Raw genomic sequence first — 549999 nt, 5'->3', positions numbered from 1 at the left:
GGTGATGGAACGGCTGTTATACAGAGCTGCGCGGGAGGTCAATTCGTCCGGACCTGTCAGCACACTGCTTTGCCTAAGTGCCGCTTCGGCCCGGTTTTCACGCGTAGACGCTACATATGTACTTTTACGTCTCTGGGATGCGCAAATTTTGCACGATCTTTAAAGAAGTGTAGGAACATGTCTTGGAAGCCAGACTTCTGTCTTCAGTCGTTCTGAGTCCAGCAGCCCAAGATGAACGTAACCTTCGTCCAGTGTCGCATTCATAGACGGACGCTCTCAGTATAGTATACAATTGCTGCCATAGCCTAGCTGAAATGAAGAAAGTAGAAATAAAAGTAAAGCAACAATCATACGCTCTCATCCTTGTGCTGTGATGTAGTAGAGTGCGTGCAGTATACCGTATTTTCACGCGTATTAGCCGCGGCTTATGCGCGATTTTTTTTTCTCACGGGCGCCCTGCGGCTTATCCACCGGTGCGGCTTATCTGATGACAATTTTTTCCTGGTATTTTCCCCATACGCCGATTTTAACGAAAGGGCCGACAGTGTCTCTGGAACAGCACTGCCCTGCCGATGCACGAACAGTGCGTAACAGGGACGGGTCCACATTCGAGTAGATTGATCTTCCTGGTGCATTCCCCCAAGCAGCTTTAAGGAAAGTGGTGACAGTGATTCACGTCTTCTGGAAGATCACTGACCCATCAGTCCACGAAAAACACCCGACAAGGGCACAATCCAATCTTGGTAGAACTCCAGAACTGACCTCCTCTGTTGTACACTGTGCCGATCCCGGCGGAGTATGGACCACAGGGTTTATGGCCTTCTCTATGGTCTCCTTTGTCGCACAAATCAGTCGTCTCGTATTGCCCGCGGCTTATCTGCGGGTGCGGCTTATCTGCCAGAAAATTTTCAAAACGTCCGAAAAAACGCGTCCTGCGGCTTATCTGCGGTGCGGCTTATACGCACGAAATTACGGTATATGTTATATAAGTCTCATGTCTTGATGTCATGTAGCTAGGTAATGTCGCGAGTAGGTAAATGCGTGATGCACCGTCGATATCCAATGTTGCGGTTTGTTCCCATACTGTCGTGTAGTTACTTGGAGCATTACAGGGAATTGAATCATCAAAATACAAGGATAAAATGAAAAGTCACTCAAATGTCATCGCACAACACAAATAGCCCGATAGCCGAATTCAATACAGGACGGTAATTTTTGTTTCCGTATCTCTTTCCGGCAATGGAGGAGAGTGGTATGCGTTTCCTTTTTCCGTTATAGGTACCATTTCCAATTTTTGGTAGCATACCGTTTCTGTTTTCGTTACCATTAGCGTTACCCTCCCCCTCTCAAAACTCTACATCGTTGTTTCCCAGTACGACTGAAATTGACGATTATTGTAGAACCCTGCATAGGCAACTGTGTATTTCCTTTGGGGATGGACGTTGGACATTACTACACAGTAGAAAGTAATAACAACGACAAATAAGTAACGATGATGTAGTGGGATGTTTCGCTGCTCAGACAGCACCTTATCCCTTTGCTTGAAGGGGAGAAGAGGTGAAGTGATTATGATGAATGTAGAAAGTAGTAGAAGTACTAGTAGTGTGTAGCAGAAAGTGAACATATGGTAGAACGCACGAGAAACACAGGGAATACACACCGATAGCGTTCGACTAGCTATTGTTGATATGAAATGCACGCAGAAATTTCATATAATTCCTCCTCATTAGTTTGAACTCGTAAGAACAATTAAAGGCCCTTCCCGTAAATTGAAGGCGTTCTCACGATGCCTGCGCTCCAGGTGGGGGTTTGACGTTACAGAAGAACAGGTGTACCCGCTCGAGAATGGAGGCAAGGTTCACTCCTACACTGATATTGTTCTGCACAGCGGCCTTTTATGCCCAGTACACGGCCGTACTGAACGAGCCGTAAACGTAAACAGTGCTCCTGATTGCCTGGAAAGACGAGCACAATAGCTGCTGAGCCACAGGGGCGGAGTCCAATGAAAGCGTGCTGGGCGATCACACTGCCCCTGGTCGCACGCCACAGCGAATGTCAACGCACACGTGACTTTAAAGATGGCTGCGCCCTTGATTGGCGGCCATACCTTTTGTAAATAACGTGTTTGTTGCTTCTGTGCGACGTTCCCGATGTCTATATCGACCACGGTAATTATTTTAATTCGATAATTTCGCAGTAAAACGCGCACTTTGTACAAGGCCACGTATTGATGACGATTTTCAACCAGTGGCTTCCCCAGCACCCCCTCCACCAAAGTTCTCGACCCCCCCCTCCCCCCTCGGGGGAGTGTCATCTTGCCCTGTCGAGTACACAAACCTAACTTTGATATTTACCATGCCTACTGTTTTTTGCACGCCTTGGGTAAAGCATGAAAACAAGTAACAGCGGTTTAACGCGCTTAGAGCGGATCATCGTGCGAGAGCACGGTACCCTCGCTGGATCGCCTTGGTGTGGTAACTGGGCTTGTGAACGAGGCATACAGGAACAAGACCGAGCATTGTGCACTAAAATATTGGCTTCATCGCTTCGGCTACCAGCAGAACCAGCCTTTGAGCAAGCTCTCGCGCGGGATGCGTGCCTCTCATCGTTCCTCGCTCGCTGTTAGCCGGTTGCGTTGCATGGTCGGTGTATAGTTTGCTGCTATGAAACGTTCACGCGGAGTACCTTCATGATCACTGGACATCTGGCCTCGCAAAACCGAGAAAGTAGAAGATTGTCAAGGAACCTTTTCAGCGTTCCTCCAACGTTCCTGCTACAAGTCTTTCCCCCGATTTTTTTTTTCAGCTAATTACTACTACTACTACTTTTCAGCGCTGCCGCTCGGGGGAGGGGGGGGTATGTTTAATGATAACAAAGAAAACGAAAGGAACGAGGGAAAGGTCAGCCAGACAGGGTGTCGGCTTGCTATTCCCAAGAATAAATAAATAAATAAATAAAAAAACTCAGAGAGAGAGAGAGAGTACCCAGGCGGGCACAATCCGGTTCACAGGGCGACCAGTAGGTCGGTTGCAGCGAGGTAGCGGAGGAGCAGTCTGGTGACTACGCACTGTCGGGCGCGCTGCACGGGGCCGAGTAAGGTCCGCAGCGTGAGGTGCAGGCCAAGGTGTGTGAGCTGTTGCTCAAGTGCGGCTCTGGCTGAGGAGTAAAGGCGGCAGTGCAGGAGGAGGTGGGTAGTGTCCGCCACCACACCACATTTCGTGCATAGTGGGGAACCTATGTTGCCCATGAGGAACTGGCGCGATGGGGTCTTAGCGACATTGAGTTGTAGGCGGTGAAGGAGTGAGCTCTCCCTTCGAGAGAGGCTCAGTGGGATGGTGAGCTCCATCTTGGGATCGATGGAATGAAGGAAAGTGCGGGCTCGGACGGCACTCTCAGTGAAGAGGCGAGTGTGCTGGGCGCACATGCGGCGTATGTGGAGTCGGCATGACGAGGGTGATAGCGGGACCGATAACAATGGTGCAGAGGTGTGGGCCTGCTTCGCAGCGGCGTCGGCGGATGTGTTGCCGGGGAGGCCTGTGTGACCGGGGACCCACTGAAGCCAGACGCTGTGGCCCGCGCGGGCGAGACGGCTGAGGCACTGAACGATGAGCGCGCCAATGTCCTGAACAAGGGGGATCGAGAATGATGACAGCACTTCTAGCGCCGCCATGCTGCCTGTAAAGATGGTCCATGGTGCGGGAACGGATGCCGAGATGAACTTCAGGGCTTCATGAATGGCGATCATTTCGGTTTCGGTGGATGAAGTCTCGTACGGGAGTTTGAACCCACGGCTGCAGTGGGAGTGAGGCACGTAGAAGGCTGCTGCCGACCCGCCTGGTATCACCGAGCCATCGGTGTATATGGGTACTCGCTGGTCATGAAGCGAGTAAATGTGCTCCAACGCGAGCTGCCGCGACCACCGTGGGTGTGTCATGCTTGCGAGGGAGGCCGGGTATGCGTGTTATCGTTGTGGGTCGGTCGAAGGTCCACATAGGGGGTGCGAATGACCCCGCCAGTGCAGGCGGAAGGCGCCCGCTGAGTCTGCGAATGGCGTCGCCGAAGGCAGAGTCCGGGTACTTCTGCAGTATCGTTCGCAGATAATGCAGGGGGTGCCGTGTGATGAAGCGCGCGTAGGTTCGGAGGGCCTCCTTGTCGCGGAGGATGGGGGCCGGGGGTTCTCCCGCCTCTGCAAGGACCGAGAGGGTTTCAGACGTCCTTGGGACGCCGAGACAGATACGGAGGCTACGTGCCCAGTTCATCAGGCAGCCACTGTTGTGCGAAATACCGCATACACGCGTGTTTTGTCCGCACGTACAAAATAAAAGAACCACCTATAATCGTTACAAAGTTTCCGGCATGAAAGGGGGGGGGGGCTTTGACCATCTTCTGTTAAATCGCGCCTTAGACTTTTGTTGATAAGCGATGATACGTTTCCTCAAGTTGGCCGTCTCCTGTACGACGTCGCCATCCAATGTGGGGAATCCAACGTCCAGACGTGTCCTCATACGTCTGTCGTGTAGCAGTTCGGCAGGAGAAAGCTGAGTGGCTTCATGAGGCGTGCTACTGTACACACAGAGAAACTGTTCGAGGTCTCGATGAACGTTGCCATGCCAAACGATAATGGCTTGAATGTAATCCTTTAGAACGCGGTCGAGCCGCTCAACCTGTCCGTTAGCCAGGGATGGTAGATAGACGAACGGCAATGCTCAATACCCCTCGACTGCAAAAACATTTTGAAAGCGCGGGCCTCAAATTGTGGCCCATGGTCAGAAATGACAACCTCAGGGTATCCTTCTCTAGCGAATAGGCCCGTAAGGAAGTCAATGATGGAGTCCCATGTAACTGTCGACGTGAGGAGGGCTTCTGGCCATTTACTGTAGTAGTCCACCACAGAAATGATGAAACGATATTGAGCAGGAAGCTTGTTGAAAGGGCCAGTGATGTCGATGCCGATCTGCCTCCATGGTCCGTCGGGAAACTTAACGGACTGAAGAGGAGCAGCATGCGTGATTACTGTCTTGTCAGTGCTCTCGCAGACCATACATGACGTTCTACGTCCTTGTCCAACTTCGGCCACCAATGCCTAAACCGAATCCGTTGCTTGATACGGACCATGCGGGGGGGAGACTCGTGACTCAGTTCTGTTACGTGCTTCCGTAAGGATGTTGGCGGTTCAATCTTGTTTCTTCCTGCAAATTGGTTGGCCAAGACGTGTCGACATACCTGAGGACCCTCGTCAGAGTGGGGTGTTTTCGAATTCTAGCTTGCAGTTGAGGAATATTTTAGGGGTCCAGCTGTTGCTGTATGACGCATACCAGTTCGCCTTCATCTTCTTCAGACGAACTGCTCTCCTCTGACCTCGCTAGAGGTAGCCACGAAAGGACGTTGGCGACAACGTTGCGCTCTCATTTTTTGTACTGCATCTCAAAGTTGTGGAGAAGTTGACGTGCGGCCCATCGCGCGATTCTCATGGGCTGACGACCCTGACCCTGTGTTGAGGGAAGGGTGACCAAGGCTAGATGATAAGTGCGCAGGGCGAACCGTCTTCCAAACAGGAACGTGTGCAAATTCTCACAGGCCTAAAGACAAGCTAAAGCCCCCTTATCTCTCCTGAAGAGCACCTCTTCTCGGTGGCGGAGGGTGCACGTGAGGCGAAGCAGACCGTTTCTTAGCGCTTCGGGGTGTTTTTGTTGCATTACAGCTCCCAGCCCACAGTTCGAGGCATCAACCGTTACGAGGGTAGGAAGCGAAGAGTCAAATGGCGTGAGGGCGACACAGTCACGAATCAAGAGTTTGATTCGCGAAAAAGCGTCATGTTTTTCTGGGCCCCAAACGAAAGGAATATTTTTGCGCAGCAGTTGACGAAGGGGTTCCATGACTGTAGCAAAATGCGGGACAGACTTTAGGTAAAACGCAGCCAAGCCCGGGAAAGAACGTAGTGCGCTCACTGATTGCGGTGCTGGACAGTGGCTTCAGTCACGTCTTGGCTGGGCCTTATCTTGCCTTCAAAAAGGACGCGTCCTAGAAATTGTACTTCGGTAGAAGCTAAGACGCATTTCTTCTTATTTAAGCCTAAACCAGTCTCTGCAAGCTTTCGAAGTACTTGAAACAGGTAGTGGTCGTGCTCCCTCTTACTGCGTCCGAAAACGAGGATATCGTCAAGGTAATGGAGCACGCCTTTGCAGGGCTTGAGTGCAACCGAAAGCATCTTCTGGAAAGCAGCTGCTGCTGACGCCAATCCGAAGCAGACTCTCTTATAACGAAAGCGACCCTCGTGCGTGACGAACGCGGTTATATTCCCGCTTTCCTCTGCCAGCTCCAACTGGTGGTACGCTGAAGAAATATACAATTTTGAGAAGTGCCGGGCACCAGCAAGACTGTGGAAGAGGTCATCCCGGTGAGGTATTGGGTGGCTGTCCATTAAAATGGCTTCGTTCGGCTTCCGGAGGTCGACACAAAGACGAAGTTCCTCGGATTTCTTCCAGACAACTATTATTGGGGAAACCCACCCAGAAGCATCAATCCTTTCCTTTCGATGACGTCCCCTTGCTCGAGTTTGTGGAGCTAAGCTGAGGATTTTTCTCGAACCTCCAGTGGAAGTCGTCGTAACTTCTGCTGAACGGGCTGAACGGACTGCATGACTGTGACTTTATGTGAGAATGCTGTAGCAAAGCCAAGACCGTTGGGTGGGGGTGGGGGGTAATATGTTTATTAAAGATAGAGAGCGGGGGAAAGGTCAGACAGACCGTTGGCAAACAGTAATGGGAACTGATGAGCAAAGTTGGCTGCCTTGCTCGGCGTTAGCAACCTCGTAGCAGCGGACTCTCGCTGAATGTAGGGCAGTATTCAAAGCCTGTAAGACGTCCATGCCGATGATGGCCGTACCAGCCTTTGTTACGTAGAAGGAGCACAGAGCAAAACGACTGCCGAACGTAACGGGGGCGTCGAACACGCCCTTAATCGGAATGGAAGTCCGGGTGTAACTGAACAGAGTGGTGTCCGCGGGTCGCAGTGGGTACTCCAAAAATGCTGCTTGTAGAGCTGAGACGGTAAAATGGTAAAAACCTCTTCGAGGAGTCGCAGAGGTATACCATGCACTGTGATTTCGCAGAACACGGATTTCCCCGTATGAGAGACCATCACGACTGAACTGTCCACACAATGGACACGCTTGGTATCCGTGGGGGATCCTTGGCACATCGGTGTCCTTTCTTGCTACATTTCCTACACACGTTGTTCCGAGCCGGACAAGAAGGACTATTTGCCAAGTGCCTTGACGAACCACGGCGGAAGCACTTGCTTCCAACGCCTGAATTTGCTCTCTTCTGTTGCGGCGACTTCGCCGGAATCAGATGCGCCACTGTTCAACATAGCAGACTCTCGTAGCGCCTGCTTCACTTGCTTGACGATAAGCAATGCAGAATTTAACGTAAGCTCCGGTTCCAGTAGAAGGCGGTCTCGAACTTCCATTCTTGACGCTTTCTCGACGGGTTGATCACATATGAGTTCGTCGATCAAGCTGCCAAAGTTGCAAGAAGCTGCGGGTATTCTCAGCACTGCGACGTAATCTTCAATTCTTTCATCCGGAAACTGTGCACGGGACCTGAAATTGAACCTTCCCACAGTCCCATTGACGGCTGCGATGAACCTCTTCCGTAGCTTAGTAACAGCAGCAACGTAGGGGTCATCTATACGTCGTGAATCTGGGACTGACGAACTTTCCTTGTCCGTGAGGGTAGGAGAAGAACAGGTAGCTGGAACAGTAGCCGTTTGCTGGACGTCTGGCAAAAGGCGGAATTGCTTCTGGCCTTCCGCTCCTAAGCAATTCAGAAGGATGGAAACCTTGCGTGCGCTGTCGAATGCACTTCCAACGCATGGCATGCAGATACGTAAATCATAAACAATTCCTCCCATGGCAGAGACGGCTCGCCTGGCAGCGGAAGGAATGGTGGTGGGGGATGCAAGTTCATTTTCAATGTCGACTGCGCCAAGTATGTTGCATCGCAAGTGACCCGTCTCCTGATCCAGTCAGAACGCAACTTCTTCTTCTTCTTATTCTTCGTCCAAGGAGCTGAACGCAACTTTATTTACGCTCAATCAAAAAAAAAGAAAGAAAGTGCTTCGTTGCTTTCACCACTCGGAAACGGGCTGCTTCGGACGTTTCTAGTGTCTCCTTGCTCCTGCAAAGCAGTCATTCGTAGAGCTTTTAGCTCTGCTCTGCTTCGGCGATCTCGGACAGATCCCTTTTACCCTGCTCTGCGGCTTGATTGTTTGTGCTTGAGGAGAGGGAGATTGGTCAGTTCACAGCAAGGAGGAGCCATGGCTCCTCCCATAGGCGCCCTGATTGCTACTGGTCGGCCTCTGTTGATATTCTTGCATTTCCACTAGACCATTTTTTTTTGCGAACGGGTTAGCTAGCACTCCCGTGATCCTGAGGCCAACAAACGGTTCATGAATTAGCTCCAAGAACCATAAGGCGTTAATTAGCAACCTTGAATTAGTCACCCCTGACTTCCGGGACATCACAGAGGCCCTGCAATACAAGAAGGACGGTATCGTGTGTAGGTTCCGGAACCTGGAAGTTGTCCAGGCTTTTCTGTCGACGCTCTGTTTTGGTGGCATCCCCGTGCAACCCTTCGTTCCACACCATCTCGCCTGCACGAAGGCCGTCGTGAGAGGCGTCGATGTTTCCCTTCACGCGTGCGAGCTCCTTGATCTCTTCGACTCCATCGAGGTACTTGAAGCGTTTCGCTGCAGTCGCATGCAAAACGGGAGACGGATCCCCACTGAAACGGTCATTGTGACGTTTGCCGGTCATTGCTGCCCCTCTGAGATGAAATCCTCGCCACTCATCTTTCGTATGGACCCCTTCACCCGCAGGCCTCTTCAATGCAAACGCTGCTTTCGCTTCGGTCACACTACCAAGAGCTGCAAGTCCGATGTACGCTGCCGACGCTGTGGTGACCAACATGACGAATCCTCCTGCCCTGATGGGTCACCGCTAAAATGCTGCCTGTGCGGTGAAGCTCACCTTGCTGACTGTGAGACTTGCAGTAGCCGAGACCAAGAGACTTTGAAACAATGGCTAGGAAGCAAGCGAGCTGGTGAAGATGATGCATATATATGAAGATGATCCATGTAAAAACCCCGAGACTAGGGAACACGAAGGGACAAACACAACACGAAGTCTCAAACACAGTTGAAAATTTTACTTCACAAACAAGAAATATATACAAACAGAAGGAAAGGAAACACCAGTTCGGGGGAACGAGCAGTCTGTTCAAGGCCGGACCGAGGATTACGGAAGGTTTGCTGACACAGTTCCCACAAGAAGTTATGAAAAGGGTCTCTCTCAAAAGTCTTCTGTGAGGGTCCACTTCGGATGCCTTTACAATTGTTTCATCACATAGAGGGAAGCAATCTGAGCATTCTTCCAAATGTTTAGCAACTTCAGAGTTTGAAGCTTTATTTTTTACTTTTAATGAATGCTCTCTCAAACGATCATTTAAGCAACGTTTTGTCTGGCCAATATAACAGAAAATGCAAGCTAAGGGGATCTGGTAAACAACGTTTGAAGAACAGTGGACAAATTTATTCCGGTGATTCTTGCAAAAAAACTTCAGGTTTGGCGAAAGGTGAGGCGGTCAAGACGGAAGTTGTTCTTGAAAACGATATGGATTTGAAACTTCTTCGCAACTGCTAACAAGTTGTGAGACACTTTGTGAAATAAAGGTAAAACTACCCGTTTGGGGACAGAGGGCTTTGTTTCAGGTGAACCAGGAAGCAAGTTGTTTAACAAAACATTTAAAGCACCAAGTAACATGTGATGGGGGTAACCAGCATCATTCAAACGGAGAAGCTGACTTTCCACAGAAGGAGTGATATGATGACAACAAGATTTTTTTACGGCATTTGATAGGATACCTGCACACTAAATTTCAAAACACCCTTTTTGGTGTAATTCGGCGGTATCATAACTGACTCCCTTTTTGGTGTATATCAACACCCTTTAGAAAAGTTACACCCCTCAGAAAAGGTGTATTCCTTACACCCAAATTGGTGTATTTCAACGGTATCATAACTGACTCCCTTTTTGGTGTAATCCTACACCCAGTGGAATCTGTACACCCTTCTGGAAAGGGTGTAAATGGAGTGCAGCATGTGTCGTATATGAGACACGGCGAAATGAAGTCCGCGAACGCGTCTGAGGAATGTCTGAAGGTGCCATGGCTGGGCTTTGGAATCCCAGCAATCTAATTCCAGCAACCACTGTAAGCCAAACTACATACAGGTACATAAATGATACGGATGATACAGATGGATACATATAAATAAATAAAGTAAAATATCGTAAAATATAATAAAAATAAAATAAATAAATACAGATATTAGTACAAATTTTGTTCACTTGAACATACAGTTCTTCATGGTTTCCTGTTTGTTAGTGCAGTATGTACCCTTGTATTCGTTATGCAGATGCTCTCTTCCTCTGTTCTGTGAATACACAACTTTTTGCTCTGCCAATCCTTTATCGTAATTCTTTTTTGCTGAATATGGACTTGCTTACCACACTGTATTGGACTGACGTCTGACATAATGTCCACAAAAACATTGGGCAGGACAAGTATTTTTTTTACTTTATGGTATTAGTTAATGATGAAGTCATGTCGTAAATATTAGGTACTGACAGCACAAGAAGGTAATTCGTTATTCGCCACATATCCATTCATTGCTTTTTCTTAAGAAAATGTCAAACTGGAACACATGTTTCACCCACTGTGGATGTCCCCCAAACAAAAGTCTCATTAGTATATATGTTGTTCATTTACACCATATTTACACCAAAATGTGATAACACGTTGGAAAGAGGGTGTTTCGAAACACTAACACCCCATTAACACCTCTTCTGGTGACTGTTTTTTCCATAGAAGGTGTAGTAGGGGAGTATATGCAATGTTACACCCTAATTACACCTCAAACACACCAAAAAAGGTGTTCTGAAATTTACAGTGTGTGATCAAACCCCGTTTTACAGTTTTAGAATGACAACTTGAAGCGGGCAAAATGGGTTTAGCTTGAGATTTGCCGTAAGACCAACAAAGAGCGGGTTGTAACAAGAGCCTGATATCAAGAAACTGAAGCACGCCAACAGTGGGGAACTCACTGGTAAATACAAGCTCTGGGGTCGCGGACACAACTACATTTTTACACCGATCAATAACACTCTCATTGGTGGAAATGAAAACCAGATCATCTACAAACCTTCTTACAATGACATCATTTGAAGACAGAGAGGATATAAAGGATAATACAGCGTTGTCAATTACACTCAGGTAAATCCCGGAAAGAACAGGCGCGATGCTCGAGCTAATACAGATACCAGTTTTTTGGATGTACAGATGCCCGTCAATACATATGGCAGTTGATCTCAGATAAAGTTCTAGTAAGCGCAAAAATTCAGTCACAGATATAACAACTTTCGATTGAAAGCGCACCAAGTTATCTTCAAGAAATCTGCATGCTCTAATCAACAACACATTCTCTTGCAGTGAATAGTATAGATCCTTGATGTCTAAGGAAAAAGCATAGCATTTCTTTCCATGAAACAACTGTAAATCCGAAATAAGTTGTTCAGAATTTTTTAAAGTTAAACCGCTAGGGACACAAATAGAGGAAAATCCATTTTGCAAACAAATCGAAAAAATTTTTTTGCCAGGTTTGATTCTCATTGATTACGACTCTAACCGGCATCTCCACCTTGTGATCTTTGAGCAAGAACTTTACAGCGAAAGTTCCCCGAGAAGCAGAGCGTATATAGTTACATAGGGCAGTCAGATCATTGTCAAGACGAATAGAACAAATCGACTTCTTGATCTTGTCCAAAGCATGGTTATACGGTTTCAAAATGTTTCCAACAGCTGCCGACCTCTTAGATGCAACAACACTTTCAGGTAGAACAGCGAATTTTGCAGACTTATCAGTTTGCAACAGACATAAGTTCTTCTCGGACAATTCATTACGAACTAACTTAACAGGAGAGGGATTACGGTTTACGGGACGGTTGTTCGAACCCAGAGTGTGCGAAAGGTGGTGTACTGCGTGAGAAATGAAAGACGAGGATAAGGAGGGATCAGTTATGATAGACGAAACCTTATAAATGCAAGCAGCTACATCTAAACGGGAGGGAGTCAAGTTTAAACAAAACTTAGGGCCCTTTGATAAAATCGCAGTTGTGGGGGCAGACACGGGAGCACAAGTAGGGTTTACAAGGCACGAAGGCGGCGAAGGTTTGAGACTTCGTATTGTGTCTGTCCCTTCGTGTTCCCTAGTCTTAGGGTTTTTACATTATGCGCCAAGAGACTTCCCTGCTGGATATCATGGACACGCGTCACTGCTCGCCGGTATGATGCTGCCGCTGTCATGAAAGGCCGTGGGTACAGCTTTGAACGAAAAGCTGAGACACCTGTTGATGGCAACCTCGAGAAGCTGTTCACTAGCGCCGTCGAGGCAGCTGTGTCCAAATTGAGGGATGAGATCAGCCCATTGATTGCTCTGGTCACGTCTCTGTTCCCTACTCTGTCAGAGGCTGCGATGTCTGATGCTCCCAAGGGTCCTTCCTCTCCCACTGCGGACACCGGGGTTCATCCGTCGCCACCTGCGCCCGTTACCTCTCACCCCGTCGCTATTCCTCCTCCGCTCTCTCTGCCTGATTGTGCTGTCGTAGATTCCATGATGAATGATGATGATGTTCCCTCTACCTCAAAGCGCGGTGCCTCTCCTTCACCACCTCCGTGCTTTGCCTCCGTTGGCAAGCGCAACAGGAACAACATTAAGAACTGCAGCAAGAACGGTGACAATCACGATCATAAGAATGGTAGTCAAAACGACAGCAAGACCAGCGGCAAGACAGGCGGCTGCGATGTCCTTGCGGCTGCGGTTGCTCAGTCTATCCTCGGGAATGAGTAACGTCCGCGTGCTTCAGTGGAACTGCTACTCTGTTTTTTCCGCTTTACCTGACTTACATTCCTTAGTCTCCTCTGTTTCCCCCGATGTGATACTGTTACAAGAAACATGGCTTGCTCTTTATCGTTCCTTTTCTCTCCCTGGCTTTCACTCCTGTCGGTTGGACAGGCGTGTCTGTAGAGGTGGCGGCCTGCTAACCCTCATTTCCTCTAGGCTTGTTCACTCTTCGCGTATCATTGTGCAGGTGATGTCTGTAGAATGCGAGGTACTAGCGGTGCAGCTTCGCATGCCGGGCAATCGCCCCTTGTGTTTTATCACGTTTACTGTCCGGCAGGATTTCTGTCCTCCTCTACCTTTGATTATGTGGTTTCCAAGACGGCCGGCGACTATATTGTGGCGGGAGATTTCAACTCGCATCATGTCATGTGGGATAACAGGACTGATGCTCGTGGCAGTGAACTGTGGGACTGAATCTGTCACCATAACCTTTCTCTTGCAAATGATGGGTCAATGACTTTTGCACGTGGCTCTTCGCGCTCCGCTCTCGACCTCACGCTGTACAGCTCACGCGTTCCAGTTCTGTCATGGAAAGTTGTCTCCTGTGGAACATCTAGTGATCACCTTCCTGTTTTCTTCGAGGTGCCTTCGGCAGCCCAACGTCTCTCCCTCGTCATCCGCCACAATCGCTCACTCCAGGAAAATAGAATTACTGCGCTGTTGCAGACCTGCAACAACATGCCAATGGGTGATCGTGCTGCTGCTGCTGTATCTATTATATCCCAGGCCATTGGGTCATCTTCTTTCCAAGTGCGCAAACGCTCACCTTCGAACTGTGCTCCCTGGTGGAATGAGGCCTGTACAAGGGATTATAGGCGACGGAAAGCTGCATGGAAGCAACTGCTGCCGAACTCGTGCTATGCCAACTGGACACGCTACCAGATCTTAAAGGCCACTTTCAAGAGGCCTATCTCTCCTTCCAAGAGTGCATTTCACAACGAGCACAATTCTTTCCTACCTCTCCCGAAACAACGGAGGGCTCTTCACCGGCATATCTCGTTTATCCTGGGCCAGACTTCATGTTCACCTGGCAAGCTCCACGTTTTATCCGATGCAGATGCAATGTCTCGTCTTGAAGATGTTGCCAAGGGCCTCGCCGCGCGCTTCCATAACACTGTTCCCCTACCTCCTCCTCCTTCGTTCTCCGTGTCGCCACATCCTGGATTCGTAGCAGTCGAATGGGACGAATTGGACTGCATTATCCGTGCGCTCCCTTCATCTGCTCCCGGTCCGGATGGCGTATCTGCTCGAATGATGAAATTTCTGTGGTCTGCTCACCCCAACGTCTTGGTTGAAACTGTCAACACCTCTCTGAGCTGGTCCTGGATCCCCCCTGACTGGAAAGTAGCAAGGGTTATCCTGTTGAAGAAGGTTGCGTCCAAGGGCCTTGCCATTTACAATATTCGGCCGATCGCGCTAACGTCTGTCCTGTGCAAGACCGTGGAGCGAGTGATTCACCGCCGGTTGTCTGATTTTGTTGAGTCCAATAATATCTACAACTGTAGCCAGATCGACTTCCGTCAGCGCTGTTCCGTCTGGATGGGTCACGTCAACCTCGAGAGCAAATACGCCGCGCACAGGAGGATGGGGGCCTCTCAGCTCTGGTGACGTTAGACATTGCACAGGCATATGACAGCATTGAGCACCGCGTCATGCTGCCCAGACTGTCTGCTGTTCGTATCCCTCCCTATATTCTCTCCTGGGCCAGGAATTTTCTGTCTGGAAGATCTTTCCAATGCTGGGACCGCCACCTCGTCTCTTCCCCTCATCAGCTGTTTAGAGGGGTGCCTCAAGGTTCTGTCCTTTCCCCTCTGCTCTTTAACATACTCATGAGCTGCCTTTCCTTGGACGCGAGTATTCTGACCATCACTTACGCAGATGACATCGCCTTTTTTCGCCTCGGCCTCATCGCTGCACTTGTTGTACAAGCTGACCCAGCAGTACATCGACACTCTTGTGGCTTGGACCACATCCGCTCATCTGATTCTAAAGGTCGAGAAATGTGCGGTGCTCCTATTTCCTCCTGTGGGCTTCTGTGGTGTTGTGCCCAGCTTCAATCTTTTGATAGGCAAGGATCGCATCAACCAAGCTGAGTCTCTGATGTATCTGGGTATGTGGTATGATCACAGGATGGATTGGGGCCGCCAAATTGACCACATCAGCCGAAGAGCCGCCGCTGCACTGGGTTGCATCCAGCGTTGCTCCAGCGTTGCTCCAGCGTTCGTGTTGGTATGCGCAGGGATGCCCTCCTTTATGTCTATCGTTGCTATGTCCGTCCCATCCTCGAATATGGCTGTGTCCTTTTCTCTCATCTCCCAGACTACCGGATAAGCAAGCTGCGCTTCTTAGTAAGGAAAGCGCTCCCCGTGTGTCACGGCCTCCCCAACTATACTACAAACGACGCCCTGTATCTTGAGGCGGGTGTGCTGGATGAAAGCCCGCTTTCATCTTTTAACAGTGAGCACTTTCCTGTCTCTGGCGCAGAGCCCTCTTGCTTCTCACCACATTGAATCGGTCAAAGATTTGGGTTCCTGGACAAGCAGGCGGTGGCGCAGATCCGATATTCCCCAGTTGCTATTTGCCCAATCTTTCCTGCCGCCCCTGAACGTTTCGCTTGCCCATGTCCCCGAGCCGGTTGTACCTCTCGCACCAGCCTCTGTCCGGGTTCTCAGCATCTTTCATTCGGATGTCAAACATGCCCCTCTCACTTATTTGAAAGCATTTGAAAGCAGAGCTTGACACTCATATGTCTCGGTTTCCCAATCACCTGGTCATCGCCACGGACGCATCTGTCTCTGAGGAACGGGCGGGAATTGGCATTGTCATTCCGCAGCTCGACTTGCACAGTTCCGTCCGCCTCCCTGACTACACACCGGTCTTTCACAGTGAGTTTCTAGCCATGCTCCTAGCGCTGGTGAGGGTTCCCATCGCTTTCAAAATGATGCTCCTTCTCTCCGACTCTCTTTCTGTGATTTCCTCCGTTGAGAGCCCTACAAGCCCCTTGCTCGCCACCTTAGTTGCTTTTGCACCTAGCCACATCTCCCATCTCCTTGTCACGTGGATTCCTGGTCACCGCGGTCTCCCGCTCAACGAAGCCGCTGACACCCTGGCTAATATGGCACTCTCTGGGCCAATCCTGGATGTCCTTCCTCCAATAGCTGACATCGTCCGGGCGCGCTACAGACGCTTCCTTTCACTCGCGCGGCGTCGCCCTCCACGTCCTGGCTATGAACACCTCTTATTCGGTTGGAATCTTGAGCATTGTGGCTGCCGTGAGTCCGAAACTTCTGTAACGCGCGCTCGGTGCCTCTCCCTCCCATTAAACCCATGCACTTCCAAGTTACTTCGGACACAGCACTACACAGGTGCAGCGCGCGTGGGCAGTGGAGTTAGACCTTGAGTTGCCTGCGGAGGAGTGCAACACGCTTAGATCGTCTTCGTTTATGTCCAACAATTGGAACACTTTGCATCGTACTCCCTGTGGGCGCACAGTAGTTCAGCTTCATTTCAATGGCAGCAGTTCTTACATCCTGAATAGAATACTGTCATTGATCGGATATCACGTTCTCTGGCATAAAATACCATGAAAGTACTGGAGAGAAAGGAAGAAAATAAGTGGATGTGAGTGAAAATCGAATTAAGAGTAACTTGTAACTGAGTTTAAGTTGCTTTTGCAAAGTTATCTGAAAAGGAAACCATACCGACTTAAGATACAAGTTCCCAAAAAAAAGGAGCATGGTTACAGTAACGAATTACTTGTAACGAATCACATCTAACCCTGCATTTTTCACATTGTAACTTAACTCGTAACGAGTTCCTTTTGACAGGTAACTCCTCAACCTATGGTTTCATATTTCCTGGACACCGTGTGAAAGGAACGTGGATGTATTTGTGGGATAACATAGAAGACAAGAATGCAATTCGTTCCGAATAGCCTAACCTAAGGGACATACTCTATGAATCTTTACTTTTTATAATCAAAATGGTTTACACAAGACAACCAAGAAGTGCAGCTCCTGTGCCATCTGGAAAGTCGACCATGAAGGCACCTCTCATTCCTCTTTCTCTCGAAATGACGAACGGTGGAAGGAAGCAAGCACCTGGCATTAGTCTTTGTGTTTAACATGCGAAAATGCATTTGTTCTGCCACAACAGCATGGTGTAAGATGTAAGATGTGGGGAGTAAGGTATTACTTTCGAGCAATAAGTAATGGCAATGAGTTTTGCCAGCGAGTAATGAGTAATGGCATATATAGTGCATTACGTTTCAACTGAGTAAACTGAGGTGGCATTACTCATTGCCAGACTTGTGCCCGTTACCAAAAAATAGGAACTAAATACCGTTACCCGTTACTTCAGAAAAAAGTAACTAAATACGTTACTCGTTACCAACATACAAAAGTAACGAGTTCTCGTTACTCACAGGTAACGAGTTACTTTTTCGTTACCGCCGCATAGTTAAAGGAGACAACAAACATTCCGCCACTTGCCTTCAACTCATTATTAATGAAAAATTGCACTTCACAAGAAGCTGATACTCGAAATTTACATCAGTGATCTTCGTTCTCTTTCGTGTGATGACATCTCCTGCCGAAGTGGGTGTGATCGGAGGTTATGAAAACACAAGAAAAGACACCGGTTTTCGTGCCACCGATCACCAACGGTTCCCCAAAACAGACGAGGGGCTGCGTCATAATTTAGGGCTCTCTGAAGCTTAGCAAAGACAAGGAAAGGCTAGAAGTCGAAACGCGTTTTTTGTAGCCATAGCACAATTGGTACCCATCCTTGGGAAAGAGTGATGGTTGGAGATTACGGAAACAAGAGAAAATACAAAGGCCTTCGTTTAAGACGATTCAGCACGTCAACAACACATCCAACGAGGGACTGCAATAATACTTTGAGTCACACGTGGTCGTGGGTCACGCAGGCCCACGCATTGCGCCACACGGAGTGCCGAAATGTGCTCCCCCGCGCTTAAGAAAAGGAACGAGTAACTTCAGTAACGAGTTACCAATTTTTGTAACTGATTCCGTTACTATTACCATTTCTTAAAAAGTAACTGAATCGTTACTTCGTTACCAAAAAAACGTAACCGTTACCAAGTAACGAGTTACTTGTAACGAGTTAGGCACAACTTTGCTCATTGCTTTCGTCGAATGTTCATTGCGCCACATGAACGTTGGGAACATCCAAACGGAGAAGGGCCAAAGGGGGCCTGGAGTATTCCGCAAGAGGTCAACATTCGGCGGTGTGTGCCATCGGTGTCCACATGGCGATATCATCCTCTGGCGGATGTGTGTCATCGGTGTCCACATGGTGATATCATCCTCTTTCTCCTATACGCGTTTGGGCTGAAGGAGAATCAACGAAACAGAAACATAACATCTCTGAGGGTAACAAGTGACAATTCCACCAGTGATTTCCTGTTTTGATGTGGTACCCCAAGCAGCACAATGTACTGAAAGTCAAGTGCAATAGGGGTGGACGGGTAGGTGGAAGGCCTTGAACAGACTCGTGAAACAACAAACGTTGATAAGACACATACCGTCCACCCCTGTTGCACTCGACTTTCAGCACATTGTGCTGCTTGGGACTGTATTAGTTTGTCTTGTGCTACGGCGGTGAATGACCCGCCACATCATCCCATGTATGTCTGTGTGTCTGTATTGTGCTGTCCATTGAGTATGGCAAAAGATGTCCTGTCGCTGAAGTGCGCAAGGCAACGATGACGACTACATCGTCGTCACGACTACGACTTCAGCTCCTACTGATCTCATCTATAGTTTTCGCCTATCAGTATCGTTTCTGCAGGGTCTTTTCGGCACCTACTTGGAGGATATACGGATGGCTATAGCTTATAAAAAAAGAAAAAAAAAAGGAAAGCACGAAGAAAACTCATGCGTGGCACGTTTTATGCTTCTGTACTAAGGAAGTAATTGTAATGCCAGAGTAATGCCATTATTTGATAAAGCAATGACGTTACTATAGCATTACTAACGTCGAAAAAGGAATCAATCATGCAGTGGAATAGCCCATATAAAATTAATGAGTAATGGTAACGCATTATAAAATAAGAGTAATTTCTCCCCCTCTGCCCCCACTTGCGGGAAGGGTGGAGCTGCATGGTGTCCTCCTCCGGCCTCACCGCCGAGGGACCCTGGAACCAGTCTGATCGCGGTGGTGGTGGTGGTGGTGGGTGGTGAAAGGGCTTGCCGTTGTCGGCCTCACGTAGGTGGGCAACGTCACGACTGACGCCCTGGGGGAATGTGCGTCCTTAGTTCCCTTAGTTCCCTTAGTTAGTTCCCTTAGTTAGAAGTTCCCTTAGAAGTCGGCCCAGTCTGATCGCGGGCGCCTAACGGTGGGTATAGCTGGTATAGCCAATGAAGATGCGGCAAGCACGCGTCGTGGTGACGGTCAACCCGACATGACGGTGTGCGTAGACAACACAGAAATATTTATTGAACAAGAGAATATTCCTTTCCTTATGACAGGACGGAATTAAAGAACACGGCTTTGAAAGAAAATAGGTGGCACAAAAATTTGCAAGCAGTTCCAATAAATGACGTTCTATGACGACGATGCCGCTGTTTTACTCGAGGGACTGTTCGACTAACTGGTCGCGCCACTGTGCGGCCTCCGGAGGCAATCAACTAGTGCACTGGTCCCGCTTTATGTCCTGTACTTCTTTCTTTTTTTGTTTATTGGTTCCAGAGGCTACGTGACTCTTGCCTGAGGAGCCAAGCAAGTAGTATGACTAGTTGTCGAGGGAAACCGCTAACCAGTACGTTCCATGCCAGTACCACGCCTCGGCCGACTTCTTTCGCGATTGTCTTCTGTTCGCGATGTTCTGCGCGCGGTCGGTGGCGCGTGGGCGGAGGGCTTCCCGTGCGCTTAACGTCACACACTTTTCCGCCTGTGCGACTTCTTTCGCGATTTTTTTTTCCATGTGTGGTGGGTGGCTGCCCATGTGCTTACAACATGCAAGAATAGACATGCAAAGAAGAGCCATACACAAAAAGCACGAGTGGGAAGATATGTGTTAAAGCCAATTATATTCCAATAGTTTCCTTTTATATAAATGACACGAAACCACATGCAGTCTTGATGACTTTTGTTTCCCAATATAACTTGATTAACTTCCGCAATAAAACCTCGCTGTTCATTTCTAGTACAATCCATAATGGACAACGAGGGCAGCGGTTTAAAAAGAATGCAGAGAAATATGAAAGACACTCAGAAAGAAATCTTGTCACTGGTACTAGGTCAGAAAAACCCATTCCGAAAGAGGTCTAAGAAAATGTATTGACATAAGCACAATGGGAGCACAATTGAATGTACAATGCAAACAAGCTAACAGTGAATACAACAATCAATGAAGCTTAGAGTGGACAGTTAGTTATTTATGTCCTTAAAAATTTACATATTAATAAAAAGCACATCCTAAAACCGTGTATCTACAATGTGTGGAAACGTTCCTAGATTTACAGACACATGTTAGCACGTGTACCAGGCAGTAGTGTTAGATCTAAGAAAATTTATTTCGTGATATCGATGTTATTTACAATGAAGCCACAACAGATACTATTTATATTACAACGCGGCCCTCCGTATATTCGAGAGTCTTGCTCGCCTGCGATAGAAACCCTAGGGTGAGCTGTCCATATTTCTTTCGATTACACATAGAAAAATACTCAAAGTGAGGAATTGGTTAAGTATTACGTCTGCATCAATGCAAAGTCTATGTTTATTGCTCCTTTTGGTTTGAGACATTCAGGTAGCACCTTAGAAAGTCAAAAGCAGAGCGACAGAACCGCGCGTTTCTGTCCTTTCCACGAGAAATGCTCCAGGTATCATAGACAGTCATCCTTTTTGGAGGCAGATAATTTTTCTGTGGACCACATTTTATTTCAGAGCAAAAGTCAATCAGGTCCCAGGATCGGTCCAACAGCAAAACGAAGGTGTTTAGAGAGTCTCAGCAGCTAAACTAAACAAAGTAATATTTCTCGTTCCACAGGCTAACCACAGGCGCGGGCACACGACGTACCTGAATGACTCTTCATGGGCATTTCTAGAGGGTTATCCTCAGGACGTTCTAAGGATAACCTCAAAGGATGAGGACACAATAACACTGTGGGGACGTCCTGATGGCAGCATGTGTTCTTAGGGATGTTGGTCCTTCTTGACTCGGTGTCACACCAAGCAGTCAAAGCAGACCTGGCTACCACTTATCACTGAACTGGCATGCATTAGTATCTATGAGGTTCAAAGTTTTTCAGAGTCGGTATTGACAGCTTGTTAGGGGAAGGACGCTAAAAACCATTCAAAGCGTTACCGGCAAAGATTCTTCGCGAACATCCACCATATTTTGAATGAGCTGCTCCAACACTGCCGACACGGCGTCGCCACCCACTTTCCACGCACGCTACGCAAAGGTTCAAACCGACCAATGCCCACAAGACGCGGGAGTGGCCACAGGAGCCAATGGGCTGGCGACGGCTGAGAACTCGAGCTTCAATGTTAAAATTTGATGTTTCATGACGTTTGATGACACAAAAAAGCTCCCATAGCCTCACTCTCGTCTGCAAAGGAACTCGCGACTCGCGAGTTTCATCTCCTTGTTAGAGCAGTGCCTGCGTCAGTCTAGCCTTGGATCTCGTGGAGTTAGTTCGTGCGGTCAACCAGTCCAGGGATTGGGTAAGACAGGGAACTTCTCGAAGCATAGAGGGGTAGGCGATGTCATGGAAGGAAGGGTAACAGTAGACGTGACAGGAGGTGGCGTAGCAGGCATCACGTGTACCGAGAGCTTTGTAGGTTGGTCAAGAAGTCATTTATTTCTGACGTCAACAGTGAGACCAAAATGTTGAAGAAAATACGCTCCTAAGATAGCCTGACCGGAACCGGCGACCAGGAACAGCCAGGAAAAGTTTCGTCGGAATGGTCAGCCTAAGGATTCACTAGTGAGACATGTATTGTGGTATTGTTGGCCACTGTAAGGTGGAACAGTGGGAGGCGACGCCGATCAGATGGGTAGCGGGGATGAAGCTGAACTCAGCGCCTGTGTGCTGAAAGCGCACCTTGGTGACACGATCAATGGCATGGCATAGGCAACTGGTGGGGGAAAGGGAGTGCCGCTGGTCGCCGTCCGTGCTCCCCTTGAGGGTTTCCCAACCACCCACAGGGTCGGGTAAAGCGCTCGGCCTTGTCTCTGAACCGACTGTGGTACCAGCACCACAGAACAGACTAGGATTCTCCAGGAAAAGGTGAGCGTAGGCGGGGACAAAGAAATGTGGCTTCCTGAGCAGCGATGATGGGAGGGCTGTCGGCGATGGCAAGAGCAAGAGTTGGATAGGTCGTCAATGCTTGCAAGCAAATGGGAAATGTCTCCAAACAGAGAGTCGAGGCGTGCATATACCTCATCTTGTGGTGCAGAACTAGAGCAGTGTCGCCTTGCGGTGGCGCGATCCTGGGATGGCTCTGCGAGCGTAGCTGCACCAGGGCAGACAACTTCCATAATTTTGTCAGCTTGCGGGGCAAGGTCGTGAAGTGGAAGACATGTCGCCGCGACCCGAATCATTTGAGCTTAGGGTCGATGGCACTGAAGGAAAAGCTCGTGGAGCAGATGTGTGTCAAGGGTAGGAGCTCGATCTCCGAGCAGAGCTTCCATAGAGGCCAAGAGTATGCAGTTGCTCAGTCGCCCTTCGGTGTTCAGTAGCTGCTGTAGCCATTTCCTTTCAGTTAAGCTGATGCAGTCCATAATGGCATACTTTGGGCTGGAATACTGGTGTCGTGTTGGTGGGGTCTGAAGAACGTTCGCAACTTTCATCACGATTTCTGGTGGAAGGGCAGTAACAATGTGACAGAACATTATCAGCTGCTGTGTAATACCAGCATGCTGAAACTGCGTCTCTGCTTTGGATGAACCAAATACTGGGGTTCCTGTGCCAGAATGGAGGAAGGTGAACAGCGACGTAAGTTACTGCTGCAAAAGGCAACAACGGAGAGGGTTGGGCTGGGACTTGGGCTGCATCGGTCCCTTCGTTGGCTGCATGCTGCTTCGTGGTTGCATGCTGGCTGCTGCTCTTTGGGCTTGCTGCATCTCGCTGCAAGATGCATGGCGAATCACTTTTGGGTCAACGGTGCGGGTATGAGGCAAACCAGTCAGGAATTCCCAAAAGGCAGGAACAGGAGGCTGTTTATCGGATCGGCCGTCAGACCTGAAAACTGATAACCGAATGACTGAAGAATCTAGGGCTCGCGCGGTGCGTTGCCGAAGGCGCTACCTCTTCGGCGTTCGCCGAGAGGCGCTACACATCAACAAGCAACATGACGGTCGCTGGTCACTCCGGAGCGATTTCTTCGGTGCGGCGTAGTTGATTTTCGAATAAGCTGTTTCTCTCCACTTTATTTCTATCTATTCTTTATGACCGCTTGTTGCCCACAACATACAGTGTGGTGTGGACACGATCTAGATCTTCCCTAATTATTGAGGATGCTGATTACTGTGGGTGTCCTAATTAGCTCCAATTGCTAATTTACTGGTGTCCAGACCCCTGTGTGTTTTGGGAAGCCAGTTGTCAATCCCTACTACTAATTTAGAAGTCGTTTCCAAGAGTGTGCTCACTTAGCAGCACACTGTATACAGTAAACGACTAATACCCCTAGGATATCTCTGCAAGGTCGTGAACGTCTTGAATAGCTCGACATCCATGTGATATCTGTGGGAGACCTCAGGACAGCAATTGCGTTTCGGTTTTACCTAGTAAAAAACAGATCTCCCAGGTACGTCTGTAGGATATCGTGCTTGGGATGTTTGAATGTAAGCAGCCTACAGATCCCAGGGAATCCGTGCAAGATCCAGTGTATACCAAAGTTTGGGCACTGATTGAACGTCAGTGGGATGTCGCCTGGAGATATATGAGTTAATATGTGATGCTTGACATGTTGTTTCGACGGCAACATTTTTGTGCTCCCCCCAGAGCAAGCAAAAACTTCTGTGAACGTTAACTAGAAATTGGGGTAGGTATATCGTTATATATCTGTCGTTCGCGTTCTACTGGCAATGCAACGTATTTATCTGTGCGTAACACCCGACAAGCACGAGAGGAATTGGATCACTTTTGCACCTCCACTCAGGAGGTAATCACATTATAAACAATAGCCTGAATTGAAAACACACTATTAGATAGGAAGGAATATCAGAAACGTTATTGGTTATGCCTTGAATCTGCAGATATACGAGTTAATTGCAAAGACGCACCCTCTCACTGTTACAAATGAGTTACGCCTCAATGTCTTATAATAAACGTGCACAACATGCATTTTATCTATGCTATGGAACCCCTATTGTGGTGTCTGTTTTTACTTGCATTTGCATTTTTAATTTGAATAAACAAATAATTTGTATTTCAGTATATGCTCCGGCCACTTCGGCAACAGACGCTATTGTGAATGCTCTGGTTTCTATCCAAACCCCCTACGCCGTGGAGGGGCCAAATAGAGATGCTGCTCTTATTTTAGGGTGAGAGCACTTTAAACACCCTTCACATATGTTTGGTTGGTGTATCACCGCGTCATCATCACTTCTGATGTATCAAGCAAAAGTATGGCGTGGAAACCAGAATAAAATTTATTACATTTGAAAAGCAAAATTTCTAAGTAGCATCCCATATTTGTCGCAAAGTCTCATGGCGACATCGTGGGGATGTTCCTGGGATCTACAAAAAGCACCGAAATCCTGGTCTCCTGGATCTCCCTCGGATATCCTGGGGATCTGCAGGGGGCTTCCTGGGATATCCTTATGTCCAAAATGGGATTTGGATTGTTCAAAGGGTACCAACAGCAATTAGCATACCAAATATTCACTGAAAGCTTTCTCTGTTTGGGATATTTTACTTGTTCCATTGGTGTCCACACATGTGCAATTAGTATTTCCACTCTCAGTCACCTGTGCGACTGCAAAAAGTATAATTTCCCAAAGACTCTATATATCCTACCACTGACTTCTGGTATTAAACGGACTACTAGGACATTATTTTCGACAAAAGGGAGACAAGCAAATACATTATACATTTCATATAAAGTACTGTCATATACATATAACATATATCACATATCACATACATATAAAGTTAATGTGACCACTGCCGTTCCCGCGGATTTTGGTCATAAAGCGAATTGTCATATTAACGAGAAACGCACCCTCCGCGGACCGGACACACCGCTACGTACAACAAAAGCCGACGTAATTATGATTTATTTTCTGAAAAACCTGTTGACAATGACTACGTCAATTAATTTTCAGTGATTAATTTTTCTAAATGGACAATAGCACCGTCAATTGCGGACACGTTATCGACGTTTATCTGCTCAAAAAATAACGAGGCAACCTGTGACGCCCTACTTTAACACGTGTCGCCCTCTGAGCGTGGTACGAGATAGCCTCTCCCGGGGCTACTCTGAGGTTCATGTGACGTGGTCATAATAGCGGGAATATAATGCCTGTGTTTGACCCTACTTGTGACAAAAATCTTGGTCATTGTCGGATAAAGGAATTGTCATATTAACGAGGGGGATTTACGTGCCGGCGGGACGGTACCCGAGAAAAACGGTCATACAGCGAGTATGTCAGATTAAAGAGGGTTATATTAACGAGGGTTCACTGTAATTTGTGTATGAGTATGCTCACTTTGTATTTTATAAGGGTGAAGATACTCATTACGGAGAGGTCGTGGAAAGCTTGTAGGATAGAGTTTCTTGGCGGGACTCGGAGTATTAGTCGCAAGGCCCTCTTTTTTATAGTATGGAGTGGTTGTAGGACAGTGTTGTACGTTAGCCCATACACCTCTAAGGCGTATTGGAGGTGGGAATGTATTAATGCGTAGTATATCCTCAAAAGTATATTAGTTGGAAAGTAGGGCTGCATCCTTGATAGAGCATATAAACCTTTGCGAGCCTTACTTCTAATCACGTGGATATGAGGCTGCCAGTTCAGATGCTCCTCGAGTATTACCCCTAGAAATTTGGTTTCTTGTACTCTTGGGAGGGATTGTGACAGAAAATAAAGACAGTTGTCTTTGAGTTCGAGACGAGCCTGGGGCGCGTGAAAGACAATATAGTTTGATTTTGCAAGATTAGGGACAAGTTTATTGAGAGAAAGCCATTCAGTGAGTTCGCAAAGTAGTTTGCTAGCTCGCTGAAATAATATTTAATTATTTTTTTTAATTAATTAATGGCGTTCCGTCACGAATTTTTTGCGGACGATCTATCGAACTGATTTTTGTTCTGAAAACGGCTTTGGTATCTGGTGACCGAAGAGATCAGATGTTCTCATTGGAGCAGCTTCGTAGCTTTTATAATTAAAAAGTTAATTATTGAAAGTTAATTAAGACATTGCCTTAGGAGTCTGTTAATGCCCCCCTAGGGAGTGCCCTTCAGTATATGCTATATTGCAATTGATTTCATCTCGGAAAAAGTGATTGATATATTTTTAAAAACTCTGTTCACACTTAGCGTGGACACCCTGTATAGTGTATAGAAGTATATAGTTGTCCCAGTCGGGTACAGTGAATATCTGTTTGAATAGTTTTGTGTAGGCTGACAGGGATATTTTTTTTGTCGACCAGGATCGATTGTAGAGAGGTAATCTGCCGTCCGTAGAGATGTCTTCTAGAGGTTTCTAGTGAGTTGTTGAATTGTGTTCTTCAGGTCGATTTTGCTGTCGGCCTTTGAGAAGGGTACGGCACTAAGCTTGGTCTTATCAGTGGCCTCATCACTTGGCCTCATCAGCACACTCATCACTGAATGGCTCTCCCCAATTCCCAGACCACTAAGCCCTCGGACTGCCACTGGGTCTGCCACAATGTGTTGTCCCTCGAGCTTCACCGTGTAAAAACGTGCATACCATGCCCTTCAAGAGCCTTTCCTGTCCTGACGATGCATTTACAATGACGATTTTACCTGCAAGTCCAAATGGCAGTTTTACGATAGCATTTTTTAGTTTTTTTTTTTGGTTCACGCTTGCCTCGTTTAGGGGGGTCTGATGAGGAGGGAGCAGAGGGGAGGGGGGGAATATTGCCACAGTTATGACAAAAATCTGAGGAGCTCTTGCGATACTCAAAACGTTCCAGGGATTTGATTCCCCTTGTACTGGAAATCAGGTCTACCACCACACAGTCGACAAGGGAGACCATCAGTCTCGCTGCAGAGGGGCCTGACACAGTGGGTGGTGGCAAAATGTCTCACGTCACCTGTTTAACCACGGCGTCAATAAACAAACGGTTCAAGTTGGTTGGTGAATATGGGCTCAACAGTACAAACGAAATCGCCGGTGTAAAACAATACATTTTAATTGTGCGCTCTGTAAACTTGTCCGTTATCGTAGTACCTAGATTTCTACGAGTCTACAGTTCAGAAAATAATTTACTTCTCTGCATTGGGCTACGGTAACTGAAATACATCGCAATGACTGTACCGAGTCCACTGATTAGACACACCACGGCTATTAAAAATCTTATTTTTGCACATCTGCTATACACACCGACCCAGTGAATCGCCAATACGTGTTAAGAGACGACGTTGTAACAACATGCCGATCAAAACACGACAACATTAGTCACAATTAATGCCTACCAGAAGGGACACTTTTTGGGTGGATTCATGGGCGAGTCCTCCCGGCAAGCGAATGTTTTGCTGAAGTGCTCAGAGTTCATAAGAGGCACGTTGCATCTTTCATCCCAAGGAGGATGTCGTGGGGGTATAATTGTCTCGTCATACTCGCACCAAATCAGACACTTGGCAATATAGAAGAGCTGATCCCTCGTGAAACCTTTCACGTTGCCCAGGTAAACATTAGACCTTTTTGCAGCCTTCTGGTAGGCCTTTAGAATACTGTTCATGCCGAGGGCATCTGCTTGATATTCCAATGGAGTCCTAGAATAATCTCTTGCTTTCGGAGCGTTCTTGATGTGTTTCACGTAACAACGCTCCCACTTCTGGAACGTCTTATTGCTCTTTTTGGTAAACCACGGCGTTTTTGTCCCGTTGAGATCGAACTGACGGCCATATGTGTCGAAGTCGTGCATTATCTCATGCGTCACTGTAGATCCCAGTGCACCATAGTTTATTTCAGGCGGGGCTCCCAAGTTGAAGTTGGGCTTCAGCATCATGGGAACGAGGAATGTAACAAGGTTCCTACCAGGTGTATTGAAGGCATTGTTGATGTATGGATGTGAAATGAGGTGCGTGCCTTCGTAGTACTCTTCAAAGCCATTCCATACATGCTTCCAGAGCTTTTGAGTCCTGAATGCGCTAACGTTTAGGACGTCCCGGAGGTAAGGGCCATTTAAGTCGGGAAGATCTTCGTAGAATTTGTTGAGTTTTTCTGATGTGTTCAGTTTTGGGGCCAATCCCGTTCGAACCTGGAGCATCGACAGCTTCTTCAAGGCCCCAGTGCGTGTTTCTTCGTCCAGCAACAATGTGGTTCTTAATGACTTCTCGACTTCACTGATGATTTCTTGGATCATTTCTGTAATGGCTTTCGTCCTCCTTCTTTCAAGTAAGTGGAAGACCACTGAAGAACCTGCCGCGTTCGGCATGTACTCGAGAATGGTTTTATAGCACGACTTTTCTGAACTCAGTGAAATCTGGTACAAGCACAGCAAAGTGCGCCATGCGCAAAATAACTTCATGTCATCTGCGGTGAAGTTGCTTCGCTCTCCAAAAAAGCTGTGAAAATTCGCAAAGTTCTCTTGTGACATAAGTATTGTCAAATTTTGTAACGCCCTAGACGTCGTGTAGCGCTGGAGAGCTTCAGTCTACACTTTGGAAAGGGCCTCGTCTTCGTTTTCTGAGCCTATTTTCCACAATTCAAACACTAGGTCATCTTTGTGAGCATTTTGCTTCGAATTGAAGTCAGTTACAAGCGATACCCTGTCCTGTAACTCCCTGATGCGTTGCGTGAGTTCAGGCAGGTGTGTGGAATACACAGAAGAAATAATCTCATTGATGCTGCGTTCGGTCAGAGTTAATGATCCTTGCCCCTGCTCCAGCTCGAAAACAGTTCTACCATGCGAAGCAAAATAGTACATTAAAAAAATGGGAGTAATATCGATTTCAAATATGAATTTAACAGTGATGTCTATGGGGTCGAATGAGAGGCTTCCTGTTAGATCCATATGGTGTTCGGCTAAGAAATCTCTGATGACTCTCGCGGATGTTTCCCTGTCATCATCGTTGCAGTGTTGGTACAGCGCTGCAGCTTGCTGAAATGCAGTTTTTCCGTTTCTGGGGATTTCTTCCGTCCGTAGACTTTTCTGTATGGCCATCGTCAGGTTTCGTTCACCCATCAGGTCGTAAGCAGTAGGATCAATGTACATGTGGGTCAGTCGCAGCCGCTCAGTCTTTCCACATACGAACGAGAAGAAGTTGTCACACGGGTCTTTGTCCGTGTCTAGCAGAGCCCCGATGTACTCGCGGATGAACCCACAATCATCGGTGTCGCAGACCTTTCCCGACTCTTGCAGGGGCGTGGTTCCTTCTGCCGGTTCCTGTCGAGTTGTCTCGGCTACGTCATAGTCCGTGTAATCTTCAGTATTGGGTTCAGAAGGCGGCCCCGGAGGGAGTTTAGGAAGCGTGATGGACTTGCGAGTCGGCTCCATCCCAGCGTCCCCGGGCGTCGATTGTTCCGCGTTCCTCGTGAAGACCACGACGAGTGCTGCCAGGGCCAAGGCCAGGACAATGACAACGCTCAATGCCACTACAATGCAGGTTTTGTTGCGGTCGAGATAGGAAGATTCGGTTCGCTCCTGCGATTGAGAAAAGTCACCATTGTGAGGACGGTGCTTATCGATTAACTGCAGGAACGATGAATCGCCTGTATGCCTGCGTTCAAGACCTTCACAGTTTTCGAGGTGCTGTGTGCTTACGATAAAGTTATTTATGAAAGCAAGAAAATAACGGATAGATCGTCGGTGAGGAAACAGATCTGAGCCAATACAGTGTGCAACAGTACAGTGTGTAAATAGGAGAGATGGGACGAATCCGAAATTTTTCGGATCCGAATCCAAGGAAGGTTCTACGAATCCACGAATCGAATCCTTTCTTTAAAAAGGGTTTCAGAAGCCAGAAAAAAAAAAAAAAAGCACATCTAGTGAAAAATGTTTTGAAGCAGAATATGATACCTTTGTTTGATGAAAAACAAATTAAAAAAACGCTTCAGTTTTGAGGAGATAATATACCGATATATAGTCTCGTTAAATGTAATTTATTTAGCACGTTTTTTTTTTCGTTGACTACAAAGAAATACATGAATTCCCGAGTGTGAATTATTTCCATAAAAACTAAGCAACACTCAAAAAGGAAAACCAGGTTACTTTCAAAGTTGTAATGTAACAGTTCTAGCCATTCCTATCATTATTGGGGCGCATTATGACCGTAGTTGTCAATGCGCTAAAAAAAAACAAAAACGAATCATCATCAGCGGCATCATCATCAATTCTTTTAGCCCAAAGCAATGTCAACAAAGAAACAAGAAAACACCTGTCGGCCTAATAAGGCTTTCGACGGACTCCGGAGGCACCAAATTGAAAAGGAATCTAACAAACGTTGTCGGTGGATTCGAAAGATTCGATTCGCCGTTTTATGCACTGGGATTCGGATTGCGCGAATCTCGAATCCCCTGCCTATAGGATTCGAGGATTCGTGAATTCGGGTGGCACATTCCCAGTAAATAGAAAATAGGCGGTTTTAGTATGTCGTACACTCTTAAAGTAGCACAGAAGTCATTTTTAACACCCAGTTTTCTTCTTATAAAACTGTTAAGTTTGCCAGTAAGATGCACCATGCGAAGTAATTTACACCAGAGAGTCATAATTATCGCAGAAATTGAATTTAAAATACGCCGCAAAAAGCGACCGTGCGCAACGGTGGTGAAGAGCAGTACCAGCCTGTGATCTGCTTGGAACCTCGCGCTGACGCTATAAAGAGAACGCTCGCTGATTGGCCTAGAAAAATGTTGTCTGCTACTCGGCTGTCGTCTGCTACTCGGCTGTTCGGGGTTCTGATAAAGCCTTTCTCCTTGCTCGGTAATGCTTCGGGCTCTCCTTGTATCCCCAATTCTCCCTGAAAACTGGCAAAACAGGTTTACGGCGGCAAAGGAACAATGCGCTGACCCCCACTGATCGGCAAACCAGAACGAGTCTCCTTATGCCGTCATCGGTGACGTGCCATCATACCTCCTCATCCTCGTTATAGCTGGAGTGGCGAGTTAAGGGTGAAGGCGCGGAGCTATGTTTATGTGAGTTTTTTTCTGGGAAACAAATTGCACACATCAAAACCTTTCGCGCTATTCGGTATAATGACACACACACTTTCATCAGATGTCTTAATCTGAAATTTGTTTGGATGGCCCTCTGTACTCCTTTAAATTCTCGGGTCGTTGACCCAGCGTCGCGTCGAGTTAAGTCAACCCGAAAGCAGGAGGAAGGCCGACTCACTAGGTGCCTCTGCGACCGCCTCTGGTTGGAGCCAGGTCACGTAAACAGCGTTGGGAAGGGTTCGACTCAGTCAGATATACCCCCGTTACACGGTCAGCCTTCGACGACCGTTAAAATACCGAAAAGTGAAAGATAACCCCCATATTTTTGCCCACTGGCGTGCACACCATCGTTGTTTGATGAGACGCAGAAAGCATTACTTCTCAATTCGGCATATTTTTTTACGTATAAATATTTTGAAGCTTGCCGGAACATGGACGGTGCTGCCAGCGAACGGCGAAAAAGAGCAACTTGGGTTTGGCGTCCAGGGCTCCCAGGGATTGGTCAGTCGTTACCACGTGAGAGTTAATTTCGTAGAGAACAAGGTTGACGCACATTACCTTACAGCTAAACGCCATGTTAAAAATGACGCTCACTTCCATGGCTTTTACGTTAATAAAGCATTCAGCTACTTCGCCGCTACGAGCTACGATCCGCCGCGCCATCTGCAAGGCCGTCTGTGTTATCGCGTTTATTGTTTACGTCGTGGGTGGTCATGTTGGTCGCGCGAAGCAGAAAGTAGAAGTGAATGACATATTCGTGGCTGTTGCTTCAATTATTCGAGAGACCTACATATGTCTGGTGTAGTTTTGGTGTTCGGGGATGTAAAAATCATGTTCGTTCACCATCGGCGGCGGGCGTTTCCTAGCTCAAGATTCTACAGGAGAGTGCGCGAAAACGAATGTGGTTCGAAGCACTCGGCTATCAGATGCAGCAGTCGTGTCGTGTGTGCTGAGCTCATTTTGCTGCCAATGACTACGAAGATGCCGTAGAAGGCGAATTGCGAAGACGTACGAAGCACACTGATGCTCAGTAACCAGTGATTTTGCTTCACCGAGGTGACGAGTTCAACACAACGTCTTAGGTATGTACAGGCGTCACACATAAATTATAATATAGCGATGACGTATTCAGTTTAACTTATGTTATCCTACTTGTCCCGTACTCAACATTGTCAACATCAACAAATTTAATTTTAGGGGCCTTCCAGGTGTTGAAGTGGCGCAAGACTGCTTCGTGTGTGTGTGATCCCAGGCACTCAAGTTGACATGACAGAAATAGCTGAAAGCAGGTACGCAAGTCCACAGATGGAAGCACTAGATTTGTTACGTGTTGCAGACTTTGTGACAATTTTTGGAGTCCTTGCAGCAAGCAAGAAATGAAAATATGCTGACATGAACATTTCAACAAGTCAGCGCACTGATGGGAAAGCATCCCTAATAGCATGCATGACGCAGATCGAGATCCGGTGGACTACTTTCTATTGTATTTTCTCGGAGCACCCCATATCCTTCTTGTGAATGGCCGACAGGTGGTATCGGAATTTCCTGCGGAAATAAGGGTTTTCCGTCCAGTTTGCCGTTCAAGTAGTAGTATTAGGAGGCTATGGTTAGCTTAGCTTGATGGTAGAGCCCTGGACTGGTAATCCAGAAAATGTGGGTTCGAGTCCTATACAGCTGGGTAACATTTTCAGTGACTTTTATCTTTCATCGTTAATTTGTTAGGCAAGTTGAGGCTTTGTATGTATTCGTCCTTCTATGGTTTGTTCCAGCCTCAGTACATCAGTCCTCTCATGTTCAACAGTTGCCGCTTGCGTCGTTCGCGTCGTATGAATGTGTGTATGAGTGAGCAAAAGTTGTAAGAGTGAAAGGAGGATGAGTGACAGACAGTGGCCGGTATGCCCCTTCAGATGACCCACCCTTGGACGTCACCAGCTCCGGTGGCGCAGCGGTAACGCGTGCGCTTGGAGACTGGGAGGTCCGCGGTTCGAATCCGCGGGCCGGCTGTGCCGTCTGGGGTTTTTCCTGGGTTTCCCTCAGATGTGTAATAGGCGTATGCCGGTACAGTTCCCCTGAAGTCGGCCCATGGACGCAGCTATCCTCCCCCCGAGCGGATTCCGCTTGGTCTTCCACTTCACCCTTTCCTCTCCTCCTCTCCACCACCCTTCCCTTCCCGAGAAACATGCCGCCTAATCAGGCAGGCAGACCTCTCGGGTTCCTCCCAACGACACTCCTCCTCCTCCTCCTCCCTTGGACGTCGCTGGGAAGGTGTGTTAGCTTAGCTCGATGTGGCCTCGATTGTCGCTTGCGTCTTCCTGTCGTATCAAAGTGTGTATGAGTGAGCAAAAGTTGTAAGAGTGAAGGGAGGATGAGTGAGAGAGCGTGGCTGGTATGCACAGGAGTGGCATCCAATGTATTGCCCCGTAGGCTAAAGCGTGCTGGGGGAACGCAATGCACCCTGGACAGGTCCTGGTCGTAACGTCACAGCAAATGTCAAGGCACACGTGACCGTAAAGATGGCGGCGCCCTTGATCGGCGGCCAAACCGTTTGTAAACAATGCGGTTGTTTCTGCGCAACGTTTTGGACGCCTTTCGATCACGGTAGTTATTTTGATCCGATAATCTTGCAGTGAAATGCGCAGTTTTCCACATAATGCCTCGCATTGTTCACGACTTCCAAAGATGGTAACTCACGCGCGTTAAGACTGACTGAGCTGATGCGAGGTACTTAAAGTGACAGTCCGGTCGAAAACATAGGTCTGGGAAACACCGCCTTATGATTTCTAATACTCCTCACAACAACTGTGCAAAATATTTCAGAAGAAATCGTATCGCACGATTTATAATCGACTTTTTTCTATGCCGCAGTTGGTCCCGAGTAAAGGCCGCAGCGACCTCTCGCATGACGTGCATAAGAGCAATGCCGCACGTGACTTGCGCATGTCTGCTTGCGCGATAGTTGATTGTTGCGTGCTAGCATTTGTCCATTATGATGTTTTTGAGTAGCAATCACGCGTTATGCAGACTAAAATGCAGAGTAGCGTCAATGTAAACACAGGTATCACGACGTAGCCTTGAGTTCAGTACACTCACAGACAAAAACACCTCTCTGCATTCCCAGCAACGGCGCAGTCCTCCGCTCCACTTTGTCCATTGGGGATGTCATGCTCACGTGACGGCTGACGTATATAGAGGATCCTTGGGGCAAGGAGTATGCGAGGGAGAAAAACGAAACCGGATGTCTTCAGAGGAGTATTTTTTATTCGATATCTCGAAAACCACGCCATTTTGTGAGCTGAAACTTTCCACCCAGCATGTAAGCTTCCATGGCAGTTGGAAAAAATCAACTTCCGGTTTTCCCGGACTGCCCCTTTAAACTAAGGAGAAATGGCCGGGGGGTTACCATGTTGCAGAAGACGTACCACATAGTTTACGCTGGCAACAGACATTCATACCTTGGAGTTATATGGCGTCGGAAATATGTCGTAAGTGGTAAAACTACATGTAACCAAGGTCACATGACCTCAAACTGACGGCTTCTATGACGTGCCACCAGGAGGAGATGCATGGCAGTTTTGCCAAAAGCACACTCTTGAGGGTAGTTACAACAATGGCGGGATTGTGGCACCCCTGTCCTGGTATGCCCCTTCAGATGACGCACCCTTGGAAGTCGCTGGGGAGGTGTGTTAGCTTAGCTCAATGGTAGAGCCCTGGACCGGTAATCCAGATGATATGGGTTTGAGTCCTACAGCTGGCTGGCTTTTCAGTGACTTTCATCTTTCGTCGTTAATTTCTTAGGCAAGTTGAAGCTTTGTATGCATTTGTCCTTCTGTGTTTGTTCCAGCCACAGAACATCAGTTCTCTCATGTTCAACAGTTTCCACTTGCGTCGTTCCCGCCGTATGAATGTGTGTATGAGTGAGCAAAAGATGTAAAAGTGAAAGGAGTGTGAGAGAGTGACTGGTTTGTCCCTTAAGATGACGCACCCTTAGAAGTCGCTGGGGAGGTGTGTTAGCTTAGCTCAATGGTAGAGCCCTGGACCGGTAATCCAGATGATATGGGTTTGAGTCCCACAGCTGGCTGGCTTTTCAGTGACTTTCATCTTTCGTCGTTAATTTCTGAGGCAAGTTGAAGCTTTGTATGCATTTGTCCTTCTATGTTTGTTCCAGCCACAGAACATCAGTTCTCTCATGTTCAACAGTTTCCACTTGCGTCGTTCCCACCGTATGAATGTGTGTATGAGTGAGCAAAAGATGTAAAAGTGAAAGGAGTGTGAGAGAGGGACTCGTTTGTCCCTTAAGATGACGCACCCTTAGAAGTCGCTGGGGAGGTGTGTTAGCTTATCTCAATGGTAGAGTCCTGGACCGGTAATCCAGATGATATGGGTTTGAGTCCTACAGCTGGCTGGCTTTTCAGTGACTTTCATCTTTCGTCGTTAATTTCTGAGGCAAGTTGAAGCTTTGTATGCATTTGTCCTTCTATGTTTGTTCCAGCCACAGAACATCAGTTCTCTCATGTTCAACAGTTTCCACTTGCGTCGTTCCCGCCGTATGAATGTGTGTATGAGTGAGCAAAAGATGTAAAAGTGAAAGGAGTGTGAGAGAGTGACTCGTTTGTCCCTTAAGATGACGCACCCTTAGAAGTCGCTGGGGAGGTGTGTTAGCTTAGCTCAATGGTAGAGCCCTGGACCGGTAATCCAGATGATATGGGTTTGAGTCCTACAGCTGGCTGGCTTTTCAGTGACTTTCATCTTTCGTCGTTAATTTCTGAGGCAAGTTGAAGCTTTGTATGCATTTGTCCTTCTATGTTTGTTCCAGCCACAGAACATCAGTTCTCTCATGTTCAACAGTTTCCACTTGCGTCGTTCCCGCCGTATGAATGTGTGTATGAGTGAGCAAAAGATGTAAAAGTGAAAGGAGTGTGAGAGAGTGACTCGTTTGTCCCTTAAGATGACGCACCCTTAGAAGTCGCTGGGGAGGTGTGTTAGCTTAGCTCAATGGTAGAGCCCTGGACCGGTAATCCAGATGATATGGGTTTGAGTCCTACAGCTGGCTGGCTTTTCAGTGACTTTCATCTTTCGTCGTTAATTTCTGAGGCAAGTTGAAGCTTTGTATGCATTTGTCCTTCTATGTTTGTTCCAGCCACAGAACATCAGTTCTCTCATGTTCAACAGTTTCCACTTGCGTCGTTCCCGCCGTATGAATGTGTGTATGAGTGAGCAAAAGATGTAAAAGTGAAAGGAGTGTGAGAGAGTGACTCGTTTGTCCCTTAAGATGACGCACCCTTAGAAGTCGCTGGGGAGGTGTGTTAGCTTAGCTCAATGGTAGAGCCCAGGACCAGTAATCCAGTTCGTGTATGTTCCAGTAATGTGTGTTCGGGTCCCACAGCTGGCTAACGAATTTTTTGCGGACGATCTATCGAACGGATTTTTGTTCTGAAAACGGATTTGGTATCTGGTGACCGAAGAGATCAGATGTTCTCATTGGAGCAACTTCGTAGCTTTTATAATTAAAAAGTTAATTATTGAAAGTTAATTAAGACATTGCCTTAGGAGTCTGTTAATGCCCCCCTAGGGAGTGCCCTTCAGCATATGCTATATTGCAATTGATTTCATCTCGGAAAAAGTGATTGATATGTTTTTAAAAAACTCTGTTGACACCCTGTATATATATAAAAAAACTTCTAGTCCACAGAATTTTATAATTCTTAACATTTTTAGATTCGATATATGACCTCCTTCCACTTCTATGCAATATTTACCTTTCAAACGCTTTCACAAATTTTTAAAAACGAGTGGCCCCGGCAACAAACTACAACCCTCCGTTACATGGTTTGCGGTAGAACCACAGTGGGATTGGCTTGTTCAGGCGAACATCCACCATCCGGTAACTACCCCATCTGATGCACTTCTAGGGCTCGATAAACACGGGAGTGCTAAGCCTAACGGATTCGAGACTTCTCATCTTGCGAAATGTAGGGGGCTAAATCGCCTCACTTTAGTGAGTTAGGTCAAGTTAGGTTCTACAGATTGGGGGGTCTGCCCCCCCGGAGGCACGCAGTAGGCGGTGCGGGCGTCGAGACTGTGCCTCGGGTTAGGTCAGAAGGTCCTCAGCCAAGAAGGCGGATTGCCTCGAAGAAACGAGCGATAAAATTCAATTTTTGTATGTTTGGTACGCTATACGACGTTGATTTTTGTTTTATTTCATCCGTTGTTTTCTCATCTTTCTAGTAAAATCATCCGTTATTTGATGTCTACTTCCGTTTGTTTAAAAAAGCCATAAGCCCGGCTACGGAACTACATCCCAAATATCTTCAACTTACTTTTGTGGACGGGTCATTGACGGTCACTGTTGGCTCCTGGAAAGCATCAAACGCTCCGGAATCCGCCATTCTTCTTCTTCTTCTTCCACCACTAGGAATAGTGGCCACCAGCCACACAGGGCGTTTCGACCGCCTTCGTCGTCTGCCCCGTGTATATGGCGGGCTAGAATGTCTTCTTCTTCTTCATCCTCGGGGAAATGGCCGTTATCCACTAAGGGCGATTGGCCAGTACCAGATGAGGGTCATAGGGGCATAGAATGTAGTGTAGCCATACCGTGTAGGCACGCTTCTTCTTCTTCTTCTTCGTCCCACGGAGAATGGCCATTAGCCCCGCTTGTTTCTTCTTCTTCTTCTTCGTCCTCGGGGAAATGTCTCGTGGACGCCCATGCACTTGGCCCATGCATTGTGAAGGAAGGAGAAGCGATCTCCCTTGTGGCTATAATGGCCATTCTCCTTGGGACGAAGAAGAAGGAGCGTCCACGAGACAAGCGTGGGACGAAGAAGAAGAAGAAGAAGAAGCGTGCCTACACGGGGCAGACGACGAAGGCGGTCTAAAGGAATGGTGGATTCCGGAGCGTTTGATGTCTTCCAGGAACCAACAGTGACCGCCAGTGACACGTCCACAAAAGTAAGTCGAAGATGTTTGTGACTGGTAAGTTCAATAAGGATACTGCGGCGTAGCTGACGCTTAGAAGCAGTATACGTAGCCTTGCGGTACGAATCTGCCTGTATCAATTGAATGTGGATCAAGCAAACCAACCACAATATTTCATCCAAGTTAGCCATTCTATATTCACATTTGAAAGGCTATCAATTCGAATCTATCGACTGAAGAGCACAATAGGTGAATGTGTAGTTGGGTGGACGAGATAGAGTAAGGTATAGGGCAAGATGAGACAAAAATTTGCAATTGAATATGGAATTTTTATTTTTCGTGTTTTTCGAAAGAACAACCCACATTATCAGAGGTGTAGAGCTTCTGATTTGTAAATCAGAACGGATGTAATCGGTACTAAAATACAGAATAAGAAATTCAGAAATGCAGATTGTCTCAAGACGAGACACGCCGTGGTAGTGAACTACAAATTAGGTTTTGCAATTTGAGCACTTGCACAGCTCTCTTGAGCCCACCCCCTACATGGCGTGCATTAAAACCATGCAGAACCCTATTTTATTTCTCACCACCGTAACTTGCAAACAAGGCACCGCCAGTCGCTCGCTTTTGAGTGCGCTTCTGCTTTGCTGGAAACATCCTAGGACACAAGGAAATTTGCTGAAAAATCCTCAATAATATGCAAAAAAAAATTGAATCTCTAGAAACAAGCATTAGAACACCTAATTGTTGAGTGGTCAGCTTCTAAATTACATTAAGTTGTCGCGTCTTGCCCCGTGGATGCCATCCGATGCATTAATTTTTGAGTGAGACACCGGATAACCAAGACAGCCCATGTTTTGCATATATCTAAGCGAATGAATAAAGAAATAGGATGGGGTTGCACTGATAGAATAAACCTGGGACACGCCGCTGACAAGAAAAAGGATCGCAGAAAGTCGCGCCTTCTTTGCAGGTCCAGGCAGAAGTAACCGATCTATGTCCTTTTCCACACCAAGTTACTTTTAATTATCTTTTCACTCACGTCCACATATTTTCTTGCTTTCTCTCCGGTTCCTTCATGGCATTCTTTGTCATAAAACGTGATATTCAATCAATGACAATATTTTATTCAGGAAGTAAGTACCGCTGCCATTGAAATGATGCTGAACCATAGTGCGCCCACAGGGAATAAGATGCAAAGCGTTAGAATAGACCTCTACCAGAGAAACGTCGTCATGACATTGGTAGACAGACTGAAACGGAAACAGATCGGAAGGAGAGGGCTGGGTTCCACGAACGGGCACTTGTTCGCTGCCTGCCGGGTCATGAAACGGGTCATGAGAAGAAGTGGCAAGGTTGCCATCGTTCATCTCATCTGTCTGCTGAGGAGCTGCCGATACCGAAGTTTCCATGGTGTTATCGGGAACATTCACGGCCTGTGGATTGTCGGGATCACCACAGGAAGGGCTCCCTGTCCGTTGTCGTTTGGCAGGGCTGGCGGGGACCTGTTGACCTGTGGGAAGTGTCATACAGACGTTGGACCTCCCGTCCAGATTACGGCGGCAGGTCCGTGAAACGTTAGATCGCTCCTTTCAAAAGGCTCCGAACCCGTTTCATCCAGAAACGGCTTGAGCTGATCCAGGCGGTAACTCGTAAAGCTCGTGTGCACTTACTATACTTGTTCAGCTCGAACAATGGGGGTTTCGTCGTGGCTGTGTAGACTACTACGACGGCTTTTGCCGCCTTCTCTTCTTCGAGTACTTGTAGGTCCGTTATTACCGTGCGGGTACCCGCTGGCGGCCATAGTGACTGTACCTCAGCTAGCCAGCTTGGTCCCTGGAACCGCAGCCGTGACTCAGCCATGGCAGAAACGGCAAGACCTCTTGTCTAGGCGTCCGCTAGGTTGGATACTCCCGGACAGTGTCGCCAATGTGATGGATCGCTTTTTCCTTGTATTTTCATCACACGGTTCTTGACGAAGGGTTTCCATTTGCTGGCATTTCCCTTTATCCAAGTACAATGCTAGAGTCTGTCCAATATGTGGCCACATCCGTTATCTTTGGTAAGGAGTCGCACACTATAGTTTGGCGACACACACTCGTATCACAGCAACCATCAGCTCCAGCCGTAGGAGCGTAAGTTTCTTGATGGGCGCTACACGACTTTTCGCAAACACTAGCCCCACTTTAACGAAGAAAGCACAGGGTCTATAAGCTTGCGGACTTGCATCGGTGAGAATATGAAGTTCTGTGGAATAGTCGCTTTCTTCACCAGGTAGCAAGCATCGCTCCAGGGAAATACTGTGAAGCTGCAGTAACAGCGATCGTGTGCATACGGAATCGCCGCAAAATCGGAACCAAGTCAGGGTTCAATTTGGGGCCTTTTTTGAAGTGGTCGTTCAAAGACGTAGCACCTGGACCGTGCGAGGGGGCGTCGAAGACTACCCGTACTCTGGTCGAGGTGGTTCCATTGCGGATTACGGCTCGATGAGGCATGTAGTACGAGTATCGAGATTCCGGTGAGTCCACAAACCACTCTCTCTGCGTGGCCGTTCTCTATATAGCTTGGAATGGCCTCGTCGGCAGCCGTCTTACCAGACCTCGCAATAGGGATTTTGCCAACTCTAAGTAGTCTGCCATTTGAATTGTACCAGCCTTCCATGGAAGTGTTACCTCTTATCGGCCATCTTTCATAGTTAGCTGTCGTTGAAAGTCTTCCAGGATCGATGCGTTGTGTACTACGTTTGAAATATCCGTATCTGTTATGCCGATGCTGTCCAATTCCCGGAACCGTTTAAGAACGTCCGGCTCTTGATGTTGAGCTCCTCCAACGCGGAGTACGCACACGGCTGTCGTGGTCTCCTTAGAGAAGCGACGTTCCAGGGTCGTTGTGCCTTGGAAGGTCCATCCAAAGACCGTGGAAATAGCCACCCACTTCTCATTTCGGTCACATCGCTTCAGTTCTCCGGTTAGGAGTTTCCACGTCTGAACGCAGCCAATCAGGAGACTTATCCCGATCTCTGATGGGCTGGCCCCCTCCGTCGATGATGCCTCGAATATAAGCTGTGTTTTCGTCGGAGGTTGCCCAAGCACGGAATGTCTGCAGCAATACGCTGGCGTCGTGTTGAGCCTGCACACTGTGGCTGTGGGTTGCCATCATGTTGGTCGTACCAATCGAACTGGGTTCTGTTGAGGCGCTCTCGGATGACTGCGAAGGGTCGCAAAACGGCGACGCGTGTCGTCTCCCACAGTAGCGGCAACCAGTGATGGGCAGTACTTGAAGTACCAAGTACTCAAGTAGGAAGGGAGTTGCCTCAGGACAGAAGCCGCCGATATTTCGAACAGAGACTGTTCTTCTTCTGGGCACCGTCCTCATCATTGGCATGGTATTTAAAGGGTTAGGTGTGACGTGTTTAAAGGTTCATGCGAATTGTGGGTCAACAGCCCGGAGGGAAGAAAGGTCCGTACGGGTTTTTACGGCGGGAGTGAATGGCTGCTTTGTTAGAGTGTGGAGGGGATTATGTGAACGTAGTGATCTAGGCTACAGACCGGTTGCAGAAAAATGGAAGGTTCACGAACACGTGGACGAAACGGGACAACAGGCAACTAACACGACACACGCAGCAGCCGAACAAATCATTTCCAGCACCACAACCACAACTCTCCGCAACATCGCTGAGCCACCCCGAGAAAACGCTTACGCAAGCACCGTAATAGATATATCACGCTCACTAACCAGCGACGAACTACAAGTCCTCTCTAGGGGGTTAACATTCTGCCCTACACTCAATTCTGTTAACGAATACGAAATCCACAAAGACATATCAGACTTTGCAAGACGGCTACGCCTTAGAGAATTCTTCGCTCATACAACACAAGAAAACAACAACGACCTCCGACTACCATCAACCTGGACACCAAATCACGGCCGAGAACCCGCACTAGACCTGTACATTAAACAAGTAAGTAACGACATCCTTCGCGGTATTTCCCAAAGCTCGCGTGGTCACAACCTCACTAAAACACAACGTGACATCATCAATGCGCTAGCTGACAGAGATGATATCATTATCAAGCCCGCAGATAAGGGTGGGAGTATCGTCATCTGGCCCACAGATAAATATATCTCTGAAGCACATAGGCAACTCAACAGTACGCAACACTACCTCAAACTGGACCATGACCCAACAAAGGAGTACACGGCGCTAATAACCCATACCATACAGGACCTCCACGAACGAAAGCTCATCACACGTGATGACCTCAGATATCTCACCCCATCAAACACAGACGCAGGTCGTTTCTATTTACTGCCCCAAATCCACAAGGTACACGCCAACGAGCTCTATACGGCTGACATCCCCGGCAGGCCAATTGTATCTAATAACAACACACCAACAGAAAGACTCTCGAAATTCCTGGACCACTATTTAAACCATATTCCGACAACACTGCCATCGCATGTACAAGACACACCCCACCTCCTCAGAATAATCAGAGATATAAACAACACTCGTACATTTGGTAGGGACACAATACTAGCCACGCTGGATGTGACATCACTGTATACTAACATCCCACACAACGACGGAATCACAGCCCTCTGCAATACCCTTTCTACTACAAACACCAGAAAAGACACGGAAACCATACTCGCTCTAATGGACTTGGTTCTTAAACTGAACTACTTCGAGTTCAATGGTGAATACTACCTACAAGTACACGGTACAAGTATGGGCACACCAGTTGCACCCACATACGCAAATATCTTCATGGGGTTCCTAGGAAACAAAGTTCTCAGCGCCCTCTCATTAAAACCCACGGTGTACCTTCGATACATCGATGATATACTGATAATATGGGAACACGGGGAACATGAATTTCAAAAGTTCGTAGATCTACTGAACACCGCGCATAGCAACATAAAGTTCACATCACAACAGTCAACTCACTTAATTAACTTCCTCGACACCACGATATCACTAGACAACGGCAACCTCGTCACAACCCTGTACAAAAAGCCAACTGACAAACAACAATACCTTCACTTCAAGAGTCACCACCCGCGTCACTGTAAGGTTGGAATTCCTAATGGGCAGAGTGTAAGACTACGCAGAATTTGTTCAAACGACACAGATTACGCTGAGCAGCTTGACGAACTCTGCAGTACACTTGCCCAAAGGGACTATCCAGACTCCCTCCTAACCGAATTCCGTCGCAAGGCACTCACACTCGATCGAAACGAGGTTCTGGAAAACCGAAAAAATCCCGACGCGTGCCAAATAAGCTTCATCACAAGATATTCCAACGCACTTCCAAACATCAAAGCCATTCTACAGAAGCACGAGCCCCTCCTCCAAAGCAGTGACCGACTTAACAACATATTCACAAATCCCATACAGGTGACATACCGACGCGCAAGAAACCTGGCAGACTCCTTGGTCAATGCCAAAATCAGCAAAACGAGCGCCCCGTACACGGGAACACGACCCTGCAACCTCCCGCGCTGCAAAACATGCAAGCACATTCAACACGCTAACTCCATCAAAAGCACTGCGAGCAATTACACCCACCCCGTTAACCACGCATTCACATGCACAAGCTCCAATGTTATATACTGCATTGAATGCGGCGACTGCTCTATGCAATACATTGGTGAAACCGGCCAACAAATGAACAACCGCCTTACCGGACACAGAACCGACACGTCCAACAAACTCCCCAAAGCAGTCGCCGAATACTTTAACGTTCCTGGTCACAATTTTGACAACATTAAACTATATATTCTAGAAACCGGGCTTAGATCCACACGTGACAGACGTGATAGGGAGTCTTATCTCATATACAAGTTCAACGCTCTTCACCCGTCCGGTATCAACAAATCACAAGGCACCCTAGAAACACTTCACAAATAAAATATGCTTTTCCCATCTACCTCCATTTTCATCTGTTATGTTCTGCATGGCCACTGCTTTCTGCTCTCTTTATTGCATGCCACAACTTTGTATTACAAATATATATTAATAAAAAAATTTAAAAAAAATTAGCTCGTTCTCGAATTTTCCCCACGTAACCACTAACCTCCTTATCTTTCGCTATGCTTGCGAATTCTTGCCTGTTGTCCCGTTTCGTCCACGTGTTCGTGAACCTTCCATTTTTCTGCAACCGGTCTGTAGCCTACACTCTTAAAAATGAACTTCACCACATAGCACGCCCCTAGCCAACCACCATCCCGAGTGACATCGTTCTCTCCCCTGATTTGTTGAAAACGGGAGGCGTACGCCTTTCTGTGACACTTATGCAGAAATGTTAATTGTCACAAAAAGGCGGACGCCTCCCGTTTTCAACAAATCATGTGAGAGAACGATGTCACTCGGGATGATGGTTGGCTAGGAGCGTGCTATGTGGTGAAGTTCATTTTTAAGAGTGTAGATCACTACGTTCACATAATCCCCTCCATACTCTAACAAAGCAGCCATTCACTCCCGCCGTAAAAACCCGTACGGACCTTTCTTCCCTCCGGGCTGTTGACCCACAATTCGCATGGACCTTTAAACACGTCACACCTAACCCTTTAAATACCATGCCAGTGATGAGGACGGTGCCCAGAAGAAGAACAGTCTCTGTTCGAAATATCGGTGGCTTCTGTCCTGAGGCAACTCCCTTCCTACATCTCTACCGGTTCGCTGGATTTCTACCCAACCAAGTACTCAAGTAGTACTTTAAGTATATTTCTCTGTACTTGTACTTTACTTTAAGTACATTTTAAATCGTGTACTGTGTACTGTACTCGAAGTACTTTTTTTCCCGAGTACTTTTCCATCAAGTACACAAGTACCCAAACTTGGGACTCCAGACGAGAAATCACAAAAGAGTACCAAAAATGCACCCCACTAGAAGTGCTAAAATGACAACAAGAAGACGAAAACACACAGATAGGGCTATCTCTGAAGTTTCGTCGTCTTGCTGTCATTTTAGCGCTTCTAGTGGGATGCAGTACCAAGATTCCCAGTGTGACATTTTACCAAAAGGGATTTTTGTGCTTTTAAAGAGCATATTTGCTGAAGCAAATCTATTGTTGAGAGGCTTGAAATGTTGAAAAAGTATCAACGGTTCTATGATTATGTAAAACGAATGGAATGCATAGACACGCACACATTATGACACTGCAACCGGCAGCGCACAATGGTCAACTCAACTGAATGGCAAACTGGACAATTGTCATTTCAGTTTTCCCAATGCAAGGTTCTATGCTTTTTTACATTGTCTCCTTGATCATTGGCAATTAATTTACATCACAATGTGTGATTACATTACACGATGGGCACTCTGAAAGATACATCTACATATAAATATGAAAGTGGTACATCTCTCTGTAGTCGTTTTAACCAGTACTTAGTAGTTGTTGGACTCAGAAATAGGCCGGTATGTAATACCACAGATGCCTGCATGCATATTCATAAAAGAATTACGGACTCAATTTTTCTTTTTCCAACTACTGCAGAAGTCTGTCCGTCCGTCGTTCCTCCAATTAAAAAAACAGTACGGCTCATGACTGTGAGGATTTACAAGTCAAACAAATTAAACTTGTTATTGACTTATTAGCTCCTTTTTTGACACACATTTTCAACTTGTCTTTTACAACCGGGGTTTTTCCTTCTATGATGAAAGTGGCTAAGGTGATACTAGTATTAGGTAAAGGTGGAGATCCCAATGTATTTGGCCTATTACAGGCCAATATCTTTATTGCCAATATTTTCGTAACATGTTTGAACATATTATTCACAAGAGGTTGTCGGCTTTCTTTGAGAAATATGATGTCATTACTGACCGTCAGTTTGCGATTCGTAAGTCGGGGTCAACTGAGACCGCGCTTTTATGTCAAAATGCGTTGTCATTCGCAACATCCAAAATAGGCAATTCACCTTAGCAGTCTACATTGACCTCACAAAGGCATTTGACCTTCTTGACCACTCAGTATTACTAAACAAACTGGAAGAGTACGGAATTCGTCGCAATGCACTTTTGCTTCTTTGTTCGTATTTAACTTCACGTGAGCAATATGTCTCAATAGAGGGATATTGCTCCGATAAACTGAAAATCCTGACCGGTGCTCCGCAGGGCAGCATCCTAGGGCCCTTGTTGTTTAACCTGTACATTAACGCCATTGTTAGCGTGGCATCCGATGCTACGATTTTTATTGATGCACATGATGCTGCCATATTTTTCGCTGGCGCCACAGTTGAGGCAAGAACTCGTATGGCAAACACCGCCCTTCAGGCAATAAGTCAGTGGGCGGAAATTAACCATTTACTTATAAATACTAAAAAAAAAACGAAAGCTGTGCTATAAAAGCCAAAAAAAAACAAAGTAGTAAATAACTTAGTTGATGTGTATATGGGCCATGATCATCTTGAAATGGTCCATTTGCGACAACGCGTATGCGCATGCCCAGCCCTTGAGTCCGACATCTTTGAGTGGAAAACATCGCTGTGGACCGACCTGTGGGAAACTGTCATGTTCATTGTGGGGAGATAATCGGTTTCAAGGTTACGCGGACGTTTGAGGTCTGGTAACGAGTACAATGCGCTTTCACCCTCTTTCCGCATTCTTCTTCCAATCTTCCCTTGCTACTTTCCCACGCAACGTGCCAGTCCGAAAAGCGCGTCCCCATTATTGGGGGGGAAGACACGACGTTCGACATTCCGTCGCCAGGGGCGACGCGAATATGGAAATGGTCCATTGTAAAGGTCGTTAAGACGCTTGGTGCATATTTTTCCGAAGACCTATCCCGGGAGTGCCACATATCCCATGAAAAGGTCAAAATATCAAGGTCGATAGGACTTTTGAACCGTCTGCGTCATGTCTTGCGTTCGAGGGTGAAATTACTTGTATACAGTTCACTAATTTCTTCTGTCTTGCGCCATTGCATTATTGGTCTGGTGCACAGGAACGCTGAGAGACATCTAACTACTTTACTGACCCTACAGAACCTACAGAAACGGGCAGTGCGTATAATAGCCGGTGTACCTTACGATAAACACACACACAGTCTCTGTTTACCACTTTCAAGATAATGTACAACTATCATATGTTCAACTTTTTTCTAGTTGCCACACGACAAAATAATAATCATATGTTATCCTTGTTTGCGCTACGACACTTGCCACACACACCGTACTTGCCACTGTGACAAATGGACAATACCCAGGTTTAGGGCTAACTACGAACATCAGTCCCTGTCTTGTACCCCTCCGTACGGTTTACACAGTTTTCATACCCAGAAGGTCCTTTTCTTCCTTAAGATCGTTGTTTATTAAATTTGATATTTGGGAATAGCAGCTCAATTTCTTGTTATATTATACGCAGTGTGGTATTGTGTATATTGTATTGTGCAGTATTGTACTTGCATTGTAGTGTTTTGCCATCGCACTACATAGATGGTTTTGTTCATTTGCTGCATGCCGGCGCGACGATTATGCTAAAGGGGTAGTGCCCTTGTCAAGCAGCTTCGTGCTGCTTTTTGGCTTCCCCCTGATTGAATTCTTTATGTGGAAGTTGCAATACAGCATCGTTTATCGTTATCGTTATAAAGAACGGCGTACCTGGTTCGTCCCATTAATGACCACTGGCTTAAGATCTCACTGGAACGTACTAGACAGGGTGTCCTAAGGAAAGTGGTAGACCCAATGACTAATCAACGGAAGCCTGAGGCTATACTTGTGGTACTTGAGTCGCATACAGGTGCACATCAAAAGTTTAACTCTGGTACCATAAATATATAGCCTGAGGTTTCTGTGTATCGATCTCTTAGGGTGCTCTGGTCCATTTTTCCTCCGCCACACTCTCTATGGCGTGTCCTTGTCTGTAATTTTAAATCAATGGTTCAACAATTCCTTGCAGGTTGTGGACGAAATATCCAGGGAAAAGTAACAGCCAACAGTTTGCTTGGTTTTTTCCAGCATTTTTTGGAGAAAGCATTACAAATTGTAAAACTATGAATTCGAAATTAGACAGATTATACATGCGTTGATCATGCCATTGTCTGTGAAAATGTTGCAGTGTTGAATTCCGTTACCATTGACGGCAGCCTCCTCGCTTCGGGTCGTGTGCTTGTTCAATGTGTCAGTGATGATGACCATCCTGTGTTTGCACAGCTCTGTGATATTTACGTGGTAGAACCAATTGTTTTTGGCGGTTGCACAGGTCCCTGACACAGCTGAATGTGACAGCCATTTTCACATGTATGTTGTAAACTTCACCTCCCAATAAGTAGTAATAGATAAAAATTCAGGGCTCCCACAATGAGCAGCTCATCGTTGAGAAAATTGGAAACAGACACGTGGTCAGCGCATGGTTTGCACTCTGCTATGTGTACCATTCCCTTGCGAGGTCACTGCATTTTATTTGGCAACGAGGTGACATCGCAAAAGCCCGTTATTCTTTAATCATGTACGCGGGATGTATCTTGTTAGAGTATATTGCGAGTTCTTGCGAGTGCTGTCAAAAGCAGACTTTTTAGCCTTAGAGGGAGAGACCGGACCCCCCCAATTCGAATCTCAACTAACGCTACCATACAATTTCTCAACGCTGCCTTGACCAGAGTGCAAAATGTCACCTCTGTATTTGCTGTTGAAAATTTATTACACCATTTAAAGACTGAGAGCGCGACTTGAATATAGGCCGCACCATACACCGGTAGTGACGTCATTTTTCTGTCATTTCGCTAAATATATTCACCGGAACTTTTTGACCTGCCTTGATGCGTTTCATGCTGCGCATGGGAATGGAACTTCGTCGTTCTTGCGCTCACTGTTCGTGACGTCACGGTGGGCAAGAAACCGAAACCGGATGTGGTACGGGTGTTCGACTTAATTCAATCCCTCGAAAACTATTCCATTTTCAGATGTGTCCTTGCACATAGAGTATGCACGCCGGGAGGAGAACGTTATTCAGGCGTCATCTGAATACCCGCTGGGGTCCCTATGTTGTCCCTTTTTAATCTGCTTTTGCTGTGCCATTCCGATGTCATTCAAAGGCCGCATTGCATCGAAAGAGTTCCATCAATTGTTTCCGGCATGGTTGTGTACACATTAAGGCAGTCCATTACTGCCATGCCGATGTTCACCTCTGAGACCCTAAATGAAATATCTCTATACCGGACTTGGTATAGTTGGCCTGGGTAACAAGTCAGCTGGCATCATGGCTTGCATATCATTTAATTCTGTGCAGTTCTAAGTAACATGCACATAGTTCAGTGCCACACATAAAAACACTGTGGTGTGCATGGGCCATCCTCACGGCACAGAACGAACAGAAGCTAAGGTGCATAAGTCCTATCGCTGCTATCACTCTTAAAAATGAACTTCACCACATAGCACGCTCCTAGCCAACCGTCACCCCGAATGACAACGTTCTCGCCCTAGATTTGTTGAAAACGGGAGGAGGAGCCTATTTTGTGCCGTGCATAATGGCCACAAAATAGGCTCCTCCTCCCGTTTTCAACAAATCAGGGGCGAGAACGTTGTCATTCGGGATGATGGTTGGCTAGGAGCGTGCTATGTGGTGAAGTTCATTTCTACGAGTGTACACTCTTAAAAATGAACTTCACCGCATAGCACGCTCCTAGCCAACCATAATCTCGAATGATATCGTTATCTGCCCTGATTTCTTGAAAACGGGAGGCGTACGCCTTTTTTGTGACAATTATGAACAGCATAAGTGTCACAAAAAAGGCGTACGCCTCCCGTTTTCAACAAATCAGTGCAGATAATGATATCATTCGAGATGATGGTTGGTTAGGAGCGTGCTATGCGGTGAAGTTCATTTTTAAGAGTGTAGAGTCACAAAAATGCCGTGTGTATAGCTCACCCGTCTTTTACACCCCGTGGGCCTGATGACCTTCTCACGGAGGGGTGTAAAAAGCAGGCAGAAGGGCGTAAACAGCAGGATACACTCCCCTTTACACTCAAATGGGGGTTAGACAGTTAAGTGTGTGGGGTGTAAACTGTGCAATGCGCCCCTTTCAACACCTAAAGTGGTGTGAAATTTTCAGTGTGTGGTTGGTGCCAAATCATGCAAACAGCGTTGGGACGGGTTCGACTCTGTCAGATATGTATCCCTGTTACATGGCCAGCCTTCCACAACCGTTAAAATCAAAATCAATTGTGTCGTAAAATAAGGGCAGCGCCAGTAAGCGAGTGCATTTGTCAACTTCTAAAAAGACGTCGACTCCAATGCTTCACGGACAGATTCACATACACTTTCTGGAGTTATACGCGCGTTTTTCAAGGCAGTTCGCTTGGAAGGCCGTCGGAGGCTGATCGTGTAGAACTAGAACGGGTAATAGTCAACTCAGATGGCTCCTGTACTGTTCGTGTAAACGAGGCCATAGTGTGCCGTACGTTTCCTGGGATGTCACAAAATACCCCAATGTTAATATACGTTACGTGTAATATAATGTAATAAATGTAATATACGTGTTAAAATACGACGCAATGTTACTCGTCTTTGTCTATTTCACAAAATTTTTTATCATAACGATATCCTCCGACACTCTTTAATTTCTTGTCCGTCACATATCTCTTCACGGCTGGACAATGCACAGAAGGTTGGCATTCCCTTTTGCACCACTAACGTATACTTTCAGTCATTTCTGCCCAAAACCTCACTCGAGTGGAACAGCCTTCCAGGCTCTATTTCATCCATTACTGCCCCTTCATTATTTAAGAATGCTCTTTGTGATCATCTGAACGCCACATAGTGATTATTTTTTTCCTTTTTTTTTGTCTAATTTTTCATTGTTTTGTGTCTTCTGTATGCATCCTCTTATATTTGAACTTATTGTTACATACGCCCCTCCCCTCTGTAATGCTCAAAGCCCTGAGGGTATCATAAATAAATAAAAATAAAATGTAGAGAAAACGAGAGAGAAAAAAAAGCCCTGTAGTTATTGGGCTCTCTCTGCGTGTACAATTCGTCACCGAAAAACTTCACTTGACACAATAATAAGGAAAAATAAGATGCCTTACCAAGTTGGGTACTGAAAAGGCTTTCCATGTTCTTCGTGCATAGGGCTTCATAACGTTTGGGCAGACTTGTGCGTAACGCGTTACTAGTAATTGCGTTACTTGTAATCAATTACTTTTCTGAGTAATTTTTCGAGTAATCATTTACCTTTCTGAGTAATCGATTACTCAGTAATTGATTACTTTTCCGGCAGATATTAGCTTATCTGCCCCAAGTCAAGCCCCTGGTGCCGTCAGCCTTTGTTGGGCTGTGTTCTACTATAGCAAGCGGAGGTCATTGTAATGACGTTCTGGAATTTCAAGGTCTCTCTCCCTAATCTCTTCTTACACCAGTGTGATGGTACCTGAAGATTTGGAGGTTTATAGAGTCACGGGGAAGTTCCAGGCAATCGGGTCAACGTCTTCCCTTGCGATAAATACAGTAGACGTACAGATCTCCTTACCCTAGGCGTTTTTGTTTTTGTTGTTATCTCAGCTGTTCCGCTGTTGAACCTTTCTCTGTTTGTTATTTTTATTTTTTACTTTTTCTGAGGCACCCAAAGACTGTTATAATTTGCGTGAATGCAGAGTAACGACTGGAGTAACGCGTTACTTTTTTACTCGTTACTCAATTACATTTGGAGTCGAGTAATGGGTAACGGTAATTAATTACTTTTCCCGCAGAAGTAACGGTAACGGTAATCAATTACTTTCTTCGAGTAACGGGCACAAGTCTGCGTTTGGGAGCTTTGAAATTTGAGATTTTTGGTATGTCGTACGCTCTCGCGCTTGCGTGCGTAGGGGACTGCTTTGGTGGATCTGCGCATGCCCATAACAGGAAGACAGATTCGTGCAGTGCGCAGAACCACCAACGCTAACACTTACGCACGCAACGCGATAGCGTACGATATACTAAAACCGTCGATTTTCGAACTCTGTATATTTACTTTACCTCGTGCAAAGCCCGTATCGAACCTGCGGTACGGATACTTGTCTCCACCCGCTCACGTCTGTTTCCTCACCGACGATCTATCCGTTATTTTTTTCCTTTCGTAAATAACTTTATTATGGAAACAGGTTGTTCCCCGCGGGCAGAGCAACTCGAAAACTGTGAAGGTTTTGAACGCAGGCGTACATGCAATTCATTGTTCGTGCAGTTAATCGATAAGCACAGTCCTCACAATGGTGACTTTTCTCAATCGCAGGAGCGAACGGAACCTTCCCACCTTGACTGCAGCAAAACCGGTATTGTAGTGGTATTGTGCATTGTCATTGTTCTGGCCTTGGCCCTGGCAGCACTCATCCTGGTTTTCACGAGAAACGCGGAACAATCGACGCCGGGGGAAGCTGGGATGGAGCCGACTCGCAAGTCCATCACGCTTCCGAAACTCCGTCCGGGGTCTTCTGAATACGTTACTGACGATTACACAGACTACGACGTACCCGAGACGACTCGACAGGAACCGGCAGAAGGAACCACGCCCCTGAAAGAGTCGGGAAAGGTCTGCGACACCGATGATTGTGGGTTCATCCGCGAGTACATCGGGGCTCTGCTAGACACGGACGAAGACCCGTGTGGCAACTTCTTCTCGTTCGTCTGTGGAAAAGCTGACCGGCTGAGAGAGACCGGCATGTACATTGATCCTGCTGCTACCGAAATTATGGGTGAACTAAACCTGACGAGAGCCATACTAAAAAGTCTACGGACGGAAAAAATCCCCAGAAACGGAAAAACTGCATTTCAGCAAGCCGCAGCGCTCTACCAGCACTGCGAGGATGATGACAGCGAAACATCCGCGAGAGTCATCAGAGATTTCTTAGCCGAACACCATATGGATCTAGCAGGAAGCCTGTCATTCGACCCCATAGATATCACGGTCAAATTTATATTTGAGATTGACATTTGTCCTATTTTTTGCATGAACTACTTTGGTTCGCAGGGTAGAAATTATTTCGAGCTGGAGTTCGCAAACGTAGCATTAGTTACAAACGAAGACTACGTCAATGATACTCTTTCTTCTGTGTATTCCGCAAAGCTACCTCCTATCGCGGAAAACATCACGGAGGCAACCCACAATATATTTCTTCTCCCGACGCCATATGATCAGAAAGAGGAGGACCGAGTGTTTGAATTGTGGAGAATAGGATTAGAAAATGAAGACGAGGCCCTTTCCAAAGTGTGGACTGAAGCTCTCCAGCGGTACACGACATCTAGAGCGTTACAAAACTTGACCATACATATGTCACCATATAGCTTTATTTATTTTCACAGCTTTTTTGGTGCGCGAAGGAGCCTTTCCGCAGATGACATCATGTTATTTTACGCCTGGAATACTTTGCTGTTCCTCCACCGAATTTCGGTGGGTCCAGAAAAGGCGTGCGATGAAATCATTGTCCAGTACATGCCGAACGCGGCTGGTTCTGCTGTAGTCTCCCACTTACTTGAAAGGACGAGGATGAAAGGCGTTATAGAAATGATCCAAGAAATCATCAGTGAAGTCGAGAAGTCATTAAGAACCACATTGTTGCTGGACGAAGAAACACGCGCTGGGGCCTTGAAGAAGTTATCGATGCTCGAGATTAGAACGGGATTGGCCCCAAAACTGAATACATCAGAGAAACTCAACAAGTTTTACGAAAATCTTCCAGACTTAAACGGCCCTTACCTCTGGGACGTCCTAAACGTTAGCGCATACAGGAACCAAAAGCGCTGGAAGCATGCATTGAATGGTTTCCATGAGTTCTACGTAGGATGGGAAACCGACACCAGTCGTCCATACACCAGCAATGCGTTCTATAGACCTCTGTTGAACCATGTTACATTCCTTGTTCCCATGATGTTGAAGCCGAACTTCAACTTGGGGGCCCCTCCTGAAATAAACTATGGTGCGCTGGGATCTACAGTGATTCATGAGATAATGCACGGATTCGACACATATGGCCGTCAGTACGATCTCAACGGGACAAAAACACCGTGGTTCACCAAAAAGAGCAATAAGACGTTCCAAAAGTGGGAGCTTTGTTACGTGAAACACATCGAGAACGCTCCGAAAGCAAGAGGTTATTCTAGGACTCCATTGGAATATCAAGCAGATGCCCTCGGCATGAACAGTCTTCTAAAGGCGTACCAGAAGGCCGCAAAGAGGTCCAGTGTTTACCTGGGCAACGTGAAAGGTTTCACGAGGGATCAGCTCTTCTATATTGCCAAGTGTCTGATTTGGTGCGAGTATGACTACACAGTTCTAACCCGGGGACTTCCTTCATGGGATGAAAGATGCAACGTGCCTCTCATGAACTCTGAGCACTTCAGCAAAACATTTGCTTGCCGGGAGGACTCGCCCATGAATCCACCCGAAAAGTGTCCCTTCTGGTAGACATTAATTGCGTAGAGTTAATTCTGGTACACTATTGTGGTGTTTTCATCGGCATGGCGTTACAACGTAGTCTATTAACACGTATTGGCGGTTCACCGGGTCGACATGTACCAGATTTTGATTAAGTGACCAGTGATTAAACATGGGATAACATGACGCATGCTTGTAGTTTCGGATTCGGTTTGCCCACATGCGACCCTCCACGGCAGAACGACGTCGAATCGGTACAGTCATTGGAATTTACTTCAGTTAACTGCAGCCCAAGGCAGAGAAGTAAATATATTTCCTGAATTGTGGGCTCGAGCAGACTACGTACCACACTCTTAGAAATGAACTTCACCACATTTCACGTTCCTAGCCAACCATAATCTCGAATATCGTTACGTGCCCTGATTTGCTGGAGAGCTGGAGGCGTACTCCATTTTTGTGATAATTACGAACTGCATAAGTGTCACAGAAAAGGCGTACGCCAACCATTTCTAGCAAACCGCGGCACATTGCGACATCATTCGAGATAATGGTTGGCTAAAAGCGTGCTATGCGGTGAGGTTCATTTCTAAGTGTGTACGACCGGCGATTTCTTTTTGAGTGGCTTAGTTGGTACTTAGTTGAGGCCCTATTCACCAACCAAGGGTGATATCCTACACTCTTAAAACAAAACAAAACACCACATAGCACGCTGAAGGCCAACCATTGTACAGACTACAGAGTGATAGCTGTACCACTCTCGATTTGTGAAAAGCGGAGGGCGTACGCCTTTTTGTGACAATTAACATTTCTGCATAAGTGTCACAAAAAGGCGTGCACTCTTAAAAATGAACTTCACCGCATAGCACGCTCCTAGCCAACCATTATCTCGAATGATATCGTTATCTGCCCTGATTTGTTGAAAACACGGGACGTACGCCTTTTCTGTGACAATTATGAACAGCATAAGTGTCACAGAAATGGCGTACGCCCCCCGTTTTCAACAAATCAGGGCAGATAACTATATCATTCGAGATAATGGTTGGCTAGGAGAGTGCTGTGAGGTGAAGTTCATTTTTAAGAGTGCACGCTTCCCGTTTTTAATAAATCACGGGAGAGAACGGTGTCATTTGGGTTGATGGTTGGCTACATTGTTAAAACAGAACCTCACCACATAGCACGCTCATAGCCAACCATCATTCGGAATGATATTCTGTGTATTGATTTGTTGAAAATGGGAGGAGGCGCCTATTTGGGACAGATTGTCTTGTCCCCGATAGGCGCCTTCCCCCTGTTTTGAACAAATCAGGACTCAAAATGATATTATTCGGAATGATGGTTGGCTAGGAGCGTGCTATGTGGTGAAGTTCTGTTTTAACAGTGTAGCAGCGTGCTGTGCGGTGAAGTTCATTTTTTAAGAGTGTATCAACTCGGGCAAGGTGGTCCGGACATCATCGGTGATTTTTGATTGGCAAAAATATTTGTAGCCTAACTCACATGAGATGGAACATCATGGAGATCAACATGGATGGAGAATGGATTTCTGTAGCTCCCGAGAGAGAAAAAAAAATCCTTAAGAATATGGCAGGTCCGACGCGCTTTCAGGCATAGTGATTTTGACGTTTAATATTTTTTTAACGAGCGGCTTTGAATTTTTTCCTTGCACTGCCAGCTATGTTACCTAACAGTGCTCTGGTTTAGTTCAGGCGGGGATTTTGTTTTACAGCGAACAATACGCACAGTTGGTGCCGAGGACGAAAATCGCTCATATACACTCTTAGAAATGAACTTCACCGCATAGCACGCTCCTAGCCAACCATCATCTCGAATGATGTCGTTATCTGCCATGATTTGTTGAAAACGGAAGGCGTACACCTTTTTTGTAACAATTATGAACAGCATAAGTGTCACAAAATAGGCGTACGCCTCCCGTTTTCAACAAATCAGGGCAGATAACGATATCATTCGAGATGATGGTTGGCTAGGAGCATGCTATGCGGTGAAGTTCATTTTTAAGAGTGTACTTGTGTACGTGTCCGTGAAACGAGAAAGGTGGAGCTCTATAATCCGATATCAAATTTAGACGTTCAAATTTAGGCCAGGTTGCTGTCACGCATGGAGGCGTCTACATCACGTGGCGTGTGAAAAAATGCCGTTTTTGAGCGCTCATATCTAAAGAACTTAAAATTCTTCAAACTTCGTAAGGACATGTTTTCGTATACGATATTTCAATGCACAGAAAATCGGACTTTGTTTCCTAGCACAATAAAAGTTAGAGCGTGCATCCGACTGTGCTGCGTGTAATTACCGCCTGGAGGCGCTGCAATAAGTTCACTGGTCGATATTCACGTTTCTCGTGACACAGCGGAACGACGTGGTACTTGTTGTCTACTCGAGGAGATGTCTCTCAGTTAGCATTGAAGTATATAGACAACGGTTTCTGTGTCCCTTCGGCGAGTACTTTGCTATGCCATGAGCAGCCGCTGCTGGTAATGAACAGCGAGGAACGCTACCCCCCAGTGGAGCTGTATCGGACTTCAGGTAAAAAAAACAAAAAAAACAAACTAAGGTAGTCATTATGAGAGTGAGTGATTCCTGTACCTGTTGCAGTAGGGATTTCGTGTGTAACAGCTGCGTGTTGACACTGTTTCGACTCGCCGCTGCTTTACAGTCTATATCTTCGCCATGAACATGAAAGTAGGTGAAGACCGTATCCACTGCGCGATATATATGAACAGGCACAGACAGAAGGCACTTGTTATGTGTATGTCTTCGTGGGATGATGCGTTCTGACGCCCAAACAGTATTGTAGCGTGGGCGAGTCCGATTTCCTTTGCCACAACTTCTAATGCAATCAGTCATATGTCAATAAATAGTGTGTGGTGGTGGTAGAAAAGCTCGTCTCGTCTTTACTGGCATGTCCTAGAGAGATTGATGTAAACATCGAATTTTGTGCACGTACACTGTTAAAACTGGTGGTGGTGGTGGTGGTGGTGGTGATAGGGCTTGCCGTTTTCGGCCTCACGTAAAACTGAAGTTCCCACATAGCACGCTCCTAGCCAACCATGATACCGAATGATATCATTCTGTGTCCTGACTTGTTCAAAACAGGGGGGGGGGGAGGCGCCTATCTGGCAGAAGATAATCTGTTTAGATAGGCGCCTCCTATCGGCGCCAAATGGGAGGCGTACGCCTTTTTGTGACACTTATGCGGAAATGTTAATTGTCACAAAAAGACGTACGCCTCCCGTTTTCCACAAATCATGTGAGAGGTCGATGTCACTCGGGACGATGGTTGGCTTGGAGCGTGCTATGTGGCGAAGTTCATTTTTAAGAGTGTAGGAGAGTGCATTGCGGCGAACTTACGACAATAGTATATCCCACTATATGTTATGTTACGCTACCACTGTTTGCCGTCTAGCACCTGTCCTGTCGTCTCCTCCCTCTGTCCCAGTCCCAGTGCTAGTTCGTCATGCAAGATCAACACCAACACGCCCGGTTTTTCACCTTGATGAACATCCACCATCCGGTAACTACCTCAGATTTATTTCAGTGAAGTTCTAGTGCAATGAAAACACAACTGTTATAGTGGTTTTCTTCTCGGGTGCCTCTGTCCTGACGCGCATCATCCGGTGTGATACCACGGATGCAGTTGTCAGTTGTACTAATTTGTTATACTAATTTATGTGCGTCTAGGTTTGATTCGTGCTGTGAAGTCACGTAGTGCTCCTACGCGTCAGCTGTGTCGAGGCATCGTTAATAAACTTATCAGTCAGAAATATCGGGTGTAGTTCCGTGGACGGGCTTATGGCTTTTTCTAAGTAGCCGGAGTGTTCAGAAGCGAAATAATGCACTAAAGTGAGAGAAGACCATATAGCGAATATAAAAAAAAAACAAGAATTACAAGAATGTGTGATATTAATAACGCTTTACTTCTGCTATTGCTTTACCGTATTAACTCGCATTTCCCGGCATCCCGGGTTTTGCGAGGTAGACCAGCTTTTACGATCCGCCCTCCTGGTCTATCCCGGCATGCCGGATTAAGCGAGGTCAACGACAATTCGAGCACCAAACATTTATTACAGGACATAGAATGACCAATATCGACAGCTGCTACACTCATTTAGATCTGGTCGTCACCAGAATCGCAGCTGTCCTCGTCTGTAAGGCCAGCCGGGTCTCCGTCGTCTTCGAGCGCTGCAGAGCTTGATGTCAAAGTGTTGCGCAGACGATGGTGCAGCACGTTGGTTTCCATGCCACCAACAAGTCCGCACTTTACAAAGGACTGTTCAATAACGTCTTCGGAAATGCGGCCCCATGCTTCTTTTACCCAAAGTGCGACAGTAAGGTATGAAGCGGAACGGCCCTTTCCGGCCCTTGTGTATTCAACCTCGCCGTCCCGTAGCCACGCCGTCCAAAGTTCTTTCATTGCTGTCTTGAATATCCTATTCCACACAACATCAGCAGGCTGCAGCAGAGGAGTCATTCCGCCAGGAATAATGGACAAAACTGTATTATAATGTTGCTTGAAGCTTGATTTCGTCACGGTTTTCAGGTGCGACGGCGCACTGTCCATTACAAGCAATGAACGGGGCCTGAAAAAGGCACCTGGTCGGACACCCCACACTTTCTGCTCGTAGCAGTTCATGAGTTCAGCCCTCATACTGCCCTTCATTGCCACAGAAACGACGACATCCTTAGGGAAATCAACTTTTGGCACATTTCTTAGTCCCTTGAATATAATCATCGGTTTCAACTTTGTGCCATCTGCCATGGCAGACAGGACAACGGTGTACCTTAACTTCTCTTTCCCGGTGGTTTTGCATATGACATGCTTGACGCCCTTGAAGTCGTAAGTCTTACTGTGTGGCAAATCAAACCACATCGGCGTTTCGTCCATGTTACCGATATTCCGAAGTTCTATCTCACTGATAGCTGAATTGTGGTAGCTATAAAAGGACTGGCACAGCAAATCAGCATTTCCTGGCACCTTTTGCCCCACACTGGTGACTGTCCTGTTCACTATGCTGTATCTGTGTACAAAACGCCCCAACCACCCGTTGCTGGCCTTGAAATCCGTTCCACTAGAGGTTTCTGTCAAAAGTTGCTCCGCTCGCAACTTGATGCGAGATGCTGACACAGGCATACCCTGTTTGCGCTCCTCTGCTATCCATGCGACAAGTTCTTCCTCCATGGCAGGATACTTCGCACGTTTCTTTGCAGTCTCCTCAGTGGAAGGCACATTTCTTCTCTTTCGGATGGCGACGTCTTTCTCAGCCTTGCACGCGTTGAGCTTCTCTTGCTGCTTCATCCAGTCCTGGACGCACGGGCGAGGAATCGAGAAGAAACGTGCCGTGGCACTGATGTTTCCACGAAGTTCCGAAAGTTTTTCTAGTACTTCCAATTTGAAGGCTAATGTGTAGCTTCGCATGCGCCCGCGACCAGCACTTGTTCCTTCTTCCATGCTGCCAAATTGTGGAATGCCGCAGGGTCCTCAACTACAAAACTCCCAAAACGGGTTACAATACGGGTCAGTTAGAACTTCTTGATGACGTGGCGGGGATAGGGCGTTCTTCCCACTGACCTCCTTGTGGCTGTCATTGAACCATGCATAACCCCCGGAGCCCCAGTCTCCGGGAGCATTGTACTATTGAGTGTGGTATTTCCCGGCATGCCGGAAAATACGGGTTTTCCCGTCATGCTGGTCAACCTCGGTTTATTCCGGCATGCCGGGAAATGCCCGGTAATACGGTACGAATGCCATTAGAAATAATGTATGCCGTAATCACCACTTCGACCTTGTATCGCCAACTGTAGGATGGGACAATCACCACTTTGACCTCGGGAATGCGCTGGAGAAGCATTCCAGAGGTCAAAGTGATGATTACGGTACACATTATTTCTAATGGCATTCGCAAAGCAGTAGCATAGGTAAAGCGTTCATGATATTAATATCACGGTGCCCGATAACAATACGGGTTTTCACTCGAATCTTCGCGGCCCATGCATTGTGAAGAAGGAAGAAGGGATCTATGGCCATTCTTCGTGGGACGAAGAAGAAGAAGAAGCGCCCACGAGACCAGCGTGCCTACACGGGGCAGACGACGAAGACGGTCGAAAGGAATGGCGAACTCCGAAGCGTTTGATGTTTTCCAGGAACCGACACCTACCGTGAATGACCCGTCCACAAAAGTAAGTTGAAGATATTTGTGACTGATAAGTTTAATAACGATACCGCAGCGTAGCTGACGCTTAGAAGCACTACGTAGCCTTGTGGCACGAATGTAACCTACATGCACATCACTTAGTATAACAACTGTAGTACAACTGTACAGGGTGTGTGCAGAAAAACGTGACCCGCATTTAGGCACATGGCTTGTTGCCTATCTAACTAACGAACTTCTGGTGGCGCACGATGGCACATTTATGCGGGCGAAATCTGCAGAAAAATTGTGGAAGCCATACTCAGCTTAAAAATAAACGGAACAACCAGAACGTCGGCTTCCGTGCATCAGAATAGGGCAACATGGTGGACGACAGGGTGTATGTGAAAGGGCAACATGGTGAACGTAGGAGAGTTGTGTTCAAGTCCCGCTAGGGGAGCTATCGGTGCCTAAATCGAAACGATGTCCCACATGGATGCTCATCGGCAGTACCCCTAGCGGTGCCTGCACATAACTCTCGTGAGACCGAAATGCACTACCACGCACTGTCATGACCGCCCTATTCTAATGCATGGAAGCTCATGTTTTCGCGCTCTGTTTATTTTTTTACACTGAATATGGCTTCCAGGGTTTTTTTGTAGCTTTCGCACGCATAAATACGCCGTCGTGCGCCACCGGAAGTTCCTCGGCTAAGTAGACAACGAGTTACATGTAAAAATGCGGGTCATGTTTTTCTGCACACACCCTGTACTTTAAAAGTAGTACAACTGATAACTGCATCCGTAGGATCACAACGGATGATACACGTCAGGCAGGACACAGGCACCCGAGAAGAAAACCACTAACAGTTTTTTTTTTCACTGAACCAGAACCGATCCGAAATAAGTCTGAGGTAGTTACCGATGGCGGGTTGTTGGCCTCAGCAAGCCAATCCCACCGCGGTTCTCCCACGAACGGAGTTTAAAGCAACTGCAAAGTGAATGACAATCATGCAGAAGCTGTATGGCTTTCTGAAAGGTAACTTTGACGCTTCAGATATGTAATAGCCTTGGTGTCTATTGAGTATTTTCTCCACAAAACGCGTTTTAAAGATTGCTGCGCAAAGCAATCTAGCCAACTTCAGAAGCGCCGCAACCATGAGTAAGCCATGAACAGAGTGAGAGTGGCCGTAGGGATGAACGTAACTTTCGCAGCGCGTCAGGCGACGTCACAGCTGAACGAACTCCCTCGCCGTGTTGTATCGTTGCCCCATCGTCAGCCGGCCGCCGACGCCATTTCGATGCGGAGCTTTGTTTGCGCACATCGTAAGGGATAGCGCACTCGCAAGACATGAACAGAGGTCTGACACCAGGCTATCCCTCATGTACGCAAGGATGGCAGTACACGATATATATACTAAACTTCGCTATTCGATAACGAGAGGATAGAGAGGTAGCAAGCGAGCTGGTGGTATAGATCCATAAAACACGAGACTAGGGGACAAAAAAAAAAAAAAAAAGAAAACGGCAAACAGGCAAAGTTTTAAACATATTTGAACATATTTGAAAAAGTTGAAACTTCGTGAAAAACCCACAGAACTGTGTATGTGAACTGTCGTTCTAGTATTGTCTATCAGATACCTCTGGAATGTGGTATTTGTTATATCGGTTCAAGTAAACGTTGCCTAAATGATCGCTTGCGGGAGTATGCCCTCAGAGTAAAAAATAACGATTGTTCTTCTCAATTCGTAAAACACCTACAAGTCTGTAGAGGTTGTGCGCCCAGATGGCATGAAACCTTTGTAGCGTCCAGGAAACGCTGTCCATAATCTCTGCTGGGAACTGTGTCAGCAAGCCTTCCTTGACCTTCCCGTTGGTTTTGGGGATGTTCTTACGTTCTCCTCACCCTTCCTTCTCACCCACTTGAGCTCCTTATCTGTTCGTGCTGTTGAGTAAACTTTCAGCTGTGTTTCAGACTTTGTCTGTGTTGTCGTTTTTTTTTTTTTTTGTCTCCTAGTCTCGGGTTTTTAAGTTATGGTTCACTGTTCGGTTTGGCAACAGAGCCACCCTTATCACAGGCGACTGTGTGTCATTACCCGGTTATCCCTGTAGATTGCATTCAGCACGACTCACGGCCGGCACTCTTAAAAAAAAGGGTGTACTTTAACTCCTTTATTTGCCACATATATAACACCCTTTTGGAGAGTACAATTACGCTCAAAAGGGTGTCTCCTCACTCCCTCAAGGGAGTAGCATAACACCTTTCTCCCTACCGGGGAGTAATATTACTCTCCAGTAGGGAGAAAGGTGTTATGCTACTCCCTTGAGGGAGTGAGGAGACACCCTTTTGAGCGTAATTGTACTCTCCAAAAGGGTGTTATATATGTGGCATAAAAAGGAGTTAAAGTACACCCTTTTTTTAAGAGTGTGGTACTATATAGGCACAAAGCAGCCTGCAGGCGGCGCTGCGGCGCTTTGTGTTTTGCGCCCTCTGCGGGACGTTTCATCGGCGGCTGTAGGAGCCAGGACGGCCAGTGCCTGAGGAGCTAATGGGGGAACAGCTGACGGTTAACAACTGGAAGTCTTGTCTGGGTTTTGACGTTGCATTGCATACATGTTCCTCTTGTAGCGGTGCCACTTGCAAACGGCGTTCGCGCCACTGAGTGGCCTGGAACGCTATTTCAGAGGGGCGAATCTCAAAAAGGGCAAAGCGTTAGTGGGCGCGAGGCATATCCACGGCGTGCGGGAAATACGTGACACGACGGCTACTGTGATTGAAGGCTTTTGCGTGCCACAGACAAAGATAAACAACTGCAGCCATCAAGTGACACTTCACGTAAGTATCGTGACTTTTTACTATCGTAACTCCGCTGGGCTAAACGCGAATAAAAGTAGGAAACCGGCCGGCGTTTTTAGCACAAATATTGCGTGGCTCTGCTCTCATGCCGGCCAGGGCCTTATTACTCGAAAAATATCACTTGGGTGATTGTGGCCCAGTTTCAAATTTGCACGTTGTGAATTTCGATTTCTTCTTCAGTTTGACGCGGATCAGCGAAGCCAAGATATCTGCAGGAAGCGACATGTACCTGCAAGGCAGGGGCTGCTGGCAAGTGCAAGCACGCAGCTGCTGTAGCTCTTTATGTGCAGGCTGAGGAATCTTCATCGAAAACAAGTCGTGCACGGGAGTGGGGCATTCCTTCCCGTACCAAACCACAATGCCCGAAGTTCGTTCGAGCTTCTGCAGATATCAGCACAGGTCAGTAAGTACAAGTTCTGAGAATGTGAAATGATACCGGCGTTTACATGAGAGCTGGTCTTCCTTGCACTCCCAATTAGGACACGTAGCATGTGTTGCACATATGTTCTTGCATGTACAACATTAACATTTTTTAGGCCTTCCTGCTGATGTACAAGAGGTTCATGTGACCCATGTTCTGAAAAGCTTTGGTTACATCGACAGCCCATTAGTAGATATGTTAAAGGCAGTATGTAGTACAGTGACAAACAATTCGGCCGAACCAAGCAATGAAAGCCCCATTAATGAACGAGAACGCATCTCGTTGTATGACTGGGAATTATCCAGGCCCAAGTTTCTGAACTATGCATGCAGCCTGACTGCAAGTGGGATTGTGCTCAAGGAATTGGCCTTCCTCGACAAAATAACGCAAGCAGAAAGGACTTTCTACCATGAGAAGGTATCAGTCAGTCAAGAAGATATTTCAGTGATCTGCGCGGAAACAGGGGTAGACCGGACCTTGTGGTTGAAAGCACGTGAATTTCGAGTAACAGGAACAAAGGTATACATTGATAGCGACATGCGTCTCCCAGTCAGTATCATCCGTTGTTCAGCATTCAGTACATCACTGTAGCAGATTTGGCTTTGAACGAATTTGTTTACACATTGTTGATTTACACGCATGCCACTTGTACTTATGCCTCAGTAACGCACACATTTGGAGAGTCACCAAATACTAAGGTGTCGCTGCTCTCCTTCGGAACTAGCGGTCAATATGGTCAATACCTTGCCTGTGCGAACATCAGCGCCATGGCATATGGTATAGCCATGGAGGCGGTGGCAAGACAGAATTTTGGGGCCGTCGAGGGTGTGGAGATCACACGACTTGGCCTTGCCATAAATCAAGACGACCCCTGGTTGGCTTGCTCTCCAGACGGAATATTCAGGTAGGGTGATCTGGAGTTATGCATGTACACTGAGGCCTAGTTAAACTTACAGCAGCTTGTTTCCTTTTTTTTTTCTTGATAAAAATTATGTGTGGCTGATTTTTTCCCTGGTACCCAAATGTTTTCTCGTCTTTATCTCCTTACTTAATTGGCCTGTTCTCTTCTTCAGGGGTTGAGCTGGCAATGTCTGCCTCCTCGAGATTAAGTTCCCATATAGCAAGAGAAAAGGCAGCATTCTGAATCCCCTACTTCTACGATACCTTGAAAATGGCGCTACCTACACACTGAAGAGGAGTCACCAATATTACACCCAGGTTCAAGTGTCCCTCTACGTTCTTGGGCTGAAAAAGGGGCATACTCCTTGTCTATGCTGAGAAAGATTACCTTATTTTGGCAGTTCCTCGGGACGATTACTTTCTGGAACACTCCATCCCGCGGTTGCGAGAATTTTACTTTTTAAACCTGCTTCCAGCCTTGGTAGCTGCATACAGCCCATAATTTATACCGGTGGACAATGCAACCTGGTTTCAAACAGTCGCTCATGAGTAGCATCCTTAGGAGGTCATGGAGTTGTTCCACCTTGGCAGTTTATGTGATGTAGACTTACTTCCATTTTGCTCTGTGTGTGGTTACTACATTTGCAACGGCAGCAGAGACAATGGCATTTGAGTATAATTTACTCATCATATGCAGTACAATCTGGGTACAGACAACACTGCCTCTGGAAAAGTCGAACACTCATTTTTATGAAAAGTAGCAAGGCACTTTAACGGCAGCTGAAATAGGTGGTCTAGTAAGTTGCACAGAACATAGAGCATAAGCGCATATACTAATGTGCTTCAGATACCAAGATGCGGACAACCTCCCATGGCTGAGAGGGGCAGCGTGCTAACCGACCGTGTGGAGACTGCGAGGTGGCCTCGGTTAGACGTCTGTCGCCTGCTGCGCTGCTTTGCATTTTTCCTGGGTTTCCCCGAGACATTCTTAGACGTTAACATTCACACTAACCCCCTTGTACCGCATTCCTTCCTGCTGTCCATCTGTTTGCCTCTGTACACCTCTCATAACCACAGTTGCATCGTGGTGCTGACACACAGTTAAAAAGCCGAAAGGAAAGCTAATTACAATAACTGCTGTGTACACTTCATGTATGCAGAGCAGCGCTATACGTTCGCAATGACCTCGTTGCTGCACCCATCGGCTCAGTTTGTCATCGGTCTTATGATTACGTCACCTGCAGGATCCGCCTTCGCCCCATGCTGCTAACGGTCGTCAGTATCTATATCCGTCCCGCGGTACAGGTCCCGTGGAGTGACTTCGAACGCTTACTTGGTTCTCTGGAAGCCCCGGCGCTTGTGCTAGGGGACTTCAATGCACATCACTCGGCCTGGGGAAGCCGAAGGACGGACAGTATGGGAAGGAGGTTGTTGGAGGCAATGGAGAATAATAACATGTGCCTGCTGAACAACCGCGAGCCCACTTACATGCGATCCCCAACATCACTTGATGTATTGGACCTCTCGTGGTGCTCAAGCGACATAATTCGCCACTTGTCGTGCGCTACGGACGTCGACACTAGAGGTAGCGATCATTTTCCTCTATATATTTCGCACGACAGACTGGGGCCTCAGAACAACTGTGCACACCGGTATGTCCCCAGAGGTTCTCTCTCAAGCAATTACCCGCGGTATTCAGGACGCGGTGGTCATGTCTAAAAGGGTAACAGGCCATGTCGGCCATTCCCCAGCCATTAATCACCTTAGAGCATTACGTCGCCGAGCAGAAAGAACGGCTCGTCGGACAGGGCAACTTACGGACATCGTGGAATACCGCCGGATGAAAGCTAAAGTAACACGAGACCTTAAAAACGAGGACAGGTAGCGTTGGCGTAAGTTTTGCCACCACCTTTCACCGTTTGATCCGGCCACGAAGATCTGGCGGACAATCCGATCTCTGAAGGAGGCGCCCCCTCAAAAGAATCCTCTCGCGGCCTTGGCTATCGTTCAGCGTGTAGACGAAAACACGCTTGCGACGGACTTCTGTGTGGTACTAACGACTCCGGCGGCTGCATCGACCACGCCCCTACACCGCAGTTTTGTCCACAGTTTGACGGCTGAACTTCACCACGACTGGCCCCGTCCCCCGGAAGTTATGGACCGCGACTTCACACTAATCGAGCTAAAGGCAGCGTTGAAGCTTGTGAACGCCGCCTCGTCCCCTGGGCCCGATAAAATCACCTATGCCGCCCTACGAAACCTTGACGGGCGGTCACTCCAAGCTCTCCTTCATGTCTATAATACGTCTTGGCAACAAGGATCTTTACCACATACATGGAAGGAGGCATTGGTTGTTCCCATCCTGAAACCAGGCAAGCCCCCGAATTCCCTATCCTCCTCTCGCCCGGTGAGCCTGACAAGCTGTATGGGGAAACTGATGGAGAGAATGGTTTTGCATCGCCTCGACTGGTGCCTTGAAAAACAACGTGCGTTCCCTCACGAAATGGCTGGATTTCGTCGCCACCGAAGCTCCATGGATCCAGTTCTCGACCCAGTCTCCACAGTTCAACATGCTCGAACCCATCGACGGATCGTCCGATCGGTCTTCCTCGACATCAAGCGCGCATATGATACCGTCTCGCACATTTGTGTGCTGCATGCCTTGCGCTCGTTTGGAGTATCCGGTCGGCTCTTCATCTGGCTCCAAGAGTTCCTTACGGACCGAATTGTCGCTGTCCGTACGTCCCAAGGCCAAAGCCCTCAGCATCCTGTTCCTCAAGGAGTCCCCCAAGGAAGCATTCTCAGCCCGACACTCTTTAACGTGGTGATGGCCGGCCTACAATCAGTAATTCCTCGCAAAGTGTCGTTCTCCGTCTATGCAGATGACGTCGCCCTTTGGACAGTAGGAAAATCACGCCCGGCTCTCCAGCGCCGCCTGCAGCTCGCTTTAAACAATATCCATACGTACCTCACGCACCTCGGGATGGACCTTTCACCCGAAAAGTGTGTCGAGCTCCCTTTCACGCGTAAAGCTATGGCCAATTTCCCTCTTTGGCTTGGCTTAAAGAAGCTTGACCCGGTACGCTTTCACCGCTTCCTTGGCGTGGTAATCGACTCGGACTTGCGCTGGGCTCGGCACATTAAACATCTTGAAACTAAAGTGCAGCGATGGCTTCCCGCAATTCAACATCTTTCTTGCTCAGGATGGGGCTGTGATCAGCGTTCCCTGCTCGCGGTTCACGCGGCATTGGTGAGGGCAACTGTGCTTTACAGCCTTCCTATTCTGCACAGGATATCAACAACTTCATTAAATACACTTCGGTCCCTGTTTGCTCGAAGCCTTCGTCGATGCCTCGGAGTTCCCAGAATGGCTGAAACACGGCAAGTACTGGCTGAAGCTGGTGAGCTCCCGAATGAAGTTCTCCGTGAACGGGAAACGGCTCGGCACTACCTCCGTTTGCGTGCTCACATTCCCCGCCACCGGCTACTCAGGAAAATTCGATACCGCCCTGAAAGCGACTTCTATCGAGTAGCGAGGAGGACACGCCAGACTCTCACTGGCTTCATAACTAAGGACACTATACCGCCGGAAGCCCCCTGGTCTCTACCGGTACCGCCCACTTTTGTACGCCTCCCAAACCTTCTGGAAAGAAGAGATCAGGACCCCCCTCAAGTCCTCCGAGCCCATTTTCATGCTCTGGTAGACGCGAAGTTTTCTACGTTTACGGCAGCATATACTGATGGCGCATCCCGAAACAACAAGTCCGCCCCAGCCTTCGTCATTCCATCCGAAGGCGTCGTGCACGGAAGATGCCTCTCACATCCAACCTCCTCCACAGCTGCGGAACTCTATGCCATTCGTTTCTTTCTACAACACATCGCTGATTTTCCACCCCGGGAATGGGCAGTCTTTACAGACTCCAAATCTGCCCCTCAAGCAATTGAAAATTCCGGCATACGAGGCCCATCCGCACCCCTAGTCACAGACGTGCTAATGGCTTACCACACTATCTACGCCGCAGGCCACAGGCTAGTTCTCCAGTGGGTTCCAGCCCACTGTGGTGTCGTGGGGAACGAGCAGGCCGACAGCGCCGCAGAAGCAGCACTCTCGTATCGGAAACGGACCCGTATTGTTCTGCTGAGAGGAGACCGCCGTTCCATTCTGCGACGCCTAGTGACACCCCTGGCTTCCCGCCAACGGACAACAGACATTCTTCCCCCCTCTATGTTGAACAGAGTTGATCCCACGCTCGCTTTCCGCATGCCACGAAACACCTCTCGTCAAGATGCTGCATTAATCCACCGAATGCGCCTCGATGTAGCCTTTACAGCTCAGTGGCGTTACCGCTTGAGGCAAGTTGACTCTCCCACCTGCTGCCACTGTGGTGCTCTTGAGGATCTGGAGCACATTCTTCTTCATTGCCCTCACTACGAACCTTCCCGAACCACACTCTTCGAGTCTCTTCGTCAGCTGGACTCTCCCCCTTTCTCCCTATCGAAATTGCTTGGTCCCTGGCCCAATCCAGCCCAGCAACGCTCTGCGCTCAAAGCTCTTCTGACATTTCTGGACACCATCGGACTTCGATCGTTATTGTGAAGGGGCTCGTTATTTTATTCCCCCCATTCCATCCAGCAATGGGGTAGAGTATCGCCTGTGGCGATGAAACTCCCCACTCTCCAAGGTCGAAAATAAAGTTGTTGTTGTTGTTTCATCTATGATTTGTGGCCGCTACATCACTCTGTCATCGACAGTAGTGTACTATGTGCATAATTTTGTCCATGTACAAGGGAAGTTCTTGGAGAATTCTTGTATTTAAAATATCAAATATGCGTAGCCTCTGGATGACTCTTTCCACGTGGATTCGTAGAGATGCAGTATCATAGGTTGCATCTGCTTCTGCCTCAGTGAACTGCGGCCTGGTTGCAAAAGGAGGCATTACTAGTGTGTAGCTCCTTGCTGCCCAACACCCGTTCGGATTCCGGGAAAGCGTTTGTCAGCGAGTACAAGGTCTCCTGGTTCCAACAGGGGCAAAAAGCCAGCCTCACCTGTGACGCTATGGTCATTGGCCCTCCCTCCGAATCCTGGGGAGAGGAAGGTGACCAGGCCATTCGGTGCTATTCCCACCAGGTACTTGACTGTGTATGTCCCTTTGGGAGTACCACATGTTTTGTGCCTCCACACCTGGTGCTGTTTCAGCCTTCAGTTCAGTACAATCAATGATGACCCTGTAGTTTGGGTACAGCAGTGAAATACTAGGCGGCACAGTTGCTCGTATAGCAGCCCTGCTAGGCCAGAACAGCCAGGACCTCGTTGCCGCACACAGCTTCAGAAGGATGGACTTAAATATCTTCGCTGCTGTGGTGCGGTGAATGCCGAAAAGTGACGCCAAACAGGAAAATGGCAGGCCGTGCTTCATCTTCATTAGAAAGAGTTATGAGTTTATCATTGATGTCAAATTCACGAGGGTGACAGATGTCTGGAAGCAGGCTCCGTAGGGATGGCCAGGATCTGAACAGATATAGCACAGGATGTATGATGGAAGTGGACTGATTTGACTTTTTTGTAACACTTGCACACACCACTCACCACGAGCGTCACGCTTGTAAGGTCCAGTAGCCGCTGTTCATAATCTACGATAGACTTGTAGCCACTGAAATACACTTCCTTGTAGATGGTCCCAGTGCCCTTCGTCTCGTACTGCCTGCACACCTGGGTACGCACTCCCCACGTCCACTGTTGGCACGCTCTCAGTCTGAGTGGCAGTACAGTCTCCATCCTTCTCACAGCAGAACAGAAGCTTTGATGTTTCTACTGAATCCTCTGTCATTGTGGAAGCGTGTTGATACATAACACCATATCGGTACCCATTATTGTGCAACAAGGTTAGTGCTGGAGAAATATATTCTTGTACCTCCACAAGAAATGGCCCATTATTTGCCTGGGTGGCTGGGTCACAGTGGTGCACGTCATCCATTGCTGACGACTGTTTGATACAGACAGTTGCTTCATCGACTGCACTCAGCAGCTCATCGAAGGCACTGGCGTCGGTGGTCTCCCTCCGTCGTTTCGATCTGCCCGAGAGGAGGCAAGAAATGAGCCCTGAAAATCAGCATCTTTTCTGCCAGGGCTTAATTCGCCTTCGTAAAAAAAAAAAAAGAAAAAAAAATCTGCAGCGCATAGCACAATTCAGCAAAAATATCGATCATTGTGGTAGCTAAAATTTACTGAAATCTCTATGGACTGAAACGACACCAGAGTATGAACACAACGAACGAAATAGCAGCCGATACCTTTCGTAGCGCGAAGTAGTGAAACTGGGCCTCTTCCGGTACACACTGGGGAAAATCGACGGATTGTGGGCATGACGGCTCTCCTTGTCGGACTTTGTGTTCCCGATGAAATGTTTGCTGCATGTCTTTGTACTCTTGCTTGGCTCCCAGGGCTTACCGGATACGCTACGAGACCCCCAAGCTTGTTAGCTAAGCAGACAAAACGTTAGGAAATAATATACTCACGTTTGCCGGCGAACAAGCTGGATCCTCGCTCTTTTCGTAACTTTTCGCTTACACGCAGTGCACCCGTGCGGTGGCGCTTCGTACAGGTCTCATCGCCTCGGCTCCATCATATACCTGTATGAGGGTTCGTGTCGCTGAGTAGCAGGATTTACTCCATTTTATTGCCATGTTTTGTGATCGACATAACAAGGGTGTAATAGTCAACTCAGATTGCTCCTGTAGTGTTCGTGTAAACGAAGCCATAGTGTGCCGTACGTTCCCTGGGATATCACAAAATACTCCAATGTAGAAAAAACGAGAGGGAAAAAAAAGCCCTGTAGTTATTGGGCACTCTGTGCGTGTACAATTCGTCACCGAAAAACTTCACTTGACACAATAATAAGGAAAAATACTGAAAAGGCTTTCCATGTTCTTCGTGGATAGGGCCTCACAACGTTTGGGAGCTTTGAAATTTGAGATTTTTGGTATGTCGTACGCTATCGCGGTTGCGTACGTAGGGGACTGCTTTGGTGGATCTGCGCATGCCCATAACAGGAAGACAGATTCGTGCAGCGCGCAGAACCACCAACGCTAACACTTACGCATGCAAAGGCGATAGCGTACGATATACTAAAACCGTCGATTTTCTAAGTGTATAGTATTTATTTTACCTCGTGCAAAGCCCGTATCGAACCTGCGGTACGGATATTTGTCTCCACCCGCTCACGTCTGTTTCGTCACCGACGATATATCCGTTATTTTCTTACTTTCGTAAATAAAAAATAACAGGCGGTTAAGAGCATCAACTATTTACTATATGCATTAAAAAAACAACTTTCGTGCTGTAGGCTGCACTTCAGGTTTGAGGACCTGTTACAAGTGTGACAAGTTACAAGCATATATATATATATATAAAAAACAAGTCACATGGTACAAGAGAAAGGTGTAAGGGTGAAGAGAACTACAAACGCAATAGAAATATCAACAAAAATAAACACAAAACGCAATCAATAGGAGGTGGCTGGACAAGGTCAGACAGACATGCAGACGAGTCGGAGTTGTACGTGGAGGAAACCAATGAACATCACATGAATAGGCACAGCAGCCAGTAGGTGCAAAAAGAGCTTCAGAATGCGTACGGGGAATTAGGGCTCAAGGGCGAAGGATTGAGGACACGCGGCACCATTATGGCTAAGAGCTTCCAGACTGTGGAGTTCGTGGCTTGCTGATTGTGTATCATCGTGTATGATGAGAAAAATGTCAGACAAGTGGTGATACAATAAGTAGTCTCATAGTATAAAGCACTGTAACGGGCCGCCGTACACGTTGATGCCGTGCGGCTGTAACGTTGCACATTTTGAAATGAAATAGGATTCTCGATTTTTGCGTTTCATGTTTTTTTTTTTTTCATATATGCTTCACCACTTGTAACCACGACCTACTCTATAAGAGCACGACCATGACACTTGCGCCTGTGTCCAGCGCCGGAGAAAATGTTTCTCTTGGTGGTCGCAGCAACGTCGCGGCGCCACAAGTAACCCCCACACAGAGCCGTTTATAGAGAGAGTTTGGCCATTAGGAGGAGCCTGAGTTAAAGCGCGTCATGCGACGTCACGGCTAAGCCACCTCCCTCGCCGTGCTCTATTGTTGTCCCGTTGCCAGCCGGTCGTTGACGCCATATTGATGCTCATCGTTGTTTACGATGGAAGGCGGAAAGACACGTGCGTACATTGTCCTTCGAAAGCCCTTCGTCCTTGAACTCTTTCAGTTTGGCAACAAAGCCCCCTTTATCACAGGCGGCTGTGGGTCATAAGCCGGTTATTCCTGTAGATTGCATTCATTGCGACAACAAAGCTGACGGACAGCATCAATATGGCGTGCACCAGATGGCTGATAAGCGGATTCTACTTGGATTCATGCTTTTTGGGCGGCGCAACGACGACTCTGACGTCAAAATAGGCTCCACCCACGAGGCGGCAAAAGATCAAAGAATGGCCAAACTCTCCCTATAAATGGCTCTGCCCCCACAGCAGACGCCGCTCCACGTGTTGATACGGTAGTTTTCGTTCCTGACTTGGCTGCCTGTTTCTACCGTGTGAAGTTCTGGTTTGTCGCACGTCGTCCATTCGGTGGTTTGTGATGGGGTACAGCACCGTCCCACTCTGCAAGTCGAAGCGAGGAGTGTCGGACCCGAGTATTTCGTACCGCGAAAGGTCCTGAAGGTGTCGAGTGTATGCGCAACGTGATTGTAATGAAAAAGCAAAGTAGATCTGGTGAGATTTCTGCCAAATAGTCAGCAGACAAAATTAATTGGAATAAAAAGAGGTGTCTGTTCAGTTATGTGTGCTGTGTTCTTTGTAAAACTTTGAATGAACTAGAATGAACTATGAAAGAACTATGAAAGAAAAAATGAACTACAACTGCATGCTGTCCAGTAGTGACCAATGAAATGACGGACAACATACTCATATACGTAAAGTCCAGTAACTACGGGTTCACGCATAAATTTTGGAGCACGATCACGCATGGCAATACAGCCGCGTACATCAATTACTACATCGTTTGTGGCGCTTTATGGCTGTGATGCTTTTGCGCCACAAAACACACAATCACTCATCTCGAGTTCAACTTCGTATTATCGGTTGAAGTACATTAGTACAGTGTGAAGCGATGAATGTTTTACCAAGGATCCAAGGATATTCGTCCAATGGGGGGCCCCCGGGATACCACACATCCTGTACAAGCACTGTCCCAAGCGAGGATGCTCTACACTGTAAACTTTTTCACACCTTTAAAGGCGTGCGCTATGAACATTCAACCTGGTTGCGTAACATTGCATCTACAGGATGATATTTTACAAAATTTGGAAAGCATTGCTAAAGATCAAGTGTCAGTGCAAATCTTGCTTTCATTATGTCTTGGATGTCGTAGGTACGAGCTAAAGCATATATGCATCGCTATCGATAATCGAGCACGCGCAAGTGTCTACCATACTGTTGAACAATGTTGAGATGTTGCAAGACTGAATTTTTGGAGGACAGACAACACTCGAGTAAAGAAAATTTGTGCGAAACCGTGCTCCATCATGATGTTACCAAAATTACACCTAAAAAGGCGTGCGCCATGCACGTTGTTACACCTTTAAAGGTGTGTATACGAAGAGGGGAGTCAAGTCCTGTAGATCACATAAACAAAATACAGAAACCGACACTGAAGATTTTAGTTTAAGTTTAATTTGTACAAGCTTTCGCGTGGAGGTCCACGCTTCCTCAGGTACAAAGTGAAGTGGTGACACACATAAGTATATATAGTATAGCCATATACACGACTAAACATACTGCTGTACAAAGAAAGGGAAGGGGAAGGAGATATGGTGCCACATGTCTGTGTACAATGAATAGATGGGCAGACGGATAAGTGACCTCTAACCGTTTAAGAACAGTAAAAGGTATTATTGTGAACAAAAAGGCTCGCCAACCCAGTTTCGCGGAAGGGGGGGTCAGGAGTATGGGAAACGAGTGGCCCAGAATGGACAAAGGGGAAGGTTACGGATTATCTAACGGAGTGCCAGACGATGACTGAAGCGAAGATTCAAGAATTGTGCACAAATAAATATAGATATATAACTATTAAATTTACAAAAGCGGATATAACGAGCCAGGACTAAGATTCAGACCATTTGGTGTGAGACACTTGAATTGCGAAATTAAGTAGGACTCCCTATTCTTACGTTTGATGTCGGTGCGGAACCCAGATTCTAACAATATAATTTTCAAATCAGTTTCAAAATCGTGATTAGGTTGATTGAAATGAATGGCGACAGGAGTTTGGCGGGCATTTAGGATATCAAATTTGTGGCCGTAAAATCTTTTTCTCATTGTGTTGGAGGTTTCACCGATGTATTGTGAATTGCACTTGCAGCAGAATATCAAGTAACAAATATTGGGTGAATTGCAGTGGAGTGAATGACGAATTTTCAAACAGAAGTCACCCAAAGTACTACGGGCAATGGTGGACGGCGCGATAAATTTACAGGTCTGGCACCGTGCACTACCACAGGAATAACAACCCGGCGAGCGCTTCATGATGCATGATGACGTGAGGATGTCGCGCAAATTTTTGGATCTACGGAATGCTACTAATGGGGGAGTCGGAAAAACTTCCTTCAATTGCTCGTCAGCATGTAATATATTGAGGTGGCGTCTAAGAATGGAATTGGTATTGACAAGTGATTTATGATATGTAGTGGATAAAACTACATTACTTAAGTCTTCTTTGCGTTTCGGGGTGAATAAGGACTCCCTGGATAGGCTAGATGATTTGGCAACAGAGTCATGAATGAGTTCAAGTGGGTAATTTCTTTTTTGGAAATCAGATACCATTTGCTGAGCATGTTTTACAAAATCAGTCTGATCTGAGCAGATTCGTTTCAGGCGCAAGAACTGACCATATGGAATACTCCTTTTCTGGTGATTAGGATGATAGCTTTCATAGTGGAGATATTGGCGCTTGTCCGTTGGTTTCTTGTATAGTTCAGTGGTCAGCCTACCAGATTTACATGACACTGTCACATCAAGGAAGTTGATGGATGACCTTGAATAGTTACAGGTAAATTTAATTTTGCTATGCAGAGAATTGAAGTGATCAAAAAATGACTGCAAAGATGCCTCATCACCAGACCAGAGGACAAAAATGTCGTCGATGAACCTGAGATATATGAGTGGCTTAAGGGGGAAAGAATTAAGGGCTAAGTTTTCAAAACGACCCATGAATAAATTGGCATAATTAGGTGAGACCCGGGAGCCCATGGCAGCGCCATGAATTTGGACGAAGTGTTGATCGTTGAATACGAAGTTATTACAGCCAAGAACTAGTTCTAAAAGGGGGATGATAGCGGGCATGGGAAGAATGGGTCCAGGAAGAAATGTCCCCGGAAAAAATGTCCCCGGAAAAAATGCCCCCGGAAAAATTGTTCCCGGAAAAAATGTTCCCTCGAAGAAATGTCCCCTGAGGAAAATTCACTTTTGGTAGGCGTGGACTGGTTGACTTCGGACGTTGATTTTCTACTAGGACGGTGTGAACGGTTGGATTTTTGAGCACCAAATCAAGTAATCGTATATACTATTCCATTTCCGAATCAAATATGGAATTCAATGTTCGAGTTCCAAGTCGAATTGATGCTTCTACTAAACCGAATATATTTGAATAGTCCCGATTAAGCTGCACATGCAAGGCCGGCATCTCCTTTTTGTGTGAATAAACATATACCCCCCCCCCCCCCCCGGCACATGTAGGGAAAAAAGAGTAAGCGCTATATTTAGGCATACATATACCGTACATGTTTGTATTCCAATATATGTTGTATATGTATCCAATTACGGTTATTAAACGAGGCGCTTAATTTATTCGTATTCAATTCCATTTTAAAATTACTCACACATAGCATTTCTTTGCCTAGGGAGTCGCTGTGGGTCAGTTTTTGTGAATTTACTTCGTTGTGTCTTGCAACAAAGCGGCCTGTACAGTCATGGGGCTCCCGAGATGTGACACCGCTAGACATATTGAAATACATTTTTGCCTCTCAATTTTGTTGCTCCCCCTCACACACACACACATTTTATTTTTATTTTTACACATCACCCTGCACGTCGATCTGCGCACTTCTAAAACAGAACTTGACATGCTCCTGGCCATTCCGAATGACATCTTCTCTCCTGATTTGTTGAAACTGGACGGCGTACTACTTTGTGTGACACTTCACTTTTGTGCTAATTAGCAGAGAAAATGTTTTTCCGTGTTAGCGCCGCGAAGCAACTGTTGCTGCACGCGGTGTACAGGCGTGGACAGAGGACAGCAGGAGGGAGGGTGATAGGGGGTTAGTATGCGTCTTGCGCCGACTTTAGGGATAAGCGTGCCAATATTCGTCAGGAAAGTCCGATGGAAAACCCAGGGAAAACCTCAGAGAGCACACCTGGTGACAGGATTCGAACCCGTGTCACCTCCCAGTCTCGACGTGAAAGGCGATCATCCAAACCGCTACTCCACGCGAGCTGGTACAGATAAAAGTACGTCCCGCTTATATGTTGATGTTGGTGTTGATGAAGAAAAATACTAGGGAGACGTTAATTCCCTCAAACCTGAAAAGATAGCTGTGTCATCAGGCCTAAAATCTAGTCTCAAAATCCCGGCCTTCTGATTGCACCTCAGTCAGTACGACGTCACGCAGGATATACGTCTTAGTATAAGAAAGAAACAAAATAAGAATATCCCAGCGAAGTGTGCACGTTGTATCAACGAACGTGACAATTGATTGTAGTGTATTCGCTACGAGAAATCGTAAGTGAAGGTAGGTCGAGCTTTCCAAGTAAAAACACTTAGTAAGTGGTTAGGAATTTTAGTATTTATTTTTAGCCCGAAGACTTCAAGACCTGCAATATCGCAACCGGGGATTTTGCAAAAATTCCAGGCGTACTAAAAGTGGATGTTTCTCGAGGGGACATTTTTTCCTGGGGACATTTTTTCCAGGGGACATTTCTTCCAGGAACATTTTTTCCGGGGACATTTCTTCCGGGGACATTTTTTCCGGGAACATTTTTTCCGGTTCCCGGGAAGGGTATCGGAAGGGTGAGAATTAAGGAACTGTTCAACAGCAGAGAGACCCTCGTCATTAGGAATATTAGTGTATAGCGAAACGACATCCATTGTTGCCAACAAAATGTCAGCATGGTTACTGAAATGGTCATGGACAGCGTTAATTTTGGAAAGAAAATCGTTTGTGTCTTTGACAAAGGATGGGAGAAGGGGTGGGATGTGTTTGATGCAGTGGTCAGCAACTAAGGATAAATTCTCTGTCGGTGTGTTTATTCCTGAAATAATGGGCCTCCCGGGGTTATTGGGTTTATGAACTTTGATCAAAAGATAAAAATTACCTGGTGTGACGTTCTTAGGACGCAAGAATTTGGAAATGTGGGACGGGATAAGTTTACTAGTGACGAGTTCATCAATTTTCTTATTAATAAGAAGACAAAAGGAAGGGGTTGGATCCTGATCGATAGCTCTGTAGAACGAGCGGTCACTCAACTGCCTGTTCGCTTCTGCGATGTAGTCGGATGTATTGAGAACCACTATACCGCCACCCTTGTCCGCTGGTCTGACGATAATGTCATTACGGGCTTTAAGATTTCGTAGCGCTACTTTCTCACAATTAGACAAGTTATCAGTGTGTACGATAGATTTCGAATAACTAGTCTTGATATCCTTGTGAACGGCCTTGATGTAATTATCAATGAGGGGGCTAGTTCTAGAGGAGTCCGGCGTCCAGCTAGAGGGGTTTCGGAAGGGCGCAGCATCTGAGCTAGGTTTATCGTGAAAGAAGGTTTTCAGGTGCATTCTCCTACCTAAGTTGTGCAGATCATGCAAAATTTCAAATTCATCAATATTACGCTCCGTTGGTACAAAACTGAGACCTTTTGAGAGAACACTAAGTTCAGCCTGGTCGAGGGTCACATCAGAAAGATTGAAGACGGTGTTATGGCCAGCCTCTGTGGAAGATGGTTCAGAATTTATCGCGTCACAAATGCCATGCGCTAAAATGGGAGATAGGATAAGATTATCGCGTTTCGATTTTTTTGTTTTGGTTTCGTGAATTTTCTTCAGCTTATTGGCAGTGAATTCAGAGAGATTAAGGACTTCATGAGGAGAGAGTTTGTTCGCAAGCTGTTTGAGCTGGTTATCAATATCTTTCAAGACGTAAGAACTTTCCTGCCTGAGAATTAAAGGTGTGAAAATATTTAGAGTGTAGGCGCGAAAATTCATGTAACCTGAAGAAGTGCAGTCTCTTGCACGAAAGTTCTTGTTCGAATAAATATTAGTTGCTCCTAACCGTTTTTCATGTTACGTGTGTGATTCCCTCTTCGCGGGCTCCTTGACAGTGTTTAATTTTTCCCCCTTTTCGACGTATTTTGCGTAAAGTAGAACTAACTTGTATTAAGCATGCACATTACATGTCTTTCGCATCAGGATACACGGAAATAACGCGTAGACATTCACACACACAAAAAAAATGATAATAAACATTGCCGATATTACAGCAGCAGTCTCCCGTTCGCTCGTGGGGTGCGCACGCGGCGCCCCTAGCGAGCATGTTGAGCGGGAAACCGGTTTTCCCCGGTTCGGGCCGCGGACAGCGGACCCATAGGGGGATCGGCGAATGTCATGGTCGTGTTTCTATAGAGTAGGTCGCGCTTGTACCAGCTCCGGTGGCGCAGCGGTAACGCGTGCGCTTGGAGACTGGGAGGTCCGCGGTTCGAATCTGGGGTTTTTCCTGGGTTTCCCTCAGATGTGTAATAGGCGTATGCCGGCACAGTTCCCCTGAAGTCGGCCCATGGACGCAGCTGTCCTCCCGCCGAGCGGATTCCGCTCGGTCTTCCACTTCACCCTTTCCTCCTCTCCTCCATCTTTCCCTTCCCGAGAAACATGCCGCCTAATCAGGCAGGCAGACCTCTCGGGTTCCTCCCAACGACACTCCTCCTCCTCCTCCTCGTAACAGGTCCACAAACCTGAAGAAGTGCAGCCTCCTGCACGAAAGTCTTGTTTTTTTTTTGTTTTTTGTTCATGTATATAGTAAATAGTTGATGCTCTTAACCGTCTTTGTTATTTTTGATTCTGCATCGCCAGAAACTTGTACATTGCTGTACTTGTACTTTATTACCGGAACAGGTTGTTCCCCGCGGGCAGAACAACTCGAAAACTGTGAAGGTTTTGAACGCAGGCGTACACGCAATTCATTGTTCGTGCAGTTAATCGATAAGCACCGTCCTCACAATGGTGACTTTTCTCAATCGCAGGAGCGAACGGAATCTTCCCATCTCGACTGCAGCAAAACCTGCATTGTAGTGGCATTGAGCGTTGTCATTGTTCTGGCTTTGGCCCTGGCAGCAGTCATCCTGGTCTTCACGAGGAACTTGGAACAATCGACGCCCGGGCACGCTGGGATGGAGCCGACTCGCAAGTCCATCACGCTTCCGAAACTCCATCCGGGGCCGCCTTCGGAACCCAATACTGAAGATTACACGGACTATGACGTAGCCGAGACAACTCGACAGGAACCGGCAGAAGGAACCACGCCCCTGCAAGAGTCTGGAAAGGTCTGCGACGCCGATGATTGTGGGTTCATCCGCGAGTACATCGGGGCTCTGCTAGACACGGACAAAGACCCGTGTGACAACTTCTTTTCGTTCGTATGTGGAAAGACTGAGCGGCTGAGACTGACCCACATGTACATTGATCCTACTGCTTACGACCTGATGGGTGAACGAAACTTGACGATGGCCATACAGAAAAGTCTACGGACGGAAGAAATCCCCAGAAACGGAAAATCAGCATTTCAGCAAGCTGCAGCGCTCTACCAACACTGCAACGATGATGACAGCGAAACATCGGCGAGATTCATCAGAGATTTCTTAGCCGAGCACCATATGGGTCTAGCAGGAAGCCTGTCATTCGACCCCATAGACATCACGGTTAAATTTATGTTTGAGACCGATATTTCTCCTGTTTTTTGTATGTACAATTTTGCTTCGCATGGTAGAACTCTTTTCACGATGGATTACGTAAAAGCATCGAAAAGAACCGAGAGCGGCATCAATGATATTCTTTCTTCCGTGTATTCCGCAGAGCTACCTGAAGTCGCGGAACGCATCGCGGAGTTACAGGACAGGATATTTGTTGTAACTGACTTTACTTCGAAGCAATATGCTGACAAGGATGACCTAGAGTTGGAATTGGGGAAAATAGGCTTAGAAAATGAAGACGAGGCCCTTTCCAAAGTGTGGACTGAAGCTCTCCAGCGCTACACGACGTCTAGAGCGTTACAAAATTTGACAATACGTATGTCACAAGATGACTTTGCCAATTTTCACAGCTTCTTTGGAGAGCGAGGGAACTTCACCGCAGATGACATGATGTTATTTTGCGCCTGGCGCACTTTGCTGTTCTTCTACCGGATTTCACTGAGTCCTGAAAAGTCGTGCTATGACACCATTCTCGAGTACATGCCGAACGCGGCAGGTTCTTCAGTGGTCCCCCACTTACTTGAAAGGAGGAGGATGGAAGGCATTATAGAAATGATCCAAAAAATCATCAGTGAATTCGAGATGTCATTAAGAGCCACCTTGTTGCTGGACGAAGAAACACGCACTGGGGCCTTGAAGAAGTTATCGATGCTTGAGGTTCGAACGGGATTGGCCCCAAACCTGAACACATCAGAAAAACTCAACAAGTTCTACGAAGATCTTCCCGACTTAAATGGCCCTTACCTCCGGGACGTCCTAAACGTTAGCGCATTCAGGACTCAAAGGCTCTGGAAGCATGTATGGAATGGCTTTGAAGAGTACTACGAAGGCACGCACCTCATTTCACATCCATACGCCAACAATGCCTTCAATACACCTGGTAGGAACCTTGTTACATTCCTCGTTCCCATGATGCTGAAGCCCAACTTCAACTTGGGAGCCCCGCCTGAAATAAACTATGGTACACTGGGATCTACAGTGATTCATGAGATAATGCACGGATTCGACACATACGGCCGTCAGTACGATCTCAACGGGACAAAAACGCCATGGTTTACTAAAAAGAGCAATAAGACGTTCCAAAAGTGGGAGCGTTGTTACGTGAAACACATCAAGAACGCTCCGAAAGCAAGAGATTATTCTAGGACTCCATTGGAATATCAGGCAGATGCCCTCGGCATGAACAGTCTTCTAAAGGCGTACCAGAAGGCCGCAAAAAGGTCCAGTATTTACCTGGGCAACGTGAAAGGTTTCACGAGGGATCAGCTCTTCTATATTGCCAAGTGTCTGATTTGGTGCGAGTATGACTACACACGTATACCCCCGAGACATCCCCCATGGGATGAAAGATGCAACGTGCCTCTTATGAACTCTGAGCACTTCAGCAAAACATTCGCTTGCCGGGAAGACTCGCCCATGAATCCATCCGAAAAGTGTCCCTTCTGGTAGACATTAATTGCGACTAATGTTGTGGTGTCTTGATTGGCATGTGGTTACAACGTCGTCCCTTAACACGTATTTGGCGATTCACTTGGTCGGTGTGTAGCAGATTTGCAAAAATAAACATTTTTAATGGCCGCGATGTCTCTAATCAGTCGACTCGTGGTCGAATCAGTACAGTCATTCGGGTGTGTTTCAGTTGTGGCCCAAGGCAGAGAAGCAATTTTTTTTTTAAATTGTAAACTCGTAGAATACTATAGGTAGTACGATAACGGACAACTTTACAGAGCTCACAATTAAAAGGTATTCGTTTCCACCGGCGATTTCGTTTTTAGCGGCTTACTTGAACTGTTGAGCCCATATTTCCAACGAACCTAAACCATAGGTTTACTGGCGCCGGGGTAAACCGATGACGCGAGACATTTGGTCACCGTCCACAGTGTCAGACCCTTCTGCAGTGAGGCTGATGGTCACCCTTGTCGACTGTAGAGCTTGGTAGACCTAATTTCCAGTACACAGGGAATCAAATCGCTGTGGCCAATATCTTCCCCCTCCCCTGTTCCCTCATCATCAAACCCCTGAACGATGCGAGCGTGAACGAAAAAAAAAAAAAAAAACTGTAAAAAGTGCTATAGTAAAGCTACCGCTTGTAAACAATTAAACTCGCCATTGTAAATGCCTCGACAGGACAGGAAAGGCTCGTGAAGGGCATAATATGCACGTTTTCAGACACTGAAGCTCCCTAACTGCCACGGACCGAACCACGGAAACTGTGCAAACCCCACGAGAAAATGCTACATGGGCGTTGACGGAGGGGGACCAATGTGACGATCGGGAAAGTCCTTGCAGTTCCTGGCGTCTATCAACATTTTAAATTACTTGCGATGCCCAAGTTTTTGTGTTGGCGCCCCCAGTATCAGCGGGGGGTAGGGGGTTCGGAACTGGGGCTGGTATTCGTATCGAGTCGCCCCCTACCTTGGAGATCTGGCTACGCCACTGGGCCGACCACGACAAAATGGAGCAGGCACATGCTACTGAATGTGCCTGCAAGATAGTTTGCGCGAATACAGTGTGAAACAGACTCCTTGCATTTTTCCCATACAAGTCCAATCATACGCTTAGACTGCTGATGTCAGGTTCGTGTTTCGCTTTTGTTCTTCAATTCTTCGCTTGCTCACTTACTGGCAGTTTCGCGACCTATACGGGCTGGAGGCGAGATCGAGAATCGTCCGCACATACGAGCACCGTTCTCTCCGTCTCAATTTGATGATCATCTTTGGCTTTCGGCTGATCAGTGCGCACAACTTTGTGTATAAGGTGTCACTAATTGTGAGAGATTCGATTTGAGAAAACTTAGTGGCCTGGCTCCGCGTACACTGTTAAAACAGAACTTCACCACATAGCACGCTACTAGCCAACCATCATTCCGAATGATATCATTCTGTGCACTGATTTGTTGAAAATGGGAGGATGCGCCTATCTGGGACAGATTATCTTGTCCCAGATAGACGCCTCCCCCCTGTTTTGAACAAATCATGACACGGAATGATATCATTCGGTATGATGGTTGGCTAGGAGCGTGCTATGTGGTGAAGTTCAGGGGTAGTGAGCTACTTCCTTGGAAACTTCGTGATAGGTCAGCAATATCCTCGAATCGCAAGTGAGTGCGCCACATGCGATCTTCTCAGAATTTGTGATGAATTCTGCTCCACGTACCATCAAACGAAGTTATAGCGCGTTTGGATAGAGATTTGGATAGCAAGTTCGGATAGCAATGAAGATATAGGGCATTTGGGGGCTTCCCAAGGTGAGAACCAATGCCTCTCCCAGTGTAGAGAGACATGTAGAGACCCCTCGTACCAAGACACATTATACACTTAAAGGACGACGGAAACGAAAATAGGCTGCAAAGCTATTTGCCTCATATTGCGATGTGTACCAAAACAATCCGGAATTCGACTTAGATTTGCGTATATTAGTTGAAACGCCGCCACAATCGCGATATAAAATTCGGCCGTGGAGCACTCTGAGCCCCTGGTGAGCGTCGCCGCGCCGCCGTAGCAGACCACGGAAGTGACGCACGTTGGCTCTCCTGTTGGAGTTCCAGACTTTCATTTCGCTTCATTTCATTTGGTGTTTCGGCGTACGTCTAATTCCTGCTACGGGGAAAGAACGGAGACGAAGAAGCATGTACGAACCCATCTCTCATAGGATATATTGTCTTCAGACTTCCACGAGATCTCCGAATCAAACATCTTCAGGCGTTATTGAGAATTCGCCGTGTTTGTGCCTGGCAGCCGCACATGGAGCGCGAGAGATATTTGACGTCACGCGCTCCTCAGATTTTCCCGCAATGCTTGGCGCGCTCCATGGGCGATCGTGTCGAGTGGGCGGCCCAGCGCTCTCGTAATCGTCAGAAATATGGCCATCCGCACAGCGTACTTGCAAAATACTAGTGGCACTATAATTTTACATCATATTTACACCTTGTTCGGTCCTCTTTTTGCAATGGACAAATTTCGTTTCCGTTGTCCTTTAAATGAGAGCTAGGAGTGACTGCCTTCAAAGTTTCGCAGTGTGGCATAGGGTCCAGGGGGACGAGCTGGAGCGGGCGTTCACAAGCTTCAACTGTTTTTAGCTTGATTAGCGTGAAGTCGTAGTTCACGACTAATTGTGGACTGGTTTTGGTGAATTTTATGCATTAAACTGGGGACAAAACTGCAGAGTACCGGTGTCGTTAGTACCACACAAGTTCACCGCTAGGGTGTTTTCGTCTACACCCTTAACTATAGACAAGGCCGCGAGAGGATTCTTTTGAGGGCCCCACTTTCAGAGGTCGGATTGTCCGCCATATCTTCGTGGCCAGGTCAAATGAAAAAGGTGGTGAAAGGTGGTGACAAAACTTACCAGCGCTTCCGTTCTTCTTTCTTAAGTTCAAAGTAAAGTAAGTATTTACTTAAAAGCATGAAAAGAAAACGAAAATAATCGGGAATACAAGAAAAAGTAAACGTTACGTTGCGTTAAACGTAACGCTACGTTAAGTTGGCGTGTTACCTTAACTTAAATCTGGCGGGATTCCACGATGTCAGTCAGTTGCCCTGTCCGACGAACCGTTCAGCCTGTTCTGTGACTTATTCCCCTAAAGTGGTTAATTGCTTGAGAATGACCGACATGTCCTGCTACCCTCTTAGACATGACCACCAGGCCCTGAATGCGGCGACTAATTGCTTGCGAGAGAACCTCTGGGAACATACCGGTGTGCACAGATGTTTTGACGCCCTCATAAAAAGTCTCCAGTTCATGAAAGAAATAAGTCCAGTAGCTCCTGGGAGGGGCAGTCGGCCGTGTGAAATATAATTTATAAATGTAAATCAAACATCTATAAACATAACTGAAGCTGACCTACCTCTAGTGTCCACATCTGTAGCGCACGAGAAGTGGCGAAATATGTCGAGTGAGCTACACGAAAGGTTAAATACCGTATTTTCACGCGTATTAGCCGCGGCTTATGTGCGATTTTTTTTTCTCACAGGCGCCCTGCGGCTTATCCACCGGTGCGGCTTATCTGATGACTATTTTTTCCTGGTATTTTCCCCATACGCCGATTTTAACGAATGGACCGACAGTGTCTCTGGAACAGCACTGCCCTGCCGATGCACGAACAGTGCGTAACAGGGACGGGTCCACATTAGAGTAGATTGATCTTCCTGGTGCATTCCCCCAAGCAGCTTTAAGGAAAGTGGTGACAGTGATTCACGTCTTCTGGAAGATCACTGACCCATCAGCCCACGAAAAACTCCCGACAAGGGCACAATCCGATCTTGGTAGAACTCCAGAACTGACCTCCTCTGTTGTATACTGTGCCGATCCCGGAGTATGGACCACATGGTTTATGGCCTTCTCTATGGTCTCCTTCGTCGCACAAATCAGTCGTCTCGTATTGCCCGCGGCTTATCTGCGGGTGCGGCTTATCTGCCGGAAAATTTTCAAAACATCCCAAAAAACGCGTCCTGCGGCTTATCTGCGGTGCGGCTTATACGCGTGAAATTACGGTACATCGTAACATTGGGGATAGCGTGTAAGTTGGCGCTTGAATGTTCAGACATAGCCTCCTATATATGAGGCTATGGTTCAGCAGGCAAATGTTATTCTTCATTGAATCGAACAACCTCCTTTGCCTGCCTTCCGTCCTTCGGCTTCCTGAGGCGTATAATGCAGAGGCATATACATTTTTAATATATACAGGTGGACAGGAAAAGCGTCACCTTACCCTTCAACAGTACCAACTACGAACCACCCGACTTTCCAGCTTACTAACTACACGTCTTGTTCCCGTTAAAAAGAAACTCAAAGCACGCACAAAGCTTAAAGTATGAGACTATATAGACTCGACTTTCTACATATGCGCTTTCTCAAGTCTGAATTCTACATTTTCCATCCCTAGAATCTTCTTCGCTGCATTATGCTGCATTATGCTTCTTTGCTGCATTTGTAGCATTCCTGGTGGTGGTGATAGGGCTTGCCGTTGTCGGCCTCACGTATGTGGGCAACGTCACGACTCACGCCCTGGGGGAATGTGCGTCCTGGGCCGACTTCTAAGGGAACTGTGCCGACATATGTCTGAAAGCGTCTCAGGAAAACCCAGGAAAAACCCCAGACAGCACAGCCGGCACCGGGATTCGAACCCGGGTACCTCCCAGTCTCGACATGACATGGCCAGCACGCTAACTGCACTGCAAACGTGCAATTAAATGTTGCGTTCAGTGTCGGAAGCCATTCATATATTATCTGAGATATCGTAAAAGAAGTGCAGGTGGCTGCTTCGTCCATGATGCAATCTTGCAATGTGGATTGCAATGTGCCGAGCCCGGGCCGACAAACATGTTTCTAAGAGTCGGGATCGGCCAGGCCACGCATATATTTGCGAAGACAAGCAAAGGACAGTGCAGTGTGCGTATGATTCGATCCTGTATAACATTCTCAGAGCCACTTTCCGCGTATTACACAATCATGTTGGCAAATCACGGTGAGAGAGGTAGGGATTGGAAGAAGGAGTTTGTCGACAGCATCCTCTACCTATGCAAAAACTTGGCAGTGTAAATATAATGCACATGGCCGCGTGCCTTGTGGATTTAATCTGGTCTTTTGCTGTTACAGTGCTAAAGTGGCCACTTGTCGGTTTGTGGCCTTGTCTTCTGTTCTTATAAATTTATATATAAATTTGTTTGATAAACCTCAGACACGCGTCCGCCATGGCTGGAAATACGAGGCCGGTACTCGCCGAGTTACCAAGTCAGGCCAGGCACGGCTCCATTCGCTTATAGATGCCGGGGATCTGTTCTCCAACTCTTGGCATCTTACTCCCTCTGGGCGTACAATGGTTTAGCTTCATTTCAATGGCAGCTGTTCTTACTTTCTGAACAGAATGGGACATATAAACGAAAACGATACAAGCGTGTTGCACTCCTCCGGAGACAACTCAACTGCTCGCACGCGCTGCAGCTGCATGTATACTGCTATTTTGTGTCCTATGTAACTTCAATGTAACTCGTTATTTTGTTAAGTATGCCAGTAAGTGGGAGTAACTTTTCAGGTTGAAGACCTTCGTTATTAACTTAGTTACGTTTTTCACATGATAACTAAACTCGAAACGAGTTCTTTTTGACGGGTAACTTCTCAGCCTATGGAAAATGAACTAAGTTAATAACGAAGTTCTTCAGCCTGAAATGTAAATCGAAGTTACAGAGTTACGTAAAAAAAAAAAACAAGTTATTTTCAAGTTACTTCGGACACAAAATAGCACTACCCAGGTGCAGCGCGCACACGCAGTTGAGTTAGACCTTGAGTTGGATGCGGCGGAATGCAACACACTTTGATCGTTTTCGTTTATGTCCAACATTTCGGACGCTTTGCAGGCGCAGAACCTTTAAGCTTCATTTGAATGGCAGCGGTTCTTACTTTCTGAGTAGCATACTGTCATTGATTAAATATCACGTTCTGTTGCATAAAGTGCCATGAAAGAACCGGAAGGAAAAGAAGAAAATAAGTGAAGGTGAGTGAAAACCGAATTAAAAGTAACTTGTAACTAAAGTTACTTTGGCAAAGTTATGTGAAAAAGAAACCAGTTCCTCTGAAAGTGACCACGGCGCAAAAGTACCTATCTAAGATACAAGTGTACCTATCTAAGCACAACCAGTTACCAAAAAAAAAAGGAACTTAGTTACAGTAACGTGTTACTTGTAACCTTGTTCCCTCTAAATCTGTATGAAAGCAACAAGACGTTCGGACCGATTGCCCTGTAAAGCCAGTAGCAGCACAAAAACATATAACGCTAACGAGAGTATCGTAAAAACAGGATTTATTATCGTAAAATTATTGTGCCCTTCGTAAAGAATAAACACAAATCAACACATCTAGTACTCTTAGAAATTGTGCCCCGATCAATTCTCTACTTAAAAGAAATTCGCTGAAGGAATGTGCGATCCAGCACTTCGATTGTGGTGGTGGCGGTCATTCAGTCTGGAAGAATTTTGACTGACACCGAAATTGAATCATCGTACACAAATCCGCCTACTTCAGCGTCTACGAAGCGGATAATTTCTGTATCTCCCCACCTGGGGTTACACTGCCCGTGCGGCTTTTTAGAAGTTTCGAGGCGTGAAACATTGGACGGCGTGATCGTCTTGGAAACATCCTTGTGCTCATCAGACTGGTGATGGACTGTCAAAGTAAAGCGCGACTTGAAAGGCCAGTGAAGATTGTTGTCGTGTTGACCGGGACACAGCTGGATGGACAGTCCTACCCAAAAGTTCTTGACTCCCTTGCAATACACGTCAACAGACATGACCATACGGTAACGATGGATGTCGAACTTCTGACTGCTCATGTGTGCTTCCCCATCGAGATAGGCGGCCACGACCATAGCATGCTTCCAGTTCTGGCCCAGAAAATGAGCACTATCCTTTCCGATGGACGCTGTCTCCAGCTTTGCACCCTCAGCCTTGGATGAGTTCTGAAAAAAAAAAAGAGAATAAACATATACCGGTAGTTGTAGCATGCACTGGTAGATTCCGTGTCGTCTCCTAAGCTACACGAGAGTGAAAGAACACGCTATCGTCGAATTGTTTTTGCATTGCGAGAACACTACCTACTAGATTATAACGACCATGTCACAATCAGAAACCCCTATGAGGATCCCGTCCGCACGATCCGCCAGGGGCGCAACTCATCGGCACGCCACGATTGGACGATGGCAATTTGAATTCTGAACGCGCAGAAGCGCATGCACGACTACCGTAGCAGACGACAGCGATAGCTCCCTATGAAAACGCGTAGAATGATGATGGTAATCAACCTCAGAATGAAACATCTGTGGAACGTCCACCGCTTGTACAGAAATACTAAGGTAAAGGTGAAGTACAAAGTATTGTAGAAGTTGAGGAAGCAATAACTGGGACGATGAGAAGCGCCACCGCTAGCTTCCAAAAATGCGGCGCTGGGAAGGGGTGCCCATGACGTGGTCGTTCTAATCGAGTAGGTCGTGTGCGAGAATCGCGGGACTCCGTCCCTAAAGTAGGCTATACCTGCATATCCCACAAGTGCAATGTACTGCACCTCGTCTTTCTCTCGCGTCTCAATGAACCCAGTGTTGCCAGAAAATGTCCACATCTGGATAAACGAATGAGACCCCCGACATTTTGATACCGAAATTGCGCCTCTAGAACCACAGAATTGGGGGGGCGTTCGCTCCCCCCAACACATCAGTTTATGCCTTAGATCTCCCTCTCTCACCTCTCACCTACGAGCTTCGACAAAGGAACCGCCCTCCCCCCCCCCCCTCCCAAACCGATGGTCTGAGTCCGCCCCTGAACCTGTTCCTCCTTATTGCTTACACGCTATCACGAGAGCAGTTTCGGAAATAGTGATGTCTCCGGCTGTGCTGTCTGGAGTTTTTCCTGGGTTTTCCTCGGACGCTTTCAGACATACAGGGTGTTTCAAAAAACGTGTCATTCGGACTTTATAAAAAAACGGGGCGACGGAAAAATACGGGGTAAAGGGCACTTGTGTGGCAACTGAATTTGCCATCTTGCAAAAATATTTTAATTTGATTTTAATTAACATAAATTGAATTTCTTTAATTGAACTACAAAATTTCCCAACTCAACCTAACGTTTTTTTTTACAGAATTAGAGAGCCTGTAGCGAACTTAGTCAGATCCACCAAGAAATCCGCTCGATATTGCAAAGGGTACTGCCCAAAAAGAGTCCCGAAGTTTAGGCTTCAGAGTTTCGGGTATTCAACAGCGCACCAAATCAGTCGGAAAAATGCGCGGAGGGCAGGACATGCTCCTGCCCCCATGAAGCTAGAACAGTTTATCGCCGGACCGGCGTGCAGCACAAGACGCGCAGATAACAAGGCAGGTGACATTCCACCATACGTTGATAAGCGGCAAACAAAAATGATTCCGCCTCTTTTTTCCCGCCTTGTGTTTTTTCGACCTTCTATCTTTCATGGGGGCAGGAGCAGTCCTGCTCTCCACGAATCTTTGCGTCTGATTTGGTGCGCCGTTGAATACCCGAAACTTGGAATCCTCAATTTCGGGACTTTTTTTGGGCAGTTCCATTTGCAATATCGAGCGGATTTCTTAGTGGATCTGACTAAGTTCGCTACGGGCTCTCTAATTCTGTGAAAAAAAAACGTTAGGTTGACTTGGGAAATTTTGGAGTTCAATTAAAGAAGTTCAATTTATTTTAAATAAAAGCAAATGAAAATATTTTTTCAAGGTGGCAAATCCAGTTGCAACACAAATGCCGTTTACCCCGTATTTTTCCGTCGCCCCGTTTTTTTATAAAGTCCGAATGACACGTTTTTTGAAACACCCAGTATGTCGGCAGAGTTCCCTTAGAAGCCGGCCCAGGACGCACATTCCCCCAGGGCGTCAGTCGTGACGTTGCCCACCCATGTGAGACCGACAACGGCAAGCCCTTTCGCCATCACCATCACCACCAGTGATGTCTCCCGAAATTAAGTCAAAGTAAGTGATTGATACAAGGGAAAGGGTGCAGGCTAGTGGGTATTGATCCACGAAGAAGACCGAGAGACGCGGACACAGAAGACGACACACGTAGGTTCTCAGAGAACCTACGTGTGTAGTCTTCTGTGTCCGCGTCTCTCGGTCTTCTTCATGGATAAGTGGTAGATGAAAGAGGGAATACCTCGTGCCAATTATCACAGTCTATATTCTTAAATGTGAACCTCGTTATATAAGCATTCTTCTAATCACATATGATTGTTCTAGTTGCATTCTTCGGCCCGTTCTTTCAGCCACCACAGGGCTATATCTGTCGTCACCGACCTGTGGATAGCCGCTGGTACATATTAGATGGCAGACGTTGCCTGGATGATTCACACATAGTAATAAGGCAAAAAAAAGAAAGAAAGAAAGGAAGGAAAATGTGCTCGCGGGACGTGGAAGCAAGGGCGAAGTCTTCCTGTTGCAGAGAAGCTACCCCAGAGATGGTCACTTGCATTTTCTTGCTTAGCACATTGTCATTCGTTTCTTTGCTACATCCATCCTACGTGTTTCTGTGCCAGATACGGCGTGTGCAAGTCCAGATCGGATGGCGAAGTAAGCCTAGAAGCCAAACTTACATCACGTCATTTCTGTTCACATGCACACCATGTGTCCCCCGATTTCAACAAAATGACAAGGAAAAGACCGCTGCGATCTAAGACGGGGCTATTCGCGTTTTGTGGGAAGCAAGAACAAGACTTGTCGCTATCATACCTGGCAGCTCTAACAATATCTTTTTTGCCACGAACGGACAGTGCAGGTGATCATTGTTTCTGCCAACTGTGCTTCCAAGTGTAGTCCTTTGCGGTTCAGAAATATCCAATTAACGATATACGATGCGGATACGATACGATAACGATTACGATAACTTAATATGCGATTCGATTAACGTTGTCGAGTAAACTGAGAGTACTCCCTGGTCTACGCCGGATGGTTGATATGTCTGTGTGTGTGGTTTCTTCTAGGACATCAGCGCAGGGGGAAAAGGGGGGCAAATGCGTGTTGGTTTGTGACTTGAGGCATGATGGGATACGAAACGCGACATGGACAACCACAGACACTGTTCCACGGTGTGAACGTTTGTTCCGCCCTTGTTGCCCGACGTTTTGCGTCATATTTCGACCCACTGCAGTACAGACGTGTAAGAAATTGAGCAACTCGGTGTACTTTCTAACAGTGTTTTGGTAAAATGCGTTGACCACACCCGATCAGCTGCCTGCACGACACCGAAAACCTACACCCGCCACCTGCAACAACGTGCGGGTACCCGCGGGTACCGCGGGCCGTGCAGGAGTACCGCGGGCCGTGCAGGACTATACTTCAAAGTCGATTGACCTCAAGTGACCGTATCGGCGCGTTGTGCGCAGTTCATGTGCGCTTCCTTAATTCTACTTTTTCCCTGAAGGAATGCACTCGAAAATTAGCAGTGTATAACCACATTGGTAAAAAAGCAGTGTAAAAAACATTGGTAAAATAGTGACGTCGAAATGGTTACTTTTGTGTGTGTGTTATAATAATACTAATAATAATACTACTACTACTAATAATAATAATTAGGGGGTGTTATAATAGGCGTCCAAACTCGACGGGCCGGGAGATGGCTTTGAGGGACGAAATAGCAATTTCTTCCTGTTTAGAAGACTTCTTACCGTTTTGTTGAGCCAAAGGTGTTTGAGAATGAGTACAGATTGTTATTTGTGGGATATATTTGTCGATGAGCTTGCCACGAGGGGAAATTGTGTAAGTGTGGCGTCGGTTGCTCCCTCGCCTCCAATTCGGAAGTTTGTTAAGTACGTAGGTGATTCTGTCATTAAAGGGTTTGCTGTGTTCGAGAACGTCGTCCCTCCTCTGCCCCTTTCTCGGGTTCCAATTTTTCACCATGTCCCAGCTGTCCTGCACCCTTGCCTTCTTGCCATTACCATATGTTCACTTTCTGCCACACACTACTAGTACTACGCTTTCTACTAAGACTTTCTGCATTCATCATAATCACTTCACCTCTTCCCCCCTTCAAGCAAAGAGATAGGGTGCTGCCTCAGCGGCGAAACATCCCACTACGTCATCGTTACTTATTTGGCGTTGTGATTACTTTCTACTATGTAGTAATGTCCAACCGTCCATCCCCAAATGAAATACACAGTTGCCTATGCAGGGTTCAACAATAATGGTCATTTCAGTCGTACTGGGAAACAACGATGTAGAGTTTTCAGAGGGAAGGGTAACGGTAATGGTAACGAAACCAGAAACGGTATGCTACCGAAATTGGAGATGGTAACTATAACGGAAACGAAAACGTATACCACTGTCCCCCATTACTGGAAACAGAAACGGTAACGGAGATTATCGTCCGGTGTTGTATTCGGGTAATATAGCTGCTATTGATGTGCGATGATATTTCAGTGACTTTTCGCTTTATTGCTGCATTTTGATGACTCGATTCCCCGTAATGTTCTAAATAACTACACGACAATATGGGAACAAACCGCAATATTGGATATCGACGGTGCATCGCGCATTTACTTACCCGTGACGTTACCTAGCTACATGACATCAAGACATGAGACTTATATAACATAGACTCCACGAGCTCTATTACATCACAGCACAAGGATGAGAGCGTATGATTGTTGCTTTGTTTTTATTCCTACTTTCTTCATTTCAGCTATGTTATGGCAGTAATTGTATACTACTGAGAGCCTCCGGCTATGAACGCGACATTGGACGAAGGTTACGCCCATCTTGGGTTGCTAGACTCAGAACGACTGAAGATAGAAAGAAGTCTGGCTCCAAGACATGTTCCAACACTTCTTTAAAGATCGTGCAAAATTTGCGCATCGCAACGACGTAAAAGTACTTCTGTAGCGTCTACGCGAGAAAACCGGGCCGAAGCGGCACTTAGGCAAAACAGTGTGCTGACAGATCCAGACGAACTGTCCTCCCGCAGCTCTGTGACAGCCGTTCCATTACAGCTCTGTGACAGCCGTATCGGAAATAGTAACGGAAACGAAATTAAAAGCTGGTACCAGTGGTATCAGAAAGGTATAACGGAAACGAAAATACAGCAGTAACAAAAATGGAAACTGTAACAATACTGAAGAAAAAAAAAAGAAAAAAATGAAACGAAGTGGAAACTGATGTTGAGAAAATTGTGTTATCTAATACAGCACCGTGAAAGAACAAGACGCTATCTGCTACGACTTACTCTTTTGTAACGCTGCATGGCGGTCAGGTTCCATTCTGGTGCAGAGTGAGACATTACGATCAACGAAATCAAGTGGAGATAAACGATGAGTCCCATTTCTTTCAAAAAGTTTTGGTGCACTCCGCGGTGGCAAAAAGGGCGAAACCCTTCCGGTTTTTATACTTCTTCTCGGGTGGATGACGTCGGGGCTACGAAGTGACGTGGATTTGAATCGAACAAGTGTTTTGACGTCGGGATCAACGTGCATTGCAGAATGTTGAAGCAATGCAGGATACTGACCATATACAGGAGACACACACGTATAAGTGAAGTTCTTTCGTGTATGTTAGCAGTTCTATGTGTACATTAAGTCTGTGCTTATAGTGAACGTGACGTTTTTCTCGCCAGTTAAACAACTCTACAGCAGAACGATACGACATGGCATTGCCGTGGTGAGTCGTACCCGTACAGCTGATACGTCGCAAAACAACTAATTAAACTGGGAAAGTAAAAATTAAGTCGTAAAATTAACATAATTAATGGAAACGTCCACGAGTATATATAAATATACAACTTTTTAAATCGAAGAGCTAATTATTTACGTTAACTAATGTATTAAACTACAAACTATTTTAATTCCTTTCCTATAACTCCCGTCTTCGGCTCACTCATTCGTTATTTTACATTAACTTGCGGCTTTCAGACACTTTATCTTTGTATATATATATATATATATATATATATATATATTTAAGCTACAAAATGGAGGTTCGAATGACCAGGATGTTGTATATAGATAGGGGAGAAAAGACATGTGTCTTTTCTCCCCTATATATATATATATATTTATATATAATACAAAAGTAATATAATAAGACATGGACGACAGGAAACAGCAAAGTTAGAAAAAGCTAATTTGTTTAATTGGTAATTTGACACATAGATTATAAAAGAACTGTCGACGTTTCAATTGTGGCACTGTCATCGTAAGGACAAAAAGTATATAATATATATATATATATATAAAAGTGAAATAATAAGACTTAGACTACAGATTACAGGAACGTTAACAAAAACTAATTTATTTAATCGGCAATTTAACACATAGATCAAAAAAAGAATGGTCGACGTTTCGACAGTGGCACTGTCTTCGTCAGGACAAAAAAGGAACTGACGAAGACAGTGCTACTGTAGAAACGTCGACCATTCTTTTTTTACTCAGATACTCACTCACTGAAAGCCCAGTGCAAAGCCAGTGAAGTATAAAATAAAAAAATAGCCGGAGCTCTTTGGCTGCACGTATAGCATATGTTTGTAACTCAAACGTCGCCATGCCAGTACTGGACAGCTGTTTCGGCCTTGTTGGGCCATCATCAGCAGTACGCAGACAGGCAACGTTTGAGTGGATGGCGTCAGAAGGTCACGTAACACGTGATTCCTCCCGTCAGGGTGAGATAACTCGCTCACTGAAAGCCCAGTGCAAAGCCCCAGTGCAATGCTTGCGAATTCTTGCCTGTTGTCCCGTTTCGTCCACGTGTTCGTGAACCTTCCATTCTTCTGCAACCGGTCTGTAGCCTAGATCACTACGTTCACATAATCCCCTCCACACTCTAACAAAGCAGCCATTCACTCCCGCCGTAAAAACCCGTCGGACCTTTCTTCCCTCCGGGCTGTTGACCCACAATTCGCATGAACCTTTAAACACGTCACACCTAACCCTTTAAATACCATGCCAATGATGAGGACGGTGCCCAGAAGAAGAACAGTCTCTGTTCGAAATATCGGCGGCTTCTGTCCTGAGGCAACTCCCTTCCTACAGTGCAAAGCCAGTAATTCCATCGTTTACGTGGGGAATATATATAATGGGAGTGTATGTTTAGTTCGACAACGTCGAATTCGATGAAGTGTTTATAAGCGCTGTATGAACTTCCTGTAGGGAATATGTTGGGAATTGGCCGCTTATCTCTTATTGAGCCTTTATTGTGGAAGATCTATAACCAAAGGGTCGTAGAAGCTCTAGATATCGCCAGCACAAAGCTTTCGTAAAGTCAACGAGAGGTTTTATAGATCCTGTATGAACTTCTTTTAGAAAGACTTTTGGGAATTGGCCACTGATTTCTTATTGAGTTTTTATTGCGACAGTGTGTATAAATTTTATATTCAGCCCGCAACACGATTATCGTGTCCCCGTTGAACCGGTATGCTATGCAAGTCAACCAGTATGAAGGCGACAGAATAGATATAGAGCTGAAGAAAAGTTTGCGGAAAACTCTCCGGCGCGTTCCTTCCTAAGAGTGAGACGGCTAAAAGCGAATGGTACCTACTGGTACCTACGTGAATAGGTTACCTAGGCACATGTCTATAAGTCCGTACGGTCCCATGCATGTGTGCATGTGTTCCATTCCCAGCATGTCACTCTGAGGATCGAATATGCCGGATCGTGTTCAGTAAACTCTTTTCCAGCACTGTACATAGAAAACACGTAGGATGCTAAAAGAAAACCAACAGTTATTCTTATAAAGGATTGTGGTGCAGAATGTTATACGCGTGCCGTGCAGAAGAAACAGTAATTATTCAGTTTTCCAGCTCACACGATGTCAGCCTTCGAGCTTCGATGACACTAAGCTAAAGAACGAACTTCGAGAGACCAAACAATTCTTATAAGCGAAAGCATTGGGTACTGCACAAAGCTCTAGATAGGTGTTACAAACAGAACCTAACTCGTACATCGAAAGTCGTGTTCGAAAATGAAAACAACTAAAAAATGCAAGGAAACTTTGCAAACGTAATTAATGCCTGCCAAGAAGTGAACAAGAAGGCTACGAACAGTCCTAAGCAGGCTCTTCGAATGACGAGATTAAGCCTAAATCGAACAAGAATAAAAAGGCATACGACCTCATAGATGGAGTATTTGAAAAAAAAAAATACTGTAGTATCACCCAGAAGCAAAAAGCCTGGAGAATCACTTTCTGTCGACTGCGCCATGTGAATCAAGATAGACCGGTTGGAAAGGGTAAAGATGGACACAATCGTCGGTGACGAGGCCTATGCCCTTGCTATTTGTCTAGCTCAGTAGGTTCATGAATAAGAAAGTCGTAAAAACACAGAGACAGTTTACTCGACACTCACGGATGATACATACAATGAATGAATGGTTACCTAACAATTTTGGGTGTTGAAGGACCGAATGAGCTCGCATCGCCAACTGTAGGATGGGACAAACGTAAGCTTGCCCACATCACGCTTCAAAAATAAAGCGCCACCTGTGGCACGCATGGGGTCATGGGGACTTTGATCTAACATCCATATGCGATGACGTTAGTAGATGAAGAACGAACATACGCGCGTGGCGCAAGCTTATACAGCGGCTCAACTCCTTGCTTATGACAATGGCGATGAGGTTGATTAAACAGATTAGCGCTCACGAATTGCACATCGTACACAACCACCTTGCGGTAACAATCCGGTAATGAATGCTTTTGCATCAATGTATTTACCTCTGGGTGTCGAGAAGTACTTGGAGGCGTGTCCTGGCCACTGGAATTTCTACGTCGCTATAAAACTCCTTAATCATAAAATAAAGTCCTTGTTTTTAGCTCGCCAGCTAAAATAAGAATGAAAACAACGAAGAGGAAATCGTGTCACGTTCAGTGCGTCGTCTCTCGTTCGGTGCCCCATGGCTATGTGCCACGTAGTTTACGCCGAGAAGAAGATGAACTAGAAAGGTGAACCATTCGCTGAGCAAAAGCAACACACCGGTGCTTCTGGTACTGCTTCTACAAGCGAGGAAATAAATAGCCTTGGAACCATTCGCTGGCGCCATCAAAAGTTATCTTGCCCAGATGCCCGACAACATTTTCTCCAAACTAGGAGGTAGCCTGCGGATACAGACGTGTGCAGTTCTCGCCTGCATTTGGACGGGGTTCCTGTTGGGTATCATCTGCGCCGTGTTCACCCTAAGGCTCAAGTTACAGACCGAATCATCGCTCAAGGCCCTGGTGCAGCTCTTTCGCCAGCAAAAAGAGCTCGAGGCACAGGTCGCTTCTGGAGACCTGACCGAGTCCCGTGACTCTCACTGTGCGGACGCCCTCTGCAGGTGTGCTTGTCAAAATATTATTCACTTCGCGAGGAAGGGATTGCATCTTTTCGAGAACGAACCTGCAACGCCTTCGAAATGAAGCGCGAGCCGACTGCTAAGCTAGTTCAGGGTATCTTCGGTTTCGCGGAGGACGCAGTATGTATCAGCCTTTTCACAGTCAACGACTGCTGACCGACTGGAGATAAAAGTTAGATTAGAACAGCCTGCACCCTACACTTTTAAAAATGAACTTCACTGCATAGCGCGCTCAGAGCCAACCATTATCTCGAATGGTATAGTTATCTGACCTGATTTGTTGAAAACGGAAAAAACCAGCCACTCTCTCTCACTGAACCTCCTTTCACTCTTACATTTTTGCTCACTCATATACACGCATTCATACGACGGGATCGAAACAGGCGGCAACTGTTGAACATGAAAGGACCGATGTTCTGAGGCTGGAACAACATAGAAGGGACAAATACATACAAAGCCTCAATTTGCCTAAGAAATTAACGATGAAAGGTGGCTGGCGATGGATGGTTTGTCCCTACAGGTGACGCACGCTAGAAGTCTCTGAGAAGGCGTGTTAGCTTAGCTCAATACACCTTTTTACAAAAGCAAGCGCCACCTGTAGCACACAAGGGATCATGGGAACTTGGAGCGCCTTAGAGCATTCGAGACTCCAAGAGGCGGAGGTAGAAGAAGAACAACAACATTCCCGGTGTGCGCAGCAGCAGTGTCAGCCGGGGTAAACCATAACCGAAGCAGACGACGGAGCAGTCTCCCTCAAAGTTCCCATGCTCCTTTGCACCACGCGCTTGGTGGCGCGCGCATCTTTTTAAAATCGTCTATTGGTAGATCCCTGGACCGGCAATCCAGAAGATGTGGGTTCGAGTCCTACAGCTGGGTAACCTTATTTTCAGTGTCTTTTATCGAAAATCTAGATCTGGCTTATGAGACGATTTTTCTGTTTGCAGATACTTTAATAACCGCCCATTCTCACGCAGATGGCACACCGACCACCTTTGGGGACGTCTCAACTTCTCCGTCGACCCCTGCGAGGACTTCTACTCATTCGTCTGCTCCGCCTCGTGGTTTGAGGACTCATCAATTGAAGATCAACCGTTTATGCAATTTTCCTCCGCGCAACTCATGGCGGACGTGGAAGACGCCCTCTCGAGGAACCTGGCGGCGTCGAGCGTTGGGTCGAGCGTATGGAGCTTTATTTACCAGTCTGCTGAACTTCTAAGGATTTGCACAAGTTCTGCGAGGTCGTCTTGGGAGGACGTTAAACCAGTCTTCAGCGACTTCGGCATTGCTGGTATGAAGAAACAGGTGTTTAAGAAAGCTGGTCCGAGTTCATGCAGACGACGTACCCGTGAGCATTGAAAAAAAAATTACAGCCGCACATACTAGCGTGTCTTTTTACACAAACAGATAGCTAAATGAAAAAAAAAATGTCTAGGAAGCAAGCGAGCTGGTGAAGATGTTGCATAATATAAAACCCTGAGACTAGGGAACACGAAAGGACCTAAAGTTACCCATGCTCCAAAAATGTTAGCGCCAGGTCGACAGCCGCCGGTATTTCCAACAGACTCTTCAGACAGACACGTTTTCCTTCTTTCTTAAAAGAAGTAAAGGTGAGGGTATACGTGCCTGATTTCTTTCTTTTTTTAACATCGTGCTGAAATGCGGAACTTTATTGAACTGTGATTATAGATAACTGTTTCCGTTAGATATCGGCTTCCCGGACTCGGATTGCGTCTTCTCTGTGCGGTGACAGTATACGAGTGAAATAATTTCGCTTTAATGGAAATCAAATGGAAATTAAAATCTTTAATGGAACTGTGACACGTCCCCGCATGTCACGCCGGATAGCGACCATGCAGGTTCCCCGCGGTGTCTTTCGCTTCTTCGAGTGTGTCATCACTATCAGTATTGGCGGCGAGACCCTCACTAGGGGCGCCACTGTGCCGCCTCTTGGTGGGGATCCCCGTTTCGGTTTCGTTTCTGTTACTTACAGTAAAAACTCTCATATTGGAACGAAAACGCGACTTACTTGGAACACATATGTCGTTTTCGTCGTGAATCACCAGGAAATATCAACGCTGGACAGCCTCTTACACGTGCAATGCCTTGATACGCAATGCAATATGCGAATACTGCCCGGAGACATCCCCACGACACGGTTCGTTCAGTGAACGCCAGGGTGCGTCACCCAAACTTCTCGGCGCCAACCAGGTTAGGGGCTGGGGCGATGCAGCACTGCTTCGCGTAAACTTTCTTCATGACGCGTATTTCGTGCTTCTGTTGCTGCACATTTCGATGTTTGTGCATAAAATGTAGTGCAAAGGTAAACATTGCCCTTGGCTTCGGAATTGTTTCAGGCTGTATAGCACCAAGGTTGAAAAAAATTGGGATATTTTTAAAAATCCTCTCCAGTGGGGCTTTTTGGATAAAACCCGGATATTTTAGGATTTTGGATATTTTTTGAGGACACATACGAGGCTAGAAATGTGACAGAGTAAAAACAAATGTGCTTTGCTGTTCTTGATTTCGGGTGAGATCTCATAGTTTCTGTTTACGAAACTGCCTGTCCCAGCAAGATTGTATCAGTTTCTATTGTTTTCCGAAAAGTGGAGTTTCATGCACGCGTGGTTGAAGGGTGTGGATCCTACACGCCTGCGGATTAGCTGTCGTGTTTCGGCGCACTTCAGTTCCAGTGCCTCCAGGCAGCGGAAGAAAGTCTCTCCCTGAATGGGCAGATGTAGGAGAAAGCGGGAAAAAGTTAAATCTGAAAGTTATAAGTTAAAAAAGTTAAGTGAAAAAGGTGCAATGTTAAAACAGTTAAAAGCTAATGTTGCGCGTACCTGGACTTTTGCAAACAGCCAACACTGCAAGAAGATAAACCGGGAGTTTTCGGTGTGATATTGAATTGAGTTTGCCTTTCACATCACATCTGGAGAAAATCTCTAAAGAAATCCAGATAAAATTGTGTGGATAAAATATTTAAAAAATCCGCCGGATAAAATTCGCGTGGATTAAATCGAAACAACCCTGCATAGCACCCAGTGTTACGCAACAATCACCTCCGTTGTTTTTTTCCCATTGCAGGGTGGCCTTACGTGAATTCTTCCGAGGAGGTGAACCTCACCGCAGTTGTGGGAAAGATGGAAAGAACTATGGGGTTCAGCCCTCTCGCCGACGTCACCTTGTACAACTACTCCACACTATCCGATTATCAGATCCAAATCGCCCCACCTACAACGCTGCTACGAAGGTTCGTCCTGCACCGGAACTGGACGGGTCTCCCGGTTTCCGTTTACGAAGACGAATTACGTAAGGCATTCGACAAGTTTCTCCCAGATAAAGGCAACAGTGCTCGACTAGTGAGCGACATTGTCGCGTTCGAGAGGCACTTGGAAGCTATAAACACGGTGGAGGTCGTTCCAGTAAACGAGATGTTCATGCATTTACATCAACTAGGGAATGTCTCCAAGTGGAACTGGAAGACATTTCTAGACATCGTGTTCGAAGATATCAGGAGGATATCGTGTTATGCGTCCGATGCTCGTTCTTCAAGAAGCTAACTGTACTCATTGAAGAGACCTCGCCGAGAACGCTGATAAACTACGTCGGTATTCGGATCTTGGTGGTCGTATCACCCTTTTTACCGGAGGAGAACCAGTTTTTGGTGATGCTGAACCAGGAGATACCAGGACTCCGCGGCGTTTCGCAACGCCTTCATTCTTGTATGAACCTTCTAGAAAGGGTTTATCGCTATGGAATGGCGATGATAGCTCGCATATCGCTGTCGAAGAATTTTCCGAGCGTTTACCGAACGCACTACGACAAGGAAGTGGCGCGACTCGTACGTGCGCTAACGCGAGCTGCCACTCGGCGAACGAAAAATGTCTGGTGGATGACCGAAGAGACCGAACGGACAGCGGCTGCCGCCAAGTTTCGAGCGATCGTTCCCGAAGTCTTCGGCACCACACCTAGCACCTACTGGCCGGCTCTGTATTACGGCATCTCGTCGCCACGGATAAACGAAAGCAGCGTCATAAAAAGTTACGTCGAGCTCCTACGGCACACCAGGAGAGTCTACTTGGGTTCCACTTGGCCCAACTTGGACTTTGACGCCAAATACGCCAGCAGCGTGTTCGTACCGAAAGCCCAGTATTTCCATCCTTCGAGCGTCCTGTTCATTCCGCAAGCTGTGGTTGGATTTCTTAACCACGTTTCCAACCAGGTCGACAGCAGTTTTATACCAATAGTGGGAAGACCTATCCTGGAAGGGATGATGTGCATCCTGGACACCGTGGGTTCTCACGTCGACGAGAAACGAGGCCTGAGGTCCTGGTGGTCGCCTAACACTTCCACGAATTTCGCAACCCTTAAGAAATGTCTCATTGATCAGTATGCGGCGATGTATTGGCCTAATGCCGATATGAAACAGTGGGAGCGTTACGTCGACATCGACAGGCTTCTTCGTGAGGTGGCGCTGGTAGGCCCATTGTACGACACTTTTGTGTCGAGCGCGCCGTCCGCAGTAATGGTGACACTAATTGACGGCAGCGTGTTGGATTCGAAGAAGCTTTTTTTCATCAACTACGCGCTGTCGCTATGCGACCATTATGGACGTCGCGACGTGGTTCGTTTGCAAAGAAAGCTTGGGATTGTGCCAGGTACGGTTTTGGTTAACCTGGCCCTGATGAACTCGAAAGAGTTTTCGACTATGTATAAGTGCCATGATGGCGCAGCCATGAACCCAGAAAAGCGGTGCAAGTTTTGGTGAGGCGTCATGTTTATGGTGTGGGTTATATATAAGTTCTGGGCCTCCTGTTCATTAAAGTACCATACGTCGACAGTTCCTTGTTGAGAGAGACACGTGTCCCGTATAGACGACGTGCAGGATGGCCGGCGCGCCGCCAAGCGCCAAACAAGGTCAAACGTATTGGGAGAGTCTCCGTAGTTCACGGCGGTAAATCTGGAATAAGACTGCGTATTTTGCGATCATGCTCGTTGTCGGTTCGTGTAAATAAACGACTTAATTCTTCAGATAGTAACTCTTGCTTTCACAACTGCCGTAACACTTAGAATCAGTGATGGCCAGTAGTTAACTACATGTAGTTTAGCTACCTGATTGTAGTTAAAAAGTAGTTATCAACTACTTGCAGAAATGTAGTGTGCAACTACTAGTTAAACTACTATTTCGAGTAGTTGACTACAGTAGTTAGGTTACTGCAGGCGCCAACTACTTCCGATTTTGCCGCAAGCTTTACGGCACGACTGTGCTTCCGACTTTTACCTTGAGCTACTTGTTTGATGAGAACGGAGGCGCAGAGCAATTGTGTCGTGCATGTGTACTAAATTTTCACTTTTATCACTGCTTGTGATTCATATTCTCAGGGGTCTAAGAACGCTATAGAATGGGATTGGTGTTGATGGACAACGTTAAGTAGTTATAGATGTAGTTAAACTACACTGCAGTAGTTTTAACTACCTCCCCTGAAAACTAGTTGAACTACTAGTTAAACTACTCTATTGCAAAGTAGTTAGTAGTTATAGTTAAACTACTGTAGAAGTAGTTAGTGGCTATCACTGCTTAGAATATCTTGTCAACAACAACGTTTTGTTCGATTCCTGAGAAGGCGCGGGATCAAGAACGGCGGCAGAAATGAATTTCTACCATAAATCGGCAATAGTGAACTGCTAAAGTAGTCATGTCCTGGCCAGTGTATGCACGGTGTTTCACTTGCTGAGAGAGTCTCTGCGTTTTCGCCTCCTCTGAATTCGATTTGTGACTTCAGTACATGGGCTGGCGCAGTTCACTTCCAGCATTACGTTTGGACCTAATATCGATCCGGTTCACCTTTCCTCTTTAGGTGGACGCGCGGATTATTATAAATCCGATCTACGGCTGCTAAGCTCTATCTAGCGAAGAGCACCTTTTGCGAATCACCGGCTATTTCGCTGAGGGCGCTGACAGCTGAGTATCGGACATCATTTCTCTGGACCAATCAGCGAGCGTGGCCCTTGTAACGTCAGCGCGGGCTGTTGCTGCTCTCCACCGACGTTGGGCAAGGTCGCCTTTTGTGGCGTACTTTAAATTCAATTTCTGCGATAATTATGATTCTGTTGTGCGAATTACTTTTCATGGTGCGTCTACCTGCGCTACTTAACAGTTTTATAAGAAGAAAACAGGATGTTAAAATTACTTCTGCGCTACTTTAAGGTGAGCGTCTAAAACGTCGCCCCCATTGGCTTCGTACTGAAAGCAGTAAAACAAAAGAACGAGACATGCACGATGCGGTGCTCCGTGCCTGTCTCGTCCACCTTGGTCATGTCGTTTAGTACGATGCAAGGGGGCTTCTTGATTACCAATATCGGTCATATATGGGCTGCCAATATGGGACCAGGGAAGTGCAACGAGGCTCGATATTGGACCAATATGTAGCCAGTATGGGCTGCCGATATTGGCAAGTACACGTTGCCCATATTGCGCAAATATTTCCCCAACGTTTTCCGCAGTTTCCTCCAGCTATACACAATCCAGTGTTTTGTGTCCGGAACAATTTTGCCGACTTGTAAAGGAACTGTACCGACATATGTCGGAACGCGTCTGAGAAACACCCCAGACAGCACAGCTAGCACCGGGATTCGAACCCGGGTACCTCGCAGGCTCGACGTGGCATGGCCGTAGCACGCTAACCCTGAGGCACGTGAGCTGGCGATATCATCCTAAAGATTCCTATGGCCCGTGAGTACTGGTGGCGCCACGCGTCGAGAGTTGCCGAAAACGTTGACCGGTTAGGCAGGCAGCTCCGGCACAGGTGTTTCCGGGAACCCTCGAAGCGCGTCGCCAAAAGCCCAGGTTTGGGCCCTAATATGTGTCTGTTCGGCGTTCCACCGTATGTACTCGTGAATGAAAACGCCGCGGCAGTGAAACGAAACAATGAAAGCTTTAGATACTGTTAACAACAGAAATGACCACATAACGCGCAGGCAGTCTTCACTCTGAATGATATCATCCTGCCTGCGTGATTTGTTGAAAGCGGTAGGATTTTGGACTCATTATGCATGGTACCTGTTTTCAACAAATCAGGTTAGTTTGGAACGTGTTTAGTAATCATGTTCCATTTTAACAGTGTAGATTTCGCCCTACAAATTAAGTTATGCAAATGCAGCTTAATGGGTGACTTCACTCGGTGTCGCATATATATATATAGGTACTAACAAAATATGAGGCAGACAACGAAGATGTAGAAGGTAGAAAAAGGGGGAGTTATTTATTTACTAGTGGAAAGTTAAGGGGGAAGTCAACGTTGCGGCGGAAGCTCCGCCTTCGTCAGGACTGAAGAATGACAAATGACACTTGGAGTTTTATACAGTGCTACAATGACGTCACAATCGGGGGGCCGTCAGCAGGTGAAGTACAAGGAAGTGGTTGAGTCATGTCCGGTGAAGGTCCATGTCAGGTCCTTCACCGGACATGACTCAACCACTTCCTTGTACTTGACCTTTGACCTTGACCTTGACCTTGTACTTGACCTTTTAAACTCTCCCTCAAGGCTTCTGAATCCCTTCTTTACCTTTTCTGTACTTATATATATATATATATGTACTACAAAATTGAGGTTCGAACGACCAGGACGTTGTATATAGATAGGGGAGAAAAGACACCAGAGACTGAAGTAGGGAGTAGGGGAAAGTTATTTATTAAGCTGGCATTTAAACTAAGGGTCTGGGGAAGTCTACGTTTCGGCGGAAGCTCTGCCTTCTTCGGGACTGAGACGAAAATCTATGTACAAGGTCTTTTAAAAGGTTACAAAAAGTGTCATCACAGCTGGTACAATTCCACTGCGAGGCAGTCGTCAGTGAGTCATGTTCTGGAAGATTCCGGAAGGTTCCGGGTCATCGGCCGGGGAGATTACGTGTCAGAGCCTTGGAGTTCCAGAAAGGTCTGGGGTCGCGCTCGTTGAAAACCTGTTGTCCGGGGTGTTCTTAGCGTCATTGTGTCCAGCTGTAAAGAAAAGAAGAAAAGAGGCAGCGGGCACTCCGAGGACAAACAGAAAAAAAGTTATCCCGATATGCTTCTTACAGTTGATAGCACTCCTTTATCCTCATTTATTTATTATTATCTATTATGATTATTATTATCCTCATATATATATATATATATATATATATATATATATATACGCTACAAAATTTAGGTTCGAACGACCAGGATGTTGAATATAGATAGGGGAGAAAGGACACCAGAGACTGAAGTAGGGAGTAGGGGAAAGTTATTTATTAAGTTGGCATTTAAACTAAGGGTCTGGGGAAGTCTACGTTTCGGCGGATTGGAATTCGTAGATCTACAAATTCCAATCTCTAATAAATGAGGATAAAGGAGTGCTATCAACTGTAAGAAGCATATCCGGATAACTTTTTTTCTGTATGTCCTCGGAGTGCCCGCTGCCTCTTTTCTTCTTTTCTTTACAGTTGGACACAATGACTCTAAGAACACCCCGGACAACAGGTTTTCAACGAGCGCGACCCAAGACTCTGACACGTAATCTCCCCGGCCGATGACCCAGGAACCTTCCGGAATCTTCCAGAACATGACTCACTGACGACTGCCTCGCAGTGGAATTGTACCAACTGTGACGACACTTTTGTAACCTTTTAAAAGACCTTGTACATAGATTTTCGTCTCAGTCCCGAAGAAGGCGGAGCTTCCGCCGAAACGTAGACTTCCCCAGACCCTTAGTTTAAATGCCAACTTAATAAATAACTTTCCCCTACTCCCTACTTCAGTCTCTGGTGTCTTTTCTCCCCTATATATATATATATATATATATATATATTTACAATTTGATCGTGCACTCCCAGCCAAGGACAGCTGTTTCGCTCTACTTGGAGCTCTTCAGCCTGGCGTAGGGAAGTGGCACGATCTTGGGTCGGCACAACAGTGCGTCTCGGCGAGACGTCAATGTTCCACGGTGACGACGCCACCTGTGGAGGCCGCAGTGCAAGCCAGCAAGTACATATAAAAAGTAAAAAAATAGCCGAAGCTCTGTAGCTGCACGTTGAGCATATGTTTACAATTTGATCGTGCACTCCCAGCCAAGGACAGCTGTTTCGCTCTACTTGGAGCTCGTCAGCCTGGCGTAGGGAAGTGGCACGATCTTGGGTCGGCACAACAGTGCGTCTCGGCGAGACGTCAATGTTCCACGGTGACGACGCCACCTGTGGAGGCCGCAGTGCAAGCCAGCAAGTACATATAAAAAGTAAAAAAATAGCCGAAGCTCTGTAGCTGCACGTTGAGCATATGTTTACAATTTGATCGTGCACTCCCAGCCAAGGACAGCTGTTTCGCTCTACTTGGAGCTCGTCAGCCTGCACTGCGGCCTCCACAGGTGGCGTCGTCACCGTGGAACATTGACGTCTCGCCGAGACGCACTGTTGTGCCGACCCAAGATCGTGCCACTTCCCTACGCCAGGCTGACGAGCTCCAAGTAGAGCGAAACAGCTGTCCTTGGCTGGGAGTGCACGATCAAATTGTAAACATATGCTCAACGTGCAGCTACAGAGCTTCGGCTATTTTTTTACTTTTTATATATATATATATATATATATAGGAATAGTTAAGGATATGGTTGTCATGATAGTTACTTCTTACTCTTAGTTGCTTACTGATCGCCTTCATTCATTTTCATGTCATCACCTTGTTCAGTTCACGTGCAGACTTTCTCACTATACTCGTAGAGTTGTAAAGAACAACAAGTCCACAATTGGAAACGTGCGTGAGAAAGTGATAGCACTGTACTTGTGGTAAAGTTACAATTACAAGTTACTTCCCACAAAAGTAATTACGCTACATTTACGAGCTATTTGTAACTCAGTCACTATACCGCAGACTGTTTAGCAGGATCCGCAATTATTATGTTTTCTTCCAGGTCTAAGGGCGTGTACCCAAGATCCCTCAAAGTAATCTAATTGAGCAAAATTATTTAGCATGTCTAAGAAGAACTGGATAGATGCGCCATGCGAACACATCGGAACAATAGGTCCCAGCTCGCAGCACATTCCACGCACTGCAAGTGCGTCATGGATATCCAGACTTTCGGTTTCAGTTTCAGTTTATTTCTCCTTTGCGGATGGAAGTCGGGATAAAAAGCCATTAGGCTTGACAGTGCCCGTGCTTGACTTGTGCCCGTTACTCCAAAAAAGTAATTGATTACCGTTACAAATTACTCGACTCAAATTGTACTTGAGTAACGAGTATAAAAGTAACACGTTACTCGGGCCGTTACTTTCAATTCACGCAAAAATTTCCGCCCCTGTCTGCTTCGAAAAAAAAAAGAAAAAAAAAACCACCTCCCAAATGATTGGGACAGCTGAAATAGCGCGAAAGACTCGCGCGTGAGAAGTAGCAGTAACATTTCCCCCCCCCCCCCGCTTAATACAGTAGAATAGCCCAACAAAGACACAGGAAATTTGTCACACAGCATTGTTATTTTCAGTCCGACTGTACTTCAAAAGTAACTGATTACTCGGTAATTGATTACTCAAAATCGTAATAGAATTCCTTGAAAAATTACTGGTTCAAAAATGTAATTGATTACTCGAACAAGTAACGCAATTACTTGTAACGCGTTACGCACAAGTCTATCAGGATAACCTCTGCTGAACCGGTCCCAACGAAGATCGCACGTGCGAGGGTGCGTTAGGTAATGCGACAACTTAGTGGTGCCACATTTGTGGATTAATTCTACCCATCTGAAAAGTTTCTTTTTTTGTGACACTCCGCACCTTAACCGTCACAGGAACGCGGGACTTTATCAGCAAGTCACCCGCTGAAGCATTCTACGTGTTGAACCAGGGGGACCCCCAGCAGACTCGCTTAAAAAAGCGTGACCAGACGGGAGTGGCCATCCGTTGGTGGTCATGGAAAGTGTTGCCTTCCGTTGGCTGCATCATTCCGCTAAACTTGACGGGCTCGTTTTCCTAAATTCATCATTGGCTATCTAAATTCGGCGTACTATGTGCGTATCTCATATGTATTCGTTAAACAAATAAGCATTGAATATTTTCCCACTACATCACTTGCTTGTGTGCTGCCGTTCGTGCGTCACTTTATTATCACGAAACTTGACATACCAGAGCACGGAATGGCGGGTGGTTTCGTTTTTGCCATTTCCGGTTCCCGTTCGTTCGCAGAGCAGCATGAAAATGGCGGTTTACTGTGTGTATTCATCTTTAGAATACTGCTGCCTTCGGAAATACGTGCCTACATTCGTTACGATGGGTAACGATTTATTGATTTCGCTCGCAAAGCATATAAACGCCACTTCAATACGTCATAGGTGGTACACATCTTCATCCGTGTCGGTGGAAAGCAAACGGTTGGCGGTGTCGCGGGTAATCTCATAGATAAGATATGGTTCACGTTTGATGTGGCAACGTTTACCTCGTGATTCCGATAGCACTACTCAATTCTGCAATGTATCTCGAAGATTCGTGGGTATTCAACGCAATCACACGGCTGGCCTCGCTTCCTACGGTGGACATCGTTGCCTCCATCGGCTCATTCCCCCCTCCCCCGTTTCTCATCCCACGTGACTGCACAGGGTCGTAACAAACGGAGCAGCTCCGCTGTAGTTAGGGGGCTGAAATTCGTCCACTAACACTGTCCATGACCAATAGGATGGCTGCGCCCGGGCGGTCACGCCCGGGGATAGGAGAATCCCATTCACGGTGCGCCAAGTAAGTTCTTCAGAGCCTTCCTGCATTAACTCTATGTCTTGGACGGTCCTGCCTGTCTGGAATCCTTGCGAACTCACGGCGGTCTCTGCAGGCTTCAGAGACAGCATCGAGACAAGAGACAGTTTACAGCTAGCATTACAATATTTAATATTACAAGGAAGAGAGGTATCCATTTCAATCCCATCCAATCCACTTGCCACCGAAAGTGGCGCTGCCCATGTTCGATAGGGGGACAAATAGTGGGTATAGGTTGATTGGTAGCGCCCCATATTTCAGGACTCCATTGGTCAGAAAGCTGAAAAAGTGGGTGGAGCTTCAGGTATAGGCATAACTCATTAATGGCCAGACTCCCTTTCAATATACGGCTCTGATCCCTGTGAACTCATGGCGGTCTCTGCCGGGTTTCAAAGACAACGTTGAGAAAACAGGCGGTTTACAGCTATTATTACAATGTTTAATATTACAAAGAGGTATCCTAGGGCATTGTCCCACTTGCACATTGGCTCAAGTATAAACCACTGCTACCCACCAGCCGTCCTACCGCGTTGGCGCTGACCTGAAGGGACACATTTCGCGTCTCTTGTCACTGCTCTGTGATAGTCGTAGTGATTCTTGGGCGTGACAGGGTGCACGGTCAAGCGAGACTTTATAGAGCATATATCTACGTCCATAGCGCCGCCTGTGCAGGACCCGATCAAGTATGTGTTCACGAGGCTAACATTTGCTTCCTTGGCCAACATTCCCGTGATGTACACGCCTTCCCGAAAGTCCATCGGCACGTCAGCCATCGCTCGACAGAGCGTGGTAATGGTGGAGACACGAAACAGATACGCACAGTCCTGTAGGTGCGCTGTTCCTCCCGTAAAGCTGATCCGGCCGTACAACTGGTCTGGGGGCACAGAAAATCCCTTTGTGATCCGTAGCAATAGTCGTGTGTTCACAAACGTGTTGTCGTAAACCTTAAGTACATTGCTGTCCTTATCGAACAACTTTCGCGCTGTCAGTAGAGCCTGTATTGCGTGCAGTACTCTGTATGCGACCCTTGGATTCACGTTCTCCATAATGATGTCCTCGTGTCTTGAAGACTCAGCCTGCACTTTCTTGAGAATATAAAACTCTTTCGGACGACCCATGAAGAAAAGAACGGCCAGGTTCTGGGTTGCGTTACCCCATGAATGTCTAATTGCCTTCCGAGCTTCAAAATTATTTGGCATAGAGGTCACGCAAACGACGACGTTAGCCTTGCGGTGCCACTTACGCACCTTTGACAGGAGCACGTCTGGGTTGTAGTGCAAAGCTGTGTCGTCCTCATCTACGTCTAGGCCTCGAGACCGGCGGTACACCAACGTCTTAGTAGTAGGTGGTACGCATCGGGCGCACAAGACAATGTTAGGGGGTACAATGGAATGGTTCTCGGCCTCACCATCTGACTTCCCGAGCTGTTCCACGGGCGAAGCTTGGCTTTGGTACGAAGAGAAAGCGGGGGGATGGCGTTCGGTTTGCGAGGGATTCAGGAGCAAGAGCAAAACGTATAGTGAAAGCAGCAATATGCAGACTGCTTGTGCAAATTGATAGCCTCGTAACATACTGCGTTGAATCCAAAGCAGACGCACGCATTACAGGACGAATGTCTTCTTCTTCGTCGTCCCACGGAGAATGGCCATTAGCCACAAGGGAGATCGGCCAGGGCTATGAGGATGTCCAACTGTACTATGACTTGACGGTGGCAATTTGGGTGGAGAATGTGATGGTTGGTGGAGAACGTAATGGTTGAAGTGGTGGAGGTGCTGAAGTTCGTTTGTTTTGGTTCCATGGCACAAGGGCAAGCATCGTGCATGTCGTGGTTATTTGCATAATTCACATGTAGAGTCATTGTAGTATTCATTAGTAGTAGTCATTGTAGTAGAGTCATTGTGTAGTAGTCAGTGTAGATGCGTGGCTGTGTGTTGGACCGTAGCTTTCCATTCCAGGTAAGTAAGAGCCCGCCGAGTTGGATACTCTACACTGAAAGTGTGGCACGAAGTTATACTTGGGGTAAACCAAAGCAAATGCCATTGTAACCTTCGGCCACCCTTTTCAGACTTATGTTGCTTTTGACTCGCCTCGTGCGAGGGAGCCACCGGAATTTCTCAGACCTAATGAGTTACTTCGGCGTGCACGTGGTAACCCTCAATGGGTGATTGTGGATGCAAAGGTGGGCTAGAAGCGGCGCGAGCGAGAAAGGAAATACGCAAGCCCAACCGCTACCGACCTATCCCAGCTGGAAGTGCTGGAGGCTCCAAATGAAAGGAGGGCTGAAAGGGACACGGGAACCCCCAGCAGATGGAGAGGGAGGCTTATATAGGCCTCTTGAAGCCTAGCGTAAAAGCTGCAGAGCATGAGGAAGTGCTCCACCGTCTCGTCCTGGCCACAGTGGGGACACGAGGGTGATGAAGTGCGGCCGGCTCGGTGAAAATAGAAGTTGAGGGGGAGTGCGAGGCAGCGAGCGCGCGTCAGCGAGACCTCTGACTGCCGAGAAAGACAGGAATTCGGCTTCCACGGGTAGCACAGATGGGCGTACGCAGGGCGCAAAATGGGGCCAGAGGATAGCCGTACAAAATGTTTGTATCTGGCGACACACACATGTGCAAGGGGAGGCAGCAGGCCAACAACCGCCCCAGAGAGGGACATTTTTGCGAGGGAGTCAGCGGTCTCGTTTACAGCAAGCCCACGGTGACCAGAAACCCACGTTATGATGATATCGCGTATGTGCGAGGGAACGAGCGTAAGCAGAATGGAGAGCAAGTTCTGGGAAGGGGTCGCCAAAGCGGAAACGACTGAGAGTGAGTCTGAAAGCAAGAGCACCCTTCCCCAGGTTTGCGGGACCCTTTTGAGAGCTAGAATCATGGCGAGGAAGTCGCTATGAAATGGAGGGGTGAAATCTGGGAGCCGCACCGGGAACTGGAAGTCAAGCTGAGGGAAGAAAAGGCCGACCCCAGAGCGCTCCTCTGAGACAGAGGCGTCAGTTGAGACCACAAGATGTAGCGGAAATTGATAAAGATGGTTCGTTAGCACTGTCTGCAGTGTACGCAAAGGAGCATGACGAACACTCGAGGGGAAGATGTCAATGACACTCACAGAAGGAGGGTCCAGCGGGGCCCCAAGTGGGAGGACATCCAAGAGTGAAACCTTTAATGGCAGAAGGAGTTGCTGGGCGAAAACTAATTGCGGAGTATTTCTACGGTGCCACTGCCGAGTTAACCACATCCGAGCATCCATGAGAGCCGCATTATTTAACAGCGCAAGGGGGTTCTGGCGCTGAGACAGGAAGATGCTCACAGTAAGTAGCCGGAACCGAGCCTTGAGAGAAGGCAACCGGTCCTCAAAAAGAAATGCATCATTAGCCGAATACTGGCGAACGCCCAAGCAGACGCGGAGGGCCCGCCGCTCCAAAATGTACAGTTTGGTTAGTCGCCAGTCAGGCAGGGAGGAAAAAAGGACTGCACCAAACTCGAAAATGGGTCGCACGTAAGAACGGTACACGTAGAGCAGGGCATCCCTACGCATGCCCACACGGCGGCTAGAGCACCGGTGGAGGACGCCGATTGCCTTCGTTGCCTTTAGACACAAGTGATCTATGTGATGACGCCAGCTCAGCGAGTCGTCGTACCACATCCCCAAGTACTTGAGCTGCTTAACTTGACGGACCGATTGCAGGCCAACTTGCAAGTCGATGGTGACCGGAGTGTTCAGCGGGAACACGAGCATGGCCGACTTGTCCACATTCAGGGAAAGGTGCATAGAGCTCATCCAGGCTGCCAGGGTGTCCAGGTAGGCTTGAAGCTTAGCGTACAACTCAGACAATGAGGGCGCCGACGCAAAGAAAGCAATGTCGTCCGCGTACGTAAAAGTTGTAATGCTCGGATCACATGGGAGGGAGCTCATCAAAACATTGAATATTATGAGAGAGAGCACCGATCCTTGGGGGACACCCCTACTCTGGGGGTAAGATGAAGAAACTAAGGAACCAGCAGAGCAGAAGAACGAGCGATCACAGAGGAAGGCCATGGCCCAAGCAATCAGGTAAGGGGGAGTGTTAGCGTTCACTAACTCCTGGAGGAGCACCGAATGCTCTACGCTGTCATACGCTTTAGCAACATCTAGAGCCACCAGCCCAGAGAGAAATCCCCTCTCGCGGGCGAGGCGGATCTGGCACTCGAGGCGGGTGTGGGCCAACCAAATAGAGCAATGCTCGCGAAAACCTATTTGTGTTTTGTTGAGAACACCAGATGACTCTACAAACGCCGATAGCCGGCGGTGAATGATACGTTCGACAGTCTTACAAAGGACTGACGATTGGCCTAATATTGTTCGTGAGAGAGGCCCCTGGAGGGCACCTTCTGAACGACGACAATTCGAGACCGCCTCCAGACCTGGGGGATCCATGCGTGCTCCAAGGACGAATTCACAATATTCAGCAATACAGATCGATGGTTCGCCCAAAGGTGCTTAGCCATCGCTGCACTAACCCCGTCAGGACCGGGAGCACTGTTAGGAAGAGCCCCCACAGCACATTCCAGCTCCGCGGGGGAGACAGCATGAAACCCAGAGGATGAAGCTGGAAGGGCAGCTAATACGACGGCTACCGCATTCGAGAACCGCAGAGCAAGCCCCCTCGTGACTCCTTCGAGGCGCGAGCTAGAGTCGGCGTCGGAAAGGACGGTTAGGGCGGGGGGTGCTGTGGAGAAAGATCTGCGGATAAAAGCAATGTGTCTGTGTAGCGCTTTCCTGCAGTTCGGAGCTGAGAGGAATGAGTTGCGACCCGTATAAAAGTCACGCTTGGCGGCTGCAATAGTGCGTTTATAAAGAGCCTTGAGACGCTGGAAATGTGTCCAGTTCGCGTAGCATGTGTTAGCGAGCACTTGTTTCCAGGCTGCCTTGCGGCGTCTGTATAGGCTCTTGTGCAGTCACCGGTCCACCAAGGAGCACAGCTTCAGGAAGAACGTTTCTCCACCCTAAAAGAGGACTGCTGCAGAGATTGAGAGAGAGAGGAAAAAGACGAGATTGCCCTGTCCAGAGGAGGGAGGAGGAGGGAGATCGTCGCTTCCAGCCAACAATGAAGTTTCTTCTCTTGCAGAGAGCGGTTACAATGGGACCACATAGAGACAGTGCGGAGGACAGGAGACAGGAGGTCGAAATAAATGGGTAGGTGATCGCTGTTGGTGGACGAATCGATGGCCCTCCACGAAGACAGCTTGATCGGGGGAGAGCACAAGGTCAGGTCGATCGCAGAGCGCGCAGTCCCTCGGAGAAACGTAGACGATCCATCATTAGCCGCAGAAAGGTTTCGCTGGCAAATCCAAGCCCACAAGTCTCGGCCTCGCGAGTCAGTCTAATGGCCCCACCGGACATGGTGGGAGTTGAAATCCCCGGGTACTAAAACATCACCGGAAGCCTTGGCCACGGCAGCATCCACGGGCCCAGCGGAGAGAAAGACACCAGGACAATAGACGTTGGTGATAGAGATATTCAGGGACGGCGAGGCAAGGCGAACGCCGAGCACTTCGCAGACCAGAGATGATTGCTCATAGAAAACAGAGGAAGAGTGAATGAGGGATATGGAAACAAGTGTCAGCAGGCCACCACCGCAGCCAGCTGGTCGGTCTAAGCGGTACGCATGAAAACCGGGAAGAGAAAAGGACCGAAAAGCAGAAAGCCAAGTCTCCAATCTGGAGAAAAAGAGGAAACTAGTGTGTTAAGGTCTGGAAGGCCGTTGAGTACAGAGTAGCAGTTCCATTGGAGTATGCGAAGGCTATCCATGAGCGAGTATGGATTCAGCAACGGCGGTGGCAAGGACGTCACTACTCACTTGCTGTTTACAACCTTTCTTATTGCGCTTGCCTTGAGGGGAGCCCGATCCTGAAGCAGCAGGGGAGGCCTCGCGCTTGGGCAAGGAACGTACGGAATCTATTTCGTAATCCATTTCGGAATCCTGGCAGTCACCCGGGGGGCGAGCAAGAACGGGCGTACAACCTAGAGGCGGAGTTGCTTCGGCTGACACCGAGCCGCCAGGACCACGAGCCGCAGAAGCAACCCGCGCCACTGAGGACACAGTGTCCTGGAGGGCAGCAGTTAGAGAAGCCAGCAGGGAGTTGAGAGAGCAAATGTCCTCTTTTAGCTTGACGACAGCGGACTCCACAGCATCGCTAATCATTTTCTCGAGTCTCTCCGGGGCAAGCCCGGAAGCCTGAGTCTTAGCGGCAAACGAAGCACCACGACCCTTAAGCAAAGAAGCAGCTTCGACACGAGAGCAGTGACGTGAATCCATAAGATCCAAGAGAGCTATTTCCTGATCGCGACAGGGACAAGCCGGGAAATCAGCATTGTGATCGCCTCCACATGGACAGCACTTCAAAGAGGAATCAGTGGAACAAGCAGATTCGTCATGGGAATCACCGCAGCGCCGGCAGCGCATCTCGGACTTACAGTGCTTAGTGACGTGGCCAAAGCGGTGGCAGCGCTTGCACTGCAGCGGCCTACGTCTGAACAAGTCCACGCGAAATATCAGCGGCCACGACTTTATCTTCGAAGGACAGTTGTGCCCCGCGAAGGTCACTATGACTGACTCTGTAGCTACACGACTGTCGTTACCGGGTGCACTACACCGGTAAGCTTCAAGCACCCCGAGATGGGAGAAAAGGTGAAGGAGCTCATTGGCAGGCAACGAGACATCAACTCCCCTCCGCCACCCCCTTGACACACGCTAAGTGATGGGGAATGTAGGACTTGACAGGAAGGCCTCCGAATGTAGAGGTTTGAAGCAAAGACCGAACCAGGTTCAGGTTAAGAGGACCTACAAACGATGCCGTCTTTTCCGATAAGATTTTCGCAGTGGGAGATTTTAGCAGTACGGGAAATGGGAGCAGGAGAGAAGGGTGCGAAATCTTCGGTATAGCTTGCAGGGTTCGCGGACTTTTCTTAAAAGTCAGACTTTTTCTCATCATATGACGGAATGGCACATAACACATTCGTCTCTCATTTGACCAGTATTGTTCTGCTAAGAGGAGGCCGCCGTTCCATTCTGCGACGCCTCGTGCACCCCTGGCTTCCCGCCAATGGACAACCGACATTCTCACCCCACCAATGCTGGTCAGAGTTGATCCAACGCTCGCTTTGCGCATGCCACGAAATACCTCTCGTCAAGATGCTGCATTAATACACCGAATGCGACTCGATGTGGCCTTTACAGCTCAGACGGACTGTCTTGAGACAAGTTGACTCTCCCACCTGTTGCCACTGTGGTGCTCTAGAGCATCTGGAGTACATTCTTGTTCATTTATTAAAATACGTAGGCCACACCGGCAGCACAACAGGATAAAAACATGACTTAAAATATACAGTAAGTGTTAACGTTTCGTGGCCTATTCAGGCCTCATCTTTTTTTTTTATTCTTGTTCATTGGCCCCACTACCAACCTTCTCGAACCGGACTCTCCCAGTCTCTTTGTCAGCTGGACTGTCGCCCCTTCTCCCTATCGAAATTGCTTGGTCCCTGGCCCAATCCAGCCCAGCAACGATCTGCGCTCAAAGCTCTCTTGACATTTCTGGAAACCATCGGACTTCGATCGTTATTGTGAAGGGGCTCGTTATTTCATTCCCCACATCCCCACCAGCAATGCGTAGAGTATTGCCCCTGGCGATGAACCTCCCCACTCTCCGTCTCAAAATAAAGTAGTAGTTGTTGTTTCATGCTAGATGCATGTTTTTCCTTCTTCGTTCGGGCGGACAAGCAAAGTCGTTTTGTCCACACCCTCTCCCAGCTACCCCAAGCGTCGCGCCAATATTGGCCCAACGTTGGACCCGTGTGGGCTGCTAGAATTACCAATGTTGGTCATATATGGGCTGCCAGTGTGGGACCAGGGAAGTGCGACGAGACTCGATATTGGACCAATATGTAGCCAATATGGGCTGCCGATATTGGCAAGTACATTTTGCCCATATCGCGCCACTATTTTTCCAACGTTTTTCGCCGTTTCCTCCAGTTATACCACAATCCAGTGTTCTATGTACGGAACAATTTTGCCGACTTCTAAAGTAACTGTAGCGACATATGTCTGACAGCGTGTGAGGAAAACCCCAGACAGCACAGCTGACACCGGGATTCGAACTCCCAGTCTCGAAGTGACATGGCCAGCATGCTAACCACTGAGACACGCGAGCTGGCGATATCATCCTAAAGATTTCTATGGCCCGTAAGTACTGGTGGCGCCACGCGTCGAGAGCTGCCGAAAACGGTGACAGGTTAGGCAGTTCTGTGCGGCAGAGGTGGTTCCGGGAACCCTCGAAGCGCGTCGCCAAAAGTCCAGGATTGGGCCTTAATATGGGCCTGCTCGGCGTTCCGCAGTCTGTATCCGTGAATGAAAACGCTGCGGCAATAAAAACGAAGCAATGAGAGCTCTAGACGCTGTTAACAACGGAACTGACTACATAACGCGCAGGCAGTCATCACTCTGAATGATATCATCCTGCCTCGTGATAGTCCGCCTAGTGAACACGACGATCGCAGTGATCACAACGAAATCATAACAAAAAAAGTGTGCTGTACAATCTTATATTTAATTACTGTATTTCATGGTTATAAGCATTCTTGACATTTATATTCCAACGATTCATGTAGATTTGTTTAAAACTCATACCGACAACAGAATGTGACCCAGCAGGTGGTTCTGCAGGGAGCGGCACAACGACGGAAGCAGACGACAGTTCCCATCGTGCACCACGCACCCTAGGGGTCGCTCATCAGATTTGCACAAAAAATCCACTAGTTTTGCCGATTGAGAGAGGTATCCATTTCAATCCCATCCAATCCACTTGCCACCGAAAGTGGCGCTGCCCATGTTGGATAGGGGGACAAATAGTGAGAATAGGTTGATTGGTAGCGCCCCATATTTCAGGACTCCATTGGTCAGAAAGCTGAAAAAGTGGGTGGAGGTTCAGGTAGAGGCATGACTCATTAATGGCCAGACTCCCTTTTAATATACGGCTCTGATCCCTGTGAACTCATGGCGGTCTCCGCCGGGTTTCAAAGACAACGTTGAGAAAACCGGCGGTTTACAGCTATTATTACAATGTTTAATATTACAAAGAGGTATCGTAGGGCACTGTCCCACTTGCATTGGCTCAAGTATAAACCACTGCTACCCACCAGCCGTCCTACCGCGTTGGCGTTGGCCTGAAGGGACACATTTCACGTCTCTTGTAACTGCTCTGTGATAGTCGTAGTGATTCTTGGGCGTGACAGGGTGCACGGTTAAGCGAGACCTGATAGAGCATATATCTACCTCCATAGCGCCGCCTGTGCAGGACCCGATCAAGTGTGTGTTCACGAGGCTAACATTTGCTTCCTTGGCCAACATTCCCGTAATATACACGCCTTCCCGAAAGTCCATCGGCACGTCAGCCATCGCTCGACAGAGCGTGGTAATGGTGGAGGCACGAAACAGATACGCACAGTCCTGTAGGTGCGCTGTTCCTCCCGTAAAGCTGATCCGGCCGTACAACTGGTCTGGGGGCACAGAAAATCCCCTTGTGATCCCTAGCAATAGTCGTGTGTTCACAAACGTGTTGTCGTAAACCTTGAGTACATTACTACGATTATCGAACAACCTTCGCGCTATCAGTAGAGCCTGGATTGCGTGCAATACCCTGTTTCTGGCCCTTGGAGTCAAGTTCTCCATAATGATGTCCTCATGCCTTGAAGACTCATCCTTCACTCTCTTGAGGATATAAAAATCTCTCGGACGACCCATGAAGAAGAGAACGGTCAGGTTCTGGGTTGCGTTGCCCCACGAATGTCTAATTGCCTTCCGAGCTTCAAAATTATTTGGCGAAGAGGTCACGCAAACGACGACGTTATCCTTGGGGTCCCGCTTACGCACCTGTGTCAGGAGCAAGACTGGGTTGTGCCGTAAAGCTGTGTCGTCCTCATCTATGTCGAGGCCCTGAGGTCTTCGGTACACCAACGTCTTAATAGTAGGTGGTACGCATCGGGCGCAGAAGACAATGTTAGGGGGTACAACAGAATGGTTCTCGGTCTCACCATCGGACTTCCCGAGCTGTTGCACGGGCGAAGCTCGGCTTTGGTACGAAGAGAAAGCGGGGGATTGTCGTTCGGTCTCCGAGGGATTCAGGAGCAACAGCAAAACGTACAGTGAAAGCAGCAATATGCAGACTGCTTGTGCAAAGTGATAGCCTCGTAACATGCTGCGTTGAATCCAACGCAGACGCAGCATTGCAGGACCGAATGTCTCGCTATCGTTCTTCTTCTTCTTCCAGTGAAAAGATGGCCGTGAGCCACTAAGGGAGATTGACCAGGACAAAAGGGCTGAAGCTTCTTGTTCTTCTTGCACCACAAAGCACAGTGGGCATAAGCCACACGGGGCGATTGGCCAGGGTTCTTAGCGGGGTAATCGCTGGGGCTCATAAGTAGAGGTGAGTACGGGTAAGCGAACTTGAACCCGCACCCGCGCCTGCTGGAGTCTGGCACATGGATTTAACGGCCAACGACATAGGGCATTGCTGAGCTCGCGTGTGACTAGAGAGGGATCACTTAGTTGGCCATGGGGTGCGGGTAATGCGGGTATACCTGCAATACCCGCGGCCACATTGCCGGGTACACCCGCATTTTACCCGCTACCGGCAGCGATCGCGAATTCCTACCCGCAAAGAATGAATGACCTGCGGTAACTGCGGGTATCCGCGGGTATACCCGCACCCTCGCTCAGCTCTACTCATAAGTCCCACGGCTTCACACGCGGGACAAGGAGGATAGTTTAAAATGTAGGAAGTACAGTAGGTAGAATAATATGATCGCGGCCACTGTAGCAGGAAGGAAGGAGGTGAAAGCTGCGTGGTGATTCAGAAGCGGCCGCAGATGGCAAAAAAAAAAAAAAAGTGGCGGCACTCGGCGCTATTACAAACAGCCATTTCCCAGTGAGCGAGGCTCGAAACGACAGGATGGCGCCCAGGGAAAAGGGAACGCATTGTCTCGCCAGCGGCTGGGCAAGGTAGCTAAGGCGCGAGCGATCGTAGAGGGGGCAGTGCAGGAGAACGTGCTCCACAGTTTCCTCCATGACCGCAGTGGGCGCACACAGGAGAGCGACAGACAGCCGCATGGTGTAAACAAAAGTTCAGGGGAAGGGCAAAGCAGCGCAGTCGAGTCAGCAAAACTTCAACGTGGCGGGAGATGCAGCGGTCAGCCTGCCAACCGTGGGAAAGGTGGGCGTACCGGGCGGGCAGCGAACAGAGAGCAGTCAGCTCCAGGAACCTTCTATACGGTGGCTCGCGTGATAGAGGCCAGGAGCGGAAGAGTGTCAGGCCGTCAGGGTGTCGGCCGGAGAGGGAGATTTTAGCTCAGAGAGAAGGGGGGAGAGAGGCCACAGTGCCACAGGTTAATGCTCAGGGTCCGCAGGATCTGGAGCCACTCGCAGGAGGGGCTTGCTATATAGGGCGGTGATAACCGATAGGGAGTCGGACAATAGCAGGACATTGGAGTATGCACAGGGCACCAGTCTGAGGGCCAGTATCATGGCGAGTAGTTCGACTCTCGTACACTGGAGTGTAGTCCGGGAGGCGGACTGGGACATTGAAATTTCCGGGATACCCCAATATTGCAAATGTCCAGTGCGGAAACAAAAAGAGAAAAAAAAAACGAAATTTTTTCGAGCAAATACCGGGATTGATTTCGGTATATCAGAAACACACTGGATGCCGGGATTTATCGCTGCCGATTTGTGGAAAGCCCCGGGCGTACGCCATTTTGGAACAATTAACGTAAAACCATAAGTGTCCCTATAGGTGGTGGTGGTGATGGTGAAATGGCTCGCCGTTTGTCGACCTCACAGATGTGGGCAACGTCACGACAGACGTCCTGGAGGAATGTGCGTCCTGAGCCGACTTCTAAGGGATCTGTGCCGACGTACGTCTGAAAGCATCTGAGGAAAACCCAGAAAATATAGGGGTACGCCACTCGTTTTCAACCATTCAGGGGCCAAAACGATGTCATTCGGGACGATAGTTGGCTGTTTTTAGAGTGTAGGCGCGTGCTGGCGCCGAGATCGCAGATAATTTGGTTCCCAAGGGACAACGCCTGCTCCTCATTAAACTTCGCCTTGTGGTGTGCGCCACATATGTACCTTGCAAAATTAGAGAGCTTTCTCTCTCGGGACGTTCCGTTAAACGGCGTTTTTGGTACAACGCTACGTATTATTCGAGAGCCGCAATTTACTAAGAAGGAAGTGTATACGCCCACCTCCGGGACGGTATTCATTTAGCACGCAGGGAAGCGACGTCGTCCGCGGGGAAATCTGGTCGCGATCTTTCGTGGGAAGCAAGCTGGAAAGAGTGTTTACTGTACATCTACGCAACTGGAGCTTTGTGTGCGGTCGCGACTATGGCGTACCTTCCCAAGCAGCACATTGTACTGAAAGTCGAGTGCAATAGCGGTGGACGGGTAGGTGGAAAGCCATGAACAGACTGGTGAAACTGAAGAACATTGACAAGAAACATACCGTCCACCCCTATTGCACTCGAGTTTCAGTACATTGTGCTGCTTGGGAATGTACTGAAGCTCGAGTGCAATGAGGGTGAACGGGTAGGTGGAAAGCCTTGAAAAGACCCGTGAAACTAAAGAACATTGATCAGAAACATACCGTCCACCCTTATTGCACTCGACTTTCAGTACACCGTGCTGCTTTGGTTGTGGCCGTAACTTGCACTCGGGTTACACTCGTACACGTCTTCGCTGCTTCCAGTTTGTATTCTCCGGTCACTCGCCCAGATCGATTGGCTTTTAGCGTGTCTCCAACTGATCACGGGGCACTAGGTGTAGGACGCAGCAATTTGGCGGCACGGCAGAATCTGCCACGACATGTTGTCATACGCTAAGACATTGGGATGATGTGAGGTCAGATTTCGGCACCCTCCTCAGGTGCGGATATTGATGCACGTACCGATGTGACGTCGCTCGTGATTGTGGTTTTGTAGTGATTATTGATTTGTCTCGTATCGGTATACGCTTGGCTGCAGTATCACAGGGGCAGCTGTTAACGGGAAGGTTTGCGTGCGGGGAGATGGAATCAAAATGAAGCATACATTAGGGAGTGTTAGCACATCGGAAGCGTCAGGGAACGGTAACAGAAACGGAAACGGGGGTATTATACCGGAAACATAGCAGGTAACGGTAACAGAAACAGTATTATCCCGGAAACATAGCAGGTAGCGGTAACAGAAACATAATATCGCACACACAGAATACCTGAAACAGAAATGGAAACGACAATAATTTACGGTAATAATTCGGGTACGGCAGGAACCGAATATTGCAATTCTTTACCGCATCATGCAGATAAATTTGTGAAATAAACCTGAACGAAGCGCAATAAATTAACTGATGAATTAAAACTAAAATGAACTATCAAACTGGAGCATATCTGTAAGTGGCATACAGTAAATACAGGAAGTATAGTTCTTACACGCATACATTGACTTGTGTGTTGCAAGCGTGGATAACGTTCCTGATGTTCATGATGATAACCATGTTCATGTTAGCTGCTCATGGAAATCACGTATGTATATTTTGAATAAACATTGTCCCTTGTGTGCACGTACTTTAGAACGTAAGGGGATTAACTTTTGTCAAGAACTCAAAGCAGTTTTTTTTAAGAAAAGAAAAAACGAAAACAAAATGCGGGGGGGGGGGGGGGAGCGGTACCGCGAACAGAAGCGGAAAATGTAACGGAAACGCAAGCAACAATAGTTCTAACCGAAAATGAAACATAAACAAATAAGGGCCAGTAACGGAGATGGTAAGGGACACGAAAAAGATTCCTTTCCCCAGGAAGCGCTCCACGGAAAAACAGAAACAGAAAGAAAGCTTTCAAATCCGAAATCAGCATTGTGATGCCTGCCACATCAAAGGAATGAGGTGTTTGGCGTCCCATTTTTGGGGGAACGGTTATCGTAAGTGCCTTCCAGTCTGCTAAATCTTTTATATATCTCTTATATAATCCTTCTAAACCTCCTTACAGAACCAGCGCTGCGTTAAGTAAACGGTGAACAGCGTGACGCCACACCTCACGCACCACACGCCACACCGCATGACCTTCATTCCCTGACGCTTGTACCCTTGGGATAATTTAAAGTTGAATGTGATGAACAGCAGGAGTGTCGAAATGAGGGAAAACCACATGCGGGAGCTACAGTCACTAAATAGGGGTCGTATTCCTTTTCCGCACCGGAGCCGCCCGCGTTCGGTGCACGCGATTGGGCGGATCGTATCACGTGGTTTCTCCTTCCAAAAACTTGCCGTCCATGTTGAGTCACCTCCATCCAAAACCGGTTTGCGGAGTTACGAACTTGCGAGCTGACTAGACTGCCAGGGGCTTAATCGCTTCATCGTCTTTACGGTTGTTACAAGCTAACGAGTCGCAGGAAATTCAAAAAGGCGGGCGGGAAATTTAAAAAGATGGCCACGTGATAAAACACGTGCACGGCGCACTTCGCGCGATACGTGAAGGCCATGGCATACGTCACGCGCAATGTGTCACGTGCCCGCCTTTTTGAATTCCCCGCCACTCGTTAGCTTGTGACGACCGTAACGATGATGAAGCGAAGACCCCTGGCGCGTTGTCCTCTACTGGGAGGTTGGCGTCCCGTTGCTAGGCGACGCAGCCGCGCCTGACTCAAAATGGCGGGCTCGCTCGCCGGCGTGGCTCGGTGTCGCTACTCTGCTTCCCATTTAGTGACTCTAGCGGCATCCACAGGACACACTAAGAGGACAGCGGAGCGAGGAAATATCACGAAGAGTGTCAACGGCGAGACACACGCAGGCTGGTCGTAATGGTCACCAAGTGAACCATTACGAAGTTCCTACCCTGACGCCGACTTGATGCGTTTGCTCGACGTATCTACGATAACTGCCCACCGGCAAGGTTTCGGCACTCACAACGTGCCACGGCTATGTCTATTCGGTAGACATAGCCGTAGACAAAGCCGATAGCCAATAGACTCTATTGTCTATCCGCCCATGCCAACCGAGTGGGCTGAGCTCGACTTGGTGAGTAACGATTAATCTCTTCGCGAATGCCGTTAATGCAGATCCAGAGCCTCGGTCTCATGCATGGTGGACGTTAATAAGCGGCATTAAGCGGTCATCCTACTGTGCAGACTGGCTGATTATATATCAATTCAATTTCAATTTATTTTTCTTTCGGATGGGAGAGAGTAAAAAGTCAGAAGGCTTGACGAAGACTCTGCTCCCAAGACTACATCGTACAGCAGCACTACAGAGAAGTTATACAGAAGAAGCATATGAACAATAGAAATTCACTTAATCCCTGGATATAGAGTTCTTTTTTCCGTTTCGTCTAATAAATATATCCTTCCCCCCGGATCATAAAGAATTATAGGAATACGTTGGAAGAGAACCTCGAGACAAGGAAACGACGTGCGAAAAGACGTTGTTGTCCTGTGTATAAGTCTCCTTCCTTGTCTGGGAGTTCTCTTTCGGCAATTAATAACCTTTCTGTAAACGTACCACAAATATTTTACAAACAAATTTGCAGACCTTCGCAGAAGATGCCGGCGGCATATAGCAGCAATGCAAGACGTTTCTTCAGCGTCAACAACAGCACTGACAGATGCCGCTGAAAATTGCAGAATCTTCCGTGATCGTCTACATTTTTTTTTTCTTGTTGTTGTAGCGCGAGGAATGAAATGCGAGGAAGGAAATATCAGGAATGAGAAAAACAATAGCCGCCGAAACCGAGATAGGGTTGCAATGCCTTTTAGGTGAACACTATTCTTGTAACACGTGATCTTAAGGAATGGAAGATTAATAACAAAAAATAACAAAAAACATCTCTTCATACTTGTGGTTCACACCCATAGCTAACCCACGCGCGAACGTGTTCAACAATTATGTACCCTGATAACGCTACCGGGAGACAAGTCTACGGTAAGCCAACCGTAAACACTCGAGTAACAAGCTCTCTGTATGTTGCGTAAACACTGTGCGCGTGTGTGAGGACCATTGAATTCATTTCACGGGTGTCAGGTTTTGTTTCCGCCCCGCTGAAGCCGATAACGATTTAATCACATTTCATACGCGTATTTCATACCGTATAAGGGTTGCTTGTTTGCGGTTGTTATCTGTGCAATGACCATGAATGATAAGTTAATGATAAACGGGCTGGGCAGGATACATGCGAGTTTGTTTAACGCCTTACAGCTTGAATGGTTCAAGGCGCCCAAGTGCTCCGCACACAAGGAATAATTTAGGGAGCACTATTTCAGAGCATAAAATGGTAAGGTCGGGTGTAACTTCCTCGTGAAACCTAATTTCACCGCGATAGCAATAGGTATGTAATAGATATAACCGAATCAATCCGGGCCGGGTGCTTAATCGCTTCGCACGTTCAACTTAACGGCACGAGACAGCTGAACGAGTCGTTCAGGCTAACGACGCGACAAAACTTTATCGATGCTTTGCTGTGGTCACAATCTGTGCTCCTCGTGAAGCTTCTTCTTTTTGGCTACTGTGCACGTTACGAGCGCTCACGTGTTGTGATGTCACCGCCCTGATGGTGGTGGTGATGGTGAAAGGGCTTGCCATTGTCGGCCTCACGTATATGGGCAACGTCACGACTGACGCCCTGGGGAAATGTGCGTCCTGGGCCGACTTCTAAGGGAACTGTGCCGACATATGTCTGAAAGCGTCTGAGGAAAACCCAGGAAAAACCCCAGACAGCACAGCTGGCACCGGGATTCGAACCCGGGTACCTCCCAGTCTCGACGTGATATGGCCAGCACGCTAACCACTGAGCCACGGGAGCTGGTCACCGCCCTGACGCTGCCAGCGAGGCTACATTTTCTCCGACCAATAGGACTGCTTTATTTGTTCCGATAGCTCTCATTCCCGTGCTCTCATACGTGCTCGTTCCGTTCCAACGTACGTTCCCGGGCTCGTTCATCATCTTCTTTGTCTTCCCGTCTCAATATATCGCTCGCTAGTCGCGTAATTTTTTAAATCGCACGAAATAATCGCTTGACTACATTAATGACTTTGAAGCGTCAAAGGGGCACTTGGTCATTTTTTTTTTCTTGGCGCATACTAATAGCAGGAGCATAACAGGTAACGCACCGGAACATATATCGGAACTGCGACAGATGTGACAAAAGTGAATCCGGCACATATTAGAAAACCCATAACATAAATCATAGTGAAAACGTGGGTTTGGACTAGTAAATAAGAGAGGAGGTTGGTGGGGGAAACCAGATACCTTTAGAGCAAAGCACGAAAATCAATTTTTAGGAAATCCTTACGACTGGGGAAGATGTCAATATGGATGTCGGAAGCAGCAAAAGAGAGCTATAGGCAGTCTGCATACGGAATATAGGGGGAAGTACCCAAACAGCATGTGTGAAAGTCGAGCGCAACATGGGTGGACGGGTAGGTGGAAGGCCTTGAACAGAATCGTGGAACTAAGGAACAATGATAAGACACATACCGTCCACCCCTATTGCCCAAGCAGCACAATGTACTGAAAGTCGAGTGCAATAGGGGTGGACGGTATATGTGTCTTATCAATGTTCTTTAGTTTCACGAGCCCCTTCAAGGTTTTCCACCTACCCGTCCACCCATGTTGCGCTCGACTTTCAGTACATTGTGCTGCTTGGGTGCACTCAAGTTTCAGTACACTGTGCTGCTTGGGTACAAACACAGAGTAGGAATGGGGACAGCGAAAAACAGCACACGCGAGAAAATCCGAACACTTTTTATTTGGTTTAATTTGATTTGATTTGACTTTACTGGTGCAAGGTTCAGAACAACTTGTGACCCCTTTCATCAGTTTATGCAGGAACACTAGGTCGCACATGCTTCTTTGGATTGTAATTTGTCTGGATTCAAGGTAGCCAAGTAAAAGAAAAAAGAAAAAGAAACACACTAAAACGACTTGTAAACACTTTCGACGAGTGTTTCTATTTTTAAAGTAAGTACCTTGCCAGAAAGCCATAACCGAAAGCACACCGGTCGCTACCTTCGCTCAGTCATGCGACACAGGCGAGTTTGATCCACGTTGACGGTGAACAATAATAGGACACACAGCAGACTTGTACGTATTTTGAGTATTCTATTTAAAATACTGTATTTTAAATACAATTAGAGGTATTTTGGTCCTCTACTCAATACTTTTTGCTTTGAGTATTTGTACTCTATTTAAAACACATTTTATGGTATTTTCTACTCAATACTCTAATTACATATTTTGGATCTCGATCCCTCTCAAACTTTCTGTGTCTCGTCTTTCCATTATCTTTCTTGTTCAGTGGAAATTTCCTGAGTCCCTCGGACTTGACCCGGATAGTGACTCTAGAACCGGGCATGGGCCCTTCTTGGAAGTCTCCATGTAGAGATCTTGCCACGTGTGACGTCGGATTGTGACCTCGCCGAGCAGGGACATGCTAGAAGTTTGCTTGCTTCTGGGTCACATATATACTTAGTAGAGTTATGTGGTATCTCTTTGTCATCTTTTTGGGACTGGTGTCTACATGACTCCTATCACACAGTGTCGGCTAGCGCAGTGCGCGGGGTTTAGGTGATTCATGTCACATAGCGGCGACTGGCCGCATTCACCGGCGACCGGTTACTTTTTGTGTTCAAGGATGAATAGTATATTTCAAATACTTTTCGGAGTACTTTGTACTCTATCTTAATTACTTTAATTTTCATGTATTTGTACTCTATCCTAATTACCTTCTAACGTTAGTATTTATTATCTTATCTTAAATACATTTTTAGTATCTTGTACATGTCTGACACACAGTGACCGTCTGGACGGCACCGTAGGTTTTAATGGGTTCCTTTTTGCACCGTTAAAAACGCGGGCGAAAAAAAAAACTGACGTGTGAAAGAGCCCCCTTAGGTAGATCTAGTAAAACAGCTCAAACACACGTGTGCGAAGCTTATAATTACGTAGGACGCACACAACCCAAGGTTACGAAGTAGGAAGTGCCTTAATCGACGAATCTGTCTTAATTTTCTTTATCAGTATACGATATATATTGACAAAAGTAATTCTAAGCTGCCGTGCAGAAGCTCTTAACTGTTACGCGACAGAATTTGCAGACGACATCTTGCAGACGACATGATCGCCTGGAGATGTGAACATCTCGAAATCCGGATATTCCTTTATATTTATTTATTCATTTATTCATTTTACCCCAAGGGCCCTTACGGGCATTACATGGGGGGTGGGAAAAACAGTTAGTTACAGTACACAGACAGCAGGAAAATAATTACAGTATACATACAGTTACAACTGAGAAATCAATACAGTATATAAGATATAAATAAAATGCAGAACATTTACATGATGAAAGTGAAGATAAAAATAGAAAGAGGAAAAAGAGGACATAATACAAAAGAGTTAGTACACCAATAAACAACCCGAACATACTTAATACATAATAAATAATACATAATAAATTTGCAAGTAATCTAACAGAGAAAAAAAAACACAAAAAATCAGTTTAGCGGACGTATAATGTTCAAAAATGACTGGTGGTCGTGAGTGGTGGCTATGTGTGCTGGGAGATCATTCCAAATAACTATGGTGGAGCAAAAGAATGACTTCGAGAATGCGTTTGTATTACAGTGAAGACGTGCGATTTTATTAGTGTGGTCTAGACGGGGGAATATGATACCGGCACGAACGATTGGGGATTCATCTGTGGGTATGGTATGGAAGAATCGATGAAAGAGGGACAACTTTGAAATGGTACGACGATGTGCTAAGGTCGAGAGGTTGAGTTCAGCTTTCAGTGCAGATACTGATGTTGTGGTGCAGTAATTGTTGAATATGAATCGTGTTGCCCGGTTTTGGATGCGTTCAAGATTATCAATGAGGGATGTTTGGGCGGGATCCCATATTGCGGAGGCGTATTCCAGTTTTGGGCGAGTGAGAGTGAGATATGCTAGATGTTTTAAGTGAGGAGGTGCCTGCTTTAATGTTCGACGGATGAAGCCAAGTGAGCGATTAGCGTTCGAGATTATGTAGTCAATGTGTGTATTCCATGACATGTTTGCTGAAAGATGAACGCCAAGATATTTGTAAGAATCTGCTCGTGGCAGAATGAAGTTATCGATTGTGTATGAAAATGGGGGAAGGGTGCAGAGTCGTTGACGTGTGAAGGAGACAATGTTACATTTGTTGATGTTCAAGGGCATTTGCCATACTGCGCACCATTCTTGTATTAGCGTTAAGTCATTTTGTAATGTTGAGTGGTCCAAAGCAGAATCGATTTTACGATAAATGACGCAGTCGTCTGCAAAGAGTCGGACGGTTGATGTTAGACCACTAGGTAAGTCATTGATATAGATGAGGAACAGCAGAGGACCGAGAACAGAGCCCTGCGGTATGCCGGATGTTACTGGGATTTCGGGAGAGTGGAAATTGTTACAGGAAACAAAGAGCGACCGTTTTGTAAGAAATGATTCTATCCACCGGAGGACATCATAATCCAGATTTAGAATGGAGAGCTTATACAGAAGTTTGTTATGAGGGACCATGTCGAGGGACCATGTCGGTTATATAGTCCCAAAGCGGCTTTCGCCCGCGTCCTGTCGTACTGTCTGTTTTGCAACAACTAGCTATTCTTCGAGGGAGACAATCTGCATACCGTCTCTGCTCCCTAATGGACTTTGAAGAGGAAGAGAAACGTGATTTGCGGGAAAAGAGAAAGGAGAAACCAGCACTCTTTAAAAAAAAAAAGAAAGACTTGTTGTAACTCCTTTTTGGGGTGTTTACATTTACTATCAGGTACTTCCCCTTATTGTATCACCCCCTTCGGAGTGGAGACCCCTTAGGGACACTCCAAAGGTAGTGATATATGTTGCAAGGGTGTACTCCCCCCAAAAATGAACTAAAATACAACTTTTTATCTTTTTTTTTCAACATGGTAGGCGCTGAACGTTTTCGAAGTGCGTTGTTGAAATTCCCTGATGTCGAGTTGTAGCTAAATGGGGTAGCTCTTTGAGGCAGCGTTGAGACATTGACTGCAAGGACGATGGAGGTCACCCGCATTACACGGATCTGGATCTCTAAGACCCCACACTTCGACACCTAGGGAAATGAACTGCGTCAACCGATAATGAGGGCATGACTTTTCATGCTCAACTCTCGATTACCGAAACCTTTAACCAAATCCAAATTGCATGAAAATTTTACGGCGGACGTTCTCGGACCATTCGGATAAATTCGAAAAACTCGTAACCCTCCGTATAAGATATGACACGTTTTTCTTCTTCTTCTTTTTTCTTTTTTTTTTCTCAAGCCTGATCACGTGATATTTCGAGAAAGAGCTTGCGCAATATCCAACCAATGATCACACGAGGGAAATAAAGTTATAATGGGTATGGTGGTAGCCCAAAATGCTGACCGCTTCAGAATGAAAAAGTCTTCTTTTTGCGCTACGTCAACATTGCTTCGCTTTTAGCTCGAGCCTCTCAAGATCCGCCCTGAACAAGGACCAACCGTATAAGAAAACAGAAGAAATATAGAGAAGAAGCGGGGGAAAGAAAGTATACGAAACACACAGTTTGCGCTCTCCTTCCCCACAGTCCTCCGTTACTTCATCATGTTATTTAGAAGGAGAAACGTTAGAGCAGCGGCTGTAACATTTCCTGCATTTGTTTTACCTTATGCGAAAAAGTAAAGTTGATGGCTCAACTGGGATGGACATCGTGATATGCCGAATGATGTCTGCGCAATGACACCGATAAGCCAACATTCTAGGGCCATGTAATCACACTTGAAGATCGTTCTTGAGGAACGACGCATAATGGCAAAATGCAAAACATACGGATGCACCAGTGCAATGCACCGATCTCGGTAATAGCCCAAGCAGCAAAATGTACTGAAAGTCGAGTGCAATAGGGGTGGCCGGGTAGGTGGAAGAACTTGAACAGACTCGTGAAACTAAGGAACACTGATGAGACACATACCGTCCACCCCTATTGCACTCGACTTTCAGTACATTGTGCTGCTTGGGTACCGTCCACCCCTATTGCACTCGACTTTCAGTACATTGTGCTGCTTAGGAGAGAGTTTTAGTAGACCGTTGATAAGATGGCTAGCGTCTCACCGTATCAACCGGAACCAATGAGTGGATAAGATTCTGAGTCACGCACGATTGCGATTGGTTCCGATAGGCACGATAACCTTACCCGCGGTATACTAAAACTGACTAATAACTCGTCACTGTAACTGCGATAACGTAACATAAATCAACATTTCATTCGCATTCTTTCGTGCGCATTCTCAACGTGGTGAGCCCAAGCATGCGAGGCTTTGTTATCCAGGTAAATATATGTTTAAAAATTGTATTACAATGTGTCATATATATATATATACGCATATAATCGAGGGATAAGAAATTAATGAAAAGAATGCCGCAAAATAATGTAATTTGACGCAGAAAGTGAATGGAATTTTTTTTTATCATTCCGTGTTTGCAGAGCGAACCAACCTTGGTTATATGAGCAGCGTACACGCGTAGATAGACAGAAAAATGATGATGATAGTGATGAAACGGGGGGGGGGGGGAGGCTGGCTCCACTAAATAAGAAGAAGAAGAAGCTAAGCCAGTGTTAAATGGTCTTCTTGCTTGGTCTGGCGGTACAATACCTCTACCATTGCATTTATCGATGAATTGGCACAGTGGTTCTCAACTTTTGTTGTTCGGAACCCCTGATCATGTAGGATCTGAAAGGAACCCCTGATCATGTCAGCACGACCTCACTCAAGGAGCCTTCTACACTGGGGCAACTGTGTAGATGTCGTGCAAGTAGCGAAATCGTGTTCTGTATATAGCTGATTATCTAGTTGTGTAATCATAATTCACTTAAATGTTATTGTTTCGTCGCAAAATCAAAATGTCACTTCGGGTTTGCCGGATGCGTTAAACTATGAACAAATGAAAAAAAGAAATGGCTAGGGGCTAGGCTAGAGCTGTGTTTGAGACTTCGTGTTTGTGTCTGTCCCTTCGTGTTCCCTAGTCTCGGGGGTTTTTACATTATGCTTCATTAAACTGTTTCACAATACTTCCCCCGGCTATAGCGCATTAGGGGTTGCCACTGATGCTTGTACCGTAATTTCACGCGTATAAGCCGCACCGCAGATAAGCCGCAGGACGCGTTCTTTGGGACGTTTTGAAAATTTTCTGGCAGATAAGCCGCACCCGCAGATAAGCCGCGGGCAATACGAGACGACTGATTTGTGCGACAAAGGAGACCATAGAGGAGGCCATAAACCCTGTAGTCCATACTCCGGGATCGGCACAGTGTACAACAGAGGTGGTGAGTTCTGGGTTTCTACCAAGATCGGATTGTGCCCTTGTCGGTGTTTTTCGTGGACTGATGGGTCAGTGATCTTCCAGAAGACGTGAATCACTGTCACCACTTTCCTTAAAGCTGCTTGGGGGAATGCACCAGGAAGATCAATCTACTCGAATGTGGACCCGTCCCTGTTACGCACTGTTCGTGCATCGGCAGGGCAGTGCTCTTCCAGAGACACTGTCGGCCATTTCGTTAAAATCGGCGTATGGGGAAAATACCAGGAAAAAATAGTCATCAGATAAGCCGCACCGGTGGATAAGCCGCAGGGCGCCCGTGAGAAAAAAAAAATCGCGCATAAGCCGCGGCTAATACGCGTGAAAATACGGTAAATCCCAAGTCAACGTAGGCAGGAGAGTAGCTTTGACTTTTCCAAGCGCTTCGAATGCTTCGACACACGAGAGAAAAGCGTGGTGGACGGAGAAATTGTCGTGTTGACTTGCGTATTGCGCCAACCGATGCAAACCTGATCCCCAGCTCCTGATTTGCAATGTCCGTCAGCCGTGCCAATCTAGTCTTGCGAACTCGATGGCATATAGTCCCAATGCAAACGGTCAAATTTCGAGCAGGGTCCGATAATAAGGCTGTCCAATAAGAGCGAGCCTTGGCAGGAGGTTAGGTTACCTCGCGGGTGTTGAATAGAATCCTGTTCGGAAAACGCTGAGTTAGCATATCTTATAGTTGACTGCGCATTATCACTGTAAGTCTAAAAAAAATGCCCGTTACAAAAAAAAAAAAAGGAACTAAATACCGTTACTCGTTACTTCAGATAAAAGTAACTAAATACGTTACTCGTTACCAACATACAAAAGTAACGAGTTCTCGTTACTCACAGGTAACGAGTTACTTTTACGTTACCGTCGCATATTTAAAGGAGCCAACAAACATGCCGTCACTTGCCTTCCGCTCTTTATTAATGAGGAATTACACTTCAGAAGAACTCGAATTCTCGAATTCGTGTTCCGTGTCTCTCGGCCCGTTACCATGAGTCTATATCAGTTTGCCTGGACCTTTTCCCTTCTTTCCGAAGTGGAGGTGATCGGAGATTATGAACACACAAGAAAAAAACACCGGTTTTCGTGCCACCGATCACCAACGGTTCCCCAAAACAGATGAGGGGCTGCGTCATAATTTAAGGCGCTCAGAAGCTTAGCAAAGACAAGAAAAGGCTAGAAGTCGAAACGCATTTTTTGTAGCCATAGCACAATTAGTGCCCATTCTTGGGAAGGAGTGATGGTCGGAGATTACGGAAACAAGAAAAAAGACAACAACACATCCAGCGAGGGACTGCAAGAATACGTAGTCGTGGGTCACGCAGGTCAAATCTGCACGCATTGCGCCACACGGTGTGCCGAAATGTGCTCCCCCGCGATGAAGAAAAGGAACGAGTAACGTCAGTAACGAGTTACCAATTTTTGTAACTGATTCCGTTACTATTACCATTTTTTAAAAAGTAACTGAATCGTTACTTCGTTACCAAAAAAAGTAACCGTTACCAAGTAACGAGTTGCTTGTAACGAGTTAGGCACAACTCTGCATAGGCTGTTGCTGCGGTCTATGCGATACGCGGGACGCGTAAAATAATTTAGGTCAGTCAAAAATGAATCACTAAAACATTAGCGGGGCAAGGCAGCAATCAACCATACCTCTTCTTAAACTCCGTGTTAGCGCCACGAAACAACTGTGGCCATGAGCAGCGTACAAACGTGGACAGATGGAGAGAGGATTGCAGGAAGGAGTTGGGGACACGAGGGGTTAGTATGTGTCCTAGGCCGACTTCAGGGGGAACTGTGCAAATAGGTTGCAAACGGGATAAAGCAATGTGTGACGTTTGCTTTATTTAGTGGAAGAGGAAACAGGCGTGTCCATACCTTTGCTTCCTCCTCTCTCGATTGTTTCATCTGCAATGTAACAAGAAACCGTCAATGAACCTCGGCTGTTCTGCATGCATGGTTCCTCCTTTCGACGAGAGCAATTGAACTACGTATAGCACCGCGACCTACTAGATTATAACGACCATGTCGTGGCACCCATTCCCAGCGCCGCATTTGGAAGCTAGCGGTGGCGCTACAATACTTTGTACTTCTACAATACTTCTACAATACTTTGTACTGCAACTTACCTTAGTACCTCTGTACAAACGGTGGATAGTCCACGGAAGATATTTCATTCTGTGGTTGATTACCATCATCATTCTAGCGTTTACATAGGAGGTATTGCTGTCGTCTGCTACAGTATAGTCGTACGCTTCTGCGCGTTCAGAATTCAAATTTCCGTCGTCCAATCGTGATGCAGATCTTGCGTGCCGATGAGGAGCGCCCCTAGCGGATTGTGCGGACGGGCTCCTCATAGGGGTTACCGATTATGACATGGTCGTCATAATCTAGTAGGTCGTGCGTATAGAACCAGCTCGCGTGGCATGGGTGTTTAGGATGGTCGTCTTCCACGGCCGAGACCTGGAGGTGACATGGGTTCGAATTCCGGCACCGGCTCTGCTGTCCGAGGTTTTCTCTGGGTTTTCCGGCAGACTTTCCAGACGAATGTCGGCACAGTTCCCCTTGAAGTCGACCCAGGACGCATATACTAATCCACCCCCCTGTCCCCCACTCCTTCCCGTTGCCTTCTCTCCATCGGTTCACGTCTGTACGTCACTCATAGCCACAGTTGCCTCGTGGCGCCATAGCACGGACTAAAAAAAATATCAACTAGAAAGGTACCTGGACGGTGTATACTATTGTAGCCTTGTGTAGCTACATCCTTCCCCTACCCCCTTTTATCCCTCTCCCGAGCCCTCACCATCCCTAGCGTCCCATTCTATCATCCCATCAGCAACATCCCTATAGGCAAGCAGACCGCTCGAACCCCTACGGCCCCCTCCCCCCCCTCTCTGGAACTCCCTGAACTTCCTGTACACCCCTTTATGACACGTCTCTTGTCAAGAGACGTGGTTCTTGCACGATTGCGTGTCAGTATAACGTTCAATTTTCAATATTTGTAACTGCATGACTGATAACCGCTGACCTCAGTGTCTCTAGTTTCAGTTCAGCGTAGTAACCGTAAAAGTAATAATCCGCGGTTTTACATCGCACGAAATGTATGGTTACATCCGACAGCATGGTGGGGCATTCGTTAACTAATATTGCCTCTCATCTGAGGGTTCTTCTATGCTTGCTCTGAAATCTCATCACAAAACATTCCGTCCCCTGGTGAGAATCGGGAACGAATTGGGCTCTGCAACCCAGTTGCTGAGGCACTTCTGTCGGCTTCAGATGCGCATCTCTGGGACAAGTACATTTCCAGTTCTTCCAAGACGAGTGTAGTCTGGCTTGCATTTTCTCTCGTGTGGTGTAAACATATCCTCCTAATCCACCGAGCATGGCAACAACAACAACAACAACTTCATTTGATGATGATGATTAACCTAATGCATCCGATGATTAACTGGTTAATTAGTTTACTAGGACACATCGCTACTGGAGGAGCAGAATGCGCTGCTGCACTCCAAATATAGGCCTCATCCATATGTGTTTAGACAAGCACAAACAAAGTCATACTAATATTCCCCCTCGGGCAACGCGAAAGCAACAACGCTACAGAGGTAATGCGAGATACGTTTATTTGGTTCGGAAAAAGAAATAAAAGAATTAAAAAAACTGATGAGAGAAAAAAAAGAAAAAGAGGAAGATGAAGACAAATTGGGGCCAGCGTGTATCCCCCATTGACAAACGAGGATGACAATAACATGCGAACCCTTGCGATGAACCCTTTGCGTCTCGATTTCAATCTTTTTCGATGGCGTATATCATTATTGAGACGCCAACTTTGTAACGTGCAGTGCTTCGGAGGTGAGGCTTAAGTGTGCCTATACAACTCAAACTGGAGACGACAACAAACGGAAACAGAATCTGGCGTCAAAAAGAATCTGGCATCCCCCGTGTACGTGTCTTGAATCTACGTGTGGATTATGAAGGGCTTTCCTGAACGCTCTGTCGCACTCATCGGGCCAGATTGGCTTCATATTGAACTGGAACTATAACGTTCGGAGGCATCGTGGTGCGAACTCAGCTTTCCCTCCTGAAACGGGCTAAGCTCCGCAATCGAAGATGACAGCGACCGAGCTTTTGTTTCAGCGCGTGGGAAGAGAGAGGCGTTGTGTGTTTGTCTTTTATTCTTTTTCCATTTGGGTTGTCATTCTATATCTCAGCAGGTAGGGCTAGCACAGTGTGGAGCACAAGGCATCTCTACCCTCGTTGTCACAAAGGTGCGTAAAGCATTAATATTTATAATATATCATTTGCTATGTCCGTAGACGTTGTCTGATATTTTGCCTTCCCTCTTATCTTTCCTTTTTTGGTTCGGATTGTTTCGTAACGGTTGACTTTGGGTTGAGCTGTACGATACCACTACAAACAGTCATGGGACGGTTACCGTCTAAAAGTAATAAAAGGGGCACTATGATGCAAAAACAAGTTTACTTCAATATTACGTTACACGCTTTGTTAATTTCGTACTTGGTATCATAATTCACAACTTCGATTCCGTTACGAAGCTGCAACCAAAATTTATACCGAACTATTCCTTGCTTCGGCGCTAAGCAGAGAACGTGGTTTCAGCTCGTGCATCGGTGTTTTTAGTCCATGCTGCGCGTGCCACACCATGGAGCAGTTCCGGTGAAAAACATAGTGCGCGTTGCGAAGCCAATTCACGTTGCCGTTCGAAGGACGTGAAGATAAACGTCGTCAGTGGAACATTCGCGAGAACTGCAGTGGGGTACAATAGACGATTTGAAAAAGATGCTCGCGCCACCAAGCGCGCGGAGCAAAGCAGCATGGGAACTTTGAGGGACACTGCTCTGTCGTCTGCTACGGTTATGGTGTATCTCGGCTGACGCCGCTGCTGTGCACACCGGGAATGTTGTTGTTCTTCTTCTACCTCCGCCTCTGGCCGTCTCAAAATGCTAGTAGGCGCTCTAAGTTCCCATGAGTCCTTGCGTGCCACAGGTGGCGCTTGCTTTTCTGAAAAGGTCTATTCAGTGAATCGGCATCAAAACATTCAGCAGTGCGCATCATGCCGCGCATATACGGAACACTACACTCTTAAGGAAAGGGGTGGAGCAGTTACACGTTTTAGGAGATGATATTTGTCGCATATGTTGTGCCTAAAAGGTGGCAAAGTTATACCTGCTACCTCACCTTCTGCCACGAATGATTGGGTAACCACTTCTGATTCGGTGAGCGAGGAGGGCGTACGCCTTTTTGTATAGCAATTTGGATATATATGCTCATTGTTTTTATCACCCTTTTACTCCCTTTATCAAACGCTATGTTGACCTACGTGATAACGATCGAAATTGGTGGTAACTATGAAGGACATGCGTGCTCGGCATGGTTGCACGAACCCTTCCATTCTTAATGCATTAGTGCACTACACTCTTAAAAATGAACTTCACCACATAGCACGCTCCTAGCCAACCATCATCCCGAATGACAACGTTCTCGCCCCTGATTTGTTGAAAACGGGAGGAGGAGGAGCCTATTTTGTACCATTATGCACGGCACAAAATAGGCTCCTCCTCCCGTTTTCAACAAATCTAGGGCGAGAACGTTATCATTCGGGATGACGGTTGGCTAGGAGCGTGCTATGCGGTGAAGTTCATTTTTAAGAGTGTAGGTTTAGGGTTGCACTTAAACCGACACAAAGTGGCTTGCACGAACACTTCGACGAACGCCCTATAAGTCAAGTGTTCTACAGTGGATCGTGGCTACGAGCAGTAGTAGCTTTCGGACGGCTCTCATTGGTAGAAAGGGAGCTTCCGGAGTTCATCCCAGGAAGTCGTGCGTCACTGCATGTTTGTATTGTGGGAAGTCGTCTGCTTCTGCCGTCGCACGTAAACAGTTTGTAGATCCAAAATAAGGTATTGTAATATCATTGTAGCTGCAAGGACGCATTAGGACACTTGTTGCGTGCTTTCGTGAAATAAAATAAAGCCTGTGACCCAAAGTATGCGTCTCGAATTGCTTGATGATGGAGCGATTAGCTCCGCCGGCAGTGCCGGTGAGAGGCACCTCGCGCGGCGATCATTTTGAGAGATGTTGGTAACGAAAAGCACAAAACGTTCGGAACCCACAGCATAAAAAAAATGAGAGTTGTTGGTATTGCGAGGAAAATGCGTACTGTATTGCGAGATACAGTTGGTGCCGTCGACGAATCCCCAATACACGGTTCGTGGCAGCTAACATGTTAGTCCTAAGCTTTAGTGCGGTATATACAGGGTGTGTGCAGAAAAACGTGACCCGCATTTAGGCACATAGCTTGTTGCCTACCTAACTAACGAACTTCCGGTGGCGTACGATGGCGCATTTATGCGTGCGAAATCTGTAGAAAAATTGTGGAAGCCATACCCGGCTTAAAAAATAAACAGAACAACGAAAACTTCGGCTTCCGTGCATCAGAATAGGGCAACATGGTGGACAACAGGGTGTATGTGAAAGGGCAACACGGTCCACGTAGGAGAGTTGTGTTCAAGTACCGCTAGGGGAGCTATCGGTGCATAAATCGAAACGATGTCCCACATGGATGCTCATCTGCAGTATCCCTAGTGGTGCCTGCACATAACTCTCATGAGACCGAAATGCACTACCATGCACTGTCATGACCGCCCTATTCTAATGCATGGAAGCCCATGTTTTCGCGCTCTGTTTATTTTTTTACACTGAGTATGGCTTCCAGGATTTTTTTGTAGCTTTCGCACGCATAAATACGCCGTCGTGCGCCACCGGAAGTTCCTCGGCTAAGTAGACAACGAGTTACATGTCAAAATGCGGGTCATGTTTTTCTGCACACACCCTGTAGTTTAGGGTGCTTCTAGGACCCTTGGCCGGTGCCTTAGTCTGCGCGGAGCTAGCGCCGCCACTTTAGTGTTGTAAAAGCTTCGTGCAAGCCACTTACAGCTCCGGCACTTCATTAAGTGGGAAACTCGTTAAGTGTTACACTAAATACGTTTCGTGCAAGCGGGCCCTGAAGTAATTTTTAGGTCAATCACTCAATATGGTTTCACACATCGAGCGTCATGGAAGGCTGGTCGAACCAGTGCGACCTACGCTTCCATTTCTTTCTTTCTACTTTTAATTTAATCTAAAAATTTCCGTTCTTGCAAACTTAAAATTTTGCCGGACGCATACGAGAGCTGTACAGAGGTGCCCATTTTTGTAATTTCTATTCAACTTTCGGGATTCTTTTCACGGGCTTTCTGTAGAATACGCTGGACAATTAAGTACACAAGGAGTGGCTTCAGCGGCTTTTTTTTTCTCAGCACTTCTTATATGGATCATGCACTATATTCGTCTGGCTTTTTTACATATACGATGCCAGTGTACGACCGACAACGGCTAGCGCGCAGTGCGCCCATGGAACCGGTACAGCTAGGACAGTCCTCTAGATTGGGCCATCCAAAAAAATTTCAGATTAAGACATCTGATGAAAGTGTGTGTGTCATTATACCGAATAGCGCGGAAGGTTTTGATGTGTGCAATTTGTTTCCCAGAAAAAAACTCACATAAACGTAGCTCCGCGCCTTCACCCTTAACTCGGCACTCCAGCTATAACGAGGATGAGGAGGTATGATGGCACGTCACCGATGACGGCATAAGGAGACGCGTTCTGGTTTGCCGGTCAGTCGGGGTCAGCGCATTGTCCGTTTGCCGCCGTAAACCTGTTTTGCCAGTTCTCCCGGAAAATTGGGGATAGAAGGAGCGGCCGAAGCATTACCGAGCAAGCAGAAAGGCTTTATCAGAACCCCGAACAGCCGAGTAGCAGACGACAGCGGAGTAGCAGACACCATTTCTCTAGGCCAATCAGCGAGCGTTCTCCTTATAGCGTCAGCGCGAGGTTCCAGGCAGATCACAGGCTGGTACTGCTCTTCACCACCGTTGCGCACGGTCGCTTTTTGCGGCGTATTTTAAATTCAATTTCTGCGAAAATTATGACTCTGTGGTGTAAATTACTTCGCATGGTGCATCTTACTGGCAAACTTAACAGTTTTATAGGAAGAAAACTGGGTGTTAAAAATGACTTCTGTGCTACTTTAAGGTAAGAGGACCTTCCGTCTCGTTGAAGTCTTTTTTTCCTTTTTTTCGTATGCATTGCCATTAGGCGCTGTATTCGGTATACCGTATTTCACGCGTATAAGCCGCACCGCAGATAAGCCGCAGGACGCGTTTTTAGGAACGTTTTGAAAATTTTCCGGCAGATAAGCCGGACTCGCAGATAAGCCGCGGGCAATACGAGACGACTCCTATGTGCGACAAAGGAGACCATAGAGTAATGCCATAAACCCTGTGGTCCATACTCCGGCATCGGCATAATGTACAACAAAGGAGGTCAGTTCTAGAGTACTACCAAGATCGGATTGTGCCCTTGTTGGGCGCTTTTCATGTATTGATGGGTCAGTGGTCTTCCAGAAGGCATGAATCACTATCACCACTTTCGTTAAAGCTGCATGCGGGCAACCTACTCGAATGTGGACCCATCCCTGTTAGGCACTGTTCGTGCATCAGCAGGGCAGTGCTATTCCAGAGACACTGTCGACCCTTTCGTTAAAATCAGTGTATGGGGAAAATACCTGAAAAAAAAAAGTCATCACATAAGCCGCGCAGCGCTCATGAGAAAAAAAAATCGCGCATAAGCCGCGGCTAATACGCGTGAAATTACGGTACATGTCTACAGCAAACATTACCACGGAATGCCGATGAGACGGCCTGCCCCAGCCCGTGTGACAAACCGACGGTGATAGTGGTCATACGGTCCTCAGGCGCGCGCGGTTTCGGTTTCGATTCATTTGCATAGCGGTATAGCGCCACCAAGCGCGCGGCGCAAAGCAGCATGGGAACTTTGAGGGACACTGCTCTGTCGTCTGCTTCGGTTACGGTTTACCCTGGCTGACGCTGCTGTTGCGCACACCGGGAATGTTGTTGTTCTTCTTCTACCTCCGCCTCTGGCCGTCTCGTAATGCTGTCAGAAGTTCTTAAGTTCCCGCGAGCCCTTGCGTTTCCGGGAAGATTTTTCCTGAAACATTTTCGATAATAATTTTCGATAATGAGTCACTACACTCAAGAGGATGTACGCCAGGTCGTGTTCTTCAAATGAAAAAAAAACGTCATCTATGCCGCTCTCATAGCCTGATTAGAAGAAAAGATCTGTAAAAAACAAATATTACGCACTATATACCTATTTTTCAAATGTTCGCTTCCTTACCTTCTTTCTTTCTTTTTAACGCCAGTGTCTCAAAATAAACTGTAATAGAAAAAAGATGTAGCAGAAAGTGGATTGGTTGCAACGAAAACGCAATGCGCTCGAAATGGCTGAAGTCGGATTTTCTCACGAAGCCCTTTAACTAAAATAAATGGCTCCATTTTCCTGCAAAATTCGGTTTGCGGCTTTTACGATATGCATAATTCACTGAGATGCCCGAAGTTCCAAGCAGAAATCTCGTGAGAATCTCATACCCGAGTATACATACGCAGAGTATACGGTCAGTTTGAAAACATAAGGATGCGTTTTAATCTGATTGACTGCGACCACATGCACCACGGCGATAAGCGTAGTATTTTCAATTCCATGAAAATTTCCTTGCGGTATAAATAAACAAATAAATAGCGCAGAAACGCACGTACTCGGTCTTTGTGAAGACAAGTCGTCTTGAATCCGTAACATACACGTGAGGCCAAGGCTTCACAGGCGCTAAGTTGGTAATGTACATAAGAACCACTCTTGCATCGCCACATAATAGAAAGATAGTTAAATAGTGCAGAAAGTTGGGCTAGTTGGTGGGATGGCATACTGCAGTATTTGGGGACGCGAAAGGGATAGCATATACTGCAATATTTGGGGACGCGGAAGGGATAGCATATACTGCAGTATTTGGGGACGCGGAAGGGATAGCATATACTGCAGTATTTGGGGACGCGGAAGGGATAGCATATGCTGCAATATTTGGGGACGCGAAAGGGATAGCATACTGCAATATTTGGGGACGCGAATGCGTGTTAGTCAACCATCTGTTGCACTGTCTGATAAAGAGGTTGCCTTCCTAAACAGCTAATTACACACCTGTTATCTACTGGAAGCGACGCGTCGTTCCGCATGTGTGAAATCTTGAATGTCGGCACGTGTCGTCTGTTACCGGTTTGTGTATTTATGCCTCTTTTTTGTTTTCGCAATACATTTCAGCCTGTTGTGTGTATCTTATGTCCTTGTCTTTCGCGTCCCCATTAGCGTTACTCGTATCGTTGTTACGGAAAAAAATGCTTGAGTATTTCTTCGATACTTGTTCGCAAAGGCCCGAGCGCACGAGCGTAAAGTTGGCGTCACAAAAAGATAAAACGAAAACAAAACAAACAAAAAAGACGAAGGAAACCTCTAGCCAATTATTGTTCCGTCTACCATAAGCGTATATTCAGCCTTGAACAATAATTGAGTTACAAGCGTTTGTAACACTACACAAGCATTTGTAACGTACAACTAGTTACACTAACGACATACTTGTCCGCAAAAGTAGTTCGTAATTCTAAATTATAGCTACCATTTTGAGTGATGGTGCCTGTAAAGTCATATTGCAATCGCGTCACTCAGATAGTACGATATTTCCCCACGCGTCAGTTACGCAGCGTTGCTTTGTCTTTCTTTCGGACGACAAGACGTTATAGCGGGAAAGCGCTCCTTTCATCGACCGTTTAGTGTATATCGGGAATGAATGTATTTGAACGGAAGCGACGGTAGCTTACCCTACCGACGATATACTATTCGAGAAACAACTGCAGCTTAAATCAATCATGCACGGGATGTAATTGCTCTCGGACAGTACAACGGACGAAGTGAAGTTCATTGAGATCGAAATATGGCAGTCGTCGAAAACGCCAGACAGCAGCGGGTATTGAAACCGCACTTCTTAATAGTGAGTTTTAGTATAACGTACGCAAAGGCGACGGCGTACGTTATACTAAAACTCACTATTACCGTTCAAGTGCGCTACCGGCTGCGCCATACGGGCACTTTTCTTACGCTCAAAAACTTTTACTGCACAAATCAATTATGAAATTACATGCAGTGCGCGAACAAAAGTACAAAATACGTGCAAGATGAGCCTCCGGGAGGAGGAGGAGGAGGAGTGTCGTTGGGAGGAACCCGAGAGGTCTGCCTGCCTGATTAGGCGGCATGTTTCTCGGGAAGGGAAAGGTGGTGGAGAGGAGGAGAGGAAAGAGTGAAGTGGAAGACCGAGCGGAATCCGCTCGGGGGGAGGATAGCTGCGTCCACGGGCCGACTTCAGGGGAACTGTGCCGGCATACGCCTATTACACATCTGAGGGAAACCCAGGAAAAACCCCAGACGGCACAGCCGGCCCGCGGATTCGAACCGCGGACCTCCCAGTCTCCAAGCTTACCTTACCGTTACCGCACCGGAGCTGGTAGCCTCCGGGTGACTTGCCGAGGGCGTAATTCGAACGGACAGGACACTCTCTCTTAACATCCTCTCCTGCATCTTTTCTCTCTTTCCCTCACACACACGCACACAGGAACAAAACGCACAGCGAAGCCCCACGACAGCGGACGACGCAAGCACCATTCCACTCTCAAGGAAAATAAGAGTACTTTTAGTACTGATTGATTTGTAAAAGAACACGATCTACATTGGGGAAATATGTTTATTACGAAAAAGAAAAAGGGCAGGCAAAAGGAAAAGTCAGCCGTGCAGAAGCTACATTGGCACAACCTTTCGTCCCTTTGAGGACTAAACGAACGAGATTTTGGCAATATTTAGCGACTACTTACAGTGCTAGGGGGCAAATTTTGGAGTCAGGGGAGCAAAATGTGAGTGTAGAGTGTAGAGTGAATGTGGCGTAGGTTGTAGCGACCTTGAGGATTGAGTTGTGTTTGTCATCCCGCGTATTCCAGCCAGGTATGGGTATAGACAAATTTTTTTAGTATTTAAATATAAATACAAAATACTTTGTTGAATACTTTTCAATATGAGTATTTAAATGCAATATATAAGTACAGTATCTAAATACCATAACTGCTACCATAAATACTGTGAGGAAGATGTCATCAGCAATTGCAGAAATAATGATGATCGTAACAACAAATCGGCAAGGAACAATATAGCAGTCATATATGTTAGGTTATCGTGGCGAGGCCTAAGTTTCTCAAAGGCTGCATCTTCTAAATATCTTGTGTTCGAACTTATGGAATCAGATTCGCAAAGGAGAACACCTATCCGTAGGTGCCGACAAAGAAAGGCTCGTATTAAATTTGACGAAGATGCTTCGTACAACAAGGTACGAGTCGGGCAGTCCCGCCCGTTGTCCGCAACAATACAGAGCCGTTTATAGAGAGAGTTTGGCCATTGGGAGGAGCCTAACTTAAAGCGCGTCATGCGACGTCACGGCTGAACGACCTCCCTCGTCGTGCTCTATTGTTACCCAGTCGTCAACCAGTCGCCGACGCCATATTGATGCTGATCGTTGTTCACAACCCGACGAGAGAAGACACGTGCGTACTTCTTGCTTCGAAAGCCCTTCGTCCTTGAACTCTTTCCGTTTGGCAACAAAGCCCCCTTATCACTGGCGCCTGTGGGTCATAAGCCGGTTAATCCTGTAGATTACATTCAGCGCGACCACGGAGCTGTCGACCAGCTGGCGGGCAGCATCAATATGGCGGGAACTAGATGGCTGAAAGCGGATTCCGCTTGGATTCAGGCTTTTTGGGCGGCGCAATGACGACTCTGACGTCAAAATAGGCTCCACCCATGAGGCGGCAAAAGATCAGAGAATGGCCAAACTCTCCCTATAAATGGCTCTGCAACAATAGTGACAAACTCGCCATCTATGGTTTGTCGCATGTACTGCTCGCGACACGGTTGTCTGAAATCTCCAGCCTGTGGCGGAGCGGTCCCCTATCGGCGGTGTCGCGCTCGAAGGAACTGTACCAATACGGACTCGGAGGGGAGGCCGCGCGCAGTCGCCACCTGTCGGGAGAAATAACCCTCGGATACCCGGGTGTCGTCTGATAGCAAGAGAGTGAGAGAGAGGGATAGCGGCCTCCCCTAGGAGGCTGTATTGGTATAGTTCCTTCGTGTGCGACACCGCCGATAGGGCACCGCTCAGCCACATGCTGGAGAGTTCAGACAACGGTGTCGCGAGCAGTACGTGCTTGCGAAAACTCAGCCTAACTGCGGGGCTCTCAAAACTCTGCTTTGCCTTTCTTGCCGAAAGATCAAATGCAGGGTAACTTTAAAATGTGAGTCAGTACCTTGCGTATTTAGGGGTATTTATAAAGTACTTAAAAAAACACCCAAAAATGGCATTTAAATATAATTATAAAGAAATTATTCCAGCCTGTATTTAACTACAAAATATAAATGCGTGTATTTATATTTTAAATGCTATTTTAATTGCAACGTATTTAGATATACTGCCCATCCCTGACTCGAGATTCAGAATGGTAACTGTCCGTCATGTTTCTGAGAGGTGCGTTTGCTCGGTTTTTATTTTATGAATGGCAACTGCAACTTAATTAAGTATCTTGAATTTGCAAACTGTAGCTGTAAGAAACATCTCGAAAGCGAAAAAAAAAAAAAAAAAAAGAGGATCGCCAGGAATCGGAACCATGGGATCGAGCGCGTAAGAATGTACTTGATGGCCTTTCATTTAATCTAGATATTTTATTTTTATTATTATTTAACCGACCTAATGAATAGTTCTTTAAGAATTACAGATGCGTTAGTTACATAAATTTAATTTACCCCTACGCCAAACCATAAGACCAAAATGCTACCTGAAATTTCTTAAGTGTCAGCCACATCGACAGACGATCGTAAAGGTATTATACTTAAAAAGGTTACTGTAGGTCAGTTACTGTTTCCACAAGCTAGTCGAAACAGTAACTTAGTCACTTTTTGGAAGCAACTTACACGCGAGCGCGTAGCTTCGTCTAATCCATACCTGCGCAATTTAGGACCAAACGAAAGTGGCAAAAGACATCGTTTAGGACCTCCGCTTCGTAAATGCCCGGCTGTTACGCTGCGGGGGCGAAAGCTACGGAAGTCTGCGCGCTGCATGGCAGACGCTCGCGCGTGCAATATTAATGTAAAGTGTGGGGCACGGTACGAGGGCGCTGTAGTATGCAGTTGGAGGAGGCTGAGGGCAGCGCTCTGCCGTCGTGTCCGCCAGGATGGCTGTTAGAGTGAAAGCAGCGTCAGGTTAGTGGATTACAACTTGGAATCGCTCGTGTCTAACTCAGAAGTCTATTTGTGCGTCAGAGTGTTACGGCGTCAATAAAACGTTTCGGGGTAAAGCGTTATAGAAAGCTAAAATGTTCATTTTCTTCTTGCACGCGAACAAGCGACGAACTGCCCTCCACACTCTACTTACACTCTGAAAACAGAACTTGATCGCATGACACGTTCGGAATCAACCGCCGTGCAGACTGATATTGTGATTTTTTTTTTCTGACCTGCAACTCAGTTGTTTTTAGGAGCGAAACCATCCAGTGTCAATAGACGATTTTAAAAATATGCGCGCGCCACCAAGCGCGCGGCGCAAAGCAGCATGGGAACTTTGAGGGACATTGCTCTGTCGTCTGCTTCGGTTACCCTGGCTGACGCTGCTGCTGCGCACACCGGGAATGTTGTTCTTCTTCCTCTACCTCCACCTCTGGCCGTCTCATAATGCTTTAAAGCGCTCAAAGTTCCCATGAACCCTTGCGTGCCACAGGTGGCGCTTGCTTTTCTGAAAAAGTCAGCCCTGACTTTGCCATCTCTTTGAAACCTGTCAACAATGGCAACAATGCAGTGCACAAATACGCTATTCAAGTAATTCAGCTGTCTGTGCAGCTCCCTCGTTTTCCTCTCTCCTCTATTGCCTGTGGAGCGACCTCATTGATCCCTCTCCCAAATTAAGGGGTACGATTGCGAGGTGAATCGCACGTGGTTTCTTCTGTTTTTTTTACTTTCGTGTTAGCGCCGCGAAGCAACTATGGCTATGAACGGCGGTTTCTTCTGTGAACCCATGTCAGCCTACGAATACCTCCCCCCCCCCCTTATTGCTGCTTGGTGAGTGGACGAACAATTCGCCACGTGGTTTACACTCTCTCCCAGCGCAGACAAACTGTTGTAGCGTGTAGAAGATAATGTCAGAGTGCTCCTGAACATTGTCATAATCGTTTGTGAAGAACACCGTATAGGTATACATAGAATCGTTTTTCATAATTTCGGCACCACATTTTGGAAACGCAGCTTATTTTTTTTTTATGTCCGTGGCAAATACACTTCTTCGCTAATTAATTGTACAGCTCGAAGCACAGTTAACTTGAACGCACCTCCGACCTGCGGAGTGGGAGGAGAGCCACCCTAGCGGCGCACTTAGGCAAAATGAAGGGAAAGAGCGTTTGGACTGTGCTGCGGGGGTGTCCGCCTTGATATGAGCTGTTGACGGGGCATTGCATTACTATTGCATCCTTGCCATATCGGCCAACATACACCTCTACGTAATCGCCGCAAACCGAAAACAAACGTCGCGATGATAACAACAGCTGACGGTAATGCGATGCCGAGTCAACAGCTCATGGCTAGGCGGATACCCCCGCAGCACAACTGGGGATGTCGAAACACTTGTTTTCCTTTATTTCTCCGAAGCACCGCTAGGGTGGCTCTCCTCCCGCTCCACAGGTCGGTGGCGCGTTCAAGTTAACTCTGCTTCGAGCTGTACGCACTCTGTCCGGTCACACAGTAGCCACACCGCGCTGTTCTTTGAATATATATTTATTCTATTGTATTTCAGGGTATTTTTATGCTAACTACAGTCCTTTCCTTTTCTTTTCTGTGCGGTCTTCCACGGTGTGGCCTAGGGTGAGATTAATTTCTGAGCTACACGTCGCTACATACCTGCTATGACGTCACACGGCTGCGTTTCCGCAAGGTCCCGTAAGAGGCGCGGCCGCTAGTTCTCGTTAGTTTTAATTGGGTTTGAGCATTTTGAATTCGTTTGGGTTTATTGGGTTCGTAGCAGTCATGGGATGGGTTCCAACGCAAGTCGAAGGCGGAGCTCTTGACAGAGTATCTGGTAACGCCATGGCAGGATACCGTTCATAAAAATATGTAAAACTAAAAAATTAAACACGTCCTAGTGCATAATGGTAAACCCCGAGACTAGGGAACATTTTCTTCGCTCTAAGCTTCTTAGCTTCATATAGGAACGCTTATGAGCCATCTTTTCATTGTCACGTCCTACACTCTTAAAAATGAACTTCACCGCATAGCACGCTCCTAGCCAACCATCATCTCGAATGATATCGTTATCTGCCCTGATTTGTTGAAAACGGGAGGCGTACGCCTTTTCTGTGACAATTATGAACAGCATAAGTGTCACAGAAAAGGCGTACGCCTACCGTTTTCAACAAATCACGGCAGATAACGATATCATTCGAGATGATGGTTGGCTAGGAGCGTGCTATGCGGTGAAGTTCATTTTTAAGAGTGTACACTCTTAAGAATGAACTTCACCGCATAGCACGCTCCTAGCCAACCATTATCTCGAATGATATCGTTACCTGCCCTGATTTGTTGAAAATGGGAGGCGTACGCCTTTTCTGTGACAATTATGAACAGCATAAGTGTCACAAAAAAGGCGTACGCCTACCGTTTTCAACAAATCAGGGCAGATAACGATATCATTCGAGATTATGGTTGGCTAGGGGCGTGCTATGCGGTGAAGTTCATTTTTAAGAGTGTAGTGATTTAGCAGAATACGAGGTTCCTCCAGGATTTTGTCAAATTAAATTTTTAAAAAACTAGCATTTTGCAAATCTTGTGATTTGCAGCAGATTTGTTATATTTACTCGCGTGGCCTCGCTCGTATTTACCGACACAGCTTGCCTTGGATGACTGCATGGCCTGAATAAGGCCCAAGTGTCTGAAACCACGCAGCCTTTAGTGTATAGGGTTCCATCATTACGATTCATTCATCCAAATTTGATCATAATATGAGCAGACATTGCAAGAGGCGAAGTTCATTTTTGCACCGACAACATACGATATTCAAAGCGTTGTACCTCTTGCGCGTTTCTCGAGAAGATGTGTCCTGGACCAACCGCTATCCCTGTGCATAGTTCTCTCGTAAGAACACCTGACTCGCAATCAGCTGATCCCAATGTAATTTTAGGCGGCCCTTCAACCGTTTTGGCTGCTCAGCAGATGCATTATCGCGAAAGGGAAAAGCGTACATAAGAGATCTGGGTCAACAGAGAAGCATGTAGTATTAATATTCATAAGAGACTTTTTCTCTTTTGTACGTCGGCCTAGCAGGCCCTGTGTATTCATTCTGAGTCGGGCTATTACCATACGCCATTGATAGCCTAGGCTGTCGCCGTGTGTACACTGGACGCCTCCAGGCTTGTCCGCGCTATGCGGCGAAGAGAACTTCTTCGAAAGAGCATCCTTCAGGCCCTGAAATAAGCGGGCTCTTATACAGCGACGTATCTGAGAATGTCCCGGTTAAACGAACTTAGAACTTCAGCACATAATATCTCTAGTCACACGGCAAACTTAATGTACTAAACGGAATGGCAGTCGCTTCGCCTCCTAACCAATCATCATCTCGAATCGCGTCGTTCTCTCCCCTGATTTGTTGAAAACAGAAGGCGCGCGCGTTTTTTGTACCAATTACACTCTTAAAAATGAACTTCACAGCATAGCACGCAACTAGCCAACCATCACCTCGAGCGATATCGTTATCTGCCCTGATTTGTTGGAAACGGGAGGCGTACGCCTTTTCTGTGACACTTATGCTGTTCATAATTGTCACAGAAAAGGCGTACGCCTCCCGTTTTCAACAAATCAGGGCAGATAACGATATCATTCGAGATGATGGTTGGCTAGGAGCGTGCTATGCGGTGAAGTTCATTTTTAAGAGTGTAGGCTAAGATCGGGGGGAGGGGGGGATATATTGACTGAAAAAGAAAGAGGAGAAGTGAAAATAAAATGGGAAAGGGGGTATGTTGATGAAGAAAGAGTCGATTTACGCAGGTCGGCTTGCTATTCTAAAAAAAATGGGGGAGAGAGGAGAATAGGAAAAGAAAAAGAAGGAACGAAAAGGAAAAGGAAGAACACAAAACTAAAACTGAAAAAAATCATACAGCCATGTCACGCACCGGCTCGCTATTCCATAAACAAAACAAAAAAATAAATGAATAACAATAAATTAAAAAGAAACCCGGCTCACAGGGAGCCTAGGCTGCCCGTATCACAGAGAAGGCGGAGCGGGCGGTCAGGTTCTGCAAGATGAGACGCTGAGGAAGGCGACATATTTTTTTGCTCGACGCCGCATTTCTAAGAGACGCGTTGCTGCATGCGCTTAAAATTTTACTCATAGGTGGCTCTGCATGTCGGATTTATTGCACGTGAGAATTGTCTGTATTGGTGTTTGCGCTGACGAGAAGAAAAAAATAATCGGTTACTTCTGTCCGGAATGTATAGACCCGCAAAAAAAAGGCGCCATTTTCTGTAGTCCTTTTTTCTTGCCATCTGTGCAGCAGCGTGTCTCAGACTTATTCTGTCAATGTAAGTCCATATCGTATTTCTTTATTCATTCATCTTGATATATTCAAAACATGGGCCCTCTTGGTTATCCGGTGTTTAACTGAAAAATTCAGGCATCCGATCATATGCACGGGGCCAAGACGCGACAACTTAATGTAATTTAAATTTAACGCGGTGTAAATTTAATGTAATTTGGAAACTCATAAGTCAACTATTAGGTGGCGTTATGCTTGTTCCTAAGAGATTCCTTTTTTGCACGTTGCCTAGGATTTTCCAGCAGATTTTCCCGTTCCCTAGGACATTTCCAGCAAAGCAGAACCGCACGCGAAAGCGAGCGACCAGAGACACACCAGACTCGCGGTGCCTTGTTTGCGAAGGACGGTGGGGGGAAATAGCACCGTGTTCTGTGTGGTTTTATTGCACATTAATGGGGGTGGTGGACTCGAGGTGGCTGTGTAGGTACTTCGATTGCAAAACCTAATCTGTATAGTTCATTACCGCGGCGTGTCTCATATCGCCCCACAATCTTAAAAATGAACTTCACCACATAGCACGCTCCTAGCCAACCATCATCCCGAATGACAACGTTCTCGCCCCTGATTTGTTGAAAACGGGAGGAGGAGCCTATTTTGCGCTCATTATGCACGGCACAAAATAGGCTCCTCCTCCCGTTTTCAACAAATCTAGGGCGAGAACGTTATCATTCGGGATGATGGTTGGCTAGGAGCGTGCTATGCGGTGAAGTTCATTTTTAAGAGTGCACGTGATGTTTCGTCTTGCCCGTAGGTTGGGGGCAAGATGAGACAATCTGTATTTTTGAGTTTCTTTTGTTCCGTGTTTGTCTTAGAACCGGCTACGTCCGTTCTGATTTACAGATCAGAGGTCCTAGGGGTCTGAGAAGGTGCCTATGGCTGTTTTTTTTTTAACACGAAAAATAAAAATTTCATGTTCAATTGCAAATTACTGTCTCATCTTGCCCCACCTTCCCTTATGTACTGCCTAAGCGATACAAAAACAGGCGTACGCCCCCCGTTTTCAACGAATCAGGGGGGAGACTGATGTCATTCGGTATGATGGTTGGCTACGCTCTTAAAAATGAACTTCACCGCATAGCACGCTTCTAGCCAACCATTATCTCGAATGGTATCGTTATCTGCCCTGATTTGTTGAAAACGGGAGGCGTACGCCTTTTTTGTGACACTTATGCTGTTCATAATTGTCACAGAAAAGGCGTACGCCTACGGTTTTCAACAAATCAGGGCAGGTAACGATATCATTCGAGATCATGGTTGGCTAGGAGCGTGCTATGCGGTGAAGTTCATTTTTAAGAGTGTAGGAGCGTGCTATGTTGTAAAGTTCATTTTGCTCTGCGATTTATCCGCTATCTATGTCATTATGCACTGGTACACATTGTTGTGTTTATTGATTACATTGTTAATGTATTTTTCACTATCTTGTTTATTCATTGTGCCTTCTACTAGCAACCAATCTGGATCCCCAAACTTTCCCTATCTACTGAGCCTGCCAGCTAATACAAACTATAATGAAATAAAATAAAACTGAATTCAATTAAAGTCAGTGTTGTATATAGCGGCGCTACTAGTAGTACTGCACCGCTACAGTATTCGTTACTTTTTTCAGTAGCGGAGTAGCGATCGTACTACATTTTACAGTGGTAACGGAAAAATAATTTCCGCTACAAATATGGATAACTGCGGACTCCCTCTCCGCTACAGCTATACGGCTACTTTTCGTAATATGAACGACGTGGAACACAGGGAGAAAAAAGACGCGATAACGGCCAAGTATAACTTTTTTTTTCTTGTTATTCCTATTAGTTACTTGTTTATCAGGCAGATTGATGCGACGATCTTGCTCAATTTCGCTAACTTTCACATGCTGTGCGCAATCTAACGTTTTTAGCTCACATTTGCGAAGCACTGCATAATATGGGCATATCTCATCGTCATCATTTATTGTTGTTGTTGTTGTTGGGCTATGAAGCTACACTCTTAAAAATGAGCTTCACCGCATAGCACGCTCCTAGCCAACCATAACCTCGAATGATATCGTTATCTGGCGTGATTTGTTGAAAATGGGAGGCGTACGCCTTTTCTGTGACACTTATGCGGTTCATAATTGTCACAAAAAGGCGTACGCCTCCCGTTTTCAACAAATCAGGGCAGATAACGATATCACTCGAGATTATGGTTGGCTAGGAGCGCGCTATGCGGTGAAGTTCATTTTTAAGAGCGCAGTTTCCGTCATACACTCTTAAAAATGAACTTCACCGTATAGCACACTCCTAGCCAACCATCACCTCGAATGATATCGTTATCTGCCCTGATTTGTTGAAAACGGGAGGCGTACGCCTTTTTGTGACAATTATGAACATCATAAGTGTCACAAAAAGGCGTACGCCTCCCATTTTCAACAAATCACGCCAGATAACGATATCATTCGAGGTTATGGTTGGCTAGGAGCGTGCTATGCGGTGAAGCTCATTTTTAAGAGTGTACAATCAGTTGAAAAAGTATAGTGATGGTGATTTTGATGTGGTAAAGAAAAAAATGTGGATGCGAGTCCCCACAAAGTCGAACTGGCTACCCCAGGACCTACACATGGTGAATACCAACAGATGAACGCGTTAAAACGATGGAGTGCAACACGTAGTTTCAACCGAGTGAGTGTAAAATGTCAAACAGGCAGAGGAATCACTGGGGGCACACACAGCACACACTTAGCAAGTCATACAATGTCGTTAAACCCAGTTGTACGGAGAAAATCTTCGTGTGCCGTCAGCGAACTTGTCTAACGACTGATGACCTAACAGTTTCGGGATGTCGAAGGCTCGGATGTGCTCACGAGACAGCCTCGCCTCTAAAACCCTTCGAGTGTGAATGTAATTTCGATAACTGAGAAGGATGTGTTCTGCGTCATATCGTAACTCTCGTTTGTGTTGATAGGACGTGTTTAAAACTGTGTCTTGCAACTTGATTGATGTGAGCAGATAACCAAAGCGTCTTTTGGAACAGGAGAACGAAAATATAATCGGAAGAGCAGCGATCGCTATAGTCATTGCACTCCAAACGTACCGCCGACTTACCGTGTTTGTGCCGCGCAGGTGAAGCACTCATATAATCACCTCAGCTTACACAGGCTGCCGAACGGGATGTACTTTTCACATTAAATAGGTTACACTGTAGGTATATGAGCCACTGTGAGCCGCACAAAATGAAGAAATAATAACATTAGTCGGGAGTCAGTGCATGCCAACATGCTTATTAATGCTCTTTGCACACTTGCTTTAGGGCGGTACACAGAAGATTAACTTTTACTGTAGCTAATTATATCGAAAAGGGGAAAAAATGAAACACTGTCAAGGAGCCCGCGAAGAACATGTAACATGTAACATGAAAAACGGTTAGGAGCAACTAATATTTATTCGAACAAGAACTTTCGTGCAAGAGACTGCACTTCTTCAGGTTACACAACTAAGTGCGACACGAGTATATATACCAAGTGAACAGATATAATAAAACAGGTTTCCAGAACTAAGTAAACACAAAACAACCAGACAGTAATACAATGCATCACGTGAGCAACCGTCACATAAGAAACACACTTCTCTTTCCTGATTCTTATGTGACGGTTGCTCACGTGATGCATTGTATTACTGTCTGGTTGTTTTGTGTTTACTTAGTTCTGGAAACCTGTTTTATTGTATCTGTTCACTTGGTATATATACTCGTGTCGCACTTAGTTGTGTAACCTGAAGACGTGCAGTCTCTTGCACGAAAGTTCTTGTTCGAATAAATATTAGTTGCTCCTAACCGTTTTTCATGTCATGTAGCTAATTATAGTTTAAATTGTTTACAGCGTTTGACATGTTTAGGGAAAAGTTACTTTTCTTTCTCTAAATATTTCATTGCAGAGGTGATCTCACACGTGTAGATTCTTCCTGAGGAGCTCATACGCGCGGAAAAGGCGTATTAAACGCCGTTTTTCGTATAGCCCAACGCTTTGTAAGAGAAGCCGTCATGTGGCAGGAATAATGGAAGCAGAGGGTAGGCAACAACAGTAACTCCTAATTTCGGCGAGACCCAAACTTCGGTGCAGTACACTCCTCTTTCTTTTCTTCTTTTCCTTTTCTTTTCGTCCCCTTTTCTTTCCTTCTTTTCCTTTTCCTTTTTTTTTTGTGTTTGGAATAGCAAGCCGACCTTCGTCTGGCTGACCTTTCCTTTCTTTTTCTTAATAAACATATCCCCCCCCCCCCAGTACACTCGGAAGGCTGTCTATCCTTGACGAGAGCGAACATTATGTTGTTCGTTTGATCTTTTTATCACTTGGTAGTCACTTGTTGACGACTCGATGAGTGGTCGCTTACGACGGCATTTGCGACCACCACAGGGAAAACTGAACAATCAGTCAATAGTAAGGACACGGAAAAGTTTGAGGTTGGGATTCGCGGATATCAGAAACACAGTTTTGTATGCGAAGCATTCTGACAGGAAAATTATTAAATGCAGTTATGCGCTATGTGCATGAAATTATGTCTTAGCGAGCATCATCTCAAGATCAAGATCAATCTGAAACAAGAGATCTTCCCTGTAAGTATAGTGGTATACTTTATGTTGCACGCTGGCTATGTGACGGACCATAAATACTGCACCATCTTTACACACATTGGGCAACGAGACGCCTATGGTACGGTGTTGCGCAAGGAAAGGTCTGGTAGCGCAAACGTAGCGGCATAGTATTTACGTTACTTTTAATTAGTAACGGTAGCGGTATCGCATTACTTTTTCAAATTTGTAGCGACGCTATATAGTATTGCGCTAGTTTTTCGTGGAGTAACGAGTAGCGGTATTTCGTTACTTCATTTTGGTAGCGGGTACAACCCTGATTAAAGTAGAGACGGACCGACTCCTTTTTTGCTGACTCTGTGATAAAGGTCTCTGTTCTTCCAGTACGCCCTTAGTGATCCCATAGATCTGACACGCTAGCGCACACCCTTTACCCCGGTGGTTCTTATGCCGAACGTTCCGCTAAAGCAAGAAGCCTTGTTTTCTTTCTGCAGGAGGCGGATCTTGCTCAACGACTCCTCTACCACTTTGCACTCCCCGACGAACTCACGCATCCTCTACGCATCTCCACCTTTCATCCTCCATCCGTCTCAATCTTTTCCCTTTTTTTTTTTTTGCTATAGTCGTGAGGACGCCCACTCTTCTGTGGCCAACAATGGCGAGTCAACGGACTGTCATCCCTCCCCCCCTCTTATTTAAAAGTGCAACGTTGAGATGAAAGAGAGGGTCTACAGACTTTCCTCTACCTCATTTTTCGAATTCACGATCGTCTTGCGGCGGTTCCAAATTGTCAACTGGTCGAGGACGTCCACAAGTGCAGACGAGAAAACTGCTAGATGTACGGCGCGTAAGTCGCCTTTCCCGTATGACACGGTTGTCATGCAGGCAAAGCACGCTCTACAGTAACCGGACCCCACGCGTGCTGTCAATTACTGTCGAACCATCATCGTGGCCCTTACCCGAGTCGGACGGGTACATTTCAAACGCGCCTTCAAACAGGAAGCGTGTAAACAAAAACAACGTGAAAGGCCAGGCCAGCGGGCAGTAATATAGGCTTTGGGTAAAACCGAAGATACAAAAGGAACGGGGTCCGGAAATTCCGTAACCTCCAAACTGTCTACTCCCGGATACTCTCGACAGCAGAGATAGCAGATCATGCACACTATTCCTGTTTCAGGCTAAACTGAACTTCACTACGCGCTATTGAAAGATAAGCTCCTAGCTTTAACATATCGGAAGGGAAGGATTCGTCGAGAGAAGAGGAGGCTAGAACGTTGGTAAATATGTGAGAATGAAATATCAGGAATCTCAGGTGCCAGAAGCACATTCAATGGTCCTGTTTAACAAAATATTGCTGAACATGGCTCAGAAAATGGAGAAGCAGGTGCAGGGGAAGTTCGAGAACTTCCCCTGTTCCCCACGAGCTCAAGAGAAGTTAGCTTCGCTTCGTTTGTTTGTTTGTAACGAAAAAAAGAGAGGAGAAATTGAACTCGTCTCCCGACTTGTTCTGCTATTCCTAACATAAATTCTCATCCCCCCCGCACTCCCCCAAAATACTTCTCATGTGCTCTGCTCGCAAGTTCGCTATTCACTATGCACATGTTCGCTATTCAGAAGTCCACTATTCACATGTTCACTAGCAGTCCACTATTCACAGTTATCCACTGTTCACATGTTCACTAGAAGTCCACTATTCACAATTATCCACTATTCACATGTTCACTAGAAGTCCACTATTTACAATTATCACAAGATCATGCACAGAGCATCCTAAAAGGTGGTGTCCATCCCACAGCTCTGAACAAATTTCACAAGTGCCGCCAAGTGTTGAAACAATCGTTCTACTAAAAGCTGCAGTTCTAGCCCTCGCCACCCCCATGAAAAAAAAAATGGAAAAAAATGAAAAAAGAGAAAGAAAGAACGAAAGAAAAAGAGGAGAGAAGTACCACTGACAGATGCGGTGGCGAAAACCATCTTTCTAAGTTTACGAAACTTGGACGAAACGCATTGGAGATTGCAACCATACTTACACGGGTGCTATAAGTATAAAAAGAAAAGACGCCAATAATTATGCTACCGAAATGAATGAAGTGGGAGAACCAGAATGACTCCAGAACACAACGTCTCGTTAGTCAGACTTTGTTTTTTTGCGTTCCATTATTTTCTTTGCGTTTACGTTTTATTTTCCCCCAAACTTCTAATTGGCTGCGACAAGAGCGCATTTCTGAGATGATACCAATTTACAAAATGAAGTGTCGCTGCGAAGAAACAATTATTTTGCGGTCGGGTTAATGAAGAGATGTCTCCATACAATTCACGACCAACTTTCGTTTAGCATTTCGTTTCCTCCTCGCACACATCGTCTTTCTTTCGTCTTTCTTCTTCTTCCACGGCTTATTAGACCGACAACCAAAGAGATGACGTTCAAACTTTTCTTCTTTCTTTTTTTTTTCTTTTTTTTTCTACACCAGCAGAACTCCACTCGACCCAGTGGCGCACAAATATCACAGTCAACGTTTTACACCACAACGAACCAACAACCATTCTCATTGAGGTCCCATTACGGATTGGACAGCGTGCGAAGGGCCGGCACCCAATGAGATTCGTCCGTGGAGTGCGCGTCACGCTGTCACGTGACGAGCATCCCACGAGCGGGCTGGTGGGCGGAGACGCTATATAGCGCGTGCACCGATTTGGGACCGTGAGAGACCGAGCAGCAAGAGGAGTACCTGGTTGCATCGCAGTGCGCCGCTTTCAGCACCACACACACATTGATCAGTAAGTGGCCCCCATTTTTCATGCCTGGGACTATAGCCTAATAATGCATGCCCGCAGCTCGCGTAATGGGCCTAGGAACGCCGTCTGCACGCCTAGACCGGGGCGACGATTGCGATGAATGATAGTTTCGTACGAGAGTGGCTACGCTAAAGCTGTTGCGTAAGGCACGGGATAGAGTTTTTACCCGTGCTCGTTTCCACTTGCGAATACGAGGAGGTATAGTGTGTAAAGTCGTGGGCTTTATCGGTATGAGTGCGCGAAGATTGCAGACAGCTCCTGCTTATCGTCAGCACGTTTTGTTACGCTTCCAGATCGAGTTGTGAAGAATCATCTAATCTTTCGCAACGAAGAACGTGTATATATATAAAATAAAGTTAAGGCATCGCGTGTCCGTATGCGTTGTGTATAGTATGAAAGTCATTCGCTCTTCTCGCAAACTTTCCACTTTCAACACCGCTAGACGGTAGACAGTCGAACTTGTCCCTGATGGCCCCTCAATCCAATAATGCGTAATGATATTCTTTCTCTCATCCCCCGTTACAAAAAGAAAAAGAACAACAGAGAGAGGGAGAAAATAACCGAAAGCTCTTTAAGACGAAGTGAACCAGCTACGTACGCACACTTTTCGTTGTACTGCTCTCTTTGTATTATATCCTTCGCGCTAATTGCATGTGTTCCCATTCGATCTAATGGGATCTAATCTAATAATTCGAAAATAAAAGAGAAGTGGACGCAGCGATGCCTGGTGCATTACATCGGTTTGAGGCCTATGCTGGCAGAGGCAGTGTGATCGCTTTTGAAAAGTTTCATGATACCATCGCGGAAATAGTTGCGCCATGAAGTGGACCCTCTCCGTTTTTCCACTCACTTTATCTCTCTCCATCGTATATCGATCTAAGATATTATCGCTTCGCTCGCAAGTAGAAAGATCTTTCACGCGTGCCGGTCAAACAGAAACGGAACGAAAAAGAAAAAAGCATTTTCGTTTACGTCACGTGATCCCATTCCTGTCCGGATGGCGCGCCGTTCTATTTACTTAATTCTGTTTATATACACAAGCGCGTATCATAGACATACGCGTCCCGTCCTTTTGCTGATAAAAGACGACGTGCGGCGCCTTTTCCTTTCTTTTTCTTTTTGTTTTGTGTGTGTGTGTGTATATAACATCGTCCACGTGCATATGAGAGTTTGTAATTTTTCTGCTTTCTGCTTTCAAGAGGGGATATTTGGTTTAGACATTTAGCGTGCTGATAGCGCTCGTAAAAATGATGCTTAGGTGATGCAGTGTGATCCATGACGAAAACCCGAGACTGGGAAAAAGACGAAAAACAGACGACACAACACAAAGTCTCAAACACAGCTAAAGTTTAATGGACAACCGCACACTTTTAACACATCAGGTTGGGGAGGAGGGACGATACAGATAAAAAGGTTAAAAAGCAAGCGAGGTGGTGTGATTTGTGCGTTTACATTGCACTGCGATTCCGCTGAGACTATTTGCCCCGTATCCGATGCGGAGTACGTAACACCGAAAGTTTTGTCGTATTGGTGAACGAATAACGAAACGATAACCAAATATAAAATAAACTGAAACCAAAAATAAACAAAAGATGCACAACCTGCGCTCGTCACACGTGAGTGAAATTTGAGAGCAGGGACCACAAAACAACACGTGTCAGTGTTGTTGGTCGTGACCCTCAGAGGGTTCGTGACACATTCAGTGGTGGGTATAAAAAAAGAACTCAACTCAACTCAGCTGAGCTCAGCTCAGAAACTGTAAAGAAAAAAATGTTCGTAAACTTTGCTCTGCCCACTATTCTGTATCCCAAAACTGCTCGTGGTATAGCGGAAGGTCTACAAAGCGAGCACACTTTAGTGAATACGGACAGTCAGTCCCGCTGCCACGCATCTATTTTTCCGTCCACGATGGTTTCTAGCCCGTCTTACTACCCGCGAGGATCTGTCAAATTAACCGTCAAATGAAATTTCACCTTCGGTTAAGTCGGTGTTGTGTATTATTATATTCATGCGACGCCATATCTTGTAGTTCTCATAGGTCGTAGGGTACCAAAGTTCGCGAACCGCAGCCATATATGTAACAAAAAAGTGAGTATATACATGTATGGACATGTTTAATGTTTATCATCGAAGAAACAAAATCCACTTGTCATATGCTACACGAGCGCGTCAGTGCAGCGTTTCACACTACTCCGATCGGCAACGGTCACAAGAAGAACAGCCAAGTCAGCATCGACGCAGACACGAATAGACGAGTTCAGTTAAATCCCAGTGTTCTTTGCGCACGCGTTGCATCCTGGACGCTTGCTGAGCGGGGGAACGAAGAATAATCCTTCACATTTCGCTTTCGCTGACCTTGACACTTCGTGGACAATGGATCCGGTATGGAAGAAATCCGAACAGTTTGGAGGCCACCCGTTTATTTCGTATTAGTAAACTCCCACAGTTCAACGCGACGCTAAGCACTCTGAGATTTTTCTGAACTCGTCTATTAGAGAACGACGCTATACTTTTTCGCCGGCGTTAAGAAATGTTGCCCTGGACAGTATAGGGCCGTTGCAGCAAATAGGGTGCATCAATACTAGCTCCCTAGCAGCAGAGTTTGCACAGCGCCATTTCGGGCCCAAGCGCCCACCCATAGCCTCCTATATACTGTATATAGGAGTATATAGGAGTATATGTCAGTATATAGGAGGCTATGACCAACCGATCCAGCAGTACGTATAGTTTCATTATCGGGTTTTTTTGCGCAGTGTTTCAAGGAGCACGACGCAGAGGAAAGCAACAAAACCTGTAGCAAACCCACAGAAAAAAAAAACGGTGCATCTTGTTAAATGCGAACAATTCGAGACCATGTATTTGTTGTATGTTACAAGCTAACGTGTGGCGGGAAATTCAAAAAGGTGGGCACGTGACACACTGCTCGTGACTTGTACCACGGCCTTCACGTACCGCGCGGAGAGCGCCGTGCAAGTGTTTTATCACGTGCCCACCTTTTTAAATTTCCCGCCCGCCTTTTTGAATTTCCCGCCACTCGTTAGCTTGTAACGACCGTTAACGACGATGAAGCGACTAAGTCCCCAGGGTTGCGGAGTTGCCACTCCTGGGTTGGAATGATTCCGGAATCATTCCACACTTATCAGAGCCCGTAATGGAATTGCAATGGAATGGCGGAAACTGTCCTAGGAATGGAATAGAATTAGAGATTTTTTTTTTCGCAGGCGGAATGGAATTGGAATGGAATGGTCTGGGTGCCACACGGTCAAGGGCAAAATAACCTTGTCTCTTTGCTTTTTTTCGTGATGGATGGGTAATGTCAATTTCCTCTATAGCACTTCTGGGCTACCCAGCAGGGTTACCGGGCCCTTTTCTTTTATTGATGGAATTAAAGGAATGGAATAGGGTTGCCAAGACATTCCAGGAGTGGGAATTGGCCATACCTTGTCATTCCGAGGAATTGAAGCGTATACGAAGAGGGCAGTCAAGTCCTGTATAGACCACATAAACAAAAATACAGACACCGACACTGAAGATTTTTGTTTAAGTTTAATTTGTACAAGCTCTCGCGTGGAGGTCCACGCTTCCTCAGGTACAAAGTGAAGTGGTGACAGCCATAAGTATATATAGTATAGACATATACACGACTAAACACACGTGTGAGTGTCGGTTTCTGTATTTTATTCCGAGGAATTGAAAAGAATGGAATTATCACAAATCTCCATTCCTCGGAATGGAATTGGAATGGAATGGGTGATCCCATTCCGCAAGGCCTGCCTCTAACTATACCGCGTGTTGCATATTTTGGAACGCTGACGTCGCTGCTCCCTCGCGCCACCTGGCCCGCGGAAAGAGCTCTATTGAGCACTCACTCACTGTTTCATCTTCCTCCGATGTCGTAAGAGTGCTTCCTGTTGATTATGATGATGAGCTATCACCGTTTACGGTGGTGACGCATATCGAAGAACGTACATAATAAATTCGTACCAGCGGCTAAGGCGTCCGCTCGTTGGTGGTAACCAAGGTCGTGCTGTAGACTGGGAGGTGGTGGGTTCGAATCCTGCCACCGGCTGTGCTGTCTGAGGTTTTCCCTGGGTTTTCCCAAGACTTTCCAGACGAATGTCGGCACAGTTCCCCTTGAAGTCGGCCCAGGACGCATACTAATCCCCCCCTGTCCCCCACTCCTTCCTGCTGTCCTCTCTCCGTCTGTCCACGTCTGTACGCCGCTCCTAGCCACAGTTGCTTCGCGGCGCTAACACGCAATCAAAAAATAAATAAATAAATTCGTCGCGTAATAATGCGGTCAAGTAATGCGAGTGGCTGCGCAAATTGGAACCATCAAAGCAGGAAACCTCGCCCATTCGTCGTCACAAGAGGCGGAAGTGGCGGCAGCGATTCTTTAGAATTAGGGTGGAATCCAAAGTTTCTCGCCGGAGCAAGAAAGAGTGCTCCTGGAGTTGATCTGGATCGACCAATGCGACACGCGAATTCGATCTGGATCGACCAGCGAAACACGAGTTTTACGCTACAGAGTAAAAAAAGAAGAAAAAAAAGAGCAGATCCTTTTATCAGCCTTTGCTATAGCCTGAATCGTCACGTATAAACATTTACGTGCAATTAGGGAGATCCCTCGCTGAAATTTTTATCGAAATCGAGTTCATTTACATTATTGTATACGAATACACAGTACTTACAAATTACTAATAATAGATACATATGTCTCACCAAAAAGGTAGCGTAAGAAGATGTCAAGCAAACGAAGTACAGACGAAAAGAAAAAAACATGTTCTTTTCTGTGCCTTGCAATGGAAGAACCATTGATCTTGTACAATCCAATCCATACTCCCAGGAATCGTTTCTGAAACGACGAAAGTGCCACCATGATAGAAGTAATCCACAAAGTGCATTTTCTTCTTGCGATGTGCAGTGACAATTTAATGGAACGTTTACTATTCATTTGAATAAATACATCCTGTGAAATTACGAGACCTTCGAGCAAAGGGAATCGGCGACGAATTTTTTATTGCAGGAGGAAAGAATTGTCCGCTCAAATTCCATCTGGTCTGTCTTCGCAAAATCAAATAGTCGGAAAGTGCTTTTCATTTCTTGTCCTAACTTTCTCTAATATTATCTTTTATCTGCCACTATGCTTCGGCGGATAACTGAAGATATGCGACAGTCGGTTGAAAACCACGACGGCTCGCTTGTGTATACAGGATACATCTCACTATCCCGTATAGAACGAGATTATAGACAACAAGTCGCGTTTTTGCTAGCGTGTCGAGCACGTCGGCGCGGCGAAGGTTTGACGCGCGCGCGCTCAGAATTTCGCCGAAGATCCGGTATCAAGGCTGGCTAGAAAATATCGTACGGCGTCACGACGTCACCGGCTTTCGTCAATGGCAGCTGGCTAAGCCGTCACGTAATTACCGGAGGTGGCCGCTCGATTGATAGTCCGAAAACCTAGCCGAGCGCGTAAAGGACTATCTTGTATGCTCGTGGATTACGCATTTGTTTCTTTTTTCTTTCTTTTTTCACTGGTAGCCGTCCGCAAGAGTGAAAGGTTTGCGTATAATGAGAAACTCATTTCACAAAGTTGAAAAGTGCGGCGTATCGCGGGGCCGCGGGACACCAAACAAAGCACACCCTGATGAGCCTCAGTTGAGTTGAGTAGAGCGTTTCGTGCACGAGTGCGTCAGTGCGGTTTGACGGGGGGGGGGGGGGCGCAGTAGCCAACCAATAAATAACTGGCATGGTGACTATCAACTACTACAAGTTAATTTTAAATTAATGTGTATTTATTACTTTAACGATCATCGTTTTACCGACACAATGACATGGGTGTACGCTGACGTTCCCTGCGTTCAGGCAACACTGGAAACACGTCTACAATAGCGTTTTCTCTGGTTGCGTGCAAAAGCACTTTCGTTGGCGTCGACGGCGGAGTTCGTCGCGTTTTCGGGTGCAAAGATCGCTCCATCCGAGTCAGACTTTACAAAGCTGTCTGCTGGTAACCCTTTAAACTCAGAATAAGAAAAGTTTAAATTGAGAAGGACAAACACAACACAAGCCTCACAAAGCCCAGTTGCATACTTCAGTTGAATGATGGCGGGTGAAGAAAAGGCGCCAGCAGTGGGATTCGAACTCATGCCCTATGATTGCCGATCAGAGATGCTACCTAAAGTATGCAAGAACTATGCAACTGTGCGTTGTGAGGCTTGTGTTTTCTTTGTCCTCCTATGGGTAGTTACCTCATCCACTACGACGTTACGCGAGAAAGATGGCGTCCGCCACGAGTGCGTTCGTCTGCGTGAATGTGGGAACGACTGGCAACAATGTAAGGGAGAATGTGTCGAGGAGAGTGAGCGCGTGTCTCCGTGTTTCCTATCGTGGCTTGGTACGTTGAAGAGAGGGTAGCTAGCATGGGTAGCATCTCTGACCGGAAATCAGAGGGTTGTGGGTTTGAATCCCACCACTGATGTCTTCTCGTCAACTGCCGCCATTCAGTTAGTGATCGTCGTCCCATTCTTCGGCGCTCAAGGACACCATTCGCTTCCCTGCCAGCAGTTTTGACGTTCCTGAGTGATACAGGTGTCTCATGAACTCTTAACAGGTGTCTCATGAACCCTTAACTCAAGTCGTTCCTGAGCGACACAGGTGTCTTATGAACACTTAACAGGTGTCTCATGAACTCTTAACAGGTGTCTCATGAACCCTTAGCTCAAGTCGTTCCTGAGCGACACAGGTGTCTTAAGAACTCTTAACAGGTGTCTCATGAACTCTTAACAGGTGTCTCATGAACCCTTAACTCAAGTCGTTCCTGAGCGACACAGGTGCCTTATGAACACTTAACAGGTGTCTCATGAACTCTTAACTCAAGTCGTGCCATCTCATTCTTCAGTGTCCGGCCCTCACCGTCAACGCATTAATATATTTTTTCTTTATTCACCGTATTTATCGCCGTTTGTTACTTTATCCTTTATTTCCTAATTCTTTCCTTTTCTCGTTATTTATTTTATTCTTCTTTTATTTCTTTTTCTTTGTTCTTTGCGGAATAGCAAAGCCGAAGAGGATAAACGAGGATAAACGATGCTTTATTGCAACTTCCACATAAAGACTCTACTACTACCCTACTACTCTACTCTACTCTACTCTACACATAAAGAATACAATCAGGGGGAAGCCAAAAAGCAGCACGAGGCTGCTTGACAAGGGCATTACTCCTTTGACATAATCGTTTAACATAATAAGCCGACGTCCCATTTCACTGACCCTTCCTCCTTTTTTCTCTTTGTTCTAATAAATATATCCCCCCCCCAACCCCATGCCAGTGGCCCACTGTTATTCCTTCGTCATTTGTTCTGCAAGGGTTGATCCAACGCTCGCATACCGGATACCTCGAGATACCTCCACCAGCTCCGGTGGCGCAGCGGTAACGCGTGCGCTTCGAGACTGGGAGGTCCGCGGTTCGAATCCGCGGGCCGGCTGTGCCGTCTGGGGTTTTTCCTGGGTTTCCCTCAGATGTGTAATAGGCGTATGCCGGCATAGTTCCCCTGAAGTCGGCCCATGGACGCAGCTATCCTCCCCCCGAGCGGATTCCGCTCGGTCTTCCACTTCACCCTTTCCTCCCCTCCTCTCCACCACCTTTCCCTTCCCGAGAAACATGCCGCCTAATCAGGCAGGCAGACCTCTCGGGTTCCTCCCAACGACACTCCTCCTCCTCCTCCTCCCCCCTCGAGATACCTCTGGTCAGGATGCTGCAATAAAGGGCTCGCGACACTTTGATAGATGTGGGTCATTACATCATGCAGACATTGTATCGGAAACTAGAGTGTTGAGAGAAAGGGAATTATTTATTACTATTATCCTTTTTCTTTCCTTATTTTTTTTTACGTGGCGTACTCGGCGAAATATACACCTTTGAACGTGCGTACTCGACGAGCTCTGACATCATAGCTCCGGCCATTCCCATTGGTAGACGTATAAGCCATGTGGCCTCTTTCACGATTCTTCACTGGCTGAGATGCCTGCCGTAACGCCAGAGCAGAGAGAGTTTTTTTTGTATTCGCGGTGCCGGTTCTCTACGCGTCAGTTACTCCAGTTGCTGTAAAATTTGGAACGCGGGTTCACACGGATACAAATAATTGTATTTCACATTTATCCCAAATAACTTGAAACTAGGTGTCGCGCAAAACTCCTTTAATTCGTCGGATGTGACTCAATGTCGCTTTTACCGGCCAATTTCATTACGGCGTGCGACAAGTTGACTCCTCATGATGCCGTCACTACGGTGACCTGGAGAATCGATAGCACATCCTTCTTCATTGCCCGCTCTGGCAACCACCGTTCTTTTCGGAACCACAATTTCAGTGTCGCTACATGAGCTAGATTGTCGACCTCTCACCATGACAAAGTTACTTTGTCCATACTCAAAAGCAGCCTAGCAACGCTCTGCACTCTTAAAACAGACGTTGAGGGGGGGGGGGTGTAATGGCAGAACCGGCTCGCCTTTGATGGCCACACAGACGTGGGCGTCGTCACGGCTATAGCCAAAAAAGAAGGAAAACGAAAGACGGATGGAGGATAGAGGATGAAGGGTGGAAATGCGTAGAGGGTGCATGAGTTCGTCGGGAAGAGCAGAGTGTTAGAGGGGTCGTTGAGCAAGACCCGCCTTCTGCAGAAAGAGAATAAGGTTTCTTGCTTTAGCGGAACGTTCGGCAGAAGAACCACAGGGGTAAAGGATGTCCGCTAGCGTGGTGGTGGTGATGGCGAGGGCTTGCCGTTGTCGGCCTCACCGAGGTGGCCAATGGCACGACTGACGCCCTAGAAAATGTGCGTCCTGGGTCGACTTCTAAGGGAACTGTGCCGACATACGTCTGAAAGCGTCTGAGGAAAACCCATGAAAAACCCGGGTACCTCCCAGTCCGCTAGCGTGCCCGTGCACATAGCACGTTCTAGGCCAACCACCGTCCCGAATGAGATCGCTTTCCTGGCACTTGACGACTCCTTCCCGACGGCTTGCCTGTAGGAGCGTCAATGGAGGGAACATGCATTCACTCTCAAGACACACCGGTCAAGATGCTCCACCGGTAATTGAGGGATGCGTGCTTCAAATCCCGTCGCTGTCTGTGATTTTCAATGACTGCCATATTTCAACTGTTCGTGTTCCCAGGCAACTTGAGGCTTGTGTTGTGTTTGTCTGCCTCCAGCCTCAGAACAATGACTTTCCATCATGTTCACCCGCTGTGTGTGTGTGTGTGTGTGTGTGTGTGTGTGTGTGTGTGTGTGTGTGTGTGTGCGTGTGCTTGTGTGCGTGTGCGTGTGTGTGTGTGAGAGAGAGAGAGAAAAATTGTCGGAAAGGGTGTTGAGAGTTTGGATACAATGAGGCTGAGTACGTTTTCTCTTCCACAATCAAGAGAATAGAGAACCTCCTGGAGGGATATTATGCGTTCCCAGCTTCGCGGCAGGAGTTCGGACCCCCTGGGGAGAAATACAGCTGTCATTCATCAACGGAGTCGATTTTGTGGATCAAGTGTAATTTAATTTAGCGGAAAGCGCATTTGAGCTATCACTGTCAGATCTAAGAAAAGAATATCGATTATATATTCTTCAGCCTTCTAGACACCTTCACTCTAACTGATTAAGCTACTCTCTTTTTTTTTCTTTTTTAATTTGCATCCCTCGTGACAGATGAGGTTCTGCCCCGGCGACTGGCAGGATGGTCTATGCAGGCTCTCCAAACATTGAGCTGTAAGCGCAATGTTTACTTGAGATTTATGATTTCATAGTTCTGGGCCTTACGCCGCGAGACAACTATGACCATGAGAGAACTACGCAATAGTGGGCAATCAGTGGAACAGCTGTACCCACTCTCTTAAAAGATAACTTCACCGCAAGGCACGCTGAAGGTCAGCCATTGCACGTAACGACACACTTATTAAAAAACACAACTTCTTCCACCCATCCATTCCACCATAGCAGTCTCCTAGAAGACCATCACCCCCCCTCCCCAGATAACATGGTTCTCTCCCTTGGTCTGTTGGAAACGAAAGGCATGCGGCTTTTTGGGACACTTACGCAGTTTTGGTCGTTGTCACAGAGAGACGTGCGCTTCCCCTTTTTGTGGCAATTTGGATATACGAAAAGTGCCACAAAAAGGCGTACGCCCCCTCTCTCTTCGAATCAGAAGCGGTAACCCTATCATTCGTGACAATGGTTGGAGCACAGCGTGCTATGGGGTGAAGTTCCGTTTTTAGAGTGTATTAGGAACGATAACGGTATCATTCTGCCGCAACCGTTCCCTTTCACCCTTTCTCATACTTCCGTGTTAGCGCCGCGAAGCAACTTTGGCTATGAGCGGCGTACAGAGGTGGACAGATGGAGAGAGGACAGCAGGAAGGATGGGGGACAGGGGGGTTAGTATGCGTCCTGGGACGACTTCAGGGGGAACTGTGCCCTGAATTCGACTAGAAAGTCTTCGGAAAACCCGGGGAAAAAACCTCAGACAGCACAACTGGTGGTGGGATTCGAACCCACCACCTCCAAGTCTTCAGCACAACCTTGGTTGCCACCAACGAGCAGGAAGCCCTTAACGGGCTCTGCCACGCCGCTGGTACCTTTCACCGTGTTATGCGATGAAGTTGTGTTCCCAGAGGGTACATGTATTATTCCCGAGTTGCAGAACACACACACATATAAATGGAATGATGACGTGGTGGGCCATTCACCGCCGTTATGGCGGTACACTGCCCCATTGCTCTCGTGGAAGGGATGATAAAGGGATGATGACGGAAAAGGGTGCCCTATTAGAGTTCGTCCATTAGTCCAGCGCTGGAAAAGGAACTCAGCAACAACTCGTAGGCCTTGCGTCTCATATGAGGGGTCCGACCATGGCCCGAGAATTTTGGCTAAGTCGAACTGGCGTTGATCGACGCGTTGCAGAGCAGTCTCCATGAGGGCGCGCTCGCGATCGTGTGGTCCGCAGACCAGGAGGATGCGATGGAGGTCACCGCGCACACCACACGTGGAACAGAGGCTGGACGCGCCGATACCGATTAGATGTTTCAAAGCCGGTGTAAAAGCAGCATTAAGTATCATGCGGTGGAGAGTGGTAAAGGAACGTGGCATTTAGCGGGGGAGAGTAAGGGACAATGTGGGGTCAACGGAGTAAAGCAGAGAGTTGGTGGTGATGTCATATTGCCATTGATTGTGCATCTTGGGACCAGTGAGTTGCAGAAAGCGCGGGCTGTTACAACAAGGGGTGAGCCATTTTCTTGGTAACATTGGATAGATTATAGAGGTCTGCCTGCCTAGACTGGCAGCGCGTTGCTCGGGGTGAGGGAAGCGGGAGGGAGGAGGAAGGGAAGAGAAGGTCCATTAGCTGGGTAACCAAAGGGACGACGAACTTGAGAGTACCACTAGTGCCACTGCGCGGCGCTCAGCGTGCGTAACCAACCTGTAAGAGCGGCACTTCCTCTTTCTCTTGACTCCATGTCTGCGGGATGGAGAACATCAACCGAACGTCAGGGTAGACATAGAAGGGAATATGTTGCTGCCTTTTTTGGGCGTACTAATAACTAATGGGATGTCTGCGACGCTGTTCGGCGTATGCATTTCCTCCGAGACCGCGCGAAACGGAAAGAAAGGAAAGCTGGATAGCCGCCGAAATAGAAATAAACACTATACATACCAACGAGCTCAGGTCCGGTGCAGTACGGCGCTCCATGGGTGACGAAGCGGTGGCATGCTGCCCACCTGGGGTTGTGGCCCGTGTGGTCCCCGAACAATAAATAGAAAAATATTCGGCAAGACACGCTTAAAAATGAACTTCACCGCATAGCACGCTCCGAGCCAACCATCATCTCGAATGATATCGTTACCTGTTGAAAACGGGAGGCGAACGCCTTTTTTGTGACACTTATGCTGTTCATAATTGTCGCAAAAAAAAAGCGTACGCCTCACGTTTTTTCAACAAATCAGGGCAGATAACGATATCATAAGAGATGATGGTTGGCTAGGAGCGTGCTATGCGGTGAAGTTCATTTTTAAGAGTGGAGCTTCATGAACTGTCGTGGCGTTATCATTGGGCCTCTGGGCGTGCTATGCGGTGAAGTTATGTTTTTAGAGTGAGGTAACGTTTTTTTTTTTTGCGTTAATTAGAAAGCCTATGGCCACAACACATCATTCCAGACACAAATGCAGGATCTTTCACAATGTTTCCACAAATGTTTTACACTCGAAAACATCTAACAACTGCCAGGAAAACCGTCGCTCGTCAAGGCGCGCGCACACGGCCAAGTTGCCCCGCCTAAAGTTTTGGGAGGCGGAAAGGACAACAAAGAAAAGAGCAAGAGTCAGGTCCATCCCCTTCTTACCGCATCCCTATAGAAGAACATCCCCATGTCGGTGATTATCAGTAACTGATGGTTGCGAACAGATAAGTTTGCAAAGGCAAGACTTGAGATTGCGTCCGGCCCCCGCTCTGCCTTTTTGCTCTGTTTTTCTCAGGCTGTTTCCATGCGCAGCGGGAGTCTCTTCGGGCCGTGACGATATACACTCTTAAAAATGAACTTCACCGTGTAGCACGCTCCTACACTCTTAAAAAAGAACTTCACCGCATAGCACGCTCCTAGCCAACCATTATCTCGAATGATATTGTTATCTGCCCTGATTTGTTGAAAACGGGGGGCGTACGCCATTTCTGTGACACTTATGCTGTTCATAATTGTCACAGAAGAGGCGTACGCCCCCCGTTTTCAACAAATCGGGGCAGATAACGATATTATTCGAGATAATGGTTGGCTAGGAGCGTGCTATGAGGTGAAGTTCATTTTTAAGAGTGGAGCCAGCCATAATCTCGAATGATATCGTTATCTGCCCTGATTTGTTGAAAACGGGGGGCGTACGCCGTTTCTGTGACACTTATGCTGTTCATAATTGTCACAAAAAATGCGTACGCCTACCGTTTTCAACAAATCAGGGCAGATAACGATATCATTCGAGATTATGGCTGGCTATAGGAGCGTGCTATGCGGTGAAGTTCATTTTTAAGAGTGTAGTCCCGGCAGTGCGAAATCCGAAAGCGCGCTTGCAGAGAGTGCAAGTTTTCGGGTGTCAGATAATTGAGGAATAATTGAAGAAACTTTAAATTAACGATTGGGGTACAAAGTTTCTAACTAACGCAAAAAATAAACAATAAACGTTACTTTGCAAAATTTTCAGTTCAGTTAAGATAATTAGCCCAATAAATGAGGTACACTCATGCTCACCGCCTGTTTGGGTGAAAAAAAAAAAAAAAAAAACACCTTCACAATGTCATGCAGAAGGTTTCCCATTTTTACCTCCCGTAGATTTTTTTTTTTTGAATAATTAGGGGTCACTCTCTCGTGCAACACCGTGTATGTTTGACAACCGCTATTCTGATATATCGCAGCGACATTTTTCGTATTACACGTGCGGACTTTGAGTACAGAACGAAGAATTAAACGGAGCAGTTTTTGATGCGGGAGACGGTATAGTGGCCGACATTCCCGGCGTTCGAAGCACAGTGTGAATGAAAGGGCCCAGAAAGGCGTAAGAGCCGTGATTGAATTGCCCGCTTTCGCGACATTCGACGTCGTATAGTGTGAACTTAGCATTATTCGGACGAGCTGCCGACCATGGTGGTCGCCACGAGGATCAAACAGTCTCGTCGGGTTGGTGTTCCGATGTGCCCGTGGGCTACACGCAGCTTCCTGGAGCCGCCTGTGACTTGTGTATGCCAATGTGGCTGTGCAGTTCATTATATCGTGCTTCTCCGTTGCTGCGCCTTGAGCTCCAGGAAACATTCAAAATCATCCGGTAAAAATTTAGCAGCATTTCGAAACGGGTTTCGCAGAAAGATTACCGCGCCCACGACTGCATAACGCTACTGCATTTAAAGCATTTAGCCTAAAAATGTAGGCTTCTTTTTTTCTTTTTTTGCATTTCATTGAGTTTTGCAGGTCCTAGGCGTGCGTCGTGTCCGTAGATGTTTCCCCTCCGTAATTTGTACTTCCGTTGTTGTCTACATGTGCGAATCGGATGCGACGACGCGTTCCGTCTTTCCAACGCTGCAATGTGTATTTCCAGCATCAACGAGTAATTCACGAAAAAGTGAATTACTTAAATTACGTGAACTACTCGCTGACTTTGTCCCTCAGGCTCTTTGGAGGCTCTGTGTGTTGTGTTTGTCCCTACACTCTTAAAAATGAACTTCACCGCATAGCACGCTCCTCGCCAACCATAGTCTCGAATGCTATCGTTATCAACACTGATTTGTTGCAAACGGGAGGCGTACGCCTTTTTTGTGACAATTATGAACAGCATAAGTGTCACAAAAAAGGCGTACGCCTCCCGTTTTCAACAAATCAGGGCAGATAACGATATCATTCGAGATTATGGTTGGCTAGGAGCGTGCTATGCGGTGAAGTTCATTTTTAAGAGTGTAGATGGAGTTCGCGTATAGGCTCGTTTGCCTATAGCTATTTATTTCCAAGACACACCCAGAGGTATTAATCCATCTATATTGTCTCGTCTACCACGAAGACGCGTTCGGCAAAGAGGGGCAATATACCGACGTGGTGTCGTTCGCAAAACTGCCAGCGCAAAGGAAATGGAAGGGCACCCCGCCAGGGCATGCCGGTTCTCCCGTGAAATCGAAAATGATGTAGGAAATGAAGCAGGCTTAAAGGTTCGGCAGACAGGAGTATACAACGTGGAATTCATGGCACATGTTTCTGTAGCTTCTTTAAGCACAAAATACAGAACGCGAGTGAAGCCGCTCGGGCGAATCGCGGACCACTCGTACCCGCATATTTTGAGGTACTCGAGCACACCGCTTATTTAAAAAAAAAAAAAACGAAAAATTGCATAACGTCTTTTTTGGGTTGCAACGTAGTTCTGGGTTGGTTGGTTTGGGCACAACATGTCAAGTTACATTCTTAAAAATGAACTTCACCGCATTGCACGCTCCTATCCAACCATCATCTCGAATGATTACGTTATCTGCCATGATTTGTTGAAAACGGGAGGCGTACGCCTTTTTTGTGACACTTATGCTGTTCATAATTGTCACAAAAATGGCGTACGCCTCCCGTTTTCAACAAATCATGGCAGATAACGTAATAATTCGACATGAGGGTTGGCTAAGAGCGTGCTATGCGGTGAAGTTCAGTTTTAAGAGTGTACACTCTTAAAAATGAACTTCACCACATAGCACGCTCCTAGCCAACCATCATCCCGAATGACAACGTTCTCGCCCCTGATTTGTTGAAAACGGGAGGAGGAGCCTATTTTGTGCCATTATGCACGGCACAAAATAGGCTCCTCCTCCCGTTTTCAACAAATCTAGGGCGAGAACGTTGTCATTCGGGGTGATGGTTGGCTAGGAGCGTGCTATGTGGTGAAGTTCATTTTTAAGAGTGTGGACATGTTGTTATTCTTGCATTGAAACTGCACCTCGAATCCTTTCACTTTTTCTTCGAGTTTTTGGTTTCTGAGATCAACAGATATTGTTGGGCCCAAGTGGAAACTTCAGGCACCTTGCAGGTGAATTCACCGAAAAATTATCTCGATAATCGGGTTAAAAAAATCAGATCAAGAGAGTTTTCAGATCGACGCTGCGCTCCACAACCGTGGCATCCCTCCAGCCTCTCGAAACTTGCAGCGCGTGCGCTTTTCAAGATGTTGCAGTTCATGTCTTACCCATCCTGAAAGTGCAGTTGCGTTACACTCTTAAAAATGAACTTCACCGCATAGCACGCTGCTAGCCAACCATCGTCTCGAATGATATCGTTATCTGCCCCGATTTGTTCAAAATGGGAGGCGTACGCCTTTTCTGTGACACTTATGCTGTTCATAATTGTCACACAAAAGGCGTACGCCCCCCGTTTTCAACAAATCGGGGCAGATAACGATATCATTCGAGATGATGGTTGGCTAGGAGCTTGCTATGCGGTGAAGTTCATTTCTAAGAGTGTACGGTTTACACTGTTAAAACAGAACTTCACCACATAGCACGCTGATTGCCAACCATCATTCCGAATGATATCATTCTGTGTATTGATTTGTTGAAAATGGGAGGAGGCGCCTATCTGGGACAGATTATCTTGTCCCAGATAGGCGCCTCCCCCCTGTTTTGAACAAATCATGACACAGAATGATATCATTCGGAATGATGGTTGGCTATGAGCGTGCTATGTGGTGAAGTTCTGTTTTAACAGTGTAGGGACCAAGTACATAGCAGGAATTAAAGCAGAGAGGAGTGAATGATATAAAAACTATCATCGGTCATTATCTTATCAAAAACCGAACAGCGCTTTTGGAATGCATCCCAAACAAATAGGACATGCCATACAATAGACATGCGACATTCTATAGACGACATGCTACACACAACCCGTGCCTGAGACAGAGCAATAACATAATGAGACAACAAAGGACCTAACTACGTCGCTACACTAACGTACCCTTGCTCTGTGTTGATGTGGTTATGTCCCTTGCGTATTAGCTAGCCCCTTTCGACGCTTTTGGGAGGCGGTATTTCACACTCTGAAAAATGAACTTCACCGCATAGCAAGCTCCTAGTCAACCATCATCTCGAATGATATCGTTATCTGCCCTGATTTGTTGAAAACGGGAGGCGTACGCCTTTTTGTGACACTTATGCTGTTCATAATTGTCACAAAAAAGGCGTACGCCCCCCGTTTTGAACAAATCGGGGCAGATAACGATATCATTGCAAATGATGGTTGGCTAGGAGCGTGCTATGCGGTGAAGTTCATTTTTAAGAATCCACAACAAGCCGAGAGGGATGTTTCAAAAACACCATGTGAGTTAGTCAGCAATTATGCTTACTAGTAGCTGAGGGGTAATCTTTAACGTGCGGTTTCGACACAGTCGGTGACATGTTTGCGTATAGCTTTTTATATTACATTAGAATGTGTTGCTTGGCTACAGCTCGCGCAGCTTCACCAGTAGGTTGCTGGTGTACTTGTGCTGCGTGTGCGATGCGAACGAAAACAAAAAACAAAAAAAAACGTTATGTCCTGTTTTCTATACGTAAAACTTTTTGTTTCCTGTTTATGATGTCAACCTTAATGAAAAGACTCCGCATTCTTAATTAGTTTGCAGTATTACAGTGTGAAGTGACGTTTCATGAAGCGTGGTCTGCCTGTCAAGAAGTGCGGTTCAAAATACAAAAAAAAAAAACAGAAAAGGAAAGAAAACTAAACACGCACCAGGGACCGATCCAGACCCAGTTTTTTTTTTTTTTTTTGTTTTTTTTTTGGGGGGGAGGGGGTCAAGATGTCCTGACTCCCTCCTCGATTTTTGTCTTCACACAGTGTTTAATGGACTTAGATCGTGTGTCTGCCATGCTGGCCAAGGCTGAACCCCCCCCCCCTCTCAGAAAAGTCCTGGATCCACCCCTGTCCCCACTCCTCTCTGTTTTAACAGTGTGCAGCCATCATGGTTCATCTTGGGAGGAGTGTTGGAAAACCACAGAGAGGTACGACGCCTGTCGCGGTCGTCTAGTGCCAATATATTCATGTTAGAAAATCTACTGGGAGCGTATAGTTTATTTAGGGCGTGAGGGTGTTAAAAATATCTCCTTAACAGATCACGGAGGCGTCTGGTGCCCAAAGAAGCGTTTGACATCATTTAATATGAATCGCAGCTACGCGGACCAGGCCTTCTGGAGCTGCAACCGCTAAATGCATCCATCACTGTCATCGACTTCAGATAGGATTATTGCACGTGGGACACATCTTTTTTCCTTTCGCGCAAGACATATTTCGCGATCTATACATCAGCACACAAGAGTCTGCGCCAAGCTCGAAGTTAGTTCAAGTATAGAGCGGTCGTATTATTCGGCGCAATATCAGTCCACCCCGTCGATCTCACTCTAGAACTCTCTGCAATAAATTCGCCTGAGACGTGTGTCGTTTATTTACGATTTTGAAAGGCGTTACAAGGCACAAAGTTACGACATAACGGGCGGACGCAGCGTTTAACTTCAGGTGCATCGCCGATCGTTACAGTCAGTGGAGTGTTTCAGTAATCACGCATTCTGGAGGATTATGGGGGATTACTGTGGACTCGGCCGCATTTGAATTCCTGGTTAGCACCGTGATGCATCAAGGAAAGGGAAGGGTGACATACTCTGCAACATCCCGTGGAACATTTGTTCGAATGGACTACGTAGGACACCCGGGAAGCCCCCTGTCAGCGGGGATTTTTACATCATCTCGGCGAGTTGGGCCTGCTGGCGATTAGATCGCAGGTGATGTCTATGAAGTGTCGTAGAGCGATTATGCATGTAGCCGCCCGTGGATGACGACGATGCGCCGAGGCACAAGTCAATCAGTTCTATCGGCAAAGTCCTGCACTCTTAAAAATGAGTTTCACCACATAGCACGCTCCTAGCCAACCATCACCCCGAATGACAACGTTCTCGCCCGTGATTTGTTGAAAACGGGAGGAGGAGCCTATTTTGTGCCGTGCATAATGGCACAAAATAGGCTCCTCCTCCCGTTTTCAACAAATCTAGGGCGAGAACGTTGTCATTCGGGGTGATGGTTGGCTAGGAGCGTGCTATGTGGTGAAGTTCATTTTTAAGAGTGTGGGCCCCAATCTTGAACCGTGACATAGCAAGAGTTATCGTTATATTTCAAGTTCGCGCGCTCCAGAACCGTTTTAGTAGACATAAGAGCTCGGGGCGAATGACGGGCGAAGCGATGTATTTAACGGGCGTTATGGGGATAACGGCAGGTTGACGACCGGGCTCTTGGAGTGAAGCCACTGGTTGAGAAGCTCCCCAGCACACCCGGCCCTCAGGGACATTCCAACATCATCAATCGAGATTCATGTAGAGGAACAACATCTCCTCTATACATTTGGTGACCCGTACGTCGAAAACCACAGTCCGGTAGACAATTCGGCCCGATAAGATGCCAAATGTTGCAAGTCCACCTTTGAACGACTTCGGAAGTCAACACTAGGTACAGTGCTTGTTTGTCTGAGTGAAGCTATAGGCGGTGACGCTCCACGCTTACTTAAGAGGGCATACCAGCTCTCCGTCCCAATGTATTTCCTATGGAACAGTTCTTATGCTTTTTTTTCGGTAACCACCGCGCAGATTTTGACGCGGGTGGTTTCATCATAAAGAGGAAGACGAGATGAAGAGAATTATGCTAATAGATTTCTCATACATGTCGTATGTATTTTACGGCGACGTGGAAAAAATAATTGTCTATAACAACAAAATAAAAATAACAAAGGCCAAATAACAAAGTACTGATAAAAATAACAAAAAGACGTGAATGTCTCGAGTCAAACTGTGGACCTTTCGTGTCAAAGTCCAACACTTTTCCTCTCGACAAACAGCGCAGAGGGTGCGGGTCGCCTTAAACTCGCGACGTCAACCATGCACAATGGGGATTATTTCGGAGTTGGAGGCGAACGGCGTGATAAGGACGGCGACCGTGGCGCCATCTAGAATCGGGAAAATCGTGAATCGGAGTTGCTCCCCTACTGGTATGGGTAAGGACAAGTTATTTCACGGCGCCGCTCGACTGACCTGTGCTGTTAACTCGTGTGCTTCAAATGCGTGCAGATGTGTACTGTAAGGATGTCCTCTCCGAAGAATGTTCTTTGCAACTTCATCTGAATTCTAAATGCACAAACAACCGTTTGAAGCATGCGGGCATCTGTACTTAACAGACATCCGTAGAAAATGATATAAATTATACAGGGATCTGGCGTGGGTGACTCCTCACGGCTGGAGGTATTTGAGGAGTTGTTCTTGCATACACGGCCACTTAAGACATTATTAATCCGCCCCATCGTTCTAAGATAAGAGGCGCCTTCACTTCGATGCCAGCAAAGACTGTACACGCTCGAAAGGCCGCTGAACCCTCAGCGGATACACTAATCACCATGCACCATCTTTGGTAACGCGGTGGGACAGGAAATTCTCTCGACTTTGTTTCACAATTATCGCTAGCTATTTTGTTTGTGTTTACCTGCCATAACGAGCGAAACAGGGCTGGTAGGCTTGAACATTACCCGTATTCCTGTAGGTCGGTTATTCTTGTGCGTAACTAACTTCGCGGAACTAATGCGCTAATCCGCGCGATCCGCGTCCATTAACTAATGGACGCGGATCGCCGGCTTGGATTACTGCAGTCGTTTCTAAAGTGACAGGCAGGGACAGGATCATGCGATGCTTCATTTTTTACAGGGACGCTTGACCGGTGAATTTCAGCAGTGGGCAGCCTTTAAAACCCCGGCCGTCGTCGGTGTCAGAAGTCGTAGTAGTCGTCGATTCCCGGGGCAAAGGAGCTTCCCAATGTAATGAGCGTTATAACTAGTTCAAGAACAGACGAGCAACATCTAAAATTATGCAGAGCAAAACGAAACCAGACTGATAGAGTAAGGGCGCCTCAATACTAGCTCTCCCTGCTCGCAGCATGATCGCTCCGGCAGAGAAAAGAAACGCTCTGTACTCTAAGAAAAAAGGGTGCGCCAAAGGTGGTAACTTCAATAGTTGCCACCTACACTCTTAAAAATGAACTTCACCACATTGCACGCTCCTAGCCAATCATCATCCCGAATGACAACGTTCTTGCCCCTGATTTGTTGAAAACGGGAGGAGGAGCCTATTTTGTGCCGTGCATAATGGCACAAAATAGGCTCCTCCTCCCGTTTTCAACAAATCAGAGGCGAGAACGTTGTCATTCGGGGTGATGGTTCGCTAAGAGCGTGCTATGTGGTGAAGTTCATATTTAAGAGTGTAGGTCAACATAGCGTCTCATAAAGGGTGTAAAAAGTGCTAAAAGCAATTAACATATATATCCAAATTCCTACAAAAAGGCGTATGCCCCCATCGCTCAACGAATCAGAAGCGGTAACCCTATCATTCGTAGGTACACTCTTAAAAATGAACTTCACCGCATAGCACGCTGCTAGCCAGCCGTCGTCTCGAATGATATCGTTATCTGCCCCGATTTGTTCAAAACGGGAGGCGTACGCCTTTTTGTGACACTTATGCTGTTCATAATTGTCACAAAAAAGGCGTACGGCCCCCGTTTTCCTCAGACGCTTTCAGACATATGTCGGCACAGTTCCCTTAGAAGTCGGCCCAGGACGCACATTCCCCCAGGGCGTCAGTCGTGACGTTGCCCGCATACGTGAGGCCGACAACGGCAAGCCCTACCGCCATCACCACCACCACCACCATCATTTCTAAGAGTGTAGGAGGTAGAACTTTGGAACCTTTTAGGCACAGGATACGCGACAACTATTACCGCCTAAAAGGTGTAACTGCTCCATCCTATATAATAGAGCGGCTTCGTTGCCGTCGTTCCCTCGTTTTAGGGGACATATAGTACGTTATTTGTCTTGGAATGGGTAACATTAGTTGTGACGTTGCTATATCATCACTGTCGGTAGTTAGCGTCAGCAAACTCATCTCCCAAGGCGTAGCCATCAGGACTTCTCTGTCGCCCTTCGAGGCTTTTCTGCTGATGCCACACAACCATATACCTGCGAGCCTAGACTCTATCTACTTAAGGAAAGAACGTCGAAAGAAGAAGCACAGACGACTAAGCAAGAAATGCGTGTCCTTTGCGTACGCAAAAAAAAAAAAGAAAAAAAAGAAGAAGTAGAACCGAAGAAAGCCATGACCCTGCGTTTCATCTAATAAGACCTCATCAACTTGGCATGCGAATACTGAACGGTATAGCACAAGGACAAACTTTACTGGACTATCTGCCACTTAAACTGTTTGAATGCCTGGTCTACAAATTACAGAACGAAAGAACACGATGCTGACTCAGCCAATTGGAACGCGGTTCTCCTAATATATTTTTACAGCGTTCATTGTTATATTGACTTGATTCTTCGAGAAGAATCTCTTCATAGAATACCTTCAGGGCGCTAGTTTGGTTTGATGGAGGAAATAAATAAGATGGGGAGTGGCGCTCATGCATAGGGTCGGCTACTCTTGTTTTCGTAATTGGCGCGGGAAAGCAAAGCACAAAGAACACAACATGCTGTAGACAGGAGGAATTCCAGAAATCAGGTTCACGATCACAATAATGGAACAATCTGTTGTCAGTAAGAAAACATGGTGCAGAAGCAAGGACCGAGCATGGCAGGAGGTGGGTCAGCATACACTTGGTGTCATGCGTAGTGGCTTATACGTATAAGATGTCGAATACACTCTAAACTGATCACTTCACGGCATAGCACGCTGTGCGCTAATCATTGCCACAAATGACATGGCTAGCTGTTCTGATTCGAAGAGAGAGGGGGTCGTACACTCTTAAAAATGAACTTCACCGCATAGCATGCCCCTAGCCAACCATCATCTCAAATGATCTCGTTATCATCCCTGATTTGCTGAAAACAGGGGGCGTACGCCTTTTCTGTGATACTTATGCGGTTCATAATTGTCACAAAAAAGGCGTACGCCTCCCGTTTTCAACAAATTAGGGCAGATAACGATATCAGTCGCTATTGTGGTTGGCTAGGGGCATGCTATGCGGTGAAGTTCATTTTTAAGAGTGTATGGTTATCTCTAATTGGCCTTTTTGGGTGAATATGGATGTACGATAATTGACACAAAAACGGCGTATGCCCCTCTTTACAGCGCGCGCTACGCCTCCCACGCACACACACACCCGATACCCGCAGGTCGTGTCCTATGACTTGCGGTTGTCGGGAGAAAAAGAGGAAGAAACTCTAAGGGAATGACGCTACGGGGTTTCTCAAATGGGCGTCTTTCTGGATATGTTAGGTATTTAAAGATATTGAAACGTTTAAATAATTTATTTTACTAAAGAATAAGCTTTCGGACGGAGTCTGTCTTCTACCAGGTGCGACGCATTGGACACTTGGTAGAGATAAACTCTTAAAAATGAACTTCACCGCATAGCACGCGTTCTTGCCAAGCATCGACTCGAATGATATCGTTATCTGCCCTTATTTGTTGAGAACGGGAGGCGTATGCCTTTTTTTTTTTGTGACACTTATGCTGTTCATAATTGTCACAAAGAAGTCGTACGCCTCCCGTTTTCAACAAATCGGGGCAGATAACGATATCATTGCAAATGATGGTTGGGTAGGAGCGTGCTATGCGGTGAAGTTCAATTTTAAGAGTATAGATTCTTTGCGATTTTTGCCTGATTCTGGATATGTGTAATACATGGTGTGCGCGCTACCCACAGACAGGGGTTTGGGAAAGGGGTAAATTCCTTTGTACAACACTGGGTACCCGTGTAGTGGGACCCCAGAAGCATGTTCTGCGATAAAAGCGGTCCGATTAGCCAAGCGTGCAGCCTGACAGGCAACATCGATGTATCTAGAACTCTGAGGCGTGCAATCAAAATTATCTGCGGCATATACAGGGTGTTTCACGAAAATCCCCCGGCTGAATAATTCGTGAGCAAGTGGCGCTATCGAAGAAATTTCTTTTCGGTAAAGATCCTTGGGACATCGACCATGAACTGAGTTGTGAGCGGCTCATTTGCATACTCTCATTAAATTAGATAAATATCTTAACTTTTAACTGTTACTTCGCACACTTATGGAACCACTGTTTCACTCATCGGGACCTTCAGCGAAAAATATTGCAATAAAAAACACTTAGTGATTTTTTTTTTCAAATAATTAATCGGTTTCGGTTTACATATTTCTTGCGCGGAGCAGCGCATGAATGCGCTCTTTGGATCAGCTACCCGGTTGTCAAATTTCGTGTTTATCCGCCTGCTTGACACACGGGGGTGACGGAAGATAAGGAACAGCCGCAGGACCGCAGGAGACGCTTTGGTGTTCTCGCTCCTTCTCTACACTCTTAAAAATGAACTTCACCGCATAGCACGCTCCTAGCCAACTATAATCTCGAATGATATTGTTATCTCCCTTGATTTGTTGAAAACGGGAGGCGTACGCCTCCCGTTTTCAGCGAATTAGGGCAGATGACGATATCATTCGCAATGATGGTTGGCTATGCGGTGAAGTTCATTTTTAAGAGTGTACAGTCTTAAAATGGGGTTCACCACATATCTTATCTTCACATATCTAATCTTCCGTCAACTCCATGTGTCAACCAGGCTGATGAACACGAAATTGACAGGCGGATAGCTGATGCAAAGAGCGCATTGATGCGCTGCTTCGCGCAAGAAATGTGTAAACCGAAACCGATTAATTACTCGAAAAAATCACTAAGTGTCGATGCTGTTTTTTTTTTTTTTTTTTTTGTCTTGCAATAGTTTTCGCTGAAGGTCCCAATGCGTAAAACGGAGGTTCCATAAGTGTGCGAAGTAAAAGTTAAAAGTTAAGATGCTTATCTAATTAGCGAGCGTATGCAAATCAGCCGCTCACTACTCAGTTCATGGCCGATGTCCCAAGGATCCTTACCAAAAAGAAATTTCTTTGATAGCGCCACCTGTTCACGAATTATTCAGCCGGGGGATTTTCGTGAAACACCCTGTATGTCTCTCCGATTAGGTGTCAATCCCGACTACTAGGTTATACCGGCGAGACGCCCCCCCCCCCCTCCCCCCTCCCCAGACAAGGCAGCATATAAGTTAAGGTAGAGCACCCAAGGTAGAGCACCCCAGACGGAAGAGGAGGAGGAAAAGGGAAGGGTAATCAATCACGTTCCTCGCAATACAAGGCTGAATGCGATTATCTCGCCTCTCTCGTTGGTTCAACCGGCCGCATATGACTTGACAACCAAATTGATTATATTTACCGGTGTGCCGTTACCTATGTATGTAACGGAGCCCAGCGATATTTCGCTTTTCGTTAACGATGAATAAATTGACCGTATCTGGTTACGTTAACGTGGTCCTTTATCTCTATTTAGACCTTATTAGGCTTTCGGTTATAGTATAATCCTCCTTCATGCGTTTACATTGAGGGAGTGGCGCACAGGCGAATCATTAAATGCGAAGTAATCCACGTAAGGGAAAGAAAAAGAGCACAAGTACAGATAATGGGAGTACAACGTTGCCAGACTACCGCGCAACAGATTATGAGTGCTGAGACCGATGTACGTGAAACTACGCTGAGTCTAATTAATAGGATTCCGTTGATTAACTAACACCGCGTGTTAGGCTCTTCGTAACTATTATTCTTGATGCGTTTCGGTTAACGGCAATAGATTTTTGTTGCGACTCCGTTTGATTTGTGCACTATAGTATGAGCCATGGATACGATATAAATGTTACTAAAGATGAGCACGTGACAGTGATGAGTCAGTAGATGAATGTGCAGTTAGAGTAGTTGGTGGTCACAGGTTCACAGCATGGATTACGAAGTGTTGTGTACGGGCGAGTATACTACTGATTTTGTTTGCATTTTAGTCGCTCCTCTTATCTTGCACGAAAGGTTGGAAATTATTGGGAATCATACTGATCGTCACGTCGTCGTTGCTTCGGCGTCAATACGTTTCGAGTTCAGCTAGAAGAAAATTTTGCACTGGGGGGATCTTAAAACAGAGGGGGGGGGGGGTGTCGAGGTAGCTTGCCGTTGTTGGCCGCACTCAAGTGGGCATCGTCACGACTATAGCCAAAAAAAGGAAAAGAAGGTGGGAGAAAGGGGAGTTGAGGACTTCAAAGTGATGTAGAAGCAGGATGACCGGTGCTGATGGGACGGAAGCACACAGTAGGTGAGAGGTGCACTAGAGTGGTCTCTCCGCTAGGCCCGTTGCTTGGAGAAAGCGCACGAGGCCGCGAGTTTTTGAAAGTCGTTCCGCACAAGAACCTTCGGGGAAGAGGACGTCCGTCAGTATACCTGGCCTGGCGTGGGGAAGATGGGTTTCCCGCATGGCATGGTATGCACGGCATTCTGTCAGGATATGCGCAATTGTCTCCGGATGATTACAGTGTCCGCAACTGGAATCCTCCCTGGAGCCGATCTTGCACAGTTGAGAGTTCGTGAACGCAGATCCTGTGCGTAATCGATGGAGCATTGTCTGCATACCACGGGGAAGATCTTTCGTGGGAAGAGAGGGTCGGTGATTCTGCAGGATGTCCTGTATGCCAGGGTGACGCACCTCAACTAGCTGTTTGACGACCAAGAGCCTGTCAGTGTCGGCCGGGACTGCTAAGGATGGGTTGCAGCTGTTGTGTGCTGAGGAAGCTAGCTGGTCCGCTCGTTCGTTGCCTCTGATGCCGACATGAGATGGGATCCATTGGAGCGTAAGCTCACCTCCGGTTAGCCTATGCTGGGCACACGATCTCCTTATACATCGGGCCAGAATGCTACCACACATGGGGTTTATCACGTTGTTGAGGGCACTTTTGGAGTCCGTAAGCAAGACGGCCTTAGGTATTCCGGTGACTTGAACCGCAGCAGCTGCGTGTAGCAAGGCCAGGAGTTCGGCCGTCGTAGATGAGATTGGGTAGCGAACTGATTTCCCTTGCCAGGCCTTGTTTATTGACGGGATGTAGTACGCACTGGTAGCACTTTTGGAACGGTGGTCAATGGAGCCATCTGTGAACACCAGAGTATGTGTGTGATAAACGTCGCTGATCAGGTTCTCAGCCGCCATCCTGGCCACTAGGGGGCTGGACTCGCTCTTCTTCCGTAGACCCGGGATGTGAAGCGTTGTTGCGGGCACGAACTCCCGCCACGGCGGCGTAGGTGGACTAGCTGGGAGCCGAGGAAGAGCGCCCCTGTTGGCTAGAGAGCTGGTGGCACTAGCCAGGCGTCCTAGGGATGTGTGTGTCCTCTGTTCGAGGTCGGTGAAGAGGGAATGCTTGCTAATGGATGTTGATGCATCATCCAGAAACTGGAGGCCTTTGAGCTCAGAGTGGACACTAACAGGCTTTTCCTTAGCTTCCAGGTACGTTTGGGTGACGCTAGAGAACGTTGGGAGACCAAGCGCAGTTCTTATGCCAGCGCGATGAAGGCGCTCAAGGGCCTGCCATTGTGTAGGCGCGAGGTCTACGTATGGCGCCACGTAGAGAATGCGTGACAAGATCAGGGCTTTGTGAAGGGTGAGCAATGACCGCGCATTGCAGCCCCATGACTTACCGCTGATTCTGCGTAGCAAATTGAGCGTTTTCTTCCCCTTGCAAATAGTCTCGTTTACTTGCTTAGACCAGCGTAATGTGCTATCGATGGTGACACCAAGATATTTACATGACGCGCATCTTGGGATGGGAGTGTTGTTAATGCTGAGGCTTGGGAAGTCTTTGCCCACGTACTTTCCACGGGGAATGCAGACCATGCATTTTGACTTCTCTGGTGATGCTTCCAGCCCTCTCGCAAGCAGCGCTGCATTGAGCCCGTTCAAGGCAATATCAGCTGTGTCACGAACTTTCTCCTTGTCCGTTCCCACAATGCGGAGGCAGATGTCGTCCGCGTAGATGGTGAGATGAAGGGCATACGGTGTAGGGCGAATTCCTCGGTGAATCCCTGCCATGATTAGGTTGAATAGTATAGGTGATAGAACACTGCCTTGTGGGACTCCTCGCTCAAACTTCTTCACAGAGCTGATACACCCGCGGACGGAGACGTCAAACGTTCTGTTGGACAGAAAGTCACATAGGTATCCTAGAAGGCGGCCAGTGACTCGAGCTGCTTCGAGCGCAGCGAAACATGCCGAGTGCGTTACCGAGTCGTATGCCTTCTTCACGTCGATGAAGAAAGCGAGAGCAAACTCATTGGACTCTCTCGCTTGCTTCAGGCTAGTAGCCACTTCAGCGATTGCGTCAGACGCGCTCCAGCCCTTCCGGAATGCCGTAATGTGATCTGGGAAGCAACCGCCTCGCTCCAAGACCCAAGCCAGCCTTTTGTGAATTATACGCTCCAATAATTTGCCAACGCACGAGGTTAGGGCAATGGGACGGTAGGAGGACAGTTGGCTCGGTGGCCTCCCCGGCTTTAGGACGGGTATTACTCGAGCATGTTTCCAATCAGATGGGATGCATCCAGAGGTCCAGACGTTGTTGTATAGTTGGAGCAGAGCGTCGAGTTGGTCGTCGCCTAGGTTCTTGAGGGCCTGGTTAGGGATCCCGTCCGGGCCAGCTGCACTGCGCCGCTTTAAGCCTTGGATGGCGTACTTCAGCTCGGACATCATGAGGTCGTCGTCCGCCGGGGAGCCATTTGATCCTGTGTGGCTAGGAAAAAGGCGTTGGGCACTGCAGCTTGCGACGCGAGCTAGCTCGCTGGCATAGTCTTCGGCTATGTTCTTGGGCTCCCTGTTTGAGGCTACCGATAAGGTGACAAGCGGGTCGACAGGCTCGGGAAGGCTTTCGATCGCTCGCAGGGTATGCCAAACCTTCGTTGTTGGAGTGTGGGCATTGAGGGACTCGCTGAACTGTCTCCATTGGGTCCGCCTTAATTTCAAGGTATACCTTCTATGGGCAGCACAGACACGCTTGTAAGCGACCCAATCGCCCTGGAGGCCGGTTCTCAGAGCTCGTCGCTGTGCTCGTCGTCGCGCAGCACGGAGGTTGAGGTATCGGAGGTCAGGGGCAGGCATACTGGCCAGGTAGGATACTGCTTTTGAGCTATTAGCCAATGACGCCTTTACAGAGTCGAGCAAGGTATCTACCGTGGAGCCGACCAGTCCCTCCCTGAACTTCACCCAGTTGGTAATAGTCTTCGTTTTCCTGGGGCCGTTGCTGCGACTCGGAGGCGAAAGCAGGATGGGGAAATGATCTGAACCCCATGTGTCAGGCTCGGCTTCCCACTTTAGGGTGACGTCAGGAGAGACCAGAGTCAAATCGATGGCATTTAGGTAGCGCGGCGAACGCATATATGTAGGAGAGCCGGTGTTGAGCACCACGAGGTCGCTGGAGGAGAGGTAATTGACAATGGAATTACCACGTCTGCAGTTTCGTCGACCACCCCAGAGACTGTGGCTCGCATTGAAATCTCCGCACACAATTAGGGGACCTGGACAAACGAGCCGCAGAGCCTTGAGAGACTCGACGTTGGGCGGAGCATGACCCCACTGGTAGACAGATATGACTGTGACTGACTTGGAGCCGGCCCTCAGTAGACACCCTACATATTCTTCAGTTGAAGAGCAAAGGTGGGATAGGTCAATTTCAGCCTGGGCAATGGACCGTTTGACAAATAGCGATGCCCGCGGGAGACCGTCCGCATGGTGGCCTTTGGCGCTGTAGGAGACAAACGGCGGGATCTTGAATGATGGTTGGGTAAGGCTCTCTTGTATCGCTAACACATCAAAGTCCATCTTCCGTAAAAGGAGTTTGAGGCCAGCCTGTTTAAACAGAACTTCACCATATAGCACGGTGGAGGCCAACCATTGCACATAGTGATACCCTTATCATTTCTGATTCGTGGAAAGTGCCGGGCGTACACATGTAGTTCTATAGTTTTATAGTTGTATAGCTGTATATGTATAGTTGTATAGTATATGTATGGATAGTCTATAGCTGTAGTATTGTTCTACATGGTTCTATAGACTATATTCTATATTCTATAACTAGGTCAGCAGACGTAACATGAAAAACGGTTAGGAGCAACTAATATTTATTCGAACAAGAACTTTCGTGCAAGAGACTGCACTTCTTCAGCAGAGTATAACTCTACAGCGTCTGGAGCAAACCGGTAGACAAGAGGAACTCCAAGAACATCAGACGTTGCTCTGACATGGGCCAAGAATTGCAGCTAGATTGAATGTTTGTCTGCTAGTAGTACTGATGCATTCCTTCTCCCAAATTTACTACACAGAGAGGTCCATAATCTTGATTTTACTCAAAGGCGTAAACTCTGGCAGACATGAAGGGTCCAGAACAGCCAAGGACCATAAGCTAATAATAATAATGGTATACCGTGATGTTGCACGTAAGCTCTCGTGCTCCCCAGTTTTGTTGGCTTCCGTGCACGAGCCCGATGACGTTTGCCCGTGCCCGACGATGACGGTGCTGATTAGCAGTAGTCCGGGGCCGACGGTAGCGACACAGTCGTGACAGTACTCAACTGAGCACAGAGTGGCCGTCTCTTCGTTTCGTAGAGCTCACATTCTGTTAGGACGTGCTCAATATTCGCTACGACGCCGCATTTGGAGCACAGGCTATATGGCACTGTATCAGATCCGGTACTTGACATGGGGGAGTGAAGGCTACATTGAGACGAAGCCTTTGAAGGAGGGACGTAAAATTGCGTGGTAAACGGTCTGGAATTGAGAAAGACAAATTTGGATCCGCCGAATATATGAGAGACCTGTCAGTGATGTCTCGACTCCATTGACGGCGATCTAGTGGCTGGATGAGTCCAGTCAGAAGTGATCTCCTGTCTCCTCTCGAAGACACTATCCGTACAGCCGCCTGAGACTGTTGGACAGCAGTTGCTGCTCTGTCGGCCTCTTCGTTTCTCCTCAAACCACAGTGACCCGGGACCCACTGCAGCGATATATGATGACCGTAATCGCTTAGATGCTGAACTTGATGGAGGATATCAGTGACCACTGGGGCGAGCTATCCACAAATCCCCTTGTTGGCTGTAAATTGAAGAGCAGCATTTGAATCCGAGTAAACGACGCAGGTCCGCGGAGCGTCACACGATGCCTTGTGCAGAAACAATAGGATAGCATATAGCTCAGCCGACGTTGCTGATATGCGGTATGAGAGAGGGTATCCATGCGACACGTCGTCCTTTGGGATAACAAACGCAGACGATGAACATTCGTGGCTGGTGAATCCGTCAGTGACAATTGCAGTGTGGTCAGTATGCCGACTATGCATCATATCCGCTGCTGGCTGTTTGAGAATTGATGTAGGTACTTGGTTTCTTTTGACGTTAAGACCAGGAATTGACAGTGAGATCGATGGTAATGGAAGCGACCACGGAGGCATCGAGGGCACCGCTGATTTTGCAGAAAACGGGGGAACCTTAGGTTTCACTGCCATGAAATATTTGTACGCATTACTTTGCTTCCGGTGACAAACTTTTGCTATTTAGTGGATGGCAGCGGTTGTGAGCTCTGAGGCGCAAGTAGTGGCGAAGGTGGGGGGCTCCTGCTATCACCATCCGAGTTTCCGCAGCTCTCGGGACTGCGAGACATACCCATAAGCTCCGTGCTAGAATACACCGCAGTCGTTGTTCTTGCGTCTGTGAAATTCCGTGCAAGACATGTAGGCTATATAGCAGAGTCCCTCGGACTAGAGCTTTGTTGATGGTCAGAAGGGACTTCTCGTTTATTCCCCGCTTGGGCACAGTAAAGTGACGAATGACAGAAATCCACCGGCGTGCCTTTGTGCCCAGGTGATCGATATGTTTCTTCCAGGACAAGATGGAGTCTAGAATGACACCCAAGAATCTATTATGTGTTACTTGCCTAGGAGACGTATTTCCAAGGAAGAGCTGATACCGATTTATATGCTTCCGAGTAAAAGCCAAGGCTGCTGTTTTCTCAGTTGATATGTCCATGCCTGCCTCTGTCAGGTACCGCAAAATGTTATCCAGCGAATGCTGAAGACAACGCGGGATTCCTGGTCTCGATTTTCCAACAGTCCAAATGCAGACGTCATCGGCATAGATAGATATATTGACTTTAGGTCTGCCATTGCAAGGTTAAAAAGGACAGGACTTAAAACGCTGTCCTGTGGTACGCCATGAATCAAGACAACTTTCGACGTGACGCCTTCTTGCGTGCCTACAGAAAGTGTTGTGTGTCGCAAAAAATCAGTCAGCCACAAGAAAATTCTGCCGGGAACACCTGCTTGCAACAATAGATGCAGAACGGAGCATGAGTGACGGTGTCGTAGGCTCGCTTCACGTTCAGGAATACTGCCATGACTATTTTCTTCTGGGTTTTTGCTTGCTCGACGGTGGTGACGAGACCGAGAACATAATTTATGGAGCTACGATGCCGACGGAAGCCTGCCATCTCTTCGGGGAAGGTACGATCACCGTCAAGTCACCACTCCAGTTTATACAAGGCCATTCGCTCCTAGACTTTACTAAGGCGTCTTGTCATTCTAACTGAACGAAAGGATGAGAAGTCAGATGAATGCTTTCCAGGCTTTAATAATGGGACTACTAAGGCATCTTTCGAACACTGCGGCACTTTGCCGTTTCTCCATGATGTATTGCAGAGGTGGATTAGACAGGAAACACCGTCGTCGCTAAGGTTTCGGATGACTCGATTGGTGATTCCATCTGCACCTGGCGACGATTGGACACGTGACAGGTGCACCGCGGCTGTGAATTCACCCAATGAGAAGCTCATATCCATCTCTCCGTTCACCACCGGGTCTCTTCGTGAGATCGCCTCCTGGATCTCGGAAGTGTATGCGCGGAATACTTCAGTGTTTGCAGCTTGTGAATTTACGAATATAATCTTGCAGAAGTCGCGTGCAACAGAATTCTCGGACCGCATTAGAGACAGCGCTAGCACAGCCCAAAGGATTTTTGGGCGGGAGGGTCTCTCCCAGACTCCAGGCCACGCTCCATACTCTAGCAGCGCGAGTAAAAGGCGATAGCGCTGCGCAGAACTGACGCCAGCGCCCTCTGTCAGCATCCTTTAGTTCTTTCTGTACTATACCCTGGTTGCATGTCGGGCTTATATGATGTTTTGGAACAGCCCTGATCGTCGAGCCTTTCGTTCAGCTCTTCGCCTTTTCGCTCGTACTTGTTCCACACGAGGATTTGTTCCCATATGTCCTGTCGCGACCTTTACGGTTCGTGAACAGCATCGAAGAGAACCAGCCAGAGTTTCCGTTAGCTGCTCTGCTGACATGTTCGGCTGCGCCAATTCTCTACAAGACGTACGAACGTCCTTCCAGTTAACTAGCCTAACAAATTTGGTACTGGGTTGGCCGGTATACCTGTCACATGAAATATAGATGGGCAAATGATCACTTCCTTTCCCATCGACATCAGTCGACCACGAGAGACTCCTGGAAAGATCTTTCGAGCAGATGGACACGTCCAGGACGTCAGTTGAAAAATCTCGACGCAGGAGTGTTGGCAAACCATCATTGAGCAGGCACAGGTCCATTTCGTCGATGACGTCAATGCATCTTATCCCTCCCCCCTGTCTGTGGGCACACTTCCCCACCGTGGATGGTGGGCACTGGTGTCCCCCACTACTAGGAACGGCGATGGTAGGCCAAGAAATATATCCCTTATACTCTGCTGCGACAGGGTAATAGAAGGCTGGAGATACAAACTTAAAACCGTAAGTACAATGTTGCCCAGTCGAGCCATGCATCTCACATGGTCAACGGAAGTATTCTGCGGCCCCTGTAACTGGGCACCGTTAGGTCATTCCGTACACAAAGAACAGACCTTGATACGCCTTGGCATCGAGGTGTAAATATGTTGTACCCGCTCAGCATGAAGTCGTCCTTAATGTACGCTTGGCTTATGGCACGTATGGTTGAGGGTCCGCAGCCTTTAGAAAGTTTACTTCGGTCGAGTTTGCAGTTTAGTGCCCGTTTAAAAATTCATTCCTCGGGTACATTTAACAGTGTTAAAAAGAAAGTCTACAGTGTGCACTCTTAAAAATGAGGGGGGGGGGGTGAGTGTCACCACATAGCACGCTCCTAGCCAACCGTCGTCCCGAATGACAACGTTCTCGCCCCGGATTTGTTGAAAACGGGAGGCGGGGCCTATTTTGTATCATTATGCACGTGCATAATGCAGGGGCGAGGACGTTGTCATTCGGGATGATGGTCGGCTAGGAGCGTGCTATGTGGTGAAACTCATTTTCAAGAGACCCAACGACCCATCTAATACTTTGCTTTACCCGGCGAACTCATGCACCCTCCACGTATCTTCACCCTTCATCCTCTATCCTCCATCCGTCCATCCTTCTTTCTTTCTTTTTTTCTTCTTTTTGCTATAGTCGTGACGATGCCCACTTCTGTGTCGAACAACGGCGAGCCCATCCTGCCATCACCCCCACCCCCACCCTCTTTTTCAAGAGTGTACTATAACTACTTCAGCTCTACTGCTGTAACAGCTACAGTCCTCTACTATACAGCGCAACAACAAGAACACAAAAAAAAACATGCAAAAATCATTATCGGTTGGACATTGTCACCCAGAAAACAACCTTGCTTTGCTGCGGTTCATATCAACGTGGTCTCCGCATTGCACCTGGATCTGGCCCTATATAGTGAAATTTCTCACCCCCCTCTCTCACATACATACGTACATACATACACATTTACTTTCACACTTAAGTGATTTGGTAGCAGTCAACATCTGCATATTCTACTTACGATACCTGACTTTACGTTAGCTCTGTCCGTTGCTAACGCCTGGTACCTCCTTATGCACCTCTTCAAGTGATTCCGCCTCCCATAAACTCGAAGGCACTCTGTATCGAGGTAGCTGCAAGGAGATACCGTAGATACATAACGCTGTTACCCAAGCTGAAGATGTGCGCCATATGCCACCAGCCGTGCGGAACAATTTATGGCTCAAATTTCCGATTGAACGCTGTGCTGGGTTTAGAATCAAGCTTCGTATAGCTGAACGAATTCGATGAATGAATTCGTGCACGGAGACCTAGTTCGTGAAGGGGGCCACGGTTTTTGCTACAGGTCGAGGGCAAAGACCCCAGGAGTGTTGTGCCTAAGACTATGTGACTAACTGTGAGACTATGTGCCAAGACTCCACGACTCTCGCATTCAGTTTGGCAGTGATGATGCCCGTTGTATGACAGATGAGACGTCTGATTAAACAATCGTTAGTTGTTGCGTTAAGTCGGCGCATTTCTTTATTCCGACGTGACTTCTCCCGGCTTTTGGAACATTTTTGCATCTCTCGGTTCGTAACCCGTTCTCGTCTTTTTTTTTTTTCTCCTTTTTTTTTATTCTGCTATGTACTAAGGATTTTAGACTCCGCCATTCACGTGTAATGTCTTTGTTATTACATATTTTGTTCCATTATTATGTGCTTTCATATATCCAAATTGACACAAAGTGGCGTACGCCCCCCTCCCCCTTTTTTTTTTCGAATCAGAAGCGATGACCTTATCATTCGTGGCAATGGTTGGCGCACAGAGTGCTATGTGGTGAAGGTCCCCCTTTCACCACCACCACCACCATCTGTTTGTTGTTGTTGTTGTGGTCATTTTTTTTTTTTTTTTTGCTATAGTCATGACGATGCTTGAGTGCGGCCAGCAACGGCAAGGTACTTCGACACCTCCCCCCCCCCCCCTGCTCCGTTTTTAGAGTGCACCACTCGTAATGTCCTTGGACCCTGTCCTTTGGGAATATATCGAAATAAATAAACTGCCCCTTGGTGGACGCGCAAACACAAAGCGGCTTTGGCATTAACACCACTATCACCCTTTCTGTCAAGAAACCTGAGATCAGTGACCCCAAGCGCTGCTTATAAAGCTGCCAAAATAGACATTTTGCCGCGGAATTGATGGACTTCCCGTTCATGATTACTCCGGGGACTGCCATACGATCGACGACCACCGAAAGAAAGAAAGAAAAAAAAAGTATAACCACACACACATACAAAACAGGAGAAGCTTGTATCCGAGCTCCGATCCTCCTGTGTACTCATCGCCTCTGTTCAAAAGCAGTAAAAATAACCTCAGTTGATTCTCCGTCCTTTCATATAGGTTTCACAAGCTGTACATAACCGCTTCCTGCCTTTCCTGGGGTCGTCCGTATACAGTCACTCGTCGACTAGCGTATCTATTCATAGATACACGCTTAAAAATGATGGTGGTGGTGGTGATAGGGCTTGCCGTTGTCGGCCTCACGTATGTGGGCAACGTCACGACTCACGCCCTGGGGGAATGTGCGTCCTGGGCCGACTTCTAAGGGAACTGTGCCGACATATGTCTGAAAGCGTCTGAGGAAAACCCAGGAAAAACCCCAGACAGCACAGCCGGCACCGGGATTCGAACCCGGGTACCTTCGCTTAAAAATGAACTGCACCACATAGCACGCTCCTAGCCAACCATCACCTCGAATGATATCGTTATCTGCCCCGATTTGTTAAAAACGGCAGGCGTACGCCTTTTTTGTGACACTTATGCGGTTCATAATTGTCACAAAAATGCCGTACGCCTCCCGTTTTCAAGAAATCAGGGCAGATAACGATATCATTCGAGATTATGGTTGGCTTGGAGCGTGCTATGTGGGGAAGTTCATTTTTAAGAGTGTACTATCTAATGAAGTCCCTCATTCAGCGCCTTCAACTGAACGCTATATGAGATGTGATAGCAAAAGAAAGAAATTGGGATTTAAGTCACAACAAAGGAGAAAACCGAGTAGCTGGGGACCGAGTCGGGAGACAAACATCCTGAACTAGTGGGAGCACTTGCCACAAAGAAGGACCGGAAAGTGTCACAAAATGTCAATCAGATGCGTTCCTTCAAGGAAACATATAGGAGAGCTTTCAATGCAGTCGCTTGATGATTTAATGGCTGTGGACCCAGGAGCTTTACAAGGTCAAATAACCGGGCGTCCGTGCGAGCTATAGACTAGCTTCTAGCGACTGTCTGCTTCATGAGATATAGGAAACTATATGTGTTTCTCCTCCACATCAATTGCCATCATATAGGGAACTGTTCGGAGTGTGGCCCGGTCGAGGACACACATACGTGGCTCGTGCGGTACAGCGCTTGGAGTTGCCTCCAGTCCTCGCTCGCGGCACTGGATATAGCCGCCCCCTTTAATATGTTGATGGTTTTGGTCACTTAGATCTCGCACCATAGGCGGCATTTCCTAGAAGCCCCGATATCATTTCGTCAATATATCGAGGCAGATGACGTATTTTCACTCTTTGGGCACTTGTTTTGGAAGTCAGTTTCTCTCAGAGGTGCATACATCCTTCTAGACTTACTCCTTCTTCTTATTCTTTTTATCAAATCTTATCTTATTTCGATAATGTACAGACCGCGGCTGTAAGTGCTACAGAGTAGTCAGCACCTGCACTCTTAAAAACGAACTTCATCACATAGCACGCTACTAGCCAACCATCAACTCGAATGGTATCGTTATCTTCCCTGATTTGTTGAAAACGGGAGGCGTACGCCTTTTTTGTGACACTTATGCTGTTCATAATTGCCACAAAAAAGGCGTACGCCTCCCGTTTTCAATGAATCAGGGCAGATGATATCATTCGAAATTATAGTTGGCTAGGAACGTGCTATGCGGTGAAGTTCATTTCTAAGAGTGTACGTTAATTACTATACAGTGTTTCTTAGTGTAGGCATTCTCCCCATTTCCTTATACAACAGGAGAAAGGTCTTTACTCGAGGACTTGGAGGGATTGCTTCAGCCTTGCACTTGCTGGCTCGTACACTGTTAAAACAGAACTTCACCGCATAGCACGCTCATATCCAATGATCATTCGGGTTGATATCATTCTGTGTAGTGATTTGTTGAAAATGGGAGAAGGCGCCTATCTGGAACAGATTATCTTGTCCCAGATAGGCGCCTCCCCCCGGTTTTGAACAAATCATGACACAGAATGATATCATTCGGTACACTCTTAGAAATGAACTTCACCACATAGCACGCTCTTAGCCAACCATCATCCCGAATGACAACGTTCTCGCCCCTGATTTGTTGAAAACGGGAGGAGGAGCCTATTTTGTGTCCATTATGCACGGCACAAAATAGGCTCCTCCTCCCGTTTTCGACAAATCTAGGGCGAGAACGTTGTCATTCGGGGTGATGGTTGGCTAGGAGCGTGCTATGTGGTGAAGTTCATTTTTAAGAGTGTATGGTGGTTGTTGGCTAGGAGCGCGCTGTGTGGTGAAGTTCTCTTTTAACAGTGTAGTCTGGGCACTGCATTACAACGTGAAGTGAAGCTAAAAGATAGCGGCATATACACTGCCGCTTTTAACACCTTCTTTGCGTTCTCCGAGACAGAACCTACACTATTAAAAATGAACTTCACCGCATAGCACGCTCCTAGCCAACCATTATCTCGAATGATATCGTTACCTGCCCTGATTTGTTGAAAACGGGAGGCGTACGCCCTTTCCGTGACAATTATGAACAGCATAAGTGTCACAAAAAAAGGCGTACGCCTCCCGTTTTCAACAAATCAGGGCAGATAACGATATCATTCGAGATTATGGTTGGCTAGGAGCGTGCTATGCGGTGAAGTTCATTTTTAAGAGTGTAAACCAAATGGCATGGAGCTGCAGGCGCCCCAAGTGGCAGCCACCCTGCTCCAGGACTGTTTTCTTTCCTCCCCTGTTTTATATAATCCTTCCTTCCTTCCTTACTTACTACTATACCGTGTTTATAATGCGGGAGCTTTGGAGGCTTTGGAGGCTATACCTAATGCGTCTTCCGTGTCACGGTGCTTAATTGCATTTACACGCGTAGGCATGTGCACGTACGCTCGCAGGGCAATGTATTTATGGAGGATCAAAAATAACAAAGACGGTTAAGAGCATCAACGTTCTATTTATGGAGGGTCAGGCTGAATCGTCCTTATCGGAGACATGTCCTGGGTACTGTCTAGCTCGCGTACACTAGTTTGATTCGAGACGTCGTGTCCCGTGTTCTTCCTACCTACAATCGCATTGGATCGTTTCTATATATGGTATCGCTGAATCATGCGTTGCGTGCACGACAAGATAGCAAATGGATGTTATGAAAGAGTGTTAGTATGGCTTTCTCGGCTTGCACGGCTTGCACAGGCACGTAGCAGAAACGCAATTACACAAAAGTGAAAGATAATTAATCAAATCAATACAAATAAAAAGATTTTGAAAATATATGAACACGTAACGTAAACGAACAATGATAAAAGTTTGCACCTATGGGCAACTACTAGCACCCCGTACGTTACGCAAAGGATAGTGCTGCAATCTAAATAACAAAGTAACAACCTTACGATGTCCACGTTAAGAAAACCTGAGCTCATTTTTTTCTTTCTTTCAATCATCATCATCATCAAAACCTCAGCTATACGCCTCGAGCTGTCTCGCGTTTCCACGAGAGCTGTATGCGAGCGGCCGGTTTTTAAACACGCAAAATTCAAAGGGAAAAAATATCCCAAATGAAAAAAATTCAGGTTGCGTACGGTGCGTGCGCAGTACAAGCGATGCTACCTTCTTGCGTACGCAACGCTTTTCCGAATATTTGCGTACCCCCTGCGAATTAGTCCCTAATAACCAACCCTTGACTCGCAACATGGTAGCACGATGTCAAGACCCACGGTGGCGCAGTTTAGTACTTGATAGTTTCGTTAGTTTAGATAGTTAGTTTAGTACAGTCAAACTCCTTTACAACGAAACTCAGGGGACAGCAAAAAAAAATTTGCAGTAAAGGTATTTTCGTTAAGAAGGATGTCCGTTATTGGACCTATAGGGCTCCAGCGGGACCGCAAAAAAATTTGCTGTAGTGGTATTTTCGTTAAAAAGGTGTTCGCTATAAAGGAGTTTGACTGTACTTGACAATTTGGCACTTGATACAAGTACGGGTTAGTGTGATGTTATCTCAGGATTGTAGCGTGCAATTGAGTTTTGCGACAGCAATAGTAAAAGTGAAGTAGTCGACAAACGAGTAATTGCGTGAAAGTTGCATGTCACCGGCGACTAGATAGCACTCGCTGGAATTCATATGCGCATTAGATGGTGTATCGAATCACCTAATTTACGTATTGAATTACAGGTAGATGAATTACAGTAAAACCTCCAAAGTCGGACACCTCCCTACCTCGGACAACTCCCCATGTCGGACAAGATTTCGTTGCACGGGCAGGCTCCCATTGAAACTACATGGGGACGAAATTCTCTATATTGGACACTTCCCTATCCCGAAAGTAGGACAGGGTTTTCCCTGCTAAGTCGGTCAAAACCCTGGCCAAATTACCTCAGTCTCGGCCCATCTTTGCACCAAAAAGACCCAAAACGAGCCAGTGGCCTATACTGGTGGCCTTTTCCTCTATACTGGTCTCAGCATTTTGTTGTTTTAGATTTTCGAGTCCAAAGACAAGTGCTGTCAGTTTACATTGTAATTTTTTGTGTGAGCACTTGTCTTCGGTTTGTCTAGAGCCTTTGAACGCGCACTGCACGGCAATGAAAAGCGGGCTGACGCTTCAGAGAAAAGTCCTCGCTGCTCGAAAAGCTCCAGAGTTAATGCCATTGAGTGGAATCTGAACGGAATTGAATCTACCAAAATCCGTAATATCCAGTGAAGAGTGGGTAGAGGTACCACTACCACCAGGTACCACTACCCGGCTCCACCACCAGGCACCACTAAGGACCATAAATTGAAGAAAGGGGGCATTTCTGGCAAAACAGCTTTGATCTTTTCCATTTTTTTGTTTCCCTCATATTCTGTAACTCGGACACCTCTATAAGCAGGACACGCTTCGACTGCACCGCGGGTGTCCAACATAGGAAGGTTTCACTGTATAGTATTTTGTCAGTGGGATGTGAACTAAGCCAGCTGCGCAAACGACGTCCAATGTCCCGTCTTTATTCTTTATTCTACTTAACTGAAATGAAAAGACCACATAATGGTGCGCTATTCTTATACTTTCTTCTTCTCTCTCTCCCTCCCTCTCTCTCTCTCTCTCTCTTTTGTTCTCTTCTGTAGAATGTTTTCAGTGTATTCGCAGCATGCACTCTAAAAACAGAACTTCACCGCATAGCACGCTGTGCGCCAACCATTGCCAAGAATGATAGGCTTATCACTTCTGATTCGAAGAGAGATGGGGGCGTACGCCTTTTTGTGGCAATTTTCATATATCCAAATTGCCACAAAAAGGCGTACACCCACCTCTGTCTTCGAATCGGAAGCGACCGGTGTACGCCTATTTACGGTAATTAGTATGAATCCAAACTGTCACAAAAAGGCGCACAAAAAGGCGTACCAAACTAAGTTCTATACGTCCAAAACCTCGTGGATCTTCCCAACGAAGAAGCCCCCTAATTATTTTAAAGAGGTGTACCTACAGTTTCATCCTATATATTTTAACGGACAAACCGGTTTTGAACCGTTTTATATTTTCCAAACCGGTTTGAACCGATACATACGGGGTGTCCCAGAAAACGTGTCATTGAATTATAATAAAAAAACTACGCCACCTAGAATCATGCGGTCAACGGCATTTGTTCTTATTAGGTTTTTGCCACCATGTAAAGTTAATGTCATGTACCCCAAGTTTAATTATGCAAATATTTGTGAACTGAACTCAGAAATTTGCCAAGGGAAGGTCACTTTTTTGCCCCACCAATATGAAGAGCGTGCCGAATTCACTCAAATTCATGATAATTGACAGTGATATTCACGAGCTATCCCATCGGAAAAAATCGAAACGATGATAAATCAAGCTTTGAAAACTTTGTAGCGCCGGCTAATGCGTTTAGCAGCTCATCAGTATGTGGCAACGGAAAACAGTCCGGCACGACTGCTTTGTTCGGTTCACGAAGATCCACGCATAACCGAATGGAACCATCCTTTTTCTTCGCCACAACTATTGGCGAGACCCATTCCGAGGCTGTCACCCTCTCAATCACATCCTGCTCCTCCAAACGGCGTAATTCCTCGGAAACTTGTTGACGTACAGTGAGAGGTAGTCGGCGTAGCTTCCCAGCAACAGGCTTCACATCAGGGCGGGTCTTCACCTTGTGGATGTAATTCTTGCACAGCCCAAGAGCTCCGTCGAAAAGGTGCCCGAAGTCAACTGAAATACCTGGCGGTACAGAAGGAGCCGACGTCGTAGTACTGAAGCAGGTGTGACTCATGCCGTCGATGCATAGATCCAAAGATGTGACAGCATCCATCCCCAAAAGGGTAGTCCCGTGGGACACTACGTAGAAGGTCAGGTGTGCCGAACGATCGGCGAAGGACACAGTCACCGTGAAGCATCCTTGAACAGGAATGCAGTGCTTGGAGAAGTCATACAGATTTACGGACGGCGGTTTCAAGGGGTGCTTTGCTGAAAAATGCGTCTGGTAGGTGTCAGCGGACATTATCGATACGGATGATCCAGTATCAATGAGGAAACGTATGTCTATATCCGATACTGTCAAGGTGATGAAAATCCCAGGTTTCTTCTTAGTAACGCCACGTTCCAGGTGCAGAACAGTCTGGGCATCAGCACAAGAAGGTGAATCCTGGGCAGGCTCTTCGCTAGTCAGCTCTCGTAGGTGTCCTGCAGAACGGCAAACGGAACGGAAATGCCCCGTTTTATTGCATAAGAAACATCTTTGGTTCCGGGCCTTGCATGCCGAGGAATTTGCTAGGTGATTAGAAGAGCCGCAACGAAAGCATTGAGTTTTGCCTGTCGTGCGTTTGCTGTAGCGTTGAGCCCCTTGAAGTAACTTCCCATGCGCCTGTCTCGTTATTCGTTGAACCTCATCTTGCTGCGTTTCAACTGTAAATTCTCGGGACTCCTTCTGCGCCTGTTGAAATTGCCGAGCCAGTAAGAACAAATACCGTTGACCGCATGACTCTAGGTGGTGTAGTTTTTTAATTATAATTCAATGACACGTTTTCTGGGACACCCTGTATATTGTTGAATCAGAAACGAACGTGGCCCGAACACCATAGGTGATAAATTCGTGACGAATGGCTCGAGGAAGGGAGGTGGGAGTCGCGTGGCTATGCTTTTTGAATGCTTTGTTTCTCGGCAGAGTGTATTGGCATCAAATGGAAGGCCGGCCACAGGGGCAGGCTTCCTGCAGCATCTCGGCATCTTTGTTTCTCGGCAGGTACGCTCCATATATCTAATTGAATTGCGTGCACTTGGATATCGTGAGCTTCGTTCTCTTATTGAGCCGTGCAACTAGAAATTGTATGGTGTGTTGTTCAATTCCCCTCGAATCATCGGTCCGGCCACTGCGGTGTCGCTATAGTCACCAGTGATGGCCAGTAGTTAACTACATGTAGTTAAGCTACCTAACTGTAGTTAAAAAGTAGTTATCAACTGTACTTGCAGAAATGTAGTGTGCAACTGCCAGTTAAACTACTATTTCGAGTAGTTAACTACAGTAGTTAGGTTACTGGAGGCGCCAACTACGTCCGATTTAGCCGCAAGCTTTACGGCACGATTGTGCTTCCGACTTTTACCTTGAGCTAATTTGTTTGATGAGAACGGAGGTGCAGAGCAATTGTGCCGTGCATGTGTACTAGATCTTCACTTTTATCACCCCTTGTGATTCATATTTAGGTGTCCAAGAACACTATAGAATGGGATTGGTGTTGATGGACAACAACAACAACATATATATTCTGATGATGAAGTGGGGAGGTTGATGGACAACGTTAAAGGGACTATGAAACGATTTTTTTCTTCGTTTCGTTCGAAAGGAGACATTTTTCTGAGTCTAGAACCGAAATTTTACTTTCGTCGCGCGAGCGGATTTCTCGGGAGCGAATTTAAACGGAGCGGCGAAGGGAGGACAACTGGCGCCGCGCCGTGACGAGCTGCCGAGCGGAGACACAACGGGTAACTTGACGCGACCACGGCCGGCTCAGCAACACGTCATCGTGACGTGTTGCCGAGCCGAGGAATCCCGCCAGGAGCATGCGCCGTAGGATCCCGCGTATGCGTTCATCGGGAGTGGAAATCTCCATGACAGCAGCTTTCGCGCGATCGGCAGATTTCGGCAGTGGCGGCAGCCACAGCGCGAGCTCGCGGCATTACTTGCCATTGTGCAACACCGGTGACGTAACGGGGAACCGAAGAGCGGTCCGTACAGTTACACCATCGGCAGGGAAATATGCGCGGGAGAGGAGGAACGCGGAAGAGACATTTCCAGCGCGCGCTCCTCGCAGAGTGGAGCGATTTCGTCCGGAAAAATTTGTGGCATATTAGTTTCTCTGCGGGAAGAACAGTTTCCATCGAAAAAAAGTATGGGGGTTCGGGAAATTTCATAGTCCCTTTAAGTAGCTGTAGTTAGAATACATTGCAGTAGTTAAAGAAGTAGTTTTAACTACCTCCCCTGAAAAGTAGTTTAACTACTAGTAAAACTACTCCATCGCGAAGTAGTTGGTAGTTATAGTTAAACTACAGTAGAAGTAGTTAGTGGCCATCACTGCTAGTCACCCTAGCAGGACGCAAAAGCTGCAGCGTTAGAAGCTGAATGAAGCAAACAGCTGACAATAAAGCAAATCCTCATTCCGTTTTGGGCGTTATCATCGTGTATGCTCTAGACACGCTCCAATTTCCTCAAGAACGGAGTGCCTGACAAAACGGCAAACCGATTTGGACAATACCACAACAGTATAATGACACATTCCGCGAGACTTCACTCGAAAGGCGACTGCTTAGCTGAGCAGAAAAGAGCCTCTCTCATACGGAGCGTGTCTTGCTATTGACATGACGCGTCCTCGACTCGATAAGAAACCCGAGCAGCTGCCGTCGGCACCTGCCACGAATATTTGTTGCCGAGACCGTTGTATATGAGTGGGAGACGCGCGGACTGTGACCGTGGTTCGGAGCGTGTTATGAGTGTACGCGTTCATCTTTAATGAGGCCATTATACGGGCCCTCGTTTTAGACACGAATGTGCGACCCATACGTTTCGCGCGTGAGGTTTGTGACTGGGGAGGTTCGTACACCTCGACTGGTCAAAGCTGCGAGGCGGCCGGGTGTAGTGACCCGTAAGGGTACGTTTTTAGGGGATAATGACCCATTCGAAAGGCTCTGCGTGTTATAATTGCTCGCGAAATGAGCTCAACAGTATTAGCTGCACTCAGCAGCATACTGGTCCTAAGACTGCTCGGGTCCTTTACATTACCTAAAACAGGTTAAACTCCTCAGAACTTGAGAACTTCACCACATGGCATGCATGAAGGCGAACCATTGCACAGAATTACACCGTTTCGTGGAAAATGCGGCATGCACGGCTTTTCGTGATAGCGGGTATGAGTCGGGGTATAGTTGGTGACAGTTCATAGTTGCAGCAGCTTCCTTGCAGCACCGCTGTAACAGATATCCTAACTGCATAAGTATCACATAGGTGATCTGTTGTGATTGCTGTGAGGATTTTGATTCAGAGTGTGTAATAGCTATATAGTTTTTTGCAATGGAGCAGGTGGGTTGCTGAAAGCTCCAAGGTTTACTTTATTTTACTAATTTATTAACTAACTAACTAGGCGCATCCCTCCCGCTTTCAGCAAATCAGGGCAGAGAATGATGGCATTGGGGATGATGGTTAGCTAGGAACGTGCTATGCAGTGAAGTTTTATTTTAAGAGTGTAGATTATAATCAGTACAGTTTTCGAGACGACTGATAAATTGCAGCTGGGCTTTTGCGTAGTTAAAAGGGCAGTGACATTTCGCTCCAAGTTATGAAATAGGGTTGCTGGCTATCGGAGTTTGTCGAAAACTGCCGAAAAACATCCCACCAGCTTTGTTTGTTTTTAAATTGGCATATTCCGAAACTATTCGAAAATGACGTTAAGTTGCGGTCTCTACAGGGTAACGAGAGGATAGAGAGGTAGCAAGCGAGCTGGTGGTATAGATCCATAACTTAAACACCCGAGACTAGGGGACAAAAAAAAAAAAAAAAGAACGACAAACACAGACAAGGAGACCTTGTCTGTGTTTGTCGTTTTTTTGTCCCCTAGTCTCGGGTTTTTAAGTTATGGCTCTATAGGGTGTCCATCGGTACTGCTCGAAAGTGGCAGCAATCTTTTTCTCCCCAGGAAAGGGGGGGGGGAGAGAAGGAAAATTCCCATTTCACTCCTTCTTCTAAAAACGTGCCTGGCGCGGTCATCGTTGGGTGAAGAATCTGTTTCATTGTTTGTGTTTTCAGTGCAGGGTGACCTCGCCTCACGCCACTAAGAGCGCTGGCTGGATAGCCGTTTGCAAGGGTTGGACATGGAGCGCGATCAGTTCATTCTAGATGTGTCCTTTTCTTCCACTTAATCCCACTTTGCTTAATCCCGGTGATCTCGCATTCTCAAAACTTCGTGTCGCTAGCAGGAAGAAGCGTGTCGTCATGGCAGACGAAAGCACGACGATGTACATGGGTGTGTATTGCACACCTAGACCCTCCGACCTTATCAACGCCTTGTGATCACGTGACCGTGTATGTGATTTTTCAGTTTCTTCTTCTTCTTTCTTTTCTTGTATTGAATAGCAAGCTGACCTCTGGCTGGCTGACCTTTAGTAAAGCTCATATCTCCTCCTTGAAGTGTCAATAAATATGATACATATATATCTAAAAGCGATAAAACCCCGGTGCAGGGGACACAAAGAGACAACACAGACGAAGCACTGACTGACAAACAACTTTAATGGCAGGGACACATCTTAAAAATACCAACTGCACATTTTTAAGATGTGTCCCTGCCATTAAAGTTGTTTGTCAGTCAGTGCTTCGTCTGTGTTGTCTCTTTGTGTCCCCTGCACCGGGGTTTTATCGCTTTTAGATGTACCACCAAACAGCCCGGTTTTTATCGCTTTTTACATATATATACCGGGTGTTTCAGTTAAATCCCGGGGCTAAATAATTCGTGAACGGGTGCACCAATCGACGAACTTTCCTTTTTACAAGTATCTGTGCGATACTACCTACAAGCTGCGCACCGTGTGAATGAGTGGCAGGCGCTCATTATTTAAATAAAAATTCAAATGAGTTTCGTAAAAAACATAAGTAACTTCTAAAGCAGGGCGCTGTCGACATTAAAATGGGTACTACCCCTTTTTGGACCTTGAGTGGACACCTTTTCGAGAAAAATCTGCCACCGAAGTAGGTCATTTGTTTCTGTAATTAATTAGTTTGGGTTTACATATTTTGTCGGGGCTGGTCGCGGTGAAGCGCAAAAGGACGTAATTCATTGGTGTAATTCATTGGTGTAAGGACATAATTCATTGGTGTAATTCATTGGTGTAGGACATAATTCATTAGTGGATAAGGGAACGGAAGAGCGTCCTTTTGTGCTTCACTGCGACCAGGCGCGACAAAAATATGTAAAGCGAAACCAATTAATTACTGCACCCACCACATAGCACGCTCCTAGCCAACCATTATCTCGAATGATATGGTTATCCGTCCTTTGTTGAAAACGGGGGGCATACGCCTTTTTTGTGACACTTATTTGTCACAGAAAAGGCGTACGCCGCCCCTTTTCAACAAATCAGGACAGATAACGATATCATTAAAGATAATATTTGGCTAGGAGCGTGCTACGCGGTGAAGTTCATTTTTAAGAGTGTAGAAAATTCTTTCTTTCTTTCTTTTTTTTTTTTTTCACAGTACTCTGTGGAGAAAGGGCAGCAGAAAGTGGGAGATCGAGAGCGCTAATACGAATTCTGGGCCGACTTCAAAGTGAACTGTGCCAGCTCCTGTTGTGAAACCTAAAGGAAACGTCAGCCCGTGGTGATTTGGATCCCACCAGAGCTATATACCACCCACAAGCGGACGCTTCACTCAGCCGCTTCAGTTAAACCTTTAAAACCACGAAAAAGCATTCGGTCCATGACATTATATGACTTTTCGACTGAAAAATTTCAGTCGTTGTTAGGTAACGAACTTTAATCCTTATAGTCTATGACGGTGTGTGCAGAACGAAAGGTTTCGGATTTGAAACGCGAATTAACGAAAGGAACCTCACATATTCAAAGATGCGGGACACGAGCTACATTAAACATTCGACGCGTAACCCTCTATGGGGACCCGCCGGAATGAATTAAAAAAAAAAAAAGCTATTCTGTGAATGCAAGACGCGTTGAATCATTCAATATGTGAAACGTCGCACCCAGTGTTCGGGACTCAATTATCAAACTTTTCGTTTTACAATTCCATAAATGTGAGAGACTCGTCCGACGTAGCCGCGCGCCTCCTCCAACGCTTTCTTTATTTACGAGACCTATTTTGCATTCTCCAACTGTAGCGCGAATATCAATTATTCAACCTTTTCTGTCGCGTACATTATTTTCATTGCGCTATTTGCGATGTCGAAAACTTCCAAAACTGTTTTTCCCGCCTAGACGCGAAGGCTAATAGAGAACGCGAAGGACTTTGGAAAGAAGCAAAAAAAAAAGGGGGGGGGGAAGGGGGCTTTGTTTTCAATAGAGAAATTGGAGTGCAGCTGAAGAACATGGCAGCTTTTCCCCGTTTGTTTCTCATACCGCTAATCTTCCTCCACTGAGTACTTCTAGCAGACTCGCTGTGTTGGGTGATAACAAAGGTTTTTATGCCGTGCACTAATTAGGCCTAGAGCAAAACTACGCGGCGTACGAAAGTACAAATTTGACGGGAGAGACTTAACCAGCCGGTAATGACAGTCAAAGCCTCGGATTAGCGTACGATTAGGGAGCTGTCACGTCAGCTAGGACATTCGAGATCAAACAAAGGGGAGTAGACGGCATAACTAGCTAAGTGGTCGTCGTCGTGTATGCGTGATGGAGAAGATGGACAAGCGTCTTGTTTTGGAAGTTTGGGTGAACAGCATACGCGGCGATGTTGTCGTCTGCAACGCTAATTACAGGTGAAATGACGTAAATGAAGTTAACACGCAAAAGGATAGCCAACTTGTAGACACCAATAAAATTTTAACCCACCTTCACCTACATTTTTTTTTTTTTTACTATTACAAAATTCTTATTCTTCAATAACAGTCAATTAAGCGACTAATTACTGGTGCAAAACGGAACACTTGTTATTATTCTCTGGGATTCAACGGACCGTTTAAGTAGGGAACTTTAAGCTGCTCATTGCAGAAGTTGACACTTCCTACTTACAAGTCGTTTCCACGTGTAACGCAGTCACAATAAATAATGTCGCCTATACCAGCAGATATAAGTATATTGTAATGGATTATTATCGATTAGGTTTATTATTACTAGACGCTTTATTTTGAATTTTGTCAGAGTCCTATTTCTCTCTCTTTCCCAGTGATGGTCAGTAGTTAACTACATGTAGTTAAACTACTAGTTAAACTACCTGATGGTAGTTAAAAAGTAGTTATCAACTACTTGCAGAAATGTAGTGGCAACTACTAGTTAAACTACTATTTTAAGTAGTTAGCTACAGTAGTTAGGTTACTGAAAGCGCCAACTACTTCCGCTTTTGCCGGAAGCTTTACGGCACGATTGTGCTTCCGACTTTTACCTCGAGCTACTTGTTTGATGAGAAAGGCGGTGCAGAGCAATTGCGTCGTGCATGTGTACTAAATCTTTACTTTTAATGCTTGTCTAGCGAAGCCTCATTTGCTGCGAAATAATTCTGCAACTTAGTTTATCGCGTAGGCACAGAAAGAATCTCGCCGCAAGCTTTGTATTTGACAATCGTAGCCATGGCTTCAGCCAATATTATTGCTTGTGATTCATACTTAGGTATCTAAGAACTCTACAAGGGATTGGTGTTGATGGACGACGTTAAGTAGTTATAGATGTAGTTACACTACATTGCAGTAGTTAAAGAAGTAGTTTTAACTACTCCCCTGAAAAGTAGTTGAACTACTAGTTAAACTACTCAATCACAAAGTAGTTAGTAGTTATAGTTAAACTACTGTAGAAGTAGTTAGTGGCCATCACTGCTCTTTCCTATCCACTGTTCTCTCCGTTCCTCCATCTGCCCGTGCCTGTACACTGCCAATAACCACTGTTGCTTCGCGGTGATTAAACCTAATTTTAGAAAATCCGGAAAAAAATGCGAGCACGTGCCTGTCCTAAGTCTCGTTGCGCAATGGTACGGCTACCGTCCACGTTACCTGAAGACAGCCGTCCTCATATATCATCGTTACCGAGCCGCCGTATATCAAAACAGCCACCGTAAACCCGCGTGAATGCATTCTTGTGTCAGCCTTTATGTGCTATAGAATCACTCACAAACGCCACGAATATCTACTTACGCATAAAAGCTGACAATATATTCCTACTGCGTGGGTAAGTTTCCCCACGGGTCTAGCGGCGCGCACTAAAAATTACTTTTCATCTTTCTTACGCAGTCCCAGCGCTCGAAGTGATTGGGCTGGACGTTGGGTATAGACAACGGTGAGAATGCTTGCAGGTGTTTATGGGGATAAGCCTTGCTCTTTGGGCTTCAGTGATTCAGGAACAGCCGGTCGAGCGAAGAGATGACACTATCTTGTATTTTGTTGAATACGAACGGTTATGAGAGGTGTCCACGGTGATTGAAAGTACGACAAAACGGAGTGTTTGGTTGCTTGGCTCGCTTAAATAAACCACGCGCTTAGTGTATCGGTCTATGTAATGAAAAAGAAGTCTTCGAAAGCAGGGAAACAAGAAACACTAACGGGTTTTACAGCGGTAGCTGTTAAAGGGAAGGTATTGAGAAACCGCTGCGGTTTTATAACAAGACCCTCCGCATGTCGGCCTATACGCCTTACTAACCTTTTCTCTCTTTCTTTTTTCTTCCCCCCCTTTTTCCCGCTTCTTCTCTCTTCTCTTCTCTGTCTCCTTCTTTCTGTTCGTGTCGGTTTCGGTGATGCAAAACAAGTTAAAATAATTTAAAGCTATTAAAAGCAGTTTTAACATACTCAGAGATGGGCACGATGTCCCGAAAAGTGTCCCAGTTTTTCAGCGTTTCCTGTCCAGCTTTTGTCCCGATTTTAGTAATATATTTGTCCCGCTAATCCTAGCTCACTCCACTCACCACCCACTTCATAGATCGCAAGGCAGTACTCGTCACTCTAAAGTAGTTGTGCCATATATCAGTGTCATATATAAAAGTGTCAACATCCACACACACAACAGCTGCCGCTGAAATTCGCCTTACACAATCGTAACTGTCCTGTAGTTTTTTTTTGTTTTTGTTTTTTGTTTTTGAGGTCTATCAAGGAGTGCGTATCAGCAACATGCCGAAAAGGAACAAGAAACATGCAGACCGTGCTTCAGTTGAAATTTGCACGCTTCAATTACAAGGTATAGAAACGGATCGGTATGAGTCTTTTAAAAATCAATCAATCAATTCACAGCACGATTTGTGCGCAAACGGGCACGCTGTGTACAACACTGAGCGGCCACGTGTTGGGCCGTACACTCTTAAAAATGAACTTCACCGCATAGCACGCTCCTAGCCAACCGTCATCTCCAATGACATCGTTATTTCCCTTGATTTGTTGAAAACGGGAGGCGTACGCCTTTTTTGTGACTCTTATGCAGTTCATAATTGTCACAAAAATGGCGTACGCCTCCCGTTTCCAGCAAATCAGAGGAGAGAACGATGTCATTCGAGATGATGGTTGGCTAGGAGCGTGCTATGCGGTGAAGTTCTGTTTTAAGAGTGTAGCGACAAATTGGAAAACTGTTAGTAATTCAGTTTCGGGAAGTAACTTAGCATAACTGTTTCACAGACATCCATTTTCACGATGACAACCAGTCGCCGACACAGGTACGTAGTGCACGAAGATGCGACAAGTTTCTGAAATTGCGTTTTTTTTTGTTTTTTTTTGTTTTTGTTTTACCATGGTGGATTCCGAACTTGCACGTCTAGAGAGGACACCGCCTTCGTACAAACCCTTTGCTTTCTCCATTTCTCTCTCCCTCCCAACTCTTCCTCCGGCCTCTTTCCTGGACATTTCTGTTCCAGGACTAGAATTGCAGAGAAATAGCACGGACAGCTTACCACGCACGGGTCACGCAGACAGTTGCAATCAGCCGTAACGTTCACCAGAAACTTCATTTTAATTAAACCCTATGGCAGTAATACGCAAAATTAAGAAAAGCCGATTTCATCTCGACGAACGAATGAATTCAAGTGTCGCTTCTTTAATAACCGAAGTTCGCTTATCAACCGTACCCTCGCTCCACTGCCATCTTTGTCTGTCGCGCATTCAGGGCGAAATGGCAAGCATTGCAGCTATATGTGTATCGAAGCTGGGTATACGAGGCATAGAAGCCTCGTAGAAAGTTTGCAAATCCTTTGGCCTCTCATTGCCACGTTTTACTGCGCCATATCTATTCCCTTTATGAAAGTCAATGTATCACACAATGACGTACCCCCACGATCAATTGGTCGAACGTCCTCTCCTCTTCGCCCGTCACTTGAGCGGATCCTCCCGAATGTCATCGCATCATATCACATGAAGCCACGCACTATTATATGGCACTCTTCGCCACGCAATCGACCGTTTTCTTGCTTCCTTTTGCACGTGCGAAGAATGAAAGCAGGCCACCAAGTTCACATGATGGAAATGTTATACGTAGTCTCTTTCTTTGTTGGCTTCTGCGATCGCGCGCAGCTCTCAAAAAATTAAAATAAATAAAAATGTTGTCGTAAAATGTTTTTTTTTAAGGAATAAAGTAAAGGGGTGTCCCTCACTTAAATGAGGGGGGGGGGAAGATATGTTTATTAGACGAAAAGGGAAAAAAAAAACGGGGAAGGGTCAGCCAAACGGGACGTCGGCTTGCTATTCCAGAAATAAGAAATAATAATAAATAAATAAAAAGAAAAGATAAGAATTAAAGAAAGAAAGAAATAGGAAGGAATAAGAAATAAATAAATAAAATTAAGAAATAAGAAATAGGAAGGAATAAGAAATAAATAAAGAAAGAAAATTAAGCAATAAGAAATAACGAAAAAGAAAAAGAAGTAGGGAAAAAACGAAAAACTACCAGATGATGAAAGAAGGATGAGGCTTTTGCAAACATGCTTCCAGGCTTGAAGAGGGCAGATGTGGGCCTCATCTCTCATTTTTCTTGTTTCTTTCTTTCTTTCGAGCTCGTCTTGCGGATATCTAATAACAAGTGCGAAGCTCTACAGTTGACTGCCAGTCATTAACTTCCGCCACGTGTGTTAGTGCTCTTTGCTGATTCTGCACTCCCAAAAGGAAAGATACTTTGGAAACTTTTTAAAAACCACCTTGCAAATCCGTCGGGAGAGTCTCCATCTTGAAGTGCCTAATGACTTTTCAGCTGTACTCATAATTAGTGAGCTGGTGAACGTAATGTCATTCTGTTTATTGTATTACCATTTATTACTGGACAGTTCTAGAACAACAACAGCTACACGTATGACGATGACACGAGGTATTTCACCGAAGGAATTGCGACCCCCTATACCTTACGGCATGTGGGTTAATATATTTATTTATTTATTTATTATTTATTGTGGTGCTCCAAGGGCCTTGCAGCATGGAGAACGCTTATCTGCAATGAAAATGATTACGGAACAGTAACAAAAAAGAAAAAAAAAAGACAGGAAATGGATTAACACGGGATTCAGATGGGGATTGAGATTGGGATGGCGATAAAGGCAGTTCTAAAATGTTGTTGAGAGGTATAGAAACTTGCGGAAGTTACTTCAAGTTTGCGCTGGAATTAATTTAGAGTAGATTTGCACTTATTTACGCAGGAATTGTCAAAACAATTACACATGTCGTTTTGCCACCCCTTGCCCACCCTTCTTTATGGTCTCTTCTTCAGTGCTGTGCCAGAAAACAGAGTGCTATGGTTTCATTTTACTTGGAACTGGAAAATGCAGAGGGTAGCATAACAAAGAGTTAAATTACGAACAGAAATATACAGATCTTTTATTTTCTTTATCACATCACCATCATCATCTATAGATTATTTATGTTGAACATCTTGGCGGACTGATATGTTGCATGAATGACCTTGGCACTCCTTATGGCTAGATTTAGGCACACGCCGAATAAATCTCATACTTAATTATTATAATAATTGGGAGTAGAGAAACCCACACATTGGCAACCTACCGATTACTGTTGCTTCGATCATGATACCACTTGCCTTGCCACAATAAAAAATTCCCGATAATAAAAAAATGAAATGATAGCAACTAGCAAGCACCATGTTTCCCGGTGCATAAATTAAATAGTGGATGAGTAGTTGTAGCAAGGTGACAGATATGGCAAGCACTGGAGCGCGTTGAAAAAGAAAACGAAAGCACGGCACAGATTACTCCGAGAAGCTCTCAACCGCCCCTGTATGACCAAATAGAAGTGTTAAATATATCTGAGGCGTGATTGGAATGTCATGTCGGTAACATCAAAAAACGCTAGCACGCGGTGACGGCAAAATGCTAGCCGAGTTTTGTACGATTGGCCTGCGGCTTGCACAGTGCATGAGTAGCCAGTTCTGACTGAGTCGGGACTAACCTCATATTTTTCTTTCTTTTTCCAATCCAAACCAATCCAATCCACAGTGGGGGTGCACTTAAACATGGAGCTTTCTTCGAAGCCACTTCGAGATCTTCGTTTTGCAGGATTTGATGCTGTCCCACCACAGCCAGTACGTGTTCGCGAGCTGTTGTTGCTCACGATGTCTCGTAGTATATGTATGATATAAAGAGAAGCACAATGACTTAACTTCACAACAGCAATACGTAGCATGCTTTGAGCCTGTTTTTTTTTTTTTGTTGTTGTTACCTACCCAGGTAAAGGTAACGCTTGCGTGGGCAGTTCCATAAGTCCTCGGCTAGACCCAGAAGGAGGAGGTGAATGAAATAATGTTTCTTTTCACCCCAGTGTCCGCCAACATCCGTACAATATGCAAGACAATAAAATGTGAAATTCGTTTCGTCGGACACCGTAGTTAAGGCTTTACGCTCAGATAGGATGTGCTACTGGCGGTATATGTTCCCGCCACACTAATTCCACCTGGGTCTTCTGATCTCCAGTCCGTCTGCTGGCATCAGCAACTCTTCTCCCTGAGTTGTTTGAAGTCGTTAATTTCTGTGCGTTGACATCTGCGACGTCCTTACTTGTGGTCTCCCTCGGCCTATTCTCGTTGTTTACGTCGTTTATACAAATCGTCCTGTCTCGTGTCTGGATGAGAGAGTGAACGAGAAAGATGTAAGAGAGAAAGGGAATAGCGTGGTTTGTTGTCCGTCCCCCCTGTACTTGAGGCAATCTATGGCTTAAAGTAGCCCAGTTGTCATTTTTAACACCCTGTTTTCTTCCTATAAAGCTGTTAAGTAGGCCAGTAAGATGCACCATGCGAAGTAATTCACACCACGGAGTCATAATTATCGCAGAAATTGAATTTAAAGTACGCCGCAAAAAGCGACCGTGCGCAACAGCGGTGGAGAGCAGTACCAGTCTATGATCTGCCTGGAACCTCGCGCTGACGCTACAAAGATCACACATCGCTGATTGGTCCAGAGAAATGTTGTCTGCTACTCCGCTGTCGTCTGCTACTTGGCTGTTTGGGGTTCTGGAAAAGCATTGCTATTGGCTCGATCATGATTCGGGCGCTCCTTCTATCCCCAATTCTCCGGGAGAACTCGCAAAAACTGGTTTACGGCGGCAAAGGGACAAGGCGCTGAGCCCCACTTACCCGCGAACCAGAACGAGTTCTCCCTGTAATGTCATCGGTGACGTGGCATGATACCTTCTCCTCCTCGTTATACCCAGAGTGGCAAGTTAAGGGTGAACGGGCGGAATCATGTTTATGTTAGCTTTTTTCTCGGAAGCAAAATTGCACACGTCAAAACCTTTCGCGCTATTCGGTAAAATGACGCGCACACTTTTCTCTGTACTCCTTTAACGGTAACAGCGTGCTGGTGTGGTGTAGCGGTTAGCATACATGACCGGAGTTCAGCGGAGATTCCTGGCATCAGCACCTCTTTTCCCCGAGCTGTTTGAACTAGCCCGTATCATACGGCCGTTCTTCATCTCGTATATGGTGCATGTACCGAACGCGGAAATTATACACTAGCTTATGGAAATGAACTGCACTCTTTGCAGTGAACTTCACCACATAGCACGCTCCTAGCCAACCATCATCCCGAATGACAAAGTTCTCGCCCCTGATTTGTTGAAAACGGGAGGCGGAGCCTATTCTGTGCCGTGCATAATGACACAAAATAGGCTCCGCCTCCCGTTTTCAACAAATCAGGGGCGAGAACGTTGTCATTCGGAACGAAGGTTGGCTAAGAGCGTGCTATGTGGTGAAGTTCATTTCTAAGAGTGTGGAGACATGAGACACGGACGACGATAGACGTAGACACACGAACACTCCGTCTATGAGTGTCAACAGCTATCTTCGTCCGAGTCCTCATATAGCTCCAATTCATTTTCATATTTCTAGTTTACCAGCAATCCCAATTTTACGCCGTCATCGAATTATATGCTTCACGTTCTGTGCGTAAAACCAGAGCGTCGAACCGAATCGAAACCGAAAACCGGAATTAACCGTAATTTTTAGCTGCAACTGAACCGGAAGTGAACCGCAATTACTAGCGCCATCTTGGAACCGAACCGGAACCCAACCGATATAAAAACTTCGGTTACCGGTTCAGGATACAGGTTCGGTTCGGGTTGGTGTGAGATGAGGGGGGATGTGGAGATTCGAGCAAGTCCGCCTGCCTAGATTGGCGGATCGTTGCTTGGGGAAAGGGTGAAAGGGAGTCCTGTTGGTCGAAAAACAGAAATAAATGCATAAAAAACGTAACTAAGAGATCTTGTATCATTTTTAGTGGCTACCTATAATTTTAGATAGCATATTAGAACCTCGATCCGGTTCCGAACCGGTCTACATCCTCTGAACCGGTTGATCGAACCGATATATGTGAAGGCGTCAGTCCGTCCGTTCCGTCGCCGAGGAGGACACAGCAAGCAAAATGTTCGTGCAACAAAGAAATGTTTATTTCATATACCTTACACAGCACCTGCCGTCTCAACCGTTACAGCAAAAAAAGGCGTGCACCTCATCTGTATATAGGTCTGTTCGATTTGACTTGCACTCGCTGAACCAGTTCCCTGCGGTGCAGGGCCAGTTCTGAACTAGCGCAGCACTAGGCCAGCTCCAGTTCAACGGTGCAACACTAGTGCCGCCGCGAAACTAATATTGAAGTGCAGCGCTAGTGCAGGCCTTCTGGTCTCCGCGAGGCTTAACACCGCTACGGATTGTAAGACGGCGTGTGACATTTCAATCACATGTGCATTGCTGCTCTTTAATTTCGAGCACAATGAACTGTTCAACAATTGTGCAAACAGCCATGGAACTTGTGGATTCTGACAGCGAGGACGAAGAATTCGACGACCTGGTAGCCGTGGTAGCGTTGAATCTTCTGCGAACTGACAGGAACCGTGTACCAATGGGTTGCGTACCGTTGCGTACTTGAACCCCGTCGTCGCTGACAAGTGGCGTAATTGCCGTGTTAACGCCATTTACATTAACTATTATTTGCCTTGTGTGTCGTCTGCTGCCATTGCCGTTACTCTGCACTACCGTTGAACTGACCCCTGCGGGAGTGCAGAGTTTCCTTACACTGGGGCTACACTTGGCGTGCACTGCTTTGAGACGAATGAGACGGTGCAGGGGGCGCTCGGGCTGCACTGGCGAAACGAAATGGAGAGTGCAGCACCACCGGAACTGGTTCAGGCAGTGCAGGCCTAATCGAACGTACCTTGTCTCGATGCCTTTTATAACCAGTTCACGGCATGGACCCCCTCGTGTCAAGCATGCGATCACAACGTAGTGCATGGCTTATCTGAAGCGCACAAGCTTTATGGCCGAACACGAAAGAAACCGAAAAACATTCGACGCTCTGCATAAAACCATTAAATGTCATGGTAGTTCTTTGACAAGCTAAACATCAACTTACTGATTCCAACTTAATAATTACGGAGGAAGCTCAATGAAATGTAATTTAACCATATATGGCTCCTGGCAGGTCCAACGCCGTAATACATTTCTCTGTGCACGATGCGCAGCTATCCCCAATTTAGACGAAACACGCTGGGTCCATCTGTACATCGGGAAACGAAAACAGTGGTTGCTGTCGTCGCAGTGATGGGAAAACTGCTCCTCGGCAAAAGACTGTTCTCGGTCGGTCGAATACAGCTTCATTCAAAGAGATAATATTTTTGGAACTGCGCCTCGGGCAGCGATACATAATAACTGATGTGGAAGTGTCGAACTTCATTCGATAACCACCCGCAGTTCGTGGGTGTGAATGTTGCGAACTTTACGTAAGAGCTCCCGCAATATATACGTACGTTTCGAGAGAACGTGAATGGTTTAAATGCGTGTACATTACGCATTTAATGAGGCGTGACGAGCTAATTTATTTGCATATTCTTATTTACTGACATTCTGGTTGACATTCTTGTGAAACTGCATCTTGAATTTTAGTACGGTTTAAAGAACGCTATACAGCTTTCCACAGGCATGACATTGCAGGACGGAGTACAACCGTTCTACTAGATTCTAACATCTTAGTGTAAACACTGGCAGAAGTAGAAGTTGTAGCAAAGTAATGAAAATCTGAAAGTCAAGACAAAAATAATTGAATTGAATTGAATTGAAATTTATTTTCCATGAACTATTATGTACATGGAAGGCGGCAGGGCAAAAAGTTGCTTAAGCAACTTGGCAAGGCCCCGATGCGATAATGCGATTATATTTAGCCATACAGCTGTACTCGTTTATGATCTTTGTTCAGGCAAGTGATAATGTGCTAAGACGCACCATTCAGATTGGTTTTCGTGTGTTTCTTTTTCTTTTTTTCTTCTTCTTCTTCTTTTCCCCAACACAATACAGTAGAATACCATCTAGATTAAAGAGACAATTTCACCTTTTTCTCTCCGTCATGCGCGGAAGAAAAAAGTGCGATCGCTTCCAATTAGGTACGAGACCGCACTTTATTTGCGTGCAGAATTATAACCTGTGTTACGCAGCTGCACCACGCCCTAGGCGGTCACGAAAAGAAACGTGGTGTTTAATTGGTCGTAATTGTACTAAATCTCGTGTTTCTTTTACCGGCTAGGTTTTCGATGCAATGTCCTTTACACCCGAACCACCTGGGGCTATCTGATGCTATTGACATAACAGAGTTACTACATGGTAACCAGGTGGAGTTAGAAGATACTAATCGAGTTAATCGAGTCACTCGCGTGATAATTGAAGTAGAAACTAGAACAACTCCGAGCCATAATGTTTATGGCCTAAGGCAGTTGCATCATGGCGGATATACTAACTTTCAATTCTCTGATTTTACTTTATTTTAAGCGAAAATGAAGTTAAAACTCGTACCTTAAAATTTCCCCGCTATACAGCCGACTGCATATACGGTGGCCCTTGAGATATGAATAGAATCAAACTGTATTTATTATTTGCTTCTCGTTGATGTCGTTTCCTTTTTGTAAGTGTGTCAAAGTTAACAACTTTATTGTGAGATGATGAATGGAGAGTTTCATCGCCAGGGGGCGATACCTCATTGCTGATGGGGATGTGGGTAATGAAATAATGAACGCCTTCACAATAAGGATCGAAGTCCTATATGGTGCCAAAAAAGATCAAAGGTAACTTGCTTGTTCGGTTACGTAATTGTAAAGAATTACAATTATAATCTTTGAGGCTCACAGAAGTCATTAAAAAGTGTACGTTTGTGGTAACAACAACAACAATAAATGAAGAAGTGATGATGACATAGTGATGATGAAAGTGCAATGACATATATGCACAAAATCGTTGATGAAGTTATGCACGCGCTTTGTCTGCATAGCTCAGTTTGAGTACGGCCATAGTTGGAGAGAAGGCGTTGATGTAACAAATAGGTACCAGACGAGATAGCAAAACTTAAAATTAGATCAAAGATGTCTGATAGCACCGTTCTAAATCCAATGTTAATGCACGGGATCATCTGTTCTCTTCTTGCACGATGTGGGTGCCCGGGTGTTTCAGGACGTAGGGAAAGAGGGTCAATACATCAAGAGCTATTTGCCTGTTGAGGGTTGTTGTCCATTTACCTGTTTCGTTGCTTGGCAACTTTGTACCGTTTGCTCAGCATTCGCTGTGAAAATAATTGCTTTGTAGCCAGCCCCATAGCGTTGGGCTTCCCTCCCTTCTTCATTCTTCTCGTTATTAATTCGTGAACCACCTCTGCCACTCGTATTGATATAAGACTCGCCCACCCACAACCATACAAATGTGACCCTATGCAATCTTGGGAAGTAACTTAGGTACAAGTAATCACAAGAGCGCATTTTAAGACACACACACAATGTGTCAAACTCTTTGTTTTTAGTGCCTTGAGACTTCGCTTTTGGTGACAAGCTCGGTGATGATGTTCTCATTTATTCTTTCAAAGCGTTTCAAAGCGTCGAGGTTAGTGTAGTTTCCCTTTCTTTTATTAATAACGCGTCCTGGAGTAGCCAGTCCCGAGTGGCTCGAGACTACCATCTCCATTTTTTTCTTTTAAAATCAATCAATCAAGACACACACAAAAAAAAAAACGGCGCCCCAGAACATGAAAAAAAAAATCGGCACCTTTTTAGGCGCTGCAAAGCACTAAAAGAGACCCCAAAAAGCAACGAATTTTCTCGGAATAGGCAAGATCAATATTGCATTACCAGCACTACGAGCGATGTCGTCGAGATTGGTGTTGCACTGCAAAGATTCCACATAGCAGGCGAGAGAGAGAGAGAAATAGGAAGAAAAATATTATGAAGATTTTGGCGCCCACAAAACCACTCTGATCGCATGGCAATCGTTATTGCCTTTGCGGTACTATTGCCGCGAAGATTTTTTCAAAAATTTTTATTTTGGAATTCAATCCCAAGCACCGTGCACGCGTCTTCTTATTGAAAGCATGAAGACAGTGGATAACAAGCCTCATTTCAATGAGTTCCGGCGTGAAATTCTGTCGCCTGTCACTACGCCCCCCCTACTATACCCCCCTACACTCTAAGAAAAAAGAGGAGCACTTTTACTCCTTTTGGGGACTAAATGCATTGCCACAAAAAGTAGTCCCTTTCGGGAGTAAATGAATGTTACAGAGTGGAGACTGCATTTCACGCGCTGTTGTAAGAGTCACAAGTACATAATTCGTGTGCATGCATGAAAATACTTTGAAGCAAACCGTCAACCGTGATATATCGAGCGATATAAAATCTTGTGCCATACGTAGTGCACAATTTGCGAAGAAAGATGCGCTGGCTGTTTCTTACTCTGTGTGACTGGAATATTGCTACGTTGGCTGAGTTATACAGCCTTATGCCGTTCAAATTGACCAAGGGCACATATTTACGTAGACTGTTGCATTCAGGAGACCATTCGCGAAGTTCAGTGACAATTTGCAGTCCTGGGGAGTAAATGTCAGGTTAGGGGACTAAAATTGGGAGTAATTGCAGACTAGGGGAGTAGAAGCTGCGATTGCTCCCCGTTTTACTCCTTTTTTTTTTTTCTTAGAGTGTAGACCCCGTAGCTATGGGGTAGCATTGCACTCCTAGAGTGGAAAACCTCCCCACTTCATCGTCAAAATATAACTGTTGTTGTTGTCACTACGAATTGTCCTACATGCCGAGGACGACTTCACGACGTCAACCGATTTGATACAGTGCGTGCCCGTACGAACACGGGTACTCGTGACGTATATCGTCGGCAACAGAAGGAGCGCCACCACCAGAGCCTGTAAGTAACTAATTACAAGTAATCGAGTTACACTAAGTAATTACTTTTTGTGTAACTAATTACTGTAATCAACTAGTTTCCGAAACGCGTATCTGCATTCTGTAACTGTAATTTAATTTTATTTTTCGAGTAACTTGTGAGAAATGTTACTTCTTATCAATCGAATTTCCATGCGAGTGTTAGGTCGTGGGGTGGAACCTTACAGAGTGATCCCAATGAGAACTTAAAAACAACAACGACAACAACTTTATTTTGAGATGATGAATGGGGATTTTCATCGCCAGAACAAATTCAGACCGCTCAGAACAAATTTATCAGGATTATCATCGTGACTATACAAAGCAAGTGAGTATGTGGGTTGTTTCAGAAGTTCGTTTTTTTCAGCAAGTATACTACGTTTGATACACTGTGAGCAGTTGTACTGATGAAAACCAGTCAGCGACATGTAGTGAACAAAGTTTCTAAAATTGGAGAGACAAACACCAAATTCTTCCGCAAGTTGTTGTTGAATATCGCTGTCAATTATCATGAATTTGAGTAATCCGGCACGCTCTCCATGTTTGTGGGGTAAAAGAGTGACCTTTACTTCGCAAATTTCCGAGCTCACTTCGCAAAAAATTGCATAATTAAACTTAGGTTAGGTCGGTAGACATGCATATCAGGAGGTGGCAAAAACCAAATGCCGTTGACCGCATGATTCTAGGTGGCGTAGTTTTTTTTTTTTTTATTAGAATTCGATTACACGTTTTTTGGGACACCCTGAATAGGCCAAACTTTCAGATATGCAACACGAGGTTGAGAGAGCATGGTTCTTCTCAAAATTGTAACGCCCCGTCTGGTCATCTACCAGTTCATTGCAAAAACTGTGAATGTAAACCGACATTTCAAGACACCACACTTGTGGGCACATTTCCAATCCAACTCGATAGAGAAATCCTTATATCATAAGCAAAGGAGGTGCTGAAAGATGTGTAAGCACAACATCTATCGAACTCAAACAAGTGGGGATAATGTTTTTAGATTATGCTAGTGTTCGACACGTGTGGGAAGATATTTATGTCATGGACTTTCGTTATTTTAGTGTTTTCTAGAATAAACTTTCCGATAGTTGTAAGTACGCAGTTCTTCTGTTTGTTCTGTCCGTTCTGTCTGCCCGCTGCGTTAGTTATCACTGCTTACGTGCAACGAGCATGTGATGTAATTGCGATGTCAGTGCCAAAACGAGAAATAAAGTCTTCGAGAGTTGTGTGTGCCCAGATTTCGTTTCCTAAAAGGTAACTGTAAGACAACAAGTTACTTTAACGTGGTTGCTGTAGGTGTAACTAGCTAGATTTAAAAAAAAGGTAACTGAAAACTGTAACGCGGGTACTACGTGTTTTCGCAAGCCAGCTGCAACTGAAACCCAGAAACTTCAAATGGTGATGGACAAATCTCAGGAACACTAATCTCGTTTCTGTACCTGGCTGCTACCGCACGACCGAAGCGTTTAATCGAAACCCACGCGCTCCTCAATGGTAATCTCCACTCTTACGTCCTATATGGACGAAGGATCTCCAGTACTAATATATTTGTATGGATAACGACGGCATGTCTGCCCGAGAGCCGTCGGTAGACCTCTCAAACCACACTATCCGTCGTCGTCTAGTGCTATAGCCCGTTTCGAGTGCTTTCAAGATGGGATTGGTCCATCTATTGTAGCCGGCATGTCTATACGCTGAGCTGCAGCTTATGCCTCCTTGCACTCTTCCATCGTACGTCAACGCTTCACCTTCGGCACGCGTCAATGCTTCGAAAGTTTTTCGTATTTCGAAACAAATTATTTCGACGAGCGAAGGAGTGGAATGACGACACCCATAAGAAGCGAGACGATGGCTTATCGTGGTGATGAAAGAGATGGTAAGGAAAGCGTATACGGCGCGAGCCCATTACACGTTACCTCCGGTGCATCATTCTCCAGACCTTCGGTTGTTCATGGCCACCTAAGCAAAAACAAATGTGTTATTACTACTATTACCATTTACCACCACCGCGTGTAATTCCAGTTACGGAGGTGCTTCGCGGTAATAACACGTAACGAAAACAAGTCTAAGTGAGTAGCGAAACCGCAATCACCAGCTATTCCATCTCTCGCGATTGCGAACATTGTTAGCGTTTATCTCTACAGTGAACCCTCGTTATTATGACAATGGTCGTTCCCGAAAATATTGGTCATAATGCGGAATTGTCATATTAACGGGGGATATTTGCAGAGGTTTCACTGCATTGTTCCCCCGGAGTATGGTCGTAAAGCGCGTATGTCAGATTATCGGGGGTCATATTAACGAGGGCTCACTGTATAGCTCTTTACTGTCACATAATTTCGGGTTTCGCTGACACCTATAAGAGGGTTGCATTTTTTTTACTTTCTTTCTTACTTTGTCAGCACCGCGTTCGTAACATTGCGAGAAATACATAAATATTAAGTTGGTCACGTAATCTTTATCTTTTTTTTTTTTTTTTTGCATTGTTACGCAACGGTGCTACAGAAGAAGAAAAAAACGTGAAAACACTCCAATCACCGCCACAAAAAAAAAAAAAAAAAGTTGCCCCGTTACCCTTCCCATACCCACTACTTGGAGATGCATCCACAAAGAAGGCGGCACCTTAACAAGTACCTTCTTTAAACACCTGCAGCTTTAGCTGAAAGAGAAGAATCTCTCAAATACCTCTCATTCATATATTTTCCTCTTTTTTCCCCTCGATTTATTCTGGTTACATTCTTCGCGCGCTTTCTCCGGATTCCCCTACGTGCTTTCGGGGACTCCCGGAGTCTTATTTTAATTCAACGTTCAAAGGTCTTCCGAATAGAAAGAATGTATATAACGCTATACGAACTCTCCATAGTGCCACGGTCTACGAGAAAGAGAATACGTCGCCAGCGGTGGAGCTTGGGCACGTGGTACGGAAGCGTAATGCGAAACTCAGAAGGAAAACTGCTGTGCGTTGCTGCAATTGGTTTTTGCTTTTCTTTCTCGCGCTGAAAACCAAGTGATTCTTGCCTTTACCTCGTAATTGTAAGGCGACAGCAGAGACCCAAAGCTCCACTGGAAAACAACTGCTGCGTGATTTATTTCCACGCGCGAACAAAAAAAAAATAAAAAAATAAAAAAGGAACGGCGAAAGCCATAAAGTCATGAATTATAATTTTTATAGTGTGTGGCCATGACGTCACTGTCAGCAGCTTCTAATAGGAGTGTAATTCGAATTCCTACCTCCCTTCCATGCTTTGAGTATACAAGTCACCTCTCATGCACGACGACTGTGTACTTCGATCGTCCTCTTTTTTTTTTTTTTTTGTTACAAACAAACAAACAAACTTGATAGAAAACGTCTATGGGAAGACCCCAAACGGAGAAGATAGAAGAGCAACTATGAAAGTCGATCCTAAGCCGTTAAGGTTTGAGATAATAAATGCATATATCGATGTACATACACAGAGGCAGTTTTTTTCTTTTTTTTAATGCGATAGCGTTATTGGGCTACCACCTCGTAAATTCCTGGGATCTGCTCCGAAAACTGAGCTCGGACGATAGATGGCGCCACCGGCACCGTGGGCGAAGAAGCGTTTATGGCAGGATATTCAACGTGACTCCTCCTTTCTCCCGTATACAGCTCTGCGGGCGGAGGGTCGCTTGAGAAGGCATTGGCGGCTGCCTGCCGGCACCCCATATAGTTTCAGGTCATGCAACTGCGCGATTGTGAGACGATGGGAGTGTCTTGCGAAGCACAGCACCGGGCGTGCTTGCTAGGTGAGGTTATCACGAGGCAGCTGCGAGCATTCGAATACTACGTTACATTACATCTTGCAAGCGAGACTGCCAAGGCGGGAGAGCAACCTCTTGCTTCGTCGTGGCATGGGCCTGCCGACATGAACAAACGGTGGTTCTCGGACTTTCCATGTTGGTGGCCGATGTCTACGCGTTGCGTTAAATTCAGTTATGCATGGTATCACCTCCACAGGTTTCATGGGAATGCTTCAGATCGTTAAAATCAATGGCTCTCTCAAAATACACGACAAAAAAGAAAAATGTAATTTATGCATCATTCACTCGAGGGTACACTCTTAGAAATGAACTTCACCACATAGCACGCTCTTAACCAACCATCATCCCGAATGACAACGTTCTCGCCCCTGATTTGCTGAAAACGGAAGGAGGAGCCAATTTTGTTGCCATTATGCACGGCACAAAATAGGCTCCTCCTCCCGTTTTCAACAAATCAGGGGCGAGAACGTTGTCATTCGGGATGGTGGTTGGCTAGGAGCGTGCTATGTGGCGAAGTTCATTTCTAAGAGTGTACCTGCCAGCGGCAACGGCGCGACAATCGACTTTGAGTTTGGTTGCGAATTTGACACGATCAAAAATACCGATTATATCTGCAAGAGGACTGAACATGCTGAAGTGTACGTATTTTAGCACTCGTAAGCCGGCCGTTACTATGCGTATGCTAAACCCGTGTGACACACTGAAGAAGAAACAAACAAGATCGACTTGAATTAAAAAAAAAGTCTATCTATAAAAGCCTATAAAACACCTGTAGTTCGGGTCAGTGGATCTTATTTCTTCACACCAAACCATGCAGCGCGTTATCCTCTCTTGCATTAAATCATAACTAGTTCTGCGCCTACATTTGAGCTATATCTGCAAACCATTACGTGTAATTTACAATTATCCCCGCATTTTTTTTAGCAGTTCAACGATAGCGATCACTTTACTCCATCAGCAGGGAGCCCGCTAATTTTTTAATCATATATAGATATTTTTATAAAAAAAGATACTAAAGCAGCATAGATGCATTTTTTGCAGTTCAATTACACGGCCAGGTGGACATCCTCTCGAAGAGAGTATGCAACAACAAGATCACTAATTTCCTAAAATCCATTAATTAAGTATTTCATTAGAGGATTTCGGGCAAAAGCGAGATAGGAGAATGGGAGACAATCCTCGTTGAAAGGCATTCTGTTTCTTAATATACCCGTGAAACAAGCACGTGCTTTGGTGCCGCTTTGCGGCCTGGATAAGCCTCCGCAGATAAGCAGTTCCATTGCCACTACATGTCCTCCGTTTCATTTCATTTCATCAGCAAGGTACGTAATGAAGATAAAGAAAACTGTCACGTTCTGAGGGGTGGCGGCGGTGGTGGTGCCCGTGGGGCTCGACGTTGTCGGCCTCACAGATATGAACAACGACGGGAGAAAATGGTGGTGGTGGTGGTGGTGAAAGGGCTTGCCGTTGTCGGCCTCACGTATGTGGGCAACGTCACGACTGACGCCCTGGGGAAATGTGCGTCCTGGGCCGACTTCTAGGGGAACTGTGCCGACATATGTCTGAAAGCGACTGAGGAAAACCCAGGAAAAACCCCAGACAGCACAGCCGGCACCGGGATTGGAAACTGTACATTTGCATTGTAACCGGCCAACCAACCAAGTTGCTGCCTGTAAATCGTGCTTTGCCTGCGTAACAACAGAGTGCCGAGGCGAAAGTAACTTTACAAACGCCTGCTGCATGCAATGGGGCGCTGGCGGCTGACGAACTTTAGAGTGCAACTTTTAACCAGCAAGTTTTGTCACGAATCTGTGGCTTGATTGCAGAGTGGAATAGAAATGGAAGGTTACTGACAGTCGCTGGCTATAAACTGCAGTTACGAATACTTGGACGCGAATTTCATGGAAATATTTTGCACGATGGAGTCCCGGCACATTAAGGAAGCTTCTGACAGCGTTCGTTTCTCTCGGCCCAGATCTCCAGCTTCTCGTTATTCCGTAATGCACGTTAAATGCGTTACTCGACCCGTGATTCGCCACGCATCACGTGATTCGCGCGAGGGCCAATCGCAACGTTTATTTCAAAATCGCGGCCTACCAAAACTGTTTTTACGTGCCGCCGCGTGACGTTTTGAGCGCACCAACTTTAAAAAATAACGCTTGCTATGTGAGAGTTCGAGATCTGGGCCGTGGTTTCGAACTGTCGCTTTAAAACTTCGGAACCATGCGTTAGTGTGCAGTGGAGTCATTACGTGCGGGTCATAACTTCATCCACATTTAATTGCTATTTAATGATGCCATAACCACGGAATCTCATAATAGAACAAGTTCATTAATCACCGGCATACGTGTAGTGTACATCTAGCACGATGACAGGAACAACGCGTGATCATTTGTCCCGTCAACATGGCACTGCGAGCATCTCCTCTCCGTCTGAAGGTGACCATTTTTCACACGCGCTCACATTTGGAGCGGTTCATTGGGATGCACTTCATGAAAGCTCCGTTCAGAATTTTGATCAACGTGCTCGCTTTTCACTTTAAAGAATAACAACACGGATCTGCGGACTCCGTAATGCGGAATCCGCGGTGTGGATAAACAAACATTCGATTTTAGAAAGCGGTTTGCTTAAAAGGCTCTCTGCGGATGATATCGAAGGGAGCAAAACGAAGGAAGGAATTTTAAGAGGTGTGCGCGACCTTAAGACATTGTTGCCCGGTTATTTACGGTGTTTATCGGCAATTTTAAACTACACTAGCGAAATATAAGCCTAGTCCATACTTGTGAAACCGGCCCATTTAAATTGCATGCCACCCACGCAGCCATTATCGAGCGCATTATTATTAGAAGTTCAGTTGTATCAGTGTATGTTATCACATATCTGTTATCACAGTGTTGTCTCATACGCAGCGTCTTAAATACAACGTAGCAGGAAATATCTAGTTTTTTGTCATTCTTATTCACGTGTGAATATTCTAAATTTCTTCTTGAAATGAATGTACACTACAGGGCGAGGACATTTCGTCCCATCAGAAAAAAGACAATACGTGTCAAATGCCTTTTGATTGATTATGATTATGTCACAAAAATAGCTTTTCGTAAACCTTAGGCAATACGTGAACGCTCTCTTCTTGTTACGTTAATTTCCACGTATTTCAACCGCACATTCTCCTTTGAGCAGGATGCCCTGCACACATATCTGACGTTAAACAAAAATGTGTACTCCATAATGTTTCGATGAAAGATGAAAGTCACTGAAAAGGTTAGCCAGCTGTAGGGATCGAACCCACATCTTCTGGATCGATCCCTACAGCTGGCTAACCTTTTCAGTGACTTTCATCTTTCATCGTTGATTTCTTAGGCAATTTGAGGCTTTGTGTGTATCTGTCCCCTCTATGTTGTTCCAGCCTCAGAACATCAGTTTATCTCTTGTCCATAACGTTTCGTTGACTTTAATTTAGTCTAAATTCAAGAAGCAGAAAAAGGGGATAGACGCAGAAGCAATCAACAGAGAGCGTTAGTAAACCGTTGATAACGTCACCCTGAAGCTACCGTGCCTATACCAGAACCAATGGCAGCTTGCATGACTCAGAATCTTATCTGTTGCTTGAGTGCGGCAGACACGGTACTTGGCAAGCCACGTTATCAATAGTATACTAACACCCTCTAATGACTGCTTAAGGCAGATCATAATAATATCTGCCTGTGTGGTCCCCAGGAGCGACACTGAGTCAATGGGCCCACACTCTTAAAAATGGTGGTGGTGGTGGTGGTGGTGGTGGTGGTGGTGGTGGTGGTGGTGAAAGGGCTTGCCGTTGTCGGCCTCACGTATGTGGGCAACGTCACGACTGACGCCCTGGGGAAATGTGCGTCCTGGGCCGACTTCTAGGGGAACTGTGCCGACATATGTCTGAAAGCGTCTGAGGAAAACCCAGGAAAAACCCCAGACAGCACAGCCGGCACCGGGATTCGAACCCGGGTACCCCTCTTAAAAATGAACTTCACCACATAGCACGCTCCTAGCCAACCATCACCTCGAATGACAACGTTCTCGCCCTAGATTTGTTGAAAACGGGAGGAGGAGCCTATTTTGTGCCCATTATGCACGGCACAAAATAGGCTCCTCCTCTCGTTTTCAACAAATCAGGGGCGAGAACGTTGTCATTCGGGGTGATGGTTGGCTAGGAGCGTGCTATGTGGTGAAGTTCACTTTTAAGAGTGCAGATCAATCGAAGAAGTTAAATAAGATGTGTAAATAACTAAGCATTATTCTTATAGGGGTTGTGACGATATGGATATGGACACTTTTCGTTACGTTGTACCGCGCGTTAGAGCATTCAGCAAAAAAAATAATAATAATAATAATTATTATTATTATTATTTTTCTATCTGTGGTAGTTAGCGACACATTGACGCTTTAAGAAACTTGTGACGGCGTGCTCTGAAGTAAGCAACCCCTATTGGTTCCTGCAAGCACGTGACATTTACTGCGACCGCCTCACTGGTAGAGACGCTCGCTGTCATACCCTGCTCGATGAGTTTCGGTATGTTTTACGTGTCTTCTACCCCCCTTGGTGGGTCTGAGATATCAAAGTTACTTTCAAGTTACTTAATTAACGCTACAATTAATTACATCTTTTCATTTTTAAAACATTCTCAATACAAAACATCCCCGCATACTGTGCTCAGAACAAACCGGCGTCATTTAGCGTTGTGCTGTCCTCTTTCTTTCCCTGATCCGTTGAAAAGAGGAAGTGTACACTCTTCCGTTAGTAGCTTGGATACATGTTAACTGAATGCTGGCGTATACGCTTCTGATTTTCAACGAATCACGAAAGAGGCCGATATCATTCTAAATAACGGTTGGCTGTGCTTATGTTATGCCAGTCAAGTGCTGGGCTTAGAATGTAACTGTGACCGGGTAATCGTGGAAGCAATTGTCAAAGCGAAATCTGCATGTCCCCCCAACTGCTGCTCTGTGCGCTGAGGATGTGGAGCACGCCATAGTCTTGTGTGTCCTAGAGAGTCGTAGTCCAGTTTAGTCCTAGCCTAGTCCTAGTCCTAGTGCAGTCTGGTCTAGTCCTAGCCTTGTGTCTCCTCGAAAGTCGCGGGACCCACATGACTGATAACGAGTTTTTTATCGTCAGATATTTCTGAGACTATGAAGCGGACAACAAGTTGTTATATTTAGAGACCTCAGTGGAAAAAAAGAAAAAAAGAAAATGTGAATCTCATTCGTCTTCGCACACTCATGCGAGTTCTTAATTTCGCTATTTTTTCCTTCTTTGTTTGCCTCCTTTTTATCTTATTCTCCACTTCACCTACAACGCCAAGCTGTGCGTTGAGCACTCAGCATTAAGTGCCATCCATCCACGATTTTTCACCGCTGTCCTTAGAGCGTTACATAAACACATCCCGTTGAATACCAAGTAGTTGTACCTTTACAATTCGGGTGAGAAATGTCTCAAAGTGTGATAGCTGCAAGCATGTCAGCCTCAGAAACGTACTCTAGACGTGAGAGATAACGTGAAGGAGACTTCATGCCGGAGGCTTTTGTATTGCTTCTCTTAAGCAATACTTGAGAGACGCACAGCGCCGAAAGCATACGTGCGCGAAATGCTTTGCACTCAATGTCAGGACTTACTAGGCCCATCAAAGCTGCGGTGCGAATGGTTTCAAGTTGGCTGTATTTCCCGTTCGCAAGTAGCTGCGAAAGACAACTGCTATAGGCGTGAAACTTGCTTTCGAGTGGTTTGTCTAATACGAGAGCTCTCCGGTTTTCGGTTGCGTTCCCTATACGACTCAAAACTCGGAACCACTTCTATTGTGCGCTGTCATCTAGGATTGAGGGTTTGGAAACAGCGACTGGAAGTAGGATACTGCTTTTAAAGAACTCTGTATTACAGCACGGGCTAAGGTAGAGTTCAATTAGAGAACGTCAAACTTGTTTCAAGCCTTCAATGACGTCACGAGGTGGTGGTTGAAACGGAGTACATGTCAAAACTGCACTCTTAAAAATGAACTTCACCGCATAGCACGCTCCTAGCCAACCATAATCTCGGATGATATCGTTATCTGCCCTGATTTGTTGAAAACGGTAGGCGTACGCCTTTTTTGTGACAATTATGAACAGCATAAGTGTCACAAAAAAGGCGTACGCCTCTCGTTTTCAACAAATCAGGGCAGATAACGATATCATTCGAGATTATGGTTGGCTAGGAGCGTGCTATGCGGTGAAGTTCATTTTTAAGAGTGTGGTACCTCATATGGTGAACTTTTTGGGGTCACTGATTTATTTTCCTTTTTTTAAACTCTCTACCAATATCGTTTCTTTTATTCTGCAACTGACTGATGTTTCGCTGTTCACAAAAATATTTGTAACTTCTTTCTAAGCGAAAAGCCCAGAGAAGAAAAGCGTGTATGAGAATGGGAGGAAACATAGTCGGATGGCTCGCAGCCCTCCGTTTTGAGAACGCCCACTTGAGGCACCGCTGCGACCTTCCTTCATTCTCCTATACTCTTAGAAATGAACTTCACCGCATAGCACGCTCCTAGCCAGCCATCGTCCCGAATGACATCGTTATCTGCCCTGATGTGTTGAAAACGGGAGGCGTACGCCTTTTATTGTGACAATAATGAGCAGTATAGGTGTCACAAAAAAGGCGTTGGCCTCCCGTTTTCAACAAATCGGGGCAGATAACGATATCATTGGAGATGATGGTTAGCTAGGAGCGCGCTATGCGGTAAATTTCATTGCGAGCTGATAATGTCGTTACTGCCCCCCCCCCCCCCGTCATTTTTAAGAGTGTATAGTCCTATAGCTGGTCTGTCCCCCTCTCGAAGATTCTGTCGTGTTCAGACGATGTGCTTAATATCGGTGTGAAAGCGTATTTCTCAGGAAACTAACATTCAAAAATGGGAAAGTCTAGCACTCGCAAGTAAATAATATAAGTATTTACAGAGATTGAAACATCCAAATAATTTATTTTACAAAAAAAAAAAGCTTGTTTCTTTTGTTTCCAAAGCTTGTTTCCAAAACAAATCATTTGGATGTTTCAATCTCTTTAAATACTTATCTTAAATGTATTTGTCGTTCTAATCTATGTGTAATCTTGTTGTGGCATCGTGCAAGACGTGTACCTACTGTGTCGAGAAACGTGGTATAAAGTGAACATCAGACGATACATAGAGAGTTCACTAAGCATGATTGTTTTTTATACATATACATACAGCAGTTTTATATACAGTAATTTATGCTTCGTAAGCTGGATGAGCATGCGCGCTTCGACTAAATGTGTGAGGAAAATCATCGAAAATAGCAGGAACAACACTCAATGTTTCTTGTGGCTACAAGTTGCTGCCCATGCAGCCGAAGCCGACTTGTTTCCTTGACTACGCACGATGCTGATGCGTTGTTTAAAACTAGATGGCGTTGGTTACATTCCTTGTAAAGGCGTGTTGAAAAGACGAGGAAGAGCCTAATTTATTTCTAGGTTAAATTCGGCGAAATAAATCTGCAGACCATGTCAGGATTAACTTGCTCGTTCGACGCCATCGCTGAAGAAATATGAAGACAGGCGGTTAGAAGACCTTGGAAAGTGAAACTAAACGCAGATGACAGAGGACGCCCAAGATGACACATCATCCGATGATCGAGCGCTCCCTTGTGGTTACTGCATAAGATGCGCGCTCTACAAATATTTGCATCTCAATGCAGTGAAGAAGAAGAGGGAGAGAAAAAAAGGGGGGGACAGCATCTACGGCGTCTTCTGCATCTCGTTTTCCAAGGCTGTGCGAGCTTTGTATCATCTGCCATGCGTGGCGCGCTTTGTATCGTCTGCCGTCTGCAAGCGTCGTCTGCTAGCAGGCGTTATAAGTGGTTCATGCTATATGCTAATTACAGCGTATTGTAACATTGAACAGAAAATAATTCATACTTAAGTTACACTGCTTGTACAAGCACGTGTGACCATTGTAGTAGCAACGTGAATAATAATAATAATAATAACAATAACGCTATTTTATTATTACGTGCCCAAGAACAGCTTCGAGGGCCTTGGTGTTAGCGCACGCTCACAAAGTTCTACATAATGCCGAAAACGACAGATACATAGGAAATGGGTAACATACTGCATATACTGCATACATAAATTGCGTGCAGAATTGCATGCGTACAGAAATGCTGTGCGAACTGCAATTTTGAAAGCGAATGCGGAACTAATTAATGCGGAATTAGTGGGGGAATCAACCACACACATAGCGTACGTACGGATACGCAGCATGTATGCATTTTATGTGCATTCATTCATTGATTTCGTTCATTTGAAGGCCCAGGTTTTTTAGCCTTCGAGTGCGGCTTCGGAGCTGTTCCAATATATTCGGTTTGGAAGAAACATCGATTCCATTATAGAATTACATATTCGAATCGGAGTTCCCATCGAATGTGCAATTATTCGCTTTGGTAGTCGAAAAATTCGAATCGCACACACTTAACAGATTCAATAAAAATAATATGAGTTTGTCCTACACTCTTAAAAATGAACTTCACCACATAGCACGCTCCTAGCCAACCATCACCCCGTATGATAACGTTCTCGTCCTAGATTTGTTGAAAACGGGAGGAGGAGCCTATTTTGTGTCCATTATGCACGGCACAAAATAGGCTCCTCCTCCCGTTTTCAACAAATCAGGGGCAAGAACGTTGTCATTCGGGATGATGGTTGGCTAGGAGCGTGCTATGTGGGGAAGTTCATTTCTAAGAGTGTACAAGGAGAAACGCAAGCGCACCCATTCTAGAAGCCAATAATGGCCTGACACACAAGGCACGGCTACACCCTTAAAAATGAGCTTCACCACATAGCACGCTCCTAGCCACCATCATCCCGAATGACAACGTCAGAATGAGAACGAGACAACGAGGACGTTGTCATTCGGTATGATGGTTGACTAGAAGCGGCCTATGTGGTGAAACTCATTTTGAAGAGTGTAGGTACAACATCCAGTTGCAGCAGCTGCAAGATAACACTGAAGAGTGGGAGGAGGTGGGTGACAGAGGACGCTTTTGAAATGTGGTTAAACGTAATCAGCCTGTCTTGTCTCTAATTGGTGCCTTGGTCGCGTTGCAGAAGGAACACCGGAGGTTACTAATGGCGATATCAAGGGAGCCGAAGTACGCGCTAAAAGTTCAATTACGAATAATTGACTGCGAATATAATTGAAATATTTTTGTGGTGACTGCGAGTATAACAAAAAAAAAAAGTGTGACAGCGTTCGTTTAGCTATGGCTTGGGTGCGGAAGGTCGTTTTGAAAAAGAGGAATACTCATCATAACAAGTTACCTCATTTATAAACATAATTAATAGTTACCTTTTACTACAAATATCCCTAATAAAAGGTAGCTACAGCAAGGCTGGTTAAGATACAGCGCACCAGTACAAGGGCATCATCCAAGAGGTTGAGAAGTGCTACAAAAATGCAAACAAACTGCTTTTTTCTTTCTCTTTTTGCTTTTTCACAAACCTGAAATATTCATGAGGGAAACACATGATACGAGTAGACGAGTGCGTAGGCCACCTAACTTCCTTCTTTGTTCTTTTTTGTTCGTGTTGAACGCGTCTTTCATGACGAGCTACACGACAGCGTAATGAATGCCAGTAAGCGACGAATGAAACAAAAGATAAAAAAGACGGCGGTATTAAACCCGTCTCCACCGAAACACGTGTGTGTGATGTGTGGTGTTTGTCGTTAGGCGAAATGCTTTGCATATAGTATCGCCCTACAGATGCACAACGAGAATATGAAAAAAAAAAGGACATGCTTCGAATTTCGCTAAGACGCTGACCATATACAGCTACGTTGTACTCATTAAAAAACAGTTCAACAGAGGAATAGTCAACATCATATGTGCAGGCAATATCACGGAGATAGAAGCATGAACGACAGCTTCAGGAAGACCGGGTGTTTCAGTTAAATCCCCGGGCTAAATAATTTGCGAACCGGTGCACCAATCGAATTTTTTTTTTTTTTTGTACAAGTATCTGTCCAATACCGCCTATAAGATGCGCACCGCGTGAATGAGCGGGAGGCGCTCATTATTTAAATAAAAATTCAAATGAGTTTCGTGAAAAAGGCTAACTTCTAAAGCGGGGCGCCGTCGGCATTAAAATGGGTACTACCCCTTCTGGGACCTTCAGTAGATACCTTTTAGAGAAAAATCTGCAACCGAAGCGGGTCATTTGTTGCAGTAATTAATTGGTTTGGATTTACATATTTTTGTCGCGGCTGGTCACGGCGAAGTGCAAAAGGACGTAATTCATTGGTGTAATTCATTGGTGTAAGGACGTAATTCATTGGTGGACATGGGAGTGGAGGAGCGTCATTTTGCGCTTCACCGCGACAAAAATATGTAAACCGAAACCAATTAATTACTGCAACAAATGACCCGGTTTGGTGGTAGATTTTTCTCTAAAAGGTGTCCACTGAAGGTCCCAAAAGGGGTAGTACCCATTTTGATGCCAACGGGGCCCCGCTATCGAAATTATGTTTTTTCACGAAACTCATTTGAATTTTTATTTAAATAATGAGCGCCTCCCACTCATTCACAGGGTGCGCAGGTTGTAGGCGGTATCGGACAGATACTTGTAAAAAAGAAAGTTCTTCGATTGGTGCACCGGTTCGCGAATTATTTAGCCCGGGGATTTAACTGAGACACCCGGTATACAGCTACGTTGTACTCATAAAAAAAAAAACAGTCCAACAGAGGAATAGTCAACATCATATGTGCAGGCAATATCACGGCGACAGAAGCATGAACGACAGCTTCAGGAAGACCTTATTATGTATAGTTTCCGGGAGGACACAGCACTCGCTCATTGGTCGTAGATTCACGGATATGCTAAGGCACTGGAGGCTGTGAGCACCAAGCTTTACGAACTCCCGTGGTTTAGTGGCTACGATGATGGCATTCGACGCTGGGACTGGGACTGGTGACCAGGGTCCTCAGGTGCCTTAAGACATGCCGACACAGCTCCCTGTGAAGTCGGCCCAGGAAGCACGATCCCCCCCCCCCCAGCAACATGCCGGTATATATCCTGCGATAGTCGTGACGTTGCCAGCACTCTTAGAAATGAACTTCACCGCATGGCGCGCTGTTAGCCAACCATAATCCCGAATGGTCTCGTTATCTACCCTGATTTGTTGAAAACGGGAGGCGTACGCCTTTTTTTTTCATAAGTGTCACAAAAAAGGGCGTACGCCTACCGTTTTGAACAAATCAGGACACATAGAGCTATCATTCGAGATGACGGTTGACTAGGAGAGTAGTATGCGATGAAGTTCTGTGAGGCTGAGCCCTTTCACCATCACCACCACCACCTTCATTTTTAAGAGTGTGATTATCATTGCACGTCACAATCACTGTTTCACGTATAGACTTACCGTTTTAAGCGCGCACCAACGCGCCCATGTCCATCTTCTTCTTGGTTATGTCGTCGTCGGGGCATCGTTAGTATCAACAATGAGTTTATCGTTTGACCGATGTTCTTATTAAATGTCCGGTGATCTTTTAGCCGTTTCCAGAATCTTAAATAAGTTAAGGCCGGTTCACACTATTGCGTTTCAATACGTGCAAATGGGTCCGTCGCCCCGCGTATCATCGGCCGCGCTCCAGGAGGAGGAAGCAGAATGTCATCGCATACGCACGCTGCCGCACGAAAGCATCGGAACGCAATAGTGTGAACAGGCCGGAGATGGGCATCGGACTCGTCGACAGCTCATCAATCGTTGCAGGTCTTCTCACTATTCCAGTGAACGTGATGGCATTTGATGTTCCTCGTCCTACAGCTCCTACACTCTAAAAAATGAACTTCACCGCATAGCACGCAACTAGCCAACCATCATCTCGAATGATATCGTTATCTGCCCTGATTTGCTGAAAACGGAAGGCGTACGCCTTTTCTGTGACAATTATGAACAGCATAAGTGTCACAGAAAAGGCGTACGCCTCCCGTTTCCAACAAATCAGGGCAGATAACGATATCATTCGAGGTGATGGTTGGCTAGTTGCGTGCTATGCGGTGAAGTTCATTTTTAAGAGTGTACCTACCCGTCCTGCCCTGACGTCCTACCCCAAGCAGCACAATGTACTGGAAGTCGAGTGCATTAGGGGTGGACGGTATGTGTCTTATCAATGTTCTCTAGTTTCATGAATCTGTTCAAGGCCTTTCATCTACCCGTCCACCCCTATTGCACTCGACTTTCAGTGCATTTTGCTGCTTGGGACAGCTGTGTAACCTTTTCAGTGTCTTCCTTCTTTCGCTATCCCCTTGTTCGTTTTGCCTTTTTCCCCGGCAAAGCGGCGAACCCTATAAGAACAACTGTGCTCTCCGACGTTGTACCTATAGGTTTGCTAGCAAATTTTCCAGACAGGTGTCTGCACTGTTCCGCACATGTAATGGGACTGAGTAACATTCTTCCGACGTTGAACGAAGTAATGTCAAGATATGAGCCCACTTTACAGGATCTACAGGTAATTTCATTGTACTACGACAAGGTGCTCAACAGCTTTTTGACAGTACGGTTATATTTGACTTGACAGCATGTCTCTTAGCTTGGAAGTCCCTGTAGCATTGTAGGAAGGCACGTGATTAGAAAAATTCCAGTATGCAGATTTGAAAGAGAGAGGGGGTTTTGGCTGACATTCTGCAAAGCGCGTTTCAGGGCGGTGGCTCTATTGAGCTATTTGCCGATCCTGATCTTCGGGAGCCAGCGCTCTTTTCTGCTGGTTGCAACTTCTTCGTCTCTTCCCTTCTCTTCTGTTTTTCTTCGTTTCCTTTCTTCTTCTTCTTCTCTCGCCATAACTGTTATGGACACGACTGTGGGTGTTGGTAGGCCCTTACAATGCTATATCTTTAGATTTGATCGAGTGCTTCTACGTATATTAAAGGAACAAAATACAGAAACCGACACTGAAGAATTTAGTTTAAGTTTAATTTGTACAAGCTTTCGCGTGGAGGTCCACGCTTCCTCAGGTACAAAGTGAAGTGGTGACACACATAAGTATATATAGTATAGCCATATACACGACTAAACATACTGCTGTACAAAGAAAGGGAAGGGGAAGGAGATATGGTGCCACATGTCTGTGTACAATGAATAGCTGGGCAGACGGATAAGTGACCTCTAACCGTTTAAGAACAGTAAAAGGTGTTATTGTGAACAAAAAGGCTCGCCAACCCAGTTTCGCGGAAGGGGGGGTCAGGAGTATGGGAAACGAGTGGCCCAGAATGGACAAGCCTTTTTGTTCACAATAACACCTTTTACTGTTCTTAAACGGTTAGAGGTCACTTATCCGTCTGCCCAGCTATTCATTGTACACAGACATGTGGCACCATATCTCCTTCCCCTTCCCTTTCTTTGTACAGCAGTATGTTTAGTCGTGTATATGGCTATACTATATATACTTATGTGTGTCACCACTTCACTTTGTACCTGAGGAAGCGTGGACCTCCACGCGAAAGCTTGTACAAATTAAACTTAAACTAAAATCTTCAGTGTCGGTTTCTGTATTTTGTTTATGTGATCTACAGGACTTGACTCCCCTCTTCGTATACGCTTCTATATTAAAGGAAGTAAGAACTCCTATCTGCATGTATTTAGTTACGGGTTTAATAGATGTAATATTGTTCTTCTACATTTCGTAATTCTATTTACAATATTTAGTTACGGGTTTAATAGATGTAATATCGTCCTTCTACATTTCGTAATTCTATTTACAATTTATTGTTCAATTCTTCTCCTTCATAACTTGTGCAGCGTTAATACAAAAACGCACTATTTCGTATTCGCGCGAGCAGACGCCACCGCCGTCCAGATACCTCTATCCATCGTTACGTCATCTGAAGAATTGTAGCACCCAATCAGACGCCAACGCGGAGGTACACATAACGTTCTGCTTTTACCCTCTTCAAGATGATGGTGGTGGTGGTGGTGATGATCTTCAAGATGATCTTCACTACATGGCACGCTCCTAGCCAACCATCATCCCGAATGACAACGTTCTCGTCTCTGATTTGTTGAAAACGGGAGGCGTAGTCCATTTTGTAGCCGTGCATAATAGATACATAATAGGCTCCGCCTCTCGTTGTCAACAAATCATGGGCGAGAACGTTATCATTCGGGAAGATGGTTGGCTAAGAGCGTGCTATATGCTGAAGATACGCACCTATCAAATTCACCTATACAAAAGGTGTCACAGACAACACGTTGAAATCGCCGTTTGGAGCCGACACAGTCGGCGGGCTCGAGCTCCTGCAAGGTGCACAAGACGCGTATAGCTCTGCGCCATTTCTTCATTTGCGTTTCTTTTTGTTTTCGCTCTTTTCGCTTTGTTTATTTCGACTTTTGTCGCGTATGTCGTAGTTGTCGTATATCAAGTCTTCCCCCCGTCGTTCATCACGAAGCGCCCAACCGCACGGAACGCGGCCTCCTACATCACAAATTGCCAAAGCGCTCGTAAGAGCTATTAAATGTTAGCAGGCAGAGGAAGGGCTTAGCTCTTTGCAAAATGAAAGCCTTTTGCAGCTTAGGCAAAATTATTGTCGCCAAACCGCTAGACGCCAAGCAACCTCTCCACACGCATATCTGATTGCCGATTGAAAAAGAACGAGCGAGCTCCTAGTCGGTGGGGCGTTTATTGCTGCGTTTCATAAGCCTAACGGGAAGAACGATAATTGCTGGGCGGCCTTTCAGGAATGATGATTGCTAATGGATGGCCCATTCGTCGGGTACTCCTGTGCAGTCTTGCTTATTCGTAGCGATACACTCTAGTCAAACAGAAGAAGGCAAAAGGTAAGGTAATAGGAGTAGATTAGAGGTAGGTAGGTAGAGTAGGTAGGTAAACAGAGTGGTGGTGGTGGTGGTAACCATGTAACATGCTACACTCTTAAAAATGAACTTCACCGCATAGCACGTTCCTAGCCAACCATCGTCTCGAATGATATCGTTATCTGCCCTGATTTGTTGAAAACGGGGTGCGTACGCCTCTTCTGTGACAATTATGAACAGCATAAGTGTCACAAAAAGGCGTACGCCTCTCGTTTTCAACAAATCAGGGCAGATAACGATATCATTCGAGATGGTGGTTGGCGAGGAGCGTGCTATGCGGTGAAGTTCATTTTTAAGAGTGTACTATCCAACCATCATTCCGAATGTCATCGCTCTCTCTCCAGAATACTAAATGCATCGTAATAACTTCACCGCGTAGCGCGCTCCTAGCCAACCATCATCTCGAATGATATCGTTATCTGCCCTGATTTGTTGAAAACGGGAGGCGTACGCCTTTTTTGTGACACTTACGCTGTTCGTACTTAACACAAAAAAGGCGTACGCCTCCCGCTTTTAACAAATCAGCGCACATAACGATATCATTTGAGATGGCGGTTGGCTATAGGAGCATGCTATGCGGTGAAGTTCATAAAAGAGTGTATTCTAACGAACGCCCACACCATTTCTTTTACTTACATTTCTCTCTCGTTTATTTATTTATTTATTTTTTATTGTGGATATGTTCATAAAACAGAATTTTGTCGCACAGCACCGCAAATGGCCTATCTGTCATCATTCAGAGTGACCGCGTTCTGTCTCCTGTCTTGTCGGTTACAGGAGGGGTACAGGAGGAGGTCCTTGTGCTTGAGCAAGGAGGTCCTTGTGCGCGCGCTTACGCATCTGATTTGTTGAAAAAATGGATCCGCCTTTTTGTACAGTTTGCACTTTGCATATGTATCCAAAGGACCTGTTCCTGTACACGTCATGCTTCCGACAAGTCAGGAGTAAGAACGATGTCACTCAGAAGAATGGTGATAGGCTACATGCTGTGCACTCTTAAAAATGAACTTCACCGCATAGCACGCTCCTAGCCAACCATTATCTCGAATGATATCGTTACCTGCCCTGATTTGTTGAAAATGGGAGGCGTACGCCTTTTCTGTGACAATTATGAACAGCATAAGTGTCACAAAAAAGGCGTACGCCTACCGTTTTCAACAAATCAGGGCAGATAACGATATCATTCGAGATTATGGTTGGCTAGGGGCGTGCTATACGGTGAAGTTCATTTTTAAGAGTGTGTTGTGCGACGAAATTCTGTTTTATGAATATCTCTGCAATAAAAGAAACATATTCGAAGAAAAAAAACAGAGATGATTGTAAGTAAAACAACACCAACAACTTTATTTTCGGCCTTGGAGAGTGGGGAGTTTCATCGCAACAGGCGGTAAGTAAAACAAGTAGTTCGGGCGTTCATTAGAATACGATGGGAATTGATGTTCTGAGGCTGGAACACATAGAAGGTCAAATACATACAAAGCCTGGTGTGCCTAAGAAACTAATGATGAAGGAGAAAGTCACTGAAAAGGTTAGCCAGCAGCAGTGATGGCCAGTAGTTAACTACATGTAGTTAAACTACTAGTTAAACTACTTGATTGTAGTTAAAAAGTAGTTATCAACTACAAGCAGAAATGTAGTGGCAACTACTAGTTAAACTACTATTTTAAGTAGTTAACTACAGTAGTTAGGTTAGTGAAGGCGCCAACTACTTCCGATTGTGCCGCAAGCTTTACGGAACGATTGTGCTTCCAAACAACAACTTCATTTTGACTTTGGAGAGTGGGGAGTTTCATCGCCAGAGGCGATACTCTACCCCATTGCTGGTGGGAATGTGGGGAATAAAATAACGCGTCCCTTCACAATAACGATCGAAGTCCGATGGTGTCCAGAAGAGCTTCGAGTGCAGAGCGTTGCTGGGCTGGATCGGGCCAGGGACCAAGCAATTTTGGTAGGGAGAAGGGGCGAGAGTACAGCTGATGAAGAGACTTGGAGAGTGCGGTTCGGGAAGGTTGGTATTGGGGGCAATGAAGAAGAATATGCTCCAGATCCTCAAGAGCACCACAGTGGCAGCAGGTGGGAGAGTCAACTTGTCTCAAGCGGTAACGCCACTGAGCTGTAAAGGCCACATCGAGGCGCATTCGGTGCATTAATGCAGCATCTTGACGAGAGGTGTTTCGTGGCATGCGGAAAGCGAGCGTTGGATCAACTCTGCTCAACATAGAGGGGGGGGGGGGGGGAGAATGTCGGTTGTCCATTGGCGTGGAACCAGGGGTGTCACGAGGCGTCGCATAATGGAACGGCGGTCTCCTCGCAGCATAACAATACTGGTCCATAATGTAAAAACCCCGAGACTAGGGAACACGAAAGGACAGACACAACACGAAGTCGTCTTGTGTCTGTCCCTTCGTGTTCCCTAGTCTCGGGGTTTTTACATTATGCATCATCTTCACCAGCTCGCTTGCTTCCTAGCTATTTTTTCAATATTGGTCCGTTTCCGATACGAGGGTGCTGCCGACTTTTACCTTGAGCTACTTGTTTGATGAGAACGGAGGTGTAGAGCAATTGTGTCGTGCATGTGTACTAAATCTTCACTTTTAATGCTTGTCTAGTGAAGCACCATTTGCTGTGAAATAATTCTGAAACTCAGTTTATCGCGTAGGCACAGAAGGAATCCCGCCGCAAGCTTTGTATTTGACGATCGTAGCAATGGCTTGAGCCAAAGTTTATTATTGCTTCTGATTGATATTTAAAGGGACTATCGCATCCGTCCCAGTCGATTCCGAAACTGCAGTGCTGTTTTACTCCGCGTTCATCACTGATAATAATGCCGAAAACCCGACGCGAATTGGCAGCGTTGTTCCTGTGTAGTGTGATATAAAACTTCGCAAGAGCAGACGACGCACTCCGGGATTCCCTCTCTGGAAACGTCACACGGACGAGGCCAATCACTGCGCGCCCTTTGACATGGGGAATACCAATCACGGAGCGGGCCAGAGGGACCTTGGTAGCCTTGGCAACCGACCGATAGGGGGGCGGGCGAGTGAGGCGGAATGCTAGGGGACGGCGTCTTCTCTGTTACCGGCTCGCGGAATGTTGTTTCTGATTAGTGTCGAACGCTGTGTTTCACGTAACATGGTTACGTCTGCACTCACACTGGTAAGCGAAAATCAGCGTATTTACCGATGACTTTTCACTTAGTATAGTGCGATACGAACGCCAAGCAGACGATCTCGGAGACAATCGCCTGCGCTGCGCTCCCATTCGTGTGCCTGGCTTACGTCATCATCGTGTTGGCTGCAGATGGAATGCGGACATTTAAAACTCGTTTACTTAATATGTAAGCTGTTTTCGGAAGAGAAATTTGGCAAAGTTGACTCTGAAACGGTGACGAACATTATCCTATCGGTATCATACATACGTTCCCGGACGCGATAGTCGCTTTAAGTGTCCAAGAACACTACAAGGAATTGGTGTTGGTGGACAACGTTAAGTAGTTATAGATGTAGTTAAACTACATTGCAGTAGTTAAAAAAGTAGTTTTAACTACTCCCCAGAAAAGTAGTTGAACTACTAGTTAAACTACTCAATCACAAAGTAGTTAGTAGTTATAGTTAAACTACTGTAGAAGTAGTTAGTGGCCATCACTGGCCAGCAGTAGGACTCGAACCTACATCTTCTGGATTACCGGTCCAGGTCTCTTAACAATTGAGCTAAGCTAACACGTCTCTCCAGTGACTTCCGACGGTGAGTCATTCTTTCATCATTAATTTCTTAGGCACCTGAGGCTTTGTACGTATTTGTCCTTCTATGTGTTCCAGCCTCAGAGCATCAATTCCCATCATGTTCCACAGATGCCGCTTGCGTCTCCCCGTCGTGTGAATGTGTGTTCGAGTGAGAAAACATTTAAGAGTGAAAGTGGAGTGAGTGAGTGAGTGTATGTGTTTGTTCCTTCAAGTGACGCACCCTTGGAAGCACGTACTTGCAAGTCATTGGAGAGGCGTGTTAGCCTAACTCAATTAGTATAAGAGCCCTGGGCCGGTAATCCTGAAGATGTGAGTTCGAGTCCTACAGCTGGCTAACCTTTTCAGTGACTTCCTTTCTTTCATCATTAGAATACGATTACGATGCATCTATGATAACCCTCTGCGAGCGTAAATGTGCTCACTGCTCACACTCTTAGCCTACCTCTCGGCCATAAACTTGAAAGGCGCAAGTTCCTTCTTAACTTAGTGGAATGCACAATAATCGCTTATGGCGTTTATAGGTCGCGTACTGAGCCGGAGTGCCTAGGCCTAGTGATACTAAGCCTAAGTGATGTAGCTTTATAATACGTATATCATCTTTTGAGTACGGAGCGGGCCTTTAAAGGGTACGGTCGCAACCGTTGCAGTCGATCTCGAAACTATGGTATCGTTTTATTGCTCGTCGACCTCAGACTACGGTATCGGAAACTCCACGCTAAACATGACAACAGCAGACGCCGGGTGTTGAGAGTATATGCCGAAATTCCCTCTCAGGAAAAAAGGCGAAAACGTTGATGCTGATGTTGATGTTGGCGAAAACTAAAAAATAAAAGGGAGAGATTGAATTCATAACACGGTAAATTCGTGTACTCCCATAAACAGATCCCACCCACCCACCCCCAAAAGGAAAAAATGGCGAAAACGTCATTCCTCACACCACCAATCAGGGCACGGCTTTGAGAAAAGTGATGCCGCGGCGGTGCGTGCGGCGTCTGTCTCCTATGTTCGGACCTCTCACTCCTCCTCTTAGGGAGTGACGTCATGCTGATCTCGTTGTCGTCGGAGTTTCCCAGCTGCGGGAGCAGCGCTAGTCATTAAAATCCGCTTATTTGATATGTAAGTAACTTTCTGACGAAAAATGAGCCAAGTAGGTTGTAGATCGATCGTTATCATCTCTGTTCGTCTCTGGACGTCATCCTTTTGCGTTTTCATCATCTCATCATCGGACTGAACTTTCTGTATTAAGTGTACTGGGGTAGCCAGTTTGACTTCGTCGAAACTCACATCCCCATATTTTTTCTTTATTCACATCACATCACATCGATGGCGAACATAGTGGTGCCTTTTTCATAAACGGGTTTCTGAATACGACCGTCCCTTTAAACTATAATAATACACTAATGACACACTAATAACGCATTCAAAACACACTAACCGCTACACATTGGACATTCTTTCCTTAGCGTTTTATGATTCCGGGTTTTCGAACTAATTCAAATAACTCGAAAAGCCTGTTAATTTTTTTGTTATCCTGCTTCAACCGAAAAAACTCGCGTGGCTGAGGAAAAGTCGCGTTCCGATGACTAGGTGCAAGGATTCGTCAATTCTAGTGTCGGGAAAACCTCACGTCGTGGATGCTAGCCCACGTTGATATAAAGCCACTTCGCAAATTCTGGAGAACACTCAGCGACGTGTATGTACTCTGTGCAAAAGCTTTTCAAAGCTTCGCATCGTGATAATTTAGTGGACCATACACCTTCCCAACAATGCACTGGAAGAACGGCTGAAACTGGGCTCCTTAAAACACGTTCGTGGTGCATTAGTTAGCGCTATTAAAATAATCTCGAGAGCTTCGTCGCTAGTTTGCCCCTTAGCGCAAGACGACGTGTATGAGGCCAGCTGGGACACTGCCGGCAAAGAGTACTCTCCCAACCAGGGTTGCTGCGAGCACTGTTGCTGGTTCGCACGAATACACGACTGCGTTTAAGAGTCAATGATTGTAATACCATGGAAAGAACAGCTTGCGAATTCGAATGTGAAACAACAGCACACGCTCGTTTGATTCTGGGAACCTATCTCCGAAGCTGTTTTCAAAGAACAGAAGGCAAGGAAACAAAATGGAGGGGAGGGGGGGGTCGTCATAGGCATTCGAGCGGTCTGCCTACCTAGATTGGCGGCACGAATTGCTCGGGGGAGGGATAAAAGGGGGCTAGGGTTAGGGGGGTATAGGGGAGGCTCACACACTCTTAAAAATGAACTTCACCACATAGCACGCTCCTAGCCAACCACCATCCCGAATGACAACGTTCTCACCCCTGATTTGTTGAAAACGGGAGGAGGAGCCTATTTTGTGCCATTATGCACGGCACAAAATAGGCTCCTCGCGGCCTCCTGCGTTTTCTTCAAGCAACGGGCCCAGCGGAGAGACCACTCTAGTGCACCTCTCACCTGCAGTTTGCTCCCGCCCCTTCAGTACCGGTCATCCTGCCTCTACATCACTTTGAAGTCCTCAACTCCCCTTTCTCCCACTTTCTTTTCCTTTTTTTTGGCTATAGTCGTGACGATGCCCACTTGAGTGCGGCCAACAACGGCAAGCTACCTCGACCCCCCCCCCCCCCCTCATTTTTAAGAGCGCACGTCTGGTTCTACAGTTTCCTGCCCTAAAGCCGACCGTGATGGTCCACTTGCCTTCAGAAAGTTCATCAGGACTTTCTGTGCGGATTGGCGGCGCTGGTGGTTTGCCCCGCGGATGGACGATCTCCTCAATCTGGAGCTCTGATGTTCCGGGGTGCTGCACTGCTTTCTGGAGTTCCCGTCTGGCGTCGGATGTAGCCGGACAGACCATTTTATAATGTGTTCCTCCGTTTCTGATTCACCGCATTGGCCACAATTTTGTACCAACAAACAATTTTTTTCCAATTCAATTGAACTTTATTGCAATGCGAGTGTAAGACTTACATAGGACGAGGGCGCATCCGCCTGATTCAGTGCAGCAACAGCAAGCAATATATAGTATTTGTGATAATCAATCCTAACCGTGAAGAATACTACAATGAAACAAGGAAACGAGATAAATATATACATCACAGAAAATTAGATATCATCATAGACAACAACAACAACAAAAAAAAGACATCATTAACCACTAAACATAAACATTTCAAGATCAATTCCCTTCTTTAAATAATAATTCAACCGCTTTGCGATGTTATGGGGTATAGCGACTGATCTCCGCATATTGTTCGCGTCCTTGGGACCTTCCAATATAGAGCCTGACCTGTTTTACTAGCTATATGATGTTGTAGATTACATATTGGCAAGATTAACGTATGGTGTAACGTATGGTTAACGTATAAATGGTAGCCGAATTCAGTAGCTTCCGGTATATTATGCGTGACGGCGCGTGGGTGGAACGGCGGAAGACCTCTGACGTCACAACGTCCCAACGGCCAGGAACTTGACTGTCCACTATAGGGCATTATTTACCGAGGAGTAGCAAGCCGTGCTTTCTCGCTGGCTTTTCCTGAAAAATAAAGAGATCCCCCTCCTCCCTTACCCCCGGGGTAGCACTTGACGCATGTGTTGCTGATTCCATGTTATTGCCACGCCAACTCTTTCACTGTGCGCACTTCGGCGTTTCGCTCCCCTGTTTTTACTTCAAACGTGGAATTAGCATTTTCCGTGTTGACGGTTGCCAACAGAAAAGAGCGCTAAAAGCAGCCGGAGGTCGCTATCTTAAAAGGCGCGCCACTGTGTATTACAATTTTACAACAAGCTGAGCAAACTCGAACTGAGAGCGTGTGAAGTTTGGCATTCTTCAGTGTCGTAATGACATGTAAAACAGGGAGCTGTTTGTGCGAAGGAGCTGATCATTCCTTTCATGAGCATATCGTTTCGCAACCGTTTCTTTTACTTCGAGTTTCGGACAACTAGTCAGCTATGAAACTTGACGCCCGAAAGACTCCAAATTCTCAAGAATTCATATAGGCCCAACAACACCCTCCGAATTTAGTAATAAAATAAAATAAAGTAAAATAAGATAAACTCATAAAGCACGGAATCTTACGTATAACTGGCAATATAGATATCTTTGTGTTTCAAATGACCCCCGATCATTTCGGCAAACAACTTATATAATACAATATAAAATATATACATTATAATTATACAATATAAAACATCATAATATATCATATAAAGTCAAATAAAGTTTTCCTTGCGTTCATCAAGAGGACTTAGCCTCTGCAAGGTTTAGGTTGAGCCCTGCAGTGTGTCGAAGGAGTCGATCGCAAAAGAAATAATGTTCCATCTACTCCGACTTTATATCTGATCTTTACTCGATTGCCCATTATAGTTATCCGAATCTTTAGTTAAGTTCCCGCAAAATGGACATCGAACTGCTCTAAGGCGTATGAATACGTTCCTTGTGGGACTCCCTTGACTGCTCCTTGTCTGTTCTGATTAACGGATTAATTGATTAATAACACGTGAAGGCAGGGACAGAGGGACAAATTTACACGCGGCTTTCAGCGAACATCAACGACACGCGTGAGAATACGGATTTGTGGTATGACGCACAAAACCGTGCATGCTGACCTTAGCGATTACTATGATTGTTCCGGTAGACGAGCTGGATTCACTGCAAGTGATTCTGACAGCGCCGACGAATGTGATCCGCTCCAGGATCTCCCTCATTCGTGTATGCGCCGACGATGGTCGAGAAATAATGTGAAGACTACAAATTACCCTGCCGGGTATGGACGCAGTGAGCTTATATATGCACGATGGAGGCCGTAATGCCACGTGGCATATGAGGTGCTACTCAATTCAAATTATAACTCAGTGTGACTCTGGGCATATACAGGCCGGCTCAGTCGGTATAAAGTTACCGAACTGATCTGTGCCTTGTCGTCTGCTTTCCCTTCATCATCGCACATATGCTTCATCTTTGAGTATAGCTTTGACTTTGCCGTATACATTGCGTTCTTGCGGTTATGCGTATTATAACGTCGTCTTCTCTCCCGTAGGACATGCAGCATTCTCGAGTCTGGGGCCTGCTCCTGGTGGCCATGGTGCTACTCAGCTTGACGACGGCCACAGTCAAAGGAACGCCACAGTTCGTACCCAATGGTAGATACGGACGCAGGAGCATCGTGCCCCCTCTTGCAGGTAACGGTGCCATTCGCTGTTGTCTCATCTCTGTGTAGTTTTTAATTAACGTGTGTCTCATAGAATACGGCACACACACACACACACACACACACACACACACACACACAGAGAGACATACGTTGGATGGATGGTGATGAGGTGCACGTTTCACCGCCGCTGTGGCGGTATACACTGCCCTGTATTGCTCATTGGGAACGGATGAGGGGATGATGATGATGATGATGAGAGGAGGACTTTTAGAGATCCGTCGCCAGACCGGTGGAGCGCAAGAACTTCACAAGAACACGAAAGCCTTGCATCTGCACTCTTAAAAATGAACTTCACCGCATAGCACGCTCCTATATAGCCAACCATAATCCCGAGTGACATCGTTCTTTCCCACGGTTTCTCGAAAACGGGGGCGTGCGCCATTTTTTGTGGCATTACGCGGTTCATAATTGCCACAAAAATGGCGTACGCCCCCCTGTTTTCAGCAAATCATGGGAAAGTACGAGGCCGCTCGGGATTATGGTTGGCTATAGGGTTTATTCACTGACGTCACCTCGCCGCCATACTAGGTAACTCGAAGTTGTTATGTTCCCGCCTTTGTTCGCTGCCATATGCTTTTGTTGTATTGCCAACTGTAGGATGGGACAAACGAAAGCTTGCCCACATCATATGCTTGCCATATGCTTTTATATATGTATTGGCATCATCGTGGAAGACCAGCCATATTGGCTGGCTCCCTTTAACGCAACAAACGCACTAGTCTACAACCATCGCAATGCCAACACCCAAAGACAAGCTCACGGCAGGTCTGGGATTGATGTACGTGCTAGATGCCACCTCGCAACAAACCAAAACTCACGGAGAGTTGCTCGTGGGACAGCAGCACGAAGGATATTAGAAGCGGATGACATACCTACCATGGCCATATGCTTTTTGGATGACTATTACCGTCGGAAACATGGAAATTACTTGGATATGCTACCAAATCACACTGCACAATAACTTTGAAACACCAAATATACGGTGAGTGCGATGTGAGTAGCGGCTTGGGTGGGAACTACAATAAGGCGGCCGAATGCAGCACATGTGCGTGCCAGCGACAGTGGCGGTCTCCCGCGGATGACGTCATGTGAATAAACCCTATAGGAGCGTGCTATGCGGTGAAGCTCTGTTTTCAGAGTGTGGTGGGCAGCGTTCGGCCACGATCCAAGAATATTCGCGAGGTTGAACGGCCGTTTGTCAATACGTGTACGAGAATACGAGGGATTATCTCCTCTTACGCTGTTTTTATAGGCATCCTTCATTAAAGGGGTACTAGAATACGAAAACAACTTGCTCTTACATGAAAGTCCTTGTTTCAATTAGTGTAATACAAGCAAAAGTAGTTCACACCGCGCTACCGTTTAGAAGAAAAACGCCATGAAAACAGCGCCGTCTTTTGCGGCATCCAATCAGACAGCAGGTGAAGCGCGCGCACACCAATCGCGCGCGTGTGAATTTGGAACGAGTCTGATCGTAGTGTTCCGTACATGCGAGGCATGATGCACCCTGTTGCATTTTTCAATACCCATTCACTGAATTGTAGCCCGCAACAGTTCTCGCGAATGTTCCGCTGACAACGTTTATCTTCGCGTCCTTCGGACAGCGACGCCAGTCCGCTTTGCAACGCGCACTACGTTCTTAACCGGGACTGCTCCATGGCGTGGCTCGCGCGTGCACGCGCATCTTCGACTAAAAACACCCATGCACGAGCCGAAACGGTCGTTTACTGCTTAGCGCCGAAGCAAGAAAGAGTCCGGTATAATTCTGATTGTAGCTTCGAAACGGAATCAAAGTTTTGAATTATGATACAAAGTACGAAATTAACACAGCGTGTAACGTTATTTGAAGTGAACTTGCTTTTGCATTTTAGTGCCCCTTTAACAGACGAGGACCGCCCTTGTCACAAGGGCTGGTATCCTTTAGTTTCTCCGAAAGTAAGAGTTTCTTCAGCGTTTTTTTTTTTTGTTGTTGTTGTTTCGAAGCATTTTTGGAAAAAAAAAAGCTTCAAGGACCAACAATTGATTGCCGAAATTATTAACATGTTTGGCTTTTCATTGTCCAGCACGTCCTGATGTCAGCTTTATATGTTATTTAAGTGATAGGGTAAAAATGTCGAAGTCGAAGACAGTTCAGCGATCGCCGTAGCAGTATCTAGAGGAATCTTTCGAATTTTACCATACTACTTCAACAGGTTCCCGGACCCCTTGATCATTGACGTAGGTTTCCGACAGGTTCCTGACAACAGGTTCCCGAATCCCTTGACGTAGCACTTAACCTCCCCAGCATGGAGAAGTTGAATGTTCACCTCAAGGCAGAAATATCGACGGTCGTAATCCTGGGATCGAAAATGTGAAAGACCTCTTAGTGAAAGGATTTTATTATGAAAAAGCCGATTATGCAACGTTCCATTTCCTTCTGGCAATGTGTGTGGTGCAAAACGACTGATAAAGCTTTCTGGCGTCATACTAAAGTTCATTCAACTCACACTGAAAACGGACAGTATGTTATACAGTCGTGAGGGGGCGTTATTCTCCCTTCGACACATAAAAGAACGCACAATAATTAAAAAAAACAATATATGTGCAACACAACGTGCGATCGAATCTATAAAAATCATTTTGAAAGCCAACCGTAGCATTGTGAAATTCTAAAGCATGCGACACTCTAAAAAACGTGTAGTAATAGGCGCATACAATGTTGTGGTACGGTCACAGAAGCGGACGAGTGGGAATATCTGCACTGCACTGTGACGATCGTTCACTGCCAATAAAGATACCGCATTACCAGCACGGTATTACGACCCCAGATGTACCCGGGAAACTTTGCGGCATTGACGATGATTATGGCGAGCATACGTCACCGCACCATAACGTCACAACACCGTGTGATACAGTGTATGCCACCAATGACATCGCACCACCCTCAGCACCGCCACTGACCGTGGCACGGTAGTCAATCGCAGCGCTGGGAGAGTGAAATAAACATGTGGCTGTGCGAACGGTGCGATCGTCGCCGTCGTCTACTTATGGCCGAGAACCTCCCAAGCGAGTGTCACAAAGTTTATCCTACAGCCATTTCATGCAGTGTGTCGCGAGAACGTACCCATCGTAATCCCCGGAGACTTTAACGTCGACATCAGTGGCCGAAGGAACGAGTGGTTTCGCAGCTTGCTCGCTTGCCAGCTGGGCCTGTGTGTCTTGTCGGGCTTGAACGTACCCACGGTACACGCGTTGACCTAGACCTTGCCAAGAACATTCCCACGGAGTCGGAGTGCCTCGCCTTGCCGATCATGCTTTACTTGTCATAAATAAATAAAGTAATTGTGTGAAAACATGAATTGCGCCCGATTGCACGATGGTGATCCAACTATCGCGGCCATGTTTTCATGCATTGGGGGCAAAGAGCCGTGTCTTTTTTCTTGCTGATCGTTTAGGATTTGTATCGTTAGAATCGTTATTATAGAATAGTTTAAATTTGCCTATATATACGTTTAAATTTAAATTTGTTTAATTTAAATTTTAAAATTTTAATTTGCCTATATATACGTTTAAATTTAAATTTGTTTAATTTAAATTTTAAAATTTAAATTTGCCTATATAGATTTAAATTTAATTTTAAAATTTTCGTTTAAATTTGCCTATATATACGTACAAGTACAAAATAAATGAGATGCTGAAAATAGAAGTAGGTGTCAAGTGACGTCACAATCACAAGTGAGGTGATCGAAGCTCTGAAATGTTCTTGGGTCACGTCCGGGAGGTGAGGACGCCGTCCTTGGGGTCGGAATAGATGTCTTGTCCAAGTAATTTTAGGGGAGGGGGATATGTTTATTGGGAGGAAAGGTCAAGGGGTGGGGCATTGACAGCGGCCCAGCTACAAAGGAAAAAAAAATAGCTGTGCTGAACTAATTTTTAAAGAAGTTTTTAGCTGTTAATCGTGATTTCGAAAAAAATATATATAAACGAGAAGAAACAGCAGTATCTAAGTGCTCAAATTTCTTATCCTTTGCGGTACACCTGGATCTTCTTTAATGGCCGATTGGAATTTGTAGATTAAATGATTACGTTGCCGTCGACACGAAAAACGGCGATCGAAACCAAAGTTTGATTGCAGAATGAAAGTCGATACGTACTCCGTTTAATGAATGGCTTATGTTTCTTAGTCACGTCGGACCGGTGGTTATCACACCTAACCTTGAACGATGTTTTTTTTTTGTTTTGTTTTTCTGACCCACACGCTGTCCTTGGCAGGCGTTACACAGGATGAGACCCATACCATGGCGCGACTAATTACGTATAGATTTCTCTAATTTTCATCACTTCTTATCAGTCTGAACGAGACAACCTGCGTAACGAGACACGACTATGGGGATGTGTATTACTATTAACTTCTCCGACGTTCTCCCACGAAGCGCGTGCACATAGATACACACAGAACGTTAGAGGGCGCCCAGCAAACAAAACTCGAGCGTACCTTAGTCAACTCCCACGCGGCACTTATTGCAACACCGAGACAGATGAAACCGCATCAGTGTCAATCACCGAAAACAACACAGCCTCGTGCAGGGTACACCAAATAAAAGGCCAGTTCTCGGAGCGCTTACCCGTTTCACGAGCGCTCGGCAGGGTTGCCCGCATAGTTTGTTTCCTCGTCTCTAATTGCTCCCTGCGGGGAAGCAGCCAATAAGGCCTCCCTTTTCTTGCGTTCTTGCCTCGTAAGCAGCCTCGAGGAGCAGGATGTTGACTTGGCTTCAGAAATAAAGAGCTGCTTTTCCGTTAATTTCGTCGGATGAGAAAATAAGCACCCGCGGCACGGCCGAGTGGGGGGGGGGGGATATGTTTATTGAGAAAAAAAAAACAAGGTTAGGTTAGGAAGGGTTAGGAAAGGTTAGTCAGGCAAAGGCCGACTTGCTATTCCTTTCGTAAAGAAGAACGGGAAAGGAAAGGGGACGAAAAGATAGGAAGAAAACGAAAAAAGGAAAGAAGGCGGCAAGAAAGGAAACGAAAAAAAACGAAAGAAAGAAAGAGTGGATATATATAAGTACCCGTTGGTTGATGGTTACGTCAAGGCCGTGCACTCTTGAAAATGAACTTCACCACATAGCACGCTCCTAGCCAACCATCACCCCGAATGACAACGCTCTCGCCCTAGATTTGTTGAAAACGGGAGGAGGAGCCTATTTTGCGCCGTGCATAATGGGCACAAAGTAGGCTCCTCCTCCCGTTTCAAACAAATCAGGGGCGAGAACGTTGTCATTCGTGATGATGGTTGGCTAGGATCGTGCTATGTGGTGAAGTTCATTTCTAAGAGTGTGCTGTAGACTGTAAGGTGGTTGGTTGGAGTCCTACCACCGGCTGGGTCTTGAGTTTTTTCCCTGTGTCTTCCGGGAGACTTTCTAGACGGATGAAAGGCACAGTTCCTCGCGAAGTCGGCCCCGGACACGCACTGTCTTCCCCTTCTTCCTCTTATCCTCTCTCCATCCTGTGTACACCTGTACGCCGCTTAACTCTGTCAATGTAGCACTTTTACCGTTCTTGGAATGAGCTTGGAATGAGCTGCAGCTTTACAAGGTTCTACTGCCTTCAACTGATCAAGATCCGTTTAAGCATCTAATGCATTACTAATATGATAATATATATATTTTACAAAATCAGTGTATATACTCGGACAACGGCGCTGGATACCCAAGCGCCTTGGGGTCCCAAAGGAATAAGATGTCGCCACTGAGCACGCGCAGAAACAGTATTTTGCATCATGTACAGCTTCAAAACTTCATATTTCTTGCGTACTTTGGGGTACCTTTAAACTTAGGTACCTTGGGTTAACTGGGTACCTTGCTCTAAAACCGCCTAATTTATTTTCGCTTTTACTTTCCATAACGGCATACAAGAACAGGGAAGCAGCAGAGTGTTCCCATGAAACTGTCACACACTATAAGTTGGGTATTAGGGGAACGTGAGGCACAGTGAAGCATAGGGCAGAGTGTTATATTGTCGACATCTGCCTCATTCGGGAACCTAAATAGAAAAGCGAAAATAGAAAAGCGCATCTCAATAGCTGTGTAATGGGGCACGGTGTTACGGGAGCACACGGGCCACAGTGAAGCAGTGTACTGCAGGGTGGTGAATAGTACGGCTTCTACATATCTACAAGAAGTCGGGTTCCCGACAGGAGAGAATGCCGTGGGGGAATACGAAGTTAGTTTTCTGAGGCAGAGCAAGAAAAGACCGAATTCGTTTGTCGATCCGGACGTTCCTAATATGGCATTGTTAAATTGGAACGATATTGTTGACGTCTTGCCTACCCCACAGTGCGCTCCCGCCAGCCGACGCCCCGAGCTCTGGTACACGTTCGAAGTTGTCTTTGCGTCAATTAATTGCTTGTATGCTCTTGGTATCATACTCCCCCACTGGTTGTGGACACTCTGCCCGAGCCTGAGGCACACGGTTACAAGAGTTAGCTGACTATATTTTCGCTATTTGTCGGAGTACCTCTCCAAATATCCTCCATGATAGTCAACCCTGAGCGATGGGCCAAGACACAGTTTATACACCACTATGCTATGCATACGCCATTCGGTCTATATGCCCTTAAGATTATAACGTTTATTTTGTATAACCCGTATAAAACAAGATTTGTTCTATAGCCAGTGGAGTTCAAAATGCAAAGCTTGCTTTCCTGTACAAAAATACAAAAATTCGACAAACTCTTTCGTCTCATTGTTCCTCACATTCTCTTACATACTACGACGAGTTGACGAAATTTCGTGCCTAAACGAGCGATTACCGTTTTTCACGAGCTGCGCACATGACACCTCCACGAAAAAAAAAAAAAGAAAAACGATGTGAAATGACGATGTTTTCTTGATCTTTCGCAGGTGTAACCAGCGACATGAACGTCAAATTTTTCGGCGACTCCAGCATCACTTGCAGTTACACCGGCTTCGCGGATATTTACAGGTGTTCCAGGTAAATCATTTACGTTGCTCAGTATATGCATCGAATGAAGATCGCAGATATACATAGAAGCTGTAAGGAGAGATGCTAGGAAAAAACAAACTGGAAGAGAGATAATTAGGGATAGGAAAGAGTTTGTAGTGAAGCCCTCTTCCAGCGTTCGGAACGCAGGAATGCCCTATAGACCCGCCATTTTTTGTAACTATCCTCAGCGGAAAAATCACTATCTTGTCCTGCTCATACGTCGCAGGAGACATTATTTTGAGGTCATGTGACTTTACTTCCGTTTTAGCGCTTGCCGACGTATATCCGTCTGCATAAACCCAAGAGATTGACGTCCTTATTTTGTCGGTATGAACTGTAGGGGGCGCTTCTCACGCGACATGGTAGCTTATTCATCCGAAGCATGAGTGCACCTCGAAGCATGAGTCTTAGCGATAGTGTGCAGCCTTACGAAGCCTCATTTGAAAATCTATGCGTTCTCCTGCAAGGAGGCCAGATTAAACCAGTTAGTCGAGAACGTACTGAATGTCACACAGAAAGAGCAGTCGCGCCGTTTGCAAATGGTTTGGCCGTTGATCATGGGCGCCTTTATTTTGATCGTCACGTGTCCGACTGCAACGACCCAGGATGCAATGCGTTCGCCTGGTACGCTATATCATCTAGGGACCGATATGTGACCACTGTCATCCAAGATGCCATGATATATGTATATGGCCACAGCCGCTGCAAGACTAGGGGCTCAATCTTGATGTGCACATAGCGATCGTTATAGCTATTTTTCAAAATTTGCGCGCTCATTCCGTCACGCGCATTGGCCGTCAACCGGGAAGCACGAGCGTTTAGCAAGCGTTACGGGACAGCGAAAAGTTCAAAATCTAGCCCTAGGTCTCCGCCGCGAAAACTTGGCTAACTTCGGTAGCGCACACACACACGCGCGCACATACAGACACACCCGTACTCCCGCACGCGCACACACACACACATTGAATGATGATTAAGTAGGCGATTCACCGCCGCTGTGACGGTAAAATTACAGCAACGTTTGGCATTTTTGGGTGTCTAATGTACTCCTGTTTTCCTTGCGGACTATGTTTGCGAGCTGAGCTTGTTCGGCGAGTAGTCATCGTGTGCTTGTGTGCTTGTATAACCTGTGTGCTTGTGTGTTTGTATAACCTGTACTTGTGCTTGTGTGTGTGTCGTGCGCTTGTATAACCTGCGTCACTTGAAAGGAGCAGTGAAATTACACTCACAGCCGTATTGTCACTCCGCCCCCAGATATCCCTAGAGCTAAGTGCGCTTCAAGGGTACCTCCCTTATTGTTTCTGTCACTCAACGGTCTCTGCCGTACAATCTCACTGTCTTCTCTAACCCATCGACGTATCATGCACGCAAACGCCAATGTTGCCACAGTCGGCCGCTCTGTTTGAAGCTCACTTTGAACCACGCTACTTCGAACACTCAGTGACTGCTGGAAAGTGATCCAGCGCGCCCTTGAGTGGAGGGAACAGCAAGGAAAGACACTGTGATAAGTGCTCTTCGAGAATCAAAGAGAGGGCCACTCGAAGTTACACTAGTCTCTAGGGATCCCTGGAGACGTCCTTTCTTCTTCTTCTTCTTCTTCTTCTTCTTCTTGATTTTGGTTCCGTGTTAGCCCCGCGAAGCAACTGTGTATATGAGCGGCGTACAGACTTGGACAGATGGAGAGACGACAGCAGGAAGGAGTAGGGGACAGGGGGGGTTAGTATGCGTCCAGGGCCGACTTCAGGGGGAACCGTGCCCACATTCGTCTGGTAAAGTCTACCTTTAAAAACCCAGAAAAAACCTCAGACGCCACAGCCAGGGTTTGAACCCGCGTCACATCCCAGTCTCGGCGTAGCAGTCGATCATCCCATAACCACTACGCCATGGGAGCTGGGGGGGGGGGGGGGCGCTAGCTCTAGGAATCTCTCAGGACGGTTAACATTGCTGGTAACCCTGCTTCATTCATCGAGCAGTCTATCAGAAGCCACCATGCGGCAGTAACGAGAAGCTGCGCTTGACGATAACCATACTACACGAACCCATCGCCTGTACACTCTGCCAATGATAGGGGTCCCATTATGCCGGATGACCCTGAGGTGGAACCACTTCAGCTAAGTTCGACGATCACAGAGATCAAAATGTGCAACATAGCTTGTTGTTGTCCAGGTCCAGGCCAGTCGATTGTGCGCTGTCTCCTTATTTCCTCTTCAAACGTCCGTCGAGAGCTGTGTGTCGCTCTGCGCATTTCATGCCTGGGCACATGTTAAACTCCGTTCTGCGCTCTCCATTAGTTTATACATCGAGGATCAGAAAGAGCTCTTTCATATTTACGACTCTGTGGATGTTTCGTGCCCCATGGTACCCCCTTTGAGAAACAAAAAGCGACTTATGAAGAGAAACGGGTTATGACACCTTGATAAATGTCGTTCATTACGTCGTGCACGAATTCCGCTGCAGGCCAGAGTATTGAGGAAAAATAGTTGGTCTTCCATATACTTGTCGTAGTTGGCGATTCATAAACCCTCAACAAGCTGAGCCATTGAGCTCTGAGATCGGGGAGCGACTGCCTGCGCTACAACTATTGGTTCTCACGAGCACGTGATCCCTCCCGTGACCCCTCACTGGCGGAGGTGCTCGCTATGATGCCACCATTCGACGAGCTTCGGTACTCGCATTCTTGCCAGCTCGCGTGGCTCAGTGGTAGGCGTGCTGGCCATGTCACGTCGAGGCTGGGAGGTACACGGGTTCGAATCCCGGTGCCGCATGTGCTTTCTGAGGTTTTTACTGGGTTTTCTTCAGACACTTTCAGACATTTGTCGGCACAGTTCCCTTAGAAGTCGGCCCAGGACGCACATTCCCCCAGGGCGTTAGTCGTGACGTTGCCCACATCTGTGAGGCCGATAACGGCGAGCCCTTTCACCATCAGCATCACCATCAGCATCACCACTCGCACTCTCCCGTTGGACATTTTTTCACGCTATGCCTATTACTCCCTTTGCTACAACACTTAGAATGTAGGTTCGCGTTCATGCCAATAGTCGTGTTTAATATTTGTCAAGCATAAATTGGGAAAGAGTACCGCCACCCCTTTAAAGCAATACGAAGCTTCTTATTCTTCCACTTTCATTATCTTTAGACGTTCGAATAATACGAGTATTTTTGGAAATACCCTACTCTTTGCCTCGTCGTATACAGGGGCGGGTTTAAGGGTCTGTCATGGGGGGGGGGGGGCGGTCTTAAGGAAATTTCGTGCTTTGCGGCGCAGCATCGTCCAGGAGATAGGGTTTTTACATAGGGAACACGACCGTATGGGGGGCGGTCGCCCCCCCCCCAGCTTAAATCTGCCCCTGGTCGTATATGAGGTCATTAACCTCGAGGACATTGCCGGTTTGGTGGTCTAGGAGTTTGGTCTGGAAAAGCTACAGCAATGAAGTAACTCATATTTTCCGGTTATGTTACTTTACAGGAGATCTTCCGATGACTACAAAGACTCCTCCCTCGAATGAGACGCCACCGTCGGGACTGCCAGCATTCCCACAGCCAAAGTCCGAGCCAAGACGGACCAGAGAAGATGAGACAGCGCAAGATTAGCCTTTCTTTGTAACAACTTTCTCCTCCGGGCATTTTTTTCACGGCGGACTGAAAGAAACATGTCACGAGATCGACGCCCTCCAGGGAGCTCGTGAAGCACCTTGTGTTTTCTTTATTGGTGATTTTTTTTTTCTAATGTCCCGTGAACAACAGTAGTGAGCAAAGCATTGTTTTTTTGGCTGTACGGCGTTTCAATCAACGTCCCACAGGGGAAATAAAAAGTAGTAGCTGTTTCAGATCCGTGTCTCTTGGAGTAGTGCAGCCACGACCTACATTAGATTATATCGACCATGTCATAATCAGCAACCCCTATGAGGAGCCCGTCCGCACGGTCCGCTAGGGGCGCTACTCATCGGCACGCGAGATCTCCATCACGATTGGACGATGGAAATTTGAATTCTGAACGCGCAGAAGCGCATGTACGACTACCGTAGCAGACGACAGCGATAGCTCCCTATGAAAACGCGTAGAATGATGATGATAATCAACCTCAGAATGAAACATCTGTGGAATATCCACCGCTTGTACAGAAATACTAAGGTAAGCTGAAGTACAAAGTATTGTAGAAGCTGAGGAAGCAATAATTGGGACGATGAGTAGCGCCACCGCTACCTTCCAAAAATACGGCGCTGGGAAGGGGCGCCTATGTCATGGTCGTTATAATCTAGTAGGTCGTGTGTGCATCACGGTACAGAGCCTTTGTCATACTTGCCAAAATACGTCGTAGACTAAGACTTTGTGACAATAAATGTCGGTGCCACTGCATGAGGTTTGTTATTTTGTACCGGCACTGTGGACATAAAACGTATATGGCCCCAAACAAACAAAAGACGACGACGCGGTGTAATGCAACTGATGAAAAGTATTTTATTTTCCTGCGCCACGTGCATGAGTCGCATATTCCTCGATGATTTTCGATTGAGACAACACATACATGCCCCATAGCCTCGCTGCACGGAAATGCATCATCGACTCGAAGACAGAACGCGCAGTGTCTCCAGACATACCCGTATTCGCTTCAAGGCAATTGGCGGGAAGTGCAGAAGAAGCAAAATTTAAGAGAAAGTGCTCCTTTTGAAGGCTATTTTAGGAATATCGCTATTTTGGTGCAAATAAAACCTGATGAAAGAAGCACAGTTAAAAGGCAAGCAAGCTGATGTAACGATGTTGATAGCATGATTTCCTTGAGAACGAGGCGGGTGTTCTGTGTTTCTGTCCCTAACACCGCCTCCCAAGCTCAAGGAAATTATATCATCAAAATAAAGCCTGTCATGATGGCCTATCTTGCACCAAGGTTTAAAAAGAACGAAACGCTCTATGCGCATGAAACTGTCAGCGGAATGTTGTTAGTGGTCGTGTGGATAGGATATTTTATTGAGCCTAATTAACTAATTAGATTTATTTTTATTTATTCAATGGCCATGGCAAAAGGCACGTTGCGCCTACAAATAAAAGATAAGACTAATTAGCTAAATATTAAAATATTGATTTCAGGAGCGAGGTTTCAATTCGCCAATTGAGAAAAAGATGACCACGCATGCGCCGAACGGTGGCGGGTCTTAACGGGAATATGCCGAAGCAAATTGGTTAGTACGTGAAGCAGAAGCTATCATTCGAAGTAGAGGCAGGAGCGCGCGTCCTTGTGAGCGCCGCGGCTAGCACCCCACGCACGCGCTGCGGCGTCTGCTCTTCAGAGAGGCGCCGCCACGCGGACGAATGAAACAGGAATGGAGTAGGCCAGTTATGTAACTCTATAGGCCGAATATGCGAATAGGTAAGCACCCAACATTTCCCTTCACATGTGAGCAGTAAAAATTTAACCAGTCAGAAACATGAGAAGTGGAGAAGGAGGCGTACACAGAACGGTGCCTGTTTGATTGGTCGTGGTTTGAAAAGTAAATGTGGTTCTGCTTACTGGTAGTGCAATTGCGTGGTGACACATTGCCTTTGTGTTGTGGATAATCTAGTACACTGGTGTGAGCTCGGACAGAACAAGCCTGGCAGACTTATTTTCGATATGCTTCAGTACGGTTTCAGATCGATTCACGCTGCGAACGCAGTGTGCAGGCAAGTACTGTCGTCTATGTAAAATGCTGTCCATCTTCTTTGGCTGTCTTATTAGGCTACGCTGTGCGTGTGAAAATAAGATATTTTGGGAACAGAAAGTAGCATGACTACATCGCTTCATCAGCGTGGATGCTATTTGTAAGTGTTCATCCATTTCTCCTTTCTCTCGCTAAAGGGAGTACCTGACCACTAAAAATGTCAATGCAGACAACAGCAGTAAGCTATTAGTCACGCATTTCCTGATAAAATCAGTTTTATGGGATATATACGAGGGTCTTCAAGCCAAACCGGGACTTTTCATTTTTCGCAAAAGTATAAAATGAACTTACAGGCGAGAAATTAGTTTTATTTTTCAACGTAATCTCCAGCTGCACTAATGCACTTGTCCCAGCATTTCACGAGGGCTTGGATGCCAGCAGCGTAGAAATCCTTACCGGCGCGTAGCAGCCATGATCGGACCGCATCCTTGACCTCGTTGTCGCAGCTGAAGTGGTGGCCCCCAAGGAACGCCTTCAGTGGCCCGAAGAGATGGAACTCGCTGAGGGCGAGGTCTGGACCGTAAGGCGTGAGACACCGTAGAGGAACAAAAGCCCGAGTCCGGCTGCTCCTATAAGAGGGCTGTTTATTGTACGAGTACCCTTGTCCAAGTACGAGTACCTTGGTACAAGTGCGGACTGCCCTTAAAGAAAGCCAGCCAGGAAAGATAAACAAGGCAGGGAATATGGAAGCAAAAGCATTGAACTCGCCTTGCGAAGAAGTGGTGTCAAGATGTGTCAACCGGCTGGGCTCGAATGCCAGATACCTCACACATGTAGCTGCTCATCACACCAGAAATGCCTCGATAACGCTGCTTTGTGTCGCTTATGCAAAGCGTAAAGTCCTATAAGAGGTCAAATACTGCCAAGGTAAGGCCTTCTGCATGGTCATCTACCGGGTGTCTCAGTTAAATCTCCGGGCTAAATAATTCGCGAACGGGTTACAACAATCGAAGAACTTTCTGTGAATGAGTGGGAGGCGCTCATTATTTAAATAAAAATTCAAATGAGTTTCTTGAAAAACGTAACTGCTAAAGCACGGCGCCGTCGGCGTTAAAATGGGCTCTACCCCGTTTGAGACCTTCAATGGACACCTTTTAGAGGAAAATCTGCCGCCGAAGCGGGTCATTTGTTGCAGTAATTAGTTGGTTTCGGTTTACATATTTTTGTCGCGACCGGTCGCGGTGAAGGGCGAAAGAACGCTGTTCCACTCCCTTATCCACCATTGAATTACGTGTTCTTGAGCTTACTTCGCAACTTCGCAACGGGGAGCGCTGAAGAAAGAGTCACAGCAAAGCCACTGGATCGGGGAAAGTACCGCCATCCTCTGATCTTTGCCGCCGCGACCTTGGACCATTAATGGCGGCCGCAGCATGCCAACCCATGCTGCGGCCGCCATGTTTGTTCCAAGGTCGTGGCGGGAAGGGAAAGGATGGCGTGACTTTCCCCAATCCAGTGACTTTAAGTAACAGCGTCAAACAGGCTACGCCAGTCCCCACCCCGCTTATCTGACTGATATGCGCCCTTTCTCTGTTATGATACCACGGACGAAACACAGTTAATCACATAGTACCTTGATATCACACGCTTTCCATTTTTTACGTACGAGTAACCTCAAGTAATTCATTGGTGGATAACGGAATGGAAGAGCGTCCTTTTGCGCTTCACCGCGACCAGCCGTGACAAAAATTTGTATACCGAAACCAATTAATTACTCCAACAAATGACTCGCTTCGGTGGTAGATTTTTCTTTAAAAGGTGTCCACCGAAGGTCCCAAAAGGGGTAGTACTAATTTTAATAGCGACGGCGCCCTGCATTATAGAACTCATGTTTTTCACGAAGCTCATTTGAATTTTTATTTAAATAATGAGCCCCTCGCACTCGTTCACACGGTGCGCGGCTTGTAGGTGGTATCGGACAGATACTTGTAAAAAAGAAAGTTCTTCGATTTGTGCACCCGTTCGCAAATTATTTAGCCCAGGGATTTTAACTGAGACACCCCGTATAACGATGGAGCAACAGCTTCCCAGGCGCTTTTGTTATGACCTTTGAGTAGTTTTATTTTCATGTTTTAATTTTCATAATTTATTCGTCGTCCAAGGCTCGAGCAATACTTTTGTATCAGTGACATGCCTTCATACAATCCTTTGAACGCTGTTTTACTTTCATTTATTCTATTGTTTGTCTTTGTAGTCTCCTGCTTCGAAAACCATCTCACGTTGCCTTCACTAGCGTCCATCGCGAGCCCTGTTTCGTAGGTACGCTAAAATTTCGCCCCCTAATCTAAAGCATCGTAATGCCACATCGTGATAAAGGTTAACGAAGCATGAATCCATGCGTTCGAAAATAAGGAGTTTTAGCACAAAGGAAGTCGATAACGGTTCCGAACATTATAAACCGATTGCGCAATTTCCTTTGAAGTGGCTGAAATCAGCTTCAACCTTCAGTGCCGATACCTCATTTGATATCTTGCTTTATCGTAGACTGCTTATGTCCGATTGTCAGTCACCTGATGATAATATCGGTTGCACTACAAGATAAACAGGCAGTGCTTGTGCGACGGCACGGGGACCAGACTAGACTTGTAGAATAAATTAAGTAGAGTATTTAAGTTCCGTATGTTAAATACGTGACTTTTGCGAGTAACTTTGTACTCTGCAAATAATTTCAAAGGTCAGTATTTAGTAATCTAACCTAGCTTTGATGCATATGCTTTTAGTGCATACGACGAATCTACTCGTAGTCTCCAGTCCCTGCGGTTGCCCCCAGTTAAATCTAGATGACTGGCACATGCATCTTGAACGAATAGAGCCATTTCCCGAATATCTCCACCAAGGAGTCTTCAACCCAAAAGGCGTTCTCGAGGCCCTTCGTTAAGACTCCATGTTTAAGCAACGGCCTCGTTAATGATTTACACCAAGAAACAAAGCACAGATATTTTTTTTCCATCGAGAAATATTTATTTTCTAACAGTGAAAATCAAGGAAGGAAAAGTACACGAAAGGCTGCAAAGCTTCACGGCTTCAACTTCAAGGACCTGCGTGTCTGCATTCCAGCATCTGCACAAACAAAGCAATTGATTAGACGATACCGCTAGTACAGCACAGAATGAAAGATACTTAGGAGTTGGTCTACGTCATGGCCGGGCGCTGTCCTTGCAACACCAGGTTGGAAGCCTTGGGTACAGCGGGTGGTGGAAGCCCCCTGGAAGGGCAAAGGGGGCAGTCAAAATGTGTACCTGCCTCAACCAGTGAACTAGTGCATGTTTGCGTATCAGGGAATGACGAACGACAAATCCGAAACGAGAAACGAAAGTTTTATTGCAAGGGTGATCAAATACAAGACACCGTACAACAAAATGACAACGCACAAGGACAACGGGAATGACGCAGAGTCCCTGCCTCAACCGGTCAGCTAGTGCATGTTTGCGTGAAAGGGGGCAATCAGAAGAAGGACACAAGATTGAATATTTTATTAACGAAAGTACTGACGTTACAGCAAGCAAATCGGACGAGCGACGAAAAGTTTCCCCGGGCGATCCTAACGGCGCGACCGTAAGCTAGCCCTAACCACAATGGAATTGAAATCGAAGGTGGATACAGAAGTTGTCGCTTACTTTTGTCGTAACACCCATTTGGCTTACGAACTGCAGCGCGAAGTTCCTCTTCATTTGATGCACGAAAAAGCATTCCGTTCGTCAAAGCTCAACTGCGTCAGCAAATGTATGGGAACAATTGTTCTGTGACGAACGGAATGTGGGCTCAGTTAAGCCTAACTTAGAGCTACTGGAAGACAGAGGCGCGTAGCTCCTCTTGAAGCTTGCCATCTTCATCTGTCTAACTTAGCTCCAGCGAAATAACTTTACGCTTAAAGAACGTTTACGTTTCGCCGAGAACCCCTTAACTGAGTCCATGGTTGCAGATCCGAATGGGAAAGCCCAGACGTTCACTGCGAAAGGGAAGTAGACTCACCATTCGAAGGCTTCGTCAACCAGACCGTGAATGTTGAGGAACAAAGATCCGCCTTGTCGTCTTCAGCAGAAACCTTCAATGCGGCCTAAAGACACAGCAAAAGGGGGTACCGTTAAGATAAATGAAACAGATAATGGCGACATACTCACAAAGTGTTACTCACCGGTTATCTGGAAGCACGCGTGCAGCTCACAGCGCCACAACCAAGAAACACTGGTGGCGTCCAGATTGTGCGTGCTGCTTTTAAAGCAGTGGTTGTTTTACTCATGCAATGTAACTTTTTGAGTATCAATGCCGAAGTTTCATTTCAAAGCAATGGAGAATTCAAGAACAATTTTATGATTTGCTCCGGTACATTTGTTGCGGCCGTCATTTGTCTCTTATTTATTGCAACAAAATCAACTACTGCGTTACTGCTTTACTCTGCCAATATGGATGAAAGATCCTAGAGCGAAAATAGTGCAAGGAAGTGCAACCTCCAAAGGTGAGCGACATGGGACATCTCCCAGTGTTGCCAGTGGAACAACACGATTTGCAGCTATAGCTTCAAGTAATAAATGAAATCTCTCGAAAAGAAGTGGCCCGAAGTAAACCAAATGTAACCGTAATGCGCAAGGATGACAATGCAGCAGAACACGTTGTTGCACGCCGAGTGAGAGAGAGACAAAATTTTTTCGATGCTTTAATTTACTCCTTGTGCTTTCAAATCGTATTGCTCCACAGGCAACTCTGGGCAGCGACCTATGTCGTCTCCCCTTCAAGGCCACCCATCCTCACTTTCTTTTGGCTCTGGAATTTTTTATCCATGTTGGCGTACTGAACCAGTTTCGCAGTTACGCATTTGATTAAATGAATAAGCGACAAATGACAGCCGCGATAAATATGCTCGATCATGTCATAAAACAGCTCTCGAATTCTGCTTTGCTTTAAAATGAGACATCACCATTGTTACTCAGAAGTTGCATTGCGTCTTAAATCAAGCACTTCTTTAAAAGCAGCACGCACGGTCCAGACGCCTAAGTCTTTTTTCTTTGGCTGTGTAACACAGGCTTCCGTGGTTCCAGATAAGGGGTGAGTAACACTTTGCAAGGTGTCGGCATTATCTCTTTCATTTATCTTAACGGTACGCCTTTTGCTGTTCTTTAGGCAACATTGAAGATTTTTGCGAACCAAAGACTATAAGGCGGATCTTTGTTCCTCAACATTCACGGTCTGGTTGACGAAGCCTTCGAATGGTGAGTCTGTCTACCGTCTGGGATTTCCCATTCGGATCTGCAACAAGGGGCTCAGTTAAGGGATTCTCGACGAAACGTAAATGTTCTTAAAGCGTAAAGTTATTTCGCTGGAGCTAAGTTAGACAGATGAAGATGGCAAGCTTCAAGAGGAGCTACGCGCCTTTGTCTTCCAGTAGCTCTAAGTTAGGCTTAACTGAGCCCACATACCGTTCGTCACAGTACGATATTGTTCCCGTATAGTTGCTGACGCAGTTGAGCTTTGACGAACGGAATGCTTTTTCTTTTCGCGCATCAAATGAAGAGGAACTTCGCGCTGCAGTTCGTAAGCCAAATGGGTGTTACGACAAAAGTAAGCGATAACTTCTGTATCCACCTTCGATTCCAATTCCATTTGGGGTTAGGGCTAGCTTACGGTCGCGTGGTTAGACTCCTCATTCTCCAGGACCACTTTTGACTGTGCTTGTTGTAACTTCGCTGCTTTCAGTAATAAAAATGTGCACTCTTGTATTCCTTTCTCATTGCCCCTTGACGCAAACATGCACTAGCTTACTGGTTGAGGTAGGGACACTGCGCTATCTCCTTTGCGTTCTTTGTCATCTTGTTGCACGGATGTCTTGTATTTCACTATTGTTTCAATAAAATCTTGTTGTTGTTTTTTCGTTTGCGCTTTGTCTTCAATCATTCCCTGGTACGCAAACACGCACTAGCTTATCGGTTGAGGCAGGTACATTTTAACTGGCCCCTTGCCTTTCAGAAACCTGAATCACCTGCTGTCTCCAACCTCGCAGATGCAAGAACGGCTTCCAAACACCACCTGACTGAGTATAATTTGCCCTTGTCTCTTAAGCAATATTGTCTGATCCTTTGCTTGTTTGTGCAGGTACTGTTCCCTGGAATGAAGACGCGGATGGCGCCTGGTTACAGCTTCGAAGACTTTCTTCATTTCTCTTTTCGTTGTTGTCAAATAAACATTTATCCTCGGAAGGAACTGCCTCTCGTACTTTATATATTGGCATCGCGCCTTAACGCGGCCATTACTTATACATGACGAATGCCCCCCCTGACAGCCAGAATGGCTAACCAGAACTCCTTTGCACGACCTACTCTAGAGACTAGACTAGAGCAATCTCCTATGGGAGAGCCGGGTCATGGGATAGTTACGGTAGTGGCCACTGCAAGCGCCACATAGCATTATTGGGGAGAGGGAATGACACTGTCACCCTTGCCACCGTCTTTCTGTTGCTAAGCACGCGCTATTCTCTTACTGCTTCGTCGTTGTCAACACAGCCCACCATGGATCGCCGCGGTTTCGGCAAGTCATGTTGGTAACGAATAGTGCGAGCTAGCGCCAAATCCCATAGCCAAGCGGCGATTGCCAGAACTACTACCCCGGTGCTGGGAGCTTTGCGGATGTCCAGGTCTCTACTATAGAGTAGGTCGTGCTCCTTTGGGGGGGGGGGGGGGCCTTTACTGCTTTGAAAGGCACCTTCCTCAAAGGTCACTACAGCACCCGTCCCCCTCTCGCTAGATAGCGCCATCTAAAACGTGGCTCCAGAGTACTCTACTCACGTGAGGTTTTAATGAGCAGCCTTTATTAAATTAGCTGGAAAATGACTAACTTTATGCGTTAAATATGCCGTGGTCTAATAATGGTCGGCTGGTTCTGTGTTCGAGGCTACGCCATTTAGGCCGCAAAGGAGATAAGCAATCTCTTCCGCAAAGGCCCGCTTGCGAAGGGGGGGGGGGTATCAAACGGTGGGAAGCAAACGCCGTTCGAAAGTTGTCCTTCTCTGGGTATCAGGGGTACCAAATCCCTTAGGAACTCTTTGGGTTCGGGGGGCACAAGTAATGGCGCTGTCGATTTCACTGGTGACGACAAAGACTGTCACTTTGACGCCAATACGTGAAAGTTGCCAGCTGAGTTCGGCACATGAGGCAGGGGGAAGAATTAACTGTTCGTGATTTGACCTTAATGAAAATGCTAAGAGGAGCAAAGAGGAGGAAAAATGAAAAGAGGAGCTGAACTGAGCTGCTGTAGCTATGGAACAGAGCCAGGAACAGAGGGAGTTTTTCGACGTGTGGCAGGCAAGATAGGCTCATGAATGGCGTGTATTTTGGCAGGCAAGGGTGTTGTGCCACTTGAGCCGATGCGGTGGCCTTGAAAATCTACAGACGACTCTGCGAAGTTGACACATGGCTGCATTAGCCATGGGTCTTCAAGCGGCGGAATACCTCGGCTATAGGTGTGTTTCATGCTCCGCTTCAGAAGAACTATAGCCACCAAGATCTAGCCGTCGAAATAGACGAAGCAAAAGGGGAATCCACGAAGGACATGATCCTTAAAATGCTGGGAAGTTTTGGAGCATTCCGGAGGTCAAAGAGCATACGGATGCATTCTAAGAGGCCGAACTCGTCTAGTAATGACCGTCGTAATGTCGGTATTTAGGAACCATAGTACAGTGGACTAGAAGGACTAGAGGAACCATAGTACAGTGGACTAGAAGAAGTGGAAGAAGAACCTTCTTCTAGTCCACTGTAACCATAGTGAATGTGCGGTGCAGTGATGTTGAGCGCGCGGTAGTCACCACATGAACGCCCATCCCCTGGTGCTTTCTTGGGGAAAATGTGAATTGGCGAAGCCCATTCACCTCATGAGGGTCTACTTATGCCGAGTTCGAGCATGTGCTCAAGTTCCCTCTTCGCGATGGTCAAGCGGTCAGGAGGAAGAGGTCGTGGGCGCACGTGGACAAGAGGACCCGTGATAACAATTTATGGTGCGTAGATGTGTGTCGCACGGCTGCGTCTGGTGGAAGCGCGCGTGTGAGTTCCGGATGCTGATGCAGATGCTGATCAAGATGCTGATGCAAAACGGGAGCGAACGGGTGGCTGGGCGACGCAAAGTCCAATAAAGTGAAAACTTGGACAGCGGGCCGTTGACAGAAGAACGAGCGGTACTGTCAAGTAGGTGTCTTCGTCGGATATCCACAAAATTGGCTCCGTGTAATAGGATGACCGACGCCGGCAATGGTCAAAAGTCAACGGGATTGTCGACGCAGTCCGAGGTTAAGGGTGAGGGAACGTCAACCAAAACAATCAACGGCAGAGGAGTTGACGACTTTGAGGTCGTTGGCTGGGGAAGTCCGTCCATATAGACCTGTTTCTCTGGGCCAGGTGGCGCGCGTGAGCAGCAACGTCAGCGCCCCAAAATATGCAACGCGCGGTAGTTTAACAGACGACGGCGGCATTTCAAATACACGGCCTCGAATTGTTCGCACTTGGCAAGATGTTCCGCTTTTTCTGCCGCTTTCCTACAGGTTCGTCGTTGAAAACACAGCAAAAGAATAGAGGCTCTCACACGACACATCCTCCACCACAGCGGAGCTGCACGGCATACTGAAGGCCCTCTCTTTATTTTATTATTTTTTTTCAGGAGATCCGTACAGAAAAGTTGGCTAATATGCACCGACTCCAAGTCAGACCGACATGCCATCACCAAACAGCGTGATAACGATATTTTAGTTTATAAAATTCTACTTTGTGTAGTGGACACACTACTTGTGTAGTAGTGTGCGCGTACACATACGCAGACATACTCAAACTATTTTTGTTTTGTAATTACATCGTTAGCGTCGTTTCTTTTCTTTTAGTCTTTGGGCCCGGGAAAAAATGGATCCGATGGACATACAAAGCTGCAATCAACGGGTTTCGTGTATAGTTGTATCGCCCGCTACAACTTCATCATTGACATTTTTGCTCTAATCTTTATAACTTACAAACTGAGTAATTAATCTCAACTAATTAATTAATCACAAAAGAAAAAAAATAGCTTGAGTATCCTCAAACCACTGGTTAACACTATGCAGTCCGTGTTTTCGGTGTGCGGCGACCCATTAGCTTATTTTTCGTGAAACACCCTGTACATATATGCAAGTGGACACCACCTTCTACTAAGTCCAATTCTCGTTTATAACATTTCTAAACATTCACCGCTAGAGTCTTGGGAGGTGAAGCGCCTTACGTTGTTACGAAGGGCATTGAAATCATTATCGAGGAAAATTCAACAAATTTGAGCTTCATCATTTTCTCCAGACTGTGTAAATGCAGCTCTAACATATTTTCGACGGCTCTTGATTGCTTAGTCTCAGAGACGCTCGCAGTGGAAGTATTGCGAACTTGAAGGATTTTTCGGTCTTTCGGTTTGAAGGATTTCGGTCGGATTCGGTCATTTGCAATAAATGTAAATAATTGTTTCGAAGCTCACTGTCGACAGATTCTACATGCTTCATACGTTTCGTAGGATAGCAGCCTGAATGAGAAATGTGTTTCCCAGCTTGATCAGTGAAGGAGGAAACCTTTTCATGTTCATGTAATGGGGAAGGCGTCCTATAAATATAGAAGTGGTTACCTCAAAACGAAATGGTATCAACTTTAAAGAAAACTTAGGTCCTTTCGACAACAGCGAGCAAGCGAGATATAAGTCTGGGGTACAGGACTATGTACAGGGAATTCCTTAACACAGCAAGAACAGAACGCAGTGTTCTTCGGAGCAATCCAACGAGCACATTGAGAATTTCGATCGTGGTCAGTAACAACACGCCCAAATGGTTGTGTCTTGAACTTCGACATTTTTTTTTTTCCCTGCAGAGTGTTTGAGGAAAGCCCCTTCGACGTCCGCTGTCAGTTGATCTAGAGTCACTAAATAAGCTACACTTCAGAGTATCGACACTGAGCCGCCATGTTGTTTCGGATGACCTCCAGCGCCATCCATTTAGCGCTCTTCGAAGTGTTGTCTTCTTCCACTGCTGAACTTCACCTTCTTCTATTTCTACTGCCAAAATAGAGGTGGGGCTGGAGGTCATCCGAAACAACATGGCGGCTCAGTGTCGATACTCTGAAGCGTAGCTTATTTAGTGACTCTAAGTTGATCATCAGAGAAAATTGTCGTTCCCGAAGGTAGGTCAAGGTATGTCGAACCCAATCTCTGGAGGCGAGTGCAAAGAGGTCACGCGTAGCCTGTTCGACGAAAGGTAATAGCTGAGCTGTATCGAAGTCTTGAGACACAAAGTTTATTGTTTATTGTTACGCAAAGGACTTGCGGCATTTCATCGTGGAATCGACGAGGAAAAACACAGCGCCAAACACGTAAGAAGTTATTGTTCATGATCAATCAGTATGCTAAGCAGGAAGGAAGAGTGATACGAAATAAACAGCATATAGGTATCGGGCTGGTACTACTGAAAAAGAAAACTAATAGGAAATGACGCAATCTTGTGGAAATGACGTATAACAGCGTTTTTAAACGACGAGGAATCAATAATGGATGTAACTGATGCAGGTAAATGATTTAAGTAACGGAAAAGTTTCGCCACGTTGGTATAACAACAACAACAACATACTACATGAATGACGCTGGGTTGACGTCGGTGTAAATCTTGCATAATGCGAGTGCAAAACAACAGGGACGGACGAAACAGCCAACACGGATGTTTGATGCCTGTCGATTCAACGCGAGTCGATTCAAATCCGAGTTTCTGACAGATGTCGCTTCAACCAGTTCTATCTTTTATCTTATCAGGTGCCGAGTCCAAAAACCATGCATTCTTCCAAGAGGTGTCTGCACTTACAAATGGTTGTTTCACCCGTCCCTGTCGTTTTGCACTCGCATTATGCGAGTTTCCAAGGAGTTTCCACAGCTTGATGGCTCGAAGGAAGAATGAGGAAAGATATGAGTTATTATGACCAGGGAATGGTTCGCATTGCTGGGAATTGTCCAGACGGTGGCTAATGCAATGTTAATGGAGTCTAGTGTAATATATACCGTGCCAGTGAACATCGAAAAGTTTCTGTAACGAATAAAGTGTTTGGGGATTACGGTGGTGTCCTAAGTTTTCTAGGTTGAGAGTGGATTTCAACGTTTCAAGCTTGTGGCGTTCGATCCTTCTAATTCGTGCCGTATAATGTATTCAATTTCTTTGTCCCATTTTGTATGGCATTACCTCTGTACAAGCTGTAAAATAAAACATTTGAACTGAACTGAACTGGACTGAACTAACGCTTGTGAAGGAGGAGGAGTCAGATGTAGTGAACTGATCGAGCAGCACAATTTTGAACGGATTCAAGGGCATTAGAAAGAAAGGATTGATGAGGCATGCCAGATGCTGGTGTCGAATTCCGGCTTCGGACGAATGGAGGTGGAGCATATACCAATCGCTTGACACTATACCGGGTGTTTCAGTTAAATCCCTGAGCTAAATAATTCGCGAACGAGTGCGCCAATCGAAGAACTTTCTTTTTTACAAGTATATCTGTCCGATACCACCTACAAGTTGCGCACCGTGTGAATGAGTGGGAGGCGCTCATTATTTAAATAAAAATTCAAATGAGTTTCGTAAAAAAAGAAACGTAACTTTAATGCAAGGCGCTCTCGGCATTACAATGGGTACTACCCCTTTTGGGACCTTCAGTGGACACCTTCCATAGAAAAATCTGCCACCGAAGCGGATCATTTGTTGCTGTAATTAATTGGTTTCGGTTTACATATTTTGTCACGGTTGGTCGCACTGAAGCGCAAAAGGACGCTCTTCCACTCCCTTATCCACCAATGAATTATGTCCTTACGCCAATGAATTACACCAGTGAATTACGTCCTTTTGCGCTTCACCGCGACCTTTGCGGCATTTGCTAGATCTTTTTTTCCTACAAGACTTCTTTTTAATTGTTATTAGTAGTACTGCAAACCTCTACGGCATCGATTGCGGTAGCAATTTTTCTTCTTTCGACGTCCACGAAAACGCCGGCAAGGATTGGAGAAACAAGGGATGTGCTCGTTTATTGGACTCGTATTGGACTCTCCGAGAGCCGAGAGAGTCGACTCTTGCTGGGCGAAAATGCCCTGGTGCGGCTTTCGTGACGTCACCACCCTGGCAGTGACTCCCGTCCTAAAATTCGAAGAAACAACACTAGAGGTGCTCTAGAGTCGACTCCCAGCGACTCTCCTCTCGATGCGAGTCACTGGAGTCGATGACGTACGATGACACTCACACGTCACGACTCAGACTCGCGGGTCGCACGAATTGAATAAACGAACACTACCAAGGTCATATCCAAGTCATTTGTAGAGAGTGCATCCCGTACAAGCGATCAGGACGTGTGATATATCCGTGCCTGCTTTATTTTGCGGTTGGTCCTTCTATCGGCGAGTCTCTAATTTCCTCTGATACCTTGGGAGGCTCCGTCAAGAGGTCTCGGAAGTTCATAACCAATTTTGAATTCCGAAAATGTTTCGTCCACGCTATCCGTGTATTCACACGAGCGACATTCCCCCAGAAACGGAAGATGCGAAAAACGTCATAGCTTTCTGCTGTCACGTGAACGCGAGCGCTCAACGTCGTGTCTTCACGTACACTACTAACCGTGGGGAGTATCCTGCTACACAGCCACAAGATATTTCGTAGCAGACGACAGGAAAACACGCTGACGGTGTCGTCTGCTAAGCGTCGTCTGCTACAGATGCGCAGTTTGCCACTCCCGAAATTCCGCACCGTGTGAATGCTCAAAGTATAACAAGGGTCGGAACTTCGACTCTGTGAGCAGTGTTTTCGCTTTTCCTTCTACTAGAATATTCCGTGAGGATATCGCTCGTGTGAATACACGGTACTTCTGCTTTCCTAGACCTGTGACACGCGTTTTTCATCCGACGAATATTTTTCTTTTCGGCATACAGAAAGCCTTGCTCATCTTTTCCCAGTACTCTGCATAGTGCCATCACTCCTCTGTACTCGCCCAGCACGAGTCCCGTCCGAGAGACATCGTTTTCAATCTCTGATGCAGTCAAGAAATAACTCCGATGCCTCCTCTTCTGTAACAAGAGTTTCCACAGTAGCTCACCTCACTCTATTTCTATTTCACTCTGTTCTCGCAGTATTTTTATTGTGCTCGTTTTTACTTCTTCCAAATGCGTTCATCCACTCTTGTCTGCGGTTTCATGCGGCACGTGCATCAGACATCCAATAAGGTTGATGTATACTCCTTCTCATCTAACACACTAGTGTTCCTTTTCGCAATTTTGATTTAAAAAATTGATTTAAATCGTTTTTAGCCGTCGCTGTAGTGCCTTGATGAGCTCGCAGCTCCCCCAGACAACAGGCATTATATAGGCCATCAAAAATATAGAGAATATCTGTGCATAACCCTCATAAAGATAAGAAGAACAACAACGACGACTTTATTTTAATGGTGATGATTGGGAAGTTTCATCGCCTGGGGCGATACTCTGTCAAGTGCTGTTGGTAATGTGATGGTGAAATGGTATAATAAGGAGTCACCTCGCCGCAGTGACGGCATCTCGGAGAGTCGTAACTTGTCGCAAGTCGTATCCGATGAATTAAACGTAAGAACGGCATTACAGTACTACCTATACGCTGACACTGCAATAGTACTACATTACACACAAACTACGAATAGTCATTTATATACAGGACCGGCAACATAGTCGTTTAGAGTGACACCACAAAAGGCATCGTACACTTTGTGTGACATAAAATGTTCTGCGTCGAGGTGTATACCGCGGTCTCCGAAAGCCTCAGCCATAAAGCTAAGTATGAGTTGATGGATTGATAGAACATATAGACAAGACACTTGCTAGATATTTTCTATGTGCAGTTTCGTAGAAACAGAGTAGCCTATGTGTTCAGGTTGTATATTTTTATTATGCTTCAGTGATATGACGAAAGACAGCTTAAAATGCTCAGGAATTTATTTTGCAGTACGCATAACTTTTCGAAGTTCTACGCAGCTGTGGTACCCCCCCCCCCCCCCCAGAAAACAGTAATTAAAGTGCGAGTAAATATAAGTGAATAGGAAAGTAACATGACAACATGCCTTGTCATACGTATGTGCAGTATCTATACAAAAATTAAAAGAAATAGCGACGTGCTAGAATGGATATCGTTTACTTGCAGAATCCAAGTAAATGCTGAGGTACAGTTACACCCAAGGTTCGGACATTATCAACCATACTAACAACAAGGTTCTCTCTTCCACAGGTCTGCGTTTTCGTAGCAGTGAATCTGAAGCCGTCGATTTTCATTTCATTTCTTAAGTTAGTCCCTGCCAAAATACTCGCTTTATTTATTTTTTTATTTTTTACCCATTTGCCAACTTGCAAAGCATCTCATTAGCAGTATCGGCAATTACATCAGTATTAAGACCACTAAAAGCTCATCTTCCGTCGCCCCCGCGTGTGAACCAGGCGGATGAACATGTAATTAGCAGGTGATAGCTGAGCGAAAGAGCGCGTTGGTACGCTGTTCCGCGCGAAAAAATGTGTAATTTGAAACCAATTAATTACTCTAAAAACCAAAAAGTGTCGCGACGTGAAATATTTTTCGCTGATGGTCCCGATCGGTAGAACAGAGGTTCCGAAAACGTCCGCAGTAAAATTTACAACTTTGGAACGAGCTACTTTTTGAGTATGTAGTACTTTTCAAGGCTGAGCACTTAGTACTCTACTCATCTGTACTCAGTAACATATCTTACATACTTTTTAAATATCTTGTATACAAGCCTGACTTGTATCCTTCCTGGGTAATTTCTTGTTCTATATTTTCTTCAGAGGCATATGGCTAAGCACCGGTCTTGAAATGAAATCTGCTTGATAGAAGCAGAAAGACGGGAACACTGACCACTGGACGGCATAGGCCCAAAAAAGTCTAATTTGACGGTACGGGAACTAAAATGTGCTAAAGAGAAGCGTATTTGACCAAGCCTGACAGCTGCTAGAATGACTTCCCTCCGTGTGTTCTTGTTCGTGGCTTCTAACCCACGTATCGCGGAAACGCTGTAAAAAATCTCATATCTATTCACAACACAAGCTTCGCGGGCTTGCTCGATGTGAAACGCACGCAAATTGTGGACCTTGAAACAGCAAAGCGCCGTTGCGTCAGAAAATAGGGTCAGATTCCGCAGCAGAAAGCACGCGCGCCTGCAATATTATTCCTAATCATATCCGATGCGATAGTTTTACACGGGATGTGCTATTCCTGTACCACAAAATAATGCAAGCTGACACAAACGCTAAGTCCGCAAAGTACAGTTAAACGAAACAAAGTGTACCGTACCAAGAGCTTCGAAACCGAAACTTTTTACACGGTCCTTCAAACAGGTGCTGCTAACACTGAGCAGTGACGCATCAGTGACGTAGTGCAAGGTTCTATGTAGGGGAAGAAAATGCGCATATCAGCTGCTTGTGTTGATGATGAAAATTATGTAAACATGTCAGAGACACGTATCGAAGTCGACTTTACACCTCAACCGGTGAGATTCCAGCTCTCAGTTCCTCAACAGTCAACTTGGGATGCGGTGAAAGACGCCGTACTGGCAGGCTGCGGAGCGTCCGAAGAATCCGTGAGGCTAACGTATGCTGATGATGAGGAAGAAAGGATTCAACTCTCGTCGGACCTAGAAATGCAGGAAGCGTTTCGTGTGGCTGCAAAGCAAGGAAACGTCCTAAAGATTCAAGTCGTAGAAACTTCCAATGTGGGTGGAGCCGCACCGAAAAAAGTATCCAGGTCGTATCGCGAGAAGGAGTCCGGGGAGTTCGTGTTTGTAAACGGCAGCGACGACGCCACTGTCCAGGCAAGTCAAACCGATAACGACGACACCCCGCCTGCCTGGTTCCGTAAATACGTAACCGCCCTTCGCGATCAACTAAGAGAAGAAGTCACCGAAGAGGTCTGCAGGCGACTAGCGTCCAACAAGGCCGACAAGTCGACGGACGTGCGGCCCACTGACAAGGCGTTGACGTACCGCGAAGGGGCAACATGTGGGAATTGTTTGGACCCTATTCAAGGCGTCTGCTACAAGTGCTGGGAGTGCCCAAACTTTGACCTCTGTGAGGCATGCGAGTCTTTGCCGAGCGTTCACGACGCGTCCCATTCGCTCTTGAAGATGCGCAAACAAATTGCCACGCAAGGGTACCGCCGCAAGCGACACAGCGTGGGCAGCCACAGGCCAATCCGCTCACCGAGCAGGCAGAGTGCCGGCAGGGAAATGAAGCAAGAGAAGAAAATTCAGAAACTAATGAAGAAACTCGAAAAGTACAACCTACGCGACGCGAACGTATACAGACAGGTGGCGCCGGGCACCGAGAAGTGCCTGAACCTCGAACCGTACGGCTGTGAGTTTGTGTGCGACGACACCATTCCAGACTGGACCCACGTCCAGCCTGGGACGCGGTTCACCAAACGCTGGAGGGTGCGCAACTCCGGGTACAAGTCGTGGGACAAGAGCGTCAGCTTCCAGTACCGCTGGGGTACCTTGGGCCTCATGCCCAGCGACACGGCCACGGAAGCCCCACCCGTAGCGTCCAACGAAGAGGGGACGCTCGAAATTCAGTTCACCGCACCGCTGGAACCGGGGCAGTACCAGACCCACTGGCGCATGTGCGGACCGGAAGGCTTCTTTGGTCACCGTCTGTGGTGCAACGTCATTGTTGATCCCGCACTAACTCTCGAGCCCCAGCTAAAGCACATGGCAAGTTTGAAGGTCGTCCAAGGGCCCGACGACGACACTGCACCGGAACAGGCGTCAAAGACGGACGACCTTTTACAGCTGAAGACGAAGATCGTCTCCCAGACCGCGACCCCGTACAACAGTCCCGCGGGCATGACTCCGCTCAAGTCGCCGGAAACCTCCGACGCCGAGGATGAGTCAAGTAAGGTTGGCGGATCTGAAATCTCCATCCTCGACATGCCCCTTCATCACGACACAGAAGAATCGGCCAGCGTTCTCAGCCTCAGCAGCGTGGACACGGAGGCGGACTTTGAAGTAGTGCCTCTGCCTCCGTGCTTCAACCTCAACATCCCCTTCACTGCTTCGGCTGCAGTGAAGCAAGATGCTGAACACGGGTCGGAAGGCGATGCAGCGCGGGTGTACGGCCTCGCACCGTCGTGCGAAGTTCTCTGCGAACCCAGCAAATCCGCCGAGTCTGCGTCGGACGTGCCTCAGGTCCCGCCGCGGAAGAGCACCTTACGTCCGAACATATACGACGATTCCCCGTCGGACAGCGACTCGGGACGTTCCAGCAGCGGAAGCGACAACACCATCCCGGTACGATGCAGCTTCACAGAGTCGGTAGAACAGCGGGCACAAAGTATGGAACTCGCCGAGAAGAAAGAGGAGAACAAAAAGGACGCGGCGGAGGAGGGAGAGGACACCTCCGCAGGAACGTCGCCCGGCAGCACGAAGAAACCCTTCTCCTCTCGAAAGACCTACAAGGTGGAAGGCGTCGGCGAGGCGCTGCCCGAGGCCTGGGTCAACGGAGCGCTCAGCGCGGCCGCTACGGTCTACAACACCGCAAAGACCGTCTTCTCCGGGATCCAGCAGCAGGACGGGCTCAGCTCTCCGCGGTGGATTCCCCCCGCGGGCCACAGGGCCGCAATCAGCCCCATGGAGAGGCTGCTCGAGATGGGGTTCGCGAACCGACAGCGCAACTCCGAGCTGCTGCGGAAGCACGACGGAGACGTCCAGCGCGTGGTCGAGGAGTTGGTCAGCAACGAGGGCAACTGGTTGCCTGCGCATGCGGAGGGACCGCCTTCTCCTCGTCCTTTCATGTGTTCCTTTGACTGAGGGGAAAAAAAAAAGAAAGCTTTCACCAGTGGTGGATGTGTGTACCATTTTTCGCGTTAGTCCACTTAGTTTTAAACTGCTTTAGTGACAGGTGCTATTTGCTGCATGCCCTAAACACGAGCCCTTCCTTACCCTAGAAACAAGCACCCCTTTTTGTTTAGTTTAGTTTAGTTTATCTTGCCCACACTAGGGAGAGGAGGTGTACCAGATCTTTTCTCTTACCTGCGATCTGACTTTTTTTTGTTTTGTTTTTCTCCATGAAGTTAATGGAAATCGTTGTTCGTTACTGAAACAGCACAATCGTAGAGCCTTTCCTGACTAACACCTCCATTTTTGTGGTTTCACTGGTAACGAGGCTAGTGCGGCATTCCAGTTTGTATCTGAGTTGTGAGACAAGCTGTAGAACACCGTTGTTTTATCCCTTTGACTGAGCACTGTATCTTGTAGGGATGGATGTACGGATGATGGGATATCCACGCTTGGTTTGCATTTTATTCTTAGAAATGTTGATGTGTAGGCTGGAGCAGCAATGTAGGTATGCACAATGTAACCTCTGGAAATAAAAACACATTTTAAATGGTCTGTTCTGTTCAGTGATAGACTGTGTTACGCTTGTTGTGAGAGGGGGGCGGCGCTACGTCTTTCGTTTTGTAATTGGTACAGTCCACGTTATCAGATCAGTACTTGTGAAGTAGGAACACACTAAAGATGCAACGGAAGCTCCAGTTTGGCAGCCGCAAATATTTTTAACGTTGCTGTTTACCTGGGAATTTAGGCAGTACGTGATGTAGCTGTTAAATATTTACCGGCATTCCAGTCTGAAGTGCAGTCTGCCATTCAACTGCACAAATGGCAGCCAAACCTCTGGGGGAGGGTGCAATATCTACTATTGCAATATTTTGTGCAAGGGCATACACAGCAGCGGTGACGGGCAAAGCTGACACGATTTGTCTCCAATAGTGAAACGCTTTAGTGACAGGCTTGCTGCATACTGGGGTATTTGTCAGACATATACCTAACGAGGTGTACAGCTCGTGTCGGAGTCAACTTGAACGTCATTGCAGCCTGCAAAGTTAGAAGAGGGCCACCCCGGGTGCGCCAATCAGAAAACGCCTTCATAACAAGGATCTTCCCTCTAACCGTAAACAGACGACCAAAGCGCCTTCGGCCATTTTTTTCTTCGAAGCACCAGCTGGGGCCGCAGGCAAGGAATGGCGTTTGATTTAACTCTGATGCAAGATGTGTTTAGAGCACAAGAACCAGAGGGGGTTCCCAAGAAAGTACTTTGTCTGCTTCATGTTTTGTGCTGCATGTCTTTTGCAGGTTTCGCCCTTTTTGGATGATGATGATGATGATTTTGATTCAAGTTTTTACGGCGTATTGACAACTAAGATCATCGTGCGCTGCAACAGTGATGAGGATGCGACTAGTTAAAAATACACAATGTATTTAGTTAAAACAGGGCGTGAATCATCACTGTAAAACTGCGAGAGGTTAAGAATTCTGATGTCTTTCAGGAAATTAAATACTGCGCTAAAATGAATAATAGCCTCATCACCCAACAAAAGAGGGTGGGTGAAGAGGTACCGAGTATTTGTAAAATTATCTGATATTATGTTTGCGCTGTCTGTTACATGACGGACATGAGATAAGGATATGTAGCACAGACATAGGTTTTTGAAGAAATACAGTGGGCATGGTAGCCAGAAAAATATTCTGGGGGGGTTCTATGGGGATTTTTACATGGGAGAGGAGGTGTTTTCCTCCCCCAAATGCACTATGCCGAAGGTACAATGTATAGCGGGTTGAACCCCCTAAGCCCCCCCCCCGGCTATGCCCATGATTCCTTTGCACAACTACTGCTCAACATAGCTTCTTCATGGTGAAATGACTGTTTTAAAAAAATGTTACAATTATGAGCAAAGATGTTGCCATGATTGGGACATTGCAATTTATTTCCTCGTGTGAAGCAACCCCCCCCCCCCCCCACACACCAAACAGAACCAACAAAAAGACCGTAAAATGGGGAAGTCCGTCGTTTTCTCTTTAATTAATGCAACACAACATTTCCCAAAAATTAAATAAAAACTGTAGAATAATTACAAGCAAGGTAAAGGGGGGGCAGCAAGATCAATGGGACAATGGCAGCAAATACTAGGCCTATGTTACTGTTTGTTGGCTGTCAAGCACGGTAGGCTGTTGTTAATTTCAACGTTCGCAGTGATCTCTGCTTGAATCCAGTTGCACCCACAATCCTGTAGCTAACTGGAAGAACGAAAAACATCGTCTCTGTAACGTGCCGTGTGTGACTGTACAGTAAGTCCCGCAACAATGTGATTTCCGTGGAAATAAAGCAGAAAAATGTATTATCAAGGATGATGTGGAAAGCTTTACAAATGAAACACAAGAGGTGCAAGAGAGTCGTGTCGGACGGGAAGTTCCATTATCCGAGCTCGTATAAAGTTTCACTGCACCAAACACGTCCCACCGAGTGACAAGGTTTCGCCAAATCCGCTTGACAGCGTGTTTGCATAAGAAACGAGCGCGAATATTACCTGACTAGGTACGAAGCACAGATAGCAGGTTCCAAAGCTTGAATAATATTTGGAGAAAATTGTCAAAATTACTTTTAAGTAATGATTAGAAATGTGTAATACAGAAAAAAAAATTGTTGCACGGAATATTTATCTACCAGTACGGTAATTTCTTCCTCAATGCCCAGTATGTCCTGCTACTGTGTGTGCTCTGCTGCTATGGAGAAGTATGCAGGACAAGTTGCAACTACAGGTGATCTTGCCCAGACCACCAAGAGTGAACAGAGTAGCAAGCCGTTTGCTCAGGCAAACCTCTCCAGTAACCCTATAATCAAACAAACCAAGAGGATAGGAAAAGCAATTCTTTCTGTGTTTCGGTAGGTTGCAATCCCAATGTAAATTCTGCATGTAAGGATCCCATTCGACTGCTGTATGGTTAATACTGCTGTAGGAAGGCACAATTTCTGTACAAATCAGTGCATAACTGATGCACATGTCAAATATATGGAGCATCATTGCATAATAGGACCACGACACAATTGGCATTTGCCTCCGCAGATGATGAGATAACTGGTGGCAGTACGCAAACAGCCTTTATCACAGCACAATTGTCCTCTCCAACAGATGCTACACAATCAATGAATGACTGTAGACTTTTGAGCTTCTTTTATGTTACTGAAATAAAAACTTGGTGGGTACTCTTCATTTGTTGACTGTTTCCCCAATTTGGTCTTTAAAAATAAACAATTTTTTGGCCTTTTTTTTAAATTTTATATGTGACACATACACTCACAGGCAACCATGACCAAAATCCCTCCTGGACTTCTCAACTGGAGGCACAACTTACATACACAACGCTCGCACGTTAAGCCTAATCCTTGCCATGCTTTGTAAAACTATAGAACATGTACACTGCCATCAACCACTGAGACATTGTGGCGAACTCAACTCCTTTTCGTGTCCGGTTGCAACACATTGGGGTGTCACACTGTCAACCCACCTATCCTCTCTCTTAATACTAAACCAGAATTCCAGTTTAATGCTCATGTAATGTAATGCTCATGTGTTCCAACGTTTATGAAATGTGCTATGCATCTCCTAGATGCATGAGCAAAGCATGTACTCGAGTTTATTTCCTTCAGCTAACAAACTTGCCCTCGACAAGTTCACCCAAAGTGTTTTCAAAGCCGCTTTTGCACTGTACCCTCAGGGTTATGGGTAAAGCCTATCCAGACAAAAAGCCACTTGCTTTAGTTAACTGCTACAGACAGAGGATGTGAAACCTGGAAAACAGAGTCCACTTGTGGTGAATCACCAGGACCTAGCGTACACACCTCTTTCCGCGAGAGATTTTTCTTTTCCCTAAATGTAGAGAAAAAGACCAGGATGAAGGTTACTACGGCGGATCGTAGAGCTTGTGGTATACAGAGCTCCCATGATGACAAGAATTTGCAGATTAAATACCAAAATTACGGCCAGATTGTGTTACTCTGCCTTCTCTGAGTGAGCTTCAAAAGTGTCGAGCGATTCAAAAGCGATAGAAAGTCAAAAAGGACGTAAGTTGGATGTGTAGTTTGAAAAGCAGACTTTCCTCGATGTCCGCTTTTCTTGCCCCACACCAAACTTCCTTCGAAAGACACGGGCCTACCTACGGGGCATTCGGACGCAGCACGCACCAAATGCCCCGTAACGGACCGCCCGAAACCGCTCTTCACCACGTCCGCCGCGGACGAGTTACGTCAGCTTTAACAAGAGCCCACCGTACTGTCGCCTCAAAAAAAAAAAGAAAAAAAAAGAAAAGCACAACCGGGAAAGCCACACACCCTGTAGCTGCCTCATTCAATTTCCAGAAAAGCCAACTACTACACAGAAAAAAGACACAATCAGTATCAAGAGAACCAACCACTGTATTCTAAACTGTCACTTCGGGCAAGCTGTTTGCACGAATTTCCTTAAAAACAATACATGTGCCGCACATGCAGAGAGAGGGAGAGAGTAGGGGGGCGACGAGATGTCCTCGCGGATACAAAAATTAAAAATGAGCCAAAAGGAGATGACAGCAGCATCGCGCCTTTATCACAGAATGGCACACCCGTCCCGTTTGCATTCATTGCATTTTTTTTCATTTTTTTTTTCAGAGGGGGTGCCAAAAACAATGTTGAAAAAAAAAAAAAAAAAAAAGGGGACGAGAAAGAGGAGGAGGGTACCTAAAAGAGGGCAAAAAAAAAAAAAAAAAGCAAGGGAGCACAGTGGCCTTTGAACCTTTTGTCCCGTCACGGCGGCTAACCACGCGCTTGCGGGTCAAGCCGTACGTGGCTCGAGGTTAGCAGTTCATAATGGCTTTTTTTTTCAACAATTCTCGAAACTGTCCGTCCGTAATTCCACCCTCTCCATCCACACCCAGCACAAGTGAGCGCCACAATTTTTTTTTTTTTTTTTTGCGTGTGGGGCCCGCTTCGGCGGGAAGGAAGCAGCACTTTCGCCGAGACGAACGAACTGCCGCAGGGCCGAGGGGTTCTCTTCGGCGCTGGTGCTCCGCAGGACGTCCGAGCAGGCTTTAGGCAAGGTAGTTGTAAGTGTCCTTCTGTCCTTCGGCTCTTTCCAAATATTCTTTCTCTATTAAGATGTCTATGCATTTCTGCAAGGAGAAAGGGGGTGCCTTAAAAAAAAGAAAAAAAAGAAAAAGAAAGAAAAGCCGCTCGCTGAAACGCACCTTTATTACAGGAACTCTAGGCTTGAACCTCGACGACAGCTGGTTTAGGACTTCGGCGAGCAGCTGCTGGTGCTTGAGGGTCTTGCGCATTTTCATGATCCTTACAATAGCAGCCTGAAAAAAACAACAACGAGGTATCGGAATGACGGAGCGTCGGCAGGCACATTTTATGCCTGCACACCTGCTTTAGAGCAAAAAATAAAATAAAAAATGCTCTGAAGCTGCAAGACAGTCTTTATCTTTGAAGAGTAGGCAACGAAGACGATCGCGTTCCACAATGTGTAACTTTTTAGTGAACGCGAATGATGACAGCCAGAAAGATGTGAGGTGCATATACACATGCGGGTTGCTGCTGCAGCAAATGCTACAACCCAGAAGCTCACTTATAGTTAGAGACTTAAGTTTTAGGGATTTAGGGATAGATTAGGAGATGAAGTTTAGGGAAGATGAGGGATTTTAACCCGATTCTTCCCCGAATTGAAGGTTGCCTCTTTAGGGTGAAACCCGATCTTTACCCCGCCAATTCCCCTCACTGAAACATCTGTAGGAACGAACACCAGTTTGTTTGTCAACAAACACAATTACATCACCGTTTGTACCAAACCAGTACGATAGTGATAGAGCAACAGGGCCCCGATTTCTCCCAAAAGTTTGCATACTGGAAGTTTTTCCCACCCGAATTTGCACGAATTTAGAGCGCACGTTTATCTCCCCAATTTTTACCACCCCGAAGTTGAAAAAAAAAAAAAAAATCCCGAAAACTTCAGGCTCTACTTACAGTAGTTCCTCATTTGACAGCAAATGTGCCCAATTTCCCAGTATGTGTATCTTACATCTTTCGTGGCGTGAAAGGTGAAGTTGGACGTTACAATGAAATTCGGGGTCACACGTATCCGACCCAACTTCGTGCCGACGGTGCAACCCGACGAGACACGAAGCGTTTCCCAACGTGCACACACCTGAATGAGAAGTTTACGGTCTTCCTCAATGTGTTTGTGCGTCGCTTCTTGTTCCACCTTCATCTCAGCCTTCATGGGCACGTTGATGTTCACTCGAAGCTTCTTGTTCTTGTAGCCCTCATAGAGGCTCACTTCAGAATCTGGCCGCAGGTCAGACTCCTCGTCGGGACACGTCAGAAGCTTTGATTTCAGCAAGATCTGCAACACCTGCAGAAGCACATCCTGCAAGAGAAGATGTTTCTACATATTTACATTGACTAAAAAAAAAAAAAAAAAAAGAAAAAGAGAATCTACTTAAATCTCATGATTCTAAACGCAGTAGAGAACGCAGTTATTTTAACTCCGCTTCTTGTAGAAATCCGGTTATTGTAAACACAAACGCCAGTCCAGAATGAATTGTTACATCTTCTGCGGCTTATTGCGCTGCAGATATAGTAAACCACAACACTACAGGATACCGGTTCAGTAAAAATTATTTGGCATGGTCACTGGTGTGAGAGCAGGAGATCCAAAGCAAAACCAAAAAAACTCTGTTTAGTAGTGGTCCACGTGTGCTCCATAGTAGCTACCATTTCAATGCTACTGCCCTCAATTGCTTCAGTGGCGCCTCCGCGCGTTTGTGTTGCTCGTGTCACTTGTGCTGTGTGGTCTGCACATGTTTCACACATGTCTGTTTCATACATGTCTGCAGACATGAAACATGTTTCATGTGTCAAGAATGTAGGAGCAGCGTGTGTATGACAGCATGTCACATCCTTATTGAAAGCGGACTGTTTTAATGCTCGTACAGAAACAAGTTTGCTCAAATTGGCTGACGTAAAAGAAACGGTTGTGCTACGAAGAATTTCTATTATACCACCTTTTTACTCACATATGAGTGATTTTTGCCAGCACTCTGGTTCTTGCTCTGGGCCCAAGAAACCCTCAATTTCCATTTCGCCGCTTTTTTTGTACCCTTTAAGGGGATTTTAAAGGATTTTGCTCCTCGTACTATAAGAAAACTCCTGATATGTAGTAAATCTACGGCTTGGTGCTGAACAGCTTGCTAAGGGCCTTTGGGTGCTACAGCATGCTTCATGTAAATTAACTTCTACTTAATGTAAAAGCTTCCACTTATTCCGGCTATGTTAGCCATACATTGCACCTGTACACAACAGAGCAATTGCGTAGGGCTGCTTGATTCCCTCACAAAGATCTTAGCATATGAAAACGCGGTAAAACATTAAGAGACCATTTACATTCATGCTTCCCATTGCCACAAGCTCGATAAAGTCCGCCCTTTCGCGTTGACCACCAGGGGTGGCGCAACGTCCTGAATTCAGAGGGAGCCCAGGTCCCAACCGACGGCCCCTTCCATCCCTCACTGCCATTCGATGTGAGTTCTACCTCGTCAATCGACAAGGTGTTGACCGTGTTGGCAATGTGATCGATACAGGAAAAGGGCTTGTGGCATTTTATTCCCATGTGGCACATGAGATAACACTCTGGCACCTCACCTCGGTGGGCATTTTGCGCCCCCCATTCACAAATTCAGGGGGTCTACAGTAACCCCCGTTAACCATATACAGTCAACCCTCGATTTATGAACACCCTCGGTTCCCGGAAAAATCGTTCATAAATCGAGGGATTCATAAATCGAAAATTCCGTTAAGTCAGTACTATCGAGCTGACGGAACAGTATTTGCGAGTTGGGATTGTGTTTATAATGCAATATATATTGTAATTTTGCTTTCGACCATGCCTTTTGCTTTACACTTAGTCGTCCTTAATGCGTCCCCGGAAAACCCGTTTGTTGTTCGGATTTCGAGGGGTTAAAAACCGAGGGTGCAATTCCAGGAAAAAAGTTCGTCCGTTCCGGCGTCATTCATAAGAACACGGAATAATTAATTTGAAGATTTTTGTTGACCTCGGAACGATCCGTTCATAAATTGAGGGCAAAAAACGCAGGGCAAGTCCTAGTTGGTTCCCAGAAATTCCATTCATTATTCGAATATCGAGGTTCATAAAACGAGGGAAAAATGCATGTAAAAATTTTGGTTCCTCGTGCTCCTGTTCATAAAACGAGGGAATTCATAAATCGAAGGTTCATAAATCGAGGGTTGACTGTACCCCCTTTAGGTTAAAGGAATACCCATGTCGTATACTATACAGTTAAACTTTGATGTAACAAAGCCAAAACAAAACGCAGCAATACTTATTTACATCAGGCATACTTGGCTCTGCATTGCATAATGCTATTCAGTGTACCTTCATAGCTTCATCAGGGAAACTTTATTACACTGAGTATATTCACAGCGAGGCTTCACTACATTGAGATGAAAGATACACTGATATCACTGCTTCAAAGGTCCAAGGAAACTTTGTTACGCAGGACGTGAGCAACAAAATCGCTATCTTAGACTTAGTTAAAAAAAAAAAATAAAGGATTGATTCAAAGGCGGGAAAATGGCAGGTTTCTTAAGTACATGTTTACCTTATAGTTAGAGCCCGAAGTTTCGGCGTTTAACCCGCTTATTCCTCGAATTTGCACCCCCGAAATGAAGGTGGCCTCTTTAGGGTGAAACACGATTTTTGCCCGGCAAACTGCCCTCACTGAAACGTCTGTAGGAATGCACACCAGCTTGTATGGCAGCAAACGCAATTACCGTATTTACTCGCGTAATTTGCGCACCCCCACTTTTTCACTAAAAAAGTTGTCAAAATAAAAACTCGCATAATTTGCGCACTCCTACTTTCGCGCGCAACAGAGGTCGTTCCCACCGGACGCTCTCGCGTCACGGGGCGCATGCTGCTCCTCCTTTTGAAAAAAAAGAGGGGGATCCTCACCACGAATTCCCTACAACATGTTGCGTAATGCAAGCAATGACTCTCCCTTGGTGGAGGAGATAAGATCAAAGGGATTACCCCGTATGGAATCTTATCTCTGTTTTGACCTTTTATCCCCTCCCTACAACAAACTGCGAAGCTGTGTGACATCGCGCTGGCTTAGGAAAGAACGACCAGAACACGTGGAGGGAACATATCAGGAAAACTTCTGGCGGCAACATACGCGTCAGCATTCCGTAAGCTGGCTTCACCTAACGCATGCGTGCTTTAGGAGAAGCTCGCTTTAGAAAAAGCGTGGAAAGCACGTGCTGGGCCTTTTTGAATCATCTCGCAAATTTTTACAGCATTGGCCAAAAACGAAGTGAGAAAATCCTTACGACAGACTTCTTTCACTGACAGTTATAGAAAATGAACAGTCACTGTCTATTTTCTTGCCTAAATTTTTAGTTTGGTGTCAATTTTTTTATACGAATTTCGGACTATACGAATGTCTTCCGCTACCCCGTGAGATTCCTATCACAGAGATTGTATTGTATTATTCACCTAAAGCAACATCTTTTAACAGATTTTGCACATTTTTCAAATCGGCTTGTTAATGCCTCGCGTAATTTGCGCACCCCCACCAACTTTGGCGTCATTTTTCGGTAAAAAAAAGTGCGTAAACAGAATGCAGAAACCGACACTGAAGATTATTATTCAGTGTCGGTTTCTGCATTTTGTTTATGTGATCTACAGGACTTGACTAACCTCTTCGTATACGCTTCTAAAAAAAGTGCGCAAATTATACGAGTAAATACGGTATATCATCGTTTGTACCAAAACCACGACAGTTCGTTCGAGACCGATTTCTCTCCAAATTTAGCATATCGGAAGTTTTTCCACTCGAATTCGCGTGAATGTATAGCACATGTTGGTTTACCCAATTTTTAACCCCCGAATTGGGGAAAACATATTTCCCGAAGACTGCAGGTTCTACACATGGTGAGCGATCTAGCGCACCACACACAGTTCATGCTACTTTCAAGGGCAAAACGTACAAAAACGAGAAAACCTTACCATTTTGATTGCAGTGCCTTCTTGCAGCTGTTGCACAGTGAACGATAGCTCTATGTTATACTGCAGCAACACAGCCATCTGGAACGTAGATGCCTGCACCGAAAACCGCAGAACCATTCCAGAAACAACCACATAACAACAGAAACAACAAGCATAACAGCAACAGAGCAGTGAAATGGGTGTATCTCGTTTGAAACCATTAAAAGTACAGTAGAACCCCTTTGCAGTAAACTCTCTCTGGGACCATGATGAAATTTTACTAGATCAGGAGTTTTATTATATCAGGTGTGCCATTGAATGTATGGGATTCTATCGGGACCGCAGTTCTCGTTTACTATAAGCAGAGTTTTACTACAAGGGGAGTTACTATAAAGAGGTTCTACTGTAATCTTTCAAAAATCAACGTGCAAGTACTCACTGTTAAAAATATATCTCCCAGAATATACGCTTAAAAATCAACGCATCAAAATAATCGCAGAAATATCCCCATTTAAATAAAAACGCTAAGGAATCCACGGTTAAGAATATATTGTTAAAAATAAATCGTTTCAGAATCCCCCCAAATCCACCCTACAGTTGCTAGAGTCACGTGGTATGGCCCAAATCAAGGTGAACTGCAAGCAAGCGGCTTAAACTAACCTCACAGGACCAAACTAGCCTAAACTATCCCAAACTAACCTAACCCAACTTAACCTAACATAACCTGATCTAACCCGGCGCAAATTGCAATCAGTCTGCCTCCATGCTAGATGGTAGAGGGGATTTTGAAACAGTTTATTTTTAACGGTGGATTATTAAACGGTGATCTCTAAGCGGGGATAGTAATCGGTTTTATTTTAGGAGATATATTTTTAACCATGTATTTCTTAAGCGGAATATTCTTGAATGTTTTATTCTTGAGCGTCTATTCTAAATGGTGGATTTCGGGGACCCCCCCAGCGAAATAATGGCTGACCTGCAGTGTATATCGATTTCTGCTGAAGCAATTCGCAATGAGCTCTCCCTTGGACATATTGTAGAGCCAGTGCAGCTTGCGTCCACTGTGTTGGCTACTGTAGAACACCGTAAACCGCTGTACGCTCCTTTCCAGCTGAAACAAAGCACGAATGTCGCAAACACTGTGCGGGACTACGACATGCAGCACTTGGAAAACGGACTCACGGCTTGCGGCAACGCAAAAGTGAACGACTGCTGGAAAGGCCAGGAACCCGAGCTGAGGACTTGTATGCTGAAGTCCACTGAACGCGGAAGAATTGTAAAGGAAAGCTCATCAGCAAAGATTTAAAGGCAGGTACCATAAGACATAGTTAGGGCCTGACTTTTTAGGGTTAAACCCGTGTCCGCCCAAGTTTGATAACATTGCTAAACATTAGTTCCATGTTAAGACAAATTTTTATTAAACAAAAAAAATTTTTTTTTAAAAATCACCCGAATGCACCCGAATTCCTGACGACAGAATATGCCGTGACGGGATCTAACCCGAATTTTCGAATGAAAAATATCACCCGATATTTACCCCCCGAATATGGCCAAAAATAAAACCCGAAAAAGTCAGGCCCTAAGTATAATGCACCTCTCTTGAGCTTTTGTCCTAACCTAACCTGCTGCGAATATGATGGACTGCAATGATCATAATATTACGGTTACACCTAGGCTGCTGCTGAAGAACAGTAAAGCAGAATTAAACATGCGTCAGTATCTTTCGAATTATCTTTTAAAAGATATTGGTAAGTTCTGTTCTTGTGTGACGTGAAAAACAATGAATGTATCCCAAGACAAGGCTTGAAGCAGCAGCTCTGACCACCAGGAATATGGAAAACATACGCATGTAAATAACAATAATAATATCACTGACCATTATAATATCACAGTAAGAAAAAATCGCAATATAAAAACATATTTCTATCTTGGCAATGCCACTGGTGCTTACAGGGTAGGCAGAAAATGAAAAAAAAAAAAGAAAAAAAAAGAGGGGAGACGACACAGAACGAAATGCAATAAATCCATAAAAAGACAAGACCCAGAGATAAACAATTTTCGCAAACAGCATTAAGCCTCTGTACTGCGGTTACTACAATGACAATAAAACCTGGAACGACATGAACGAAGAAGATACTGCTACATACAGCCAAGCTCCTCTCTCGAGTTTTCCATGTGTTTCCTGAACTGTTCATTCAGGTCCTTGCTAACTCCAATGTCCTGAAACATCCTCTGCAGCTTGGAAGTGTATTCAAAACCACAGGCTTGCTGCATTACAAACAAAGAGGAAATACACGTCAGCTTAGAAAAACTACTTAGAAACAGCCCTAAAATGGACTGAACTCTTTATCGAATGAAGAAAACTAACATTTTTTTCTGAAAGCCTTTGTTTAAAGTAGTTACAGCACTTCAAGAAAGCATGCTACATGCAACATTTGTTTGAGTTTTTTTTTTTCACTCCTTTTTTTTTCCAAACCGCGAAGTTAAAATAGGATTTCATACTAGAGGCAGTAAAACAGGGTAAAATCTGATGAACACTTGGTGGGGACACTAGGTGGTAGCACTCAGTGCAACGTATTTAGAGTTCACCCGTGTTTAGTCGTTTGCACTTTGGAAAGTTTGCTTTTTGGGGATTCCCTGGTTTTATACAAAGTGACATTATTGCACATCATAATAGTAAGAGCAGGTTTTATCATGTTTAACCTCAAAACACAATGCACTGCTCGTAGTTCAGTACACACCAATTTGCTAATATGTTGTCACAATAAGAGACACTGCCGATACAGTTGCTGACTCTGCAGAAGTGGCAAATGTTGACGTTTGTCTTCTCATTGCCCGTGTTCACATCCAAAATAAGTACAGCCTGAAGTTTCAGGGTTTTACCCGACTCTTCCCCGAATTTGCGTCCCGAATTGAAGGTTGCCTCTTTAGGGTATAACCCGATTTTTACCCGACAAATTGCCCTCTCTGGCATATCTGTGGGAATGCACCAACTTACTTGTTTTGCAGAAAAATGCAGTTACATCACCGTTTGTACCAAACCGCCACAGTTAAGCTTTGAATAACTGAGCCCGATTTCTCACCGATTTTAGCGTAATGAAAGTTTTTTTTCACCCGAATTCGCATGAATTTAGTGCACATGTTTATTCACCCCATTTTTACCCCCCCGAATTTAGAAAAAAATATTTCCCGAAAACCTCAGGCTCTAAAAATAACTGCAGTGAGGTCGCCCCCACTTGGTGCCGAGAAGGATGCATGAACTTTTGTTGCCAGTATCCCGTGTGCTCACATTCTGCTTTAGATGTGCACTGCCAGCACACGCGTGTTGATCACACACGCGTGTGAGGTTTGCTTCCCTGCTGCAATCCTTCTGGCAAAGCAGGCCTGCACATTCAGACCTCAATCCCACTACAGTCGCCGACTGATTTTTCGGACCCCGATTTTTCGGACGTGCTCGATTATTCGGACTTGTTCGCGGAACGGCCGCGGGTCCCATAGAGTTGATGTATAAGAACGTCCAAAATTTCGGACGCTGTGCAGCTCAGTCGCTCGATATTTCGGACTCTGTTTGCCCAACCCGCGAATTCCTCTCTTGGGGTGACGGAAAATATTGGTATCATTCGAAATTCGTGTCAAAAGAAATCAACTAACTAAAATATCCAGGCAAAAAAATAGGCAGTGATGATTGTTCATTTTGCATTCCTCTGAGTAGAAGAGGTCTGTCGTAGCCCTTTTGCGTCTTCGTTTTTGGCCAACGGCCCAGCACGTGCTGTCCGCCCGCGAGTCGCGCTACGGCGCTGTAAAGCGAGCTTCACCTAAAACACGCATGCGTTAGGTGAAGGCGACTTGCGGACTTGATGACGGCAGTGCCTCTCACACTGTACGTTGACGAAATGTCGCTTCGGGGACTTTTGCGCGATCCCCGCCGAGTCCGAAAAATCGGACGGCGACTGTATTTGTGACAGCCCTCCACTTATTACGCAACACGCGGTCCAGAGGAAGCCATTGCATCAAGAAATGGTCAAGAATACTGAACATGGCAATGCACTGGTATATTATATAGGGGACTTTGCGGCAATAATGGTGTTGGCCAAAAAATTCGGTTGGCAACTCTGTTACTGAATGAAAAATAACAGACCTTCAGTTTTGATATCATGCTAGCCTCAGCATCATCACTGGCAGACATGTGTTGCACTAGGCGTTTTGCTAGCATCTTGCTGTAAAACTTCTGGAACACATCCTTGTCCTCGATATACTTGAACACTATCATCTAGAATTGAAGAAGAATTGAGTACACTGACAACTGGGTGGGGAATGGTGTGTTTCCAAAGCACTATACATAGGGCCTGACTTTTTAGGGTTAAACCCGTATCCGCCCGATATTTACCCCCCGAACGAAATCTGTAAAATTCGGGTTTAACCCGAACCTACCCGAAAACATCCGGGTCACGTGGCACACTCATAAGTGTGCATTAAGATAAAGTTTGATAACATCGCTAAACATTAGTTCCATGTTAAGACAAATTTTTATTAAACAAAAAAAAAAATCACCCGAATACACCCGAATTCTTGACGACAGGATATGCTGTCACGGGATTTAACTCGAATACACCCAAATTTTCGAATGAAAAATATCACCCGATATTTACCCCCTGAATTTGGCCCAAAATAAAACCCGAAAAAGTCAGGCCCTAATTATACCCTTCTTTCTTTTTCTCGTAACTAGCAGAACATTAGATTATTCTGCAAAATCGTTCCACAAGCCCAACACAAGTGTTAATCACAGGGGTCACACGCGGGTCGGGGAGTAGACTGGGACAGGAGTAGTTCTCTGAAAAAGTGTTAGGCCTTCCTTCCTTCGTGTCAAAAGCGGTTAAATTTGTGACAAAAATGGAGTACAACTTTTCATTCGCGTTTCAATTTAATCTGAACAGTTTATCGTTGTTTGTTTCTGCGAGGAGGAAGAGCAAATGAGTTCCTCCAACACACACACACACGTTCACATGTATTGCCATTTGGTTTCACAGTGTGACATGGAACAAATGTCATTCAGTGAGAATGTCATTCGCTGGGAATGACATTGAATTTGTCGTGCAACAGGAGGTATAAGTCAAGTACCACACAGTGCAAGAAAACCTTAAGTAAAAGACCGTCGTCTTTTACGTGTCCTCAAGCTCAAGGCGCCAGGCATCTGTTCAATGCGCAGTGCTTAGGATTCTTCAGTACCAGTATCGGTGGCTCAATTTGCACTTTGACAAGTTTGCTTTCGCTGTTTACCGTGACTGAGGACGACGCAAATCGCAGGTAAAATCTGGTTCTGCCGGCTTTAACCCCAAAACACATCAAACCCTCAAACATGAATTATGAACCCATTAGACACACTGTATAACGCTTGTGCGCCATGTAGCGAATCAGAAATAAAGATAAAGACAATACTTGCCACTTGATTTAATACATCTTCTAACTCTGACTCCTCAGGATTTTTAGAACTGCAACATAAATTAGAATCTGTCAGCCATTCCATCCGTCACATGGAACCATGGCAGATGTTTGTCTACCTTTTCTTAAGCAGGAGGTCGCAGTGCTTTGCCAAGAGTTCCGGAGACTTGCTTGAGGAGTTTGCCATCTTTGTGATGGCATTGTTATTGATGAACTTGCCGCAGGCCTGCAGGAGATCACACACTGCAGCAGCGGCCACCGATACACAAGAGCTGAATCAGAGGCACAGACCTTGTCTAGGGCTGCCACGAAGCCCACATCATTGGCAAATGCCGTGAGCACGAGTGCATTGTATTTGCGGTGGACGTCCAGCAAGGTAGTGACGTAGAGCTTTGGGTCCGAAGCCACCCCGTCTCCCAGCCTCTCCACCGCACTCAGGCCCTGGGCCCCAATGTGTTCCTCCAATAGCGTCCGCAACTCTCCCAGGCCGTCGGACAGACGGGACACGAGCTGGAACATGCGTCCGAGGTCTGTCCAAGAGGTCAGGATTAAAAAAGGAAGTCCATCTTGCATCACAGTTTTCATAAGTTGAAGCGACAAAAAATATTTTTTGTTTTCCTTCCGAATCGGTTACAAAAGTTGTAGTGTCATCTTCTAAATGCAATGAAAGATGGAAGTCACTGAAAAGGTTAGCCAGATGTAGGACTCGAACCCACATCTTCTGGATTGCCGGTCCAGGGCTCTACCAATTGAGCTAAGCTAACGCGCCTCCTCGGCGACTTCCAGGGTGCGTCGTCTGAAGGGACAAGCCAGCCACTCTCTCTCACTCATCCTCCTTTCACTCCTACATTTTTCCACACTCACACACACATTCATACGACAGGGATCGACGCAAGCGGCAATTGTTGAACAAGAGAAAAAAAGACTTGAGGCCTTGCATGTGATTGTCCCTTCTATGTTGTTCCAGACTCAGAACATCATTTCTCTCTTGTTCTAAATGCAAGCTAGAGAAAACAGTCAAACCTCTATACAGTGTGATCCTGTTAATTCGGGACCGAAGATTCGTTCGAATAAGGTAGACTTTGAACTAAGGGGAGCCACTCCTAATGAGGACTTGATGCGTTGATAATGCATTGACAGCGACGTCAGAGACGCGTTAAGGCTCGCTAGGCCGGGCCGCATCTTCGCGGTTGTGTGATGGTGGAAATATAAGAGGCCGTTTCTTTCCAGAATATTTATTTACAGGCAGGCGGCGAAAAACAGCTCTGGATAGAAAATAATCTTATACACGCGCTTGCGTTTGTGTCGTCACCCGCGACTCTATAAAGGTCATCTGCGACGTTAAGGCCAACCCGATCGCAAACCTTGCGAAAGCGAATGTTGCCAACCCAATTCGAAGAAATATGAAATTGGTGCTTTTTTTTCTCGGCTATGTAGTCGACAGGAAGCCTTGATCCCCGTAAAACCGGAAGGCTTGCTCGCTTTGAGGACGACGCGTAAGCGAAAGTGGTGTCGGCAGTGACAGCCGACGGCATAACAGCGCCCCTGTTTATAGCCTTCAAGAGGAAAACCCTGCCAGAAGGACAATTTTCGTAGAGAATCCACGCGCGGGTATCAGGAAAGGGGATGGATGGCTGTTTAGAACAAGATATGTACAATTTATGGCACAAAGGCCACCTCGTAGCAGCACGAACATAATTAGAGCCTGAAGTTTTAGGGTTTTACCCGATTCTTCCCCGAATTTCCACCCCGAATTGAAGGTTGCCTCTTTAGGGTGAAACCCGATCTTTACCAGGCAAATTGCCCTTACTGGGATGTCTGTAGGAATGCACCAACTTACTTATTTGGCAGAAAAATGCAGTTACATCACAGTTTGTACCAAACCGCTACTGTTAGTTTGAATAACTGAGCCCGATTTTAGCGTAATGGAAGTTTTCTCACCCGAATTCGCATGAATTTAGTGCACATGTTTATCTACCCGATTTTAACCCCCCGAATTTAGAAAAAAAGATTTCCCGAAAACTTCAGGCTCTAAACATAATGCTTGTGGATATGAAGGATACCTAGGGTTCTTTGTTTCCGGGTTAGACCCGCTTTTTCACCATCGTTCCCCCCTCCTCGAACAAATTTTCAAGAATTTGGGTAAATCCCGATATCTACCAAAAATCCTCGCGGCCTTCAACTTGTCGTTCTCGGTAAGCCGTCGGGAAAAGTGAATCATAATATCAGCAAAGTGAGCTATTTTTGACAATCTATTTGTCCTCCATTTACAATCCCCTCGTGCAGGAGTCAAAGACGTGCTTTTGTGGAGCTCGGGCAAGTGCTTGAATACCGCGGCCATTCATCATCCCAGTTCCGAGTGGAAGGAGAAAGATTATAGTTGCTCGTCCCACAGTCACAGCAGTGGCTTGTTTCGTATGCCTTTCGTTTCACCCAAAAATTCCCCGGTGGCACATCAAACAGAGATCACAGCGCCTGATTTCTCCAAGGATTCTCGTGCGTAAATGGCACCCGATTTTTTTCTCCCAAATTTCAAAAACCATAAAATTCGAAAACAAAGAACCGTAAGGATACCCAGCTGTCATCCCAAGGGGCCTAACATAAGTACTTCAACTACTTAATTTGATAATAACTCATTTAACAGGGCATACCAGCTCCCTCTCCCCACAAGCATTCTGTATAGCGCATATTTGAAGCCTTTTCTCCGTAACCAGCGGTCAGATTTTAATGAGAGTGGTCCTATTGGAAAGGGGACGCCAAGATCTGTAACGTGCCGGGCTTGGAATTTTGAAATTGCTCTCAGTTATTTTATAATCGAAGTTTGGAGGGTATCCACAAGAAAGCGCTAGACAAATTCGAAAATTTCGGGCCTTACACGCCCCAGAGCTGAAATCAAGTGGGATAAGTGTGACACATTACCTCAAAGAACACGCTTCATATGGGACAATGATAAACAGCAAGGTGACAACAATATCAATGTTTCTCGCCTTCATCTTTGTCGTCATTGAGGAGGTTCTTGAATTCAGTATAGAAAATTTCCAAGTGCTTCTCAATGAGGACCTTTTCACATGTCCGTGCAAGAACTTCCTGCGTCGTCTCGTGGAGGTACAGCTGAACCCTGTGATGTTCTTCGGCCAAACGTTGCTCCGCCTGAGAGGTGGACAGATGACACCAAAAGGCGTTTAAAACAGAAACAGTAGGAACATGTGGTTCTAGTGCTATGAGAACACACATAAGCCATGCTCTGCAATGACAAAAAAAAAAAAAAAAAAGAGCAAAAAAAAGTCTCGCTGATATCAAATTTATGTGATTATGGCATCATTTCCTTGAGGCCGAGGTAGGGTTGCCGCCAGGCCGGTACTATACCGGCACGGCCGGTTATTTGTTTCCTCTGCCGGTACGAAGATGATACCGGCAGCCTTTTGCCGGTATTTGTGGTTAAGGACCATGGTTAAGGCCCTGCTTTTTCTGCTGCAGCAAATCTCAAATTCTGTGGCAGGGAATTAAATTCTGCGATTTTCTGCAGAAAGTGCTTTTACATCTAGGCCGACAGAGATATACGAGTATAAAATCTTTATCAACTTGCATGACATAGATGTAATGTGTCTACAAATCCAAAATACAGCTGTATCTAAGCACCACATGGTGCACGTAGGGTTGCCACCAAGCCGGTATTGTACCGGCACGGCCGGTTATTTGCTTCCTCTGCCGGTACGAAGATGATACCGGCAGCCTTTTGCCGGTATTTGTGGCTCGAGACCTTTCATAAGGGCTTTTACAGGGTTTTTCCTTCAACATTCCACTACAGCTTGAATAAATGTGGAGCACAGACCAAACTCCGCAGTCACCAGTCGTTTTCTTAGTTTATTCATTATTATTATTATTCACTGTTATTCATTACGTCTTTGTGTTCGTACAAGAGCAGTGGTTGTGCAAAGCTGTTGGTGGTTGTGTCGAGCCAGCTAGAACGTTCCTCACCCACTTTCCCACGAGCCTTTCCTCCTTTCCCTCAATTCCGCCTTTTCTCCCTCAGCCGGTATTTTTTCACTCCGAAAGATGGCAACCCTAGGCCGAGGAAGGACATCCCGTGAAGATGGGTAAACACTACGTCTTCCTCGTGTTCATCAAAGTCGATAATTTATTTTGCCTTCTTCGTATATGCACCAGCTTAGCTTGCCTTATTCTACCTTGTTAAAAATTTTGCTCACGTAAAGTTCATCAATTGTTCCAAGTAAGACTTTTTTTTTTACATTGTACACATAACTCACTAATTGCCTTGCAAGCCATATCAGTCTCAGCAAATACAGCAACAACATTATCTTATTATCTTATGATGATGATTGGGAGAGTTTCATTGGCAAGGGGGGGGGGGGGGGGGGGGGCAAATGTGGCAGACACTGCACTCAACCACCCAGATTTCTTTCAAATAAATTGTGGCTGATTGTTCCCATGTAGCCAATGCTCTGCTGGCCTATTTTTGCAGCACAACCATTTTTTCATGCTACGGCCGCCTCTTGAACATTGCGATTTAACATGTAACCTACCTGACAAAAAAGAAAAATCAAAATAGCTTTTGCACAATTTCCAACCAAATTTCCTCTGAGTGAAGGCAAAGCAAAAAGACTTTTGTGCACACGTTTAAGACATGTTTAAGGTTGGTCGACACTTTTTATCGAGGGTTTATGGCTTAAGAAAACTGTAAAATTTCAGGAACTTATGGAATTTTTTACGGAACTCTGCAATTTTTTTGTAGCTACTTAAAATGTTCAGCACTGTTGTGTAGGAGACATAGAACCTGTTAAAAATGTTTTGAGGCGCACCAACTTGGAACAGTACGCGAAAAAAAAAAAAAAAGTGCATTTCGGAAATATAGCTTTTTACCATATATTCAGCCATCAACTGCACACTGAGGTGGTCCAGATAAGAATATCAGATCAATTGCATTTGATAGTATTCACCTTGAACATTCATTTTACAAACTTTCATCGAAACACTTTTTGTTTTAGCAGCGAAAAAAAAATTTTGAACTTGACCACCCCCGCACTCATCCGGCATTGCCCCGCAAGGCTGCTTCACCTCAGGATGCACTCTCAAGAGTCGCTAAATTTTGCCAATTCATGCCAAATTCATGTCTACTTTGGATTATTTTTAGGGCCTGATTTTTCGGGTTTTATTTTTGGCCAAATTCGGGGGGTAAATATCGGGTGATATTGTTCATTTGAAAATTCGGGTGTATTCGGGTTAAATCCCGTTACGGCATATTCTGTCGTCAGGAATTCGGGTGTATTCGGGTGATTTTTTTTTGTTTAATAAAAATTTGTTTTAACATGGAACTAATGTTTAGCAATGTTATCAAACTGTATTTTAATGCACGCTTATGAGTGTGCCACGCGACCCAGACGTTTTCGGGTCGATTCGGGTTAAACCCGAATTTTACAGATTTTGTTCGGGGGGTAAATATCGGGCGGATACGGGTTTAACCCTAAAAAGTCAGGCCCTAATTATTTTGTGTTATGCCCAAGACCGCCCTTCCCGCATTTAACGGAAGCAGCACAACACATGCTCTGTTTGATCTCGGAGTATTCTTCCCGACATGAAATTTGGAAATGGTTTGCACAGCCCTGGTACATACCTTTTTCATGTATTCCGTAACGGGGTTTTGCCGGAGAAACTCCATGCTCTCTCGGTTGTAGAACCTCTCTGTGTCTTCGAGGAATGTGTCTTCAAATGCCTTCTTGTATATTGACAGGTTCGGGCCCTTTGCCGAAGGGTCATCCTCGTTCAGTCCAAGTTCCACTGCAGGACAGACAAGTCCAGTTCAAACAGTTCAAGGAGTCGTAAGTTTTTTTTGTGATATGTTCTTAACTCCCTTAAAAAAAAAAACAAAAAAAAACTCACCGTAACAGTTCATCACACCACTGACCAGCCTTGTATTGATAGTTTCTCCATTTCTTTCTTTCTCTATCAATTTCAAAACTGCATTTGTGACCTGGAAAACAACAAAGAACTATGTTACAACAGTTAGTGCACGGTGAAAAAGGCTGGCAAGGCTAAAATTAGAGCTTCTAGCTTTCAAATGAATCCGTCATTTTGCATGGAATCCTAGTTTTATTACGGTATCACACAAGGCTTCCAATTGATCTGCCATTAAACTCGATCAGTCACAACTGCTTGGAGCGCATCCACTGCTGATTACACACTCTGACATTATATACATGACGATTATACACTGCGACTGATGCGAAACACTGATGCCAAAAATGCCTCAACAACAACAACAAAAGAAAACTTTACCGGCAGAAATACCTGGAAAGAAATCGTGAGTGTTCATACATATTTTCTTTGCGGGGCGGGAAGTGATATGTTAGGCCATTGTACTAAAACTTCGTTTAACAGCTGCAGTTCCCTGAAAATCGCAGCAGCGAAAATTTTGGAAGCAATATGGTAATGACGTTTGTACTCAAACTTAGGTGACAGCCAAGAATAAGAGTGCCTTTCGTACTTTTTAATCCAACAGCAAAAAAAAAGAAAAAGACAATGACAAAACTGCGTTGCCTAGACCAGGCTGCGCGAATCTGCTCTTGGGCCTTTTTCGCTTTTTTTTTGTTCCGATTTGAAGGGCTACTCTATAGTGAACTAAAGTATGGTTATTTTCAATTTCATTGTATAGATGTCAACTGCATTTCGACGGCCAAGGTGAAAGGATTGATTGATTGATTGATTGATTGATTATGTGTTTAATGGAACAAAGGCAACAAAGGCCATAGAGCGCCAAAACTATGGTGAGTGTGTCGGAGATGATTATGGGAAAGATGATGTGAGAGAGAGTGTGTGGTAGTTAAAACCTATCTACAGGTATGAGCGATGAGCGATGAGATTGACCAGGATAAGAGAGAGAGGAGGATGACGATAGCAAGCGAGCATGGCAGTTAAAAGCTATCTACAAGTGTGACAATGAGATATTTACATGAGGAGTTCGGTGATATTGGATAAAAGCGGAGGAATGCTTATGATCTACATCTGACTAAGAAACCCACACAAAAATTTAATGACGTTATCAAACGGCACAAGAGGGGTGTCACCCAGTAGAAGGAACCAAGGTGAAAGGAACCAAGAATTTGATTGTAATATCAAAGTTATTGTTACAATGAAGATCGTGAGAAGCGGGTACAACTGTTCCACAGTCGGCAGACAGCGTTGAAAAAGCATTCACCGTGATTGCACATTTTTATTCAAATCTGACTTATCCGCGTTTGATTGTATCAGCAACAGAAAAAGACAGCCCCCGTAGTGACTCGGAAGATTCTCACCTGCTTGTGAAGAGGTTTGAATAAGTTGTCCCTCCAAGACACTAGCGCCAGCTGGAAAACACGGGACAGCCACGTTGAGGAAATCGGCATTTTAAAAAAACGTACCAACACCTTATTTGTGTACATAACTGTTTGAAAAGCACTTCTCAGGTACAAGGAGGAGAGCTTAGAAGACGTGGGGCATCGTCTGATTTCGCACCACGTGGACACTAGGAGTCACGAGGTGACATGGCGTAAGACGTTCACTGTTCTCGACGCTTATTTCTAGAGCCTGAAGTTTTAGGGTTTTACCCGGTTCTTCCCCAAATTTGTACCCCGAATTGAAGGTTGCCCCTTTAGGGTGAAACCCAATTTTTACCCCGCAAATTGCCTTCTGTGGGATGTCTGTAGGTATGCACCATCTTACTTGTTTGGCAGAAAAATGTAGTTGCATCACCGTTTGTACCAAACCGCTACAGTGAGTTTGAAAAACTGAGCCCGATTTCTCCCAGATTTCTCCCCGATTTTAGCGTAATGGAAGTTTTTTCACCCGAATTCGTATAAATTTAGTGCACATGTTTATTTACCCGATTTTTACCCCCCGAATTTGGAAAAAAAATATTTCCCCAAAACTTCAGGCTCTACTTGTTTCACATTTCGTCGCTTTCACGACTTATTTTGGGTGACAAAGACTCACTCTCTTGGTACCTACACATCCTACATGTCTTCTGACGATTTTGCTTCTCATAAAACTAAGGTGAATTAAAATAACTGCCGATTGTGCCACAGGGTGAAGGAACAGAACGATGTGGAGAGGGAGAGAGAGAGAGAAAGAGAGAGAGAGATGGTTCCCACCTGATATATTTCATAGATGCCCTTTCGACCCTCATCGCACTCCCGTTTCACCCAGTGACGGTTCAGGTAGGAGCAGATTCCGTTGAGTACTTTGCTGGAGAACCGGTACTCCTCCCACTTCTTCGTGTAGAACCGGAGCACCGCCTCGTCCATGAGGTCGTTTCCGTCCTGCGGCGTTTTCGGGCACGCAAGTACGGTTAGTACTGCGCCGCAGCACACCATCTTGTTGCAACGTTTCCCTCACCTTGAGAAGGTTGACGAGATAACTCCTGAGGAACTCCTTGAGCCGCTTGTAGAGCTCGTAGCCCACAAACTGCGCCCCCCCGACCGGCTGGCCCTTCTTTGTCTTGGCCGCAGAGGCCTGCAGGCCAGGCTGGTGCACGCTCGTGCAGTAGTCGTACACGTGACTGTCGCAAGGGTGGGGAGTCAAGGATGCGTTACCCTCCGCATTTGTTATTTTCTGCAAAATCTGAAGGACGTTTGTCCAATAAAAAAAGAAAGTAATGCAAGTTGTTCCGTAATGTACCGTAACTTCACGCATAAAAGTCGCAACACAGATAAGCCGCGGGTAGTATGACGTTAGTGACTTGTGAGACAAAAGAGATCATACAGAAGGCCTAAAAACCTTGCGGTCCACACCCGGAGGTCGGCATGGTGTACAACAAAGAAGGTCACTTCTAGTGTGCTACCAAGATTGAATTGTGCCCCTGTTACATGTTTCTCAGGGATCTACGGGTCAGTGGCCCTTCAGAAGACACGAATCACTGTCACCACTTTCGTTAAAGCTGCTTGGGGAGGACACCAGGAAGGTCGGTCTAGTCGAATGTGGACGCGCCCCTGTTAGGAATTGTTCGTGCATTGGCAGGGCGGCGGTGCTGTTCCAGAGACACTGTCGGCCCTTTCGTTAAAACTGGCTTATGGGGAAGATACCAGGGAAAATTTTCATTTCATTTTCATTTCATTTCGTCTTAACGTACCAGGGAAAAATAAGCTGCAAAGCGCCCTTGAGAAAAAAAAAAAGAAAGAAAGAAATAAACTGCGCATAAGCCGCGGATAAGACGCGTGAAATTATGGTGCAATAGACAAATTCAGAAAATCTCAGAGTGCTTAGCGCCGCATTGAACTGTGGGAGTTTACTAATACAAAAGAAACAGATGGCCTCCAAACTGTTCCGATTTCTCTCCTACCGGTCCATTGTGCACGACGTACCAAGGTCAGCGAGAGCGAAACATGACGGATTGTTTGTTTGTTCCCCCGCTCAGCAAGTGCCCAGTATGCAATGCGTGCACGAAGGGCACTGGGATTTTCTGAAATAGTCTATTTTACGTACACACACACACACACACAATACCTGCAATCAGGACAAACTACAGTGCTAAAACAGTCAATAAGACATCAGCAGTGATGCACATAGTGACAACACAAGCGAATATTGTTTGCTGTAACTACCGCTAATTCGTAACGATTTCCCCATTAACGGTGTAGTTCAGACAGACATAGCATTGTGCCAACACAGGATGGATATAGATGCTGAGGATAGAAGAAGTCCTATTCCCACCATGACACGGCTTACAGATCATGAAGGAGTCAAGATCACAGCATACCGAAGGCCATTGAAACCCTATGGGCACTGGACATCACCAGTGTGGTGACAAAGATTTAACTTCACCACCACCTAAGAGTAAATAATTATCGGGGCAGCTCACACGAGTTAATACACATCACAACCTGGATTACACCTATCGCTAGCACTGTGCGCGCTAAGACCTTGCCAATGCGGTAGACTTGGCTGCATGCCAAACCTGGATAGGCCATGCCCTGGTTCTCACATACGACTTTTTCCCCCCCTGCACAAATTGCTTTAATTACGTATGGCTATTTCGTTATGAGACGTGAATGCGACAATGTCTGCAGGAGCAGTGGCATATCCAGAGCTACCTGCGCCCATGGCAACATGGTTAACATGATGTCCTTGGGGATGCGTTTTCGTGTGGTCCGCACTAGGTTTCACACTACAACCTCCCTAATGGCGGGTGCTTTAGATCATTTATGAATATGCCAGGTTGAGTGCCCGACCTGGCACATTCACACCCTACCACATAATTGCGCCCCTGTTCACCTGGCGCCCATGGCACCTGTCCACACCTGCCACACCCTAGTTACGCCACTGTGCAGGAGTCACCAGCTTCATCACGTGAACGGCAACACCGCTGCCCTCGGGGGGGGGGGGGGGGGGAGAACACGAACCAAAGGATACGTGTAGAGCCGCATGTAAACGCAGAGCGGCATCCTGGCCATGTTCTGGTCCTGGTAAGCGTACACCTGCTCGATGCCCTCTCGCAGGTCCCCCCATATCTGGTCCAGGTCTATGTGCTTCAAGCCGTGGCTATTTTGTGCCCGAGACCCAGACATCATCTCTGCCTGTGCCACTGCTGCACCTTGCCCTGTAAAGTTGCAATCGATGGTATTGAAACTTTGCCATTTTCTCGTTTTCGTCTGACGGAAGGGATGTTCCTGAACACAGTTCCATGTTCGGCAAGCAGACGGTTATCCCGCGAGAAATTAAATTAATTAAAGGGGCCGTAAACAGGTACAAAAGGTGCACATTTCTTTGTGTTATATTATTGTAAATTATGCAGTGAAAACTCCTTGCAATTACTAACGCTCAAAAACAAAAGGCGCTTGCATACGGATGAAATATCCACTGCACTCTTTCGCATTTTAGCTCTGCCCCGCGCTCTAACTTTACGTCATTTTGACGTAGCGCTTTCCCCACCAATTACGATCGAGTGTTCCACGTATGATTTTATTTCAAATGCGGAATTGGACTAGATGAAAGTGAATCCTCTTCTATTCAAAATCTAAACAGTTACAGCCTCAAACTGAAAAAGAAATGCGTTTATAATTTAGGTATCATACGCGCACTACGTTTTCTGGGCAGTAGCACGCAGCACACCACGAGCGCGAATGAATATCTGGGACTACAGTTCCGGAATCTTAGGTAGGTGCGAGGTGCGCGATGGAACATCTTCGAATGGTTCCGACAACTGGGCTGCCGTACTTTGGTTTGAGCCACGCGGCATCACGTCACCAGCTCGCGTGGTACAGTGGATAGCGTGCTGGCCATGTCACGTCGTGACTGGGAGGAACCCGGGTTCGAATCGCGTCATGTGAAAGCAGCCCAACTGTTGACGTTTGCGCCAGCCGGAGATGTTGAAGATGTCATGACGTTGAATTTCGGAACCACGGAGCGCAAAACGTCGTTTCACACAAGCAAACTGAGCGCTCCGACTCACAGCTGATAACGAAGTATGTTTATTGGCTGGTAATTTGAAACGTCATGTGTGCAGCTCGGCCCGCCGATTGGACGGCAAAACGCTACGTATCCATGTGACGTATGCGTGGTGGAGAGAGGCTCGCTGGTTACTCATCTTTGAAAGCAGTTATATGGGTCAATGAGCTGGCACGAGCCGAACGAAATGTATATTTGGGTATTATGATCTGTGTTCTTTCATGGGGTATCATTATTTCAGAAACGTTTGGTGGCCTGTTTACGGCCCCTTTAAGAGAAATTAAAACGAAAGCACCGAAGCTACTACGGCTCGACGGCTCGTAGCGTTGCGGGAAGGAACTCGACCCCGTCGTCACCGTGCCCGATTGTGTCGCTGCGCACCGAATGGAATGCCAGTGATTGGCAGTCACTCCTTTGTGTCAGTCGTGTGCAAATCCAACATGAGGAGGCACAGGGAACTTGTACGGTAATCACAAAGCGATAGAAAGAATGCCGAAGAGAGGCCCAGAAATAGTTTCAAATGTACGTGGTACAGAGAAAAGAAAAAAAAAAAAGGGGGGAGGGGCTCTTTAATAGGGAAAAGTTGTTGGTGTACAAAATTCTCGACACGAAGGTTTTTTTCAGGAACTGTTTCACGGGGTGTTCTGGAAGCCTCATAGCCCTTTAAAGGGGTTGTGACGCTTTGATGGATGTGGTTCATTACATAATGCACACATTGTACTGCACTCCAGAGTACTGAATTAGTATTAGAATGATTCTTCTATGTGTCCTACTTGGCGAGATACGGGCCCTCGAACACACGTCCGAGTAAGGCGCGGACGTCAGAGGCCTCAGAGCTGCGGTTACTGAAGGATAATTGCGGTACGCCTAAAGGATAATTGCTCTTGGTACTCTTGAATTTCTACTTGGTCTTTGTATTTGGTGTACTCAAAAGGTACACCATAAGATAAAGTCGTCCTATACAGTAGCCAGTAGACAATAGATAGGGCCTGACTTTTTAGGGTTAAGCCCGTATCCACCCGATATTTACCCCCCGAACGAAATCTGTAAAATTTGGGTTTAACCCGAATCTACCCGAAAACATCCGGGTCGCGTGGCACACTCGTAAGCATGCATTAAAATAAAGTTTGATAACATTGCTAAACATTAGTTCCATGTTAAGACAAATTTTTATTAAACAAAAAAAAATCACCCGAATTGCTGACGACAGAATATGCCGTAACGGGATTTAACCCGAATTTTCAAATGAAAAATATCACCCGATATTTACCCCCCGAATTTGGCCAAAAATAAAACCCGAAAAAGTCAGGCCCTAACAATAGACAGTAGACAGTAGCCGAAATTCAGACAACCAAGGCGTCAGGCGAAACAGGAGAAGGACATCTATCGTAAGGGCTCACCTGCAGTTCACTTGCTATCAGTTTTCACGAGATCCCAACACTGGCCGCCACATTGATGTAGTCAGGTTGGTACAGATTGTTCAGAAGAACAGTGTGCCCACCTCGCTACAAGATAAGATACATTCATATTAGTCACGCTCAATAGGCATACACGACGGGCCATGTCCAAAGGAACACTACACGTTTCAATAAACTGACAAATTTTTAATTTCGAACTGATAAAAATATCCCAACTGTGGGGGAAAGAATTTTATGATAATGAGACCAGAGGAGTTGCAGAAACAACCAGTTATTTTGTGCACAATGTGGGGTACCCTATTCGGTGAAAAAAAAACAAGCGCGGGGCCTTCCAAGATTAAAGTACCGCATTTCTTCCACACTCCAAATAATATCAGTTGTACTGCGGACATCAAAGGCGGCACTGGTACTGCACGGTGTGATAAAACATTGTCAAAATATCTTGAGGTTTCATATTTCTGCATAGATAAATAAAACAAATAAAAAATAAAGGCTGTTCTCTCATAGACAGCATCAATGTGCTCTAGACTCACCACAGACTCACAACATAGCCTATATCACGGACCTAAGGCACATAATTCAGCATTCACCAAATTTATGCTTTCCTGTACACTGCTGTTCTTACGTTTTTTGATGTTCTGTTTTGGCATATGCTTATAGGTTTTACTTCCTAGTGGTGCAAGTGTAGCAACCCATACATATCCTTTCCTTTTCTTGTCTGTATTATGTCCGTCCTTATCTCCCCCTCCCCCCATGTAATGCCTCAAAGGGGCCTGTGGGGTACATTGAATAAATAAATTAATATCCAATTTCAATGTAGTTTGTCTTGATGACCCACTCTTGGACTCAGCATTCCAATCAACCACACGCTGTAGAGAGAGAGAGAAAAAAAAATTATAATAATAATAAAAAATAAAAGCGCTGCAAGAGATGATTGATGGATATGTGTAACTGCTAGCTGCGGTAACACGCGTGGCTTGCTTTTGTGGTGCTTCAAGAAGACTGGTGAGGCTAGAACAATGTGGACCCCAAGACAGAGGTGAAAGGTGGTGGTTTTTAGATGGGAAAAATGTACCGTACTGGAAAACAGCTTGGTTGGAAGCTGATCAAGGTGCTCGTACAACTTTCCAATTAACGCTGCGGCCCTTGAACCATTACATCAAATGTTAGCTAATTAATTAGAGACAATGAAGGGAGAATACTGGTAACCAGAACGCACGGCTGCTAGCAACATTTACTTAGTCCTACATGCATATGGCACTCGGTCTTTAACAATCTTCTTGCATGTTAGCTGGTATACCCTGTACATGGAACGCTTTATCTTGGGAATCTCTGTGTAACTGTGAACACACCGGTCATGCATAAAACAAGAAATATGTTACCTCAGTAGGGTAAGCACGTCTGTCATTTATATTTAAATCCTGAAAGGAAGAGGGATGGACCACTGAGCAGGCAGCAAAACTATACTTAGAGAGTGAACATGAGCATGAACATGGACATGCCTTTTTCAGATTCGGGGTTAAAAATCGGGCACTGTTTTTAAATCTGTAATTCGGGGAGAAATCTGGTGATAACTGTGCCTTCGGTTTTTGTTTCTCCTCTTGTCTATTAAGTCCTTTCCTAATCTCTCTCTCTCTTTTTTTTTTTTCGGGATAATGACCTTCCACCGGTAATCCCCGAAGGCATAGACAGTGTTGACACACATGGGTGTACTGCTGGGAACGTAAGTGACCCATTCTTACATGTGTTACACGTGACGACCTTTGTTCGTCTTCAGTGGAAACCTCACTTGAGAATTTCACAGTGACCGGAATTCTGGGAGAAATCGGGTTTAACCCGAATCGGTCGGAGGTCAGTTCGGGTGGGGGGTGGTGGTGGTGGGGGCTTAACCCGAAAAAGTCACTTCCTAACTATACTCCACAGATTGCTTGCACAGCCTACAAGAGATATTTCGTCAACGGGACAAGACGGGATATAGCCACTATTACGGTCTATTATTCGTGGGAAGTTTTCATCATACTGACAGGACAGCCATGGGGTGTTTCCATACGCTTTCTTTGTCCAAACGGGTTGACTGGACTATAACACTTTTGGTCTGTAGCATCAATGTTGCATAACATGAAGAACAATGCATAAAAAATGCTACGTAGAGCATAGTTGAGAGATAAGAAATAACGATATTTGGGGATAGGTCAGAACTGTGAGAGACAAGTGGTTCCTGTGAAGTCTGAACGCTCTGCTGCAGAAACTCACTCTCAGCAAAAGTACGTCTTTCACTACGTTTTCGTCTAACAGGACGTAATCAACAGATAAAAATTTTCTGATTTTTTTAGTGAAAAACGAGGTCATAATAAAACTGTACACAAATAAAACGTGTTCCCTGTTAGGAGTGGATTGCACGTAACAAAAATTATTCAAACTTAATGCAACTGCTTGATTTTTTTTACCCCCTCGGGTAGCTCAAGCTTGAAACACCCTGGCATTTTGTGGCAGCATACAACGCTCGACAAAGGAAAAGAAAATGCAGAATACAAAGCAGGAAGAAGACTCGTATATCTTGTGATGCAATCTTTCGAGCACAAAGCTAGTGTTACAGCTATTGCACTACTCAATTTCATTTCTCTTTTTGATGCGGTAACTTTCACACGCGTACACACAAACACACTTTGCAAACACCACTACGAAAGTATGGTTACTGCACACAGCAAGCTTTACCAGGCTGACAAGGCAAACTGCAGAATCATTCCATACTATTATTGTGAACCACTGTCAAAAGGCACTTTGAATACAAATATGTCCTTTGTGTCATGGGGGACTGCTGATGTCAGTGGTTTATCCAGAATCCCAAGCACGGAGGGGGCGTTTGAAAAAGTCGGGGTGGGGGTCATTATTATAGTTACATCGCTATAACTATATGACTATAACTATCGACATGTGTCTAAAGCTGAAATTGCAAGGGTACCCCATGTAGGAGGTACTTGCTAGGGGTTGCTTAAAAAGTTAGGGGTGTGTCACTGAACATTTGGGGGGGGTGTAGGGGGGGGTCTGGATAAATCACTGGCTGATGTTATCAAGTGTCAGTATTGCTTTTACAAATAAACATAATACTCTGTGCCACGCAGAAAACTTATCCTCAATGCTGCTCGCACATCAAGAGTTATGTAATAAAACTATATTGTAGATCCTCGTAGAACCACTGTATTACGCCCAAAACACGACGTTTTTTTTTTTTTTTTTTTTCTTGCACAACGCGCAGAATTACACGGCGGTAGCACTGCTGATCTGGCTTTCGACTGTCGACAGCGACCTTAGTTCGTTTGTCTTATTGCCCGTTATATCACAATATCTGCGCAATGACACGATGCTTCGCGTGTTCCCCCGGAAATGAAATTCTCAACGTCCTAGCCTACGAATTACTCCGGAAAGTGTGTCAGATTCCCTTGAAAATTTTAAACCATTGTTTCCTCACACAATAGTGGCACAACGTTGTTCAGCACTTTCTCCCGCAGATAAAGATCGGTGGTAACCATTTCGCAATATGAACGGCCGTGATATCAAAGCAAAGCAGATTCGTTGGTTTACGGTTCGAAGTAGGCGGACAATAACAGAAGGTCACTGCACTCACATAAGGCATCTCCAAGCAAGTTAACATGATTCCTGTTAGTTATGCAAACTGTCTGTGCTTCTAACATAAATGGATACAAGATGCCACGAACAAATGTTGTATGACGGAGCAGTACGACAAACCGTTGTCATTTCGTGAAGAAATGACTGGCAGCCTTGACTGGCAGCAGAAACCGATAGCTAGCATGATACCTTGCGTTCGAAACAAAACGGTACACGAGAAAGTGTAGGTCATGTATTGTATGCAAACCTCATCGTACTGCTTTGTTGCTGACGTAACACCATGTAACTGCTTGAAATGTACACAGTTCTAGCTCATTTCGTTCTGACAACAGCACATTACAGCCAGCAAAATGGCGGATCTTGGTGCGAATTAGTGCTGAGCAGCTGTATTTCATATGCTAAAAACGGGTATTCAATGAAGTGGCAGCGTGAAACTGCAACTACAGGAAAAACTGGGTGCATTTACTTACTGGAGGGATGAAAACTCAATTTGGGTAAACAACAAAAGACGGACTTCACAGACGCAGACCAAAATTTTACTTCCTACCACCTTGCAACCCCCTGGCGGCAGCCAGAAGTACCGCCAAATTATCGCAAAATATTTTCGTTGTAAATGTTTTCAAATATTTTTCAGACAGTCATTTGCTGGTTCGCAAAATCTCTTTCTGTGCGAGGTTCACAATTCAGTTCGCTTACCACGTTAGTTTCTGCACTCAGGTTCATCATAGATGCAGGCTGCGAACAGTGCGCTGATGAGTTTCGTTTTCACATGCGTTGGCGTGCCCGACATGAAGAAAGGAGGGGGGGGGGGGGGGGGGGGGAAATCGGGGGCGAATCCAGGCAACATCAGGACTCTCACTTTTTTTTGGTGGGGGGGAGGGGAGGTTGTCGACGCGCGTCGGGGAAGGGGGAAAACCGGACCGGCCGCTGGGGCAAAAGCACACATCCTGTAACTTTACACCTTTAAACCAGGCAAAAGTCAAAACTGCCATCCTGTACACATGAAATTTGGTCTTGCGCTGTGTTTCATAGTGTGTGTCTGTAGTGATTTATCCGGACTCTCCCTGCGAAACCCCCTCCCATTCGTTGTTCTTTCCTGTTCCTGAAGAGGGAGTTCTGGTTCTTTTCAGCTTGCAGCGTTTAACAAAAGGGTTGCCCCACCCCTTACTCATACCTTTTTTTAAAGACCACAGGTGATCAAAAATACAAAACGAAACCAATCGTGCAGAAAGCTTTTTTTCTTCCACTGCAAGTAAAAAAGCATACAGATGCAAGTCCAGTCAAGTTGTGCCACACAACCACCACCATACCCTATTCAGTGTGAACAGGCAACATAAAAATTTGAAATATAATTTAATAAAACACTCCTTTTCAGAAAAGGCAACAGACAAGGTGATAATGGCATGGTTGGGATGGCTGGAAGTACAGTTTTCCAGGTAGCACTAGAAAGAACTACATAAATAAATCACATATAGGACAAACAATGCATCAGTTAAAGGAATACATCTTGGGCCAGCACTTGCAGCTGTGCACAAGAAAGGTACTGATATTTATGTAACTATTCGCATAATTCTTCATATTCCTACCCTACATTAAAGTGACAGTCTCATACAGATTGGACGATTTCAAACCATAACTGAACAACTAAAATGAAGTGAACAACGGTCTACACATAGGACCCTGCGTTTGAGGGTAAAACCCGTTTTTGTGCAACCTCTTGTGCATTACTGCAATCAGTATTTTTTCAGAAAAGTTGAATATATTCATCGGAACTGAAGAGCGCCAATTTTGCAACTCATTCCTCTCCCACACGATCACACTGTGTGTGCCAGCCACATACCTAAATGTACACGTGTAACATAAATACGGTGATGTGAAGGCAACGGGTAAAAAACATGCCGACTAATCCTCTCAGGTGTACCACATAATACATAGAGCCTGAAGTTTTAGGGTTTTACCCGATTCTTCCCCGAATTTGCACCCCGAATTGAAGGTTGCCTCTTTAGGGTGAAACCCGGTTTTTACCCGGCGAATTGCCCTCACTGGGATGTCTGTAGGAATGCACAAACTTACTTGTTTGGCAGAAAAATGCAGTCACATCACCGTTTGTACCAAACTGCTACAGTTAATATGAATAACTGAGCCAGATTTCTGCCCGAATTTAGCGTACTGGAAGTTTTTTTCACCCGAATTTGCATGAATTTAGTGCGCACGTTTATTTACCTGATTTTTACCCCCCGAATGTAGGAAAAAATATTTCCCGAATACTTCAGGCTCTAATAATACACAGGGGAAACAGAAAAAAACCTACCATTCCAAAGGACGATTTTAAATTTCTATCAATCAAACGGTGAGGACCAACATAACTACGGTCCTCTTTATGTCTAATCTGTGGGCCACTGCAAGGAAGAGCCATGCCATTATTCACCCTAATCCGCTTGTTGCACATTCGCTAAGACCCTAGCTCTCCTCCTGAAGCCCTGTCTAGATGCTGTACGAATGATAAACCAGTCCAATGGCACTGATAGCAAAGTACACAGCGCAAAGCCACCACGTCATGAAACCTAGAAGTCCACGAAAGAGCACTGGCGTGAACACAGCACGGAGTCCAGTCAGGGTGAGCGAGAACTGTTCACTGGTCTTCAAAATGGATTCCGCGTCGGCTGACATGTGCGCGGCTGAACTCTGTCGCTGTATGTGCTGATGTAATGAGGGTGTTGTATTGGCGGCTGCGGTTGGCCACAAGTACGATGTCCAACTGTATTCACCTAAGGAAATAACAGACAATATGAGGGGAACATGAACAGACAGAGCCAAATGCAGTCCATTGCAATGATAATACGACTCCAGTGTTTGCTGGTTTTTACCAGATTTAGCACTAAAGCACAGGGACCTAATCGTATTGTGAAACACAGGGTTATGCCTGTAAAGGTTTACGTGGTCCAAGACGTGGGTATGCTTCTTTGTTTCACCTTTGGGCACGTGTTAGGGACAGAGTAACTGCTGTTTTGGGAACTTTTCTTTCATTGTGTCGAGATGTCGACTTAAAACTCTTTCGTTCTAGCGGGAGTTAAAATACGTTGTTCCTTATGGTAGCTTGAAGAGGAACGTCCAATTATTTATTTATTTAAACATACTGCAACCCCTTTAAGGGGTTACTGCAGGAGTGCATCAAAGAAGCATTCACAGGAGAACTGGTGGACAGAACCATCCAGAGTGTTCCAGTCTTCAACGCAACAAGGAAAAAAGCTATACCTAGAAACGTCAACACGGGCACAAATGGGGGCAATATTTAGCTGATGAGAGCTTCTGAGTGAGGATGTTACAGCGTATGATAAATATTTGCTAAAAGGAATTCTTACTTTACCATTAATAATATAATGAAATGCTCTAAGGCGAAGAGCACGCCGTCGAGTGGAGTAATGTCAAGATCATGAAGTGCTGCACTTGGTGAAAACCATGGATCGTTACGTGATAATATAAAACGTACTGCTTTATTTTGGACCGAGTCAAGTTTAGCAATATCAGACTTATTGTATGGGTCCCACACTTCACATGCATATTCCAGGACCGGGCATATTAGCGTTTTGTATGCAAGTAACCTAATTTCAGGTGTAGCAAATTTTAATGTCCTCCTCAAATAGCCAACCTTCTTCAGCGCTTTGGAACGGATCGTTTCTATATGCGGCGACCAGGACAATTTGGGGTTAAGAGGGTTATTATTTTGTGATATCACAAATTTAGTAATATAATTTCGAGATGAGTTTCGTTATATCGTGTTTTGCTGTAACAAGGCTTGATTGCACACATGGTGTCCAGAAACTATGATTTGAACCTGGATATGATTAGATCTGGTGGTGATCGCTGGCAAGACATGGAATGAAAAAGGTCCTGTTAACATATATATGACTGGAAGTGCTGCGTTTCACCAAACTTTCGTTCATCCAATTTCGCCAGATGGAAGAGTTCTGCCGCGGAGCAACATATTGTTTCCGGTGAATGCGCAAGCAGGGGTCATGTGTCTCGCCCGTTCATATGGTTCGTATTACAGTCACTATATAAGCTGTGTTCGCACTCGTTCGTACGTATAAGTGACTGTAGTTCGTATTATCCATGACGACCCCAACCTCAACCGACTCAACACAGTTTCTTTCATTGGAAAGGCGAAAGACTGTTGACTGCGGTGGTCATAACCGACTGGGCTGGCGTACTTTCGTAACGTTGACCGTGCCACATATTGCCGGCAGTGCCCTACTGTTTCTGGCGCAAGCACGGGAGATTCGTCTGACCTGTTCGTATCATCCACCACGGTGCAGACATTGTTCCTTTCATTATTATCGTGTGTCAGAGTCCCAATTGCGGTGCTTGAACCCTCCTGGTTTGGAAAGACGAGGTGTTTCGGCCATCCGTAATTGTAACATCGAGATTCTACTGCGCTTTGCTGTCAAAACTTTGCGTGGTATAGTTTAGAAATCGGACTTAAAATGTCGAGCAATTATCGAGGAAGCAGCGGAAACGTACCTAAAGTCTTCAGAAGACAAGCTGTAAATGCACATGTGAGCAGAGGAGTCATATACTGCAGTGCTACAACACACAAGTAGTAGAACACCCTTGCAACCTGCATTAAAAAAAAAGGAAATGGAATTACAACGGTATAAAAGCCAAAACTTAGCCACACTTACCTTCTTTTGAAGTTCAATATTAGTAATACGCCCCGCCTCCTTGCGGAGCTCAGACAGTTTCTCGGGCGCTAAATTGAGATACGACTGGAGGTAGCGCGGCATCAGTAGTAGTCGCATGAGCACCACTGCTAACACACACACAATGCGCGTTGTCTCGAATGAATCGTCTGTAAGCCTGTCAGGGAAAAGTATATAAAACAAGTATATTACTAAGCATTGTGGTTTATAATGTCTTGTCCAGCAGACAGTTTAGTACATAAAATGCGGCTACTGTTCAGATATGCACCGTAAAAGTTGAAAGTGTTTGCAATTAAAGTCTGCACAGCCAATGCTTCAAAGCTACTGAGATGATACCTTGGGAAGTACGGAAAACTGTGATGTTTATACTCTGGTCAAACGAAAAGTCCTTTCTAAAATCACCCGTTTGTGTTTCACAGTTCTCAGCTTTCTTCTGTAGGGTGTTCTAATGAACGCAAAGAGCGGGTTATTTTTGCGGACCACCAGGTCTGCTCCCGGCAACCCCCTTATGTCAGCAACAAAAACTAAAAACTAAAATTAAAAAGTTATTATCTGCCACAAAAAAGGGGTATAGTTCATGGTGCCCGTGCAAGTTTTCCCATGGGGTCTAGCAATATCGGTAACCCTACCAAGACTATAACCGTGCACCAGTGCGTTACCAATTAGTCTTACCTAATTCACTAATTAGGCACAACGAAAAAAAAAAAAAAAAAAAAAAACACTGGCAACAGTGATACGTGCAATTACTAGAGCCTGAAGTTTTCGGGAAATTTTTTTTCCTAAATTCTGGGGGTAAAAATCAGGTAAATAAACATGTGCACTAAATTCGTGCGAATTCGGGTGAAAAAAAACTTCCAGTACGCTAAATTCGGGGTGAAATCGGGCTCGGTTACTCAACTAACTGTAGTGGTTTGGTACAAATGGTGATGTAACTGAATTTTTCTGCCAAACAAGTAAATTAATGCATTCCTACAGACATCCCAGAGAGGGGCAATTTGCCGGGTAAAAATCGGGTTTCACCCTAAAGAGGCAACCTTCAATTCGGGACGCAAATTCGGGGAAGAATCGGGTAAAGCCCTAAAACTTCAGGCTCTAGCAATTACTAATAACATTGTTTTTGCCTTTCATCTTTTTTTTTCCAACCTTGATGCGCGTTAGTCTCACGACACCATGCACATGAGAGAGAGGGCATCCTTAAAGGACTCACAAGGTGCCCTTCATTCCAGGAAACGTCCTCTGCGTGAAGTAGGCACGTGCTATGGGCTTCACCCAGAGCAAGACTACAAACAGGGGGGCCACAAAGCTCATGTGCAGCGCAACCCTGCGAGGCATTTAATTAACCGTTATTTGACGCGCAATAAAATGCACAGTAAGTAAACTTCACTTTAGGAAAGGCCGTTCCTCGCAGTACTTGAACGCGTCGCTGTGCATCCTGGCAAATCGCAGACCAGGAAACGCGAAGAAAGCTCCGACAAATCCTGCCCACAGTGCCAGGAAGAACTTGAACATCAGATGGGATGCTGGCCCACTGCGAAGAAATGGCAATATTGTAGACATAGGTGTGTATAACACTTTTGAGAGACGAACACTTAAATAACTTATTTTACTAAAGAACTTCCTTAGTAAAATATATTACTTGAATGTGTCAGTCTCTTTAAATACTTATCTTATTCACTTGCAAATGCTAGACTTTTAGATAGTGTGTATAACACCTACGAAACAAGCTTACAAATCTCTGTTCTGGTGATCACGAAGACCGCCAAACGGAAAAAAAGCCCCAAAATATGCCAGTAGAGACAGCATAAAACAAAGTGAGTGCTGCTTAATGCAAAAATTTTGATGTACAAGTCACATACATGTTCTGTATCCACATGTATTCTCTATATGGCTTAGGTTTATTCGTGTAACTATTCACTTTAGTTACACATACAAGTTTTATTCACTTGCGTCTTGAAAATAGTGCTCGTACATCATAAAAAATGAAATAGAAAAGGTTTCTGCAAACCTTGAGTTCAAGCCTTGTGTCTTGAGAAACTGATATGAACTTTCATTGAAACTTTGGTAAGCTGTGAGAAAGAGGTACAAGCAATTAACAATCAGGTTAGATGACCAAGTAATGACTGTAGACAAACTGGGTACCGTATTTACTCACATATTGGGCGCCCTTGGGTATTGAATGCACCCCACCTTGAGCGCCCAAATACTGGTATTCTGGTATACCCCATTAAAAATACCGCAAATTTAGCAGCATGTTATATGCGGGAGTAAATACGGTACTACAAAGCCAACGCACCTTATCGAAGACATTCTGCGCATGTCTCACCTTTAACGAGGCCAAACTCAAGAAATTCTTCGTCAGCAACAAGGACGACCATGGCGAGGACAAAAAAGAAAAAGCCAGACATGAGGCAGAGCGATCGTTCCCCAATGGGCTCTTCTCCGCGAAAATAGAGTGCCGTCAGTGAAAACAAGACTTTTCTGTTGTCAAGATAAGGGTAAATACTGGCTTTTTCTCCATGCATTGGAACAGTGAAAGGAACTACAGTGAACCCTCGTTAATATGACCCCCGATAATCTGACATACGCGCTTTATGACCATACTCTTGCGGAACAATGCAGTGAAACCTCTGCAACTCCCCCCGTTAATATGACAATTCCGCATTATGACCAAAATTTTCGGGAACGACCATGGTCATAATAACAGGGGTTCACTGTATGTAGTTGTAGCTAAGGCAACGTAACATACAGGACGTTTCACCTAAAGCGTTAAAAAAACTTATTTAAAAAATTACTCGCTTGAAAATTATGGGGCCAACACTATTTATCTCTGGGACGATTTTGCGGTGACCTCCGAGCACTTTCATTCATTTTAAGTTGTGAGAAATTGAATTTTTCGAATTTAATTATGGAATTTGACGACCCAACCTCACATTAATTTTTTTTTACAGAAACAGGAAGCGCGTGTCGTATTTACGCCTATTCCACTTCATTTCCTACATTCCCTACTACGATACAGTAACAGCTGGAAGAAAAAAATTGCTAGAACGGTCATTTCGAGGTGCACTCAGTGTTGTCCGCACACTGACCCCACAATTTTCGGACAAGTAAATTTTGCGTACGATTTTTTAAGACACTGGTAAAGCACCACGTAGAATGATGAACACAATGCTCAAGCCTCATAATGCCAGTGGCATAACAGAAATCAGTGACTAATCCCACTGTGAGTGGCTTTTCATCAACTGCCATTCTTTAGTTGACATGAAATGAAAGCTGATTGCTCGGCAGAATTAACAGTTCATGAACCGGATGATGAGCACGAGCTTTCACATCCCGAAAAGTGAGGTTGGTGAAACATGGATTGTTGCTGCAGTACCGGGAAAAAAAGTTTCACGCTACAGCTTCGGATAAATTCTCTGACAGAGGCCTTAAGGGGGAAAGAGAGGACTGCAGAAATAAATTTAGGGAAACCTTTCCCATGTATAGGCAATTCCCTTTTAGGGAATCTCGTATTGCTGAAATTCAGAGCGAGCCTGGAACGAATGTAACAATTTTTATGGAAAAGAACCAACTCAGTAGTCCCCGCGGCGATTTACTACACACAGTTTGGTCTGAGTGAGTGCAAAAAAAAAAGGATACATCGCAAAGCCAAGTACCAGGAGACACCAGATGAGACTGAGGTTGAATTCGTTTCTCCCAGGCAACAGGAAGTAGTAGGCTTCAGTGAGGAGATAGACGACAAAGGCATAACCAGCAAAATCTAACAGCCACTGGTACTCCGTGTAAAAGCGCAGCTGCACGAGCTCTGCCACGTCGACTGCTGCCACGTCCAATTCAACGTGCAAGCTCTTTGGAACTAAAAATTCCTCATGGTCTTTTCCGTCCTTCACGCTTCCATTTCGATATCTGGAAAAAAAACGGAAGGGTTTTTGGTAGATAGGCAACTACAGGTTTTCTCGGCGATTTTAATCCAAGTGCCAGCTAAACTAATCCATGCCCCATAAAGTTTGCGTGGCACATGGATTAATTTCGATGGCGCTTGGATTAAAGTCGGCAGGAAAACCTGTAGTTACACATTAAAGCAGGGCCTATTGCTCTGGCACTTTTACTGTATTGCTTTATTCTTAAGGACTGTACAGTATTACACATCATGCACCTCGGAGAGATGTCCCAAACACAAAATGCTCACCTATCCCTTCCTCTGTCTCTCTTCCCTTTCCCTTTGAAAGGTTTCCCAGAAATCCCTGCTAAAGACTTGAGCTCTTCATCGGATGGATGTAGGTATCGGACAAGCCTTTCGATAGAGGTTAGATACGAGAGTTCAAGAGAGCTAATAGCGTTACAGAGATTTACCTTTTGCAGATGATCCATCTTGAAAGGGAAAATCGAACCGACGTCTTTTGGAGGACGCTTGCCATGACCATTGTTATCACGATTTGCACACCAAATAATGCCTGCAACGGTTATCACACACACACATGTAGCTTAGCGCTGCGTGAAAAACTGCATGTCTGCTGCAGGTACAACACGACCTCTACATTTGCTAAGTAAATCTGCGCGGGAAATTAGGTCCAGAAATATAACTGCTTTGTGTAAACTTGCTGCAATTTGTCCTATGCGCCGAAGCGCACATTACGAGCACATGGACGAGGTCAGATGTATCGCTTACCATTTTGTGTGTGGAGCTGTGTTGCAACGAAACGAAACGCTGGTGAGCAACAAAGTCTCATTCAGACATGTGCATTGCACCCGATACAAGTATAACAAACTGTGCGTGAGATTATGTGCAACACTATTTCGCCGCCAAAACAAAAACCAGAAATATTCACGAAGCAAACCATGCCGAGAGTGTCGCGCTTGTAGCGCGGCAAAAAATTGTACTAATAATGTAGTTCCCGTCGTGTGAAACAATCCGCGCTCGAAGTTAAATCGTAAAACTAGCCCCGCGCGTTCCGCGCAATTTTTCACAAGTATTTATTATGGTTTCACTATTGATTATTTGACTATACTCAAAATTGATAAAGGACTATGTCTTGTGTGCACTAAAAACTAAGAACGTATTGAAGCGCATTTGCCTACGGCCAGTACGGCACTCATTTCTACAGCGCCTGTATGTAATGAATGACAGTGGGACAGAGCGCATGCACACGGCAGCAGAGGGCAGAGGAGCGCAAGCTTTCTCTGCCTTGGGTTCTTGTACCGTTGGTAATACACGGCAAGGCTTGCACCCTTTACATTTGGTGTGATTGCTGAGGTGCGTGAACGCCAAACAGACTGAACAGGAATGGCGATGAGCACAAAGAGAGCAGTGCTAAGCTCCTACAAGGCTCTGCACCGGACTATTTTGTTCGTTTTCGACGGCGATGTGGATACGATTCAGTCTGCCAGAGCAAAAGCGAGAGAAGAATTCAAGAAAAACGCGTGTGTGGAGGACCCGGACAAAATAGAGGAGTTGCTCAAGTTTGCCGGTGATGTTAGAGACGTGTTAAGAAAAGATGTCGTTCATGCCATCATTAACGAAAAGGGACATTATGAACTCCAGCTGAGGCCCGAACATTTGAAAGACAACGCGGCATGTGCAAAAGAAGAGCCTCCTCGAAAGCAATAACATGAGTAAAATAGCTAGTTAGAAAGAATAGCGAAAAGGCAGCGACGTAGTGAAATGAACTTGAATGGGCACCTACCAAGTTTCACGACCATGAACGAATAAATCGCACGGGACTATGAAACGTGGAAATTGCCAGTCTCTGCTTTGCTATAACCGAGGTCTCTCATGTCGTGTCTCCAGAAACAATTCACACACTTACACTGTCGTGGAGTAATCCACAACACGTTTACGCTACGTTACTTCTGACAGATACAGGGTGGCCTTGAAAATAGAAATTCCTGTAATTGTCATCTCAGTATGTAAAGAACATACCACAGGAAGAATATAGCAGTGGATACTGGTACTCTCCTCTTCGGGCCCAGTTACCTTACCAATTACCCTAGCGGACACACTCACGTGCAGTACATTTTAGTGTTTGGTTCCTTTGGTTGCTTCTATCACTTTTAACTTTCCATATCCCCATTCCCCCCCAAAAAACAGAACAGATTGTTATAGATGGCTGTGGCCGTGCTAGTAGGTAGGTGCATCCCTCCACGAAATTCCCACAGTCCTGTCACATTAAAATCCCACATGATTCCCTGATGAGATAGATCAATGCAAAGACCCTAAAGAGAAGAAAAGAATGGTAAAAATCCTTGCAGAGTGTGACTAACGTGTTTACCCTACCTACCTGTCTTCACCATAGACCTTGAGGACAGAGCAGAGACGTTCCAGAGAAGGTCTGCTAACTAGCGGCATATTCCAAGAGGCTGTGACATTTTGCCCCAAGTTGTGCCAGATAAATGTTAGAGACAGTTGTGTGCATCAATTCAAACATGCGTTCCAAGTTTTACAGCAGACTGGGTAAGAGACTGGCACAGAAATAGGCGTTGCATTTGATGTCTCAAATGGTACCAAGAACAAAATATGTGTATGTGTCTATTGGCTTCAGTAAACGATTAGTTGTGTCAATCAGCTGCAAAAACTAACTTGTGTAATCCAGATGAAAAGAATGCACGAGCACTTCACAATACACCGAAAAAATATATATTTAATGCAGAAGTTGCTGTTGGAAGAGAGGCTACACTAGCAGAGTATAAAAATAAATCATTAAAAACACAATTCTCTCCTGCATCAACTTCTGTACAGTGATATAAAACCTGCTAAAATCCTAAGACTTCGTTAAAACTAAAAATTGTACATATTTTATACAACACATTTACATTAAAATATATTCTAGCACCGTCCACATGTTTCCGCATGTGTGCACATATTAGGGTACCGTAACATCAGTCCTTGTGAAACCGCTTCTTCAGAAATTTACTGAGTGAGCTCGGAGTCCCTTTCACTTTCTTGGGTGTTTCCGTGGCAGGGGGCTGAAAAATAAAGGTAGCTACGATGAAGCTATCCCTCATTTTGGTCTATTGAGCACATTCCAATGAAGCTATCCTTCACTTTGGTCTATTGAGCACATTCCGATGAAGCTATCCCTCGTTTTGGTCTATTGAGCACATTCCAATGAAGCTATCCCTCACTTTGGTTTATTGAGCACATTCTGATGAAGCTATCCCTCGTTTTGGTCTATTGAGCACATTCTGATGAAGCTATCCCTTGTTTTGGTCTATTGAGCACATTCCGATGAAGCTATTCCCCGTTTTGGTCCATTGAGCACATTCCGGTGAAGCTATCCCTCGTTTTGGTCTATCGAGCACATTCCGATGAAGCTACCCCTCATTTTGGTCTATTGAGCACATTCCGATGAAGCTATCCCTCGTTTTGTTCTATTGAGCACATTCAGAGCCTCACGTTACAAGGTTATAGAGCTTGTGAAACAATACTCTCTCCCCAATAGTTATCAAACTGTATCTAATATGCAGCAAATTGCTGTTTAACCTTTTTCTTCCATCTATAACAGGAATTCGCAGCACATGGCCATTTGGTGTAACATAGTTTGGAATGTCAGCTCTTTACTAACTACATATTCGAAACTAAATCTGCTTTTTTGTGCATTTGCTTACATTTAGATGTAGGCTGGAACATGAAAGCACAATAAGTATTATTACAAAACATTCTAAATGTTTAGCACGGTGTATCTGGATATGCAACTGGTACTGTTCTATTTTTACTTCTATTCCACAATCCATACAGGCGTACCATTCTTAACAGTACAATATCTCAAGAGGCTAACAGACTTAACTCACACTTCAGTTGACTACACACATGGTGAAAGCACACACAAGTCAGTTCGAGAAACAAGATATTAGTGATAAACTGATGTTCTGAGGCTGGAACAACATGGAAGGGACAGATACAAACAAAGCCTCAAATTACCTAAGAAATCAACGATGAAAGATGAAAGTCACTGAAAAGGTTAGCTAGCTGTAGGGATCAAACCCACATCTTCTGGATTACCGGACCGGTAATCCAGAAGATGTGGGTTCGATCCCTACAGCTAGCTAACCTTTTCAGTGACTTTCATCTTTCATCAAGATATTAGTTGCACAGATGCACAAATCTGCTAAGCATGACATTCATAGCAGCCATTCTGTGCCATATGTAGAACAGTTGCCACTGCATAAAACATTTACTTCTGATCTGGAAGACACTGAATCATTCGTATTCAAGTTAGAACCAGTGCCAACTACGATTTGCTACTTCTGAACACGTTCTCGAAACTGCTCATAAGATGTTGATTCGAGTTGCTGGAAAAAGTTGCCCCCGTGTGAACGCACGCTTACATGTGTTAAGTTATTTTTAAGACTTGATCACCCCCGCACAAAGTACTTGCTTCACCTACGTGAACAAAAAAAAAGAAAGAAAATTCCTCTACTCTCCGCACCAGGCTGATGCTGTCAAACTGGAATGACCTTCCTGCCCACGTAGCATCAGAACAAAATATATAGTCATTTATATCCAAGTGCTACGATCATTTTCACAACGAATGAATTTCTTTGTGTTAAATAAACGAATTTTGTGTATTTTTGTGTACATCGTTTCGGTATTTGTCTTTTTTGGACACAAAACCTTGCCCCTTTGTGTAAATGCCTTCACGAGGGTCTTTAAAGCTAAAGGCTTCACACCCCTTAAAGCAAAACCCACCTTGGTGACCGTGCTGGACCCAGCAGAGTTCCCAGAGCCCGAGGACACTGTGGATCTCTTTCTTTTCGAACCAGGGTCAGTGAAGTCCGAGAAGTTGAAGTTGTTCTCCTTCAGCGGTGTGGCCGGGATGGTGCTGCTCTGGGTCTCTGCTGGGTAATACGACTTCAGATGTGGTGGCACCATCGTGTTTCTTCGGTGTAATTCACTGTAACGGCTGAAGGGATCGGACTCGATGGGCTGCAGGTCCGACAGGGTGGTGTGAGTGAAAACGTCCTGCTCCTCGTCACAGGAAAACCGGCTTTCTGCAAAACGATGATGATGATGATGATGATGATGATCATGGCACAAAAGCAACTAGGGTCCCACTTTCACGATGACAAGCGAAGAATCTGAAGGTTGAACGAGTTAGGATGATTACATTTTCAAGGACATGCCAAGGTGATAAAAAAAATATTGCAGATCCTTCGGATTACAAACGCTCCTAAAAATTACGCGTGCTCGCAAATGGCACGACGGGATAATCGCCCAGCAACCTGGCTGTGGAGATGGCAAACAGTATATATTCGTAGAACTCGTAGAAGAAACGTTGACCATGACGTTGATGTGACATGCGATGAGTAGATGTATTACAAAGAGCTTCCACCACATAGTTAGGGCCTGACTTTTTCGGGTTTTATTTTTGGCCAAATTCGGAGGGTAAATATCGGGTGATATTTTTCATTTGAAAATTAGGGTGTATTCGGGTTAAATCCCGTTACGGCATATTCTGTCGTCTGGAATTCGGGTGTATTTGGGCAATTTTTTTTTAAGATAAAAATTTGTCTTAACATGGAACTAATGTTTAGCAATGTTATCAAACTTTATTTTAATGCACGCTTATGAGTGTGCCACGCGATCCGGATGTTTTCGGGTAGATTCGGGTTAAACCCGAATTTTGTAGATTTCGTTCGGGGGGGTAAATATCGGGCAGATACGGGTTTAACCCTAAAAAGTCCGGCCCTACTTATAGGTTGCTGTGTTATTTTTTTAGCAGATAAGGTCGATAACGTGTCCGCAATCGATGGTGCCTATTGTTCATTTAGAAGAAATTAATGACCGAAAATTGTTCGATGTAGTCATTGTTAACAGATTTTTCAGAAAATAAATTGTAATTACGTCGGCTTTTGTTGTGCATAGTGGTGTGTCCGATCCACAGTTGACCAGGTACAAAGACTAGGTTCTGTGTGCACATTTTCCGGCGTAGTAACATACAACTTAACGTGACGTAATTAAAGCCCTACGTAACTACGCAAAATGCGGCGATACGATGAACTGTACGTTCCACAGCGGAATTTCGACATCTACACGTGCAAACAAACAGCCTGACATGCTTGGCAGCGGCAACGCATGCACGAAAAAGCAACAAGGAAGGGGGATTTCATGCCAGTTGTCAGTGAAGAGGTGCAGGAGAGTTACCTCAGCTAGTTTGTGAAGGCCAAGATACCCCAGAACCAGCACCGCCCAGAATAATCTGGCTATCGTTTTCATGCTATCTGTAGAGGAATGGGCTGCAGGTTAAGTTTGCATGCATTGTGCAATGTGTAAGGAGCTTAGTGGGCTCTGCGGTTAGGGAAACATTTGAGAGAACAGAATGATGTGATCATGAAGACTAATGACAGTGACATAATATATAATAGTTGGGCCTTAACTGCAACAACACCAGTCTAAGCGGTGGCTCTGAAATGGAGATATCTTACTGTCAACTGTAACATTCCACACCACCACTCTAGCATAATTTCTTCGAGACGTACATGAGCTGTTGAGAGTGCTGATAAAAAAAAAGTTTTCGACGTAGCGTATTTGCTTGTGTAACTGACATGCTCCAGTTCATGGCGTAAAGATTGTGATTCAAGAAACAGCGAGAAAAAGCCCGTGGGTCCTAGGCCACCGAGTCATTTAACGGAAATGTTGCATGTACGTTGACCGTTGAGTTACAATGCATTGCAATATGTTTGGTACATATGGTACCCTTATGACGTAGCTAACATGCCCCACCCCACCCCACCCCATGGCATATTGGTGTAAAAGGGTGTCAAAGTACTAGAGTAAATAAGGTAGAGTGCAACCCCATTAACTAGAATCAGGGAAGGGTAACGGTAATGATGACGGAAACAGAAACGGTATACATATTACTGAAACTTGAGATGGTAACGGAAACGGATACCACGGACCTCCATTATCGGAAACAGAAACGGAAACAAATTTATTGTCCGGTATTGAATTCGGGTAATGGCTATTCCTGTTGTGCAATGACATTTGAGTGACTTTTCTTTTTTTTTTTTTCGTTTGATGGCTCCATTCCTTGGAATGGTCTAAATACTACGCGAGAGCACACAATACTGGATCTCGAGGATGCCCCCCCTCCGTTGCTTACCTCGTCCCAACTCGTGGGTACAACTGAGCATTAAAATTTATTATTTAGGGGTGTGCGAATCCGAATATTTTAAGTCGAATCGAATGGGGGGAAAAAATTCCGAATACCGAATCGAATATCGAATATTCGTGCAAAATATACAATATGCGACTTTTGCACTAAAAGTTTCCATTTCGTATCACGTGGCTTTAGTGCAATTTTTCTGGCATTAACTGTCACAAGAGAGACATACAATTCTTCTGTTTAAAGCCCCTACTCTTTAATTTTACATGAGAGTGCTTCCTGCTTTCCAGGTGAGCCTACACTGTCTGGAGTACTGGAGTGGTTACCCTAATTTCAAAATTTTATGTCAGGCAGAAGCATGTTACACGGATGAGGCTGTAATTGCTTCAGACAACCACAGGCCATTTGTGAAACAAACGAATTGACATCCTGCCTCAGCTTTGCCATGAACACCCTTTAGTTTCTTTGCACTCGTCCTAGGAAGTTGCACTACTGAAATTTTAGATGCAAAGGACATGTTTAAGACACCCTTCTTGTTCATGGGCTGTAGTCATTATTCGAGAGTTCTAACTTTTAAAGGCAACCTCACAGACATCAAATCAAAGTCCCTGGTCGGCACCGCTAAACTGCATGTGGGAGGGGCGCCACCCCTTCCACAGACGATGTCTACAAAACTAACTTTGGATAACGTTATCTCAAACAAAACACCGTCCCGCCGGTGCTGCTCCTACAACAAGGGCAATTTCGTGAAGCAGGCTTCACCTCATGCACGGAGGCATGAGGTGAAGCCTACATTCGGGTTGTCTCGTTCATATTCGTGAAATAGTCGAATATTCGAATATTTTGATATTCCATTCACGAATCGAAGAGTTCGAGCGTTTGGTATGCGATCCGAATTCGAGAACTCGAATATTCGCACACCCCTACTATTATTACATATTTCTTTCTTTGGTACCAGTGGTACACACAATGGTATAACACATTTTCAAGTGCGCCTGTGCTCTGTTTTTCAGCACAGTATCTTTGGAGCTAGCGGCCTCAACAAGCTAGCAGCAGAGAGGTCGTCGCGCAACCTGGCGCTTCTGTGCACATACGTAATCCGACGCATCCGGGTGATCTTGTTATAGAGTGTTGCACATGTTCATATGTTCCAGTTACTGGAGGTTTTCCTTTTTTTACTTCTATGGGACCCAGGCACCAGTTCGAATTAACGGGATTGCACTGCATTAATACTGGCACGACGGCGAGAGTTGTGGCTATTAAGAACACCGACACACAAGAGCACTCTTATTCGAAGACTGGCAAAGCCTAAGAAGAGTTGAAGCAAGGGAACAGAAATTGCAAAACGTCACGAGTACCTGGATCAAGCACGTACCTGAGAAAATACTTGAGTTTAGCGCTGCAGCTGTAGTAATGCTTGTATTGTGTGCCCTTTGAGCATCTCTGAGACAGCATGAAGCGTACAAAATCATTGTAGCATGACAAACAATCATGAACCTCTGTCATAGAATGCGATATGTCGCATATTAAAAGAATAGGAGAGGGGACATACCTTTTGGATTCCCTTTGTGCAGCTGGCACTGTGGAACATAGAGTTATGCAAGTTAGAGAGTACAACATAGAGAGTTATACAAGAGTTGAACACACCTCACACTTTACAACACTTTATTTGAACGATGTAGAGAGTGAGGTGCATGACACTAGGTGACATCTTACTCCCTTGTTTGCGGTAAGCCAGGAAAAATATTATCTACGTCACAGTGTGGACTGTAGTCAAACAGTCTGGCAATAAAATCTCGAACACCATTAAGAGACGGTGTTTACAGAAAGACACACGTTCAACAGTATGGTGTCGGTATAAACATACCCACATTCTCAAAGGAGGTACAGGCACGCACGCTTATAGACCTTGTCGCGTTACTCTCCAACCAATTGTCTCCGTGCACTCCTTAGCCTCGTTCCCAGCGACTACAGAGCAGGGGCGAACTGCCAAAATTGCTCTTCCCATTGGGATAAATAACTGTTTGCTGCCACATTTAATGAGTACGCATGACGATAACGTAACATTCCGTTTATAACAAGCCATCCAGTAAACATCTGAGCAACGCATCAACGTTCGAAAGACCGAGGAAAAAGGAGATTGCTTTCTTCCGCGTGCGATATGCGCAGCTGTTCACGTGAGGGGTGCTAGCCGATGCATTATCTGTTCTACTCTGGTTCCCAAGCAGCAGGGATCGGAACCTGAACTGAAAACTGGAAGAAAACGTTATTTTCCGGCGAACCTGAACCGAACCAGAACTGAACCGAAAAAAATTTGTACGGTTACCGGTTCGGGAATCGGTTCAGAGGGGAAATAATTGTACTACTGACCGACCTTTTTTTTTTTACTCACCTGAAACGATTATCTCACACCTTTCTCTTACAACCGTGCACGGTGATCGTAAGCTCGCTTTCACAGCAAAATTAGCAAATTAAATCTTTAGTAAAATTACTGCCCATGAACCGGCTAAACCGGGACCGAAAAAGTAACGGTTCCAATACCTGTAAATGTCCCCACTGTTGACCGTTTTTTTTTGTCTGCGTGTGTGCGGGAGGGTGGTTCTCCCTGAGCCGAACCCGAACTGAACCGATATACCTGAACCCGAACCGGACCAAAAAATACCGGTTCTGATCCCTGCCGAGCAGTAGACAATGAACCGGTACGAAATTAACACGAAGGGACACAGAAATGAACGAAAACTCACGCGGAAAAAATGAAACGATCTCTGCAAACGGCAGTCCACACTAGCACAGTTCCTGTGGCTACAACGAGGTGGCAGCACTGATGGCTGCTCCCATTCCTTGGATCCATTTTTGTGTATAGACTCATAGTCGTAGTGAAGTCATAGCCAGTGATGGCCAGTAGTTAACTACATGTAGTTAAACTACCAGATTGTAGTTAAAAAGTAGTTATCAACTACTTGCAGAAATGTAGTGGCAACTACTAGTTAAACTACAGTAGTTAGGTTACTGAAGGCGCGAACTACTTCCGATTTTGCCACAAGCTTTACGGCACGACTGTGCTTCCGACTGTTACCTTGAGCTACTTGTTTGATGAGAACAGAGGTGCAGAGCAATTGGGCCATGCATGTGTACTAAATCTTCACTTTTAATGCTTGTCCAGTGAAGCCTCATTTGCTGCGAAATAACTGTGCAACTTACTTTATTGCATAGGCACAGAAAGAATCACGCCGCAAGCTTTGTATATGACGATCGTAACAGTGGCTTGAGCCAAAGTTTATCATTGCTTGTGACCATATTTAGGTGGCAAAGAACACTATAAGGGATTGGTGTTGCTGGACAATGTTAAGTAGGTATAGATGTAGTTAAACTACACTGCAGTAGTTAAAGAAGTAGTTTTAACTACTCCCCTGAAAAGTAGTTGAACTACTAGTTAAACTACTCCATCGCAAAGTAGTTAGTAGTTATAGTTAAACTACTGTAGAAGTAGTTAGTGGCCATCACTGGTCATAGCTATACCCGTATGAGTTCACACTGTCAGCACTTACCACGGAACTGTGACACTTCCGAGCAGGATGAACTTGGGGCTTTGGTGCTCTCGTAGAGCGACTCTCGCAGGCGTGCTTTCAACTGGTAGGTCTACGGAATGAACAAGAAGACACGCACTGTAGATACGGCATGGTTGATAGCATTTTAGCTGCACGTACATCACACACGGCCCTGTCCCTTTCTTCTTCAAGTTGGGATATCTTGCTGCACTGGCCCGCGATTTGTTCCTTAAGCCGTTTCACGTCGGCATTTGCTTCTGTGATGCTTTTCTTCATTTCTGTAGTCAGCTTGCTGAACCTTAGGAAATAAATAAAAGTTCAATGGAAAGTAATTGCAAAAAATTGAGATGCTCAATGTTGACCTGGGTGCTGCGAGGTCCTTCCCAAAAGCAACGGTTAGCCGAAGTGCCGCAAGGCTAAGGTACGGTTAGGGAGTGATTTTTTTTCGATTCTGCCCGGCTATTCCCCCCCCCCCGAACTGACCTCCGACCTATTCGGGTTAAACCCGATTTCTCCCCGAATTCCAATATCACTATGGAGCCCTCAAGTGACGCTTGAGGTTGCCATGTGTAACACATGCAAGAATGGGTCACTTACGTTCCGAGCAATACACCCATGTATGTCAGCACTCCCAAGCAGCACAACATCGTGGCCCAATGTTGGACCGATGTTGGTCCAATAACGGGCCAAGACGCTGTCTATGCCTACGGGGGTTAGCACTGGTAGGTCAACCCCCACCACCCCCACTCGCAAAAACACAAAAAAAAGGAAAGAAAAATGAGAAGAGATTAGGAAAGGACTGAATAGACAAGATGAGAAACAAAAACACCCGATAACACCCCAAGGCACATTTATCGCGCGATTTCCCCCCGAATTACAGGTTTAAAAGTAGTGCCCGATTTCTACCCCGCGAATCTGGGAAAGGCATTTAACCAGAGAGAGTCACTCCTAGGTATAGTCAGTCTCAGTTAACACGCACAAAGATTTAAGCAAAGACAGAGCACTATGCAAATCAAATCAACTGAATGTTGGCAGTAGTCATGCACCACAGGCTATTGTGCCTAATCAATTAGATGAGACTAGATAGCTTTCTTTTAAAATACTGCTTTAATGGCCCAGGTGTGAATTGGAGAGAGTAGAAGCCTTGATAAACACCGGACCGTGGTGCTCCTCAATTTTAAAAATCTTGGTGCATGTCAGTTTGTACGCCATATAACACCACAAATAAGACCACAGTAAAACTTACGCTTTCCACCGTGATGCATGGCTGAAAAGTCAGAGATCTTATGAATTCTAGCCTACCTTATGTGTAACTAACTTGGTAAATGCTTCATTCCATTTTGTTTTATTGTTTGTTATGCAAAAGAAAATCTGTTGTCAAGGTGAATAGAAGCAGAGCTGTAAGGGCTGCCAGAATTTTATCACAGAATTTTTTCACACTGTCTTCAGAAGGATTAAAAGTGCTCACGCACTGTTAAAATCTAACCGTGTGTCTAAGCCACATTTCGAACATATAAAAGTCATTCTCTGAGTACGAAAACATGAATGAAATGAAAAAAATTTGTAATATCTCAATTGTTGTGCAGCCCAGAAATACAAGCTTACATGCACACTTCCCATGAGGGCCAAAAAAGAAAAGTCGGATATGCGTAAAGCAGCCCTCCTGTAATTCAGTTTCTGTCTAAGGAACTCACGTACCGAATACACTCACATTTTTGTGTGTGTTTGTTTTACCCAAAAACACAGTGGCTATAGAAGGACAGGACACACATCACTTATGCTAGGAAACAAGAACACTTAGCTAATAATACACGTCATGTGCACCCTGTCTGTCATGTGAAGAGTACACAGTACTATATGTAGAGCTTCAGGTTTTAGGGTTTAACTCTATTATTCTACCCCGAATTTGCGACCCGAATTCAAGGTTGCCTATTTAGAGTGAACTAGGATTTTTTCCCTGCAAATTGCCCTCACTGAGGCATCTGTAGGAATGCACACTAACTTGTTTTGCAGCAAATGGAGTTACATCACCACATGTACCCCACTAGTTCAGTTAGTTTGAGAAACTGAGCCCAATTTCTGTCCAAATTTAGTATGCTCGAAGTTTTTCCACCTGAATTTGCATACATTTAGCGTCCGTGTTCATTTACACGAATTTTTTTTTCTACGAATTTAGAAAAAAAAAGTTTCCTGAAAACTTCAGGCTCTAAATATATGCCTATAAGAGCACATCGTTTGCTGATTTGAAGACACAAACAATTTGTGTACGATGATTAAACCCTAGCAAATGTGCATGCACACACATTGTGCTGCACAAAGCAGTGAAAAGTTAGTTCCAAGGGTGGCACACAAAAAGGAAAGTGAACGTCATGGTGCAAAAGGACCAAAACGGGCATTTTCTTGTCTGCATTGCAATCGCTGAGCCAAGTGAGGGAGAGGACCACACGATGCATCAACCCCTCCTCTGGTCCCATCAGGGTCAAATTGACGGAAGTCTACTGCATTAGGAATAGACCCTTTGTGTTCTGGGGGTTACATCCGTTGAAAATTGAGTGGGGGACACAAATTGGGTTTTATCTCAGCATCTGTAAAAACTGGATAAAACAGGGTGATATCCTGAAGGAAATAAAAGGAGTGCATCTCGTATGTAGGACGTTGGCCATGATTAAAGTGCTTATGTTTAGCATTCCGCGGTGCCAACTTTTAAAGCCCTCGGTTTTCTGCTGCGGCACACCCCAAATTCTGCCACACCGCCTCGCGAATTCCAGAATTTTCTCCGGCGAGCAGTTGATGGCTGCTTGAAGCAGGCAACAATTTATTCTCTTCGATAATGTGGGAACAAAAAAATGTTTTGTAAAGTTACAGATTCAAAGCACTGCTGTTGCTCAGCATTACGTACGTGACATCTCGTGTTCTCCTCTGACGTGGTCTGTCGCGTGCAAATCACTTTATACCTGCTGAAGGACCTTTCAGTATCCAGAGTTTATAGGAAATTCATAGGACGGAGTTTACAACACATGCGCCTGGGGAAAGTTACATTTTTAGCATCCGCTTTTTCCGTTCCTGGGCTATACACATTATTTAAGAGTTTTAACTTTTTGAGGGCAACCTCCCAGATACCAAACTTAAATACCCCACTGCACAAACTGCACACGGGAGGGGCGCCGCCCCTTCCTCAGGCAAAGTATGCACAGTAAACTTGGGCTAACGTTATCTTTAGCAGAACTACAATCTGCCCGTGTTTGTCCTGCAGCACGGACAATTTCGTAAAGGAGGCTTCAATTTTGTAGAGCAGGCTTCAGCTCATGCAGGGAAGCATCAGGTGAAGCCAACTTTCGGGAGGTGTCGTTCGTATTCAGTGAATAGTCGAATATCCGGAAACCCGAATATTGGGTACTCACGAATCGAATACCAAATATCAGATAATCAAATAACTCAATTACAAATAACACATTAACAAACCGAATAACTCAATAACCCTCAAAGGATTTGTTCCGCACTGATACCATACTCGGATTCAAGAACTCTGCGCACACCCCTGAAAATAAGGGATTTTGTGAAACCCTGTGCCAAATGCATGACTCCACGATTATTCTCAGACGTGGAAAACCGAGGGCCTTACTCATATTGGTGGCTGCACTTGCACATTGGCAAGTTCGTGTTCGGGGGGTCTACACCGTAACTAACAGACTCTATCACAGATAACCCTAATCCACAAGGATCTAACCGCGACGTGCCGCGGCCGTTCCGAAGTTACACAACAGAGTGGGAGTCTTACTGTGCCTCTCGCTTCTCCAGGAACGCCTTCACCTGCTCGTACTTGCGCTTCCAGAGATCGCGCTGACCTATCCAGTCCTTTTTCGCATTCTCGTACGTGTCTTGCTTGGCCTCCACTTCGGTTCTGAATTCCAAGAGACTGTTGGTCATCTCCTGATGCAGTTCCTTCTCCCTCTGTAAGAGAAGGCAGCACCCTTAACCGTCGCACCTCTGCAGGAATACACAAGAGGGCACTGCACGGGCCGAATTTTTAGGCTCAGGCATGACCTGAGCCCAGCCTTCCCTTGATTTATAGAGCCTGAAGTGTTCGGGAAATATTTTTTTTCTAAATTCGGGAAAGGGGGGGGGGGTAAAAATCGGGTAAATAGACGTGTGCACTAAATTCATGCGAATTCGGGTGAAGAAACTGCCGGCATGCTAAATTCGGGGAGAAATCGGGTTGAGTTACTCAAGCTAACTGTAGTGGTTTGGTACAAACGGTGATGTAACTGCATTTTTCTGCCAAACAAGTAAGTTGGTGCATCCCTACGGACATCCCAGCGAGGAGAATTTGCCGGGTAAAAAATCGGGTTTCACCCTAAAGGCTGAACCTTCAATTCGGGGGGGCAAATTCGGGGAAAGAATCGGCTAAATCCCTAAAACTTCAGGCTCTATGGATTTTACCAGCCCTGGGCCCAGCCCAGGCCCGAAGGATCCCAAGTTTCTCGGCCCATGAAATTTATGGGATACCCGGCCCAGTGTATCAGGCTGTAAAATTTGTGCGTGGTTATCTAACAGAGGGGTAACACAGACTCAAGACCAAGGCCCAGCAATGTACGGGCCCTGTCTGGGCCGGGCCCATAATGGTCAAATCCGAGCCCCCCCCCCCCCCCAGGTCCGCAAAAAGTCTGTCCCGGGTTTTGGGGCAAGCTCGAGCCCTTGCAAGTGCTCTAAGACAAACACACACATAGAAACAAACTGCAAACACCATTTTCTCACCTTCAACTGCGCTGTCAACTTTTCATTAGCTACTTTCAAGTCTTCGCACTTTGTGATGGCCATTTTGAGCTTCTTCGGGTCAGCTTCATCTTCTTGTTCTCCGTCCTTTGTTACTGACAACAACGTCAATAGATTTGAGAGCTGAGGCCTAAGTTCTTCCATGTGACGCTCCGCTCTCGTTGCCGAAGATAGCCTGTCGCGCGTCGCATGTCGTTCTTCTTCGAGCTCCTTTGTCTTCAGCTCGGACTTCTCAAGTTGAGCGTCCAGCTCTTCGTACTTTGCCGCGAGCTGTTCAAACTGGGCCCTCTGTTCGTCTGCGTCCCTCGTCAGGTCCTCGATTTTCCTGTTCAGTTCTTCCTTCTGCTTCTCTTTCTCCTCCACGCACTTGAAGTATTCCTCTTCCGCGTGGTCGTGCATTTCCTGAGCCTGCTTCAACTTGCGCTCCACGTCGTCAAACTGGTCGCACAATATTTGGTGCTGGCTCTCCAACTTGTCCAGCGACGTCCGAAGGACGTCCTTCTCGGACGTAACTTCCGCCAAATCGGACGAGGCCTTGTCGCGACCGTCTTCAGTTTCGGTCAACTTCCGCTGAAGCTCGCGGAAGCGCGTCCGCAAATTTTCGAGCTCGGCGCGGGTTTCGGACGCGGCTCGCTCGGACGCCTCGGCAGCTGATTTCAGCGAACTGGCCATCTGCTCAACGGTTGAGCCGCTCTCGATAAGCCTCGCGCTCTGTTCTCGAATGGTTTGCGACGACGCTGCCAACTCGGATCCGAGGAGGTTCTTCTGGGCTTCGGCGTCTGCAAGGGCGGCCTGCAGCAGACGCCTTTCGTTTGTGAGCTGGACAATTGTCTGTTGAAGATGGTGTACGTTTTGCTTCAGTTCGTTGTGCTCATTTTCTGCGCCGTTGAGCATCTTCTTTGCTTCTTCGAAACTGTGTTGAGCCACCGCGAGTTCCTGCTTGAGATTGGAAGAGGACTTGGCCAGAAGTTTGTATTTCTCTTCAGCCTGGCAAAGTTGTGCTCGAAGCGTGCTGTTTTTTCCTTCCAATTCCTTTAAGCTTGTCTCATGGACAGCGGCGTCCTCAACCATCTGCTTGGCGCGCTCTTCCGCGCACTCTCTTTCAAGAACGGCTGCCTTGAGCTTCGAAGAAAGCTTGCTGCATTCTTCCTTTGTGGCTTCTAAATGTTGCCCTTGTTCACTCAGCCTTCTAGACAGTTCTTCGAGCTCTTGTCTAGCACCCTGTACGGTTTGTTCTGCAAGCTCCTTGGCACTTCGAAGCGCCGAACATTCTTGTGACAAGTTTTCGAGAGCCATCTTGCTGCACTCCTCTTTTGCTTCTTTCTCATCAATTCTTCTTGTCAACTCATCAACAGCTGCTTCGAGACGCGAAATAGTTTCATCGGAGTTCCTTTTCTCCAACAGATTTTCATCGAGGTTCCTTTGCAGTGAGTCCCTATCAAAAGTCATGCGTTCGAGTGACTCCAGAAGAGACTGCACGTGCTGCATCAGTTCCCGATGCCTGATCAAAATGCTTTCGAGCTGTTTCGTTGTCTCGTCAAAGCTCTGTTGCAGTGCATCATTCTGTACACGAAGATCGGCATTCGATCTCACCACTTCTTCATTTTCCTGCTTCAACGAGCACACGTCATTTCGGATTGAGTTGTACATTGACTTTAACTCTCCGTAAGCAACTGTTTTTTCCTGTATGCTTGCTTCCAAGGAAGACACTGTGCATGATAGCGTTTCCGCTTTCTCCAGGGCTGCTTCCAACTGCTCCTGAAGACTGCGGTTTGCACCGTCAAGTTCCGAGACAGCCTCCCTTAGGCTGCCAATCAGGCAACGACCATCGTTGACCTGCTTCCGCAATTCCTCGTTCTCTTTGGAGAGGGCATTGTTTGCGTCAGTTATCTCAGAAACCTTGTTCTCGAGAAGACTGGCTGCCCTGTGGCCATCCTCTAGCTTTTGTTCCAGCAACAATTTCTCTGCTGCGGCAGTTTCTAGGCCAGCCTTCAAACTGCTGTTCTCTTCCTCTGTTTGTCTGAGGTTTTGTTGTAACGATAGAATGGTGCCATTCAGCTGCTCAATGCTGAACTCCATCTGAGATAACACCTGTGCCTTTCCAGAGATCTGCTGAGCCTGAGCATGCAGCTCGTTATTTAACTTGGCGTTATCGGCTCGTGTACTGTCCAGTGAATCTTTTAAAGACTGCGATGCGTTTTCTAAGCGGGACATCCTCTCACGTAGCTCAGCAATTGTGGCTTCGAGGCGAAGGACGTGTGCCGATTTTTCCTCCAAATCGTCGGCTAGCTGTCTACGCTCTTCCTTGAGTGCACCATTTTCACGGCATAGCAGTTCCATATTGTTGTTCACTTTTACTATGGTTTCAGCTTGCTCTGTTACCACTTTCTCCAGAGTGTCCTTGGAATTGCACACGTCTTGGAGAGAAGACCTCGTATTTAAAATTTCTTTTTCAAGCTCTTGAATCTCGTTAACTTTTGCTTGCAGGGTGAATTCCAAATTTTCTTCGTTTGTCTTCGATGTTGCCAAATCTTGTTTGAGGCTCGTAACGTGCAGTTCAGTTTCCGACAGATCCCGCGCGAGGCTTGCAGCAGTGGACTGTGACTTGGCCAGCTCTTCAGAGAGCTTCGTAGCTTCACTCTGCCATGCGTCTTCTTTTGCCTGCAGTTCTTGGAGTTCTTGCTCAAGTTGAGCGTTGTTGTTCTTAGCGGCTTCGAGTTGTCCCTGAAAGGCATAGATAAGGGATGGATACAGGTTCAGGGTTCACACAGAAAATTTATCCCAAAATTCGAGGATAATTCAGGGATTTCAAGCATACCAAAGTCAAAAATTCAAGCAAGGTTGAAATATCATCTGAACCTCCCTTAGAGTTTTGAATGATGCAATGCCTGACGGTACCACCAGTATCAAATGTCGAGCTCTTTGAAAACCTATTATGAGCATCTGCAAGGTTCAGGCTGCCCTGATCATCTCGTATTGGGTGTTTACATGGGTGTTTTGGGCTATATGAGAGGGATGGCAAAGACTTGCAAGGATAATAAGGGAAGGAGAAGGTGTACAGCCCTGCCTTAACTATACTCTCTCTCCCAGTTTGAAGAAGGTGGGAACTAGGTTTGGTGTTAGAATGGTCTTTCCCACCTCAAACACCCGCTCAGGGTTAGCGATGGCTTTATTCGAGTACAAGACCTTTTTAAGCCCATGAAAGCCCTCCCCACTTTTGATTTTCACAGGCCTAGAATGGTCTTGTACGTGAATAAAAACAATTGCTGCGTCTGAGAACTTATGTGTGTGTGTGTGTGTGTGTACAGCCAGTCTTTTTCCCAGTGTCTCAGGGTCTCCCTCCGCGCTGATAAAAGTACTCTGAAGTCGGGGCAAAATCTCTCCCGAGATAAACAGCGTTGACCCTATAATGTTCAGATAAGCAGCTTTTTTACTACAACTTCGATCACGTTAGGTGAAACACCCTGTATATGTGCAAAATCCATTAAAATTCCATACTTCATACGACACGTTCTACACTCCCTATCCTTAAAAAAAGAAAAGGGAAAAGGAAAGAAAAAAGAAGGAGAAGGAAGGAAAAGAAGGGAAAAGAAGGAAAAAAGGAAGAAAGAAGAAGGAAAAAAGGAAGAAAAGAAGAAAAAAGGAAGTAAAAAGAAGGAACAAGGAAGCAAAAAGGAACCACATGCTCTTGCCTTTGCTTCCTCAAGTTCCACGTAGCAGAGTTCAGTGAAATAGCTGACACCAGCTTTAACCGGGGTCCCCGGGAAGATTGGCGACGGCAGTGAAGTGGGAGAGTTCTTGCTGTTCCAGAACTCCCTGTACGCTTCCACTTCCTTGTTCTTCTCTTCCAGCTTGGCCTCGAGGCTGCTTTGCATCTGGGACAGCTCAGCAATCTGTGCTTCAAGGTTCACCTTCTCAGCACAGACTTCGCTGAGAGATGCCTTCAGCTGTGCGATCTCGTGCCTCAACTGCTCGTGCTCTTCAGCCTGATTGGAGAAAGCCTCTCTCACTTACGATGGCGGAGTGCAGTTAGTCGAGGCTGATTTAGACGCGGGTGCCGGCAGTGGCGTAGCCAGCAAAGTATTTCGGGAGGTGTTCTGCAGGAACTTTAGATGGGGGAGAGGATTTACACCCTTTCCCCTCTCCCAAATGCACTGCCGAAGGTACGATCTCGAGAGGGTTAAGAGGGGCTACGGGGGAGAAAAATATTTAGGGAGACATTTTACGGGAGCTTTGGATGGGGGAAAGGATTTACCCCCTTTTCCCTCTCCCAAATGCACTACTAAAGGTACTATTTTGAGGGGGTTACAGGGGGTTAGGGGGAAGAAAAATATTTCGGGAGGTGTTCTACGGGAACTTTAGATGGGAGAGGGGATTTACCCCCCCTTTTCCCTCTCCCAAGTGCGCTACCAAAGGTACAATTTTGAGGAGGTTAAACCTCCCCCTGGCTATGCCACCGAGTACCAGTCACTGCTGTAGTCACAAATACGTGAAAGGAGTAATGAACTTATATTCAGCATTGCTCAAAACTCTGAATCATTCAGCAGAGTCTACAAGAAGCCACTGCGCAAAATATATATATAGAACAGCGTCTCTTCACTGCACAATTTAATTTACAATTATAATAAAAAGTATTTAAAAAATCTAGCACGTGCTGCACAACTACGTATTGGAGACCTGTTGGCTGCTGTGAGGTGAAGAGGTTACCTTCATGACCTCTTACCTCACAGTGGCATATTCAAAATGTCAACCTCACTCCTTCACTTACAGGCACTTTCTCTCTCTCTCACGCACACTACAAAGCTAACTCAACTATGACCATCGCACTTGCAAAAGACTAGGATATTTATTTGTTTTATTATAATTAATTTAAATTTATGAAAGGAGCTTTTACTGCTTCTTTGAAGACACCGTCTTACCACAGCCTTCAGGGAAATGTTCTCCCGAATCATCGCGTCGTAGTCCTTCTCCATGGCTTGATACCTCAGGATCTCTGTGTTTAGAAAGCTGACACGAGATCGTAGCCTGTATGTAGAGAAGAATAGAAATGTTTAGAAAGAGTCAGACAGAGTGAATACAATAAAAATGAAGAGATGGAAGAATCGAATCACCTCTCAGTTTCATCATCAGATTCATTGCTTACTGATACTGTGCTTCTGAGACGTTGAACTTCAGACTTCAAGGAAGCAATCTCCCTATCTGAAGACATTGTAATTTACATGTATAATCCCTGGTAAAACACAGTGAAGCACTGTAACTCACGTGCTGTAATAAACTTTATTTACAGGGCTTTTTTTTTTAATTTGTAGGATTTCTTATAACAAAGCTGTGAGAGCAACACCGATGCCATTTTGGCAGATGGGTTAATCGGTCAGGCGGACGTCCTGTCAGAAAGTGTTTGTAACTACAAGGTGAGTAATTATTTAAAATTCCATCATTTCACATATTAATTAGACGTAGATGTAGATTAGCAAAATTTGGCAATTTATATCTCAAAGTATGTTCGCTTTTTAGGGTGTTCAACAAGGATGGTGGATTTGAACGGTGACTGGCCCCAATTCTGCTATCTCCCATTCTCCAGAAAACATCTAATTAATGAGTTAATTAATGAATTTTTAATAATTAATCACCTCGTAGTTACAAACGCTTTATGACACCCGGCCGCATAACTAACATGCACAAATGACATCTCTGCTGGTCTCACAGCTTATTATTAAAAAGATCTGGAACAAAAAAAATAAAAATAAATAACTGTATCAGGAACATAGCAGGAGGAAAGGCAAGCAAGCAGGTTTGAAGTTGAAGATGGCAACATATCCTTGAGATAAATGAAAAATGAACGGAGAGACAAAGGCGCACAAAGTGGACAAGACGGATTCGGGACTAAGTCCCTCCTATTCCTCACCCCATTCATCTTTCCTCTGATAAGATAAGATAAGATAAGAACTCAAGGTTATGGTGCTGTGATTAAAGTCATTGTTAAATAAATAACATATGAGCACTGCACGCTTGGTATTAGAGAAACACACGTGCAAGGTAGCTAGGTTGCAGCATGGGGGGACATACCCATAAAACATGACCTGTGTAAAGCAAACAGTATTAAAGTTACGGAAACCGTAAGAGGCACAAAATACACAGAAGTGCAATATGTCGGTCGAGCCAGGATATCACAAAATCAAAATTGCAGCACGTACTTGATTTCCCCGCCGACGCTTTGAGGTCAGTGAGCTCTCTCTCAAGTTCCAGTGTCTTCATCTCTTCTGCAGACAACTGTTGTCTGAGCCTCCTGATCTGGTGCTCCTTGTTCCGCAACAACTTAAAAGGACATCCACATGATGTACATACGAGGAACAAAATTTTAAAAAGACTGTCACTCCGGAAGAATGTGAACGTGTCTTCTAGTAAGTGGTGAATGCTACAAAATGGTCAGTCCTCAATGCACATGTTCCTAAAGAATCTATATACAGGGTGTCCCAGCTAAGTGTGTACAGATTTTTAAAATGTGAGAGGGAGAAAGAGCACACTATCGCCTCTCGCGTCCTGGAAAAAGATTAAAACGAAACAGAACATGCAACTCAAGATAAGGCCAGTTCCGATAGAGTCACCCGATACATTTGTTTTTGTTTTGTTTCCGCAAGTTAAAGCTCATCTTCGACGCATGAGGCGGCACTGTGCTCCTTCCCCTTCTCCCGTTGCGGATGAAGGAAATACGCGTCTTCTAAGAAGCGCAATGAACAAAATAAAGAAAAAAATGGCGTTCCTTCACAAATTTTTTGCAGGCGATCTATCGAACGGATTTTTGTTCTGAAAACGGCTACGATATCTGGTGACCGAAAGGAACAGATGTTCTCATTGGGACAACTTTGTAGCTTTTATAATTCACGAGTTAATTAATGAAAGTTAATTAAGACATTGCCTTTGGACTTTGCCAATGCCCTCCTAGGGAGTGCCCTTCAGCATATGCTATATTGCAATTGATTTTATCTTGGAAAAAGTGTTATATATATTTTTAAAAAATCTGTAAACACTTAGCTGGGACACCCTGTATATATAACAATGAAGAGTTAAGTTGCACAGCGGTCTGTGGAAAAAATTAAATAGGCATACGGTTTGCGGTGGTTGCACGGGTGATGCCATCATCCGCTTGAGGGGTGAGCGAGGCATTGATGGTGAAAACATGAAAGACTGGTCCTTCTTTCGTTTCAGCCTTCTCTTCATCATGACGGGGCTTTCTTCGTCCGATTGTACTGAAATAGAAGCCCGCCGATCATCTTCAAGTAAAAAAAAAAATGCTTCAAGGATCATTACAAAGAAAAACTGTAGCAAAGACCCAAATACGAGCGCAGGATTTCTCAGGATGTCATGATAGTGCTGACATCTTTTGTATGTTCCACGGATTATTTGTTGGTGTCAAGTTTTTCTTGTAGTAAGTACATGCTGTTAGTGTGCTATTCTCTCAGAAATTTATCATCTTCATTATGGATTTGTGCATAGAAACCCAAAACCAGTCTTTTGTTAAGGCCACTGGGATATGTGGTGTTCAGGTGATAGATTAGGCAACACTCTCCCCCATTTCTCAAAATGGGAAATGAGGAAACTGGACTAGAGAATGACAATATGAATATAAAAAAAGAAAACAAAAGAAAAAGGTGACTGCATGCTTATGCACTGCAATAATAGCACACATTGCCAGGTAGTGTTCTTTTGTATTTTAGCTTTTTTTTTCCCAAAGGCTTTCAAACGTACATGAAACGTACCTTGTTTGAGACACCTCAGTTGGGTGTTTCTCAAGGTTATGCCAAGGTGCATTTGCTGCCAAACAAGTTTATGTGAATTCCTACAGACATCTCAGTGTGGGTAATTTGCCTGGTAAAAATCAGGTTCCACCTTAAAGAGGCAACCTTCAATTCGGGGTGCAAATTGAGGGAAGAATCGAGTTCAACCCTAAAACTTCAGGCTCTATTCATGAACAGCTCTAGTTGGGACAGCCCATATATTTGCAGTCAATTACTAACAATCAAATTTTATATATTACGCAGAAGAGTGATTACCTTGCAGGTGGCTCTGCAAATGTTGCAGGACATCATCTTCTGGAGATGTGACGATCTGCAGCAGCTCTTTGATCTCTTCCTGCACCGACTCTTCTAGTGACATCACCGGATCTATACTGTGCTTTGCGCTGGGACTGGCAGCTCGAATAAACAGCGCTGAGAGCACTAGGACAGCAGTAGTGGCAAGGGTCAGCTGATTGCCTTCCTTTTGCATCGCGCGTGAAGGCTCCAGGAAGTGCTGCGGGAGGCATGAGTGGAGTGCTGCAAAGAGAATTATCATGCTGGCAGATGGTGCCATAACAACAGGAAACTGTAACGGCCATGGTAACAGAAACGGAAACGGTAGACCGCCTAAAAAAATAGGGCTCGTAACGGAAAAGCGTACTGTGTCTCTCCACCAGGGGCTCAAACCGAAACAAATGTTTGTTCGGTTACGGTTCGGTGTCGGAACTTGTAAGCGGTTTTCGGTTATGAGATTCGCCGTTTTAATATACTGCGGTTATCGGTAACCAAACAGTTCAACCAGTATTTTTTAGGCTTTCTCTAGGATGTATCTGCAGGCTACGTGGATATCAGAAAATGAGCTACAAAGAGCAAACGGGTAAAAATGAACATGTGCAGGGTTGAAGTAACACTGAACTCTTTCTTCAACGCACTTTTGCCGTTTGCGATGTTCCCCATAAAATAAATTGTTGCAGCCTCTATGATCTCGCACACATTCATTTAGTTCGTGCTGTAACAAGCTACCAGGAAAGAAAAACTGGGCACGTTGAGCAGTTAAGCAAACAGATGTAAAACAAACAACGTGCAACGCTTGGTATCCTAGATTATCACAATAATGCAGTTCATAACTTATGAAGAACGTGTGCAACACATGTCATATGACATGTATTTCGTCTGCACAACTTCTGAATGGAAAGCACACGACGTCTGCTTTAACAGAAGTACATGCTACACCAAAAATCAGAGTTGTAAAGCGATACAAATATCGTATACAAAGTTGTTACGATTACGTTCGCGATTACGTTCCAGTTGTGGTTCCTGAAAAAAATTTGGCTTCCAAGCGGTCTTCAGTTCCGTTCCGGTTGTTAAAGAGATACGAATATCGCATCCAAAGTTGTTCACGTTCACACTTTTTGTCATATCACATATATATTTTTCATTTCGTTAAAGCCCCGCTTTTCTTGCTGCAACAAATCTCCAATTCTGTGGCAGTGAATCAAATTCTGCAATATCCTGCAGAAAGTGCTTGCACAGCTAGGCTGACAGAGATATATGAATATGAAATCTTTATTAACTTGCATGACGTAGACATAACGTGTCTACAAATCCAAAATACAGTTGTATCTAAGTGCCATATGGTACTTGGTGCTGTTTCAACACCAGCATAACATCTCAGCACCGTAACAGCAGAAAAAAAATTGGGCATTCTCAGAGAATTTCTCAGTACCATACTAATCTTTGCAGCCTTGTTTCCCTAAGTGGGAACATTTAGGTATAGCACACCACTAGATGGGATATCACAGATGAAAGATCACTTTCCTCTTGCCCTAGTATAGCATGTTTACACTTGTAAGCCACCTCTGTTTTCTTCTTAGTCTTTGCAAATGCATCACGCCTTTGTGCAGCCATGCTACAGTTAATTAGATGGTACAGTCTGCGGCACATGTGTCTGCAACATAGGACAATGTTTTATAACCATAGACATACCACAGAGGGAGTTCTCGATGACCTGAAGTCTTTCCGAGGGGTCAATGTTCTCAATGTTGATGTTGGGATCACTGGGAAAAAAAGCAGAGAAAGGCCAATATGATTTATCTAATGGCTGTAAATGTTATACGAACATGACATTATACTTCAGATGCTATGTGATTATTGCATGAACGATTTGCATCTCAGATTTACTGTGTATACCTGATGGCAACTGTGAGTCTATATGCAACACAAGTTATTAAAGGAAAACTTGAATCAAAAAGAAATGTAACTCACTCGTAAGATAAGTAAATTACATCATCAGTACCCTCAGCTTATGCAAAAAAAAGACGACATTAAAGAGACAGGGCTCTAGCTATTCTGATATTGGGTGCACCAACACGAACTACTCCCCGTGGAATGTAACATTGTGTTACTGGTTTTCTTGAACGTACTGTGCACTGACTTGCCTCTGCTACTCCTGGTGCAATGGGATTTGGCCCATTTTAACTATTTCCTTATGAAACTTCTAAGAAAGAAAGAAAAAAGAAGAACAGGAAAAAATTCTTGAAAGAGGCTCAAGTCCAGTCAGATATTAGGCATTTGAGTTGTCCCTCAAATGCCCTCAAGGGCTAATGCAGGCGCTCACTTTATACCCCTTACCAAGCAAAAAAAAAAAGAAGAAATCAAGTCAAGCTGTTTTGCTTACACTTTAGACAGCAGTTCAAGGAACAGCATCCCAGACTCGAGTTCCGAGAAGTCGCCGACCTTTGCACCACAGCAGGCCAGCTGAGAAAAGCAAACAGTTGTATAAATACAAGTACAGTGGTCGAGTTCCCCCCCAGTACCAGTACATGGAAGTACTGAGAAGGGGTCAACAGAAAGCCGTGCCCCCTCCCCATGGAGCTTCATGGTCACTTATGAAAACGGTACATTCTTTATTCACAGGTCGTCATAATGCTTCGCAGATGTCATAACAACATGGACCTCTGAAAACCCGCACACTCCGCAACCTCGTTCTCCAGGAAAACAGGTGGGGTATTTTGTGCGTGGCTAACTTGAGGTGAAGAGGTTGCACGCATAATGACATGTCACAATCGCATCACATGAGCATTAGCGCATCGACACTCTATTCTATACATGTCGCCAATTAATAACAGATTTAATAAAAGAATAAGGAAACTTGTGAGGGAAAGCTGAGCTTCGCCTTAGCTGGAAAACGACGAAAGGAATAGAAGATTATTCGTGCTTGCTTTCAACTCGTTAGTTTATTGTCCTTCCATTCAGTTAGCGTCGGTTTAAAGAGCTGTGTCGTGTCCACGTCTAGCTTTATTTCCTATTTTTATTTCGTGGGCCACCCATGGAATGGATTATGCATAAATTACGGGTTAAACAATAACAACAAAAGCAGGTAATACTGGTTGTTGTAAACTAACAGCCATAGAATATGGATAGTCAACGACTGCACCGGTTGCAGCGCCCACCCAAGCATAGAAACAGCCGTTTGAGAAGGACGCGTTTTAAACAAAGATGGACACCTCGCTTACCCATTGCAGAACGACGTCCTTTTTCCGTTTGTCAATCATGACGTGGTCCACCAGAATTTGAAAGGCAACAGCACATCAAAAGAGAAACATTAGAAACGATTTAAGCCTCAGTAATTCAAACGATTCAAACCAACCACCACATATTCAACCAGTTTTGGCTAACATTCGGTGAACAAGCCTGAGCCAAAGCCGTGTAAACGGCTGCCCTGGCGGCAAACGCAGCAAACACTCCGCGAATCAGTGTAAGGGACTACATTGTAGAACTCATGAAATTGTGTGATGCGTCGAAGCAACAAAGCACCTGGGGAGTCTTTTTGCCGGCTATCAGGCAACTCCTCCTCCTCCTCGCGTTTCTCCAGCCTTTCTTTTTTTTTTCTTCACGCGCGCTTTTCAAACGTCAAACGTGTATCTTCTTTGACTTCACTTCGTCAAAGAAGATAGGGGCGGCGCGGCGGCACGATATCTGGGGCGACGACCGGCATTTCTTGCATCGCTCCGTCAAAAAATTGAACTCGACGAACCTATGCGTCCGTCGCTTACGAAGGGGTTTGCGTCAGGTCATAGACGGACGCAACACTGACGGAAACGCAATAGTGCGGACCAAAGGGGCCGTAAACAGGCCACCAAACATTTCTGAAATAATGATACCCCATGAAAGAACGCAGCTCATAATACCCAAATATACATTTCGTTCTGCTCGTGCCAGCTCATTGACCTGGATAACTGCTTTCAAAGATGAGTAACCAGCGAGCCTCTCTCCACAACGCATACGTCACATGGCTACGTAGCGTTTTGCCGTCCAATCGGGCGGCCCAGCTGCGCACATGACGTTTCAAATTACCAGCCAATAAACATACTTCGTTATCAGCTGTGAGTCGGAGGGCTCAGTTTGTTTATGTGAAACGACATTTTACGCTCCGTGGTTTCGCAATTCAACGTCATGACATCTTCAACATCTCCGGCTGGCGCAAACGTCAACAGCTGGGTTGCTATCACATGACGCGATTCGAACCCGGGTTCCTCCCAGTCACGACGTGACATGGCCAGCACGCTATCCACTGTACCACGCGAGCTGTTGACGCGATGCCGCGTGGATCAAACCACAGTCCAGTTGGCGGAACCATTCGAAGATGACGAAGATGTTCCATCGCGCACCTACCTAAGATTCCAGAACTGTAGCCCCGGATATTCATTCGCGCAGGTGGTGTGCTGCGTGCTACTGACCAGAAAACGTAGTGCGCGTATGATACCCAAATTATACGCATTTCTTTCTCAGTTTGAGGCTGTAAATGTTTAGATTTTGAATAGAAGAGGATTCACGTTCATCTAGTCCAATTCCGCATTTGAAATAAAATCATACGTGGAACACTCAATCGTAATTGGTGGGGAAAGCGCTACGTCAAAATGACGTAAAGTTAGAGCGCGGGGCGGAGCGAAAATGCGAAAGAGTGCAGTGAATATTTCATCCGTATGCAAGCGCCTTTTGTTTTTGAGCGTTATTAATTGCAAGGAGTTTTCACTGACTAAATTTCAATAATATAACACAAAGACATGTGCACCTTTTGTACCTGTTTACGGCCCCTTTAACGCCCAGCGGCGTAGCGCGGATTCCCAGCGTCCGGGGCAAAACGAGTATCGTGCCCCCAAACAAGACACATAACAGGAATGCATGTGAGCACCCATCAGTAGGAAGCGCCTCATGGACTGTGCGCTTCGGTTGCTTCAGTTTGAGAATATGCGCTGCTACCTCAACGCACGCAGTCTACTGCAGAAGCACACAGGATGCAATCCACCACTTGCGGAGAAACTGGCGCCAGTTTCTCCGCAAGTGGTGGAATGTCCACCATGCTGATGGGAAAGGCCCGATAAAGAATGTGTAATCTTTCACACGTCGGATCACGCGTTCAACATGCGCTCTTGCACTGGCAGTTTCACTTGTACTTTGAACACTCCTCTTGGATATTTGGGCTTCTCTTCTCACCCTAAATGGTGGATTGTACACTTCAATTCCTTGGCGGAGACACGAAACATTGAAGCTCTTATCTACCAATATGGCATCACCACCCAGACAACCACATACGTCCGAAAGACGTCCCAGTTTGGTCGGAACGTCTTGGTCCTCTGCTGACATCTGCGGGATGTCCAGTGGACGTCGCTCTGGGATATTTTTAATGTCCCAATAATGTCGGAAAAAGGCAGACACTTCTGATGTCCTGAGGATGTCTGTAGGCTTTAAAAACTGACTAAGAGAGCACTGTGAGCTGATCTTCATTCTTCTTGCCCGTGAAGCAGACCTGACCAGAAATTTAGTTCTCCCACCACTTATTATAGATTTATAGAACAGTTGCAAATTTTCTAAAGCTCGTACCCCTTGATCGCTTGTCGGCGATGACAGCACAGTTTCGTTCAAGGTGAAGATTTAGAACGCTGCTCTGTAAGACACATCCACTATCTGACGTGGATCCTGTAAACAGCTCTGACACAAAGTTTACAAGACCATTTGGCGAAACGCAGATGAGCCCTTTGAATGTGTTTGAAGGTTTGTGCGATGAACATGTGCTAGATTGCACGATTACCAAAAAATTATGCGATGAAAAAAGATGAATGAATAAAATAAAGGCAGTTTATCTATATTTTGGTGGAGCACCATGACCTTCCACAGGTAAAATCATAAACGCAGGCTTGCAGGTGGAATAGATCCGTGATACAAAAGCCAGAGCAAAACAAAAGCTGCCGGCCTCTCGCTCCGTATTTTTGTTTGGAATAATATATATGCTGTGTTCTTTAATTTTTGTATAGCCACTTTTACCAGTGTCTGCGATATTTCGATATTTTGTGATTTACAGTCATGTAAGCGAGAGAGAGAGCGCAGTGAAAGCATTTGGTCGCACATCCCAGGCTGTACTGCCTGGCCTTCGCCCAGTATTCTTGTTTGGAATAATATATACGCTGTGTTCTTTACGTGTTACCTATAGTGTGATATTTCTTTACATAGCAGAGCTGTATTTTGGAGAAGTATTGTTATTACACATTACAAGTGTTTGGAATTGTCATTAATGAGAGTTCGTACCTGTTGTTCTAAAGCGTCAGCACAATTGCCGTCCTGAGCTGTACTGGCTGGGCTCTCCCCTGTTCTGTTTGTTTAGAATAATATTAGTGTGTTCTTTGTCCCCGTCACTCGCAGAGTTGAATCTTGAAGTAATGTTGTTCCTTGTCAGTACAAGTGTGTGGGATTTTTATTCATTCATATCTGTGATAGCCTAAATCACAAGTGCAATGGCAGTCTTCCAGCCTGTGGCATGCGAGTGTTATTCTGTATGCTATATAACTCCAATTCATGCACATAATCTCATCTGAAGGTGAATATCATAACATATTAATACCAGAGAAATGACAAAAAATTCATCTCAACAACAACAAAAATTAAGCTAAATAACTAGAAGGAAGACAACGAAAAAAAGAAGAAAAGGCAATTCCAGAGGCTGATGCAACGTGAAGACGCCACGGCGGATACAAATTCAAACTTCAAACGGCGAGAGGAGAGGAGAGAGTGGCAGTTGGGAATTTGGAGTGGACCCGTCGGAGCAGGTTGGTTTTCTCTTCAGTTGCCGTCGCAAGGATGGTGTTCCTGTGCAGTATTTTCGTGTGCTTTAGTGCGCTTTGTAAGACAATGCGATGACAATGGCAGGCGCCCACAGCTCCCCATAGAGCCCATAGTTTGAGATAATTCAGCCAACACTGAACATACGACCAATGAAAATGAGTCGTGATGCCTAGCAGCCAACCAATCAGCAACCTCTCAGTTTGGCTCGGCTTTCGGCCGGCCCTGGCTGCCATTGACTTCTACTGGTTTTCATACCTGGGGCCCGTTATTCCAAAATAACTAAGACATTTTTGCTAGGCGAAATACATATTTATTGATGCAACGTATAAACTCAAATGTTTGACTCATATATTCACCGTGCGTACAGGACGTTTCGTTCCTTGAATAGACAGCAGACAAACCAAGTTCGAACTTGCAAAGCACACATACAGTCTACTTCTGGAGGCGAGCGAAGTCCACGAGTGCGTGCGTTTCACAGATGAGCATCTTCTTCTCATTCTGGCGATGCACAGTAGGTCACACAGTCACGGGAAATACTTTTGTCGTTACGGACACTCTCTTCTTAGTCACTGTATTTGAAAATGCGACAGCGCTCGAAAGTGTTCCTCAGGCGTCAGCTCACCAAGCATTCCAGTTCCGACCCGGCAAGAATGTCCATAGGTCGACAATTTATCGGAGATCAGTACAGAGTCCAAACCCGCGCGTACACTTCCTCTTTGGGCGTTGTGGTCAACCGACATCGGCGAGCCGCGGAGACGCAGCGTCCTTGCTTGGAGCTGCCCGCCTGGCCGACTGCCCAGACCCAGACTGTCCGCGAAAAGTGAGCTGTCAGATATTTCGAAACTTTATCAACCAATCCCGGAGCGCGCATCCTCCTTTGGCCAATGGGCATCCGTCATGATGCCTGACGATGTAATACCACGTGACTGTGACGTGATTTTATTTTTCTACTGCCGCAAATGCGGGGAGCTGTGGAGGCCTGACAATGGTTTCTGTGCAACACATTGTCGATTTCCCGGAAGAGTTTTGACGCCAAGAAGACGTAAACGGTGTAGGGGCAAGAACGCACTGTGAAACGCCAATCGGACGGCACGTTGCGAATGTTTGCAGGTATGAGTGATAACCGTGATATTTTGATTACTATTAATTAGATGTTCCATTTTAGAAACTTAGAAGGAACTTGAAGAGAAACAGGATAAGGAGATTCCGAACGTACGGTGAAGAGGAAGGGGTGTATGTCGCGACCTGCATGAAAAACAAGAGTGTCATGTGTCATCTTCTGGAAGAAAATACAAGATGTGAGCCCGCCAACGAACGAAAGCTCCCTGTGGTCTCTGAGTGCATCCCACACTCAGGCGTATATGCTTTGTCTAGACACAGTGAGTGATCAGACTTGTACTACGTAGTATGAACATGTAGAGACGTATTGATTATTTCTTTCTGCTCAGTGTGTGCTTTTATCAAAATAAACGGTATTTATATGAGCAGTATGTGCATATCTACGCATTATTTTCGGTCATGCATTCAGTGGTCCCAGCTGCTAAGTGGCTGGATCCTGGACAACTTAGCAGAGGGGACCACTGGATCAATTCCATTGGTTCCACTTGAAGTGGGACCATCGTGAAGCTGGTTCCAATTTCAACTGGTCCCAGTCACTAAGCAGTCCCACACCCAAAGTGGGACCTGTCCAATAAACCACTTTGAAGTGGTCCCACTCGATTTTCGCCTGGGATGTCAAACGAGAATAAACAGTGCCAGCTATTTAGGCATATGTCAGTCACTTTGAGAATGGAGGTAACACACCGCACCAGTGGGGGGAAGGGGGGCTACAATATGGTCCGGAAGGGCACATTTAAAAATGTCCCACAAACGTTCGGGGAAAGTCGTTCCCGTCCTGTTTGAGACATCCGCCGACCATCGTAGAGTGTTGCAAATGCAGTCCCGCGGACTGCCAACTGACTGCGTCTTTTGAACATTCGCGGATGTCCATACGACATACGAATATCCGGGTCGTGACATCATATAGACGTCCTCGGGACGCCTCTGTGTTATCTGGGCAGCTTCGAGGCGACCTAACAATCCTCTACTCGGCATTATGTCCACATCAGATATGGACCCACCCCAAAGCCGGGAAACAAAGCTGATGTAACCTTCTGTCACAGTCAACAACTGATTCGTATGTGTTGTAATGTTGATAACGCGAAAAAGTTTGTCTCTGCGCCTCTGGATTCTGACTTCAGTCGCATCGAGTAGTAATCTTGTGTTGGAAGGCTTGCGAAAAGCTTTGGGCAAATTCGTTCGTGTTTCCTTTTTGTTTGTGCAAATGTTTGTGTTTCCTCGACGGCTGGAAATCCTGTCATGTTGCGCAATTCTTCCTGTCTTTTCAGAGCCCGAACCCACGATTCGGGTTTTTGAGGACATAACATATCGCACGGAAACCTAAAAAAACGCAACTTCTTGCCCTGCACATAATAATTCGTACATACAGCAGCGGCGAAATGGCGTTTGTTTTCCAGGCAGTTCGAAACCCGGCGGGAAGCACGCGGGAGAGGGGGATGTGCGCATGCGCCGTGTCTTTTTCGCAAATGGCGGATTTACACCAGCGTGCAACATCCAGGGCCGGTGCTATGGGTGTGCACCCAACGTCGGGAAAATGCCGGGCTGACGTGTGCTTCCGACATAAAGGTCGTTGGCCCGTCCTTGCAGAAAAAGGTTGGGCAAAGCTTGGGGATTGATCTTACTCGGCCCGACTTAATACTGCCAATGTTGGGCCAATTTAGCAGACCCACGACCTACTACTTTACTAGAGACCTGGACATCCGCAATTCTCCCAGCACCGGGGTAGTAGTTCCTGCAATCGCCGCTTGGCTATGAGATTTGGCGCTATAGCTCGCACTATTCGTTACCACGTGACTTGTCGAAACCGCGGCGATGTATGGTGGGCTGTGTTGACAACGACGAAGCAGTATATAAGAGAGAGAATAGCGCGTGCTTAGCCTGTGTAGCAGTAGTAGCAGACTAAAGACGGTGGCAAGGATGATAGAGTGATTCCCTCTCTCCAATAATGCTATGTGGCGCTTGCAGCGGTCACTAGCGTAACTAACCCATGACCCGTCTCTCTCATAGGGGATCGCCAGCTGTCCAGGTCTCTAGTATAGAGTAGGTCGTGAGCAGACCGACCTATAAGACATCGGGCCAACACAGGGCCAGTGTAGAATCAAGTCTGGGCAATAGCCGGCCTTTGTCGAATAGATGGCGGCCCACCGATTAACAGCAACGATGGGCCAACTATGCCCAAGCAACAAAGGTTGGGACAAGGTTGGCAATAGCTAGGCTGGCCTACCCGGTCTTGGTTGGTGTATTATCGGCCAACAAACTTGTTTCTCGATACAGATCTGTACGCTGGCCCAGAGGCGGAGAGTTTTCATTTTCCCGGGGGGGGGGGGGGGCAAGGGCGCACCGCGAAGTAAGTACTCTGGCGGGGGGGGGGGTATATGATTATTAAGAAAAAAAAAAGAAAGGAAAGGTAAGGTAAGCCAGATGGATGTCGGCTTGTTATTCCAAAAAAAAGTGAAAGGGGGAAGACAAAAAAGGCAAAGAAAAGAAGAAAGTAAAAGAAAACAAAAGACAGGAAGGAAAAGGAAAAGAAAAATGAAGAACACAAAACTAAAGCTGAAGAATCACACCCTCTGGCGGGATCCTATGATGTATGCAGAACTGGTATAGAAATAAGAGGAAGGAAGAACAGAAAAAAACAAAACAAAAAAAGAAAAACAGAGAGAACGTAAACAATGAACATGTGCACAACTGAAGGCATTACGCCTTTGGAAACTGAGTGCAAAATGAACAAAATGCATTGAATCCTCGGTGTTTGACCCGAAATGCGTGCAATATAATGAATATGGTCAATGAAATGGAGCAGCAGGAGTTGAACCCGCTCCCAACGGATATGCGTTCCGAAGATCCTACCGTTACACCTCACTGGCAGCTGCTAGTACCTTTTCGACTGCTTCGTTTCATTGATCTGATTGCGTTGGGCAAGATTCAGGCTATGTGTTGTGTCATCCTCTGTGTTTCTTCGCTTCACCTTCTACTGTGATAATGAGTAGGCTGGGCGGATACATATTTTACAAATTGCAAGGTGCATTTTCGGGGTTGGTGCCCCTTCGCTCTTTTGACCCGGGCGCGCCGTGCCCCAAAGGTTGGTGTCAGTCTCTTAGCGGGACTTTCCGGGGGAGGCGGCGCCTCCCCCCCTAGTTCATGACCACTAGAGTGACCACACCGAGACCACTAGAATCAAGCAGCACTTTCTTTCCTGAAGAAGAACAGACACTATACACAGGTTATCTCGCGAGCTTCCACTAATTCGAGAGTCCTGTTCGCGTATGAGTCAAAATGAAGGGTGAGGTGTCCAAGTTTAATTCTACGCCTACACAAACAACACTGAAATGAGGAATTGCTTGTCATATTAGCTCACCATGAAGATAACGTCTCTGTTTCTTACTGCTTTTGGTTTGAGACAATCACTTGGCCAATCGAAAGTCGAACCACAATTCCGCATTTCCCTCTCCCCGAGACAACATATCGAGATTAGACCAAGCTTGGCAAGAGCTTGGCTAGCCAATCTAGCCTTGCTTGGCAAGTGCTTGGCCAACGAGCTCGTTTCTTGGTACAGATCTGCCGCCTGGCCGACGGCTTGCCAAACCTCGCTCTGCCTATCACTATGCGACATTGCGCCAACGTTGCCTGGCCGAAAGAGTCGTTGTCCAACTGTCATCGGACTTTTTTCCAACTGTCCAAGCGTCTTCAGCTGCATTCTTTTCGAGCTTGTTTGCAGTGCAGGCCGACATTGGTCCGTCTTTATTACGTCAATCTCTCAATAGCACGCCCGCAACACGTTGCGCAATGTACCGGCCCAACGTCGTTCGCCAACCACCGCTGTGAGCAACATCGGACCAACGTTGGTCCAAGGTGCACTGGCCGGCTAAGTCGCTTGCCGACCAAAAACCGACTACTGGCCGATGGTTGGTAGTCGGCAATTTCCCCTTGGGCGGGGCTTGAGGCAAAGGCACATCGCGGGGCCCGTTTCATACCAGCGGTAATGAAAAGATAAGAAATGATAAGAATTCGCAGTGGGAGATTTTAGCAGTACGGGAAAATGGCAGCAGGAGAGAAGGGTGCGAAAACGCTGCTTGCAAACGCGATCAACCCGACTCAAAGTTGCCAAGTCGAACAGCGCCGTGTCTGGTGTTCGAACCTCGAGGGACAAATGCGAAATTCGCGTCATCCATGTGTTCATTGTTGTTGTAATATGTGGTTTCTCGGTTGTTGTTGTTGGTGGTGGTGGTGGTGGCGGTGACGAACCGGCTTGCCGTTGTTGGCCTCACGTATGTGGGCTGCGTCACGACTGTAGCCAGGACGTGTGATAACAGAATGATGACGGCCGAAATTTAAGATTTAGGGCTGTCACTGCAGAGTTGTCAAGAAGTCCGAGCAGTACTCATATCCTTTGAGCGAGGCCAGATTCCTGGAGAAAGTAGTCGAGGTTGCGAGTTTTGGAGTGTCTTTCAGTGAAAGAGCCTTTGGGATGTAGGACATCATCCACCGTAACAGTTCCTGCAATGGCCAAGGTATTTCTCCCACACCGATTCTCGATTGCTATAACATCAACCTCCCGTTGCACCAATGACGCTCAACAGAGAATGGAGCTAACAGATCTCGTGGTTCCGGTTTGCGAGCGTTGCGCTCAACACTCACACCGCCCTAAGACTCGGCTCACACCTCCACTCGGCGGAACCCGTCTTGTAGGCAGGCTCACAGGGCGCAGAGCACAGACATCATGTTGTCAGCTGTTTGGTCGGCTGTTTATTGAAATACATCGTGCGGAGCCCACCCCGAATGGTTTATAGTCGTTAGAGAAAGAATGTGGTAGGCAGTTCTTCTGGGGATTTTTCTTAAAAGTGGGACTTTTTCCTCATCACATGACGGAATGGCACATGACACATTCTTCTCTCATTTCTGTTTTAGTCAAAGATCGCGCGTGCGATTAAGTGCATACTTGATACAAAAAAAGGAAAAAAAGAAGGTAATTCATGGTTGAGGGCTTCGTGCGCGGGGCCAATGCAAGCGCGGGGCCTATGGTGGTCGCCTTACAGCCCCCATCCCTATCGCCGGCCCTGGCTATATCGAACTTCGCTTCAATCGCCTCCGTCGCTGAGGCGCCCAGAAGATCGTTCCAAGAGTGCGCAATGTTAAAAAAATGATTTTTTTAAAAGTGATAAACCGCTTCACTGTTTTTATTTCGAACTTTTTCATTCTGTCGATCACCTGCGCCCCCAAAATCTTGCGCCCGGGGCGACCGCCCCTACGGCACCCTTACGCCACGCTGAGAGCGTGCTGCTGCTTTTCTTCCGTTTACCGTAGGTCTTTCGCTTCCTACCCATAGACCTGTTTCTGCCTGCCAGAAGGCGCGAGCGAGCAGCAACGTCAGCGCCTTAAAATATGCAACAAGGTATATCTAAATTAGTAGCGAAAACAAGCGAAAATACCAAATCAGACCCATCGGCAAAGCTACCAACATGAGGCGCAAGCGATCCTGGGTGTTGGTAGTAGAGGTACGATCGTAAACAGAAAAAAAAAAAAACTTTACAACATTGGGCGTGGCTTATTCATAATTTCAATGCAGAAAAAAAAAACTTTCTGTTGCCCCACTCGTGCACACGTACGAAATCAACTATACCACCCGAGTACATTTCCGTGCCCTGCTCCCTTTGAGCGTGTGTCACAGTGGGTGTGTCTCTCCGTGCATCTCTGCATCCGTGTCGTGTGTCCGTGCATTGTATTACGGAGTTTCTACACTTTCTGGGTTAAACAGGAATATAGGTTAAACAGTATAGGTTAAACATATAGGTTAAAAGGAAGGTTAAACAGGAGTATCCCTATCAAGATATATTTTGCAGCTCGGCAGCATGAAAGACACAAAGTAAGGCACGAGCAAAACGATGATATGACGCACACAACAGCATTCATGCTTCCCTGGCACGTAGTCTTTTAAGTAGAGCGCAGCTGAGCGAGCACACAAGTAGCACAGTGTACTCAAAGCGTGGGTGCATGTAGGGGTGGCCAGGTGGTTTTGTTTGTTCTAATGGGCAACTCTATTGAAATCAAGCTCCACACTGATAAAACACCTGCCAACCACCCCTACGTGCTCGAACTTTCTACGCTTGGGAAGCAGCGAAGGCACCGACCTGAAATCATGAGCACGTACTAGGCCGGTAAATCAGGTTGTTGTTCCAACATCTACACCTGAGCGCCACGCGTTGCTCTTACTCAGAAAACAAGTGTACAATCTGTGCAGAACACCCCCCAAAACTGCAACCTACACCATGCAATCCGTGGCTATCCCTTTCGCGCTACTCTTCGCGCTAGTGAGCGCGTCGGGATCGCTGGATCCAGTCAATCCAATCCTCCAGGAGTATCAAGACGTTGGAGAAGTAAGTAGACGCAACAAAATAGCTGTATCTTTGTTCATTGTACCGATCGCCACTATGGACGCGGCAATTCAATGGGGAAGTCATCGTGTGGTCCTCACTGACCGCCTTGTAGCGATCGCAGTCTCTTTCATAGCCTCTACAGACCTATACGACAGCTGGACCAATAAAGCTCTCGCCTTAATAAATATGCACCCTCAATCGGGCATAAAAATAAGACGTATTGTGAAGTAAGGCACTATGATTTGAAGAGGTGCACAAAAAGAAGTTCGGGAAGTTGGTAGGTTGGTGTAAAAAAGAAAAATATGGAGACGTTGGCTCAACTCTTCTGAACGGGACGGCTACTCCATCCGCTCCAGTACGCTCACGGCAGCGAGATCTGGCCACCAAGGAGTCTAAAAGGATGTTTGTTCCACAAAAGTCCTAAGGGATGAGATCACAGAGTGAGAAACGTGTCGATGCGCCGCAGGCCAGTCACTGAGCACAGAGGTCAAGAGAGCCGTTGTTGTGTATGGACAAGACATCCCGGAGAGCTTCGCGACTTGCTGCGAATCGCTCGCAGCTGAGCAGTGTCATTCTAAAGATGTGTATGTTCAATGTCCTCTGGTATTGGATGCAGTCTGGTAAGGGAGCTATCCCGATACGGTGTAGAAACGCGCGGCCGTTCAGCTGGAATCGGTGGAGTAAGGATTCCAATGGTCTGGGCGTCCTCGACGGTATTCGATACGTGAGTGAGGATCAATCCTGTGGAGTTGTGACGCCGGTATACTCTTACGCTCAGGGGATTATCAGCGGATCAGGGAACAACAGTTGACTTCCATGTCGCAGGGATAACCCCGCAGATCCATGACATGTTGGCTAGATCCAAGAGGATAGTTTCTACATCGTGCTGAAGCCTGCTACCAGGACGACCCACTCTTGATTAAACATAACGCAGCCCATCACGTGATTTACAGCGGCTGTCGCTTGCCTGTGTGTAATCCTTGCCTGGAGGTACACAGCAACGACGTTGGGATCTCTGGGAAGGCGTACGGCACAGGACTCACAGTATTCGTGAACGCTGCTGCGAATCTCTCGAGGTGTAATGCTGATACCATCCTTAGCGCAGATGGCAGCTCCGGCCATTCGGTTTCCAGGAAGTTCGGCTCCAATGATGTAGTAGAAGACTTTGATTGGGATGGATCACGACCTCGTGGGATGGATACGTCAGGATCCATCGCAGTCTCTCAGAGTCTAACGTCGCAGCCTAAGTTATACTTATAACTCGCGTATCGTTTCCCGCTGTCTTCGTTGTTTTCGTTCAAGCTGCTCACAGTTGCTTGCAGGTAAACATTGCTTCCAGCACCGTGTGTCGGAGATTTCCGGCGCACGTCAAAAGGACCCCTGGTGGTCCAAATTATCCGCAGTCCTATCCTGCGGCACGTGCAACATGTCGCCACACTGCTCAGACAAACGTTACGTGTAACGTCACGGTACCCTCGCTCACAGTTGGTACTGGTGGCTTTGTCGTCGTCCTTTGCCTTCACGTCTGTCCGCACATCGACACCGCCGCTTTTTCTTTTACATGAGCCTACTAATGCTAACGCATTAAAATATGGAAAGCAGCAACAACTTTATTTCAGGATGACAGGTGGGGAGTACTCTACCCCATTGCTGGAGGTGAAGCGGAGAATGAAGTAATGGGTCCCGTTACAACGAGGATCGAAGTCCTATGAGGTCCAAAAAGGCGAAGAGAGCCTTGGGGGCAGAGCGTTTGTGAGCTGGATGCGGCCAGGGGCCAAGCAATTTTGTGAGGGAGAGGGGGGGGGGCGTGTCTAGCTCGTTGAGGGAGACGGAGAGTACGGAGCGGCAAGGGTCGTAGTGTGGGCAATGGGGAAGAATGTGCTCGAGATCTTCAACCTCAATATCATAGTGCCTTCAAGATAGGGGATGAATGCGAAACGAAAGGCAAATAACATAAATAGCTGAAAACTGCACGCACTTGACGTACCCATGTTGGTATCTTTTGCAGTGCTTCAAGGTTCCGGAAACATATTACATGATATATACCAACACGAAGCACCCGTCCATCCTGCCATGCACTCATAACCGACAACTTTGCGTCGGAAAGAATGGCGAGACACCGTACGAATTACGTTCCCTGAAAGATGGCAAACTGTAAGTACATCCGTCCAGGAACTCTTTCTGTTCATATAATATATATATTGTAATGTTAATACATTATAACACATTATAATGTAATACATTATACAGTGAACCCTCGTTATTATGACCCCCGTTAATATGACATTCACGCTTTATGACCGAATTCGTGGGGAACGGTTTTTTCCCCATGTAAATCCTTCCCGTTAATATGACATTCCGCTTATCGGACTATGACCGAGATTTTTGGGCACAGCTGGGGTCAAAGACACGTATTATCCTCCCGTTATTATGACCGCGTCACGCACCCCTTTGAGTGGCTGCTGAAGTTTCTCAGGAACAAAGTGACACAGTTAAAGTGGGGCGCAAAGGATTAGGGTGACTCGAGGTGTTGTTGTCCTCAATATTACTCATACCTCTTCTCGGATTGCTAAAGGAGTGAAGCACTGAAGGTTGCCTTATTGTTTTTTGAGCAACACAATGACATTAATAATGTTTGCGTGATCAATAATACTCTTGTACAGTTAGAAAAGCTGATCACTGCAAGCTACTCCAAGCAGTCATTGCTGACAGACTTTTTTATTAAATAAATTGTTGTACAGCATCATGCGTACGTTTTGTTCTGCCGTGCATGCCCTCTGGTCCCCACTGGACCGCTTTCTCGTTATTATGACAATTCGCTTTATGACCAAAATCTGCGGGAACGGAGGCGGTCATATTAACGAGGGTTCACTGTAATGTATAATTGTAGCTCGCGAGTGTTGTTGTAGATTGATTTTGTACCACTTACAGAACTTGCAACTTTTTTGTCCACCCCTCATGTAGTGCCCCTGGGCCCGTGAGGTACAAGAATAAATAAACAAATAAATATATATGGTGTGCAACTGGGAACTACACATCTGGCAGTGAAGCCTTGAGCCGCGACGTCAAGCATCGTAACCGAGCGTTCTTGATTTGTCTGGCGTTTCAGAGTACGGAGAGTAGTAACGTTCCGTGCAGAAAAATCACCATGCTACAATGTACCGAACATCCAACGGGCCCCAAAGAATGACGGTAAGTACAGCTTCTCATCGTATGGTTCACCACCCATATCGCAGATTCCGTGGGATCTCCCACTGCTCTTGTAGTAGGTGGGCATGGCTCGGCCACAGTGTATCAAATGTTAGTGGGCCGTGTAGCTGCAACGAAAGCAGAATCAATCAATTCAAAGTCAGCGAAAATGGGTGTCTCGGAGAGCTTGAGAGAGCCCATAACAATGGCGAGGATTCCGAGAGCGCGATTACATTTTACGAAAGATGCAGGGCCTTTTGTAGTCTGAGGATCATCGGCAGAAGTTTTCATACATAAAGAAAATTTATTACATTGACCTGATGGCATGCACAATGAAACCAATGAATACCAGTGGTATATTCAATGAAAAAAAAAGAAAGAAAAACAGTGCTTCCCAGCGAACTACGAATGTCTACTGGACGTACCATACCAGTAATATCGAAATACCTAAGACCGAGACGAACGTCTATAATCGAGACCTACTGTTAGCACGTTGAAATCGGTGGAGGTCTATGGAACGTGCATTGTACCCATATTCTAGACGTCCACTGTACAGCTTGCGCCAAAAGTCCACGGAACACGCAAGCGGAGTTTTTTTCAGCGCCGCGCCACCCTAGCGGCGGTCGTAAGTTGGCGGGAGCGGACAGGTCCATTCATTTTGAGGGGGCGCAGGGGATAACACAGGCAGCGACCCACCATGGCGTTTGCAGCAATTACCCCACAAGGGCATGCCCGTGGAGCGTTTTCCTATGGCAGTACGCATCTGGGAGAAAACAGGAATGACACAGAGCGACAACAGTTGGCTTCTGCAGTTTCTTTTCTCTTTTTCGTTCTGGTCTTCCTTTTATTTTGTCTGGGGATGACAAGCGCTGGCAAAAAAAAAGAAAAAAAAGAAAGAAAGAAATAGCGTACGATATTGACATCGAAAGAAGAGAGGGAAGAAGGAGCCAAATTAATTCATTAATAATTTATTTAGTATCGCGTTCACGGAGATCACAGCGGACATGCGGTCTGGCAGCGATTGACAGAGCCGGCCCACGAGGTGTATTACGCTTCCTTAAGGGACGTCCATTTCATTCCACTCCAATAAGGCGTCCTTGGACCGAACTGGCACCCGCTTTTCGCTCATTCGGAATTTCATCATGCCCCATATATTTTCAATCACGTTCAGATCCGGGCTGCACGCTGGCCACTAAAGTTGCATGATACCAAGATCGTCTAGACTGCGCTGGACAGTGTCCCGGGCAGGACATGTCCTTCTTCACATGTCCTGGGCGACATGCGAATCGGGCTTGTGTCTTACTGCAGAATGAAGCAACCATCAGGGAACGGACCGTCAAGGACGTATGAGAGCAGGTGATCTTCGATTACTCTAACGTATGCTGCTCCGTTGAAGCGGCCGTCTAGGGGGACAAGAGGCCCCGAGCCCTGGTGCGAAAGGGCGCCCCACACGCTCACGGAGTGCCATCCACTGGAGACCACGCTGTGAACGTACAGGGGAAGATATCTGATAGGGGAAAAGAATGAATACGACCGTCTCGAAGCAGGCGCGGACTCTCAAGGTATTACCTGAAGTTAGGAGGACGCCAAACCCGCCTCCTTTGGGACCACTTCGAACTAAATGTTGCCTGAACAGTAAACAGCACGTGGCTCCACTGCGCGGGGTCACATTCCGCGCAGCGTAAGGCAAAGTTCAGTCTTGCGTCTCGGTGTTCCGGCTTCAGAGCGGGCTTCTGAACCGTGACTCCGGAACGGAGACCCCCGAGGCACGCTAATCTTCGTCGTACTCGACGCTAGCAGGCTCAGCTACTTCTTTAGATCGACAGCCGTCAGAAACGGGTCGACCACGTTTGCAGCAATTATTAGTAGAAAATGGGAGGCGTACGCCTTTTTTGTGACAATTATGAACAGCATAACTGTCACAAAAAAGGCGTACGCCTCCCGTTTTCAACAAATCAGGGCAGATAACGATATCATTCGAGACTGTGGTTGGCTAGGAGCGTGCTATGCGGTGAAGTTCGTTTCTAAGAGTGTACCCTCTGTATGTGGTGTGTGGACGACGTAAAGCTACATAAATGCGTCCCATCCCTGTGGCCAGCACAAACATGAAAACAAGGCATGACTCCCTCAATGTTAATAATTACGATTTCCATTCGCTTTTTCGTCTTTCATATTTATAGGTGCCCAGCTACCAGCTTATGACTTCATGATTGCATATGCTGACTGTGGCAACTGCGTCGTCGCGAAGTTACCTACAATTAGCCGTAAGTGATGCTTTTCTCTCTACATCGAAAAGTGGAAAATCCAGCGATCAGGTGAAAATCCATTGAAGCAGAAGCATCGGGTCAGAAGCTGCCGATATTTCGGACAGAGACGGTTGTTCGTCTACCGAGCAAAGTATATGATCTGTCGGGAGATATCAATATTTCGAACAAAAACTCTTTGTTCATTGTCGTCTTTGTTCGAAATATTCGTAGCTCTCGACCATGATGCTTCTTCTTCAACTCCCTCTCCACAACACGGTATCTTTCTGATGCGATTCAGAATACTCTAGGAGCACACTATGTAACTCGCACATGGAGTAGACTTTGTTCCTGAACGCTGCTAGCACTCTCATGGAATGCATGCGAAGCACTACTTTCACAATAGGCTGACAAGAGAAATGATTACGGCTTCACAGTTGCCCATGAAGGGCCAATAAAGCAACCGCTGCTCGTACAACCAAAATACCAGTGTTGGTGGTAGCCAAGGTCCTGCTGAAGACTGGAAGGTGCTGGGTACGAATCCTACCGCCGTCTGGGCTGTCTGAGGTTTTCCCTGCGTATTCCGAAGACTTTCCAGAAGAATGTACGCACAGTTCCCTCTGAAGCCGGCCCAGGACTCATACTAATCCCCCACCACTCCTTTCTGCTGTCCTCTCTCCAGCTGTCCACATCTGTACTCCGTTCACTGCCACAGTGGCTCCGCGGCGCTAACACGTAATAATAAGAATAATAAAAACAATATTTACGGACGCGATAGTTGCGCCGCTGCACAGATACACATGGCCAAAAGACGAGCGATAGGGAAAATTTACTACGCAAGTAAAAGCTTGGATTGTGGTTAGAAAACGAAGGCATGCCACGGTCATTTTGGGCCGTGATAACAACCTTACAACCACATGATACATGATACACGATACACATGATAACAACCTTACGTGTAACCCCCCCCCCCCCATCACGGTACCATTACCATTACTTAACATACTGAGTGTTCTTCTTCAAACACTGAATCTGCTACCTTTACCCAGCTAGGTACTTCACGTTTGTTTAGCGTACGTTTCTTGATGACAGCTTTGCCCGTAGGTGCATTTAGAGATGAGCAAATTGGAATGGTACGATGAATGGTGAATGGTATGTGTCGCTCAAACTCAAGGAAACGCCTCTTTCTGCATTAACAGGCCCGGACAAAAGTTTACGGAACACGACAGCGGGGTACGTCTTCAGCGCGACACCATAGCGGCAGGCGAAAGCATTTGACTGGAGCTCGTTAACTCGCTCAGAGGGGCGGACGAGTGCGCTGGTGTCGACACACCCGCTGCAGTTTCGGTTTCACTTCTATATGCTCGCGAAGAGGTTTCGACTGTTCCCCAACGACACTAAGTGATCGGAAGTTGACCAGCCCACCTAATTAGAGGAGTCCTGTTTAACGCCTCCTCTCCTCCCTTCGCTACGTTGACATATACAGGCAGAAATCGTCTGCTACAGCAATCCGCCATTCTGCCAGTTCGAGAACTCTCAAATGATTGCAGCGGCAGATTTAAAGCTGTAACTTCGCAGATTAGAAACTGTAGACTCAAAGTGCAACGGACTTTCCAGAAAACGAGTCTTGAGAAAAATGTGGAGCCGTTTTGCGCTTTATTTCGTTCCCCTTTAGTATGCGAGGACATTCGTTCCTCGCAGACGACAGTGGCTGACGGTGGCTCGTCTGCATGGCTACGATCGCCGGAAGCACGTTCGCGATTTGCTATCGGCCGTTGAAAACCCTATCCTTATTGGATGATATTTAGTTTTCACGTCACGGCTATTAGTAAGCATGGCTTTCTCTATCTAGGTAGTGTTGGCTTGACACATTGAGCTTCCCGTGATCGTCTCGATAACAAGGATGAGTCAAGGTGGCACCATATTAGCGTATTACAAAGCCGGGACGCCAGACGAGGTCTGATTCGCTCACCCCTCTGGTCATATGAACACGTCATCCACAGAGAGCTTCAGCCCCTCGCCGAGAACACATAGTGAAACGCAAGTAGCCGAAGACTGGACGACAGACAGACGCTCGCGTGTTCTGTGAAGTTTTGTCCAGACCTGTAAATTGTCCGCTTGCAAATTAGACGTGCGGTTACTTCTTCATTGGTTTTTCTTTTCGGCTAAGATGATTCCTTTTTATTATAGCGGACGCCTGTGCAATGTTCGTGACTAACCCGGACGTCCCTCCGAGTCGCTGCTGTCTCTTTACATATGCGATCTTCTGTGGAAGCACCAAGATCCCAAGCTACGAAAAGGACAAGTGCGCCAACCTGTAAACCATTGCAAGTTGTTCAGGCGTGTTTCGCCCGTGTCAATCTCGAAACTACCAATTAAATCTCGTGTCTTCAGAATGCTACCTCAAGCACGTGTAATTTTGAGTATCATGTCACAGTGTGCGCGTTATATTCCACCCGTCTGGCAACATTACTCATCCGAGGTCGATTTTCGCCTCCGATGTGGTCAGGAGAGCGTAACAATTTCCACAGCACTGGCACAGAGCATTTAGATATGCAGGACGTCTTTTTGTCATTTTCAGATTTACAGCAAAGCCTGTGAAGTATATAAGGGGAAAACTTAGCCGAAGCTCTTTGGCTGCACGTATAGCGTATATGTTTGTAAGAGCTCAAACGTCGCCATGAAAGTAGTAGACAGCTGTTTCGGCCGTATTGGGCCATCGTCAGCAGTACGCAGGAAGGCAACGTTTGAGCGGATGGCACCAGTAGGACATGCAGCACATGATTCCTCCAGTCAGGGTGTGCTAACACACCACTGAAATCCCAGTGCAAAGCATGTGAAGCATATAAGGGGAAAATTTAGCCGATGGTCTTTGGCTGCAGGTATAGCATATATGTTTGTAAGAGTTCAAACGTCGCCATGCCAGTAGTAGACAACTGTTTCGGTCTTACCGGGCCGTCGTCAGCAGTACGCAGGCAGTCAACGTTTGAGCGGATGGCATCTGAGGGTCACGCAGCACGTGATTCCTCTAGTCAAGGTGTGCTAACACACCACTGAAAGCCCAGTGTAAAGTCTGTGAAGCATACAAGGCGAAATTTTAGCCGAAGCTCTTTGGCTGTACGTATAGCATATATGTTTGTATGTACTCAAACGTAGCCATGCCAGTAGTAGACAACTGTTTCAGCCTTACTGGGCCGTCGTCAGCAGTACACAGGCAGGCAACGTTTGAGCGGATGGCATCAGAAGGTCACGCAGCACGTGATTCCTCCAGTCAAGGTGTGCTAACACATTACTGAAAATCCAGAGCAAAGCCTGTGAAGCATACAAGGCGAAAATTTATCCGAAGCTCTTTGGCTGCACGTACAGCATATATGTTTGTATGTGCTCAAACGTCGCCACGCCAGTAGTAGACAACTGTTTCAGCCTTACTGGGCCGTCGTCAGCAGTACACAGGCAGGCAACGTTTGAGCGGATGGCATCTGAGGGTCACGCAGCACGTGATTCTTCTACTCAAGGTGTGCTAACACACCACTGAAAGCCCAGTGTAAAGTCTGTGAAGCATACAAGGCGAACATTTAGCCAAAGCTCTTTGGCTGCACGTATAGCATATATGTTTGTATGTACTCAAACGTCGCCGTGCCAGTAGTAGACAACTGTTTCAGCCTTACTGGGCCGTCGTCAGCAGTACTCAGGCAGGCAACGTTTGTGCAGGTGGCATCAGAAGGTCACGCAGCACGTGATTCCTCTAGTCAAGGTGTGCTAACACACCACTGACAATCCAGTGCAAAGCCTGTGAAGCATACAAGGCGAAAATTTATCCGAAGCTCTTTGGCTGCACGTACAGCATATATGTTTGTATGTGCTCAAACATTGCCATGTCAGTAGTAGACAACTGTTTCAGCCTTACTGGGCCGTCGTCAGCAGTACACAGGCATGCAACGTTTGAGCGGATGGCATCTGAGGGTCACGCAGCACGTGATTCTTCTACTCAAGGTGTGCTAACACACCCCTGAAAGTCAAGTGTAAAGCCTGTGAAGCATACAAGGCGAAAATTTAGCCAAAGCTCTTTGGCTGCACGTATAGCATATATGTTTGTATGTACTCAAACGTCGCAATGCCAGTAGTAGGCAACTGTTTCAGCCTTACTGGGCCGTCGTCAGCAGTACACAGGCAGGCAACGTTTGTGCGGGTGGCATCAGAAGGTCATGTAGCACGTGATTCCTCTAGTCAAGGTGTGCTAACACACCACTGACAATCCAGTGCAAAGCCTGTGAAGCATACAAGGCGAAAATTTATCCGAAGCTCTTTGGCTGCACGTACAGCATATATGTTTGTATGTGCTCAAACATTGCCATGTCAGTAGTAGACAACTGTTTCAGCCTTACTGGGCCGTCGTCAGCAGTACACAGGCAGGCAACGTTTGTGCAGGTGGCATCAGAAGGTCACGCAGCAGGTGATTCCTCTAGTCAAGGTGTGCTAACACACCACTGACAATCCAGTGCAAAGCCTGTGAAGCATACAAGGCGAAAATTTATCCGAAGCTCTTTGGCTGCACGTACAGCATATATGTTTGTATGTGCTCAAACGTTGCCATGTCAGTAGTAGACAACTGTTTCAGCCTTACTGGGCCGTCGTCAGCAGTACACAGGCAGGCAACGTTTGAGCGGATGGCATCAGAAGGTCACGCAGCACGTGATTCCTCCAGGCAAGGTGTGCTAACACACAACTGAAAATCCAGTGCAAAGCCTGTGAAGCATACAAGGCGAAAATTTATCCGAAGCTCTTTGGCTGCACGTACAGCATATATGTTTGTATGTGCTCAAACGTTGCCATGTCAGTAGTAGACAACTGTTTCAGCCTTACTGGGCCGTTGTCAGCAGTACACAGGCAGGCAACGTTTGAGCGGATGGCATCAGAAGGTCACGCAGCACGTGATTCCTCCAGTCAAGGTGTGCTAACACACTACTGAAAATCCAGTGCAAAGCCTGTGAAGCATACAAGGCGAAAATTTAGCCGAAGCTGTTTGGCTGCACCTATAGCATATATGTTTATATCTGCTCAAACGTCGCCATGCCAGTAGTAGACAACTGTTTCAGCCTTACTGGGCCGTCGTCAGCAGTAAGCAGGCGGGCAACGTTTGAGTGGATGGCATCTGAGGGTCACGCAGCACGTGATTCTTCTACTCAAGGTGTGCTAACACACCACTGAAAGTCAAGTGTAAAGTCTGTGAAGCATACAAGGCGAAAATTTAGCCGAAGCTCTTTGGCTGCACGTATAGCATATATGTTTGTATGTACTCAAACGTCGCCATGCCAGTAGTAGGCAACTGTTTCAGCCTTACTGGGCCGTCGTCAGCAGTACACAGGCAGGCAACGTTTGTGCGGGTGGCATCAGAAGGTCATGTAGCACGTGATTCCTCTAGTCAAGGTGTGTTAACACACCACTGAGAATCCAGTGCAAAGCCTGTGAAGCATACAAGGCAAAAATTTATCCGAAGCTCTTTGGCTGCACGTACAGCATATATGTTTGTATGTGCTCAAACATTGCCATGTCAGTAGTAGACAACTCTTTCAGCCTTACTGGGCCGTCGTCAGCAGTACACAGGCAGGCAACGTTTGTGTGGGTGGCATCAGAAGGTCACGCAGCACGTGATTCCTCTAGTCAAGGTGTGCTAACACACCACTGACAATCCAGTGCAAAGCCTGTGAAGCATACAAGGCGAAAATTTATCCGAAGCTCTTTGGCTGCACGTACAGCATATATGTTTGTATGTGCTCAAACGTTGTCATGTCAGTAGTAGACAACTGTTTCAGCCTTACTGGGCCGTCGTCAGCAGTACACAGGCAGGCAACGTTTGTGCGGGTGGCATCAGAAGGTCACGCAGCACGTGATTCCTCTTGTCAAGGTGTGCTAACACACCACTGACAATCCAGTGCAAAGCCTGTGAAGCATACAAGGCGAAAATTTATCCGAAGCTCTTTGGCTGCACGTACAGCATATATGTTTGTATGTGCTCAAACGTCGCCACGCCAGTAGTAGACAACTGTTTCAGCCTTAGTGGGCCATCGTCAGCAGTACACAGGCAGGCAACGTTTGAGCGGATGGCATCAGAAGGTAACGCAGCACGTGATTCCTCCAGTCAGGGTGTGTTAACACACTACTGAAACTCCATTGCAAAGCCTGTGAAGCATACAAGGCGAAAATTTATCCGAAGCTCTTTGGCTGCACGTACAGCATATATATTTGTATGTGCTCAAATGTTGCCATGTCAGTAGTAGACAACTGTTTCAGCCTTACTGGGCCGTCGTCAGCAGTACACAGGCAGGCAACGTTTGAGCGGATGGCATCAGAAGGTCACGCAGCACGTGATTCCTCCAGGCAAGGTGTGCTAACACACTACTGAAAATCCAGTGCAAAGCCTGTGAAGCATACAAGGCGAAAATTTATCCGAAGCTCTTTGGCTGCACGTACAGCATATATGTTTGTATGTGCTCAAACGTTGCCATGTCAGTAGTAGACAACTGTTTCAGCCTTACTGGGCCGTTGTCAGCAGTACACAGACAGGCAACGTATGAGCGGATGGCATCAGAAGGTCACGCAGCACGTGATTCCTCCAGTCAAGGTGTGCTAACACACTACTGAAAATCCAGTGCAAAGCCTGTGAAGCATACAAGGCGAAAATTTAGCCGAAGCTGTTTGGCTGCACCTATAGCATATATGTTTATATGTGCTCAAACGTCGCCATGCCAGTAGTAGACAACTGTTTCAGCCTTACTGGGCCGTCGTCAGCAGTAAGCAGGCAGGCAACGTTTGAGCGGATGGCATCTGAGGGTCACGCAGCACGTGATTCTTCTACTCAAGGTGTGCTAACACACCACTGAAAGTCCAGTGTAAAGTCTGTGAAGCATACAAGGCGAAAATTTATCCGAAGCTCTTTGGCTGCACGTACAGCATATATGTTTGTATGTGCTCAAACATTGCCATGTCAGTAGTAGACAACTGTTTCAGCCTTACTGGGCCGTCGTCAGCAGTACACAGGCAGGCAACGTTTGTGCGGGTGGCATCAGAAGGTCACGCAGCACGTGATTCCTCTAGTCAAGGTGTGCTAACACACCACTGACAATCCAGTGCAAAGCCTGTGAAGCATACAAGGCGAAAATTTATCCGAAGCTCTTTGGCTGCACGTACAGCATATATGTTTGTATGTGCTCAAACGTTGCCATGTCAGTAGTAGACAACTGTTTCAGCCTTACTGGGCCGTCGTCAGCAGTACACAGGCAGGCAACGTTTGTGCGGGTGGCATCAGAAGGTCACGCAGCACGTGATTCCTCTAGTCAAGGTGTGCTAACACACCACTGACAATCCAGTGCAAAGCCTGTGAAGCATACAAGGCGAAAATTTATCCGAAGCTCTTTGGCTGCACGTATAGCATATATGTTTGTATGTACTCAAACGTCGCCATGCCAGTAGTAGACAACTGTTTCAGCCTTACTGGGCCGTCGTCAGCAGTAAGCAGGCAGGCAACGTTTGAGCGGATGGCATCTGAGGGTCACGCAGCACGTGATTCTTCTACTCAAGGTGTGCTAACACACCACTGAAAGTCCAGTGTAAAGTCTGTGAAGCATACAAGGCGAAAATTTATCCGAAGCTCTTTGGCTGCACGTACAGCATATATGTTTGTATGTGCTCAAACATTGCCATGTCAGTAGTAGACAACTGTTTCAGCCTTACTGGGCCGTCGTCAGCAGTACACAGGCAGGCAACGTTTGTGCGGGTGGCATCAGAAGGTCACGCAGCACGTGATTCCTCTAGTCAAGGTGTGCTAACACACCACTGACAATCCAGTGCAAAGCCTGTGAAGCATACAAGGCGAAAATTTATCCGAAGCTCTTTGGCTGCACGTACAGCATATATGTTTGTATGTGCTCAAACGTTGCCATGTCAGTAGTAGACAACTGTTTCAGCCTTACTGGGCCGTCGTCAGCAGTACACAGGCAGGCAACGTTTGTGCGGGTGGCATCAGAAGGTCACGCAGCACGTGATTCCTCTAGTCAAGGTGTGCTAACACACCACTGACAATCCAGTGCAAAGCCTGTGAAGCATACAAGGCGAAAATTTATCCGAAGCTCTTTGGCTGCACGTATAGCATATATGTTTGTATGTACTCAAACGTCGCCATGCCAGTAGTAGACAACTGTTTCAGCCTTACTGGGCCGTCGTCAGCAGTACACAGGCAGGCAACGTTTGAGCGGATGGCACAGAAGGTCACGCAGCACGTGATTCCTCCAGGCAAGGTGTGCTAACACACTACTGAAAATCCAGTGCAAAGCCTGTGAAGCATACAAGGCGAAAATTTATCCGAAGCTCTTTGGCTGCACGTACAGCATATATGTTTGTATGTGCTCAAACGTTGCTATGTCAGTAGTAGACAACTGTTTCAGCCTTACTGGGCCGTTGTCAGCAGTACACAGGCAGGCAACGTCTGAGCGGATGGCATCAGAAGGTCACGCAGCACGTGATTCCTCCAGTCAAGGTGTGCTAACACACTACTGAAAATCCAGTGCAAAGCCTGTGAAGCATACAAGGCGAAAATTTAGCCGAAGCTGTTTGGCTGCACCTATAGCATATATGTTTATATGTGCTCGAACGTCGCCATGCCAGTAGTAGACAACTGTTTCAGCCTTACTGGGCCGTCGTCAGCAGTACACAGGCAGGCAACGTTTGAGTGGATGGCATCAGAAGGTCACGCAGCACGTGATTCCTCCAGGCAAGGTGTGCTAACACACTACTGAAAATCCAGTGCAAAGCCTGTGAAGCATACAAGGCGAAAATTTATCCGAAGCTCTTTGGCTGCACGTACAGCATATATGTTTGTATGTGCTCAAACGTTGCCATGTCAGTAGTAGACAACTGTTTCAGCCTTACTGGGCCGTTGTCAGCAGTACACAGGCAGGCAACGTGTGAGCGGATGGCATCAGAAGGTCACGCAGCACGTGATTCCTCCAGTCAAGGTGTGCTAACACACTACTGAAAAATCCAGTGCAAAGCCTGTGAAGCATACAAGGCGAAAATTTAGCCGAAGCTGTTTGGCTGCACCTATAGCATATATGTTTATATGTGCTCAAACGTCGCCATGCCAGTAGTAGACAACTGTTTCAGCCTTACTGGGCCGTCGTCAGCAGTAAGCAGGCAGGCAACGTTTGAGCGGATGGCATCTGAGGGTCACGCAGCACGTGATTCTTCTACTCAAGGTGTGCTAACACACCACTGAAAGTCCAGTGTAAAGTCTGTGAAGCATACAAGGCGAAAATTTAGCCAAAGCTCTTTGGCTGCACGTATAGCATATATGTTTGTATGTACTCAAACGTCGCCATGCCAGTAGTAGACAACTGTTTCAGCCTTACTGGGCCGTCGTCAGCAGTACACAGGCAGGCAACGTTTGTGCGGGTGGCATCAGAAGGTCACGTAGCACGTGATTCCTCTAGTCAAGGTGTGCTAACACACCACTGACAATCCAGTGCAAAGCCTGTGAAGCATACAAGGCGAAAATTTATCCGAAACTCTTTGGCTGCACGTACAGCATATATGTTTGTATGTGCTCAAACGTTGCCATGTCAGTAGTAGACAACTGTTGCAGCCTTACTGGGCCGTCGTCAGCAGTACACAGGCAGGCAACGTTTGAGCGGTTGGCATCAGAAGGTCACGCAGCACGTGATTCCTCCAGTCAGGGTGTGTTAACACACTACTGAAAATCCAGTGCAAAGCCTGTGAAGCATACAAGGCGAAAATTTATCCGAAGCTCTTTGGCTGCACGTACAGCATATATGTTTATATGTGCTCAAACGTTGCCATGTCAGTAGTAGACAACTGTTTCAGCCTAACTGGGCCGTCGTCAGCAGTACACAGGCAGGCAACGTTTGAGCGGATGGCATCAGAAGGTCACGCAGCACGTGATTCCTCCAGTCAAGGTGTGCTAACACACTACTGAAAATCCAGTGCAAAGCCTGTGAAGCATACAAGGCGAAAATTTAGCCGAAGCTCTTTGGCTGTGCGTATAGCATATATGTTTGTATGTACTCAAACGTCGCCATGCCAGTAGTAGGCAACTGTTTCAGCCTTACTGGGTCGTCGTGAGCAGTACACAGGCAGGCAACGTTTGTGCGGGTGGCATCAGAAGGTCACGCAGCACGTGATTCCTCCAGTCAAGGTGTGCTAACACACTACTGAAAATCCAGTGCAAAGCCTGTGAAGCATACAAGGCGAAAATTTAGCCGAAGCTCTTTGGCTGCGCGTATAGCATATATGTTTGTATGTACTCAAACGTCGCCATGCCAGTAGTAGGCAACTGTTTCAGCCTTACTGGGCCGTCGTCAGCAGTACACAGGCAGGCAACGTTTGAGCGGATGGCATCAGAAGGTCACGCAGCACGTGATTCCTCCAGTCAAGGTGTGCTAACACACTACTGAAAATCCAGTGCAAAGCCTGTGAAGCATACAAGGCGAAAATTTAGCCGAAGCTCTTTGGCTGCGCGTATAGCATATATGTTTGTATGTACTCAAACGTCGCCATGCCAGTAGTAGGCAACTGTTTCAGCCTTACTGGGCCGTCGTCAGCAGTACACAGGCAGGCAACGTTTGTGCGGGTGGCATCAGAAGGTCACGCAGCACGTGATTCCTCTAGTCAAGGTGTGCTAACACACCACTGACAATCCAGTGCAAAGCCTGTGAAGCATACAAGGCGAAAATTTATCCGAAGCTCTTTGGCTGCACGTACAGCATATATGTTTGTATGTGCTCAAACGTTGCCATGTCAGTAGTAGACAACTGTTTCAGCCTTACTGGGCCGTTGTCAGCAGTACACAGGCAGGCAACGTTTGAGCGGATGGCATCAGAAGGTTACGCAGCACGTGATTCCTCCAGTCAAGGTGTGCTAACACACTACTGAAAATCCAGTGCAAAGCCTGTGAAGCATACAAGGCGAAAATTTAGCCGAAGCTGTTTGGCTGCACCTATAGCATATATGTTTATATGTGCTCAAACGTCGCCATGCCAGTAGTAGACAACTGTTTCAGCCTTACTGGGCCGTCGTCAGCAGTAAGCAGGCAGGCAACGTTTGAGCGGATGGCATCTGAGGGTCACGCAGCACGTGATTCTTCTACTCAAAGTGTGCTAACACACCACTGAAAGTCCAGTGTAAAGTCTGTGAAGCATACAAGGCGAAAATTTAGCCAAAGCTCTTTGGCTGCACGTATAGCATATATGTTTGTATGTACTCAAACGTCGCCATGCCAGTAGTAGACAACTTTTCAGCCTTACTGGGCCGTCGTCAGCAGTACACAGGCAGGCAACGTTTGTGCGGGTGGCATCAGAAGGTCACGTAGCACGTGATTCCTCTAGTCAAGGTGTGCTAACACACCACTGACAATCCAGTGCAAAGCCTGTGAAGCATACAAGGCGAAAATTTATCCGAAGCTCTTTGGCTGCACGTACAGCATATATGTTTGTATGTGCTCAAACGTTGCCATGTCAGTAGTAGACAACTGTTTCAGCCTTACTGGGCCGTCGTCAGCAGTACACAGGCAGGCAACGTTTGAGCGGTTGGCATCAGAAGGTCACGCAGCACGTGATTCCTCCAGTCAGGGTGTGTTAACACACTACTGAAAATCCAGTGCAAAGCCTGTGAAGCATACAAGGCGAAAATTTATCCGAAGCTCTTTGGCTGCACGTACAGCATATATGTTTATATGTGCTCAAACGTTGCCATGTCAGTAGTAGACAACTGTTTCAGTCTAACTGGGCCGTCGTCAGCAGTACACAGGCAGGCAAGGTTTGAGCCGATGGCATCAGAAGGTCACGCAGCACGTGATTCCTCCAGTCAAGGTGTGCTAACACACTACTGAAAATCCAGTGCAAAGCCTGTGAAGCATACAAGGCGAAAATTTAGCCGAAGCTCTTTGGCTGCGCGTATAGCATATATGTTTGTATGTACTCAAACGTCGCCATGCCAGTAGTAGGCAACTGTTTCAGCCTTACTGGGCCGTCGTCAGCAGTACACAGGCAGGCAACGTTTGTGCGGGTGGCATCAGAAGGTCACGCAGCACGTGATTCCTCCAGTCAAGGTGTGCTAACACACTACTGAAAATCCAGTGCAAAGCCTGTGAAGCATACAAGGCGAAAATTTAGCCGAAGCTCTTTGGCTGCGCGTATAGCATATATGTTTGTATGTACTCAAATGTCGCCATGCCAGTAGTAGGCAACTGTTTCAGCCTTACTGGGCCGTCGTCAGCAGCACACAGGCAGGCAACGTTTGAGCGGATGGCATCAGAAGGTCACGCAGCACGTGATTCCTCCAGTCAAGGTGTGCTAACACACTACTGAAAATCTAGTGCAAAGCCTGTGAAGCATACAAGGCGAAAATTTAGCCGAAGCTCTTTGGCTGCGCGTATAGCATATATGTTTGTATGTACTCAAACGTCGCCATGCCAGTAGTAGGCAACTGTTTCAGCCTTACTGGGCCGTCGTCAGCAGTACACAGGCAGGCAACGTTTGTGCGGGTGGCATCAGAAGGTCACGCAGCACGTGATTCCTCTAGCCAAGGTGTGCTAACACACCATCGAAAATCCAGTGCAAAGCCTGTGAAGCATAGAAGGCAAAAATTTAGCCGAAGCTGTTTGGCTGCATGTATAGCATATATATTTGTATGTGCTCAAACGTCGCCATGCCAGTAGTAGACAGCTATTTCGGCCTTATTGGGCCGTCGTCAGCAGTACACAGACAGGCAACGTTTGAGCGGATGGCATCAGAAGGTCACGCAACACGTGATTTCTCCAGTCAGGGTGTGCTAACACATCACTGAAAGCCCAGTACAAAGCCTGTGAAGCATATAAGGAGAAAATTTACCTGGTGCTCTTTGGCTGCACGTATAGCATATATGTTTGTAAGTGCTCAAATGTTGCCTTGCCAGTAGTAGCCAGTAGTACATTTTGGCCTTATTGGGCCGTGTGGGAAGAACGCGTTTTAAAGAAAGATGGACACCTCGCTTATTCATAGAAGAACGACACCCTTTTCCCATTTGTCAATCATGACGCGGTCCACCAGAATTTGAAAGGCAACAGCACATCAAAAGGGAAACATTAGAAACGATTTAAGCCTGAGTAATTCAAACGATTCAAACACACACACCAGATATTCGACCAGTTTTGGCTAACGTTCGGAGAACAAGTCGTGTAAAGGTGGTGGTGCTGGTGAAAGGACTCGCCGTTATCGGCCTCACAGACGTGGCCAACTTCACGGCTGACGCCCTGGTGGATGTGCGTCCTGGGCTGACTTATATCTAAAAGCGTCTGAGGAAAAACCATGAAAAACAGCACAGCCGGCACCGGGATTGGAACCCGGGTACATCCAGGTCTCGACGTGACATGGCCAGCACGCTAACCACTGAGACACAGGAGCCGGTCAGAGCCATGTAAACGGCTGCTCTGGCGGCAAAGCACAGCAAACACACCGTCAATCAGTGTAAGTGACTACATTGAAGAGCGTATGACCGCGTGTGATGCGTCAAGAGCACCGAAGCACCTGGGAGAGTCTTTTCGTCAACTATTAGCCTACCCCTCCTCCTCGCGTTTCTCCTTCCTCTCTTTCTCCTCTTGGGCGCGCGCTTTTTAAACGTCGCTGAGGAGAGCCGCGTCGCCGGCCACAGCCGCTCACATCGTAGGCTGTGTTACGAAACACGCATAACGAAACTGTGCCGCAGAGGGGTTATTGTTCCAACCTGCAATGTGTCCTTGGTGTCGCAGCACATTGCCACCTTCTAGGTGTGGTAGAACATTTGCAGTTCTGCAACCTTTCACCTCTGCGTGCTTGAGTATAGCTTGGTAAGTATAACGAAACTGTGCCGCAGAGGGGTTATTGTTCCAACCTGCAATGTGTCCTTGGTGTCGCAGCACATTGCCACCTTCTAGGTGTGGTAGAACATTTGCAGTTCTACAACGTTTTACCTCTGCATGCATGAGTATAGCTCGGCAAGCATAACGAAACTGTGCTGCAGAGGAGTTATTGTTCCAACGTGCAATGTATCCTTGGTGTTGCAGCACATTGTCGCCTTCTTGGTGTGATAAAACATTTGTACTTCTACAACCTTTCACCTCTGCGTGCACGAGTTTAGCTCGGGAAGCATAACGAAACTGTGCCGCAGAGGGGTTATTGTGTTGTTCGCTGGCGAATGCAACTGAATAGCAGTTCCATATGGTTCTGGCTGAACCTATACATATGTGTCTAGAGGAGACACATATATTTCAGTTATGCTACTGGATATCTTCAAAGTGTAACGACGACTATTCAAAGGACTCTGTTTTCAAGCTCTCATTTTTGATCAACCTCCTGTACTGTCCCGTGGATGAAACAGCGCCAGTACACAAGACAAGGGAAAGAGAGACACCACAGCCGCTGCGTGGTACATGTCTGTCTCTCGCTTGTCTGGTGTACTGACACTGTTTCATCCACTGGACTTACGCCCTAACTATCCCGATTCTCCGTATTAGTCCTTGCATTGTCTTTGAACTCACTTGCAGATGCCTCTCTGAAACTGCGTCTCTGCAATTTTGAGCAATACTCTTCAGGGAGAACGCCAGACTTAGTACAGAGATACGTCTACCATCTGGAACTGCGAGCTCAGGGCAGCAAGAGGGCGATAAATCTCTCAGAGAAGGCCAGCATCCTCTGTTTCTGAGATTCAAAAGAACCCATACGCAGAGATGCGTTAAAGTTAAATGCCCTCGTGCTGTGGTTGTTCAGCAGAACAAATGCTCTGCAAAAGACACCTGCTTTCGTGTAGCAATTCCACACCTGTCTACATCAGCAATAAAGTCAGCAGTCCCGTTGCAGCCTTGAAACTGTTCAAGTCCCAGTTGTTGAGAAAATTGTAGCGCCTTGCTGACGGAAGCGCTGAACGTTTGTGCAGCTAGTCGCATCTTCATTCCTTGTCGATGATATTCAATGTGTGCCTTCCGGAGTTCGTTAGCAGCACGAAGACCTTCATTGTCCTGGAGCTCGTGGAGCTTCTTAATGAAGTCCCAGTTGATATCCTGCATTGGCATTCGTGAACCAACATTTAGATGGACAAACACCTAAAGATCATGCAGAACTGAACTGCGTAACGTTAGAATGCCCAAATGATTTCTATCCAGCTGTATAACAACATGTTTTGTTTAGTCTGTGAACTCTTCATTTTCCCTTTAGTGGCCTCTTTATACCCTGCTATCATCCTTTAGGTCTGTGCACAGTCAAATCTGTTTAAAAGTGGTACTCAGCATACAAAGTACATTATGTCGTGCACGACGAAGTACTCACTCCGTAGTACTCGCTGTAGAATGGTATTTTGTTCCCCAGAAGGTTTCTTAGCAGTTTAAGCCCATGGGCTGCATCGAAAATGATGAACACTTTCATCGGCATGTGTGGGATGCTGAAAGGACGTTACGAGGTCCTGCATTTTTTTTCATCAACATGACAGCCAAGTAGCTTTGCCATCATCAGGTTGGACGACAAACCATAGCAAACCACAGCAACCACTTTAACACTGCATTCTTCAAGGAGTTATATAGCCTGTGTCACAATGCTCTCCCGAAAGCCCAGATTTCAGGAAATACCAGGCAATTTCCACCTTGCTGCAGTACCCACAGCCATGACAACAAGTGCATCTCCTGCCAAAGGGACATGGTTGGTATCTTGAGGTGTTAAGCTGCTCCCATAGTCCACGATGACTAGTATAAGTGGACTCGGGAATCATCAATGGCATCATTTGCACAGACCAAAGGGCATAGGGTAGAGGGTGATGTAGGGGGAAGGTGCGGTCAGCCTACTCTAAAGAGGCGGCTCGATGCACTCAAGGAAGGGAGAGGGGGGAAGAGTGAGATAGGGAAGGCAGAAATGATGGTGGCACAGGAGAGGGAGGGCGTGCTAATCCTCTTGCTCTGGCATTTGGGTAGTCCAAGTGAGGATTACCCACCACAGAAAACCTGCGAGTATCCCTATCAAGAGTCATTTCGCGGCTGTGCACCATGAAAGACACAAAGTAAGGCACGAGCAAAACGATGATATGACGTACACAACAGCATTCATGTTTCCCTGGCACGTAGTCTTTTAAATAGAGCACAGCTGAGCGAGCACACAAGTAGCACAGTGCACTCAAAGCGTGGGTGCATGTAGGCGTGGCCAGGTGGTTTTGTTTGTTTTCATGGGCAGCTCTACAAAATGAAGCTCCATACTAATAAGACACCTGCCAACTACCCCTACGTACTCGAACTCTGTATGCTTGGGAAGCAGCGAAAGCACCGACCTGAAATCATGAGCACGTGCTAGGCCGGTAAATCAGGTTGTTGTTCCAACATCTACACCTGAGCGCCACGCGTTGCTCTTACTCAGAAAACAAGTGTACAATCTGTGCAGAACACCCCCTATACCTGCAAACTATACCATGCAATCCGTGGCTTACGCTTTCTGGCTACTCTGCGCGCAGCTGAGCGCGTCAGGATCGCTGGATTCAGTCAATCCAATCCTCCAGGAGTATCAAGACATTGGAGAAGTAAGTAGACGCAACAAAATAGCTCTATCTTTGTTCATTTTACCAATCGTCACTATAGACGCGGCAGTTCTACAGGGAAATCATCGCGTGATCCTCACTGACGGACCTACGACAGCTGGACCGATAAAGTTCTCGCTTTAATCAATATGCACTCTCAATCAAGCACAAAAAAATAAGACGTGTTTGGCAGTATAGTAAGGCGCTATGATTTAAAGAGGTGCACAAAATGGAGTTCGGGAAGTTGACCCAACCCTGTAATGGGACAGCTACTCCATCCGCTCCAGTACGCTTATCGTAGCGAGATCTAGCCACCACGGAGCTTAAAAAGGACGTTTGTTCCACAAAAGTCCTAAGGGAGGAGATCACAGAATGTGAAACGTGTCGATGCGCCGCTGGCCAGTCACCGAGTACCGAGGTCAAGGGAGCCGTTGTTGGTGTATGGACAAGACATCCCTGAGAGGATCGCGACTTGCTGCGAATCGCTCGTAGCTGAGCTGTGTGTGTTCAATGTCCTCTGGCACTCCACATTGGATGCAGTCTGGTGAGGGAGCTATACCAATACGGGGAATTTAGATAGTCTTATTCCTTGGAGATGTCCATCCCGCGTTCTGTGACGTATTGTGCTACATTAACTGAAACCTGGTTTGCAGCGCCGGCCATTGTTTACCGGACGTCCTAATCCATATACATAGTTTGCATACATGCTGAGATGCACGCCTCGAGGCAGAACCTTAGAGAGATCTGCGAGCACGAGATTAAATAAAATTGGACTAAGTACTCCTCCTTGCGGAACTCCTGCAACTATGCAGTCTGCTGCAGTCTGTGGGTGTTGCTGCGTGCTCCACTTGTGCGCATAAATACTACTCGGTCTGATAAGTAATCAGCAAGTCACCTCAGCATGTGACCATGGGCTTGTCGTTCCTACAGGGCACCTAGCACGTGCATGTGGCTTACGGTGTCGCATGTTCCTTTTATGTCCAAGAATGCGATGTTCCCACAGGCCTGCTCCTCTTCAATGTGCGCCTTCAGGTGAATGATGCAGTCTATGGTGGTGCGTACCCGCATGAAGCCTGCCATTACATGAGGACGGGGTCTTCTGCTTCCGATGAAACTCTGTAATCGGTTTAGCACCATACCTTGCGCGATCCTGGTCATGCAGCTCGTTATTTATTGATGTCATTAGCTCAAAGGCCCAAGCGGGCATTACATGAGGGTACATTACCTGGCCAAAAAAGAAAAAAAAGCGACAACAGAAGAAACAGGATATACACATGGAACAAACAATGTACAATTTAGACAATTCAGTGGGAGAAGAAAAACATACAAGTTAGCGCGAAAAATGAAGGTATCATGAACGAGAACGAGGGCTCCGGGAAGGCCATTGCAGTCTCTGCCGCTTAGTGGAAAGAATGATTCCGAATACTATGAAGTATACGAGTGGTGAGATGGCTGACTTTCATGGGATGGTCAAGTCGTAGTGAGATATGCGGTGCAGGCAGGGTGTAAATGTAAGGATGTAAAGCTTATAGGAGGGAAGGATTCAATGGCGCTTGTGGATTTTCCAGGCTCGAGGACAGGAACAACAACAGTTGACTTCCATGTTGCAGGGACAACCCCGCCGATCCATGATATGTTGGCTAGACGCAAGAGGATAGCTTCTAGATAGAAGTCTTTCACATCGTGTTGAGGCCTGCTACCACGACGACCCACTCTCAGCCCATCTTGTGGTTTACAGCGGTTCCGCTTCCCTGTGTGTAATCCTTGCCTGGAGGTACACAGCAACGACGTTGAGATCTCTGGGAAGGCGTACGGCACAGAACTCACTGTATTCGTGAACGTTTCTGTGAATCTCTCGAGGTGTAATGCTGACACCATCCTTAGCGTAGATGGCAGCTCCGGCCATTCGATTTCCAGGACATTTGGCTCCATTGATGTAGGATAAGCCCTTGATTGGGATGGATCGATACGTCAGGATCCATCGCAGTCTCTGAGAGTCTGAAGTCGCAGTCGCAGCCTGAGTCGCGTATCGTTTCCCACTGTCTTCTTTGTTTTCGTTCGAGCTGCTCACAGTGGGTAGTGGTGTCTCTTTCGCCGTCTTTTGCCTTCCCGTCTGTCCGCACAACGCCACCGCCGTTTCTCTATTGACATGAGCCTTATAATGGTAACACATTAAAATATGGAAAAATTCCATAGTCCTTTCAAGATGAATGCTATCAGAAAGGCAAAGAAAAGAAATAACGTACGTTATTATGACGTTATTATAACGTACGGTATGACGTACTGAACGCAATCGACGTATTCGCGTCGAATATCTTTTGCAGTGCTTCAGGACTCCAGTAACATATTACATGTTATACGCCAACATGGAACACCCGCTTCTCCTGCCATGCACTCATAACCGACAACTTTGCGCCGGAAACGAAAGCGGGGCGCTGTTCGAATTACGGTTTCTGAAAGATGGCAAACCGTAAGTATATCCGTCCAGGATCATTTTCTGTTGATATGGTGTGCAAGGTCACGTGACATCCGGCAGTGAAGTCTTGTGCCGCAGCGTCAAGCATTGTTGTAAATCAGAAAGAAAGCGTAACCGATCGTTCTTGATTTGTCCGCCATTTCAGAACGTGGAGACGAGCAATACTCCGTCTAGACAAGTCACCATGCTACAATGTATCGAACATTGTGCGGGCCGCACCGGATGTAAGTAAGTACAGCTTGTCATCATATTGTTCACCACCCATATCCCAGATCTCCAATTGCTCTTGTTTTAGGTGGACGTGGTTCGGTTTTAATGTATCAAATGTTAGTGGGCCGTGTAGCTGCAACGAAAGCAGAATCCATTAATTCGAAATCAGCGAAAATGGGCGCCTTGGGGAGCTTGAGAGAGACCATATCAACGGCAAGGATTCCGAGAGAACGATTAGACTTTACGGAAGATGCAGGGCATTTTTTAGTGTGTGCACCATCGGGAGAAGTTTTCACCCATAAATAAATTTTATTACATTGATCTAATGGTATGTACGCGATGACCAGTGAATAATAGTAGTAGGGTAAGGTGGGGCAAGATGAGACACGGGGCAAGATGGGACATCTTTTGCCCGACGCCGCCTGTCTCACAGAGGCGTTGCACTATGAACTTGAAGCTTTACTCACAGATGGCGTTGCATGCTCGCTTTACTGGACATGAGAGCTCGCTTTACTGGACGTCCGGACTGGTGAATGCGTTGAAGAGCAAATATTCGGTTAGCTGTTCCGTAATGTAAAGATCCGCAAAACGGCGCGATTCTCTGTAAACCAGTTTCTTGTCATCTGTGCAGCAGCCTTTCGCTGGCTTATCCTATGAATGTAAGTTCAAATTCTATTTCTTTATTCATCCATGTCGATATACGCAAAATATGAGCATTCTTGGTTACCCGACGTTCAAAAGAAAAAAATAATATATCCGATAATATGCACGGTGCTGAACGTGCGACAATTTAATGTAATTCAAATTTAGTGTAATTTAGGACCTAGTAGGTCAACTGTACGTGTCTCGATGCTCGTTCCTCATAGATTTCTCTTTTGGAGCCTGTGATTTTCAAGCAAGTTTTTCTGTTTCCTAGGATATTCCCAGCAAAGCGGGAGCGCAAGCAAAAGCGAGCGACCAGCAGTAATTGCGTTAGTTGTAATCAATTACTTTTTGAGTAAGTCTTGGAGTAATCAGTTATTTACTCTCAAAGTAATTTTTTGAGTAATCAATTACTTTACTGAGCAATCGATTACTCAGTAATTGATTGCTTTTCTCGCGGAGATTAACTTATCTTTCAGATGTTCCGCATGCCCGAAGTCCAGTCGCTGGTGCCGACAGCTTTTGTTGGACTATAGGGCTGTTGCGCTAAAGTTTGAGGAGAGCGACTGGAGCGCCACTGTGACCCCTACCGCCGGAATGCTACGACACGCGGCCGCTCCCGCCTCGTATGCGTAAATGATAGCAACGGGTAGGACGCGTCAGAGTTCGCCGTTTTTTTCCGAAATCGAACTCTGCTCGAATGGAACCGAACTCTACTAAAAATCGCAAACTAGTGTTGCGTACGCATAGCAGCAAGAAGATGGCTACGGCAATGACTTGCCCGCCCAAGAAAAGCCCCCGGAAAAGGTGTCCCCGAAAGAAATGTCCCCGACTGGCACCGTTATTCCGCCTGCCGACGATACGCAGGCGGCGGTATTTTTGTTGTACACCAGAGCTAGCTAATTCCTAAAATATGAAGCCCTGAAATAATTATTCCTGACTACTGCCGCAGTTTACCGTTTTCAGTCATATACTTGCATTGCGGCTATGTAATATCCGAGTGTAATTATTGCAGTAGGCAAATATCGGCATCCGTTCTAATGAAATAGAACACAAAAACTATGACCAGATGTACTTTTCGTTTTCTTGTATTTGCTTTGCATTTTCCCGCTTTTTATACTAAAAGTCGACTGTGCAGCCGATGCCTCGGATAATTGTCGCTGTGTGACAGTAAGATTTCGGGTCTAGGGACGACGAAAACAGACACACACAGACAGAGTTCGGAGACATCTGTATGTGTCTGTTTTTGTCGTCCCTCGTCGTGGGGTCTTACTGTCATGAATTACACTCACCAGCTCACTTGTTTTTAGCAATTCTTTCACTGGGTCATCGTCACCAGAAACTCCATATATACATATACAATAAAGCCTCGTGCATGTATACGTGCACAACCTTTGGTTCCGTACGTATATTTAACAAAAAAGTTATAGACGTACGTCTGTTTGAACGAGGTGGACATATGATAGCTGATTCCAAATATAAGTAGTCGAGAAGTTCGCTCACGCTGCATGGCTGTTCCCGAAAATGCTTCGAAATAATCGGTACTGCGTTGTCCAATAGCTGTTTATTCTGTGTTCATGGTAGCGCCGTGAACATTCGGCACGCGGGGAACACAACCAAAGGTTCCAGGAAAGAGCAACTATTTGTGAGTTGAACCATAAAACAGTTTGCGTTTCTTTTAAATGTACCGTTATTATTGTTCAACTGTCATCAATTCTAACGACGAACGTTTTGTTAAGTCCTCATTGAATTCGATAAGCACCCTGCGAATTAATCTTTGCCTCGTTCTCGTTAAGCCTGATTTTTCTCAGAATGAAATTTATACTTTGGCACCACCAGTGCACCAGAGAAGCACACTAAACACCCTAACAAACAGCGTCATTCGCGACATACACACGTTCTGCATATGCACATCGTGCCGCCCATCGTACACGTGTTTCAGCAACTTTTTTTGAAAGAATTTGTCGATCTTTTCGACTTTTTTCTATCCCTAAAACAGATGATAAATGATAACGCCACACCAAGTTAGCCAGCGTAGACTGAGTGTCGTCTGCTAGGGAGCGGCCGTGCGTTGAAAAGGTCGTCACTAGCGGATCTGACACACAAGGTTTGCAGCGTCACCTGGCTCAGCGCAACAGGCCTATGGCAAGCGGAGGTCATTGTAATGTAACGTTCTGGAATTTCAGGGTCTCTCTCCCTAATCTCTTCCTACACTAGTGTGGTGGTACGTGAAGCTCTGGAGGTTTAGTGAGTCATGGGGAAGTCCCATGTAATGTTCTTCCACAGTCGGGTCAACGTCTTCCCGGGCGATAAATACACTAGACCGATAAATACCGGCGATGCGTGCCAGTCCTGTGGCCGGCACAACCCCGAAAGCAGGGCGTATCTCTCAGTGTTAACAAGCATCATTTGTATTCGCTGTCTTGTCTTTCTTATTTACAGGTGACATGCCACAGCACTATGACTTCGTGATTGCATATATTGAATGTGGCCAGTGCGCCGTCTCGGTGTTACCTACAATTAGCCGTAAGTGACGCTTTTCTCTTTACATCAAAAATTGGAAAATCCAGCGATCCAGTGAAAATCGATTGAAGCACAGTCTTCGGGTCAGCAGCTGCCAATTTTTCGGACAGAGACGTTTGTTCGTCAATCGGGCAAAGTATAGTCCATCTGGAGATAGCAATGTTTCGAAGGAAACTCTTCTTCGTCCAGTAGGCGAATAACCTTCTTTGCTCGGAATGTTCCTAGTTCTCAAAATGATGCTCCTACTTCAACTCCCTCTCTAGAACACGGTACCTTTCCGATGCGATTCTTGATGCCCTAGGAGAAAACTGTGTAATTCGCACATGGAGCACACTTTGTGCTACTAGCACTCTCATGGAATGCATTCGAAGCATTACTACAGAAGAGGTTGACAAGAGAAACGATACGGCTTCACATTTTCCCATGAAGGGCCAATAGGGGAACCACTGTTCTTACATCCGAAATACCAGCGGCATGTCCGTGCGGCGTCACGCTCGTTGGTGGTATTCAAGGTGGTCCTGAGGACTGGGAGGTGGGGCTCTGTGCTGTCTGAGGTTTTTCTTGGGTTTTCCGAGGACTTCCCAAAAGGATGTCGCACAATTACCTCTGAAGCTGGCCCAGGACGCATTCTAGCCCCCCGCTCCTTCCTGCTGTCCTCTGTCCATATCAGCACGCCGCCTATTGCTGCAGTGGCTTCGTGGCGGTAACACATAATAACAAAAAAAGAAGAAGAAAAAAACACGCATGATATTTAAGGACGCGATGGTTGCCGCTGCACTGGACATACACAAAAGATGAGCGAATGGGGAAATTTACTATGCAAGTAAAAGCTTAGATTCTGGCTCAAAAACGAAGTCATGCCACGGTCACAATCTTACGTGTAACGTCATGGCACCATTATCATTACTCAACAACTGAGCCTTCATCCTCAAACACTGAAAATACATACACTGCCCATAGATACATTTACAGATGAACACATGGGAATGTGACAAGGTAGGTACAATGAATAGTGAATGGTATGTGTTCCTGGAAGTCAAGGAAACGCCTCTTTCTGCATCAACAGGCCTGGGCAAAAGTTTACGGAACACTAACGGCGAGCGTCTTCTACAGCTCGACACCATAGCAGCAGGCGGAAGCGCTTGACTGGAGCTCGTTAACTCGTTCAGAAAGGAGAGCGAGTGCGCTGGTTGCGACACACCACTGTAGTTTTAGCATCACTTCTACACGCTCACGAAGAGGTTTGGACTGTTCCCCAATGACACCACGTGATCGGAAGCTTGACACAGAGCTTCCCAATATCGTTGCAATAACAAGGGTGGGTCAAGGTGTCACCGTATTAGCGTGTGCTGCTCTTATTACAAAGCCGAGACGGCAGACGAGGCCTGATTCACTCACCAGTCTGATCAAGTCAACGGGCCATCCACCGAGCGCTTCTGCCCACCGCCAGGGGTACATAGTGAAGCATAAAGACCGGACAGACGTGCACGTGTTCCGTGAAGTTCTGTCCAAACCTGTACACTGTCCGTTTGTGAATTAGACGCGCGGTTACGTCATTGGTTTGTCTTTTTGGTTAAGATGGTTCCTTTTTGTCTCTTTTTATTATAGCGGACGCCTGTGCAATGTCCGTGAATAACCTGGACGTCCCTCCGAGTCGCTGCTGTCTCTTTACATATGCGCTCTTGTGTGGAAGCACCAAGATCCCAAACTACGAAAAGGACAAGTGTGCCAACGCGTAAACCATTACATTCTATTCAGGTCTGCAAGCAGTTTACGTGCGTTTCGCCCACGTGAAGCATAAAACTTGAAACTACAAAATAAGTCTCCTGCCTTCAGAATGCTGCCTAAGGCATGCCAAATTTTGAGAACCAATATATGTCACAGTGTGCGAGTTGTATGCCACCCCTCCGGCAACGTTGATCCTCCAAAGTCCATTTTTGTCTCCTCACGACAGCTGCTGGTATAGTCTTCCAACATGGTCAGGAGAGCATATAACAATGTCAACAACACTGGCTCAGAGCATTTATGTATACAGAGGGGATACCTAATTTTATTTTTAAATTTTTATTTTTTACAAATTTGTTGATGACAGCAGCAGAGATGTAGTTTTTGCAGTTGAGCTATGTGGCATTGCTGTCGAAGAGGGTATGTAACTACAAGATGACAGATGTAACACATGTAACACATGTAACACAAGGTAACATATGTATTGGCATGTATTAGACAGGTTATGCCTACAATTAATTAACTCTTTCATTTGCAAATTTCATGCTAACAGGAGATAGACTAATGGGAGACAATCCTCGTTGAAAACAACTTTATCATGCCATGAAATAGCTATCCAGCCCACTTGCAAAGAAGCAACAACGATAGTTCTTAGCTGTATTGTGCATTGGCAGTGTCACCACTCTTCCTTCATTGGAGCTATTCAGGCACAATGTGGTCTTAATCTGAAGCACAAAAAAAAAGGTTACCAGATGCCCCAGTGTGTGTCCTACAACCTCCTGAAACCTAAGTATCAATGTGCCTTGACTTCTGGGAAAGAAGGGTATGCCGATGCATGTTCTCTACAAGTCCAATCTTGAGCTATTGAAGAGCACTGCAGGCAGGACGCAGATATTACACCTACAATGTCAACCAGCTCCTCGTGTGCGTTTGCTTCCCCGGAGGCAAATATCGAAAGAGCGGCACGGATATCTCACGTCACCTCTATTTCTACCGCTGATCTTCATTGAGTCCTGTTGGCTCTACTCACTTTATTCTGTTGCCCGCTGGATCATCAATAGTGACTCAAAGTGTGCATTACACACTCCGGCTTCCATGTTCACGATGGGGTCTCTGGCATCAACTGTACAAGATTTCTTGCGCACATACCATACTGCAGCTTTAAAAGGTTACATCATCCAATTGCAGTGGACCCAAAATCACTGTGGTGCTTGAAGCGATATCAGGCTGAGAACCGTGCTGCGAGCGCTTCAACTCAGGCACGTCCAACAGGTGCCCATTTATTTCACCAATGGTGATGCGGGGTGAATGTTGAGCGAACTCGAGCAACAAATGTTCAGCACCTCCTGGCTAATCGGACCCACTCAGGATTCACTTCCTTACAAGGTCGACCCAGAGTTATGCTTTCGAGTACCATCTTACTTCACACGACAAATGACGTCCGTTATTTATGGCTCAATGTATAGCGTGCAGCGCACGTCCTCTCTTCAAACTGGGTGAGCGTGACTCTCTGAACTGCAGTGAGCTTCGTGATGTAGAGGATGCACAACACATCCTTCTCAGGTGTCGGAAATACATTGACACTCGAAGGGTATTAGAGGCGAGCCTGTCTCCGTGTGGACTCCTGAGGGGATACTACTGTACTGTACTGTACTGTAGGGGACAATGTTGCCTAAAATCTCCAAGTGCTGCAAGACTATTTCTTTCGAGTAGTAAACACGTGCTGCATCTCGTCCACCTCCAAATTCAAAGGCACAACACTTTCAAGCACAACCGAGGTAATACAGAACTGCGAAGTAGTGACAGGCGATTTTAGCTAACTGTGTCACGCATAGTACAACCGGCTTATTTAGTTACATTAAAGACACCCATTGGGGTTTTACATAACGAAGGGGCAAAAAACTGAACGTTATGCCATTGCGACAAACCATTACATACCGTAAACAACAGCAATAGTAACAGGTTGAACACAGACATAATAAGAATAGGCTACATTACTCACAAAATATATCAAACGGAAAGAGAAGCAATGATGATGGTGCGTGGCTGGAGTGATAGAAGGAACGAGAGAGAATTGTACTGGCATGGGTGTGACCGCTTGATGCAGAGCGTTATACAATGCGTTATGTTATGTAAAGTTGAGTAATGGCAGCCTCAAAATGAGCAGCATCATGAATATAGACAAGAGATTCACGCCGGGTGGTTCCAGTCGCGAATCGTCTTAAGAAAGAAAGAGAGCATGAAAACATTTTTGGCTACAGTGCAGAATTTTGATCTTGTCGGCATGGTCATGGCGCAAAGAAATGTTCAAACATGGCGACAGTTCTGAGGATGGTCCCGGATCTGAAAAAGCATTGCAGAACCTCCTCGCAAAGCAATGAGCCCTGTTAGTAGTAGGCACTGACCGCTGGCTGCTGCCAACACCCAGGGGATGTGGACTCTATTACATTTGCAGTTAATTAGGAGTTAGGACCCCCACAGTAATTGGGACCATCAGGGGAGTCAGCACACCAATTGGGGAGCATCTAACTCGTGTCCATACCACCCTGTGTGTTGCCGGGAACCAGTCGTGATAAAAAAGAAAAAATAGATAAGAATAGAGTGGAGGGAAACAATTTATTCGAAAATCAACGATGCCGCATCGAAGGAATGTCAATAGAGCAGTGACCTCCATGTTCTTTGTTGACTGTCTGTAGTTACAGAGATCGACGACAGGTGGCTGCCTAGCTGCAAGGCATCACGCCACCGTCATGGCTCTATGCCTGAAAGACAGAGAACAACAAAACACTACTAGCGGATAAAAATTGCAACATCCCTTCACCTTGCATCCCCTCGGCACAGTAGGGATAACATCTGTGGTCTGGGATCCGCGGTGGCGCCACTCACCAAACGCCAGTCGATGCTGGCCCCCTGTGGGGTACTCCCAATGAAAACATGTCATCTGTTGCGAATCACGGCCAACGGCAATGGTCTTGACCAAACTGTTGACCCCATTGATCTTGAGCTCACGAAAGAATATGGTTTAGTATGGATAAAATAATGGCATTACGGGAGAGGTGATTTGCATAAACTTCAATTCACAAAAAGTGTTAATCTTGCTTTCTTGAGGAATATTGTGGTTTCACAGGGGTGTTATGCCTGTAGATGGATGTTCTCTGCTTTGGGGTGTTACGCGATGAATCAGTGTATAATCTCATGCGTCAAGTTGCTATTTTGCATTATGTAAAACTGTAGTAAAACCTGTTTGAATAAACACTTTACTTGGTGTGATTTACACTTTTTCAAAAACCTTCTGGTTTTTGTTATATGCAAGGGGAACGGATGAGTAGTCTGTACACACCAGCAATTCATGTGGGCAGTGTACTGAATACAGGGTGTTCCAGTAACTGTGTGAAAAGAAAAAACATCGACGAACGTATGCTGCGGAGAACCATGCGTTCTTCTGTGCCTTCATGATTAGCGGGTATGTTTCAGAACAGCCAGTATGTTTCAACCAACATGCTGTTTTTGTTTTATCTCTGCTATGCGATCAACAACATTTATTCATAGGGAGCTTCTGCCATAAGTAATTTATGAAATCTTTTTCCTTCCTCCTATCACTGCACCTTTCACACACACTTTTTGCGGTAACCAAGCGATTTCCGGCGATCTCTGCAAGTCAAAAGTACCCCAGGTGTCCAAATTATCCGCATTCCTACACTGCGACATATGCAACATGTTGCCACACTGCGCAGACAAACCTTACGTGTAACATCACGGCAGGGTGTTGAACCGAACCCGAACTGAAAACTGTACCCAAAACATTATTTTTCCTGGAAACGAATCCGAACCAAGATTTTCATGACACTGTTGAACCCGAACAAAAGCAGAACCATAAAAAATAATAGCAGTAACCAGTTCGGGCATAAAAGAAGTCAGCATATAGGTGTCCCTCTCAATCCCCAAATGAAGACACATTGGTATCATCATCACGTGTACCTATCGTGGATTTAAGAAATTTTCACCTAGCAGTCAAATGAGGACGTACAGTAAGTATACCTTCAGCGTCATTTTAACACATTGTAGCGCAGTTGTTCTGGTCAGCGCCGCGGCGAGCGCCCCACGCATGTGCTGTGGCGTCTACTCTTTAGAGACAAGGCACCACACGGGAGAATGAAACAGGAATGAAGCGGCCTAGCTATGTAGCTCTATAGGACGAAGATGTGAATAAGTAGGCGCCCAACATTTTCCTTCACAAGTGAGCCGTAAAAATTGAACCAGTCGGAAACATGAAAAGTGAAGAAGGAGCTGCGCAGAACGGTGCCTCTTTGATTGGTCATGGTTTGAAAAGTAAATGTGGTTCTGCTTATTGGTAGTGCAATTATGTCATGACACATTGCCTTTGTGTTGTGGATTAACTAGTACACTGCTTATCTTTCCAAATGTGCCACGACTCTAATGTTGAATTCCAATGGCAGATTCGGAGCGCCTCCGGAGCAAGTTCTGTTGCTCTGCCGAGAGCAAGTCTGTTCGATTGGCAGATTGGGAACAGTTCTTGAGTCTTCCAATGGGAGCTTTGGAGCGGCATTCGAGTCAAGGTCGCTCCAGGGAGCAACCCAGACTGCTCCGCCAAAATAAGCAGATTCAACCGGAACTCTATGTGACGTGTCACTTGTGCTTCCTATTTCCTGTCTCTCCAACATGCCCGCTTAGCAACGCGTCATCGCTGTGACTAGTATTTCGCGTCGTACGTTGGAGATTTTGTTTCATGAAGGAAACGATAAGCCAGACTTTACCAGGGCAGCGTTAGGAGATTAGAAGGACCTTAATGTTGCGAAACATGGCGTTATAATGGAACATGAGCATCTTCTTCTTCTTCTTCCTCCGTCTCTGGCCGCCATCCACCAAGGGAGATTGGCCAGAACTAAACTCCAAGTTGGGCGCAAGTGCTCCATTCGCAGATTCGGATCACTTGCTCTAGGCCAGACCAAGCCACTCCATTGCAGAGTCTGCCACTTGCTCCGACTCTGCCATTCGAATTCAACATAAGAATTTGCGGGGGCCCCACCTTGGGGGGGGGGGGGGGGCCCTCATATTCTTCGAGTGGCGCTTCACAACTTTAATTGTAGGATAGATTGGACCTCTACTAGAGATGATAACCATAGGCAGATCTGCACTTTCTGGACAGTATAACCACTGATCTCTATGTATAAAGGCTGGACCGCGCATAGGAGAGGGGCGCGTGAGAGAGTGGTGCGGCAGCCGGCGGCCATGTTGGAGGGCCCACTGGCGCCGGCTGCTCCCATAGGAAACAATGGGAGCGATTTGATTTTGAGTATTTATTGCGCTTTAAACGCTCGTCATTTCCGATTCGCAGGCATATTTCTTAGGAATCAGTGTGCTGATGTATTCCAAACCTGCTTCAGCCGTGTTCCTGTAGTTTTTAATGGTGATTGCCTTCTATTTCTTCTCCGCTGCCTGTGTTCCGAATAGGGGGTCGTAACTGTCGTGCACAAGGCGCATACGCATGAAGGTGAATTTGGTGAATGTCAACCTATAAAATTCATTATTGCTCAGAAAGGTTTCACACTGTTTGTTAATGTAAGGTACTTCCGTTTTTATGTGTTTTGTTTGTTTTCGTTTGTTGTTCGGTTTTCGTGTGGTGTTCCGCGGTTCTCGTTCGTTATTATGGTTTGGTATTGTACGGTTCCCGTTCGACTTTTCCCATTATCGTATTATGTTCTACGAGTGTCTCTGTGTGTGTTCTGCGATAAGACCTCGATCCTTATTCTGAAGAGGCTCATTATTTTATTCACCACATCACCACCAGCAATGGGGTGGAGTAGAGACCCTGGCGATGAAACTCCTCATTCCTCATCTTACAATAACGTTATTGTCACGAGTGCTTTGCAGTTGTTCAGTTGTCAGCGTATTTCATTACAGAAATTCGAAGCGCTGTGCACGAAAGAGCATGCACATGCATGACTTATCACACACGCTGTAGGAGCGACTGCACATACGAGGCTAACACAGCAGTTTATTTACTTCCACCGTACCTCACAAATTAAAAGAACAGTGGAACAAATTGGCATATTGGCGCAGGTTCTGCATCCGCTTCTTCTGCACAGCTGAGCGACTGTGAGGGAAACCTGCACGCACAAGCGCATTGTTTATAGAAAATACATGGTCTTGAGATTTGTAGGAGCAGCCACACATACTTTCTCAGTACGTAATGGCACCAGCGAAGTAGGAATGCAAACAAGTCCGAGTTGTCAGATGCATGCGATACGAATAAACAGACTTTTCCTCAAAATAAAGAGCTTACCTGTGAAAAATTACTTTCTCTGTCCGTGTGAAGTGTACTCAAAGCTGCAACAAACTGGCATGACACGCCCTTTAGTTTAAAGTAAATTTTAAAAAATACGGGCAGCCCCGCTTGAACTAAATGCAGACGACAGAATGCGTTGGGCCCACCAATATGGCGGCCGGTGACCACGCTGTGGAGCACCCTATGCGCGATCCAGCCTATACTATAGAGATCAGTGAATATAACACCTTGCGGTAAGCTGGCTGGGAGTGGAGTGGGGGCGAGGGGTCGCTCTTCTTTCGATGGGGTTGTTTCGGAAAGGCGTGCCTTTTCCTTGTCACAGAAAGACGTGCGCCCTGCGTTTTCCCCAAATCAGAAGTAATAAGGGTCTTAGTGTGCAACGGTCCCAAGCAGCACAATGCACTGAATGGTTGAGTGCAATGGGGGTGAACAGTATGTGTCTTAAGAGTGTTCTCTTGTTTCATGGGTCTGTTCAAGACATTCCACCTAAGTGTCCACCCCCATTGCACCCGACTTTCAGTACATTGTGCTGCAAAGGGTTCAACGCATCATGTCGTGAAGCTCTCCACTGTTATCACTCGCCGTGCCCTGTAGCATAATATGTTGCCGGAACGTTGCGGTAATATTTTACTCAAATGCTGCAAACGCGTTGGTAATGTCCTTTTCAAAATCTGTTGCAGCAACAGTGCTGGAAAATATTTCCGCAACATTGTGACAGCACCCGAACCATGTTTCCCAAATACAAATGCAATGTTGAGGCAACATTTCCGTCATGTTTCCACCATATTGTGACACTGTTACAGCGATATTCCTCAACATATACATAATGCTGAGGCAATGCTAGGGACGTTTCCGCTGCATTATGACTAGGGTTTGTGATTTTCGGCAATTTCGTTCTACCTAATTCGGGGGCGTTTATCGGCATTTGTATGGTTCAGTGAAAATCGTATTATTTTTAAAGCTATATTCTGCCCAGAAAATAAATGCTCGAACTCGAGCATCTACTCAATTGTACATGGAGGTCTTGCTGGCTTGACCGTGTTTTAACGGGCCCGAGCAACGGAAACAAGGGTGAGTCTAAGTCGTTACTGGAGCGGTGTAGCCAGAAGACTCCAAAGAGTACAAAGTCGAGCTAGAAGGCTTGGGGGACAGTGATCGGCTATAGGAGTTCTGAACGTTCCCTTCGGATGCTGCATGATGCATCCTTGAAATTAACCCATCTATCTATAAGGACTCAAGTGTACCCTGCAAATTCCTGACATTGTGGGTGAAACGCTGCGTCTGCGTTGCAGGAACGTAAGACATACATTGCCTTGATATTGCATTTGCACTGAGCTAATGTGACTGTAATTTCATCCCAGTGTTGCAGAAATACAACGCAAATACTGCCTCCACGTTACATTTGCGTTGGAGAAATATTTCTGTAACGTTGTCTACGTGGCAGAAACATGGCACCAATGTTGCTTCCATATTTTATTTACTTTGATGGAAATTAGCTGTGATGCTGTCTCAATGTGTTGTAGCAGCATAACACATTGCCTCAATACTGTATTGGTATTGGGAAGGTTTTGCTACAACGTTGCCTCAATGCTGCAGCAGCATAACACAAATGTTGCCTTCATGTTTTGTTTGCTCTTACGGAATATAGCCGTGACGCTGTCTCAATTTTCCAGCAACATAGCGCAGACGTTACCTCCATATATATATATATATATATATATATATTTTTTTTGTATTGAAGGAATTGGGTGCGAAGTTGTCTCAATGTTGTGGAAATGTTCTCCAGCACCTTTGCTGAAAAAAAAAAAATTCACGCTGGCAGTACCCACGTTTGTGGAATGTTTGATGTAATAATTTTTACTACGGTCTTGCAAAATACTGTGGGACTATAGGGTAGTCAGGTGCATAGATGAGTAATATTGCTTGAAGGTGACTGGAGAACGTTCCGACACTGTTCCCTAGCAACACTGGTAAAACACTGCACTGCCACGTTGCAGGAACATCGTAACATAGATATTAATGTGGGCCCACTTTTGAGAATATTAATATTAATGTTAACGAATGTTGCAAAACGTTCCTCCACATTGGACAACATTGGCAATGTTTCTTCAAGGTCGCGACGACAATGCGTGCTACTATAGGGTTGCTGTCTGTGCGTCATGGAAACTCCAATGATCATCACTTTGCTGTAGATGCTGGAAGACGACTGACATCGCGAGTATGCGGAGTATGCGGGAATCATCAATGATATCTGTCTGCGCATTCCAGAGGCGTATGTAGGGCAGAAGCGAAACTACGATATCGCACGCACAACAGCTCGTTGTTTCATGCTTCCCTGGCACGCGGTCTTTTAAATAGAGCGCAGCTGGAACGAGAACCCAAGTAGCGCAGCGTACCAAAAGCGCGGGTGCATAGGGGTGGCCGGGTAGATTAATATTGTTTGTTTTCATGGGCAGCTCTGCGAAATCAAGCACCGCACTGATAGGTTACCTGCCAACCATCCCCTGTGTACTGGAACTTTCTGTGCTTGGGAAGCAGCGACAGCACTGACCTCAAATCACGAGGACGTGCCAGGTCGGCAAAACAGGTTTTTGCTCAGTTATCTACACCTGAGCGGCACGTGTTGCTTCCCCCCTCCCAGAAAACAAATATAAAATCTGTGCTGAACACCCAAAACTGCAACCTATATACCATGCAATCGGTGGCTTACCCTTTCGCGCTACTCTGCGCGCTACTGAGCGCGCCGGGATCGCTGGCTTCAATCAATCCAATCCTCGAGGAGTATCAAGACATTGGAGAAGTAAGTAGATGTAAGAAAATGACTCTATCTTTGTTCATTGCACCAATCGCAACTATAGACGCGGGACACCGTTATCTACGACTATAGGGACGATATTATGCAGCAAAAAGACATGGACACACATAGAGGAAGACGCAACACGGTGACTGAAAACTCACAACGGAAGATTTATTATTTGTCTATTAAGGAGAACAACGTGAAAGGTGAATAAATCTACAGTTGTGAGTTTGCAGTCATCGTGTTGTGTCTGCCTCCATGTCTGCCCCTGTCTTTTTCCTGCATAATATCTACAATGTCACGTTACCAACAACTGGACTATCAACAGTGCTATAGGAACATCGTTATATTTTTGATCTGGAGATCATCGCGTGGTCTTCTAAAGCTATACGGACGGACCTATACGACAGCTGGACCGATAAAGCTCTCGCCTTAATAAATATGTACTCCCGATCAAGCATGAAAAATTAAAGTGTATTCTGTAGCAAGACACTATGGTTTTGAGGAGGACTACAACAACAACAACAACAACAACATAGATGAATGGATAATGATGATGATGTGGGATGTTTCCCTGCGTTGAGTGCAGGACCCTACCCCATTCCAAAAAGGAGGAGGAGGATTTTGAGGAGGAGCATAAAAAAGAAGTTCGGGAATTGTGTGACGTTTATGGGGAGCTCCCGGGAACCGACGCGCTGCATATGGTCGACCGTTCGATCGATCGGTCGGTCGGTTCGTGGTGGAGCGGCAAGGAGTCCGTCGGAGCCAGGCTAGAAAGCGTTTTCGTGAACCGGAGAGCGAAACTGCAACGATACATTTGACGCCATATCCTTCGTCAAAAATAGAAGAGAGAGAAGCAGCATTACGGCGGAAGTTATTGAGAGTTGAAAGACGGGCGTGTTCGTACGGGGAATCTTCCTTGACTTAAAACGGAAACCTGGGGTAGTTGGTACATACATCCAATCAACAACCAGCGCCAAAACACAGTACAAAGAGAAACACGACAACACAACGCTGATGTTTGTGTTGCGTTGTGTTGTCATGTTTCTCTTTGTACTGTGTTTTTGGCGCTGGTTGTAGAATGGATACCCGTCTGGAATGTGTGGGAGTTTCCGGGAACTGGTCCAGGAAGGAGTGGTACAATCGGTTGGGAGAGACCGGCGCTGTGCGCATGCGCAATATCTAGTACTGATTATCCTGCGGGCGCGGGAACCTTCCCGAACGTTTCGGAGCACGTTCTGTTCGCTTCCGATCGTTCGTAAAGGGAAGGAATTGGCAAATCGAGGTTTGACCGTAAATATATTGGCAAGTAGATTAATCGCAAATACAATATCCAGTAAGTCTGTTTCTAGCTATTAATTTTTTTTTTCAGTTGTTACCATTGGTATATGGGGAATGTATTTTCTGATGGAATGGGGTAAGCCAGGTACGCGCTTTCTGTTCCTTAAAAAAAAAAAAAAAAAAAGAGAGAGAGAGAAGGAGAATAGAAACGAAAACGTTCCCTCTGCGGATTTCGGAGTTCAATTCAGAGAGTTCTTGAAAAAAAAAAAGATCAACGTGCTTCTACATCATGGCAAAAGTTAGCGGAAGATAAACACTGTTGACCCCATAATTTTAAGGCAAGTAGATTTTTTACTATTATGAAGATGATGTGTCACCGTCCTCATCGTCATGGGCAAGTTTTTCGAACTGGCTGCGCTGAGTGTTCGTCCTTTGTACCTCTCCGAGAACACGCTCGTCATTACGGCTGGTGGAAGTGCGATCTCTCAGCATCTCTTCCTTTGCATCACGACATCTCGAGTGCATCTCATTGCATCGCGAGTTGCTCGTCAGGAAGAATATAAAAAAGCAAAATTTAGGAACATCCATTGGTGGATCCTTTGGAAATGCGTTAGCATAAACATTTCGTTCGTTTTTGTGCTTCCTTCTCTCTGTTTTGCTTGTTTTCTTTGATTGCTTGTTGTGCTTCCTCCTTTCTCTTTTGCTTCTTTTTCTGGTTCCTTTTTTTCTTTCCTCTTTCTTTTTGGTTCACTCTTTTGCTTCCTCTTTTCTCTTTTGTGCCTTATCTCTGGTTCTTTCTTTTCCTTCCTCGTTTTGCGTTTTAGGGTTCGTGTTATCTTGTGAGACTGGAAGCCTTTCACATCCAAGCGGCAAAATGTACTGAAAGTCGAGTGCAATAGGGGTGGACGGTATGTGTCTTATCAATGTTCTTTAGTTTCACAAGTCTGTTCAAGGCCTTCCACCTGCCCGTCCACCCCTATTGCACTCGACTTTCAGTACACTGTGCTGTTCGGGATATCGCGTTGAAGTCTCCTACCACGACGACCAAATTCCTGAGTAAGCATAATGGAGTCCGTCGTGTGGTTTACAACGGTTGCCGCTTGCCCGTGTGTAATCCCTGGCTGGATGTACACAGTAACGACGTTGAGATCTACGGCACAAGGCTCACCGTATTCGTGAACGTTGCTGCGAATCTCTGTAACGCTGATGCCACCCTTAGCGCAGATGGCAACTCCGGCCTTTCGGTTTCCCGGACGTCTGCCCTCAGTCATGTAGGAGATGCCCTTGATTTGGATGGGCACATCAGGATCCATCGCATTCTCTGAGACTCTAAAGTCGCAGACGCAGCCTGAGTCAAAAAAGATAACACCAATCGCTTGTTGCGAGTGAGTGAATGAGAGCCAAGAGGAAGTGGCCCAAAGGCGATTGACCACGGGTCATTGTGGGACGGATGGAGAACCCTAGGCGACTAGAAGCGATGCAGAGATGAACGAAATCACAGCGTGAAGAGTGGCAGCGGGTGCACTGTTGATGGAACAGCGGCCAAACGAAAGGATGTCAGGAAGGGAGGGAGCGATACAGTAAGCGCGGAAAAGAGCAAAAAAAAAAAAAAGAAATTGCCGGTGAATTAAGGCATAGCGCGGACACGGTAGGAAAAAGTGCTCGGCAATCTCCACACACAAGCCGTTGACGCAGCATGGACTTGGCTCCAGGCGGGCGCGGGTGGAGATACAAGTTAAGCGGGGGAACATCGGAGCGGAGCAGAGTGAGGAGGCACTCGATGTGCCAGAAAGGCGCGAAAAGAAGGGAGTGTCGTTTCCCGCAGTCTTCGTTGTTGTCGTTCAAGCTGCTCAGAGTTGGTAGTGGTGTCTTTGTCGTCGTCTTTTGCCTTCTCGTCTGTCCGCACATCGACACCGCCGTTTTTCCTTTGACACGAGCCTTCTAACGCTGACGCATTAAAATATGGGAATATTTCATATTCTCTTCACGGTAGAGGATGAATGCGAAAGAAAGAAGACAACTAACATAACTAACTGAAAACCACACGCACTCGACGTACTCACGTTGGCTATCTCTTGCAGTGCTTCAAGACTCCGGTAACATATTACCTGTCATACGCCAACATGGAGCACCCGCTCCTCCCGCCATGCACTCATAACCGACAACTCTGCCTCGGAAACAACGGCGAGGCACCGTTCGAAATGCGTTCCCTGAAAGATGGCAAACCGTAAGTACACCCCTCCAGGAACTTTTTCTGTTAATATGGTGTGCAACTGGTAACTTTGCATCAGGCTGTGAAGTTACCAGCAGTTACCAGTCAAGCATCGTTGTAAGTGAGAAAGACAGCGTAACCGAGCGTTCTTGATTTGTCTGGCGTTTCAGAACGCGGAGACTAACAATATTCCGACTAGCCAGGTCACCATGCTACAATGTGTCGAACATTGTGCGCGCCCCACTGGATGACAGTAAGTACAACTTCTCATCGTACACTCTAAGAAAAAAGGAGTAGAACGGGGAGTAATTGCAGCTTCTACTCCCCTAGTCTGCAGTTACTTCCCATTTTAGTCCCTTAACCAGACATTTAGTCTCGACATTTACTCCCCAGGACTGCAAAGTATCACTAGACTTCGCGAATTGTCTCCTGAATGCAACAGTCTACGTAAATATGTGCACTTGGTCAATTTGGACGACATAAGGCTCTATAACTCGTAGCAAGACAACGTAGCAATTTTCCTGCCACTCAAAGTAAGAAACAGTTAGAGCATCTTTCTTCGCAAATTGTGCCCTATGTATGGCGCAAGATTTTATATCACTCGATATATCATGGTTGACGTTCGGTTGATACGGTTCAAGGTATTTTCCTGCAAGCACACGCATTATGTACTTGGGACTCTTACAACAGCGCGTGAAATGCAGAGCACACTCTTTGACATTCATTTGCTCCCGTGCATTTACTCCCGAAAGGGGCTATTTTTTGTGGCAATGCATTTAGTCCCCAAATGGAGTAAAAGTTCTCCTTTTTTTTCTTGGAGTGTATGGTTCACCACGCGTATCTCAGATTCAGTGGGAAGTCCCACTGCTCTTGCTTTAGGTGGGCCATTGTACGACCTCAGTGTATCAAACGTTAGTGAGCCGTGTAGCTGTAACGAAAGCAGAAGCAACACAAAAGCGCTAATTTCCATTGCATGTGATGCGATTTTAACTTTTTAAAATGGTAACGGACTCGATGATACTTTATTCGCGTATTGACACAGTGACACGATTATGATAACCTTGCATGCCTTGCATGAACCTTGCATGAACGTCTTGCAATATCTAAGGTTTCTTCACGTTCGGTGATGGAAATGCTAACGCCAGAGATGAGGAACCGAGCGGAGTGTTGCCATACGGGGATATGGGTCAAGGTGAAACATGGACCCGGGAACGTGAATAAGCAAGCATGGGATGGAGTCCTTATTGTGCTGCCAACAGCGTCTGCAGGAAAGACGAAGAGAACAGTTTTGGGGAAGAGAATGGGGGGAGGGGGGATATGTCTATTACAAAAAAAAAGAGAGGTAGGTAAAAAGGAAAGGTCAGCCAGGCAGAAGCAGACTTGCTATTCCTTGTAAAAAAAAGAAAAAAAAAACAGAACCAGAAAAGGAGAAAGACGCAAGCGGCACATGGGGAGCAGGGAGTATGAGTACACGATCGCTCAGAGGCAGTCCAGGAGTCACCCAGGAAGCATATTAGCGCTCTGGTAATAGCCCATTGCTTCTGCCCTACGGGGCCCAGTAGAGGGTGGCCAGAGAGAGGTCTCTGTGCCCCAGAGCAGATAGGCGGTGCGTGAGTGCGGTCCGAGGAGCGGCATATCTTGGGCAGGTCAAGAGTAAATGGTGGGTGTCGGCGTCGGTGGAGCAGGAGGGGCACGCCGGAGAGGGACGCTGCTTGATCTTGAACAGGAACGATGGAGTACAGTTCATTTCACTCTGCATTTTTACTTGGATTCTTGATCTCAGTTAGAACCGAGAAAAAAAAAAAAAAGAAACGTGCGTGGGTTTCTGCCGAGTGCGCGCAATCGACGAGCGAGCCATGACATGAACGGACGGATGCGAATATTGCTTCCTTTACTCGTTATATGAAAGGTGGCGATTCAAATTCAGCGAAAATGGGCATCTCGGAGAGCTTGAGAGATCCTATAACAATGGCAAGGATTCCGAGAACACGATTACATTTTACGAAAGATGCAGGGTCTTTTGTAGTCTGGGGACCATCGGTAGAAGTTTTCATACATTACGAAAATTTACTACATTGATATGATGGTACGTACAATGAAACGAGTGAATAACAGTGGTTTATACAATGAAACAGTGAAGAACAGTGCCGCATACAATGAACGAGTGAAACTATAAGAAATGTGCAATTAAAAATGAAGAAAACCTGTACAGCACTGAAGTTGGAGACGGACGCTATTAACACACACGGAGGTAGTGATCACGTAATATAAAACTCAGAAGGAAAGCTAAGACCAGCTATCATTTGATGTTTGGACACTATACGGGGATCACTCGCAAGACAATTCAAAGGCACGTGATAAATATCAAATAATCTTTCACGGTGAAAACGTTCGTGGCGAGCCACGCCAATGAGAAGGCAGAGGGGGCCATGTGATGCAACGTGCGGGTCAGGAAGTTTCGCACGATACCGCCAGGTGAGGCGACTGGAAGTTCGGGAAAGTACCTCGAGCACCTCACCACTGGCCTGTTACGAGCCCGCAAAAGAACGTGCAAGCCTAAAAACCTAACCAAAGCGGCAGAGCCGATGCGTCGTCGGTCGCGGGGCGGCATGGAGGGAACCTCACTCTAACGGACACCGATCTGCTAAACGAGGCACCGCACTGCAAGACACGTGACAGCCATCATCATTTCAGTGCATCGTGCTGCTCGGGAAAGTGCAAACAATAAAATGGATAACATAGCGAAAACACGCATTCAGGTCTGCATGCATGCAGTACGGGCTACACGTCATGGCCAGCACCATCTAAATTTTGGTTGTTGGGTTGAGGGTTTGTGTGTTGCCACGACAGGTCATTGCACTATTACACTGTATGTGGTGTGTAGACGATATAAAGTTACATACATGCGTCCCAGTCCTGTGGCCGGCACAACCCCGAAAGCAGGGCATGACTCTCTCAGTGTTAATAATTACGATTTTTATTTGCTTTTTCGTCTTTCATATTTACAGGTGACAATCCAGACTTCTTTGACTTCGTGATTTCATATGTTGAATGTGGCCGGTGCGTCGTCACGATGTTACCTACAATTAGCCGTAAGTGATGCTTTTCCCTCTGCATCGAAAAGTGGAAAATCCAGTGGCGAATCCGGTGACAACCGATTGAAGAGAAAGCCTCGGGTCAGAAGCTGCCGATATTTCGGACATTGACGGTTGTTCGTCTGCCCTGCGAAGTATAGTCTGTCGCGAGATATCAAATTACGAACAAAAACTCTTCTTCGTTCAGTAGACGTCCAGTAGACGAAGAGCCGTCTTGGTTCGAAGTATTGGTAGCTCTCGACATGATGCTTCTACTTCAACTCACTCTCCACAACACGGTACCTTTCTGATGCGACTCAGAATACCATGCCAGCAAACTATGTAACGCGCACATGGAGTACACTTTGTTCCTGAACGCTTCTAGCACTCTCATGGAATGCATGCGTAGCACTACTACACAATGGGTTGACAAGAGAAATGATTACGGCTTCACAGTTTCCCATGAAGGGCCAATAAAGCAACCGCTGTTCGTATAACCAAAATCATAGATTGAGAAGTTACCCGCCAAAAAGAACTCGTTACAAGTTAACTTACCGTGTGAAAAATGTATTTAAGTTAATAACGAAGTTCTTCAGCCTGAAATATAACTCGCAGTTACTGAGTTACTTAAAAAAATAACGAGTTACTTCCAAGTTACTTCGGACACAAAATATCATTACGCAGGTGCAGTGCGCATGAGCAGTTCAGTTAGACCTTTAGTTGTTTGCGGAGGAGTACAACACGATTAGAACGTTTTCGTTTATGTCCAACAATAGACATCTCTGTGTTTGTAAACAAATGGCGTAAATGTAAAATGTTCGACAAAATGTAAAATGTAAATAATGTTCGACAGCGTCACAAATTTGGTAGAATTGAACTACGCTCGAAGCTAAAGGTAAACAAGGCCGCGCCTGAAAGCCACGGTCTTGAAGGGATTACGATATGGTCCCTTAAAGGGACGCGACCCTTGCCGCGTCCCGCAGTATCCTTGGTCCTGCTTCTCTTTCAACGGGAGGCAGAGAACAAGTGCCCGTTCGTGGAACCCAGCCCTCTCCTTCCGATTTGTTTCGGCTTCAGTCTGTCTACCAATGTCATGATGACGTTTCTCTGGTAGAGGTCTACTCGAACGCTTTGCATCTTACTCCCTGTGGGTGCACAATGGTTCAGCTTCATTTAAATGGCAGCGGTTCTTACTTCCTGAACAAAATACTGTCATTGATTGAATATCACGTGTCATGGCAAAAAATGCCATGAAGGGACCGGAGAGAAAGCAAGAAAATATGTGCACCTAAATGAAAAGCGAATTAAAAGTAATTTGGAACTTAACTTACTTGGCAAAGTTACCTGAAAAAGAACGAGTTCCTCTGAAAGTTGCCACGGCGCAAAAGTACCGAGTTAAGTTACAGGTTACAAAAAAAGGAACTTTGTTAAAGTAACGAGTTACCTCGAACTGTGACCAAAATACCAGTGGCATGGCAGGGCGGGGTTAAGGCGTCCCTCTCATTGGTGGTAGCCAAGGACGTGCTGAAGACTGGAAGGTGGTGGGTTCGAATTCTACCACCGTCTGTGCTGTCCCTGGGTTTTCCGATGACTTTCCAGAAGAATGTCCCTCCGAAGTTGGCCCAGGACGCATACTAACCCTCCCCTGTCCACACTCCTTCCTACTGTCCTCTCTCCATCTGTCCATATCTGTACACCGCTCATTGTCACAATGGCTTCGCGGCGCTAACACGTAAGAAAAAGAAAGCCGCCAGGGTTGCCGCTGCACACATAGACATATACCTAAAGGACGAGTGAATGGTGTAATCTACTATGCAAGTAAAGGCTTACATTCTGGTTCGAAAACGAACGCATGCAACGGCCATTTTGGGCCATGACAGATTAGAACAACAACTGAGCCTTCATCTTCAAACACTGAGGTCTGCTGTCTTTAGCCGACTAGGTACTTTTATGTCTACACTTTTGTGTGGCGCACGCTTTTTTGATGACAGGTTTGCCCATAGCTGCATTTACAGATGTGCAAATGAGAATGGTACAATGAATGGTGAATGGTACGTGTTCCTCAGACTCGAGGACATTCCTCTTTCTGCATTTACAAGCATGGACAAAAGAACACGAGGGCGGCGTGCGTATTCTTCAGCGCGACTCCATAGCGGCAGAAGGAAGCGCTTGACTGGAGATCTCGTTCAGAGGGGTGGACGAGTGCTGTGGTTGCGACACACCTGGGTAGTTTCGGCATCACTTCTATATGCTCGCGAAGAGGTTTTGGACTATTCCCCAACGACACCACGTGATAGGAAGATTGACCCAGAGCTTCCAGTTATCGTTGCGATAACAAGGATGAGTCAAGATGGCACCATATTAGCGTGTGCTGCTCTTCTCACAAATCCCAGACGCCAGACAAGATCCGATTCGCTCAACCCTCTGATCAAGTGAACGGGCCATCCACAGAGCGCTTGAGTCCATCGCTAGGGGCACACAGTGAAGCATAAGCATCCAAAGACAGGACGAGGGACAGAGGCTCGCGCGTTCCGTGAAGTTTTGTCCAGACCTGTACGTTGTAGTGCGATAACTTTTTCATTGGTTTCTCTTTTTGGTTAAGATGATTCCTTTTTGTCTCTCTTTATTATAGCGGACACCTGTGCAATGTTCGTGACTAACCCGGACGTCCCTCCGAGTCGCTGCTGTCTCTTTACGTATGCGCTCCTGTGTGGAAGCACCAAGATCCCAAGCTACGAAAAGGACAAATGCGCCAATGTGTAAACCGTTACATTGCGTACATGTCTGCAAGCAGTTCACGTATGTTTGGCCCGCGTGAAGCTTAAAGCTTGCAACCTACCAAATAAATCTCGTGTCTTCAGAACGCTACCTAAAGCATGATTAATTTCGAGATGTATGATGTCACACTGTGCGCGTTATATGCCACCCGTCTGGCAACATTGCTCCTCCAAGTTCTATTTTCGTCCCCTCCCGGGAGCTGCTGGTAGTCTTCCAACGTGGTCAGGAGAGCGTAGCAATTTTAACAGCACTGGCTCAGATATACAGGGCGTCTTTTTATCTTTTACAGGTTTGATATAAAAAAGAAATTAGAGCAGCATGCATGTAGTTTTTGCATTTGGGTTATACAGCCATCCTCTCCAAGAGGGTATGTAACAACAAGATGACTAGTTATACCTAAAATTAATTAATTAACTCTTTAATTCGCAAATTTCATGCAAATGCGAGGTAGCACAATGTTAAACAGTCCTTGTTAAAAGCCATTTTATCGTTCAAAAATCCTGGACAGAGCGTGTGCCGTGAAATATCCATTGCCGAATATCGCTATGCAAATGCCCAGGAACCAAATCTGCACGCATGACGTTCGCTGGCGGAGGCTTATCGGTTAACCTGGCCAGCTGATCAGTACCTACTCCAATCGTCACCGCCGTTCCAAGGCACGTGACCTTCTAACGTGGAATGGGTGTTGTCCTCCTGCGCTCCCCATCGGCACGGTTTCGGCTCATTTGCATATCAAAATTCTCTTCGAGAGGATGTCAGCTTGGTCGTATAACTCAACTGCAATAATGACGTCCATGCTGCTCCCGTACCTCTGCTTTATAAAACGCTGTAAGGCATTATAAAAAAAATTCAGACATTTTCGCAGCCCACGTGCGAAGAAGTAAGAGCGACAGCTGTATCGTGCATTGGCGGTGTTATGACACACACCACTCTTCCTTCATCCGAGCTATCCGGACACGACGGGGTCTTATTCCGAAGGACAAGCCACATGCATTACCGGATGTCCCAACATGGGTCCTACAATCTCCTGACCTAAGTATTAATGTGCCTGGGCTTCCGGGAAAGACGGATATACCAAAGCATGTTCTCTCTCAGTTCAGTCTTAGTTATTAAAGAGCACTGCATACAGGATACAGATGTTCACGGATGCACCTACGACATCATCCAGCTCCTCATGGGTGTTTGGTATCCCGGAGGTGAATTTCCAAAGAGCGGCGCGGGTGTCTGACGTCACCTCTACTTCGGCCGCTGAACTTCATGGGGTCCTCTTGGTTTTATCCACTCCCTTCCCTGAGTTGCCCGCTGGATCACGTATAGTGACTCGGAGCGTGTTACAGACTCTGGCTTCAATGTTCATGACCAGATATCTGGCATCAGCTGCACGGGATGTCTTACAATACCATGCTGCAGTTTTAAAAGGTTATGACATCCAATTGCAGTAGATCCCTAATCACTGTGGTGTTGCAGGCAATGAGGCCGCGGACGCTGCTGCACCCCGGTCTCTTCAATTCAGGCGCATCCAAATGATGCCCGTTTATTTCACCAACGGTGACGCGGGGCGAATGCTGAACGAACTCGAGCAATAAATGTGCAGCATCTCCTGGCTAACCGGATCTGCTCGGGACTTGCTTCTTTACGTGGTTGACCCAGAGTTACGCTTTCGAGTACCACCTTCCTTCACGCGACAAACGATGACTGTCGTTTACGGGTACGGCTCAATGTACCGTACAGCGCACGCCTTCTTTCAAACTGGGCAAACGTGACTCTCATAACTGCAGTGAGTTTGGTGTTGTATAGGACGTACAACACATCCCTGTCAGATGTCAGAAACGCGTCGACACCCCGAAGGGTTTTGGAGGCCAGCCCAGTGGCGTCGGAACTATTTTTCCACTGGGGGAGCGAATAAAATGCTACCATTATCATCATCATCATCTTTTATCTTTCTTGAGGGAATCATGTAGGCGATACAGGGGTGGTACACAATTTGAAAACGTGTTCCAAGCAAATTACGACCTGGGCGTACTTTACAGCAGGCCTAAAGTAACATTGCAGAAGTAATGTGTATGAATATGTCAGTGAGAAGATAATCTTAATATAATTACAAACATAATTTACATATCTTTTATACATACTTTACAAACATGGAAAGATAAACGAGTGCTATCAGCTGCAAGAACGCGTCTTTTTCTTTTTTTTTTGCAGTCAGTGATATTTTTTTAGCATGTTGGCCAGTGCGACAGCTCCAACAATGGAAGACGGAACAGAAGGAACAGGAAATGCATGTCTCCGTGGAAGCCGCGGTACGGAACGGAGGTTTCATTACCAATTGTCTTTAACTCTTCTCTAACTTAACTCGCAAAAAAAAGTGGTTTACACGAAAATTCGCACAAGAACTTGCCCTGTGACTGGGGGAGTCGTGCTACCTCATTTGTAAATGAAGGGGAGCCGTCGCTCCCCTTGCTCCCCCTGTTCCGGCGCCCCTGGGCCAGCCTGTCTAGTGTGGACTCCCGAGCCTTCGACATCGCGAAACTGTTAGGTCCTCGGTCATCCAGCAAGGCGCTGAGGGCATTTGAGGATTTTCTACGTACAACCGGGCATATGGACATTCTATGACTAGCTGAGTGCGCCACCACTGATTCCGAAATTTTACACTCAGTTGGTTGGAACTTTTGAACAACATGTTGAACTCCATCACTTCAACTTGTTCATCTGTTTGTATTTTCTGTGTGTACCGTCCTGGGATAGCGATTGCGACTTCGTCGCTACTCACATCCTTTTTTTTTCTTCTTTATCACATCACCATCACCAGGCTTACCCCCGGAGAAGGACGCGAGCAGGAGACAAATGTGACATGAAGAGGTTGGTCAGTTTTCAGGGATTTAGCTCTGCACTCTCCTATCCCCAGCCTCTCGTCAGCCCCAAGGAACGTCACAAAACGGCACCCGAACCAACCGCCGCTCACGTAATATGCTCCTCCATAGACACTCGGCCGCGCTGGCGGTGCACGGAGGAAAATACTGAACATTCGGAAAATACGTCGATTTGGACTGTGGCAACCCGTGTTTCCACAACCTCGGGGCGTCAGTCCGTCCGCTCCGTATCCGAGGAAGACACAGCAAGCAAAAGGTTCAAGCAACAAACGACAAAGTGTGAGAAGGATTTCAGACCCATCGTTCCCATCCTCATCGTCATCATAATAAAGGCTCATTTTTCGAACCGCAACACAAAGATTTATTTCATACCTCTAACAGGAAACAGCCAGTATCTGCGGATACTCCTTGAGCCACACTTTAGCTTGTCATAGCTAGGACTGATGGTTCGTCAGTCCACCACGAAGCCGAGGAGGCTAAACCTGCGATGCCAGCCGCACCTTGTGGGGGTTGATGGTGCAGAGGAGGTGGTCTCTGTGGTCCCTCTACATGAGCCCTGACCGGCGGTGATGGAATGTCCCAGCGGGCAGATCGTCGCGGCCTCAGGGTAGGACGGTGCCGGTAGAACTGCCTGGCAAGCGCAGTGGCGCACGCCAGCAGAGGCACGTCTAACTGTAGCGCCGTCGTCACCACGATCGTCTTCAACAGGATCATCATCATCATCATCACCTGGCGCGAGCTGCAGAGCCTTCCACCAGATTATATGTCATTAAATCAGTTCTAGTTAGCTCTCGCACCATGAAGGTTGTCTTGTCTCCTTCATATTGGTGTCCCGACCGTGATCTGAACGAGCTGCAACCATGGCTGCTCTGCAGTCCAACCCTGCAGTACTTCTCGGGCAGGAATCCTTCCCACCAGCAACACTACCACCAGGCCTTAACTCAGTCTCCAAGGTTCCCACGTTCTGGTTCGCCGACCCCATTCTTTGGTTCGCAAACATCGAGGCGGCATTCATCCTCGGAGGTGTTACCACCCAGCTAACCAAATTTTATCACGTTGTCTGCGCCCTCGGACCTGATGAAGCAGCAGAGGTGCGTGAGATTATCACCGTGCCCTCTGCAGACCACCCGTATGACGCCCTCAAGACAGCTCTGACCCGGCGCACCACCGTGTCTGAACAGGAGTGCCCACTCCTCACCGCTGTGGTCCTCGGCGACAGAAGGCCATCTCAGCTACTCCGCCGAATGCAACAACTCTTGGGCGACCGCGCTTCCGCACGAGACGATTCCATCTTGCGCGAGCTGTTTTTGCAGCGGCTCCCGAGCACGGTACGCATGATTCTAACGACCTCCACCGCAGTCTCCCTTGAAGTCTTAGCCGAGATGGCTGATAATTTATCTAGGACTGTGCGAATAGTGATTTTTGGGTTCGGATCGAATACGAATCGAATAGTAAAATCTTCGAATAGTAGTGACTCGAATAATGTCGAATACTATATAAAAATGTGGGTTATTACTGAATAGTAAGCAAAAGCTTGCATTGAAACCTGGTGCTCAGTTGTAGTTTGTGAGACTGACTGCGAACTATATACACATATTTCATTAATAAATACGTTTGTGCCAGAATTGTCCTGAAAATTGCAATTCCAGACATAACGTAGCTGGCTGTGTGATTAAATCCCTCTTTCTGTGGCGTCATAGCTGGTCCATCCAAAGCTCAAAATAATTAAATTAACTTAAACATCCCTGCCAACGTTTGCTAAAATATTTCTCAAAAGTGGCAATTTTCAGTGATCCCTCAAATCGCACTTTTAGACCATGCCTGCAACCCCGCGGCACTGGCAGAAGTGTAAACTAGGCTTCGCCTGATGCTCAGAGACATCAGGCCAAGCCAACTTGCAGGATATCGTCACGTCCGCACGCGCAAAACTGTAAGGCCGCGTACCCACATGCGGTAGAGATGTGCGCAACCGCTTGCCGCAAGCGGACGCATATGGATGGCGCCCCAGCTATATTGCCTCCGCCCGCGACTCTCCACAGCGAAAGCTTCTCAAGATGGCGGATGACAGCGAAGTCGATCTACTTACTGCATAGTAAACGTTTCCTTTCTCACATCTGATCTTTTGCGAAATCTACATCGCAGACTCAAGAAACGCAGGCTTTGGGTTCACTCGCTGTTGCGATAGCGCATTCTTTTCTTGTGAACAGCGTTTAGCTTTCAACTTCCTGACACTATGACAGTCAATATCTTACACTTTACTCACCTGCACTCGCAAATTTTATTACAGTGTCCACCCCAAAAAGTCATTTTAACGCAACGCTCTATAATGTAAGCAGGAGTGACATTTCATTTGCGTCGTCATAAATTCGCCGGCTGAAAAACGTGGGCATCACTGTGACATACCTTCCAGTCAACGACGCTGTCAATGCTCTCCGTTCGGGAGGCCGGAAGAAAACAAGGACGCACGCAACTTCCGTTTACTTCCTGATTGACGGAGCATGTGGGGATGCCGCTAAAAATCGTGCACTGCGCGATCGCCAAAAAGCGGAAAACTGACGTGGCTTTTCCCGCACAGCGGCAAGAGTTTACCGCGCCGCGCTCGCGTTTTCGCGCAGATTCTCCGCATGTGGGCACGCGGCCTAAAGTAAGTTTTATCTAACACTCAAAAGCATGTGTGAAGCCACCTTGCAGGATATATTTGAGGCACGGAATTGTAAAGTAGGCTTCGCCAAACGCTCAGAGACATGAGTTGAAGCCAGCTTGCGGAATTTCGAATATATTCGAGTATTCGATTAAATGTTATTCGGTACGAATATCGAATATTTCGAACATTCGCACGCCCCTACTGATTAGATAATGGATATCGCACCGCCAACCATTTCTGCTGTGTCACCGCAACCCCACGCGGTTTCCCCACTTTCGGACACTCCCACGATGTCGGACTTCCAGATCCACCGTTACGAGGTCGCGCGGCTGACCGACATGGTTTCGAGTTTACGTTTCAACCGCCGCTCCAGAACACCCAGGCAACGTAGTCGTCGTCGAAGCAGTCGGCGTCGCAGCCCTTCCAACCGCTCGCCCTCCAACCCAGGAGTGCTGGTACCACCAGACTTTCGGAGCCAATGTACGCAACTGCAGGCCTCCCTGCACCCATCCGGGAAACGGGAAAGTCAGCAAATGACGACGACCAGCTTTGCTGACTGCGCATCCAGTCGTCCACGCCTGTTTTTCATCTCTGACCGCTCTTCCGGCGTGCGGTTCCTCGTGGACACTGGAGCAGAGGTGTTTGTCCTACCTGCTTCCACCATGGACGTGCAACACGTACTGTGCTCCCACCAGCACCTAACTCGCTGTCAACACCGCGCCCATTACCACTTTCGGCGAAAAGCTTGTGACCCTCAATCTAGGTCTTCGCCGCGCTTTTCGCTGGGTTTTCACCATTGCGCAAGTCCCGCACGCCATAATCGGAACGGACTTTTTGGCGCACTTCGGCCTTCTCGTGGACATGAGCCGTCGCAGGTTGATTGATGCTACTACCAATCTTATGGTAGAAGGTGCAATAGTCCCGATACGCCTAATTGGACCAGTCCTCCGCTATAGTCCGAGCCAAGGACAGACTACGAGGCCATTTTGCAGGAATTCCCGGCGCTCACCCAACCGCCAAACTGGAAACTGCCTCGGCTTTGTCATCAGAGGTCTTCCATTTGTCTTCGCCTATTGACGACCTGCTGATCGCAAGTTCCACCCCGCAAGAGCATGCCGTCCATCTTCGCGCTCTCTTTACTCGCCTCAACGACTTTGGTATCGTCGTCAATGCTGCCAAGAGCTAGTTCGGGGTGGAGCAACTGGAGTTCCTCGGCCACCTCATCACCAGCTCCGGCATTGCCCCGCTTTCCGCGAAGGTTCAAGCACTCCAGGACTTCCCACAACCTTCGTCCGCACGCAAGCTCCGAGCTTAACTTTTACAGGCGGTTCGTTCCTTGCTGTGCAACAACTCTCCTCCCTTTGGAATCGCTGCTTGCTACCACCAAAAACGGTACCGCCTTGCTCACCTGGACGCAAGCCGCCCTCGATGCCTTTGAGAAGATTAAGCGTGACATGGCCACCGCTACCCTTCTGGCACACCCTGCCCACGACGCCCCGATCAGCCTGCTGGTAGACTCTTCAGCGTCTGCCGTCGGCGCAGTCCTCCAGCAGCATCCGACCAATGGCAACCACTCGCATTCTTCTTCCGCAAGCAGAAGGACAGCGAAGTGCGTTACAGCACATTTTCCCGAGAACTCCTTGCAGTCTATCTCGCGGTGAAGCATTTTCGACATTTTCTTGAAGGCGGCATGTTCACCATCTCCATGGACCACACGCCGCTCACCTATGTTTCGCATCCTCTGGTAATAACTACGCCCCTCGGGAAGTTCGTCGGCTCTCTTACATCTCCGAGTTTTCGACTGACATCAGGCACCTTAGCGGCAAAGACAACACGGTAGCCGACACCCTCAGCCGTGTCGACACTCTCTCTCAGGTAGTGCACCCGCCGCTCAGTACCAGTCTCACACTGGACGCTTTGGCTGAGCGGCAGCGTACGGACTGGGAATTGGCCAGGCTCCGTGCGATGCGCTGAACTTCGCTTCCAAGGCCTGCTCCTCCCCGGAGCGGCAACGGCCGTAGCGTGCGACATGTCGCTTGGAACACCGCGCCCGTTTGTTCCAGTCAACCTGCACCGGCAAGTTTTTGACATGCTCCACGCATTGGCTCATCCGGGAGTACTGGCCACACAGAAGCTCATCGCAGCCGGCTGCGTGTGGCCAGGCATGCACGCCCACATCAAGCAATGGACACGCTGCTGTCTCCAATGTCAACGAGCAAGAATTCATCTTCACACTTACGGGCCCGTGGCCACTTTGCTTCCGCCTGATTCACTGTTCGACAAAATTCATCCAGACATCGTCGGCCCTTTACCATGTTCTCAAGGCCAACGTTACCTCTTAACAGTCATCGAACGTTTCACCCGGTGGCCGGAATCAACACCCATCCCGGGCATCACCGCAGCCACTGCGGCGGCGGCATTCGTAACCACCTGGATTTCACGTTTCGGCGTACCCTCCACCATAACAACAGACCGCGGAAGGCAATTCGAGTAATCTCTTTTCGCAGCACTCGCTACTCTTCTCTGCGCGCAACGTATCCGCACTACCGCCTACCATCCGTCGTCCAATTGTAGCGGACGCTGGACGACGACAACGACGACAACGATGGTCACGCGCCTGGAGCACCCGCTTCTCAGTTCCACCGGCGCGGCCATGGAGATAGGCCGCCGTCATCACCTCTCCGTGGCATACCATCATCGTGGCATACCGGTCGGGGCTCATGTAGAGGAAGACCATCGTCCTCCACACAATGGCCTCGTGGAGCGATTCCACCGTCACATCAAGGCCGCACTCAAGGCTCACGTCAACCCCACCGCCTGTGCGGAAGCCTTGCCGGTCATACTTCTGGGACTCCGGTCCGTTTTCAAACCCGACTTGGGTTGCACCTCGTCCCAGCTGGTCTATAGCTTGGAATCCAAGCCGACATGGCTTGGAATCCATCGGAACACCACATCGTGTTCCAGCGATACTAGCTCAGAGTGCAGGGCGATAATCGTGGTGTAGGTGTAACTGATGACTGCGCCAGAGTAAGAGGCCAGCACCTCCAGAGCCACTTTACTGTCGGTGAGGATCGTCCATGCCCTGGGCTCACATGAGGAGACATGTCTCGGTCAGTAGTGCGAATGCCACGGCCTTAGCAGATGACATAAGAGGGAGCTGAAGACGTGCTCAACTCCATCATCTGGCATGCAGAAGGCAGCAGACGACCCGTCTAGATAAACTGACGCATCGCTGTATACTTGGGTCCGATGCCGGTGGTGACTGTAGATGTGGTACAAGGTCAGTTGGCAGGCCATAACTGTTGGCACAACCCTCTGTTTCCTAAGGCCCGGAATTGAGGTTTGGACAGTGGGGTAGAGAAGTGTCCACATGGGTGGCGCAAAGGAGGACTAAACAAGCTAAGACAAACTAAAACTAGTGCAATGCCAACTCCTGCTTGTGAAATCACAGCGCAAGAGATCCCTCAGAAGCCTTCATTGGGATCTCAATATTCTATGAACCAAAAATTGCGAACCCGCTCCGAGAGTACAAAGGAGCGAAACACTTTCGCGGCGGTGACGGGCATACGCCAGAGCAATTCGCACTGCTTGCAGCAAATTGAAAGCACTTAACTTTACAGAAATGCCATTCCTGCCTTGACCTGCCGCAATTCCGATATGATTACAGAAACCAGCGACATTTTATCCCGCATGAAACGTCCGATCCGACTGTCGCGCATGCATATTAGTTGTAGGACGCGAGATTTCGCTCAAACGACCCGCTCGCTCTCAGTCGGCTCGACCGATTGGCATTGGCAAGATGGCTGCTCCTTCCAGAACGTGGAAAGTTGAGTTGTCGATTTCTGGTAAATTTTACAATGGTATTGCCACGCGCGTTGACTGTTTCGAACAATGTGTATCACCTGCGGGAAGTTGTTGGATGTACAGACGTACTGAATTTGGCGCCTCACACGCTTCAACGTCCAATCTTGCCTACTGCTTTTGCATTTGTGCAATATGGGTGTGTACTATTTTCTGTATTTTGAGTCAATAGGGGGTATACACGAGCAATCAGGGGCCCTGGATGTTCCCAATATTGGCGAAACTGGCCAGCCAATATGGGCCGAATATTGTGTGCTGCTTGGGAATCGACGACCACCCGATTTAATCTCGAATTCTTTAGATAACGTAAACATATTGTTGTCTCCTTTCCTCTTCCTGAATGCCCATTACAATATGGCGCAAATCGAAACTTCAGCGTCCACCATCTTGAGTGCAGAATGACTCCGACCCTTGGAAAAAGACCTCACCCCGAGAAACGTCATCATGACATTGGTAGACCGGCTGAAAAGGAAGGGGGGGGGGGGGTTCACGAATGGGGTTCACTTGTTCGCTGCCTGCTATTGCAAGAAAACTGGGACCGAAAGTATAGCGTGCCTTTCAGGGACCATCGCTATCCCTTCAAGACCGTGCCTTTCGGGCGCGACCTTGTTCGCCCCCTAGCTTCTAGCGTAGTTCAACTTTACAAACTTGGTGGCGCTCTCGAACACTATGACATCATTTTTTTACAAACAGGGAGAGGTCTACTCCAGGGAAACGTAACGCTTCGTCATACCAACTCTTGTGTCACTCGGGTTGAGGAGGCACCGTGGTTTCGGTTTCGTGTCTTGCGTTCCAGCGTACTGCGTGTGTCCACTTTTTGAGTGTCCATCTTAGGTTTCGAGGCCTGTTTGCACTGCTTCTCTCTGTACGAAGTTTGAGTGTCCGTTTGATGCATGTAACATGACCCTGGAGCCCGCCGTGCCACTCCATGCCATGCCAGAGTTTGAAAGATGATGAGGGAGCAGGTTCTTACCTGGTTGTGTGTAGTGCAGCCATTCTGCATTAAAGCTTTTATTATCGTCCTTGGGTCAATTTCCTACATTTTGGTGTTGAAAGTCCAGGGAGCGTAGCCTTAATCATTGCCGGAAGGATTCCAGTAATGGGAAAATGGTATACCGTAGCTTTAGCGTAGTAATGGTTGCGGCTGTCTTGAGCTAGAACGAGAGCCGCGCATGCACAGTGCATTCTCATGAAAATGGTCCAGAAAATAAAATTTCGGTCCGGAAGTTCGAAGTTGCAGCATGGATAGCGCCACCTATCGACTTGAAAGCCATGCCGATGACGCTCGGTCAAACGAAAGCGTCAGAGCACAAAGTTTCAGTTTGCAGCCCAGACGAAAGCGCCGCAAACTCGCCGATTGCGATAGTCGCAGGAATTATTTGTGTGATATTTATAAAGGAAAATGAACCTTCGCTAGTGACTATACGACTATGACTATAAGCGATTATTATATAAATTACGACTGTGACTTTCAGGGTATTCAGTGGTTTATCCTGATCTGCAGGCACAGAGGATTGAGAAATTGGGGGCGGGGCCATTTTTACGGTTACATTGGTACTTGGGAAAATGACTTGTAACTTGACTGGTTTTGCCAAACATTTGGGGTTTGGCAATAGCGCTTTTCAGCATTCGTTGCACAGAAGTGGCTCACATATAGTCCTCCCGTGGTGCCCATGAGATACGAAGGTGAATAACATCGTGACTATTTGTTTTAACTGTGATCACACCAGAGCAAAGGATGTGCTCCATTTTCGGGTTTCAAAGGACCGGCTCCATATCTTGAGAGAGCACGGCACAGAGTTGACAGGTGAGGGAGATTTATCCCCCTGCAAAGTGATGTGCTTGTGGCGAGATGGAATACAAAATAGTTGCAAAAACAAAAGTTCTTCACTGTACCCACGATTTCTTGGCAGTACAAGCGGAACAAGGTTGCTGTGAATAAACAGTTTTATCAAGTCGTCTTCTTCACTTATTATCCGAGTGTGTTCGGTGGGGGGGGGATGTTTATTGTTTAATTGTTTATTTGCTTAGTGCTACACAAAATCAGGAACACACTTGAGATAAGGGACCGCGAGGGGAAACCCTGTTAAATGGTCCCGCAAGAGAACATATTATTAAAATACATGCTATGAGGGAGAGGCATTGCAAAGGTAGTAGCCCGCACATAATGAGACATGGAAATATACAAGATGACACACGTCAACACATACAATATGCACAAAGGGTGTAGGTTGCTACAATGAAGTAATGGGCATGAAGACATGAAGAAATGGACATGTCATTGAACTATATAAAGCTGTTAATGCCGCTGTTGAAAGTGTAACCTGGAAGAGCGCTTAAAAGCGAGAAAACTAGTTGTTGACCGTAGGTTATGTGAGACTTCATTTCACAACCTAGTTCCAAAAGAAGAAAGGGAGAAAAATGACCGAAATTAGAGGGAAAGGCCGGACATTGATGAGAATGCGAGACGTTCCGTAGGGAATATGGTGGAACGAAATTTTGCAAACTAAGTTGTTGTCTGTCAGAAGACCTGTAGAAAAAGTATTGCATCAGAAAGGCAACTTTGCAATCACGGAGATCGAAAATATTAAGTACAGGCAAAAAAGAAAAAGCGAACAACACCGACTCCAGACGACCGCGCACGCTTCTGGGCAAAAAGCAGTGGGCTCAGATTAGAGTTATACGTGAGGCCGTAAACTTCAAGGCCGTAGTTGATATGGGAATAAATCAGACCGTAGTATATGGTTAAAAGCATGTTAGTTGGAACTAGGTTCCTGAGTTTGCTTAGAGCATAAAATGCACTAGAGATTTTACTCCGCACATGGTTAATATGATGGTGCCAGGATAAGTTTGCCTGCAAAAAGACGCCCAGAAACGGGATTAGAGAAACACGAGAAAGGATGTATTCCCTTCGAAGAAAAGCTGCAAATGAGTGAAACCCAGGCTCTTCTGAGACGGTCGGAAAAATATACGACTTTTTTTTTCTTAAAGTTAGCAACAAGTTTGTTATGTGATAACCACAAGTTAAACTTATCGATAACAGAGCTGGCTTTACAAAATAGTGTTGTGAGTCTTTTAATACGACATAAACAGTCGTGTCGTCTGCGTAAAGGAAACAAGTAGTTGAAAGAAAGTCAGGCAGGTCATTTATGTAGACGAGGAATAAGAAGGGACCTAATATTGTACCCTGGGGGAAACCCATAGAGAGCGTTCCGAGTTAGAAACTGCAGCCACTCTGAATGAAATACTGTTTCCGATGGCTCAAAAAGCTTTCTGTTAATATTAAAGGGGTGCCTCTAATGTCGTATCTATCTAGCTTCTGAAGTAAAATTTTATGGTTAATTAAATCGAAAGCCTTGATTAGATTACGAAAAGCCCAGAGACAATATTTTTTCTTCGATATTCATTCAAATTTTTTCCCTCGCATGAATTTTACGCAAACATGGTTGATTTGTTTTTCCGGAATCCATACTGGGATGAACTTAGCAACTGATTTGAATAAAAAAAGACTTTCCAAGCGTTGCAGAATTATCTTCTCCGGCACCTTACTAACTGTCGGAAGCAAGGAAATAGGACGATAATTGGAAGTGTCACATCGATTCCCTTTTTTATACACACTTTAGTGACACTTTAGTTATCTTCAGTTCTTCGGGAAAAACACCGTGCAGAAAAAAATCGTTAAACAACTCCGCTAGCGGTTGAGAAAGGAAGTTACGAAACCTTTTAAGAAAATGTGGAAGATATGCCATCGTGTCCAGACGATGTTAGTGGCTTTTTAGGTCGTCAATAATAGGCATCACTTCATAATAACTTGAAGGTGCCAAAAAGAAGGATGTGGGGTTACTGATAGGAGGAAGGACGTCTGCAAGTGGATCAGTCTGTGGACTAAGACGACTAGCGACCTTGCAAAAGTAATGATTAAATATGTTTGCAATATCTTTCGGACTGCTAATTTTAACTCCATCCTACGCGAGCATACACTCTAAAAACAGAACTTCACCGCATAGCTGTGCGCCAACCATTCCCGCGAATGATATGGTTATTGCTTCTGATTCGAACGGAGGGGTGGGTGTACGCCTTTTTGTGGCAATTTGGATATATGAAAATTGCCACAAACAGGCGTACGCCCCCTCTCTCGTCGAATCAGAAGTGATAACCATATCATGAAAACAGTGATGAACATGAACACACTGTGTTATTGAACAGGGACCAGTTCGATCAGCTGGTACCAGTTGGCCCAACTGGTTTCTGGCCGGTCCCAGTCTCAACTGGTACCAGTTGGCCCAACTGGTTTCTAACCCAGTTGCAACTGGGGCTGGGTGAACTGTGTTATCAAACAGGGACAAGTTGTCGCAACTGGTACCAGTTGATCTGGGACCGGTTTAACTGGTCCCCATTCGATAACACAGTTCAACTGGTACCAGTTCAAGAAATTTTCACCTGGGTTACTTCTCACTTGTAATGATAAAACAGAGGATGGTACATTATCGTTTGTTGAATCTATATTGCAAGTGAGGTATGCGGGTGAGCAAAATTCATGAGTATTGAAATTTCGTCAGGGTACGGTCTTTGAAATGAACATGAAGCGACGCATTGCAGCGCAAACGGACTTTGAAGAGCAGATATTGAAGTTAAGCTGTGATGCCCTTTACGGTAGGACACTCCTTTCCCCCCAGGCGATTTAGATCAATTAAGATAGCATTCACCAAAGAAGAGGCCAAAAGATATAGCTCCTCAAACGACTGCATTCGATTTGAAATTTTGTCACAGAATTGTGTTGTATGAGATGAAGAAAAGGAAGGTAAAGTGTAGCTTTCCATTACAGATTGGTTTTTGTATCTTAGATTATAGAAGGTTGGTAATGTATGAATTTGTCTATTGCACTCCATTAGAAAAATTGAATTGTCCCATCACCATCATGTATTCGGATACCGATTCTATAATTGGTGTGTTTCATACGTCAGAGTATGAAGAGGAAATCAAAAAGATTGCAGATGATCACCTTGATCTTTCATCCTATCCCACTGATCATCCACTCTATAGCAATAAAAATAAAGGGGCATTGTTCCGCTTCGAGGATGAGACTGGAGGATTGGATAATTGAGGAGGTGGTTGCTCTGAAAGCAAAAATGTATTCCATCAGATTGAGTGATGATAGTCAAATTGCTAGAGCAAAAGGTGTTAAGAAAAGTATTGCTCATAGGGAATTGCATCACGATGTATATAAAGATGCTTTGTTTAATAGTGTGAAGGTAAGTCATCCACGGAGGACCATATGTAGTAAGCGCCAATGCATGTATACAGTGGAAGCAACTAAGCTTGCACTTATGTCATATGATGATAAGAGATACCTCTTTAATGCAGTTGAGTCATACCCATATGGAAGCTGTGAAATTGGTTATGAGTAAGTATATTCTTTATTATGTGTATTGTGTTTCTTCCGTTACAGGTCGTGAAGGTTTTTCGGCTGTTTTTTTTCCCTTCACCTGATTGGCATCACAATTGGCAGAACTCCCAGCACAATTGGCTTTAATTAATATATCTCAACTTGATTGGCATTGCAATTGGCATTAATAAATATATTTTCACTTGTACTTTTTGTGTATGACCCTTCTTTGCATGTCTCTGCATGTTATAAGCGCGCGGGGAAAAATACGCCAGTGAAGTCGGCCCAGACGTGCCCGGCCGTTGATAGGGGCCTAGGGGCCGTTGCTAGGAACTAACTCTACACCTATATATACCACTAAGGAGTTACTTAATTAGTTTTGGGTATAATTAGTCATCCTGTAGTTACACAGCCTCTTCCAGGGGCTCCTGAATCGAATATTTATTTCACCCGTTTACGAAATGTTCAAAATATCACAAAGCCTTACTGCCGAAAAATCGCAGAGCAGTGTGCCACACGGCCGCCGTCCCCCAGAAACAAAACGACGTCATTTACCTTCTCCAGTTCCAGTATACAAAAAATGCAAGGTACGTACTATAAATGCATTAACTTGTAGTTACCTAACTAATAGAAGTACACTATATATAGATGAGCCCCGTTTGTCGTACACGTCCGTTGTGAAGAGCAACGTGACGGCAGGACCACTGTCGCAAAAACTTCTGCTCACCCAACAAAAACAGTCTGTGTTCTAAGTAGTCTGTCACCAGTTGAGTCACCATGGAGAGTCTAGGGTGCATCAGGTGGTTTCTTCTATTCTGAGCTATGGCTGTGCAGTGAAATTTCCAAAGCATAAAAGCTGTCATTATCATGATTAGCTGTTCGAACCTTGTCCTCATCTGTTGCATAGGCCGATACCGAATGGAAAAGCGGCAAGAGGCTCCTTGTCCGTATGGCTCAACTGTAAAAACTACATCTATAATGCTCTCATACCTTCTTTTTAAGAAATCTGTAAAGAATCGAAGGACACCCTGTATATCTAAATGCTCTGAGAGAGTGCAGTGGAAATTGTTACGCTCTCCTGACCATGTTGGAAGATTGCCAGCAGCTGTCGTGAGGAGAAGAAAATAGACATTGGAGGTGCAATGTAGCCAGACAGGTGGCGTAACTCTCGCACACTGTGACATCGTACTTCTTAAAATTAAACATGCTTTAGGTAGCATTCTGAAGACACGATATTTATTTGTTAGTTTCAAGCTTTAAGCTTCACGCGAGCGAGACATACGTGAACAACTTGCAAGCATGTGTACACTGTGATGGTTTACACATTGGCGCATTTGTCCTTTTCGTAGCTTGGGATCTTGGTGCTTCCACACAAGAGAGCGTATGTAAAGAGACAGCAGCGACTCGGAGGGACGTCCGGGTTAGTCACGAACAGTGCACAGGCGTCCGCTATAATAAAAGAGTCAAAAAGGAATCATCTTAACGAAAAGGAGAAACCAACGAAGAAGCAATCGCGCGTCCAATTTCAATTTCGCGGGTCCAAACGGACAATGCACAAGTCTGGAAAAAACTTGTCTGCCGTCCGGTCTTTGGCTGCTTCACTGTGTGTCCCTAGCGGAGGGGTAAAGCGCTCTGTGGATGACCCGTTCACTTGATCAGAGGGTTGAGCGAATCGGACCTTGTCTGGCGTATCGGCTTTGTAATAAGAGCAGCACACGCTAATATGGTGCCACCTTGACTCATCCTCGTTATCGCAACGATAACTGGAGCTGTGGGTCATTCTTCCGAACAAGTGGTGTCATTGGGGAACAATCCAAACCTCTTCACGAGCTTATAGAAGTGATGCCGAAACTACCGCGGTGTGTCGCAACCAGCGACACTCGTCCACCCCTCCGAACGAGAGCTCCAGTCAAGCGCTTCCGCCTGCCGCTATGGTGTCGCGCTGAAGAATACACACGCCACTCCCGTGTTCTTACGTCCAGGCTTATCAATGCAGAAACAGGCATGTCCTCGAGTTTGAGGAACACTTACCATTCACCATTCGTTGTACCCAGGGGTGGGCAGCAATACAATTTTTTCGCATTACAATAAAATACATAATATTCTACAGGAACGTGTATTACAATACTAATATAAATACTCTTTTAAAAATGTATACTATAATATGTAATATTAATACTGTATTATAATACATTACGGTAATAAAGGAATATATAGCTTTTTGAAAAGCTTTTCAAAACCCAGGGCATGCACAATTCTTTCAGAATTTGCAGTGTCTGTTGTATGAAACAATAGGTGCATTACCAATTATTTGGCTTTAATAACATTTTCTCAAAAACTGAATTTTGAAAGAAAGGTACATGAAGTCAGTTCATACATTAGATCTCCCTCTCCCCACTCCCCAACTACGCCCGCCAACAAAGAAACCGACCCTTCCCCCTCCTCACAGGCTTCGAGTGCTCTCCTGTATGGTGGAAGCTTAGAACGTCTTGTGGCATATATTGTGGCATATATTGCATATGCCACAAGATGTCTAAGACCGGTCCTTTCTGAGACTATCCAGGGTCGAAGGTAACTGTCCTTCATGAGTTGGCTGTCCCTCCCAAAGCCGGCCCTCGTGCGTCCACTAACCTTGGACGCAGAGCTAGAAAGAACGTCTGGTTGTTCCTTTCTTTCCCAGGAATTTCATGTCCAGAGAGTGTACGCGGACTAACCCCCAGAGACTCTTCAAAGATCGGATGACCTAAAACGATCGGGTGTGCTGTGCCGACCTACATGACCGGATTATCACCGTGCTGATAGCGCATAGGGACAGGGTGAACAAACACGTCAAAATCCGAGAGTACTAAATGAGAGTAATTCTCATTTGCTCATCTGTAAATGCATCTATAGGCAAACCTGTCATCAAAAAACGTGGGGTACACAAAAGTGAAGTGCCTAGCCGGCTAAAGACAGCAGACTTCAGTGTTTGAAGATGAAGGCTCAGTTGCTGTTATCGTGTATCATGGGCCAAAATGACCGTGGCGTGACTTGGTTTCCGAACCAGAATGTAGGCCTTTACTTTTATAGCAGATTACCCCGTTCGCTCGTCTTTTAGGTATATGTCTATGCATGCAGCGGCAACCATGGCGGCTTTCTGTTTATTTAGTGTTAGCGCCGCGAGGCAACTGTGGCAACGAGCATTGTACAGACGTGGACAGATGGAGTAGGGACAGCAGGAAGGAGTGGGGACACAGGGGTTAATATGCGTCCTGGGTCGACTTCGGAGGGAACTGTGCCGACGTTATTCTTGAAAGTCTTCGGGAAATCGAGGGATAGTAAAGGCGGTGGTAGGAGTAGAACCCACCCCCTCCCAGTCTGCAGGACGACCTTGTCTACCCCCAACAAATGAGACGCCCTAACACGCCCGGCCGTGTCACTTTATGCTGGCTATACGAAAAGGGGTTGCTTTATTAGCCCTTCGTGAGAAACTGTGAAGCCGTAATCATTTCTTTTGTCAGCCTATTGTGAAAGTAGTGCTTCGCACGCATTCCACGAGAGCGCTAGCAGCGTTCAGGGACAAAGTGTACTCCATGTGCGCGTTATATAGGGTATCCTGAATCGCATCAGAAAGGTACCGTGGAAAGGGAGTTGAAGTAGAAGCATCATGGTCGAGAGCTACGAATATTTCGAACCGAGACTGTTGTTCGTGTACTGGCCAAAGAAGAGTTTACCTCCGAAACGTTGATATCCCGCGACAGACTATACATCGCCCGGCAGACGAACAACCATATCTGTCCGACATATCTGCAGCTTCTGACCCGAGGCTTCCCCCTTCAATCGAGTGTCACCGGATTCTCCACTGGTTTTCCACTTTTCCATGTAGAGGGAAAATCATCACTTACGGCTAATTGTAGGTAACGTCGTGACGACGCACTGACCACATTCAGTATAGGAAATCACAAAGTCAAAGAAGTTTGGATTGTCACCTGTAGATATCAAAGACGAAAAAGCAAACAGAAATTGTAATTATTAACACTGAGAGAGTCATGCCCTGCTTTCGGGGTGTGCCGGCCACAGGGATGGGACGCATTTATGTAGATTTATATCGTCTACACACCACATACAGAGTGTAATAGCGCTATGCCCTTTCCTCGTAACACCAACTCACCTAACTCAAGCCAACCCAACACCCAAAATTTGGATGGTGCTCCAAGACGTGTAGCCCGGACCCCATGCATGCAGACCTGAATGTGCGATTTTGCTATGTTATCTATACTATTGTCTGTATTTTTCCGAGCAGCACGATACACTGAGCTTTCAAATATATAATGGTGGCTGTCACGTGTCTTGCAGTGCGGTGCTTCATTTAGCAGGTCGGTGTCCGTTAGAGTGAGGTTACCCCCGTGCCGCCCCGCGACCGACAACGCATCGGCTCTGTTGGTTACGTTTTTAGGCTTGCAGGTTCTTTTGCGGGCTCGTAACAGGACGAGATGTCCGAGGTTCCTTCCGGTCCTGGCAGCAGTCACCTCACTTCGGGATGAGGTGCGAAACTTCCTGACCCGCAAGTTGCGCCTCATGGGACAACACACGTCTCCTATCAATAGTCATGTCTTTCCCTTGGTGGCACATTTTGCTTGAGGCATGTGTTTCGCTGGAACAGCCGTGTCCTCAAAGGTCGCATCCCCAGTTCATGGGATCGAACGCGCCCTAGGACTCCAGCAGCTTGGTGGCTGAATTCAAGTTGCTTCGACAAGCCGTCTTTAGCGAGGGTCTTTAAGTACGGCGTGTCGTGTGCGAGAGTCCGGTGTACGCTAAACAACACTGGTGTGAGCAAAAAAATAACCCATACAGATTGACGGAAGTGTCGTCGTGATATAATCGTGTCGCGACGTCAAGCCACGAACAAAGTATCATCGAGATAGTCATCGTTTTAAAAAACTTAAAAATCATATGGCATGCAATAGAAATGAGCGTCGAAATGCGGGGCAGTTGGTAACAGTACATAATGATAAACGGAATGCAGCCAGGGACAAGGACACACAAGAATGCCTCGGTTGAATGCCGGCAGAATGTGATATATCACATTCCGTTACCATGCGGTAGACTTTCTATAGGCCAGACTGGTCGCTATATTAACACTAGACCGAGCGAACATAGGGCGTTGGTCAGGAGCACCACTTCAACAGGTCAACTGGCTCTTCACTGCAAGACCTGTGGGTGCTCCATGCTATTCAATGACGCCATAACAGAGGGTGGCTTCAAGGGGGCGTTGCTGGAGAAGTTCTGTGGACGTTCTTAATCACAACATTAGAGAAAGATCACTGTGTGAGCACACCTCCTTCTCTTTTATCAGCCGAAATGGAATATCTCTTGATGTCCCTGGATCACAACCATCGCTTCCCAGGCAGCACAATGTACCAAAAGTCAAGTGCAATAGGGGTGGACGGGTAGGTGGAAGGCCTTGAACAGACTTGTGGTACTAAAAAGCATTAATAAGACACATACATGTGGAAGGCCTTGAACAGACTTGTCGAACTAAACAGCATTAATAAGACACATACAGTCCACCCTATTGCCCTCGACTTTCAACACATTGTGCTGCTTGGGTTGTTGAGCATCTAGTTCTTTTCTTCTCTAGTTCTTTTTCCCTATTGTGATAAGGTTTTGCTGTCGCACTCCCGGTGCCTTGTTTTTTTTATCTAAATGTACGCAGCAAGTAAGTTTCTATTAGTTGAGAGTCAGCAGTTCGTTTGTGCGCTTACTCGTCCTCCTCCCTGGCTGCCTTCCGTGTATCATTATGGATATGAGCATTTTTGTCTTGATTCGCCCTTCGTTAAGCTTCGCGGCCCACTAACTTTTGATACACTCAGGTCGTACCATGGCAGTGGGAGTTCCCACGGAATCTGGGATATGGGCGGTGAACCACACGATGAGAAGCTGTACTTACTGTCATCCAGTGGGGCTCGCACAATGTTCGATACATTGTAGCCTGGTGACTTGTCCAGACGGAATATTGCTAGCCTCCGCACTCTGAAATGTCGGACAAATCAACAACGCTCCGTTACGCTTTTTGATTTACAACAATGCTTGACTGGTAACTGCCGGTAACTTCACTGCCGGATGCTTCAAAGTTACAAGTTGCGCACCGTATTGACAGAAAAAGTTCCTAGACGGGTGCACTTACGGTTCGCCATTCTGCAGGGAGCGCATTTCGAACGGTGCCTCGCCGTTTTTTCCGACGCAGAGTTGTCGGTTATGAGTGCATGGCGGGAGGAGCGGGTGTTCCATGTTGGCATATGACAAGTAATATGTTACCGGAGTCTTGAAGCACTGCAAAACATACCCAACATGAGTACGTCGAGTGCCGTTATCAATGTTAGTTAGCCTTTCTTTTCGCATTCATCCCCTATCTCGAAGGGACTACGAAAATTCATTTTTTCTACGTCAAACGGCGCAGCTGTTTCGGCCCTATTGGGCTATCGTCAGTAGTACGCAGGTAGGCAACGTTTGAGCGGATGGCATCAGAGGATCACGTGGCACGTGATTCATCTCGTCAGGGTGTGCAAAGACACCACTGAAAGCCCGGTGCAAAGCCAGATAAGAAAAAAAATAGCAGAAGCTCTTTGGCTGCACGTATAGCATACATTTGTAAGTTAAACGTCGCCACTCCAGTACTGGACAGCTTTTTCGGCCTTATTGGGCTATCATGAGTAGTACGCGGGCAGGCAACGTTTGAGCGGATGGCATCAGACGATCGCGTGGCACGCGATTCATCCCGTCAGGGTGTGCAAAGACACCACTGAAAGCCCAGTGCAAAGCCAATGAAGTGTATAAGGAAAAAAATAGCAGGAGCTCTTTGGCCGCACGTATAGCATATGTTTGTAAGTCAAACGTCGCCACGCCAGTACTGGAATGGCTTTACTTACATATATATATATATATGAAATTCAAAATTACAGATTATGATGGCTTATATGGCTGCATGCAGAGAAACTGATACTCATGGAGTGATGCGACAACACCGGAGGACACGTGTTTCGCCGTGTTTGCGGCTCATCAGCTCTTGGTAGCTGTGCATCGTTCGGGATTGGCAAGCGAGGGGTCCCTCAGCGAACGCTATACACCTAGGAGGGTAACTGAGCACTCCTCAATGCCACAGTGCAAGCCAGTAAATTATAATATATATATATATATAATTATTAATTATAATTCATTATAATATAACATTATACAGGGTGTCCCACCGAAAAAGGGCTAAAGAAAAAACAGAGTGCTGGACACAAATGGAACCAACTGTACGTGCTTGGCAGTTGTGTGATCTATCCAAAAATATTTTTTTCATCACCCCTTGTTAATTAATTTGCGGTAATTAATTTTCTAACTTTTTAGTTATAAAAGCTACGAAGTTGTTCCAATGAGAACATTTGATCTCTTCGGTCGCCTGATACCAAAGCCGTTTTCAGAACAAAAATGCGTTCGATAGATCGTCCGCAAAAAAATCGTGAAGGAACACCATTTTTTTCTTTATTTTGTCCATTGCGCATCTTCGAAGACACGTCTTTCCTTCACCCCCAATGTGAGATAGTGAAGGAGCACAGTGCCGCCGCATGCGTCGTAGATGAGTTCTAACTTGCGGAAACAAAACAAAAACAAATGTATCGGGTGGCTCTATCCCAACTAACCTTATCTTGGGTTGCATTTTCTGTTTTCTTTTAATCTTTTTCCAGGACGCAAGAGGCGATATTGTGATCTTTCGTCGTCTCGTTTTGGGGTGAAGGAAATATGCGTCTCTAGAGATGCGCAATGAACAAAATAAGTACACGCACATCATTGCTCTCTAATCTAGATATATTCTTTGCTATAGTTTATTTTTCATCTTGTTATAATCTTTTTCTGTCTGCTGTTTTTTTCTTGTTTTTTTTCAGTGTATATTTGTTGTTTGATGTACAGTGCCAGTGTGTTACATACGTGCTCACTCCCTCATGTAATGGCCTAAGGGCCCCTTGATGGGTCAATAATTAATAATAATAATAATAAAGAAAAAATGGTGCTCCTTCACGAATTTTTTGCGAACGATCTATCGAACAGATTTTTGTTCTGAAAATGGCTTTGATATCAGGCGACCGAAGAAATCTAATGTTCTCATTGGAACAACTTCGTAGCTTTTATAACTAAAAAGTTAGAAAATTAATTACCACTAATTAATTATCAAGGGGTGATAAAATTTTTTTTTGATAGATCACACAACTGCCAAACACGTACAGTTGGTTCCATTTGTGTCCAGCACTCCGTTTTTTCCTTAGCCCCTGGTCCTTTTTCGGTGGGACACCCTGTATATATACATACATACATATATATATATAAAGATGAGGAAACAGATTTTAAGGAAGTTACAAACACTTGTTTATTACATAAGGAGACGTTAAAAAGTAAAATGGGCGAGGGGCTGACATTTCGACAGTGGTACTGTCTTCGTCAGGGCAAAAGATTTGGTCATGGGCAAGAGGTTTGGTCATGTACGAAACCTATTTAAGTAGTCTGTAACCACCTACGCATGTTTTGCCCTGACGAAGAAAGTGCCTAGACAAAAATGTAGAGAACTCCAACTTCACATAACAAAATAACAAGGCTTACTAAGACGTTTCGTCCATCATGCGACGGGCGTCATCAGTGCCAAACTGAGTGAGAGATTACACAACCAGTAGCTATATAAGGAGGTGAGAGTATTGTTCAGGAATGGCGCCACGCTTTTTGTTACAGCCGAGGGGTCACCGCGTATGTGCCAAGATTCTAGAAGCTTTCTGGGTCCCCATCATTGTTCTCGAGCCACGGTCACTGCGTTGTCGAAGTCGAAACAATGTACCGTGTCCCAACAATGTTCTGTAATCTCCACCTTAAACTGTGTGCCGTGCGTCGCCGGCTCTTTATGTCCCGCTCATGTTCTTTGAAACGAGTGTTCCGTTTCCTGCCTGTCTCGCCAATGTAGCAGGTGTCACAGTCTTGGCATTGTAGTTTGTAGGCTACTCCAGACTGGTCTTCCGGGGCGTCGGGGTCCTTTGGTTTCGATATGAGACTTCGGAGTCTAACATGCGGTTTGAACGTAGTCCTGATATTTAACGGAGGCAAAGCTCGGCGGATACATTCAGAAACGCCTTTGACATAAGGGATGACAACGCGTGTCTGATGGGTGCGGTTCCTGTCCTGCGGTCCAGATACTTGAATGCATTTACGAGTGTCCTCAATAAACGTGCGTGGGTAGCCACGTTTGTCCAAGGAATCGGCGATCGTCGCGTCCTCAGATGCCCGTAGCTCAGTGCAAGATGATAACTGTTCAGATTGGTGAAATAATGTTCGTACCACACTCCGTTTGTGCTCCGTGGGGTGGTGTGAGTCAAAACTAAGGAAGCTGCTGGTATCACAAGGCTTGAGGTAGACACACATTTGAACGCCTCCCGAGCTACACCGGCGCGCACACACATCCAAGAACGGAAACTTGCCATTTTGTCTCCTTCTCGTAAGTGAAATTCATCGATAGCTCAATGCTGTTTAGAACCGAGTGGAACTCATTAACGTGGTCATTGTTGAGAATCATGAACGTGTCGTCGATGTAGCGGCGATAGAACTTGACTGTGTCGCAAAATTGTTCCATGGCAGTTTCTTCAATATACTGCATGACAAGATTGGCTAACGTGGCTGACACGGGGCTACCCACCGGGCAACCTTCGATCTGGTGGAAATCTTGTTGTTGAAGGTGAATTGCGTCTGATTGAGGCAAGACCTTAAAATAACCACCTCTTCAACTGTGAGCGACGTTCGAGCTGGCAGGCTGCTGTCCTGGCGTAGTCTTGTCTCCGCCACCTGTACCGCGAGATCTTTAGGAACTTTGGTGAACAGAGACGCCACATCAAATGATACCATAACCCCATTTTCATTGAGAACTTGCGTCCGGACCAACTCTACAAACTCCTTCGAATAGCGAACCGTCAGGCTGTTGTTACCGGTGACCGGAGCTGTGAGTTCCACCAAGTATTTGGATAGGTTGTATATCGGTGACCCAATGAACGAGAGAATAGGCCTCAATGGGCTTCCTGGCTTGTGTACCTTGGGGAGACCATAGAGCTTGGAGACCAATAGCCAGAGCTCTTTGGCTGCATGTATAGCATATGTTTGTAACACAAACGTCGCCATGCCAGTACTGGACAGCTGTTTCGGCCTTGTTGGGCCTCATCAACAGTACACAGGCAGGCAACGTTTGAGTGGATGGCGTCAGAAGGTCACGTAACACGTGATTCCTCCCGTCAGGGTGAGATAACTCACTCACTGAAAGCCCAGTGCAAAGCCAGTGAAGCATAAAAGGAAAAAAATAGCCAGAGCTCTTTGGCTGCACGTATAGCATATGTTTGTAACTCAAACGTCGCCATGCCAGTGCTGGACAGCTGTTTCGGCCTTGTTGGGCCTCATCAACAGTACACAGGCAGGCAACGTTTGAGTGGATGGCGTCAGAAGGTCACGTAACACGTGATTCCTCCCGTCAGGGTGAGATAACTCACTCACTGAAAGCCCAGTGCAAAGCCAGTGAAGCATAAAAGGAAAAAAATAGCCAGAGCTCTTTGGCTGCACGTATAGCATATGTTTGTAACTCAAACGTCGCCATGCCAGTACTGGACAGCTGTTTCGGCCTTGTTGGGCTTCATCAACAGTACGCAGGCAGGCAACGTTTGAGTGGAGGAATCACGTGTTACGTGACCTTCTGACGCCATCCACTCAAACGTTGCCTGCCTGCGTACTGTTGATGAGGCCCAACAAGGCCGAAACAGCTGTCCAGTACTGGCATGGCGACGTTTGAGTTACAAACACACACACACACACATACACATATATATATATATATATATATGCAAGTTATCTGTTATCTGATTATAAAGAGATAAAAAAGCTTATCAAACAGCCACGACGTGTTACAGAAGTTGCAGAGAAAGACGCGGAAATATATCTTGGGGAAATTACAAAAAGTTGTATTGCATGTGGAGGCGCAAAATGGGCAAGGGGTCAGCTGTCCTTGAAATTAGCCTGCCTTGTGCTGCGACAAACAAAATGAAGATTTTTTTTGCGGAAGAGTTTGAGGAACAGACGGAGTTGCACTTGTGTCGGCCATGTCCATTTTTCTTTTCTTCTTCTCTCTCTCTCTTTTGTTCTGCAGCCAGAAAATGAACGGTCGGAAGCGCACAGATTGTGTCCAGAACGTTCGGGAAGGTTACCGCGCCCAAAGGTTAATCAGTACTAGATTTTGTGCATGCGCGCAACGCCTGTCTTTTCCAACCAATTGTACCCACTCTTTCCTGAACCAGTTCCCGGATACTTCCACAGATTCCAGAAAGATCCACTCAACAACCAACGCCAAAACACAGTACAAAGAGAAACATGACAACACAACGCTGACACAACGAAACACAAAGATCAGCGTTGTGTTGTCGCGTTTCTCTTTGTACTGTGTTTTGGCGCTGGTTGTTGGTTAGCTGTATGTACATAATACATTATTTCGTGTATTGGGTCGGAAACCCAGGTTTCCGTTTTGCTCCACCAAGATTCCACATACGAACACGCCCGTCTTTCAACTCTTAACAACCTTCCACATAATGCTGCCCCTCTCTGTCCTATTTTTGACGAAGGATATGGCATCGAATGTGTCGTTGCAGTTTCTTTCTCCGGTTCCCGAACCCGCTTTCTGGCCTGGCTACGACCGACTCCTTCCCGCTCCACTATACAGAAAGCCTGCGCTCGTCGACGTGACGTAACAATGAAGAATCGGCCAATGAGGATCGTGTTTTCAACGGCCATAGCCAATCACGAACGTGCTTTCTGAGGGCGTGGCTATGGGGAAGATCCATCGTCGTCAGCAAGTTGTGATTGAACTTCCTCGCGTACTAAATGGGAAAACTTGGAAATAAAGCGGGAAACGGTCTGAATCTTTCTCCAAACTGATTTTCAGGAAAACGTATTGCGTATTTTGTCTACATATTTAGGCTTGCAGATTCCAGGCGAGCTACAATCATTTGCGGGTCCTTGAATTCGCCGAACGGTAAATCTCAGTAGCAGACGAATTCTGGCTATATACGTCCTCGTAGCAAAGGAGAGAAGCAGCGCCGGTTCCCGGAAGCTCCCAATTAACGTCACACAATTGCAGAACTTCTTTCGTGCTCAACTTCAGAACCATAGTGTCTTGCTGCACAATACGTCTTAAGTTTTCATGCCTGACTGCGAGTGCATATTTATAAAAGCGAGAGCGTCGTCGATCCAGCTGTCGTATAGGTCCGTCGTATAGCTTTAGAGCACCACGCGATGATCTCCCGATCAAAAATTTAACGATGTCCCCAACAGTTGTAGGTAACGTCGTCCCGTGTCTATAGTTGCGATTGGTGCAATGAACAAAGATAGAGCCATTTTCTTACGTCTACTTACTTCTTCAAAATCTTGATACTCCTGGAGGATTGGATTGACTGAAGCTAGCGATCCCGGTGCGCTCAGTAGCGTGCAGAGTAGCGCGAAAGGGTAAGCCACCGATTGCATGGTGCATAGGCTGCAGTTTTGTTTGGGGGCTGCTTTGCACAGATTTTATATTTGATTTCTAGGGGAGCAACACGTGACGCTCAGGTGTAGATAACGGAGCAAAAAACTTGCTTTACCGACCTGGCACGTGTTCATGATTTCAGGTCACCGCTTTCGCTTCCCAAGCACAGAAAGTTCGAGTACGTAGGGGTGGTTGGCAGGTGTCTTATCAGTGTGGTGCTTGATTTCGCAGAGCTGCGCATGAAAACGAACGATCTTGATCTACCCGGCCACCCCTATGCACCCGCGCTTTCAGAGCACTGTGCTACATGTTTTCTCGTTCCAGCTGCGCTCTATTTCGAGGACTACGTGCCAGGGAAGCATGAAATATCGAGCTTTCGTGCATGTGCTATCGTGGTTTCGCTTCTGCCCTACTTTGTGTTGCCCAGCTACATACGCCACTGGACTCCGAACTCTGGAACAGATATCACTGATGATGCCCGTTGACTCTCGATGCCAGTCGTCTTCCAGCATCGAGAGTAAAGTGATGACGATTGGGATTTTCATGCCGCACAGACGACAACCGTAGTAGCACATATTATCGTCGCGAAGTTGAAGAAACATTGCGAGTGTGGTCCAATGCGGAGCAATGTTTAGCAGCATTCGTTAGCATTAATATTAATATTGTCTGAACGTTCTTGAGTCACGTTCGAGCAACACTCAACTATGCATCTGACCGTGCCCTATAGTCCCACAATATTTTGGAAGACCATTGTGGAAATTATTACCTCAAACATTGCGCAAACGTGGGTAATGCCAGCCTGAATTTTTTTTTCAATCAGCGGTGCTGGAGAACATTTCCACAACATTGAGACAGCTTCGCACCCATTTCCTGCTTGCATCGCTTCAAGAAGATGGTGTGGGCGGCTATACCCTTGCCTGGTTGCAAGACTTCCTCTCTGACAGGTCTCTGTTCGTGCGCACAGCAGATGGTGATAGTGTCAACTAATCTCTACATCGTGGAGTACCACAGGGGAACGTCCTTAGCCCGCTTCTGTTTAATGTCATCCTGGCGCACCTTCCTTCTCTTCTGCCCAAGAGTACCCATAGCACGATCTACGCTGATGACATTTGCATATGGACCTTGTGGTGATAACAAGGATGCCTTATCTTGTGACACCCCGCGCTGATAACCTGTCACGTGAAGCGAAGGGGGCGTTCCTGTCAGCGTTAAAAGACGTGTTAGCGACGGCATCAGGGCTCTTTCCTGGCTATCGGCCAGGCCGAGCGGAGCTGGGGCTCCCTCTCTTGTAACTGGTACGTAATAAATGGCTTTTTGTTGAATACTTCTCGCCTTTAGATGAGCGAACGCGGATGGCTCCGGGAGTGGGATTGCCTGCGATGCGGCAGTAAGGAAGATGTTCCCACCACCTCTGCAACGCGCCGTGATGCCACCCAACATCGTCTGCGACATGCCTTGAATCTTATTGTGGCGTATCTTACTGACCGTGGGTTGTCAGTGTCACGGCTAAGACAGTAGCTATGGCATTCACGCGCCGCTCCTTCACCAAGTACCCCCTCCTGCTAGCTGGCTCGAGACTGAACTAGGTTTCGCATCATAATCATCGGTACCTAGACATAATCATTGATAGGGGACTGACATGGTTGCGGCAGATCAACTCCCTCTGTGCTAGCGCCCGCATCTACTGTAATGTGCTCCGGCACCTCTGTGAATCCGAGGCCCGTCTTGTGCAGACCTCATTCCTGTCCACTGCTCCCTGTTGCTTGGCGTTATGCACTATTGCCTGCGTGTCCTTTATGGCATCTCCAACACTCGCGAGCGGAAGTTCCTCAATATCCAAGCCAGAAGCCTCCGTCTCTGTTTGGGAGTGCCGAAGCAACGGAAACCTTCTCTGTCTTGGCGGAGGCACGCGAACCATCAGTGCTTATTCTTCGCGATAGTGTCTCCTTACACGCGTACACACGCTATCTTGCCCGCCATCCAGCCCATTACCTCTGTGACATTGCGCAACGTTATCCCGCACCTACCTTCGGTCAGGCTATTTGCCGTTTACGAAGCAATATCGCCTCAACATCATCCTCGGCCCGATCCTCCTGTGCGCCGCCCACGTGGATACTTCAGTAACCCACTGTACAAACGCCAATTCCGGGCCTGATGAAAAAGAAGTGTTGAAAAGAGGAAAAGAAGTGTTGTGCCAACAGCTGTGGCCGGCCAACTGACCTTGCACCCCATCTACAGTCACCACCGGCATCGAACCCAAGTATACACCGATGCGTCAGTTTCTCTAGTTGGGTCGTCGGCTGCCTTCTGCATCCCAGAGGATGAAGCTGCTTACGGCTTCAAGCTCCCTCTTATGTCATCTGCTGAAGCCGAGACATTCGCACTACTGGCTGCTTTGAGACATGTCTCCTCGTTGGCGCCCAGGGCCTGTTCGATTCTCACCGAGAGAAGTGGCTCTGGAGGCACTGGCCTCTTACTCTGTTAAACTACACCACGATCATCGCCCTGCACTCTGAACTTGCATTCCTTGGGACACGGTATAGTGTTCCAATAGATTCCGAGCCATGTCGAAATTTCAGGCAATGATCGTGCTGACGCTCTTGCTCGGCAAGCCCACGACACTGAGCAACCAACTGTCCTTCCCCTTGCGCACTCCAGGTGCCAGCTGGAAATCCGCCGCTTTATTGCCAGCCGCACACAGCTGTTTCAGCAAGAAGCCATAGGAACCAATGCCTTCCTTAAATCCATTGACTCTTTAATGATATATGCTGTGCCTAGCCTAATCATTCGCGCATCGAGGAATCGTTACTTCATCGGCTCCGGCTGAACGTGGCACGAACTTCACTCCTCCTCTTTAAGATGAATCAGCAACCATCGCCTCTTTGCTCCACGTGCCAAGTAGAGGCTGACGTGCCACACATACTCCTTGACTGCCAGCGGTACGAAGATCACGCCTATATCGGACCCATATGGGCTGCCCATATTGGCAAGCCCATTTTGCGCCAATATTGCCAATATTTCTCTGATATGGCCAACGGGGAGTTCGTGTAATAATAAAGCACTATCCGGCTTAATATCCACCACTCATATTACTCCTCTCTTCTTCTTTTTTACCATTTCTGCATATCTCATTGATCCAGAGAGCATACAACTAAAAAAAACACAATAAAAAACCCGAAAAACCACTGTATCGCCCCAAAAACGAAGAACGGGCGCTACGCCAGTCTTGCTGAAGGACACAAACAGTCCCACGGAACTGCCGTCAATGCCAAAGATGGTGTATTAGCATCGAGGCGGGAGACCAGTCACAAGGACTGGCTCCTATATAAGTACTTCAACAAGCTAGACAAAAAGTAGAACTAGTGCAATACCAACTCCTGCTTGTGAAATCACAACGCAAAAGATCCCCCAGAAGCCTTCATTGAGATCGCAGTATTCTAGGAACCAAAAAGTTCAACCCGCTCCGAGACTACAAAGGAGCGTAAAGGAAACAGGCTGGACAACCTCCACGTTGCGTGATATTCAAGAAGTGGAGATCGCGCCGGCAACGGCTGGGCACGAGAGAATAGCGATGGCGCTGTATGGCGATGGCGCTGGAACCACTATAGCTGCCCCCCCTCCTAGTGAATGGGCAAAGTTCATGAATGGTGCGTGCAGAGTACTGGCGCCCAGGACACCTGGCGGCGCGGCGGGAGCTGGCGGGCGGAGGCTGTAGGGCAGGGACTTGCAGGCGCTTGGGGCTGAGAAATGGTGTAGCCTAGTTGCGGGAAGGCTTCCGTGTAAGCCGGCTTGAGCCGGTCAATAGAAAGTTGGTCGTCCTTCCCGTTGATGCGGAGCGTGAAGTCCTTCGGTGTACGGCTGATGACGGGGTAGGGTCCGTTGTACGACGGCTGAAGGGGCTTGCGTACAGCGTTGACACGCACAAAAACGTGCGTGCACGTGAGCAGGTCCTGATGAACGTAGACCCTAGCGCCAGAGGTGCGACGTGGGGGCGTCAGACGCAGGTCGGCGAACACGGCTCGCAGCCGAGAAACAGTCTGTGGGGTCGGGAACGGTGTTGGCGGACGCAGGCGCGGAGAACTCGCCAGGAAGGCGAAGGGTCGTGCCGTACACCAGCTGCGCGGTACCACCCCAAGTCAGACTTGAAAACCGACCGCAGACCGAGAAGGATAACTGGTCGGGCTGAGGGGTTGGAGTGGGCTCGCAAGGCGGCTTCAAGGTGACGATGAAACCGCTCCACCAGGCCGTTAGACACGGGGTGGTAGGCGGTGGTGCGAGTGCGATGGGTGCCAAGGGGCGCAGTGAGGGCGGCAAAGACGGACGATTCAAATTGCCGTCCCCGGTCGGTAGTCATGGTGGAGGGGACCCCGAAACGGGACACCCCCGTCGATAGGAAGGCAGCGGCGATAGTGCTGGCGGTGATATCGGGCATAGGTGCGGCTTCGGGCCATCTCGAGAATCTGTCAATGACAGCAAGCAGGTAGCGGTGCCCTTGCGAAGGCGGCAAAGGGCCCACGATGTCAACGTGTACCTTGTCAAAACGCTGATCTGGTGGAAGGAAACTTGCGACAGGTGCAAAAGTGTGGCGGTGTATTTTGGCCCGTTGGAAGTGCAAGCAGGAACGTGTCCACTGCTTGATCTGGACGTGCATGCGAGGCCAGACATATCGCGAGGCGATCAACTTCTGCGCTGCCCCTATGCCAGGATGAGACAACGCGTGGACGGTGGTGAAAACTTGCCGGCGGAGAGCGACCGGTACGAAAGGCCGAAGGTTGTCAAAAGAGGTGTCACAAACGATGGTCAATGTGGCTCCTGGAAGCAGCAGGTCCTCAAAATGTAGCGTCGAATTGGGATCCGCGCGGAACGTGGCCAATTCTTCGTCTGAAGCCTGGTGACTGGCCAACCTTTCGAGGGAGAAACGGTTGTCGGGGACAAGACGCCGGTCTCGTGACAAGGCGTTGATACAGCTGAGGGTATCCGCTACAGTATTGTCCGTGCCGCTGATGTGTCTGATATCAGTGGAAAATTCAGAAATCAATGACAGTTGGCGGATTTCTCGAGGGGTGTAGTTGGTGCCGGATGACACGAAGGCGTAGGTTAGCGGCCTGTGATCGGTGTAGATGGTGAACAGCCGACCCTCGAGAAAATGGCGAAAGTGTTTCACGGCTAGGAAGACGGCGAGGAGTTCACGTGAAAAGGTGCTATAGCGCACCTCCCTGTACGTGAGCTTGCGCGAAAAGAAAGATACAGGCTGCCATTGGTTGGAAACTTGCCGCTGCAGGACAGCATCTAGCATGAGGACAGTGGGCGCGTCGGGTACCGGATGCGTCAGAAGAGTGGCGTTCGCCAAGGCGAGCTTAACCTTGTCAAATGCGTCGATGGCGGACTGCGGTCAGTCGAGGGTGGCAGAGCGACCCTTGGCTGAAGCGAGTAATGCTTCTAAAGGCTGAAGAGCTGATGCGCAGCCGGGTATGAACCAAGTTGACAAGGCCGAGAAATTCCCGGAGCTTGCGTGCCGAAGGCGGCTGGGGAAAGTCTTGGATGGCTTGAACCTTGGCTGATAGTGGGGTGATACCGGTGGGGTTGGACGATGCAGAGGTCGAGAATGTGCTCGAACTCTGCTCTGGCCCTTTTCAGCTTCTCCGGGGCCAAGCGGCGAGGGCGAACATGCACAGGCGGCCCGGTGGTCACGACGTGATGCACGACGTCGTGCTGGACCGGTAACTGCCAGTTAGGGGGTTGAGTAAGCGCCGGAAATTCTTGAAGAACGGCCTCGTACGGGGTTTGAGGCGGCGGCCGCCGGAGGGTTGGTCCGACGGTATGCATTGAAATAACGGCGCTCTGAACAGACAGGTTAGTGGTGGCGTCTATCAAACGGCGGCGCCTCATATCAACAAGTAGGCCGAAATGGGCTAAGTCAGCTCCCAGGATGGCGTGGGGGACCTTGGCGAGGATGAAGACCCAGCGGAAAACACGTCGTAGCCCGAGATTCAGGGATTTTGGTGATACAAACACTCTGTGGAGTCAGCGGAGTGTGGGCGCAAGGGGCTGCGGCGACGACCGGCGCGGCGAGCGCTCCAACGACATGATAGAATTTCGTCAACTGGGCACCGCGTGAACAAGTAATACCGCGGAGTGCGAATTGTGCCTCAATGTTGGGGAACCAGAGGATTGGGTCAGCCGGCCAAGAACGGGGGAATCTTGACGGTGAGGGCATGCAGTACAGGTTGATGAGCCCTATCACCGTGTGATGGAACGTCCTGCATGGGAGGGATGCTCGGAGGTGTTGGTTGACATTCCATCGAGCTTCGGGTAACCAAATGAAGGAAACCGGCGGGACAACCTTCATGTTGCGTGATATTCAAGAAGTGATTATTCCAGCGGAGATCGCGCCGGCAAAGGCTCGACACGAGAGAATAGCGATGGCGCTGGAACCGCTACAAGCGAAACACTTTCGCGACGGTGACGGACATCTCGCACTGCTCACAGCAAATTGATAGCACTTAACTTCACAGAACACAGTGTTGTGCGTAGCGGCGCTACTGTAATCGCTACTTTTTTCAGTAGCGGAGGTGTAACTCCGCCACATTTGTTATTTGTAGCGGGAAAGTAATTTCCGTTACAACTTTGGCATCGCTAAAGCAGGGTTATCCAAGAGTGCACGGGGCGTTCCTCAAGCTGAATACCGCCGTTCCCTCAAGTGCGTCTGCCGAACGACTTTTCAGTGTTTGCGCCGATATGTTCACCAAGAAACGTGTGAGGGTCGATTCACACGATGCAACTTTTTGCTGAAACTCGGCTCCCGCTAGAGTTGCGCACAACCGGAGTTGCATCAAAAACGTCCCTTTCCTACGGCGAGCAACTCGAAATGCCGTTATTGTCACCGAGCTCGCCAGATGGCGCGAAAAAACATCACTGTCATCATTTTCGTCCAATCGCACTGCGACTTCCGCTCGTTACGACTTCAATCCCTTGCGACTTTGATAATTTTGCATAATTTGCACTGGTCAGTGATACTTTCATCGTCTCGCGTACTGCCGCTGCAATAACTGACACATGGAAGTCTTCCTGATTGGTCGCGCTTGCAAGGCGGAGCCGTGTGATTGACAGGTTGCAGCTAGAGTTGCAGGAGAAATCGCTTGTGAAGCGATCGGCTCCGCAACTCCTGCAACTCGGGGCTGCGCAACCAGAGCATCGATGCAACTTGGTGGCGCATCCTGGTTTCGCGCAACTAAAGTTGCATCGTGTGAATCGACCCTTAGGCAGAGTGACGGAAACTTCGAGCGGCAACTGCTCTTGAATGTGAATGCAAATGTGTAATGACTGTTTCAGAAAGTACTGATCGCAAGAAATAAAGTATCAGCAAGAGCACATATCTTTGAATGTATCGAATCACATATTCATAGGGCATCGGTGAGAAAGTAGCGGAAGGGTAATTGCGCTACATTTTTTGGTAGCGGCAGCGGTATCGCGCTACATTCGTAAATTTATAGCGCCGCCAGTATCGCGCTACTTTTAAATAGGGTAGCGGGTAGCGGTGTTTCGCCACCTAAATTGAGTAGCGGGCACAACACAGCAGAACAGCCATCGCTTTTTATTAAACATTGTTTTTTACTTGACCTGCCGCAATTCCGATATCATTACAGGAACCAGCGACATATTAGCCTTTATGAAACGTCCGATCCGACTGTCGCGCATGCGCGTTAGTTGTAGGACGCGTGATTTCGGTCAAGCGACCCGTTCGCTCTCAGTCAGCTCGACCGATTGACATTGACATGGCGAAGCAAGATGTCTGCTCTTCCAGAACGCGAAAAGTTGAGTTGTCGAGTTCTAGTACAACGTTACAATGGCATTGCCACGTATGTTGACTGTTTCGAACAATGTGTATCATCTGCGGGAAGTTGTTGGATGTAACGGCGTACTGAATTGGGCGTTTCACACGTTTCAACGTCCAATCTTGTCGTGCTGGTTGGGCATTTGTACAACGCGGGTACGTACTATTTTCTGTATTTTCAGTCAATATGGGGTGTACACGAGCAATATGGGGCCCATATTGCCAGGATTTTTCCAATATTGGCGAAACAGGCCAGCCAATATGGGCCGAATATTGTGTGCTGCTTGGGAAACGACGACCACTCGATTTCATCTCGCATTCCATAGATGACGTAAACACATTGTGGTCTCCATTCCTCTTCCTGAATGCCCATTACAATTTGGCGCAAATCGAAATTTCAGCGTCCGCCATCTTGAGTGCAGAATGACTGCGTTGGAAACCGTTGGAAAATAGACCTTACCCCGAGAAACGTCATCATGACGTTGGTAGACAGACTGAAATAGTCAAATAGGAAGGGGAGGGATGGGTTCCACGAATAGGCACTTGTTCGATACATCCTACTGAAAGAAAACTAGGACCAAAAGTAGAGTCCTTTTGAGGAACCATCGTTATCTCCTTAAGACCGTGGCTCGAGACTTGGTTTGACGTGGCTTCACCGTGGCGCGACCTTGTTCGGCCCCGTAGCTTCCAGCCTAGTTCAGCTCTACCAAATTGGTGGCGCTCTCAAACACTATGACGTCATCGGTTTAGGGAGAGGTCAAGGGAGAGGTCTATTCCCGGGAAGGGTGGCTACTCCAGAGTAACGTAACGCTACGTCATACCCAACTCGCGTGACACACGGGTTGAATGAAAAAACACGGCCAAACGCACGTGAGGAGGCACCATGGTTTCGGTTTCGTGTCTTACCTTCCAGCATACAGCGTGTAACGATGAAAGATGAAAGTCACTGAAAAGGTTAGCCAGCTGTAGGACTCGATCCCACATCTTCTGGATTGCCGCTTCAGGGCTCTACCAATTGAGCTAAGCTAACACGCCTTCTCAGCGACTTCCAGGGTGCGTCATCTGCAGGGACAAACCAGCCACTCTTTCTCACTCATCCTCCTTTCACTTTCATCTTTCATCGTTAATTTCTTAGGCAAATTGAGGCTTTGTATGTATTTGTCCCTTCTATGTTGTTCCAGCCTCAGAACATCAGTTCCTTCATGTTCATACAGCGTGTGTTCACTTTTTGAGTGTCCATCTTAGGTTTCGAGACCTGTTTGCGCTGCTTCTCTCTGTACGAAGTTTGAGTGTCTGTTTGATGCATGTAACATGGCCCTGGAGCCCGCCGTGCAATTCCACACCAGACCAATAAGCTGTGTGGAATATTTTAAAGAAGATGAAGGAACAGGTTCTTGGTTTGTTGTGTAATGCAGCCGTTCTGCATTAAAGCTGTTTGTTATCGTCCCTGGGTCCATTTCCTACATTTTGGTGCCGAAACCCCGTGGACCGTAGCCTCACTTCTTGACGAAAAAGTCCCAGGATTGGGAAAAGGGTGTACTTTAGAGTAGTAATGGTTGTGCCTGTTTTCAGCTAGAACGAGAACCGCGCAAGCAGTGTGCATCCTCATGAAAATGGTCCAGAAACTAAAATTTCGGACCGGAAGTTGGAAGTTGCAGCATGCGTAGCGCCACCTCTCAACTTGAAAGCCATGCCGATAACACTCGGTATAGCGAAGACCTAAGAGCATAAAGCTTCGGTCTCTAGCCCAGGCGAAAGCACCGCAAGCTCGCCGATTGCGATAGTCGCGGGGGTTCTATGCCATATAAGTATATCAAGGAAAGTAAACCTGTGCTAATGACTATACGATTATAAGCGATTAATATATGAAATATGATTGTGACTTTCACGGTAATCGGTGGTTTACCCACCGACGTGTGATCCAAGGCTGCATATGTGCTATTCTTACATGAACATGACAATGCTCCAGAACAAGTAAGATGGCAACAGTTGGAGTTGGGATTTAAAAAGAAAAATATGGGGAGGGTGGCTCCTACAAAACACAGGAGCCGGCTACTAAAAAAAAGAAAAGAAAAAAAAACTTGAAGATGAAAAACAGTAAGTCTAAAAAGTTAGAGGCGCTGCAATGTCCACAAGAAATGCCGTTAAAGTGGGATTCCGCAACAAAATCACCGGAACCATTGTGACATAGCAGTGACCCTTGCGGTGTCAGGAACGAACATACGAAATATCACATTCCCAAAGTGCACAGATTTTATTCGAACGAATTATTTCGAAGCGCCTTTGTGAAGCAAGAGGGCGCTGAAGGCAACACTGCTGCAGAGCCGTATATAGGGAGAGTTTGGCCATTGGGAGGAGCCTAACTTGAAGCACGTCATGTGACGTCACAGCTAAGCCACCTCCCTCGCCGTGCTCTATTGTTGTCCCGTTGTCAGCCGTTCTCGCCGACGCCATATTGATGCTGATCGTTGTTTACGATGCAAGGAGAGAAGACACGTGCGTACATCGTCCTTCGAAAGCCCTTCGTCCTTGAACTCTTTCAGTTTGGCAACAAAGCCCCCCTTATCACAGGCGTCTGTGGGTCATAAGCCGGTTATTCCTGTAGATTGCATTCACTGCCACAACAAAGCTGACGGACAGCATCAATATGGCGCGCATCAGATGGCTGATACGCGGATTCTGCTTGGATTCAGGCTTTTTGGGCGGCGTAACGACGACTCTCACGTCAAAATAGGCTCCACCCACGAGGCGGCAAAAGATCAGAGAATGGCCAAACTCTCCCTATAAATGGCTCTGCACTGCTGAAGTCGTCCTACATGGAAGGATGCAAGCTTCGTAGCAGACGACAATGCCGGGTGACGTCACTGTATCTTCCTCCGAACGAACCGCTGTGCGCTTTGGATGTTGGTTTCGGTTTGGTCATCATTTACGAGTTAATTACTCGCACAAAATGAATGCGTATGTTGTATTCGGTATCGAGGAAGCGATCCGTGTTCGGTATGATGGTCACCTATATATATATATATTTTTTTTTTCGAATCCTTCCGAACTCTCCCTTTAAGGCAACACTAGCACGCCGTCTAAGGTTCTTGGGCCATTCTCCGAGAAGCTTCCCTAAGTCTAGAGGACGGCGGTCCAGTCTTTCCAAGGCGGCTCTGTGGTCATTATGTTTGGTCACTGTATCTGGAGCAGTTGATTAATATATGTTCAGTGTTTTCCGCTTCCTCACACTGGAGGCAGTTTGGCGAATTTACCTTCCCCATTTTGAACAACAGGGCACGCCTGAAAGGGACGTCTAGTCGTGGGCGGTGCACTAATGATTCAATGGCACGCGGCGTGCAGCTCGGAAGACAGAAGCGCAAATTCGGGTCGACTCGTGATAAGAAGCTGGACTTCGCATCAACCAATCATGTACATCTGCACGCGTCGTGACGTATTTTACGAAGCATTCTCTTGGCATCCGACGCCATGAAGTAAGCAAGGGGTCTTGCTCGTGTTCAGGTGTCTCCTTACATCTTCATTTCCGGGAATGCCTAAGTGAGCTGGGATCTGCTGCATAACTATGCCATGCCCTCTCGAAACAGCAGAGTGATACTCGCATACGCCGTTGTGGGCAACAGGAGCTAGGCTGCGGCCGGGGACAGAGCCGTATATTAAAAGGGAGTCTGGCCATTAATGGGTCATGCCTATACCTGAAGCTCCACCCACTTTTTCAGCTTTCCGACCAATGAAGTCTTGAAATATGGGGCGCGATCAATCAGCCTATCCTCACTATTTTCCCCCCTATCCAACATTTTCTAGTTGTCCGACGCGTGTTTGTGTTTTGGTATTGAACCCGGTGCGGCATTATTGCACGGTGTATACTCTCGGAAAAGCGACGGACAGTAAAAGTAACAAAAAGTTCGATTCTTGACCTCTATTTTACGTGTTATCACCTTACGCTTGGGGCGATTACGGATAGTAAGGGTCAGGAATCATTCGTTTTCATACTCTTATTTTAAGCGGCAACGGCTGACGGTTACGACATCCGTCAAATGTTTACTCTTATATTATAGGCTATTACAGCACGTGTACCGCGTTGCATGAGTAAACAAAAAAAAAAGGTCTGTAGCCGTCAACGGTTCAAGGTGCCCCCCCCCCCTTCGTCCCCCACAAGCAACATCGTGCTCCTCTTGCGCTCGCATTGGCTGCAGCGCCAACAAAGAAGGACGACCTCCGAAGAAGGAACGTTTGTTGCGGCCTCATGCGTTCCATCTTTGTTCTGAAATCGGCAATTGCATCAGGGCAATGAGACGAACCGATGCAACAGCTGCACCTATATCTCTGATAATGAAAAGCATCATTAGCGAAATTGAAGACTCATTCTCACTCACTCAAGACTCACTCACTCACAAGACTCACTCAGTCACTATTGTGGCTTTTTTTCACAGCTTCCGCCACAATTTTTTTTGTGGAAATAAAATCACATTACATTACATTCAAAGACTCAGTGAATTGAAGGGTAACTCACCTACAAGACCGTGGTCTGTTGGTGGGTGGCCACACATGAAACTCCAGCCAGGGTGGAGGGGGGGGGGGCATTTAGCATAGGCAAACGCGTCTACAGCAGCCGCAGGTATCCCGAACAGTCGCAGTTTTGACAGCGTCCTCGCAGCTGATCGACTAAATACGTTGATGTTGTTTGTGCTATCTCTCCACTGGCGCCTGAGCAACCATCACCTGTGCTCTGTATAACAACGAGGGGCACTAACACCGAATAAAACAAGAAATCGCTAGGGCTCACCCACGTGGTCCTGCGAAAAGTCTGCAACACTCACCTCCTGAACGCTCTCTACTTCACGACAGACGCACGTGCTTCCCGCCGCTCTTGAAGTACAGGCTCGGCAGACTAAACGTAAAACGGCACGACACGACGGAGTGGCCCTAGTGTCCATTTGATAAACATCGTCGAGCGGCCGCGAGCAGAGTACACACCTGAGAGACCGCAGCCGAAAACTTTGGGTTGCTCGAAACGCGGAAGGTCCAATCGAGAAAGCCTGCGTCACCGTGCACGCAGACTTTCCTGTCTTTTTTTCTATTTCTTTTTGGCAAGGTTAACCAAGAATAAGCGTAAAAGCAGTGAGCCATGAGTCCGAGGTTGGTTTATCCGTCAAGGGGAAATTCTATGCGTCAATCTTTAAGGGTTAATGCAGAAATGACGGTGAAAACAAGTGCTTAACAGGTACAGTGCGGGGTTTAACGGATACTACAAGGAAAATACATGATAACGGATAGGGCAGTTGGCGTCGTCGTCGCATATTGCGGTTACTAAGAGTAAAACACAGAGTAAGAGTTATTTTAAGAGGTGCTTTCCCGAGAGTGTATGCTTGACGATTTCCTCTTAAGGATTCACAGAACCAATGGGTGGCGACGACGTTTCGTTACCAAGCGGGCGTAGTTTGCGCAGGGATGCCTGAATCCTAAGTATTGAGAAAGGTGGTGTCCGCGCTTCTGCCAAAGCTGTGGCACTCGAGGTGGCTCGAGGAACACCTAGGCAGACTTTCACGGTCCTTGCCAGGACACTTCGTAGGGCTGACTCAGACGTCGGGCAGACTGTTAAGAACAGGCGCATGGTATGCCAACATCTGTCGGACAAGAGAAGAATGCAGACCGGCCATAGATAGACAAGAACTTCCCCAGCGGGATCATGAGAGAAACCGCAGGATATTTATGGGCGTGCCGCTGCACGCTCTTTGATGTTCAAGGCTTCTGCATTCCAGGTAAGATTACGGTTGAAGATGAAACCATGGTAACGATGGTGAGTAACCCTACGGTGGGGACGTCCGTGCAGACTGAGCTGAAACTTCGATAAATGCTTTCGTGTGAAAGGTAAGAACACGCTCTTGTCTGCCGACACATCAATTCCTCGTTGAATGAGGAAGTTGATGAGGAACAGTGATGGCGCGAGAGTCCTGCAATCTTCTCTGGAGCGCCGGCCATTGTTTTCCAAGCACCACAGGCATATGTCGTCAGCATACAAGCTTACGCTCACACGTGGCAACAACGCAGGAAGAGCAGCCAAGAGTATACTGAAAAGCATTGGACTGAGCACACTTCCATGTGGTACACCACATCTGAGGAAGTGTGGCCTTGTCGTCCCGTCCTCTGTGCGCATGAACAGACATCTTCCGTGGAGGAAATCAATCATCCAGTGAAAGGCTCGGCCTTTAATATCTATGGTGCACATAGCTCCTTTTATATGCACATGTCCGCCGGTGTCGTACGCTCATTTTACATCGAGGAACATAGCCACCGTGAGGCGGCCAGCCCCGCGTTCCTCTTCTATGGACGACACCAAGTCAGGCACGCTGTCCATAGTACAACGGGAGGCGCGGAAGACGGATATTTCTTGCGGTAGAAGGTGATTAGTCTCGAGGAACCAATTCATGCGCGTGAGAACAAGACGCTCCAAGGCTTTGCAAAAACAGCTTGTCAAACTGATAGGTCGAAAAGATTCAAAGGCCCTGGCTCTTTTGCCATGTTTCAGCACAGGGATGACTCGTGAGGCCTTCGAAGGATCCGGAACCGACCCACTATACCAGGAGGGGTTGATAAGCTTCAAAAAAACCAGTGAAGACGAAGAGTCCAGGTTTGCGATTGCCTGGTAAGTGATGCCGTTAGGTCCCGGAGCTGAGTGCCCCCGAAATTGATAAATCGCAGCTGAAAGACCCTCTGTGGTAAAGTGAGCGTCTATGGGTCCATCGGCTCATGGTACTTGTTGAACAGTCATCAATAATTGCTTCTGACAGCCGATATGCCTCCGTAGATACGGGTTCGATGGTCTTGTGAGAAGGCTACAAAAGGCCTTTCCAACAGCAGATTCGCACGTTCCCTGGAGCACCGCCAAGGCATTTGACAAGGCATTGACAAGGCATTCCGAGCCGGTCAGCCTCTCGCGCAGCCGCTCACCTTTTTCCTTTCCCCTCGCGCACGTAGAACGGTGTGATAGGATCGCTCTCAAACATACAACTCTCATAATAACTAGAAACCAAGCCAGCGAAGGGGAGCATCTCAACATGGGAGCCGCCATGATCGATACGGTAGGCCTAGCTTCTTACGAACCGTGGCTCCTACGAGTTCCGTGCGCCGTTCTTTCATGTCGCAGTACAAGGTTTAAACCGTACGATACACATTCCCTAAGGAATCGAAGCGCACAGGTGATTGCAGACAAAACACACACACGTCGCGCACGGCATAGCACACGGAGCCACGTGGAAGCGGAAGCGACTTGCATTGGATTGGATACTATTGCGCCGAACGCGCCTGGTCCTCACACGTGGAAAGGCTGTGGCAGAATCCGGCCGAATCAAGAGTATCGATCATTGCGTCCCCCGGACTCGGACATTGGGAGAGGGTCTTTCCTCCGTACAACTTCCTTGCTCTCCCCCTTCACTCTCGCTTCCAGCTTTGCTTCTAGCCGCTCTCGTTAGGATTTCTATGCTCTCAAATAAGGTACAGGTTGGGACAAAAGTTTATGGAACACGCGAGCGGCGTACTTTTTCTTCGGTGCGACAACCTACGTGCGACCTCACGTGCGGTTGTTGTGGTACAGGTTGGGACAAAAGTTTACGGAACACGCAAGCGACACCCTAGCGGCTGCCGGAAGCGGGTGAATTCACTGTTTCGGAGGGGTGGGAGGGCGCGCTGTCAGCGACACACAGCGGTAGCTTCCACTTCCCTGGCACACCCAAGCGACACCGGAACTACCACTGTGTGTCCCTAACAGCGCACCCTTCCACCCCTCCGAAACAGTGAACTCACCCGCTTCCGGAAGCCGCTAGGGTGTCGCTTGCGTGTTCCGTAAACTTTTGTCCCAACCTGTACCACAACAACCGCACGTGAGGTCCACGTTGCTTCACCTTTTTCGTCACAATGGTGTGGCCCTCCTGCGAATCTCCCCTTGTTGCTGCTCTCTGAGTGGACAGACGCTTTAACACGTACTTCCTTCGACCTTTCCTTTCTCTCATGCGCAGAAATGTACTGCCGTAGCGTATACTAATAGCAGGCAGGTATCGTTATGCGTGGTCGCGATCGCTCCCCCCATCAACGCTGTCGGTGGCGCTCGACGGTAGCTCGGAATATGGCCCCAAGGTTGCTGGCGAGCTACCATGCGACGAACGAAGCAGGAGGGCTCTTGCAAAGTGTACACAACACGAGGCCCTAACAAGACGCCAAAAGCACACGAATATATGTACCCTATAATCGAAGTTATTCTCGAGCTCGTGGGCCGAGTGCTGCACTTGTCTCCCCATCGTTGTTGTTTCTCTAACGCGAAGTATCCTCCTGTTATCTAAATGGTATTGAGTACGCACATGTTTTCCGTCCTCGCATCACAAACCCGCCATTATTGTAACTACCCTCAAGCGGGTGCTTTTGGAAAGACTGCCATCTTGTCCTGGTCGCACGTCATAGAAAATGTCACTTTGAGGTCATGTGACTTTGTTTACATGTCGGTTTGCCGCTTACCGACATATTTCCGTCGTCATAACCAAGCGTCCAACCAACAATAACGCCATGAGACGGACATATTTTGCCAGCGTAAACTACGTAGTGCTTCTTCCGCAACATGCTAGTCAATTTCTCCTTAGTTTAAGTACATCTCATCGGCTCAGTGAGCCCTAACGCGCGGTCGTCATCACACTTTGGAAGTCGTCAACAGTTCGAGGCCTTATGTGCAAAACTGCGCGTTTTACTGCGAGATTATCGGATAAAAATAACTACCGTGATCGAAAGACATCCAAAACATTGCGCAGAGACAACAACCGCATTGTTTACAATCGGTTTGGCCGCCGATCACGGGCGCCGCCATCTTTAATGTCACGTGTGCCTTGACGTTTGCTGTGACGTGCTACCAGGACCTGTCCAGAATGCATTGCATTAGCCCAGCACGCTTTCGTCTAAGGAGGCAATACCTTGGATGCCACCCCTGTGCCTCGCATGGTAAACACTAGAGTCACTAAATAAACTTCGCTCCAGAGTATGGACACTGAGGTCCAAGGGAGAGCAGGAGCGCCATCTTGTTTCCGCACCACACCGGTACCTTCCCCGGTCAAGGATCAAAGACGGCTAACGTAATGCTCGCTGTGGGATAGAGATGTGTTGAGCGATAATTCATATGTTGTCCACCAGAGCGTCCCGAAGATGTCACGGTGAGCTCAAGGCCGTCAGCTGCTGCTTGCAAACGAAAGGAACATTTCACCCGCGTACGATAGATGGCATCGTGCACTAAAGTGCGCAGAGCGCGTGGGTAATGTGGCGCGGAAACAAGATGGCGCATTATCGCTCTTGGAACTCAGACGCGATACTCTGAAGCGTATCTTATTTAGTGGTTCTAAACACTGCTTCGCATAAGAACGGCTGACGATGGGGCAACAATAAAGCATGGCGAGGGAGGTCGTTCAGTTGTGACGTCGCATGACACGCTTCAAGTTGGGCTCCTCCCAATGGCCAAACTCTCTCTATAAAAGGCTCTGCGTAGCGGTTGCCGAATGACGAGGCTCCGATTGGTTCCTTGGCGCTGGACCTCGCAGCGCGAGGTCGTATGCACCGCCATTTGCACGCCAGTATGCACGCCAGTTACGGAAAACTGCCTCATGTGTGCGTCGATGGTGAGGAGCACTATATTGTGAATGAGATGAATTCGTTCTTCCGTACCTTTTATACCATCATGGCCTTTGGCGGAACATAGCTTCATCGCACTACACGCTCCTAGCTGACCATCATCCCCAATAACGTCGTTTTCTTTCTTAACTTGTTGAAAGAAAAGGGGGATACGTTTAATGCTGAAAGAAAAAGAAAGAAAGAAAGAAGGGGAAGTATGTTAGTTGTCACAGGTGGTGGGTGATGGCGAGAGGGCTTGCCGTTGTCGGTCTCACAGATGTGGGCAACGTCACGACTGATGCCCTGGGGAATGGGCGTCCTAGGCCGACTTCTAAGGGAACTGTGCCGACAAATGTCTAAAAGTGACTGAGGAAAACCACAGAAAGACGTGCACTCCCTGCTTTCCACAAATCAGGTGTAAGAACGGTATTCTGTACAATGGTCGGTGTGTGTCGTGTTGTCTCGTGCAGTTCTGCATTAAGACTGCACTGTCGATGCTGGAAGACGACTAACATCAAGAGCCAATGGATGCAAGGAGCGCCAATGGTATAATTTGCGCAGAGCAGAGGCGTGTGACTAGACGGCATGAAAGATCTAAAGTAGGGCAAAGGTGAAACTACGATATGAGATGCACCGAACAGCGCTCGCCTTCACGCACGGCTGACACGTACTGTTTGAAATAGAGCGCAGCTTGAACGTGAAACAGCGAAAGCAGGGACCTGCAATCATGAGCACGTACACCACGTCGGAAAAGCAGGTTGTTGTTCCAACACCCACATATGAGAGCCACGAGTTGCACTTCCCCAGGAAACAAACATAAAACCTGTGCAGAACACGCTAGAACTACAGCATGCTTTCCGTGGCTTATCTTTTCGCGATACTCTGCGCGCTAGTGAGCGCGTCGGAATCTCTGGATTCAGTCAATCCAATTCTCCAAGAGTACCAAGACATTGAGAAAGTAAGTAGACGTGAAAAATGGCCGTATCTCAGGGCATTGTAGCAAACTATGTGTAGCAAAACTATAAGTGCAGTAGAAATCCAGCGAACCGGTAGGGATTCTTAGGAGGTGATAGGGAGTCTTACCTCATATACAAGTTCAACGCTCTTCACCCGTCCGGTATCAACAAATCACAAGGTACCCTAGAAACACTTCACAAATAAAATATGCTTTTCCCTTCTACCTTCATTATAATCTGTTATGTTCTGCATGGCCACTGCTTTCTGCTCTCTTTATTGCATGCCACAACTTTGTATTACAAATATATATTTTAAAAAAATCCTTTGCTCGTTCTGGAATTTTCCCCCACGTAACCACTAACCTCCTTATCTTTCGCTATGCTTGCCAATTCTTGCCTGTTGTCCCGTTTCGTCCACGTGTTCGTGAACCTTCCATTTTTCTGTAACCGGTCTGTAGCCTAGATCACTACGTTCACATAATCCCCTCCACACTCTAACAAAGCAGCCATTCACTCCGGCCGTAGAAGCCCGTACGGACCCTTTCTTCCCTCCGGGCTGTTGACCCACAATTCGCATGAACCTTTAAACACGTCACACCTAACCCTTTAAATACCATGCCAATGATGAGGACGGTGCCCAGAAGAAGAACAGTCTCTGTTCGAAATATCGGCGGCTTCTGTCCTGAGGCAACTCCCTTCCTATAAGTGCAGTAGCTTTATAGCGGCAGCGGTAAATTTTTATTACAAGATCATCGCGTTGTTGTCTAAAGCAACCAGTTGTACCTACACTACGGCTGACCCGATAAAGCTCTCCTTTTAATAATGTCTACTCTCAACCAAGCATGAAAAAAAAAAAAAAACATGGTCGATCCGTTGGTGGATCCGACGGAAATGCGTCAGCATTAAAACTTCAAAACCCTTTAGGTACTCCCCTTCACAACGGTACACAACCCTTGAACGACCCTACACAACGCTAACGCATGGTCCTTTTGTCCAAGAGAACCACTTGTGTTCTGTTTGGTTGTACACATGAGGCAATGACCAGGCCCTTTGTTTTTTGTTTTCCCCTTGAAAGACACTCATATTCGCAGCTCGTGTCTCACGTTGTTCTTATGCTGCGGCATCGCGTAAGTCGAGATTCCTTTCGTGTCTCTTACGCTTGGCGTTGCCCCGTTGGCTAAAAGCTGTTGACGCTCTTCGTCACCCTCTGTATATTTCGCTTTCGTTGCTTTGCAGCAGCATCCGCAGCCAAACGATCCTTTCGTGCTTCCTCCGATTCAGCTTGGCGGCACCGTCTCCCAGCCTCAGCCTTCTTTCGCCGCCGCTCCTCCGCACAGCTTTCATATGTCATAGCGCTCCCACGCACACACCTCTGAACCTGTCGACCGCCACAGCTGCACTGCCGGAGCACAGCCAGGGGGATGAACGTGTAGTATATTTCTATTGTCGGGAAAAACTCACGTGACCTCTAGCGTTGGGCCAATCGTTAGAAGACTGTCGAGTAGCTTTTTTGCTTTGCTTTTTTCTGTCTCTCTGAGTGACCTGTGACGCCTGGCGGTGCTTTCCCTCTCTCATCTGTTTTCTCCCTCTCTCCCGCTTTGGCGGTTCTGGGTGGTTGTCGATTTTCGTTCGCGTCGAGTGAAATAAATAACAAAATGCCGAAGCGTTGGCTGTTTCTCTTGCACAAACTGCTTTATTTTTCGGGATAGGTATTTCCAAATCACAAACTGCAGTCTGCTGTAGCTGTGCAAAATACGAACATGATATGAACATTGTTTCTGAAGTTCGAATGAAATGGCGAATCAACTTTGCATTCACTGATAGCTGATGTCTCACGTGGAAGATTTCACAGTAGAACTACAGTATATTGGCTGCACAGGCGCACACATTCAGAGATCCGACATGACAGAGAACATGTCCATATTCCTTTGCTGCTTGTGTAGGCGCCTGGTTGACCCGTCACAAAGGAAATTGTGAAGCTGCTATGCCGATAGATGATGTTCCAACCACTCTGAGTGGCTTATCCATTCTACTGTATCCATGCAGATGCTATTCTGAAGCAGATATGAGTTGAGTGCTTACACCTGAACAAGAAAGATAGTGATAACAAACGTGAAAACCAAAAATTCTACCTGCCAAAATGCTGCGTATATGCCACAGGTGCGGCGCTATGTTATGCTAAGCGGCAAAATGGAATAGGAACTGACTTACCTGTCATCGAGTGGGTAGAGGAAAAACACAGTATTCGTCTTTCTTGAATCGTTGTCGCACCAAGCAAGCGAATCAGACCTGCCTTCCACTTATCTACCACTCGATTGACTTGCAGAAGTATCCATGAGGCACCGAGTTTTTCAGAGTCGGTATCGACAACACCACAAAAAGCCATCCAAAGCGGTACCGGCATATATGCTTTGCTTGCGTCCCTGCTGCACCGAACACATTTCGAAAGTTTGCGGCGAGTTGCGAGTGGTCCTGCACCGCCGACACGGTGTCGGCGGCTTGAGCGCGCCAAGGAAAGTTCATAATTTCAAACCAACCAGTGAGCGCTCGCATACCGGGGGAGCGGCCTCAGGAGCCAATGGGCCGCATGACGGTTGAGAACTCGTGCTTCGACGTAAAAGTTCTGACGTTTCATGACGTTTGATGACGCGAAAAGCTCGCAGCGCCTCAGTTTAGTCCGCAAGTGAACTCGCGAGTGTCATCCGCTTGGTACAGCGTCGCGCTCTCCACGCGCCCTCTCCTCCTCTCCCCTCCGAGCGCCTGTCTGCACTTCCGTGGCTACAGACCGGCCACGCCGCGATTCTTCCGTAGTGAGGACATTAATAGAGATGTTTGTTTAGAAGGCACTATGACTTTGAAGAGGCTCACAAACGAAGTCCTGGAAGTGCGTGACGTTAAATGGACAGTCGCATCTGTTCCAGTTGATCTCGAAACTATATGTATAATAACGTACGGCATAACGAAATAATAACGGAACAACATAACGAAATAATGTGCGGCAACGGGTAGTGGTAGAACATGCTACTTACGAGTTACTTCGTTACTTGGAAAATCTTACAATTCCGAAAGTAATCAAGTTGCTGTAGCCAATTACGGCAAAAGGTAAGTAGTTACAGCTGAAAGTTGGTTTCTTATGAAGAGTAATTAGCTACAGTTGCTAGTCACTTTTCCTGTACTTCTAAGTTGTTTCCCAAGACTGGAGTAGACCCAACGTAAAGTAGGAGCCAGGAACACGAGTGCTAGTTCATCTGGGAGAATTTTTCAAAGAGTAGCACGCAAAGTAATAGGGAGAGGAGGAACGTTAAGAAGAGGCGAGGATGCGAATTCAACTTGGCATGGCTAAGAAACGACGAGCTTTAATCGCGAAAATGTTTCTGGTGAACGAGTGTCTTGTCAGAAATAACATTTTCAGAAAATAATATGGGGGATTTTATAGTCCCTTCAAAATAGAGGATGAATGCGAAATGAAAGACAAAGAAGAATATACAAGGGTCGTTCAAGGTTGACCGATACTTTTATTTCTTTGAATACAACGGGAAAATCGTGAATCACCAAACTACATCAGCTCTAGAGCGACTAATGTTAAGGGCTCAATTTCGTGATGATCCTGTCCCGTACGTCGCATCGCCGAAAACCCGTCTCTTCCATGGGGCGAGATGAAGCGAAGAAACAAGAAAAGGGTGCGCGATGTAGATTGGCCATTTCGGAAAGTCACGTTGGCTGTGACGTTGGCGTCACGTGTCTCAAACAAAAACTGGCAGTGGCGTTTGCCCGTGGAAGACCGCTTCCAGCACGCATGCCGGGTCCAGAGGGAGTGAGGAGGTAGAGAAGAGAGCGGAAAGAGCACGATGATGTCCTCTTCTCCCAGTAGCTGTGAGCTTTCTGGATGCAGCGCTGCAATGTGCCGGCCCGGGACCGCTGTCACGATTGCTATCACCATAAATATAAAGTTCCTATTGGGTCATTGCAGCTCAAGTGTCCACGTCGCGTGGCTCGACCATGTCTGATTTACGCAAAAAAATAAAAAATCTATAATGTTCACAACAATGGCTACATGTGCTCCTCATAATAGTTTTGTTTAACACAGCGCAGAACGGCAACTAGGCGGTTCCGAAAGTCGCCGTCAGACAGAAAAGTGTGGTGCGCTTGAGGGGCTGTGGAATGGTTACAACTAAACGTGCAGCAAAACTTTCAAGATGACATTCTTGGACAAGGAGAAGACTAATTGCAGCCGCATCCACGCCTTGCTTGAGTAACCCGTTGAACGACTTTTTCCTATAGTGAAAGGCTCGCGAAATGTGCGAAGTTTGGCATTTTTTCTTGTAGCATCAAATGTAGAAATCTAGAAACATATATTATTAGTTTTGTTTGGGAGGACACATGTGCTACATTAAAAAAGTTTGAGGTCGAAGCGGCATTTACGCCTTTTTTTTTTAAATGCGAAAGCGTGGGTTTCGGGCAGAATTGCCTCAGTTTGGTGGACCCGCCTGAACGCTGAACCTCTCGGAGAGGTGTTGCCGAACGTTCGAGTAATAAATACAGAAAATATCTCGAGGTTGTTTTTCGTTTAACTCCAGTGAGGATTTTTTAGAGCGCGCCCTGTTTACGGAGCGCTCGACGGCGCGGCGTTCAGTAGGAAGCGTCGAGCCCACTCACAGGCTGCGTCAGGTCTGACTCTAGAGCAGTTACATTGCACCGTGCTCATGAATGATTGTCTCCACACTGCAGACACCAGTATTACGCTGGGCTGCAATGTTCCGAACTGTTACTCGCCGGTTTTCGAGGATGGCTTTTGCTGAACGCCTGCGATTTTCTCTGGACGAGTGCAGTTGAACGAACGTGTGCATGTGGTTCAGTCGTCGTCACCAAATCCTGTACTTCGCAGAACTACCTGCACCATTCGTACAGTTTTCCCCTTGGCATCACTCGTTCCTCATACTGTGCCTGAAATCTATACAAAATCTCAGCTGGTTTGACGTTCTGCTTCACAAGGCACTTGATCGCTGTTCCACAGCTACAGGCACACTGCTCGCTGCCATGATATCTGCCGCTGCTGCAAGTGCTCTGCTGTACGTGCTGCCTGACCCGAGAAGGATTGCACTTCGTGCTCCGAAAGTTTTATTCGATCACATTTACTCACTGATTTTTATCGAGCAAAAGCGTGGTCAATGCTGAACGACTGTTGTAAATAACAGAAAACTGAACGCACTCGACGTATTTCATGTTGGCTATCTCTTACAGTGCTTCGGGACTCCAGCAACATATTACATGTTATATACCAATACGGAGCACCCGCTCTTCCTGCCGTGCGCTCACTACCGACAACTTTGCCTCGTAAACAAAGGCGAGGTACCGTTCGAACTACGATACCTGCAAGATGGCACACCGTAAGTACACGCGTCCAGGAGCTTTTTCCAGTAATATGGTGTGCAACTGATAACTTCACATCCAGCAGTGAAGTCTTGAGCAAGCACTATCGTAAATCTGAAAGAAATTCTTCTCGACTTGTCTTGCGTTTCAGGACACGAACACTAACAATATTCCGTCTAGCCAAGTCACCAGGTTACAACATATCGAACATTGTGCGGGCCCCACTGGATGACAGTAAGTACAGCTTCTCGTAGTATGGTCCCCCTCTCCCGTATTCAATTTGCCTGGGGTACCCTACTGCTCTTGGTTTAGGTGGGCATGATTTGACGTCGGTGTATCAAATTTTGGTGGACCAAATAACAGCAACGAAAGCAACATCAAGACGAAAGTGCTCATTTTTATTGCACGACACATGATTTTAACTTCTTAAAATTATGAGACTCGTCGACCTCGTTTTACGAACCCTCGATATCCGAACTGTGAACGGATTATGAGGGAACGGACCCAAAGTAGCCAAGCCATTCTGACCTTGATATACGAACGGACGTTATGAACGTACAGAGAACAGGCCAATGGACCGGAGGATAATGAAAGTTCCTCAGTACATGCTGCCAAGGTCAAACATACAATGTCCCAACGCCACTACGTTCCACAAACATGATTCACCATTTCCCGAAAGAATAATTCGGGCGTTTACAGCCGAATGGTTGTGAGTTTGGACCAGGTCTCCGAGATGGAAACATCTTGCCGTTCCAAGAAAGCGTTCAGTCCTAACAGCCGGTGACAAGCGTGATATTTGCCGTTGGAAACAGTCTCATCCGCGCGCGATACGGTACTTTGAGGACCGGGTGCATGAGTCAAGTGTCAGACTTCTGTCATCTCTTCTAAACAGGATAGACCCTGCAGAAACCAGAAAGTATGGTGCAAAGCACAATTACGCAGTATTTTCAAAAATAAAACTTATTCAACTCAATTTCCCGTGGTTTTGTGAGGTATTTGTGCACTGCAGACCTCGGACCTCGATTTACGAATACCTCGATTTACGAACGATTTTCTGAGAAACGAAGGGTGTTCGTAGAGCGAGGTTTGACTGTACTTCCTCTTGCCATACTTCCCCCACTTATTTTTATACTGGAAGGATCTATACTGGTCCTCACTGTGAGATGACTCATTAATCCACTTCACCACATTACCGCCAGCAATGGGGTACAGTATCATCCCTGACAACGAACCACCCCAATTATCATCATTAAATTCTTGCTGTGGCTGCCGTCCTAGTAGGACCACCTTGGGAACAAATCAGTGGATAAGAAAGAATAAAAAAATAAAAAAGTACAAATCGAAACAGAGCCGGAAACGGCTTGTGTGGTTCAGACATGGAACTTGCCATATATGAATGATTCTGACATAGTTTAAACTTGTACTAGCTGGTAAGACATAGTTCAAGCGATAAACCCCACAGAAACCCACAGCTTTACACTCTGAAACCCCTGAAAACTAAAAATTCTTGGTTCGCAGTTCGGAACGTGTGCTGTGTGTTTATTCTGTGTCGTCCTCTTGTTCTTCCTAGCTCTGAGGGTTTTTGTCGCTTTTAACTATCAATGATTCTGATTTGCTGAATTCCGCTATGAGAATGAACGCAGTCAATGTACCTCGGTATATATGATGTTGAAGAGTTTTCGCGTTTCTACCAGGTAAATTGTGCAGATAACGCATAAAATTTTAATCATAACTTTTATACAGTATTATTTCTGCAACCATAAACATAGCCTGCTAAGTATTTTTTCGAAATTTACAATAAAAATACAATAATAAAATACAGGCAGGTGAAAAGACAACAGTAATACGGGGCACTCCAAGACGGAGTTACTAGGAAAGGATATAGCAGTATTACAGGGGGAAATATATTTATTAGAAAGAAAAAGAAAAGGAAGAAAGGGAAAAGGGGGAAAAGGTTAGGCTCTACCTGGTATATTGTATGCAGGCGATACAAAGCTACATAAACGTTCGATACTTCGTCCCAGTCTTGTGACTGGCACAACTCGAAACGCAAGGCATGGCACGTTCAGCATTAATACGTAATTACGATTGCTATTTCTTTTTTCGTCTTTGTTTTCAATAGGTGATAACCCACAGTTCTTGGACCACGTTGTTGCGTATGCTGAATGTGGCAGCTGCACCATCACGACGTTTCCTACAATTGGCCGTAAGTGATGCCTTTCCTTCTACCTCGAAAAGTGGAAAACCGGGAAAGACGACTGAAGCAGAAGCTTCAGTTCGGAAGCTGCCGATAGTTCGGACGACACTTTATTATTGACCGTTCCTGAATACTGCAACCAGTTTCACGGAATGCTTCCGTAGCTACTACGCACGAAGCTGGGGTAGAGATGCGAAGCCCAGGAAAAAACCCGGAAATTTTGGAAAAACAGTTTTTCGTTTTTTTTTCCTGCCTCCGGAAAAATTGTCCATAATTTCCAAGCGACTAAATTCAAAAAGGTAAATTTTCGTGCCTTCGATGCGTTCCAACCCGCCAACAGTGCCTTGGGTGCCTCTAATCTGCCACCAACCACCAACTTGGAGCTCCGTTTGGCAGCTCCAAGCGATCGGCATCGCGTTCACATAATGTCGGAGTTCTGGTTGGAGTGGACGGGTTGTTCAAATTACCAATCGCTGAGTAGACAGCAGTGTCATGGGATGCTCTGCTCTGCATTTATGCCTAGAGGGTGAACACTACTGAAGTTTCTAGCTCATTGTATATGCTGTGGCTTGGCCGGCAATGCTTCGACTCAGCAGTAACCGCGTTTGTTTCCATTTTTCTCGAATTTTTCGGAAAAAAAACCGAACCAAACCGTTTTTTTTCGGGCGATTCAAAATTTCCGGAAATTTTGCATCTCTAAGCTAGGGGTGCTGATGTGTTGGGTTGCCCCGGCCCCGTGTGTGTTAGACGCCCCGGCCAGTAGCCTAAGACTTACGGACGCGAGGGTCGCCACTGCACACACAGACATACCCAACAGACGATCAAACGGGAAATTTAATGTCCAAGTAACGACCTATAGATTGTTGTTAGAAACCTTAGCCCAACGACAACTGAGCCTTCATCTTCAAATTCTGAAGTCTCACTAGCCGGCTGGGTACTTCACTTTTGCGCAGTGCACATTGTTCGTCAGCATTGAGAGGCTTGGACAAAAGTTTACGGAACATGCGAGCGGCGTACTTTTACAGCGATAGCTGTAAAGTGGAGGTATAAAGGGGGACATGCAGCCGAGCCGGGCCGAGAAATAGCGTGTCAATCTCCAGAGTGTTCCACCGACAAAAAATTACGTCGCTCGCGTGTTCGGTGAACTGTTGTGCAGAGTATGTACATTGCTGTTTGCATATCGGACGTGTGATTACCTGTTCATTGATATCTTTTTTTTGTCAAGATGACTCACTTTTTTCTTTTTTCTATTACAGCGGACGTCTGTGCATTGTTCGTGAATAACCCGGACGTCCCTCCGAGTCGTTGCTGTCTCTTTACATACGAGCTCTTGTGTGGAAGCACCAAGATCCCAAGCTACGAAAACGACAAGTGCGCCAATGTGTAAACCATTACATTGTGTACGTGCCTGCAACCTGTTCACGTGTGTTTCACCTGTGTGTAGCTTAAAGGTGGTGGCCGCCAGGATTCCGATCAAAGATCACAGACATCGAATTCGAAACCAACTGCCAGCTTCCGGTTGAAACGACCCTTCCCTGCTTTGCCTCTTCCGCTGACGTAATTGGCATCGTGAGAGAGAGTGCCAACGCTCAGCTGACATCGTCGCCAGGCCGGCTGCGATCCAATACCACCGAAAGCGACAGACAGCCTGCCTTCATAACCGTCGGTCATGGCGTCGGTCCGCATGCTGTTGCATGAATTCAGCCGGGAGCCCGCCGCCGGCTGCAAAATCCGACTAAATTCGTTTTCTAATGTTTCGACTGTTTCGAAACAAATAATTACATGTACTACAAGTACTTATTATTATTATTGCATGAATGCATTACATGCGTTTCAGCTATGTCGCGGCTGCAAAATCTTGCATCTACTCATGGTAAATATTTGTAGCGTGTCGCCAAAGAGCGTCGCTTGTCGCTTGCCAAAATGTGCAAGATTTGGCGATGTGGAACTGGAGCGAATGATGAAGGGTAGAGCTGTGGGGCAGCGGCGTATATTGTCCGTGGCAAGTCAACTTGCTTAAAGGGAGACTCCGGGGCAATCCGAAACTATTATAATGACTGTGCCAATAAGCTCGATGCATTCTTCTGAAGTGATAAATAAAGTAGGTTTGGCAGTCGGTGACTCGGTAGCTACCAAAAGAGCTGCGAAGCTCAAAAACGAAACCGAAACTTCTGACGGTTTCCTCTCCTACCTCCTGTACCCTGCGTGACGTCACCGGTAGTCTCGTGCGGGCCACCGGCTGTTTTTCGGGCACGCGCTTTGTAACTTCTTCGTGCAACATGGAAGACCAGTCATCTGCTACCTCGATTTCGTTCTAAAATATTCGCCAGCGGTAAAAGCAAAGCACACAGAAAGCCGTACATGAGGAATACCGGTGTGGTGAAGCCCAGTGTTGCTGGACTGCTTTTCCTTGGAGTAGCACCAAGTCATTCGAAGGAAATATTCCTTTTCTAATTATCGGCGCCACTTGAGGATGAGAAATTGTATTCAATGAAATATCATACGATACGGATTGATGTCGCACTGTTACCTCAACACGTTTTTGGTGGGGAGTCTGCCTTTAAAATGAAATTTCGATCCCGTAAGTGGGAAGCAGCCGCTTGAACGTATTGTTGTCGCATGTGATGTGATGTGATTCTTGCGCAGTGTGCGGTAATGCATAGAACTACAGCGGCACATATCATAACGAAATCACACCAACGCAAATTTTTCTAATTTTTCTACGTCAGATTTCTACGTCTAATTTTTCTAACGTTTTGTTTCTCGGTGGTTAAGCCTAAATGGTATGACATTTCATTCAGTTGGAAGGTACGCGCTTTTCTTTCGCAAAGATAGTTTTGCCGCCAGCTGCTGCCGCCCCGCAAATGGATCACGTATAGCTGCATCCGTGACTGTGGCTATACAACAACAGAATCGGCAGCGCGTTACTCGTCGTGCGTTATGGGAACCGGTCGAGCACGCGCGGTACGATCAGTTAGGAGGAGATGGGAGCCACGCGCATGCGCTTTACGTCGTGAGGGTTGTACTTCCCGCGCGGTGATCCTCCCGACCGCTTCGGGGTGACGATCGGTTCGCTTCGGATCGTTCTCTTTCAGGGGACTCGCGAACTGAACTGAAGCATGAATGACGCCATGGATTCCGTCTACTCTACAGCAGGGTTCGAAATCGTTATTTTTTTGGTGTTCGGTTCAAGTTCCGGTTCAAGGTTATCGGTTCAGTTCAGGTTCGGGTTCAGCACAACCAAAATAACGGTGTGAACCGATATTAATCGGTTCAAACCGGTTCACGTGTGCTCCTCTAATTAGTGGACCACATGTAAGAGGTAGTATCAGGTTCCAGCGATAGCGTGCTCCTCCTTCCTTCCTCTTACACCCTCGTCTCTACACCTACGCACTTAGAAATGAACTTCATCACATATAGCACGCTCCTAGCCAACCATCATCCCGAATGACAACGTTCTCGCCCCTGATTTGCTGAAAAGGGGAGGAGGAGCCTATTTTGTGCCCATTATGCACGGCACAAAATAGGCTCCTCCTCCCGTTTTCAACAAATCAGGGGCGAGAACGTTGTCATTCGGGATGATGGTTGGCTAGGAGCGTGCTATGTGGTGAAGTTCATTTTTAAGAGTGTAGTAGGTGCAAAGAACCATGCTGTTCACAGCAGATCATCCTTTACTGTACCGAAAAGTGCTGGGAAATGTCGTACAGCATACCATTGAACTCCAGTGCAAAGGGCTATCGCCAATTTCTGAAGAAGAAAAAAAGAGAAGCAAGTGGTCAGGTCGTAGATACACTGTTAAAACAGAACTTCACCACATAGCACGTTCCTAGCCAACCATCATACCGAATGATATCATTCTGTGTCATGATTTGTTCAAAACAGGGGGGAGGCGCCTATCTGGGACAAGATAATCTGTCCCAGATAGGCGCCTCCTCCCATTTTCAACAAATCAATGCACAGAATGATATCATTCGGTGTGATGGTTGGCTAGGAGCGTGCAATGTGGTGAAGTTCTGTTTTAACAGTGTAGGAGCATCCCAGAGTCCCATGCGCAGGCCGGCACGCTGTTGCCCGTTGAAAAGAGGGCGAGAGGGTTCCTGTCTTTCCTTGCTCCATGCTCTGGACCACACGCTAACCTCTTTCCCGTGGTCGCTAGGGGTCTGCGTTGATTGTGGGTGTCACTGTGAACTATTAAAATTTTACGTCGCCTTCACACTGCGACGCTGAATGAAAGGAAGCAGCCGAGGCAACAATGCAAAGTGTAGCTGTCGTGTAGCACATCTTTTTTTTTCTTTTTTTACACCTCGAGTCACAAAATGATGTCGTGAACCTTTTGAAGGTGAGGCTGTAGGAGGTGCATTGACTCTCCGCTTTATCAAGTTTATCAGTTAGTTTACTAGTTTATTAGTTTATCAATTTGTCCGCTCTATGAATTGGACAAGATTCCGAACGATGTAGGGAGCTGGTGCGCGGCAATCGAGTGCGAAGGTATAGGCGCTTTTACCATCGGCGAATAGGTTACCACATCATATTTTCTTTCAGTTCAGTTTCGGTCCGTTCAGGGGGAGAGAAAAAATGTTTACGGTTCGGTTCGGGTTCTGTTCGGCAAAAAATAACGCTGTTTTTTTTGGGGGGGATTTTCGGTTACGGTTCAGTTCCTTTTTCGACCCCTGCTCTACGGCAGCAAAGTATTCCTCGGATGTCGTAATGGTTCCTCACAAAGTTCCGTTCCCCGAAAACCTCCCGGAGTATCAATATTTCCGGTTAATCGTCAGTTAGCGTAGAGGCCAGAAACTGGCCGTAGAAAACATCCTAAAAGACCTCTACCGCCATTTTGGATGCCATTCCATGCGGGGATGCTGTGGCGGTTTAGAACTGTATGTGTATTGGCATCGAGGCGGAAGACCAGTCACAAGGACTGGCTCCCATATGACTATCTCAACAAGCTAGGACTAAAACTAGAACTAGTGCAATGCCAACTCCTGCTTTAAGGATTGCTGTTCGTGCTTGTCGTCGCCATGCAACAGACCAAGACTGCGGAGAGTTGCGTACGGGATAACGGCACGAAGGGAAGTAATGCTTAGAAGTGAACAACGTACCTTCCATGCGTTTCTTCGAATAGCACAGACGAAGTCAGCCAGCGTCTTCCGAACTCCATAGCACCAAGGATTGCTCTCTCCCTCTGTAAAACTCTGCGAACACCCGCTCGAACGAGGCTTAGAACGTGTGACGGCCGCCGAGCGCGACCGCCGTGTACTGCTATGCAGCGCGCAATCCACACTTGGTAGTTTATCTCCCGCTTCGTAAATTGTACGATATCTTTTCTCATGTTCTTGACGAGAGACGGCGTGACATGCATATTAGGGATGTCTGACTCCGATTCCCGAACAACGAGGCTTCGATGGGTTCCTTACCGGTGGACCTCGCACCCCTCGGCCATATGCGCGGTGTCGGTTCCCGGAAACTCCCTAATGTGCATCCCCGGAACAGTTCCTTTAAGATACAGTGTCTCTTTTGTGTGCCGTTGGTGGGTATAGTGCTATAATGAGAATGAGATGACTTCGTTCTTCCGATCTTTCATCATGCCCTTTGGCAGAACAGACCTTCACCGTACTGCACGCTCCTGGCAGACCATCATCCCGAATAACATCGTTTTCTTAACTCGTTGACAAAGGGGACGTACGCCATTTTGTGACACTCAAGCAGTTATGTTCATTGTTACAGAAAGACGTGCGCTCTGCGCTTTCCAAAAATGAGGAATGAAAACGTTAATATGCTGTTCAATGGTTGGGGTTCAACGTGTTATGTGATGCTATTCCGTTTTAAGATTTCACTGTAGATGCTAAAACACGACTAACATCGAGGGTCAGTGGATGCAGGAGTCACCAATGGCATCATTTGCGCAGAGCAGAGACACGTGGCTATAGTAGACAAATAGACATAGTAGACAAAATACCTAAAGTAGGGCAAATTGCGATATGACGCACACCGATCAGCGCTAACTTTCATGCCCCACGTATACTCTGTGAAATGGAGCACAGCTTGAACGTAAACCAACGAAATTACTGACCCGAAATCATGAGCACGTACCAGGTCGGAAAAGCAGGTTTTTCTCCAACACCCACATCTGAGTGTCACGAGTTGCTCCTCCCAGTCACAAAAAAAAGCTGTGCAGAACACTCCAAAACTGCAACCTACCATGTATTACGTGGCTTATCTCATCGCGATACAATGCGCACTAGTGAGCGCATCGGGAACGCCGGATTCAGTCAATCCAATTCTCCAAGAGTACCAAGACATTGAGAAAGTAAGTAGACGTGAAAAAATTGCTGTATATGAGGGCATTGTAGCAATCGCGTCTAAATGCTTTGTGGCTTTATAAGGGAGCGCAAAATTTTTGAGCACGAGATTATCGCGTTATTCTCTAGAGGAACGGTTGTACCTACACAACGGCCCAAACCCGAAAAACTTTAATAATGTGTACTCTAGACCAACCATGACAAATAGAGATGTATCGTGTAGAAAGCACCATGATCTCGAAGAGGCGTACAAACGAACTTCTGGAAGCGCGCGACATTCAATGGACGGACGCATCCGTTCCAGTTGATTTCGAAACTAAATAGCCATTTTCCTCGTCCACTATTGGACGACAAACCACGGTATAGAAAATTTCACGCGAAAAAGCGGCGTAGCCTGGATCTTATTCGGTGAAACACATGACAGGAGCAGACGTCGGATGTTGAGAATATGCCGGAATGGACCTCTACACGAGAAACGTCATCGTGACGTTGGTAGACAGACTGAAACCGAAACAAATCAGAAGGGGAGGGGTGGGTTCACGAATGGGCACGGATAATCGTAATCCCCTCAAGACTGTGGCTTTCTGGTATGACCTTGTTCGCCCCTAGCTTCTAGCGTAGTTGAAGTCTATCAAGTTGGTGGCGCTGTCAAACACTATGACGTTATTTGTTTACAAACAGGGGGAGGTCTATTCACCCCCTAGAAACCACGAAGGGAGTGACCCTGGGAAAAGGAATGCCGTGGCCGTGCAGCGTCTCACAGAGTTAGGGGGCGTCCGGACGGCGCATTTCCTCCTCTGAGCGCCGCCCTCTCACTCCTCCGTTTAGGGAGTGACGTCACGCCGCCGGAGCCTCTGCAGCTGATCTTTAAAATTCGAATATCTAAGCACTTTTCGGACGAAAAAAAGGGACAGTCAAGTATAGGTTGTCGGTTTCATTGATGCGTTTCCTGATGCAACCGTCCTTTAAAGGGACTATGAAACGATTTTTTTCTTTGTTTCGTTCGAAAGAATACATTTTTCTGAGTCTAGAACCGAAATTTTACTTTCGTCGCGCGAGCGAACTTCTCGGGAGCGAATTTAAACGGAGCGGCGAAGGGAGGACAGCTGGCGCCGCGCCGTGGGGAGCTGCCGAGCGGAGACACAACGGGTAACTTGACGCGACCACGGCCGGCTCAGCAACACGTCATCGTGACGTGTTGCCGAGCCGAGGAATCCCGCCAGGAGCATGCGCCGTAGGATCCCGCGTATGCGTTCATCGGGAGTGGAAATCTCCATGACAGCAGCTTTCGCGCGATCGGCAGATTTCGGCAGTGGCGGCAGCCACAGCGCGAGCTCGCGGCATTACTTGCCATTGTGCAACACCGGTGACGTAACGGGGAACCGAAGTGCGGTCCGTACAGTTACACCATCGGCAGGGAAATATGCGCGAGAGAGGAGGAACGCGGAAGAGACATTTCCAGCGCGCGCTCCTCGCAGAGTGGAGCGATTTCGTCCGGAAAAATGTGTGGCATATTAGTTTCTCTGCGGGAAGAACAGTTTCCATCGAAAAAAAGTATGGGGGTTCGGGAAATTTCATAGTCCCTTTAATGTACAGACTAATCATTCGCATCCTTTTTGTGGTTTTAGTGCATCGCGTCAACCTTGCCGTTTCGCGTTGGTGGTACACCGTAGCCGGTGGAAACTGCTGCCATCAAGATGCAGGGACGCTGAATCAGCTACAACTTTTTGTAGCAGATAATCACGTTGCCCGCTAAATACTCGTTTCGTACTGAACCGTCAAAGAACCGTTTCAGCACTTCCATGACCGGAGAAGCCGCCCCGAAATGCCCGTATACGGTTCGGGACGCGTACGCGCTCGTGCGTCGCAGGAAAACCACTCAAGAACCGTTCAGCCACGAAGAACGCACTAAATCTCCGTATTAAAATTTTGCTAAGCCCTCATCAAAAAGCCGCCTCAGGAGGTCAATGAATACATCAGTGGACGTCAAATCATGTTGGTCGAATTGAGAAATAACGCACAAGACGGAACTGAGAAGTCCTGCAGATATCCCGAGGACATCGGGCTGGGAGATCGTGATGTCCGCCGGATGTGCTGTATTTGAAGGGTGGATGTCTACGGGACGACCTAAACGGATCCAAGCGGCAGCTAATTCGTGGCACTATATGGGTGTTGTAATATGATTATGCCGGATCGTCGATGGGATGTGTATGGTGACGCAACTTCTGCATGTAGCTACACTAAATGCAACTAGTTTTTAGAAGTGAGCATGCAATAGAACACAATTTTGTCAACTTCATACGTGTCTCGCGATGCAAAATCACGAATTATCATACTTTGTTTCTTACCGCACGGCGACCTCAGCCACGTCATCTTGGCTTGCGGGCAATACCACCACGAGCGTGCCCTAATGGAACTCTCTATACAACGCATTGACAAGCGGCCGTTCAACCTAGCGAAGATCCTCGGTCCGTGGTCGAACGCTGCCCACCAGACGCAGGGCCTTCGTCTTCTGGCGGAGTGCTTGTGCTCCACCGGTCTGGCGACGGCTCTTTGAAAGCCCCATCATCATCCCTTCATCCTCCCCGAACGCGAAATAGGGCAGTGTACCGCCTCAGCGGCGGTGAATCGCCCACCCCATCACCATCCAATGTATATGTGTGTGTGTTCTTACCGGTCGATGAGCGCGGCTTTTTTATGTACAAAAACAAATAGAACAAAAAAATAAGATAGAAACATACACTCTAAGGGGAAAAAAAGGTATGATTTTCTACCCATTTCGGTAGAGCTGCATTGCAACCACATTTTTACTCCAACCAGTTTTACTTTTGGGTATAACTGCAGAGTACAAACAAACTATAGAGTAGAATCTGTCGTTCTACCAGCTTGGATAGGAAATTCTACCATTTTCTCTTAGAGCCAACGTGAGAGAGAGGAGGAAGGGAAAGGGCCGCCGCCGCTTGTACCCGCGGGGGAGAAGTCACGTGTGAATTGGCACGAAATGGTAGAAGTACCGTCCCGCTGCAACTCTGGGTACGAAATTCTACTTTTTTTTTCTTAGAGTGTAGAAGCCCCCAAGACCACACAGCACGAACATCTCACAAAGGAAGGCGCCACGGCATTGCCTTCCTAGGGAACAAAGAGATACCATAACAGATGCTTGTGCTGCGAGCTTCCTCATATTCTAGATTCCTGTGACTCAAAATGAAGGGTGAGGTGTCTAAGTTTAATTAGATTATATGCACAACCAACACACGTGCAGATTTGCTTAGAGTACTCACTCTCCGTAAAGCCAACGCCGTAATTATTACAGCGTTTGGTTTGAGATGCTCAATTGCTCCATCGAAAGCAAACATCGCACTGCTCCAGCCATCACGCGTTTCTATCTCTCTCTCTCTCTCTCTCTCTCGCAATAAATTCTCCATGTAACATAACGTCCGGGACCTGATTTGGACAATGCCTGAAACAGCCTGGACGGGACATCCTACGGTTATACCGCAAGGGACGCCCATCAATGAAGCTCCTAGACATGTCCGTCGGACATCCATTTTTTTCGGCGCAAATAACCTTTTTTTTATATCTTTGGTGTGAAGTGATGTATCCAGATTTCATCACATGTGATGATTTGTCCACCTCTGATTGAAACCGGATCAGCAGGTGCTCAGAGATTGCCATCTCGCTCCGTGAGGCGTTGGGGAACCCATCTTGCACAGACTTAACGGAACAGAACGGAAGTGCCCGGGAATAGACAGACAGACAGTTAGACGAACTTCAGGCAGAGAGACTACTGTTCGTGTTTTACATCTTGAGTCCGTGTGGCGCTTGTCTATTTGTGTGTTCTGGCGTCAGAACAGTTTGTTCGCACCTTCAACACACGCACACACTGCCAACACTATAGTATTACGCTGGACTGCAATGTCCCCATGGCATCGCTCGTTCATCATACTGTGCCTCAAATCTTTACAAAATGTCAGCAGGTGTGACGTTCTACTTCACACGGCACTTGATCGCTGTTCCACACCCACAGGCACGCTGTTCGCTGCCATGATGTCTGCCGCAGCTGCAAGTGCTCTGTTGTACGTACTGCAAGTGCTACTGGTCCGAGAAGAATTGCACTTCGTCTTCCGAAAGTTTTATTCACTTAATTTACTGATTTTTATCGAGCAAAAGCACGGCCAACCTTGAACGACCCTTGTAAATAACAGAAAACTGAACGCACTCGACGTATTCATGTTGGCTATCTTTTGCAGTGCTTCAGGACTCCAGCGACATATTACATGGTATATACCAATACGGAGCACCCGCTCTTCCTGCCGTGCACTCACAACCGACAACTTTGCCTCGGAAACAACGGCGAGGTACCGTTCGAACTACGATACCTGCAAAATGGCACACTGTAAGTATACATGTCCATGAGCTTTGTCCGGTAGTATGTAGTGCATCATGATAATTTCACATCCAGCAGTGAAGTCCTGAGCCGCGACGTCAAGCATTATCATCTGAAAGAAATTCTTCTTTTTTTTTTACCTGGTATTTCAGGACACGTAAACTAGACATATTTCGACTGGTCAAGTCCCCAGGCTACAATGTACCGAACATTGTGCGTGCCCCACTGGATGGCAGTAAGTACAGCTTCTCGTCATATGGTCCCCCCTCCGCTGTGTACAAGTTTGCCTGGGGTATCCCACACCGCTATTGGTATAGGTGGGCATGGTTTGGCGTCGGTGTGTCAAGTTTTACTGGACGAAATAACAGTAACGCAAGCAACATCACGACAAAAGTACTCAATTCTATTGCGTGTAATAAGATTGGAACTTCTCAAACTGATTACAGACAATTATATACCACGTAAGTATTGTGGTATAAGCATCCAGCCAAGTGTTGTAAAGTTTCGACCTCGTTCTCGTCACAGATTTGGCCTAGATAGCATAAACATTTGTCAGGGGCGTCTCTCTGATTTACAGCATCAACACCTGAATAGAAAATGTTACAAGCTACATAGTTAGGAATAACATAAGTTATTAAACAAATCGCCAATCCCAACTGTGTCAAGTGTCTCACCAAAATCTCACTTTGCACCTCAAACAAGCGCTGAGTGTTGTGTCGTCTTGCACAATTTCGCCGGGAACAACAGTGACGTCACGGAGCAACCGAAACCGGATATGGATTAACTGTAGGATTTAATTCATTTTCTCTAAAACGGGGAAGCTTTCACCCTTTCTGTTTTATACTCTTTCTATTCTATATATCACAAAATGATAATATTAGGGAGCTCACAGGCACACTCCGCTTCGGATGGGTAGGTTAGTCTACAATAGGTCCCCCAAGGTCGCCATTTTCCCATGTATTTGTTCCTATCCCGATGCGTGCAATGCCGGAGGCCGCCCTTAGATACCCCATTGTTACCAGACGTTGGCTTGCGTTGGATTGTAGCGCGCTAAAGACCCAGTTGAAGCACAATCCAAGCCAGGCCAAGTCACCGACAGAATAATGGACGACTGCGCCTGGTACGACAGGTACGCTATGTGATGCACGCAGCCGTGCACTAGATCCTTCCGATCGCTCAACACGTTTAAAAACGGGACCAAAAAGTGAAACACGACACAGAAAGTTGTTATACGCGTTTTATTTGGACATATAAAGACTAGATTCATTCGCAGAAACAACAAAAGCATTTTGCCGCTAAACTTAGCGCGCTGAAGTGATCCGGAACGGCAACAGTGGGGTATCTAGTGGCGGCCTTCTTCGTTGCACGCTTTTCCGAGGTGAGTTTGGGGGACCTGGTCTACACTGACAGAAGCAGCAGGGTTTGCAGCCGTATGAGCAGGTTTCATGCTGAGGTACGTTTGAAAAAGGGGCGTAGATGTTGTGTGCGAAGGTAGCGGAACACCGGAAACGGCAGTATTTGCGGAAGTGCGCCTCACACTTTCCGATGTGACACGGCGTCGCGCCACCTAGAAATGAGTGCGGGTATGAAAATTCGTATCCGCAACCGCACCGCACGCGCGGGAGCACAATCCGCATCCGCACATCCCGACGCCTATCCGCTCCATACCCGTCGATATACCCACAGCCCAATGCGTACGCATGTTTCAGTTAAGCCACATGATCGTGTCAGCACGAAATGGTTTACTGATACTGAGGACACTGTCCGTTAACAAGCCACTTTTCCAACAGTAAGTCGCTGTGGACACTGCCGACATGATTGGCAGCTTAGTCTTGGTGTCGAAAGATGGCCAAAGTTAACCCTATGTGGCAAACAACAACAACTTTATTTTGAGATGATGAATTCGATATGAAACATCTTGGAGAATATTTTCTGCTAAATATTCGCCACGAATCGGGTTATACACCAAAATCTGACGAGTTGGTTCTGCGCCTGCGGGTATTGCGGGTATATCCGCGTTATCCGCGGAGATAGTGCGGGTCTACCCGCACCTTACCCGCAACCCGCGATGACACGGAAATGTGTACCCGCAAACAAGAAAAATTGCGCGGGTATCCGCTGGTATACCCGCACCGCCACCTCCGATCTCAGCTCGATGCGCATCCATGTAAACGGTGGCGTATCGTCTTCTCTCCGATTGTATTCGATTCGCTTGTGTCGTATTCATGCAAACACGCCTATAAATGTTCGATGCTTCGTCCCGGTCTTGTGACCGGCACAACTCCAATTGGAGGACATTGATTGATTGATTGATTTTTAAAAGAAAAAATGGAGATGTTAGTCTCGAGCCTCTCGGGACTGGCTACTCCAGGACGCGTTATTAAGAAAAGAAAGGGAAGCTACACCAAACTCAACGCTTTGAAACGGAATGGAAACAGAATAAATGAGAACATCACCACCTAGCTTGGCACCAAAAGCGAAATCTCAATGCACAAAAACAAAGAGCGTCACAATGGGTCAGAGAGGTCCGTCGAGACGAGAAGGGCGCGGATGGCAGGTATGAGCTGATTTGCTGGCCAGCACCCAAGAACCTTTTCGGTGGAGTATGGCCGATTATCCAGGCGAGACAGGGACGACACAAGGGTACATCGGTGTGCACTGTACCTCGGGCAGTCTTGGAGTGTATGATCCACGTCCTCAACTACATCACACAGACCGCAGTTGGGGGACGGGACCATGCCGAGCTTAAACAAAAGTCGTCCACTGTATGGCACGTTGAGGCGAAGCCTGTAGATGAGCGACGTGATGGGTCGAGGAAGCGCTGACGGCATATAAAAACGGAGACCTGGGTCCACCTTGCGCAGGAACGATGTAGAAGGGACACTTCTGCGCCAGTGTTCACTACACAGACGTCTCATAAGAGTGCCAATTGCTTGCTTCGCGTCCGCTTGGGTGAAATACGTAGGGTGCGTCGGTACGCCACGTGCCACATGAGCTCGTCTCGCAAGTAGGTCGGCAGCCTCATTCCCAGGGACGCCACAATGACCTGGGATCCACTGCAAGGTGATGTTACGTGTCTGTGTGACAGCACACGAATACTCCCTGCATGAGGACGTCACACACCAGTGGAGCGAGGGAGCTCGAGCCCATGGTGCACTGCAGAGCTTGGAGGGCGGATTTGGACTCACTGTATATGATCCAGTGCATGGGTGGTTGACGGGACCCAATGAAGGAAAGCGCCATACGAATGGAATGCAGCTCGGCCGCAGCAGCCGACGTCGGGTGCGACAGCCTAACGCTTCGTTCAATCGACAGCTCAGGGATTACGAATGTACAGATGGAGCCCGTCTGTGTCGATGAGCCATCAGTAAAGATTTTAATTCTGCCTTCATCGCGATGAAGCAGGCTCAGAGTGAGTTGGCGAAGAACAATTGTTGTAGCCGAATTGGAGGACATTAATAATTACGATTGCTATTTGCTTTTTCGTCTTTGATATCAACAGGTGATGGCCCACAGTTCTTTGACTACGTGGTTGCGTATGCTGAATGTGGCAACTGCGCTCTCACGACGCTACCTACAATTAGTCGTAAGTGATGCCTTTCTTTCTACATAGAAAAGTGGAAAACCCAACGGGAAAGTTGACTGAAGCATAAGGTTTAGGTCGGAAGCTGTCGGTATTTCGGACTACTTTGTTATTGACCTCTGTATACTGCTATCACTTTCATTGAATGCTTTCGTAGAGCTACTACGCACGAATTTGGGGGTGCTGATGTATTGGTCCCCACAGTTTTCCGTGAGGAGTCTATAATGCAACTGCTGTCCCCGGCCCATAGCCGAAGAATGACGAACTCGGGGGTCGCCATTGCACACACAGGCATAACCAAAGACGAGCAAATGGAAAGTTTACTAGCCAAGTAAAGACCTAGATTCTGGTTAGACGACAGCCCAACAATAACAACTGCGCATTCATCTCCAAATTCTGAAGGTCGGTGTCATTAGGCGGATAGGTACTTTACTTTTGCGCAGTGTAGATTTTTCGTTCATGCGTTTGCCCACAGTTGCATTGACAGGCCTGGACAACAGTTTACAGAACGTGCGAACTGCGCACTTTTACAGCGATAGCGGTAAAGTGAGTGGCGGTATAAAGGTGGTGATCCTGGAATAAGCACAAGGGTGCCTGAAGCAGGTCCCCCAAGGTCGCCATTTTCCCATGTATTTGTTCCTATCCCGATGCGTGCAATGCCGGAGGCCGCCCTTAGATACCCCATTGTTACCAGACGTTGGCTTGCGTTTGATTGTAGCGCGCTAAAGGTCCAGTTGAAGCACAATCCAAGCCAGGCCAAGTCACAGAAGGAGAAATGGACGACTGCGCCTGCGGCGCCTGGTACGACAAGTACGCCATGTGATGCACGCAGCCGTGCACTAGATCCTTCCGATCGCTTAACACGTTTAAAAACGGGACGAAAAAGCGAAACACGACACAGAAAGTTGTTATACGCGTTTTATTTGGACATATAAAGACTAGATTCATTCGCAGAAACAACAAAAACATTGTGCCGCTAAACTTAGCGCGCTGAAGTGATCCGGAACGGCAACAGTGGGGTATCTAGTGGCGGCCTTCTTCGTTACACGCTTTTCCGAGGTGAGTTTGGGGGACCTGGCCTGAAGGATATCCGGTAAAGCGCTTCCGCCTGCGCCTCAGAGAGAGCGCCACAGTCTCACGTGTAATGCCAGTAATAATGAAATAATGAAGTCCAATTCCATTCAGAGGAATGGAGATTTACGATAATTCCATTCCTTTCAATTCCTCGGAATGAAAAGGTATGGTAAGTTCCCACTTCTGGAATGGCTTGGCAACCCAAATCCATTCCGTTGATTCCCTCAATAAAAGAAAAGGACCAGGAACCATACTGGCAAGTCCAGCAGTGCTAGAGGAGATTGTCATTACCAAGCACGCAAAAAGCACAAAGACAAGGATATTTCACGTCTCGACCGTGTCCAGGAGCGATGCAAAGGGTACGGGGGCAGAAACCAGCACGTTGAAACAAAAACTGCCACCGGAGCACCCAGACCATTCCATTCCCATTCCTAGGACAGTTTCCGCCATTCCAATTCCATACCGGGATCTGCTAAATCTGGAATGATTCCGGAATCATTCCAACTTCGGAGTGGCAACTCCGCAACCCTTGCAGAGACTGACACAGGCAGGGTTCAGCCCACTCATACCTGTTCGGCTCCGGACCTGGAGCGGGGATGGATTGCTCTATGCACTGGGAATATTCTTTATCCCGAAAAGAAGAGGTGCAGCGGCAGCACAACAGATAAAACATTGTTTAGAAACAGTTCGAAAACTCATGACGCCCTTCGGGTACTTGCAATGAACCAATCATCATTAGGAACGAAAAGCCTGGCATTCAGTAATCCGGAGCGACGATGTTTGATTTAATGTTTTAACCATCTTAAATTGTTTGTTGTGGTGCAGGTATGCCTCTTGTTTTCTGAATGATTAATGTGCACCTCCGGAGTTTGGGACAGTTTTCAACACTCTGAATATCGAAAAGAGCGAATTTTTCTTGCGCAATAATCTTTAAGCAGCCAATAAAAGTCGCTGTGTGCTTGGACGGTGTACCCGGATATTCCGGAATGATAATCCGGCGGCTCCGAGCGATTGGGCTGGCGTGGTCATTCGCAGACCGGCCGGCCACAATAGACCTTTTGAGAAAAGCCAGCGCCACCTGTGGCGCCTGTGGTATCATGGGAAGTTGGAGTGCCAGTTTCCTGCGTGTTGCTGTCGGGGCATGCGCAGACACCACGGAGATGCAGACGCTCTGGTTGCATCTCTCTGTGAAACTTATTGTTCGATTGCGTTTTGTTTTAGAAATTTGCCGGTTGTAACGTACGCGGAAGAGGTAGCGAGTGTTCTGAAGAGCAAGCCATGCGCTCTTTGTAGGCCAACAGTAGACGACATTAATTGCTCACAAAGTAAAAGCATCGCTAAACATCCCTCGTGGTCTCTCAGGAAAAAGCAGACGACAGAGCAGCGTCTCTCAAACATCCCAAGACGCCTTGCGCCGCTCACTTGGGGGCGCAGGCGCTTTTCTCGAAAGGTCTATTGCGGTCATTTCGGAATGTCCTGGCTGGGCCGGTCCGAAAAATACTGTGTCAATCTCTCGAGCGTTGCATCGAGAAAACAATACGCCGCTCGCATGTTCCACGAACTCTTGTGCCAACACTGTACCGTGGCTGTTTGCAAATCAGAAGTGCGGCTATGTGTTCCTTGTTTCTACTTCTCTTTTGTCGAGATGACTCATTTTCTTCTTTCTTTTTTATTATAGCTGAGGCATGTGCAATGTTCGTGACTAACCCGAACGTCCCTCCGAGTCGCTGCTGCCTCTTTGCATATGCGCTCTTATGTGGAAGCACCAAGATCCCGAACTACGAAAAGGACAAATGCCCCAACGTGTAAACCATTGCTTTGCGTGCACGTCTGCAAGCTGTTCACGCCGCAGGATATACTTATATTTTGTGTACGGAGCCTCTGAACGAGGTTAATCGATAGAATACGAAATAAAATAAACATCATTTTTTGTGTGCATAGTGATCGCAAAGATCGAGGGATTTTCGTCTTGATCGCGAAAGAAAATGGACGAGTTACAAATGTGTACAGTTTCTTCGTGTCCCTCGACAGGTGTGAACCGTAGCAGCTTTAAAAAGTTTGTGGAACGCACACCTCTTTCGAGGACACGTCGCCCAAAAGCATTGGGGGCAGCGTGCTCATTTTGGGAAGCTTTACTGCACGACCTGCTTCACGCAGTGCGGGCGTCGCGTCGGGCGACTGAGCGAGACGAGGGCCCAATTCTACGCCTCTCACGTCTTCAGGTAACACGAAGTCATATCGCAATTTATCGTACGCGAAAGAAACATTAAATTCCGAAAGGGCTTTTCAAAATCCGTTCCTTGATACGAGGTGACGCAAAAAGTTTTCTCGGTTTCGACAGTATCCTTCGAAAAAAAAACCTCGATTATCTCAACTCGCTTCTTGTATCCGATATTTAAGAAGTCGTTGCTCATGCTGAGATCCATCAGACCGACTTTACAGCGATCCGAAAGTTGAAGCGAACAATCGAATGCTGCCGTGAACGCATTGAGTTTATTCGATGCATCTGGTAATAAAGTTGTTGTTGTTGCTGTTCTTAGCTGCCTCTCAACCGCCAGAAAAGCTTATGCGCATCTTACTTCTACACCCAGTTCCGCGTTATTATGCAAATCCGATTTACGAGGGGTGTTCAAGTCAAACCGGGACCTTTCATTTTTCGCAAAAGTAAAATGAACTTACAGGCGAGAAATTAGTTTTATTTTTCAGCGTAATCCCCAGCTGCACTAATGCACTTGTCCCAGCGTTTCACGAGGGCTTGGATGCCAGCAGCGTAGAAATCCTAACCCGCGCGTAGTAGCCATGATCGGACCGCATTCTTGACCTCGTCGTCGCAGCTGAAGTGGCGGCCCCCAAGGAACGCCTTCAGTGTCTGCATCTACGAGAGATGTAGACATTAAATGTGGTGCGCCGAGCAGTTGTTCACAAGCAAGCACGCATTTCTCCCCATTCCCTTCTTCCCCTGCCACATCACCCTTTCAGTCCAGACCTCGCTCCCAGCGATTTCCACCTCTTCGGGCCACTGAAGGCGTTCCTTGGGGGCCCAGCTGCGACGACGAGGTCAAGAATGCGGTCCGACCATGGATGCTACGCGCCGGTAAGGATTTCTACGCTGCTGGCATCCAAGCCCTCGTGAAACCCTGAGACAAGTGCATTAGTGCCAGCTGGAGATTACGTGGAAAAATAAAACTAATTTCTCGCCTGTAAGTTCATTTTACTTTTGCGAAAAATGAAAAGTCCCGGTTTGACTTGAACGCCCTCGAGGGGCGTAAGGGGGATGTGGCAGCAACTCCCAGCCAAGTTCCTGTAAGGTGCGTGTCGTGAGATGTGCGGTATGCGGGCGTACATTGTCCTGTAGGAGGAGGACTCCTTTGGTGATGAGGCCCGGCCGATTTTGCTTCAGCGCCTTGGTCGCACCTCTGAGAATCTGGCAGTAATATGCACTATTGATCGCACTATATGCACTATTGATATCCAGACATGTTATCCGTCGTTTCTTGAAGATCAGGCGTTCCACAAGTTGGATGTTCTCAGGAACTCTGACACTGGGCTCTGAGGCGCCCCGGCTGGGGTCGTCCTGCACTGATGTACGGCTGTCTCGGAACCGTTTGCACCACTCAAACGCTTTGTTGCGGCTAAGTGTATCGTGGCCATGCTGAGCCTTTAGTCGTCTGTGAATTTCAGATGACTTTACGCCTTCATTCACGAGAAACTTCATGGCAATTCGCTGTTCGATGTGCGCGCTCACCTCGTTGTCGGCAATCTTGTCCAGCACGTGTCTTCTGTTTTGCACAAACTTTGGACCACCACGTGGTGAACGCGGAGGCCTGTCGCGTGTGAAAATGACCAAAAAGACGTAGTGCCATTTGTACACCCAGGAGACAGAAAGTCCCGGTTTGACTTGAACACCCCTCGTAAGTAATGTGCAAGTGCACTTCTTCCCCGCGAACTGCACCTCTTTGATTCAGCCGTTGGATCAAATTTGTATCAAGTATCAAGTTTGCATACTGCCGTCGCCTGATAGACAGGCTACTGGTCAACCTGTGGCTGAATTTGCTCACAAAAGTAGAAGCCTCGCATAGCCTCGGCGTAGAGGTACTCGACTACGTCAAGAATGGCAGTTGTGTCGTAGCCACTGAGGAGCTGAACGACGACAACATCGTCAACTGAGTTCGTAACACAGGGAATGCTGCGGAAAGCGACGAGAGCGGACCGGACGAAGAGCAGCCGTTTACCGTTGCAGAGGTCCTCAAAGCCATTAACATGTTGTACCGTTACGCGACTGCACAAGAAAACCAGGAGGAGGCAGTAGAGGTCGTCTGGACATACGAATGTTGCGTGCTTCCGACATTAACGAGGACGGTCCACGCAAAGCTCATGGACTACTTTGTTCGGCCATGATTGGCTTCTAAATACGTTGTAAATAAAGTAAAAAGTGTTATCTGGTAACAAAACTTGTTATTTTGTGATGCGTTTGTCCCTCATGTGTGGAGGACTGTTCTATGGCATCGAACGCGACGTACTACAAGACGGGGGTCGGCAATTTTTTGCGTGATCGATTTAATTAACTCCTCCATTTAACGAACTAAAGTGCAAACATATGCAATTTTGTTATATACAGGCTTTGCTGTAGTCCTTTATTGTGTGGTGACTGTAGCACAGATAAACATGCACTAATACACCTGAATTATGCATTAACTACGCACTAAAAATCTATGAAATATGCAGCAACACATGAAGATATTGTTACAAGCTCGCAGGGAGGGTTAGAAGCCCCATCTGTCCAAGCCCGTTACACAGAATTCTGTTCGCACCAGCCCACGTGTTTGTGACCGGCCCAATAGTCTCCTCTTTATCCAACGCAACACTATTCTCCCTCCTCCCCCTGTTGCGGGTAATGGTGGCATCGGCGTCGGGCAGAGCTGGAGTGGCGGAAGCTCCTCGGTATGGTGCCAGATGGTCTGCGTGGACGACAAGAGGTCTGGATCGTCCAGTCACCATGACGCAGTACACCACGTCATTAACCGCTTCATTACAACGTAGGGTCCTTGCCAGGGACGCTGCAATTTCGGCGAGAGCCCACGTTTCCGCGTTGGGCTATACTCGTATAACCAGAAAGACTGTCTTCCGAGAATTCACCGCCAGACGCTCTCAAGTCATAGCGTGTCTTCATATGGGTGAAGGCTTGTTGCACATGGTGCCAGGCAAACCTGTGGACAATCACCAGTCGTGTGCACGGTGTCTGAAGGTAAGTGTCTGAACGTGTCTGGGGCACCGGTTGCGGTATGCTCAGTACCTGACGTCGACGCAAGGGCTAAGCCGCGTGAAGACGCAGGTCGCGGCCAGTAAGCATGATTGCCGGCGTCTCCTGGGTGGCTTCGTGGGGTGCAGTCCCGTAAGACAAAAGGAAGAGAGGGACGTCCTAGTTGTTCTGGTTCTCGGCCACGAAGAGGCTAATGTGCTGCATTACCGTACGGTTGAACCTCTCAACCATACCGTCAGACTGTGGATGTAACGGCCTAGTGCGAGTCTTCGCGATACCAAGATACCTGCACATATCGTGGAAGAGTTGTGACTAGAGGTTACGACCCTGATCCGAGTGTAGCTGCATGGGAGTCCCGAAACGGTCAACCCATTCGGTCACTAGCGCGTCCGTCACTTTAATCGTCTCTTGGTTCGGGAGTGCGTACACCATGCACTACTTAGTGAAGTAGTGCATGACAACGAGGACGTACCTGTTGCCACGCGTTGTCGTGGGTAAGGGTCCTAAAATGTCCAGGGCCACCCTCTCAAATGGCACCCCGGAAACACCTTGCTGAAGTTCAGATCTTGTCCGGGTGCGCGGTTCTTCTCACCATAGTTCTACGTCCTTCTGGTGTTCCAGCCAGTAATACCACGTACGAATCTTTGCAAGGGTCTTGTTAACTCCGAAGTGGCCTCCGAACGATGTTTTCTCGCCGCTTTGCACCGCATCGACACTGGTCTCACACTCTCCATCGGGCAGGTACCCCGACGACGACCACTGAGTAGCATCGGGGAAGTCGACCAGCTCTTCCAAGACATGAGGAGTCAAGACGTGATCGAGCCCTCTTGTAGTCCTTGGGCATCGCCGACAGTGCTGGTCAAAAAGGAGGACGGCTCCACACAATTTTGTGTGAACTACCAGCGCCTAAATGAAGTTAGAGGACTCTTATCCGTTGCCCCGCATTGATAACGCCTTACTTGTGTTGCTAGGTAATATACACGTTTCACAGCGGCGGCTGTTAACGGGAATGTTAGGGAGATCAGCGTGTCCGTGTACTGAAATCCTCGTCGCCAACCTATCACGTAGCTGCATCCGTGACTGTGGCTACAACAACAGAATCGGCTGCGTGCTACTCGTCGTGCGTTATGGGAACCGGTTGAACACGCGCGGTACGATCAGTTAGGAGAGAAGGGAGCGACGCGCATGCGCTTTACTTCGTGAAGGTTGTACATTTAGGCCCAGTTCTCATTTGACGACGCTCGAGCGTCGCGTCGTCCGCGCGTCGACGCCAGACGCGGTGTCGTCAGCGGGGGGGGGGGGGGAGGAGGAGGAGTGTCGTTGGGAGGAACCCGAGAGGTCTGCCTGCCTGATTAGGCGGCATGTTTCTCGGGAATGGAAAGGTGGTGGAGAGGAGGAGAGGAAAGGGAGAAATGGAAGACCGAGCGGAATCCGCTCGGGGGGAGGATAGCTGCGTCCATGGGCCGACTTCAGGGGAACTGTGCCGGCATACGCCTATTACACATCTGCGGGAAACCGAGGAAAAACCCCAGACGGCACAGCCGGCCCGCGGATTCGAACCGCGGACCTCCTGTGCCGTCTGGGGTTTTTCCTGGGTTTCCCTCAGATGTGTAATAGGCGGAAGTAGACGCGCATTTCCTGAGTCGGGAGAGGGGAGACGTCGAGTCAAAAAAACTGCCATGCCAGCCTTCTTTTGCCACGTCGGCGAGAGCTGCCGAGAGCGACAGCTGGCGACCAATTAGGTGACACAGAAAGGCCACGCCCACTGATTTTTCGCCTGCTTTGGACAATGGAATGCCACTATGGTGGGAACATGAAAATAGTGCGCGCTGACTGGGCGGCGGAAATGCGACTCTACTTCGGCAGCCTGCTTACGACACCGCGTCGGGCGTCGCCAAGTGAGAGCTGGCCATTATTTTCTGTGAAATAACTTTTACAGTGCCTCGGGAAAATATTTTTCTTCTGTTCTTCTACGAGAGACGGCGTGACATGCGCCTTAGAGATGTCTCACTCCGGTTCTCGAATGACGAGGCTTCCGGCTTCCTGAAGTTCCGTACCGCACCCGACCTTGCACCCCTCGGCCATATAAGCACCCTGCCGGTTCCCGGAAACTCCCTAATGTGCACCCCCGGAACAGTTCCGTTAAGGGACAGACAGAGACAGACAGAGTGTAAGAGACAGAGTGTTGTTTTTGTGTGCCGATGATGAGAACTCCTATAATGTTAACGAGATAACTTCGTTCTTCTGATCTTTTTATATGATGATGCCCCTTGGCAGAACAGAACTTCACCGCATTGTACGCTCCTATAGCTGGCCACCATTCCGAAGAACATCGTTTTCTTTCTTAACTCGTTGACAAAGGGGAGGTACGCCTTTTTGTGACACTTAAGCAGTTATATTAATTATTACAGAAAGACGTGCGCTCTGCGCTTTCCACAAATCAGGAGTAAAAACGGTAATATCTTGTTCAATGGTTGGGGTTCAACGTGGTGAAATTCTGTTCTAAGATTGCACTGTCGACGTTGAAAGACGACTAACATCGAGAGTCAGGGGATGCAGGAAGTACCAAAGGTACCATTTGCATAGAGGGGGCGGAGGGTACACATTTATTTTGGAAAAGTCAGCCTGACCGAAGGTCGGGTTGCTATTCCTAAATCAAAATATATCACAAAGATGAAGTATAAGATGATGAGGGTGGCGTGATGTGTAGATGACATGAAAGGTCAACTCATAATTTGTTCGTGAGGTATGTCGTGTGGAGGAAGTCGAGGAAAGTAGAGCAGATACATGTAACTAGGCAACATGAACGACCCAAAGTAGTGAAAAAGTTAAAATTCTGATACCACATGCACCTGACAGCGCCAACTTTCATGCCGCACGTACTCTATGAAATAGAGCGCAGCTTGAACATGAAGCAGCGAAATCACTGACCTGAAATCATGAGCGCGTACCAGGTCGGAAAAGCAGCAGGTTGTTGTTCCAACACCCACATCTGAGAGGCAGGAGTTGCCCCTCGCCAGGAAACATACGTATAAAATCTGTGCAGACCACTCCAGAACTACGACTTACCATGCTTTACATGGCTTATCTTTTCGCGATACAATGCGCACTAGTGAGCGCATCAGGATCGCCGGATTCAGTCAATTCAATTCTCCAAGAGTACCAAGACATCGACAAAGTAAGTAGACGTGGAAAATGGCTGTATCTGTAATCGTTGTAGCAATCGCACTAAATGCGGTAGCTTTATAGGAGATCGGAAAATTTTGGAACGCGAGAGCGTCGCGTTGTTCTCTAAAGCAACGGTTGTACCTGCACAACGGCTGTTCCGATAAGGCTCTCGCTTTAATACTGCTTACTCTCAAACCAAGCATGAAAAAATAGAGACGTAATCGTGTAGAAGGTACCATGATTTTGAAGAGGCGCACAAACGAAGTTCGGGAAGTGCGTGACGTTAGATGGACGGTGGCACCCGTTCCAGTTGGTTTCCAGACTACAGTGTCATCTTATTCATTCACTATTTGACCACTGACCACGGTATAGAAAATCTCACTCGAAAGAGCGGCGTAGTTTGACTCTTATTCGATGCTATACGTGACAAAAGCAGACTTTGTATGTTGAGAATATGCCGGAATACCCCCTTTGGGAAAACGAGAAAATGTGACTCCCTAGAGACCAATGAGGGGGCGAACCTGAGAACAAGAATGCCCTCGACCGTACGGGCGTCTCACAGAGTTAAAGGGGCGTCTAGACGGCGCCTTTCTTGTCTGAACGCCGCACTCTCAATCCTCCGTTTAGGGTACGATGTCACACCGCCGGGGCCTCTAAAGCTGATCTTTAAGATTCGTGTATTTAATATGAAAGCACTTTTCGGAGGAAATAAATAGCGAAGTAGATTGTCGGCCGATGCAGATAACGTAGTCGTATCTGTTTCATAGATGGGTTCCCGGATGCGACCCCTTTAGGGTAGACTATAATCTTTGCGCGTCATTTTCGTGGTTTTAGTGTACCGCGTTAACCTTGCCGTTTCGCGTTGTTGGTTCACCGCGCAGTTAGTGGCAACTATTGCAATAAAGATGTGGAGGCGCTGAATGAGCTACAACTTCTTCATGTAGCAGATAATCATTTCGCCCTCTAAGTACTTGTTTCTTACGGAACCGTCAAAGGAGGAACCTTTTTTTTTTTTTTTTTCCTTTCGTTTTCTATCCTTTTTCGTTTTCTTTCCTTTTTCGTTTTCTTTTTATGAAAGGAATAGCAAGTCGCCTCTGCCTGACTAACGTTTCCTCGTTTTTTTCCCCAATAAACATATCCCCTTAAAGAACCGTTTCAGCTCGTCTGCGAACTGTTCCAACTTCCATGACCGGAGAAGACGTCCAGCAATGTCCGATCGGTTCGAGACGCGTACGCGCTCATCCGTCGTGGCCGAACTATGCTCAAGAACCGTTCACCCACGAAGAACTCACGAAATCTCCGTATTAAAATTTTCCTAAGCCCTCATCTCAGGAGGACAATGGATACATCAGTGGACGTCAAATCATGTTGGTCGAATTGAGAAATAACGTACAAGACGGAACAGAGCAGACCTGTGGACATCCCGAGGCTATCGGGCTCGGAGATCGTGATGTCCGTCGGATGTGCTGTATTTGAGGGGTGGACGTCTACAGGACGACCTAAAGGGATCCCAGCGGCCGTTCATTCGCGGTATACTCTGGGTATTGTAATATAATCATGCCGGATCGTCGGTGGGATGTGTACGGGACATAACTTCTGCACATAGCCACGCTAAATGCAACTAGTTTTTAGAAGTGAGCATGTAATAGAACACGATTTTGGCAACTTCATACTTGTCTCCCGATGCAAAATCGCGGATTATCATACTTTGTTTCGCACCGGTCGATGAGCGCGACTTTTTTTTATGTACAAAAACGGATAGAAAAATAGAAGCCCCCAAGACCACAGTCTCACAAAGGAAGGCTGCACAGCATTGTCTTCCTATAGGGAACAAACAGATACCATAAACTGCTTGTGCCGCGAGCTTTCGCGTAGGTTTCTAGATTCCTGGTCGCCTGTGAGTCAAAATGAAGGGTGAGGTTTCTAAGTTTAATTAGATTATATGCACTACCAACACTAACGTGAAGAATTGCTTGGAGTATTCACTCTCCGTGAAGATAACGTCGTGTTTCTTACAGCGTTTCGTTTGAGATGTTCAGTTGCTCCATCGAAAGCAGAACTTCGCACTGCTGCAGCATCACGCGTTTCCGTCACCTCCTCTCTCTCTCTCTCTCTCGCAATACATGCTCCATGTAACATACCGTCCGGGACTTGATTTGACCTATGCCTGAAACAGCCTCGATGGGACATCCTGCGGATATACGGCTAGGGATGTCCGTCAATGAAGCTCCTAGGCATGTCCGACGGACATCCATTTTTCCGGCGCAAATAACCTTTTTGTCTTTGGTGCGAAGTGATGCATCCAGGTTTCATAACATGTGATGATTGATTGCACAAATTCGTCCACCTCTGATTGAAACCGGATCAGCAGGTGCTCAGAGATTGTCATCTGCGCTCTGTGAGGTGTTGGGGAACCCATCTTGCACAGACTTAACAGTATAAGTGCCCGCGAATAGTCGAACAGACGGTCAGACAAAAGCCAAACAGAGAGACTACTGTTCATGATTTCGAGCTCGATGTGATGTGATGTGATGTGATGTGAATAAAGAAAAAAATGGGGATGTAAGTTTCGACGAAGTCAAACTGGCTACCCCAGTACACTTAATACAGAAAGTTCAATCCGATGATGAGATGATGAAATCGCAAAAGGATGATGTCCAGAGACGAACAGAGATAATAATGGAGTTCAACATGTAGGTCAAAAGTTCAAAAGCTGCGCCCAAGTTAGAGTAAAGTGGCGGAATCACCGGGGGCACACACATCACACATTCACCGTGTCATAGGATGTCCATAAGCCCGGTTGCATGCAAAAAGTCTTCAAGTGCCCTTAGCGCCTTGTCGGACGAAGGAGGACCTAATAGTTTCGTGATGTCGAAGGCTCGGGAGTCCAAACGAGAGAGGCTTGTCTCTAATGCCCTTCGAGCATCGACGTACTTCTGACACCTGAGAAGGATGTGTTCTACATCCTCTACAACGCCACACTCACTACAGTTCGGAGAGTCTCGCTTTCCGATTTTGAAGAGGAGACGTGCGCTGTACGGTACATTGAGCCGTAGCCTATGTAGGACAGTTGTCGTTTGTCGCGTAAAGGAAGGTGGTACTCGAAAGCGTAACCCTGGGTCGACCTTGTACAGAAGCGAATCCCGAGCCGATCCTGTTAACCAGGAGGTATTGCACATTCGTTGTTTGAACTCGTTCAGCATTCGCCCCGCGTCACCCTTGGTGAAATAAATGGGCAACACCTGGGCGCGCCTTAGTTGAAGAGCCCGGCGTGCAGCAGCGTCCACAGCCTCGTTACCTGCAATGCCACAGTGGCTAGGGATCCACTGCATTTGGATGTCATGACCTTTTAAAACTGCTGCATGGTGTGCGTGTAAGACATCTTGTGCTGCTGTCGCCAGAGATCCCGTAGTAAACATGGTAGCTAGGGTCTGTAACGCACATTTTGAGTCGCTATAGATGGTCCAGCGAGCAGCTGAAGATTGTGAGTTGATAAAGCTTATTGCCAAGAGGACTCCATAAAGTTCAGCGGCCGTTGCAGAGGTGACGTGAGACAGCCGCACCGCTCTCTCAATATTCGCCTCCGGGATAACAAATGCACACGAGGAGCCGGGTGATGTCGTAGAGGCATCCGTGAAAATCTGCATCCTGCCTGCGGAGCTGTTTAGTAGCTCAAGACTGAACTGACGAAGAACATGCGTTGGTATATCCTTCTTTCCCGGGAGTCCAGGCACACTAGTTCTTACGTCAGGAGGCTGCAGGACCCATGTTGGGATATCTGGTAATGCATGTGGCTTGTGTTTCGGAATAAGACCACGTTGTGTCTGGATAGCCTGGGTAAAAGAAGAGTGGTGACGACTCATAATGGCTCGAAGCTGAGGATGGCGATGGTGACGCGTTGCCAACCGCACGTAGTGGCGGAACGTTTCTTGCATCCTGAGAGCTGATACAGGTGGTTCCCGTGCTTCTGCCATGGCTAAAGCGTTTGACGTTGCTCGAGGAAGGCCAAGACAGAGCTTGACGCCCTTTGCTAGGATAGACTCTAACACCTTCTCTGTGGTAACAGGGAGGTTGTGTAGCAAGGGGATGTGATGCGCAACCATCTGACTTATAAGAGATCGGTGAATGCTGAGCATTGCCCGAGGAGATGTGCCCCACCGGGAACCGCATAAGTAACGAAGAACATTAAGACGACTCTCAGCTCTTGCTTTTAGACAGCGCACCTCCGCTACCCATGACAAACTCCGGTCGAGAGTAACGCCGAGAAAGCGGTGATGTGGTACACGACGTACCTGATGATGACCAATTTGTAGCTGAAATCTTTTAAGATGGCGACGCGTAAAAGGCAGCATTACAGTCTTTTCTGAAGACAGGTCCATGCCTCTCTCCAGCAGGAAGTGCACTACGCGATCAAGTGAAATCTGAAGGCGACGCTGTAAAGCAGGCCACTGCTTTCCCGATGACCATATGCAGATGTCATCTGCGTAGAGACTAACAAATACCCCTTTGGGCAAGAGACGAGGCAGGGCAGCCATGACAGCATGGAAAAGTAAAGGACTGAGTACGCTCCCCTGTGGTACCCCTGCTGACAATGTATGCAAACTCGTGTCGCCTTTCGAGCTCGAGTCGGTGTTGTGCTTGTCTGTTTGCGTGCTCCAGCCTCAGAACATTTACTTTGCACCGTGCTCGTGAATGATTGTCTCCAAACTGCCGACACTAATATAACGCTGGGCTGCAATGACCCGAACAGTTGCTCGCCGGTTCTCGAGGATGGCTTGCTGAACGCCGGTGATGTTCACTGGATGACTGCAGTTGGACGTACGTGTCCACGTGGTTCAGTCGTCGTCACCATATCGCGTCCTTCGCCGAACTGCATGCACCATTCGTACAGTTTTCCCCTTGGCATTGCTGGCTGAAATGTTTAGAAAATGTCAGCTGGTTTGACAGAAGGCACTTGATAGCTGTTCCACAGCAACAGGCACACTACGCGCTGCCATGATATCTGCCGCTGCTGCAGGTGCTATGCTGTATGTGCTGCACGTGCCACTTACCCGACAAGGATTGCACTTCGTCCTCCGAAAGTTTCATTCACTTACATTTACACACTGATTTTTATCGAGCAAAAGCATGGTCATCCTTGAACGGCTTTTGTAAACAACAGAAAACTGCACGCACTCGAAGTATTCATGTTGGCTATCTTTTGCAGTGCATCAGGACTCCGAAAACATATTACATGCTGTATACCAATACGGAGCACCCACTCCTCCTGCCGTGCACTCACAACCGACAACTTTGCCTCGTAAACAAAGGCGAGGTACCGTTCGAACTACGATACCTGCAAAACGGCACACTGTAAGTATACGCGTTCAGGAGCTTTTTAGGGTATTATGGTGTGCAACTGATAACTTCACATCCGGCAGTGAAGTCTTGAGCCGCGACGTCAAGCATTATCGTAAATCTGAAAGAAATTCTTCTTGATTTGTCTGGTGTTTCAGGACACGAAAACTAACAATATTCCGTCTAGCGAAGTCACCAGGCTACAATGTATCGAACATTTTGCGGGTCCCACTGGACGACAGTAAGTACAGCTTCTCATCGTATAGTTCCCCTTTCCCCTGTATCCCACACAAACAACAGCGCAGAGACAGGACGTGAGTAGACGAAGGAAGCGCTGACTAACAACTGCAGTTGTTTGTCAGCGTAGCACTGTTGTGTGTGTCAGTATGTACCAACTCGCCCACACCGTTGCTTTGACCCTGTATCCCAGTTTGCCTGGGGCATCCCACTGCTCTTTTCTTTAGGTGGGCATGGTTTGGCGTCGGTGTATTTCATTTTAGTGGATGTAATACCCCAGTCAGACGGACTAATTTAGTGTCACTTTCAGCGAGTGACACTTGCACTTAGTGTCATTCGTGTGCTGTCACACATCTTTTAGTGACACTCCGCAGAAAGTGTACTAACGATTGAGTGAGTTCCCCAAACACACTTCACTTCCCTTCGGCTGACAAAGTGTGTAGCCTCGACGGCAGGTTTTGTGGCATAGGTAAAAATATTGAGAAAAAGTGAGGGGTCCCGACACCACAATATTTTTAAACGAGTATTTTCAACAGCGTGTTTATTTTATTTAAGTACAGTACGAGATGGTGCCAAAAAAACATGTCATTACTCTCGTTAACAGCCTATGACAACTTCGCGGTCTTCGCCATCCGGCGGCGGCCATTTTTGTTGTGGAACATATTTGAGGCCAATTTGTTTAATGTTGGAAGAAGATTAACAGGAGGTGTTTCTAAATTAAAGAAAAAACATTTTGAGGAAGGTATTGTGGAGCGCGCCTAAATATTTCGCTGCCGTTTATTCTTGTCTATCGTAATTGCCATCGCTGCCATAAGTGACACTTACTTAAGCCGTGTAGCAAGCACGTAGTGAAAGTGACATTCGCTGGTTGGAGTGTACCACACGAAAATGACACTAAATCATCCCGTGTGACAGAGGTATAAGTGGATGTAGCGTAAGCAACATCACGATGAAAGTGCTAAGCTTCATTGCAACTCATACGATTTTAACTTCTCAAAATGACGACAGTCTTAATGATACTTTACAGTTATAATCATGACGATTGCCACTGCGGTCGGTCTGTAGATGATTTTCATCCACCTGTGTGTTCGTTCATTAACGTGTTCCGAAATCTCAGCACGTCGTAGTTAACGTCCCTCGTGGAACACGACTGTGCCTACGATACTTTTTTTTCTTACTTTCGTGTTAGCGCCGCGAAGCAACTGGGGCTATGAGTGGCGTACAGGTGAGGACAGCAGGAAAGAGTGGGAGGACAGGGGGGTTAGTATGCGTCCTGGGCCGACTTCAGGATGAACAGTGCCGACATTCGTCTGGAAAGTCTTCGGAAAACTCAGGGAAGACCTCAGACAGCACAGCCGGTGGTAGGATTCGAACCCACCTCCTCCCAGTCAGCACGACACCAACGAGCAAGACGCCCTGACCCACTCGGCCATACCGCTGGTCCTCCAACGGTGGGTTCGATCCCGTGACCTTGGGAATAGCGCCAAGAGCCATTTGAGGAGACTGGAAAGCAATACTCCCATTTGTCATACCCCCCCCCCCCCATCTTTGTACTGGAAGGAGGTATACTGGTCTTGACTGTGAGGCGACTCATTATTCCATTCAGGGTGTCTGCTCTTCTGCGTTCCGGTTCTATCATAAACAGTCCGGTACCGGTTCTGCTCCGGAGCAAAAAAATGAGGGTTCATACCGGTTTTAACCGGTTCCGCTTCTGGTGGACATATTCATTCTCAGAAGAAAAAAAAATCAATGCTGCTAAATGTAAACCCGTTTATATGCATACATCGTATTTAATATTAACAGGCAGCTGTGAAATTGGTAGCTCCTGGTTCCTGTAGGTGACTGTCTGTTCAAATAGGCTTTCTCTTTTCTTGAAGCGCATGATACAGACGGACTTGTTTGTCGTGATGTCATACGTAAAGTACTTTCTTTGCTGGATTGGTGCGATCGCGTCCCATCCGAATGCCTGTTGCTGCTTGCTCGCCAGCAAGCACTGCCGCACGAGTACGACGCAAATCGAGGAACACCTTCGCTCACAAGCGCGCTCGACGGCTCCGTTTTCTTTTCTTCGTGTCCTGTCCACAAAAGAGGCGACGCTTCGCACGCGCATGCCTCGCGGATACGTACATGTATTCAACTTCGCTGCTCTCAAACAAGGGGCACGTTGCGCGAGGTTACCGAAATAGAAGCCGTTTCGCAGCACCCTTGGGTCGCACATTGGTAGAGAGTCACAACCGGTCACATGTACATCTGAGTCTATGTGCGCGAACGATAAAACGTTACAAAGGGAGCCTAAGGGTCATAGTATACCGACATACATTGCACCGTAACCATAACCCTCGTTAAGTATCCATGACATGACTTCAGAACACACGACGACAGTTTCATTCGCCTACTCGTAGTCCAAACCGGCGAAGCTTTTGCTTGGACCGAAAACCGTTAAATACATTTTTCGGTTTCCCTCCTGAGCGAAAAAAACGTATACGGTTTCGATTCCGTTCCGGTTCGCACCAAAATAGCGTTTTTTTTTTAGGTTTTCGGTTTCGGTTTTCGGTTCCGGTTTTCGATTCGCTCCGACACCCTGATTCCATTTCACCACATTACCGCCAGCAACGGGGTACAGTATCGCCCCTGGCAACGAAACTTCCCAGTCACCATCATTAAAATAAAGTTCTTGCTGCTGCCCTGGCACGACAATCTTGGTAACCAATCAGTGGATAAGAATTAAAAAAAAAAAGATACAGAATCGAAACACAGCCGGAAAGGGCTGCGTGACGCAGATATGAAACTTGCCTTGAATGATTCTAACAAGGTTAAAACTTGAACTTGTAAGTAAGAGATAGTTAACAGCGATAAAGCGCGCAGAGCTAGCGCATTACTATCTGAAACCTATGAAAATAAAATTCTTGGTTCGCAGTTCAGAGCTTGTGTTTATTATGAGCCGTCCCTTTGTTCTTCCTAGCTCTGAGTGGTTATGTCGCTTTCAACTATGAATGATTCTGATGTGTTGAATTGGTGATTTCAAATGATTTCAACTATGAATGATTCTGATGTGCTATGACAATGAACGCAGTCAATGGGCCTCGATATCTATGGTATTGAAGAGTTTTCGTGTTTCTACCATGTAAATTGTGTAGATAATGCGCATAATTTCAATCATTACTTTTAGACAGTATTAGTTCTGCAACCATAAAGCTGCACATAGCCTGCTAAGTAAATTTTTCAAAATTTACAATAATAAGATACAGTCAGGTGAAAAGACGACAATAATACGGAGCACTCCAAGACGGATTTGGCAGGAAAGGGTGTAGCAGCATTACAGAGGGAAAATATATTTATTAGAAGAAAGAGAAAAGGAAGAAAGGAAACAATGGAAAACGTCAGGCTCTATGTGGCATGCAGTATGTAGGCGATATAAAGCTACATAGATGTTCGATACTTCGTCCCAGTCCTGCGACTGGCACAACTCCAGAGGCAGGGCATTAATAATTACGATTGCCATTTGCTTTTTCGTCTTTGTTATCAACAGGTGATAACCCACAGTTCTTGGACTACGTGGTTGCGTATTCTGAATGTGGCAAATGCGCCATCACGACGTTACCTACAATTGGCCGTAAGTGATGCCTTTCTCTCTACATCGAAAAGGGGAAAACCCAGCGATCCAGCGGGAAAGTCGACTGAAGCAGAAGCTTTAGGTCGGAAGCTACCGATATTTCGGACTACTTTGTTATTGACCTTTCCTGAATACTGCTACCACTTTCATGGAATGCTTCCGTAGAGCTACAACGCACGAAGCTGGGGGCGCTGATGTATTAGGGCTCCACAGTTTTCCGTGACGAGTCTATAATGCAACTGCTGTCCCCGGCCCGTAGCCTAAGACTGACGGACGCGGGAGTCGCCATTGCACACACAGACATAACCAAAGACGAGCAAGTGGAAAGTTTACTAGCCAAGTAAAGACCTAGAATCTGGTTCGAAAATAGCATACCTTCATCTTCACTTTTCACTTCTTCACTTTTTCGCAGTGCACTTAGTTATTGTTCACGCGTATGCCCACAGTTGCATTGACAGGTCTGGGCAAAAGTTTAGGGAACATGCGAGCGGCGTACTTTTACAGCGATAGGTGTAAAGTGGAGGTATAAAGGGGTGATTCTGGAGTTGGCGCAAGAGTGTCTGAAGCATCCAGTAAAGCGCTTCCGCCTGGGCCTCACAGAGAGCGCCACAGTCTCGCGTCGTAATGTCGGTTGCGCCTCGCGTCTGCGGAGAGGAAAGAATCGGCCGCTCTGCGCATGCGCTCTGGCTACGGTCTCGCCGTCTCGCCTTGGATACAAAGCAAATGAGACAAGCCACGTTGCTCGCCGAGTTGTGCGGTTGTTGTACGTTGTGCGATGGAGTTGTCCGTTTGAGCGTTGAGCCGTCTTCTCGTGCGTTTCCTTATCCGTGTGTAGAGGAGATGATGTCCCTCTACATGAGTTCCGACCGGCGATGATGGTATGCCACGGAGAGGCGATGACGGTGGCCTATCTCCATGGACGCGCCGGTAGAACTGAGGAGCAGGTGCTCCAGGGGTGTGTCCATCCTCGTCGTTGAGCACGGTCTGCCACGTCACTCAATCCCTCAGACGCGGAGGGGCGATAAGCAGAAGAAACCCACGACTTCACTGGAGGAGGACAGCAAGGACGACAATGGATGACGTGCACGGTTGAACAGGTACATTGCACTGCAAACGTTGACGAACGATCACAGCTGCTGATCAAAGGGAACGACGATGCGTTAGCCCGAGAAGAGTGAAGAAGAGAGTGAGGCGCTGTCGAAGTCGTTTTCCTGGGGTGCTGCGACCGGCACGGGAGCAAAAGCTCTGGGAGAACCAGGTGAGGTGAGAACGAGGCTGTGCGAGCCGTGGTGAGATGCCGAGACGCCGGCTGAAAACGTGCCGTGGCGTCGGCTGCCGCGACTGCCACGACCGACAGGTGAGCGCGAGGCTCGAGTGTCGCGGCCAGCTATGAAAGAGCGCCGGGGAGCGATGAACATTGGGCATGAGTGAAAGTGGATGTAGCTGTGAAGCGCGTGTGTGCCGGAGGGAGGTGCTTCGCTATGTGGCATAAGTAGCACAACGTTGGTCTCGCCGAGTAGAGGAAGCCGTTGAAAATGGGACCAGGTCGAGGCGTGTGAATGAGCAGGTTCGAAGGAGTCGAGTCGCAGTTGGATGGTCGGGTCGTTGCGTAAGCGCAGGGCCTCGTTGGATTCGGATGCTTCCAGGACTGCATTCTCGGCACCATGCCGGCGAAGCTGTTACAAAATCTGGGATGGTTGAAGGCCGAATTACACCGAACGTGGAAGGAGATGGTGTCCCTCTACAGGAGTCCCGACCGGCGATGATGGTATGCCACGGAGAGGCGATGACGGTGGCCTATCTCCATGGCCGCGCCGGTGGAACTGAGGAGCAGGTGCTACAGGAGCGTATCCTCGTGGTTGTCCACGGTCCGCCATACGTGTGTGTGTCTTTTCTGTGCTCCTCATACTCAATGAATATGATCCTTACAATGAATATGATCTTAAAAAGAGTAGGTAGCAGTGGCTATGAGCGGCGTATAGATGGAGAGGACAGCAGGAAGGAGTGTGGGACAGGGGGGAGGGGGGGTTAGCATGCGTCATGGGCCGACCGGAAAAGAATGTCACATTAATTGTGCTACACGCAACGCGTTCCCTGTAGGCAGGCCGTTGTTTGTTGTATCCCATTCAAGTAGTTTTTTATGTTCAAAATAAATAAATAGGTAAGGGATGCACTTCTTCCCTCTGCACCAACATTTCTGGGACGGAAAGAAAGCGAAAGCTGAAACACCACTGATGCGAGCGAGTTGGTTTGCACCAAACGTAGACATGATGCGGAAAGAAGACCTGTACCCATCGTGAGACTCGATCAGTCTCTTAGCCACTATATGAGGCTGGCAACTCGCCACCATTGACAGCCCTTAGTGCGCGCTTTGATTCGTCGTCCAGCGTCTGGGTACAGCCAAGCCGTGTTGCATAACTTAGAGGAGGACGATGGGCGACTAGGTGCATGGGATTGCGATGAGCGCGCGGCGCCTGGCTCGAGTTGGGATTCTGGGCACTTGGGAATTAAACCTTGTTGGTGTTGGTTGGAGCTTCGGTCTCTCTGGCTCATTTACGTAATACAATTTGGTGCCGAAACCCGGGATTCGGACCGCGCTCCGGATGTCAAGCGAAGCACTCGACGGCCTACTGCGTACTCGGGCAGGAACCCGCGACGGGGTCACCCATGCCACCGAACATCTCGCCGTACTTGTATCTCGATCGGTAAAAGCCAAGGCAGCAATTGAAGCAGACTTCCGATGCCTGATTGCCGGGAAGGCAGCCCTTGCGAAGCTGGATGCCCAGGTCATGGGTTTGATAAGTGATGAGAGATTCGGTGACGAACTGCAAGATATACTGGAGCAAGAATGGCAAATGGAACTGGCAATTTCGAAAGCGAGAAGCGCACTCCGCCTGGCTCTCTTGCCTACCTTGCCTACTGGGACGTTCACTGTGTGGACCAGCGGAACAGTTCATCTCATTACAGCTGGTCAGCTCGGAAGTCAAGTCTCGGTCAGCAAGCCTCCTGCTTCTCCAGCTGCAATTGAAGGTCAATCAAATTCGACAAAGAGTGACACAATTCAAGAACGCTCGATGTCACGCCATCCGCACCAGTCGGACGTCACAGCAAACATTGAGGAATCTTTCGAGGAATGGCGATGGCAGCGTACGGACAGCACGAACACAGAACACCAGGAAACCGCTGAGGGTCAGTGTGATGCAAAAGTATTGCCAGATGACTGCAACCTCAGTAAGCGTCTATGGAAAGACTGCACTGACGTAAGGATTCGCTAGTTCAAACCAGGTTGTCGGAAGGCCTACCTCCCGTGTACACGAGCAACATGGCACAAAAATCGTCAAACTCCGAATGTGATTCGCACGACGTTGTGCAAAGGCACCAACGATCTTCGCAGATCTTCGCTGAAAGAGAAACAATCCCTCCAGTTCATTTTGAAGCCAGCTCTAAGATAGGGAGAATGTGGTCGAACGTCGGCAGCAGAATCAACGCTCAACCGGAATCGGCGGAGGACCTTGGCAGCGCTTTAGAAGCCACACCTTTGCCCACAGTCGTCCACGTTTGCACAAGTCAGCAGACAACCGCATCGGTCTCCTTTATGACACTCAGCGACCCAGCGGCAGCAGCCACAGACCACAGACGGTTCGCCAAGGACTACTGTACAGCACACCACACCCTGTGCCGCAGCGCGAGGATGTTTCGGATGTTTTGGGGTCTTCACGACGCGGACGATTGAAATATGGCAAGTCTTCGTAAACCCAGACCGTGAGGACACCTGCCTCGATCGGCCACGTCCCCACCTGACGTCACTTGGACACTGCACGGATATGACCGCCGCCAACGCGATCACCCTGTCGGCGCGGGAGTGTGTTGCATAACTTGGAGGACGATGGGCGACCAGGTGCATGGGATTGCGATGAGCGCGCGGCGCCTGGCTCGAGTTGGGATTCTGGGCACTTGGGAATTAAACCTTGTTGGTGTTGGCTGGAGCTTCGGTCTCTCTGACTCATTTACGTAATAAGCCGTTCTTGCCCACCGAAGCATCATCCCCAAGCACAAACCTCTGCCGAAGCACCCTGACCCACTCTGGGCCCTGCCCACACCCCCTTCCGTGCCGACGTACCTGGAGTGTCCTCGAAGAAATCTATGTCGACGGTTATTCTACGGCAGCTCACCTTGGCCATACTTCACAGCGATAGAGGGAAGATTCAGGTTTTCACCGACGCATCAACGACGCGTCCCGGCTCTGCTTGCGCATATGTGATCCCGCAGTTGTCAGCTGAAGGACGTGCAAGACTCTCACACCGCACGTCGGCGGCGGCGGCGGAACTGCACGCGATTTGTATGGCGCTTGTCCTCATTGCACCTCTCCATCCCCAGCTCAGTGGTCCATCTACACTGACTCCAAAGCCGCCTTAGAAGTCCTTCTCTTCTCTACAGGATCGGGATGTCTGTCTCCAATGGTGCATGACGTCCTTGAAGTGTACACCTCTGCCGTATCACGGGGACATGACATCCAGTTGCAGTGGGTCCCTGGCCATTGCGGTGTCTCCGGAAATGAGGCTGCGGATGCAGCTGCCAGGCGTGCCCATCTAGCGCGTGGCATTCGCACGCACCCCGTCTACTTCACCAGAGGGCATGCAAAGAGCAAGACAAACGCAGTAGTGAAACATCTGAGAGGGGAACACTGGCGTCGATGCGTCCCAGTTAACTCACTACTGCGGATCCAGACCTGCGGAAAGTGGATCCAGACCTGCAGTTTTTAATGCCCCCAGCGGTCCCCCGGGTCGTTACCTCCATCATTCACCGGCTCCGTCTCAATGTGCCATATACCGGCCGCCTCCTCTTTAAACTTGGGAAGGCTTCCACACCGAATTGTTCTGAGTGCGGGGTATTGGAGGACACAGAGCATGTTATCGAAGCCTGCCCTCGATACAGAGCGCCTCGTCTTTCCCTTGAGGCGGCACTAGCCCGCCTCGACAATCACCCTTTCTCCGTTGGGAAGGTTCTAGGCTGCTGGCCTGCCCAACACCAGGTGCCGGCATTGCGCGCTCTTGTGGACTTCCTTACCGCTTCGAACTTGCTTGGCACTCTGTGACATCTTCGGTGACATTGTGTTCGCACTATATCTGACATTGTGCAGTGAGTGTTTCTCGGTGCCTAACTTCTCCCCCTTTCCTTTCCCCCGTTTTCCTTTATGCTTTATCCCGCTACACCCACTCTATCCCTTTCCTGTTTTTGGTTGTTTATCTGTTTCTTCTTCTCTTTTTTATAGCTCACCCTTTTCTTTCTTTTTTTTCACCCACAAACGCATTTTGGAGTAGCCAGTTCTGACTGGGTCGGGACTAACCTCTCCATATTTTTCTTTCTTTTTCCAATCCAATCCAATCCAAGACAGGACGCTTCACAGACACCCGCTTTGTATGCCATGCGAGGTGTACATTGCGAGTTAACACACACACTTACGTCTATGCCTGGTGTGTGCCCCGTATGGTCGCAGACTCACGTTCTTCACCGTGCAACAAATAGTATCATAAAAGAATCTTGCGCATACTCTGCGCGGCGAAAAGAGCCCCATCCCATGGCGCTTTCCTAACTCCAGCGCTATCCATGTCGCAGAAAAGAGACTATTCATTCACCCATCCACAGCGCATGCGCAGACGTGCGGATTCCTTCCTCTCCGCAGCCGCAATGTCTCAGGTGGACCTGACAGCTAACGCTTTTGGGGAAATAGCGCGAAGGATTCGCATTAGTTCAGCCATATTTTTTTCTTCAGCGCTACACCCTACTACCCTTAGCGACAGCCAGAGGCACCTGGCTGGAGAGCTCGTTGATCACTACCCTCTTTGAGAGAGCCGAACGAGGGACGAGTGCGCTGGTAGTGACACACCGCGGTAGTTTTGGTATCACTTCAATATGGTCGCCAAGAGGTTTGGACCGTTACTCAACGACACCGTGTGATAGGAAGATTTACTCAGTGCTCCCCGCTATCGTTGCGCAGGAAAGGATGAGTCAAGGTAGCAACATATTAGCGTGTGTTGCTCTTACTACAAAACCGAGACGCCAGACGAGCTCTGATTCGTCCAATCTTGTGATCAAGTGAGCAACCCCTTCCACGAGCGCTTTAGCCCACCGCTAGGGTGTTGTAGCGCTTGACACGGGCCGTGTTCAGCCCACTCATAGCTGTTCTGCTCCGGACCTGGAGCGGGCATGGATTGTTCTATGCTCTGCGAATGCTCCTTATTTCGAAAACAAGAAGCGCGCCGGGAGCACAACAGATGAAACATTGTTTAGAAACAGTTAAAAAAACTCACGACGTTTCCGGACATGTAAGGGACGAATCATCATTAGAGACGAAACAGCCTGACAATCAGCAATCCGGAGCGGAACAATGTTTTACCTTAACAATGTCTGATTTAATGTTTGTTGTTGTGGAGGTGTGCCTCTTGTTTTCGGAATAATGAATGTTCACCTTCACGGTTCGGGCCGTTTTACGGACGTCTCTTTCACGTCCGTCTCTTTCATGGACGTCCTCACGTCATCCGTTTCTTGCGCCATAATCTTTAAACAGCCAATAAAGGTCGTCGTGTGTTGGTCTGTGTATGCTTGGACGGTGTACCTGGATATTCCGCAATGATGTTTTCGGGAGCTCCTAGTGGGCGGACTGGCCTGGTCTTTCTCTGACGGACGCGGGCCGGACTGAAAAATGGCGACAAAAGAGTCGTTCGTCGCTCGCATGTTTTGTGAACTGTTGCGCAGATCATGTTGGTTGTCTGTCGCAAATCAGACATGCGATTATCTGTTCATTGATTTCTCTCTTTTGTCAAGATGACTCATTTTTCACTTTTTTTTTTATTATAGCGGACGCCTGTGCAATGTTCGTGAATAACCCGGACGTCCCTCCGACTCGCTGCTGTCTCTTTACATACGCGCTCTTGTGTGGAAGCACCAAGATCCCAAGCTACGAAAAGGACAAATGCACCAACTTGTAAACCATTACTTTGCGTACGTGTCTGCAAGCTGTTCACGGTGTTTGGCCTACGTGAAGCTTTCAAGATTAAAAGCGCCACCAAGTCTACGCGTCTCACATTGTATTCTACCAATATATTCTTTCCCCTATATAATGCCCAAGTACAGTGAAATATACGTTTAATTTTGAGAACTATGCCGTCACACTGTGCGCATTATATGCCACCAGTTTGGTAGCATTGCACCCCCGAGGTCGATTTTCGTCTCCTCACCACAGCTGCTGGCAGGCTTCCTACCGTGGTCCGGAGAGCGGAGACCGGAAGGGTGCACGCGCTGAAGCTAGGGGACATACGCAAGGGGTCGTGGTGATGTAGCCTACTCCAGTGTCCGAAATTATGTCCTGTGGTATCTATCGAAAATTCGTGGAAGCATGTAATATTCGCTGACGATATTTATATTTTGTGTACTGAGCCTTTGAAGGAGGTTAATCTAGAATACGAAATAAAAGAAACAGCATTTGTAGTCAACAGAGGCACTTTGAGAAATTGGGTGAGACATGAAACAATTCCTGAACCGTAACTTTCAACAGTACTGTCTTTGAGCGTTTAGATATGCAGGGGGTCTTTTTATCCTTTACCGATTTTTTTTACAAAAAAAGCTATGAGAGCAGCATAGATGTTGTTTTCACAGTTGAGTTATTCGGACATCCTGAAGAGGGCATATAATCACAAGTTGACTAATTACCTAAAATTCATTAGTTACTCCTCTAGTTAGGGGCTTTCAGGCAAAAATAAGAAGATATGAAGTAGATCAATGGGCACTATGCGTGATGCGACAGAGCTAAACCCTCTTATATAGAAAACATGAGGCTTTCTATAAAAAGCGTAACAAGTTATGATACCTGTTTCGAGATAGTGTGCGGAAGACACACTGAAAATGCACGCAGGAAACATCTGTCTTCGTTTTATATCAATCCCGAAATCCCGTCGCGGCATCCCGGGATTCGTGCGAAGAACTGAAAAGCTGGTCCGCGATTCCCAAAACTAGTTGAGAACAGCGCACAACGAATACAGCGGACGCGATTAATTAGTTGAGAACAACGGGCAATGATAACAGCGGGCATGACTATTTCGTTTAGAACAGCGGGCAATACTAACAGCGGGCTCGATTATTTAGTTGAGAACAGCGGGCAATAATAACAGCGGGCCCGATTATTTAGTTGAGAGCAGCCGGCAATAATAACAGCGGGCCCGATTATTTAGTTGAGAACAGCGGGCATCATAATGATAACAGCGGGCTTCATTATTTAGTTGAGAACAGCGAGCAATAATAACAGCGGGCACGACTGTTTAGTTGAGAATATTAGCAACGATAACAGCGGGCTCGATTTATTTAGTTCAGATCAGCGAGCAATGATAACAGCGTGGGCCATTAGTTTGTTCGGAACAGCGGGCAGTGATACTTGCTAAAACGAGCAGTGACAGTAGCGGGAGCAACAAGTGCGCGATCTAGATCACCCGCCCCCAACGACCACGTGCGCGCGGACTCCCTCTCCGCACCTGCGCTTCCCATTCACGCCGACGTGGAGAGTGAATGTACACAGTTGTGCGCACGGAAATTTTATTATCCTATTGGGATTGATTTCAACCAACCCACACATGTGTGTAAGGAACACGTAACCGAGCAATCATTACACAACACTCACCATAAATGCGAAGTAAAACCGGAAACAAGGAGTACAGACACATTGTCGTTACACAGCAACAAGTTTAGCAGACAGCAAACCTTATATACTCAAAAACCTCAGGAGGGGAGGCAAAGGATTAAATGAGGGATTACTGACACAATTCCACACGAGGGAATTGTGTCAGTAATCCCTCATTTATTCTTTCGCCTCCTCTCTGAAGGTTTTTGAGTATATAACCTTCGCTGTCCACTAGACTGGCTGCTGTGCAACCAGACTTGTGCGTAACGCGTTACTAGTAATTACGTTACTTGTAATCAATTACTTTTTCAGTGAGTTTTCGAGTAATCAGTTACTTTACTGTCACAGTAATTTTTCGAGTAATCAATTACTTTACTGAGTAATAGATTACTCAGTAATTGATTACTTTTCCGGCAGGGATTAACTCATCTTTCAGATGTTCTGCCCCAAGTCAAGACCCTCCTGCCGTCAGCCTTTCTTCGGCCGTTCTATTATAGCAAGCGGAGGTCATAGTAATAACGTGATGGAATTTCAGGGTCTCTCTCCCTAATCTCTTCCTACACAAGTGTGATGGTACCATTGTGGTAGCTTTGGAGTTATAGTGAGTCACGGGGAAGATGCACGTGATGTTCTTCCACAATCGGGTCAACGTCTTCCCGGGCGATAAATACAGTAGACGTACAGATCTACTTGTCCAACGTAGACGTAGTAGACGTAGATATAGTAGACGTACAGGTCAACTTGTGTGTTATTTCAGCTGTTCCGCTGTTGAACGGTTTCACTTTTGTTTTTTCTCTGAGGCACATAAACACGGGTATATAATTTCCGTGAATGCAGAGTAACGACCGGAGTAACGCGTTACTTTTCTACTCGTTGCTCAATTACATTTGGAGTTCAGTAATTGGTAACGGTAATCGATAACTTTTTCCGTACGAGTAACGGTAATCGATTACTTTTTTCGAGTAACGGGCAGAAGTCTGTGTGTAAAGAGAATTTGTCTATACTCCTTGTCTCCAGTTTTACTTCGCAGTCATGCACCAGCTTGTCAGCACTAGCTGTTTCCCTTTTGTCGCCTCATCATAAATGTTGTACCATATTCATATTATTCGAAAACACAATCATAGCAAGCACTACATAGCACCGTACCGTGAAAAGCCGGAGTCTCACAAACTAGTCTGTTTGCCTTGTCCTTCAGCTGTGCCCAGACTGACGCTTTTCACATTATGGAGTTTGGCCACCAGCTGCATATATGTCATACTTTCAGTACCATAGCACATCATAAACTTTACTTAAAGCTGTCAATACTATTCTATCAAAAAAGTCATAAGGACAGAAGCAAAGGGAGCGCTAATTAGTCTACCTGACGCACCATGGAAACGTTTCTTCCACGCACTCTATGTTAATGTCTTAGGATCAGAATTAAAGGCAGCAATAATTATGTCGATCTGAAATTTCTTGCAATCATCAATGCTCATTTATGATCATTTACGCAGAGCAGAGGCATGTGACTGGTAACATCGAAGACACAGAGTAGGGCAGAAGTGATATTATGAAATGAAATACACCGAACGGCTCTTGCTTTCACGCTTCCCTTTCGCCTACGCTTTGAAATAGAGCACAGCTGTAACGTGATGTAGCAAAATCACTGGCCTGAAATCACGAGCACGTCCAGGTCGGAAAGCGGGCTGTTGTTCCAATATCCACATCATTGCGGCACAGATATATAAAATCTGTGCAGAACACCCAGAACTACAACCTACCATGCTTCCCGTGGTTTACCTTACCGTTATACTCTGCGCGCTAGTGGGCGCGTCGGCATCGCTGGCTTCAGTCAATCCAGTTCTGCAAGAGTATCAAGACATTGGGAAGGTAAGTGGACGTAAAGGTGGTGGTGCTTCTGAAAGAGCTCACGGTTGTCTGCCTCACGGAGGTGGGCAACGTCACGGCTAACGCCCTGGGCAGACTTCTAAGGGAACTGTGCCGACGTATGTGTGACAGACGTAAAGCAATGAAATATCTTTGGGCATCGTACCAATCGCGGTACCATTTTACCAGCATTGCAAAGTTACAGGTAGGTAGCTTTACAGGAGCAGCGGTAAATTTTTGATCACGTGATGGCGCGATCCTCTACAGCTACGGGCGGACCTATACGACAGCTGGCCCGACAAAATTTCTGGCTTTATTAAATATTTACTCTCAACCGAGCATGAAAAAATTAGACGTATTGTGTGGCAAGGATAGCCCTCCCGATTTCCTGTCAGGGATGCCACCGTTAATTAAACTGCGCCAGCCACCATATCTGATCGGAAATTAGGATTGTTTCGAGTCCTGGTGTCGGCGCCTTCTTCCCGAGTTATTTGTATTTAATTCATTTCTGGAGCGTGAGAGGCTTTATGTCATCTTAGTCGCGGCAATCTTGCCGTTTCGCGTTGGTGGTTCACCGCCATTTTTCACCACAGGTGGTGGCAACTATAATTGCCGTCCAGCGGTGCGGGTGCTGAACTGGAGTTGCAACCTCTTTGTGTAAGGGATAATCATTTTGCCGGCTAGATACTCGTTTTTACTGAAACGTCAAGGAAACGTTCCAGCTCATCAACGAACAGCTCCACATTCCGTGACTGGATAAACCATCCAGAGGTGCTCGGTGCGAGACGCGCATGAACTCGTGCGTCATGGCCCAACGACCCACGAACCGCGTTCACTCACGGCAGACTCACTAAGTCTTAGTGTTAGTGAAGTCACGAAGTTTTCGCCAGCTTGACGTTCGCAGTCGAACCCGCCAGTTCGCGCAGCTTGACGAACTTCCCAATTTCGGGGACAGATCTGCCAAGGTTCGCAGACTTTACCTTTCTAGTCAACAGTTCGAAACACTGCTGCTGATATAGAGGTAGATGGGTAGAAATCCAGCGAACCGGTAGAGAAGTACGAAGGGGGTTGCCTCAGGACGGGAACCGCCGATATTTCGAGCTGATACATGTATAGCTTTTATGACTGACAAATAGGAGTTTGAAATTAATGTTAAGCGTGTATACAGCACGCACAAGAAAATTTAAAAGACGTACACGTAAAAGACGCCCTTGTGTCGTTGTGTAGCACCACGACAGCTCCCTAGGTGGCGCCCCTAAGAGGTATTTCCCAGAGCCGTTTATAGGGAGAGTTTGGCCATTAGGAGGAGCCTAACTTGAAGCGCGTCATGCGACGTCACGTCTAAGCCACCTCCCTCGCCGTGCTCTATTGTTGTCTCGTTGCAAGCCGGTCGCCGACGCCATATTGATGCTGATCGTTGTTTACGATGCAAGGCGGGAAGACACGTGCGTAGGTTGTTCTTCGAAAGCCCTTCGACCTTGAACTCTTTCAGTTTGGCAACAAAGCTCTCCTTATCACAGGCGGCTGTGGGTCATAAGCCGGTTATTCCTGTAGATTGCATTCATTGCGACAACAAAGCTGACGGACAGCATCAATATGGCGCGCACCAGATGGCTGATAAGCGGATTCTGCTTGGATTCAGGCTTTTTGGGCGGTGCAACGACGACTCTGACGTCGAAATAGACGCCACCCACGAGGCGGCAAAAGATCAAAGAATGGCCAAACTCTCCCTATAAATGGCTCTGGTATTCCCCAGTTTTTTTTTTTTTTTCGTTTGGCTAGCGAAAAGCTCAGACGGACGTACTATTATGCCCCTGCTAAATAGAATTAAAGCGTCATCGTGAAGACATAGCACCGATACGTGGCAGCTTTTCGAGTCTCTGTGCATTTGGAAAAGTGGCAGACGTACACGGGCAAACACAGTTGAACTGCGGCGAACTTTTTCGAATTTCCCGAATCAAAGTTCGAAATCGATAGAAGTATTAAATTTCTTACTAAACAGTCACCAAAAAAGCCGCCTCAGGAATCAGTGGGCGTCAATTCCTGTTGGCGTAATTGAGGAAAACGTCGTACTATCCCGGTGTCGGGGATTCTCGAGTACGAAAAGTACAATTGCACGTTTCATGAAGCGGCCCACAACATTTTACCTGTTGCAATTGATCCGTCCAAAAAACAACACCAAGCCGATCTGAGGCTTGGCAAAGCTTTTTTCTTTTTTTTTGTTTATTACGCAGCCGAATAGAAGGGCGTGTTGAAAAGTTCTTGACCCAACCCGCTGCTTCCCCGCCGAGACTGGGAAGCGACCCGGGTTCGAATCCGGTACTGTCTGGGTGTTTTCGCGCTTTAAGGCAAATGTGTGCACAGTTCCTTCTGTCAAGTCGGCACAGGACTATTTCTCGTCGTATTTATTTTGTGTTTTCTTTCTAAAGCTGAAAAAGAAAAAAAAAATTGAAAGAAAATATTTTCAGAGGTCCCGGAAGTGACAAGAGCAGCCGACGCATATTTCGTAGCTGATACTGGTTTTTAACGATTTTAAAGATGAACAAGACAATAAAGATGAACGACTAATGTCCCTGTCACACGGGCATTTCGATCGAACTTCCCGAGCACGCTCGAGTTTTGACGCTGCTACACGGCCACTTTCAATGCGCATTGAATGGTTTACCTGTGCAAATGAATAAACGGAACTCATTAATTTCGCGTTTCCTATATAACAGCGATATTAGTGGTAATTTATCGTATACCGATGTAAGCATCATTTGTAGCTTCGCGCGCATGTCCGTCTTAAGTTATGACAGTTCACCGGGGTCGAGGATGCAAATGGCGGCCGTCGCGAGCCGTCTTGAAATTCTCAATCCTGTTATGGGAACTGTCTTGAGTCAAGCAGGATCAAAGTTCGATCCTGCTTGGAAGCGGCCGTGTAGCACCATCCGATCTGCATTGGGTTCAAGCAGGTTCGGTCGAGCAGGATCGAAAATGCCCGTGTGACAGGGGTATAAAGCGGGTCGGGTTGGTTTATCGCAGCAAATCCTCTCCCATAAGGCCATGTGAACCAATCGTCCAGGGAGGATTCATGTGAGAAGGTGCGATAAGTCAACTCGACCCGATTCTGTCAGGTTCATGTAACCGCGGCTCTAATTCGATCGACGATTTATAAGTCTGGGCCGCGTTCTTCGCAGTCGGGTCGATAACTTTTCAGCACCCTCTTGTAAAACAAACAGGACCATTGCGATGAGGACATTGGACGATGACTGTCTGTCGCTTTACTGCAGTCGGTGCAATCGGAGAGGTCATCTGTCTGTGCTATGCCGTGTGCACCAGAGTGCAGAGCTTGTTCGCCGGTGAATATCTTTCGAAGTCGATGCTATTTTGTTACGCAGCATCAGGAAATCCCTTCTTTCTGTTCGACTGTGCCTTCAAGAAGGTTCTCTGGCGAGAAAATTTAAATCACGTATCGAAGTTTTTTGGAGGCTCATGTACCTGGTGACACACCACGGCGGCGACAACGTCATCGAACTCCGCACGGCTGGCACTTGATTGGTCGACGGTCTTTTCCTCGAGCCGTATTGAATCCCAACGGAAAGTAGACGACAGGAACGTGACTGTATAGTAGTGAAGAATTGAGAGGAGGAACATGGAAGACCGGTGATGAGAGGCGAATTCAACTTCAAGTGGCTAAGCAGTGGCGCGCTTTTACCGTGAAAAAAATTTGGTGAACAAGTGCCCCGTCAGAAAGAACATAAAAAAAAAAAGGACTGGAAACATTTCGTAGTCCCTTGGAGACAGACGATGAATGTGAAACGAAAGACAAAGCAGAATATAAAGAACTGAAAGCTGCATACGCGCAACGTATATTCACACTGTTAAAACAGAGCTTCACCACATAGCACACTCCTAGCCAACCGTAATTCCGAACATTATCATTCTGTGTCCTTATTTGCGGAAAATGGGAGGAGGCGCGTACCTGAGACACATTATGCTTGTCCCAGATAGGCTCCTCCTACTCCAAGTTTTGAACAAATCATGACACAGAATGGTATCATTCGGTATGGTGGTTGGCTAAGAGCGTGCTATGTGGTGAAGCTCTTTTTAACAGTGCATGATGGCTATCTCTTTTGCAGTGCCTCAGGAATCCAGCAACATATTACATGTTATATGCAAATACGGAGAGCCCGCTCCTCCTGCCGTGCACCCATTACCGACAACTTTGCCTCGCGAACAATGGCGAGTTACCGTTCGAACTACGTTACCTGCAAGATGGCATACCGTAAGTAGACCCGTTCAGTAACTTTTTCTGTTAATATGCGCAACTGGTAACTTGACATCCGGCAGTGAAGCTTTGAGCCGCGACGGCAAGCAGTGTTGTAAATCAGGAAGAAAGCCTAACCCACCATTCTTGTTTTTTCTCGTCTTTCAGAACACGAAGGCTAGTAATGTTACGCCTAGAGAAATCACCATGCTACAATGTACAGAACATTGTGCGGCCCGCACTAAATGACAGTAAGTACAGCTTCTCATCGTGTGGTTTCTCCTGGTGTCGCCAGTTTCCCTGGGATATGGGCTCTTGCTCCAGGTGGGCATGGTTTCGCGTCAGTGTATCATATGTGAGCGGGCCAAATAACTGTAACGAAAGCAGCATCAAGACGAAAGTGCGCATTTCTGTTGTATGATTTTTCACTTTGTTAAGTGGCGACAGACCTATAATGATACTTTATTCGTGGCTTTACGCCGCGAGACAATTATGATTCTGAGCGAAGCAAATGCTCTGTATATTTTTTTTTTTACTCGCCTAAAGTGTTCAAGGTCGTGTCCGGAGGAAAAAAATGCGGTTGAATAGAAGGTGCGACAGGAATAGTGAGTGCGTGAAATACATGTAACCGGAATATATCATTTTGAAACAGATGGATACATTAGAAAAACAGGGGAGTTTTACAGAGTCGTTTGTGCCCGAACCAAACGACCGATTCTGCTGATTCGAAAAGCTTAGGGAAGGCGAACTACAGAGAGTGTTACTAAATCAGAAGGACCGTTCATCCCCAAATGCATTCCAGATGAATTTGAGCAACAATTGAATCGTGGTGTTCACATGTTATACCCCTGTCACACGGGCATTTTCGATCCTGCTCGACCGAACCTGCTTGAACCCAATGCAGATCGGATGGTGCTACACGGCCGCTTCCAAGCAGGATCGAACTTTGATCCTGCTTGACTCAAGACAGTTCCCATAACAGGATAGAGAATTTCAAGACGGCTCGACGGCCGCTATTTGCATCCTCGACCCCGGTGAACTGTCATAACTTAAGACGGACATGCGCGCGAAGCTACAAATGATGCTTACATCGGTATACGATAAATTACCACTAATATCGCTGTTATATAGGAAACGCGAAATTAATGAGTTCCGTTTATTCATTTGCACAGGTCAACCATTCAATGCGCATTGAAAGTGGCCGTGTAGCAGCGTCAAAACTCGAGCGTACTCGGGAAGTTCGATGCAGATCGGATTCGAGAAGGATCGAAATGCCCGTGTGACAGGGGTATTACTTTGTAGCAGATATCATATGTCGCAGTGTATCTTCCGACTTTCCCTCCGTGGAAGGCTGCACATGAGACGAACTACGTTGGTCACTGTGTTGTCAATGTCCTTCCAAGAGGACGCCGGTACAGTTGGGAGACTCGATCTCACGTTGATGAATCAGGGTGTATAGGAAGCAAGTTCGCTTTGAAAAGGGTTAATCGCCCATGTGCGAGCATCTCTCGATAGTTAGGAGACGACATGAGCATCTTGCATAGCTTCACAGCGTCTTGCGTATACGAACTAGCTTTCTCACATATGGAGCACAATCCTGGTGAAATCGATTGCCTTGTTTATTTCTCAACCTTCTTGACACCTGGTGGATACTATAGGAACTTTATGCGTAGAATTTGTTTCGATGTCAACTTTTCCTCTCGGTAGTGGTTTATGGAAACAACTTGCCGCCAGTAGGGCGGAGTGGAGAACTTTGCTCTCGCGGTGCACCTCTTGCGAAAGTGCACAATGCCCGCATCTCTCTATTGAGAATATTAGAGCCAAATGGTAGTTTTAACCGCCCTAAGATTAGTTCTGTTCATCCGTTTTAATGCGATAACATTATTGCTCTACTTCCTCGGATATTCCTGTGGTCTGTGACGAAAATCCACGCGGCACGGGAACCGTAGGTGGAAACAGCCCCTACGGAAGCAGAGTGAGTCTAATGGATTACATTATCTCACGCAGGAGGCAGCGTGACCTCTCTGTGTCCAGCCACCATATCAGCGGCGCAGTAATATCTTCAGAGCTGACGCAATAAATTTATTTTCCTTTTTTTAAGTTGAACACGATTATAGGTTTGTAGTCATCCGCGCAGGCTCCGTATGTGAATCCTTCAGAACGTTGAAACTCGTGTATCTTTAAATACACGAAAAAAGAAACGTACTATTTGGGGCACTGCCAAACGCAGACGAAGTACGACGGGATTGCGGCAAGCGAACGATAGTCTCTGCGCTGTCACCGTAGATGATATCCGATGTGGCGCAATGGCAAAACCGACCATAGGCTCGTATGGGCCCCGTGCGGAAGCACGGGTTCCGCCAGCAGACGCGTTCACTTCTTGTTGAACAACAACAACAACATAGATGAATTGATGATGATGATGATGATGTGGGATGTTTCCCTGCGTTGAGTGCAGGACCTTACCCCATTCCAAAAAGGTTCACATGAAAGGATGACGAGGGAAGGAAATTCCCTAGAGTTCGTGAAGGAGACCGATGCCCCTCAGAAAGGAAAGAAAAGCGCCAAGTGCACGGCACTGATGTCCAGGGTTACTCCATGGGCCGAGAACTTTGCAGATGTTAAATGGCCCGTCATCCACCATTTCAAGTTGACATTTAAAGGCCCGTCGCTCGCATACGTACTGGTTACAGTCTTCTATAATGTGTCGGACTGTTGCCGGGAAACCACAAGTTGTACACAGCGCCCTGTTGCTGTGGCCCAACCTATACTGGAGTGCAGGGGTGAATGCGACGCTAAGTCGTAAACGACGCACGAGAGACGTAAAGAGGCGAGGGAAACCGCCTGGCATTTCAAAGAATAGAGTTGGGTCAACAGCATACAGAAGCTACCACCGGGTGATGTCATGACACCATTCCATATGGGCCCAAAGCGACGCCAACGCTGACAATAGGGGTCGTCTATCTCCGTTCGAAAGTATGATGGGGACTGCTGAGCGGCGATGGTGAGACGCAGCAGCTGCCCGATCCGCTACTTCATTGCCTCTTATTCCAATGTGGCTAGGGACCCATTGGAGGGTCAGCCGGTGGCCCCTGTCTTCTAAAACCTTGAGCGTCGTCAAGAATTTCACTACCACTGGAGCCAAGGAGCCACGGATACCCATGTTGTCTATGCACTGCAGCGCTGCCCGCGAATCTGTGTAAACCACCCAGAGGCAGGGGTGCTGATCCAAAATAGACTTGAGGAATAATAGGATGGCATACAACTCCACAGAGCTGGCCAAGGTGTGGTGTGATAGGCGGAACCCACGTGAAATTGACTCCTGTGGAATTACAAATGCCGCAGATGAGCCGCCAGTAGTGGAGAAACCGTCCGTATATACGGCGGTTTGTTTTCCGTATGCAGCGTCCATCAACTCCAGAGTAGCTTGCTTGAGGACGGAGCAGGGGTTTGGCTCCTCGGCCACTTGACCCTCGGGATGTGAGACAAGATGGTTGGTTTCGGCAGTGTCCATAGTGCTACTGAAGAAGCAGTTGGGGCAACAGTGAAGTCAGGCACATGGCCCGTTAGTTCTTGCGCACACTGCGCGATTTTGCTGTGGTTCCCCTTACGAAGCTTCTGTACCAGTGGGTGACAGCGATGGTGAGCGCGCAATCGCAAATAGTGGCGGAAAGTTGCTCTCTGACGGAGGAAGCCAATTGGGAGTTCCCTGACTTCGGCTACCACCATCCTCGTCTCAGCACAACGCGGAATGCCAAGACAGGTCCGCACGCTGCGCGCCAAGACGCAACGGAGCTTGTGTTCGGACGTCCGTGATAGTTCGTGCAACGCAAGAAGGCTGTAGGCTACCGAGCCACGAACAAGCGCTTTGTGGAGTGCAAGAAGGTCCCGCTCAGTACTTCCCCAGCGCAAGCCGGCAAAGTGACGTATCACATCTCCCCAACGTTGCGCCTTTGAAATGAGATAGTCAATGTGTCTTGCCCACGACAGGTTGCGGTCCAACACAACACCGAGGAACCTGTGGTGCCTGACCTGCCTTAAGGGGGATCCTCCGATGTGTAATTGAAACCGGCGCATCTCTCTCTTTCCGGGTAAACGGAAGCATAGCGCTTTTCTCAGTGGAGATGTCCATCCCTGCTTTCAGGAAGTAGGCATGTATGGCATGAAGTGAGCTCTGAAGCCGACGCTGAATTGCAGGGCGGGACTTGCCAACCGTCCAGACGCAGATATCATCAGCATAGATGGACAGATGCACCCTCCGAGGAAGGCAGCCTTTGAGGCACATCAAGACAATGTTAAATAACAGGGGGCTAAAGACACTTCCCTGAGGAACGCCCTGTGGTACAGTAATCTTTTCCGTGTCCCCCTCGCCTGTAGTGACGAAAATCTTCCTTTGACGGAGGAAGTCGGAGAGTCCCGTCAGCGCCCTGTGAGGCATCTGAGCCTGTAACAACACAAGGATGGCTTACGGAATTGTACGCCCGTTTGATGTCCAGGAAGACGGCCATCGCTATATGTCTTCGCGCCTTCGCTTCTTCGACCGAAGAAACTATATCGAGCACCGAATCCACGTAGTTCTGGTGCCTGCGGAAACCCGCCATTTCCTGAGGAAAAACAGATCTTCGCTCCATCCACCACTCGAGCCTCTGCAGTACCATACGTTCAAGGACCTTGCCTAAGCAGCTGGTGAGGCTCACGGGTCGGAAAGACACCAGATCAGAGGGTTGTTTCCCCGGTTTCAGGATGGGGACTACACGTGCCTCTTTCCACGCAGCAGGTACCTGCCCATCCCTCCATGACGTGTTATAAACCTCTAAGAGTGCCAAAAGGCACGCGTCGTCCAAATTGGGGAGCGCCACGTAGGTGACCTTGTCTGGACCCGGCGACGACTTCTTGTGGGAGAGTGCCAGCGTAGCCTTGAGCTCGGCAAACGTGAGGTCCGCGTCCATGTCAGGGTCAGACACCGACGGGGCTTGACTAATAGCATGCTGGAGCTCCAATGCATGGCTCCGAAAGGCTGCACATTTTGCTGCCTCGGGCCTTGCTGCCAGAATTTTGCAGAAGTCGTAGGCAACTTCCTTCTCCGGCCTAGATACTGAGAGTGCCAGAGATCCTAGGGGGTTCCTCGCGGGAAGAGCTTCGCAGAGACTCCGCGCAATCCGCCAGACCTTCGCAGGGCTTGAAAACGGAGTCAGAGACGCGCGAAACTGACGCCATCTTTTTTTGTCAACAGCCTTCAATGCTTTCTGTACCGATGCATTCGCACGACGCGCGACTTGTGCTTCTGCAAGTTAGCCGGATCGCCGAGCCTTCCGCTCTGTCAGCCTACGAATGGCACGCAAACGCTCCACCTCCGGATCCGTACCTGCGTGGCCAGCGGTGGTCTTTGCAGTCGTGGTGGAAGATGTCAGACAGTTCACAATATGGCCGGTGAATTAGCCTGCGGTCATTCCCACGCGCACGTCCTTTTTGCACACTTCACGAAAGGACTGCCAATTTGTTAAGGCGTAAGGTTCTGCTTCCTGCCCCGGATGGGTACTTGAAGTAGGAGACAAATATAGGAACGTGGTCACTACCTCTTTCGTTCAGGTCCGTGGACCAGGTCAAGTACGGAAAAACGTCCCTCGAACAAAGCGAAACGTCGAATACGTCTGTTGAGCAGTCCTGGCGGAGGAATGTTGGAGACCCGTCATTTAAAACACAAAGATCCAGGTCTTCAATGATATCGCACCACAGGGACCCCTTGCTGTCTCGCCAGCGACTCCCCCACAAGGGGTGATGAGCATTGATATCCCCAACAACAAGGAAGTTACTGCACTCTTGCGCATTTCTGAACACCTGGCCGGGTGTAATGGCGGCAGGCTTTGTCGCACGCCACTTCCTAGCATTATAATAGAAAAACGCACAAACAGAAGACACAAGGGAAAGAACCCTCACCAACTTCTTCACCACCTAGCCCCACGCTTTTAAGCTTCATTCCTTTCATTCTTACCATTATCAGCCGCACGTCGCTTACGTTCTCCATTTTTCAGTCACCGCGTCTGCACCTTCCGCAGCAGCATATCTGGCATCTCTTCCGACTCTATACATGCCCTAATGCTCCGCAGCACATTGCCTACGCTGTAACTCCGCGAGTCTCAGCGGCATTCGTCTTGCCAGACGCGTTGTCACAATTAAGCAACTAGCGGCATGACCGAGATGGTGGCATCTAGCACGTACGTCAAACCCAGACCTGCCGTGAGCTCGTCTTCGGGTGTTGGCGTTGCGATGGTTGTAGACTAGTGCGTTTGTTGCGTTACAGGGAGCCAGCCAAGATGTGGCTGGACTTCCACCATGATGCCAGTACATATATGTTATTTGTACAATTTTACAGCGTCAGCTGTATAGGTGACATGCACGTGACGTCACACCATAGCTTTACCCGTGCTTTTTCCCTCTTTCCGGAGAACCGGCGCACCTTATCGCACCCCACCTACAGTGGAGACTTTCCCGAGAACGCGGAAAGTCGAACCGTCGAAAGTCGGAAAAATCACGGAAAGGCAAATATCAACAAAACTTTGGCGGACGAATTTCATCTACTGCAAAAGCATCGCCTACGCACCATCACTACGCAGTGCATGGAACAACTAGACAAGCCCCACTCGCTGACACTCGCAGCCCTAAACGTGCGTTCCATACAGCTCCACGCTGAAGACGTTGCATACGACGATGTCCTCCGTAAGACGTCACTTCTGTGTCTTTCTGAGACGTGGATGAAGACGGAGAGAACTATACAAGTCGACGGCTTCAAGTGCTACTGCAGGGCGCGTCACACTGCAAGGGCGACCAAGTGACCGGAGTGCCGTTTACCTACGTCCTCGAGTACTGGCTACACCACATGAAGTCACCTTTCCTGGAGATGACGTCGGAAACATTTGTGCCCTGCAGCTTCCCACAGGGCTCATGGCGACTGTGTGCTACTTCTCGCCTCGCGCTGAAACGCATCCGCGACTTTATCCCGCGCCTTACCGCACGCACAAGATTCTCGTCGACGGAGACTTCAACATGAACGTTTCACTGGCCAAGAGCACCACTCTCCTAAGTGATGCATTCGAACAACGGGATCATCCTGTGTGCGCCGACAGCCGGCAACTCACAACTAGACATGGCTCATGCATAGACTTGGTCTTCCAGAACAGCCCCCTCTTTCAGGACACCACTCACCTCGCCAACCATTACAGCGATCGCAAATCAACGCTAATCACGCTTAAATAAATTTATCTACACACTTTCATCCGGCCTCATTTCTCCACGCGCACAGGTGACGCTGGATTTCGCGTTACACGAGTCGTAGCCGTCCTGTATTTTTTTCAACGTAAGCACGCATTTTTTCTTGTTATATTTGAGGCTTGATCGCAGAAAGCATGTGCAGAAAGAAAGAAAGATGTGCCCGTGTGCTCTGTGGACGAAATTATAACGGAATGCCTACGCTGTGCTGTCGTCGTCAGACACAGAAAGAAAGTTGGTTTGTTGGTTGGTTTTAAGGAAACAATAAAATGGAGAAAGCAAGTGAATTGCACCACATCAGAAAACAAGGCGCGTCAAACGAATGACGAGCAGCAGTCTATTGCACGATCCCACATTTTCTGTCCAACATTTTGGGCCATGCCCTACCAACTCGCGTAAGTTCGTCATTTTTTCTCGGTGCTTCTAGTCTGTCCTCTGGCCTACAGAAAATGATGTTATGTGTACCTCCGCGTTGGCGTCTGATTGGGTGCTACAATTCTACAAATGACGTAACAATGGATAGAAGTATCTGGATGGCTGTACGTCTAGTCACCCGTATCCGACAAGGATTGCGCTTTTGTATTAACGCTGCACCCGTCATGAAGGAGAAGTCTTGAACAACAACTTCTAAATAGAATTACGAAGCGTAGAAGAACAACAGAACAAAAGAACCCGTAAGTCAATGGCCGCGGGTAAGAGTTCTTACCTCCTTTGAGTCAGATCAGGGCGCACACTCCCTGTTCCACACTCCTTCCTGCTGCAATCACAAATGGCGAATTCACATGGTCATTTCGTGGCAACACTGCGGAGCGCTCGGAATTTGCTAGTCTTGCGACCGTGCTGGATCACGTGACCTTCGACACCAGACGATGCGTGCTAGGAATCTAACGGTTTTAGTCGCTTGGATCCCCCTAGGAGCATCCTGGTCGCTCGTCTTCGGGTTCCGTCGTCTGCTAACCCATGTGAACTTCGTCATGCGGGTCAATGAGGGCCCTCGCCACGATCGACACCGGATATAGTAAGCCAGTCCGCTGCCCGGTCGCTTTGAGGCCGGGAGAAAAAAGTGTTAGCCGGCAAATTCCTGACGCTCCGCAAACGCCACCAGAACACACGACATTGCTGCGCTTTTGCTTGACTAAGCAAACGCAGTCGCTGGGAATCTGGCAAAACAAAAAAATCTGCCAGGAAATGACCACGCAAATTCTCCAAAAGAAGCACACATTAGGGAGCTTTGCACATCCGACGCACTCTACGAAAAACCAAGCTGGAAGCTGTCATATCTGGGATTAGCAATGTGATGCCCTACAAAGGAATCATTTGTTCTCTACAAAGTAATCGTATGCTTTGCTTATCAATTTTCGGAACCTATTTTAAAGACCTTCCGATCTGCTTTACCTTCTAATCCTTTAAAATCTCCCCACTGAACTGGCGCCGCAATAAAGAAACGAACGACAGGGAAAAAGCGCATCGCAAGAGTGAAAGAGCCTATCTCCGCTGCTGATGCTACAATTTCACGGAGGCCCAACGGTGCGTTAAAGAAATGCTATAACATAAAAAAAAGAGAAAAGCTTCAGTAGTAGGATGGCGCCAACGGGTGCCGCACAGGAATGTCGTTTAAGGCGAACACGATGGAAAGTAACTCATCTGAGGCTGAAACACACAAACAGACGAACACAGCACAAACAGACAGATTTCATCGATGTCTTGCTTTTTCGACGACTGCGTATTTCAATCGTTTACGGCCCCTAAAAGGACATGCAGGCGGAAGGTGGACGGTTGCCGTGTTCAAGCTCCCTTCAAGCTAATTTACAGTGACCAACTGCAGACTCACGGTTACTTAACTTTCTCATTGCGTGTGTCGCGAGATTTTTATGTGGGCTACTTAAAGGGACTATCCAGAAAGGTGTGTATGACACCAATGTGGTAATGTTAGGCATTGTTTCACAGCCTACTTAACGAATTTTGTCTTCTGAAAGCAACTTACTTATTAAATAAATCATCTTTAAAGATTTGCAGTCCATCTGCAGCTAAGCCAGAATGGCGTAAGTCGGGTACACCATGGGATCGCAGAGCAGGTGATTGTCTCTGAGGCCGTCTGCTTCGCGTTCGCACCGCAATATACTAAGTTGAAAGGCCTCAGTTTTTTCCCGGCTTTCACTTACCAGTGTTAATGCTCACTGACGTGACCATGTCCTGTGGAACACTGTGTTATGCTCTTGGCTGTACAAATACTTATGACAATAACCAGAAACAGCATTCATGAGCTTATCTCATACTTCTCCACAACCTACAGACACCATCACTCCCACCTGGCGGTAGGGTGCGAAGGTTTCTCTGCCACTCCTTTATTGGCCTTGTCCAAGTGACGTTTACAAAGAGGGAATTCCGGAATTCTCTCAACATTCGTCGTCTGCTGTTGCCATGCGCTATATCAAATTGTACAGGAGCAACTCTAACAATTCGCGACGGATTTTCTGCGTCATTATCGATGATGCACGAGGAGTAAAATGGCAGTGTTGTTTTAGAATCTACCACGACCAATGCAACATTACCTCTTTTTAAAGGAACTGTCGGGTCCAGGAGCCGAAAGGGGTTTGGTACGAGACCGATACAGCAATGTTTGTCACTGCATCACAGTCAACTTGGTCTAGTTCCTCTTCCAAAAACAGCCTACATATTAAATAAACGAGGTTTAAAGATTTGCACTCTCTCTGCAGGTAACCGTTGTGTCTTCATTGTAAATGCACGTCTGTACTCCAGATCTGCTCGAGGCAGAACGAGAAAATAGATCTCTCACGAGACAGTCCCCATTCGTCACTTCTTATTTTCGTTCCTGGCACACAACATATTCGCCCCTTGAAAAACCCACTACAGTTAGAAATGGTCTGGAGGTCTCCGGGCTTTTTCAGCGCATCTCAGCGTGGCGCCCATCCCTGCAGGTTGCTCTGTTGGCGCTGTCTGGTGAGGATGCCTGGAAGCCCTGAGGTTCGATGCGTTTCTCATCGTCCCGTCTGATATGATGTAGGTACTCGATCCTACCCGTCCTCTTATGGTGATGGGTGGTCCGTAGTTTCCTTGAGCCTTTCAGGCGGTGTCCTGGAAATCTAACGCGCACGTGGTCCCAGGCTGGAATTTCGGTGTCGTCACTCCATCACGTCCGTCGAAATGTACTTTCGAGTGTCCTTGGTACTTTTTGATGTGCTCTCGTAAGGCTGCCAACTCGGTCCCAAATTCCCTGTACATTGGAAACTCTGCCACATCCAACTTGAACCTTATGCGTCATTGGTGCAGGAGCTCTGATTGTGACAACCCTGTGGCTGTGTGAGGCGTGGCCCTGTAGATACCAAGGAATGCCTTGACGACAAGAGGAATTTTTCCTTGTGTGAATGAAATTGTTTGAAGGAACCCCTTTAGGACCCTGTTGAAACGTTCCACTTGTCTGTTTGCTTGCGGGTGGTATAATGCAGATTGTTGGTGTGTTGCAGCCCTCTCCGCGAGAAAGTTATTGAATTGTTGGGTTTCAAACTGATGACCATGGTCGGAAGCCAAAACTTCTGGATGTCCTTGTCTGACAAAAATGTCAAATAAGAAGTCAAGAATGACATCTGCGGTTACGTGTGGGACAAAGGCTACCTCTAGGCAGTTGAACTGACTGCTGCGATTGCGAAGCGACATCTTCCCGGCATGCTGCCGAAGGGACCAACAATGTCTATTGCTGCAGGAAAAGATGCCACCAATTCGCGTCGGATTTTCGCGTTACTATTTCGGAATCGACCGGAGGGATGTGATAGTCCCTTTAAGGTACTCACGGTGCGGAAAAAAGGTTTTTCTTCGCGTCAAACCTCACAGTACGTTATCCTCATCTCTAGCATTAGATCATAACTGATTGCACCTGTGCTGCTACGTTTGACACATATCTGCAAACCATTACGCGCAATTGAAAATTATCGCCACATTTTTTAGCAGTTCGACGATTGCTATCGCTTTACTGCTCGTTGTATCAACAAGGAGACCGCTGCTTTTTTCACGGGCAGATTTGTTCAAGGAAGCCGTAGCCAGGAACATATTTTCGGGAAGGTTTTATGGAACCTCACATGGGGAGGAGTATTGCCACCTCCTTTCTCTAGCCCAAATCCTCTACCAAAGGTATAACTTGAGGGGGCGGGTTGAACACCCTTCCTTGGCTACGGCACTGCTGATAAAATGAGTGTCAGCAAGACTCATCTAATATACTCTTCGCAACACCAGAGCGATCCCTTATCAACGGTGTTCACACGAATATACCAATACAGTCTCCTAGGGGAGGCCGCGCGCTCCCTCTCTGTCGCTAGCAGATAACACAGCGTATCCAGCGGTTATTGCTCCCGAATTGTGCCGGTGCGTGAAGCACGGTTGAGCGCGGCCTCCCCTCAGTGCTAGTATTGGTGTAGTTCCTTCTAGTGCAACAGCGCCGATAGGGCACCGCTTCAGCAACCAATGGCAACGTGCATGGCTCATAGCGGCGTTTGATTGGCTTCCGTAGAAACAGAATTCATGAAGCCAAGTTATCAGCGGTCTACTAACACGCACTAGTAGACCGTTACTTACGTCACCGTGAAGTTATCGTACCTAACGGAACCAATGGCAACGTGCATAACTCTGAAGTTTATCTGTTGATTGGGTGCGGTATAAATGGCAAGCATGAAGCCACGTTATCAATGGGTCTACTAACGCTCACTGGTGGACCGCTGCTCACGTCACCGTGAACCTATCGTACTGTAACGGGCCGTGGACAAAGATGAAGGCCACTCGCCTGGAGCCACCGGTCTTCAGTTCCACCGCTGCGGCCATGGAGATAGGCCACCGTAATCGCCTCTCCGTAGCATACCATCATCGCCGGTCGGGACTCATGTAGAGGGACACCACCTCCTCTACGTTTGGTGACCCGACATCATGTTCCCGACAACATCAAGTTCGGCGCAATTCGGCCTTCCACCATCCTAAATTTCTCACGACACCTTCGATGAGCAATACCACAGCGGAAGCCATACCATCCATGGAAGCCACCGCCATTACTCGGCTCACGACGACAGAATCACGACTGCCTCTCTCCGTCGATCGACTCGCCGACCGCTCACGTGCCGCTTCCGTCCACGCCACCGGTTCGGACGACCATGCAATGACCCGACCGTTCACTGGTCATCCCATCCGCCAACCGACTATCGTTACGTCTTCCAGGGTCCGGCCTGCGCTGTGCACGGCCCCCGGCACACTCACGATCCACCGCTTCCTTTCTGCATGTCGACGCTCATTCGCTGCCGGACGCGACACCAGAGCAACGTGCTCGCCTGCCGGTTTCAGTAGTCGCGGCAGCCGACGCCACGGCACGCTTCAGCCGGCGTCTCGGCAGTCAACACGGCTAACACAGCCTTAATTCCTGGGACCCTCTGATTTCGCGCTCCCGTGCCGGTTGCGGCACCCTCCAGGCCACGACTCTGACGCCCAACAACTTCGCCCCTCATCTGTCCCGCTCATCGATACCTTCTCGCAGTGGGTATTGTGCCGTACCACGAACACGTCCAGTAGTGCACGTTATCCACCGTCGCTCTTGCTCTCTCCCTCCTGTGTCGAAGTGGTTCTTCGTTGTTCCTTGTCGCCTCTCCGCGTCTGAGGGGGAGCACTGTAACGGGCCGTGGATAACGACGAAGATGGCCACGCGCCTGGAGCATCGGTCTCCAGTTCCACCGACGCGGCCACGGAGATAGGCCACCGTCATCGCTCCTCCGTGGCGTACCATCATCGCCGGTCGAGACTCGTGTAGAGGGACACCACCTCCTCTACAGTACCTACGGGAACCAATGGCAATGTGCATGATTAAGAATTTTGTCCGTTGATTGGGTACCGTAGAAACGGCACTCATGAAGCCGCGTTATCATAGGTCTATTAACGCTCACTAGTAGACCGCTGATAATGTCACCCTGAAGGTACCGCACCTCCCGGAATCAAAAGCATCGTGCGTGACTCAAGAATTATATGTTGATTGGGTGAGATAGAAACGGCTCTCATGAAGCATGTTATCAACAGTCTACTAATGCTCACCAGGAGACCGTTGCTAACGTTACCGTGAAGTTATCGTACCTACCACAACCAATGGCAACGTGCATAACTCAGAATTTGATCTGTTGATTGGGTTCAGTAGAAACGTTACTCATGGAGCTACATTATCAACGGTTGATCAACGGTGTCACTAGTTGATCTGCTAGTTGATCGTTGCTAACGTCGCCCTGAAGGCATCGTACCTACCATATCCAATGGCAACGTTCATGACTCAGAATTTTATCCGTTGATTGGGTGAGATAGAAACGGCTCTCACGAACCACGTTACCAACGGTCCACTAATGCTCACCAGTAGACCATTCACCCAATCAACGAATAGATTTTGAGTCATGCACGTTGCCATTAGATCTGGTAGGTACGATGCATTCACGTCACCGTAAAGTTATCGTACCTACCACAACCTATGGCAACGTGCATAACTCAGAATTTTATCATTTGATTGGGCTGCAGTAGAAACAGCACTCATGAAGCTACATTAGCAACGGTCTACTAAGTATCACTAATACACCTTTACTAACGTCACCGTAAAGGCATCGTACCTACCAGATCCAATGGCAACGTGCATGACTCATAATTTTATTCGTGGATTGGGTTCCGTAGAAACGGCACTCGTGAAGCCACGTTATCAACGGTCTGCTAACGCTCACTAGTAGATCGTCGATAACGCCATCGCGAAGTTATCATTCACGAAGATTCATCCAGTCCTGCTTCCTGAATTGCGAGAGCAGGAGCTCTGTCCTTTCTTTTATGCCTCTCGTTGTGAAGGTTTTGCCGGAAACAATGTTTACCACTTCCGTATGTCACCCTGAAGCTACCGTACCCACCGGAATCAAAGGCAACGTGCAGGACTCAAAAATGTATCCCCTGATTGGGTGAAGTAGAAATGGCTCTCATGAAGCCACGCTATCAACGGTCTACTAACGCTTACCAGTAGACCGTTCATGACGTCACCGTGAAGTTATTGCACCTGCCGGAACCAATAGCAATGTGCATGGCTCAAAATTTTATCTCATGATTGGGTGAGTCAAAACGGCTCTCATGAAGCCACGTTATCAACGATCTACTAAGGCGCACTAGTAGGCGGCTGATAACCATGGTTCCGCGTTTTCGGTTTTTATTTCTGGGCGGATGCGGCGGATGTTTTTCGATGTTTATTGATTTTCACGAAATCGGCGTTTTTTGATGTTTTTCAAGGCGCGTACATGGTTTACCCGACAATTATAGGCGAATAGAAATCACAATATAATTTCAACGCGACGCTCAATCAACATGGCATTGTTCGCTGCAGTGGCATTTTACGGTTAATGAATTTTACGGTAAACTTTTTTTTTTCACAACCGTCGTATTTATGTATAGTTTTCTGATCTCCAACAACAACTCGCTGGGCATGTGCAGCAATTTATCTGCGTCATCGTTCCTCGAATGTCCTGCTGTATTCGGTGTTTTTTCATTAAAACCGAATGAGGGAAAATTTACCCGGCGTATGTTTTTCGATTAAAACCGAAAACATCGGAACCCTACTGATAACTCACCCTACAGAAACCAATGGCAGCGTGCATGACTCAGAATTTTAATTACAATTGTTGTTTGGTTTTTCGGCTTTGTCATTTACAGGTAGCAATCCACAGGTCTTGGACTACGTGAATGCTTATACTGAATGTGGCAACTGCACCATCGTGATGTTACCTACAATTCGCCGTAAGTCATGCTTTCCTCTCACTTCGAAAAGTAGAAAGTGCAGCGATCCGGTGAAAGTCGATTGAAGAAAAAATCCCGCGTCGGAAGCTTCCTCATACTGTGGACACAGACTCTTCTTCTTTCCAAATATGTAACTCACACACGGAGTATCGGCCTACAATAAAATAGAATAGAAGCAGAAAAAAAAAAGAATGGAAACGTCGGTCGCAGTGGTGAGACCAGCTGTTTCATGACGCTTGATGTGTGAAAGCGCTGAACGATATAAAATATTTCAGCAAGTAGGTCCTCGAGGTAGTTCGCCAGGGCACACAGAGCAGGGAGTTGGTGCTGTTTTGGCCAGCTTCCCTGTACCTTCTCAACTCCTAAAGGTCGGTTGTCAAGTTTATAGCAAGGGTGTTCTTCAGTGTTCGCCGACTAGAGTCGAAGCGTCGGCAGATGACCAGCACGTGGTGCAGGTCGTCACATCAGCAGCTCATGGTGTCTATATATAAAACGCAACCGCAAACTACGTCGTAACAGAGACCCACATTCCACACAGGATTCCGACATTGACTTTCAAGACGATGCAACGCTTGGGTGTAGCTTTCTTTTCTTCCCGCGGTGGACTGGGAACGCGGTTGAAGACGCCAAAGAAGCGACCCCCGTACTTCGTGAATGACTATGGGTTAGCTTAGCACCGCCTGCGCAGTTTTTGGGTTTCGCTATGTCTACCAAAGTCATGATTACGTCACGCTGTTGTTTCTTCGATAGATATCTATTTGTTCGAGGGAGGATCGAGTGGACGGGCGGGTGGGTGCGTCGGTAGCGACACCGCGCGGTAGTTTCGGTATCGCTTCAATATGCCCGCGAACACATTTCGACTGTTCCCTACCCAGGCAGCACAATATCTTGGCATAATATTGGTACAATATTGAGCCAAGATGTTGTGCTGCCTGGATAACGACACATATGATCGGAAGATTGGCGCAGAGCTCCCTTATATCGTTGCGATAACAAGCACGAGTCAAGGTGACGACAGATTAGCGTGTGTTGCTCTTATTACAAAGCCGAGACGCCAGATGAGCTTTGATTCGTCCGCCCCTCTGATCAAATGAACGAGCCCTCCGCCGAGGTCTTCAGCTCACAAGAGGGGGGTCGCACCGACGAAAAAGTACGCCTCACCGTACGTGTGTTCCGTGAACTTTTATCCAGACCTGCACGCTGTTCGTTTCCAAATCAGACGTATACTTCTTCACTCCTTTCTCATTTTGTTAAGATGGCTCATTTTGGTCGCTGCTGTCTCTTTGCATATGCGCTCTTGTGTGGAAGCACCAAGATCCCAAGCTACGAAAAGGACAAATGCGCCAACGTGTAAACCATTACTTTGCCTACAAGTCTGCATGCTGTTCACGGTGTTTTGCCTGTGTGAAGCTTAAGCTTGGAACTACCAATAAATCTCGTGTCTTCAGAATGCTACCTCAAGCATGTTTGATTATAAATATATCACATTAGTCCGGCCTCAGTTGGAGTATGCTTCTGCCGTATAGGATCCATCTACTGCTTACCTTGTTCATCACTAGTAACTACTCACCATATAAAAGAATCTCTTCATTAAAAAAACACATCAACCTGGCCGAACTGCACGTCCGTAGGAGGGCCGTACGCCCTTTTCACTGTTTCACAAGTTCTACCATACTCTTGCCATCAGGTCATCCTACATCAATCCTCCTCACAGAATATCATCTCGCATCGACCACGAACTCAAAGTTGCCCGCTTAACATTTTTTAGTCCACTTAGCTTATCAAAGATATCGCCCCATTCTGAGGAACACTCAAAGAGGCTACGAAGGCATCCCCAGCGGAGTGATGATTGAAGTCACGTAATACGGAGTGTCAATTTTCTTCCCACCGAGAACCTCACGACCGTCTGAAATCTCTTCCATGTCGTGCATGTTGCACAGTCCTGGCGCGTGTTTCGCTAACAATTCAGTAATCGTCTGTACACTAAAGCTGGCCATCACCAAATGGGCCACATCTTTCGCATTATCGTCCCCTAGTTCGTGGCAGCAACTATAACAGGAGTGTTTTGACGCATCACTTCATGTTCGGTTTTCTGGAATCTCACGGGGAAGACTTAAGGCTGATCCACATTGCTGCGTTTACGGTTGCGCTTGCGTGTTACGTCCGCGGACAACGAATCACTGCAACGTAACGTCCTTCAAGGTAGAACGAAGGTACACGTAAGAAGCCGTACGCAGCCGTAAACGCTGCAGTGTGAACCAGCCTTTAGGCCGTACCTTGTAATGGGACTCGGTCCGGTAGCGTGGGCGTCGAAACTGTACCTGTCCCATCGGGATGTCGAAGGCTGTGCACAGCTTGTGCTGATCCAGGTGGAGGTCTTCCGTGGTTTCTGGGTGCGTTTCACTAGAAAACACACCCAAAGCCAGAACACACCAATTTTACAAGTCATCCAGTAGTAGACGCTAGTATACATCAGAGTAGAGACACGCGGAAACATAACCCCTGGCCTTCAACCGGTTTACTGACAACAGTGAAAAGAGGAAGATTGTGGAAACGCGCCACGAGAAGGCGTGGCGCAAACTTCGTCGAAGCGGAGAGCCATAGTTACCCCATGCTTCTCTAAGCCGATACCCTCGTCACATGTCGTCATCCACAGGGCGCCGCAAGAACTGGCGCGACCGGGCGCTAACCTGGCTAACCTAAGGCTGTTCTCTGGTCGACCACTTCGTGCGCAGCACGTCCACCGGTCGTGCCGCCGGTCGAGATCGCCGAAGTGAACTTCCCCTTACCTTTGTTTTCTGACCCGCCACTCGACAAAAGCCGTGGCACTTGCGCTATTCGAAGAATGTCAAATGCTGGACAGCGCGGTGTGTCTGCGAAAGGCGGCAGTTTTCTGTCGAATAACGAAATAATTGTAGCTTCGAAATTAGGCTGGCCTTATTGAACCTTCCGAGCTAAAGACCCACTGCGACATTTTATTTCTCATATTCAGTAGAGAAAACACGTGCCTCCACCGCGTGTAGCCATAGCAAAGTTTCTTGAAACGTAGCCAGTGGCAGTGTGGCATACTTTATCACCGGATATCTTGTACACTGTATAGTACTTGTTTGTCCTAACCGTATGTGTTTATGTTAGTGCCAGGATCCACACACTCTCCAGCATAGCAGACCTGAAACACACACAAAATGTGTCTTGTCATTTACAGTTGACAATACAAAGGCGCTTTAAGTGGGGAAAAAAGACAAACACCAACTAAAGTTCGCTCAAGAGATGTTCCTGGAGTTTTGAAGCCTTCACTAGGTGACACTTGAAGCCAGTGTCTTGTACAATCGCATCCCAGAAAAATTTCAAACTCTTTTTTTGTTGTCTTCCGTGGCACGTTCAAACCCTGTTCAATGTCGATCTAATATTGATTTCTTTAAATTCGAAATTTATGCTCGGCACGGCTGATGATATCCTGCAGTGGAAGGAACCTTATCGGACAATGAGACAATCTGGCTGGTCTGTAGCTGCATGTTATGATAGTGTGACCGCGGGCAATGCTAACAGCGTGTGCTGTTCCTTTTATCATTATGTACAGTTACCGACTACCCCGCATTTCTAAGCTGGTTGAGGAATTATCGCAGCGGGCGCGATTATTTAGTTGAGAACAGCGAGCAATGATAACAGCGGGCGCGATTATTTAGTTAAGAACCACGGGCAATGCTAACAGCGTGTGCACTTCCTCTTATCATTATGTACTATTACCAACTGCCCCGCATTTCTACGCTCGTTGAGGAATGATAGCAGCGGCCGCGATTATTTAGTTGAGAACAGCAAACAATGGTAACAGTGGGAGCGATTATTTAATTGAGAACAGCGAGCAATGATAACAGACGGCGCGATTATTTAGTTGAGAATCGCGGGCAGTGCTAACAGCGTGTCTGGTTCCATTTATCATTATGTACTGTTACCAAGTGCCCCGCATTTCTACGCTCGTTGAGGAATGATAGCAGCGGGCGCGATTATTTAGTTGAGAACAGCAAGCAATGATAACAGTGGGAGCGATTATTTCATTGAGAACAGCGAGCAATGATAACAGCGGGCGCGATTATTTATTTGGGAACCGCGGGCAATGCTAACAGCGGGTGGGGTTATTTAGTTGAGAACAACGAGCAATAATAACAGCGTGTGACGTTATTTGGTTCGAAACAGTGGGCAATGATACTTGCTAAAACGGGCAATGACAGTAGCGGGCGCGACAGGTGCGCGATCTAGATCACCCGCCCGCTATCGTGGTCACGTGATCACGTGGGCGCCGACTCCTCCTTCGCACCTGCGAAACCCACGCCGACCAGCAAAGAATAAACATATAAACATACGCACTTGTGCACATGGACATATTTTATTACCCTATTGGGATTGAATTCAAGCAACTCACACATGTGTGTAAGGAACAAGTACACTCTAAGAAAAAAAAGAGTACTTTTACTCCTTTTGGGGAGTAATTGCATTGCCACAAAAAATAGTCCCTTTCGGGAGTAAATGCACGGGAGTAAATGAATGTCACAGAGTGAAGACCGCATTTCACGCGCTGTTGTAAGAGTCCCAGGTACATAATTGGTGCGCACGCATGAAGATACCTTGAAGCAAACCGTCAACAGTGATATATCGAGTGATATAAAATCTTGCCCCATACTAGGGCACAATTTGCGAAGAAAGATGCGCTAACTGTTTCTTACTCTGTGTGGCTGGAAAATTGCTACGTTGTGTGAGTTATACAGCCTTATGTCGTTCAAATTGACCAAGCGCACACATTTACGTAGACGTTTGCATTCAGGAGACCATTCGCGATGTTTAGTGACAATTTTGAGTCCTGGGGAGTAAACGTCGGGACTAAATGTTGGGTTAGGGGACTAAAATGGGGAGTAATTGCAGACTAGGGGAGTAGAAGCTGCAATTATTCCCCATTTTACTCCTTTTTTTTTCTTAGAGTGTAAGCGTGCAATAATTAGAGAACACTCACCATAAATGTTGCACTATATTCATATTAGTCGAAAACACAGTCAGAGCAAGCACTATATAGTAGCGTACTATGAAAATCCTGACTCCGGGCACAACCAGATAGACGTATGTTTGCATTGTCCCTCTAGCTGTACCCAGACTTACGCTTTTCATATTATGGGGTTTGTCCACTAGCTGCATCTATGCCACGCATTAAGTATCATAGCCCATCATAAACAACAACAACAACAACCACAACTTTATTGCGAGATGGTGAACGTTCAAAGTTCCATACGATTCTATCGAAAAAAAAAAAAAAGAATAAGGACAGAATCAAAGCTAGTGGTAGTTAGTCTTACCTATCATGAATGTTTCATACACGCACTCTATGTTAAGACTCTAAAGACAAAAATGATTATTTCTATCTGACATTTCTTACAATCAGCAATGGTACCATTTACGCAGAGCAGGGGCACGCGACTGGCAACATTGAAGACACAAATAAGGGCAGAAGTGAGTAAAGTTTCTACTTTCCCTAGAGAGGTTCGGTGATGTGTTGCGAATATACGGTAGCCGTTTGCAGGAGACGTCCGAAGAGATGGATAACTGAACAGCAACAATACTTAATACAAATATATACAAGGCATATACATATTAAGGCAAGGGCTAGCTGGTCAATAACTCTGGGGACTTGAAGGTGACAAGGTTCCAGGCCTTCCGGTGGTGAAAGTCCCCGCTCGTGCTGCCGCAAAATAGCGGGTGTCCGCTTATCAAGACCATATATCCATACACAATGGCTTTTTACGGAACAAGTTATTGTATGACTATGACACACTATTGCAACATTTTCACCTTCACCCACTGGCCACACGTCGCTCTGTCGTCGACGCCCTATTTCTGTACAAATGTGTCCATGCCCGTGTTGATTCGCCACTCCTGCTGAGCCTCCTAAACTTTCGTATTCCTCACGCGGCTTTTCGTAATCCACCAGTCTTCTACGTTAAACGCTTCTGCCCCAGCGATCCAACTACCCGATGCCAAATGCTTCTGAACTCGCTTCCCCCCACATGTGATATTTTCCACGCCTCCAGCGCATCCCTTGAACGCGACGTTATTTCTTTCCTTCATCCTGTGGATTTTCAATCGTGATTCTTTCCTTTGTTTTGTACCGTAATCATATCATTCCATCTTATAACTTATGTGCTGCGCGTAATCTATGTATTGTAGTTTTGTTGCTGATGTTTCATTGCGTGTACCGAGTGGTATACTTGTCTGTAAATATGTAAGTACGTATGCCTGTTATGTTTGTAATGTACCTCTGTTAGTATCCCACTGTATTATATATATGTCTGTACATAATTATTTGTGAGTTTATGTCTGTATTGCATCCACTGTGAGTTATGTGTATTGTGTGCGCCAACACCACGGCCTTAGCGGCTGTTCTTGGGCACTAATAAAAATTATTATTATTATTATTATTAAAATTGGCCGCTGCCCACGGTAGCGCCAGTGAAAACATTCAAAAGGAAGTAAAACCAACCAAGGTAGAAATTTGGGGTAGTTGGTACATAGCCATGAAGTCGCCATGAAGCCTGCAGTTCCGCTGTTGTGTGTTTCTACCATTGTGTCTTCGTCCTCTCTTTGGCTGCAAGATTTTACTCATAAAACCAACCGCCTAATTGGTTACATTAACTAGGTTGCACACGTGAAATCCTCCGCCCAGACTTGGACTAAATCTGTTGATCCCGTCCGCCATCTTGGACACGTCGTAGTGTCCATGCTTTCGGCTCAAGGGATTGCCTCTATAGGGCCACAAAAGCGAGCTGACCAGATGGATCAGGAGTGGCGGTGTTTCAAGTAAAGCAGCTGCCGCGCGCGAGCACAAAGCGTTATTCAACTGGACCTTCCGACCGGCGACGTTAATAAAAATGTCTACGTAGTTACAGGTTGAACCTTTACAAAGTGATGTTATGAAATCAAATACACCGAACCGCTCTTGCTTTCGTGCTTACCTGGAACGTACTCTTTGAAATAGAGCACAGCTGTAACGTTATGTAGTAAACTCACTGGCCTGAAATCACGAGCACGTCCAGGTCAGAAAGCGGTTTGTTGCTCCAACATCCACGTCGGTGCGGCGCAGATATGTAATAAATGTGCAGAACGCCACGAACTTCGACCTACCATGCTTATCGTGGTTTACCTTACCGTTATACTGTACGCTTTAGCGAGTGCGTCGGGGTCGCTGGCTTCAGTCAATCCAGTTCTGCAAGAGTATCAAGACATTGGGAAAGTAAGTGGACGTAAAGGTGGTGGTGCTTCTGAAAGAGCTCACGGTTGTCTGCCTCACGGATGTGGGCAACGTCACGGCTAACGCTCTGGGCAGACTTCTAAGGGAACTGTGCCGACGTATGTGTGACAGACGTAAAGAAATGAAATATCTTTGGGCATCGTACCAATCGCGGTACCATTTTGTTTTGTTTTGTTGTTTTGTTTATTATACATTCGAGACCCTCATTTGAGGGCATTCCAGAACGGAGTGAGTATTTACAAAATACATGTGTAAATAGTGGCAACGACACAGACAACAGCCCGACAAGAGAACACAACACGAAAAAAAAATGTTGCTGATGCACAGATTAACGAGCATTGTATTGTAAATTAGTTTGTCGACGATGTGCTCATGAAAGTTAGGAAATCAATGCCTGTTTGAAGTGTGTCATGGAAGTTTGTGAGACAATGGGTTGGGGAAGGGAGTTCCACTCTCTTATGCTGCGGGGAGCAAACGATGTATCATATATTAATGTTTTACCGGCATTTCAAAGGTACAGGTAGGTATCTTTAAAGGAGCAGCGGTAAATTTTTGATCACGTGATGGCGCGATCCTCTACAGCTTCGGGCGGACCTATACGACAGCTGGCCCGATAAAATTTCTGACTTTATTAAATATTCACTCTCAACCGGGCATGAAAAATTTAGACGTATTGTGTGGCATGGATAGCCCTCCCGATTTCCTGTCAGGGATGCCACCGTTAATTAAACTACGCCAGCCAAGATATCCGACCGGAAATTAGGAGTGTTTCGAGTCATGGTGTCGGCGCCTTTTTCCTCGAATTATTTGTATTTAATTGATTCTGGGGCGTTCGAGGCTTACGTCAAACCTCGTCGCGTCAGTCTTGCCGTTTGGCGCGTTGGTGGTTCACAGCCATTTTTCACCGCAGGTGGTGGCAACTATAATTGCCGTCCAGCGGTGCGGGTGCTGAACTGGAGCTACAACTTCTTTGTGTGACGGATAACCATTTTGCCCGCTGAATACTCATTGTTACTGAACCGTCAAGGAAACGTTCCAGCTCGTCAACGAACAGTTCCACATTCCGTGACTGGATAAACCGTCCAGAGATGCACGGTGCGAGACGCGCATGAACCCGTGCGTCGTGCCCAAACGACCCACGAACCGTTCACTCACGACAGACTCACTAAATCTTCGCGTTAGTGAGGTCACGAAGTTTTTCGCCAGCTTTAAGTTCGCAGTCGAACCCGCCGGTTCGCGCACTTTGACGAACTTCCCAATTTCTGGACAGATTTGCCAAGGTTCGCAGACTTTACCTTTGGAAGACTTTCGCAGACTTTACTTGTTCGAAATACTGTGGCTGATATAGCTTTCTATGACTGACAAATGAGAGTTTGAAATTAAATGTTAAGCATGTATATACAGCACGCAGAAGATCATTTAGAAGACGTAGACGTAAAAGACGTCTTTGTGCAGCGTCGTCGTTGTGTAGCAGCTAGGGATGCAACGATATCGATATTTTTATCGATACCGATATCGATATAAATATCGATATTCTAGAAGCTGAAGAGAAAAGAGGGAGACTTTCTCAGCCGAGTGGGACGTAGACTCCTTCCCGCAATGTCACTCTGGCAATGCACCCGGAAACCTACATGAAAATAATCTCGAGTTAAGAGCACTTGTAGTTACTGAGTGTACAAACCACATTTCTTCTCTCTCTTCGATTTCTGCAGATCCTAAACTGCTACAGGAGGGGGGGTGATATATATTTATTGAATGGAAACGTCTGCCAGACCAAGATCGGCATGCTATTCCATTAAAAAAACGAAGACAGGACTCGAGGACTCGTTCATTGAGCTTTCGTGTAACTCATTTTTTTATTTCGATTTTTTTTTCTTGCGAATATTGATATCAAATTTTGATAATATATCGATACTATATTGATATAAATATCAATATTATATCGATATTATACCGATACCCAGTATCGATATTTTAACGATTTTATCGATATTTTTTGTCAGATATCGATAATTATCGGTGTCGAAATTGCCGATACTTTTGCACCACTAGCACCACGACATCTACCTAGGTGGTGCCCGTAAGAGGTATTTCCCAGTTTTTTTCGTTTGGCTCATATACCTGGTGACGTGCCACGTCAGCGACAGCATCACCCCACTGCGCACGGTTGGCACTAGGCCGCACTAGGCCGCGTTCTTGGCTGTCGGGTCGATAACATTTCAGCCCCCTCTTGTAAAACAAACATGAACATTGCGATGAGGACATTGGACGATGACTCTCTGTTGCTTCACTGCAGTCGGTGCAATCGGAGAGGTGGTGATAGGATGATTAGAGGTCATCTGTCTGTGCTATGCCGCGCTTTTACCGTGAAAAAAACTCTTGGTGAACGAGTGCCGCGTCAGAAAGAACATATTCAGAAAACAAATCTGGGAAAAATTCGTAGTCCCTTCAAGACAGAGGATGAATGAGAAACAAAAGACAAAGAAGAATATAAAGTAGTCAAAGCTGCATACGCTCAACGTGTATTCATGTTGGCTATCTTTTGCAGTGCTTCAGGAATCCAGCAACATATTACATGTTATATGCAAATACGGAGAGCCCGCTCCTCCTGCCATGCACCCATTACCGACAGCTTTGCCTCGCGAACAATGGCGAGTTAGCGGTCGAATTACGTTACCTGCAAGATGACAGACCGTAAGTACCCCCGTTCGGTATTTTTTTTCTTTTAACATGGCGTGCAACTAGGTAACTGGGCATCCGGCAGTGAAGCCTTGAGCGGCGACGTCAAGCATTGTTGTAAATAAGAAAGGAAGCCTAACCCACCGTTCTTTTTTTTTCTTCTTGTCTTTCAGAACACGAAGACTATTAATATTCCGCGTAGAGAAGTCACCATGCTACAATGCACAGAACATTGTGCGGCCCGCGCTAAATGACAGTAAGTACAGCTTCTCATCGTGTGGTTTTCCCCTGTGTCCCAGTTTCCCTGGGATGTGGGCTCTTGTTCCAGGTGAGCATCGTTTCGCGTCAGTGAATCAGATGTGAGTGGGCCAAATAACTCGTAACCGAGGCAACATCAAGACGAAAGTGCGCATTCCTGTAGTATGATTTTTCACTTGGTTAAGTGGCGACAGACCTAATGATACTTTACTCGTGGCTTTACGCCGCGAGACAATTATGATTCATAGCGACGCAAATGCTGTGTAGATTCTTTTTACTCGCCTAAAGTGTTCAAGGTCGTGTCCGGAGAAAAAAAAAAAAAAGAAAGGGAAACGCAGTTGCACAGAAATACACGTAACCGGAATATATGATTTTGAAACAGTCTGATTGTGTGAGTCGTTTTGTGCCCGAACCAAACGACGATTCTGCCGATTCGAAACCCTTAAGGAAGGCGAACTACAGAGAGTGTTATTAAATAGGAAGGATGGTTCATCCCCAAATGCATTCCAGATGATTGATTGATTGATTGATTTTAAAAGAAAAAAATGGAGATGGTAGTCTCGAGCCACTCGGGACTGGCTACTCCAGGACGCGTTATTAATAAAAGAAAGGGAAACTACACTAACCTCGACCATTCCAGATGAATTTCAGCAACAATTGGATCGTGGTGTATCATTTCCATGTTTTCTCGTACTAAATATCACATATCGCAGTGTATAGTTTCCGACTTTCCCTCCGTGGAAGGATCTACCTGAGACAGACTAAGTCGGTCACTGTGCTCTTAATGTGCTGTCAAGCGGGCGCCAGCAGAGTTGAGTGACTGGATCTCACGTTGATGAATCAGGGTGTATAGGAGGCAGGCTCGCTTTGAGAAGGGTTAATCAGCCATGTGCGAATCTCTCTCGATAGTTAGATCCAACAGGGAACGACACAGAGAGGAGCAATTTGCATAGCTTTAATGCGCCTTGCATAAACGAACTAACTTTCTTACATGGAGCACAATCCTGGTGACCCTCTTGGCACCTGGTGGATACTGTAGTATCCACCAGGTGTACACATATGTGTGCATCTGGTCTACCTGTCTACCTGTGTCTCCCAGTCTATGTTTCCCAGTCAAGGTTCCTATAGGAACATTAGATAACCTATAAGGTTCCTATAGGAACCTTAATAGGTAGACACAGGTTCCTATAGGAACCTGTAACCTATAGAAACATTCGGAACAGGTTCCTATAGGAACCTTATAGGTTATATAAGGTTCCTATAGGAAGTTGTGTCCATAGCAAGTTGTGTCCATAAACCACTATCGAGAGGAAAAGATGAAAACGAAACAAAGTCTACCTATAAGGTTCCTATAGGAACCTTAATAGGTAGATACCCATAGAAACATTCGGAACATGTTCCTATAGGAACCTTATAGGTAGACTTTGTTTCGTTTTCATCTTTTCCTCTCGATAGTGGTTTATGGACACAACTTGCCGGCAATGAGGCGGAGTGGAGATCTTCGCTCTCGCGACGCACTTCTTGCGCAAGTGCACAATGCCTGCATTTCCCTATTGAGAATTAGAGCCAAATGGTAATTTAACCATCCAAAGATTAGTCCAGTTCATTAATGCGGTAACATTATTGCGCTACTTCCTCAGATATTCCTGCGGTCTGCGCCGAACACTCCACGCGGCACGGGAATCGTGAGCGAAAACAACTCATACGGAAGCAGAGTGATTATAATGGATTACATTATCTCGCGCAGGAGGCAACGTGACCTCTCAGTGTCCGGCACCCTATCTGCGGCACAATAATATCTTGAGAGCTGACGCACTAGATTTCGTTCCGTTTTTAAGTTGAACTCGATTATCTCGTAGATCTGTAGTCATCCCCGCAGGCTTCATGTGAATACTTCAGAACGTTAAAACCCATGTACCTTTAAATACAGGAAAAAGGAAAAGTACTATTTAGCGCACTGCCAAACGCAGACGAAATGCGACAGGATTGCTGCAGATGAGCGATAGTCTCTGCGCTGTCACCGTAAATGATATCCGATGTGGTGCAATGGCAAAACTGACCATAAGCCCGTCGTATGGGCCCCTGCCTGGGTTCCGCCTGTAAACGCGTTCACTTCTTGTTGAAGTTACTCCACTCTTGCGCATTTCTGAAAACCTGGCCGGGTGTAATGGCGGCAGGCTTTGTCGCACTCTGCTTCCTAGCATTATAATAGAAAAACGCACAAACAGAAGACACAAGGGAAATAACTCTCACCAACTTCTTCACCAACTAGCCCCACGCTGAGTTTGAGTTTGAGTTTGATTATAGAGAAAAAAACGGAAGATATTGAATTCGTCACTGACGAATTCTGCTACTCCCTCAAAGCTTTTAAGCTTCATTCCTTTCATTCTTACCATTATAAGCCGCACGTTGTTTACGTTCCTTATTTTTCAGTCACCGCGTCTGCACCTTCCGCAGCAGCATATCTGGCATCTCTGCGAACTCTATACATGCCCTAATGCTCCGCAGCACATCGCCTACGCTGTAACTCCGCGGGTCTCCGCGGCATTCGTCTTGCCAGACGCGTTGTCACATATTGAGCAACTAGCGGCATGGGCGAGATGGTAGAGGTGTCTGCTCGTTGGTGATAGTCAAGGTCGTGCGAATCCTTCCACAAGCTGGTTTGGGGGCATAATATTTAGACGAATATTGGCAAAGATCTCCCCGAAAGAGGCTATGAACTCTGCCAAACTAGAATGACGACTGCGTCTGCACCAAACGGCGATTTTAACTTGTTGGCTGCGACACCTTTTGTATAGATGAATGTCGATTCGTACGTATTCAACCGATGCGATCACGGTTACCACGGCTCGGTACTATTTGACAGCGTCAGCTGCATAGTGGAGACCTTCCCGAGACCGCGTCGTCATCGTCGGCATTAGCATGTCCGCACAGAAACGACTGCAAGGCGAAGACACTAACACCAGGAGCACCGTGAACGAAAACGACGAAGACAGCGGGGAAACGGACACAGTATAGTTTCCGACTTTCCCTCCGTGAGAGACTGTACCTGAGACGAGGTACGTCGGTCAATGTGTTGTTAATGTGCTGTCCCACGTGCAACTCTCCGTGAGTTTTGGTTTGTTGCGAGGCGGCATCTAGCACGTACGTCAAATCCAGACCTGCCGTGAGCTCGCCTTCGGGTGTTGGCGTTGCGATGGTTGTAGACTAGTGGATTTGTTGCGTTAAAGGGAGCCAGCCAAGATATGGCTGGTCTTCCACCATGATCCCAACACATATATGTTGAACATGTCGTATGAACCCGTCGTATGAATGTGTGTGTGAGTGAGCAAAAATGTAAGAGTGAAAGGATGATGAGTGAGAGAGAGAGTAGCTGGTTTGTCCCTTCAGATGACACACCCTGGAAGTCGCTGAAATGGCGTGTTAGCTTAGCTCAATTGGTAGAGCCCTGGACCGGCAATTCAGAAGATGTGGGTTCGACTCCAACAGCTGGCTAACCTTTTCAGTGACTTTCATCTTTCAACATATATGTTATTTGTACAATTTTACAGCGTCAGCTGCATAGGTGATGTGCAGGAGACGTCACACCATAGCTTTACCCGAGCTTTTTCCCGCTCTCCGGTGAACCGGCGCACCCCGCTTATACGCGTGCTTCTTTTCCCTCTTTCTGAAGAACCGGCGCACCCTGTCGCGCCCCACCTACAGTGGAGACTTTCCCGCGAACGCGGAAAGTCGAATCTTCAAAAGTGGAAAAAATCACGGAAAGGCAAATATCAACAGAACTTTGGCGGACGAATTTCATCGACTGCAAAAGCACCGCCTACGCATCATCACTTTGCAGTGCGTGGAACAACTAGACAAGCCCCACTCGCTGACACTCGCAGCCCTTAATGTGCGTTCCGTACAGCTCCACGCTGAAGACGTTGCACACGACACCTTTCCGCGGTGCATAACCGGGATGCAAAATAACCGGGAATAGGCCACAGAAAATGCATGGGGTCAAAAGTTCGAACAATTTTTATCTCGTGTTTGTGCGAACAGACGACGTCTGCAACGAATGCTAAAAGAGCTCCAGGAAAATGGCTCTCACTGTGCAAAATTTCAGGCGAGTTGGACATTATCTTCTTTTCTTATGAAGTGATGGAAATGAGGCACACTTGAGTGCTGCACCCTGTATATAGCACGGTCCCACATTTTCTCTCCAACATTTTGGGCCATGTCCTACCAACTCGCGTAAGTTCGTCATTTTTTTCTCGGTGCTTCTAGTCTGTCCTCTGGCCTACAGAAGACGATGTTATGTGTACCTCCGCGTTGGCGTCTGATTGGGTGCTACAAATCTACAAATGACGTAACAATGGATGAAAGTATCTGGATGGCAGTACGTCTAGTCACTCGTATCCGAAAAAAAAAAAATGCGTTTTTGTATTAACGCTGCACCCGCCATGAAGGAGACTTATTGAGCAACAACTTCTACATAAAAATACGAAGCGTAGAAGAACAATATTATGCCCATTACACCTGTAGCTCAATGCCTGCGGGTAAGGGTTCTTACCTCCTCTGAGTCAGATCAGGGCTCTGTTCCACACTCCTTCCTGCTGTCCATCTGTCCACGTCTGTACACTGCTTGCACCCGTGGTTCCTTCGTGGCGCTGACCCGCAACTACAAATGGCGAATTCACGTGGTCATTTCGTGGCAACACTGTCATATTTAAAATCAGCAACGTGATGCCCTACAAAAGAATAATTTGCTCTCTACAAAGGAATCATGTGCCGTCTACAAATGAATCATTCGCTTTCCTTATCAATTTTCCGAACCGTTATTAGCCAAGCAGCACAATGTACTGACCAAAGCAGCACAATGTACGGAAAGTCGAGTGCAATAGGGGTGGACGGGTAGGTGGAAGGCATTGAACAGACTCCTGAAACTAAGGAACATTGATAAGACACATAACGTCCACCCCTATAGGGACCGTGCGACACCTAAAGGGGGCGCGCTACTCCGTCGCGACAGCGCCGCCAGTGGCGGTCTTGGACGTATCCGACGTGATACCTTGCCGCCCGTTCTATGCATTCTCAAGTGAAACCGTAGCTTGCGTGGCGACCGCCGTAATTAGAAGGGCTAATTTTCGAAGTGCAAATAATGTGGAACCTTTCTGGGGCGCGAACGAAGAGAATGGAGACAAGCTGCACAGAAGCAACCACCGTATTTACAATGCATCTAACAGTACGGAAGGAGAACAGCCACTCGCGTCTGTCCGGTCAAAACACCTGTAAGTGATACGTCGAGAGGATGGTTATTTGACTCCTCACAAAATCCTGGCTTGCTAGCGAAGGCTATATACGTGTATTCCTCTGAGTCCAGCCATTTGTAATATCATGTTTTTGACTGAGTCTTGTATTCCTTTCGTCGTCTTTGCACACGCATAGCTTCGTCACTGAAATTTGCATCGTGCGTCCGTTTTATCCATACAAATAAACACGTGGGGTCACAACTTATTGCCTGAACGTGTACTGCAGTTTTTCGAGTATCTTCAGATACAATAATGCTAAAGAGATCCTCAAAGAAGAAAGTATATGAGTTTTTACATCGGCTACCGCCGTAGGCTTGCGGGACGACAGCTGTGAAATGGTCGGTACGTAAATACTAAACATTTTGGACAACGTAGAACTTCTGTTCTCACTGTAAGACTCGTCATACCGGGAGCAATATCGGCTCTGGGCACTGGCGATGAAACACCTCAATCATTATCTCGAAATAGGTTGCCGTTTGGTCGGTGCATTTGACGGTGATACAGTATCCAGCGGCGTTTCACCGTCACGAAAGTGGTAACTGTAAATCATTGATCATTTTACAGGTCCTCGTTCAGTTTCATTGAAACTAGAACAAAAGAAATAGAATATATTCGCTCATGTTGTGCACACCTCATGCAATGCCCGAACGCGCGTCACAAACGCTATTCGCTGCGAGTCTAGTGACCTCGGTGGTATTGGAAGCGTAGAAATCACGAGAAATGAAGCATCTGGTCCCTAATGAAGAGTTCTTTTAGGTGCTGGCACAGTTAGCGATGCTGTGGCAAAAAAAAAAGATGCCCGCGCTTCACATGTAAACAAAGCTGGCTAACCGGCGGCTATCACGCAGGGTACTTTCTCCGGAGGCCGCATCGCGGCGCCACCAGTTTGTCGCACAGTCCCTATTGCACTCGACTCTCAGTACATTGTGCTGCTTGGGGAAAGTCGAGTGCAATAGGGGTGGAGGGGTAGGTGGAAGACCTTGAACAGACTCGTGATACTCAAGAACATTGATAAGACACATACCGTCCACCCCTATTGCACTCGACTCTCAGTACATTGTGCTGCTTGGGGAAAGTCGAGTGCAATAGGGGTGGAGGGGTAGGTGGAAGACCTTGAACAGACTCGTGATACTCAAGAACATTGATAAGACACATACCGTCCACCCCTATTGCACTCGACTCTCAGTACATTGTGCTGCTTGGGGAAAGTCGAGTGCAATAGGGGTGGAGGGGTAGGTGGAAGACCTTGAACAGACTCGTGATACTCAAGAACATTGATAAGACACATACCGTCCACCCCTATTGCACTCGACTCTCAGTACATTGTGCTGCTTGGGGAAAGTCGAGTGCAATAGGGGTGGAGGGGTAGGTGGAAGACCTTGAACAGACTCGTGATACTCAAGAACATTGATAAGACACATACCGTCCACCCCTATTGCACTCGACTCTCAGTACATTGTGCTGCTTGGGGAAAGTCGAGTGCAATAGGGGTGGAGGGGTAGGTGGAAGACCTTGAACAGACTCGTGATACTCAAGAACATTGATAAGACACATACCGTCCACCCCTATTGCACTCGACTCTCAGTACATTGTGCTGCTTGGGGAAAGTCGAGTGCAATAGGGGTGGAGGGGTAGGTGGAAGACCTTGAACAGACTCGTGATACTCAAGAACATTGATAAGACACATACCGTCCACCCCTATTGCACTCGACTCTCAGTACATTGTGCTGCTTGGGGAAAGTCGAGTGCAATAGGGGTGGAGGGGTAGGTGGAAGACCTTGAACAGACTCGTGATACTCAAGAACATTGATAAGACACATACCGTCCACCCCTATTGCACTCGACTTTGAGTACATTTTGCTGCTTGGGTAGGGAGTTTTAGTACGCTCAACGATTCGTGTTCCCACCCACGAAAACGATACGATACGATACGATAAAGTAAGCTGTCAAATCCGAGGTCAGGAATGTGATGGAAGTGAACTGAAAGAAGTAGCCCGATTGGCTTATCATGTTTTCAAAACTGTTATCGTGAACACTCTTGTGATCTACTAGAACTACCCTATTGTAAAGATCTTCCGATCTCCTTTACCCCCATTCTAATCCTCTAAAATCTCCCCAGTGAACTGGCGCCGCGATAAAGAAACAAACGACAGGCAGATAGCGCATCGCGAGAGAGAAAGGGCCCATCTCCGCTGACGCTACAGTTTCACGGAGGCCCAACGGTGCGTGAAAGAAATACTATAACATTAACAAAAAAAGCTTCAGTAGTAGGATGGTGCCACCGGGTGCCGGACAGGAATGTCGTTTAAGGCGAACACGATGGAAAGTAACTCATCTGAGGCTGAAACACACAAACAGACGAACACCCTGCCACGTCCATGGGAAACCCTGCCACGTCCATGGGAAACCCTGCCACGTCCATATTGAACCTTATGCATCGTTGGTGCAGTAGCTCTGATGGTGACAACCCTCTGGCTGCATGAGGCGTGGCCCTGTAGATACCAAGGAATGCCTTGACGACATCAGGAATTTTTCCTTGTGTGAATGAAATTGTCTGAAGGAACCCCTTAGGGACCCTGTTGAAACGTTCCACTGGTCTGTTTGATTGCGGGTGGTACGACGCAGATTGTTGGTGTGTTACAGCTCTCTCCGCAAGAAAGTTATTGAATTGTTGGGTTTCAAACTGATGACCATGGTCGGATGCCAAAACTTCTGGATATCCTTGTCTGACAAAAATGTCAAATAAGAGAGAACTGATGTTCTGAGGCTGGAACAACATAAAAGGGACAATCACATACAAGGCCTCAAATCAAATAAGAAGTCAAGAATGACATCTGCGGTTACGTGTGGGACGAAAGCTACCTCTAGGCGGTTGAACTGACTGCTGCGATTGCTAAGCGACATCTTCCCGGCATGCTGCCGAAGGGATCAACAATGCCTATTAGTGGCGTTTGATTGTCTTCCATAGAAACAGAGCTCATGAAGCCACGTTATCAGCGGTCTATTACTACACACTAGTAGACCGTTGCTTATGTCACCGTGAAGCTATCGTACCCACCGGAACCAATGGCAACGTGCATAACTCTGAAGTTTATCCGTTGATTGGGTGTGGTATAAATGGCACGCCTGAAGCCACATTATCAATGGGTCTACTAACGCTCACTGGTGGTGGTGGTGGTGATGGTGAAAGGGCTTGCCGTTGTCGGCCTCACGTATGTGGGCAACGTCACGACTGACGCCCTGGGGACATGTGCGTCCTGGGCCGACTTCTAGGGGAACTGTGCCGACATATGTCTGAAAGCGTCTGAGGAAAACCCAGGAAAAACCCCAGACAGCACAGCTGGCACCAGGATTCGAACCCGGGTACCTCCCACTCTCCCTGGTAGACCGTTGCTAACGTCACCGTGAACCTATCGTACGGTAATGGGCTGTGGACAAGGACGAAGATGGCCACGCGCCTGGAGCACTGGCCTTCAGTTCCACTGCCGCGGCTATGGAGATAGGCCACCGTAATTGCCTCTCCATAGCATACCATCATCGCCGGTCGGGACACCACCTCCTCTACGTTTGGTGACCCGAACGATGATCGTCAAGTTCGGCGCAATTCGGCCTTTCACCATCCGAAATTTCTGATGACGCCTTCGACGAGTAATAGTTAATACCACAGAGCTCTATCCATGGAAGCCATCGCCATTGCTCGGCTCACGACGACAGCATCACGACTCCCCTTCTCTGTCGATCGACTCGCCGACCGCTCACGTACCGCTTCCGTCCACGCTCCCGATTCGGACGACCATGAAACGACCCGACCACTCACTGGTCGTCGCATCCGCCAACGCGCTGTGCACGGCCCCCGGCACACTCACGACCCGCCGCTACCTTTCTGCATGTCGACGCTCACTCGCTGCCGGCCGCGACACCAGAGCAACATGCCCGCCTGCCGGTTTCAGCAGTCGCGGCAGCCGACGCCACGGCACGCTTCAGCCGGCGTCTCGGCAGTCAACACGGCTAACGCAGCCTCAATTCCTGGGACCCTCCGATCTCGCGCTCCCGTGCCGGTTGCGGCACCCCAGGCCACGACTCTGACGCCCAACGAGTTCGCCCCTCATCTGACCCGCTCATCGACAGCTTCTCGCTGCGGGTATTGGGCCGTACCACGAACACGTCCAGTAGTGTACGTCATCCACGGTCGCTCTTGCTCTCTCCCTCCTGTGTCGACGTGGTTCTTCGTTGTTCCTTGTCGGCGCTCCGCGTCTGAAGGGGGAGCACGTAGCGGGCTGTGGAAATACGACGAAGATAGCCACGCGCCTGGAGCATCGGTCCTCAGTTCCACCGGCGCGGCCATGGAGATAGGCCACCGTCATCGCCTCTCCGTGGCATACCATTATTGCCGGTAGGGGCTCATATAGAGGTACACCACCTCCTCTACAGTACCTACCGGAACCAATGGCAATGTGCATGATTAAGAATTGTATCCGTTGATTGGGTGCCGTAGAAACAGCACTCATGAAGCCGCGTTATCAAAGGTCTATTAACGCTCACTAGTATACCATTGATAATGTCACCCTGAAGCTACCGCACCTACTGGAATCAAATGCAACGAGCATGACTCAAAATTTATTCGTTAACTGGGTGAGATAGAAAGGGCTCTCATGAAGCATGTTATCAACGGTATACTAACGCTCACCAGGAGACCGTTGCTAACGTCACCGTGAAGTTCCTACCATAACCAATGGCAACGTGCATAACTCAGAATTTTATCCGTTGATTGGGTGCAGTAGAAAGAGCACTCATGAAGCTACATTATCAACGGTTGATCAACGGAGTCACTAGTTGATCGTTGCTAACGTCACCGTAAAGGCATCGTACCTACCATATCCAATGGCATCGTTCATGACTCAAAATTTATTCGTTGATTGGGTGAGGCAAAACTGCTCTCATGAAGCCACGTTATGAATGATCTATTAACGCTCACTAGTAGTCGGCTGATAACTCACCCTACCGACACCGTCGGCAACGTGCATGACTCAGAATTTTGATTACAATTGCTGTTTGGTTTTTCGTCTTTGTCACTTACAGGTGGCAATCCACAGGTCTTGGGTTTCGTGAATGCTTATACTGAATGTGGCAACTGCACCATCGCCATGTTACCTACAATTCACCGTAAGTCATGCTTTCCTCTCACTTCGAAACAACAGAGATCACATCGGTTGTTGTGCAACAAAGGGGGAGAGGGTTGCAAAACATTTTGAGGTGCTGGTGGGTGTTGGGGGTCTGGATAAATCACTGGTGACCCATATTTGTTGGTTCAGGGGCATTTTTGCCCCTGTAGAAAGTGCAGCGATCCGGTGAAAGTCGATTGAAGCAAAAATCCCCCGCGTCGGAAGCTTCCTCATACTGTGGACAGAGACTCTTCTTCTTTTCAACTATGTAACTTACAAACGGAGTATCGGCCTACAATAAAATAGAATAGAAGCAGAAAGAGGAAAGAAATGGAAACCTCGGTCGCGCTGGTACGACCAGCTGTTTCATGACGCTTGATGTGTGAAAGCGCTGAACGATTTAAAATATTTCAGCAAGTAGGTCCTTGAGCTAGTTCGCCAGGGCACACAGCGCAGGGAGTTGGTGCTGCTTTGGCCAGCTTCCCTGTGCCTTCTCAACTCCTAAAGGTCGGCTGTCAAGTTTATAGCAAGGGTGTTCTTCAGTGTTCGCCGACTAGAGTCGAAGCGTCGGCAGATGACCAGCACATGGTGTAGGTCATCACATCAGCAGCTCATGGTGCATGCACACAGAGCTCGTGGTGTCTCAACGGCAAACTATGTCGTAACAGTGAACCACATTCCACAGAGGATTACGACATTGAGTTTCAGGACGATGCAACGCTTGGGTGTGGCCTTCTTCTTCTTCCCGAGGTAGACTGGGAACGCAATTGAAGACGCCAAAGAAGCGATCCGCGGCCTTCGTGAATGAATACGGCTTAGCTTAGTACCGCCTGCGCTGTTTTGGGTTTCGCTATGTCTACCAAAGTCATGATTACGTCACACTGACTTTTCTTCGATAGAGATCTATTTGTTCGAGGGAGGAGTGGACGGTGGGCAGGTGCGTCGTTAGCGACACCCCGCACTAGTTTCGGTATCGCTTTAATATGCCCGCGAACACGCATCGACTGTTCCCTACCGAGGCAGCAACACACCTTGGCATAATATTGGGTCAAGATGTTGTGCTGCTTGGGTAACGACGCAGTATGATCGGAAGATTGGCGCAGAGCTCCCCTGTATCGTTGCGATAACAAGCACAAGTCAAGGTGGCGACAGATTAGCGTGTGTTGCTGTTATTACAAAGCCGAGACGCCAGATGAGCTTTGATTCCTTCGCCCCTGTGATCAAATGAACAGGCCCTCCGCCGAGCTCTTCAGTCCACCAGAGCTACGTGGGGGTCGCATTGAAGAAGTAGTACGTCTCACCGGTCACGTGTTCCGCGAAATTTTCGTACAGACCTGCACGTTGTTAGTTTCCAAATCAGACGTAAGATGGCTCATTTTGGACTTTTTTTTTTATTGTAGCGGACGCCTGTGCATTGTTCGTGAATAACCCGGACGTCCATCCGAGTCGCTGCTGTCTCTTTGCATATGCGCTCTTCTGTGGAAGCACCAAGATCCCAAGTTACGAAAAGGACAAATGCGCCAATGTGTAAACCATTACTTTGCCTATAAGCTGTTCACGGTGTTTGGCCTGTGTGAAGCCTAAGCTTCGAGCTGCCAATAAATCACGTGTCTTCAGAATGCTACCTAAAGCATGTATAATCATAAATATATTATACAACTGGCTTACATCACATTAGTCTGGCCTCGGTTGGAGTATGCCTCTGCCGTATGGGATCCATCTACTGCTTACCGTGTACGCGACCTCGAAGCCGTTCAAAACCGCGCAACCAGGTTCATCACTAGTAACTATTCACCATATGCAAGTATCTCTTCATTAAAAAGACGTGGCCGAACGTGGCCGAACTGCACGTCCGTAGGAGGGCCGCACGCCCTTTTCAATGTTTCACAAGTTATACCATACTCCTGCCATCAGGTCATCCCACATCAATCCTCCTCACAGAATATCATCTCGCATCGACCACGAACTCAAAGTTGCCCGCTTAAAATGCAACACTTTTCAAATTCTTTTTCCCCCAAGACTGTCATTGATTGGAATAACCTCCCGCCCCACATCGTTACCATAACTGACCCGCGTCATTTCGGAATTTTATTTACAGTGTATAAATCTTGCGTCATTTGCGGTAACTTGTGTAACCTACTTGTAATGCGTTGTTGTTGTTGTTTCCATTTGTTGCTGTTTTACTGCCTTTTTTTTTGTGGTGTATTATTTTTTCCTCACTTCCTGTAACCCACTCCTCCCATGCAACGCCCGTATGAGACTTTTGGGAGCTCAATAAATTGATTGATTGAACTGCCAAAATGCCATCTATGCTTGCCTCATAGCTTTTTTTATAAAAATAAATCTGTAAAGAAAAAAAACACACCCTATACAACGACTTTCGTGACGAAACCCACAGGACACGCACGCCATGAGCAACGATTTCAATAACACATTTTACGTATCATATTGAAACTGCACGGTTCCTTTGCAGATTCGCGGTCTTACTTAAAAACGCACACATATCCAAACAACACAAAAGAGGCAATATGTTATCTTACAAGAGCGGCAATGACGAAAGCAAAAACAGCGGAAATTTTACTATGCTTGCATATGCAGTAGCGTTTGATTACCTTAGACGAAATACAATAAGACTGCTACAGCTCCGGTCAACCTTAATAAAAACACTGGAAAAAATTCGGTCTCATATATGCCAGCGCGATAATTGCCACCCTTCGGACACTGAGGGAATATTCCTTGCGTTAACCCCAACAGAATAATTTTATGCAATTAAGATTTCCTCATGACCCCAAGGGTTGCTGTAATCGCTTTCGTGAACGAGACCACATTTGTTTCCAGTGTTATTATTAAGGTTGACCGGAGCTGTACCTGTACATTTTTTAGTCCACTTAGCTTATCAAAGATATAAGCTCATTCTGAGGAGCACTCACATAGGCTACGAAGGCTGCGTCCCCAGGCCGAGTGATGATTGAAGTCACGTAATACGGAGTGTCAATTTCCTTCCCGCCGAGAAGCTCACGAACGACTGAAATCTCGTCGATGTCGTGCATGTTGCACAGTCCTGGCGCGTCTTTCGCTAACCATTCAGTAATCGTCTGCACACTAAAGCTGGCCATCACCAAATGGGCCACATCTTTCGCATTATCGTCCCCTAGTTCGTGGCAGCAACTATAATAGGAGTGCATTGACGCACCACAGCATGTTCGGTTTTCTGGAATCTCACGGAGAAGACTTAGGCCGTACCTCGTAATGGGACTCGGCCCGGTAGCATGGGCGTGGAAACTGTGCCTGTTACATCAGGATGTCTAAGGCTGTGGACAGCCTGTGCTGATCCACGTGGTTTCTGGCTGCGTTTCACTAGAAAACACACCCAGAGCCAGAACACACCAATTCTACAAGGCATCCAGTAGATAAACCGACGCCAGTACACATCAGAGTAGACGCACGCGGAAACACAAGCACTGGCCTTCAACCGATTTACTGACAACACGAAAAGCTGCATAAATACCTTCCTCACACAGCCTACGTCTTGCATGCACGGGAGTTCACGCAAGTGTTCTCTACCATTAGCAAGGTACGCCTAGCACACCAAACCCAAATCTAGCTACGCCTAGTAACCAAATCTAGTTCCTTAAAGCACTGTTTACCCCAAATATTTTATCTCTACCGGAGTGATAGCCATGGAAGCAGAGCTGTCTTTTGTTTTAGACATCTTAGTTTACACAGCATTTACGGCTCTCCCGAAAAACATGCACGATTGTCGGCCGCACTGTCAACATCTGTCAACTGTAACAGAACGAACACGTGTAACGTTGCGGTTGTAGCAATAGAGAGTTTCAGTGCATCGCACGGTATCGCCTTTTAGTACGTAATAAAACTCTGTAATATCTGGAACTGGTTTTCCCACGGAAATGGATAACACGTATATTCTCTCCCACATTCCTTTTCGGTCGTAACACCTTGTTGCTTGTAACATCTGCAGATCCAGCTTTAATTCAGCAACACAAAGGCAATGCGGGCTTTCTCACTTCCTGATGGCACACTGATATTGTGACACCTCAGATAATAACACAGAAAAAATAGCTTTTTTTCGTCTACTGACAGCCACATGCACACCTTTGTTTACCCACTGCTGTGCCCCTTTTTCGCATGACATGGAAAACTGCAGGGCACAACTGCAATCATGCAATACTCTAGAAAGTTGGACAGAATATATTACCCCCAATGTTGATAAACCGTATATCCTAACAGCACAGCAAAAATCGTCGTACACTGTTTTTGTCACTGACACATGTGAATGGCAATATACGGTTTATGTAGTTCCTCATCGGTGGCAGGCATAAAAAGTAGCAAGTGCTTTACAATGTCATGCATTACTGTTATTTAGCAGTTCGCTGACATCAGTGTTGCAACTATATTCTTCCGTCGTAAGTGAAATCGCTTTTTCGCTTGCCGTGAAAGTGGCAGATCCGACGCACGCGAGAAGTTTAATGCTTAATTTTTGCTCACTGCTGGGGCACAGGAAGCGTCTCACAATCTTCCTCGAGCTTGTGATGGAAGAATGAGCGCTCTACGTGGACGCTGTTGCTTCCTGGGACTCCATGGGCTTGATATTAGAACCAAAATAGCCTTCGTTGCCCATCATGGTCACGAAGTGAAAATGGTCACGTGCTACGCTCGCGAGAACCACTTTACTTTGCGGGTTGGCCGCACAGCGGCGCCAATCTTTTCTGAAATGGCCATTCAGTCGGACAGCTATCGCTGTCACTTTTTCGCGCATGGTTGCGAAAAGGCGTGAATTTTCATTACTCAGTAACCATTCCATTGAATGTTTTACCTGATGGCTTTGACTTGCTCCACATCCTACTTCCCAAGCTTCTTGTGACACGTGGTACCTTACGAAGCGTGGTTCACCACTGAGAAAGCTTGTACCAAATAAATGTAGCACGCTTCAGTGTTTTTATATATTTAGAGTGCTCTTACCCGCTCTTCTCTAAACCGGGTAAGGTGATTTAAAGGGAAGGTGCCGCCAGCCTGATCTGGAATCGCGGCTCGGTCCAACCAGGGGAGGGAGAAGCGGGGTGAGATCATGGTGACACATGAGAGAGAGGCGCACAGAAAACATGCGAGCATCCCTCAGTAGTCATCATTGGGATGCTCCCCGTACCATTGTAACCGCCAGGATTGTTGACAAAGTTACCCCATGCTTCTGTAAGCCGAAGGGCGCGTCACATGTCGTCATTCACAGGGCGCCGCAAGAACTGGCGCGACCGGGTGCTAACCTGGCTAACCTAAGGCTGTTCTCTGGTTGATCACTTCGTGCACACCACGTCCACCGGTCGTCACTGAGACCGCAGAGATGGTGGCGGTGGTGCTGGTGAAAGGATTCGTCGTTGTCGACCTCATAGAGACGGGCAACGTCACGCAAGACACCCTGGGGAACGTGCATCCTAGGCTGACTTCTAAGGGAACTGTCCCGACATGTGTCTGAAAGCATCTGAAGAAAACCCAGGAAAAACCCAGAGAGCACAGCCGGCACCGGGATTCGAACCCGGGTACCTCCCAGTCTCGACGTGTCATGCCAAGCACGCTGACGGGAACCTCCTGTTTCCTTTGTTTTCTGACCCGCCGCTCGACAAATGCCGTGGCGCGCGAGCTGTTCGAAAAATGTTCTATGCTGGACGGCGCGGTGTGCCCACGAACGGGGGCAGTTCTCTGCCGAATAACGAAAACAGCTGTAGCTTCGAAGTTGGACTCACCCCATTGAACCTTTCGAGGTAAAGACCCACTGCGACATCTTCCATTTCTCACATTAATTAAGGTACACGTACATTCATCATATATTCATCATGCACTTACATTCATCGCGTGTAGCTATCGCAAGGTTGTATGAAATGCAGCCAGTTGCAGTGATAAGTAGTATACTTTATCTCCGGATATCTCGTACACCGTACAGTAAAAGTGTATTAATTTACTCTAACCGTATGTGTTGATGTTAGTGCCTGGAGGCACACACTCGCCAGCATAGCAGACCTGAAAAACGACACAAAAGTGCACTGTACAATCGTATCCAGGAGAAATTTAAAATTCGTGTTTAAGCAAGTTTTAATCCTGTTCAGTATCAATGTAATATTGATCTCTTTAAATTCGAAATGTAGGCTCGTGTAAAGTTATGCCGTACGCCATTGCCAACGCTTCTGTCTTCAACTGTGAGTAGCGTTCTACTAAAACGAGTACACTGTATAAAGACCCCATAAGGCAGCCTGCGCCGCTTACAGGCTGCGACATCTGACACCGTCCGTAAGAATGTGCGTCACATTCGAGGCGGGATTCCTCCTTTAGTGATCCTCTCACTCACTACGGTACTCTGGCGTTTCTTGCGCTGCCTTTGGGCAAAGGCAGCTTCCAGATATGTGAGCTATTTCGATGTGCTGTCCTAGCGGGAGAAACTGCGTGTAAAGGAGTGCCACACATGTGGGTACATATACGTCGGTGAAGGACCTGCTGCAGAACCCCACTAGCGTCAAGAAAGATTTACGCTGTACGTCACAATTCGCGCAGTGTGCCTCGAGGATAGCCTCCACTTTTAAAAACTCCTAACTCTGCTTCCAATTCTTCTAAATTGTTCATACATCAACAACAACATTTTCTGACTTTGGGGAGCGCCTTTTTACATCGGTGCGTGTTACACACCGTGAAACATTGTCATTCAAAAAAATAAATTTTCATTGTTTTTAGCCGATCTACAAGACTAACAAGCTTGCATTAGTCATATATTTTTGCGTGCATCGTGCGACATGAAATCCTACTCGTGGATTGGTACTCTCGCGAACTGAATATTTGTAAGTGCTAATATTTGTTTTGTCCCCTAAAAACAAACAAAAACAAAAATTATAAAAAATAATAAATTCAACTTGTTCAAAGGCCAACAACAGTATCAATTCAGTAGGAAGCAATAAATTCCCAACCACAGATTCCATTTGTAGAGTTAGTCATAATCACCATGTTGCTCTTGTAGCACTTGAACCCGTCCAGTGACCTGTAAGGAATTTGAGCGTAGAAAGTCCAAACCCATCCGTGGCAGCAACGGGTCACGCACTCATTTCTTTCCCACTCTTGGACATTTTCAAACCAATTCTGCGAAACAAACAATGGATTGTGGTTTACAGTTTCGGGTACAGAGGGGGGGCTTTCTTCTCCTATATTTTCCTTGCCGTTTGTTCCCGATAGGTCACCCCAACAGTGTCGCTTGCATACCTCGGCATTTCGGGCCAGGAAACTCAGGGTCACAGTCATCTTCTGATAAACCGCGAGTTGAGTCGCGCTACGAACTCAGCGAAGGCCGAGTGACCGTTGATAGCGTCACTATGAAGCTA

General features: G+C 46.7%; 16 protein-coding genes and 5 long non-coding RNA genes across 30 annotated transcripts; 12 read left to right on the top strand and 9 right to left on the bottom strand.

Annotated features, from left to right (window-relative positions):
* Positions 1 to 3004: 3004 nt before the first annotated feature.
* LOC135375815 (uncharacterized) lies at positions 3005 to 3934 on the bottom strand. Its single transcript, XM_064608461.1, has one exon. It carries the CDS (start codon positions 3932 to 3934, stop codon positions 3005 to 3007), a length of 930 nt encoding a protein of 309 aa, XP_064464531.1.
* Positions 3935 to 27343: 23409 nt separating this feature from the next.
* Positions 27344 to 37929, bottom strand: LOC135375821 (endothelin-converting enzyme 1-like). Its single transcript, XM_064608468.1, has 2 exons — positions 37651 to 37929; positions 27344 to 29822 (listed from the first exon to the last, which is right to left on the bottom strand). The coding sequence occupies exon 2, from the start codon at positions 28773 to 28775 to the stop codon at positions 27645 to 27647; it is 1131 nt and encodes a 376-aa protein (XP_064464538.1). The 5' UTR covers positions 28776 to 29822; positions 37651 to 37929; the 3' UTR covers positions 27344 to 27644.
* A 165-nt stretch (positions 37930 to 38094) lies between these two features.
* Positions 38095 to 54785, top strand: LOC135375820 (endothelin-converting enzyme 1-like). The gene is made up of 2 exons (XM_064608467.1): positions 38095 to 38278; positions 52457 to 54785. The coding sequence occupies exons 1-2, from the start codon at positions 38210 to 38212 to the stop codon at positions 54623 to 54625; spliced, it is 2238 nt and encodes a 745-aa protein (XP_064464537.1). The 5' UTR covers positions 38095 to 38209; the 3' UTR covers positions 54626 to 54785.
* A 1785-nt stretch (positions 54786 to 56570) lies between these two features.
* Positions 56571 to 57489, top strand: LOC135375808 (uncharacterized). Its single transcript, XR_010417399.1, has 2 exons — positions 56571 to 57133; positions 57203 to 57489. It is a non-coding gene; the product is annotated as an uncharacterized LOC135375808 (long non-coding RNA).
* A 3152-nt stretch (positions 57490 to 60641) lies between these two features.
* On the top strand, positions 60642 to 82557 carry LOC135375811 (neprilysin-11-like). Its single transcript, XM_064608458.1, has 2 exons — positions 60642 to 60784; positions 80254 to 82557. The coding sequence occupies exons 1-2, from the start codon at positions 60716 to 60718 to the stop codon at positions 82426 to 82428; spliced, it is 2244 nt and encodes a 747-aa protein (XP_064464528.1). The 5' UTR covers positions 60642 to 60715; the 3' UTR covers positions 82429 to 82557.
* Positions 63372 to 64824, top strand: LOC135375818 (uncharacterized). Its single transcript, XR_010417401.1, has 3 exons — positions 63372 to 63570; positions 63772 to 63990; positions 64737 to 64824. It is a non-coding gene; the product is annotated as an uncharacterized LOC135375818 (long non-coding RNA).
* Positions 82558 to 88760: 6203 nt separating the features above from the next.
* LOC135375804 (uncharacterized) lies at positions 88761 to 94966 on the bottom strand. The gene is made up of 2 exons (XM_064608450.1): positions 94695 to 94966; positions 88761 to 89431 (listed from the first exon to the last, which is right to left on the bottom strand). Exons 1-2 carry the CDS (start codon positions 94788 to 94790, stop codon positions 88934 to 88936), a joined length of 594 nt encoding a protein of 197 aa, XP_064464520.1. The 5' UTR covers positions 94791 to 94966; the 3' UTR covers positions 88761 to 88933.
* Positions 94967 to 98317: 3351 nt separating this feature from the next.
* LOC135375819 (neprilysin-1-like) lies at positions 98318 to 102355 on the top strand. Of its 2 annotated transcripts, XM_064608466.1 has the most exons (4): positions 98318 to 98769; positions 99762 to 100075; positions 101869 to 102093; positions 102241 to 102355. In XM_064608466.1, exons 1-4 carry the CDS (start codon positions 98516 to 98518, stop codon positions 102342 to 102344), a joined length of 897 nt encoding a protein of 298 aa, XP_064464536.1. In that variant the 5' UTR covers positions 98318 to 98515; the 3' UTR covers positions 102345 to 102355. The 2 variants fall into 2 exon arrangements, with proteins under 2 accessions (XP_064464536.1, XP_064464535.1); XM_064608465.1 differs by having other exon boundaries at positions 101869 to 102355.
* A 186-nt stretch (positions 102356 to 102541) lies between these two features.
* Positions 102542 to 103552, top strand: LOC135375813 (neprilysin-like). The gene has a single exon (XM_064608460.1). It carries the CDS (start codon positions 102542 to 102544, stop codon positions 103550 to 103552), a length of 1011 nt encoding a protein of 336 aa, XP_064464530.1.
* A 15994-nt stretch (positions 103553 to 119546) lies between these two features.
* LOC135375802 (beta-1,3-galactosyltransferase 1-like) lies at positions 119547 to 120798 on the bottom strand. The gene has a single exon (XM_064608449.1). It carries the CDS (start codon positions 120782 to 120784, stop codon positions 119690 to 119692), a length of 1095 nt encoding a protein of 364 aa, XP_064464519.1. The 5' UTR covers positions 120785 to 120798; the 3' UTR covers positions 119547 to 119689.
* A 7781-nt stretch (positions 120799 to 128579) lies between these two features.
* LOC135375822 (RYamide neuropeptides-like) lies at positions 128580 to 259605 on the top strand. 2 transcript variants are annotated; one of them, XM_064608470.1, is made up of 4 exons: positions 128580 to 128665; positions 248624 to 248765; positions 255676 to 255766; positions 259245 to 259605. In XM_064608470.1, exons 2-4 carry the CDS (start codon positions 248627 to 248629, stop codon positions 259282 to 259284), a joined length of 270 nt encoding a protein of 89 aa, XP_064464540.1. In that variant the 5' UTR covers positions 128580 to 128665; positions 248624 to 248626; the 3' UTR covers positions 259285 to 259605. The 2 variants fall into 2 exon arrangements, with proteins under 2 accessions (XP_064464540.1, XP_064464539.1); XM_064608469.1 differs by lacking the exon at positions 128580 to 128665 and adding an exon at positions 159669 to 159896.
* Positions 259606 to 264407: 4802 nt separating this feature from the next.
* On the bottom strand, positions 264408 to 265662 carry LOC135375803 (uncharacterized). Of its 3 annotated transcripts, XR_010417397.1 has the most exons (4): positions 265607 to 265662; positions 265444 to 265528; positions 264592 to 264676; positions 264408 to 264531 (listed from the first exon to the last, which is right to left on the bottom strand). It is a non-coding gene; the product is annotated as an uncharacterized LOC135375803 (long non-coding RNA). The 3 variants fall into 3 exon arrangements; XR_010417396.1 differs by having other exon boundaries at positions 264592 to 265528; XR_010417395.1 differs by having other exon boundaries at positions 264408 to 265528.
* Positions 265663 to 276869: 11207 nt separating this feature from the next.
* Positions 276870 to 279887, top strand: LOC135375809 (next to BRCA1 gene 1 protein-like). The gene has a single exon (XM_064608454.1). It carries the CDS (start codon positions 276906 to 276908, stop codon positions 279303 to 279305), a length of 2400 nt encoding a protein of 799 aa, XP_064464524.1. The 5' UTR covers positions 276870 to 276905; the 3' UTR covers positions 279306 to 279887.
* Positions 279888 to 281330: 1443 nt separating this feature from the next.
* On the bottom strand, positions 281331 to 311870 carry LOC135375801 (cullin-1-like). Of its 2 annotated transcripts, XM_064608447.1 has the most exons (21): positions 311763 to 311867; positions 309048 to 309086; positions 307648 to 307752; positions 305213 to 305399; positions 303200 to 303362; positions 302956 to 303123; positions 302122 to 302172; positions 300710 to 300800; positions 300444 to 300607; positions 297799 to 297961; positions 295103 to 295341; positions 294931 to 295037; positions 294813 to 294861; positions 293511 to 293642; positions 291520 to 291640; positions 290555 to 290631; positions 290349 to 290483; positions 289394 to 289486; positions 285512 to 285733; positions 284553 to 284666; positions 281331 to 284477 (listed from the first exon to the last, which is right to left on the bottom strand). In XM_064608447.1, exons 4-21 carry the CDS (start codon positions 305368 to 305370, stop codon positions 284397 to 284399), a joined length of 2328 nt encoding a protein of 775 aa, XP_064464517.1. In that variant the 5' UTR covers positions 305371 to 305399; positions 307648 to 307752; positions 309048 to 309086; positions 311763 to 311867; the 3' UTR covers positions 281331 to 284396. The 2 variants fall into 2 exon arrangements, with proteins under 2 accessions (XP_064464517.1, XP_064464516.1); XM_064608446.1 differs by lacking the exon at positions 309048 to 309086 and having other exon boundaries at positions 311763 to 311870.
* Positions 311871 to 312628: 758 nt separating this feature from the next.
* On the bottom strand, positions 312629 to 320854 carry LOC135375817 (transmembrane protein 161B-like). Its single transcript, XM_064608464.1, has 11 exons — positions 320659 to 320854; positions 320343 to 320443; positions 320179 to 320283; positions 319629 to 319895; positions 318316 to 318470; positions 317998 to 318058; positions 317377 to 317520; positions 317200 to 317313; positions 315975 to 316149; positions 315814 to 315910; positions 312629 to 314060 (listed from the first exon to the last, which is right to left on the bottom strand). The coding sequence occupies exons 1-11, from the start codon at positions 320659 to 320661 to the stop codon at positions 313777 to 313779; spliced, it is 1506 nt and encodes a 501-aa protein (XP_064464534.1). The 5' UTR covers positions 320662 to 320854; the 3' UTR covers positions 312629 to 313776.
* A 1755-nt stretch (positions 320855 to 322609) lies between these two features.
* On the bottom strand, positions 322610 to 346859 carry LOC135375805 (golgin subfamily B member 1-like). Of its 3 annotated transcripts, XM_064608452.1 has the most exons (19): positions 346703 to 346859; positions 345865 to 345944; positions 345174 to 345244; positions 343464 to 343724; positions 342520 to 342659; positions 341607 to 341727; positions 340524 to 340611; positions 340332 to 340437; positions 339105 to 339398; positions 335395 to 338136; positions 334418 to 334590; positions 331886 to 331906; positions 330799 to 330937; positions 330640 to 330730; positions 328644 to 328671; positions 328467 to 328534; positions 324676 to 324977; positions 323595 to 323607; positions 322610 to 322952 (listed from the first exon to the last, which is right to left on the bottom strand). In XM_064608452.1, exons 1-19 carry the CDS (start codon positions 346739 to 346741, stop codon positions 322897 to 322899), a joined length of 4833 nt encoding a protein of 1610 aa, XP_064464522.1. In that variant the 5' UTR covers positions 346742 to 346859; the 3' UTR covers positions 322610 to 322896. The 3 variants fall into 3 exon arrangements, with proteins under 3 accessions (XP_064464522.1, XP_064464521.1, XP_064464523.1); XM_064608451.1 differs by lacking the exon at positions 323595 to 323607; XM_064608453.1 differs by lacking the exons at positions 323595 to 323607; positions 331886 to 331906.
* Positions 346860 to 350133: 3274 nt separating this feature from the next.
* On the top strand, positions 350134 to 365633 carry LOC135375810 (uncharacterized). 2 transcript variants are annotated; one of them, XM_064608456.1, is made up of 5 exons: positions 350134 to 350290; positions 359808 to 359953; positions 360909 to 360991; positions 363169 to 363252; positions 365422 to 365633. In XM_064608456.1, the coding sequence occupies exons 2-5, from the start codon at positions 359835 to 359837 to the stop codon at positions 365550 to 365552; spliced, it is 417 nt and encodes a 138-aa protein (XP_064464526.1). In that variant the 5' UTR covers positions 350134 to 350290; positions 359808 to 359834; the 3' UTR covers positions 365553 to 365633. The 2 variants fall into 2 exon arrangements, with proteins under 2 accessions (XP_064464526.1, XP_064464525.1); XM_064608455.1 differs by lacking the exon at positions 350134 to 350290 and adding an exon at positions 355861 to 355936.
* Positions 365634 to 391356: 25723 nt separating this feature from the next.
* LOC135375816 (uncharacterized) lies at positions 391357 to 405921 on the top strand. 2 transcript variants are annotated; one of them, XM_064608463.1, is made up of 5 exons: positions 391357 to 391410; positions 399849 to 399994; positions 400150 to 400232; positions 402988 to 403071; positions 405686 to 405921. In XM_064608463.1, the coding sequence occupies exons 2-5, from the start codon at positions 399891 to 399893 to the stop codon at positions 405814 to 405816; spliced, it is 402 nt and encodes a 133-aa protein (XP_064464533.1). In that variant the 5' UTR covers positions 391357 to 391410; positions 399849 to 399890; the 3' UTR covers positions 405817 to 405921. The 2 variants fall into 2 exon arrangements, with proteins under 2 accessions (XP_064464533.1, XP_064464532.1); XM_064608462.1 differs by lacking the exon at positions 391357 to 391410 and adding an exon at positions 396284 to 396489.
* A 15989-nt stretch (positions 405922 to 421910) lies between these two features.
* Positions 421911 to 433115, bottom strand: LOC135375812 (uncharacterized). The gene is made up of 5 exons (XM_064608459.1): positions 433034 to 433115; positions 426759 to 426904; positions 426522 to 426604; positions 424477 to 424560; positions 421911 to 422041 (listed from the first exon to the last, which is right to left on the bottom strand). The coding sequence occupies exons 2-5, from the start codon at positions 426860 to 426862 to the stop codon at positions 421911 to 421913; spliced, it is 402 nt and encodes a 133-aa protein (XP_064464529.1). The 5' UTR covers positions 426863 to 426904; positions 433034 to 433115.
* A 58733-nt stretch (positions 433116 to 491848) lies between these two features.
* On the top strand, positions 491849 to 499189 carry LOC135375824 (uncharacterized). The gene is made up of 3 exons (XR_010417403.1): positions 491849 to 491884; positions 492013 to 492096; positions 498955 to 499189. It is a non-coding gene; the product is annotated as an uncharacterized LOC135375824 (long non-coding RNA).
* Positions 499190 to 541239: 42050 nt separating this feature from the next.
* LOC135375806 (uncharacterized) lies at positions 541240 to 544459 on the top strand. The gene is made up of 3 exons (XR_010417398.1): positions 541240 to 541854; positions 542541 to 542624; positions 544024 to 544459. It is a non-coding gene; the product is annotated as an uncharacterized LOC135375806 (long non-coding RNA).
* The last annotated feature ends 5540 nt before the right edge of the window (positions 544460 to 549999 follow it).

Source organism: Ornithodoros turicata, unplaced genomic scaffold, assembly GCF_037126465.1.
Source record: "Ornithodoros turicata isolate Travis unplaced genomic scaffold, ASM3712646v1 ctg00000946.1, whole genome shotgun sequence".
NCBI classification, from domain to species: Eukaryota; Metazoa; Arthropoda; class Arachnida; order Ixodida; family Argasidae; genus Ornithodoros; species Ornithodoros turicata.
The sequence above is the reverse complement of the archived record's forward strand: the minus strand, read 5'-3'. Positions and strand labels throughout refer to the sequence as shown.

Bases quoted from the DNA above. Each gene is read 5' to 3' on its own strand.
- LOC135375802 (XM_064608449.1), bottom strand. From the start codon at position 120,784: ATGCTGCGTCTGCGTTGGATTCAACGCAGCATGTTACGAGGCTATCAC.
- LOC135375821 (XM_064608468.1), bottom strand. From the start codon at position 28,775: ATGTCACAAGAGAACTTTGCGAATTTTCACAGCTTTTTTGGAGAGCGA.
- LOC135375804 (XM_064608450.1), bottom strand. From the start codon at position 94,790: ATGGGACTCATCGTTTATCTCCACTTGATTTCGTTGATCGTAATGTCT. The intron at 89,432-94,694 runs GTAAGTCGTAGC...TTTTTTTTTCAG, and splicing joins CCATGCAGCGTTACAAAAGA to AACTCATCCAAGGCTGAGGG.
- LOC135375822 (XM_064608470.1), top strand. From the start codon at position 248,627: ATGCAGCATTCTCGAGTCTGGGGCCTGCTCCTGGTGGCCATGGTGCTA. The intron at 248,766-255,675 runs GTAACGGTGCCA...GATCTTTCGCAG, and splicing joins CATCGTGCCCCCTCTTGCAG to GTGTAACCAGCGACATGAAC. The intron at 255,767-259,244 runs GTAAATCATTTA...GTTACTTTACAG, and splicing joins GATATTTACAGGTGTTCCAG to GAGATCTTCCGATGACTACA.
- LOC135375816 (XM_064608462.1), top strand. From the start codon at position 396,382: ATGCAATCGGTGGCTTACCCTTTCGCGCTACTCTGCGCGCTACTGAGC. The intron at 400,233-402,987 runs GTAAGTACAACT...TCATATTTACAG, and splicing joins GCGCGCCCCACTGGATGACA to GTGACAATCCAGACTTCTTT. The intron at 403,072-405,685 runs GTAAGTGATGCT...TCTTTATTATAG, and splicing joins GATGTTACCTACAATTAGCC to CGGACACCTGTGCAATGTTC.
- LOC135375809 (XM_064608454.1), top strand. From the start codon at position 276,906: ATGCGCATATCAGCTGCTTGTGTTGATGATGAAAATTATGTAAACATG.
- LOC135375810 (XM_064608455.1), top strand. The intron at 359,954-360,908 runs GTAAGTACATCC...CTGGCGTTTCAG, and splicing joins TCCCTGAAAGATGGCAAACT to AGTACGGAGAGTAGTAACGT. The intron at 363,253-365,421 runs GTAAGTGATGCT...TTTTTATTATAG, and splicing joins GAAGTTACCTACAATTAGCC to CGGACGCCTGTGCAATGTTC.
- LOC135375813 (XM_064608460.1), top strand. From the start codon at position 102,542: ATGGCGATGATAGCTCGCATATCGCTGTCGAAGAATTTTCCGAGCGTT.
- LOC135375815 (XM_064608461.1), bottom strand. From the start codon at position 3,934: ATGACACACCCACGGTGGTCGCGGCAGCTCGCGTTGGAGCACATTTAC.
- LOC135375801 (XM_064608446.1), bottom strand. From the start codon at position 305,370: ATGATGTCTGGGTCTCGGGCACAAAATAGCCACGGCTTGAAGCACATA. The intron at 303,363-305,212 runs GTATCCTTTGGT...CCCTTGCGACAG, and splicing joins GTTTACATGCGGCTCTACAC to TCACGTGTACGACTACTGCA. The intron at 290,632-291,519 runs GTATGTAGCAGT...TTCCGCGTTCAG, and splicing joins CTCGAGAGAGGAGCTTGGCT to TGGACTTCAGCATACAAGTC.
- LOC135375805 (XM_064608451.1), bottom strand. From the start codon at position 346,741: ATGATTGACAAACGGAAAAAGGACGTCGTTCTGCAATGG. The intron at 343,725-345,173 runs GTATGTCTATGG...TTCTCTTTGCAG, and splicing joins CATCGAGAACTCCCTCTGTG to CACTCCACTCATGCCTCCCG. The intron at 322,953-324,675 runs GTGGGTTTTGCT...TTTATTTTTCAG, and splicing joins GGTCCAGCACGGTCACCAAG to CCCCCTGCCACGGAAACACC.
- LOC135375820 (XM_064608467.1), top strand. From the start codon at position 38,210: ATGGTGGATTCCGGAGCGTTTGATGTCTTCCAGGAACCAACAGTGACC. The intron at 38,279-52,456 runs GTAAGTCGAAGA...TCTCAATCGCAG, and splicing joins CCAGTGACACGTCCACAAAA to GAGCGAACGGAACCTTCCCA.
- LOC135375817 (XM_064608464.1), bottom strand. The intron at 318,059-318,315 runs GTGAGACATGCG...TCTTTCTCACAG, and splicing joins TGAGTTTGGCCTCGTTAAAG to CTTACCAAAGTTTCAATGAA. The intron at 317,314-317,376 runs GTGAAGTTTACT...AATGCCTCGCAG, and splicing joins GAGGAACGGCCTTTCCTAAA to GGTTGCGCTGCACATGAGCT.
- LOC135375812 (XM_064608459.1), bottom strand. From the start codon at position 426,862: ATGGAACACCCGCTCCTCCCGCCATGCACTCATAACCGACAACTCTGC. The intron at 426,605-426,758 runs GTAAGTGCACCC...CCGACATTTCAG, and splicing joins TCCCTGCAGAATGGCGAACC to AGTGCGGAGGCTAGCAATAT. The intron at 424,561-426,521 runs GTAAGTACAGCT...TGATATCTACAG, and splicing joins GCGAGCCCCACTGGATGACA to GTGACAATCCAAACTTCTTT.
- LOC135375819 (XM_064608465.1), top strand. From the start codon at position 98,516: ATGCCCGACAACATTTTCTCCAAACTAGGAGGTAGCCTGCGGATACAG. The intron at 98,770-99,761 runs GTGTGCTTGTCA...ATTCTCACGCAG, and splicing joins TGTGCGGACGCCCTCTGCAG to ATGGCACACCGACCACCTTT. The intron at 100,076-101,868 runs GTATGAAGAAAC...TTCCCATTGCAG, and splicing joins CAGCGACTTCGGCATTGCTG to GGTGGCCTTACGTGAATTCT.
- LOC135375811 (XM_064608458.1), top strand. From the start codon at position 60,716: ATGGCGAACTCCGAAGCGTTTGATGTTTTCCAGGAACCGACACCTACC. The intron at 60,785-80,253 runs GTAAGTTGAAGA...TCTCAATCGCAG, and splicing joins TGAATGACCCGTCCACAAAA to GAGCGAACGGAATCTTCCCA.